This window comes from Zalophus californianus, chromosome 3 (genome assembly GCF_009762305.2).
Source record: "Zalophus californianus isolate mZalCal1 chromosome 3, mZalCal1.pri.v2, whole genome shotgun sequence".
Lineage (NCBI taxonomy): Eukaryota > Metazoa > Chordata > Mammalia > Carnivora > Otariidae > Zalophus > Zalophus californianus.
Genome location: NC_045597.1, coordinates 26,045,729 through 26,622,444, shown reverse-complemented (window position 1 = coordinate 26,622,444; position 576,716 = coordinate 26,045,729). Strand labels below are relative to the sequence as shown.

The 576,716-nt window shown below is 34.0% G+C and overlaps 1 non-coding gene across 1 annotated transcript; it reads left to right on the top strand.

The window, feature by feature from the left end:
- Positions 1 to 388,993: 388,993 nt before the first annotated feature.
- Positions 388,994 to 389,112, top strand: LOC113921083. Its single transcript, XR_003519491.2, has one exon. It is a non-coding gene; the product is annotated as a U5 spliceosomal RNA (small nuclear RNA).
- Positions 389,113 to 576,716: the final 187,604 nt, after the last annotated feature.

Sequence of the window (576,716 nt, the reverse complement as noted above, 5' to 3'; positions counted from 1 at the left end):
CTGAATTGGCAGGCTGAATTTTAAAATGGGAAGAAAGAAGGAAGGAAAAATGTGGAAAGGGATAGAGGTAGAGAAGGAAGTAGAGAAGAAGGGAGGGAGAGAAAACAATATCTTCCCAACTCATCTCTTTTAACCTTAGGTAGTAAATGGCCTACGCTGAATTTCAGAAGCCCATCCCGAAATGACAGATTTCGATTTCTTTGATCTATTTAGGCCAATATCAGGCTTATGTCTGTTATCAGTTAGAGATTCTTCAAAGTAAACATAAAGTTTAGATGAACTTTATAATCCCAAAGAACAGTACATCAAAGGGAAAACATATATTCTATATTGTATAAATAAAATATTTACTTCTTCTATTCTGCTTTTTCATATTATGATGCCTATCATGAGCTCACTATGTAAGTTGCTTGATCTAATATATACCTGTATTTTTAGAAATCAGTTTTTAAAGGAAATGTGAAAAACAGAAGTTTTAATATTTGGGAAAATATTGATTATATTAATGGCATGATTAAATATGTAAAATCATATAGTAACATAACCTGAAATGAAATAAAGGATTAGAAGGCAGACTGAAATAAGAACCTAGTAAGAAATGTAAATAAAACTAAGCCTTTCTACCTGCAGAAAAGATTTGAGCATGCATAAACTACAAGTAGTGAGATAGGTAATCTATAAGAAAATAATTGTAAGGAATGCAGTATAAAGGGGAAAAGAGATCAAATTGATTAAATGAAAGCATATATCACCATGCAGGAGAATTATGGCCTTATATACCAATAATTGATGTAGCTGAGTAATACAAATTAACAATGTGAGCAGAAGCAGTAGGTAAAGATATAGTAAAACAAGAGGTTTGTGATCAAGGAAGCTGGTTCACACATTATTTTCAAGACAATTTAATGAAAATATATCATCAACACTTACTCATGTCCTAGTGAATACTAAACCAGCAATCAGGGAAGAAAGTCACTATAATGGTGGAGTGAGGTGAGCAGGTGGAATGTGAAATCATTACTGGAAAAATATACAAAGTATCTCTCGGGCTTTTGACAAGTTATAGAAAACTGAAACAATCACAACTATGCATTTTTATGTACATATTAACGAATGATTTCTCTTTTATTGGCCTGTCTTATTTTACAATATAGTTCATACTCATCAGTTATACCAGATGTGATCTATGTCAGTAAGCAACCTTGCCCTGAGTGCTGCCGGGGAAGTTTTGAATTTTAAATAGCTCATGATATAACATTATTTAACCAACTGGTCCTTATCTTAACCAAGACTCGGTAGCAATCTTTGAAGAATCATTAGAGATAAGCAGAACACTGTCCCAGTCTACTTGTGAATTAACTCTGCCCTACATAGTCCATCTTGCTGACTCTGTTTCTAAATTATCATTTTTTTTCTGCATATTTTGCACTTCGGGAGGAAGACCTTCCTTTGCCTTATGGTCCTTCTAGCTGGACCTAGAATCAAATTGCCATGAGACAGATTAACAGGAGAAAATCAAATTTAACAAGCTTTTGTATGGGGAATCCACACAGACATGAAATTCCAAAGACAATGAGGCAACAAACAGGAAGCTTGTGTGAGCTAAGGAGAGGGGTAGGGACCTGAGGATGCACAGAAGAGAAAGCTCTTTAGCAAGAAGGTGAAAGGAAATGTTTGGAAAAACAAGGTTGCCCTATTAGGCAGGTTAAGGCAAAGTCTCTGTTAATAGCTCTTTTCCTGTTATAGTCTCTCTTTTCCAATGTAAATTTAGGTGAGCAGGCAGAGAGTTTTTCTGCATCTGCTGAGTTTTGATTACTTTTAACTCAAAATAATCTTTATATCAAAGTGGCCCATCTTGGGGCAGCCTTCCCTGGACCCTTACACACTATTTATAGAACAAAATAAATAATAGGACACATACTGATTATTTGCATTTTCCAATGGGGTGCAGATATTGCTTTAAAGATACATTTAAGTTTACCAAATAAATGTTTAAGTACATTGGTTTCATAATCATGACCCAAATTGACTGTTTTTTTAAAACTTCCTTCCAGGGGCACCTGAGTGGCTCAGTCAATTAAATGTCTGCCTTGGGCTCAGGTCATGATCCCAGGGTCCTGGGATAGAGACCCATATCAGGCTCCCTGTTCAGTGGGGAGTCTGCTTCTCTCTCTCTCTCTCTCTCTGTGTGTGTGTGTGTGCTCTCTCTCTAGCTCTCACTCTCAAATAAATAAAATCTTCTTTTTTTTTTAGATTTTATTTATTTATTTGACAGAGAGCAGGAACACAAGCAGAGGGAGTGGGAGAGGGAAAAGCAGGCTTCCTGCAGAGCAGGGAGCATGATGTGGGACTTGATCCCAGGACCCTGGGATCATGACCTGAGCCGAAGGCAGACATTTAACGACTGAGCCATCCGGGTGCCCTCAAATAAATAAAATCTTAAAAAAAAATAAACTTCCTCCACCACAGAAATTTGAACTTTATAACAAGTTGATTCAATATACAATTAAATGATTGTTTTTTAAGATTTTTTCAAATAAAAAGATTTTTTCTTTTTTTCTTTCTTTCTTTCTTTCTTTCTTTCTTTCTTTCTTTCTTTCTTTCTTTCTTTCTTTCTTTCTTTCTTTCTTTCTTTCTCTTTCTTTCTTTGAGAGAGAAAGAGAGAGAGAGAGCATGGGTGAGGGGCAGAGGGAGAGAATTGCAAGCAGACTCCTCACTGAGCTCAGAGCCCAATATGGGGCTTCATCTCAGGACACAGAGATCAAGACCTGAGCCAAAACCATGAGTCAGATAATTTACTGACTGAGCCACCCAGGCTCCCGAAGATTTATTTATTTATTTATTTGAGCAAGAGAGAGAGAGAGAGTGAGCACTCACAAGGGGTGGGGAGGGGCAGAGGGAGAGGGAGATAGAGAATCCCAAACAGACAATCCACTGAGCATGGACCCTGATGCAGGGCTGGATCCCATAACCCTGAGATCATGACCTGGACTGAAACCAAGAATCCAATGCTCAACAGACTGAGGCACCCAGGAGCCCCTACAAGTAAATGATTGTTAACTAACTTTACTTCCTTGTTTGGTAATCAGCTTCCATTAGAAGAATAGGCTGTGGGGATTTAAATTCAATTACCCAGTTCATTTGATCATCAAACTATATTATACGTCTTGTTAAATCAATCAAATTAATTTCATCAACTACAACAGAAATACACACCTAATAGCAGTTACCAATTATGAGCTGGACTAAAATCATTACAAAACACATTAGTTTGAATCACATTAGTAATTTTGGCTTTCCAAACAAGAGTAGCCCTTGCTTGTAACACATATTGTCCTGGATTAGGTAATAAATTAATAAACTCCGTTAAACCTGGATCTTAAGTCACTTTGGGCATAGCCTTATGTACTGTTTATACTGCTTTGTTATACTGAAATGGATTTCAATATGAGCTTTCTGCCCACTATGGTCTGACCAAGATCCTGATGAGGCAATCTGTAGCTGCTTTTCATCACTAATGATCTTGTTAGTAAACATAACAATTGTTATATTGTTTCTGACAAAAAAATATGTGATACATTGTTCTTTCTACCCATAAATGCCTTTGTTGAATGTTTGTATGGTTACTTATCTTATGTTCCTATGGGACAACTTCCAAATAGTGAATAAGGTGTCCACTTGGTTTCTATCTCCTTCTAAATTTTAATGGCCATCAACATGATTATTTGATTTTCCCTTTCTATTTCTATTTGATTTTCTCTTTACAATGCCATAGAGTTTACCATAACAAAAGACCTGCATTTTCATTAATCCAGTAGCTACTGCCCGAGAATCACTAAAAATCTACATCATTGCATTGTTGTTATCTAATTCTTCTTAATGACTCAAGAAACACTAATCATAATTATGCACATTGTGTGAATCTATGTTTTTTTCCCTTTCCATTAAAAAAACAGCCATCAACTATTTCTGATGCAATTGCTTTTCAGACCAAGTACCAATTAACCACCTTTGATCTACCTTCTGTAAACCAAGCTTACTGCTTGGCATCATCCAGTAACTGTTCATAACTGGTCCCTTTGGTTGACTAACTCCCGAATGAGGATCTAATGTTGACCCAGCCAAAAGGACACTGACCACCAATTCATTTAGTCCCTGATACTCCAGTGATCATCAATGTTGTGCATTCTTCAATACATTGTTTCCACTTAATGAGAGAAATTTGCATTTCCATTCCTGTGGGAATGTAATTTGTAATAACCCAAGACATGAGGGTTATTTCAGCTTACAATATGTATATTCTTCTGTAATAGATGTTTCAATGAAAACTCAATTAACAAGCCAACAAATCCCTTTCAAATGGCATGTGTCTCGAAACTGCATCAAATTCCAGCAGTAGATGATGAGTGCCAGTAACAGGTTTTTCCTAGAGGTTCCAATCACTGTGGTGTAGGTAACAGACATTTCCTGTAATTAGTTCTGGCTAATTAATTAGCTGAAATTTCCTTGATTGCCACTCCCTTCTCAACCCCCCAGGTATCCTATATTGTTTTAAATTAACTACTTGAATGGGTTCAGGCAATTCTGAAGGTTCCCATTTTGCATGCCATATTAAACAGGATGAAGAGCAGATTTACATTACTTCCCTTTTCCCAGCTGTTTGATAAAGAAAGACTTCCCCATTCAGACATAACATGCATTTCAATAATACCCTTTGATGAGTGTCAGGAAACAATTATATGAGGCTTTCCTATAAGAATCCCCCTTTGAGATATATTTTAATCTTTAAATTGTCTACACTTGCACTACCACATTCCCCAAATTAAATTAAATTAAATTATATCATCTTTTAAATATTCATTAGCAGGTTTAGAAGTAGTTTTTCTTTAATGTAAACTTGCTTAAGGGGAGCCTGGTTGGCTCAGTCAGATAAGCATCAGACTTGATTTAGGTGCAGCTCCTGACCTCAGGGTCTGGAGATCTAGCCCCAAGTTGGGCTCTGCACTTAGAGTGTAGCCTGCTTGATTCTCTCTTTCCTTCTCCCTCTGCCCCTCCCCCTGCTCTCTCTCTCTTTCTCTAAAAATGAATGAATGAATGAATGAATGAATAAATACTTGCTCAAAATTATTTGGGCTTCCTGATTTGTGACTTTTAACAATTCTGGAATATATACACCCTACTATTTTTTTGAATACCATCTCCTTCCAATTCTCTATTTACTTTTTCCAGCAATCTGATTAGACATTTAAAATCCTCTGGGCCTTTGCCTCTCTTTAATAATTACAATTTTTTTCCTTTACAATTTGTATCATTATTTTTAACTTCTTCATGTTAATTTTCTTTACATAAGTACCGTTATGCTAATTTTTTTCAGTTTTATTATCAGACTTACTAATTTCATTTAGATTTGTGGTCAATCTCTAGTTTGAACCATATATTTAGTGTCTAATCTTCTTTCTCATATTTTTTAATTTCTAAAAAGTTATTTGAAATTCTCTTTCTCATATTTTTAATTTCTAGAAATGTATTTTATGTCCTTAAAGTTCTGCTTTGTCTTTTTGTTTGAAAGTATGTTGCATCATCATCACATTTTTGATGTTCGCCTTTATTTTTTGAATATATTGCACATGTGTTATTTCATTTTTTATTTTTATTTTTTTTAAGTAGGTTCCATGCCCAGCATGGAGCCCAACATGGGGCTTGAACTCACAACCCTGAGATTAAGACCTGAGTCGATATCAAGAGTTGGATGCTTAACTGACTGAGCCACCAGGCCCCCCACACATGCGTATTTTAAATGCAATATCACAATTTTTACATTATCTTTATACTTTGGGAGCCTGGTTTATATATCTATTACTTATATTATGTTTATATATCTATTACTTATATTACTTCTGATCTTTGGACATAGTGGCTTTTAAATGAATTCTTAAATTTATTTTTATTATGTAATGCTTCAGTCAGTAGTGCTTAAAGATGTCTGGGAATATACTGTATTGCAAAAAATTATTTGTGTTCACTGTTGCAAATTAAATGAAGTATTTACAAATTGAATCCATCTAAACTAGAACTTCCACTTTGAAATTTAAGCCATTCAGATCATTTTAGGTGCACTCAAGTGAATATAAGTTTGTAATTATGAATTTGCAGAGAAATTTTTATTTTCCCTCTTCCCAACTTCCACCTAGAAACAAGGTAATTATGGCCCTTTGGTGGAGTGTTTTGTTTTCCTAATTTACCCATTAAATATGTTCAACTTTAGAATTGTTGGATTATGTGTCATTTACTTGAGTGCTAGGCTTCATCTGTTTTCTTATGCAACGCCTCCTCTACCATCTGTTCTGTGCATTAAATGCAGTTTCATGGGCAGCAGAGATTTACAGATACCCCAGGTTCAGTGTCCACTCACATCTCTGAAGTTGGGATTCATTTCGTCTCTGGTTTCTAAGAAGTTCCCATATTTTTCTGCCAACTGGTCAGGATTTTTTTTCTGGACAGAAATTTTTTAAATATATAATTATCTAGTAATTGTGAATATTTTGTTCTAGAATAATTTCCTTTTTATATTTCTCATGTATCACATTCCAAAAATTAAGCAGCACTTATTGTCATTCCTGAAAGAAGTTTTCTTTAGAATACTGTCTTCAATATGTCATTTAAAATTATGGGCTCTTGCATTATAGGGCATTTAACAATAATGTACTTGTTTGAGTTGCAAACATAGTCAGAGAGTAGAAAACATGGTCAGATAGGACTTGGAAATGCTGAAAATATTATGTCATTTACTTCAGTAATCTCAAACATTCATTTCCTGCTTTACAATGTAGGGACCCAGGGCAGCCTGCCCCAAGATGGCATAAAGACTATTTTGAGTTCAAAGTAAACAAAACTGAGCAGATGCCTCCCCATCAACTGCCTAAATTTACATTGTAAAGGAGGGACTATAACAGGAAGAGAGCTATTAACAGAGACTCCTTTTTATTTAAGGAACTTACCTGCATAAGAGGACAACCTTGTTTTTCCAAACATTTCCTTTCATCTTCTTGCTAAAGAGCTTTCTCTTCTGTGCATCCTCAGGTCCCTACCCCTCTCCTTAGCTCACACAAGCTTCCTGTTTGTTGCCTCATGGTCTTTGGAATTTCATGTCTGTGTGGATTCCCCATACGTAAGCCTATTAAATTTGATTTTCTCCTGTTAATCTGTCTCATGGCAATTTGATTCTAGGTCCAGCTAGAAGGCCCATAAGGCAAGGGAAGGTCTCCCTCCCTGACAATGTCATGTACTTCTCTGCATTGAAATGGAATTCAAAGTAAAACTCAAAACCTACAGTTCTTCTTTTGGGAGGTAGTCCATGACCATCAAAAAACAAAACAAAACAAAAAGGCAAGTATGTCTGAAACCAATACATTTAAGTTAACAAATGCTTGGCGATATTGCCCTAAGAAACTCTGTTCACTTGATTGATTTATAAGCCTGTTATGCAGAAAGTTGGCCCAGAACCAATAAGATGAATTAAGATGAATAAACTGGGAAGAGTTCTTGCAGTTGAGCAGAAGGGACCCAGTAAAGGAAAGTAACCTCTGTGAGGATACACCCAGAGATTTCCCTCATTTGTCATGTTTGCTGGGCCATTTTTTGAACATGCCTTCCATGAAGTGGCATGATTCTTGAATGTGCATGCCCAGAAAGGCTGCTACCTCCCCTTATCTCTATAGCCAATCAGCGTATTTCACATCCTGACCCCTTACCCTTAAATACACCAACCCAACAGAGATGATTTGAGAAATCCTCTCCCTTCTCCTTGCTTGGTGCCCTGAAATAAAACCCCTTTTCTCTGCTGCAAAAACTAGTGTCATTGTTTGGCTTACTGTGCACATTGGGCAATGGATCATTGTCTGATTATTTGTCTTCTTTACACCAATATTGTTTCATATATATATATGTATATATATATATATGTTTCATGTATACATCTATCATAAAAGTCATCATATACTAGATGTATAAATATTCTCTTTACTTTGTTAAATTCTTAAGCAGCAAGCCTGGTGTTGGCACAAGACAGAAATATGTTTTGCAGCTCTAGTTATAAACTTTAGAAACTAGCCATGATATAAAGTAAGACATTGTGTAAGTATAAACCCTTAAAACTATCACGTTTATATATTTAATTTTTTCATTATATTTGCTTAGTGGTATGCTAAAATATTGAAGAATGGTGACTTCATATATCAAATGCACTATAAAGTATTTTAACTATAATAATTTTTATAATATTAATTAAATTTTAAGAATCCATGATATATGAAAAATTGCCCCACTATTTTTATATATTGCTGATAAATTAATACTCAGAATGCTAATAATCCTCTACAGTCAAGCTATATTGAATATGTGCTATTCATAGGCTTTTAAAATTTATTAAGATCTTTATTACAAATGAGGAAATATAAAATTAATTTTGTTCCAGGAGATGATTTATAGCAACATGTTATTTTTATGGTGACTAACATATACACCCTTTACTGAACAAATTGAAGAAAGAAAACTGCAGATAAAATTGTCACTTCGATAAAGTATTTGCAATGAGTTTTTGTGTGTACTAGAAAACTGTTTTATATATGCCTGTCATAATGCTGTGTTTGCAGTTCAGTAAATATATGGCTTAGGCCAAATAACTGTGTCAGCAGCTGATTACAGATCAATATGTTCACAGTACTGCTGAGTGTTGAATTAAGAGGAAAAAGTTCTGTTTCAGAGACAAATAGCATTGATGACTCAAGAAAACTGTTTTCTTCAGGATATACTTCTGATACATAAAACAGTGTAGCATATAGCTTACAATAACTATTTTTAAATTTCTGCTCATTCAAATAACTAGTTATAAAACTTTGATTAAACTATTATATCAAATATATTTAGATGTAGTTTTATGAAATATCCTTAAGTTATAATCATCCACCAAAGATGTAGGTCAAAATGTAATTTCTCAACAATATCAACTTATGGGGGCGCCTGGGTGGCTCAGTCGTTGAGTGTCTGCCTTCGGCTCAGGTCATGATCTCAGGGTACTGGGTTCGAGCCCTGCATCAGGCTCCCTGCTCAGTGGGAAGCCTGCTTTGCCCTCTCCCACTCCCCCTGCTTGTGTTCCCTCTCTAGCTGTATCTCCCTCTGTCAAATAAATAAATAAAATCTTAAAAAAAAACAATATCACTTATGATTTTACGATTTTTTTTTAAATTTTGAGGTTTTCAATGCTAATATACATAACATAGCAATTTAATGAATTTAACAATGGGTATAAAATGTTTCTTGTACCACACTGTATTCTGATGATGCAACTAGCTGTGCTTCTGAAATTTTTCATGAAAGGAGAAAGATTTTTTGAAACTTTATTGAACTTTCATCTTTTACATATTACATGATTATATCAATAAAGAATAAAATTCTAAGTTAATTTTGGAATCATAACATATTTAAATAAATATTGAAAATATTTCAGAAAGCATGTAGTATGTTAGTAATTAAGTATCTCTTCAAAAATCATTTACATCTTTGAATATAGATTTTTTTCCCTAATGACTTTAAAGGAAAATTTTTCTCATAACAATAGGTCTTTCATTATTGAAATTCTCTACAATTATATAGCTTCCTGATTCTTTATGATAACCTAAGGAAGTTTATAAATTATGCACTAAGTCACTTTATTCTCAAACTGAGTGAGAGATTTTGGAATCACTACCATAATTTTTTAAAAGTACAGAAACTTGCGTCTGGCTGGCTCAGTCCATAGAGCACGTGACTCTTGATCTCAGGGTGGTAGTTCAAGCCCCACATTGGGCTTGGAGCCTTCTTAAAAGAAAAAAAGTGAATTACTGGGACACCTGGGTGGTGCAGTTGGTTAAGCATCCACCTCTTGGTTTTTGGCACAGATTGTTATCTCAGGGTTGGGTTCTGCGCTCAGCACAGAGTCTGCCTGAGATTCTCTCTTCCTCTTCCCCTGCCCCTCCCCCTCATGCTCTCTCTCTTCCTCAAATAAATAGATAAATCTTAAAAAAAATAGTAGAGAAACTAGTTCTGAGATGATAAATGGCTTATATAAGGCACTGATGTTAACAGCAACAGAGATAAGATTTTAGATGAGGTCTTCTGACTCTAAATACTATGCCTGCTCTTTTACTAAATTTAAGTGAACAAAAGTACTTGAATTTGCATTTTTGCCACAGGATGTTGCCACTGTTAGCTTAATAATATAAAATAAATTATACATAAAAAATAATGGCATGGACAACTTGAAACATGCAATTCTTATCTCATGCTTTGCAGTTAGTATTCAAAGACATAACTCATGTGAAAATAGTGTATAAGGATCTAAGGCTTATATAGAGTTAAAAAATGAGTGGGGGTTGGTAGGATGGAAAGTGTTTTCTTATTTTCTGTCATCTGTATCTTCAATTATTTCTGTCCTTTTCAAGATTGGCAAATCTCCACTGGTTTAAAAACATTCTTGAAACACTGAAATTTTTTCTCAAGCTTAGAAAGGCTTAAACCTACCTTGTTGAATAATTTTACCATTTTCCTCTTAGTGTCTTGTCATCTCACTTGGGTGTTGCCTTGTAATGCAAGTAGTCCCCACTGCTTGGGTCCCAGAAGACCCTCTTTTTAATTTTTTTAAATTGAAGTATAACTGACACACAATGTTACATTAGTTTCATGTGTACATCATAGTGATTCAAAAACTTTATACATTATGCTATGATCAACAAAAGTATAGCTTCCATCTGTCACCAAACAACACTGTTAGAATACCATTGACTATATTCCCTATGTTGTACCTTTTATTTCTGTGACTTATTCACTCCACAGCTGGAAGCCTGTATCTTCCACTCCCGTTCACCCATTTTGCCCATTCTCCCTGACCCCTCTCCTATGGCAACCATCAGTTCGTTCGTTCTCTGTTTATGAGTCTGTTTCTGCTTTATGTTTGTATGTTTGTTTATTTACTTTTTTTTATTTTTTAGATTCCACATACAAGTAAAATCGTATGGTATTTGTCTTTCTCAGCCTGACTTATTTCACTTAGCATAATACCCCCTACGGTTCATCCACATTGTTGCAAATGGCAAGATCTCATTCTTTTCTATAGTTCTATAGATCTGTACACCTTTGCTATGGTGTACACATTCCATCATATATATATATATATATATACATATATATATATATATGGGGTTTGGTCTCTCTCTCTCTCTCTCTCTCTATATATATATATATATATATATATATACACACACATATATATATATATATGTGGTTTGGTCTATATCTATCTATACCTCATCTTCTTTATCCATTCATCTGTTGGTGGATACTTAGGTTGTTTCCATATCTTAGCTATTGTAAATAATGCTGCAGTAAACATAGGGGTGCATGTATCTTTTTGAATTATTGTTTTTGTATTCTTTGAGTAAATACCCAGTAGTGGAATAACTGGTATTTCTATTTTTAATTTTTTGAGAGACCTCCATACTGTTTTCCACAGTGTCTCACTAATTTACACTTCCACCAACAGTGCATGAAGTCCCCTTTCAGTAGAAACTTCTTTGCGTTAATCCTGTCTTCCCAGATTTTTGAAAGCTAATTTATCATTCTGCATTCTTCTCTCTTCTATCTCAATTGGAACCAGAAAATGTTAATTAGGATGTCATAGAGGCAATTTCTTGTCTTCCTACATACCCTCCTTGTAACAATGAAAAACAGACTAATAGTTCTAGGTGAATGGAGAGTGATGATGGGGATTGGATAGGGAAATGGTCAAATAAAGAAGGAGATAAACACACTATCTCAAAGTGATTTTCAGGTATAATTTAAATGATAGAACCAATATGCTTAAATAAATATAATGAAATTTTGTTAATGCACTTATCAATATTTAATCATTATTATTACAAAATATGTTGGAAATATATTTAGGTTTTTAAACTCCTTTTTATCTTTCTCATCTAAACTATATGTGTTATATGCCATGCTGTTCACATTATTATTGGCTAAATGTTAGGTCATGGAAGATGTGATACTTGCAGTGCAATCATAAATAAGTGCAATTTCTCTAATAATTCTCCTTTTCATCATCAGGTCTATTAAAAATCCATTCACGAATAAAAATATTAAAACTAACGGTTGTACCCTTCAAATAATTTATTAAATAATGATAGTAATTCCATGAAAATACAAAGCCAATACTAATTATAAATTGGGGCTCTAGGTATAATGTAAATAACACAACTGGACACTGTAATTAAAAATAACATACACTTTAAAGTCTTTAACACATTTAATCATTCAGGAGTAATATATCTTTGTCTCAGAAGTCCTAAAGATGAAAAGCCAATGAAAAATATTAAGCAGCAATTTTTTGCTCCAGTACAGTTTTTTGTTTGTTTGTTTTTTGTATTTTTTTTTAAGTTATAGGGAGGGGGAGACCAAGAAAGCACAGAGGGGGAGGGGCAAAGGGAGAAGAAGACAGAGAATCTCCAGCGTGCTCCAACGCCAACAAGGAGCCTGACATGGGGCTCAATATCTTGACCCTGAGATTGTGACCTGAGGCAAAATAAAGAGTCTGATGCTTAACCGACTGAGCCACCCATGCACCCCTTGAATACAGTTTTTAAAGGCTAATTACGTTAATGGGAGCAGTGGATGGTTAAAGATGGGATATTCTTGGGGCTTAACTTTTTTGTTGGTAAGGCTAGTGTTAGATGTGAATATCTGACAGAAAAGTTTTACTCACAGACTTTGGGAATTTATAAAAGCTAACAGAAATGGAATATACATCCTTTGCTATAAGGAATAAAGGACCACTTATACAACGGGTATGGTTGAGTAAGTTAGTCAAATCTACCTGGAAATCTTAAACAAAATAAAAACAATAAAAACCTCCTGCTTTATTGTTTTAATGCGATTTCTTTCTTAGATTGAACAGCTCGAATTCCCAACAGAATGAATTTTTTAAATGCACACATAGAGAAACACTCACAGTACTATATATCTTTGTGAAATTTTGTATCATCAAGTATAAAGAGACACTCAATAGAGAAAAAGAGGTAACCTTAAAAATAACAAATACGATACTAGCCTTGAGCTTCTCATAATTAGTGCAGATTACTAAATAGCAATAAGTAATAGCTTAAAATTCAGATAGACAATTGTTTTGAATTTAGAATCCTGTGTTCTATCACACTATTAGTGACATGTGAAATCTAAGTGAAGATATTTTTAGACAATGCTTGGGTTTCCTTAAGAATGTCACTTGAAAAGATGCTTAACTAAAATGTGGAAGTTAACTATGAAAGGTTAATGCATGGAATGTAGGAATTGAAGGGCCAAACCAGACAGAGTAATAAAGGGTAGTCCTGGTATAATAGCTGTGTTCTGGAATGAAAACAATGGATCTAGAATGCAGGAGCATAGTAATGTCTTTCCAGATTCAAATATTTTTAAAGGCACCGTTTTTGTGATAGCGATAGAGAAAAAATAAATTTAAAATTGTGGTCTGAATATAAAAATACAGAAAGAAGTTATGAATTTACTTTAAAAATAATTTCTGAATCATAAGATAATGCTTAACAAAATAAATCACTGTGCACAGATGGTTCTCACTGTTAAGAAAAAAATCATGTGCTGTTTACTAGTTACAAAAAAAATCATCACTTACGAAGTTTGTAACAACATGTACTCTATACAGATACCCTGCCTATAAAATTAAGCAGTTGTTCTTGTGTGTTGAGCATGACAAATTTCATTAAGATATACAGATGGGAAAGGAAGATCACACCAAGCAATCACACTTCTAGGTATGTACCTGACTGATTTACAACATATGCACATAAAACAAAAAAAATCCAAAAAACAACAACAAAAAGAGGCCCAAAAACAAACAAACAAAAATCCCTGCATACAAATGTTTACAGAAGTTTCATCATACTCATCAAAAACCTGAAGCAACTAAGGTATCTTTGAATAGGTGAATAGATTAACAAACTGAGGTACATTCATACAATTAATTATTATTCAACAATAAAAATAAGTTAGTTCTAAAGCCATTAGAAGACATGCATGAATCTTAAGTTTACATTGCTAAATGAAAGAAGACAGTTTATAAAGGCTACACTATGTATGATACCAGTTTTAGGACATACTGGAAAAGGCAAAACTATAGCAAAGATAAAAATGTCATGGGTTGCCACAGATTTAGGGATTGCTATGGGCTGAACTGTGTCTCCCAAAATCTATGTTGGAGCCCTAAACTCAGAGTACCTCAGAATGAAACTGTATTGTAAGGACTTTTTACAAAGGTAAGTTAAAACGAGGTTTTTAGTGTGGGCCCTAATCCAATTTGATTGGTGTCCTTGAGAGGAGATGAGGACACACAAAGGGACACCAGGAGTGTGCATACTCAGAGAGAAGACCATGTACAGAGGTAGCAAGAGAATGGCCATTGGAAAGCCAAGGAGAGTGGCGTCAAAGGAAACCAACTGTACTGGTACCTTGATCTTGGACTTCAAACCTTCAGAGCCATGAGAAAATAAATTGCTATTTTTTAAACCGCCTAGTCTGTGGTATTGTGTTGTGGCAGTGCTAGCAAAATAAGACAAGGGAAGCAGGGGGGCATTGAATGATTGAGGCACAGGAGATATTTTATAGTGGTATAAGTATTCTATATGATAGTGCAGTATAAATTAACACTCTACAGATTTTTCCCCACAAGGGTATGGGTTAACAATTATGATAACACTATACATAAACACTACAATTGAACAACTGAGTAAATTGAAGGCGGAGAGTGGGAGCCATGTTTCTCACTGTTAGAATGGAAGGTGACAGAAAAGCAAGGACAGAGGCTGTACTGCCCAAGTGCTAGTGGATTAGACTTGGAGACAGCAGTATAAATTCATTTTAGCTAATATAGTTACAAATATTATACATATATGATTATATATGTATACATATTATTTGTTTATTTATATTTTTTATATTTATGTTTAAAGTGCATATTCACACATATAGATATGTATTTATGGATACATACAGAAATATTTATAGATATTTATATATATTCATGTTAGTATGCAATTTAAAATTCTCATTAAACAGTGTGATTAAGAGATAAATTTTGATTCAGTCATATTACTCATAAATGTCAAGATAAATATGAAGTGCTTTGGCAATGTACTTGTTTTCATTTTTAAAGTGAGCAAATATATATGACTATCACATCTTTAGTGTTCCTTTCAGTATGATAAACTTTAGACAGGCTTCTCCTGACTGTAGGCCCCTGACCTAACTTTTATTGGAGCATTTACTTTAGAAAAGTTATAATTGTAAACCCTTCATCACCCCTTTGAGATGTAAATATTTTTAAAAGCCTCTTGCCAGTCTTATAACCCACAACTATCTTTTTTTTCAAAGATTTGGGGGCCAGCTCTTTAAAATACAATCATCAAGGAAGATAGCACCAGTCTCTCTCCGCTTTTGTGGGAGCTTAGAAAGAGTCTAACCTTGGTCAAGTTGTAAAATCACCTCCTGTCCGGTGGAAATGAGAAAGTTTACTTTTGCTTTGGATAAAGACAACTAGCAAACAGAGATGGTCTTTGGTATCTCCCTTACCCTGGTACTTAAAAAATATTAATAAAAATTAAAATCTTTTATCCCCCCCAATGGAGTCAAGTTCAGACTGAGTTCTACTCTTTCCTCCTGGTGCAATAATTTTGAATAAATAAAGTTTTCTTGCCTGTTTGTCCACTGCAATTTATGCAGTGTTGTATGAGGAGAGGCCCAAGGCTGGTCACCTGAATGAGGTGGAATTTCAAAAAATAATGTTCTTATTCTGACATTTCTGATGTACCTATCACGTCTCCTTAACCTCCTCTTTGCCTTGACACTTTCTGAAACATTCCTTGTTTTGAGAAGTCCTGCTCACTCAACTATTTTATAGATTCCCCTTTTAATGAGATTTCTATGATATTTTTCTTATATTCAGACTAGGTTTATGATTTTGGGGAAGAAAGACCACAGAGATGAAATGTCATTTTAATCACATCATATCAAGAATATATGCTATCAACATGACATAACTATTAACATGAAGGATGATCACCTGGCTGAGGTAGTGTTTGTCAGGTTTCTGCACCATAAACTTTCTCTTGTTTTCTCTGTTTCCATACTGTACTCTCTGGAAGGTGCATAATAGGGGTACTCCTTGAGTAACAGAGAATCTACACAAATTATTTGCAATTCTTCAGCACAGTACATCTGTCTCTTCTCCCAAATTATACCATATGAATCATAAGTATTTTTACTTTATACTACCGGTTAAAATCCAATATTTCTTAACTATATTTTGCTCAAAATTTAGACTTTTTTAGTTGCTTCCTTTGTCCCTTTGATATACCGCCATCAGTGTGTGTGTGTGTGTGTGTGTGTGTGTGTGTGTGTGTGTGTGTGTCTGAAAGAGAGAGAAATACAGAGAGAGACAGAGAGACAAAACAAGAGGCAGAAAGAACATATTCCTTCATGTCACTATATGATGATGAAAGCTCATCATGTGCATTTTCTTTTCTTTTTTTCTTTTTATTTCTATCTATCTATTTATCTATTTATTTTTATTAACATATAATGTATTATTTGTTTCAGGGGGAATGGGTCTGTGATTCATCAGTTTTAAGCAATTCACAGCACTCACCATAACACATACCCTCCCCAATATCCATCACCCAGCCACCCCATCCCTCCCACCCCCTTCCACTCCAGCAACCCTTAGTTTGTTTCCTGAGATTAAGAATCTCTTATGATTTGTCTCCCTCTCTGGTTTATTCTTGTTTCATTTTTCCCTTCTTTCCCCTATGATCCTCTGTCTTGTTTCTCAAATTCCACATATCAGTGAGATCATATGATAATTGTCTCTGATTGACTTATTTCGCTTAGCATAATACCCTCTAGTTCCATCCACGTCATTGCAAATGGCAAGATTTCATTTTTTGATAGCTGCATAATATTCCAGTGTGTGTGTGTGTGTGTGTGTGTGTGTGTGTCTGTGTGTGTGTCTGTGTGTGTGTGTATATACACCACATCTTCTTTATCCATTCATCTGTTGATGGACATCTAGGCTCTTTCCATAGTGAGGCTACTGTGGACATTGCTGCTATAAACACTGGGGTGCACATGCTCTTAAGAACACTACATTTGTATCTTTGGGGTAAATACCCAGTAGTGCAATTGCTAGGTCATAGGGTAGCTCTATTTTCAACTTTTTGAGGAACCTCCATACTGTTTCCAGAGTGGCTGCACCAGCTTACATTCCCACCAACAGAGTAAGAGGGTTCCCCTTTCTCCACATACTTGCCAACATCTGTCGTTTCCTGACTTGTTAATTTTAGTCATTCTGACTGTTGTGAGGTGGTATCTTATTGATTTGATTTGTATTTCCCTGATGCTGAGTGATGTTGAGCTCTTTTTCATATGTCTGTTGGCCATTTGGATGTCTTCTTTGCAGAAATGTCTGTTCATATCTTCTGCCCAATAGTTCATTTTTGCCCTTGCTTCCCTTGCCTTTGGCGATGTTTCTAGGAAGAAGTTGTTGCAGCTGAGGTTGAAGAGGTTGCTGCGTGTGTTCTCCTCAAGGATTTTGATGGATTCCTGTCTGACATTTAGGTCTTTCAACCATTCTGAGTCTGTTTTTGTGTGTGGTGTAAGGAAATGGTCCAGTTTCATTGGATTTCTGTGCATTGATTTTATATCCTGCCACTTTACTGAATTCCTATATGAGTTCTAGCAGTTTTGGGGTGGAGTCTTTTGGGTTTTCCACATAAAGTATCATATCATCTGCAAAGAGTGAGAGTTTTCTCTCACTCTGTGCATTGATTTTATATCCTGCCACTTTACTGAATTCCTATATGAGTTCTAGCAGTTTTGGGGTGGAGTCTTTTGGGTTTTCCACATAAAGTATCATATCATCTGCAAAGAGTGAGAGTTTTACATCTTTGCCGATTTTGATGCCTTTGATTTCTTTTTGTTGTCTGATTGCTGAGGCTAGGACTTCTAGTATGATGTTGAAGAGCAGTGGTGATAGTGGACATCCCTGCCGTGTTCCTGATCTTAGGGGAAAGCTCTCAGTTTTTCCCCATTGAGAATGATATTCACTGTGGGTTTCTCATAGATGACTTTTATGAATTGAGGTATGTACCCTCTATCCCTACACTCTGAAGAGTTTTAATCAGGAAAGGATGCTGTTCTTTGTCAAATGCTTTTTCTGCATCAATTGAGAGGATGATATGATTCTTGATCTTTCTCTTATTAATGTATTGTATCACATTGATTGATTTGTGGATGTTGAACCAGCCTTGCAGCACAGGGATAAATCCCACTTCATCGTGGTGAATAATCTTTTTAATGTACTGTTGGATCCTATTGGCTAGTATTTTGGTGAGAATTTTTGCATCCATGTTCATCAGGGATATTGGTCTGTAGCTCTCCTTTTTGATGGGGTCTTTGTCTGGTTTTGGGATCAAGGTAATGCTGGCCTCATAAAATGAGTTTGGAAGTTTTCCTTCCATTTCTATTTTTTGGAACAGTTTCAGAAGAATAGGTATTAATTCTTCTTTAAATGTTTGGTAGAACCCCCCTGGGAAGCCATCTGGCCCTGGGCTCATGTTTGTTGGGAGATTTTTGATTACTGTTTCAATTTCCTTACTGGTTATGGGTCTGTTCAGGTTTTCTCTTTCTTCCTGGTTCAATTTTGGAAGTTCACACATCTCTAATTTGCTTATAGTTGCTTATAACATGTTGTTACAATTGTATTTCTTTGCTTTTGGTTGTGATCTTTCCTCTTTCATTCATGATTTTATTTATTTGGATCGTTTCTCTTTTCTTTTTGATAAGTCTGGCCAAGGGTTTATCATTCTTATTAATTCTTTCAAATAACCAGCTCCTAGTTTCATTGATCTATTCTGTTTCTGTTTTTTTTTTTTTTTTTTTTGGTTTGTATTTCATTGATTTCTGCTCTGATCTTTATTATTTCTCTTCTCCTGCTGGGTTTAGGCTTGGCTGTGTATTTGAGACCTTTCTTGTTTCTTGAGAAAGGCTTGTATTGCTATATACTTTCCTCTTAGGACTGCCTTTGCTGTATCCCAAAGATTTTGAACAGCTGTTTTATCATTTTCATTTTTTCCATGAATTTTTTAAATTATTCTTTAATATGCTGGTTGACCCATTTATTCTTTAGTAGGATGCTCTTTAGCCTCCATGTATTTGAGTTCTTTCCTACTTTCCTCTTGTGATTGAGTTCTAGTTTCAAAGCATTTTGGTCTGAAAATATGCAAGGAATGACCCCAGTCTTTTGGTATTGGTTGAGACCTGATTTGTACCCAGGATGTGATCCAGTCTGGAGAATGTTCCTTGGACACAAGAGAAGAATGTGTATTCTATTGCTTTGGAATGGAATGTTCTGAATATATACTATGTCAAGTCCATCTGGTCCAGTGTGTCATTTACAGCCTTTATTCATCATTTTCCGCACTAATTCTAGTGTAGCCAATTTTCCAAGGAACACACTGATAGGTTTCATTAAAGAATGATATTAGAGGGGTGCCTGGGTGACTCAGTTGTTTGTCCAACACTTGGTTTTGGCTCAGGTCATGATCTCAGGGTCATGAGATAGAGCCCTGTGTGGGGCTCTGCACTCAGCAAGGAGTCTACTTGAGATTTTCTCTCTTCTTCTCCCTCTGCACCTCCCTCTGCTTGTGCTCTTTCTCTTTCTTTCTCTAGAAATAAATGTCTTTTAAAAAAAAGTATTAAAAAAAAGAGTGGTATTAGACACCAAGATCTAGGGACTGGGTTTGCTTATTGCCACTGGAGTTTTATTACTTATAGGTCCGTGCAGCTAACAGAACAAAAAATATATGCACATATTATTATTTTAATGTCCATGGGATCAGTACTAATGCCACCTCATTCATTCCTGATAGTAGGTCACTTCTGTCTTTCTTTTTTCCTTTGATTTATGCCTCATATCATACAACCTTGCTTAGCCCAAGAAATCAGAATGTTTGCTATTTTTTTCAAGAAGTTTTATAGTATTTGGTTTTATATTTAGCTGTATTATCCAGTTCAAGTTAATTTTCATATTTAATGTAAGGTATGTGGTAAAATTCACTTTTTTTGCCCTTGAATGTACAATTTGTGTAGTGTAATTTGTTGAAAGACTATCCTTTCCCAACTGAATTATCTTATAACATTTGTATAAAAATCAAGTGATCACCTGTGTATAACTGATCCTTCTATTCTTTTCTGCTGACCCATGTGTCTATGGGTTAACCAATATGACACTATTTGATTATTGTAACTATACAGTAAGCCTAAAATAAGGCACTTGAATACACATTTGTTATTCTCTTCAAAATTATTTTAATGATTTTACATCTTTGTGTTTGAATATCAATTTTATTTATTAATTTTTTAATTTTAAGAGCTTATTTGAACAAATACTTATTCAAATCGGGCTGTGACAAATCAGAAGTGCACTCCACCAACATAAGCTCAGGGAGAGTCCTGATTGAGACACAATCTGACCCAGACCCAGTCTGGTTTCTAAGTCAGACCCAGTCCAACCTCAGATCTGGTCTGGTTTTTAAGTTGGATCCAGTCCAACTCCAGTTTCCAGACCTATTCCTGGAAAAGAAATGGTCAAATAAAGTTCATAGTCCAAAAGCTGCAGAAATAGGATTCAAGATCTCAGAGGGACTTATCTACGACCATGAGAGGTAGTGAGAAAGCAGTGAGCTCAAGGGGTTCAGAGGTACCTACACCTGGTTGTTCATTGCTTCTGAGGGCCTTGGGGATCTCTTTTGGCTCCTTCTCTGATACCAACTGCTAAATGATAAACAGAATCATATTAAAAATTTTAATAATTTATTTAAGCAATAATTAATTTGAATCAGGCAGCGCCATAACAGAAGCAGTTAGAAATTCTCCCTGAATATAAACTTTAGAATCAGCACTGCAGTTGTGCAAAAAAAAAAAAAAGAAAGAAAGAAAGAAAGAAAGAAAAAAATAGCTTGGATTTATATATATATATATATATAAACATTATTGAGACTCCTAATCAACACAGGGTATCTCTTTATTTAAATAATCTTTATTTTTATTCAGCAATATTTTATAATTTATAGCACACAAACCTTTCAATGATTTTCTTAGGTATTGTTTATTTTATTTTTATATTTTGGAAATTATATTTTAAAATGTCAATTCTTATTGTTTTTATTAAAATAAAATTAATTGACTTTTGTATATTGCTTTGCATGACCTGATACTGCTTAATTTATTGGTTAGTTGTAGTAAATTCTTATAGATTTTTGGGGTTTTTATTTTATCTTTTTTAAGATTTATTTATTTATTTTAGAGAGAGAGCATGTGCAAGCAGGGGGAGGGGCAGAGAGAAAAGGAGACAAGCAGACTCTCTGCTGAGTGGACAGCCCCACGCATAGTCCAATCCCAGGCCCCTGAGATCGTGACCTGAGCTGAAACCAAGAGTCAGTCACTTAACCGACTCAACCACCCAGGTGCTCCAATTTTGGGGATTTTTAATACAGAAATTATGCCATTTCCACATAAAAAAATTTCTCTTCTTCTTCAATCAGTATACATTTTCTTTGTTTTTCCTGCCTCATTGTAGTTATTAGGGCATTTATAAAATTATAGGAAATGGTAGGAATAGCATTTGCTTTGCTCTAAATCTCAGAATAATAGCTTTTAGACTACACCATATTTATATGTATAGGCACTTCATTCATGTCCTTTACTAGTATGAGGAGTATACTTTTATTTCTTGGTTCTTGGAATTTTTATAATAACTGTACATTGAATTCTGTTGGATGCTTTTTAAAAAATGTATTCAAATAAGCAACTGTTTTCTTGTTAATATTGTGAAGTACAATAATTGTTTTCTTAATTTTAAACTAAACTTCTATTCTTAGCATAAATTCCACCTGATCAGTTGTACTGTATTTTATTTTATTGACCAAAGTTATTTGCTAATATTTTAAAGATATTTATTTTTTTATGCTCATGAAAGATACTGGTCTGTAATTTTAACTTCTTTTAATATCTTTGTTAAGTTTTCATGTCAGGGTAATGCTAGCTTCATAATAAGAAGTGGTAGGTTGGCCCTCTTGTTCTATTTTTTGGAAGTGCTTTTGTAGAATTGAAATTGTCTTCTTTAAATATTTTGTAGCATTCACAAGATATTTGTGACTAGCCTTTTTGGGGGGGAGGTTTTTAACTAGGGATTCAATTTATTTCAAAGATGGATACATTTCAATTTATCTCTTTTCATGAGTGAGTTTTAGTACTTTGTGTCTTGCAAATAACCTGACCATTTCAACCACATGATCATTCATATTGACATATCTCTTTTGATCTCTTTAATATGTGTAGGATCTGTAATGATATCCTCTATTTTACTCCTGATATTAATGGTATGTACCTTCCCTCTTATATTCTTAAAATGTCTTTTATTATTTTTTCTTGATCTTTTTGGAGAATAAGCTATTTGTCCTCCTGATTTCTGATCTTTATCACTTACTTCTTTCAGCAGATATTCAGCTAATCTTGCCCTTAATTTGCTAGTATTTTAAATTGGCAACTCAGATTGTTGTTTTCTAGTACCATTCAAACAATTGTCTGATTTCTCCATTGATTTTTCCTTTGTCCAACACGTTATTTGGAAGAATGTTATTTAATTTCCAAATATTTGGGTATTTTCTGAATACTTTTCTGTTATCAATTTTTATTTAATTTTATGTTGTCAGGAAATATACAGTTTATTTTAAATTTGTTGACATTTCTTTTTTGGCTCAGATATGGCATATATGGATAAATGTCCCAAAGACACTTGAAATCTTGTTTAGTAGAGTGTCTTATAAATGGCAATTAGATTAAAGTGTTTAATATTTTTTTCAGGTCTTCTATGTGTAGAGTTTTTTTGTTTATCTGTTTTATCAATTACTGAAAGAGAAATATGGAAATCCCAAATATATTGTTCCTTTCTTTCAGTTTTATTAGTTTTTGCTACATTTTGAACTCCTGATTTAGGTTCATATATTTTAAATTCTTATATCTTCTTGATGATTTCTTTGAACCTATGTCAATCTTTTAAACCAATGAGTTTCTTAGATAACACATAGGTGGTACTTGTTATTTATCTAATTTGACAAGCTCTACTTGGAGTATTTAGACTATTTACATTTACATTTACTGTAATTAGTCATATGACTCAATTTAGATCTCCTATATTGCTATTTTTTCTCTTTTTTCCATTTGTTCCTTGTTTTTCTTCTCTTATTCTGCATTTTTCTGGCTTATTATTTTTTAAAAAGATTCTACTTTATTTCCATTATTACTAATTAGTTGTACCTTTTCAAGAAAATGGCCATCTTTAGGTTTAATATATTTGTTATTATTTGTCACATTCAACTTTCAAATAATTACAAATGATAATCTTTAAATTATACTATTATTTCATGTATACTTTAAATTCCTATCATCCTTTGTAATATAGTCTATCATTTTATTTTGCATACATAGCTAACACCATAGTACATGATTACCATTTTCACTTCAGGCAGTCCCTTATCTTTTAGAGCAATTAAAAATTTTTAAAAGAAATTATTTATTTATTTGACAGAGAGAGAGACAGCGAGAAAGGGAACACAAGCAGGGGGAGTGGGAGAGGGAGAAGCAGGCTTCCCGCCAGCAGGGAGCCCGACGCGAGGCTCCATCCCAGGACCCTGGGATCATGACCTGAGACGAGGGTAGATGCTTAATGACTGAGCCACATACCTAGGCACCCCTTGAGTAATTAAAATTAAATTTTTTTTTTTGTTTACCTCTTTTATTATTATCTTCAGCACTCATCATATCTGGTAAATGTCTCATGTCAAGCTGAATGTCTGAAGAATTTTCTTTAACTTTTCTTGTGTCACTGATTCACATTTTGCTTCTCCAACAATGTATTTCTTTAACTTCTTTTTTGAAATAAATTTTTGCTTGTGATAGGACTCTAGGCAGGTTTTGTTTGTTTTTTTTGTTTTGTTTTTTCCTTTCAGTACTTAGAGGAAGTCATTCATATGACTTCTAGTTTGTATGTTTTTTGCTTATGTTTTCATCTTCGTTTTCTGCCAGCAATTTTCTTGGGTCTCTGGCTATCATCTGTTGGGCTTTCCGGTTTTTTGGCTATGATGTGTTTTGTTGTGTCTGGTATTATAGTTAATAATAACTAAATTTAACAATAAATAACAATAACATGTATTTAATCATCTCACTCGGAGTTTTCTGATATTCTGGTATCCATTTAGGCTGACCAAAAAAATGTATACAGTGATAAACATATCCTGAATAACAGAGAATTAGTGAGCATGAGTCCATTTCAAATTGATTAATTGACACAATTATACATACTTAATTTCATCAACTGCTTATTATGTGCATGCTATTGTGCTTATTGATATGACAATTAGGAATGACTTGAAAAGTGAATGAATAATTTTATCAGTGCATGAATGAAGGAACAAAATAAATATGACTAGAAAAACTGAATATCAAGGGACTTACACTCTGCATTTATTTTGCCTGTGTTTTATATATTTTAACTAAACATTAACTTTTTTGAGTTCTTACCAGTTGCAAAGCACTTTCTTGAAATTTTACATTGATGAACTCTTAAAACTCTCAAAGGTACTATAGATAGGTACATTATTACTGTTCTTCTCTTTTTTGAAATACAGATTTGCAGATTAGATAAGTGAATTGTCACTGATCAAAAAATGAAAAATTGAACAAACCAAGACTTAAATCCAGGACATCTGCATCCAGAATCTGGATGTTCTATCAATTTGTAGTACAATGAAGTGTTTTGATTAGTACTTAGAAAGATGATTCAGCATTTCTTTGTTGTTTAGGAATTACGCCAAAATTCTACGATCAAAGTTTCTTGCTTGTTGTATGAAAGTTTCACAGATTTGGACTAGAGGGTACCAGAGGAAGTTTGTGCATTGTTTCAGAATTTCTGGGCATTTCACAGAGAACATCTGATTAATTTTCCCTTATAAATGGGTATTACAGTATAATTTTATCCATGAGGCTAATTGAAGAGATTAAAATTATTATGTTCTCAAAACTCAGTCACCCCAAAGTCTTCAATAAAATACTTTCTCTAGAATAAGGCATGATTAATTTATTAAAATTATGGATATTTTTCTGTTTTCCCCTAATTGTCAATTTCAGGAATCACCTAAAAATGCTTTATTCCAAGACCCAAATGTTTTCACGCTATATTCTTAAAGATTTTCTAAGAAACCATCTATAGATAATTAGCTGATACCATGGTTTTCCTTACAGTATGGTCTGACACATCTGACAATGATTCCATTTTGATATACACCAGAATAAGTAATGTCTCCTTATTTATGAAAAGTTTCTTATTTTGAATGTGAAGACATAACAAAGTAATGCAAAGTAAGATCATCCTCCCCTTTTGGAAAAGAAAGAAATGAAAAGTGAAAATCCTCAAATACAAGCCCTTTGCTTAAACTGTAGAAGTAAATTCACAGATAAATGTGAAAGATGGAAGAAATAGGGGATCAGTAAGTGATAGAACATTTATTCTATGATCTCATTATGTAAACTATGCCTTATTTGTATTGCAGACACAGCAGTGTCAGACATTTACAGAATAGAACAATTTATATCTGAGTAAAAAATATAGATATATTTCAGAAGGCTTTGTAAAATGATAATTGCATTGCAGAAACAAACACAAAAATCATAATATTTGGCGCTAGAAGGAGACATCTGGGATAATCACAGCAGCTGGCTTCTATGACACTACTTGACAGGGCTATCTGGCAACAATCTGCTTAACAATTTGACCAATGAAAACAAATTGGATACAAACAGCCCTGCTGATCAGTACAGGAAGTGACTGGACCATGAAGTTTGCTGAAAGACGTGATGTTGTAGAATGGTAGTACCTTTGAATTATAAACAGCCTGGGAAAAGGGTTTAGAAAGTCATAGGAAAGTCTGAAGAGTTTTATATTTTAATAATTAATCTACTTGTTCCATTTTTAACTGATCAAAGTCTTTCTTAGTCACAGAATTATATCTCTTCAATCCAGTTTATTTTCAACATATCAAAAATCTTATTTTCAGTCACTATATTAAAATCTGCATACCTTGTATCAGGCCTCCCCAACATTTAGATGGCAAAGATCTACATAACTCTCCCTCCACAGGGGGGCTCCTGTTAAAATGTCAGAATTTATCCACATAGTTTTCTAAATCCTGAGGCTTTCTATTAGCCAACTGCAAATGTGCATTTTGCATCACAGTCACTTAAATTCTAGTGTCCATTATATACTAGGAAAATTCATATTGCTTCTTTAAAACTCAAAGAATTATCTCTTTATTATTCTGCATCTTTATAACCTATCTACTTTCTTTCATTAGATTTCTTATTATAATACATGGACTTTTTTGGGGGGGTTCCTTTGGGCCTTCACTTTATTTTTTATTTTATTTATTTTTTTAATTTAAATTCTATTAATTAACACATAGTGAATTATTAGTTTCATAGGTAGAGTTCAGTGATTCAACAGTCTTGTATAATACTCAGTGCTCATTACATCACATGCCCTCCTTAAATACATGGACTTTTAAATGTACATTTCTCTACATATTTTGAAACAATTGGGGCAGGGCTGTGTCTTATTTACTATTGTGCAAATAGTATATAAAATATTATCAGATACTAAAGACTCAATTAATTTGGAATGATTACTAGTGCAAAGAATCTTATTTATTCATCATTATTTTCTTTCACATGGCACAGATCTTGGGGAAAAAAACATTTAGCATATTCTTATGAATGATCTTATAAACTGACTTTTTAACCAATATATGTATTTTCTGAGGAGTCTATTGATTTTGCATCTGGCTTTGTTGGCTGTTATTAAAGTGTACTTCTTAGCATCCTAAGAATATTTCAATTCTGAAATGTTGCCTCCATATTATGTTCAAAAGTTCTTTTACTTCTTAAACATTATCTAAGCCTATAGGGAGTTAAAAGATCTTGAGGACATTCTCTTAAAACGTTTTTTAAAAGAATTTATAGTAATATCCCTTCAGTTCCATCAAATAACCCGGTAACTCCTTCTTTGAGGCAATGAGCTCAGAGCCATCTCCAATAATTAGATAAGAAAAGTCAATGCTATTACTCATTCAGTCATTACCAGGAAGACATGGCTTCCTTTAATCTTAGATCGATGGATACACAAGAATCTAATGACAAAGTCCTGGCAGTAGAGACTCAGGAAAAATAAAAAGAAATAATTTCTAAGTCATAATTCCTTTCTGGAAAAGGTCCCTTAATCTTGTATTTAAAAGACTCATCTCCACTCCCAAATTCCTCTTCTTATGCTTTCCTTGCTACAAAGCAATACACATTAAAATACAGTCACCTCAAAAATTATTTTTCAATTTCACATCTCCATTAGCTATGTGACTAAGCACATTACTTATTCCCTCTGTGAAACAGTTTTCTCCCATTTAGAACGAATGGTTTTGACATAAAAGATATATATTGTCCTTTTTTAACTTTAAAATTTTATTCCTGAAGTTGAAAAAATATTTTAAAATATCCGAGTGACATTTAGCAGTAACTTGTCCAAAGGAAATCGGATTACTGCAGCCTGCTTAAAACACATTTCCATCAGAAACTCCAAAACATCAATGCACATCCAATTGTATTATTCTGAGCATGTATGAAATTTATCCTGTTTCACTTAATGAGATTTATTGTAGATGAATGCATTTTTTCACTGTGATTTGATGTGAATAGATCAAAATAGTAAATATCTACAATAACAGGTAAAATTAAATATGAACAGAAACACAGTTGTGTGTTTTACATTTAATTACTCCATCATAGTTTTTTTTCCCCAATAGTTTTATAAGAGTTCCTTGTATAGTTAGAGTATGGTACTGAGTTGAAAATTGCTAGCAGTTTCAGAATAATTTAATTTGGTATTTATGTGGTTCAAGAAAACTCAGTAAAACAACTGTTTTCATAGAACATAATATAATTTAGATGTTGATTTCTACTTTGGCATTTATTTTATATATGTTTATTATCAATGATGAAATAGCTTTTGCAAATACAAGATTTTAGTTTGTGGTAGTTGTATCACACAGCTTAATTCTCCAAATGCATGACCTGGAAAGTAGGACAATATGGATATGATATAATTATATATTAAAGAAAAATGTCTATCCATAGTACAAACAACAAAAGAGAAACAAAACACTTTTTGCAAAATTATATGCTAAATAAATTGCACCCCTGTAAATAAAATCTAGCATAAGGTGGCAGTAAGGAGCTGAATCATACAATTTTGTAGCTTAATCCATTCAATTCAATAATATTTATTGACTACTTACTTTGTAAAAAACATTGCATTATTTTAAGAATCTCCTCTGCACAGTATATTGAAAGTTTAATCAATAAGAATCAGTAAGCTAATAGATGTCACATAATACTCAAATATAATAGATACACAACAGTCTAATAGTTATTACTAATATCTATTGTGTATAAGTATCAGCTTCTTAGCACTCTAGATTTTTAAGTATTCATTGAGCACTATAGGAATGAAACAATTGAAAATTACATTTAGGTGGCACAACACAGAAACCAAGAGTAAAAGAATTAAAAATATAGAATTTTCTAACTTGGACAAAAACTGCTAAGAAACTGTAAAATGAGAAAATATATGGAGTGGGGGCGCCTGGGTGGCTGTCGTTAAGTGTCTGCCTTCGGCTCAGGTCATGATCCCGGGATCCTGGGATCGAGCCCCACATCGGGTTCCCTGCTCTGCGGGAGGCCTGCTTCTCCCTCTCCCACTCCCCCTGCTTGTGTTCTCCCTCTCGCTGTGTCTCTCTCTGTCAAATAAATAAAATCTTTAAAGAAAAAAAAGAAAATATATGGAGTGAATTTGGAATTTTCAAAGTGATGGTCATTGGGTTCTTAACAAGAGTTACTGTAGAAGTGTATAGAGGTTGGGGTGCCTGGGTGGCTCAGGAGGTTGAGCGTCTGACTTCAGCTCAGGTCATGATCCCAGGGTCCTGGGATAGAGCCCCGCATGGGGCTCCCTGCTCAGCAGGGAGCCTCCTTCTCCCTCTCTCTCTGCTGCTCCCCCTGCTTGTGCTCTATTCCTCTCTCTCTCAAATAAATAATAAAATCTTTAAAAAAATGTAAAAGAAGCGTATAGAGGTAGATGTTTTATTAGTGTGAATTCAGGAGCAAAGGGGAGCTTAGGAAATGGAGCTCGCAGGTATAAAAACGTGAAACTGGGCGCCTGGGTGGCTCAGATGGTTAAGCGTCTGCCTTCGGCTCAGGTCATGATCCCAGGGTCCTGGGATCGAGTCCCGCATTGGGCTCCCTGCTCCTTGGGAGCCTGCTTCTCCCTCTGCCTCTCTCTCTCTCTCTCTGTCTCTCATGAATAAATAAATAAAATCTTTAAAAAAAAATAAAAAAAAATAAAAACGTGAAACTAATCAGGATAATAATCAAGATCTTATGGTGTATAAATTGAAAATCAGTAGAATCTTAGATTATTACAGTATTTTGCAGCAATTCGGTAAAATATTTTCTAAATAATAATTGGCTATTTTTAGGTAATGTTTCTTCACAATATATTTTCTAAAAATTTTAGTTTTAGGTGCTAGTTAGCATAATTCATACCCTTGTAATTGTGAAAAAGCTAAATAGGTCCCATGAGAGATATCAAAATTATTACTCTAGAAATAAGTATTAGTTTTGATTATTTTCATCTAATTCCCTATTTTATTTATTTCATATTATTATTTATATTATTATTAAATATTATTATTTCATCAGTCCTTCCTATTGATTTTCAGTACAAAAATTAACTTTTGTTTGAGATTCAGGCATTACACTAAGATCCAAAGTTACCCAGGGGTCCTGGATTTTTTTTTCATGACTTTATTTTTTTAGAGCAGTTTTAAATTCACAACAAAACTGAGAGGAAAGTCAGAGATTTACTCCTGCCCCCACACATGCATAGCCTCCCTCATTATCATAATCCTACACCAAAGTGGTACAGTTATTATAATTAATTGATTGATCATTATCATCCAAGGTCCATAGTTTAGAGTTCACTCTTTGTGTTGTCCGTTCTATCAGTTTGGGCAAATATATAATGGTATATATCGATCATATGACATTCTACTGAGTATTTTCACTGCCCTAAAAATTCTCTGTGCTCTTCCTATTCTTCTCTACCCCACTCCAAACCATTGATTTTTCACTGTCTCCACAGTTTTGCCTCTTCCAGAATGTCATGTATTTGGAATCATACTGTATGTAGCTTTTTCAGATTGGCTTTTTTTATTTAGTAACATGATTTTAAGTTTCCTCCATATCTGTACTTTACGTGACTTGATTATCATTTCTTTTTTAATGTGAATTCCATTGCTGGGATGTACAATGGTTTATTTAACCATTCACCTACTGAGGGAAATCCCGGTTGTGGGTTCTGGATTTTCTACTTGTATTCTGCCATAAATAAGTGGCATAACGTGTAACTATAAAAATGAAATTTAAAAATGAAATTTAATGCCAAATGACATTGCATATAAACTTCAAATTTGCTAATTATTTTGGGAAAAACTAAGAAGTTTAATGGCAAGGTGGTAAAAATTCTTCTATATCCCAGGTCTCAGGCCTTTTTCCAATAAAATATTTTTACCAGTTTCCCTTCTTTCCTTATTTTCCTCCTTTCCTTATTTATTTTTTTGGTAAATAGCCAAAATATGGTTATAAGTTCAGACCGTATGACTAATGATGAAAAGATTATTCTATTTCATTTTCTTTATCAAATTTAGAAAAAAGAGCATGATACATATTTGACAACAAAAATAATTAATGCAATCATGTATTATATATTTCAAGTCTGAAATTCCCTATTCATTAATTTAAAAAATTAGTATTTCTTGATAATTATATCTAATTTTTTTCTTTTAAAATAATAATAAATAATAAAAATAACACACGCACACACATACACACTACAGATCCTACCTGTATATTTGAAAGATCTTCTAAATGTTTAGCACTTTGCTCTCATACACTCTCTCACTCTCTTTGATAAAATATAATAATTTTCTTCTCAATAAACGTCCAAATACAAAACTTAATAAAGTGATATTTTACGTATCTTAGAACTAGTCAAATAGAATTTATTTTATTTGTACAAAATTACTCCAATTATTTAATATATATGAAAAAAGTTTTTTTTCCTCAGAGTGTAAAATGCTTAAAGGGAGCAAAGGGTGCTAGAGATGTGTTAGAGAAATCTATTACTATATGTTGTTATGAATCATTTCAGAAATATTCATTTCCCAATATGATTTTAAAAATATTTTAAATATTTTAATTTAGCATATCCATAAAATAACTGAGCAAACATAAATGTAATCATTATTAATATCACTTAAATAGTATTAATATAAATATTATAATTATAGAATTATATTTATTTGTGTTTTAATTATTTTAATTTTTTTAATTTTTGAAACTCTAGTGTAGAGGGTACAATTTTAGGTTAATTAAAGAAAAAAGTAATACATTAAATGTTACGCTGCATTACTTTCTTGAGAAATACAAAAAGGAAGAAATGTAATTTTCAAACAAACTATTTAAAATAGAGGTTTATTAGAATATTAGTGGCTATTTTATAAAGAAATGTATCTACCATTGTTGTTACAGTTTAGGAGCAAATCTGTAACAATTTGTGATTTGACGCCAGGTCAAATACTTTTATTGGAAATATATACACAAATCTGTTAAAAAAGTTTCTCAGGCATACCATGATTCTTAAATTAATTTTTGAGGAAGGCATGAATGACAACTAGAAAGCTTTCTTTTTCTGGTTCTATAGCTCTTCCATAAAAAAGAATGCTCTTTGGAAATAAATGTTAGCAAATCAAATGACATGAGAATAATATTATTTTATGTTTTGAAGACTATATTTATAGTTTACATTTGTTTGAACATACTAGTGCAAAATTGTTATGTGTAAAAATGTAAGATTGCATATAATAATTTCTCTGTCAAAGTATTGTTTAAACTTATTTAAACAAATATTACCCACCCATTATAAGATTAAATATCAATTATTTAGCTTAGTCTGGAGATTTTATAAAAATATTAGTAATTATCATAGCCTTACAGTGTAGTAAAATTAACGAGTTTGATTTCTGCTGTGTCTTAGACATGCTTGAGGAGATTACATGTATTAAATTCATGTATTCATCACATTTTTATAGAGTGAATATTGTTATTTATGTTAACAACATGATGAAAATGAGGTGCATAAAAAGAGTACAACTTGTGGTGCCTGGGTGGCTCAGTCATTAAGCGTCTGCTTTCGGCTCAGGTCATGATCCCAGGGTCCCGGGATCTAGGCCCGCATCGGGCTCCCTGCTCAGCGGGAAGCCTGCTTCTCCCTCTCCCACTCCCCCTGCTTGTGTTCCCTCTCTCGCTGTCTCTCTCTGTCAGATAAATAAATAAAATCTTTAAAAAAAAAGAAAAGAGTACAACTCAATGTCACAGAGTTAATAAGTTGTCTTTTTAACTGTTTCAAAAACTGGTTTCCACACACTCTGTAAAACTGACTCAATCAATTTCTTCCCTACAGTATTTGTTTCTTTTTTTAAATATAAAGAATTATTTATTTATTTTAGAGAGAGAGAGAGTGTCACAGAGCCTGATGTGGGGCTATTTCCAGGACCCTGAGATGATGACCTCTGGTGAAATCAAGAGCCAGACCCTTAATTGAGACACCCAGATGCCCCTACAGTACTTGTTTCTATTTCATTCTCTGAAGGCTCTTCTCCACTACAGGTGAGACAGATTTCAGTATGATAATTCTTGATAATATATTTATATCCTGCTGCTGAGAAGTCATGCTTTCCTAAAGTTATATTCAAAGGGTTTAGTTCTGTTCATTAAATATTTTTTCATCCATTTTATGTTCCAGGCAGTACACTTGGTGGTGGAGATATAAATAGGCATAGTCTCTTCTTCCTAAGATTTGACTGCCTGGTGGGCAAGACAAACGTTCAAAATACAATTTTAATATACTATAGTAAGATCAATAAAAAAAAAAAGAGCTTAACTGAAATTGTATAACTTAAGGGAAAAGAAAAAGGATTAGGATTTTTTTCTATCTAAATTTCACCACATTACTGAGGTTTGGGGTTATTATAGCACTAGAGTTTATCATACCTGATCGAAAAAATGTAGAAGTTTTAAAAATCTAAATCACACATTAAGGAGGGCATGTGATGTAATGAGCACTGGGTATTATATAAGACTGATAATCACAGACCTGTACCTCTGAAACTAATAATATAGTATACGTTAATTAATTGAATTTAAATAAAAAATGTTTAAAAAAATCTAAATCAGATATAAGCAAACATTTTCTGTAAAGGGCCAAATGATAAACATTTTAGATTTTGTGGGTCAAATATGGCTCCTGTCATGTGTTCTACTTTAATAATTATTTTTAATAGAGCTTGTTTTCTTAGAATTGTTCTAGATTCATAGAAAATATTGAGCAAATAGTTCAGAATTTCCACATACCCTCTTCACAAAATTTTCCTTATTATTAATATCTTATATTAATATGGTAGGTTTGTTATAATTAATGAGCCCATGTTGACACATTATTTACTGAAGTCCATGATGATTCACATTCTCTTAGTCTTTCTTAATATCCTTTTTCTGCTCCATGATCCCATCCAGGATAACGCATAATTACTTGTTGAATCTTACTAGGCTCCTCTTTGGCTGTGACAGTTCCTCAGACTTTCCTTGTTTTTCATGACTTTGAAAGGTTTGAGGTATTTTGAAATATGCTCCTATAGTAGAAATTGTCTAATATTTTTCTCATTATTAGACTAGTTATACCGACTTGGGAATGGATGATCACAGAGGTGAAGTGCCATTTTCATCGTGTCATATCAAGGGTACACACCACCTACATGACTTATGATTATTTATGCTGACCTTCATTACTTAGCTAAGGTAGTGTTTGTCAGCTTTCGCCACTGTGAGGTTGCTCTTTTCCCCATTTCCATATTGTACTTTTAGAGGGAAGTCAGTATACACAGCTTACACTTAAGGAGTAGTGAATTATGCTCCCCCTTTTTTAAATAACATTTAAAAATGTGGGACAGCTCGGTGGCTCAGTCATTAAGCATCTGCCTTCAACTCAGGTCATGATCCCAGGGGCTGGAAGGGAGTCCCATATTGGGCTCCTTGCTCAGCAGGGAGCCTGCTGCTCTCCCTGCTTCTGTGTGCTCTCTCTCTCTGACAAATAAATAAAATCCTAAAAAAAAAAATGTAAAAATGTAAAAAATGTTTCTAAGTTTATAGGTAATACATAAACAAACAATGGACTGGAATTGGCCTGTAGACTGTAGTTTTTGATGCTGATCTCATTTTCTGATTATTGTTTTGTATTTATCATAAATGACAAGCACAGAATATAAAAACTGTATGTAATAAAATGTATTTCCATGAGTCTTTTTATTATTACTGCAATTGCATTTAGGTTTAGAATATATTTGAAATAATATTCTAATTTTTTTTAATTTGCAGTTTAATACATGCTTAGTATGTTACAGGTAAATGGTATAAAGTAGAAGTTATAAATTCATATGTTTTTCAGATTGTTAGGCAAATTCCCCAACGATATGCATTGGATGATTATTTCTGTGGTAGAGAGAGGGTTTGAAATCCAGTCTTGGTCCACATAAAGAATTCTTATCCTTTATTTGATTCAGCCCACATTATCTGCACTTTGTAATAATTGGTTTAATAGAAAGATGCACATAATATTTATGAATTAAGTGTAAAATCTGAAAATCAGCATTATTTTTCTAAGAGAAAATGAAAGATAGTAATTTATCTTTCATAAATTGTGTATGTCATAGTAAATAAAAATTTTTGTTAATATTTAGACAAGTGTTCCAAGAAAAATAAATATAAGACTAAAAGCCAAAAATTGTAATCCCCCAAAATTCTTAGTTTTTAAAAATGCAATGCATTTTTAGCCATCAGATTTTTGGAGGGCTCTATGTATCTACGTATGTAGGTATCTACCTTTCCATCAAACTAACTCTATCAGTATTTGTAAATAAAATATTGGACAAAGTATGATTTTGCAAGGCTGCATTTTATAGCCTCAGTAGAAATAGAAAGTTTTTTTTTTTTTAAAGATAAAGGTTTATTTATTCAGGTGCAGCTTGAGGCTGTGAGAGAAAATTCAAAGCAGTTGACAATTTAAAAACTTTCATGATAAAACAGAAAGATGAGAATATTTATTAAGATATAAGATTTGAGACAAAAATACATAAAATTTGATCCATGGTGAGAAAAAAAATGCATTTTTCAATTTGTATATTTGTTATATGTTTAAACCTTCCATTAGTTTCTATAAGTGTAAATAACCCTAATGATGTTTTTTTAAAATTTTCTCCATTAGAAATCTGGACTCCAAATGTTTAATTGTATCATTTGTGAAATATGACCAAAATCTTATGTTTTACTAGTTGGTACTATTAACCCAGAACAATTTGGTGGCAAAGAGATATTAAAATGATAGTCTGACATTATCTTCAAACTTACAAACTCAACTTCTCTGACCACCTATAATTTTATAGTGAATGCAAAGGTATTTATCCATTTACAGACCTAATTAATGATTGTAGGTTTTTAAAAACAACATACTTAATCTCCTTCCATAGAGCTGGAAGAATCAGAACTGTAAATATAGGAAACTGTCAAACTAACCACCCTCAAATACATGGACTACAAAATTCAATGGTGATATGAGGAGCCACAGGCTGCATACTAGCTATTTTTATAGTTGTATATAATAGGTAATATGTTAACCCATGCCAAATAACTCCCATTTTTTAGAGTCCCTCAGCACAGACCATAATCATGAAGAATCCCTTATCAGTTCTGTGAATCTGAAAAGCTATCACCACGATAGCTATAATTCTATGAGGGAAAATAGACTTTAGTCTAAAACTGTCTCTGGAGACAAAGAAGGTAATTATATAATGATAAAAAGATCAATTCAATAGGAAGATATAGCAATTATTAGTACATATGCTCCCAACATCAGAGCACCTAAACATATAAAGCAAATATTACTAGATATGAAGGCAGAATTTGACAGCAATACCATAATGAGGGGATTTCAATACCCCACTTACAATAATGAATAGATCACCAAGGCAGAAAATCAACAAAGAAACAGTTGACTTGAAAAAATGCTCAATTTCACTAACTATCAGGAAATGCAAATCAAAATCACAAGGCTCTATCACTTCACATCACTTCACATCTATTAGAATAGTTATTACCAAAAACACAAAGGAAAAGTGTTGGCAAGGATGTGGATAAAAGGGAATGCTTTAACATGATTGGTGAGAATGTAAATTGGTATAGCCATTATGGAAAACTATGGAAAAACCTACAATCATTAATTAGGTCTGCAAATGGATAAATACCTTTGCATTCACTATAAAGTTATAGGTGATTTGATTCTATGGTCAGAGAACTTGAGTTTGTAAGTTTGAAGATAATGTCAGACTATCATTTTAATATTTCTTTGCCACCAAGTTGTTCTGGGTTAATGGTACCAATTAGCAGAACATAAGACTTTGGTCATATTTCACAAATGATATAATTAAATGATATAATTCACAAATGATATAATTAAATGATATAATTTCACAAATGATATAATTAAACATTTGGAGTCCAGATTTCTAATGGAGAGAATTTTAAAATAGCATCGTTAGGGTTGTTTACACTTATAGATTAATTTCCTCAAAAAATTAAAAATAGAACTACCTTATTATTCGGCAATCTCACTTCTGGGTATATTCAAAAAAATGAAATCAGGACCTAAAAGAGATATCTGCACTCATTAAGCAGTACACATAAAACTAATACAATATTATATATCAATTATATCTCAAAAATTAATTATTTTTTAAAAGGAAATCCTGCAATTTGCAACAACATGGATGAAGCTGGGAGTCATTATGCTAGGTGAAATAAGCCATGCACAGAAGGACAAATACTTCATGATCTCGTTTGGAATACATGGAATGTAAAATAGTCGTATTTGTTTCAGGGGTACAGGTCTGTGATTCATCAGTTCACAATTCACTGAGCTCACCAAAACACATATCCTCCCCAATGTCCATCACCCAGCTGCCCCATCCCTCCCACCTCCCTCCACTCCAGCAACCCTCAGTTTGTTTCTTGAGATTAAGAGTCTCTTACATTTTGTCTCCCTCTCTGGTTTTGTCTTGTTTCATTTTTCCCTCCCTTCCCCTATGATCCTCTGCCTTGTTTCTTAAATTCCTCACATCAGTGAGATCATATGATATTTGTCTTTCTCTGATTGACTTATTTCACTTAGCATAATATCCTCTAGTACCATCCACGTCATTGCAAATGGCAAGATTTCAATTTTTTGATGGCTGCATAATATTCCATTGTATATATACACCACATCTTCTTTATCCATTCATATATGTTGATTAAAAAAATAAATAAATAACATAGTCATAGAAGCAGAAAGTAAAAAGGTGGTTGTCAGTGGCTGAATAAGGGGAGAATGGGAAATATTGGTTAAGAGGTATGAAATTTTAGTTATGCAAATGAAAAACTTCTGGAGATCTAATGTATAACAATGTGGCTATCATTAACAATAGTGTATTGCTGAAATTTGCTGAGAGTCCATCTTAAGGGTTCTCACAACACACACACACACACACACACACACACACAAAACTATATGAGATGGTGGATATATTAATTACCTTGATTGTGGTGATAATGTACATATATATCAAATCATCAGATTATACACCTCAAACATATACAAGTTATATTTGTCCATTATACCTTAATAAAACAAGAGGAAAAAGTAAGAAATTTAAAATAATAGAGCATCAAAACCAAGAAATGATGGTTCCTTGATAAAATTCATAAAATAAACCAAATTCAGGAAATATGAAATACTACAAAAAAAATTAGACCCATATTGTGTATGCTAAGCACCAGGACCAATACATTTTATCTTTATCACCTCAGTTTAATGCTCATCCAACTCTATGTTGTTATTGTTATTGCTTGTAATTTTCAGGCACAAAGTATAAATGCAATGTCCTTACCATGTTTGTTGTTAGGTATGACCATGTGACTTGCTTTTTCTAATTAAACATGGTCAGAAATGGCATTTGTTAATTCTAGGCAGAGGCTTTGAAAGCCATTACATAATTCAATTAAAAAATAAATTTTTTACTATATAGGGTTGTGCAAGTGTGCATCAGAAAAATTATATAAAGCCTGAATATTAGAAAATAAGGCAAAAAAAAAAGTGAGTGGCATGGCCTGTCAATGACATATAAAGATTGAGAGCACTCAAGGTCTGTCTAGGGGCACATACTAAGTTTTTAAGAGGTTTTGGTTCTTCTTATCAAATTCAACACCCAAAGAACAAATAATCCAAACAAGAAACAGGGAGAAGACATGAACAGACATTTTTGCAAAGAAGATATCCAAATGGCCAACAGACACATGAAAAAGTGCTCAGCATCACTCAGCATCAGGGAAATACAAATCAAAACCTTAAAGAGATATCAAACCTCACACAGTCAGAATGGCTAAAATTAACAAATCAGGAAACAACAGATGTTGGCAAGGATGCAGAGAAAGGGGAACACTCCTACACTGTTGGTAGGAATGCAAGCTGGTGCAGCCACTCTGGAAAACAGTACGGAGGTTCCTCAAAAAGTTGAAAATAGAGCTACCCTATGACATGGCAATTGCACTACTGGGTATTTACCCCAAAGATACAAATGTAGTGATCATAAGGGCACGTGTACCCCAGAGTTTATAGCAGCAATGTCCACAGTAACCTAACTATGGAAAGAGCCTAGATGTCCATCAACAGATGAATGGATAAAGAAGATGTGGTATATATATATATATATATGTATATATATATATATGTATATATATATATGTATATATATATATACAATGGAATATTATGCAGCCATCAAAAAATGGAATCTTGCCATTTGCAACAACGTGGATGGAACTAGAGGGTATTATGCTAAGCAAAATAAGTCAATCAGAGAAAGACAAGTATCATATGATCTCACTGCTGTGAGGAATTTAAGAAACAAGGCAGAGGATCATAGGGGAAGGGAGGGAAAAATGAAACAAGACAAAACCAGAGAGGGAGACAGACAGTAAGAGACTCTTAATCTCAGGAAACAAACTGAGGGTTGCTGGAGTGGAAGGGGGTGGGAGATGGGAGGGCTGGGTGATGGACATTGGGGAGGGTATGTGTTATGGTGAGTGCTGTGGATTGTGTAAGACTGATGAATCACAGACTGTACCTCTGAAACAAATAATACATTATATGTTAATAAAAAATTTAAAAAAAGAGGTTTTGGTTCTTAAAGACAGCTTTAAGCCTGTACAAAATAGTGTCACTGCAACTTAAAATGATCTTTGAGGTCCTACTGGAGAAAAACAAATTGAAAAAACTAATTTCCAAAGAAGGTAAATTTTGCAATACTCATTTCAGATAAGGCCAAAAATGTTTTTCTTGCCAAGGTTCCGAATGTGCACAAAAAACACTGGCTTTTTTCTTAAGATCAATGTACTATGAATATTGCAGAGAAAAAATCAACATGTGTAAAAAATGGTAAGAAGTTTCTGGGGAAAAATGTTTTTACATGTGTATGTGTATGTGTATGTGTTAGAGAAGTGGTGATAGTGTTTTTGACCTCGGTCAGTACCTGGATTGTCATGCTGTGTGTGTGTGTGTGTGTGTGTGTGTGTGTGTGTGTGTGTGTGTGTGTGTGTGTGAAACATGGCAAGAAATACTGGCTCTCTGTCCTGACTTTTCATCTGCCATTACCTTTGAGTAATCACTCCCTGCCCATACACCAGTGATAACTCATAGCACTACTGCTGGTATTTAAATGATAACTGGACAGAAGACACAAAATTTTGAGTTGACAAAAACAGGTAGAAATTGACCAGAATGAGTTTAATATCAATTTGGATTTTCAAATAAATGAGAAAACTATGTGACACTTTAAATTTGAAATCTTATTTAAAACTATTTGTTTTCATTTATAGGCTTGGGAAAAATCTGTATATAACGTTATAATATTAAGGAAAAATAATTTATATTAAAAAAATTAAGATATTGAAATTCAAAGCAGTATTCTTTTCTCACTTATTTACTCACATTTTATATAATTGTGATAAATTATATATGATGTATATAATATATAATGTAAATAATAAATATAATATATGTAATGTGGTAAATATATTACAACTCTATAATTGTTTTTGCTATGTGAGATCTTTTTATGTTCCTGAGCCAGTATCACACTATTCTAAGTAGTGAAGGTAGTAATACACTTAATTGATTGGTTGTAACCATTCACTTCTCATTTTCCTTTACAGAAATGTTTTTAACTACTTGCACTGAACTATTCTTTCAGGTAAACTTTAAAAACACTTACATTTAAAAAATTATTTGAGTACTCTCTTTGAAATATTAAACTTATAATTTTTATGAAACCCTTACATAAATCATTATAATATTACCATGGTGATAACATTTTGAAGGAAAGGTGGAAGGTGTGAAAGTAATGTCAGAGTTTACTTGAAATTTTGTCTGGAGAATGATATTTAAACTGATATCTAAAGGATGAATAACTTATATAAATATTGATTTTTGTATTTTTACTTTGTAAATAGGCACTTTAGTGATTCTTATTTCTAGGTGTAGTAGCTTTTCAATTGATTTCTCTAAGGTTGAAAGGTAGACTATTATGTCAACTGCTGATAATGAAAATTTTTATCTCTTCTAATGTGAACTGGTGTAACTTCCAGGAAACAATTAAATCATAGTAGTAATAGTGAATATCAACCTCTTACTCTTGCCCATAACTAGACTAAGAGTGGTTGTCTCTCCATTGATATACTGCACCTTACATTACTACATTTAGTGCAAACCGTATATACTGACTGCACATCATGTTTAAGTTCATTAGTTTAAAGGTAGCATCTTCTCCAAGAATATTTGAATAAGAATTGGAATTTATCTATAAATACAGTTAATAACTATGTGTTCATTATGTGAAGAAAACTATTACTTTTCTTTTATTGCTTTCATATTCCAAATGGTAAGTCAACATGTTATTCAAAATCTACTAAGTACTTCTGAAACAAGGTTCTTTTCCTATTGTACACTCTGCACAAAATTCTAATAACTAAATAGATGTAGGGCAATAAATTTGCACCCTGTCCTCTGTCAAGACTCATACTTAAATATCAAGAGCTATATTTGCTCCTATATTTTTAAATTTACAAACATAGTATTTATCTGATTGGGAATTATTTAAAAATCATAATTGAGATTTTAATATTTCCTGTTTTAGAAAATATATAGGTATATTAAGGAAATTGGTATATACACAGCATTTGTGTTATTATGATCAATGGATGACTGAGTATCATTTGTGATTTACTGTACACATTAATCATTTGTAAATCTAGTCTCATAGTTTAGAATTGGGCTTCATAGTATTACCTGGTTTGCAACAAACAAATTGTATACACATTATTCTTTAACTATATTTAATCACATTCAAGTAGTCAACATTTTTTTTGTTACCAATCTCTCCAGTAATTTTTTATCCATACTGATTTTATTTTAGAAACCTGGGAAATGAACATACATATTGAGTTTGGATAATTCTTTAATTACTCTTCTAATTCAAATAATTTCACATTAAGAATCATAATTAGATGTCTCTGCCTTTGATATTAAAACAAACAGGATTATGTATACTAATGTGAGATAAGAGTGACTTATACTGAATCTCTGATCTAGGCCATTTCGATTTGCTATACCAGGAGTAAAACTGCAAGCCAATAAATATGTCAAGAGAAAATTGTGAGAAAGTTAGTTTAAATTGATTAAAAAAAGACTACCCTCTTTCCAAAACATAAAAAATAAAAAATCTGTGGTAATTAACAGTACTAAATCTCTTATTATTAGTAAGTTAAATATAGTTTTATACCACTATAGCCCTTGAATCATCGATGAAAGGACTGATGCACTAATTTCTCTGACTTCTTCAAGTAGAATATTTCTGAAATATTTTATAAAAATAAAATTTTCATTGGCTACATCTTTTCAACTTAAAACATTATTCATCTTATTTACCAAGTTTATATCATAGTCATACATACTGTTTTCAATTTTCCCAAGAGTTAATTTAAGACATTAATGAAAAAGATATATAGATCTTAAATATATTTTGTATGTACTCACTACTATTATGCACAACATGCTTAGACTCTTTGAGACAATTCTCAGTCAATGGAGGACAAGAGCCCAAATTATCCAGTGGACACTGGATTGCTTTCACCTAGCTCCTGAGAGGTTCATCTGCAGGCTTGCCTCCTGATAACTGAGAGCAGTAGCTTACTCTTGGATTATCTGACTCTACTGACCTTTTTTTTTTCCTGTCCAGCCCCCCCATTTCTGATACATGTGATTGCTCTTCTAACTAAATTATCTGAACCCAAGACTTATTTTATAAGGAGCACTAGCTAAGAGACATAGAGAAAAAACAAAATAAAACAACAACAAAAAATCCTAATAACTTTTGTTATAGTTAAGGATACATAAAGAGGTACTGTTTACAAAATATATGCCTGGCTTTTTCTTCTGAGAAACTACTATAATATTAATCAGGATTAGAGCAGGTTTAGGATTGATAGCACGTAGCAGACATACTTTTTTTAGAAAAATATAAAGAATATAAGGTTTTTTGCATTCACGGATGGAAGGAATTAAAAAAGAAGAGAAAGAAGAAAGGAAGGAAAGAAGGGAAAGTGGATAGAAAGGAAGGAGAAAGATAAGACAATGAGTGTGTGTTTGTGTGTGTGTTTGTGTAAAGAGAGAGACAGAAAGAGACAAAGAAGTGACAAATAGAATTCAGTTTCAGATTATTAGGACCTGATGAAATGTTATCATCAAAAGTATGTCAATATATGGTCAAAAAAAGAATAAATCTATAAAAGATGTATCATCATGAATACCTCCATTCTTTAAAAAGCAGTTTATTGATATGTTACAATAATCATAAAAAGTAGTGATTTTTTAATTAATTTAAGGAGGTAATATGAATCATGTAGAACATTTTCTGTATAGTGATTTTCAGAAAAATTATATATATATATATATATTGCTGAACAATTGTATGCCACCCCTTTAGCTCCAAAAAAGTATATTATTTATGTAAATTATTGTACATTTGGTTTGTGGAATATGACAAATCTATCACACTTTATGTTTAAAGAATTTTCTATGAACATGACAACATGAAAAATATATTTATAAAATAAAAATATGAACAGCAAAATGTAGAGACTCTTTTATTTGAATTAGGGTAACAGTTTTTTTCAGGTGACTTGTCTTTTAATATTTTCCAAATTTTTAGAGTGGTGCTTTATATTAGTTTTTATCATGCTATTTCTAAAAAAATATAAATATTAGGTAGAGTTGATGGTGTTTAAGGCTAACAAATACCAACTATCCTTTGTCAGATCTGTACTTCATTCTGGTATTTAGTTCACATCTTAAATTAGCTCATAATTCCAATTAGTTAACAATTCTGCCTAAATTTAGCATGGTTTTTCTGATTTCAGTACTAGTACCCACACAAATGATCAACCATGTACATGGTTTAGGAAAAGGGATTGATTTCAGAACATAAGAGAACATGGGCATGGATCACTAATTTGTCTTTCAATATGTATATAATTTTTAGTCAATCAAGAGTTTATTATTCCAGATAATCTAGGTTATGCTATGGAGGACCTCATTCCCCAAACTCTCGGTGGATTAAGTGTTCATTTCTCTCCCTAATTGTGTGTCCAGTGTATGAACTATGGACCATGGTTAAGAAGGTCCTTTATACTATGAAGTCTCCCAGAGACTCAGATAAATGGATTCATTATGATACTAGCATCTCAATAGGTGACTTCAGAATATACTGTGTCAGGGGGATAATAAGCTTCAGAGTACCATACAAGCACGTTGCCTCATATTTCATTGGCTCTCAATGCCAAAGGACTTAAATGAAAAAGGACTGGTTAATGTAGAGGGTCAAACAGATTATTTGGTGAATATTACTTGTTTATCCATGTTCTTGTGCATTTTTTTTATTTTAACACATCATACACAATCAATCATCCCCAGAACAAGCAACCTAAAAATGCATTCAGTCACTCTATTCAGTTCAAATTCTAGAATGCTGGTGTGCTGTTTACTAAGTTCAATAGCAGGCTTGGCCATGGCTCTTCAACTGAACAAACTATGAACTAAAGGATAAATTACATTTCCTCCACTAATTCCCAATATAATCAATGGTGAAATATGGTCTGGATATCTGTATCTTTCTCATTATCAGAAAGGGAGGAATAGAAGACCCTCAATAGTCACAGGACTGTAGCATTTCTGAAATTCTGATGAATAGGCATTATGAGCAGGACCTACAATAGTGTTGGTGAATATTTATTGATTAAAACTCTAATTCTGCTCTATAGGATTTGTTTCATGATGCATTGTTTCCTAAGGTCTTGTCTACACTCACGGAGATGCTTCTTGGCTTCCCTTGAGGGAATGTGCCTATCTTGGATTTGTTCAAATTTGTTTTTCAAAGATTTATTTATTTGAGAGAAAGACAGAGACAGAGACAGAGAGAGCGGGGGGGGAGGGGGGGGAAGAAAGAGGGAGAGAGAGTCTCAAGGCAACTCTGTGCTGAGCACGCAGCCCAATGTGGGGCTCAATCTCATGACCCTGCAGACCCCGATCACAACGTGAACTGAAACCAAGAGTCAGATGCTCAACCAACTGCACCACCCAGATGCCCCTGTTCAACTTTTTAAACTCATGTCCAATTAGAGGACTTTGAAGGAAGGGGCAAAAGTGTCAAATAACATTTTAAAAATTTTACTATTGTTATTCCGGGTTTGCACTTGCTTTAGAGTAAAGCATTACAAAAAATATGCTAAGTGAAATAAGTCAAGCAGAGAAAGTCAATTATCATATGGTTTCACTTATTTGTGGAACATAAGAAAGAGCATGGAGGACATTAGGAGAAGGAAGGGAGAAATGGAAGCGGGGGAGATCGGAGGGAGAGATGAACCGTGAGAGACTATGGACTCTGAGAAACAAACTGAGGGTTCTAGAGGGGAGGGGGTGGGGGATGGGTTAGCCCGGTGATGGGTATTAAAGAGGGCACGTACTGCATGGAGCACTGGGTGTTATACGCAAACAATGGATCGTGGAACACTGCATCAAAAACTAATGATGTATTGTATGGTGACTAACATATAATAAAATAAAATTTAAAAAATTATATATGTGATGCTAGCAAATATTCATACCTACAGTTCTTATTAAGATATACTTTTCCATATCTGATATACAGTATATGTAATATATGCTGTATGAAAATATAATTATATATATGTATATACATTACACACACACACACACACACACACACATATATTCCTCCCTTCTACCTCTAAACTGTCTTTAACTTTTAAGCTTATAAACAGAAATCTGGGCTTCTGGAGAAAAGCTATAGCCAGATTTTTCTCTAAACCAGTTAATGAAATTTTGAGGCTTAACTGTCTTCCATATCCTCAATCTGATCTTTGCCCTGAGGCACTTGGATCCTCTGGGAATTTTGGAAATAAATGGGAAGGCTACACTCTTATTTTTATCTTTTCTAAAATGGTGAGTTTTGATAGGATGTGGCCTATTAAAAGTCTTATCAATTATCTCCTACAGTTTGAGCCTCATAACACCAAGGTCCAGAGTTCTAGAATGTTTTTACTTCACTTCATTTTTTGCTTTTCAGCAATCAAATTCTTTACTTATCTCTTTCTGGTAATACCTGATAAAACTGAGTCAATAACAATCAAAACCACTAATGTTCTGTTTTTGAACTCTTCCCCTAGAGCTACAAAATAATTGGACATGTAATCAGCCTCACAAGATTTTCAGAAACATGGTGTTACCAAATATTCTGCTACTGCTTAAAAGTGGCATTTTTCCAGCTTCTGCAAATCATTTCCTCCATTCCCAACTGATAAGCTTGTGTCACACATTTTAGATTTTTTGAGATGGCACTCTACACCTGAAACCAATGTCTGTGATTAATCAGGCAATTTCAGATCATGCTGCAGTATCAAATAAACCCAAAATATTAGTGGTTTAAAATAAATACATATTTTGCTCATTCTCTATGTCCAACTCAGGTCAGTGGTTGAACTCTGATCTACATGGTTACTCAAAGTCCAAAACTATATGAGGCTCCACTAGATCTAATTTAGCATCGAAGTACATTTGATTCAGCAATTCAATGATGCTCTGTATTTTACAGCATCATAATCCTAAGGCTTGTTCTTCTTCACAAGACAACTGAAATCACCCTATATGTCCATGTAACCAGTGCCATGAAGAGGCAAAGGATGACTTATATACAATGACAAAAATACAATATGAAGCAATTATAATACACACACACCCAGAAAGGAATAACTTTTCTTCTTAGAAGCCTTCTGCTAATATCTTCTCTTATCTCCTCATAATTCAATTGTTGCTTATTTTTTTCATAGCCATTACATTAGAGATACTATGCTAAATCAGTTAGGTCTTTACAACTGTTTCAGTTGGAAATCTTCCCTAAAATATTTCAGTATTTCAGTAATTTCATAAGGAAGGGGAATGAATGTTGGACTACCTGATTACTAATGGGTATTTATTCTATTTGTGACAATTAATTCAAATTTCAGCCATTCTAACACACATTTGAGTTTTCTTTCTCATTTCAAATTCCTATTCTTCAACTACCTTTTTCTCTCATGTCTAAGGAATCTGTATCTTTGTTTTTGTGTACTCATTTACTCATTTATTCAATACATGCTAAACTCTGTCTCCTCTGAAATTCCTCTGTTCTAGCTACTTTTTATAAAATTGCACTTATCAGTAATTTAAATTGTATACTTGTTTTAACAAAAATAGAAAATACTTCTTTCAATCCACAGATTGCAGAGTAATTTTTTCAAATAAGTACAAAATACTTTCCCAGTTCTATAAACTCTCCAATTGTTGAAATAACACTAATCTTTTAGTTTTTTTGATGCCATTTAGTGAAAACTTCATAAATTTACTATCATCAACACAATGCAGTCTGTGTAAGTTTTGATCTCTTCTTTGCAAAAAATTCACTACATCTTTTAAGTGAGGGCCTGCTAAGTAAAATCTATCACTTTTGTTTGCATAAAAGATCTTTATTTTACTATATTCTTAAAGATTAGCATAAGTGAATTGATAATACTAGGTTGGTATGTAATCTCTCTCTTGTCTCTGATTGTTGTTGAGAATTCTACTTTGTTTTGGTGTTATCACATATGGTACCTCTATGTGTGGATTTAGTAATATTTGTCTTCTTGGACATGGTAGAAATTCCTTAGTTATTTCTTTGAAATTTCTTTTCTTCGTGTTAGTATATTCCTGGCTTTCATATGTGCCCAATATCACATTTGATCCAACATTTCTCCTAGTTTTTTTCTTTGTAATTATTTTGACAAACCATATTATTAATAATTTTAAAATAAAAATTAATGTTAGACCTCTAATTTGTTCTAGATTTTAACAATGTCTAATTGAGTAGTTTGTGAAATATATAAACAGTGAATATATTTCTCACATAGGTAAGAAGTTAAATTTGAAAGAACATTACCACTAATTAGCCTCTTTTTTATACTTTTTCATAATGTGAAGAAACTAGTGTATATAGGTTGTTCTCTGATTAAAAAAAAAAATTCACTTGGTCAGGGAAGGCATAGAATTCATCCTTTCACCACTTTTGATCTCAGTGATGGGAAAAATGGTCAATGCCATTGTCCCTACTGGCCACTTGGTAACGCAACCAGATTTGACATAGCCATTGCCTAAGCCTTGAGATGTGGGAAGCCAGGTGGGATCAGAAGTTGCATATTTTTGCCATAAGTGCAAGAAAATAGGAGATAAGAATTCCTGTAGTAACATATATAGAGAACTAATAGAATGCCCTATGTAAACACTAGTTTTATTCCTTCAAACCTTGCTACTCAGTGTGGTCCATGGATCAGAACATGGGCATCACCTGGGATTTAATGAAAATGAAAGTTACCAGTGATGCATATGCTCCAGATCTGTAAAACATAAAACTTAGTGTCTGATATAAATCATTCTTTTTATTAAGTAAATGTGTATTATTCCATTTGTAACATTTACCTATTGCAATAAACACTTTCAGCAGCAATGACCTCAAATAAATGAAACATATTTTAATGGAAAGATGGGTACTGCATACTCATTTCATCAAAAAGGCTGATTCTGAATTGTTGACTTGTACAATAATATCTTAACTTTCAACATTTATCAATGTCATTACAGTGATAACTACAGAAGACACAAATGTGATGAGGGATCTTCAACATCTTCGTATTTTGATATTATTTCAGGAAGATAGTGTACCTCACAGATAATTAAACCAGAGACATTTAGAAAATGCATTTAAATATCTCTCTGTCAAGCAAGACTTGATTTAGATCAGAGAAGACAGTCTCCTATAACAAGATTTTGCAATGTACTTCTTATCCATGTTTTAGAAGAGTTTGATTTTCTTTTAAATAATCATTTTTTTGTTTCTATACCATGTATTCTGTTCTTAATGCCTTAATATACATTTGGATTATGTCTTTTGACATTGGGATTGGATTTCAAATATTGTTTATTCAGGTAGGCCCTACGAACATTCCTTTTGTAGTCATTCTCATCATCCTGCTATCTTCTAGTGATGATGCTGTTGATGTTTATGATAAAATATTAACAATTAAATCTTAAATCTTACTTCTCACCACGTCTTATTCTTAGTACTTTTTATGATTAGTGAATTTATTCCTACAGAAAAGTATTATTGAATTATATATTTATTAGAATTCTTGCTTGATTTAAGTTTCATGATATATGTCATATTTGCCTCTTTTCAAATGGGGTCTTTCTCTCCAGCACAAAACTTAGAACATGATAATACTCAGTAAATATTAACTAAATGAATTGACTTATAAATGAATAAATGAATAAATATAATGCTTGGAGGCCAGATGCTTTATTTATTTGGTCTATCAATATTACTGCAATAAATAAAATCCACATACTTTGTCTACCAATATTACTGCAATAAATAAAATCCACATACTTTTGAACTGTTAATTTTCTTATTGGTATGATTTAGTCTAGAGCAATTCAAGCAAGATTCATGTATGAAATATTCATTTTAAAATTTCCAATTTCTGTTCTATTAAGCCAGACCAGAAAAATTAATGAAGATAAAAGACTTAAGAGGAAATACATTTTATTCCCATCCTATAAGTAACTTTTTGACATCTTAATATGTTATATTGTCCATTCTACTATTTTGAAGATAATTTCCCCATGGTTTTATTCAAAAACAATGAAAACAATGTATCTAGCACTGATAACTTCATGCTTGACTAAGTGGACATGAGTATCTTTGGTTGGGTTTATGAAAATCCTTTTAATAACTACACACGTATATATACAACATCACTACCTACAACCCACAAACAAATAGAAAAACAAAGTAACAAGAAACCAGCAATTTGGAAAAATTAATGAGACAACTACTGGAATTGATTTCAGGAGGGAATTATATGAATTTTATTTCTAATACTTTTGTGTACAACCCAATAATAAATCACAATGCCAGATTTAGGTTAATCTATCAGTATCTTTTCCTTTCAAGAGCTCTTTAAATTTTGTCTTGGGTGGGGCACCTAGGGAGTACAGTCAGTTGAGCACCCTACTCTTGGTTTCAGCTCAGGTCGGGATTTCAGGGTCATGGGATTGAACCTGCTTAAAACTCTCCCTCTACCTGTCCCTCCCTCTCTCTCTCTCTCTCTCTCTCTCTCAAATAAATAAATCTTTTAAAAAATTTGGTCTTGGATAATATTTACTATTAAACTTTTTAAAAACCCTCCATGCCATTTTTTTTTAAAATGCAGTTATTCTTCTCTCTCTGAGAACATGCATATTTCCTATAGATTTCCACATTTATTGGGAAAAAATTGGAAATAGTGCTCTTATAATTCTTGAAATTGTTATTCTGTTTTATATTCAGCTTCTATTTCTGATACTGTAAATATCAGTATCATATTTATCAGAGTAAATCTCACTGACTTTTTCCTGGCATTGATTTACTTTATCACATTTTCCAATAGTTCATTCATTCTGTATCTTCAAAAAAGCTCTTACATTTTAGTTTATCAATTATAGTTTCTTAGGTCCATCTCCATACCATGTATTACATTTCTTCAGATCTTGACATACTAGTGAATTATTTATTTATTTATTTATTTATTTAAATTTTTTTTGTAATTTTCAGTTTTTATTTAAATTTCAGTTAGTTAACACACAGTGTAATATTAGTTTCAGGTATAGAATTTTGTGATTCATCACTTACATACAACAACCCAGTGTTCATCACAACAAATGTCCTCCTTAATCCCCATCACCCATTTAACCCTTCCCACTCACTTCCCCTCCAGCAACCCTCATTTTGCTCTCTACATTTAAGAGTCTGTTTTATGGTTTGCCTCTTTTTTCCCCCCGTGTTCACCTCTTTTGTTTCTAAAGTTCCACATATGAGTGAAATCATATGATATTTGTCTTTCTTTGACAGAATTACTTAGCTTAGCATAATATACCCTCTAGTTCCATCCATATCTTGTCAAATGGCAAGATTTCATTCTTTTTATGGCTGAGTAATATTCCATTGTGTACATCTACCACCTCTTCTGTATGCATTCATCAGTGAATGGACATTTGGGCTCTTTCCATAATTTGGCTATAGTTGATAATGCTCTCTAAAGTCGGGGTGCATGTATCCCTTTGAATCAGTATTTTTGTATCCTTTGGGTAAACACCAGTAGTGCAATTGCTGGATGGTGGGATAGTTCTATTTTTAACTTTTAAAGGAACATCCATATAGTTTTCCACAGTGGCTGCACCAGTTTGTATTCCCACCAACAGGGTAAGAGGTTCCCCTTTCTCTGCATCCTTACCAACATCTGTTGTTCCCTGTGTTGTTAAATTTTAGCCATTCTGACAGACGTGAGATGATATCTCATTGTAGTATTTCCTTGATGATAAGAGATTTTGAGCATCTTTTCATCTGTTAGTAATCTATACGCCTTCTTTAGAAAAATGTCTATTCATGTCTTCTGCCCATTTCTTAAATGGATTATTTGCTTTTGGGGTATTGAGTTTGGTAAGTTCTTTATAGATTTTGGATACTACCCTTTATCAGATATGTCATTTGCAAATATCTTCTCCCATTCTGAAGGTTGCCTTTTGGTTTTGTTGTTTTCTTCACTGTGCAGAAACTTTATCTTGATGAAGTCCCAATAGTTCATTTTTGCTTTTGTTTCCCTTGCCTCAGGAGATGTGTCTAATAAGAAGTTGCTACAGCTGAGTTCAAAGAGGTTGCTGCCTGTGCTCTCCTCTAGGATTTTGATGGTTTCTTGTCTCACATTTAGTTCTTTCATCCATTTTGAATTTATTTTTGTGTATGGTGTAAGAAAGTGGTCCAATTTCATCCTTTTGCATGTCACTGTCCAGTTTTTCCAACACCATTTGTTGAAGAGACTGTCTTTTTTCCACTGGATATTCTTTCCTGCTTTGTCAAAGATTAGTTGACCATATGGTTGTGGGTCCATTTCTGGGTTTTCTATTGTTTCACTGATCTATGTGTCTGTTTTTGTGCCAGTACCATACTGTCTTGATGACTACAGCTTTGTTAAATAGCTTTAAGTCTGGAACCATGATGCCTCCAGGTTTGGTTTTCTTTTTCAAGATTGCTTTGGCTATTCAGGTCTTCTGTGGTTCCATACAAATTTTGGGATTGTTTGTTCTAGCTCTGTGAAAAATGCTGGTGGTATTTTGATATGGGTTGCATTACATGTGCAGATTGCTTTGGGTGGTATAGGCTTTTTAACAATATTTGTTCTTTAATCCCTAGGCATGGGATGTTTCTCCCTTTCATTGCATCATCTTCAATTTCTTTCATAAGTGTTCTATAGTTTTCAGAGTACAGATCTTTTACGTCTTTGGTTAGATTTATGCTTAGATATCATAGATTTTGGTGAAATTATAAATGGAATAGAATCCTTGATTTCTCTTTCTCCTGCTTCATTATTGGTGTATGGAAATGCAAATGACTTCTGTACATTCATTTTGTATCCTGCAATTTTACCGAATTCGTGCATCAGTTCTAGCAATTGCTTGGTAGAGCCTTTTGGGTTTTCTACATAGAGTATCATGTCATCTGTGAATAGAAAAAGTTTGACTTTTTCCCTGCTGATTTGGATGCCTTTTCTTTTTGTTGTCTTATTTCTGAGGCTAAGACTTCCAGTATATACTAAATAACAGTGATGAGAGTGGACACCCCCGTCTTGTTCCTGATCATAGAGGAAAAACTCTGTTTTTTCCCATTTGAAGATGACATTAGCTATGTGTTTTTTCATATGGCCTTTATGAATTTCAGATATGTTCCTTCTATTCCTACTTTGTTGAGGGTTTCTTTTAAGAATCAATGCTATACCTTGTCAAATGCTTTTTCTGCATCTATTGAGAGGATTATCCTTTAATTAATGTGGTGTGTCATGTTGATTGATTTGCAAATATTGAAACACCCTTGCAACCCAGGAATAAATCCCACTGGATCGTGGTGAATAATTCTTTTAATGTACTATTGAATTCAACTGGCTAGTATTTTGTTGGGAATTTTTGCATCCATATTCATCAGGGATACTGGCCTGTAGTTCTCTTTCTTAGTGGAGTCTTTGTCTGGTTTTGGAATCAGGGTAATGCTGTCCTTATGGAATGAGTTTGGAAATTTTCTTTTCATTTCTATTTTATGGAATAGTTGGAGAAAAATAGGTATTAACTCTTTTAAATGTTTGGTAGAATTCCCTTGTGAAACCATCTGGCCATGGACTTTTGTTTGTTGGAAGATTTTTGATTACTGATCGAATTTCTTTGCTGGTTATGGATCTGTTCAAGTTTTCTATTTCTTCCCATTTCAGTTTTGGAAGTTTTTATGTTTCTAAGAATTTATCCATTTCTTCCAAAAATGTCCAATTTGTTGCCATATAATTTTTCATAATATTCTCTTATAATTATTTATATTTCTGTGGTGTTGGTTGTTATTTCTCCTGTTCATTTGTGCTTTTATTTATTTGGGTCATTTCTCTTTTCTTTTTGATAAGTCTAGCTAGGGGTTTATAAATCTCTAAAATTTTTTCAAAGAATCAGCTCCTGATTTCATTGATCTGTTCTACTGTTTTGTTTCTGTATCATTCATTGCTGTTTTAATCTTTAATATTCCCTTCTTCTGCTGGCTTTAGGTTTCATTTGTTATTCTTTTTCTAACTTCTTTAGGTGTAGGGTTAGGTTGCTTATTTGAGATGGGTTAGGTTGCTTATTTGAGATTTTTCTTGCTTCTTGAGGTAGGCCTGTATTGCTATATACTTCCCTCTGATGAAAGCTTTTGCTGCATCCCAAAGGATTTGGACTGTCATGTTTTCATTTTCATTTGTTTCCATGTAATTTTATCCTTTTTAATTTCCTGGTTGACTCATCCATTCTTTAGTAGGATGATCTTTAACCTCCATGTATTTGTGGTCTTTCCAAATTTTTTCTTGTGGTTGACTTCAAGTTTCATAGTATTGTGGTTGGGAAATATGCATGGTATGATCTCAATCTTTTTGTTTTTACTGAGGCCTGACTGTGACCCAGTATGTGATATCTTCTGGAAAATGTCCCATGTGTATTTGAAAGGAATGTGTATTCTGTTGCTTTAGGATGAAATGTTCTGAATGTATCTGTTAAGTCCATCTGGTCCAGTGTGTCATTCAAAGCCATTGTTTCTTTGTTGATTTTCTGCTTAGGTGATCTGTCCATTGCTATAAGTGGGTGTAAAAGTCCACTACTATTTGTAGTGTTTGTAATGAATTGTTTTATATATTTGTATGCTCTCAAGTTGGGGGCATAAATATTTACCATTGTTAGATCTTGTCGAGTTGACCCCTTTACTATGATATAGTGCCCTTCTTCATCTTTTGTTATAGTCTTTGGTTTAAATTGTAGTTTTTCTGGTATAAGTATGGCTATTTCAGGTTTCTTTTGATGTCCATTTCCATGATAAATGTTTCTCTATCCCCTCACTTACAATCTGCAGGTTACTTTAGGTCTACAATGAGTCTCTTGTAGGCAGCATATAGATAGGTCTTATTTTTTTTCCATTCTGACATTCTATGTCCTTTGATTGGAGCATTTAGTCCATTTATATTCAGAGTAATTCTTGATAGATATGAATTTAGTACCATTTTATTACTTGTTTTATCATTGTTTCTGGAGATTTTCTCTGAAACTTTCTAGTCTTTGTTGCTTTTGGTCTTTCTTTCCCACTCTGAGAGTCCCCTTTAATATTTGATGTAGGGCTGGTTTAGTGGTCAGATCTTTCTTAGTTTTTGTTTGTGTGGGAAACTCTGTCTCCCCTTCTATTCTGAATGATAGTCTTGCTGGATAGAGTATTCTTCTCTGCATATTTTTCCCATTGAGCACATTGAATATTGAATATAACATGTCACTCTCTTCTGGCCTGCCAAGTTTCTGTGGAGAAATCTACCACTAACCTTGTTGGTCTTTCCTTGTATGTCAGGGAATTCTTTTGTCCTGCTCCTTTTCAGACTTTTTCTTTATATCTATGTTTTGCAAATTTAGTTACAATATGTATTGGTGTTGGCCTGATTTTGTTGATTTTGACAGCATTTTTCTGTGCCTCCTGGCTTTAGATATCTGTGACATTACCCAGATTAGGGAAGATTTCAGCTATAATTTACTCAAATAAACTTGCCCCTTTTTTCTTCTTCTGTGACTCTTCAATTTGAATGTTATTAAGTCTACTTTTGTACCCAAGATTTTTCTTCCCCTCTTTTGTTCAGCTTCATTATTTTCCCTAAATCTACTTTGCATATCACATTCATTACTCTGTTTCTTCCATCTTTGAGGTCATTACATCCAGTCAGTTTTGAATCTTGCATTTTTCATTTTGGCCTGATTTATATGTAGTTCTCTTCCATGCCTGTGGTAAGGGTCACCCTGATGTCTTCTATGCTTTTCTCAAGCCCAGTGAGTATCCCTATGATTGTTGCTTTAAATTCTGGATCAGGCATATCACTTATATCTATTTTGATTAGATCTCTTGCCATGACCTTTTCTGTTCTTTCTTTTGATGAATTCCTCCATCTTGGCATTTTGTCTAGGTCTGTGTCTTCTTCTGTGTGTTAGGAAAGCCTATGTTTCCTGCTTCTGAGAGTAATGACTTTTGAAGAAGAGGTCATGTGATATCCAGGGCCTTGAACTTCAAGAAGTGTCTTTGGTGTGTGGTATGTGCACTCTGCTGCTGTGTTTGGCTGTTGTTTCCCTCAAGTCAGTCGTCCGCAGAGTTCTCCTGGCCTGCAGTAGGGAGTGTTTGGACCATGACCCAGAGTGTGGGGAGTTTTAACTAGATGTGCTCTGGTCTGCTTGTTAAAAGATACCTGAAGATTTGCAGAACTCTGTGGTTAGTAGACATATTGTGTGTGGGGTTTTGTGCTGATCTTCTGGGGGAGAGGCCCACTGTGCTGGTTCTGAGGCACAGCTGCCCATGAAAAGTAGTACCAGCAGAGCCCTGGGGGGTGGGACTTGTATCTACATACAAGTCTCTCTCTCTCTGTCTCTCTCTCTTTCTTGCCTCTTTCTGTGACCAGGGCTCACTCCTCTCTGCCTCACCCATGATCTGTTCCTCCCCTAAGCCATACCTCTGCACTTCCTATCTTCCTTAATGTGCTCTCCTTCTAGTTGTGCAGTTTGTTCTGTCAGTCTTCAAATCGATTTCTTGGGTATTCAGAATGATTTAATATTTATCTTGCCTAAAGGCAAGCCTAGGGTCTTCCTACTACTCTGCCATCTTAGCTCCCACCCTTGAATTAATAATTAATTTATTTTCATTCTTTTTTTATAAGTAAGTTTGTGTGTTCAAACTCATCCCATCTACATCATTTTTACTATGTAAAGTTCAATGTCATTATTTTTGAGTACTCCCTAATGGTACTTCTAATTTCTTTGTAAGACAAAATTTAAAACAGTTCTAATAGACTAAATGTAGCCTATTTTTTTTCTCCTTCAATTGCTAAAATATAATTTCAGTGCTTTCTTTTTATTTTTTTTTAGGATTTTATTTATTTGAGAGAGAGCAAAAGTGACAGAGATCACAGAGGAAGAGAGAGAAGCAGACTCCCCGCTGAGCAGAGAGCTTGATGTGGGGCTCGATCCCAGGACCCTGTGATCATGACCTGAGCTGAAGGCAGGCACTTCACTGACTGAGCCACCCAGGTGCCCTGTCAGTGCTTTCTTTTTAATTTGTTCATTGATCAGTTGGTGGATTCAGATCCAGTATTATTGTTATAATATACTATATTTGCAGAGAATAGTGAACAGTTTGTGATTTTACCTAACATGCAAAATAGAAAGTTATCTTGCCAAGATTTCACAGATTTTATAAAAAACACAATATTCATGGGTCAAAAGCAAAAGGAACCAAATTGCAAAGCAGGCAGCATAAATAGAGTATTTGTTTCAATTCTCCTTGCCTCCAAGTCCCAAAGGGGTCACATAGATGGGTCAAGACAGATGTCTAGCTCTGTACTGGGCTATATCCCACTGTAGAGTGTACACACACACACACACACACACACACACACACACACACACACACACACACACACGCATGCACACATATATAAAATGTATTTTATTTTATTTTCCTTTTTTTGCTTTATCAGGATTGTACTTTCTTTTTAGATAACTTTAATGTTTTTCTATTCTTTATATTTTCTTTTTATATGTACTATGTTTTTCAGTTGTACTTCCAACATTCTAAGTAGACTAGATTGATGGCTATTAGTATAAAGAAGAGTTTCATTAGATGATTTCCTTTTCTGAGGGCTGAGATTGCTTTATTATAATAGTAGTGAAAGATATTCTGCTAGTCATTTTTTCTTTATCTTTGTGCAAGGAATACACAAATAAGCTGGAGACACAAATGAGCTAGAAACTTCTTTTATTTGATGAATTGAGAAAGGAAAGTCATCTTGCTTTAGTTACTGCATAAAATGGTATTTCTCTTTCCCTCCTCTTTCTTCTCCTTCTTGACTTTCTCCCCCTCCTTCTTTTTTCTTCTTCTACTTTTCCTCCATCTTCTTATTCTCCTTTCCTTTTTTCTCCCCCCATCCTAGCCTTCCTTCTCCTACTACTTTTTTTCCCCCTTCTTCTTCTACTCCTTCTGCTCTCCTTGTATTTTTTCTTTTCCCTTTGCTGTCCTTCCCCATTTCCTTTTCCCTCATCTTTCTCCTATCTGCGTTTACAGTAAAAAATTTTAAAAAATTGAAATAATTGTTCCAGCTCTTCTCACACTTAGGTTCATGTTAGAGTTCCAAATAAAAAATAACTTTTTATTGTGTATACACAGCTGTGGACTGTAACAAACATCTTAGAAAGAAAACTTGTTTAAACTGACCTTCCTCATGGAGCCCTTCAATATATTCTCCTGCCTTCTGGGCCATGATAGCTCCAGCCAACAACCTTTTTTATTCTCTGTACTTGATGTATTAATGTTTAGAGTTTTGGGTTTGTTTTATTTTTTTTATTAATGTCTCTTTGTCTGAATTTTATATATTTTCTCTCACTAACAACTACATGGCAAAATTTATTGCCAATTGCATATTCATGGCAAAAATTATTCAGGATCAAGAAACAGATGAAAAACTATTTTTTTATCATACATGGACACTTTTTAAATTTAATTTTGCTAGTCTTGGATTAGGGCTGCTTTCATAATATTTTAAAATGGATTTTCAAATTAATTGTTTGTTTAGGGTCAATTTTGTTTCCAATTATGCTACCGATGAGTACCTTGGCAGGTCATTCAACTTCTTTATCTCAGCTTTTATTTTTTAAGTTTTATTTATTTACTTTAGAGAGAGAGGGAGAGCACATGAGTAGGGGTAGGAGTGGAGGGAGAGAATCTTCAAGCAGACTCCACTGAGCATGGAGCCTGACATGGGATTCCATCTCACAACCATGAGATCATGACCTGAGCCAAAATCAAGAGTTGGACACTTAACTGACAGCCACCCAGGTGCCCCAGCTTTTTTGTTTTTTATTTTTTTAAATGAAATTCATAATAATACTTAACTCAGCTATGAAGGTTGAATTAATAAAGTCTATAAATAATTATTAATATAAGTATTTAATAGAAAATATAATGACAAATTATTACTTTCAGCTTTTTTCCCAAATCATATTTTTGTAATTTTTTTGGATATTTATGAGAAATTGCTGCTTTTTTCTCTTAAAATTCTATTTTCAAAATATAAAATATGTACTGATTTAGATATCCTTTATTCTTCATGTTTCAAAAATTTTCTGTATTTAGAGCCTATCAAGTTTTCTCTTGATATTACCTCTAGGAAAGGAAGTATTTTAGATTAATTAAAAGAACCCCACACCACATTTTCTGCCTAAAAGCCTGCTGATTTTATTTCTATCTAGTATAGAGGATATGTCTCAGGTTTGGGATTATACATTAACCCATGAAAGCCACATATTCCTTGTGAAAGGCAAAGATACAGATAAAAAGTGTTATGAAGAAGACATGATTTTTGAGTCACTTTGTTATCAAAGAATTGACTATAAGCACTGAATCAGAAAATAAAGTATTTACATTTCCTTACTTTTAATTAAATTTTAATGAAATATTTTTTAATTTTTTAAAGTTAAATGTTTTTAATTGTAATTATGCTTTCCATACTTAACAAATTATATTCTCATGGTACAATCTGAAACTTAGTTAATGGGGGTATTTCTAGGTTTTAGATGCAGTACTTTTACTTTAAGCAAAGCAGGTTTTTAAAGAATGATAGGTTTTATTTTTAACATCTTCTTATGACTTCTATATATTCTGAAATAAGCTCCTAAGATTCAACTATTTAAATGGTATAGAATTGAAGTAACATATATTTAAATGTTGTTTGCTCAATAAATGCCTTAGATAAAATATCCAGTCAATTGCAAATTGGTTCATTACTGGGAATATGCAATCTCCTTAGAGTTCTATATCCGTTTGGTCATTTGAAGGTAATTACAAAACTACTTTCTGCCATATGAATTGTAGCCTAATTAAACTAGCCTCTAGGCAGCCACAGTGGCGATGCTGGATAAGCAGCATTTTCTCAAATTCCCTCAATACTACTGTTTCTCTCAACTTTGCTGATTTCATGTGTTCCCTGCCAACTTAAACTTTTTCATATTTTAATATGACTCAGTGCTGGAATAAAATCTTTCATAGAAAAAAATCAGCAAGATCTGCTTTGAAAAGAGTAAAACAATGAAATTTGTGAAATTGGTGAAAACAATCATCAGGAATAAACATGTATACATTTTATGAACATGGAGTAAAATTGTAATTAAATACTTGCTATGTTGTGTTCAAATATAAATTAATGAGAAAGGGAATATGTCAATTTAATGGCACTGTTTCTAAACCCAAAGAAATGCAGATATGCATATCTCAAATGGGTTTAAATGCAGCTTCTAATGAGAGTTATTAGAAATAGCACTTAAGATACTTCTAAGGTTTTGGTTTTCAAATTTACTTGAAGACTGGCGTAACAATAAGTATGTGAAGAACTGTGCACTTAATAATAAGGAATAATGAATATTTTCAGAGATTCATGGTATTAAGGTGCAATAAAAGTTGTAAATTCATGTTAATTCATATATTGGTGCACGCAATGCTCATTTCATATTTTAGGAGTATATGACAGTGCCACAATTTAGATTTTACACCATGGACTTAATTTTATTTCATTTTTAATTATAAAATATTCTAAGCAAATTGAAAAAATGTTAAGATTAATGACATACTAAGAGCCATGTCCTCCCATTCAGATTTCATAGACTATATAGTCCCATAATTCACTTAAGGCATTTTTAATGAAATTAAATACTAAGATAATTTTAAGTACAGTTTGTTATTTTTTCTTTCCAATGAGAACACCATGTTTCTGAATTTGCTCTGTGTCCTTAAGCAAAAAATAACTGCATAATTGATGAAAACACACAGAAACACACATACACACACTCATATCACATGTATTAAGACATTGGGAAAAACAAAACATACAAAATTCAAAAAAGAAAGTAGCCCTTAAAGAAAGTGAAAATGATATTGTTGATGCTGACTTTCTTAAACCAACAAACAACATGTTGACACTGGTTCTAAGTTAATCTTGTCACTTGAAAGGTATGTCTTTTGCTACTCTTACCTCCTACTGTTAATGAGAATTATACCACTTAATTTCCAAGTTGCTTCCAGTACTTACTGTCTTTTATGTTATTTAGTTTCATCAATATACTTTTATTTGGATTTATTTTATTTTTTATGATATTGCTCAAGACTCAGCAAATAATTCAGTTTTTTTATCTAATATTTATTGAGGGCTTCCTATGGATCAAGTGCTAGTCTAGGTATAAAGTACCTAGAATAAGGCAGACATAAATTCTGAACAAGTCAGACATAATCTCTGATGCTCATCATGCATACACTCTAGAAGGAATAACACTGAAATGAACAAAATAGATCAAAATATATATAATGTGAAATCTTGTGTTTTTATTAAATTTAGAAAACTAAAAGATTATTTCTTAAAATGTTCACATCATCCCAGCATTACCTAGGTTTTCTACCATCTACTATATTTCCTATTAAATTCATTTTGAATCGTTTTATTCTCTTATCCACATCTTCACTCTATTTTTCATATTTGTTCTCCTGCTCCATGAAGAATACTCTGTTTTTCCCACTCTTCTTTCCTTTTCCTGCAAATGCTGTGTTTGGGTGAGGGAGAATAGTAGACAGAAATATTTATTATTCAAATATGCATGAAGTTTGAGGTAGATATTATCACAACTTCCCCTTGAAAAAGTAAAAATGTCTATAGTTCTGAGACTGTATCATACTATCTTTGAATTCTCAGTGCATAGCAATGTTGCTGGAAAACACACATTTATTTAATTAAATGTCAATATATAAAGATGCATAGTTAGTATCTATGGCATTGAAAATACATGAATTTTAATTATATCCTAATTCAAGAGTGATGCTATCTAAGTGTTAGGAGCTAGTTACATGTGACTATTTAAATTTAAATATAAATTAATTAAAATAAAATAAAACCAAATATTCAGTTTTTCATATTGGTCATTTCAAATGCTCAATTGCCACATATAACTAATGGTTATCATATTAGAGGGCACCTAAGATAGAGAACTTTTCCATCACTGCAGAAAGTATTATTGGATAGTTATCTGGAGGATATGACATTTTCCATCACTGCAAAAAGTATTATTAGATAGTTATCTGGAGGATATGACATTTCAACATTATTTGTTATATATATCCTCAAGGTTAGATTGACATAGATGAAATCCATAATTATCACAGTGCACTGGTATATCTTAAATTATCCCTAATCTATTTATAATACTGATCAAATTGAAGGAACTTGACATCTGAATCTTAAAAAAAATAACCCAATAATGATCCTATAGACAATACTAGCTAAACCACAGTATGCATTCAACAAGCAGTCATTTAGCTCAATACAACTAGCAACATGGCAACAAATAATCATGTTTCAAGTAAGGAGACAGATTTGTCAAATATCAGTTTGATAATGTCTCACAAATGCCAAAATAAAATCTGCACTGTTGCATGGTGGTAGTCCAAAGGAAGATATAATCAATTCTTTCCTGGGGGGGAGAGGATGACACAATATTGTCTAGAGTTGATGGAGTACTGATTTGCTAGTCCTAATATGGGGAACAAGGAAGAAGGGAGAAGTGCATTCAGGAAAATTAAGAACATGAACAAAATTCAAGGTTATGTAAAGAAAGACAAGTATAGCGAATTGGAATTATTGAGAATGTCAATGCAAAATGTGTGTGGCAGGCATGAGAGTTGAGGCTGGAGAATGAGACAAAGACACACTCACAGAGAGACTTGGATGGTTTTATGGCCCACATTAGTTACTAATAAAAATTCCTAAAAACACGACTACTTTTCCTGTTACTTGTATAGGAACATGTATGTAATTATTACAGTGAATAGTAGTTCATAAAATATAACTCTGTCTTTTGATGTCACTCTGTATGTATATTTTAGTACTCTGTGGAAAAGTACTATATAACATTTTTATCTTCTGTTATATATTAATATGAAAAAGAAGTATTACTGTAAAGTGTATAACAATACAACCCTATGTAAAAGTGAATTTTAGGGATCATTAACCATTTCTCTTTATTTTATTATTATTATTATTATTAAAGATTTTATTTATTTATTCGACAGAGAGAGAGATAGTGAGAGCAGGAACACAAGCAGGGGGAGTGCGGGAGGGAGAAGCAGGCTTCCTGCAGAACAGGCAGCCCCATGCAGAGCTCGATCCCAGCACCGTGGGATCATGACCTAAGCCAAAGGCAGATGCTTAACGACTGAGCCACCCAGGAGCCCCTAAACATTTCTCTTTAAAGTAGCTTCTGGGAGTTAAATATCCTATGTTTGAAAATGATATCACATTACCAAATATGTCCTTCACCTTTTTTAGTCTTATTTTAACCTCATTGTTCACAATTTCATTTTAAACTATGCTATATATTTAACTTTATAATCACCTCAATTGTAAAAAAGATAAGATTCCTTCAAGAGCATTCTCATGCATAAATCTTATCTTCACAGGAAATACGTCATTGCTAGAATTCATTCACTTATACCAGTGGAAGTGTTCCAAGATGTTAAGGACCCATTTAATAAATTGATTTTCACAAAATTCATGGAAGCTATTATTCTCATTTACTTGACATCAAAAAGTGTCTTTCTTTATTAATCATTAGGAGATTAATTACAGCCATAGTCAGCAAACCTGCAACATGAAAATGAGATAATTCAGTACTCAAATAAAAAAAAATACATATCTTACGGTAATGTATGCTGCTCTCTGTAGAATTTATTATATTGAAGAGCGATTTGGATATTTTAATTGAAATAACTGTAATTGACTCCTACAGTTCTAAACTACCATCTACGATAGGGGAATATTGTATTTTCTTTCTAAATATAGATGGTCCAGAGATCTGAACAGACTTTCAGATACAGGCATATGTCAATTAAAATACAATTTCATATTAGACATAAGATTGAAATTTTCTATCATGTTATATATAAATAATATATAAATATATGTAAACATCCTATTTTATAAGAAATCTTGAAAATTTTTATGTGGTATATGACACCACATTTTTGCAATATCCAATGATTATTTTTCTGCATTAAAAGTTACATTTCCTAAATGTTTTTTCTTAAAAGATAAAATTGTTCAATTTTAATTTTTTATGATAGGTGGTTTTGAAGAAATATAAGGGAAAGCAAAGAAATCTCTGATTTAAAGATGCAAGATCTAAACAAAGTCTGGATCGCATAAACCACTTTCGGAGAGAACAGAGAGACAAACAACTTCTGCATTGTACATATTGCAAAGAGATTTCTCAGGTCAATGAGTCTTATGGACTTCTCTGAGAGCTCTCAAGTTTGCTCTTGATTTTCTGCCTATCTCATATGTGCTCACAGCCTTGAACTTGTTAGAGCATCTTCTAACAACTTATTTATAATGGCAATGACTAACTTATCAAACATTTCCTTTGAACTTTTTACTTATTAACTTATTAACTCATTTTATCCTTGCTGTAACCCAACAATGGGAAATACTACTATTATCTCCATTTTTGCAGGAATGCAAATTAAGAACAAGAGAAAAGTTAATTAAATTTTCTATAGTCACATAGCTAGTAAGAAGGGAAACCCAGTTATGAAAGCATAACATCTAGCTCTAGTCAATACTACTTCTTTCCTTCTACAGCCCAGAAGCAATAGAATGAAGTAATTTTTTATCATATTTCATAACCTCTACAATGCATGTAAGCCAAACCAGATTGTGGGACTTCACACTGCCTGGATAGATAAAATCTGACTTGTATAGGCCTCCTTGGATGAGACTAAATTGAAAAGAAAAGGAGTGCCAGGAACGCTGGGCCTCCTTCGAAGTATCTTGACTGAAAGCGGCCAGATTCTTACTGTGGCTCAAGGCTCTGATCTAGGGAGTAAATATCTAAATTTGAAGAAAAACAGACACCTATAGTGGTCATGTACTTCACGAACTCCTTGCCTCCTTGCTTTGCATGCACGTTGTGAGCACTGCTTGCCCTTATCACACACTGCCCCATATATTATCATCCTGACCATGAAGGTGACACTTTCCTCATTTTGTGCTTGTGCCTGATGTATTGGTAAGACCCCAATAAAAGCAGAGACAAAGCTTGCCTCAAGGCCTTTTGCCACTAGTGTCTGGTGCCCAGTCCTCTCCTTTCTTGCATTACGGTGTCTGGAGTAATCTTTTCATTCACCATCTCAGGGTTTGCTGGCCAAACTGGACACCAGAGTGTCACAGCACCTTGCCTCTTTTTTTTTTTTTAAGAGCCTTGCCTCTTAAGGAGAAACATATTTATTTGAGTAATAATGTGGAGAAATATAAAGCAGTGTCTATTTCCTTTTTCCAGGCAAGGATATACTTAAATTTTGGATGTTCACAAAATAAATGTAAAAACAATAGCTGGTACAAGCGATGGCAAATGACATTGGTAGACAGGCCTTAGCCAACCTATAAGCTTCATCACCACTTTTGTAAATTCTTTCAAATAGTAAGCTTGCCAAACAGTTTCAACATAAGCTCCCAGCATCCTTAAGGCAGTCTTCTAAGCAGATAACTGCTCATAAATCCCTTTTGTAGGAAAATTCTGGAGTTACCATTCTATGGATGATAATGAATGTCTATTTTGTTTGATAGGAGTGAAATTGTAAACTTCCATTAAGAGGTATGTGTCTGAATATCTCTCTGCTGTATCAACCATTAATGATCATTGCCTGGATCCGTTAACTAATCAGGAGTGACAAAATATTTATATTCTAATTCTACCCTTCATTTTCTCATATTCTTCAGGATATTTCTATAAAAGAAACTTCCATTCATTAACTATTTGGTTAAAGGATCAATATATTGAATAAAAGGCATGATAAACTATTGATTTTTTTATCTTGTAGCATTTTATGAAATTTTCTTCCATTCTCCAAAGATGAGGAGGATCAATTAAAGTCTTTTGGCATATGTTAAGAACTCACGGATTTTTTTCTTTCTCTTTTTTTTCTTTCTTTCTTTTTCTTTTTCTTTCTTTCTTTCTTTCTTTCTTTCTTTCTTTCTTTCTTTCTTTCTTTCTTTCTTTCTTCTTTTTCTTTCTTTCTTTCTTTCTTTCTTCTTTCTTTCTTTCTTTCTTTCTTTCTTTCTTTCTTTCTTTCTTTCTTTCTTTCTTTCTTTCTCTCTTTCTTTCTTTTTTTCTTTTTCTTTCTTTCTTTCTTTCTTTCTTTCTTTCTTTCTTTCTTTCTTTCTTTCTTTCTTTCTTTCTTTCTTTCTTTCTCTCTTTCTTTCTTTTTTTCTTTTTCTTTCTTTCTTTCTTTCTTTCAAGAACTAATGTATTTAAACATATTTAATATATATTTAATCCAGAGCAGTGATTATTCTTGTTGATACTCAGATTGTACCTGATTGGCCAGTGAGAGGTTTCTTTCTTTCTTTTTTATTTTAAAGATTTTATTTATTTATTTGAAAGAGAGAGACAGAGCGAGAGAAGGAACACAAGCAAGGGGAGTGAGAGAGGGAGAAGCAGGCTTCCCACTGAGCAGGCAGCCCGATGCAGGGCTTGATCCCAGGACCCTAGGATCATGACCTGAGCCTAAGGCAGGCGCTTAACGACCGAGCCACCCAGGAGCCCCTAGTGAGAGGTTTCTTTGGGAAAGGTTTCTTGACATATAATCAATTAGTCAAATATCAAAAGATATTTGACTTTGATAACCACCATCAAGATATATTTTGGAATTACCATGTATAATTCTACCCTATATTCAGAATCAGTGATTTTATTCTAAGGTGGGTTGGCTACTTATAGTGGGACAAAGTAAATACTTACCTCAATTATTTATGCTAGGTATGTTTGGTGCTCCAGGCTTGTGTAAGGTTTTGAGCAGTTTTCAATGGATAAAACTAGAAAATATGTGTTTTAAGGATAAGATATCTGAAACGTTGATACTTCCCTTTTTAATTCAAGACCACACAGTTTGTACATAACTTCAGAAATCTTCCATATGTATGTTCTTCTTCAGAATGAAAAAAACCTGTTTTCAATAATACCTGTATAATTATTAATGTTTTATCTTACAGTACATGGATAATAGCCTAAGATAAAAAAATAAAGGACTAATGCAGACAATATTACAGAAAAGCAGTCTTCTAAGAAACATTTCACTTATTCAGTACTTAGATTTTATAATATGAGAAACACACAATCAAAATATTGTTTTACAGTATTTTAAAAGCACATGTAATATTATCTATCTGTGTTCACTCATTTTGTTTTTGTTTAATTGTAATGATTCCTTTTAAGATTAAACTTTTATTAAAATTATGCAATATAATTCATGTTATAAAGTCAGATCTAACAAAAGTATGGTCCCAGAAATAATATGTCTCTATTTTATTCCCATCCCCTCCAATCTAATTATTCTATTTATTTACTTTTATAGATTTTTTTTCTAATTTTTGGTTTTTCCTTCCATCATTCTTTTCTCTTAAATATGATTATGTAGAAATATAAATATGAATTTGTGTTTGTAAATTTGCATTTATTAGGATATATTTGTGAATATATATATTCACATATATATGTGACATTTCTTTTTCTATGAATACTCTTTTTGTCGTTAGCTCATATGTATATAGTCACACATACATACATACTCATTCTCAGGGTCTCTGGAAAATTCATTCCTAGTAATTTTCCATGCATTCAACTAAAACCTGACCTTCTCTAGCCCCATATCCTGTTCCCACATAGTATCAGAATTGTTCCTCTCCCTGTTGTCTATATTTGGACTAAGAAAATTGCACAAACACACTGCCCCTGACCATGTGAAACTTTATGCACTTATGGTCTGTTCAACCATAACCCAAAGTAGGAAAAGACCATCTATAATCCCTTCTAACCCAAAATGAAGTAAAGAAGTTCCTTTCCCAAACTATATTTTGCCCTGTCATGCCTTGCAAGTCAAATGAAAGATTTTCTTCTTTAGTAATAGCATGGTAAACAAAATTTTACCACTCTTCTTTTCCACTTAATGTTAAATCCCAGTGGTCACTCCATGTTTGTAAACTATGATATTTCTTTCTTTTTTAAAGCTGTATAGTACCCCATTATGAGATTTAATATAATGTATTCAACCCATACTCTAATGATGGACAAGTGTGCTATTTACAGGATCATACTATCACAAATAGCACTGAAAATGATAACCATGTGTATAACTTTTCATAATACTATAAGTGTATCTTTACTTTTTTTGTATTTTTAATTAACATATAATGCATTATTTGTTTCAGGGGTATAGGTCTGTGATTCATCAGTCTTACACAATTCACAGGGCTCACCATAGCACAAACCCTCCCCAGTGTCCATCATTCAGCAACCTCATCCCTCCCACCACTTCCACTCCAGCAATCCTCGGTTTGTTTCCTGAGATTAAGAGTCTCTTATGGTTTATCTCCCTCTCTGGTTTCATCTTGTTTCATTTTTCCCTGCCTTCCCTAAGATCCTCTGTCTTGTTTCTAAAATTCCTCATATCCATCAGATCATATGATACTTGTCTTTCTCTGAATGACTTATTTCACTTAGCATATTACCCTCTAGGTCCATCCACATTGTTCCAAATGGCAAGATTCCATTTTTTGATGGCTGCATAATATTCCATTGTATATATATATATACACCACATCTTCTTTATCCATTCACCTGTTGATGGACATCTAGGCTCTTTCCATAGTTTCCATTTTGTGGACATTGCTGATATAAACAATGGGGTGCATGTGCCCCTTAGGATCACTACATTTGTATCTTTGGGGTAAATACCCAGTAGTGCTATTGCTGGGGCATAGGGTAGCTCTATTTTCTACTTTTGGAGGAACCTCTATACTGTTTTCTTGAATGGCTGCACCAGCTTGCATTCCTACCAACAGTGTAGGAGGGTTCCCCTTTCTCCGCATCCTTGCCAACATCTGTTGTTTCCTGACTTGTTAATTTTAGCCATTCTGACTGGTGTGAGGTGGTATCTCATGGAGGTTTTGATTTGGATTTCCCTGATGCCGAGCAATGTTGAGCACTTTTTCATGTGTCTGTTGGCCATTTGGATGTCTTCTTTGGAAAACTGTCTGTTCATGTTTTCTGCCCACTTCTTGATTGGATTATTTGTTTTTTTGGGTGTTGAGTTTGACAAGTTGTTTATAGATTTGGATACTAGCCCTTTATCTGATATGTCATTTGCAAATATCTTCTCCCATTCTATCAGCTGTCTTTTAGTTTTGTTGACTGTGCCCTTTGCTGTGCAAAAGCTTTTTATCTTGATGACATCCCAATAGTTCATTTTTGCCCTTGCTTCCCTTGCCTTTGGAGATGTTTCTAGGAAGAAGTTGCTGCTGCTGAGGTTGAAGAGGTTGCTGCGTGTGTTCTCCTCAAGGATTTTGATGGATTCCTGTCTGACATTTAGGTCTTTCATCCATTCTGAGTCTGTTTTTGTGTGTGGTGTAAGGAAATGGTCCAGTTTCATTCTGCATGTGGCTGTCCAATTTTCCCAACACCATTTGTTGAAGAGACTGTCTTTTTTCCATTGGACATTCTTTCCTGCTTTGTCAAAGATGAGTTGACCATACAGTTGGTCATAGAGTCCATTTATGGGCTCTCTATCCTGTTCCACTGATCTATGTGTCTGTTTTTGTGCCAGGACCATACTGTCTTGATGATTACAGCTTTGTAATACAGTTTGAAGTCCAGAATTGTGATGCCTCCACCTTTGCTTTTCTTTTTCAACATTCCTCTGCCTATTCGGGGTCTTTTCTGGTTCCATACAAATTTTAGGATTATTTGTTCCATTTCTTTGAAAAAAGTGGCCGGTATTTTGATAGGGATTGCATTAAGTGTGTAGATTGCTCTAGGTAGCATAGACATTTTCACAATATTTTTTCCTCCAATGCATGAGCATGGAACATTTTTCCATTTCTTTGTGTCTTCCTTAATTTTTTTCATGAGTATTCTATAGCTTTTTGAGTACAGATTCTTTGCCTCTTTGGTTAGATTTATTCCTAGGTATCTTATGGTTCTGGGTGCAGTTGTAAATGGGATTGACTTCTTAATTTCTCTTTCTTCTGTCTTGTTGGTGTATAGAAATGCCACTGATTTCTGGGCATTGATTTTATATTCTGCCAATTTACTGAATTCCTGTGTGAGTTCTAGCAGTTTTGGGGGGGAGTCTTTTGGGTTTTCCACATACAGTATCATATCATCTGTAAAGAGTGAGAGTTTCACTTCTTTGCCGATTCAGATGGCTTTTATTTCTTTTTGTTGTCTGATTGCTGAGGCCAAGACTTCTAGTACTATGTTGAATAGCAGTGGTGGTAGTGGACATCCCTACTGTGTTCCTGACCTTAGAGGAAAAGGTCTCAGTTTTTCTCCTTTGAGAATGATATTTGCTATGGGTTTTTCATAGATGGCTTTTATGATATTGAGGTACGAACCCTCTATCCCTACACTGTGATGAGTTTTAATCAAGAAAGGATGCTGTACTTTGTCAAATGCTTTTTATGCATCTACTGAGAGGATCATATGGTTCTTGTTCTTTCTCTTATTAATGTATTGTATCACACTGATTAATTTGCGGATGTTGAACCAACCTTGCACCGAGGAATAAATCCCACTTGGTCGTGGTGAATAATCCTTTTAATGTACTGTTGGATCCTATTGGCTAGTATTTTGGTGAGAATTTTGCATCCATGTTCATCAGGGATATTGGTCTTTAGCTCTCCTTTTTGATGGGGTCTTTGTCTGGTTTTGGGATCAAGGTAATCCTGGCCTCATAAAATGAGTTTGGAAGTTTTCCTTCCATTTCTATTTTTTGGAACAGTTTCAGAAGAATAGGTATTAATTCTTCTTTAAATGTTTGGTAGATTTCCCCTGGGAAGCCATCTGGCCCTGGGCTTGTGTGTTGGGAGATTTTTGATTTCTGTTTCAATTTCCTTACTGGTTATGGGTCTGTTCAGGTTTTCTAGTTCCTCCTGGTTCAGTTTTGGTAGTTTATACGTCTCTAGGAATGCATCCATTTCTTCCAGATTATCTAATTTGCTGGCATAGAGTTGCTCATAATATGTTCTTATAATTGTATTTCTTTGGTGTTTGTTGTGATCTCTACTCTTTCATTCATGATTTGTTGATTTGGGTCCTTTCTCTTTTCTTTTTGATTTGTCTGGGCAGGGATTTATCAAACTTATTCTTTCAAAGAACCAGCTCCTAGTTTCGCTGATCTTGTCTACTTTTCTTTTGGTTTCTATTTCAGATTTCTGCTCTGATCTTTATTATTTCTCTTCTCCGGCTCGGTTTAGGCTTTATTTGTTGTTCTTTCTCCAGGTCCTTTTGGTGTACGGGTAGGTTGTATATTTGAGACCTTTCTTGTTCCTTAAAAAGGCTTGTATTGCTATATACTTTCCTCTTAGGACTGCCTTTGCAGCATCCCAAAGATTTTGAACAGCTGTGTTTTCATTTTCATTTGTTTCCATGAACTTTTTAAATTATTCTTTAATTTCCTGGTTGACCCATTCATTCCTTAGTGGGATGCTCTTTAGCCTCCATGTATTTGAGTTCTTTCTGACTTTCTTCTTGTGATTGAGTTCTAGTTTCAAAGCATTGTGGTCTGAAAATATGCAGGGAATGATCCCAATCTTTTGGTACCAGTTGAGACCTGATTTGTGACACAGGATGTGATCTATTCTGGAGAATGTTCCATGGGCACCAGAGAAGAATGTGTATTCTGTTGCTTTGGGATGGAATGTTCTGAATATGTCTGTGAAGTCCATTTGGTCCAGTGTGTCATTTAAAGCCTTTATTTCCTTGTTGATCTTTTGCTCAGATGATCTGTCCATTTCAGTGAGGGGTTTTTTAAAGTCCCCTACTATTTTGTATTATTTTCGATGTGTTTCTTTGATTTTGTTATTAATTGGCTTATATAATTGGCTGCTCCCACGTTAGGGGCATAGATATTTAAAATTGCTAGATCATCTTGTTGGACAAACCCTTTAATTATGAAGTAGTTTCTTTCCTCATCTCTTTTTATAGTCTTTGGTTTAAAATCTAATTCTTCTGATATAAGGATTGCCACCCCACCTTTCTTTTGATGTCTGTTAGCATGGTAAATGGTTTTCCACCCCCTCACTTTAAATCTAGAGGTGTATTAGAGTCTAAAATGAGTCTCTTGCAGACAGCATATGGATGGGTCTTGTTTTTTTCTTATCCAATCTCATAGCCTGTGTCTTTTGATTGGGGCATTTAGCCCATTTACATTCAGGGTAACTATTGAAAGATATGAATTTAGTGCTGCTGTATTGCCCGTAAGGTGACTATTACTGTATATTGTCCCTGTTCCTTTCTGGTCTATGTTGCTCTCTCTTTGCTTAGAGGACCCCTTTCAATATTTCTTGTAGGGCTGGTCTGGTGTTTGCAAATTCTTTTAGTCTTGGAAGCTTTTTATTTCTCCTTCTATTTTTATGACAGCCTGGCTGGATATAGTATTCTTGGCTGTATATTTTTCTCGTTTAGTGCTCTGAATATATCATGCCAGTCCTTTCTGGCCTACCAGGTCTCTGTGGATCGGTCTGCTGCCAATCTAATGGTTCTACCATTGTAGGTTACAGACCTCTTGTCCCGAGCTGCTTCCAGGATTTTCCCTTTGTCCCTGAGACTTGTCAGTTTTACTATTAGATGTCAGGGTGTTGACCTCTTTTTACTGATTTTGAGGAGGGTTCTCTGTGCCTCCTGGATTTTGATGCCTGTTTTCTTCTCCTAATTAGGGAACTTCTCTGCTATAATTCCCTCCAATATACCTTCGGCCCTTCTCTCTTTCTTCTTCTTCTGGGATCCCAATTATTCTAATGTTGTTTCACTTTATGGTATCACTTATCTCTCGAATTCTGCTTTTGTGATCCAGTAGTTGTTTATCTCCCTTTTTCCCAGCTTCTTTATTCTCCATCATTTGGTCTTATATGTCACTAATTCTCTCTTCTGCCTCATTTATCCTAGCAGTTAGAGCCTCCATTTTTTATTGCACCTCTTTAATAGCCTTTTTGATTTCGACTTGGTTAGATTTTAGTTCTTTTATTTCTCCAGAAAGGGATTCTCTAGTATCTTCCATGCCTTTTTCTCGCCGAGCTAGTATCTTTATAATCTTCATTTTGAACTCTACTTCCAACATCTTACTAATGTCTGTATTGATCAGGTCCCTGATAGTCGGTACTGCCTCTTGTTTTTTTTTTTTTTGAGGTGAGTTTTTCTGTCTTGTCATTTTGTCTAGAGGAGAACAGATGAATGAGAGAACAAAATGCTAAAAGGGTAAAACAACTGCAAGAAAAAATATATATACTAAAGAAATCAGAAGTGGGGAGCCTGGGTGGCTCAGCCGTTAAGTGTCTGCCTTCGCCTCAGGTCATGACCCCAGAGTCCTGGGATCGAGCCCCGCACTGGGCTCCCTGCTCGGTGGGGAGCCTGCTTCTCCCTCTCCCACTCCCCCTGCTTGTGTTCCCTCTCTCATTGTGTCTCTCTCTGTCAAATAAATAAAATCTTTAAAAAAAAAAAAAGAAATCAGAAGAGACCTGAAACTGGGGGTAAAAGGAAGGAAAAAATAAAATATGAATATGGTCAGGCTGGTGAATAGAACACAGCCACACACTAGATTTTGAGTGTATTTTGGTCTGTTAGAAGAAATTGCCTCTGAAAATTTTAAAGAAAGAAAAAGATATATATACAAAAATAAGGGTAAATATGATAAAGGTGTGCTTTAAAAAAGGAATTGATAAGATAAGAAGCTGGTTGAAAAAAGAATGAAAAAATTTAAAAAAAGAAAAGAGAGAATGTGTTCAGACGGGAGACTAGGACAACATCAAAACCTAGATTTAGGGTATATTTTGGTCTGTTAGAAGAAACTGTGTCCCAAAATTTTAAAGAAATAAAAACATATACATATATATATATATATATATATAATAAGGTTAAATACAATGAAGGGATAGAATATGACTGTAAAAATGAAAATTAAAAAAGATTTCAAAAAAAGGAATTGATAAGATTTTGGTTGAAAAAAGGAAAGAAGAAAATTTCAACTAAGAAATAGAAAAAGAAAAAAATAAAGAAAATTTAAAGAATTAACTTTGAAAAACTAAAGCATCATGGGGAACAAAGCCATGAATTCTATGTGCTGTATTCCCCTAGCACTGGGGTTTTGCCGTTCTCATTGACCGGTAAACTTAGTCTTGGCTGGATGTTCTTTCTGATCTTCTGGGGGAGGGGCCTGTTGCAGTGAGTCTCAAATGTCTTTGCCTGAGGCGGAATTGCCCCGCCCTTGCCAGGGTCCAGGCTAAGTAATCTGCTCAGGTTTGTCTGGGAAGCTTTTGTTCCCTGAAAGAATTCTGTACAGCTTTGGAGGATGAGAATGAAAATGCCAGCCTCTCAATCTCTGGTCCCAGAGGAGCCGAGAACTTGGGGCTCCAAGAGTGAGACCCCAGAGTAAAGTAGTCAATCACCCCTGTCTCCCCAGTCTCAGGTCACACTGTCCTCACCAGGCCTGTGTCCAAGTGCTTCTATATCTGGCACACGACCCTGTTTGGAGTCTCCAAACCCAGCAGATTCCTGGGGCGGGCATCCACACTGCTCCTTCCAGGGGAGGAAGGGGAGTCTCCCCAGATCTGCCACTTGTTGGGTCCCTGCTGGAAGAGTAGTGGCTCGACTATGCCCCAGATCATGGTTTACGGCAACCCCAAGCTGACAGCCTACTTCTCGACTCTGTCTTTGCAGCTGGCTTCCCTGCTCTGATACCTGGGACCTCTGCCGCACTCAGGCACCCCTGGTCTTTCTGTGACTGTGAGGGTCCTGAGACCATACTCTCCCAGTGAAGGTTCCACCCCCTGCTTCGCCACTGGAGCGACATCCCTCAGAGGAGCAGACTTCTAAAAGTTCCGATTTTGCGCTCCGCTGCTCTAACACTTGCCAGTAGCCGGCTAAGGGAGGCTCCCTCACCCCGCGGTCTATCTTTCCAAATATCACCTCAGATTCACTTCTCCCCACATCCTACCTTCCAGAAAGTGATCGCTTTTCTGTTCACAGAATTGCTGCTATTCTTCTCTTCGATCTCCTGTTGAGTTTGTAGGTGTTCTGAATGGTTTGATAACTACCTAGCTGAATTTCTGGGACCAGAAGAAATTCAAGTCTCCTACTCCTCCACCATCTTGCTCCTAGAAGGTGTGTATCTTTACTTTTAAAGTGTATCTTTAGTTGTAACTCTTTCATCAGAGGGGTACAATTTTGCAGTTTCCACCACCATGAGTGTCTGTTTTCTTACAGCCTCAACAAGTCAGAAAATTTTTGGACTTTTGATAATCTGCTAGATGAAAATACTGTCTCAGTGTAGTTGTGATCTACATTTCTCTTACTTTGAGCAAATTGAATATTTTCTTTATATATGAAAGATAAATTTAAAGTGACATTTCTTTTTCTATGAATACCCTTTTTGTCTCTAGCTATAGAGCTGTGGACGATTTTATTCTTTATTTTCAGAAGCTCTTTACTATAGATATCAATAATTGTCTTTAATTTTTATTTCCAAGTCCACTCAGATGGCCATTTTTGGAATACTGAACAACTATCTCAACAAAATAAACATTTAAAGTTTATTTTTAACTTAGCATCTCACTACCATATTCAGTAGATACTTATAACTTATGCTACTCCATATATTTTGATTGCCCCTGAAATGGGTAAATGTCTTCATATTTTCATTCCTAAATCTTTGAAACAGAAGATAAATATTTACTTCTGTAATTTCTGTGGCAACAAAGGTATAATCACATAACCTGATCTAGCCTTAAAACAACCTGAGGAAGCAGATGCTATTCAGAATCTATTTTCAGGAAAAGGCCCAGTTTATTACAAGTGACTATGGCAGTAGTTATGTACATAATGGCCAGAGTCAGTTAGGCGGGCTATAGTATATGTGGTCTGGGCAGCATCGATGAGTCGCGGCTGACAGAACCCTATAATATTAGCACCCTGTAACATTGGTGTTGCTACTACCTGACTAAACTCCAAACTCTTTCTCTCAACAATTAGCTAAATTATATCTTGTAATAAATGTTGATCCAAATTAAATAAGCTATAATGGGGTTTGTAACTATAAACTCTGACTCTGACTGACTGGAATCAGAAGTGGATTATTGCAGGTAACAGACCCTAATGAAATGAAATTCTGCCATTTCTTGTTTTTGTCAGTTTTGAAGGATTTAAAGATCCAGGTAGCTTTAAAGGAAGAGAATCTGGTAGGTTTTGGCATGCAGGTGCAGTTTTTAAAAATTAATGCCTGTTTGTATTTGCCTGTCAAACATAAGATCTTAGGCAAACAGAACAGGTTCTGCAAAAGAACAGTGTGAGGGACATGGAGAATATCATCATTTAGTGTGTGTTGGCTACCTGTAATTATACTAGAGATTTTAAATAAAAAAGAACAAATTCAAAGTTCCAAACATTTGATTCAATGTGTGGTTTGATAACTAGTAACCTTTTCTGACTGGACATAGATGCTATATCTTAGTTTCCAAAGGGCCGAGTTACCCAGAATCCAAAGGTTAAACTTCCAAGTTGTCAAATTATATCATTTGAATTCTTAGATTTGTCAGCCTTTAAAAATAAAAAATCAAGGCATTTCCTAGTAAAATAGTTGAAATGAGAATTGAAATGAAAGCACGTGGGAGAGTTAAATGAATCAGATGATTCCCATGACCCAGCTCCCTCTAACTCTCCCTCCCCAGCAGGTGCAGCACCTTCCACCTCACATGAGGAGGTAATGCTGGCCTCTCTTAAGGATTACGGCAAACATTGCAAGGGAAAGCACATCTTCTTAAGTTGGAGTCTCAAACACTTCAGTCTCATGCCTTCCCAAAATTCCCTATGGTTAGACTCATACCCCAGTATAATTAGACTCATTCTCTCATATTCTGTAGTAGTGGAATTTCACATGAAATTTTTTATGGTTTTATAAGTTTTGGATGGTGTTTTAGAGTAGGTTCTGGTAGTGTTAGGCCATGGAACCTAGAATATAATTTCATATGCATTATAGATAAACTTCTTGGAGTTTACAGTTTAATGTGCTTGCTCTTACAGCCAAGAGAGGTTCTTCTTGTTCTTCTTGTTCTCCCCACTGAGCAGGGAGCCTGATGCAGGGGGGCGGGGGGCTCGATCCCCATAAATCTCAAAGCTGTTCAACAATAAATGAAGCTAAGATGCTAGAAATTCTTTAGTATAATGTTGTGAATTAAAACAGAACAACAACAATAAAACTCAGAACAACAACAACAACAACAAAATAATGGAGTACATTTATCATGTTGATCTACTCACCAATCTCTGACTCTTACCTAAGACACTCTCCCATGACATGGAGGAGGGTACCAGAATCTTTTAAAACACAGTATTGTTTTTCCTTTAGACTAAAGTTGAATGAGCAGTATTGCAATTAAAATATTCTTGTGGATATTGTGCTTTGGCACTCAGCCTCTATTTCCATCTCCTTTGTTACTTGCTTGACTTGCAGAGAATTAAAGCCTAAAATCTGTTTTGTTTTGTTTTTCCTTACAAGACTCCACTGGAACTATGTTTCTGGATTTAATTTTAATTTTGTCAATTATATGCCCTCAAGCCAGATTTGTAATGTGAATTGACAAAGAGGCAGTATATTTCCTATCTTGGAAGATAGCTTGGTCTGTTCAAAAAGAAAAAAAGGAAATGGAAAGAAAAGCTAAGTGGCAAAGTTTAATGGAGATCTTGCAACTTATAGTCTGGAAAACTGGAGTACAAATATTGGCAAAACAATCTCTGACTTCAGGTGCCCTCTCTGTTCCAGTTATGGAGTTGCAATGCCTATGGACTTACATGCCTAAGGCCTTCTCAGCTGATGGAAGTTATTTGTGATTTCTGGTCCCAGAATTTGTAATGAAAGACTTTCTTCTGCTGCCTTTTGAGGGGCAAGTATCCTGGTCACTGGACCTTAGAGAAAGCATTTTACCTCACTGAAGGGAAAATTGTATTCCTCTGATAGGACTTCCCCATACTACAATTGGTTGCTTCTGGGCCTAAAGTGCATAAAGTGAGTATGAGAAGAGTTATTGTGAAATGAAAATGTCACATCCAATCAATGACCAAATTTAACTTCCAAAAAAATATAAGCAGCACACAAAAATTGAGCAGCAGCTCACCATTGCTTACAGAACTGGTCCCACTTACTGTTTTTTCTTTTCTTTTCTTTTTTTTTAAACACTATTCCAATGGAGTGTTAGCTACAAGATTGCTTTACCTAATAAGACAGCCTGATTTTCTGTAAGGGAATAGCTAACTTATAAGATGGGCAAATTCAAAAGAGTATAGCAGCAATTCACCATGACTATGCAAATTGTTGGCAGCCGACACATAGCATTATATGTTCCGTGTAATACATTAAGCTCTAGTCAATGCTTTTTGCCATAAAGTATATAATTCTGAAATCTAGTAAAATATACCTAATTTGGCATATAAATGCTATTGTTTTTTTTAAGATTTTATTTATTTATTTGACAGAGAGAAACAGCGAGAGAGAGAACACAAGCAGGGGGAGTGGGAGAGGGAGAAGCAGGCATCCCGTGGAGCAGGGGATGCAGGGCTTGATCCCAGGACCCTGGGATCATGACCTGAGCCAAAGGCAGACGCTTAACGACTGAGCCACCCAGGCACCCCATAAATGCTATTGTTAATGGCCCAGATAAAGAGTTAGATCCTTGGAATTTCCAGGATTGGGTTATTAAAGGGATATCCATATGAAGATCCAATTCAAATGGAAGCAAACATAGTAGTTATGAGCCTGGAGGAAAGCAACTGGAGAAATAATACTGATCAGTATTTCCATTTCCATTTAGCTCTCTGGATCCATATTTGAATTCACTGGGAAAATATAAGCTCCATGAAGGTATTCAGTGCTGAATGAGGAATTCGTGTGGTACATGTTTAGCTACGAATGCTCATAAATAGAAGCTACTTGTAACCCTCTACAAGGTCAGAGGTTTTAGAAAGATATTACCATATAATTTTTGGACATGGAAAAGCTCGCGATTCTCAGACAGCCATTGTAAAACCCCTACCTTTACACAGGGGCCTATGATATGTTTTATTTGCCATATTCATTTTCTCAAGATATGAGGTTTCTGTGCTTCCTGCAGGAACAGACAACAGGCACATACAATTAAAGCCCTAAGCGACCATATCTTTTTTCCCCCTAAGTACTATGATTCCCTGATATTATAATTAGGCAATCAGATTCTTTTTGCAGCTGCAGCTACCAAGGAATGGACTTCTTGACGTAGTATGAAGCTTCATGCTTCCCTTCCCCCAAAGACAACATGGACTGGTGACTTTCTAACAATAACTTTCACTGGCTAGCTGGTCTGCCGATCCACTTCAGAGTATATCCAGATATTTCTATTCTGAACCTTAGTATCACCTGCAAAGGATCCTCTGAGTTGGCCAGGCTTTTAAATTTTCCTAGTATAGTCGGGAGAACCAATGGGAATAGTTTATCTGATATGAAAGGACCTAGAATTTCCATACCTCAGCTTTGAATACTTGTCTCCAATTTCTGCTCCCAAAGTGACTTCAGTTTATGGCCCAGGAGGTTCACATTGGTTGCAATAAAGATGACTGGATGACCACAAATGTTTTTTCTCTTTATCTTTCAAGATGAAACCTACTAGCCCCTATCACTAAAGAGCAACTCTAATGCTAGCTATAACTGGAGTGATTTTACAATTTGTTGGATGTTTACTCTAAAAGTAGAAGATATTGCTCCAGTTCTTACCCATTTTTAGTGGATTCCATGTGCCATGCAGCCACCCTTATCCATTTCCAGGAGCATTCTGTGAACACAGTGACTCCTGTCTTTCATTAGAGTTTACTGCTCCAAGAAAGCTATACAGTTTGGCCAGTCCCTAACAGGAACAGCAAAACTTGGCTGGTCAGAATGAATAGGTCTTATCCAAAAGAAAGAGGGAAGTTCACATAGGGTAGGGCTTGTTTATAGTGAAAAGTTCTATCTTTCTTATTTTATGTTACATATATGGGTAGACATCCTTGAATAAGCCTCCTCTAATATACCAGTCGGTATAGTCAACTTACAATATGATTTCCTTGAAATATTAAGACCAGCATAATGGTCCCAAAATTTACCTTGTGAAACCATTCCCAGATAGTGCCTTAAGAATTTTCATTCTGAAATTATCTGAAGTCTTTGCTTGCCTTTCCTGGTGCTATTCTTGATAGTCATACTGGGTTAAGTCTCTCTTTATCTTCTCTAGCAGAGTAAGACTCTCATTTCTTCCTATTGGCTCCCAGTGGATTGGACCTCTAACACTATCAACAGTTGCTGAAGTTCTCATATAAAGCCCAATTAATCACTCTTTCTGAAGAGGGAGTTTTCATTAAATAATCCCCAATGGGCCAAGAGTTATACTGAGGAAAAATAGAACTTTTGTTTAAGATGGCCATGACATATCCCTACCCTGCACTCCATCTTACCTAACAACTCAAAATCTTCCACTTTATATCAACATCCTCAAGATTAATTTCACTAGCGGAGCTTCAAAGTCTCCTCAAGGTCATTCTCTGGGATTAGTTGTTTCCTGTTTTTTTTCTGCAGGATTTCTTTTCATAGTATAATAAACTCTGCCTCCGCAGCAAATGCATTGTTGGATAACTATGGAGGCTAGAAGAATCCCATGCACTCTAATGTTATTTCACTTAGACATTCTCAATCTGATAATAACCATTCTGTTTAGCTTACAATGTGAATAACTGTACGCTTTGCATAATACACTAAAACCCAGAGAACACAGTACTTTTTATATGGAATGATTGCAAAGAGAAGAACTTCAAAGATAGGATTCTGGAATTGGTTGTCTACTCTAACTGGTAGGCTGATAGTCTATTGAAGTGAAGTTTGTAAACTAAGTGACATAATGGGAATAAGAAAGATAAGGAAAGTAAAGGTGAGTGGCTGATTCTACCTTCACTAAAGCACTGAAAGAGAGAAAATGTCAACACTGGTTTGAATTTATTTACTTGAAATAGGAAGCCAAATAAGTTGTTGATCCACCACTATGGAGTTCCAAATCCCTTATGCATTCATAAAACTTTACAAAACTTTACAAGAGCCAGGGGTCCCTTGTTTCTACAAGATAAAACTTGAAATGCAGTTTTCTTTTTTTTTTTTTTGTATTTTGATCCATGCCCTAAATATATTTTTGCAATTTTCTGTTGAGGATTTACACTCAAGGGTGAGAGCATGTTCAATTTAAGTTCTCCCTTCAGCAAAAAAGGCTGAAAAGATATTTCTTCCCACATGTTGCAATAATCTTTATGGCAGATAAATGGGAACTTCAATGTATTGAGCAAATGCAATATGCCAGGCATTTTGCATGTTAACTCATATAATTCTTCCAAACAACTCTATGAGCTGAACATTATTTTCATCCTAATTTTACACTTCAGGAAACTAACATTTATATAGGTTAAATAACCTGTTTAGGATTGAAGTACCTACGTAGAATTTTAGAGTGGCATTGACTTGTTTGCTAAGCTACACTTAATGCCTCCTTCATCGTTCTAGCATGTTTTAGCCTTTATTCATCCCAACTACTGCATAGTTCTTCATCTTCAGGACTACCACTCTATGTATTCACCCCTGGGTGCATTATTAGTATATATTTTTTTCCTATTACAATGAATTTTAAGCAGAGTGGTATAATGCACTTGTGTAACAATGTTAATAAAATGCAACATGGAACTTCTATTTTGGGCCAAGATAGAGTTACAGGAAATATAGTTACTCTCCCATATGAAGGAGTAGAAAAATAAATGAGCAAAGTAAATGAAATACACATTGTATTTCTATACATTGTACCAGGAAAAATAAAGGATAGTGATCCATGAGAGATGGGAAGCAAACATGTTGAGGTCTATGAATGCCCCAGCTTACTGCTTTGAGAATGTTGCCAGACGGTAGAATGGAGAAGAAATCTCAGTAAATACTTATGGCTTCCTTGAGTTGGGGGAAAAGGCCAAGAGTCCAGAGAAACAAAGGTAGATAGGGTTCATGGGACAGGAGCAAAACACACAGGGAGATAAATCCAGAGATTTTAGATGATTCTCCACAAGTATTCAATAGAATAATAAATGTCACATATATTAGAGAAAACTATCCAAGATTGGGGAAACACTACTCAAAAAATTAAGAATAGTAGTGCAATGACACACAATCAGCATAGTAAATAGTTCATGTTCCAACCAGCCATATTAGAAAACCTTATAACATATGAGTAATTGAATAGAGTCCTCAGAAGCATCTGTCCTCAATAGTGGGGAAAAATTAACAATATACTAAACACAGCTTTGGTCCCCCCCTAAGAAATATTAATACCAACATTCAAAGGCAGATAAGTTACTGTTTATAAGTAACAGATCTGCATAACAGAACTAAACTCAGAAATATTTATGCAATTAAAAAATACTCAGCACCTAAAAATGTGAAATTCACAATGTCTTTCTTCTGATTGAAAGGTATAGGAGATACAGAAAAGTAGGAATACACAACCCAAGCATGAGAGACATCAATCAAACAAAACTGATCTAGAGGTAACAGAGATGTTAAAATTAGCAGGTAAGGCTATCAAAACTGTTTTTATAAGTATATGCCATTTGTTTGTTAGTGGGGACATCCATGACATAAAAGACTCAACTCAAGCTTTGAGACATGTTAAAAAAATTATTAAAGAAGACAATGTAGGTGATACAAACAAACTTTATTTAATATTTCATGAAGTGTTCAGTTTGCATTCAGAAAACTGAAAAATAGAACAGAAAGCAAGAAGCTTTATAGGATAAAGAATAAACAAGAAGGAAGAGACAAACAGAAAATATCTGATTGGCTGAGGCCACACAGTCAACCTTGAGTTGAGAAGGCCCAGAGATGGCTTGACGTTTAGGGATTAGCTTATTGAATATTCTATGTTTCTGGTAAAGTGGGACATATAGAGGGACAGGAAAGTTGGTAAAATTTTAGTTTGCTGACATGGCACCCCAGGCAGAAGTGGCTCTATTTTTTTGTGCTTAGAAAGTTATTTTAACAGAGATGAGAAGCAAAATGAATGAAATGAAAAGTGTACGAGATGGCATTAAGAACAGATCAGATATTTTGGAAGACAAGATAAGTGAACATGAAAATATAGCAGTAAAATTATTAAATTAAAAAAAGGAATATAAAGATTAAAAAGAACATCATTGAGATGTGGGACAAATTAAAGGAAACTAAAGTATGTGTAATTAGAGTCTCCAAAAAAGGAAGTGGAGCAGAAATATATTTGAAAAAATGAAACTAAAAACTCTCTAATTTTGAAATAGCTGTAAATAATGGCTCGAAGAGATCAACAACCCCCAAGCACAAGACACATAAAGAAAACTACAAAAAAGCACAACATAGGGGTGCGTGGGTGGCTCAGTCAGTTAAGTGACTGGCTCTTGGTTTTGGCTCAATCATGAGCTCAGAGTCATGGAATTGAGCCCAGTGTAGGGCTCTGCACTCAGCACAGAGTTGGCTTGAAAATCTCTTCCTCTCCCTCTGCCCCTTTCCCCCACTTGCATGCTCTCTCTCTCTAAAAAGAAAGAAAGAAAGAAAAAAGAATAAAAAGCACAATGCAATCAAATTGCCTGAAACCAGATATGAAGACAATATCTTAATAGAACCCATACAAGATAACATGTTACGTGTGGAAGAACAAAGATACAATTCATAGAAGATTTCTAATGAGAAATAATGCATGGGAGAAGACATTGCAACAGCATCATAAAGTATACACAAAAAAATCTGCCAACCCAGAATACTATATCCACAGATTATATCTTTAAAAACAAAAGAGCAATAGATTTTTTAGAGATATGCAAAAGCTTAAAGAATTCATCAAATCTGAATTAGAAGTATAAAAGTTAGTCCTTCAGGCAGAAGAAATTATGGATCTGTGTGGATGAACAAAGAACACTGGAACTGTCAATTATGTGGATACTTATATAAAACATTTCTTCTTTATAAATCTCTTTACACGATGTTTAACTTTAAGCAAAAATAATTTTTAAAAATTGTGCAAATTAAAATATGTAAATGTAACTATAAAATAATAATATAAGACCCATAAGGGAAAAAATGAAAGTAGGCTATCGTAAAGTTTTTATACTATGTTTAACATGGTATAATGTCATAGGAGACTGTAGTAAGTCAAAGACGTACACTCTACACCTGAATGCAACCACTAGCATAGCAAACAGTATGCAATAAAATGTCTTCAAAATGAAATAAAAATATATTAAGTTAATAAAACAAGCCAGTAAAAGAAGAAAGAGGGACACAAGAAAAGATAGAAAAATAGCACCATGATGGTAGTAAGCATAACTATATCAACCAAATGTAAATAGTTTATACTATTATAAACACCCAATTAGAAAGCAGAGACTTTCAAACTGGATGAAAAAAAAAAAAAGACCCACTGTATGATGCCTAAAAGAATGGACTTTAAGAGAAAGACACAGATAAATTATAAGTAAAATGTTAGACAAAGTTATGCAAGGCTAGCAATAATCCAAAGCAGGATGGAGTGGATATACAAATGTCAGAAAAAAGATTTAAGAGGAAAGAAGTTTTTAGGGATAAATGAGTCTGTTTACCAAGAATGTTTATCAATCCCATAATTTTATTCAATAAATAACAATAAAAAATATACGAAGTAACTTTGCAAAGTAAATAAAGCACTTTTAAATTGTCCATATATCAAAGAAGAGATAAAAATAAATTTGAAAATATTTTGAACTGAATAAAAATAAAAACATAAGATATCTAAATTTTTGAGCTGCTACTGTATCTGTAATTACTGGGAAATATGTAGAGCTAAATGTTTGTATTAAGAAAAATAAAATGTCTCAAATGAATGACCTCAGCCTCCACTTCAATAAAATAGGATAACAACAACAAATTAAGCACAAATTAAGTGTAGGCAAGGACATAATAAAGAGTAAAAAATGAACTAAATAGAATAGAAAAAAGAAATCAATTAAATAGATAACAAAAACAGAATAAATTAAACGAAAATTGGGTTCACTGAGATGGTCATTAAATTAATCAAATTGATATTATGGGATGATAGCTAGGCATATTACCCCTCAAAGAAAAGATATTTGCCTCTTTACATTTTTGCATCTTCAATATCTTCTTTTCACCTTGGGCATCATCAATATCTTATTCCAAAGTTGTACTAATGTGAAACTAGTTCTCAGACATCACCAACCTGATTAATGGAGCCAGTTTAGTGAGAGGTTTCCTGCATCTACACTAGTGTTCACTCAACTTATCCATGATGCCAAAAATTTTCATTATAAATCAAAGGGACATTTAAATGGCTCAATATAAAACAAAAACAAAAGTAAAATAATAAAAAATAAATTTTTATTAACACATTATTGTCATAATAACTATATATCATATATCACTCTAATGGGATAAGGTTGTAAGTTGCCTTTTCTTAAAGGAATTATGTGTTTTTATGTGTGTGTGTGTGTATAACAGATAAAGCAAAAAGGATTTTTTAACAGTGACAAAACTATTATGTATGATATTATAATAGTAGATAAATGACACTATGTATTTGTTAAAACCCACAGAACTATAAAGCACAAAAAAATAAAAAAAAATATATGGAAATTTAAAAAATGTTTAGGAGTTTGGCGATCTCAAGATAGAATTCAGAATGTAGCAATAAAATCTAACTTTTCAAATGTATCAAACAACCTTATATGGGGGGTGGTAGGGAAAGGTGCTGAACCAAGTAACTTTAGAGATGTGTGGGAAAGTAACTGCATGTAAGAGCTATATGTAAGTTGATATGAGTGTACAGGTTAACAATTCAGAATCCACTATACATGTATACTGGAACTGAAAAATTTAGTAAGTGGATGATGGATGGTTGGGGGCAAGATTTCTCACTTTTGGAATGGGATATTATAGACAAGTAAGTGGGGAAGGCAAAAAATTATCCAAGGGGTAATGTTTTAGATTTGGGGACACCAGAATGAACTTATATTACCTTAATATATATGCACGAATATAGAAATATAAATATGCATATGGCCACCTATTTTGTTGCTTTTTCAATTGAGAGAGCCTGGAACCAAAGATATTCCAATAATAACATAGAACCCAGATCTGGGGTTCTAATACCTTTATTGAATAAAAGGAATCAGGATTCCTTAGAGAAATGGCTGGTAATCAAACTGGAATAGGAAATGCACAAGATGAGCCAGGAGCATCTTGTACTGCCAAAAATTAAAGAAGTGCTTAAAAACAAACACACAAACAAACAAACCATCTCCCAGATGAGGATATGGCAAAGGGAGACAGGAGGCAATAGAGATTGGCCAATGGACCAAACCTAAAAACAACAAAAACAAAAAACAACCGCCCCCCCAAAAATAAATAAACTAGTATTGGATTTTAATCCTTAATATAAAGTCAGTATCTGAAAGTTTATATTGATATGGGCAAATAACTTGTGATGAAAAATTTTAAATGATTTAAGTAGAACCTCTTTCTTCAATGAGGTGGGGTATAATTCCTTACTCTTCAGATCTGGCTGATAGTGAGTCTTCCAAAGAGTATAGTATGAAAAGAATGAAAAAGAATTAACTTCACAGGGGGAAACAAAAAATTTTGCAGGAAAATTATACAGTCTTTTGTTTTAGATAATGATTTTGATAAGACTGAAATATTTCCTGGAGAAAAGAAAAGCATGGAGGCCAAACGATGGATCTGAACAGGTAAGATGATAGGGTCTCTTGAATTAACTGGCTACGGGTAAAGATAGGAGCTATGCATTTCTCTTTACGTTTCACTCTCAATCATATTTCTGTAAGCCTAAATTACTCACAGTTTTTCTCTTTTTAACTAGGTGTAAGATGATAAATACAGATTATTTTTCTGTTAGCAAACAGCACACACACACTCATACATACTCCATACATTTGAGCAATACTAGATATAATGAGAAATAAAGGAAAATCTTATTTACTTATGTTGCTTTGAATCTATATCAAACTTGTTGAATAGCTATTGAAAATAAAGTATTCTACTTATATGAAGTGCTCTTTGCTTCTTTCATGGCCGTTTGGTTAAAAGACTTATGCACATTTTATAATATTTCCTTATAATGAAGGAAAATAATTATTAAATAAGGTCACAGATACTTAATTATTTTTGCTTATTGCTAATTGTTTATGGTGTATTGGTATTCACCTGAACTTGATCATAAAGTTGTACTGAACTGGATTGTGTCTTTACTGAGAATTATGTACTTTTAACATTTTTGAAATATCAGCCAATTTGTCATCTAACATATTATTTCTAAATATCAAGTGTTTGTTAAATTTAATTACACATGAAATATTTTGCTTTCTATACATTTTCTAGGTCTATTTTTATGCTCTGTTACCTACAAAACGTGTATTTGTCTGATGTAGATGCATAATTATCTTATTTAAATTGTGTCTACTCTGAATGAATGTGATAATCCAAATCAACTTGTTTCACCATTTCAGCACATATTTAAATTTGTCAAGTGGCTCATACTCCATTAATTCAGAGATACACTTTGTCAATTTGATTGCCTATCTTGTTGGTACAGCTGCTTGTTTTCATAATCCAGTTGTATATTAAGGTATTTGAGTCTATAGTTACATGACCAATCTTGTTTGTTTGCTGATGACTCTCTGCTTTAATAACTGAAGTCATTAGTGTATGAAATGTGTGTTTTGCAAACACTCCGATCCATTACCAAACTCTGTGCTGGTACCCTAATTAATATAATCTATAGTAAAGTGTTTTAGTGAAAAAGATGGAGCTATAATATAAAATATCAGTGTTATGGCATTTATGAACCACAGGAAAATATATACCTTTAATGTATATTGAGGTATATCCTTTACTAAAATAGAAATTTTTAGTGAAGGCAACCAATTCTTATCATTTCTTTGGTATATCTAAGAATTTGGTGCAAAATTGCGCTTGTCACCTCATGTTTACATGTGGTATAATTGCTGCTCTTCCAGGTACTGCATGCTTATTCCAGGCAGAGGGAGGGAAGGAAATGGAAGAGATGTAGGAAGGGGTAACGTTTATATCAGAGAAACAAGGCTTCCCTGCAAACCCTTAGTTTGCATCTTTAGCAAGAACAATGTCACATACTTGCCACTAACTGCAATGAAGGTTGGAGAGCTTGAGAAATTTTTTTAAAAAGATTTATTTGTCTGAGAGAGAGAGAGAGAGACAAAGAGAGTGTGGGGGGGCAAAGGGAGAGGGAGAGAGAGAGAATCTTCAAGCCAACTCCCCTCTGAGCATGGAGCCCCATGTAGGGCTCCATCCCAAAGACCCTGAGATCATGACCTGAGCTGAAATCAAGTCTGCCGCTTAACCAACTGAGCCACCCGGGGGTCCCAAGCTTGTGAAATTTTTTTCAGTCTTTATGTTTTAGAACAATTTTAGATTTACAGAAAAACTTAAAAGTGTTGTATGATAAGTTTTCATATACCCCCTTCCCTGTTTCCCCTATTATTAACATTTTACACTAGTATGGTATATTTATTAAAATTAATGAACCAACATTAGAATTGATATTTATAATTAACTAAATTTAGAATTTCATCAGAATATTTAGCTTTACTTAATATCTTTCTCTAATCCAGGAGAAAATTGGTTATCATGTCTCATGATATGACACTTGGCAATGACAGTTTCTCAGAATACTTGTTTTGCATGACCTTGAAAATCTGGGAGAGTATGGGTCAAATATTCTGAAGGATATTTCTCTAATGGAATTTGTCTACTTTTCTCCACAATTAGAGTAGCTTTGTGTTTCTTGGGGGAGAAGGGTAAAAGAGATAAAGTGTGATTTTCATACCACAAATACATGTCATCAATATCATTTATCATGGTTGATACTGACCTTGATCACGCAGCTGAGATAGGGTTTGTCAGCTTTCTGCACTGAAAATGTACTTTTAAAAAAATTTAATGCTATATTCTTTAGAAGAATATTCCACCCTCAAGATTACCACACATTTTGATATTTTTCTGTAAGAATGATTTAGTTGTTTTTTTTCCTCTTACTTATTATTTGTTCTATCATTTGTTTATATCAGCAATGGACTCCTAGATATTTATTTTGTACTTTGAGTTATAAATAATGGTAATTCATTTTGATCAAATTGTTCCAGCTTTTGGTATTGGGAAGTCCTTGACTCCTGTGTCCTTTAACATGCCACCCTTGTAAGTTTTTCTTTTTTGTTTCTTTTTTTTCTTTTTTTTTTTTTTTTGAGGACTTTCTGACACTACAAGATGCTCAAGACTAATCTTGGATATTTACTGTTCCAATTTTAGAATCAATCATTTACCAAGGAGGCCTGGTTGTTTTTATTGGATAATGATGTTAGAAACCAAGATCTGGATGCTAGGGATGCTCACTGATAAAGGGTTTTTTGGTTTGTTTGTTTAAGCTCTCCCAGTTGACACAACAAAGAAGTGTATCAACGAACTTGTTGATACACACAGATGTATAAATATTTCTATATTTAACTATATATTTATATTAAGTTAAATATGAACTCAAACTGTCTCCAACTAATTCATCACCATTTGCATAACTCTAGTTTCACCAGCAAATTGCCATTCCAACAGTGAGAAAATTAGCTCCCACCATCCACCAACCATTTAACTGTTTAGGCTTAAAATTGGTAATTCCCTTTGAGTAAAATATTTTCCTTAAGATTTTACATGGCTGGCATCTTTTCCTATGGCATTTCAATTAAATTTCTTCCTCCCCTGAAAGAATTTCCCTAACCAACTGAATTACTTGCGTTACCTTCTACTTTTTATTTCATTCTCCATCATAGCATTTGTGTTTTGTACATTTTCTAGTCCATCTAAATTCTCTTATCCTTACATTTCACTTGGTTATTATTACTTAATCTCTTCACTAGAAGATGCTTCTATGAAGTCAGAGAATTCTTTTTTTTTAAATATTTTATTTATTTATTTGAGAGAGAGGGAATGAGAGATAGAGAGCACGAGAGGGAAGAGGGTCAGAGGGAGAAGCAGACTCCCTGCTGAGCAGGGAGCCCGATGCGGGACTCGATCCCAGGACTCCAGGATCATGACCTGAGCCGAAGGCAGTCACTTAACCAACTGAGCCGCCCAGGCGCCCCTGAAGTCAGAATTCTTTTGTTTTATTCTTTATTGTGTCCCCAGCATACATCACTAGTTCTCACTCATTTTACTTTTCAATAGATATGTAGTGAATTAATAAATAGATGGAAAAATATATTTCCAAGTGACATATATAGTCTTTATGCAGAATCATACCCATTCCTCATAATTTTTGTCCCATTCTAAAAATATGATTCATTTTTCATTCCCTAACTCAAAAGTTACTGTCTTCTTGAAGACATTTAGATTATTTTAAAGTACTTATATTTTTCTCCATTGAGTCCATATAGTACTCTCTACCTCGAATATTTTTTTTTCTTCACTACAAGTCTTAACTATAATTTGGGGTGCCTGGGTGGCACATTCAGTCAGGCATCAGACTTTTGGTTTCAGTTCAGGTTGTGATCTCAGGGTCATGATCTCAAGGTCATGAGATCAAGCCCTGCATCAGTCTCTGTGCTCACCATGGAGTCCACTTGAGATTCTCTCTCCCTCTTCCTCTGTCCCTCCTGCTCATGCTCCCTCTCTCTTGAATAAAGAAATAAAATCTTAAAAAAATCTTAATTATATTATTAGTCTTATGATCAATTCTCATTTATTATATGATTTTTACAAAGCTAAATGTATACCTAGTTTTATTATGCAACAACTTTAATTTCTCATCCAAAATAACTGAAAAACAATTTTATATTATCTAGCTCTACTTTAAATCATGGTATTTAACCAATAAAAATTGATATCTTTCTGCATCACATTAATGCAATTGTGTTATAGAGATGTGCTTGTTCCATTGCCTAGTGTTTCCAATTTTGTGTTTCCAGTAAACAGTATAATATAGAATAAAAATTAGAATGAAAGTAAATGTTTCTTTTTTCTCATTATATAAGAAAAATATCGTTCATTTCGACTTCTTACTTAATTTTGTAACGGGTGTTTTTATTTAGTTTTTTAAAGATTTTATTTATTTATCTGACAGAGAGAGATACAGTGTGAGAGGGAACACAAGCAGGGGGCAGGGAGAGGGAGAAGCAGGCCTCCCGCTGAGCAGGGAGACCGCCGCAGGGCTCAATCCCAGGACTCTGGGACCATGACCTGAGCTGAAGGCAGACGCTTTATGACTGAGCCACCCAGGCTCCCTGTAACTGGTGTTTTTATATGCATAATAACACTGGTTGAATAAATAACTAAATAAATATAAAGGGCATAATATTTTAACACTTTACAGCTTCTAGAGTACTTCTTTATACATTTAAACATCAAATTAAATCAGGTCATAAACTGGCATTTAAAAAAATTAATAGATAAGCATCATTTCCTTTGGAATAGTATAGAAGTAAACTAGTCAAAGTAATATAAATTCCAAAGTCAGAACAATAAATTCACATCTTACTGAGGGGTAAAGTGATGAGTTATAGTCTTTTCTTTTCATCTTTATTATAGACACATCTTGATATTCCTTATTTCTAGTTATTTTTCTGATATTTTATACAAGTACCCTAACTATGCATGTGCTGAATTGTAAATTTTATCAAGTATATATTAGTTTATTGTCTTAACACTAAAACATGCCTTTATTCTTATATTTATGTATATTATGTATTAAGCATAATTAATATCCTGTTTTTATAACAAAATTCGAAATAAAAAGAATTATGATTTAATTCCTGACTTTCCATGAGATGCAGCCCCTATAGTAATTATACTTCTAATGCATTTACAATACTTATCACTGTCAACTCACTTTCTATGATTTATGTATTTATAAGATTTTACATTTTTGTATCATCAGTGATTTTTCCATTTAATTATAATTAAAACCCTACTATGGTAGTTACAGACTTTAGGTATTCCTGAAAATTTTACTTCCAAAATTGTTCTATTAATGTTATCATTCCTACTTTAAATTCACATGAAAAGCAAAATGAATGTTAGCCTAAATAGGGCAATATTGCTTTTGTTTGGTTGATAATTTACAAAACAAAAGCTCAGTCATATACGTGAATTTTTAGCTAATGGGATTAAATAAAACAGTAAAGAATCCTATAAAATATGCTGTCTGGCTGATTGAAAAATTAACTTTCTAAAAAAGAATCATAATTCTCATCTAGAAAGATTGAAGGCAATCTTTATACCTCTTATTCTACCATGTCCTGCTTTAGACATTTTTTTTTAACTGTGTTAAATAACATTATCTTTATGGAAATGGCCAGTAATGTATAAGATTAAATAGTATGAGGAGTAAAATATAGTTTGAATCCAATTGTCAATAGATGGACTTCTTCCAAGCTGACTGTATTATTTGAATAGTATGTGTTCAATATATGTCCTCATTCAGAAACAAATTTAATCTGCCAATTATTCTTATGAGCCAGGAGGACAAATAAGTTTAAAATGTAAAGCTAAATCTTTGAAAGTTGACATTTTAGTGTGGCAAAAGAGACATTAAAATAACCACACAACAAAATAGCTTACATAAAAAGTACAATGTGAGCTGTGAACTTGGTAATATCTTCCCAGGAAGAGTCAACCCTGGGCAATTCTCCACCATGGAATCATGCTAAATAAACATGGGCAAAAACCTCTGGTGACCAAAGATGTAAAAATAATAATGATTTCAGATATACCTAGCAAATGAACTTCTATATACTAGCACCACAGTCCCTGAAATTGGACATAGATCTAAGATCTTGGATTACGTCAAAATTGAGGAATTTACAACTTCATAACTCACCACATATTAAAAATATGAGACCCATTAAAGAGATATTTGTTGAACAAGAATCATTAGTTGTATATTGTAAAATATTAATTTCTTGTGGATATATAATGCCAGCTCTGCCCATTTATATGAAAACTGCCAGCTCCTTCACCATTATTGGAAAGATAACAAGATTGTACATCACAGATAATTTTAGACAGAAATGATTTAAAATCTCTATTTGTTTATACATAACAAATATAAATACAATAAACAAGAATAGATAGTGTATATATTCAGTGTAAAAAATTCAAAAAATTGATAAGGAAGAAATAAAACTCTCACTATTTACAGATGATATCATACTGTATATAGAAAACCCTAAAGACTCCACCAGAAAATTACCAGAACTGTTGAATGAATTTAATAAAGTCACAGGATGCAAAATCAATGTACAGAAATCTGTTGCATGTCTATACACTAATTATGAAGCAGCAGGAAGTGAAATTAAGAAAACAATCTCATTTAAAATTGCACCAAAACAATAAATTATCTAGGAATAAACTTAACCAAAAAGGTGAAAGACCTGCACTCTGAAAACTATTAAACACTGATGAAAGAAATTCAAGACAACACAAAGAAATGGAGAGACATTCCATGCTCATGGACTGGAAGAATAAACATTGTTAAAATGTCTATACTACCCAAAACAATCTACAGATTTAATGTTATCCTTATCAAAATACCAACAGCATTTTGTTGGTAGAACAAACAATCCTAAAATTTGCATGGAACCATAAAAGACTTCAAATAGCTAAAGCAATCTTGAAAAAGAAAAACAAAAGTGAAGGTATCACAATTTCAGACTTAAAGTTATATTACAAATTGTTAGTAATTAAAATAATATGTTCCTGGCATAAAATAGACATGTAGATCAATGGACTAGACCAGAAAATCCAGAAATAAACCCACGGTTATATGGTTAATTAATCTTTGACAAAGGAGGAATGAATAAACAAAGGGAGAAAGAGAAGTCTCTTCAACAAATGGTGCTAGGAAAACTGGACAGCCACATGCAAAAGAATGAAACTGGACCACTTTTTTTCACCATACATAAAAATAAACTCTAAATGGATTAAAACCTAAATGTGAGACCTGAAACCATAAAAATTCTTGAAGAGAGCACAGGCAGTAATTTCTTTGCCATTGGCCACAGCAACATTTTTCTAGATATTTCTCCTGAGACAAGAGAAATAATAGCAAAAATAAACTACTGGGATTATATAAAAAGTTTCTGCACAGCAAAGGAAACAACAAAACTAAAAGACAACTTACTGAATGGAAGAAGATATTTGCAAATGACATTATTTGATAAAGGGTTAGTATCCAAAATATTTAAAGAACTGATACAACTCAACACCCCTCCCCCCAAGAATAATAATATAAATAAAAATGAGCAGAAGACATGAACTTACATTTCTTCAAAGAAGAGCTACAAACAGCCAACAGACATATGAAAAAATTCCCAACATCACTTATCATCAGGGAAAAGCAAATGAAAACTATGGTGAGATTATCACCTCACACTTGTCAGAAATGCTAAAATCAAAAACAAAGAAACAACAAGTGTTGGCGAGGATGTGGAGAAAAAGGATCCTCTTGCACTGTTGGTAGGAATGCAAATTGGTGCAGCCATTGTGGAAAACAGTATGAAGGTTCCTCAAAAAATTGAAAATAGAACTATCTTATGACCCAGGAATCATGCTCTGGGTATTTACCCCCAAAAATCAAAAACACTAATTCAGAGGGATAAATGCACCCCTATGTTTATTGCAGTATTAATTATGGTAGCCAAACTATGGAAAAAAAAGTGGTATATATACATATAATGGCATATTATTCAGCCATAAAAAAGAATTAAATCTTGCTATTTGTAACAATATGGATGAGCTAGAGAGTATAATAGTATGTGAAATAATTCAGCCAGAGAAAGGCAAATATCATATGATCTCACTCATATATGGAATTTAAGAAACAAAACAAATGAGCAAAGAAAATAAAAGGAAATAGAGACATAAACCAAGAAACAGACTCTTTACAGAACAAACTGATGCTTACCAGAGGGGAGGTGGGTAGGGGGATGAGAGAAATAGGGGATGGGGATTAAAGAGTACACTTATTATGATGAAAAATAAAATAAAATAATAAAAAAAAGAAAATATATCAAAGTATAATAATGTATGTCCCAGTTAAGGTACTGAACATTAGCAACTTGGAAGAAAGTACCTTATCCCTCCTATATCATAACCCCTACCCACTTCCACATTAATATCACTAAATTTTAAATACTTTGCTTTACTTCTTACATTACCAGACATGTGTATAATACTAAATCATATACAATTTTGCCTACTTTTGATCTTATATTAAGGAAATCATTCTGATTGCTGTTAATGTGTCTTGCCATTCCTTTTGTTCAGAATTAATTTTTTAGACTCCTTTAGGTGAATGCTAGAGTAAGTTAATTTTCAATATTCTGTAAAATTTAAATGTATGAACACAATTTATTTTTCCATTTTATAGTATGTTTCTTTTTATTAGCAGTAAGAAAAAATTCAATTTCACTGAGCATTTCCAAATTTTAAGTAAATCATCGTAATGTTGAGAGTTCTCATTTTTTTCTCTAAACCTCACATTAGAACTTTAAATTAGAATTATATATTTGCAAATCTGGTGAACATAAAATGGTTTCTCACTTTAGCTATAAATTTGTATGTTCTTGATGAAATGAGGTTAGGTATCTTCTTTAATGTGTGTTGGCCACTCATGATTATTCCCTTTGAATAATTTGTCCATTTTTTAAACAAAGTGGTATTTGCTTTTCTTCTTTATGTCTTCTAAATGCTATAAAATTGGGCACCTGGGTGGCTCAGTTGGTTAAGCAACTGCCTTCGGCTCAGGTCATGATCCTGGAGTCCCGGGATCGAGTCCCGCATCGGGCTCCCTGCTCAGCAGGGAGTCTGCTTCTTCCTCTGACCCTCCCCCCTCTCATGTGCTCTCTCTCTCTCTCATTCTCTCTCTCAAATAAATAAAATCTTTAAAAAAAAATAAATAAATGCTATAAAATTATCAGTAATATGTGTTTTCAATATCTTTTATCAGTCCAGTGCTTTCTGGTCACTCCTGAAATCTGAAAGTATCTCTTATACTCCCACATGCTAAGCTATGATTTTAAGTAAAATCTTCCTCTCTCTTTTATTTTTATTTATTTTTTTTAAAGATTTTATTTATTTATTTGAGAGGGAGAGAATGAGAGACAGAGAGCACAAGAGGGAAGAGGGTCAGAGGGAGAAGCAGACTCCCTGCTGAGCAGGGAGCCCGATGTGGGACTCGATCCCAGGACTCCAGGATCATGACCTGAGCCGAAGGCAGTCGCTTAACCAACTGAGCCACCCAGGCGCCCCTTCCTCTCTCTTTTAAAAAAAAATATCTTTCTCATTATTTTGTGTGTCTATGAGTAAAGCTTCTGTAGATTTAAGTTTCTGCATAAGTAAAGTGAAATTTATATCTAGTTTGTCCTAATGCCAGGATTAAAAGACCTGGAAGCATTTATCGTGTCATATAAAATCAAGGAAATCTATATCTAACACCGTGGCTTGATGACATGTTTGTTAATTTCATATTCCTCATCTGGCAAAGCAAACGGTTTGGTTTTGTCAAAACTTTGTGTGATGTCGCCAGCTTTGCTTTTCTTTTTCAACATTCATTTCAACATTCCTCTGGCTATTCAGGGTCTCTTCTGATTCCATACACATTTTAGGATTATTTGTTTCATTTCTTTGAAAAAAGTGGATGGTATTTTGATGGGGATTGCACTGAATGTGTAGATTGCTCTAGGTAGCATTGACAACTTCACAAAGTTTGTTCTTCCAATCCATGAGCATGGAACGTTTTTCCATTTCTTTGTGTCTTCCTCAATTTCTTTCATAAGTATTTTATAGTTTTCTGAGTACAGATCCTTTGCCTCTTTGGTTAGATTTATTCCTAGGTATCTATCATTTCCAGAGGAATGCTGAAAAAGAAAAGCAAAGCTGGCGGCATCACAATTCCGGACTTCCAGCTCTATTACAAAGTTGTCACCATCAAGACAGTATGGTACTGGCACAAAAACAGACACATAGATCAATGGAACAAAATAGAGAGCCCGGAAATGGACCCTCAACTCTATGGTCAACTCATTTTTGACAAAGCAGGAAAGAATGTCCAGTGGAAAAAAGACAGTCTCTTCAACAAATGGTGTTGGGAAAATTGGACAGCCACATGCAGAAGAATGAAACTGGACCATTTCCTTATACCACACACAAAAATAGACTCAAAATGGTTGAAAGACCTGACCTGAGCCAAAGGCAGATGCTTAACTGGCTGAGCCACCCAGGCACCACAGATTTTTTTCTTTAAATTATTTTCTAAACAGATAAGCTTAAGAGTCACATAGATGATGAGGAAATGAATCTTTTTTTAAATTTTTTATTGTTATGTTAATCACTGTATATTACATCATTAGTTCTTGATGTAGTGTTCCATGATTCATTGTTTGTGAATAACACCCAGTGCTCCACGCAGAATGTGCCCTCCTTAATACCCATCACCGGGCTAACCCATCGCCCCACTCCCCTCCCCTCTAGAACCCTCAGTTTGTTTTTCATAGTCCATCGTCTCTCATGGTTCCTCTCCCCCTCCGACTTACACCCCTTCATTCTTCCCCTCCTGCTATCTTCTTCTTTTTCTTTTTTCTTAACATATCTTGCATTATTTGTTTCAGAAGTAGAGATCTGTGATTCAACAGTCTTGCACAATTCACAGCGCTCACCATAGCACATACCCTAGCCAATGTCTATCACCCAGGCACCCCATCCCTCCCACCCCCCACCACTCAGAAACATTCAGTTTGTTTCCGGAGATTAAGAATTCCTCATATCAGTGAAGTCATATGATACATGTCTTTCTCTGATTGACTTATTTCACTCAGTACAACACCCTCCAGTTCCATCCACGTCATTGCAAATGGCAAGATCTCATTCCTTTTGATGGCTGTATAATATTCCATTGTGTATATATCACTTCTTCTTTATCCATTCATCTGTTGATGGACATCTTGTCTCTTTCCACAGTTTGGCTATTGTGGAAATTGCTGCTATAAACATTGGGGTGCACATACCCCTTCGGATCCCTAAATTTGTATCTTTGTGGTAAATACCCAGTAGTGCAACTGCTGGATCATATGATAGCTCTATTTTCAACTGTTTGAGGAACCTCCATACTGTTTTCCAGAGTGGCTGCACCAGCATGCATTCCCACCAACAGTGTAGGAGGGTTCCCCTTTCTCCACATCCCCGCCAACATCTGTCGTTTCCTGACTTGTTAATTTTATCCATTCTGACTGGTGTGAGGTGGTATCTCATGGAGGTTTTGATTTGGATTTCCCTGATGCCGAGTGATGTTGAGCACTTCGTCATGTGTCTGTTGGCCATTTGGATGTCTTCTTTGGAAAAAAGTATGTTCATGTCTTCTGCCCATTTCTTAATTGGATTATTTGTTCTTTGGGTGTTGAGTTTGATAAGTTCTTTATAGATTTTGGATACTAGCCCTTTATCTGATATGTCATTTGCAAATATTTTCTCCCATTCTGTCGGTTATCTTTTGGTTTTGTGGACTGTTTCTTTTGCTGTGTAAAAGCTTTTTATTTTGATGAAATCCCAATAGTTCATTTTTGCCCTTGTTTCCCTTTCCTTTGGCGATGTTTCTAGGAAGAAGTTGCTGCGGCTGAGGTCGAGGAGGTTGCTACCTGTGTTCTCCTTTAGGATTTTGATGGACTCCTGTCTCACGTTTAGGTCTTTCAACCATTTGGAGTCTATTTTTGTGTGTGGTGTAAGGAAATGGTCCAGTTTCATTCTTCTGCATGTGGCTGTCCAATTTTCCCAACACCATTTGTTGAAGAGACTGTCTTTTCTCCATTGGACGTTCTTTCCTGCTTTGTCAAAGATGAGTTGACCATAGAGTTGAGGGTCCATTTCTGGGCTCTCGATTCTGTTCCATTGATCTATGTGTCTGTTTTTGTGCCAGTACCATAGTGTCTTGATGATGACAGCTTTGTAATAGAGCTGGAAGTCTGGAATTGTGATGCCACCAGCTTTGCTTTTCTTTTTCAAGATTCCTCTGGCTATTCGTGGTCTCTTCTGGTTCCATACAATTTTTAGGATTATTTGTTCCATTTCTTTGAAAAAAGTGGATGGTATTTTGATGGGGATTGCATTGAATGTGTAGATTGTTCTAGGTAGCATTGACATCTTCACAATGTTTGTTCTTCCAATCCATGAGCATGGAACGTTTTTCCATTTCTTTGTGTCTTCTTCAATTTCTTTCATGAGTATTTTATAGTTTTCTGAGTACAGATCCTTTGCCTCTTTGGTTAGATTTTTTCCTAGGTATCTTATGGTTTTGGGTGCAATTGTAAATGGGATCGACTCCTTGATTTGTCTCTCTTCTGTCTTGTTGTTGGTGTATAGGAATGCCACTGATTTCTGTGCATTGATTTTATATCCTACTACTTTACTGAATTCCTGTATGAGTTCTAGCAGTTTTGGGGTGGAGTCTTTTGGGTTTCCACATACAGTATCATATCATCTGTAAAGAGTGAGAGTTTGACTTCCTCTTTGCCGATTTGGATGCCTTTGATTTCTTTTTGTTGTCTGATTGCTGTGGCTAGGACTTCTAATACTATGTTGAATAGCAGTGGTGATAGTGGACATCCCTGCCGTGTTCCTGACCTTAGGGGAAAAGCTCTCAGCTTTTCCCCATTGAGAATGATATTGGCTGTAGGTTTTTCATAGATGGCTTTTATGTTATTGAGGTGTGTCCCCTCTATCCCTATACTCTGAAGAGTTTTGATCAAGAAAGGATGCTGTACTTTGTCAAATGCTTTTTCTGCATCTATTGAGAGGATCATATGATTCTTGTTCTTTCTTTTGTTAATGTATTGTATCATGTTGATTGATTTGCGGATGTTGAACCAGCCTTGCAGCCCAGGGATAAATCCCAATTGGTCATGGTGAATAATCCTTTTAATGTACTGTTGGACCCTACTGGCTAGTATTTTGGTGAGAATTTTTGCATCCATGTTCATCAAGGATATTGGTCTGTAGTTCTCCTTTTTGATGGGGTCTTTGTCTGGTTTTGGGATCAAGGTAATGGTGGCCTCATAAAATGAGTTTGGAAGTTTTCCTTCCATTTCTATTTTTTGGAACAGGTTCAGGAGAATAGGTATTAATTCTTCTTTAAATGTCTGATAGAATTCCCCTGGGAAGCCATCTGGCCCTGGGCTTTTGTTTGTTGGGAGATTTTTGTTGACTGCTTCAATTTCCTTAGTGGTTATAGGTCTGTTCAGGTTTTCTATTTCTTCCTGGTTCAATTTTGGTAGTTGATACATCTCTAGGAATGTACCCATTTCTTCCAGGTTATCTAATTTGCTGGCATAGAGTTGCTCATCATATGTTCTTATAATTGTTTGTGTTTCTTTGGTGTTGGTTGTGATCTCTCCTCTTTCATTCATGATTTTGTTGATTTGGGTCATTTCTCTTTTCTTTTTGATAAGTCTGGCCAGGGATTTATCAATCTTGTTAATTCTTTCAAAGAACCAGCTCCTAGTTTCGTTGATTTGTTCTACTGTTCTTTTGGTTTCCAGTTCATTGATTTCTGCTCTGATCTTTATTATTTCTCTTCTCCTGCTGGGTTTAGGCTTTATTTGCTGTTCTTTCTCCAGCTCCTTTAGGTGTAGGGTTAGGTTGTGTATTTGAGACCTTTCTTGTTTCTTGAGAAAGGCTTGTATTGCTATATACTTTCCTGTTAGGGCTGCCTTGGCTGCATCCCAAAGATTTTGAACAGTTGTGTTTTCATTTTCATTGGTTTCCATGAATTGTTTTAATTCTTCTTTAATTTCCTGGTTGACCCATTCATTCCTTAGTAGGATGCTCTTTAGCCTCCATGTATTTGAGTTCTTTCCGACTTTCCTCTTGTGATTGAGTTCTAGTTTCAAAGCACTGTGTTCTGAAAATATGCAGGGGGTAATCCCAATCTTTTGGTACCAGTTGAGACCTGATTTGTGACGTAGGATGTGATCAATTCTGGAGAATGTTCCATGGGCACTAGAGAAGAATGTGTATTCTGTTGCTTTGGGATGGAATGTTCTGAATATGTCTGTGAAGTCCATTTGATCCAGTGTGTCATTTAAAGTTTTTATTTTCTTGTTGATCTTTTGCTTAGATGATCTGTCCATTTCAGTCAGGGGTGTGTTAAAGTCCCCCACTATTATTGTATTGCTGTCAATGTGTTTCTTCCCTTTTGTTATTAATTGCCTTATATAATTGGCTGCTCCCATGTTTGGGGCATAGATATTTATAATTATTAGATCTTCTTGTTGGGTAGACCCTTTAAGTAGGATATAGTGTCCTTCCTCAACTGTTACAGTCTTTGGTTTAAAATCTAATTTGTCTGATATAAGGATTGCCACCCCAGCTTTATTTTGGTGTCCATTAGCATGGTAAATGGTTTTCCACCCCTCACTTTCAATCTGGGGGTGTCTTTGGGTCTCAAATGAGTCTCTTGCAGACAGCATATTGATGGGTCTTGTTTTTTAATCCAATCTGATAGCCTGTGTCTTTTGATTGGGGCATTTAGCCCATTTACATTCAGGGTAACTATTGAAAGGTATGAATTTAGTGCCATTGTATCACCTGTAAGGTGACTTTTACTGTATATTGTCTTTGTTCCTTTCTGATCTCTGCTGCTTCTTGTCTCTCTCTTTGCTTAGAGGACCCCTTTCAATATTTCTTGTAGGGATGGTTTCGTGTTTGCAAATTCCTTTAGTTTTTGTTTGTCCTGGAAGCTTTTTATCTCTCCCTCTATTTTCAATGACAGCCTAGCTGGATATAGTATTCTTGGCTGCATATTTTTCTTGATTCGTGCTCTGAAGATATCATGCCAGTCCTTTCTGTTCTGCCAGGTCTCTGTGGATAGGTCTGTTGCCAATCTAATATTTCTACCATTATACATATCTCTTCTCCCAAGCTGCTTTCAGGATTTTCTCTTTGTCTCTGAGACTCGTAAGTTTTACTATTAGATGTCGGGGTGTTGACCTATTTTTATTGATTTTGAGAGGGGGTTCTCTGTGCCTCCTGGATTTTGATGCCTGTTTCCTTCCTCACATTAGGGAATTTCTCCGCTATTATTTGCTCCAATATACCTTCTGCCCCTCTCTCTCTTTCTTCTCCTTCTGGGATCCCAATTATTCTAATGTTGTTTCATCTTATCGTATCACTTATCTTTCGAATTCTGCCCTCGTGATCCTGTAGTTGTTTATCTTTTTCTCAGCCTCTTTATTTTTCATCATTTGGTCTTCTATATTGCTGATTCTCTCTTCTGCCTCATTTATCCTAGCAGTTAGTTCCCCCATTTTTGATTGCACCTCATTAATAGCTTTTTTGATTTCGACTTCGTTAGATATTAGTTCTTTTATTTTTCCAGAAAGGGTTTCCATAATAACTTCCACGCTTTTTTCAAGCCCAGCTAGTATCTTTAAAGTCATGATTCTGAACTCTAGGTCCGACATCGTACTAATGTCCGTATTGAGTAGGTCCCTGGCTGACGGTACTATCTCTTGTTCTTTTTGCTGAGGTGATTTTTTTCGTCTTGTCATTTTGTCCAGAGGAGAATAGATGAATTAGAGAACAAAATGCTAACAGGTTAACAATGTCCCCAGCAAATATACTCTATACACATCAGAAAAGACCTGAAACCAGTGGAAAAGAAAGGGAAAGAAAGAAAAAAGAAAGAGAAAAGAAAGAAAAAAAGAAAAAAAAAAGAAAAAGATTAAAAACAAAAACAGAACAATACAAAAAAACCGAATATGATCAAATATGATCAGGCTAGTGCATAGGTCAGTTCCGCCCACTAGATTTTGGGTGTATTTTGGTCTGTTAGAAAAAAGTGCCTCCTAAAATTTTAAAGGAAGAAAGACTTATATATGTACAAAATAAGGGTTGACACAATGAAGGGATGGAAGATGACTGTAAAGATGAAAATTATAAAAGATTTTATAAAAGGAATTGATACGATAAGAAGTTGTTTGATAAAAGAAAGAAGATTTAAAAAAAAGGGAGAGAATGTGATCAGGCAGGAGACTAGAACAAAGCAATACACTAGTGATTTAGGCTATATTTTGATCTGTTATAAGAAACTGTATCTCAAAATTTTAAAGAGAGAACTTATATATATATATATATGCCAAAAATAAGGGTAATTACTATGAAGGGATAAAATATGACTCTAAAAATGAAAAATAAAAATGTTTTTTTAAAAAAGGGATTGATAAGATGTTGGTTGAAAAAGGGAAAAAGAGAAATTAAAAAAACAGTTAAAAAAATTAACTTTGAAAAAACTAATGAATCATGGTAAAAAAAAGCCATGAATTCTATGTGCAGTATTCCCCTAGTGCTGGAGTTCTCGCGTTCTCCTTGATCGGTAAACTTGGTCTTGGCTTGCTGGCTGTTCGTGCTGATCTCCTGGGGGAGGGGCCTGTTGCCGTGGTTTCCAAATGTCTTTGCCGGAGGCAGAATTGCCCCGCCCTTGTTGGTCCAGGCTAAGCAAGCTGCTCGGGTTTGCTTTCAGGAGCTTTTGTTCCCTGCAAGCTTTCCGTATGGCTTTGGAGGACGACAGTGAAAATGGTGGCCTCCCAATCTCCGCCTGGAGGAGCTGAGAACTCGGGGCCCCGCTCCTCAGTGCGCCCCCAGAGAAAAGCAGACACTCCTGTCTCCCTGGTCTCTGGCCGCACTCCGTGCTCACCCGGCCTGTGACCAAGCGTTGCTATCTCTGGCACCCGACCCCGTGTGGAGTCTCCAAACCCAGCAGATCCCTGCGGTGCGCTCCCGCGCCGCTCCCCCCGGGGGAGGAAGGGGAGTCTCCCCGGCTCTGCCGCTTGTTGGGTCCCTGCTGGAGGCGCAGTGGCCCGACTGGGCCGCAGATCACAGTTTATGGCAACCCCGAGCTGAGAGCCCGCGCCTTGGCTCCGTCTCTGCAGCCAGCTTCCCTGCTCCGATACCTGGGAGCTCTGCCGCACTCAGGCACCCCCGGTCTTTCTGTGACCCCGAGGGTCCTGAGACCACACTGTCCCGCGAGGGTTCCACCTCCTGCTTAGCCAGTGGAGCGACATCCCTCAGCGGAGCCGACTTCTAAAAGTTCCGATTTTGTGCTTCCCGGCTCTATCACTTGCCAGAAGCGGCCGATGGAGGCCCCCTCCCCCGCCGTCTATCCCAAATATCACCTCGGATTCACTTCTCCGCACGTCCTACCTTCCAGAAAGTGGTTGCTTCTCTGTTCAGAGAGTTGTTGCTACTCTCCTCTTCGATCTCCTGTTGAGTTCATAGGTGTTCAGAATGGTTTGATCCTTATTCAGCTGAATTCCTGAGACCAGACGAAATCCAGGTCTCCTACTCCTCCGCCATCTTGCTCCGCTCAATCCGAGGAAATGAATCTTAAACAAACATTTAATTTAATAAGTGCGTGGTGTGTAGAGTAGGCTACATTAAAAAATGAGTTTTCTCTCTGTGCACCTATATATATGAGCACAAACATATATATAAAAACCTATAAAAATACCTTTAAGTACCTTATTGAAGCAATGGGCAACAACTAAAGAAATTGACAATTTGCATCCATCTGCACATATGATCTTGAAGCTTTTTTTAGGAAATTCATAGACTCTCATGACACCCATTAAACTCTGAGATGGAGTTTAACTATCCCTGCTGCAGGTGATGAACAATTTTGTTTGAAAACAAGAAGTACCCTCAAATGAGAAGGAACATCATCAAATGTTTTAGCTGTAGATACTTTCGAAAATATTACCTTGATGAAAAACACTTTTGCATCTTCCTAGGGAAGAATGGAAAAGAGGCAGAAGAGAGGAAATATTTTCAGATAAGGATTTTAAAAATATATTTTGTATCTATACATAAATATAATAATTTTACTTTATTCCCTGCGTAAAACATGGGAATAAAGACTATAAAATAAAAATGAATAAAGATGGTAGATACCATCATTTATGGATAACTATATTAAAAATTTTTGCAAATGTTTTATATTCCTGTACTTCCATGTGTGTGCTTGAAATAAGCATTTTAATGTAATTTACGTTATACAATTAGGATTTTATGCTATATTTATATGAAATATTTTGAACTCCATATATCTTTATTATTTACTTATTTACTTCTTTTTATGTTTTCTGCTAAGGAAAATCCAAATTTGTCTATCGGCTCCTAGAGGTATGTTACACTCAATGGTGAAAAGCAGATCGTGTTCCCTTTAACATAAGGCACAAGGCAAGGACTTTGTTCTTTTCTTTTATTTAATAGTGTAATGGGGGTCCTGGCCATTATAATAAGACTATAAAAACCTACACATAATTCAGGAGGTTGTGCAACTGTCTGTATTTTCTGATATTATTGCTTATGTGGGAAATCCTAAGGAATCTATAAAAACAATCTCCTCCAGTAAAAACTACATTAACATGGATACAGAAAACAACCAATATACAGAAATCAAGTATGTTTTTGTATACTAAAGTGGAGTGTAATCTCAAAAATTCATTTCATATCAGTGTAAAAAACAAAATATTTAGGAAAAACAATAAAATATGTGCAAGGTATCAAGAGTTTCATATTAAAAATTAGACAGCATTAATAAGAGAAATTAATAAAGACCCAAATAAATGGAAGGATAAGCCATGTTCAGAAATTGGAAGATTCAATATTATTGTGATGTCAATTATTTCAAAATTGGTATATAAATGCAAAACAGGGGCGCCTAGGTGGCTCAGTTGGTTAAGTGTCTGCCTTTGGCTCAGGTCATGATCCCAATGTACTGGGATCTAGTCTCAAACTAGGCTCCCTGCTCAGTGGGGAGCATGCTTCTCCCTCTGCCCCTCCTTCCTGCTCTTGCTCTCTCTCTTAAGTAAATAAAATCTTAAAACAAAATAAAAAAAAAATAAATGCAATACAATCTGCCCTTCACCAAAGAAAATAAAATAGGGGTCTTTTTTTTAAATAGAATCTGACAAATTTATTCTATAAATTGTGTAATAATGGAAGCTACAGAAGAATGGGAAAGTGTTTACAATTAGACAAGAATACTGGGAGACTCATAATAATTGTTTTAAAAAGTACAGAAACATTTATTTGCAAATTATGTAATAGTTTTAAATCCATTTTATTCTTTCCTTGAGGATTCAGCTAAGTGAATGTTGATTTGATGAAAATGATTACAAAATATAAAGCAATCCCACCCTTGGCTTAATTCATATGGAGGTTTATATGAATGACCACTGGATTCACTGTCTATGCTCTAAGTGAAGAAATCCTAATTGACAGTTAATAACTTCTCTGCATTTCCCTCAATATATAATTCCAGTGATTTTTTTCAGCTTGATTTTCCTTGCTTTTTATTTATTTTTTTAAGAAATTTTTTATTATTATATTATGTTAATCACCATACATTACATCATTAGTTTTTGATGTAGTGTTTCATGATTCATTGTTTGTGTATATCCAGTGATTTTTTTTTTTTAAAGATTTTATTTATTTATTTGAGAAGGAGAGAATGAGAGACAGAGAGCACAAGAGGGAAGAGGGTCAGAGGGAGAAGCAGACTCCCTGCCGAGCAGGGAGCCCGATGCGGGACTCGATCCCGGGACTCCAGGATCATGACCTGAGCCGAAGGCAGTCGCTTAACCAACTGAGCCACCCAGGCGCCCTATCCAGTGATTTTTTTAAATTATGGACAAGAGTAAGAATTAAGTGCTGAAATGTGAGCTAATGCATAGCAAAAACTTGAATGGGCTTCTCCTACAAGAAAGGCAGAGTCACAAAGAGACATCCCATGTTCTTTCAAAGAACATATCTAGAAAGTCTTGAAACTCAAGGCTTTTATTTTCCCTATGGAAAATCATTGCTACAAGAGAGAATCTAGAAGGACCTGAGATACAAGAGGAACCATCTATTATAAGCATGCATTAGGCTGGGTGAGGATTAAAGAAATTGAATAGTACTGTAAAACTTGGTATAACTATTTTCCATGCTCAAATTTTGAAAAACAGAATTCAGAGTAATTATTTGAAACATTAATTCAGTGATATTGATATTGATTGTATTTCTTTTGCTATGCCTGCCACTGGCTCCCTTTGGGCTCTTTAAAAAATAAATACTTCTGTTTAAGTGTTTTTTTAATGTAAAATTAAAAAAAAAAAGAAATCTTCAGGCCAAATGAAGTCAATTTCTCATAGTGTTTCAAGGTTATAGTATGCTATATTTATACACATTTTAAATAATTGTCCCCTCTGTGCATTTGGATCAAAGGTAGAATGAGATAGACGGTAACTGCCTTCAGCTATGTGTTCCAGGATCAAGGCTGACTTACACAATGCCATTGGTGGAAAAAACTCAAAGGTCATCCTGTTGAACCACAGAAATAATTTTTACTACAATTTATATCTAATACCTATCAATTACACATAATCACAAAAGACAAAGATGTGATTTCTACAGTGTGACTGAATCATCATGATCATCTTTTGTGACCATGGCCTTGACACCAGAAAATTATGATGTCATATCACTCAGTCTTTCCAAATATATATGAAGTTTGGCTCTCTTTATACTTTTTACAAGTTTCTCTTCCATGTATAAAGTTTAAATGTAGCACTTAGAATATAAATGTGTTTATACCATAGCACAGCTGTAGAAGATAAATGATTTTCTCATTATTTAAATATGCCTCATTATCAGATTTGACATCTTGTTTCAAAAATAAGCTTAGATCTATATGCCAATTTATTTTTCCTATGCTGTCAATTTATTTTTTTCTCCTTATTAACGGACCACTGAATTTTTTTAAAAGAGATAAGGATGGTATGATATAAATAAAAGTGATATTAGTACTCATAGAAGACTATTTGTCTGATAACATATGTATTTTCCCAGTGTTTCTCAGATTATATCCATTACTTTCATCAAAAATATCTATTTGGATATTGATATCTCTCAGATACTCATCTACATACTGGAGAGATGCAGGAGTGGAGAGATAGGTAATAATTCCTGTTTTCTGGTTCTGCTGTGTGAGTAGAGGGAACAGGAATCAACAAGGGAATAAAGATACCAGTTGTTTCACAGAGTAATAAATGTTATGAGGAAAATAAAGCAGAAACATGAGATGGAAGTGAATGAGCATGCTAATAGTATTGAATGATTGTTGAAAGTTTCTAAACATATATATAGCATTGTTCAGGGTGGCATTGGATTTATAAAAAATCATTAGCTAAGTCTGAAGAAGCCCAATTTAAGGAGGGCACAAATGCAAAAATCCTGAAGTTAAAATACTGAAATTGCACTGAGGAATACTAGTGTTTCAAACCCCAAAATGGTAGGACTGAATACAATTTTTGAAAAGTACATTCTGGTTGTTAAATGGGTCAAAAGTGGTGGTAAGTTCATATATGTAAGAAATGCATGGGAAGTGATGCTTTGGTGAAGAAGGTATCATGAGGACAAGTGAAGTGAAAGATTTCAGACTATATTTTGATAATGGAGGTACGTTTTGTTCATAAAGTGAGTAAGTGGAAATAAGAGAAAAGGAGAATATAGATAGAAAATATCTAAACAGATAAAAACATTAACTTGTCTTTCAAGTTTCCCATTTGGTTTATTAAATATTTGGTGAATTCTTAGTGTTTCTTAGAATAAGCAAAACACCAGGTTTTAAGTTTTCAATTGGAAGACCTAACTTCTAACTAATTATTGAAGTCAGACTGAAAGAGGCATTTTTAATCATCTTAAGCCAGTCCTGGGAATCAAAGCATACTTAGCTCTAATCCGATTGCTGACATTGACCCCCTTTTCTGTCTTTAGAAAATTACTTGATCCTTTTGCTTATATTTGCTGTTTGTAGAATGAAGATAATATGGCACTTTTATATTAAGTAGAAATGCTATCATATAAAACAGAATAAGCTGACCTATCAAATATATGGAATTTATTTTAAAACATCTTATTGTATAAAGTGTTTAAGAAGTATTGTTAAAGAGTCAGCAAAATGAGTTGTTTCATAAATTTATGTTCAGTTATATGAGTCATCAATTAAAAACAAAGAAATGTAGAGGTGCCTGGGTGGCTCAGTCATTAAGCATCTGCCTTCGGCTCAGGTCATGATCCCAGAGTCCTGGGATGGAGCCACGCTTCGTAGGTTCCCTGTTCAGCGGGAAGCCTGCTTCTCCCTCTCCCACTCCCCCTGCTTGTGTTCCCTCTCGCTGTGTCTCTCTCTGTCAAAATAAATAAATAAAATCTTAAAAAAACCCAAAGAAATGTAAATATGCATGCTAAAACACAACTTATTTCAAAATAAAAACTATATTCCTTGAAAAGGTTAGCACTTTTGATATGATTATATTATATGTGGTAGCAGTAAGCCTTTAAATCAACTTGAATTAATGTGTTATAATGTATTAATGAGAAACTTGTCTTTTTTCTATGAATATAATATAAAAAACAACAAAAATAAATCAAAATAAGAACAAAAACACTTTTTCTACTCTAAGCAGAAACAAATCTTTTTATTTTTTTTCCAGAGGAGTCACCACTTATGAGTATAGAATCTGTTTGAGCAACCAAGTTACTAATGTTAGGGGTCACAGAGTTTTAATAATCAGGATTTTACCGTACACATACCCAAAGTCATTGATGACTGCTCCTAGTAGTAACACTTTCTCTGGAGAAAGAGGAAAAGTTTGTGACAAGAGTTCATTTAACCATATCACATATTTCCAGGGTGTAACATAGGATTAGTAAAAAGTAAGAAACACTAAGGATGTCTATAATTAATTCCAAATATTAAGAGTGATATAAAGTAAGTAGATCATGAAGCAACTAAAATTGGTCAGTAATTCTTTGTTCAGTTTCATTTTGTAGCTTCAACTTCCTGGCACTTGCATTTTCCATGTATGTTTTATGGTAAATAAAGTCGATATCAATCACAATGTCCATATGGCTTGGGGATGTAAAGGGGAATGTCTTGTCTACATACTAAAAGCAGTCAACATATAGTATCTAATCATAATTACCTAGGCATAAGGTAAATGCTTTAAATGCATAATTTCATTTGATTTTCACAAGATTAATAAAGATAAACCTGCAAGGGTAAGTCCTATAATTATCCATTTTAGTAGTTGAAAATCTGACACTCTAATTTCAATGACTAATTTATACAGTAAGTGAATAGTTTAGTCATTAGTCAAACCCAGAGTTTTCTAATGCCAAAACTACATTGTATATCTCTTTCTTACCACTACAACGATGACATATAACTGTGACACATTTCTATTTAAGAATTAATTTTAATACTTTTCTTAAAGTGTAAATATTGAATGAATCAACCTGTATTAAGAACGTATTTCATTTAACTTTCATAATGATGTAATATATGCTTGTAGAAAAGGACAAAAAAAAGATTAGTGTATGTAATAGAATTTCATTAAAAATTTGCCAAATTGATATTTTCATGAAACAGAATATACCACATTATATAGAAGTAGTTATAAAGAATTAGATAATTTGATGTTAGCACATCATTTGTACTCTATGCCACGAAACAAAAGTTTTGTTTTGAAAAAAATGATAAGAATTTTGTTTCAGTTAACTTTGATTATAAGCAAAGACACTAACTCTTGCTATTTTCAGAAGCCACAGAAAGGATCAAGGGAAGACTAGAGACTTCAAAGTAAAGCTGTATATTCAAGTATCAGACAGAATGGGAACAAAGACATGAAATCTAAGATGTGATCTTATAACAGGAATTCATGGAAATGTCCTGGAACAGTTTTCAGGATAAATAACACAACAATTAATTGTATTATTCCACATGAGTCAAATCTCAAGAAGCAGAATTGGAGGGACCAAGTTTGAATTCCATGTTCATGAACTGGACAGGGAAATTTAATTTACTGCATTTAGCATCAATTGAAGAATAGTTAATTCTCCAAAGGACTTCTCAAGAAGTAGGAATAATGAGGACAAAAGTGATGGAAAGATACATAGGTAGAGAGTGAGAAAGGAATCAGGAGGTGTGAAGGGAGAGAATTGCTCCATGCAATTCTCATTAAACAAGGCTTTGGTTATATATTCCAGTTTTAGTTGTATGGCAGAAGCCCACCCAGTGCTCTATATCATGCAGCAAGGTCAATCTATTTAAGGCTTGACAACTCCTTCACTCAGCAGCTCTAGCCATATTGCTTTCTGGCTGGGACAAATCAGAGTCCTCTGATTATGTGGGGTTGGCTCACATACAGACAATCTTCTTTGAGGAGTATACTTTAATATGGAGTATCCAATATCCCATTATCAAGATTATATAGCCTACCTAAATTTTCACCCTGTTTCAATAAAAGAGATAGTGCTGTTTTTAAGGGGTGGGGTTGACTGTGAGAATTTAGATAGCTTTCTTCATTTTCTCTTTCTCTAATTGTTGACCTTCACTAATAACATAAACCCATTACAGAGCAGTAAGAGCCCCCAAACCAGTCAATTTCTCTTTCAAGATTTCCCATGTGAACTTTACATAAAGGAAATCACTTCAAGAGGACTAAAGTTCCATTATAGCAACCAGAACTCACCCCCCCAAACTTAGAGACCTTTTACTATTATTTTCAAATGCATCAAACTCAGCATGCAAACTGAATGCAGGATCAGTTAAGCCTTAAGACAGCCCTGTTACTGCTATTCTTAAATAGCAAGCACTACTCTACACTCTCATCTCCTAAGTTAATCCGCCAAATTTCTAACAATTGGCCTTGTTTCTATCATGCTCTTTTCTTCCTTTCAGGATCAGTATTTGTAGTTGTCTCAGTACTATTATGTGAAAGGAAATGAAACTTTCTGTCTAAGCAGAATAAATGTTCATATTATTTGTAATAATGGGCAGGTCTAAGATAAGAGTGTAAGATGGGTGACAAGCAGTAACAACTAAACCACTGTTCAGGTAGCTGCGTGTTCTTCACTTATAAATGTCTTTATTTCACCTTCATTTTTGAGGTATACTTTCAGTAATGCAGAATTCTGTGTTGATATTTATTTATTTTTGTTTTAGTGCTTTAAAGCTGTTTTTCAATTGACTTCTTGTCTCTATTGCTTTTGATGAAAGGTCAGTCATAATGTTTTTGTTTCTTTTGTGTAATCTGTTTTATTTCTCTATTTCAAGATTTACTCTTTGTTTTTAGTTTTGAGAAGTTTGCCTATGTGCTTAAGTATGGCTTTTTTGTGTGTATTTTGCTTGAGGTTTACTGAATCTGTAAGTTTGTATTCATCGATTTTGGAAAATTTTTCATTTTTATTACTTCAAATAAGTTTTCCTCTGCCTTTTCTTTCTTATCTCCCTGTAGGGTTCAAATTACATGTATGTTAGACAAGTTGATACTGCCTACTTAATAATGAGGCTTTTTTGAGTTTTTTTGTCAAAATTTTTCTCTTTGGTCTTTAGCTCAGTAATTTTATCTATCTTTAACATTACTGTCCTAATCTTCTATCACATATAATCTGCCGTTAAATCCATCTAGTGAATTTTTCATTTAATCTATTGTAACTTTCATTTATAAAAATGTTAATTTTCTAAGTTTTTACTTTTTTTTAAGACTTTATTTATTTATTTGACAGAGAGAGAGAGAGAGAGAGCACAAGCAGGGGGAGCAGCAGAGGGAGAGGGAGAAGCAGGCTCACCAAGCAGGGAGCCCGATACGGGGCTCGATCCCAGGACCCTGGGATCATGACCTGAGCCAAAGGCAGACGCTTAATGACAATGCCACCCAGGCACCCCAGTTTTTACTTTTCTACTGAGATTCCCAATCTATTCTTATGACCATATTTTCATCATACTTAAAAAATTATTTATTATAACTGGTTTAACACACTTTCTGCTAATTTCAACGCAACTTCATGAGTTACTTCATGTTTTTTGCCATCTTTTCCCTTTGACTAGTTCACATTTCCTGTTCCTTTTCATGTCTAATTTCTATTTTATTTTATTTTATTATCACTTTATACTGGACATTGAATATAATATATCAAAAAGACCTTGAATTCTGTTATTGTCCTCTGAAGAGAGTTGACTATTTGACTATGTCCTGGAATTATATGTGATATACAATGCTAACTGTTGTAAAAGGACTGAAAACAAAATTGCTATTGTTTTATATATAGATTTTTATTAATTTAAACAAATGTATGGTTATATTCTACACTACAGCAGCTTTTCAGCAGTTAATGGGTAGGAGGTATTCAAGCACATTAATCTATTTAGATGAGATAGCAATTTTTATGAAATTTCTAGAGGACCCATACTTCATAACAAAGATATCTTGAGTTGTCTATTGGTAATAATAGACTTGGTTAAAACTCTTAAATATTTTTACTAGATCTCACACTGTTCTAGCACAATGTGATAATCAAGTTTAACAAAACAATTATCTGAAAGGACACATTGGGTTTGTTCCACTGATTATATGCAATTAGTTCTTCATTTGGTACTTAATATAGTTTTAGAAGGAACATACATTTATCCTGTTCAGATACTTGCTTACTAAATTGAAATACTAGTTAAATGTTAGACCCCTCAAGACCAAAAAGTAAACTCAGAATAAAACCAGAGTCGAGGGCTCCAGGAGCTTTAAACTTCTCAGCAAAAATGGGACTTTTTCCTTCCTCTCTCTTCATTACATCTGGAATAACAAAGCACTGAGGAATCCCTAAAACACTTAAGATTTTACTTGTGTTTCTTCTTTAGATATTCTTTTTATCCAAATCACACAAGCTAAGGTTTATTGCCTTGTTATGAAAGGACAAAGACAAACAGATAAATAACCAAAGGAAATTTTACACAGTCTGTCCTCACTTTGCATGGTAGTAACAACAAAAACATGACTGCAGCTGAAATCATGCAAAGCTATCTTAATTAGTGGGAAGAAAATCATTCAATAACCTTTAAACATTTTGTCAAAACACTAAAAACTCTTTAGGGGCACCTGGGTGGCACAGTCGGTTAAGCCTCTGATTCTTGGGTTCATCTCAAGTTGTGCTATCAGGGTCGTGATATTGAGCCCCGCTTCAGCCTCCAAGCTCAGCACAGAGTATGTGTGGGACTCTCTCTCCCTCTGCCCTCCACCCCTCCCTCCCACACATGCTCTCTCTCTCTCTCTAAAATAAATAAATAAATCTTTAAAAAAAATTAAAATCTATCAGCATACATTTATAATGAAATAAAACAATAGTAAAGCTAATAATTATTTAATACTGAGATGTCTTTTTTATTGACACCACTGCTGATACCAAATTGTGTGGATTTTTTATTTTATTTTTTTTAAAGATTTTATTTATTCATTTGACAGTGTGAGCGGGAACACAAGCAGGGTTCCTGCTGAGCAGGGAGCCTGATGCAGGACTTGATCCTGGGACTCCAGGATCATGACCTGAGCCGAAGGCAGACACTTAACGACTGAGCCACCCAGGCGCCCTGTGTGGATTTTTTATATTAACTCTTCATTTCTTTGACACCAATTGGATGTCCAATGATCAAATTCAATTCTGACACCATCTTGAGTTAGCACAAACTCCACAAAGTAAGGACTCAGTCCCATAAAACTGCCCTACTTCAGACTCGTTTTTAGTCCTAGGGGCCACCCATATTTCTGACTGAATGAATATAGATTTCAGGGTTCCCACAACCCCCTCTTCAGTTTCAATAATTTGCCAGAATGACTCACAGAACTCAGGAAAACATTTTACTTATATTTACTTATGATTACCAGTTTTCTCCAGCCCCCTCTCTTCTTCCTGGACTTTGGTGGCTGGGGCTCACAGTTCCAATTCTCTAATCACTCGACCTTTCTGGTTACCAACCTTACGCTGAGGCCATCTAGGGGCCACAAGTTCCTCCTCAACACAATCTCAGTTATGATCATAGGCAGCTCATTATGAATAACAAAAAATGCTTTTAATTACTCAGGAAATCCTAAGGGTTTTAGGAGTTCTGTGCTAGAACAGGGGACAAAGTTTAAATATATATGCTTTTTGTTTTTTAAGATTTTATTTGAGGGAGAGTATGAGAGAGAGAGAGCATGAGCAGAGGGGAGGGGCAGCAGCAGAAGCCGACTCCCCACTAAGCAGGGAGCCCAATGCGGGGCTCTATCCCAGAACCCTGGGATTATGACCTGAGCCAAAGGCAGACGCTTAACTGACTGAGCCACCCAGATGCCCCTAAGTATATTTTAATTTAAAATATGGGAAATACTAATCATTTGATTACTATTTTATTACTTGCATAAAACTTTAAATACAGTTCAAACAATGCTTGCCTTTTTCTTCACATATATTTTACTGTACAGAGTGAACATCTTTTTCTATGCATTAACATGTTGTCAAACTCATTCTAAATTTGGATCACCTCCCAAGATTTTATCCTCTGCACTTTCAATATTGTAAAACATCTATGAAATTTCTTTAAGTTTTTTCAAGCATCACTTATGAAATAACTTCATCCATTTTGTCCCAACCATGTACCTCTTTTATGGCAATAAGTTTACTTAATTAAGTTTCTCTGGCTGCATATCAGGAGTCTCTCAAAGGACTGCATGTCTGTATCCCTATGGCCAGCTATTTCTTCAATGTTTCTATTCATAATAGATTCTAATTTCCCTTCCAGCATTTTCACATTTTGTTTCTCTGCCATACGTTTATCTGTCGATTAATTCCCTCTTTCATTTATCCATTTTTTAAAAAAATGGTGCATGGCTTTATCACTTAAAGACAGGGAGGCAAAAAAACTACATCCTTTGTTTCTGTGCATACACTGAGTAACAGATGAGTGGTAAACAATCACCAACGGACTGAAAAAAGTAGTAAGGCTGAGCATGGATTTGGATGCACATGTGTTATTTATATAGTGATTTGTGAACTGAAGAGTTAGCAGCAAGGACATATTTCATGCAGTTACTTAGTTGATATTCTGTGGTGACTGAAATCAACTCTGTTGTTGGGGGACTGGTATTATATAACTAAATCATGGTAATCACAATTTGGATATATCAGGACCCCCTGCAAAACTAGGACTGCCTGTTGTTTTCTTTGTCTCTTGTTTGACCTCTGATACCTCCTGGCATGTGTATGGTTTTATATCATATTACAGTGTTGAGATCTGAGAAGCATTTTTGGGCTCTTTCATATATGAATAATATTTGATAAGGCCTCCTTTCATTTGATAAAAGTCCTTTGAATTTAATAAACAAGAAGAAAGGGATGTGGAATTTTGGAGATTATAATTTCTCTGAGGAACATAAGAAAGAAGATATTTTTTGGTGAATATTGAATTTATCTATAGAAACAAGTGCCCTTTTCCATGAATGGATTGATCTTTTAAAACCTTTTATTAAATGGTAACATTTAAGATTTGGAATTTAGAAATATAAAGTTGAGGTATGAAGTTTGATGTAGAAGATATATAAAGATATATAATATCTATGTTCAGACTCTAAGCTCTATGAGATGGTCATGTTTTTTTTCACTGTTGTATACCTAGTGATTAGAAGAGTTGTGGGTACAAAATAGGTGTCAAAATTATTTTTTGAATGCATGAATAATCTACAAATAAAATTCTCTTGGGGATCTTTAAAAAAATAACAACTCAAGACGAATTCTAGGTCTTTTGGTCCTATTACGAACTATATTTATAACCCCTACATTGTTCAATCCTATCAGGTAACACCTACTCAGGTAGGTAAATTGACATTTTTACCATTTTAAGGGATTAGTGTAAGTAGTGACTCTTCTTATTTTATTTAATTAATTTCAATCTATTCACAAATAAATCTAAGAGATTAATCAGATAATATGACAAAAATGACCTTTGGTACAATAAGAAAAAGAGACAGCTCTAAGTATATAGGTCTGATATGCCCTTTGGAAGACCTAAAATCAGCACATGTTAAAACCTTACATACCTTTCTATCTTCTAAGGAAACTATTCTTAAGGTGTAATGCAATGAGCTACCAATGGTTAGAAGTATCAAGATTTCTCTGCACTTATTTACTTGATTATCTTATAAACTTGGTTTTGTGTTTAGGCAAGTTAGTTTGCATGATATGTGTGTGATGTTTAAAAACAAAATTCACAACTCTAATGTAAAAAGGAGAAAAATCATAAGCATAGTAATAGGTGAAAAATAGTATTAAAACTAACATCAATTTGTAATTAAAGCTGCTAGAAAGACAAGAATAGAACAGTTCTCAATTTCATAAATGGTCCCTACAACAAAACAAATAAAAAATATCAATATATGGAAAATTTTAGCCCTGACATAGGAATGAGAAGGAGATACTCACTATATTTGTGATGCTCTGAAGATATTAGTCAGAATAATAAGGTGTTAAATAAAGAAAACAATTTAGGTGAATGAAACAAACTTTCATGAAGTGAACAATCCCCTTTTGGAGAACTGTAAAATGACACAGAAGGCAGAAGGCTTTTATAGGACAAAAAATGAACAAGGAAGAGAAAAAATAGAAAATATCAGATTGGCTGGGGTCACATAGTCAACCTTGTTTGAGGTGAGAAGGCCCAGAGTTGGCTTAGAATTTGGGAAATGACTGACTGGATATCCTGCATTTCTGGTCAAGTGGAGTATTTACAGAAACTTTAGAGTTATCCAACTTTTGGTTTGCTGAGTAAGACAGAAATCACAAAGTTCATTATGTTCTAGATTTAGAGCTGTTTATCTTTGAAATATTTTTCTTTCCCTTTGGGTAGATAGTTTCATTTAAAGAAAAGAAAAAAAGAAAATCCTATCAGGATCTGAATACTAGCTTCCAATTTGGACAACATTTGACCATAGGGTTAACTTAAAAAAAATCCTTTCAAATACCTTTAGCCACTACAAAAAAATGAATATTCATGGAAGTACTGAACAACTCCATAGATAAAAGAGGCATTCCCTAAGAGGGTGAGAATGATACTATTCCCCTGAGATCCACTCCCAAAAATACCTCCCTCCCAAAATCGAAAGACTTAAGACCCCCTGAGAGCTGGCAACAGTCAGTAGGATAAATGGAGTACTACCCACATTTCTTTCTACTCCTCTCTAGTCACATGCAACCCACATTTCTGTCTGACCATAATTTTGGGCCCTCAACCTGATGGCTGAACTGCTTGCCTATGCAAGAACCAAAACCTGCATGCCCTAGGCAGGCAGAAAGCCAAGTCAAATTCTCAGAACACAAAATGAGACAAACAAGAAGGCAATTGCTGCCCCTAAGACAGTAAGGATCAATAACAAGTAAGCACCCCAAAACCAAATCCAGACTGGATTTGGAAAGGCATGAGTATCATGAAATTTACCTTCCTTTCTTGACTAGGCATTGCAGAAAGCTGAAAGAACTAACTCTAGTAAGAAATATTACCCATCACTGGCTTCTGCCAGGAACCCATCTGTGGACTCTGGAGTGAGTGGGGTTTAAAGTAGAGCATATAGCTTTGGTATCTGCCAGAATTTGGCAAGATTTTCCATTAATTTTACTTTCCCCTTGGCTGCTTAAGGGAATAACTAGTAGAAGTTGACTGGAGAATCCTTTGAGATCCCATCAATTCTGGAAGAGTCTCTTAATGGGGGCCCTTCTTGGAGTGCAGATATGGGACATTCGAGTTGGTGTGGAAGAATTTTCACAAAACCTTCAAGGACGCTATTTTTTTTCCAGTGTCTCAGTTGACTGCAAGTGAGACACTGATTTCTGGGCCAGTGTTCTGATGATGGACCCCTAGGAGGGTGAAACAGGGGAGGCCTAGGTGTTGCTTTAGCTTTAAGGTCTTGGAGCTGTTGCAGTTGTAAGACCTTTAACTTGGTAGACTTCTGTTTATGGTCTTGTGGTCTCTTCAAAGTGGAAAGGCAATTCAGATAGAGGACTGGTGGACTGTGAGTACTCAGGAAAAGAAGGATTAAGGGGAGGGGCAGGATTCACTTCAGTCTTATAAGACTGTATTTAGGTACCTCTTGTGTATTTAATTGTTTATTAGCTTTATACAATGAACCTTTCGACAAAGCTATTTTGGAATCTTGGAGACTTTTGGGAGTTTCTTTATGCCAATTAAAATAGATATTCCATTCTGTTTGTTTGATTTAGGAACCCTTGCTTTGAACTGAACTTCTCAAATGAACAATTTTATCTAACTGGAACACTTCCCATAGTAGCCATTGTAATTCTAGGTTGTCTTAGTAAGATTTTACCATTTTTGTAGATGTCTACAGATCCTGGGCTACAGTTCTTAAACATAAAATAAGCAGGGGGCATGCTCAATTCTATGAAACTTGAGCACCCCATCTCTTCAGCTAAACTTCTTCAGAGCCAAATTAACACCTAAGGGGGATTTGCTGCTGGATTGGGGATTTTGTTGTGTTTTACAGTGTACCTCATTGCATGGAAATTTTCTCAGGTTGGCAGGTGACCTAGTGCCAATCTAAGTCATCCCATGACCAACTTACCTTACCATGGGAGTCTTTGAATTAGGTAGACAGCACTCTAACAGCTTTTAAGTGCTTGATTTACGCCCACCAATTTTGCAGCTTTAGCTTCCACGATACCATTAGCAATAGATCTATTACAACTTTCACTTGAAGATTTCTTTATAGTGACAGATGCCCAATGGAATTTAACAGTCTAACCTATGCCTATTAAGACTTTGATTTTAATGTTCAGAACAGTCCAAATCTGTGGTCTTAATCTATTTGTCCAACTTCCCCAGCATTTTATGCTGTTTACCTAGCTCAAGGCATTGTGAGTCCCCCAACGGCTGCCACCCTTTACACATACATATGTTTTTTAAATAAAGTTTGGATCAGAGAGGTGCACGCCAACGGGGCGGAGCTCAAATCTGACAGCGACTTACCCATGGCCTTGGTAAAGACTAGAGGAGGAGTGAATTCAAAGGCTTCCATGGGTGCCTGGCCTGTGCAATTTGTCTTGCATGTCATTCGCACTCAGCCTCAGATCCCATTCCTTGTCAGCAAAAACTGTTAAAAGTGATTAAAGAAAACAATCTAGGTCATAACAAATAAACTTTATTTAACACTTCATGAAGTGGACTGTCTTCTCTTGGATAACTGCAAAATGGAGTGGAAGGCAGGAAGATTTTATAGGAAAAAGAATAAAGAAGAGAAAAATATAAAATAATTGATTGGCTGGGGCCATAGTAAATCTTGTTTGAGGTGAGAAGGCCCACAGCTGGCTTGATGTTTGGGGACAGGTGCCCTGGATATACTGTGTTTCTAGTCAAAGAGAACATTTAAAAGGACATGGGATGTTGTTTCACTTTGCTGACATGGCACCCCAGGCAGTAGTGGCTCCATGTGGAACCAAGAAAGTTATTTCAACAAAGGCAAGGAAATGAAATAAAAATTAGCGGTGTTGGAATAAGGAAATAAAAATGGTCAATATTTACAGGCAACAATATCATGTACATAGGAAATTTAAAGAAATTTCTACATAAACTACTTTCCCATGTATATATATGTATGTTAATATATTATCATGAAATAAAAATACACCCAATATATAAACTAATACAATAAAAGATACAGAAGATATATACACCAACATTCTTAAACATTACTGAGAGAAATTTAAAAAGGAAACTAAATTAATAAAAGCTATTTCATATTTGTGCTTTGGAAATCTCATTATCACAAATATATAAATTCTCCCCCATTGATCTATATATTTCAACACAATCCTAATCAAAATCCAGGAGCTACATTGTGTGAAAATTAATATGTTTATACTAAAATTTGTAAAAGATACAAAACAGCAAGAGCCTAATATAGCTATGTCTAACACAATTGGAGAAATTAAACTTTAAAATATCAAGGTAATTGGTAAGTTATGGTAATTAGTTGAGTGTGTTTTTGGTGTGAAGATAAGCCCATAGAATAAATAGTCACCTAGAGAGTTCAGGAAATTACCCTATCATATATAGTCACTTGATTTTTGTCAATTTATCACAAAATTTTTGATTTTGACTCTATTGCAACTATTCAATTCCACCTAAAAACATCAAAAGATGTCAACAAATGGTCATGGTTGTGCTTCAATAAAACTGTATTAATGAACACTGAAATTGAGTCATACAATTTTCATGTCACCATATATTATCCTTTTTATTTTTTCCAACTATTTAAAAATGTAAAAAATCTTCTTAGCTCACGTGTCATACAAAAACAGATTTGCTTGTTAGTCATGTCTTTTTTGACTACTAGTGTTTTCATTAAAGTGTACAGGATCAGTTGAATATTGACATGGGAAAAAATATATCATTACCCATACTTGACACCATACACACAAAAAATCACTTTCAGTAGTATTGCAGGCCCAAATCTAAAACAGAAATGTTTATACATTCTCTAAGTTAACACAGTAGAATATCCTCAGTAGCTTGAGGTAAACAAATGTCTTTTAAAATGCTATTTTAGAAACCAGAATCTTGGCACTCTGGATATCATTCTTATAGATTTCGTGATTATTTGCAGGTCTTTTCAATGAAAAGACTTAAGTTGTTTTTTATTTAAACAAACATAACCATAAAATTATATTATCACTTCCAAATGATATTCATGAGTAGAGTCTTCTACTTAGCCATATCAATCAATAATTATGACCAAGGTAATAGAAATTTAATAATTAAAATTACCCCATGAAATTCTTGGTATGTATTCTGTTTGTGTATTTATTTGTTCATGGTACCAATACACAAGAATTATCAAGGTCAGAGGAGTGGGCAGAAGATGCCAAGTGCCATAGCCTACCTGGTTTATTTTCCAGATTCATATGGTAAAGATGAAAGATCAAATGTTTTAAGCAGGAAATAATTTAAGGCATAAGTGATTGTGGGAATTTATGGCATGGATGCTTATATGACTACCATATAAATTCTCCTCCCTTTTGCGTATTGAATGGAATACCTACGTAGAGGCTGCATATTCTGAGAAGTCATCACGTGGCTTTAGCTGAAGAACTGGTAGTCAAAGCTTAAGTGGGTTACCCTACAGAAGGCAGCTTAAAATCCTGAAATTCACAGGTGTGAACCAAAACAAAATTCTTAGAGGAGAGTCAATGTTCATCTTAGTAAAATGGTAAAATAGTAAGTCTGAAGACCTGGGATAAATGGCTTAACAGGGTAATGAGTATTTTTGACTTAGCTTTATGTTTATGTATTACAGTTATCTTTATATACTATGTTTATGGCTTAGCTTTATGTTTATGTGTCCGCAAAAAAATATCTAGAAATAGGCAAGAGTGAAACAGTATCTTTTTTTTTAAACATCTTTGAAGTGAGAACCAGAACATGGCATAAAATATAGTGCAACCTCATTATTAGCAGATCCATATTTGCAAATCTGCCCACCTGCTACAATCTCTCTGTAACCCACAATGTGTTCTTAATGCATTTTTAGTCATTCACGGACATACCTGTTTGAAAAGCTTGAGTCACCTTGTGCTGTATTCCCAGATGAAGTGGAACAAGGTAATCCTCTCATACTGTACACAAGTGTCTGTTCTGCAGTCTATATCATGCCATATTTTTACTTTTTCTTTTTCTTTCTTTTTTTTTTTTTTTTTGGTGTTTCACTGTTTAAAATGGTTCCTAAATATAGTACTAAGGTACTGTCCAGTGTTCCTAAGAAGGTTGTGGTGCACCTTACCGAGAAAATATATGTCTAAGATAAGCTTGAAGCATGAGTTATAGAACTGTTGGAAATGAGTTCATTGTTAATGAATAAAAGTATGTATTAAATATAAGCTCTTTTGGGGACACCTGGGTGGCTCAGCCAGTTAAGTGTCTGCCTTCAGCTCAGGTCATGATCCTAGGATTCTGGGATCGAATCCCTCATGGGGCTCCTTGCTCAGCGGGAAGGCTGCTTCTCCCTCTGCCTGCCGCTCCCCTTGCTTGTGCTCTCTCTCTCTCCAAATAAATAAATAAAATCTTAAAAAAAATAAGTGTTTTCTTTTTAAACAGAAACACAATAAAACAAGGTTATGCATTGATTAGTTGGTAAAAAATAAAAGTTATGGCCAAAGGCTTACAGTAATCTAACCCTATATGTCCTGCTGGAAAAATGGTTCAGTATTCACTCGGTCAAGGCACTTTTATAAAAGATAATTACTGCAAGAATGAGAGCTGACTGTAGCTTCCTTACCCATAGCAGTTTATATCATTCCTGTTAGCACAATCTAAAAACAATTCATTTTTTTCTATAAGCAAACTGTAATTATTTGATCTATAATTTAGCTACAATTCACTATCATTTTTTGCTATGACCAATATAATTAGTATACTGATTATCACTTTTGCACTGTCTTCTGAGTTTTATAAAATAATGAGGTTTTTATTTCTCCCCTACCTTTTATATTAAATCTCTCAGTCAGATTAGGGTTTAATTAGGAAAGAAACTAAAAATTGAGCATGTAAGAGCATTCTTGATAGTATAGCTCAATATTGATTTTATCCATTTTTTAAAAACTTCCTTTTACCTGTAGAAAAGTAGTAAATTGGTATCAGAGACAAAATTGAATAACAGTCTAATTCTTTCATTTAAAAAAATTATTATTAAATACAACCATCTTAAAGGTCCTCTGAAATTACACTTTTCTCATAGATGCAGAAATTAGGCCTCAGAGAATAATGCCTTAACCAAGGTCATAGAGCAGTACAAATGGATAAAAGACCTGATCCCCGAACTTTTCCATGAGTTTTCTCCTTTTAAATATAATAAGCTTTTTTCCTCCCACTTTATACTGTATTTTGAAAACAGACTAATTACAATAATAACTGCTATATATAGCAGTTATCTTGTCGCAGGCACTAATTTAAGTTGCAAATATTAATTTTATAGTCTTAACAACCCTATCATTAAGTACATTTCCCAGAGAAGTTAAATATCTCACCCAAAGTCACAGATCTTATAAATAACAGAACCTAGAAGTGAACAGGACTCCTGAGTGACCCTTACTCACCAGGCTTACTAGAAATAAGTTTTCGTTATTTTTTTTCCTTTAGGACTCATAAATTTGACATTTACATTTCACTGTCAACTGTATTTTATTGTGTCCGCAAACTTCTGAAGTGAAAGGATTATTTATTTTCCCAATTTTTCTGTTAAAAAAATAACAGGTTGAGTTATTTTTGTTTTGTGCTGAATCTTTTTTTTTTTTTTTGACAAATTTTATCAACAGTCATAGGCCACTCGGGTAAGCTTTGAGGTGGAGGGTCCCAGCAGCAGCTACCCCATTTGTGTGGCCTCATTCCCTACTGGTGAGGGACAGCATGAGGGGATTCTGTAAGTTCACAAACTGGCGTCCATACACAGTGGGCAGAGAGAGACTGAAGAAAGAAACAGCCCATTCTAGACTAGGCGGCAGTAACAAGCACGGAAACTTACCTGGAAGCCTTGTCCTTGGTGAGTAGATCTCCTGACCACCTTCCAGAATCTCAAAGTTTATGTAGAGGGCTTAACGTGGTTCGGCCACTTGTATGTGCCAGGTGGTCCCAACAACACTTTGCTCTCCCAAGGGTAAGCCATTCGAAGCAATTTCACGGTGGAAACTAGGGGGCGGAGCCTATAGTCCAAGACAGAGGAGGGGGCGAAGAGCCTCAAATTGCCCGGATCTAGCTTGAGTCAACCAGCAGTCACGTGCTCCTGAATACCTCTTGGAACAACTCCCTTGGTGACTTGACTGGAAGGCTCGCCTTGCCGGCAGCACGCGGGTGAGCGAGCCTCACGGAGGTCCGGAGCGGAGCTAAGCCAGAGCCAGCTTTCCCACAGCCTGAGTGAGAGCAGGGCCGGGACCCCCACCTGACGGGCTCCACACGGGGCTTTTGTAGTCACTCAGAGCCAGTGGAGAGAGAGACCCAGTGAGGGTCCTCCTCACATTTGAGTCAGCGGGAGAAGGCAGGCAGCTGCCACGAAGAACAAAGCACAGACAGACCTGCTGGAGGCTGAGGCCCGGAAGGGAGCAGTGTAGGCGATCAGCTGACCTTGCCTCCATGGCTCCTCTGGGCTGAGGTGCGGCCTTGGTCACTTTCCCGGCTTTTCTCTTCAGGACGCTCTGCAAAGTTTATCAGCTCTCCTGGATCTTGAGGTAGGTGGCTTTCGTCATTTCCATCTCTTTAAGGTGAATTACACAGAAAAGCAGAAATGTGGACAAATTGGGAATTTATTAATAGCTTACCAAAGAAAACATGTGTTTAAAAGCCTTTATTATTTTTGAGAGAGAGAATGAGCAGGGGGGGAGGGGCAGAGGGAGCCCGACGCGGGGCTCGATCCCAGGACCCTGGGACCATGACCTGAGCCCAAGGCAGACGCTTCACGACTGAGCCACCCAGGCACCCGATAACATGTGTTTTCATCACCACGAAGGACCCAGGGTTAAATATACCGAGGCTGGAATTCCAACTTAAACACTTGGTGTTACTGAACTTAAAATTTATACTTAGCGTCTCGGTGGCCTTTCCATGAAGGGAAGATAATACATATTTATCTCAAACATTTGACTGAGGAAGAAAGAAATAATACAGAAAAATCCAGGCCCATGAAAAATTCTGAAATAAAAACTAGCATTTCTAATGCTTCTGAAAAAAATTTGTTTTCTTGGGTTAACTTAATTGCAGAGACTTAGGCACTGAGAGAATTGTGCTTTATAAAGGCCTCTGTGATTTAGTGTGTGTAATTGAATACTTCAAATTGTTTGCTGTTTTCTTTACCTTCATCTGAGTCCTAACTACAGTAATTGAACTGCATTATGCTATGTTAAAAATGATTTTAAATTTACTTGTGGTGCCTTACAAGCATAAGATAATATTCTCTGTTTACTAAATTATTCTGAATACTACTTGAAGAATATATTTTCCCTTTCATGTTTTGTCGTTTTAAAAGTAAGTGAAAGCAAGCTTCAGTTCAGCACATAGCAGAATAACTGAAACTAACAAGCCCATTTAATCAGTTTTTACCTGGAAGAGTGTAATGCATAGAAATAAAAATCAAACATGACTATTTACCTAGTGATATAAGGTTAGGTATATTATATTTTTGTTAAATGTAAATGTGCAAGTAAATTAGAACTACTATTATGTTATGCTTCTGAGAGTCCAGGCTGAAATCAATAGAAATGTTATGAAAATGTAAGTTAATTAAGGTTATAAATTACCTTCCTGCAAAATTGAGATTTTTTTTTTTTCTGTAATTACTCCCTCAACTGTTTCTTTTCACTTTTGTCTTGAAAGAGAATTTACATTTTACAGTAAGCAAAATGGTAAAAAAATAAAAATCCATTTCTGGAGGGGACTGAATTAGAAATTGGTGTGTGTCTGTGCGTGTGTGTGTATGTGAGACAGAAAGAGAAGTGAGGATACACATGTAAGCATTTTACCTTCTACATTATAATAGAAATGCTTTGCTTTAATGTCTTTATTGTCTTACTGAATGGATAAATGCCAGAATAAATATGCTCAAAATCTGTCCTACTAAAATATTATCAGATGTTAAATAAAATAAAATGAAATTTCTCTTTAAAATGTATGTAAGTATAACATTCATGTAGTAAATTAAATGCATTGTATGTGGATATAAACTTGCTTTCACCATCTAAATTAATAGAATATTTATGTCTCAAAGCTCCTGTAATGTGCCACTTAGTCACTATTTAAAGTATCTTTTCCAAGGCAAGTGCTGTTTTCACTTTCTAACATATATTGCTAGTTTTGCCTGGTTTTGTAATTTATATAAATGGATCATAGAATATATATGATTTTGTGTTGCTTTTTTTCATTCATTGTTGTTTGTGAGATCCATTCATTACTATTCCTGGTAGCTGACTCTCCTTTATTTACATTGTTCCATAGTATTTTTTTGAATTAATAAACTGAAATACTTCTTTTGTTTTATATATGGTGGGATTTTGGATTTGTTTTAGTTTGGGACAAGTGCATAAATGTGGTATATATGCACATGCAACTCTGTTGGGTATACACCTAGGGGTAGAAGTGCTTGTTATTGGTGCATGTGTGTGTTTATCTTGAGTAGATATGAAAAAAAAACATTTTCTGGTGAATTTTTAACATTTTCGACTCTCAAAAGCAGTGTATGCGAGTTCTGGTTGCATCATTTCTTTGTCAACATTTGGTATTTTTGGACTTTTATATTTTAGCCATGCAGAACTGTGGTTGTGGTTGTTTTACATTTGTTTAACTTTTCTATGATGAACAATATGGTTTAGCACCTTTCCATAAATAAGTTTATTTCTTATTTGTATATCTTTTTTCTTTCATTAGTTGTTTAAATATTTTGACCATTTATATAATGGGTTGGGTGATTTTTAAATTTTTTTACTCAGTGAGTTCTTTTTATATACTGTATATGAAAAACATAACCCTTACTGGTTATATGTTTTAAATATCATTTTCCATTCTGTGGCTTATTTTCTAACTCAAAGGCTTTTTTTTTTTTTTTAATAAGCAGAAGTTCCCATTGTGAATAATATCTAATTGGTAAATCTTTTCCTTTAGGATTGTTGGGTTTGATGACCTGTTATAAAAATTTTTGCTTTCCCTGTCTGAGGTGTGTGTGTATAAAATCATCTAGAAAATTTATATATTGTTTTATATCTAATATCACACTTCACTTGGAGTTAATATTTCTGAATGCTTTAAGTATTTGTTTCATTTTGTACATGTGGATATATAATCAAACCAATGTCTTGGAGAAGGCCTCTTCATATCAGAGCCTTTATAATAATGAGCTAAAGTAAAATCAGTATGGTAGACTGAATAGTGGCCCTCCAAACAATATTTATGCCCAAATCTCTGGAACCTATGAATATTAATTTATATGAGAAAAAAAAGACTGAATAGATCATTAAATTAAAGACATGAAGAAATTATCCTGGATTATCTGGGTAATCACTTGCATCCTTATAAGAGGGAGGCAGTAGAAGATTCGACATAATCAAAAGAATAGGAAGAGATAATGGGACCACAGAGATAGATTGGAGTGATGTGACCAAAAGCAAGGGAATGCTTACAGCCACCAGGGCAGTCAAGATTCTACCCTAAAGGCTCAGCAGAGACTGTGGCCCTGCTGGTGATACACACTGATTTCAGCACAATAAAATAGATTTTGGAATTTTATCCTCAGGAGCTATGAGAGAATAAATTGCTGTCATAGTTTAGCCACCAAGATTGTGATTGCCATAGGAACTAATACAGTAATCAATTTCTATCATTTTTTCTTAATATTTAAGATTATCTTGGGAGATTTAATTATGTAACTACTTTGTTTTTTAACCTCTGGGACTTAAACGTCTGTCTACATGGCTGTCTTCAGAAGCCATACCTCATAGATCCTGTGTTCTATTTACTCTAGAAAATCCTTAGCCAGCAGCACTGCTAAGGGTGTTAGAGAGACATGATTTCTCCTTTCTAGCAAATATCATTAATCTGTTTACTGAAAGAAGGTTTAGTTGATAAGGTGATTATACCCAATTGCCTTGCATCATCACCTATTAAAAAATAATAAAAAAATAGACTGTAGGGCAGTTACTTTAAATCTTCTCCCTCTACTTTCAGTGCCAAATTTCTAAAGTAGTTTTTATGAATCACTGTTGACTTTAAATATCTTTCTACATATCTTAAGATGGTGAGTTTTCTTTCAGCTATTGTGCTTAACTACACTTTCAAATATTAAAATAACCTTGCATTCATGAAAAAATATAATATGCCTGTGAATATTTTCCTATACATATATACGTATTTAAGATTTTAGTGAGTGAAATTACCAGTTTTTATTTCAAGTAATATTTATTTTATCCTTTTTATTATAATAAGCAGGTCTTATTTTATAAAGCTTGGCGGTGACCAACATCTGCCTTTGTTACTAATTTCTATTTTATGTTTGCTTTTAATTCTGTACATTTTTGCTTTCATGTTGAATATCATAAACCTTTGTTATGCTTATACTGTGACTAAGCAAAATGACTTACTAAATACACCCTGAAGGGGTTGGAATTCTTGCTTATCTGCACCACAAAACACATAAAATACATTCTCTATATGCTTTAATTGAATTTATTTTATTTTGGTGAGAACTTTTAACACAAGATCTATTTTCTCAGCAAAATTTTAAGTGTACAATACAATATTGTTAACTATATGTATGATGTACAGTAGATATCTGGAACTTACTCATCTTGCATAACTGAAACTGTATACCCATTGGATAGCAACTTCCCATTCCTGCCTCCCCTCAGCTCCTAATAACTACCATTCTACTCTCTGCTTCTATGAATTTGACTCTATTATATGAATGCCTCATATAAATGCAATATTTGGCTTATTTCACTTAGCATAAGGTCATCTGGGTTCATCTTTGTGGTTGCATATGTCTGGATCTTTTTCCTATTTAAGGCTGATTAATATTCCACTGTAAATATTTCTTTATCCTTTCATCCATTGGTGGATATCTAGATTGTTCCCTCATCTTGGCTATTGTGAACAATGCTGCGATAAACATGGGTGTGCAAATGTATCTTCCAAGATCCTGATTTCAGGGTTTTTAGATAAATACGCAGAAGTGGGTTTGCTGATTATAATAGCCATTTAAAAAGAAAATACTAAAGTAACCATTAATAAGAAAATAGATATATAAATTGTAGTGTATTTGTGCAATAGAATAGATCAGTATAAAAAACAATGAAATACGGTAGTTGTGTTAACATGGGTACTTATAAAAAATAATCTTGAGTGAAAAGAACAAGTTGCAAAAAAATACATAAAGTAGGTGTATTACTTATCTTTTGGTGCCATAACAAATTACAACAAACTGGGGCACCTGGGTGGCTCAGTTGGTTAAGCGACTGCCTTCGGCTCAGGTCATGATCCTGGAGTCCCGGGATCGAGTCCCACATCGGGCTCCCTGCTCAGCAGGGAGTCTGCTTCTCCCTCTGATCCTCTTCCCTCTCGTGCTCTCTATCTCTCATTCTCTCTCTCTCATATAAATAAATAAAATCTTAACAAATTACGACAACCTCAGTGAATTAAAACAACACAAATTATTTCACAGTTCTTTTTGTTAGAAATTCTACACAGTTAAATTCTTCACTGTGTTAAAGTCAAAGAATCTGCAGGGCTGTATTTCATTCTGGGTGCTCCAAGGAAAATCTGTTTTGTTGCTTTTTCCAGGTTTTAGAAATTGCCTTATTCCATGGCTCTTGTGTTCTTTCTCCATCTTCATAGGTAGGGGCGTAACATCTTACTTACCTTTCTCTCATCACATCTTCACTATAGCAGGGAAAGGACTGCTTCCAAGGTCTCACATGATTAAATTGGGACCACAAGGATGTTCAAAGTTAACCTGCCCATCTCAGATTAAGGTTGTAACTTTAATTACATCTGCAAGGTCCCTTTTTCCAGGCTCTAACGATTATGGTTGGACACCTGTAGGTGCCAGAGTTATGTGTACTACAATAGGATAATATCCATGCAAAGTCCCAAGACATGCATAACTTAGTAATGTGTGTCTGAAGAAAATATCAATGTGAATCAAAGCTATAATAAAAAAAACAAAGAAATAATAAGTACAACATTCAGAATAGTGTTTACCCTAGGGTAGGAAAGAGAGGACTAGTTGTACAGCTTAGAAGGAAAACAGAAGCAGAATTCTGTTTTTTAAGCTGGGTGAATGGTACATAGTTTGTTTTATAATTCTATATGCCTTATATATACCTTATTAGAATATACAAATGAACACAGTAAATATTTTATAATAATGAAAATTACAAAATTAATAATAGAAACTACTGCTTTGATTATTGTTATGTGCAACAAATCTCCCATCTGAGAACGATTAGAAAAACCAAACCAACCAACCAAACAAAAACTAGAAAATGTTTGCTTAAAGTTATCTTAGAATTACACAAGACTGCACAGTGTTAATGGGACAAAATTCAGATGTTGGGAATATAGACATGCAAGTCCAGCATTTGGAGACAGTTGACACCTGGAAAACATTATTAACATTAAGGTAAGAAATGAAATAAATGATCATGTATACCACAATAAGGCAACAATAACAACAAGATGAAGGCAAAGAGAAAAACTTCTAAAACTGAGAAAGAAGAAAAAATTACTTTAAAAGGGAATTGATGACTCACTTGTCATAAAAAATACTAACCAGAAGACTGGAATACTATCTTCAATAAACTGGTTTAAAATAATTGCCAATTTAGAGTTATGTAACCAGTGAAAATACTCTTTAGTGATAAAGTTATAACAATGACTGAGACAAACAGTAATTGTTTCAGTTTGAGCCATGATGCTTCATTGTTATACATAAGTGTTATACATTTATACATAATGTTATATATTTATGTAATGTGCATAAATGGAGGAGTTGTGTTTTGCACTAAAAAGTATCTCTTAAATGTATGATTTTTATTGTACTTAACATCTCTGCTTATTAATTTCCCTCCACAAAAATCAAAATCAATATAAATATAGAGACCGGTGAACTTTGTTGCTTACCATATACAACAAAATTTAGTGGCTTAAAACAATATGAATCTGTTATTTCTCACAATTACATGGATCAACTGGATGGTTATTCTGATTTTAGCTTTTCTTACTCATATATCTGTGCTGAGCTGCAGATTGGTTGGAGGCTGTTCTGAATTTAGCTGAGCTCTATCTGGGAATAGGCAGGCTGATCAGGCTGATCTAAGATAGTTTGGCAGGAGAATTTGGCTCTCCTCCATGTGTTCTCAGTCCTCCTTCAGCAGAGACCAAACTCGGTTCTACTGAAGTGGTTATGTTCTTCATAAGGAAGAGTTAGAGAAAATGTTCCAGGTGTCTTGAAGTCTGGGCTCAAGTCAGACACAGTGGCATTTACATCACATTCTCTTGGGCAAAGCAGGACATGAAGATAGCTTAAGTTAGAAAAGAAAATTACCTCTACCATGTGATGGTACAAAAGTAGTTTTACTTGCAAAGGGTTGAGCGTGAGGAGGAATGGAGAATTGAAGAACCTTTTGCAATTAGTATACCAGAAATGGTTCTTCGTGGCATATTTGGCAAATAAAATGAAAGGCATTACACAGTATAGGAGATGTATATGCTCATTTTTGAGCAATAAATATGGCTTTATTAAATAATAATAAATGCATAGCTTTGAGGGACTATTTAAGCCAAGGCAGTCACTTTCCTATATACCAACAATGATTAAAATGGAATTTGAAATTAGAAACACAGTACAATTTACATTAACAGCACTCACAATGAAATACCTAAAATCACTACATATTACATGATGGTAGGTTTCCTTACCCTCTGATTTTCCCTTGGGTTCAGCATGTAGAAAACCTCAATAGGAGATTAGAAGACAGATGGAGAAATACATTAGAGATATATTCCCCTTCTTGCTCTCTGCATTGTCATCGTTCTAGCAGTTACTGTGTTTGATTAATGTCACATGGTCACTTGTTTCTTGGACTCGCAAATCTGGTAACACCATTGTCTTCCCCTTTAGGCCTATGGGTCTAATGGCTTTTTACTGAAGCTACTACCACACCGTTGCTTCAAATCCCTGTGGTCCTTTACACCTGTACCCAGCTCTTTAAATTCTACCTTCATTAAACACTCATCAAGTAAATCTTTAATTTAAATTAATCATTTCTATTGACAACTGTAATTTACACACATTTTGAAGCAGTTATTTGAACAATTACATTGACATAAAAGAAACTTAAAATCTGAGTATTTTCCTTAAATGTAGGGATGAACTGTGATTTTAAATGTAAATATTAACTGTGATTCACATGTCTTCTATTTCTGTGTCTATTCTTTTGTTCTTTTAGACTCTCTTAAGTAAAAATAAAACACAAATTTGGGGTGTTTTTACTCCTAGAGAAAAATTGGAAATCTTCTAATTTTTACCTTTGAACACGTAGGTGTAATTCTTTAGGAAACTAAAAAAGAAATCAGAAATACCACAGACAATATGAAGACTTGTTTTTCATATGGGTCAAGTAGTGACAGAAGGCTAAAACCTGCTAAATTGCAGTTAGAGCATAATTTAATTCTAAATAGTTGAAGATTTTTCATAGTATTCTTTATTCTGCCCGCTGAAAAATGACTAAAATTGAATTGCTGCTATTTAAAATTTGTGAGAAATTCAGATAAAGCCTGAACATTTTGACCTTCAATAAAGGGATTGGAAGGAAACTGATTTTACAAAGAATCAAATAAAAATTACTTTAGTAAAAAGATATGACACCAAAAGGAACATAGATAGTACATTTGCAGTTGATAAAAGCAGGCTATTTCTTTTTTGCTCCATGATGTAAGCTTGTAACATTGTTAATGCTTAAGCAGAGAAATTTTCTTTTTTTCAGTATAATAATTGTGAAATAATAGAAATGTATTTGGACATACAATGAAAAAGATGTCTCAAAAGAACATCAAAATAATTTGAATAAAAATTTTAGTGCCAATGAAGGTAATGAGCAATTAATAAGATATTGTTGAGTATAAGCTTGTAAAATTCTTGTTTTTCACTATAGCACCATAAAGTCTACTCCTTATTCCCTTCTTGCTGTACATACACATATACACATAATATTTTCACAGTAATTACAGACCATTAGCAGCTTAGAGAAGAAGTACAAATCGTAGGAATATCTTTTTTGATCAAGTGCAATTAATATGAAACAATGTAGCAAAATAAATATATGTTTTTAGAAAAGGCCTCCAGACCTAAACCCAAGCTTCTATACCCTGTTCTGTGACAGCAAGGCTAGGATACTGTGAGACAGCATTCTGGAGGTTACATCAATAGGGGGATGGGAGGAGAAACTGTATGGGAGTAGATAGAAAAGATTTTATTATTTTTGTTTTGCTAATTTTTCCTGCCAGCTACTCTCCAGAAACATTTCTTCACCTCAGCTACAGCAACTGAATTCAGTTTTCAACCAAAACATATTTAAAGAAATAGAAAATTAATAAATAAAATATTATTAAACAATTTAATTCCACATAAGGAAATCTTTAATCATGATAAAGTGAGATTTACTTTAATAGTTCAATGCTGTTTTAATATGACATACATTACTATTATATAACATATATTATAATTCATATTATGTGATTATATCATAATAGTAGATGTAAAGAAAGCCATCTTCAAAACCACGATAACACTTCACACCCATTAGGATGGCTGTTATTGAAAACAACACAAAAATGAAAAAAAAGAAAAAATAAGTATTGGGAAGAATGTGAAAAGTTGAAACCTTTTCCATTGCTGTTGGAAATGTAGTGTGGTATAGCCACTGTAGAGAAAAGTATGGTGATTCCTGAAAAAAATTAACGTAGATCTACCATATGATCCATAAGTGTACTTCTGTGTATGTGTCCTAAAGAAATAAAAACAGGACGTTGAATAGATAATTGTACACCCATGTTTATAGTGTAGTGGTGGAAGAAACTCAAGTGTCCATAATAGACTTGTTATATAAACAAAATGTGATCTATATATACAATGGAATATTAGCCTTAAAAAGAAGGAAATTCTGATATGCTTCAACATGGGTGAATCTTAGAAACATTATACTAAGTAAAATTAACCTTTCACAAAAGGACAAATACTATATGATCCTACTTATATACTTAAATGAGTATATAAAATAGTCAAATTCTAGAGACTGGAAGTAGAATGATGGTTGCCAGGGGATGAAGGAAGAGGGGAAAGAGAAGTTAATGTTCAATGGGTACAGAGTTTTGGCTTAGAAAGATGAAAAAGTTCAGGAAATGGATGGTGGTAATGGTTGCATATTAATGTGAATGTATTTAGTGCCACCAAGTTGACACTTAAAAAACAGTTACAATGGTAAATTTTATGTGTATTTTACCACAAGATAAAATCATCAAGAAAAAAAAAAAACTTACAATTTTTTTCCATAGTTATAGAAAAAAGACTAAAAAATTGGATATACATTGTTGATAGTAACATTAAGGGAACAGGAATTGAAAGATTATTCCTTAATAGGTAAAACATATTCCTTAAGCCTGAATCTTGATTATAGTTGAAAAACAAGTGATACATCTACTAAGATTAGGAATAAGACAAGGATGACCATTACTTCTATAATGAACACAACTGCTGTTATTAGGCAATGCAATTAGACAAGAAATGTCAGAGTTTTAGAATAAGAAAAGAAGGGGTATCATCTTATTTTCAGATGATATAAATCACAGTTGAAATTGAGGACTACTCATATGTATAACTAAAGAAATAACCAATTTGCCAAGGTAGCAGGTCAAAAATTAAAATTAGGTTCACATAGACATACATAATAACCAGTAAGAAGACAAACATTTTACAAACTCTATTTACAGTATCCAGTGAGAAAATGAAATCTTTAGAAATAAACCTAAAATAGATGGGCAAGATCTTTATGAGGAAGATATAAAAACATAAAAGAAAGACAAAAGAGTAGACTTTCAACATATAGAAAAGCATCTCTAATTCTTGGAGAAGGAATTAAATATTCTAAAGATGCCAGTTCTAAGTTACTTTATATACTCAGTATAATTCTGATAAAATACAAAAAATTGTGTAGATTCAAAAGTTCATATTGAAATTCTTTGAAAATCATAACTATATATATCTAGTACATAATTAAAAAGAAACTATGGGACGGCCACCTAGGTGGCTCAGTCTGTTAAGGGTCTGCTTTCGGCTCAGGTTGTTGTCTCAGGGTCCTGGGATCCAGCTCTGCATTAGGCTCCCTGCTTGGCGGGGAGTCCGCTTCTCCTTTTCCCTCTGCCCCCACCCATACTCTTGCACTTTTCGCTCGCTAGCTTGCTCTGCTCTCTCACAAATAAGTAAATAAAAAATTTTAAAAAAACAAAAAGAATCTATAGGGGAAGGAATTAAAACATAGAGCATCTACATTAAAGTTGCACTGTCACATAGATAATCAGAGCTAACTTAGGTTTAATACTATCAAATATACACGTAACTGTAAAACTGAGGGAAAATCATAAAAAATACAAAATAAAAAGCAAATACATGAAGAGGCAATCCACAAAAGGATAAGTAAAATACAGATGAAAACTGTAATGGAAACTATCCTACTAAACAATGAAAAGCTTGACTAGAAAAATAAAAGCTTAACTTGGAGAAGCTGTGGGAAAACAGGCATTCTCCTAAATTACTTCTGGGATTGTTACTTGATATAACCATTGGCAAATACATGTGTTTACCTTTGAACCTGCAGTCCTACTTCTAGGAAATTATTCTGAAAATACCCAATAGTCCATTAACTTATATGCGGTAGTTATTCATTGGACCATTATTTACAGTTATAAAATATATAAACCTATATTTCATGCATAATTAATTGAATAAGCCATGCTTCTGGCAGACAATAAAGTCCATTTTAATTATAAAAAAATTGACATCTTGTCTCTTTCCAAAGTTTCGCTATTGTGGACTCAGAGAAAGACAATTATCATGGTTTCACTTATGTGTGGAATATAAGAAACAGCACAGAGAACTCTAGGGGAAGGGAGGGAAAACAGAATGGGAAGTCATCAGAGAGGGAGAAAAACCATGAGAGACTCTTAACTATAGGAAACAAACTGAGGGTTGCTGAAGGGGAGGTGGGTGGAGAGATGGGGTAGTTGGGTGATGGGCATTAAGGAGGCCACGTGATCTGATGAGCACTGGGTGTTATATGAAACTGATAAACTATTGAACACTACATCTGAAACTAATGTACTATAAGTTGGCTAACTGAATTTAAATAAAAAAAAAAAACATTGACAGCAGTCTCTATTAACTGACTTTAAGTTATATCCAGAATGTATTGCTAATTGAAAATAGTAAGTGCAAAAATGTATGTATAGTAGGGTGGAATTTGTATAAGAAAAATAAAATAAGAATATATGAATATATCTCATTTTTTCCCTAAAAGTAACACAAAAAATAATGCAGAAAAAAATGAGAAAGTACATACAGAAGGGTAGATGGATATATTAGGTTATTAATGTTAATATTTTGATTTTCTTTCTTTTTTCTTAATGACTTTTACTTCTTTATAGTTTGGTTGAATCTACTGATAAATAGAACAAGGCTATAGAAGAAATTTAGGGTTCAAGTAGCATTACATGACTGAGCCTTATATAATTTTGAAATAGGACACTGACATATCTAGGTTAAAAAAATGAAAGAGAAAGGTTTCATCTAATAGCACAAATAATGACTCTTGATTCAGAATTAATGATTTGGTGCAATGTGATTCTCCCCGACACAACTAAATAATATTTTGCTCTATGTTCAACAAGTTTTCAGAAACACCTCGAACACTTCATGACTGATTAAATATACACTTAGAATTCTATTTTGAGATACTGATAATCATAGGGAAAAGAGAAAAGGTTAAAATTTATCAGTGACAAATATAAAAAAGTACATAATTGTAAAACTGCTGTAATAAAAATATTAAATTATAACTGCTACTTTGCATTTTAACACATCTCAGAAAACATTCACCAGAAGATGAACAGCAGGAATGTGAGTCTAATCTCAAGAAATTGAACTTTTGTTATTTCTCCAAATAGTGCAAAATAACTACTTACTTTATAAGCGTTCTGATGAAATGCTATAAAAAGAAATTAACTTTGTAAAGTCAAGTTTTTAACTAGAGAAATGAATAAATATGAGTTTCAGTAGGTGATATTAATATAGTAATATTATATTAAGCTTTTTCCTTCATAGAGACAGAATGAGAGGCTTCTCTTTTGAGGACTTGAAATAATTACTTCAGATCTCCAGTTTTTTTCCTCAAACAAATGGGATTAAGAAGATTAATGTATAATTAACACTGCCAGAATACCAGTCATACACATATTCTGGATTTTACATATTCATTTTCACCTTTCCTAGTACTTCCCATCATTGTATTTCATTTTGTTTCTATTAAATAGAATTAATTAAGTGGTAATACAAACTTGAAAATTGAATGAAACTTTGTAGTGTAGATAGCTGGTCCAGACGCTTTAGCTTTAGTAGCATCGTATTTTTTTAAAGTAGACTGGGTTATTGATATCTGATTTATCCCTCCTCATCAGGGTATTTAGAGCATCACCCTAAAAATATCTAAGTTGGAAACAAGAACAACAATAGCAAAAAAAAGAAGCAAGTACTTTTAAATCTGGCCATTTATGTCAGTAGCTTCTATTTTATTTACATTTCCACATGATACTCTGATTAAATAATTTAAAATTTTATCTCCTGATCTATTTTAAAAAATATTTATTTATACCTCTCAATGACTCATCTGAATTGTTCTTGTATTTATTTTTATTCTATGTCATGTAGGCTTAATAAAAATTCAAAAAGTATTGGGGCTGTAATATTATTTTAAGAAAGGTATCTTAAAAACAAATTGTGTTAGTAATATAATGACTAAAATTGTGACATTTAGTCATAAGTAAGAAACTAAAGATGATCTCCAACAAAGAAATGAAAATATGCCAAGTAATTCAGTAGACCCAAATAGTAGACACAGAACCAAGTGAAAAGTTAACAGGAAATCATATATCCACCAGGGCAATGCCGCACTTATGAAGTGTCATAAAAAAAATCCCCATCTTTGGCTCACTACTGCTTTCTTCCTCACTGAGAATATTTGTTTTCTAAACTCAGGCCTTCAGGAATTTTGCTATTTGAAATATCAGTAAGGTATAATTCCATTCTTAGCTGGAGGATCTAAGTCACTTTGACATGGAGAAGCACTTCAGTTTGTAACCCAGGTGCAAAGCTTCAGTTAAAAGGTTTCTGGATATGCCTTCCCATATTTTTCCTTAACTTTGTTGTTTCCCAAGAAAAAAGATCTTGGATTCACTTTGCAATCCAGGCCAAATGGTGACTTTACACACAGGCCTGCTTTGCTGTGAGTCTGTTTCATTTAAATTTTATCTAAACTTCATCCTTCCCTAGAAACTAATATTTTCTCCAAGTTTTTTGTGAGGTAGCCCTTGATTCCTCTGGATTGAAATCTCCCTCTTTGAAATGGGTCAATACACTTTAAATTTTTAGGCGAAAATTTGTTCCTGATGGTCTTAGACTAATTGGGCTAGGACAGAAGTAAGCTGTTATTAATAAAAAATAAATGGGGAAAAGACCTTTTGATAGCTTCCAGTGTGATAAACCTTAAGTGAATGACATAAAGAGAAGAGAAAGACAAATAATGCATAACACTAGTAATTTAGAACTTTGAAATATTTTAATATTTTAATAAATTAAATGAGAATGTATTTTTGGCCACAAATAGAATAGCAATTACTGACCAGGAAGTATGAAGTGAAGTATGAATTAGAAATGGGGACATAGGATAACCTCATATAAAATTTTAGAATCTGTCAAACCTCTAAAAAACAAGTTAATATATTCTGATTACTATCTGGTGTGTTTATATAAATTAAGAGTAGTCTATAGTATATGTATATATCCTATCAATTATATCGCTGTGTGTATATCTCTGTGTATCAAGCTTGTTGTCTTTTATATAACATTATATGTATTTTAGAACTGAAAGATAGTAAATGTAGCTTCCCAAAGTATGGTTTAGTTAGTAGTTTCAAAAATACTGCTAATTTTATATGTTTACCTGGCAAAACACAGGCAACGTAAAGATAATGCTGCCCTCAAAATGGGCAACTTGAAAGCATCAGCAATTGCACACTGACTCTCCTTTATATCAGCAATTGATGGTATTTGCTGGTTGCTTTTTAACATGCTGTTTGCCTTGTGTGTATCATAATTCCAGTAAGTGAATGTGCCCAGGACTGAAGATTTACATATCTTGATGTGATATTGTGGAATCAAACTGTATATGATGTTCAAAGAGCTGTGTTGGTAAATATGGGAGCATATACAGATTATATTAAGGACTTGGAGTTTAGATACTGATATTAGTGATCAATGCAGCTTAACAGAGAAGAGGGTGCATGTAGTGAGTTGAGAAAGATAAATAACTGAAGTGAGTTAAAAGATACTCAGAATAAAAATGCAGAGGGAAAGAACACAGAGCCTAGGACACTTAGATGTATTCCCACTTTGAAACCATGGATTCTTATTGGGTGTTGTGGAAACTCAAACAATCTATTTTTCAAGAGCACTCCAGGGGATTGTTATACATTGCCCCAGGTGGGCAGCTGGGCAGGAAAATTTTCAGGAGATATGTATATGTTGTTCTGGATACTGAGAATTGCAACATGTATTGGAAGATTTAAATTATACCTTCAAATGTATTTTCTTTGTATTTATGTACTTTGAGTGGTTTTATTTAAAAATTCAGACATAAATATATACATTAAAGAAGCAAAAGAGCTTCTCTTTCTAAGTGGAGAGGAAAACTTAACGCTTTGGCCACAAAACTTTACAGGAGTCAAAGTGTAATAACTGTAGGCTATATTGGAAAGTGCCTTTGCCCAATAGTATCAGTGTTTTAATGAGGGCCTTTAGTTTTTATATAGAGTTGGGAAAACATCAGAAATCAGACCTTGTCTGTATTTATATATTAGGTGAGCTTTAATTCTGGGTTGAGAATAATCTTCATAGGAGCAAGAATAGTAAATGAGGGAGGAATTGCTTCTGGTTTGAACCAGAGAGGCAACAACACATGAGCTGATAGCATTCTGAGTATGATTTGGAAATAGAGGCAGCAAGACTTCAGGTAGATTTGGATAAATCATGAGAGAGAAAGGTCATGGATGCTAATGACATCCAAATGTGTATTTCCACACAAGACAATTTTCCTGAACTTAGACTCAACATTTCATACTATATGCTCAAGAAAAAACATGATTTGAAGAATGAAAATGATGACAGATAAAAGTGCAAAGGTAAAGAAACATTTTTGAAAATAAATATCAAACATTGGTTCAATTTGTGGAGGAGAGGAGGAAGAAATGAAAATTATATTCTTTACTATTTGAATATTTAAAAGTTTATATTGCATTATCAAAATGAATAGAACACTGCTAGTATCCTCATGCAGAGAACATCACTGTGAACGTTTTATTCTATTACTTAAAGCATCTAGATATTTATATCTATGTCTATATTAAAATCTATATTCAACTGTGTTAAGCATTCTAAGATGCTCACCACATTTATTATTTAAAATCTTCATAAACATTATTTAGTTTTCAATAATATACTTTATGGAAGTATTTTAATTGGATTGATTTTGCTGTAAATGGATAATATTTATCAAAAATGATCTTATTTTAATTCCAGCAAAATTGTATATGCATTTATGATTTTTACTTACTTCCTTATAGCCTTTGAAACAAATTAAATGATAAAAACATTTCAAAGAGTTTCAGCAACTGATATATGCCATTAATTTCACCTTTAAGAGAATATTTGCTTATTTGTTTAGTTGTAATTTTACCCCAGCAAAATAAAAATGAGTTTTCTCTGGTCTGTGATAAGGAATGGGTTGGAATGTAGAGTGATATAGCAAGACACTGATGTAATTCTCTGAAGAGGTCATTGATTTAGCTTGTTTATTTGGATTAAATGTAATTAGAGGTTTCAAGAAACCCTTAATTTGGGGATTCTAGGAAGTGGGAAACTGTCTCTATACTGTTCTTTTATGTTTCAGGTGAGAAAATATTCAATGAATTTTCCACAAGTTCGTATCGTAAGACAGTGGAGTATAAAATAGAAGTATTGAGTGCTTTAGACATATGTGCTTACATAGTCTGATAGTGTCTTCATACTCTGATTGGATACATTAAGCAGCTTGTATTAATTAGGTTTCTCCAAGGAGTCAGAATCAATAGGATGGATATATACAATTGGTTCTTGGTTCATGCAGTTATAGAGGCTGAGAATTCCTGTGATCTGCCATCTGCAAGCTAGAGACCCAGGAAAGATAGTGGCATAATTCCAGTCTGAATCCAAAGGTCTGAGACCCAGGGGAACTGATGGTGTAAATCCCATGATAGGGCAGAAGAAGACCTATGTCCTGCTCAAGCAGGAAGGCAGGAAGACAAAGGGGTGAATTCTTCCTTTATTTGTCTTTTGTTCCACTCAGGTCCTCAAGGATTGGATGATGCCCACTCACACTGGGGAGTGCAATCTACTTTATTTAGTTCACTGATTGAAATGCTAATCTCAATGCAAACAACTTCATAGACCCAGAAATAATGTTTAATTTGGACACCCTGTGGCTCAGGCATATTGACACATAATATTATCCATCACATGGCCATATACACATTTTCTGTGTAGTTGAGAGTAAAGTAGACTTGTTTAGAAGGCAAGTGATCTGAAGTTGTCTTTTGGTGAGGTCAACTGGATCATTGTTATGGACCAAAACAAACTACTGGAGACCAGATAAAAAATGGAGGTGTTTCAGGATAGGCCAGAATAGAAGGGGTGAAGTATGTATAGTTGGCTAGAGGAGAATGAAACAATATAAATCCTATAGAAATGCCAGCTTAAAACATATGAGATTTAGATGTTCCTTCCAGTGCTATGCTATACATGGATCACTGAACTCACTATCAACTAAAAGAAAGTGGGAAGAGAATACTAATCTGACAAGGTTTTCCTTGAACTAGTGGAAAAAGGAAACAAAAAATAGCTGATTTAATTAACTTTAACGGTTCAAAAAAATCCATGGGGAGGAAAAAGTGTCTTAAAGTAGAAATTGGTTGTCATTGAAAATAATAGTATTGTGTGTGTGTGTGTGTGTGTGTGTGTGTGTGTGTGTGTGTCTGCATGCAGATAGATAGATATTTCACATCAGAGTATATGACCAGTAAAGTTTTATTAGTTAAACATGTTTACACATATATTCTCTGAATCCTTTGGTGACTGTTTTTTTATACTAAGCTCTTAAATCTAGCTAGTTTACATTGTTATTAGATATAATCTATGGATCTAAATCATTTTTTGCCATTATCTTATATCGCTACTGCTTATTGAATAATCAGTGTATTTCTCATTTATTCTAGATGTTTATTTGTAGTTCTATTTTAAATTATTTATTCTAGTTCCTTTTTTCCCTGTTATTTTTCTCATGCAAAAAATACAGTGATTTGAAGGTATATAATTACCATTCATTTTAATACTGTTATCACTCATATTTTCTATATTTTCTTGGATTTAATTTTATAGATAAAATTCACAACTAGTTTTCAGATTACTGCCTAAATATTTAAGTAGGATTATAAGTAGAATTATAACAAACGAGTGCACTGAACTCGGGAACATTGAAGTCTTTATGTTAGATCTTATACAAAATGACCTATGTTTCGTTATTTTTACAAGACTACCTTTTCTATTTCTCATTCGTTCCTCCACATTCTTTTATTGAAAAAGTTCTATATAGAAACTTTATGGCAGACATTATGTTGAGTCTGGGCATACAATGTTGAGCAGATACAATTCAGATTCTGAGGTGATTCCAGTCTAGGGAGAAAGGTAAACAATCACACTAACTGACTAATTGAAGTATATTTCCAAACTGAAAAGGGATAAAGCTTTGTAAGCATTTATAACAAAAACTATTACCTATACTGGTGAATAAGGAACAGCCTCCATAAGAAACTGCTGATCCCTAAGACCTAAAGAAGGAGTAAAAATTGATAGATGAAGAAGGAGGGAAAGGTGTTTTTAAACAGTGTGTCCTGTGGCACGAAGAATGATGGGATTAAAAAACAGGAAAAAAAGGTCAATATGAGGCAACTGCTTTCTATTTATGACATAGATGTAGCTAGGGCATGTATCACAAAAGGCTTTGTGCCCATTGTGAGTGGAAATGACAGTCAGCTAAGTCTAAGAGTAATCTGTTCAGATTTGCATTTTGAAAGCATCACTTAATCTACAGTGCCAAGAACAGATTAGAAAAGAAACAAGATGCGAGAGACCAGTTTATGGGTTATTGCAGTTGTCCAAGCAAGATGCATTGGTAACTTGAATTAATAATACTTATATTTTTTGTAATAAATAACTTTCTGATATATCAGGAATTTTGTTGCATAAACTCATAAGCTCATATTCTGTACTATTTTTTTTTTAAGATTTTATTTATTTATTTGACAGAGAGACAGCGAGAGCAGGAACACAAGCAGGGGGAGTGGGAGAGGGAGAAGCAGGCTTCCTGCTGAGCAGGGAGCCCGATGTGGGACTCGATCCCAGGACCCTGGGATCATGACCTGAGCCGAAAGCAGACGCTTAACGACTGAGCCACCCAGGCGCCCATATTCTGTACTATTTAATATATTTTTATATTAGTATTTTCCTATGATTTTAACATTATTTCAGAGTTTGAATTATCAAATATGTCAGTGTCATTATTTAACTATTTCATTATACTTAAGCAGTTTTTTTTTCAATATTAGGTATGTTTTAACTTTTTAAAAAGAAACATTAAAATTAGGAAAATATTTAATTTTAAAAAATTGGAGTATATGGCTGACACACAATGTTTATTAGTTTCAGCTGTATAACATGAGCACCCCTATACCCTTTGCAAAGCTCACCAAGAGTGTAGCTACCTTCTGTCACCGTACACTACAATATTTGATTTACAGAAAAATTGTGGAAATAGTACAGAGATTACTCAGATACCCCACACTCAGCTTCCTCTTTGTATTTATCACAATGAATGTACGCATATCCATACCTTCTTCATTTATATTTCCTTAGTTTTTAGCTAATGTCCTCTTTATATTGCAGAATCTTATTAAGAACACCACATATCTAATTCTAAGTCATGTCTCCTTAGACTCCACACTGTTACAGCTTCACAGATTTTTCTTTTTCTGATGACCTCCTATTTTTTAGAATGTTCCTCTGCTGAGATTTCACTGGTGTTTTTCTCATGATTATATTGGGGTTGTGGGGTTTTTGGAGGAAGACCACAGAAGTAAAGTATCTTTCTTTAACACATATCATGAGTACATACTATCAACATGACTGTATCACTGTTTTTTTTTTAAAGATTTTATTTATTCATGAGACACAGAGAGAGAGGGAGAGAGGCAGGCTCCCCACAGAGCAGGGAGCCCGACGTGGGACTCGATCCCAGGACCCTGGGATCATGACCTAAGCTGAGGGCAGACGCTTAACCTACTGAGCCACCCAGGCACCCATGACTGTATCACTGTTGATGTTAACCCTCATCACTTGTCTGCAGTACCATTTGCCAAGTTTCCCTACTGTAAAGTTCCATACTGTGCCTTTTGTAAAAGTGCCATTTTTCAGGCCACAGTTAAGAAGTGGGGAGTTATGCTCCAACTTTTCAAAGGAGGAATATCTACAGAAATTATTTGGAATTATTTTGTACAAGATAATCATCCATAGTCCCCCATGTATTTATTTTCTATTCATTTATTAATGTCAGTGTGGAAAAATTGCGTTCATTTCCTAGGACTGCTGTAATAATTTCCCACCTGGCATTTTAAAATAACAGAAATGTGTTCTCTCAAGGTTCCAAGGCCACAAGTTTGAAACCAAAGTGTTCTCTGAAGCCTTTAGGGAAGAATCCTTCCTTCCTTCCTTGGTCCACCTTTGGTGGCTCCTGACATTCCTTGGTGCTTCTAGGCCTGTAGTTGTATCATTCCAGTCTCTGCCTCCTTCTTCACATCACCTTCTTCTCTTTGTCTCTATGTGTCTCTCCGTTTCTTTTTCTTATAAGGACACCAGCCATTGAAAATAGGACCCATCCTAAATTCAGGATGATTTCATCTTGAGATTTTAACTACTTACATCTGTGAGACTTTATTTTCAAATAAGGTTACATTTATAGATACCAGTGTTTAGAACTTGAACATACCTTTTATAGGACACGATTCAATTCATGACACTCATAGATATATATTTTGTAATTGGGTTATGGTTTAATGCTAGTTACTTTATTCTTTGGCTCAGATTGTCTCAGCTTTGGAAACTGAGAGCTCTTTCCTTTGATTCCTATGTCACTTTGGCCTACCTTTATCAGTAAGGGGCTTTTTTTCAGCCCCATACTAATGAAGGTAGTCCTGGTAGTATAAGATGGTCCAGGCTCATCCTGTATATTTCTCCTCCCAGTTCTAGAATCAGCCATTTCTCTAAAGAATTCTGGTTTATTTTACTGGAGAATGGTTTTGGGAATCCAGATATGCTAGGTGTGCTCACTGCTATGCAGGGTGTTGTTGCTTCTGGGTCCTTTCTGTTAAGGATGCAAGGAATCTTATGTGTGCATACTAATCTCTGTATAACGTACTTAACTGTAATTATTTCTGTATCTAAACATCTGTGTATATATTATGCTGCACGTGAGTTTATACTAATGTCTCCAAGTCTGTTGTATTACCATATGGATCATTCTAGCCTTCTCACCTTACTTACCTGTAACATCCCACTCCAGCAGTGAAAAAGCTCCCACCATCTGCCATCAATTTACTTAATCTTTCAGTCTATTATATGTGTATTGTGGCTTCAGAATTCTTAACCTATACCCAACTTTAAGTATTTTTAAAATCACGTCATTAAGAAGACAGCCTTCTAGAGAGTCTCTTCATCTGAAAAGCATGAATACAGCAAATAAACAATTACCAGTGCCATGAAAATTTGGTAAAATACTACACCCATGTCATTTTCATCACCACCACCACCACCATCATAACCAGGAGTGACTGAAAGAGAACTTTGATGTTCAAGGCAAAATTATCCCATACCTGGCTTCCATATTAATATTCAGTCAAGTGAAGATTCAGGGCCCCATTAATTCATGGCAAGTAAATTACATAAAACATAACCATCAATGTTCAGAGCCTTGCCAACTTCTGGCATATGGTTAATTCCATTTTATTGTCATTCCTAATTTGCCAGTTACCACCATATACCAGAAATCTTTACCAATAAGCCCTCAGTACCTGCATACGAATACCTATGTATCTCTGTATATCCCTTCTTCTTATCTAAACACCTGCATCTCTTGAACTTGTAACACACTTGTTTTAGGCCCTCTAAAACACACATATTATCAGAGCAATAGCCTTCAATATCCCTAACAGGTTGTGTAAGGGCTTCTTTTTCTGACTTGAATTAGTTGAAGCTAGGCCCTCCTTAGAGGATGCAGCCTCTCCTGAACAACTCCCATAAACTTCATACTCATCCTGGAAGTAGTTTAGGTTCCTCCTAATTCCCGTTTGCCATTTCTAGACTAGTTTTCCTCACCCATCTCTAAAAAATACTAAATTTTGAATTTTATGTAATTAAAATATAACTCAAAAATTTTTCTCTTCACAGTAATATGCAGCCTTTTTGACACTCCTCTAAGACAGTGGCTCAGTGTGACTATCGCAAATTGTGCTTTTGTCAGAGTTCTTGGGGATTCTAATGTCATAACCCCTGTTCCAATACCATACACTCTCAGTTGATTGCCTTCTTCTCCTCCAAGATTTGTATTCTTCTCCCTTCATTGGCAACTTACTTTCCATATCATACCCTTACCATCACCAGTAATTTCAAATTTAATACATATATCAGCCAGCATTTCAAAGATAATATTCTCTGAGCTCCATTGTCTAAATTTGGTATGCATAAATTTAGAATACTATTTTCTTAGTGAACATTATTTTATATTTCTGCTAAGTGCACCATTTTCTCCAGCAGTGTTTCTTAACTAACACGTTTGCTCTGATATTAGTATAACTGCATTCAGTTACTGACTCAGTAGATGTCTAAAAATGTTCCAAACTTAACATGTATAAACTAAAATCTTGCTCTTGCTCTATATACTTATTCATTCTAAGTTTCTGCCATCTAATAGCAACTCTATTCTTCCCATTCCTTACATCAAATTTTTAGAGTATTTTTTTTCCTTTCATTCTCTTTTTTAGCAAATTTCATTAGTTTTGCATTCATCATATATATAGAACATGATAATTCCTTGCCACCTGCACAGTTGCCACCCTATAAGAATTCGCTGCACATAGTCTGTCGTATGGATTGTATCAGTAGTATCCTACCAGTCTTCAGTCTATAGCCTTTGTCACCTACAGACTGTTCTCAAAAAGAGGTAACTAAAGTCATTGTGTTAAAAGTAAGACTAATCATGTAACTTTCCAACCCTCCCTGAGTATATGATAATTTTCTTACTTTTTAATTATTTATTTTTTAATCTTTTTTTTTTAGTTTTTTTCATACTCCTTAGTACCTTAGACACTGTAACATTGTGTATGCATGTGTGCTTGTGTGTGTGTGTACATATACATGTCTGCATGCATTTATTGATTTCCTCACTATCTCTCTAAAGTGCAAAGTCCATGAAACATGAACAGAGAGTTTATTGTTTTATTAATTCCTCTTTTATCAGTACAAAGGACAAGGTCTGGGGACTCCTGGGTGATTCAGTTGGCTAAGTGTCTGCCTTCAGCTCAGGTCATGATCCCAGGATCCTGGGATTGAGTCCCTCATCAGGCTCCTTGCTCAGCGGGGAGTCTGCTTCTCCCTCTCCTGCTCCTCCCCCTGCTTGTGCTCTCTCTTGTGCTCTCTCTCTCTGGCAAATAAATAAAATCTTAAAAAAAAAAAAACAAGGTCTGGTGCTTATTAGGCACTCAGAAATAGCTATTGAATGAATAACTGATGACCTCTACTTCTCTGTTCAAGGACAAAGATATAGATATACTTTCCTTCCTCTGGCAGGACTTGCAATTTCAAAACATAAATTAATCTATAATTATTCTCTAATTACCCACATTTTTTCTTAATAATAGGCAGTTTAATTCTTGAGAAAAAAAAGCATGCATTTAATTATTTGTTTAGGGACCAACATTGGCAATACACTGTTCCCTGTGTAATTCACTTCCTTATCTCTTAAAATATAATGAAAGGTTTAAGCATATTAGTGCATTAAGTATTAAGAGAAAGCTCTATTCTGACAAAACAAATTTATTGGTAAGTGCAGTTATTTAAATATGTATCAGTGATGTACAGATTTAAAATGTGAATGATCAATTCTTAATGTTGTATTTCAAAAAAATCCAGTATCTAAGTGAATTAATTGAAGATTTAAAGTCTGGAACAACAAAATGAACTGGTACTTACTGAATTATAAATAATCAGGAAGCATCTTTAAGGGTGAGCTTAAAATAATATCAGGGAAAAGCAATTATACTTAAAATACAATGTAGGTGGGCATTTTGAGTCTGAACATATGTTCTGATAAAAAATATTGTAAAGAACCACTTAAATTAGGAGACCAACAATCAAAGAAAGGGTATCTGCATTAATTTATCCTTGGTTTGTTTCTTTTATTTTTAATTATGTTATGTTAATCACCATACATTACATCATTAGTTTTTGATGCAGTGTTCCATGATTCATTGTTTGCGTATAACACCCAGTGCTCCATTCAGTACCTGCCCTCTTTAATACCCATCACCAGGCTAACCCATCTCCCCTCCCCCTCCCCTCTAGAACCCTCCATTTGTTTCTCAGAGTCCATAGTCTTTCATGGTTCATCTCCTCCTCTGATTTCCCCCCTTCATCAGAAGGAATGAAATATCCTTGGTTTCTTTTAATGGAAATAGCTATTTCCCCAAAATGTTTCATTTTTTATCTTCTTGAAGATTACTTAGCCAGAAAAATTTGATAAGCCAGACTACTTAATATTATCATTCACAAATTTATCCTTTCTTCAATTAGTTATTGATTTCACAGTATGTCTCTGATGTTGGAGATGTTAATGTTTTTAAGGTGAGCTATATTATGTTTACATGGATTTAGTTATGACTATTTTGAACTACCCAATGCAATTAAGATGAAAACTCTTGATAAACAAAGTGTTTATTACCAAAATCAAAAGTACATGATTCAGTAAGAGATTCATAAATGAGGACTTCTTAGAGATTATAGATGAGAAAGGTAAAAAAAAATTGGTGAAGTTTCAATTAGATCTTTAAAGATGTGTAATATTTTACTGAAAAGTTCAGCAGTATCCTCCTCATTTAGAAAGAAGAATTTCAAAGATAGGGAAAAGCATAATGTATTTGGGGAATGGCAAAAACAATGCATATGTTTCCCTAAATAGGCCTATACATGGAAGATAATGGAAGTCAGAACATAATATAGTTTGGATTTTTATTGCACATGTAAACCATATAGGTTGCTGTATAAATAAAAAAGTGACCATAAGACATGATTATATTTTTTAAAGCAGCCATATAATTTTAAGAGGTAATGTGCCTGTTTTTAGTGAACATAATTTTTCATATCAAATGTGTCTGTTTTTAGTGAATATAATTTTTCATATCATTTAATACCTCATAAGGCATCAGCAATGTTTAGAGAGCAGATGCCTCTCATGCCTTATTTAATGGAAGTGTGGCCTTCCAAAGGTACAGGTTGTCTCAAGGTTTCCTGTAGATCTTAGAAAACATAAGTCACCTGTGTTCTACGTGAGCTAACAATGAGAAGAAAAAGAAGGTAATTTCCTAAGTAATTCTACAGAAGGGAGACTGGCAATGAACATTGTGAAAAAGAATTAAAAATTCTCCAGGGGTGCCTGGGTGGCTCAGTCAGTTAAGCATCTGACTGTTGGTTTCGGCTCAGGTCATGATCTCAGGGTTGTGAGATTGAGCTCTGTGTCAGGCTCTGTGCTCAGCGTGGAGTCTGCTTGAGATTCTCTCTCTTCATCTGTCCCCCCTGGCTCGCTCGCTCTCTCACTCTCTCTCTCCCTCCTTCCCTCTATAAATTAAATAAAATCTTTAAAAACAAATAAGTCTACTCCCAAGACACTGTAGAGACTATGCCATGAACCCAGACAAAGTCCAACATTGAAGTTTGAGAATTGTGAAAATGGAAATTAAAGATGTGTGTAATCAAAGAAAGTCATTTCTAGTTAGCTTGCATTTTAAATCTTGTAAAAATGTGTCTTAGATTATATTTTCTAAAAGTGAAGCATATTATTTAGGATAAACTGTTATAACCCAAAATTCAAAATATCTCATCACTTAATACAAGAGAAGTTGTTTCCATTCCATTCTTAATAGTTTGATAGTTATATGCACTGGGTGGCCTTTTCTGTATAGATTTAAGGATCTAGGTTTCTTCCATCTAGGGGCATCACCCCCTAGAGTCTCAGAGTCCTCTCTTGGATACCCTATAAATGTGGTAGGAAAAGAGAGCATGAAGGACCTTGCAAGAGGATTTTATTGTATGGATTAGTCCTAGAAGTGGCTGTATTGTTTCCATTCACTTTATTTGGGTTATAACTCAAGTCACCTGACCATACCTAGTAGAAAGGAAGATTGGAAAATAGTCTACCTCTGTGCCTGGGAAGAAGAGGGAATTGTTTTTATGTGCCCATAAATCTGTCATGTATCTCCTCATCTGTCTGCTCATGATGACAAAGATTTCACTTCTTTCAACCATGAAATATACTCACCTTTACCCAAGGGAAACAACCCAAAGTCATATGTGTTTACCACATCCAACTCAAAGTCCAGGATCTATGGGTGATTTGCAGACTTTTCCATGATATATAGATGAGGCTTTTTTGTCTTGTGACGTGTGATCTAAAGAAAAGAAAACCTGTTACCTGACATGCAAAGTCCCATTCCCACACATAGCCCATGCACAATAGAGCAATAGGGACAGAAATTCACAAAGAGGAGACTAAAATAAACAAAAAGCAATTTGCAAAATGAGAGTGAGAGACAACATAAAAGCTACTGGTCCATATCAATTTGGAGTGGTAAATAAAAATTCTTCGATTAGTAACTGATTTTTCTCCCTGTGAGGGGTTCCTTTACTAATTGTTCTCAGATCCTAGTTTTGCCTTTTGGGAGATGTCTTCTTGTCTACTAATCTTCATGTCTTTATTTGTGTTGAGTATTGTAGATGCCTGCCTATGTCTGATACATATTTGAAAACCCATACGTTGTTTAAAAACACAAATGTTTTGGTTTTGTCTGTCTGTTTTTTCTTTTATTATGGCTTGTCTTTCCTCTGACAGTGCAGTTAATTAAAAAATTACCAGGTACCTTGTGATTTATTCATTCCTTGTCAGTTCCACATGTCAGTCAACCCACCAAAGTTTTCTATTAGACATAATTTTTAATCTGTTACATTTTGATTATTTACCCCATGCTTCAGTCTCTCAGTTATGACAGTGATAAAACTACTGTCACAGTAGCCTAGGTGGAAAGATAAATACCAGTTACTTTTGTACTCTGGATGATTTGTTTTGTGCTCCAGTACTTTTTTTTTAAGATTTTTAAAAATTACTTATTTGAGAGAGAGAGAGAGAGATTGAGAGAACAAGTGGGAGGAGGGGCAGAGGGAGAAGCAGACTCCCTGCAGAGCAGGGAGCCGCATGTGTGGCTCCATCCGAGGACCCTGGGATCATGACCTGAGCTGAAGGCAGACGCTTAACCAACTGAGCCACCCAGGCGCCCTGTGCTCCAATATTTCTGTGAGGATTCTGACTTTCACCTTTCCCCATTCAATATTTATGATGATTCTGACTCATTGGAAACACTTGCCCTAGAGGAGGGTTACTAAACTAGTACTGGTGGGCCAAATCCATCCATGCATATTCTTTTGCAAATAGTCTATTGACACTTTTTCATTACAACAGTAGATTTGGGTAGTTGTGACAGAGACCATATGACATGCAAAGGTGAAGATATTTACTACCTGATCCTTTACAAATAGTTGACCTCTAACAGATTCACTCAGCTCATTATATTTTTTCCAACTTATCACAGATAATATTTTATGGAATTTTTTGCAGTACATAAAAAGGGCTTTCTGACACCTTTTAGAGTGAGGCAACACCTATGTGTTTTCTTGTTTTTTGTTTCTAGACTGCCAAACCCATGTCACATAGTTCAGATTTTATTATATACCTCTGTCACATAGTTCAGATTTTATATAATACCTCACTTCTCTATTATGCAGTGTAAGCTGGAATTAAGCTATCCAGATATCTTAGGGACAACAAAATGGAAGGTTTTCTGTTATGTTGTTGTTGCTTTCATTGATTATCCAACAGGTCAATATCTTTCTTTGGCATATAGCCTTCCACTCAGTACTTCAGAGATCTATGCTTCTTCCATCCTGTGTTTCCATCATCCCTTAAGAATTCAGAATCCACTTGCATTCCTGGCATTAGAAAATAGAGGGAAGGGCGCCTGGGTGGCTCAGTTGGTTAAGCTACTGCCTTCGGCTCAGGTCTTAATCCTGGAGTCCTGGGATCGAGTCCCGCATGGGGCTCCCTGCTCAGCGGGGAGTCTGCTTCTCCCTCTGACCTTCTTCCCTCTTGTGCTCTCTGTCTCTCATTCTCTCTTTCTCAAATAAATAAATAAATAAAATCTTTAAAAAAAAAAGAAAATAGAGGGAAAAGGAAGAGAGGGAGATCACATAGGAGGCTTTTATGGGTTGATTCTGAAGGTGGCATACATCACTTCTACATGACCACTGCTGACTGCAAGTAAGAATGGGAAATTTAATCTATCTCTGTACCCAGAAAGAAGGTGTAGGTTTTGATGAGTACATGTATTCTCTGCTGCAAAGAAGACATTATACAGAGTCATCCACTTGACTTAAATAAGCTATAGCAGGTTGACAGGTAAGTTCTAGCTAAATTTAAGTTCATAAGTTTTAAACTCTAAACAATGAGCAAAAACAATTAGCATAAACTTTTTGAAACTTAAAATAAGAATTTTTTCTATATATCCATTGTCACACAGATAACTTTGCATTTCTGTATTGATATTTGTAAAATTCTATTGCATTAGATAATCTAAACTGAATGATTTTCAGTACCAAATAATAATTGGAATAATTATTCAAGACCTAGGGATTGGTTTGACTTCAAAACATATTGGGCATGGGTCCGGTAATGTGCCCATCTTGTATATCCGGTTAATTATTTGTTTTCTAAAAATTGGGCACAAGAGAGACTAAAACATTAGTATGTGAAGAACCAAAACCCATTCCTATGGAAGAAGCATCAAGCCACATTAAATGAAAGGATCTAAATTTTATATGAAAATCTCCACAGACAGATGAACAGAATAAGAAAAAATGAGGATAAATTTAAATCTGTAGTCTGTTTTATTCACCAAAACAAGAGAATGTGATTGCAGATTTTACTTCCTTTGGAAATATATTTTTTGGTTTTGAACCTTTAAGGGAATATAAAATTAAGCTTTAATTTCTCCCTGAATAAATACACATAGAAATCTTTTGATAGTTTCAAAGGATTTATACTGAAATTTGGAGCATCTTTGTATTCAACTTTCATTATAGAAATAACTTTATATTGTTTGATTGTAGATCATTGTAGAACCTCTGATACCTAGTAGACTATGCAGTTGATCATGTTTGGGGATGGACAATTGAATAGTGAATGGATTGTCAGCCTTGAGAGCCAAGTAGGTAATAAAATTACCTAATTAATTCATGACTATTTTGTGGTTTCTAATGTAAAAACATACACTGCAAATCAGGATGCCAAGACAACATATAAAAGAGCAATAGGAGGTAAGGGGAGGTCAAGATGTATAAAACTGCAGAAATCCTTCTCTGGTTTTACAGTCATACTCCTGGTATCTTTTCCACTCATAGTATTACTTTGTATGCGAAAAAAGCTTCAGTCATTTAACACACACTCAGGGCATTGATCTACCTTCTTCAATTTTCTTCCCTAGAAATTAAATAGTGCTTTACTTATTGAAAAATTGGGATGCTCATAAACTAGGCAAAATTGGTTATTCTCTCTTTCCTTTTTCTTGGCAACAGACTGTTGCACAGAAACAAAGCAAGAAGTTCAGTTTCTGTCTCCCATGGTATATGTTTCACAAGGGCAGATCCCTACAAAAATTTGTAGGGATTTGCAATTGTGTTTCACTGACTGTATTTGGGTGGATTTGTCTACCAGATGTTAATATTTAGATCTTGGCACTCCAGCTACATTCAAATATAAGCCATGTATCAGTAATAATAGTGTGGTCTCTATCTGATGACTCTTTGGCCTTATTTGTCTATCCGACTTCATGAGAGGAAGGGGGATGCTATATTGATTTTATACATACCAAATAATTAAATCTATTCATTTTATGTTTAGACCATAATAATTTTTCAAATTAGTGAATGTAAAGTTTAAATGCCTATTTACGTCTATTTTTATATTTCTAGTAAAATAAACTATGAATATAGTATAAAATATAAAATAGTACTATTAGACTTAAAATAGCAGTAATAAAAAATTAACAGTCGTTACTGCAATAGTCTTCATCCCTAGTTCACACACCTCAGAGACCATAACTCTCAAGTCCTCTTGCTGTTCCTTTTGATATTGTCAAATAGCATTTGATTATATTAATATTAAATTAATTTATTGATTAATTTTTCATAATCTTTTTGCATTCTAATTCTATTATGGAAGATGAAGATTGAACTATCTCACTCACCCACACAACTAAACATATCCACTTGTATTCTTTCCATACTGTCAATAGAGTTAACAGCAACAGTCTTGGTTAAATGAAGAGTTAATGTTAATTTTGACTCTACGAAAGCTATTTGTAATTGAATATCATAGCTTAATGAGTCATAATTGAATTTTGAATTCTATTCAGTGATGCAACTAAGTTTTTGTGATCATTTATTCTCCATAGGTTTTAACAAAATTAAATTCTCCTCTGAAGACATTATAACCCATAAGGTGGTCTACCCACTTTGAGTTAGTGGCATGGCTCTTGGAGGCTCTCACATCTCTGCTTTTATCTGGATATGTTTTCTCCGATCCTGACCCAGTCTAATAATGGATCTGTCCATTACCTTCATCTTGGAACTTCCTATTACTCCTATTCCCTTCACTGTAGCCAATTTCTTGGGTGCCATATCTTTTTTTATAGATGGTATATTGGAGTACATTCCTTAGGAGTTCACTTTAAAAATTTCATGGTGGGTGGCAGGCAGTGGATAAGTATAACACGACTTTTTAGAAAATTGTGTCATCTCTTTCTTCACTGTTGAATAGGAAGTAATGTGAAGGCCTTCATTGTCTTCTGCTTCCAAAGTGACTACTGAGAAACATGATTTTTTTAGGAATTTTATATTTGTTCTTTCTTTTTTCCTCTCTATTTCTTCTCACTTTTCAAGAAGCTCCTCTTTGTTTTAAGGTTACTAAAGCTTTGTGATGGTATATTATGGAGTATGTTTTATACTCATTGATTTTGGAATTTAACTGGTCTTTTAAATCTAGAATTTTCTCTTTGATAATTTATTTTAGTTTTTCTTTTAACTTTTCCCCTCAATTCTATTTTTCTTATTCTATAATTGGATGTTAGACATAGACCACCCCTCTTTTTATATGTATATTTTTACTTTGCCATTTATTTTTTAGTTCTTCTTTCAGGGGTATGTAGTTAGCATTATTTTCTAACACTTGGATTATAAAAAAGTCTGCCATAACTTTGATAGCATAAATACCAAAATAATGATTTTTATGCTGTCAATGTTGGGGGGGGAATTATGGTAGAAAAAATTTCAACAGTTGTTTAGTGATGTGTTGATTTATTTTGTGGATGCTTGTGTAAGTTACCTTGTTAATGTGACTTTTCTTCTTCTCATAAGTGAGGTTATTTTTAAATCTTTTCTTTGAATTTAACTTTCTTCCATACTTTTGTTCCCTTATACTATTTTTTAATCTGTATTTTTACATTGAGAATTTTTGTCAAATATTTTATGAAGCTTGGCTGGCTGCTTCTATATGAGTGAGGCACCTAAGATGTGATAGGAATTCCTCTGCACAGCCAGGACTTGACAAATGATAGACTGACAAAAGCTAAGTGAGTAGAGAACAAGTCATTCCTTTAAGCAGAGCCATACAAGTACATCAGTATCATTAGATCATTCACTGGCATATCCCCCTTTTTAGTAAAGTATCTCTCTGGTCCTGTACCTTTCTTTGAATTTCTACTTTATGCTCTGTTCTATACTTACATGATAATTGAGAGATTTCATTTTGCTGTGTATTGATTACATTCAGAATCCTCAAATGTTCATCTATAAATGAATTCAAGTTGGTCTAAAAATGTTTAATTGTACTTCTTAGCTAATAGGAAATCATCCTATTGCATTGTCAACAATCTGTCTTAATGCAGTTTCTTTGCAATCCTTTTGATTTGTTTTTGAAACATATTCAAATATTAGAATTTGGAGAGACTAGTAGTACAAAAGGATTAAGATAGATCAACCTTACAAAGTAGACAATAATTAAATAGCAACTTATTTCAAATCAATATCTTTTGCTATTCCCTTGGTTAGATGGCAGGCCTGTATAATTGCTTAAGTAGACCTACCACTTTCTTAAAAGATCAGGAAGAAAAATTACTAGATTTTTAAGTATATACTAATTCTGTGGTACTGAGATTTTATAAGCCAAAACATAATAAATCTCACTCTGTTTTGTTTGAATTTTCATTGGGTGGCACAGGGTACTAAACTTTAATTTCAATTAGGTAGTTGTCAACATAGATACAAATATATATGAGATAAAATCTTCAAAGCTTGCCATCACATCTGTGAAAGGTTTTCAGGAATCTGCTATGCTAAAACACACTAGTTGAAAACACTTCTATTTGACATCAAATAAATCATGGTTAAAATATTATAAACTTCATGTTAAAACTTTATAAATCTTTTGACTTGAAGCTTGGGTGATATTTCTCTTATGCAAAATATTTGAAACTGGTGATCTAAAATGTATTGTTATGTAATTTCATTGTCATGAAACAATTAGATATATTATTCTTTGAAAAACTGTTAAGTCTCGAAGAGTAACCTGGTATAGAAAACAATCTGTGACATTTCACGTTTTCTAGCTATTGTTATGAACAGCATGCTAAAGTAGTTTACCGAGTAGTTTTTAAGTAACAAAAAGAAATAGTGCTTCCAACATCATAAAGACATCCTTCCTTAAGAGAGTGCTTTGTTTGTTTTATGCTTTGTTACGTTCAGTGTCCATGGATTAAAGACTAATAATATCAGCAAAGCAATTCAACCTACATTATTAGGTCTCCAAGGCAGAAAACAGTTTCAAAGTCTACAACTGGTTATATCTCAAATTCTAGTGTGGTTTTTTTTCTTCGTATTTTCTAGTTTATATTAAAAGTCTCTTTCATCTTCAGTGAAATTACTACATCGTCTAAACTCTCTGGATTCAATTATAATTTTTTTGTTGAATTTAGAATTAGAGTAAACCCATAGGTCTAGTTCAAATTTAAAATACTTTCTGATACTATAAAAATTTATAAGTTTGTTTAAGCTAGGTATCTGTGGGGTAGAAGGGGTTTGTATAGATGAGTTATGAAAATGAACAAAAACATTAATTGCTTTGAAGGATTTTAATGTTATTTATTGAACTCAGGCAATCTATTTACTGTTCATAGTGGAAGAAAATTATAGCTAAAAGGGAGAGAAAATGAGAGAGAAAAACTATACTTTCAGAAGTAGTGAAAAATGAAAGATGGCTGCAGAGGACATTGGCATTTAGTTTTATTTAGACTTCGTGAGAATGAGAAGGAATGTTCTTTCTGAAATATCATCTATTTTTTTTCTCCGACACTCCCCCTCTTAGAATTTTTTCTGGCCTTAAAGGTGAATTGGATGATCAGTAATATACCTTATAATCCAAAATAACATAATTCTGTGTTCTTTACATTATTCAGATATTCAGAGTTGCAAAAATGTTTTGAAAAGACACTTGAATTCATAGAAAGTTGATATGGGATTGTGTTAATAACTGAGTCATGAGTAGTAATGAGAGTCAAGTAAGGTTTATAGTTAAAAGGGAGAGAGAATTCCTGGGGGGCGGGGCTGAATAATTTGTGAGGAATCATCCCAGTCATCTGTGTCATTTTTTTCTCAAAAGGATACCCTACAGTACAAGAGGACATGTAGAAAAGGGTATTATTTGTGGCAAAGAGAGTGGAGATCTATCAGGAAATTCTTCAAGATTTACCACTGGCTATTAATTTAGAAAGAGAGAAAGGGGGGGAGAGAGGGAAAAAGAGAGAATTAATTTTTTTTAGAGTTGTGCCATGCATTAATACTATGATTCTCCTGTTAATCATTTTTTTTCAGATTACGATAAAAATTATTCACCTTTGTGACTTTAAATAACTTGGCTAACACAGGTATGTTTAATTTTCAAGATATATATTAAATTTTGGGAGCTATAACTAAACATATTTGAGTCTTTTAGTAATTACCTTTTTGTAACATAATGTTAGAAAAATGATATGGTCATATCCTAATGTCTGTTGTAAAATGTGCCTCTTAAAATCTTAGTGCTGTTTTTTGTGAGCGGAATTATATATGTCAAGCATGATTACTTTAGAGCCTTCTAAACCTAAAGTTGTACAGTCAAGTAGTTAATAATTGTTAGTTTCAAATTGTTAGAAATACTAACCATAAATATTCACTATCTCTGTCACAGACTATTAGAATATATTATTGAAAATAAAACAAATACATTCTATTAAAAGCCTTGTTAAATCTGCCCAATAAAGTACTAAACTTATCCTAACTTTATATAGATGTTGTGAACCTTTAAGAACATTTGCTTCTGCAGGCCTTTTGAAAAACCTAGTTGCTACCATCCCACAAAAATAAGGATCAGAATTCCAATAGAAGTAAGGGTCAGAATTAAGACATATTACCTTTAAGCAGAATGAGTCTGAAATAACAATGATGTATCTATGTGTAGCTGTTATATAAGCAGTTGAAGACAGATTTATATAATTTGAATTAAAAACTAGGCAATTTATGTGGATTTAGGAGTTGAGATTTTAAAACATGATCTTTTTATTATATTATTTTATAGTTGGTGGAAAGAAAATGAGTATCCATAGAGGGTCCTGATGAATTCCTACAGATGGGTTGGTAAGGGTGAATTGAATCAGCAAGAAAAGAAGAAAAAAAAGTGTCAAGAGAGATAAAATCTAGAAAAATCAATAGGGGATTCCTAGAGAACTTAACATTGTTTTAGAAAAAAATATACTTAATTCACTTTTCAGTATTTCAAGATGTGAATAAAATATCTGTTAAGGAAATAAGAGCATGAAATATAGCTATGACTTATAAAATCAATACCTTGTATTATTATGCTAGTGTACATTTTATTGTTATATCATATCAACCTTATGATATAACTTCTCTTTTATTCAGGAATGATATTTTATCAAATGCTATTTTTAAGCAAATACTGGTTTGTTTTTGAAAATTTGTCTCTCAATAAGTATTATATCTATACAAATACATATTTATATAATATCATATATGCATATGAGTGTGTAATTGAGTCAAACAAGTATTATCCTTACTTTGTCAATAAGTTTTTAAAAAGTAGTTTTATCTATAAAGTATGTATAAGTGTATATAATTAATTAAGTAAATTTTACTTAGTTTTGTTTAGGCATCTTTATTATTTGTGTACGGTAAGAAGGAAGGTTGTAAATTTCACCTTTTGCCTATGCTTCAGAATAGTTTCACCGATATCCAAACCATCATTTCTTAAACATGCATGGAGGCAGTCAGTGAAATGAATGGAACCATCTTTAATTCAGTTTCTCAGTTTTTGTCCATTAATTCCTCTGCTTAGGTTTTTCTAGCTGATTTTCACTTAAAAGTGAGATTTTATACTAAAATCACCTAGAATTCAAGTAGACCCCTATTGAGTAACCTCTATCTTGACATCTTTATAAATCTGCTTTCTCTGCTCATGTTGCAGTGGTGAACCCTTCCAGCTCTTAACTGAGGCATATTCTCAATATATACACACCTATATATTACATCAGCTAAAGCTCAAAAGTTAAATATATGCCATATGTTGTCTTTTTTGGAATATCTAGTTACCTAGTATTGGGAGACCGAATAAGCTTAATCTAATTTTTATTGCTATTTGACTAGGTAATTTATATTGAAACAGGGAAAATATAATTGCTATTGAGTGTACACCAATATTCATTGAATTTCTAACAACTCAATATATGAAGTCTTGCAGGAAATTTATATAGATTATCTTTAATCCTTACCATAACTTTACAGGGCACTTATTATTTCTCTTTTTACAGTTATAAGCTTGATGTCTTGTGATATTAAGTAATCAGCCCCAAATACTCCACTAAACAAATATTTATTAGGCATAGATGGATGCCTGGCTTAAGTTATATATACTAAAGTCCTAATCCACTAATTTCCAAATCAGTGATAATCCAGTAAAATTGTTTATCTAAAATATGCCATCTCTCACCCAGTCTCCTTTACATGCCAGGGATTGTAGATAAAAGAACAAATATTTTATCTGTAAAAAACTTGTATTTGATAGGAAATGTAATAAATGTATAAAAGAAATGTACTAAAATGTAATAAAAATTAGAGGATATTTTAAAGATTTTTAAAAAACCATTTAAAAAATGTAATGAGAAACATTACTTCTTTACATTTAAGCTGTTGTAAACATTATATGTATAATTGATAGTATTATAAAGCAGCACAGAACACTGAATTAAGAAAACAATTATTCTAAATCTCCCACATTCTTTTTTCAAGATTCTTAAAGATGAGGTGTATATCTTCCCAAATATCTTATATCAGAAAATGTGTGATACATACACTTATCACTTAGTATATTTTCTTTAAAAATTCCCTTTTTAATATTGTATAACATTTTCATTCATAATAAACATCTGACATTTTTCTTCCACAGGCAGCCAGAATTATTTAATCAATCTTTTAATAAGTATAATTTATTTAATTTTCCTAATATTCTATTATCATAATATATTCTGGACATATTTATATACTATTTTATGCAGAATTGTCTTATTATATCCTTATAAAAATATTCCCAATTTAAAATTACAGGGTCACAGGGAATTGGGATTTAAAATGTTGGTACATATTAAATTGGAAGCATTTGTTAATACTATCATTAGTGTTTATTTTTTCATGTTTTAATCAATCACATCCAACACTGTTGAGAGTGGTTTTTGGCAGTATCTACCCAAATTGCTTAAACAAATACCTTATGCACTACCAAGTCCTATCCTATGTTGATATCCATAGAAATGTATACATATGTGAACAAAAGACATGTCCAACAGTATTAATGCCAATGTTTAGAATAGCACCAGATTAGAAAAAAAAATACCAAATCTCCATCAGTAACAAATGAATGAGTAAATTTATGTAGCAATACATATGTAGAGTAATAATAACATGTAGAATAATAATAAATATGTACAAGATAATGCTAAAACCAAAAGTGTGGGAGAATCTTGGATTAAAAAAAGAACATCTCTGTATTGATCCTCTGATATAAAGTTTACAAATGACCAAAACTACTAAATTATGATAGAAAGTGGTATTATGAACTTTATGTGAAGAGGGGGAGATATTAATGATTGAAAGAAATAGTAGCTTTTGAGCTGCTGCTAATGTTCTGTGTCTTGGCCTGGATGGCAGATACACAAATGTGCTTTTTGATAAATTGTGAAGATGCACACTTGTTATCATGTATTTCTTCATATATTCAAGTGATTCTATTAAAGCTTTTATTAAATGTTTTGACGTTTTCTGCTTATTTAAATGCTACTGACATGACAATTGCAAGACCTTAGGATGACTTGTTCTTTCATTTTGATTTTCTCTTTGTATGGTTGTTTAGTTTTCAATGTATTACTTCTATTCCATTCTTAAACTATTTTCTCATGGTGTAAATCCTATCTCCATTAATGTATTGCAATACAAATGCACGTATATATTCCAACTACCAAATGATAAAAATGTTCAGTAAAGTACAACTTTCATGTGCCTTTACAACTAAGTTATTTTTGTGTGCTTCATATTCAAGTGTCTTAAGGTCAGTCCACATTCTGCTAGGGTTTAATTGACTTTGGCCAAGCTTGGCTGATCTTGATCCTAAGCTATCGGTCATGTTTATCCATTTCTCCTGTAGACTAACTGTTCTCCAGAACATGTTTTTCTCCTCCAGGATCATAAAGGGCAAGAGGTGAAGACAAATTACACAGTCATACTGAAAGACTCTCTTTGGTTCACATATGCTAACATCCCATTTATTGGAGCAAATCACATAGACAATCTCAGTGTCAATGGGGAAGAAAAATGTGTCCCATCCAGGGCCAAGATTAGGGTGAAGCTAGTGAGAAAAAGTTGTGCAACTGAAGGTGTGATCTGTTTTTATTTACAATTTTGATTTTTTTAAAGATTTTTTTAAAAAGATTTTATTTATTTGTTTGAGAGAGGGAGAGAGCAAGAGAGAGCCTGGGTGGTGGTGGGGGGGCGGTGCAGGGAACAGGTAGAGGGAGAGGGAGGAGCAGACTCCCTGCTTAGCAGGGAGCCTAGTGCAGGGCTTGATCCCAGGACCCTGAAATCATGACCTGATCCAAAGGCAGATGCTTAACTCACTGAGCCACCCAGGTATCCCTAGAATTTTGATATTTTTAAATCATTAACTTTCCTTGCATTAAATTCAGTTTTTCAAATATTGTATTAAACTCTTTATCTTATTACTGAGGTTTTGGTTCCCCATTACCTTTTGGGCTTGAGGATAATGCAGAGTGCCTCTCATTACTTTTTCACTGCCCTTACTCTACTGAAGTGATTCCACCTACTCTTAATAAGTGATACTGGAGGCACTTGATATCTAAAGCTATCCATTGCATATAATAATATATCATATGTACAATAATAATATAGAATATTGACAATAGTCAAATATATAGTTAAGGTAATATAAAATAATCAGAAGGATTTATCAAAAAAATAATGGTTTATGAGCTTTATGAGTCTACAAGTGGCTTCTAAATTTCTAGCTCTAAATTTCTTAATCCAAAAATGGTTCCACAAATGTTTTATAAATTTAAAAAATTATTATAAACATTTAAAATTATATGCACATACATGCATCAGAACTTACAAAAAGTAAATAAAGTGAACATGGTTCATTGTGATGCCCATATTTGCATGGCTTGATCAGATAATTGCCAGAATCTCCTTAACATAATAATTCATGTCTCCAAGAGCAATTCCACATCCTTCCTGATAAGAGAATTGTTTTTACTTCATATGCTTTATAACTATGCTCTCCTGGAACAACAACTTAATTATATGTATCTTGAGTAATGTTCTCGTTACATATGTCAAAAAGAAAACAGCAGTCCTATTATTTAACTTAAGTGAAAACCTAAAAAGAAGTGTGAAGGAGAAAATGCTCAGTTCCTTTTCAGTATTTGAACTGAGTTTTTCTTTCACTAGGACTGTTTTAGGTCTTATTGAGGCTATAAGGACTGAATGGTTTAGGGTCACACTACCACATGCATTAAATATATGTAATAAAATATATCTATAATTCTATAGATTTCTGATTTTGCACAAAAGACCATTTCACTCACCTCTGTGATACATGTTATATATGTGTGTGTATATATCTATCTAAATCTATATCATCTATATCTCTCTATATATATGATTAGCGAAGGGTTGGGTTAGAGGAACCTACAAGTTTTAAGTCCCTGTACCATGAAATTAAATATAAATTTAAATTGGCTGAGAAGTCTAAAGTTGGATTCTTTATGTTGTAATTTCCCACCTAAGGAAATTACAAATTACCTACAAATAATAAATAATTCAGGAAAGAAATTTGTATGTACTTAACCTACCTGCTGTGCTAATGCTTTGGAAGCAGAAGGGATAGTGTGGCAGTGTCAAGGAGAGTCTACCCAATACCCTTCCCCAGTAGGTTCTAGATGCAGAGAAAGGACACACAAACCCAGAAGCATATTTCACAGGTTATATGTAGAAGGGAAAGGCACTTCCTGATAACCTGCATACTTCAAGCATTGTTGTTACCTTCACAAAATAAGGAGAATAAGAAGGGTAAAAGAGATCCCAGGAATATCCTGAATTACAGATTGAGTCATGGAATAATTTAAATGATTTTCCTTAAATAATTTCTTCTTATCTAACACCTGAGTGTTATGTGTTTTTTATTCTTCATTATTTTTTTTAATACTTTTATTGTTTATACTTCATTATATTTTTAGTACTTTTATTGGGTAATGTTTATCCTTAAATAAATGGATTTCTTCTGTTTGTCCCCAGTCGATATATGTATTCTTTCAGGAGCACCTGGGTGCCTCAGTCAATTAACTGTCTGACTCTTGATTTTGGTTCAGGTCATGATCTCAAGGTCATGAGATCGAGCCCTGCATGGGGCTCCATGCCCAGCTTAATATTCTCTCTCTCTCTCTCTCTCTCTCTCCCCCCCTCCTTCTGCCCCCTCACCCCCTGCTCATGTGCTCTCTAAATAAATATATAATAAATAAATAAATAAATAAATATGTATTCTTTCATAATTTCAGTTTCTACCTGGGTGCTGTAAATTCTCCCTTCATGTATTAACTGAAAACCTGAATGATTGTGTGGGGATCTGGGGGCTTTGAGGAATGACAAAGGAACTGGTGTTATTAATTTAGTTGTTATTGTTTCTCTTTTTGGCAAAATTCTTATGCTATCTAAAATAGAATGCTGTGTAGAATGATCTTCTAGTTGCTTCTGTCTTATGGATGAATAAAGGATGCTCTTTGGGAAAAATCATATTTATCACTTTCGCTATCCCCTTCTTTCTTTTGTCCCAAAAGAAATGTTCCCTGGGCTTTTTCTTGTTAAGGTTCGTTGTCAGAGGAAGGCATATCAGAGAGGAATTTCACTAACACTTTCACCGACACCCTGGTTGGTATAGTCCCACCTCACAGGACTTCTTGGTGTGATTTCTCTTGAATGTTGCACAGTATTGGTAGCCAAGAGCTCCATTTACAGTGTGATTGCCTATGACACTTTCTTACGTATGGAAAGACTCATAGGAATGAGACTCTTAAAGTTTATAAGGTGAGCTTCATCTCTAATTCCATGGTTTCTGTAAAAGTTATTAGCTTGTCTTAATTTACTAGGACTCAATTTGTGTTTATTTATTTATTTATTTATTTATTTTTACTTTCTTCCACATGTCAAATCACTGTTTGGGGCCCAAGATTTATAAAGGAATTTGTGGCTTAGGAATTAGTTTATCAGTATTTTTAAAGAAAATCCGAGTTTATGTTCCCTACAAATTTGTATCACATTCTTCACATATTGCTCAGATATCTTTCTAATGATATTGATCATGACTTCTCTTTTTAAACTGAATAACCTTATTCCTCTCAATCCCCTTACTTTGTTGTAACTTCCTTTTTTTCTTGTTAGATCTTATTATTTCTTAGCATTTAGATGATATTCTTAATTATTAGATTAATTTTTAATTGTCTATTGACCTCTGCTAGAATGTAAGATGGTAGTAGATGTTAATACTGCTTTTGTTTTCTGATATATGCCAACCTCCTTGGTCAGGGTCTGGCTTATTGTAAGTTATCAAGAATTTTTTTAATGAGTTAATAGAAACATCTAGTCTCTTCCTGGATCTTCATAATTTTTCATTCATATAGTATCTAACTCTATTCCTTTTTAGATCAATGTAACAAACATTGAAACAGCATCAAAAATTGACCCCATTAAACTAGTAGTATGTCATCGCATAGACATTTGCGCCAAACTTGTTATTTTTTACTGTGTGCTTTCCCCTAAATTAAACAGCACTATAAACAGAACTTTCTTAAAAATAAATCCATTGTTATGAAGTTCAGTGTATTAAAACTTGTGTTCTGTAAAAGGAACAAACCATCATCTGTTTGATTATAATTTGCTTTAGGAGTAGCATAGAATTGTTGCCTTGGGATTCTTTTTCTTGTAGCCAGCCTTTTCTTGATCAATAGGCCTCCCTTAGAGGGCTCATTAGAACGCAAGTTGACATTCATTAGTATTTAAAAGATGAACAACCTAATACATTTTCTTTTTGTTCAACAATCTGGTATTATTTACTTCAATATGCAAACTAAATCACAGCAAAAAATAAATATATGACTGTAGTTTCCTAAGTTTTAGATTTAACAGTGCAAAAATGGCTCTACTGGGCTTAACTCTATTTTAAAATGATTTGATAGTTTAGCCAGAGTATTGTATTCTGAGGAAAAAAATATAATTTTTCTAATTCTGATTTTGGTAATGGACTGTAGTTCTTGTGAAAGGAAGTGACATTATTTGACCTCACAGTAGGTGCATTAGGGATGACTTTCGTTGGTGCTTGTGCTGTTGTGATCATTCATATTCAACTTTAATAATTAATTTCTTAATCATTTAAAAAAATTGCCTAGCCCCTTTGCAGGAAAATAATAAAATACACTATGTATCAAACCTGTATTCCTGAGAAACAGGCAACAGGTAATTTCTTTTTTTTTTTTAAAGATTTTATTTATTTATTTGAGAGAGAGAATGAGAGAGAGAACACAAGGCGGGGAGGGACAGAGGGAGAAGCAGACTCCCTGCTAAGCAGGGAGCCCTATCTGGGACTCGATCCCGGGACTCCAGGATCATGACCTGAGCCGAAGGCAGTTGCTTAACCGACTGAGCCACCCAGGTGCCCGGCAACAGGTAATTTCTTTTGGCATGTTAAACACAGTGATGCTGCAAAAACAATTTTTTAAAGAATGTATAGTTATCCACACAAAGTTTGCAAGATTTCCTCATTTTAAGCACATACTAGCCTACAAGCAGCACAAAGAAACATTGAATACAATGTCAAAAATTATTTAATGTTACTTATTTCTTAAGGTTAATTTTGAATATTTCAAATGTTTTTGACTTCCACTATTTTTTTCACTAGTAAAAAATTAAAATTTTCAGTTTTCTTAAAGTAAATACTTTTTTGGTATCTAGGTCTATGAGTTTGTACATATAAATATATTATAATAAACACTACAAAAGCAGGATACAGAATAATTCCAAAACTCCAAAGAATTCTGTCATGCTCTTCCTTTATATTCAAATCTTTTTTCCACTCTTAATCCATGGCAACTAGTCTGTTCATAGTTTCCCTATTTTTGACTTTTCCAGAATGTCACAGATATGGACTCAGGCAGTAATCAATCTTTTGAGACTTGGTTCTTTTACTTAGCATAATTTATTTGTGATCTGTCAGTTGTTGCATAAAATATTAGTTTGTTTCTCTTTATTGCTGAGTAATATTCCATTGTGTGAATGTATCACAGTTTATCCATTTACTCACTGGGTTGTCTTCAGGGAAAGCATGACTATTGACAGATTACACATTTGTATACAAGCTTTTATTTGAATCTGAGTTTTTGTGTAGTATAATCACCTAGAAGCATGATTGTTGGGACATAAAGTGAGTATGTTTCAGTTTTCCAATGTGGTGGTACAGTTTGCACCTTCAGCAGCAATATCTGTGTGATCTCATTGTTTCACGAGCTGGACCACAGTTGGTTTTCTCAGTATTTTTTTATTTTAGCTATTCTAATAGTTGTTTACTGGTCTCTCACCATGGTTTTGATTTTTATTTACCTAATGACAAATTATGTTCAGCATTTTTCACACGCATATTTGTAATACACGTGTCTTCTCTGGTGGAGTTTCTGGTTACATCATTTGCAAATTTTTGTAGGGTTGTTTGTTTACTTACTGTTGGGATTTGATAATTCTTTACACATTCTGAAAACAAGTTCTTTGTCTGCTGTGTGTTTTGCAAGTTAGTTTTTTGTACCCCCAGTCCCTGGGTTGTCTTTATAATCTCTCAACTTTGTTCTTCAGTGAAAATGTTTTCAATTTTGATGAAGTTAAATTTATCATGTTTTTTTTTCCTTTTATGCAAGATGTTTTGGATATTAATTCTAAGAAAACTATGTCCTATCCAATATCACAGAAATTTTCTAAGTGTTTTATATTTATGTCTATGACACATTTTGAGTTATTTTATATAATGCAAAGTGTAAGTCAAGCTTTTTCTCCTTCTCTCCACTTCCTCTTTCTTCTAATTCCTTTTCATTATCATTAATATCTCTGTCCTAATCTTCATCTTCTTTTAAAATATGGAGGTCGTGTTGTTCCAACACCATTTAATGGAAGACTATCATTTGTCCGTTAGGTTACCCTTGCTTTTTGGTCAAAAATCAGTTAACCCTGTTTGTGTGGGTCTATTTCTGTATTTTCTGTTTTGTTTCATTTGTCTTCCTGTTTATTTTTTTAACAATATTATGCTTTCATGAGTCATGTAACTTTATAATAACTCTTTTTTTACCTCTTTATTGTTATGTTAATCACCATACATTACATCATTAGTTTTTGATGTGGTGTTATAATAACTCTTAAAATCAGTTACTGTGGGAGGTAATTTGCTAGGGCTGTTTTAATGAGGTACCACCAACTCTAGAGCTGAAACATCAGAAATTTATTGTCTCAAAGTTTTGGAGGCGAGAAATCTGAAATCAAAGCGGGCGGGTTCCTTATGAAGGCTGTGAGGACAGGATCTGTCACAGGGCTCTCTCCTCGCGCTGTAGCTGGCCATCTCCTGCTGGGCTCTCTCCTCGCGCTGTAGCTGGCCATCTCCTGCTGGGCTCGCTCCTCGTGCTGTAGCTGGCCATCTCCTGCTGTTGGTTCACATCACCTTCCTTCTCTGTATTTCTGTGTCCAGATTTCTTCTTTATCTAAGGACACCAGTCACACTGTCTTGGGACCAACCTAATGGCCTCATTTTAACTTGATTACTTCTGTCAAGACTCTGTTGTAAAGATATGGGCATATTCTGAGGTACTGAGGGGGTTATGGTTTCAATTTTTGCTTTTGGAGGTGAGGGAAACAATATTCAACCCATAACACTTTGAGTGCACCAACTCTGTTCTTTCATACAACTTGTATGGATAATCTACTCACATTTACTTACCCATATACATTTTAGGATCAACTTATCTATTTCTACAAAGAATCATACTGTGATTTTGATTGGGATTACATTGTCTGTAGATCCATTTGGAATATTTGACATCTTAACTATAAAGAGTCTTTCAAATTCATTAACATGATATGTCCTTATATTTATTTCTGTTTGTTGAGATATTACATCAGTAATTTATAAATTTCCGTGTACAGATTTTGCACATATTTTATTTGATTTAAATTTACTTTCTTTTGGAGGGAAACTCAGGTAAATGATGGTACTTTTCGTTTTCAATCTTCATTGCTAATGAACAGAAGTATGATAGATTTTTCTGTATTGATTTTATGTCTTGTGACATTGTTCAACTCATTTACTAATTCTGAGAGAGTTTCTTGTTTTAATAGGTGCCTTGGGATTTTCTAAATTGATAATCATGTTGTCTGTATAGGCATTTATTTTATTCCTTTAAAATATGAATGCTATTGAATTAGTCTTCTTGACTTACTGTAAATGCTAGAACTTTCAATAGGACAATAAATAAAGGTGGTAAGAGTTAACATCCTCGCCTAGTAGAGGAAAGTTATTTTGTTTATTAACATTATATATGGTGTTAGGTACAGATTATTTGTAGCTATTTTTTATTAAATTGAATAGCTTTCTTTCTACTTCCTACTCAGTGTTTTTAACATCAAAGAATATTATATTTATGAAATATATCTTCTCCATTAATATAATCATGTTTCCTTTTTTAACATGTGTCATGAAATACTTTGATTTTTGAGTATTGAGCCAGTTTTGCATTTGTGAGATAGATTATATATGATTGTGATGTATTATTATTATATATTGTAGGGTTCAAATTGTTGATTCCTTCTTGAGGATTTTTGCATCCATATTTTTGTTGGATATTAGTTTTATTTTCTTGTGTTATCTTTGTCTCTTTGTCTTATTTCAGGATAGTTAATGATGTACTCAAACTAAGTTGGAAGTTTTTTTATCTTTTTGTATTTTTTGAAGAGATTATAGTTATTTCATCCTTATAAATGCTTAGTAGAAATCACCAGTGAAACCGTATATTCCTGAAGTTTTTCTTTCTGAAGATTTGAAACTATTAATATATATTTTTTAACATCTGAGGAATATTTAAAATACGTATTTCTTTTGAAAACATTTAGATAATGTGTATCTTTTAGGGAATTTTTTCATTTCATCTAAGTTGTTCAATTCATGAACATAAACTTGTTTTTATTGTTTCCTTATCATACTTTCAGTGTCTGAGGAGTGAATAATGATACCCCAGATTTCATTCCTGAATTTGGTAGAATGAATCTTCTCTTTTTTTCTGTAAGTTTAGCTAAAGTATTAAAATGAGAATTAAAAAATTTAAAAACATGATAGGAATTTATTAATACTTTTGTTATAACAATAAGCTTTCTGAATCAATAAGAAAAATTTAATTATAGAACTGATATAAAATGCCAGTAAATATTTGAAAAACTATTATTAAACATTTATAAAAATGAAATTGAAACATTATTTTCACCTATGCATATATAAGTACTTAAAAATTCCATTTTTGAAAATGGGAGCTCTTATATTGAAAATACTTGTAAAGCAGTTTTTTTAAATCTGCAGATCAATTAATTCTACAATTCCACATTTTGTAAGCAGCTCTAAAGAATTCTTAGAAATATTTATACATCAGTAAGCTTACATTAGTATTACTTATAGAGTAGAAAATTTTAAAAAAACTGAAAATTAAACTCTAGGGAAAGTTTAACGTACGAAAGAATATTATGTATGATGGTTTTGTTAATGTGTCAGTTTAGCAAGGATGACTTATTACATTTCACAGAATTCTTTTTTTCATGTTTCTGGTGAGAATGGGACACAAAGGAGATTCTCAAAGAATTTTGGAAGGTAGAAGAGAGGCATCCATTTTGTAGCACACATACGTTGTTGCTGATCAACTGCTTGGTATGCAACATACCTGGGGTCACAAATACCTTTTTTGGAGTTAAACTTTTTATTTTAATTCTTAAGTTGTTTCAATATCCAGGTCATGATAAACATTAAATTAACAAAAATTATAAAAGAATTATAATAAAATAAATACTTCCATTATAAGAAATTTATTATGCTAATAACAAAATTAAAAGATGATAAAGGGTAACACTAATTTCCTCAGATACAGTTTCTTTTTTTTCAAGATTTTATTTATTTGAGATAGAGAGAGAGAGAGTACAAGTTGGGGGGCAGGGGGAGAAGGAGAAGGAGACTCCCCACTGAGCAGCGAGCCTTACATGGGGCTCCATCCCAGGACCCTGGGATCAGGACCCAAGCTGAAGGCAGATGTTCAACCAACTGAGCCACCCAGGTGCCCAATACAGTTTCTTCTATACAGGGAGTGTCCACAGGTTCAGGATACAGAGCTGCAGCTGTAAACAGACCAGTTTTTTTCTGGATGAGTTCGTGATAAGATAACCCATAGTACCACTCTGACCTCTGATATGTCACACAATGACCAAGATAACTAGAGCTCTGGAAATAGTAAACAGAAGAGTGATTACTAGGAACAGGATTTTAAAATGCATGTAGTCCAGAACATCGAAAGTTTGCCAAATTAAATTTGGTACATTGGTGTTCATGTTCATTTGATATCCAAACAAAGTGTATGTGGTCAGTCAGTTATACCTGACATAGTCTCAGTATGGCTTATAGTTACTCTATCTTCCTCTGGGTCCTCCTTCAGCTTCCTGACTCCTGGGTTGGGTATGTGGGTTTAGATTCATTAGGAAGTCCCCTTGCTTCTGCAAGACACTCTCCTTATCAAGGTCACAAGCAATAAGTCTAGACATAGGTTTCAATCTGTCCTCACGCAGCTCATGCTTAGGGCTGCAGCTTGCTCATGATCTCCTCTTTCTTACTACATGGCTATGGACCTCAGGCTCCATTATCAGACACAAAGACAATAGCCTTGCAGATACTGCTGAACCACATCTCAGGTTTCATTAGGCAATTCCCCGTAAAAGATAGGTAAATAATACACACACACACACACACACACACACACACACACACACACACACACACACACACACACACACACACACACACACACACACACACACACACACACACACACACACACACACACACGTCAGTATCTAGATATACATTTACTGATTAAATCTCCTGGCTCTGTCTCTGTGGATGAACCCTGATTGATACATTATTCAAGCAATAATATTTTTATTTTATTTTATTTTTTAAAAAGATTTTTATTTATTGAGAGAGAGAGAGAATGGTAGAGAGCACGAGAGGGAAGGAGGTCGGAGGGAGAGGCAGACTCCCTGGAGCCCGATGGCGGGACTTGATTCTGGGACTCCAGGATCATGACCTGAGCCGAAGGCAGTCGCTTAACCAACTGAGCCACCCAGGTACCCAAGCAATAATATTTTTAAAGGAATGTTACTGATATAATATTTAGTGAGAATATAGCAGGGGAAGTGCCATATGAATGATTCCTGAAAAATCTAAAGCCAATTTGATGAAATTAAATTTAACACAATGTTAAGTGTATTTGTTATGGATTGAATTATGCCCAGCCCAAATTTATATGTTGAAATACTAACCACTCCCTTTTGTACCTCTGAATTAGACCTTATTTGGAGGCACAGTCTTTCATATGTAATCAAGTTAAAATGAGGTCCTTAGGACCTTATAAAAAATGGAAATTTGAAGGCAACACACACAGTAAGAATGTTATGTGAACCTCAAGGCAGATTGAGGTGATGTATCTAAAAGCCAAGGAAAACAAAAATTCAGATAACCAGCCAGTTATCTGAAAAAGAGTGAGGTAAGCAATAGATTGTTTATCACCATTCTCAGAAGAAATAAACCTTCTTTATCCCTGATTCTACCCTTCAGAACCGTGAAACAATGAATTTCTGTTGTTTAAGCCATGGTGCTTTGTTAAGGCAGCCCTAGCAAACAAAACTGTATTTATGTATGGATTTTTAAATTATTCTTTTATTTATTTTTTAAAGATTTTTATTTATTTATTTATTGGAGAGAGAGAGTACACGTAAAGGGGAATGGCAGAGGGAGAAGGAGAAGCAGGCTCCCCTCCCTCAGCAGGGAGCCCAACGCAGGGCTCAATCACAGGATCCTGGGATCATGACCTGAGCCAAAGGCAGATACTTAACCGACTGAGCCACCCAGGTGCCCCTAAATTTTACTTTTAAAATGATTTTTTGTGTACTTCAAGGAGTACAGTTTTCTTTTACAACTTCAAGAATGAAAGTAATGTTGATTGACTTGATGTTTTATTAAGCACTTCTAGCAAACAACAGAATTCTGGCAAATATTTAATTGATAGTGGAGAATTTGTTATTTTCCTAAAAAAAATTTTTCACAGTGTTGACATACTCATGTAAATAAAGTGTGGGCCTCTATGTTTTTCAGTTTAAGCAGACGACATTAACGATGCCATAAAATATTTACATTTAAGTCAATTATTTGTTATTTGTTTCATCTAATTAAGACCCCTTTGTATTGTATTAATTTTGCTGCCACACTAAAATTACCTACATTATTATGATTTCTTATTAAATTTCTTATTAAATTAACACAGGGAACTGTGGGTCTTACTTGAAGCCATTCTGAACTGGTGTGCAGATTTTTTCCAGATTCCAGTGAAAAGGGAGCCCCTGGGTTGTGCCTCCAAATAGAAACTGAGATAAGGCTATTCTTTGAAAGACAAAGTCCCTCCTAATCACTCAAGGGGGATTTAGAAATCCCTGAAGATGGCTGTAGAATTTCAGAGCAAACCTGTGGCCCAGGAGAATCCATTCACAGCTCCCTGTACTGAGAAGGAAGACACCATGGTGGCCTTCTCATTAAATTATTTCTACATTAAATTATTAGATGTTTTAAAACACTCTGCCTCTGCATGCCTTTAAAGAAGGCATGAAACTTTTACATCAGATTTGTTGTTATTAGTAAGCCTTATTGGGCCTCTAGATTTTCTTATTTTCCATGTGTTCTCATTTTTGTTTTTGAATTTTTTTGAAACTTACTTCGGTTGTGTGTTTGTATTTCTAGAATTCGGATCCTCAAATCCAAGTTCTTTCTGCTTCAAATTTTATCTTAGATGTCTGAAAAGTACACTTTAAGTATGTTGCTCCACATTGTCCACAACAATAACTTGTATCTAATAAGTTCTGATTACTTTCTGCTTTTATTATAAAGATAATCTATAGGAAGCCTAACAACTATCTGATGATGACTAATTTGTAAGGAATAATTATGTTACTTAAAAAATGATCAAGTCTGGTGTAGATACCCAATAACAGCACATGGAGATGTATAAAGTGAAAAAGATGTATTATACTCACATGTCCTGGAAAAGGGAGGTACTGCATTCCCAGAGGACCAAACAGAGAGTACTCAAAATCTCAAAGCATCGTTTCCCAAGCTAAATACACACAAACACAGAGAGAACGCGAGAGCATGGGAGAAAGCTAAAAAACTGGTAGACAACAGCTGTTACTGGGTGTCAAGGGTGGAATGGCATTGTAGCATGTGGTCACTGTGCTTGTTGGTTAATTTAAATGTACCTGGCTCAACAGGAAGGGGCTATCTCAGAGCAAAATGGAGAGGTCATCATGAGGCTTCTCGCTTGGTACAAACGTTTAATCTATTAAGTGTGGCGCATACTCAGAGAAATTAAGTAAAGAGTCAAAGAGAAGTGGGCAGCAGAAGGACATTGACAAACATTTTACCCTTACATGATAGTGACAAAATTCAAAGCCTTTGTAAATACTCTTAACTTAAAATAAGGTAATATGGTGTGGGCTTTAAATCTAGTGACTAGTGTTCTTATGAAGAAGAAGGGATTTGCACATGCAGTGACACACACATACAGTTGTGAAAAAAGTGGTAGAAATTGGAGTCTGCAGCTATAAGCCAAGGAATGTCAAAGATTGTCAGCAACCATAAGAAGCTAAGAAAAGGGAGGACCAACAGAGCAATCCACTCAGGAAGTGTAGGGAACTGTAGGCCTTACTTGAAGCCATTCTGAACTGGTGTGCAGATTTTTTCCAGATCCCAGTGAAAAGGGAGCTCCTGGGTTGTGCCTCCAAGTAGAAACTGAGATAAGGCTTTTCTTTGAAGGAGAAAGTTCCTCCTAATCACTGAAGGGGGATTTAGAAATCCCTGAAGTTGGCTGTAGAATTTGAGAGCAAACCTGCGGCCCAGGAGAATCCATTCACAGCTCCCCGTACCGAGAAGGAAGACACCGTGGTGGCCTTCTCAGAATTTCTTCTCAGTGCCCATGGCTCCTTGTGTATCCTCATGGTGATTGTGGGTTCCCCTGAGCCATGGACAGTATGAAGCTTGGAGAAGAAAAAACTGAGAGCAAGCCAGACTGCTACTATTCAGCTGGACCTTCTGAAGTACTCAGTGGTATTATTCTTGCAGCTGTAATTTCTTTGGTTTTAAAAAATAAAATGTATTTCATTATAAAAAAAAATACAAGGCAGAAGAGTCAAGAAGAACCATTTGAGTCTGACAATTAAGGACAATTTATACTCCAAAATATAAGGAAAAAGTTAAACATGGTTTTGAATTTAGTTAATTCAGTAAGTAGAAAGGGGTGCTAATATAGATAATGTCAAGTTACTCACATTTTCTTGGTTATATAAGAATCATCATCGTTAGGTAAAATTGAGGTGAATTTAAAAAATAAAATGGAAATGGGGACAGTGGTACAGGGCCTGTGAGTAAAATCAAGATGCAAGAATGCTGACCACAAAAAGATGTTATTAATATGGAAGCTGAAATTTGATTGAAACTGTTTTATGTTCATACAGTGTTGAAAATATGGACTGGGGTGTCTTTGGAAATGTGTTTTCTGTTTGCTTGCCATGTTTAGTTATAGGAGAAAAAAAACTGTAAGCATATTACAATTCTGTAAATGAATGGCTCTTATTGAACCATGAAGAATCTTTGAATACTATAGCCAGTCATTTCTTGAATGGGATACTTAAAGACCCATTCATATGCCTATGAACACTTGAAATTTTACTGGACAATTGAGAAGTAATCCTTGACTACTTTAACTTCTGCTTTCTTATTCAAGGGAATGAAGATAGCAATGAAAGTAAAAGAACGAGTCTGTCAATATATATAAGTGTAAATATGTGTACATATACTCACAACCACAAATGCACTTCAAAATATTAAACGTGGAGTTAAGTTCTATTGTATTCACAATGGTAAGATCTCTGCATATAAAGAGGTCACATTTGTTTGACAGGCAGAAATACAAATAAAACCCTTGAGATAAATAAATTAACAAAGTATATTCAGTGTTCTATTATAATGTCAAGAAGGTTCAAATCTGTTTTGGGGGTCAATTAGGGAATTTTCACCATGGCAGGGCAAATGATTTGAACGTATATCTGTTTGCTAGCTTTCAATCTGTCTGTTCTTCTGGATTCTATAAGTGCAGGAGCCATGCCCCCTCTGTCTGTCATTGTATACTCATTGCATAGAACAACCTGTCAGGTAGCTATTAAGTCAGTATTTATAGTGTAGGTGAGTAAATCATCTAAAAGAAATCAATAGTATGTTGGAATGAGGCCTCCCATAATTTATATATTTTTTTAAAAAAGTTAAGTTTTTATATCACTAACTTCTGATGCCAAAATCAGATGAAGTTTTTATTACTATGTACCACGATTATAGCAGGAAGTTCTCTTAGTGTTATTTCTCTCTCTTATCCCCTGGAGAATAGCTGTTTTTATTGCATATAGCATAAAATTAAAAAAAAATGTTTAGGTGATAAGCCATTACAATCTACTACATTACACGTTTCCTAATGTATTTCACACTGCATTTTCCCTAAGTCCTTTAATTCTAATCAAATTGCTTTTCTCATTTTCTCTATTCAAAGCCATATATATTTATTTCTCCCAAACATTTCTCACATTCCATAGTTTATTTGGAAAGTTGTGTTTTGGTTTTTCACTCATCAGAATTCTTCTTCTCTGTCAAGACCTGGTTAAGGACTTGCTTCCAGATAAACCTTCCCCAGCATGTTCTAGTGATCAATTCTCAAACTTCTCAAATTCCCAAAATTTCTCTAGCACTTGTAGTTTATACCATTTACTTTATCATATGCGGCATTGGATAATTGTTCATCTCTTTAAGTGTAAGGACTATATCCTCCACCAAAATATTGTCAACATTAAGTAAGGAATCCATACACACACACACACACAAACACACACACACACACGTATAACATAAAGACTCAATGTATTTATTTAAAGTGATAGAATTGGGGCACCTGGGTGTCTCAGTTGGTTAAGTGGCCAATTCTGGATTTCAGCTCAGATCATGATCTCAGGGTGGTGAGATCGAGCCCTGCATCAGGCAGAGAGTTGGAGCCTACTTGAGACTCTCTCCCTCTCCCTCTCCCTCTGCTCCTTCCCATGCTTGTGTGCTCTCTCTCTCTCTCAAATAAATAAATAAATCTTAAAAAAAATAAAGTGATAGTATTGAACTGCTCAAATGCCATACCATAAATGAAATAAATTTGAGAATCAGAGAAACAAAAGGGTTTTTAAAGCACTATTCCACACATCATTAGAGTCATCAAAGGAATTGTATTCAATGTTAAATATCTTGCATAGCATCCAATTCTAAACATCAGTTCTCAGACAGTGAAGTTGATTCTGACACTATCTGAATGATTCATTCCAGTGACCACATAAAAAAAGATGTGCCCTGCTTGCCTCTTTTTTTCCCCATCCCACTTAGTTCTCTCTCTTCCACTCAAGGGAGAAGAGACCTTTCAAGGTGACAGAATCTATGGTGATGGTTAAAACCAGTATTGGAAAAATCCTAGGAAGGTCCTATTTCTTTTCCAAGCACAAGGACATATTCATATGTCTTGATACTTAAATCATTGAGTTAACAATTTTGAAACTTAGGTGTAATATATATAGAGTAAGGCAGAGAGAGAGAGACTTTGTATTTCTATAATTTAAAATATATGAAAAATATAGTTTGAAAAAATTATTTGAAGAATGTTTTAATTTTTGTTAAGTGCATCATTAGGGAAATAATGTATCTGAAAAAGTTCAAAGGTCTTGCATGAACATTTTACACATAAAATCAGGGGCTTCAGGTTGCATTGATAATTTTTCTGTGAAATTCCTTGAGCGAAAATTTGAATTTTTAAGTTAATGAAACAACTTAAAGTATCATACAACTCTAAAACCTACCCTCTACAAATATCTTTTCGGGGGAAAACAAAAAGAACTTTCATGGACAAGACATAACAGATTTCTTGTCACACATAAAGTTTAAGATGTCTTTAAAGATTTTATTTTTATTTATTTATTTGAGAAAGAGAGAGGGAGAGAAAGTGAGAGAGGGCACAAGAAGGGGGAGCAGCAGAGGAAAAGGAAAAAGCAGGCTCCCTGCTGAGCAGGGAGGTCAATGTGGGCCTTGATCCCCAGAACCCTGGGATCATGACCTGATCCAAAGGCAGAGGCTTAATGAACTGAGTCACCCAGATGCCCTGATTAAGATGTCTTTAATTCTACTAAAAGGATTAAAGATTTTACTTTACTTTGAAGTAAAGATTTTACAGGCTCACTCATAACCTGTTTAAACTCATAAGGGGTATTTTACAAATTTATGTTGAATGAATCAATTATTTTATATTTTCTAGTTTCAAGAGAAAGGACATCTTTAGTTCAAAATATTTATTAAAATTACTGGTCATTTTGGAACTACATTTTAATAGTATATTGATTCAAAATAGTAACTAGACAGATCAGTCATCTAAAACTGCTAAAAGCATTTCTTTTTACCTTAATATTATTTAAATAGAAGAATGACAAAATGTCGGACCTATATGACAATATGTCTAATTTGTCGACACTGACATTTCTTTGGACATAGTATTTGATCAAAATATTTTTAATATTTGTTAAATATGTCATATCGCTTATGAATTTTAAAAATTTAACAAGTAGAATGTATAAATGTGTAGGTAGTAAACATAATTTTTTAAATTGGCTCAGAGAACTCTTCCACAATCACACTATTGTTAGTCAAAATCATGCTATTTTTAGTCAGAAATCAGCTGATTTTTGGTAACTGCAAAATAGTGGTTTTCATATTTTCTAAAGCAAATTACTTCCTTCAGATAAAATTACACTGAAGCCTTTGTTATAAAGTAGCTGATACTCTGATCAAGAGCGTAGGGACAAAACAGTTATTAATAGTTTAAAAATTGTATTATTTAGAAGTTTAACATTCTGTTACAAGATACAGGGAATTAATTTTTAATAAAACTGTTATATTCATGTAAGCCTTGTGTTTATTTTATTGTGTAAGTATTGTATATATTATATATAAGTATTTCCAGAAAAAATTCTGTCTTAAATATATTTTGTTATTTAATACATAGATTTATGATACTAATATATCAAATTATCTTCTGAATTGTCACAGGCATACAATTTTATTCTATTTATCCATTCACTTAATTTTATTAGTATATTTTATTAGTATATGCATGTTTATAAATAGAAGTGGAAAAATATTCAGATTTTTCCGTATATATTTTTATTTATTTATTTATTTATATTTGAGCATAGTTGACATCTAGTGTTATATTAGTTTCTTTTTTTTAAGTCTTTGTCAGCTTTTATTTATTTTAAGTTTTAATTTAAATTCTAGTTAGTTAACATATAGTGTAATATTAGTTCCAGGAGTAGAATTTAGTGATTAATCACTTACATATAACACCCAGTGCTCATCATAAGTGCTTTCCTTAATACCCATCACCCATTTAGCCCATCCCCTGCCTACCTCCCTTCCAGCAACCCTCAGTTTGTTCTCTAAGAGTCTATTTTATGGTTTGCCTCTCTCCTCTCTCTTTTTTCCCCCATGTTCATTTGTTTTGTTTCTTAAATTCTATAGGAGTAAAGTCATACGGTATTTTTCTTTCTCTGACTGACTTTTCTCACTTAGCATAATACACTGTAGTTCCATCCACGTTGTTGCATATAGCAAAATTTCATTCTTTTTGATCGCCCATTGTGTATATATACCACATCTTCTTTATCTGTTCATCAGTCGATGGACATTTGAACTTTTTCCAAAATTTGAGTGTTGTGAATGCTGCTGTAAACATTGGGGTGCACATAGCCTTCCTAATCAGTATTTTTGTATCCTTTAGGTAAATACCTAGTAGTGCAATTGCACTGTTCTATGATATTTTTAACTTTCTGAGGAACCTCTATACTGTTTTCCACAGTGGCTGTACCAGTTTGTATTCCCACCAACAGTGCAAGAGAGTTCCCCTTTCTCCGCATCTTTCCCAACACCTGTTGTTTCTTGTGTTGTCAATTTTAGCTATTCTGACAGGTGTGAGATGGTATCTCATCATGGTTTTGATTTGTATTTCCCTGATGATGAGTGATGTTGAGCACCTTTTCATGTGTCTGTTAGCCATCTGTATGTCTTCTTTGGAAAAATGTCTATTTGTGTCTTCTGCCCATTTTTAACTGGATTGTTTATTCATTGGGTGTTGACTTTGATAAGTCCTTCATAGATCTTGGATACTAACCCTTTATCAGATATGCCATTTGTAAATATCTTCTCCCCTTATGAAAGTTGCCTTTTAGTTTTGTTGATTGTTTCCTTCTCTGTGCAGAAGCTTTTTATCTTGATGAAGTCCCAAGAGTTCATTTTTGCCTTTGTTTCCCTTGTCTCTGGAGATGTGTCTAGTTAAGAAGTTGCTATGGCCCATGTCAAAGAAGTTGCTATCTGTGTTCTCCTCTAGTATTTTAGTGGTTTCCTGTCTCACATTTAGATGGTTATGTCTTACATTTAGATCTTTCATCCATTTGAATTTATTTTTGTGTATGGTGTAAGAAAGTGGTTGTTTCATTCGTCTGCATGTGTCCGTTTTCTCAATACCATTTGTGAAGAGACTGTTTTTCTTTTTTTTTTAAGATTTTATTTATTTGAGACAGAGAGAACATAAGCAGTGAGGAGAGTCAGAGGGAGAGTGAGAAGCAGACTCCCTGCTGAGCAGGGAGCCAGATCTGTGGCTCCATCCCTGGACTCTGAAATCATGACCTGAGCCGAAGGCAGACACTTAAACAGCTGAGCCACCCAGTCGCCCCGAGGCTGTTTTTACATTGGATATCATCTCCTGCTTTGTCAGAGATTAGTTGGCCATATAGTTGTAGGTCCATTTCTGGGTTTTCTATTCTGTTCCACTGATCTATGTATCTGTTTTTGTGCCAGTAGCGTACCATCTTGATGACTACAGTTTTGAAAATTGGCTTGAAGTCCAGAATTGTGATGCCTCCAGCTTTGCTTTGCTTTTTCAAGAATGTTTTGGCTATTTCAGGTCTTTTGTGGTCCCATACAAATTTTAGGATTGTTTGTTCTAGCTCTGTGAAAAATGCTGGTGGTATTTTGATAGGGATTGCCATTAAATGTGTAGATTGCTTTGAGTTGTATAGACATTTTAACAGTATTTGTTCTCCCAATCTATAAGCATAGAATATTTTCCCATTTCATTGTGTCATCTTCAATTTCTTTTATAAGTGTTCCACAATTTTCAGAGTACAGATCTTTTACCTCTTTGGTGAGACTTATTCCTAGGTATCTTATGGTATTTGGTGCAGTTCTAACTGAGATTGATTCCTTGATTTCGTTTCCTGCTTGTTCATTATTGCTGTATAGAAATGCAACAGATTTCTATACATTGATGTTGTATCCTACAATTTTACTGAATTCATGAGTCAGTTCTAGCAATTTTTTGGTGGAGTCTTTCAAATTTTTTGTATAGAATGTCATGTTATCTGTGAATAGTGAAAGTTTGACTATTGCTTGCCAATTTGGATGCCTTTTATTTCCTTTTGTTGTCTGACTGCCGAGGCTAGGATTTCCAGTACTATGTTAAATAACGGTGGTGAAAGTGGATACCCTGTGTTGTTTTTAACCATATAGGAAAAGCTCTCAGTTTTTCCCCTTTAAGGATTATATTAGCTGTGGGTTTTCCTATATGACCTTTATGATGTTGAGATATGTTCCCTCTATCCCTACTTTATTGAGGGTTTTTATCAAGAACGGGTGCTGTACTTTGTCAAATATTTTTTTTACATCTATAGAGAAGATTTTATGGTTCTTATCCTTTCTTTTATTAATGTGGCATGTCACAATGATTGATTGTGAATATTAAATCACCTTTGCAATGCAGGAATAAATCCCACTTGATCATGGTGAATGATTCTTTTAATGTACTGATGGGTTTGATTTGCTAGAATTTTGCTGAAAATTTTTGCATCCATGTTCATCAGGGATATTGGCCTGTAGTTCTCTTTTTTAATGGGATCTTTGGTATTGGAATCAAGCTAATGCTGGCCTCATAGAATGAGTTTTGAAGTATTGCTCCCATTTCTATTTTTTGGAACAGTTTGAGAGGAATAGGTATTCTTTAAATGTTTGGTAGAGTTCCCCTGGAATGCCATCTGGCCCTGGACTTTTGTTTGTTCAGAGATTTTTGATTTCTGATTCAATTTCATTGCTAATCGGTCTGTTCAAGTTTTCTAATTTTTCCTATTTCAGTTTTGGTAGTTTATATGTTTCTAGGAATTTATCCATTTCTTCCAGAATGTCCAATTTGTTGGCATATAATTGTTCATAATATTCTCTGATTGTTTGTATTTCTGTGGTGTTGGTCGTGACCTCTCTCATTTGTGATTTTATTTATTTGGGTCCTTTCTTTTTTCTTTTTGATAAGTCTGGCTAGGGATTTGTCAATTTCTAAAATTTTTTCAAGGAACCAGCTCCTGTTTTCATTGTTTTCTTCTACTGTTTGTTTGTTTCTATATCATTTATTTCTGCTCTAATCTTTATTATTTCCATTCTTATGCTGGTTTTATGTTTCATTTGTTGATCTTTTTCTATTTCCTTTAAGTGTAAGGTTCAGGTTTTATATTTGAGACTTTTCTTGCCTCATGTAGGCTTGTATTGCTATATACTTTTCTCTTATGCCTGCTTTTGCTGCATCTCAGAAGTTTTGGACCATCATGTTTTCATTTTCATTTGTTTCCATGTTTTTAATTTTTTTTTAATTTCCTGAATGACCCATTCATTCTTTATTAGGATTTTCTTTAACCTGTATGTATTTGTGGTCTTTCCAATTTTGTCTTGTGGTTCAAGTTTTATAGTGTTGTGGTCAGAAAATATGCATGGTATGATCTCAGTCTTTTTGTACTTGTTGAGGCCTGATTTATGATCCTGTATGTGATGTCTTCTGGAGAATGTCCCGTGTGTACTGGAAAAGAATGTTTATTCTGCTGTGTTAGGATGAAATGTTCTGAATGTATCTGTGAAGTCCATCTGGTCCAGTGTGTCATTCAAAGCCATTGTTTCCTTGTTTGTTTTTTGTTTAGATGATTTTTTGCTGTAATTGGTCTGTTAAAGTCCCATACTATTATTGTATATTTATCAATGAGTTTCTTTGTGTTTGTTATGAATTGTTTTATATATTTGGGTGCTCCTAAGTTGGGGGCGTATATATACATAATTGTTAGGTCTTATTGTTGGATAGACCCTTTTATTATGTTTTAGTGTCCTCATCTCTTGTTACGGTCTTTGGTTTAAAATCTAGTTTGTCTGATATAAGTACAGCTATGTCAGCTTTCTTTTGACATTCATTAGTATGATAAATAGTTCTCCATTCCCTCACTTTCAGTCTGAAGATATCTTTAGGTCTCAAATGAGGCTTTTATAGGCAATATATAAATGGATCTTGTTTTTTTTTTTTTTTTATCCATTCTGATACCTTGTGCCTTTTTTTTGGAGCATTTAGTCCATTTACATTCAGAGTGATTATTGATAGATATGAATTTAGTGCCATTGTATTTCTTGTTAAGACGTATGTCTGGAAATATTCTCTGTTCCTTTCTAGTCTTTGTCACTTTTGGTCTTTCCCACTCAGAGTCCTGTTTAATATTTCCTTCAGGGCTAGTTTAGTGGTCACGTACTCTTTTAGTTTTTGTCTGAGAAACTCTTTATCTTTCCTTCTATTCTAAATGACAACTTTACTGGATATAGTATACGTGGCTGCCTATTTTTCCCATTCAGCACCTTGAATATAACATGCTATTCTCTTCTGGCCTGCTGAGTTTATTTGGACAGGTCTATTGCTAACCTTATTTGTCTTCCCTTGTAATTTAGGAATATCTTTTCCTTTGCTGCTGATTTTTTTCTTATCGCTATATTCTGCAACTTTTACTATGATGTGTGTCTTGTTGTTGTCCTGCTTTTGTTGATTTTGATGGGATTTTTCTGTGTCTCCTGGATTTGGATGTCTGTTTTTTCCCCAGATTAGTGAAGTTTTCTGCTATAATTTGCTCAAATAAACCTGTCCCTTTTTCCCTCTCTTCTTCTGGGACTCCTGTGATATGAATGTTATTATGTTTTGTGGAGTCTCTGAGTTCCCTAAGTCTACTTTCGTGATTCAAGATTTTTCTTTCCCTCTCCTTTTTAGCTTTATTATTTTCCATAATTTAATTTTCTATATTACTGATTTGTCCCTCTGCTTCTTATATCATTGTGGTCATACATCCAGTTGGCTTTGCATCTCAGTTGTAGCATTTTTTTTTTTTTTTTTTGGCTTAGCTAGGTTTTAGATCTTTTATTTTTGTGTTAAAGGACTCCCTGGTGTCTTTTATGCTCTGCTCAATCCCAGCTATTGTCCTTATGATTGTTGCTTTAAATTCTGGATCAGTCATATTACTTATATCTGTTTTGAGTAGATCCCTGACCATGACATTTCATTCTTTCTTTTGGGATGAATTCCTCCCTCTTGGCATTTTGTCTGGGTCTGTGTCTTCTCTCTGTTAGGAAAGCCTGTTATGTTTCCTGCTCCTGAGAGTAATGGTTTTATTAAGAAGAGGTCATATACTGTCCAGGACCTGTTGCTTCAGGAAGTGTTCTGATGTATGCTGTGTGCACTCTGCTACTGTGTTTTGTCTGCTCCTTCCCTCAGGTCTGTTGTCTGCAGAGTTTTTCATTGTCTGTAGTGGAGAGCGTTTGGACCTTGGCCGGAGTGTAGGGAGTTTTAACTAGGTGTGCTCTGGTCTGCTTGTTAAAAGAGACGATGTTCTTTCACTAGAGCTACGCACTCTATGGTCAGTAACCTTGGTGCATGGGGAGCATTTGTGTTGGTTTTCTAGGGGATGGGCCCACTGCTCTGGTTCTCAGGCACACTTGCTATAATAAAGAAGCACCTGAGGAGTGCGGGGTTGGTGTAAGTGCATAGGCTGCCACTGTTGGTGCTGTGCTGCTTACTGAAGTTAGTTTATGCTGAGTGTGGGGGGTAGAGAAATATCGCCAGCCCTCTCCCTCATTCCCAGAGAGGGGAGTTCACGCTCACCACTGTCTAGGAAACCCTCCCAGAAAGGCGAACAGTCCTCCCCACTGTGTCCCAAGAGTCCCTCAGATCCCTGCCTTCGTCCTGTCTGTGTCAGGCCTATCTGCCCTCCTGGCAGTGCAGTGCACCTATGTTTTATCCCAGGCAGGCAGGCTGAGCTTTTAAGCTACAGACTTTAGGGACCTGGTATGGTGCGGACCCATGGTCCTCTGGGGGAGGGTGTTGCCATGCTGTGGCTGGTACATACAGGTTTGTCCCAGAAGGGCAGTCACACCATTGCTCAGGAGTTTGGAGTTTGGTGTAAAGCTCAACAAAAAGTTGGTGTCTGGGTTAGCTGCCCTCACAGGTGTCTCTGAGACTATGCTGAGGGGTAGGGGACGGAAATGGCACCCACCAGCTCTTTTGTCCTCAGAGAGGCAATGCCACCTCTCCCAGATGCATTCCAAGAAGGGGGAACCCTCTCTCTGGTGTGTCCCAGGGCATCCTCAGATTGTGCTGTCTGCTCCCGGGCTTCGGCCCTTCTTTTCCACAAGAGTACTGCAGTGCCTGCCGGGCTCAACACCAGCCCTAGCCCAGACCTCTAAACTCCGGTCTTTGAGCCCTACTGGTTGTAAAAACTCTCGATGATCAGTCCTTCTCATTTTCCCAGGGGCTTTGGGGAAGCATTTTCTTTGTGTGATCCCCTATGCGCTCTTCTCTCTCTCCTCTCACCTCTCTCTTCTGTGATTAGGGCTCCCTTCCCTCCTCAGCACCCAGGGTACTTTTCCCCCCAAATCATATCTCTATACCTCCTACTGGCCTCCTCTCTCCCTCTAGTTGTGCAGTTTGCCTGTCAGTCCTCAGATCAATTTCTTGTTTACTCAGAATGATTTGATACATATCTAGCTGTGCTTGAGTGACAAGGCAAGCCTAAGATCCTCCTACTATTCCACCATCTTCCCAACCTCCCTTTTCAGTGTTACCTTACATAATTTCACACATACAACATAGTGATTCAACAAGTTTGTATTTTGTTCTGTGCTCATCATAAGTATACTATCAACCATACATATTTACATTATAATTAAGAGTTGCTAACCCCAAAGTCTTCATAATTAAATATTAATAGCTCTCACAGGCCATATCTGTGCAGAACTGAAATTACACTGTTAAAATACAATTTTAAAGAAGTTAATCATGATAATTTTTGTTGAGTGTATGGTCATATATGTTTATGTGTGTATATATATAAATTGTTGGTTAGTGGAATTGTCTTTTGTTTATAATCAAGCTATTAATTCTGAGATTGTATGTTTCCAAATTACTTAGAAAACAGATCCAAAGATGGTATCTCACTAATTTAATTTTCAGGAAATACTATAATTTTGTTCTTTTGTTTTATCCTTTTCTAAATGACCACTTTTCTATCATCCATTTTGAACAGGAAAAATTAAAATTTTCAGCAAAGGAAATAGTTTTCATTTCTTTGGTGAATTATGATCTCTTGGTAATGGCTTCTTTTAGGTTTTGAATGATTTTCAGGTGGTGTCTAGGCTCAAAATGAAATGTTTCATAATTTTATCTCCACTTGATATTAAATGCTGTAAATAAAATATCCATAAAATGTAGAAAAAAGATAATCAGATACAAATTAAACTTACTACAATATATGTTATATGTGCATGTATATGCATATGTATATATATCAGCTTCTTTATTATAAACAATCCTTGAGTTATAGCAATGATAAAGGCCTCTGCGTTTATCAGATTTAAAATGCATGTAGTATATTTCTGAGCTTCCTGCTTAGATTTTATAGAACAGTAGTGCCACAGAACAGTAGTGTCCACAGCCTTTGATAAATGTTTGTACTAATCCTATTTTGAAAATTCATTTTATTTTAAACCTCAGGGATTTTACATATCATTTATAAGCCAAGTAAACAGTTTTCAATCAAGAAAGTACTAAAAAAATGGTCAAGAATCAACAGAAGAAAGGGGAAAATTGTGACAGATCATCAAAGGCTTCTAGATATTGCACATAATAAAACCAATGTATCAGATAGATGTATTTGAAGAATAAGAGGCAAGCTCTAAAATATCTTGAGTGTAAAAAATTTTATAACAATGAATATACAGAATTAACAGACTTGACAAAGCATAAAAAAGACCTTCTAAAATGAACAATAAGGACATGATAAAGACTAAAAAAGACCTTTTAAAAATAAAAAGTGTATTTATGGATCTCAACTTCTCAAGATAGTATAACAGATACCTTAGAATTAATGGAGAGAAAAGCTAGAAACTCTGGGCTAAAAAGAAAAACTAGAAATGCTGGACCAATTGCATCTGCTTCATGGCCTCAGGGAGTTCACAACACAGTAAAGATTTATTTACCTGGCCAGTAAAAATGATAGAACCCAGGCAGTTGAGGGTAATATTAAGAGTGGTATATACCCCTAGACTTTATCCAGTTTTATAATATATGGCTGAAAGGCTGAGCATTCCTTACATCAGCCTCCTTAGGCTAGTTCAGAGTTTATGAACCTCAGCACTATTTACATTTTGGGCCGGATAATTCTTTGTTGTGGGGCATATCCTATGATTTGCAGGGTGTTTAGTACCATAACCTGTTCTCTATCCACTGGATGCCAGTAGCACTTTCCCAATGTGGCGACCAATTTGCCAACACACATTATCAAATGTTCCCTGGGTTTGTCAGGTGGGAGCAAAAAATCACTCCCTCTTCAAAGCCCCCTGCTCATTTGAACCACTAGGCTAGAGGAAAAGGTGTTTGCAACCCACAGTCTGGCAAAAGAAGGGGCACTAGTGTAAAGTTCCTGGTTTGGATTAGGAAGGTAGAGAATTGTACTCCAAGAGGAAGGAAAACTGGAATACACATCAATTGTAGAGTTCCTTCGATTCTAAATCATTTCAATGCCTTACCGGTTTGAAGTATTCTGAGATGTCTAGTGCAAAAAAGGCAAATAGCAGAAAAAAGATTTAAAGTCCTCTATGAAGGAATACCATTATATTAAGCCTTACAATATTTCTAACAACCACAATTTTCAACTTTTATAAGTCTTGAGATTATATTTGTAAATTCACATACAGTTGTTACAAGTAATACAAGAGTATCCTGCATACTCTTTACCCTGTTTCCACCAGTGATACCATTTTGTAAAACTATAGTGTAATGTTACATCCAGGTAATGACATGATACAATCCATTATTAGATCTCCCAGTTTTACTAGTACTCTTGTGTGCATGTGTGTGTGTTCACTTGTACTGAGATCTGTGCTGTTTCAACGCATGCATAGTTCATGTATCCACCATCACAGTTACTATAAAATACTGTCACCACACAGATTACTACTGTTGAATTTTTATATCTACCTCTCATTCCCCTCCCTTATCCCATTGCTCACACCTAACAACACTAATTAGTTCTCCATTTCTATAATTTTGTAATTCTATGAATGTTATATAAATGAAATCATACAGTAACTTTTTGACTTTGGTTTTCTTTACTCATCATAATTTCCTCAGATTCATCCAAGCTCCTGTTTATTATCACTAGTTTGTTCCTTTTCATTGCTTAGTATTTCATGGTATGAATTCCTAGTTTGTTTAACCACTCAGCATTCAAACAATATTTGGTGAATTTCAAGTTTGAGACTATTAATTTTACATATGCTGGGATATATGGAAATTTTATAAGAGCCTCAAAACCATTTTACAGAGTGTGCTTTTTTACTTTCCCAACAATATGATCCAGTGCCTCTGCTTCCTCAACAACATTTGATATTATTACTATTTTTATTTTGGTCATTCTGGTTTTAAATTGTACTTCTGTGATGGGTAATGGTGTTGAACATTGTTTCATGTACTTACTTGCCAGCTCTAAATCCTCTGTTTTGAAATGACCATTTATGTGTCTTAAAATTTTCTAATTTTATTGTTATTCTTGAGTTGAAACTTTTTAGTATATACTAAAAACTAGTCATTTGTCAGATAGTTGGTTTGAAAATATATTATTCCAGTCTTTAACATGTTGTTTCATCCTCTTAACAGGATCTTTGGTGGAGCAAAAGTTTTAAATTTTGATAAGGTCCAATTTATATTTTCTTTGATATATCATGCTTTTGGTATCAAGTTCCAAAACACTTCTCCTTGTCCTAAATCCTGAGGATTTTCTCCTGTGATGGTTTGTTTGGTTTTCTAAAGATACTGTACTTCTGTGTTTTATATTTAAATACATGATCCTTTTTATTTAATTTTTGTAGAAGTTACATGGTTTAGTTAAAAGCAACTTTTCTTTCTTCCCTTTTTCTTTATTTTTATTTTTTTTTTGGCCTATGGATACCCAGTTCTCTAACAGTGTTTGTTGAAAAAGCTATTATTTCTCAATTCAAATACCTTTGCATCTTTGTCAAAAAAGAAAAAAAAAGAATTGGGACCTGTTTATGTGGGTCTGTTTTTTTAAAGTCTCTTGTTCTGTTCATGCTCAGTGTGTCTCTCCTTCTGTCTTTACCAAATTCTTCCTTTAATATTGAGTAATTTCCTCACTTTTTTCTTTGACAAAAATGTTTTAGCCAGGCTAGAGACAGTAACTACATGTAAGTTTTAGAAGAAGTTACTGTATGTCTACAAAAAAAAAAAAAAAGATGTGGTCTGTAGTAGAAATGAATTAAACCTACAGATCAATTTAGGAAGAAATGTCAGTTAGAAACTTTTGGTTGATTGTGTTATTCAGGTCTCTGTATCCATGATGATCTCTTTTCTGGTGGTTTATCAGTTAAAGTTCCCACCTATAATAGTGGATTTATCTATTTCTCCTTACATATCTATCCATTTTTACTGTATGTATATTTGCTTGATTCTTATGTTTTCCTGGTAAATAGATCTCAGTATATTATGCCCTTTTTTCTGGAGTGATTTCTTTGCTCTAAATTCTGTTCTAATATCGCAGCCACTTCTGCTTTGCTTATTTGTTTTTTATTAAAGTTTACATGGCGTATCTTTTATTTCTCTTCTTTTACTTTCAATTTACCTATATTGTTGAATTTGAAATGAGTTTCTTATAAATAGCTTATATTTGGGCCATGTTTTTGGGGTTGATTTGGTTTTTAAATCCATTCTGCCATTTTCTGCCTTTTAGTTGGTATGACTATTTACATTTAAGGTAATATTGTTATGTTAGAGCTTAAATGTGCCATTTTTATAGTTGTGTTTCTCTTTGTTCCACTTTTCTTATCTATTTCTCTCTTCTTGTCTCCCTGTGGGTTACTTGAATAGTTTTTAGGATCTCATCTTTTTTTTTAAAGATTTTATTTATTTATTTGACAGAGAGAGACACAGTGAGAGAGGGAACACAAGCAGGGGGAGCAGGAGAGGGAGAAGCAGGCTTCCCGCAGAGCGGGGAGCCCGACATGGGGCTCAATCCCAGGACCCTAGGAGCACTACCTGAGCTGAAGGCAGACGCTTAACGACTGAGCCACCCAGGCACCCCAGGATCTCATCTTGATATACTTTAATGGTTTTGAATGCATCTCTTTCTAAAATTTTCTTAGTGGTTGAAAGTATTTAAAGTTTGAAACCCTCTGGGGGCACCCAGTACAAGTCTGTCTTCATTGTTTATAGATGAAAACATTGATAATATATGCTTGTTTTATCTGGTTGTACAACTTGGGAGAGGTGCCTGAAAGTTCTTCGACCTGTTTATGATTGCTTGTGCTTTTTTCTATATTTTTGCTCTATCCTTTCTCCTTATTTAAGCCTTATATGTATATATTTATGAACAGGATAATTAAACCAAACCTTGACACTATAATTTAAGTGTTGGTTATTTATTTACTTATTTATTTATAGTGTGAGGATGAGGAAAACGGTGGTGGAATCCTATGTTGACAGAGTTGCTTCTAAGCCATGGCTGGTGAGAGGTCACTCAAGCAAGGTGACCACTTATAAGAGAAAAATCACATTAATGACTTGGAGGTAGTATATCAAAGATCAGTGGAAATTTAATGGGTCAAAAAGGAAAATTTAGGCAGTGAGAAAGTTAGTCAAAACTGAAAGTAACTAAGGACTAACCTGAGGCTGCCAAAGTACCAATTACACCTGGCGATAAAATGGGTAGAAGGGAAGATTGTAAAGCCAAAAGGTAGTTGAGAAGATTTGCTGGGACTGGAATAACTCCTTCCTGCAGATAATTGCCAAAAAGAATTACATAGCTTCAGTGGGAGAGAATCAAGAGCCTCTTTAAACATCATATTGGTGATCCCTTATAGAGCAGGTATGAAAATGAATTTTACACAGGGGATATTAAGGACCTCTTTGTTTTGCATTAGATACTGTGGATAGAAAGGCATGTTCAGTATTACTCAAGACACTAGATACTGCAGCTTTGAAGAAATATGGATAGATACATAAATCCTCCTCTCTGAATAAAGGCAAAAGTGTATAACATATCCTGAAAAGGACAATTGTCATATTCCACCTTTAATTTTCAAATGGAATTCTACTTCTGAATTTGCTGAATGTTAAGAATGCAAGCAACTTTGGATTGGCCATATAATGACACCAAGTTTCTTCCAATTCCTTTAACTCATGATAAATGATGTAATAAAAAGGGTTTCAACTGTTAATACTCCCTATGTGACTAATGTTGGGGAACAGGATAAAGTGAAATAATCTGTCATGGTCCTCCTCTCTTGGCTTTCCCAAAGTGGGGTTGACTAATAAGAGAAAAGTTAGTATTCTTTCAAAATAAGAAGCAATAATGATAAAAATAGTGAAAATCCTTTTGAAAAATTAAACATTGCAGCTTTGAGATATTTCATAAAAATTAGTGTAAATTAGTATAAATATTGAGGAAATAAATGGAGTATTTATTAGATCTGTGAAACCAAGCAGTTAATGTAAGGTTCCCACTTTGAAATCAACCAGAGGTTGATTTACTCCAGTAAACATGTTTTTAAGACTTACCCATCAAAAATTTAGTAACTACTCCATTTGTTTTTCAATTTTTATGATTTTTAATGTCTCATCAACTCCTCCAACATATATATATGTAAATATACTATATGAGCAAATCGTATAGTGTGTGTATACACACACACACACACACACCACACACACGTGTATATATACTATAGTATACTACATATATATAATATATAGTGGATATAGGATACTACCAAAGATAAAGTAACTAGAAGGTCGGGTTTCTAGGCCCAACCCTCAAGAGGAGACCCAGGTTAATTTGTATCATAATGACTAAAATGCCCTGAGGATGGATAAAAAAACTTAACCAGATTGCTGCACATTATGCACAGCTGTTTGCCGTACCCTGAATTATTTGTGAACAAGAAAAGAAACTAAATGCAGACATTCACTGCCTATTGACAGACATAGAACAGGTCATAGGAGATTACACTGGCCTATTACTTGTAGTTTCAGGTAAATACTAATGAGTCTTAACCAGGATAGTTACTCATGCTGGATGTAGATTTATATTCATTAAGTGAAACAAACATGTCTATCATGATAAGAGGTTTAGAGCTGAAAATATTATTTCAGTTTGGACCTCATATTTATCAACTAATCAAGATACTCATTTTAGTGCTGATACAGTGCAATAATGGACCAAGTAGCATCCTATAATGAAATTTTCATGTATTTCATCATTCACAAAAAATAGATGGGTTGAAAATTGGATTGGACAATTGAAATATCTGCTTGAGCTGTTTTGGGGAAAATATGTTTCCTTCTTCCTCCGTTCCCCTCCCCTCCCCTCTCCTCCTTTCTCCACCTGTTCCTGTAGTGCCAGGACCTGGGTTGCATTTATGAGTTCTGGTGGAAGGATCGATTTCTAAATATGATACTATGACAATATCTCTAACTATTACTCACTGAATACATAGGGGAATAATGGGATGGTTTCCTTCTTACCTGCCTAACCTAGTATTAACAATCGCTGCTTCTTTCCTGCCTAAGCCAGTATTAATGATTGCTGCTTCTTTCCTACTTAATGGATGAGAGTCCTATAAGCTAACACTTACCCAACTCTGCTCCACCTACTTTGTTTGCCTGTAAATGGGCAAAGGGAGAAGCATTGGCCAGATTTATGCTGCAGTTAACTTGTTGTGTCAGACCTCTGCCTGACACTGATGGTCTTACCCTTCAAAAGAAGGTTAGTACTGGTCAAAAGCTAATGACAATTGGAAATAAGTGGAGCAATTGCAGATGGAAAGGAAACCATTAAGTTGAAAATGCAAACAGTAAAAGCTAATTTTCTTTTGATGCCTGTGAAAGACCAAAAGTAAGAAATCTGATATTACCATTTAGCTGTATTTACAGATGCCCATAAAAGTGAAGCTAATCGCTATCCTTTTCTCCACGTCCTGGCCAACACTTGTTCCCGCTTGTCTTTTTAATGACAGCTATGCTTAACATAAGGCGTGAGTCATATCTCACTGTGGGTTTGATTTGCATTTCCCTGATGATTAGTGGTGATTAGCACCTTTTCATGTACCTATTTGCCACTTGTATGTCTACTTCAAAAAAAAATCTATTCAGTTCCTCTGCTCAATTTTTAATCAGATTTTTTTACTGTTGATTTACATGTGTTCTCTATGTGTTTTGGATGTTAATTCTGTTATCAGAGACATGATTTGCAGATATTCTTTTCCCATCCCAGTGGTTGTCTTTTCATTTTGTTGACTTTTTTCCTTTGGCTGAGCAGAATATTTTTAATTTGATGTAGTCTGTTTTTGCTTTTGTTGCTTGTGTTTGTAGTATCTTATCTAAAAAAAATCGTTGTCAAGACTAATGTCAAGAAGCTTTTACCATATGTTTTCTTCCAGAAGTTTTAGGGTTTCAAGTCCTATGTCCTCAATCCATTTTGAGTTAGTTTTGTGAGTAGTGTAAGATAGGGGTTCAATTTAAATCTTCTGCATGTAGTTATATGGGTTTCCCAACACTATTTATTAAACACAGTATTCTTTTCCCTTTGAGTATTCTTGGTTCTCTTGTCAAATATTAGTTGACCATATATGTAGGGGTATATTTCTGGGCTCTTGATTATTTTCCATTGGTCTGTGTATCTGTTTTTATGCCAGTACCATACTATTTTGATTACTATAGCTTTGTAATACAGTTTGAAATTAGGAAGTGTGATGCCTCCAACTTTGATCTTTCTCAGATTGCTCTGGCTGTTTGGGATCTTCTGTGGTTCATTACACATTTTAGGATTCAGAATTTGATGTTTATCATTCACATGCAACTCATTGATTTTTACTAAACATACGTGCATTTCTAGTCAGAATATTTAATAAAATTTAACATATTTCTTGCAAATACATCATTCTCTATATATTATTTTCCTACTTTTGTCACTTAGCCTTTTTCCTTAGATTCATTTCATTGATGTAGTCTTATTATATGCAATCCATATGCATGAATATAGCTGAAATTATTTATCCTTCATTTGATGAAATATATGTTTTCTAGGGCTTTTTTGCTCTCATAAGGAATGTTGTTATTAATTTTCTCTCTGTCTCTGTGTCTCTTTTTCCATTATAGAACAAAACTAGAAGTGAGGTATACCAGATTTTTCTTACTTTGCTTTCCAAAATGTTTTTAACAATTTCAAAATAGTATGTAAGCAGTTGTGTGTTTCCGCAACCTACTTTGTGGACTGTTGGTAATTTTTGCCAATTGGATAGATGTGCATACATATTTCACTGTGATTTTAATCCATGTCTTCCCATTTTTTTCCTTCATATGGTTAAACATTTTTCATATTCATTGCCCATTTCAGTTTTATCTCTTAACTGTCTGTTCACGTCCTCAGACCATTTTTCTGTTCAAATTATTGAATCTTTTGTTGATATATTACAGTTTGTTATATATTCTTGCGATTAATCCTTTGCTCATAACATTCATGACAAATATAATTCTAAGTTTGGGCTTCATTTTATCCCAGATTCCTGTTATTTTTAATGCAAAAAGATTTAAGTGAAAATGCTGAATTTAGCAGTCACAAAACATTCCTTATCTCAATGTGATTTGATTTTTTTTATAAATAGGAATAAATACAAACATGAAAATAAGAGAGAAGTAATATTCTTACTACATGAACTTACTGTAAAAAGAGGTTTTACAATTACCTATGTTTTATTTGACTGACCTTAAAAGGAATCTGTACTTTGTGGTTAAACTTGATTTAAAAAAGGGCAAAATTTAATACTATGTTTCTACCATTTTCTCTCAGAATTTGAACATTGAAGAATAACTTGCAAACTACTTTATGAAAATAACACTTTATTTTCCCATGTTTATATCCAGATAATACCTATATATGTATATTTATAGTGCAAGTCATCCATAAATAGGAATGGGGACAGCTTTCATTGAAGTGATCTCCTCCTTCTGATACTCAAAGAAAGTTTGTAAGAGAGATGAAGCTGATGGCATTAAGATGCAAATGAAATAATCAAGAATGAAAAAAAAAGTGAGTGGAGAGAATTTCTGAAACCACTGTAAAATTAGAAGGTGGTTAGACTTAGTATTTATTCATGTACACACATATACAAATATGTAAATATGTATATATACCTGGACAATATATACATCTATTCATTCATATTTTATATCAATAGATAGATAAAATTCCATACATAGTGTGGGATTTAATCAGTTGAAATGTTCAAGATTAAGCTTTATACATTTATTATTCAATTTTTATATTCTGTAAACTATTACAGCAATCAAGTGAAATATTCAAATAGCCAAATAAGTAAAACTGACTTTATCGTTCTCCATAAGTTAGGTATTAGGGAATATGTTCACACTCTCAAGGTATTTACATACAGAAATGTATTATTTTTGTATTCACTGATGAAACTTTTAAAAGTTATTTCTGTTATAAAAACATGAAGGTGACCAATGGACATTAAATATCATGTCTACATAACCTCAAAGTATATTTAGAGTAAAAATGGATATTGCATTTATTAAATTCATGAATAAAATAAGATCTTTGAATGGAACAAAATGAGGAAAATGAATAAAGTTAGTAAAATATGCATTATTATATTACCAATATCTGAAATACATCTAATAATTTTCAGGTTTTAAACTTGGTGCTGCACATCCTGCAGCACTTCTGGATCTAATTTTTTACTGTCTTAAGAATACACAGTTTTTAAATACTGAAATTTTTGTTTCTTAATCTATGGTAATATATATGATTGAGAGGAAAGAAAGCAATTTGGGTTGATGAAGCAGTTCCCTTCACCTCAAAACCTATTCTTCCTGTGCCTGTGTGTATGTGTGCATTTATCTTTATGCTCATAAGTTGACCTAATGTGATATATAGAATCTTTATTTGACATATTGTTTTAAGGACATTGTTACTTCTATAATTCATGTATTCTGATATCTTGAAACTGCTTATTCATAAAAGGTGTGCAATGCCCTTTTTGTAGTATTATCCCAAGCTTCATGCTTTGTAGGTTAGAGGAGTTGCCAGTAAAAATGTTTTAGGTCATAAAAATGTTTTATTTTATCATCACATTTCTGTTGTCTAGCTTGGTAATTCAATTCAGGCATCAGATTTATCTCATTCATGATATTAGGTTAATTCCAGAGGTCTAAATGGCTTTACTTTGAGAAAATATAACTTTATGATTATGATTTAAACTGATATTAAAGGATCTAAAGAAAGGTAAAAGAGGAGTTTCAAACATGTTTGAGTCATAAATGAGAGAAAGTCAAAATACATCTTTCCAAATTAGCAACTTCACATCTACTAACACTCAAGCTGTGACATGACTGATGTTCACAATTTGCTTCTACTGTCAGGAGAGCATTCACTTTAAGATTTGACCATGTCACAGCTGTTTACTGCTTGAACTTCTCTGTATTGCCAAAGAAGTAGGGTGGATTGCCATTGTCCAGGCCTTCATCATTCATCCACTCTACTTCCTAGAGGAGATGGCTAGTAATACTAGTTGAAAAATTGGGGTAAGGATCTAGTTGTACAAACATTGAAAGAAACTGGCTACTACATTTCATTGCCTCATTTGGTGCTTGCTTTTCAGAGCTGCTGTAAATCTCTCAGGTCTGCTTCCCCTAGAATTCCCCAGAATGGGATAGAGCCCATTCTGCTACACTTTAAACATAGATAGCATAGGTCAATTTTGTTTAATACAATGTATAAAAGCTTAGATAATTTATGATATTAAACAAAGTAATATAATTCCTAAACCAGGATGAGGTGCCTCTTTAGATTTCAGTATGATGCCTACATTCACAGATTTTTCCAACTACAGTGCATTTTCTGATATTGGCATGACTAAATAGCTTTTAAAGATGATCCTTTTTACATAGAAATATTTTAGCTTTTGTAAAATATATGGAAATAGTTTGACTTTTTACAATTAATTTATTAAAACCTTTATAAAAAGAAAAGGTCTACAATTAAAATTTTCATTTAGAATTTAGGAAAGTGTCTTTAGCAAAAATGCATTTCCTTCTCATTTTCTCTCTTCCCTTTCTTCAAGACATATCTGTTTTAGCTCACTTGTACTCCTTCAAAAGATATTTTGGATCCCAAACCCCCAGTTCATCAGAATGTGACTATTTTTGAACATGGGGTCATTGCAGATATAATTAGTTAAGATGTCATATTGGAGAAGGGTGAGCCCTTAATCCAATATGACTCGTTCTTATAAGAAAAGATAAATTTGGACATAGACAAAGACAAAAGGAAGACAGCCATGTGGAGACAGAGATAAGGGTGGAATTTATACTGCTCGAGCCAAGGAATGCCTGGGGCTACCAGAGCTAGGAGAATCAAGGGGAAATTTTACCTTTGAGGTTTTAGAGGATACTTGGCCCTGATAACACCTTGATTTTAGAACTCTAGACTCTAGAACTGTGAAGACAACATTTTTGTTGCTTTAAACCATCTACTTTGTCATATTTTGTTATCTCAGCCCTCAGAAACTAATTAAGCAACTCAACTCTGTCTCTCCCTCTTTAAAACTTACTTTATATAGAAAAAAATACACTTTTCTTTATAACTATACTATATTGATGAATACATATTCATCCCTTCAAGTAGAATATGTGTCTCCGGTAGGCTGGCTAAAGGGAGAAATGTTAATTGTAGAATTAAGGAGGGTACCCCCCCCAAAAAAAGTTACTCTACAAACAATGAAAATAATCTCAAATTGTTAAATTCATATTTTCTTGGCTTTCAACATAATAAAAAAAAGTTTGACCGTTGATATGGCTATTAGAGCAATAACATTAATTATTGTTGTTAAAGTCTACCAAAATATATAAGGCAGTGTTCCAAGCCTATATAGTAATTGCAAAATTAGTTTATAGCAAGCATTTTGGATTTCTCACTTGCATGAATTTATCACATTTGAGGATAAGATGATCTCATTCAGTTATTCATTATGTCTCCATCTCAGCTGATGAAAAGGCATAAGAATCTTTTTCATCAAATCCTGGATCTATCACACCAATACATCTCCTGTCTTTCTCCATGTTACCAATCTTTCAGAAGCCTTTAACTATCCTACTATGAATCAAGAAAGTAATACCCAAGAGTAATTCTTCTTCACTTAACTGTCAGGAAAGATACCAGTTGATGGAGCAATAGCTAAAACATTCTCTATATATCTTTGAAAACAGAGGAAACCATCCATGCTTTACTCCATGTTTACTGCTGTGTTTATCTGTCTGAAAAAGCCCGATTGCTGTGGTAAATAAATATTGTCTACCCACGTAAAAAAATCACAAACACATGTAAAAAAAATACAGCTCATGTGATAAGTCAGTGCTTCATTTACTGTTTTGGCATGTGACAATCAATACATAGTTTAAACATTATTTCAGGTTAAATGCCACAATTTTCCTCACATGGATAACACAGGAAAGCAGTTATAAGTCATGACTCCTACTAGATATTTTTTAGTGTACATTTGTTAGTATTTATTTGAATCAAGCAAGGGAGAAATATAAATTCTCTTTCCATCTGTACAATGACACTTCATTTACCCTCCTAAAAGTATATGTACTTTAGCATGAAAGTACTGTATATTACACAGTTGAACCATATTTATTTAAAAATATTTCCCTACATTTTTATCTTTTCTTTGTTCCACATTAGCCATATTAGTAGTGGTATAGTTGGACACTAGTTTAATATAACAAGGGTTTTCTTGTCTTGATTCCTGGACCATAGATGTTTAATTTTCATTCAGTTCTGTCTTCCAGAACAACGTTTATTCTAACATTTTTTTCAGAGGTTGAAATGCATAATGTAGCAATCATGTAGTTTAACATTTTCTAGCAGAAAGAGCAAGTGACACACCTCTTATACTAAATATATAGATTTCCTTCCTATGCTAGCCAGCATGAAAACTCTTAAAAGTGGGATAAATGATAAGAGCACTTCATTGTCAATTGGGAGAGTTTTTCATACCTTTTAAACCACAGTGCTCCTTAATAATGAAACTGAATTTTAAAAGTTTAATGATTAATTCTTATGCTCTATCACCTAAGTGTTTCACTTTTTTTCTAGATAAATATTAATAGGAAAGAAATGAGCTCATTAAGTCTTTGGTCTGTAGGCATAATCTCTACCTTAATGAAACAATAAAACAGGTATAATATTAATGGAATTAAGTGATATCAAATATAAATGTAGGAAAGTGAAATAATGAAGACTCTTAACTCAGTATCACAATATAATTGATCAGATAGGAAATTTAAAAGTTTTTTAAGTTTTCATTTTAACATTGGCAACCTTTATATTTAGCAATAATCTTTAAATGGAAGAAAGTTATTTGTAATGGAACCCACAATCTTGTTAATACCTAAGCCATGGTCAGTGCTAATAAGATGAAAAAATACAGGGTCATAAGACTATGTGTTAAGTGATGAATCTGGAAACTTCTGGAAAATACACTGGAATTCAAGAGGTCAGTCTGTCTACAGTTCTGCTTCTGGCTTTGAATAGGAATAAAATAAGACAAAATGAATACAGGAGTGGTTAAATACTAGAAATGTCCAGTACTCTAATTTAAAATCTAGTCCTGCATAATAACTTGAAAGTTAGCTGTTTTGTGAAACCCCAGTTTGGAGACCTTGTTGTGAGCATAGAATAAGTAGTAGAACCTTCTTTCACTCACCAAAGCCTAACCTTCTGCTAACCTGAACGTCTGTTTATTTTGAATTTGGCCTTCATTGGGACTTATTAACTCCCTTTTGCTGGTAATCTAGCAAAAGTATTCTTCCTACCAGAATTTTCTCAGGGGGTCAGGATCAGATGTAGAGCATCTTTTTGAAAAGATTGATAGGCATCCTGAGTTCCTTAGAAATAGCCACACACACACACACACACACACACACACACACACACACACACATCTACTCTAAAAACTATAGAATACTTAGAGAAATAGAAGGGGACACAGAGAAATGGAAAAAGCATTCCATGCTCATGGATTGGAAGAACAAACTTTAAAATGTCTAGATTACCCAAAGCAATCTATACATTTAATGCAATCCCTATCAAAATACCACCAGCATTTTTCACAGAGCTAGAACAAACAGTCTTAAAATTTGTATGGGATCACAAAAGACCCTGAATTGCCAAAGCAATCCTGAAAAAAAAAAAATCAAAGCTGGAGGCATCACGATTCTGGATTTCAAATTATATTACAAAGCTGTGATCATCAAGATAATATGGTACTGGCACAAAAACTAACACATAGATCAATGGAACAGAATAGAAAACCCAGAAATGGACCCATAACCATATGGTCAACTAATCTTTGACAAAACAGGAAAGAATACCAATGGAAAAAAGACAGTCTCTTCAACAAATGGTGTTAGGAAAATTGGACAGCTACATGCAAAAGATTGAAACAGGACCACTTTCTTACACCATACACAAAAATAAATTCAAATGGATGAAATACCTAAATGTGAGACAGGAAATGATCAAAATCCTAGAGAACACAGGAAGCAACCTCTTTGACCTTGGCCATAACAACTTCTTGCTAAACATGTCTCCAGAGGCAAGGGAAACAAAAGCAAAAATGAACTGTTGGGACTTCAATAAGGTAAAAAGCTTCTGCACAGAGAAGGAAACAATCAACAAAACTAAAAGGCAACCTATGGAATAGGAGAAGATATTTGTGAATGACATATCTGATAAAGGGTTAGTATCCAAAATCTATAAAGAACTTATCAAATTCAACACCCAAATAATAAATAATTCAGTTAAAATTGGGCAGAAGGCATGAATAGACATTTTTCCAAAGAAGACATCCAGATGGTCAACAGACACATGAAAAGGTGCTCAACATCACTCATCATCAGGGAAATACAAATCAAAACCTTGATGAGATATCATCTCACACCTGTCAGAATAGCTAAAATTAACAACACAAGAAACAGCATGTGTTGGTGAGGCTACAGAGAATGGAGAACTCTCTGGCACTGTTGGGAATAAAAACTGGTGCAGCCACTGTGGAAAACAGTATGGATGTTCCTCAGAAAGTTAAAAATATCATAGCAGTGCAGTTGCACTACTAGATATTTACCTAAAGGATACAAAAATACTGATTTGGAGGGATATGTGCACCTCAGTGTTTATAGCAGCATTCCCTACAACAGCCAATTATGGAAAGATCCCAAATGTCCATTGACTGATGAATGGATAAAGAAGCGATGGTATATATACACAATGGAATATTACTCAGCCATCAAAAAGAATGAAATCTTGCCATTTACAACAATGTGGATGGAGCTAGCATATATCATGCTAAGCAAAATAAGTCAGTCAGAGAAAGATGAATACCATATAATTTCACTCATATGTGGAATTGAAGAAACAAAACAGATGAACAAATGGGAGGGGGGTAAAAAGAGAATGAAACAAACCAGAAGAGACTCTTAAGAATAGAGAACAAACTGAGACGTGATGGAGTGAGGTGGGGAATGTGCTAGATGGGTGATAGGTATTAAGGAGGGCACTTGTTATGATGAGCACTTGGTGTTGTATATAAGTGATGAATCACTTAATTCTATTCCTGAAACCAATATCGCACTGTTAGTTAACTAAGTAGAATTTAAATAAATAACAATTTAAAAAAATAGCCATGTATATTTGCTGCCTACTTTCTGTTATCAATGACTGGCAAAAATTAGAATCACAATGGTCCATCATTTACATAAAAATAAACCTTCCCACCTGGTTGTAACAGAAGGTTTATTCTTCCTAATTACGGTTATCTCTTTATTTGCTCCAGAGGCCCTAGCCAAGTCTTATAGCTCTCAATGAAGTTGCTATCACAGTTCCTTCTTATATGCTTCCCAATCCATGTGAGAAATAAATGTGGGTATTAGGTAAGAATCATCTTTTGGTTTTGATGGTATATCTGGTATATGTGATAGTAGGAAGCACAATTCAGATATGTAGCTGAAATCAGGCTTTCAACTATTTTCCTCATGTCTACATTTTGAAATCTTTTGTTTTGTAGAACTGATGACTTATATCCAGCTAACTGCAAGGGAAATTGCTGCCCCCAATACAAGAGACTTTTCTTAATTCATCTTTATTGTGACCTATGGAAAGAATAGTTAAGTATTTAACAGGGAGAAGCAAGTAGGTTTGAAGCATGCACATGCATATTTTAATCTCCATTATCAGATTAATTTACTGTTTGGTGGTGAACATAGTGGGTCAGGAGTGCAGCAAAGTAGAATTGGACAATATTTCCCCAAATTTTTGGAAGTGCTTAAGTACTTGTTTTATACACTTCAAGCTAGAAATCCTGAGAGTCAAAAACAATGGAAACTTACCACTGTGCACTTGGCAATACAGAAAAAAAAAAATTTTAGAGCAATAGAATAAATATACACTTAAAAATGGGGAAAATAGGGGTGCCTGGGTGGCTCAGTCAGTTAAGCATCTGCCTTTAGCTCAGGTCATGATCGCAGGACCCTGGGATCCAGCCCCACATCGGGCTCCCTACTCAGTGGTACGGAGTCGGCTTCTCCCTCTGCCCCACCCCCCCTTGTGCTCTCTCTCTCAAATAAATTTATTTTAAATGGGGAAAATAACTTTGAAATAAAAATAATAAAGTGAAATTGATAGTTGGGAAAAGCATATTTTACTTCAAAAGATCTTATGTAATGATCTATATTAGAAAAATAGTTTTTAAAGTTTTGGGAAAACTGAAATTTAAAGCGAAAAAATGAATAGTTTCTTGATGACAATCATATACTTAGAAAACTTAAGAGATACAAATGACAATATTTGAATCTATTTTTATAAAAAGACATTTTTGTAAGGTAATCATAAAAATTAAGGAACATACCTATATACAAATTATAGTAATTAATATAGAGATCCTGCTTTCAATAGCAATGAAACAGATTAACTTATCAAGAGATACACATAATAAGTGGTTTGTAGAAGAAATGAAAAATAAACACAAAAAATAAGCACATTAGGGATGGCTGGGTGGCTCAGTAGGTTAAGCGTTTGCCTTCAGCTCAGGTCATGATCCCAGGGTCCTGGGATCAAGTCCCACATTGGGCCCCTTGCTCAGTGGGGAGCCTGCTTCTTCCTCTGCCTGCCACTCCCCCTGCTTGGGCTCTCTCTCTCTTTCTCTCTCTCTGACAAATAAATAAATAAAATCTTAAAAAGGCACATTAACCTTAAGAACTATTGCATTATGAAAAGAAACATTGGAGTTAATAGAAAGCCATATGATGTCAATAGATAGGATGGCTTCATAGTGTCAGTTATTTGTAAATCATTTTATGAATTAGATGTGATCTCTGTCAAAATAATTTAGAGTGGGTGATGCTGACCAGTCCTATTTTAATCATTTTAAAATGAAGATTTTCTGAAAATATAAGCATGTAGAAATAACTAAGAACACTCAGGAAAGAGATAAAAGTAATAGAACTGTGTACAAGGTGGGGCGCCTGGGTGGCTCAGTTGGTTAAGCGACTGCCTTCGGCTCAGGTCATGATCCTGGAGTCCCGGGATCGAGTCCCGCATCGGGCTCCCCGCTCAGTGGGGAGTCCGCTTCTCCCTCTGGCCCTCTTCCCTCTCGTGCTCTCTATCTCTCATTCTCTCTCTCTCTCTCTCTCAAATAAATAAATAAAATCTTTAAAAAAAAAAGAACTGTGTACAAGGTGAAAGCATTCAAGGATTTCCTCCAAATTTAAGTCATATAAAGGAGTATCATATGAAAATCCCACCAGCTGGGTGTTTATCACCATATCCTTTCATCTCTACTGAGAAATGTGTTACATCTAAACAAAGCCAGTGTCTTATGGTAATAATTTACGGGCCTAATGTTTTCTGATTTTTTAAGTTAGAACATTAAAGAAATCAAGGGTTAAGAATAATTCCTCATGACTCTGGAATTCATAAAAATTAATATATAGACAAATTCTGATGACTGCAGAATTCTTTGGTGTCACTTAAAAGTTTGCGTGTATTTAACCCTGTCATTTGAATGAGGATTCTCCTAAGGAATTCCCTTAATTTTCATGTGGGCAGTGTGTCAGCAATATTGCCAAACTGAAAAAGGTGCAACCTGTGTTTACACTCACTTGTCCTCAAAGGAAATGTGCTTCTGAAGTTATACAGTGAGGTGGTCCTGGGAGGCAGCCATATTGTCCAATATTCTAGCCAAGCTGAAGAACATTCCTTTTTGTTGTGTTTTTTGTTTTTTAATTTTATTTATTTATTTGACAGAGAGAGAGAGACAGCGAGAGAGGGAACACAGAGAGGGGAGTGGGAGAAGGAGAAGCAGGCTTCCCACTGAGCAGAGAGCCCGATATGGGGCTCCATCCCAGGACCCTGGGATCATGACCTGAGCTGAAGGCAGACACTTAAAGACTGAGCCACCCAGGCACCTCAAAGAACAACATTCTGGATTTAAGTACATGAAGATGAAGCTTCTTGAGTCATATGTTTTTTCTACTGCCATTCAACATTTTGGACATTGAAGTCAAAGTGTGAAGAATTGTTAATTTTACAATGAATTGTTTGATAGGGGAACTTGGTGGTGGTATACAAAAAGTGTCCTGGCACCTATATAATTCTTTTAAATTTTTTATTGTTATGTTAATCACCATACATTACATCATTAGTTTTTGTTATGTAGTGTTCCATGATTCATTGTTTGTGCATAACACCCAGTGCTCCATGCAGAACATGCCCTCTTTAATACCCATCACCAGCCTAACCCATCCCCCCACCCCCCTCCCCTCTAGAACCCCCAGATTGTTTTTCAGAGTCCGTCGTCTCTCATGGTTCGTCTCACCCTCCGATTTACTACCCTTCATTCTTCCCCTCCTGCTATCTTCTTCTTTTTTTTTTCTCTTAACATAAATTGCATTATTAGTTTCAGAGGTACAGATCTGTGATTCAACAGTCTTGCACAATTCACAGTGCTCACCAAAGCACATACCCTCCCCAATCTGTATGACCCAGCCACCCCAACCCTCCCACCACCCCCCACCACGCCAGCAACCTTCATGTTGTTTCCTGAGATTAAGAATTCCTCATATCAGTGAGGTCATCTGATACATGTCTTTCTCTGATTGACTTATTTCACTCAGCATAACACCCTCCAGTTCCATCCACGTCATTGCAAATGGCAAGATCTCATTCCTTTTGATGGCTGCATAATATTCCATTGTGTATATATACCATGTCTTCTTTATCCATTCATTGGTCAATGCACATCTAGCCTTTTCCACAGTTTGGCTATTGTGGACACTGCTGCTATAAACATTGGGGTGCACATACCCCCTCGGATCCCTACATTTGTATCTTTGGGGCAAATACCCAAGAGTGCAGTTGCTGGATCATATGGTAGCTCTATTTCAACTTTTTGAGGAACCTTCATACTGTTTTTCCAGAGTGGTTGCACCAGCTTGCATTCCCACCAACAGTGTAGGAGGGTTTCCCCTTTCTCCGCATCCCCCGCCAACATCTGTCATTTCCTGACTTGTTAATTTTAGCCATTCTGACTGGTGTGAGGTGGTATCTCATGGAGGTTTTGATTTGGATTTCCTGATGGCGAGCAATGTTGAGCACTTTTTCATGTGTCTGTTGGCCATTGGAAGTCTACTTTGGAAAAATGTCTGTTCATGTCTTCTGCCCATTTCTTAATTGGATTATTTGTTCTTTGGTGTTGAGTTTGAGAAGTTCTTTATAGATTTGGATGCTAGCCCTTTATCTGATATGTCATTTGCAAATATTTTCTCCCATTCTGTTGGTTGTCTTTTGGTTTTGTGGACTGTTTCTTTTGCTGTGCAAAAGATTTTATCTTGATGAAATCCCAATAGTTCATTTTTGCCCTTGCTTTCCTTGCCTTTGGCGATGTTTCTAGGAAGAAGTTGCTGCGGCTGAGGTCGAAGAGGTTGCTGCCTGTGTTCTCCTTTAGGATTTTGATGGATGGAAATGTGATGTCTCACGTTTAGATCTTTCAACCATTTGGAGTCTATTTTTGTGTGTGGTGTAAGGAAATGGTCCAGTTTCATTCTTCTGCATGTGGCTGTCCAGTTTTCCCAACACCATTTGTTGAAGAGACTGTCTTTTTTCCATTGGATATTCTTTCCTGCTTTGTCAAAGATGAGTTGACCATAGAGTTGAGGGTCCATTTCTGGGGCTCTCGATTCTGTTCCACTGATCTATGTGTCTGTTTTTGTGCCAGTACCATACTGTCTTGATGATGACAGCTTGTAATAGAGCTGGAAGTCCGGAATTGTGATGCCACCAGCTTTGGCTTTTCTTTTTCAACATTCCTCTGGCTATTCGGGGTCTCTTCTGGTTCCATACAATTTTTAGGATTATTTGTTCTCATTTCTTTGTAAAATGGATGGTATTTTGATGGGGATTGCACTGAATGTGTAGATTGCTCTAGGTAGCATTGACATCTTCACAATATTTGTTCTTCCAATCCATGAGCATGGAACGTTTTTTCCATTTCTTTGTGTCTTCCTCAATTTCTTTCATGAGTATTTTATAGTTTTCTGCGTACAGATCCCTTGCCTCTTTGGTTAAATTTATTCCTAGGTATCTTATGGTTTTGGGTGCAATTGTAAATGGGATCAACTCTTTAATTCGTCTCTCTTCTGTCTTGTTGTTGGTGTATAGGAATGCCACTGATTTCTGTGCATTGATTTTATATCCTGGCCACTTGACTGAATTCCTGTATGAGTTCTAGCAGTTTTGGGGTGGAGTCTTCTGGCTTTTCCACATACAGTATCATATCATCTGCAAAGAGTGAGTTTTGACTTCCTCTTTGCTGATTTGGATGCCTTTGATTTCTTTTTGTTGTCTGATTGCTGTGGCTAGGACTTCTAATACTATGTTGAATAGCAGTGGTGAGAGTGGACATCCCTGCTGCGTTCCTGACCTTAGGGGGAAAGCTCTCAGCTTTTCCCCATTGAGAATGATATTCGTTGTAGGTTTTTCATAGATGGCTTTTATGATATTGAGGTATGTACCCTCTATCCCTATACTCTGAAGAGTTTTGATCAAGAAAGGGATGCTGTACTTTGTCAAATGCTTTCTCTGCATCTATTGAGAGAATCATATGATTCTTGTTCTTTCCTTTGTTAATGTATTGTATCACGTTGATTGATTTGTGGATGTTGAACCAACCTTGCAGCCCAGGGATAAATCCCACTTGTTCATGGTGATTAATCCTTTTAATGTACTGTCGGATCCTATTGGCTAGTATTTTGGTGAAAACTTTTGCATCCATGTTCATCAAGGATATTGGTCTGTAATTCTCCTTTTTGATGGGGTCTTTGTCTGGTTTGGGGATTAAGGTAATGGTGGCCTCATAAAATGAGTTTCGAAGTTTTCCTTCCATTTCTATTTTTTGGAACAGTTTCAGGAGAATAGGTATTAATTTTTCTTGAAATGTTTGGTAGAATTCCCCTGGGAAGCATCTGGCCCTGGGCTTTTGTTGTTGGAGATTTTTGATGACTGCTTCAATTTCCTTAGTGGTTATAGGTCTGTTCAGGTTTTCTGTTCTTCCTGGTTCAATTTTGGTAGTTGATACATCTCTAGGAATGCACCCCATTTCTTCCAGGTTATCTAATTTGCTGGCATAGAGTTGCTCATCATATGTTCTTATAATTGTTTGTGTTTCTTTGGTGTTGGTTGTGATCTGTTTCTCTTTCATTCATGATTTTGTTTATTTGGGTCATTTCTCTTTTCTTTTGATAAGTTCTGGCCAGGGATTTATCAATCTTGTTAATTCTTTCAAAGAACCAGCTCCTAGTTTCGTTGATGTGTTCTACTGTTCTTTTGGTTTCTAGTTCATTGATTTCTGCTCTGATCTTTATTATTTCTCTTCTCCTGCTGGGTTTAGGCTTTATTTGCTTTTCTTTCTCCAGCTCCTTTAGGTGTAGGGTTAGGTTGTGTATTTGAGACCTTTCTGTTTCTGAGAAAGGCTTGTATTGCTATATACTTTCCTCTTAGGATTGCCTTGGCTGTATCCCAAAGATTTTGAACAGTTGTGTTTTCATTTTTATTGGTTTCCTTGAATTTTTTAAAATTCTTCTTTAATTTCCTCGTTGACCCATTCATTCTTTAGTAGGATGCTCTTTAGCCTCCATGTATTTGAGTTCTTTCTGACTTTCCTCTTGTGATTGACTTCTAGTTTCAAAGCACTGTGTTCTGAAAATATGCAGGGAATAATCCCAATCTTTGGTACCAGTTGAGACCTGATTTGTGACCTCGGATGTGATCTATTCTGGAGAATGTTCCATGGACACTAGAGAAGAATGTGTATTCCGTTGCTTTGGGAAGGAATGTTCTGAATATGTCTGTGAAGTCCATTTGGTCCAGTGTGTTATTTAAAGTCTTTATTTCCTGTTGATCTTTTGCTTAGATGATCTGTCCATTTCAGTGAGTGGGGTGTTAAAGTCCTCCACTATTATTGTATTGTTGTCAATGTGTTTCTTCACTTTTGTTATTAATTGCCTTATATAATTGGCTGCTCCCATGTTAAGGGCATAGATATTTACAATTGTTAGATCTTCTTGTTGGATAGACCCTTTAGGTAATATATAGTGTCCTTCGTCATCTCTTATTACAGTCTTTGTTTTAAAATCTAATTTGTCTGATATGAGGATTGCCACCCCAGCTTTCTTTTGTTGTCCATTAGCAGGGTAAATTGTTTTCCACCCCCTCACTTTCAATGTGGGGGTATCTTTGGGTCTAAAATGGGTCTCTTGCAGACAGCATATGAATGGGTCTTGTTTTTTAATCCAATCTGATAGCCTGTGTCTTTTGATTGGGGCATTTACATTCAGCGTAACTATTGAAAGATATGAATTTAGTGTCATTGTATTGTCTGTAAGGTGACTGTTACTGTATATTGTCTGTGTTCCTTTCTGGTCTAAGCTGCTTTTAGGCTCTCTCTTTACTTAGAGGACCCCTTTCAATATTTCTTGGAGGGCTGGTTTTGTGTTTGCAAATTCCTTAATTTTTTTTTGTCCTGGAAGCTTTTTATCTCTCCTTCTATTTTCAATGACAGCCTAGCTGGATATAGTATTCTTGGCTGCATATTTTTCTCGTTTAGTGCTCTGAATATATCATGCCAGTCCTTTCTGGCCTGCAGGTCTCTGTGGATAGGTCTGTTGCCAATCCAATGTTTTTAGCATTATAGGTTACATATCTCTTCTCCCGGTTGCTTTCAAGATTTTCTCTTTGTCTCTGAGACTTGTAAGTTTTACTATTAGATGTCAGGGTGTTGACCTATTTTTATTGATTTTGAGAGGTATTCTCTGTGCCTCCTGGATTTTGATGCCTGTTTGCTTCCCCACATTAGGGAAGTTCTCTGCTATAATTTGCTCCAATATACCTTCTGCCCCTCTCTCTCTTTCTTCTTTTTCTGGGATCCCAATTATTCTAATGTTGTTTGTCTTATCGTATCACTTATCTCTCGAATTCTGCCCTCGTGATCCTGTAGTTGTTTCTCTCTCTTTTTCTCAGCTTCTTTATTTTCCATCATTTGGTCTTCTATATTGCTAATTCTCTCTTCTGCCTCATTTATCCTAGCAGTTAGTGCCCCCAATTTTTATTGCACCTCATTAATAGCCTTTTTGATTTTGACTTGGTTAGATTTTAGTTCTTTTATTTCTCCAGGAAGGGTTTCTCTAATAACTTCCATGCTTTTTTCAAGCCCAGCTAGTATCTTTAAAATCATGATTCTGAACTCTAGGTCCGACATCGTACTAATGTCCATATTGAGTAGGTCCCTGTCAGAGGGTACTACCTCTTGTACTTTTTGCTGAGGTGATTTTTTTCATCTTGTCATTTTGTCCAGAGTAGAATAGATGAATGAGAGAACACAATGCTTACAGGTTAACAATGTCCCCAGAAAATATACTCTAAACAAATCAGAAAAGACCTGCAACCAGGGGAAAAGAAAGGAAAGAAAGAGAAAAAAAAAAAAAAAAAAGAAAAAGAAAAAGAGAAAAACAAAAACAGAAGAAAACAAAGAAAAACAGTATATGATCAAATATGATCAGGCTGGTGCATAGATCAGTGCCACACACTAGATTTTGGGTGTATTTTGGTCTGTTGGAAGAAAGTGCCTCCTAAATTTTAAAGAAAGAAAGACTTATGTATGTACAAAATGAGGGTTGATACAATGAAGGGATGGAAGATGACTGTAAAGATGAAAATTATAAAAGATTTTATTAAAGGAATTGAGAAGATAAATTGTTTGAAAAAAGAGAGAAGATTTAAAAAAAAATGAAAAAAAAAGGGAGAGAATGTGATCAGGCAGGAGACTAGAACAAAGCCATACAGTAGTGATTTAGGGTGTATTTTGATCTGTTATAAGAAACTGTATCTCAAATTTTAAAGAGAGAACAACTTATATATATATATGCCAAAAATAAGGGTATCTACTCTGAAGGGATAGAATATGACTCTAAAAATGAAGAATAAGTTTTTTTTTCAAAAAAGGGATTAATAAGTTGTTGGTTGAAAAAGGGAAAAAGAAAAATTCGAAATAAAAACAGTTAAAAAAATTAACTTTGTAAAACTAAAGAATCATGGTAAAAAAGCCATGAATTCTATGTGCAGTTTCCTCTAGTGCTGGAGTTCCGACGTTCTCATTGATAGGTAAACTTGGTCTTGGCTGGCTCTTCTTGCTGATCTTCTGGGGGAGGAGCCTGTTGCCATAGTTCCCAAATGTCTTTGCGGTAGGCGGAATTGCCCCGCCCTTCTTAGTCCGGGCTAAGGAATCTGCTTGGGTTTGCTCTCAGGAGCTTTTGTTCCCCTGCAAGGTCTTGGTATAGCCTTGGAGGACGAGAGTGAAAATGGTGGCCTCCCAATCTCCGCCGGAGGAGGCGAGAACTCGGGACCCCACTCCTCAGTGCGCCCCCAGAGAAAAGCAGTCACTCCCGTGTCCCCGGTCTCCGGCCGCAGTACGTGCTCACCCGGCCTGTGACCAAGCATTTCTATCTCTAGCACCCGACCCCAGGGAGTCTCCAAACCCAGCAGATCCCTGCGGTGCGCTCCCGCGCCTCTCCTCCCTGGGCAGGAAGGGGAGTCTCCTCGGCTCTGCCGCTTGTGGGTCCCTGCTGGAGAAGCAGTGGCCTGACTGTCACTGATCACAGTTTATGGCAACCCCGAGCTGAGAGCCCCCGCCTCGGCTCCATCTCTGCAACCGGCCTTCCCCGCTCTGATACCCAGGAGCTCTGCTGCACTCAGGCAGCCCTGGTCTTTCTGTGACCCCGAGGGTCCTGAGACCACACTGTCCTGCGAGGGTTCCACCCCCAGCTTAGCCACTGGAGCAACCTCCCTCCACGGAGCCGACTTCTAAAAGTTCCGATTTTGTGCTCTGCGGCTCTATCACTTGCCAGAAGTAGCTGACGGAGGCCCCCTCCCCCGCCATCTATCTTCCCGAATATGGCCTCGGATTCACTTCTCCACACGTCCTACCTTCCAGAAAGTGGTCGCTTTTCTGTTCAGTGTTGTTGCTATTCTTATCTTCAATCTCCTGTTGAGTTCGTAGGTGTTCAGAATGGTTTGATCCCTATTCAGCTGAATTCCTGAGACCAGACGAAATCCAGGTCTCCTACTCTTCCGCCGTCTTGCTCCCTCTGTATAATTTGATGTATTCTTCCTATGTGAATAATGTTTGTGTAAAAAACCTGGCTGAATTAAAATAACAAATCCAGAGTTGCCAGGGTGGCCCCGTTGGTTAAGTGTCCGACTCTTGATTTCAGCTCAGTTCATGATCTCAGGTCCTGATATCGAGCCTGGCGAGCCCTGCATTGGGCTTAGCTGGGTGTGGAGCCTGCTTAAGATTTTCTCTTTCCTTTTCTTCTGCTTCTCCCCCACCTCTCTCTCCCTCTCAAAAAAAGTAATTCCTCCCTCCAGGAGGGAATATTAAAAAAAAAAAAGGTCATTTCTTGAGTATATATGTGTGTGTGTGTGTGTGTGTGTGTGTGTGTGTGTGTGTGTTGTGTGCGCCCCTAGAGAGAAAGGAACTTTTCCTAAAGAGCAGCTCTTCCTAAATTTGTTGTCTTAATGAGATCACTATCTATTTAACTCCAACACATACCATCTAAACAAGTCTCTCTTTCTTTCACACTTATGTCTCTGGCTTTTTTAAAGTAAGACTTTACTGTCAAGTCATGAAAAGAAACAGGAAACTCACTTTCTATTTGACAGCTATATGATTCTTAATTCAGGTGGCAACTAAATAAGGAGGTAACAGGGATGCCAGAATGGAGTGAAAGGAAGGGACTTTATTGCAGCAAGAAAATCCCATTATTTACTTATATCCAAAGATGAACATATATTAAGCTCAAAGTTGCATGTTTTATTATTGTAATCTTATTCTGAAATTACAGCTTGACTGTTATGTTTAATTTATATCTTTTCCATTTCTTACTTTTATTTTCTTAACTCCATAGCAAAGACTAAGATGAAAATTTTAGATGACCTTTCTGAAGGAATCTCAGAGAAATTTCAGCAAGCATTGAATGAACAAAAATGGCATGATGGAACAGAAATAGTTTCTTTGACTGTCAGCAGATATTTAACATGAATGCCATGTAGTTATAATGGATTCCTTTAAAAGTGATGATACTTAGAGAACAAAGGGAATCAGCCCAGAGTCACTTATTGCAAAAAACTGCACAGTATAATAGTTGACATGAAAATGACTCTTCAAGACTTTTAGCATAATAAACCCCTGAGTGAAGACTCTCAGAGTGACTCCCGGAAATACAGAACCAAGGGCTTTTCCATAAAGCTACTACATTTATGATTACCTGGAGAGACTAAAGTACTAATGTAAAATTCCTGGCTGTTACTGGCCTAATATTAAAAGCCAGAGAAATGGAAAAAAGGGCAGAAGGAGTGAATGTCATATTTAAAAACAGTATTTAAAAAAATAATTCTGTAATATATATCTTTTTTCTTAATTTAGTGATTTAGTCACCTATTAAATTGTTCACTTAATAAACAGTAAATGCTTATTGAGCACATCTCATTCATTACTAGCCTCTATGTAAGTTATAGTCATTAGAAAGATAAGTGTGGTATGTTTTCTGCTTCCAGGAGTCCTCAGTCAGTGGGAAACATGATTATTTAAATCACTAAATAAATGTGATATAATAGCAGATACAAAAGACAAGTGATCTGTGAAATCACAGGAGAAACAACTTAGTTTAGCTAGAATGACTAGGTAAGACATCACAGGAGAGAATATTTAATCTGGATTTTGAAGAAAAGAGTAATAAAACTTGCTCTATAGAAGTAGTAATAACATGGTCAGAAGAAAGGAAATGACATATAATTTCAGTATAACTGGCTTAATATCATGAGTAGGAATTAGAAACTATCTTGGAATAAACAGGAAGCTAAAAATGCTCTTTGCAAACAGTGTGCCTGAGAGAATTGTGTCATTCCTAACGTTAATACTTGAAATTATTAATACTGCTAGCAATATCTGGTACAATGCAATGCTCAAAGTATTTGTGGAGTTGGACTGAATAAAGCCCTAATAAATCAAATTGAATTTACTTGGGTTTTTAAAAAGTATTTTCTAGTATACTTTATTTTTTAGAGCAGTTTTAGGTTCACAGTAAAATTGAGTGGAAGATACAGAGATTTCCTGTATACCCTTGCCTACAAACATGCATAGCCTTCCCATCAACTTAACTCATCAGAATTTTTTTATTTTTTAAGTAAGGGTAAACCTACATTGACACATCATAATCACCCAGGGTCCATGGTTTATCCTAGGGTTCATTCTTTTTGTACATTCTTTGTGTTGTAAATTCTGTGGTTTAGGGCAAATGTATAATGACATGTATCTACCATTATAGTAACATACAGTGTTGTTTACTGCCCTAAAAATTCTCTGTTCTACAACTGTCCATTCTTCTGTCCTCTCTAACTCCTGGCAACCTATATATATATATATATATATATATTTAGGCCTGTATCTCGGCCTTGGCTGGCAAGGAGACATTCCTAATGAATCTAGATCATCAAAACCTTGCAACCTTCAAGGATCTGAGTAGGTGGGAACTGCCAAAAACCTTATCTTTTTTCCTTTTATTACTTCTTCAAAGCCCCAGCTCCCATGCCCCTGAAGGAGAGGAGGCACCAACCCAGTCTGCAGCTCTGAGCTCTGGCCTTGGATGCATGCTACAGGCAGACAGAGGGGGTGAAGAGGCACCTTCCTATGGGGATGACATGGAAAGAAGGCTCACGTTGGCCAATGTAGGAGAAAGGAAAGGGTTAGGAAGAAGTCAGGAGACCAGAGGATATATATTTTTATTTATTTATTTATTTATTTATTTATTTATTTATTTATTTATTTATTTATTTACCATAGTTTTGCCTTTTCTTGAATGTCATATATCTGGAATCATATAGAATGTAGCCTTTATAGTTTGGCTCCTCTTACTAATATTCATTTAAAGTTCTTCCATGTCTTTTCTTGGTTTGATAGCTCATTTCTGTTTAGAGCTGAGTATTTTTCCATTGTCTGTTTGTACTACAGTTTATCTATCACCTACTAAAAGACATCTTGGTTGCTTACAAACTTTGGGAATTGTGAATAAAGCTACTGCACACATTTGTATGCAGGTTTTTGTATGTACACATTTTCAGCTAATCTGGATAAAAATCAAGGAACAAGATTGCTGAATGATATGATAAAAGTATGGGTAACTTTATAGAAAGTTACTTTATAGAAAACTGCCAACCTGTCTTCCAGAGTGGCTATGCCATTTTTCATTCCCACAAGCAATAATGGGAGTTCCTGTTGCTTCACATACTCACCAGCATTTGTTGGCAGTGTTCTGGGTTTGGGCCAGTACAATAGGTATGTAGAACTTTCCCACTAAATTTACGTTTTCCTGATTGACATGTGATGTGAAACATCTTTTCACATGCTTATCTGCCATCGGTATATCTTCTTTGGCTAGGTATCTCTTAAAGTTTTTGGTGCATTTTTTAATTGGGTTGTTAGTTTTTTTACTGTTGAATTTTGAGTTCTTTGTATATAATAGGTAATGATCCTTTATCAGATATGTTTTTTGCAAGTACTTTCTCCCAATCTGTGGCTTGTGTTTTCATTCTCTTGATAGTGTCTTTCACGGAGCAGATATTTTTAATTTTAATAAAGTCCAATAAAGTCTTCTTTCTTAGATTGTGACTTTGGTATTATCTTTCTGAATGTGTTTTTCAGCTACATTTGAAAATAAATAATTTGAATATTCTTTTCCTGATATTCTTTTAGAAGACAGATGTAGTGGGCAGAATAATGTCCCTGCTCAAGATGTCCATATCCTGAATTACGGAACCTGCAAATATATTACTTTACCCAGCAAAAGGATAATGCATATTTAATTAAGTTCAGAATCTTGTCCTGGATTACAGAGCTTCATCGTGCGATCACAAAGCAGGAAAACAGGATATCCACTGTCAGAATGGTGCCATGCGAGAGTGACTTAACTGGTCATTACTGCCTTGAAGAAGGGAATGACCACAAACCAAGGAATTTATGTGGTCTCTAGAAGGTGGAATCAGCAAAGGAACCAATCCTCCCTTCAAGCCTTTAGAGCAATATAGTGGTTCTATCATTTTTAGTCCACTAATACTCATTTTGAATTTCTGAAGTCCAGAACAGTAAGATAATGCAACTCTGTTGTTTTAAGCCATTATTTTTTTGTGGTAATTTGTTACTGCAGCAGTAGGAAACTATTGGAAATTATAGGAAAATAATAGGAAATTATACTGAGAACTTGTATAATTTCAGGATCTTAAAAGTTGTCTCTTTTTTCATTTGTCACTTTAAAATTCTTCTTCCTTCCTTCCTCCCTCCTCCCTCCCTCCCTTCTTTCCTTCCTTCCTTCCTTCCTACCTTCCTTATCAAGAAGAGGTGATAGAGACAATTTAAAAAGTTCTGAAGAACTCCAAATTGAAAAAAAACTTCCTTCTACTTAACACAGATTTCTTATTTCCTAAGGAGATATATCTACCCGTCTCCTGTCTGTCTGTCTGTCTGTCTATCTATCTATCTATCTATCTATCTATCTATCTATCTATCATCTGTGGAGAGAGAGAAAGACTCTAAAATTATTCTAAAATGGATTGGAGTGCATAACTCAAGCATGATGTTAGTACTGAGTATGTAATTTTTAAAGCCAGATTATTTTAGTGATTAACAATAAGCCCTTTTGTAAAGTTGTATTCCTTTCCTCTAGAATAGTACTTAGGGCTTGGGTGTCTTGGTAGTGTTAAATTGTAAACCCTAATATATCAGGACAATTCTGAGTCACATCTGCATCACTTACCATTGCATCCTGAGCAACAAACATTAAACCTGACACAAATTTCAAAAAGACTGGATGAACTTGTAATGGATCAGAATAGAGATAGATAGACTCTGAGGAATCAGAATGGCCCCAGAGCCCAAGTCTGATATGATAGTATGAACAAGTTTGATATGATAGTCTAAACATATGAATAGAACATATGTGTCAGTTGGAAAGAAGGTTAGTCTCCAGTAGAAGGGTAGAATGAGTCACAGAAGGAACAGTATTCACTAAGAATATATTATAAGGTGTAGGTCTGTGTTTTCCAGGCTACTAGTTGCTAAAAACTTTAAAATTATTCAACAGATTCATCATGTTCTCTGTTTATGTTTCTTAAGCAGAGTTTAACAGGAAATCTAACGATTGTATGAAATACATGGCAGATTTTCATGTGAGGTAGCACCTCCTGGTTGTATCAGGGATTCTCTAATGATCTACTTTCTGAGCCAGTGAAAGTGAGGGTCATAAATGTGGCAATTATGAATTAATAAGATAGATGGCAATTGGTTAAAAATTTTTTTCAGATAGCAACTTGTCCATTTCATGATTTAGAAAAAAAAAAAGTGCACCTAAAGTGGCTGAATCTTATTATAGTCAATAAATATCTTATATCTCAAAAACAAAGGGAACATATGATGTCTCTCAATATGTTAAATTTTATGACATTTAGCAATTAAGTGTTCTCTCTTCTGCCTTGCCATCATTTTGTAGTACGATTATACTTCTTAATTTCATTGACTTTGGACTTGCTGTGTGACTTGCTAGGGAAAATGAAATATGAGCAAACATAGCATAAGCCATTCTTGAAACAGAGACTTTATGTGTAATTATGAGTTTGTCTCTGTACATCCTGCTTTTGAGATTTTGTTATTTGCCAGGAAAAAATCATTCCCCAAATAGTGAATGTTCCTTCAGGTGGAAACCCAGAAAGAATTAGAAGGCAGGTGTTGCCCAGCAGAGTTTTCCTGAGGTCAGATGAGCCAATCTTGCACAGCAAAGACCAAGGCATCCTGTAAGTTTCATGTAATGTGATGAAGAATTAAATGTTTATTTGGGTTAACTATTAAGATTATAGGGTTTTGTATGCTGAAACATCAGACTTACACATATATTGGCTTTCTTAATATCTCCCCTGGATGTCATCTCAAACTAATATGAAATGTGGATTATTTTTTCCTAACCCAACTGATTCTTCCTTACTGATTTCCATCCCAGCAAACAGCACCAATATACAACATGGTTGCTTAAGCCAAAAATCTTGATTGTCTTAAATTCCCTTTTTATTCTCCACTCCTTTAACAAATTCGGACAAAGCATGAAAAAAATAGTAGTTAACATCCCTTACTTACTTAAAATAGTTTAATGACTTCCAGTTATACCTTCAAGGAAATCTTTTTTTTTTTAACATTGGCCTACATCATTGCCATATATGTTACTACATTTTGACTTACTATACTGTAGTCTTCTCCCTTCTCCTGTTTTCTTGGCTTCATAAAGATCATTCCTGTTTTACATGCATCATGTTGGACATTCTTTGTCCTTAGATCCCTCCTAATCCAGATATTCTCATGGCAACCTCCTTCTGATCATTCAGACACCTATGAATTCGACAGTGGTATCTTCTGTATCCTAAATGATTCTATTTTATTCTCCTCCATCATTTTCTTATCCACTTATTTATTATTAATCTGTCCCTCTCCCCCCTTATTTGAATATTACCTCTAAGGAATGCTGTTTAAGATAAATGTTCAGACCTGAATCTTCAGCACTGAGGACAGCGCTTGGAACATCATAGACATTCACTATACATCATGAGTTAGTGAAATCAGTGCTATTATATTGTACTGCTTATAAGTAAAATCGATACTATCATTGTAATGAAATTAAACAAAAATACTTGCAGGAAGATTGTTGGATACTGTTTCAGTATTGTAAAGAAAAAGTTAAAATTTATCTTTTATTATGTTCACAAAAATAATAAGAATAGAGTTATCTTGGAAATAATTATTTTGTATGCTTGCCCTTTTGTATTATTGTGATGACAGTGAGCATTATCATCATTTTTAACCTTAAATATTTTGTAATAAATAGTTACACTATTGCTAAAGATTCTCCATCTGAGAAAATACTGAATGGGTTTAATCTTTGACAAAAAATATAAGACGAATAGAATAACTATATTATGTAGCTCATTACCTGATTTTCTGTTCTTTCAAACAATATACGCTATAGTAATTCAAGAGAATTAAGCTTAGAAAAAGTATATATTTGATAATAAAAGTATAAACATATAAAGAGTGAGCTTCTGAATTTTATTTCTTGTGTATGGGCTCTGTGGTAACTATATATTTTTATATTATATAATGAATCTTTATTCATAGTTCCCCCAAAATAAGTAGGTTGAACCTATTTAAAACAAAAATTAGTGCTTATCTAACTCAACACTATATTTTCTTTTATGGGAGAATTATAGGAATAAGTTGCTGGGAACATTGTTCCTAGCTGTGAAATATAAGTCAAAGGATATAGCTTAACAAATATGTTTAATGTGAGGTTCAGTTATATTTAAGCAAATAACTTTAGTGAAAACAAAGAAATGAGTACTTTAATTTGTCAAAAGACTAGTTAGTTGTTTTTATATTCCAGCATTAGTTACAATAAGTTTTCAAACATAGCATTATTATGTAATAATTACTATATAATAGCGACATAATACAAAATATAACTATTTTTAAACTAGTAATTGAATTCAGTGTGTCAACACAAACACCTGCAATCATTCGAAATGCAGAATTACTAATTTAAACTGATAAATCATTTTGAATATACAAAATACCAAATATATATATTGCTTCTCAACATAAATGCCAAATATTTACCTATGCATTTTAATATAAAAATGTGAATATAATGTTTTTTGTTTACTTAATTTTGTTTCCAGAGTTTGATTGTCTAGAGATCGTTTTTTACTAAGAGAATTGGCTGAGTGGGCGCCTGGGTGGCTCAGTTGGTTAAGCGACTGCCTTCGGCTCAGGTCATGATCCCGGAGTCCCGGGATCGAGTCCCACATCGGGCTCCCTGCTCAGTAAGGGAGCCTGCTTCTCCCTCTGACCCTCCCCCCTCTCATGTACTCTCTCTCTCTCTCATTCTCTCTCTCTCAAATAAATAAATAAATCTTTAAAAAAAAAAAAAGAGAATTGGCTGAGATTGCCCATCTTTTACCAACGTTAATTAACATTACTGGATTCTTAACTAGATCAGGGTTAAAAGGGCACATGTGCACATAAGGAAACAGTGGCCATTTCAATAAATGAAAGCTGTTTATGACAGCTGTGGGCATTCAGAATGAGTCTCCTCCCTACCTTGGCTGATAGACAAACACTTTTTGAAATGATAACCATTCTATGGGCTTCAAAATTTGAAAAAGGAAGGGTATGCTAAATCACATCACCTAATTCTCTGTGCAATCAGAGAAGACTGCGGTAACCCCTGAGATGGACTAATTGCTTCGATTTTTTTTATTTTCTTGGGTCTAAGAATAACATTTTTCATTTAACTAAGAACTTTGCTTGAATACTAAGTTATATAAACATATTTACTAACTAACCATAAAATTTGAATTCTACGTATATGTTTAGAATCCTATAACTTGCACATCTTTAAGATGAAGTTCACGATGATAACTTGTAAATTAATTTTGATATATCTCGGTGATTTTTCAGACTTGTGATGCTAACTTGTGTGCACATTTTTGATACCATTGAATTCAAATATATAAAAGCTATTTACTCTCAATCTACCCACTAAAGCCATTATACTTGTTTTTTACCATCTGAAATTATCATGGATTTAACCAGAAATTACTGATGTATTATACATAGAGAAAAATTTGATGACAAATATTAGATCACTAGCTTACCCACAAAAAAGTTATTTTAATTGATCCTCCAAATTAATAGAAATCTTCAATGAACATGTAGTAGGCTGAAATACGGCCCCAAAACATGTCCATACTCTAATCCCTGGACCCTGTGAACATGTTACTTTAAAAGGCAAAAGAGGCCTTGCAGATGGGATTAAGTTAAGAATTTTTGAGATGGGGAAATTATCCTGTGTTATTCTTGTGAGCCTAAAGTGATCATAATGGCCCTTTTAAAAGGGAAGCAGCAGGTTCAGAGTGAGAGAATGTTTTGTCAAACTGGATGCAGAAAGAGAAAGCAGTGTGCTAACAGGTACAAAGAGAGAGAGAGATGACAGAAGCAGAAGTCGGAGAAATATGGGGTCACAAGTCAAGGAATTCAGACAGCTTTTAGAAGCTGGAAAGGCAAAGAAACAGATCTTAGAGCTTCCAGAAGGAACAAAGGCCTCAGGATAAATTAAATATAGCCAAATGAAACCCAATTTGGTCTTCTACCTCCAAAACTCTACAAAAAGAAATTTGTATTATTTAAACTACCAAATGTGTGAGAATTTTTTATAGCAACGGTAGTAACTTAATACAGATCATAAAATTATTTTGCTAAAATATACTTTATGATTTTGCTTCAATTATAAATTACATAGTATAATTATGAAGTAAAAACCTGGATCCTCTAGTTATTTTCACAAACAACATAAAAATGCTATTGTTCTAGAAATTTGACTAGTTTTGTTGGTTCTTTTCTAGTTGGAACAGTAATGATGTTAATTGCATGTACTTTTTTGAGGTATTTTTAAAGGACACCTTTGCAAGACTTTTACTTGTGACTTAAGAATGAGAAATCTGAATAGTTTGTCATCCTCATGGTAGTTATATCCACCCAACTGCAGGAATTTAAACATCTTTTATATTATTTTAGAACGAGGATTCATTCCTTTTAAAAAATTTATTTATTTATTTGTCAGAGAGAGAGAGAGTGAGAGCGTGCACAAGCAGGGGAAGCTGCAGGTAGAGGGAGAAGCAGGCTCCCTGCTGAGCAGGGAGCCCTATGTGGGACTGGATCCCAGGACTCTAGGATCATGACCTGAGCCAAAGGCAGCTGCTTAACTGACTGAACCACCCAGGCGTTTCACGAGGATTCATTCCAATGTAAAGGGAATACATATTCACCACAGAAAATATGCTGAAAATAAAAATTAATGGCATTAATGAGGTTTCACACAGAAACAATCATTGTCCCTATTTCCACAATATAGGGATATAAAATTTGAATAATCCTACATATACTATTTTGGGCCTTGCAGTTATCACTAAATGGTAATTCTTAAGCATACTTTATCTTTTATTTTATTTTTTTATTTTTTATTATTTTTTTATGATTTTATTTTACTTATTTATTAGAGAGAGTGAGAGAGCACAAGAGGAGGTAGGGTCAGAGGGAGAAGCAGACTGACTCCCCACCGAGCAGGGAGTCTGATGTGGGACTGGATCCTGGGACTCCAGGATCATGACCTGAGCCTAAGGCAGTCGCTTAACCAACTGAGCCACCCAGGCACCCTTTATTATATATTTTAAATGAAACTTAATAAATGCATAGTAATCCATACATTACGTTTTCATAATTTATCAATTCTCCATAGATGAACCCTTAGTGTTTTTATTAAAAATAATACTATCATAATGTAACTGTAAAACACAACATAATAAAATAATAATAAAACCTGATAAGACCTATGTTTTACTGTTACCTATCTTAAAAATTCCTGAAAGTGGAATTACTGAGTTGAATTGTATACAAAATTGTAAATTATAATTGGAATGTACGTAGGAAATTTTTCTCAAGAAGCTTTAAAATTAAACTTATTCTCAAGAATGCATTGGAATGTTCATTTAATCACAAATTTTGCAGAATTTAGCATAATGAATTTTTTTTTAGCAAACTCATAAGGAAATAGCATCAAGTTGTTTTAATTTGCATTCATTGAATTGATATGGAAAATTTTGAAATTGCTTTTTGTCTTTCCTTCTCATTTCAGAAAACAAATGCTATGTTTACCTCTCCTTATTTATACTCTAATATTTTTATTGAACTAATTAACCATCTGGTATTTTTTTTTAATGTTTTGGATACATGTCCAAATTATTTTTACAGTAAATGTTAAGCAGTTTTTCCAGCATACCACTGGGGTTCTACAATCTCTTTTCTTGATTTTTATCTCCATTCTTATTGATACCACACTGGTTTAATTTTATTATGAATTTTGATATTTCCAATGCAAATACTCTGATTCTAACATTAATTTAATAATTTAATTGCTTGACTATTCTCAACTACTGTGAAAGAATAAATGTGCTGAGAGAGGGCATAAAACCTCAGAAATATTGTTTAATATTTGCTGAATAAAGAAAATGTTGGGGGTGCCTGGGTGGCTCAGTCGTTAAGCGTCTGCCTTTGGCTCAGGTCAGGATCCTGGGATCAAGCCCCGCATTGAGCTCCCTGCTCAGTGGGAAGCCTGCTTCTCCCTCTCCCACTCCCCCTGCTTATGTTCCCTCTCTCACTGTGTCTCTCTGTCAAATAAATAAATAAAATCTTAAAAAAAAAATTGTTGAAACCAAAATTAACTCCTTTCTATATCTGGTAAGCTCCCCTTAGGTAAGAGGCATCATTGCTGTAAGTAGTTTAGGAACTGTGTGTTCCCAGCTTATCAAACCCATTTGGTTAGTAGCTTCTCCTATGACCCTAGCATAAATTTTTTGGGGACTATAAATAGCCAAGTTTGGATTGCGTATTCAATTTCAACCCAACTCTGTGAGTGTCTATGGTTTTTTTGCTTTTTTTTAAAGCTTTGTTTCCTGAGGATAAGAGGAATTATCACTGGTACTGCATCAGGGACACAGAATTTCAGATTATGGTCAATTTTGACTGTTTAATTTAGGGAAAAATAATATTGTTTTTGTATTTTGTATTTCCTTATATTCCAGATGCCACCCATTTAAAGGCTTATGCTGCATATTATATATATTATTCTGTAAGTTTTCTAGTCTACATGCTTGTGTACTTTATAAATGTTTATATCAATAACTATTATCTGTTTCACACGTGTATGAGTATACCTCTGAATATTTATCGATTCAATATCTCAAGGAGATTTTAAATATCTTTAATATTTTCTCATTTTAAACAACACTGTAATGGATTTTCATGTGGAGAATCTGACATCATTTCTCTAGGGTACAGAGCTAGGGGCCGTGTTACCCAAAGTGTATGCACAATTTCAGTTTTACTAGATACAGAAAAAATCTATCACAAATTGCTGTTCTCATTTACATTCCCACTAGCAATGTATATGAGTTCCCATTGTTCCAATGTCATGCAAGGCTGGTCCCATATGCTGTAGGACTGGGGAGGTATTTATCAATGTCATGTAGCAAGGTGGATTTGTTTTGAAAGAAAAAAATATGTAAAACCAGGCTAGCAAGAGAATAGAAGGATTAGACCTTTATCCATTTTTTGCATAAAGAGTCATCCACAGTTAAGGCTAGGACAATCATTGGGACACATAATGTGAGTTTATGTCCAGGTTTTGGCACTCTATGGATTTATTCCATTCCATTTGATAGACTAGATGTATGAGTAGTGAGGATCACAAAGATTATGTGGGTGCCAGAGAGTCTAGATCCAGTAAATGCTGTTATGGAATATCAGTTTCCAATCACCTAGGGGTCTTGGGGTCAGTACACTCTCACTAGAAAGCTGATTATGCAGTGCAGAGATTGATTTTAGTAAAAAGACTAAGGGTTATCACTATATAGTAAGTGAGAAGGTAAGGAGATTGGAACTTTTATAATTTTTATTATTTTCTATTTATAATATAGTTTATACTTCCTTAGTGAAAATTGTGATTATAGATGTTTTTGATGAAAACTTTTTTTTATTAAAAAAATGTTTTTCATAGGGCGCCTGGGTGGCTCAGTCAGTTAAGCGTCTGCCTTAACGCTCAGGTCATGATCCCTGAGTTCTGGTTCTGGGAGGGAGCTCTGTGTTGGGCTTCCTGCTCAGCAGGGAGTCTGCTTATCCCTCTCCCTCTGCTGCTCCCTGTGCTTTGATCTCTCTCTCTCTCTCAAATAAGTAAATAAAATCTTAAAAAAAGTTTTTCATATGCTCTGTTATAAAAGAACTTCATATAGGAATTCTCTGTTATATAATAGATTATCTTCATCTGTTTACCAAATACTAGTTTTATACTTATTATATGCCAGTCACTAGGTTATATACTGAATTTATCATTATAAACATAATTTTATTTTCCCTCAGCAAGCTTACAATCTAGTAAAGAAGACTGTGTGTGTGTGTGTTTGGGAGTGTGTATGTATTTAAGGAGAGAAAGAGACAGAATAACAGAATGCAGATTATGGGACGTGAGGTAAATGTGAAGGCAAAAACAAAGGTGTTTGAGAGTTTTGGTAGGGCAAAAATGCAGTTTGGGTGGATTATTATATTTTTTAAAAGATGATTTAGAAGAAAGTTGGAGAGAGAGATCGAATCAGATTGATAAAATTTGTATGGAACCACAGAAGACCACAAGTAGCCAAAGCAATGCTGAGAAAGAAGAACAAAACTGGAGATATCACAATACCAGATTTCAAGATATACTACAAAGTTGTAGTAATTAAAACAGTATGGTACTGGCACATAAATAAACTCATAGGTCAGTGAAACAGAATAAAGACTCCAGAAATAAACCCACAATTATATGGTCAATGTAAGCTGTGTCATAGGAGGCAAGAATATACAATGGAGAAAAGACAGTCTTTTCAATAAATGGTTCTGGGAAAACTGGACAACTACATGTAAAGTAACAAAATTGGACTACTTTCTTACATATTCACAAAAATAAACACAAAATGGATTAAAGACCTAAACAAGAGACCTGAAACAATAAAAATCCTGGAAGAGAGCACAGGCAGTAATTTCTCTGACGTTGGCCATAGGCACATTTTTCTACATATGTCTCCTGAGGCAAGTGAAACAAAAGCAAAAATAAGCTATTGGGATTACATCAAAATAAAATGCTTTTGCACAGCAAAGGAAACCTCAAGAAAACAAACAAACAAAAAAAACCTGAATGGGAGAAGATATTTGCAAAGTATATATCTGATAAGGGGTTAATATCCAAAATATAAAGAACTTATACACCTCAACACCAAAAAAACGAACAATCCAGTTTAAAAAAAATGGTCAGAAGGCCTGAAATAGACATTTTTCTGAAGAAGATATGCAAGCCAACAGACACATGAAGAAGTTCAACATCCCTCATCATCAGGGAAATGCAAATAAAAAACACTGAGATATTACCTCACACCTGTCAGAATGGCTAAAATCAAAAACTCAAGGAATAATTGTTGGTGAGGATGTGGAGAAAAAGGAACCCGCATGCACTCTTGATGGGAATGTAAATTGGAGCAGCCACTGTGGAAAATGGTATGGAGTTTCCTCAAAAATTGAAAATAGAAATACCATATGATTCAATAATTCCACTATTGGGCATTTACCCGGGGAAAACAAAAACATTAACTCAAAAAGATATATGCACTCCTGTGTTTATTGCATTATTTATAATAGCCAAGACATGGAAGCAACCTAAGTGGCCATCAGTAGACAAATGGATAAGGGAAATGTGATATATATACATACACATACACACACATATAACTATGTAACTATGTATATTTATGTTTACACACACACACACATAGATATACAATGGAATATTACACAGCCATAAAAAAGATGAGATCATGCCATTTGAGACAACATGGATGGACTTAGAGGGTATTAAGCTAAATGAAATAAGTCGGACTGAGAAATACAAATACCATATGATTCCACTTATAAATTGAATCTAAAAATTGAATAAACAAAAAGTAGAATCAGAACTGTAAATTCAGAGACGAAACTGATGTTTGCCAGAGAGGAGGGGAGTTAGGGGTTGGGCAAAATGGGTGAAAGTGATAGAGATATAGGCCTCCAGTTATGCAGTGAGTGATTTATCAAAATAAAAAGCAGAACATAAGGAATATAGTCAATGATATTGTGGTAGCAATGTAATGGAACAGATGGTAGCTACCCTTGTGAAAATAGTATAATGTATAAACTTGTCAAATCACCAAGTTGTACAGCTAAAACTAATACAACATTGTGTGTCAACTATACTCAAAAAGGGTTGGTAGGTCATACTAAGAATTTGATGTTTAATTTTAACTTCAGCGGCAAACTATTAATAGGAAATAATTTAAATATTTTTTGAAAGGAAGTAAGCAAGCTGGTTTGTGTTTTTAGAGAGGTAATAGCAGGCATTGTATCAAATAATTGGTGAAAAATAAGACTGTCACTTTATTCATTTAATTGACTAATTTTTGTTGTGCACCTACCATATGCCAGTTAATGATCTAAGCATTTGAAAATCCTCAATAAACCAAATAAAGAAAAATCCTTGCCTTTATGGACCTTCTAGTAGGGAGAACAATAAATATAATTACTAATTTAATTAAACAGTATGTAAGGAGATATATAACATGGAAAAAGAAAAAGAAGGGTGGGGGGAGAAAGATGTAAGGGGATCCAAGAACGCTGGATAGGATATGATTATGTAGGCATTGGTGGAACAGTAATGATGAAACAGACTGAAAGGATCTTGGATACTCAGTCTTGGATATCTCCATGCAAAGGGATAAATCACCTAGGAAAGATCCAGAAGTAGATAGATAGACCATGAGGCTAGTAAGCTTCAGGATCTGCATTTACACAGGCCTCTTTAAAATCCCTGAAGCTACTTTAAAAAAGAAAAATGTTGTGTACTTTTTCTTAAAAAAGTAACCTATCTTGTTTAAACTTTAGAACTCACCTCTGAATTGACCTGTGGATTTCAAGTTGAATTCTTCTTAAGTTCATGGAACAGAAACAAGGCTAATATGCCAGGATATTGATAAATAAAGATGTTTCACATAGGAAGAAGATAGAGGGGTGGAAATACAAGTTATAGAAATCAGAATAATTTTTGAGTGTTTCAGTAATGGATTTTTCAATAATTTGGAATTTGGGAAATAAAATATTTGACAGTAAGCCAAGAAAATGTCAATTATGATATTATAAATTTGTCTCTAATCACTTTACTAAATAAATATTTCAATCATGTAATAATAATGGTTATGTAGTTTTATAAAATGATTAGAGGAAGAACTATATCCTCTGTATGAATTATGTTTATAAGGTGCAGGCATATTAGTTATGTCACAAATCATTAATTCTACAAAATTCAATAATATTATACATTTTACCTTTTATAAACTTTCCTTTTTCCAGTAATAGACAAATTAGGACAAAGTGCTGATTTGGGAAATCAAATTGTATACTCTGTATTATAAAATAAAACTGATCAGTGTGCTTCATGCAGTTATTTATTGCAGGGATGGGCTTGATATGACTGAAATATTTAAGGAGAGACAATGTAGGTGATTATTTTTTATTCATAAATTCACGTAAATCGGATTTTTAGAACAGCAGATAAATGGCCACTTTATAAACACTTAAGTTCCTCATCTTGAAGTTGTGAATAGTATGGCTAAAAATAATGAATGTTAAAGTGATAAACATCATATATACGTGTGCCAATTTAGCATTATGCATTATCGACTTCATATTTCTCTATAGTCATTCAGAAGTTTTCCAAAATTTTTAGCCAACTTCTTGGAAGTAATCCATCCATCCTCTATGCCAAAATGAAATGAATCCTAACAATACCATATGAATACTTGCTGGAGTAAATATAGAAAGGCAGCATGTGATTTTATACTGAATTGGTAATAAAAAACAAACCAGGTCTCATTAATATCAAACAACCATTTTCTTTGAGGTCTATGACTATAAATTCAGTAGCTAACAAATCAAATTAGATGAGAAAATCAATTTGAAGAATGAGGATCCTCACAGCAACTAAATGATAGCCATCTACATTTGGGACAGCTTTAAAGATTGTTTTGATTTTCTTCATTTCACTGGGAAGACAGAGACTCAAATTCTTCTATCCCAGTTCTTCATTTCAGTCCTGTACTCCAGCATTTTCAAGAACACTTTGGCAAATTATATAAAAGAGCAGTGCCTGTTCAAGCATTATTGCCCAAGTGGTTACTTTATAATTTTTTTCTCCCCTAAAATGGAATATTTACTGGCTTTTGCTTTATCCATCATTAACCCCCTGACTAACGGATACTATTAGTTCATCTGGAAAACTCAGTACTACCTTTGATAATTAACCACTGTGAGCTAAATTGCACATTACAATTGTGTAAGTTCCATGGTAAATCCCACAACTTGTTTCTGTCAGTATTTTTTAAACATTATAACCATGATAGCCTATACATTTATTTTACATATATTCACAAAGCCTGTCAGTATCAAAGCCACTATAAAAGGTTCTGAGGCTGTCAGCAGATGTTTAGAGAGTGAAAAAATATGATAGCCCTTATAATGTGACAGATTTTTTTCTTATAAATTCCTTTTTTTAAAAAAAACAGTGGATAGTCCATTGTCTCTCATGGTTCGTCTCCCCTTCCGATTTTCCCCCCTTCATTCTTCCCCTCCTGCTATCTTCTTCTTCTTCTTTTTTTTTCCCTTAACATATATTGCATTATTTGCTTCAGAGGTACAGATCTGTGATTCAACAGCCTTACACAATTCACAGCGCTCACCATAGCACATACCCTGCACAAACAATGAATCATGGAACACTACATCAAAAACTAATGATGTATGGTGATTAACATAATAAAAAATTTTAAAAAAGTGGATATGCATAACCAGATTCATGAATCATAGATTGTGTCATCATAGATCATAAATTATATATATTGTTTCATATCATAAATCACAAAATATATACTATGTTTGGAATTAATAGTTGAACTAAACATTTTTTATGAAAACATCTAAATTTACTTTGAGGTGCAGCTACTTATCATTTGATGATATTGAGATGTGATAATAACAAGGAAGAAGAATAATTGAATTTGCATGCCAAAGTAGAACAAATGAACTTACTGTATTTGTGGCAATAATTATTAAAATACAAAAAATAATGTAATCAAAATTAAGAAAAATCAGTAATGATTAACTAAAAAAAAAATCCTTATATATTCTTGATCCAGACATTAGTTAGAAAACACAATTCAAATTTAAAAAAAGTAACACAAAACAATAAAATTACTAATGAAATTACATTATGAGGTATATCACAATCTTAAAAAATAGTGTTAGTAGATTAGACTTGGATATATTAATAAAATAATTTATGTCTAACCACTCTAGAACTGAGACATTCAATTCCATGTCCCCAAATTAAATACCCATGTCTATAACATTTGCATGTATTAAAAAATTATTTCTTAACTTTTTAAATATTCTATTATTTTTAAAAAAACATATTTACTAGTAAGGTATTATTTATAGAAAGTGACTAAATTTTACATGAAAGATCAGCTTTCCGTGTCTATAGTAATTAAATATTGTTGGTATCCTTGAAAATACAATAACATCAAATCATTAATTTAGTGCTTTAGAAAGAAAATAGTGAAGAAAATTCAAATTTCATAAAGAGGTATGGAAATGAACCTGCAATATGAAAGATGCTACCACATTAGTACTAGTTATGTCATATTTCCTATAATATTTTATAGTTTTTACTGAAGTAAGAAAAGTACCACAGAAGCATTTTAGTTTTATATGGGTAACTTAATATTCACTTAATATATGTTAATCACCATACATTACATCATTAGTTTTTCATGTAGTGTTCCATGATTCATTGTTTGTGCATAACACCGAGTGCTCCACGCAGAATGTGCCCTCTTTAATACCCACCACCAGGCTAACCCATCCACCCACCCCCTCCCCTCTAGAACCCTCAGTTTGTTTTTCAGAGTCCATCGTCTCTCATGGTTCATCTCCCCCTCCGACTTACTCCCCTTCATTGTTCCCCTCCTGCTATCGTCTTCTTTTTTTTTTTTTCTTATCATGTTAACATTATTTGTTTCAGAAGTACAGATCTGTGATTCAACAGTCTTGCACAATTCACAGCGCTCACCATAGCACATACCCTCCCCAATGTCTATCACCCAGCCACCCCATCCCTCCCACCCCCCACCACTCCAGCAACCCTCAGTTTGTTTCCTGAGATGAAGAATTCCTCATATCAGTGAGGTCATATGATACATGTCTTTCTCTGATTGACTTATTTCACTCAGCATAACACTCTCCAGTTCCATCCACGTCATCATTTAATATATTTTAAAAAGCATTTGTCATATCTAGACATTGTCTGATTTAACATCAGGACCCATGAACATGGGGCGCCTGGGTGGCTGAGTCGTTAAGCATCTGCCTTCTGCTCAGGTCAAGATCCCAGGGTCCTGGGATTGAGCCCTGCATCAGGCTCCCTGCTCAGCGGGAAGCCAACTTCTCCCTCTTCCACTTCCCCTGCTTGTGTTCCCTCTCTTGCTATGTCTCTCTCTCTGTCAAATAAATAAATAAAATCTTTTTTTAAAAAAAGGACCCTTGAACAAAAAAAATATTAAGTGGTTCTTCCCTCACTTTATATATTTTACTTAATATAGATAATGATTACTCTCATCATCTATAAAGTGAACAGATAAGATCATTTTTATGATTGGTATAATTTTCTAATATTTAAGTGGAAATGTAGGGGGACAAGCATGTTCATTGTTCACTTCTTTTTAGTTTTTAGCAATCCCCTAAACTTATTCTAAAAATGCAAATCAGAGTCCCTCAGAATTATGTGAATTTATAAGGACAGACTTAAATTTAGAAGAAATATGAGATTCCTTTCTGGTTTTCCTCAAGGACCTCATCACAAAACCACAAAGGTTAGCAACTGTAATGGTCTTATTGAAGTGCAATAAGTAATAATTATTTAATTGCTGCATGAATAATTTAAAGCAAAAGTATTTTCCCAGGTAAGAAATATTTAGAAGGGGTAGAGAAAGGGTCCTACCCACAGTTTGAAAACTCTATTTTTCTGGTTCAGGACATTGTACATTGCACTCTTCTGGCTGCAAAAACAAACCAACTACAACAACAAAAAAAACCCTTCAAATACTGTGTTAGCTATTTAGGCTCTGATTTAGAATAAGGCACACTAGAAGATAATTGAATCAGATGCTGATTACCAGTTTACCATTTTCACTGCAATTTGAGTTAAATTTAAAAGGCCAGTGAGATGTGGAGCAGGGATGATGAAACAAACCTCTGCTTTCTTCATTTCAGAACATCAAGTTTGAAGAGCAAATACAAAAATCTTCTGTAGCAGTGGTAGTTGTCAGTAGGACAACAATAATAGAATATTCATATACAGTACCACAAAACTTAGCTGCAATGAATTAAGCTAAATGATTTTGAAGCGATAACATTCATTATCTCTTTCCACCTCTTTACATAGTGAAGAGTTTAGCAAATTAATTTATGTTATCTGAAAATTTGTGGCTGTTGTCTTGGAATTGAATTCAATTAGACACACTCATAACTGAACTTTAAAAGGAAACAAAAATCTTTACAGCATCCAGGCTTCAGCTTTGTAGGCAACAATAAAAGCAAGTATGGAGGAAGGGTCTTCAGAATTAGTCTCTATTTACCAATGAGGTAGGGGACCCTAGTTATGATGCCAGCTTCTTAGGCATATTTTACTGATTCAGGGGTGCCAGCACTGTAGTCTGTTACTACCTCAGTGTTCTGAGTGCGGCATAAGTTATAGTTCCGTAGTTCTTACTTTTTGATTATGAGGAAATCACTCTTAGAAGTGGTCCAAGAAATTCCTCCTCCAGTCTTTTCCATTAGTTGTTAAGAATTTAACTCTTTATTAAATTTCTTTCAAATTCAAATAGAAAGTATTGTTTTCCTAAGAGTAATGCTAGAATCAGCAGTTCTCAGCAGTGCTTCCTCAATAGATTTATTTATTTTAAATGTGTGTCATATATATGTAGATACAGAATGCAATTTACAAGTTTTACAGCTTTGAGGAAACCCATAATTTAAAACACATAACTTTTTGTTAATTCTCCAAGTCATATTATGTTTTATTACTGTTCTCTAGGACCAGTGTTTTAGAAACACACTATGAGAAAGGCAACATTTGGCAGTTTATGAAAAAAGCACTTACGGGATTCATGAACATCCAGCAGAATAAATCATTTCCTTTCACTAAAACTTTTGAAATTTAATTTTGTCACATAGATGAAAGTTATTAGAATATTAAAACACCACCACCTGATTTAAATGCATACTTCCCCTCAGGCTCCTCCTATTAAATCTTTATTGGTTTCTAACTATCAAGAAATTGTCATAGAGTTAATATCTGACCTGAGGAAACAATATGCTCACACAAAATGAAATAAAATATTAATAAATTGAAATTAAAAACATAAAAATTTAGCTCTTAGAGCAATATCTCCACAACTCCACTGAGGCCAACAAATTAAGTCATTATAAGGAATCAATCTTGTCCCTTTATGTAAGAATATATACAAACATTTTGCTATAGCCAATAGCATCCTCTTCATGGTCCAACCATTCACCTTCTAAATATTGCTCTGAAAAACTGGATAATATGAGATAGTGTTTAAGAATGTATTATTAGGTACTTAGCATCACATCAGCCACTTAGAACATGTGCCACAAATAAATACATTTTTACTTCTGTAGTCTTATTTCACTAAAAATAATACTAGTTTAGTTTTATTTATATAAAAATTAATACTTCAAGGGAAAATAAAATATAAGTGAAAAAAATAAGCTACATTAAAACTAAGACTTTGTTGTTTTTTAGAACATTATATGTAATTATCCCTATATTAGATTAGGGACAACTACAAATTAGTTGACATTTCTCCCATCAAGATGTGAATCTATGACCTTCCACCTTGAAATCTGGGTGATCATGTTATGACTTTGACCAATAAAACATGGCAAAAGAGATGCTGTAACAGGTTTTTTTTTTTTTTTTTTTGGTCCCAAGTTTTAGAACTGGCAACTTCTGCTTCCTCTCTAATATGTACATACTCTTGGAACTGAACTTCCATAATATGAGAAAATACAAAAAGAACTGTGGAGAACCTTACATAGAGAATAGAAGCACCTCACGAAAATAACTGGTGTAGCCCCTGGCCAAGAGCAGGCACTATCTTGCCACCCATGTGAACAGAACAACTTGGGAATGGATGCATAGTGGAGCTGTTCTGGATGACATCATGTGCAGTAGATTTGAGACTTTCCTCCTAAGCCATGCCTAATCTGGAGATTCGGGAGTAGACAAAATGTTTTTTTAAGCCACAACACTTTAGGAATTGTAAGAATCTCCACACGGTACAAGATAAACAGAACATAATTTGGTATCTGAAGGTAAGATATTGCTGTAACAGAAAAAAAAAATGTGGCATTGATGTAAAGTGAACCTGGAAGTATTTCCAGAAGACTTTTGAAAGTGGAAGGGTCTCCCAGACACTTTTGGTGAAGGCTTGAAGAATGTTGAATAAATAAATGAGATACTGAGTAAAAGATGATCCATGCTATGTAGTAATGGAAAACTTAGCAAACATTGTCTGCTATACCCTACAGATAACAATGTACCTATTACGATGGTAGAAGATGAAAAGAAAATTTAAGTCACAATGTCAAAAGTGCTAATTGGTTTCTTTTAGTTGTCTATAATAAAATATGTGAAGAAAGAAATACAATTTTAACATTAAAGAACCACTTAGTTTTAATTTTTTTGGAAACTCCTTTAGCCAAGAAAATAATGAAGCCAAAGATTCATTGAGGAAGTTTACCAATGTTGGAGTGATGTATATGTTCTAAAATCTATCATAGTGATGGTTGCACAACTCTCTGGATAAAAATCACTTATGTCAAATATATGATGTGTGAATTATATCTCAATAAATTGTTACTTTAAAAAAATGCAGATCCATACCCCTGAGACAAATACATTATATGTTAATAAAAAAAATAAAGAGTGCACTTGTGATGAGCACTGGGTGTTGTGTGGAAGTGCCGAATCACTATATTGTACACCTGAAACTAACATCACACTGTATGTTAACTAACTGGAATTTAAACAAAAACTTGAAGAAAAAAAATGCAGATCGAATTCTCTGGCTAGTGGCAGAAGAATAAATCAGAGACATGTAGTCTGAGAGGGATTTGACAGAACACTGGCTGGAAGATGGCACATGAGAATGACTGTAAGTGGCCTCTAGGACAAAAGAATGAACGCTGACTGTCAGCCAGCAAGGAGATGGGGACGTAGGTCCAGCCACCGTAGCCTGACACAACTGACAATGACTGTGTCAGTCACTTGAATGACCTTTAAAGAAAATTCTTTCCCAGAACCTCCATAAAAGCCTCACCTCGACAATACCTTGATTCACCCTCATCAGAGAATCCATTTGTGCTTGCTTTGACTTAAAATTTATACAACTATGAGATTTAACAACAAAAAAAGGTGCTATAAACTGTAAAAATTTGGTAATTTGTTATGCAGCCAAAGAATAACTGCTTGAACAAATAAATCCTCTGATTTTAGGCCATAGTAATTATTTTGCATAATCATCTAAGTTTAAGAGCCACAATACTAAAGGACCTTTATTTTATTGGCTTGCACAGATGAGGAAGGAAATGAAAGATCCAAAGGAGTACCTAAAAGAGAATTACTACCAATGATTTTTATGTAGCATAAGGGGAATCTGTTATAATAATTTTTTGTTGTTCTTTCCCTCTGAAAAGAAAAAAAAAACTTCCAATTATTTCCTAAAGATTTTATTTATTTAACAGAGAGGAAGAGAGCACAAGCAGGGGGAGTGGCAGGCAGGGGGAGAAGCAGGCTCCCCGCCGAGCAAGGAGCCTGATGCAGGACTTGATCCCAGGAGCCTGGGCTCATGACCTGAGCCGAAGGCAGATGCTTAACCAACTGAGACACCCAGGCACCCCAGAAAACTTCAATTTTTAAAGGCTAAAACTATCATTACTAAGAGAGAATCAAAGACAAAATGTGATGAAAAAATTTAAGATATCAAACTGCTTTATATTAGTTAAAAGAATTTCACTTGAATAAATCATCGAATAAAAATTCTGGGAAAATATAAAACTGAGATTGTTGTACTAGGTCAGCAGCCTGAATCAAGAAAAATCGGGACATTGCATGGAAATTAAAAGACAAACATAGTTTATTTGCTTTAATTACTTCACAAAAGCATCAGTAAATCCTTGAAATCAATCCTGGGGAAATTATAGAACAAACAATAAAAAAGGTGGCATTAGTATTATGAAAGAGACTTGTGACCCCTATATTCTGTTAATTGTTAGGTATTTTATGTAAAAAAATGCTAGGATATTATTTTTCCATAAATGGAGATTATGTTGTTTGTCTCAAAGGCCTATTGTTAGGTCGAAAGTAAATATATAGTCTCATAAAATTTGTCTAAATCTAAATATATATCAGATAAAAGCAATGCATGTGAATATTAGATAATAATTAGAATAACAAAGGAACACAAGACTTCAAAGTCAGTCAGACAGAAGAAAATGAAGTATTTAAAATACCCGATTAACTTATTTACAGGAATATGGTAAATACACTGTGTCTGGAAATTAAGGCCTTTACTGTACTTTAATTAGAGAATACAGAGGAAATGAAATGAAAGCATAGCTAATATTCGGACTTCCATTTTGGGTAAGTGAAAACATAAACACCATTATAATTGTTATTTCTGAAAACTGAAGTTGATAAAGTAGAGGAGGAGGAAGTTGATTCAAAAACCATATTCAGGGGCACCTGGATGGCTCAGTCGGTTAAGCATCCAATTCGTGATTTCAGCTCAGGTCATGATCTCACGCTCCATGCTTAGCATAAAGTCTGCTTGTCCCTCTCCCTCTGTTCCTCCTCCAACACTCTCTCCCTTTCTGTCTCTCTCAAATAAATAAATAAAATCTTAAAAAAAAACCAAACCATATTAAAAAAAATGGTACATCATTGCTAAAAAGATTCTGCATAGCAAAAGAAACAGTTGACAGAGTGGAAAAGTAACCTGTGGAATGCGATTAAATATTTGCAAATCATTTATCTGGTATTTAGTTAATATACAAAATATATAAAGAACTAATGCAACCCAATAGCAATAAAACAAGTGATTAAATGATGGGCAGAAAAGCTGAATAAACATTTTTCCAAAGGAGACATCCAAATGGCCAGCAGATACATGAAAAGATATTTGACATCACTAATCATTAGGGAAATGCAAATTAAAATCAAAATGAGATATCACCTCACTCCTGTTAGAATAGCTATCATGAAAAAGACAAGATATAACAATATTGACAAGGATGTGGAAAAAAGGCAACCCTTTTTTGGGATTGTTGGTGGAGTATAATGTGTATAGCCACTGTGAAAAACAGTATAAAGATTTCTGAAAAAAATTAAAAATAGAACTACCATATAATCCAGCAAACTCACTTCTGGGTATAGATCCAAAGGAAATAAAAATAAGATCTTAAAGATCTATTTGCACTCCCTTGTTCATTGCAATGTTCTTCACAATTTCCATCAGTGGATGAATAGATAAAGATGTTATGTATACAAAGAAATATTATTCCATGTGAAAGATGGAAACCTTGCCATTTATGACAACATGGATGGGCCTTACAGGCATTATGCTAAGTGAAATTAAACAGAGAAATACAATACTGCATGGTATCACTTATATGTGGAATCTAAAAATATCAAATTCATAAAAACAAAGAGTAAAATGGTAGTTACCAGGAGCTAGGTGGGGGAGGACACAGGGAGATGGTCAGAGTGTACACACTTCGAGTGATAAGGTGAATAAGTTCTTGAGATCTAATGTAGAGCACGGTGATTTTAGTTAATAATACTGTATTATATTCTTACTAGTTGCTAAGAGAGTAGATCTTACATGTTCTTAACCACACATACACACACACACACACACACACACACACACACACACACACACACACACAGGCAATTATGTGAGGCGATAGAAGTGCTAGTTAATGTTATGGTAGTAATCATTTTGCATTACAGTAGTGTATCAAACTGGCATATTGTACACCTTAAACTTACATTATATGTCAATTATATCTCAATAAATCTGAAAAAATATAGCAGAGACCTCACACAGTTTTCAGGAACAAATCTGAGATCAGTAATCAAACACACAATTTAATCCAAACATTGAGATTAATGGGCTAAGCAGTTATGCAGGCAACAGATAAAAAGCATACATAAAATGTCAAGGCAGCAGAAAAAGCAAGCAGGTTAGAAAGAGAAGGTAAAAAGCAAGCTCCTTTGAGATGTGGAGCCTGAAGAGATCCTCTGAATTGCGGGAGGGTAGTCACTAGTCAAGTTTGATGGGATACTATTCAGTAGGCCTAATGTAACCTCATTAACATTGATGTGCTCTTTGGGCCTGGGAGAAGACTTTAATAATATTGCAACTTTATTGAATGAGTCAAGTTTTTGTCAGTTCTGAAGCCAATTTTATTTTGGGAACCCTTTCCTAACAAGAATACTGAAATGTTGAATGCAAAATGAGATAAAGATCCTTAGATCTGCTCCTGACAGTGAATCATTTTTGCAAAGATACTTTATCAGTTATTACATCAAAGAGAATGAGTTGAGAGAGCCTGACCATTCGCCTGAGGTTGTGAGAGGCTATGTAATCTTAATTCTGAGTGACTGTTGAATTGTCTAAGAACTTATTTCTTCACTAGCACATGTCTATGTTTTCTCTAATGTCTTCTAAACTTTGTATATATTCAATGTGACTGAATTTTTATGGTTGGTGTATTTTGAGGTTTTACAATACTTTCAATTATAAGACACACCCTGTCAGTTTCCACAAAGCATTTAAGAGAGCAGAACTTATTTCCCCCCAAATTAATGGGACTGACTGTGCTATAAAAGAAATTGGCTATTCTGAGAACTAAAGCAACAAATTAAATCTTTTATGCCCATGTTTTAAGATCCTGTCAAATGAGTCCACAAAAGATAAAATTAAAGGAAAAGAGGTAATTTTCAGATAATTTCAGGCTGTGAAAGCAATCAAAATACTTGTCATCCTGTCAAGACCATGTGTTACATCTTACAGTTGGAACTGTGGAATTAAGTATTCTAAATTACTAATCATGCATATTCACTAAACAGCCCCGAATATTTATTTTATTGAGCACCTATTCTTTAACAGCTACTTTTCCAAGGGTTGCAGAAAAAAATGGAAAAGACATGTTCCTGTATTTATGGAACTAACAAGTGGAGACAGATGATAAATAGCCAAATATCTACTAAGGCTTATGGTTATAGTTGAATTGGAGATAAATGAAGTAAGAGAAGAGAATAGAGAGATCTGGAGGATAGTATATGAGCTATATTTTAATGTAGGCAAAAAAGGCTTCCCTGAGGATATGGAATTTGCACAAGACTTGAAGAAAGAGAGAAAATGGGTCTTGCAGATATTGAGGAGAAAGGGGTTCTGACCACACAGGGCAAAACCCACTGATGGCAAAGACCAAGGCTCAATTTTATGATGTCAGTTATAGCATTGGCAATTCTTTAACTGACCTTTAACTAACTGCTTGCTTAGTAGATGGCAAAAGCCAACCTGTTATCACTCTTCAGGAATTATAATTGTTATTTTACTTGTATTCATTTCCCCCTAGACTGTAAAGTTCTTGAGGCCAGTGGATCTTCTTAATCTTCCTATTTTCAGCATCTTTCCAAGTTCATCTTGGGTCCTGTATATAATTAGTTCATGTTTTGATGTTTCAGCAGTTCCTATAAATGGAGTTCCTTTTCTATCCTTCCATTCCCTCATGTCAGTTTTTACTCAATCACTTTGCTCAGAATTTTTAAGTTGTGTACTATAAATTGATCTCTGTCCACCACCCACCCTGCTCATCCCTATACTACCAAATTGGTCATGAACACTTGCACTTGGGGCTTATTTTATAGTATCTATAAGTGTATTAGGAATTAGAAAAATTAGTGGGTCTTTTCACATTGTTTAAATATCACCATGTTAGAACAATAAATCCTATCCTTATCCTGCTTAAAACTTATTCAAAAATCCTGTCACAAGTAAAAGGGTCTTCTTACATGTTTTTCTGTGTGTATCATGTCTGTTTTATATTGATAAATTTCTAGTTTGAATTATTAAGTTATCCTGAATATAATAATAAGTGGTAGTAAACATTTAATTAATAATACATTTGATGCTTTCGTAGTCTGTAAGATCAGGTCCAGAGGTCTCTATAGACTGAAATACAGCATTTAGGAGAACTTGAAAATAAACAACTAAAACAAAAATGACCATCCTGACCAATAAATATCTTTAGATGAATCTGAAGAATAAACTTAAGTGATAACAGGTATTTCCTGTCTCTGAGATAAAAATCTCAGAGAAATGAAACCTACTTCTGCCATTCCAGACCATTTATTCAGGGATTTTCTGAAGAGATCTTGATAGTACAACCTCTATAGAGGCTTGAATTTTTTACTACTTCAAGTGAAAAAAATGGAGCCTACCTGAATGAGAAAATTTACTCTAATGGGAATCTTTAGTAATATAATAGATACACGTTAGGTGAGAAGTAAGGGAAAATGTACAAATATAGAGATGAAAGAAGAGGGATGCTAATTAATGGGAAATGTGAATGAAAGTATTGTAATGGGAAAATAAAGATTGCTTTCAGAAAGTAGCTGGTAGTCTGTTTTTGCCCACAACTGGTAAGCTAGATAAAGCCCAAGTCTTAATAAGAAATAATTCTGGACATAGTGCTTGTAATTATCTTTTCAGGAATGAGGTAATTATTTAATGCAAGTCATCCTTGTGGTATAAATGGGAAATAAATTGGTAATAGCAATCTTTGAGAACTACTTCAATAAAAAATGGATTTCTAAATCACTTATCTATTTTATATTTCACTTCATTACCCACCATTAGGAAGGCATTATCTTTATTTTAAACATGTAAATGTTTACATGAATAAAGACTACTTATATTTTAAATATATTCTTTGATGTCAATTTACTGTTAATGAAAAAAAGACGTTATTTAAATTCAGTGTTTCTTAAATTAAGAAAAATGGTAAATATGTATTTTGAAATATATTATAATTACAAAAATAAATATATGACAAAATAGCACAAAGAATACTAGGAGTGTATAGAATTAACTGTGACATTACATGTGAAGTGACATAATATTAATTCAATGTATATTGTAATAATTTAAGGATTTGTACTGTAATCCTTAGAGCAACCACTATAAATTAAAAAAAAAAGTAAAAAAAGAAATCATGAACAGAGGTGAAAAATAGGAAGCAAACATTAAAATAATAGACTTCAAATATATCAATACTTACATTAAATTATAATGGGTGTAATTCTCCAATTATAAGGCAGTGATTTTTGGATGAATTTTACATTGAATTAAAAAACCAGGAATTTAGTGTATCAGGATACAGTGCTGTTGAAAGTAAAAGGATGAAAAAAGATATACAAACATTAGGCATAAGACAGCTTGTGACTCTCCATTGATAGCAGAAAAAAAGAGTAAAGAAAGAACATAACCAGAGAATATAAAGCTCATTTTGTAATGATTATAAAGAATCAATTAATTTATCTCTTTCAGAGTACAAAGCAGAGAGAGTGCATGATAACATGCATGCTGAATATGTAACTCTTCAGATAAATACATTTATAAACTTTCCCAAATCAGTTCCTGCTCATGTAATTTATACTTGCTAATTATTTTCAGCTCTCTGTATGGTAGGCCAGCAACTTTTTATTAAAGTTTTTATCTCAGCAAAACACTGCATATGAAAATATATTTTTGAAGTAAAATAAAACAAATATATGCATGATTTCTTTAATGTATATTTTAAGGAGGGAAAGATGAGGGTTATAATCTGTTAAAATAAGATTGCCATAATTTATATTACAACCCTAGTATATATAATTTATATATAATTTAACCCTGGTGTGTGTGTGTGTGTAGAGAGAGAGGTAGATAAATCTTATAGAATTTATAAAGTTTATAAGTAATGTTATGAGTGAATAAATAAGGGAATCAATCAATAAAAACACCTCTTCTTGGATTATTAGTAAATGCTCTGGATTTCCAAATAATAAACATGGTAAGAGTATGTTATTGTACATATAACCCATAATGTACAGTATGGGTTAAATTTCACCATAAAATAGTATTTTGATTAATTAATAAAATAAATGTATCTCTCTATGTCATTGATTTCTTCTTTTCATCTTAATCAAAGAGATAAAACTCTTCAAGTTCTCAAAAGAATTATAGTCATATCATAACAGAAATTATATTCTACAGAAAGAATAATGTGATGGGTGTGTGTAGAGGATTTACATACCATGAAAATAATCACATTTCTCTACAAGAATGTAATGAAAATGCCTCCCTTGAATACATGAATGTTTTTGTGTAATATTTCATCTTTCTGAATCAGGCCACAAAGTATAAATTTCATTGTTCCAAGTGTTTTCATAACATACAATTCCTTAGAGCCTGGTCTTAAATGTTTTAAATTCTAGCTATAAAGCTATCTGTTTCAAACGTATTAAACAAATTTTAAGTCATTGAAGGATTTCAGTCAAAACAATGAAATGACTATACAAATTTTATTTTACTCTCATACCTAATGTAATTGAATAATTATCAATGGTAGGTAACAGGAGAAACATCATTTGATAATTAGAATACTTAATTTCTCAAGTAACAGGAAATGGGATCAAATATACAGTAAAATGATACAAGAAAAATTTAGAAATATGTATCTAATATATGTATATGATGTGAATGAGCTTCTTCCTTTCTTTCTTTAGTGGGAATCAGTAATATTTTGGAGTCCTTCCCTGCCTAACACACCTGTGGTCATATTCACAGATGCTCCTTAAATATATACATTTGGACTGCCTATGGCTCAATTCAAGCTGGAGAAGGAGATTTGACCAAACCATGAGCCCCACTGAATATTTTTCTGCAGTTTTTACACTGATGATATAGTAAGTGCCCACCTGTGTTTTGTCTGTTGGCTCTGAGTTAGAACTCCTCTGCTATTTTACCTACCTGAATAGCGTACTTTTTCTGAGTATATTTTGGAAAGAGATTTTCTCCAGTTATTATATTTTAAATTTTTTCTTATACCAAAACTCCATTTGATCCCAAGGTATTCTTTGAAATTACCAGTGTGCTGAAAGTAGTCTTTTTTCTTCTGTTGGATTTTTATGGTGTTATTACATTTGAAACACATTTTTGTTATGGATTAGTGAATAAAAGCATGGGCAGAGAAATGGCCAAATGTGAACAATGGGTCATCTTGATCCAAAACCAAATATATGTGTTTAAAAAGACAGGGGCGCCTGGGTGGCTCAATCAGTTAAGCGGCTGCCTTTGGCTCAGGTCATGATCTTGGGGTCCTGGGATGGAGCCCCAAATTGGGCTCCCTGCTCAAGGGGAGTCTGCTTCTCCCTCTCCCTTTGTGATTGCTCTTGCTTTCTGTCTCTCAAATGAATAAATAAAATCTTTAAAAAGGACAAAATATAATGTACGTTAAAAGGGATGACATATAGCATGTATTTCTTATGATAGCTTCTTATGCACTTTTGGGGTACCTATTTTATTTTCATACAATATTATGGTGTGATTAAATTATTTGCCTCAGTAATTTATTATGTCCTCTATGCTTTATTCTTCCTGTAATTTAATCCCAAACCTAAGGTTAAGTCAACACAATCTGTTCCCAAATGGAATTGTATTAGTACTCATGAAAAAAATTAGCAGCTCAGCTTAACTGAGTATTACTGCTTCATCAATTATAATACTATACTTTGTATATGGAAAGTGAATACTTGATGTATGATCTATGTACAAATTCCAGCCTCATTATCAGTAACTAAGTCTTGTGTTACCTAGTTCTGCTTTATACCATGCCTGGATTCCCTGCTAGTACTTCCAATCATAAGTATATTTTCTATTGTTTTATCATCAGGATGCCTGTTTGCTAGCATGCTCTCCAGTGTCACCTACTTAAAAATCTCACTCTCTTATAGGATCTATGACAGTGTTTTTTACCAACCATTGCCTTAGTGCTAACTACCCTCCTATGTTTACTTTATCATATTACCTGCTATCATATTCCCCAGTAATTGATATGCCCCTGTGTACTTCAATTCACAAATTATAGAATAACCTATTCTGGTACATATTGCTGCTTATTCAGCCTCATGACAAACGCTCTAAATATCAAATGATATCCAAGAGTGAAAAAGTCTACCTATTAAATATTCTAATACTTTCCAAAAATCAAGTAATGGAAAACATCATGGTAACATGATACATGCTGCATGTATACATATACATTTCATGGTAAATTGTATTCTATACAAATAAAAATTCTGGGATTTTATAATGAGATGTATTTATAAAATTATATTGTGTTTCTTGAAGTAAGAATTGCTAATGAGATTTTCATAAGCTTTCTGTTAATTAAGCACATTAAAAACAATTACATGGGGGCACCAGGGTGGCTCAGTCAGTTGAGCGTCTGCCTTTGGCTCAGGTCGTGATTCCAGGGTCCAGGGATCGAGCCCCATGTTGGGCTCCCTGCTCAGCGGGAAGCCTGCTTCTCCCTCTCCCTCTGCCTGCCGCTCTGCCTGCTTGTGCTCTCTATCTCTCTGTCAAATAAATAAATAAAATAAAATAAAAAAACAATTACATGAATAGATTCCATTCAAAATGCCTTCTGTAAACTGGAGATTTTTCTCTTTTCCAGTCTAATGCTGCTTTTAACTTCCAGCTAAAGATGATGACTTTCTTTAGTTATAATTAACTTGATCTGGTTTATCCAAAGTGTTTTTATCTTTTCTTTTAAAATAACACATGCGAAGTATTTCTCTGAAGGTAAAATGTCTTGCTAATTGGATCTGTGATCTGATTTTCTCTCATTAACACAATGACTGTCCTACTCTGAACATATTTTACTGTAATATTACATAATTATTTAATGTATTTTTATTTAGCTATTAAAAAACATTTTCTTATTGTGGTAAGAACACTAAATATGAGTTCTACCCTCTTAACTACTTTTGAATTGTACGATACAGTTTTTAACTATAGGCACTATGTTACATAGCAATTCTCTAGAACTTATCTTGCATAATTGAAACTTTGTATCCCTACAACTTGCTGCTTATTTTATATATATACCAACAAGATATTGGATTCTTCTTAGTAACACCTCATTGTTCTTCTGCAGTCTTTGAAGATCAGTAAAACTCTATCTCCTGAAGATATTTTTGAAGACCAGTAAAACTCTATCATCCCAGATGATGTCTGTGGTATATCTAAAGCTGGGATGATCATTGACTTTAAATAAAGACCAGGATGATATTGTGTATGTTGCAAATTATACAGGGTCTCAGACTTTATGCTACATGCTAGCCAGCAATCTCATGAATGAGAACAGAAGACACAAGACTTCTGGGTCAGAGATAAACAACTTTATTACTCATTCTGTAGTAATTAGAATAAATTTGTGATGGTATCAGTTCCCTTGGACGCCACATCCCTGGGCTAGGGTAGGGGGTGGGGATGAGGAGTCCAGAATGGCTAAGATCAATACTGTGCATTCAGTTGGTTTGCATCACATTTGAGGAACCCCAAATTAAAGATTCCAAATCTTTTGTGATGGTCTGCAAACAAACATGCCTACATATGCACCAGAGGGAGCCATTGTCTTCATTATACTGGAGAGTAAATCATCCTTCCTTTTGCTCCATTGAGAACACTGTCTGTTCAGTCCATGGGTATTCACTGTACACAAATTCTTGAAAGGATAGTAAATCTGTAAAAACAGGTGGTTGGTTAGTGCCTTGCTTACATGACATGCAGAAACACAGAATACCCAATGGGAACTTTCTTTCAGTAGTATGCATATTTTCTGTGACTCTATCATAGCATATATTATCTCAGATTATAACTGACTGTTCAGTTGTGTTTCTTTTTAATACTAATGGTTGTCTATTCCTTTACTGATTTTAAATCCTGAGCATCAGTAACAGAATTTTTTAAAGTAAGTGATCAATATTACTAAATTAGTAAATGCAATTTTATCTGGTTAAATTTAAATGAGGAGTAGGAATATAGTAATTTTAGAATCCTAATGCTGTAAAGTAGCCTGACTTCCTTTATCTAGAACCAGTTCTGTTCTGGCAATAAAAATAAATACAAATGAATTTAGTTTGTTACACTGAAAGTTGCGGATATGAAAAAACTTGGATTTAGAAACAGCAAAAGGCCATGCAGTTCTGAGAGCACATAAGAGTTGTACATCCTGTGGCTCTTTTAGTGCTGAAGAAAGTGGTTTCTTATGAAAGGGACTGGTAGCTGGTTGACAGCACTGATCTCTAATGACAAGAAGATATCATCAATCATTTCCTGAGTTTCAAGAATGAGAGGGAGACTACAAATACTACAAATACCTAAACCGTATCCTCTCAGCTCAGGGAAAAGAGCTCTTCACAGTCTGACCTTAACTCAACCTTATAGGCTTGTCTTCCATATTTTCCTCTACCTAATCACCAAACTGGACTACATGCATTTACAAATATAATATCCTGCTTCTATGGCCTGACTCAGGATTCTTTACTGAACAAACCAGCCCTTCTGTCTCAAACAGGCTAAGTACCTTAAAGGCTTAGTCGGAGGTAAATTTTCTTCATTCTAAGAGAAACTCATCTCCAAAAGTGGTAGATGAGCTTCTTTTATGGAGTACATTATTCCTTTTTTTGAATTTTAAATATTTGTCTATGTGTTATATCTTTATACTAGGCATTAAGTTGCACATAGTAGTGCTGCAAAAAATGCATGGTGAAAATTCCAGTGAAGCTATGTCCCACTCCAGAGTATGTTCTTCTTTCTTCCACCTAAAATAACACTGGAATAAGTATTCTGCTTGTAAGTTAATATAAAGAGTCTTTAATTTCCATGAATTCTATATTTAAAAAAAGATTTGAATATGTAAAGAAACATAGTAGACTTGTGGGAAGCTAAAATAATAAACATTATAAATATAAACAGTTTATATCATATACTTATATAAATATATATTTATATATAATATATATTATATAAATAATATAAATATATTTATATTTATATATATTATATATTTATATATTTATACAACATATATAATATAAATATATATTTATAATTATTATAAATTTATATTTAAATATGTTTGTTTTAAATATTTAAATATATTTAAATATATTTTATATATTAAATTTATTTTAAATATAAATTAAATTTAAATTTAATTTATATTTCTTATGTTATATATTATATATATATTTATATTTATTTATATGTATTTGTATTTATTAGCTATATTCTGCAACTTTTTATGAATCCAATTAAAAGTAACACTTTTTTCTTTAGCATTGTATGGTATCTAGAAAGAAAAAGTTCAGTGGTTTTTACACAATAATAATCATTTCAAAAATGGCAAATATTTATATAAACAATGACAGGCAATGGAGGCAATGGATTAGTCCTATCAGATATTTGAGTATATTTATAAACTATAATCATATATAAATGTTAAGAGGTGCCTGGGTGGCTCATTCGGTTAAGCTTTGAGTCTTGATTTCAGCTCAGGTCATAATCTCAAGGTCATGAGATTGAGCCCTGCATCAGTCTCAGTGCTGGGCCTGGAGCCTGCTTGAGATTCTCTCCCACTGCCCCTCCCCTTGCTTGTGTGTGTGCATGCACACGTGGGCTCTCTCTCTCTCTCAAATATATAAATCTTAAGAAATGTTAATAGGTGGGCGCCTGGGTGGCTTAGTCGTTATGCATATGCCTTCAGCTCAGGTCATGATCCCAGGGTACTGGGATTGAGTCCCATATCGGGCTCCCTGCTCAGCGGGAGGCCTGCTTCTCCCTCTCCCACTCCCCCTGCTTGTGGTCCCTCTCTCGCTGTCTCTCTCTGTTAAAAAATAAATAAATAAATCTTTAAAAAAATGTTAATTGGTATTTAGAATTTTTAAAACCAGTTCAATAGACCAATTCAGAAACTAGTACATGGACATATATTATACACATTTATATATTAAATATTTATAGATGACAAAGGTGGATTTCTGGTCAATTAATATTAAATGGATTAAGTTAGTATTTGACACTAGTAGAAAACTATTGCTAAAAAGATTAGTCTTATCAAATTCTTTATCACAAAATAAATTCCAGATGGAAAATACATTTAAATATAAGAAGAGGGTGCCTGGGTGGCTCAGATGGTTAAGCGTCTGCCTTCGGCTCAGGTCATGATCCCAGGGTCCTGGGATCGAGTCCCACATCAGGCTCCCTGCTCCTTGGGAGCCTGCTTCTCCCTCTGCCTCTCTCTCTCTCTCTCTGTCTCTCATGAATAAATAAATAAAATCTTAAAAATAAATAAATAAATAAATAAATATAAGAAGAAAGTCTTTTCTAAACAACTCACATAATCTGTCATTGATATGAAGGAATAATATGTGTGTGACATACACACAAACATACACACACTCAAAACAAAAACAAAAAAACACAAAAACACAAAAACAGACCTTGCATTTCATAGGGAAAATACCATGAAATCAGAAATAATTAGAACTAATAATTTAAAATGCATGTTAAAAAAGTAATCTTCCTTTTTTATTATGACATAATACCAAATAAAAATCAGTTAAAATGGACTGGGCATATTCAATTTGAAGATATCCAAAGCACATTAAAATATATTCAGCCCATTACTTGACAAAAATTTAAAAAAAAAATTGAGCTGTATTTAGAACTGTTGACATTATAAGGAAAACTTACACAGTGCTGGGTAAAATTGCTACAATTTTTGGATATGTGTGTTTGTGTGTGTGTGTGTGTGTGTGTGTGTGTATACACATATGTATATGTATTTGAGTGTGCATGAATGGGCAACTGGTTGAATACATAAAAACTAATATTTTTAACAATTTTTATTTAGATGCTTAGAATTTTTTCTAAGCTTATTGTTATTTCACATAATAATAAATATTATTTCATAATGTTTATTTTCACAACAATCAGTCTGATATTAGCAGTATTCCAAAAAATTACAGATTAGAAAACAAAGGCACTAAGAGGTTAAATTGCTCGCTCAGGAACTAAGCTAAGAAGTAGTGAAACTGGTAAGAAATCCCATGCAGTCTGGTTCCTAAATCCTGCTCCTTTTTATTATATTTTATGGCCCCTTAAGGTACATCAAAACAACATGCTAATATACATCTACATCTACAGCTAATATAATAAACAATAAATATGTTTAAAAATGGACTGTGTGTGGGTGGAGTGTGTACTTTCTCTAGAAGAATATGTAATCAGGTACATAGTTTGTAATTCTGAGAAGGAAGCTGGAATGACTGGGTACCAGAGGAAAATGAGTGAGAAAAATAAATACTGTATACATGGTTATAGTGTATTTTTTTAACTAAGGTATTACATGAGATTTTCTTAAAAATGTGCACACTGCAAATATGAAATTAAAAAGGCAACTCAAAGAACACAATTTTAATAAAACAGCCTGTATTTTGGTGGCAACTATTATGATTAATAACTAAATGTGAAAAATATGGGAATATAATTGGCTGTTTGCATTTAGATTTTCTTTAAACGTTTCTTCATTTAAGCTACATTTAATGTGTAAAGCTTTACATTTTGTTAAATCATTACAAATAAAGAAACATGCTGAATAATGAAACATGAACTCATCAGAATGATGCATATAGGGAAGGGTGGGAGAAGGGTTGTCCTTATGTAGGGTAGAATCAATTTATTGACTGCCTAGATCAGAAATGGAGAAAGTATTATAGCTCCCTCATGTGAAAGGTATCATGTAGTATTTGTCCTTCTGTGTCTGTCTTACTTCACAAAGCATACTATCTTCTAGATTCATCTGTCTTGCTACAAATGGCAGGCTTTCCTTCTTTTTCAAGGCTGACTCATATTCCATTATGTGTATATGCCATATTTTCTTCATATAAAATAGTCACTCATAGAAGCAAAAAGTACAATAGTGATTGTCAGGGGCTGAAAAGAGGGGAATTAGTTAAAGGGTACAAGGTTTCAGTTATGTAGCATGAATTAGTCCTCGAGATCTAGTGCCCAGTATAGTACCTATAGTTAATCATAGTTTTTATATACTTAAAATTTTTCCTAAGTGGGTAGATTTAATGTTAAGTGTTTTTATTAATAATAATAATAACAAAGAGTGCGGGAGAAAACTTTTAGAGGTGAAGCATACATTTGTGGCATAGATTGTGATGATGGTTTCCTGATTGCATACTTACCTCCAGAGTCATCAAGTTGTATATATTAACTATGCACAGCTTTTTTGTATGTCAGTCATTCCTCAACAAAATAGCTTTTTTTAATGGAGAAAATATAAAGTGTTTAATAGTTAAATTTGAGTTTCAAGAAGAGTTAGGAATCAAGACTTAAGCTTCAGGGATTAGCACATCCCAGACCTAAGCCCAAAAGAAGAAGAAACATTCAGATCTGTGACTGATCAATTGCTCTAAGACCCACATACTCAGGAGTCAACCATTGCAACAATATCTCAATATCAATAAGAATACGTTTTATCCATTATCTTACACTGCAACTCTAGGTTACGCCTTCTGTATTCTGTATTCTGTATTCTCTACCCTGGCATGCTGGTGAGAAAGCCAAGATATATGACTGTGTGTAATAAACATGAGAGTTCTTTAAGCTTTCATTCGTGTTGATTTCATGTTCTCTAATCCAACATAAACACCTGAGCTTCTAATATTCACAGGATGCTTACTTTGGTTCTTCATGACAGTGGTCAGAAACCCCTAACTCTGACAGATTCCTAACTAGTTAGGAGAATGTGCAAAATATATCTGGCCAGAGCTAGAATCAGAGCTGTATCAGTCAAATTGTGGCTTAAAGAGAATGCTAAAATTTATGGGTAAAGGCGAATCACAGAATTAGGCCTCTTCCTATAAATCAGGGGTCTCAAACTCAAATGCAGGTAACAAAACAAGGCAGGAAACATAATTCAGCAGACAGTTCTCTGTCAAAGGAAGCTGGTGTTGTTCACTTCCAGCTAAATGTAGCCAGGAAGAAGTATAGGCTCAAAGTTGCAATTTTTGAGACACTTGAGCCTCATCAATTGCAAAAATGTTAGCAGTAGTCTTCAATTCTCATTTGTCTACTGGAAGAGTGCTTCTGAAACTTCAGGAACACATAAATCACCTGAGAATTTTGTTAAAATGCAGTAGATCTGGGGCAGTACTTAAGATTCTGCATTTCTTTTTTTTTTTTTTTTTTAGATTTATTTATTTATTTATTTGGGGAGTGGAAGAGGGAGAGAGAGAGAGAGGAAAACAGACTCTCTGCTGAGCTCGGAGCCCCACATGGGGCTCAATCTTACAACCCTGAGATCATGACCTGAGCCGATGGCAAGAGTCAGATACTTGGGGTGCCTGGGTGGCTCAGTCGTTAAGCATCTGCCTTTGGCTCAGGTCATGGTCCCAGGGTCCTGGGATCGAGCTCTGCGTCAGGCTCCCTGCTCAGTGGGAAGCCTGCTTCTCCCTCTTCCTCTCCCCCTGCTTATGTTCCCTGTCTTGCTGTGTCTCTCTCTGTCAAATAAATAAATAAAATCTTAAAAAAAAAAAGAGATGCTTAACCGACTGAGCCACCCAAGCACCCAAGATTCTGAATTTCTTATAAGCTACAACCTGATACCCATGTGATGGGTTCATAGATGATACTTAGAGTAGCAAAATACCAGTTCATCTAGAATTAATAAAACTACATATTAACTTTACAGTTTTACAGTGTAAGCTGCTCTACTCCTGAAACGAATATACTATATGCTAACTGTAATTTATATAAAAACTTAAAATAAAATGAAAGCTGCTAAATGACTAAAGGAATATCTATTTGTCTAATGATAAAAACCAGAAGGGAGTTTATTTCCTAGTAATTTGGCCGAGTGTGCTATAGTCTTAATGAACATTTATTTACAAAGCATATATTTATAAAATAGAAATATATTTTATTTCTGATGTCAATATTATTTTGCAATCAAAATTCAACCTTTGGTTTATATGGACTTTTTTTTTTAAACACGCTTATATTGCTCAAAACCTGACCAAATTAAAAAAAAAGTTTTTTGGGGGGGGAAAGGGCGTCTGATATAACCATATATCCCTAGGTAATGTGTTAAACTGGAGTCTGTTTCAAATCACTAATCACACAAGCAGTCATTGTTGAGGGATGGAATATGTTTCCAGTGCTCAGATATCTTATTTCCCAAGAGAGTTATTTGTAGGATAGTTGAACATCAAAGGCAGCAGTGAGACCAAGGTCATTAAAATTACTTGTTGCAAATAAAAATGGCTTGTGAGCACAGCACTTTCTTTTCATATTTAACTTGCATTCATGCTTCAGAGACTTTGTTACTGTGTAATTTGGGAGTCTCAGCTGTCCCTTTTAGGATGTCCACTGTTCAATTTTGTAAATCAATGAGTTTTCCTAAATGTTGATTGCAATACTCTAGGTTAACATATGACTACAAAATTATCGTTTCTACATTTTTCACTTCCAAAATAAATGAAGCCACTGGTTTCTCTTTTTAGAACTATTAACACCCCCCTTACTGATTGTATGATTGTGCATATGGTTAGCAGAGTTTTGAAAGAAATGATTTTGCCTGAGTGATTACTGTTTAGTACACTTTAACAGCATGCTCCTTTCTTAAGAGTCACATTCATTGCTAAATCCTCTTATTTTCAGCTTTTGAGAAATTAACACTGAAGTATAAGCAGGTAATGATTATATAGAGTCCTAAGTAAACTTGATTGGAAATAGGGATTGTTTGAAGACTGAAAAGCTTTTATGACCCACTGGATTAAACGTTAATGCCTGTCATCATTTTAGGTGCTATGCCTAAAATGAGGTAAGGGTATCAGGAAAAAGAAGTCATGAAAGTGAGATATAATACTAACAACCAGGAAGTATTTGCCTTGTGAAAACTGCCACAAGAATTCTCTATCGGTGCCATGTGTAACAGTGCCAACTATTGCATTTATGTTTTATTATAGCAAACTAGTGCCAGCTCAAATTCATGGCTTCAGTTGCTGCATAATGAAAGCCTTTGGGGTATTTACAAGAAATAAAATTTAAAATATAAATACAGATGAAAATTTTAAAATCGATATTTTTTGCATAATTAACATAGTTTTTCTTGCTTAAAGGTGACCTTATGCAAGTCACACAACATTATCTGTCTCAATATTTTAATTTGAAAGTGATGGCAATAGTAGGCATCATCCCTTAATTGTTTTGAAGATTGAATACATAGCACATAAAGACAAACTTCACTCTGTGTCGCAAAAGAAACAGTCCACAAAACCAAAAGACAACCGACAGAATGGGAGAAAATATTTGCAAATGACATATCAGATAAAGGGCTAATATCCAAAATCTATAAAGAACTTATCAAACTCAACACCCAAAAAACAAATAATCCAATCAAGAAATGGGCAGAAGACATGAACAGACATTTCTCCAAAGAAGACATCCAAATGGCCAACAGGCACATGAAAAAGTGCTCAACATCGCTTGGCATCAGGGAAATCCAAATCAAAACCTCAATGAGATACCACCTCACACCCATCAGAATGGCTAAAATTAACAAGTCAGGGAACGACAGATGTTGGCGGGGATGTGGAGAAAGGGGAACCCTCCTACACTGTTGGTGGGAATGCAAGCTGGTGCAACCCCTCTGGAAAACAGTATGGAGGTTCCTCAAACAGTTGAAATTAGAGCTACCGTTCAATCCAGCAATTGCACTACTGGGTATTTACCCCAAAGATACAAATGTAGGGACCCGAAGGGGTACGTGTACCCCAATGTTTATAGCAGCAATGTCCACCATAGCCAAACTGTGGAAAGAGCCAAGATGCCCATCGACAGATGAATGGATAAAGAAGATGTGGTATATATACACAATGGAATATTATGCAGTCATCAAAAGGAATGAGATCTTGCCATTTGCAACGACGTGGATGGAACTGGAGGGTGTTATGCTGAGTGAAATAAGTCAATCAGAGAAAGACATGTATCATATGACCTCACTGATATGAGGAATTCTTAATCTCAGGAAAGAAACTGAGTGTTACTGGAGTGGTTGGGGGTGGGAGGGATGGGGTGGCTGGGTGATAGACATTGGGGAGGGTATGTGCTACGGTGAGCGCTGTGAATTGTGCAAGACTGTTGAATCACAGATCTGTACTTCTGAAACAAATAACACAACATATTTTAAGAAAAAAGAAAAAGAAGATAACAGGAGAGGAAGAAAAGGGGAGTATGTCAGAGGGGGAGACGAACCATGAGAGACTATGGACTCTGAAAAACAAACTGAGGGTTCTAGAGGGGAGGGGGGTGGGGGGATGGGTTAGCCTGGTGATGGGTATTGAGGAGGGCACGTTCTGCATGGAGCACTGGGTGTTATGAACAAACAATGAATCATGGAACACTGCACCAAAAACTAATGATGTAATATATGGTGATTAACATAACAATAAAAAAATTAAAAAAAAAAAAACTTCACTCTGTGTCATGTATTATCATTGTTACTATGAAACAGGTCTCATGGTAAGTACTTTCTTTACATTATGATCTATATAATGTATTTATGTTTATATATAAATATATATTTGTATATAATATAGGTAATATATTTACTTGTATTTATTTACCTTTTCCTTTGTAGAAGAAGATAGTGCACATTTATTAAATATCTTGCTCAGGGGTGGTAGAGATACTATCAATGTCATCATTGCATCATTATTATTTATTACTATAATTATTGCTATTAGATATATATTAGTGTATTCAGGATTCATTCAGCAACTACTGAGTGCTTATTTTGGGTTTGGGGCTGCTAATCTTAGTTCTTGAAATACATCAGTGATCTGAGTAGTCATGTTTCTTATGTACAAGTAAGGGAAGATAGGTACAGGACAGGCAATGTAATACAATGATGTGATACATTGACTTTTTTTTTTAAAGATTTTATTTGTTTATTTGACACAGAGATACACAGTGAGAGAGGAAACACAAGCTTTTATTTTTTTTATTTTTTTTAAGAAACATTTTGTTTTGTTTTTTAAACAGATCTTTTTTTTAAGATTTTATTTATTTATTTGATAGAGAATGAGAGATAGAGAGCACGAGAGGGAAGAGGGTCAGAGGGAGAAGCAGACTCCCTGCTGAGCAGGGAGCCCGATGTGGGACTCGATCCCACGACTCCGGGATCATGACCTGAGCCGAAGGCAGTCGCTTAACCATCTGAGCCACCCAGGCGCCCTGGGAACGCACCCTTTTAAATGTATTAGTTACATGGTGGGAGACATGTATCAACTGATTCCACTGTTGTCCTCAGCTCTCTGGCTTCTGATTAGATTCAGCCAGTGGGGAGCTCCTGCAGAACGGGAAAGATGGGGAATAGTTAAGGGTATTCATTCCTTCAGATCTTCCCTCTAGATCTAGCTCTTTACTTTGGGCTGTGTCCCTTGACCAATGATCACTACATCTGCCAACACTACTTCTACCATCTTCTGTATGATTATTTCCATTTTCTGTAACTATTCTTTTGTCTGTGCTTCTGGACCTCCTGGTTTTAACAATGTAGTTCTATACCATCCCATATAGTTCTGTCCACCTGAAATACCTTTGTAAATAGTACTTGCATGAAATCTCTCTGCAATAATATAATCCAATAATAAGGTGTGTTTTTCATATTTAGGGTCCTGATGGATACTAAAATATAGGAAGTAAATGTTATAGGGAAAAAAATGAAAAGGTATAGAGAGGTGAAGCTGATGTAGAGTGCTGGAGCCAGGTTGCAAACTTAAATAAGTAGTTGAGATAAGTCTCATTGATAAGATGGTTTATAAGCTAAAATATGAGTAGATGAGGGAGTTAACTTTTCAGTTATCTTATGAAAGACTGTTTCAGGTGCAGGGAATAGCCAGTGAAAGAGCCCTGACATGGGAGATCTAGGCAAACCTAGAGGGCCAGAGGTGACAGGAAGTCAGATTACTTACAACTATGGATATCATTTTTACAAATTTGGTTTTTACTCTGGAGAGAATTAGAAGTATGCAGGTTTTGACCCAGTGAGTTGTGTGAACTGACTTGTTTTCAAAGATCACTCTGGCTTTTTTATGAACCCACTGTAGGAGAACTAAGGTAGAAGCGTAGTGACCTCTTAGGAGGCAATGATAGAAATGAGAATTTATACAAATAAAAAATCATTTCACTACATTCCTGGGAAGTTTCAAGTTTTCACTCATTCTCAATAATATTTTATTGGTGGCAACAAATGGCAATGTTAAGAATAAAGCCACAGCGAAAATTGGCTAATAGCAGATAATCAAGAGTGTATATGTTAATTGATTTCTGCTTCTTGAGGCAGTGTCAGATATTACAGAATAAATGTATATAGATATTTGTGTACAGATATTTCCCTTTAGATATTAACAGGTTAAATATGTGATTCAACATATGTTGAATCATTGTTAACATTTGTGTATTAACACAAATTGACTGTTTTGCAGCTAGATACATGTTCACATTTTAACATGTTGATCCAGTTGAGGATGTACCGAGTAACAAAGGAGATTTAAAAGGACGATGTTCACCTGAAACTAATAAAACACTGAATGTTCATTTTACTTCAGTAAAAATAAAATAAAATAAAATAATAAAATAAATAAAATATGAAGTTAAGCATCTCGAGTAGTAAATATGACCAGTACTGATATCTTATATGTTGTAAGTTTTGGTGTGGAAACAGTGGTGCCTCAGTAAAATTTCATTTGTTTCAGTCACCAGACCAGTACTGTATACATAAACGTTTCTCATCTTTTATGAATTAAACTTAGACACACACACACATACACCCCTCATTATTTATAACACATACCGATAGATATCATTCTTCCTTAACAATTTTAATACTTCTCATTTTTTATTATTTATAATTATTTAAAGTAAACAAATAACATTTTAGATACTACATTTTAATAATATGTTCATTTTACAATGCAAATTATTTTCATTTATTTTTTTAAAAAGATTTTATATTAAGAGAGTGAACAGACACACGCACATGGTGGGGGGGAGGGGACAGAGTGAGAGAGAAACCCAGGCAGACTCTGTGGTAGGCGCAGAGCCCAATGCCAGGCTCAGTCTCACGACCTTGAGATCACACCTGAGCCAAAAACAAGAGTCGGATCCTCAGCTAACTGCACGAACTAAGTGTCCCTACAATCCAATATTTATAACATGTATTGAAGGTATATACATGAATATGGCATGTAATTTATAAAAGTATAAAATGTAATGAAAAATATAATTTACCAAGAAATAAGTGAAAAGTTTGCCCCAAAATAAGTGCAAAATAGGATACATTACTTGTTTTAGGGACGGAATCTAAATATCAAAAGAAGGTAAAATGTAAGTATATGTTAAGTCATCAAGAATATGTACTATTGTGCTCTTAAATGATTTTTTTATTTTACCCTTTAAATTAACTTATTTATGTTTAAAAGTTCTGTTTTTATTTTATTTTTTCCTTTTTTAGGTTTCTGTTTAAATTCTGTTTGTTAACATATAGTGTAATATTCATTTCAGTAGTAGAATTTTATGATTCATCACTTACATACAACACCCAATGGACATCCCAAGTGCACTCCTTAATACCCATCACCCATTTAACCCATCCCCTCACCCATCTCCCCTCCCACAAAGCTCAGTTGTTCTCTATAGTTAAGAGTCTGTTTTTTGGTTTCCCTCTTTTATCCCCCCCATGTTCACCTGTTTCATTTCTTAAATTCCACATATGAGTAAAATCATTTGGTATTTGTCTTTCTCTGACTGACTTATTTCACTTAGCATGATACACTCTAGCTCCAACCGTGTCATTGCAAATGGCAAGATTTCATTCTTTTTTTATGGTTGAATAATATTCCATTGTCCGTATATACACGTCTTCTTTATCCATTCATGAGTTGGTGGACATTTGGGCTCTTTTCATGATTTTACTATCATTGATAATACTGCTATAAACATCAGGATGAATGTGTCCCTTCAAATCAGTATTTTTGTATTCCTTGGGTAAATATCTAGTAATGCAGTTGCTGGATTGTAGGATAGTTCTATTTTTAACTTTTTGAGGAACCTCCATGTTTTCCAGAGTGGCTGCACCAGTTTTCATTCCCTCTAACAGTGTAAGAGGGTTCCCCTTTCTCTGCATCCTTGCCAACACTTGTTGTTTCCTGTGTTGCTAATTTTAGCCATTCTGGCAGGTATGAGGTGATATCTCATTGTAGTTTTGATTTGTATTTTCCTGAAGATAAGTGATGATGAGCATGTTTTCATGTGTCTGTTGGCCATCTGTATGTCTTCTTTGGAGAAATATCTGTTCATGTTTTCTGCCCATTTTTAATTGGATTATTTGTCTTTGGGGTGTTGAATTTGGTAAGTTCTTTATATATTCTGGACACTAATCTTTCATTGGATATGTCATTTACAAATATTTTCCCCATTCCGTAGGTTGCCTTTTAGTTTTGTTGATTGTTTTCTTCGCTGTGAAGCTTTTTATTTTGAAGTCCCAATAGTTCATTTTTGCTTTTGTTTCCCTTGTCTCAGATGTGTCTAGTAAGAAGTTTTTATGGCCAGTGTCAGAGGATGCTTCCTGTTTTCTCCTCTAGGAGTTTGATGGTCTCCTGTCTCACATTTAGGTCTTTCATCCATTTTGAATTTATTTTTGTATATTGTATGAGAAAGTGGTCCAGTTTCATTCTTCTTCATGTTGCTGTCCAGTTTTCCCAGCACCATTTGTTGAAGAGACTGTCTTTTTTCCGTTGGATATTCTTTCCTGCTTTGTCAAAGATTAGTTGACCATGTGGTTGTGGGTCCATTTCTGGGTTTTCTATTCTGTTCCATTGATCCATGTGTCTGTTTTTGTGCCAGTACCATACTGTCTTGATTACTGCAGCTTTGTTAAACAACCTGAAGTCCAGAATTGTGATGCCTCCAGGTTTGCTTTTCTTGTTTTCAAGATTGCTTTGGCTATTCCGGGTCTTTTGTGATTCCATACAAATTTTAAGACTGTTTGTTCTAGCTCTGTGAAAAATACTGGTGGTATTTTGATAAGGATTGCATTAACTGAGTAGATTGCTCTGGGTGGTATAGACATTTTAACAATATTTGTTCTTCCAATTCATGGGCATGAAATATTTTTCCATTTCTTTGTGTCACTTTCAATTTCTTTCATCAGTGTTTTATAGTTTTGGGAGTACAGGTATTTTTTGGTTAGGTTTAGTCCAAGGTAGCTTATGTTTTTGGTGCAATTGTAAATATGATGATCAATTTCCTGATTTCTTTTTCTGCTGTTTCATTATTGGTATGTGCAACAGATTTCTGTATGATGATTTTGTATCCTGTGACTTTACTGAATTCATGTAACCATTCTAGCAATTTTTTGGTGGAGTCTTTTGGGTTTTCTACATAAAATATTATGTCATCTGGGAATAGTGAAAATATGACTTCTTCCTTGCTGGTTTGGATGCCTTTTATTTCTTTTTGTTGTTTATCCATTTCTTCCAGATTGTACAATTTGTTGGCATATAATTGTTCATAATATTCTTTTATAATTGTTTGTATTTCTATGGTGTTGGTTTTGATTTCTCCTCTCTCATTTGTTTGGGACCTTTCTGTTTTTGATAAGTCTAGCTAGGGGTTTATCAATTTTGTTGGTTCTTGAAAAGAACCAGCTCCTGGTTTCATTGATCTGTTCTACTGTTCTTTTGTTTTATTTGGTTTTGTTTATTTTATTTCTGCTCTAATCTTTATTATTTCCCTTCATCTGCTGTTTTTAGGCTTCATGTGTTCTTTTTCTAGCTACTTTAGGTGTAAGGTCAAGTTGTGTAGAGGTTTTTCTTCCTTCTTGAGGTGGGCCTGTATTGCTATATAGTTCCCTCTTATGGCCGCTTTTGCTCTATCTCAAAGGTTTGGACCATCATGTTTTCATTATCATTTGTTTCCATGTATTTATTTTATTCTTTAATTTCCTGGTTAGCCCATTCATTATTTAGTAGGATGTTCTTTAACCTCCATATATTTGTGGTCTTTCAAATTTTTTCTTGTGGTTGACTTCAAGTTTCAACGTATTGTGGTAAAAAAAATATGGATGGAATGATCTCAATCCTTTTCTGGCCCAATTTCTGACCCGGTATGTGATGTGTTCTGGAGACTGTCCCATGTGCACTTGGAAAGAATGCATATTCTGCTGCTTTAAGATGAAATGTTCTAAATATATATAAGTCCATCTGGTCCAGTGTGTCCTTCAAAGCCATTGTTTCCTTATTGATTTTCTGCTTGGATGATCCATCCATTGATCTGAGTTGTTGAAGTCCCCTACTCTTGTATTATTATTATTATCAATGAGTTCCTTTATCTTTGTTTTTATTTTATATATTTGGGTGCTCCCAAGTTGGGGGCATAAATATTTACCATTGTTAGATCTTTTTGTTGGATAGACCCCTTTATTATGATACAGTGCCCTTCTTCATCTTTTGTTATAGTGTTTGGTTTAAAACCTAGTTTGTCTGATATAAGTATGGCTATTCTGGCTTTCTTTTGACTTCCATTAGTATGATAAATTTACTTCTTCCTCTCACTTTCAATCTGCAGGTGTCTTTAGGTCTAAAATAAGTCTCTTATAGGCAGCCTATCTAGATATGTCTTGTGTTTTTGTCCATTCTGTTCCCCTATGTCTTTTGATTGGAATATTCCATCCATTTGCATTCAGAGTGATTATTAATAAATATGAATTTAGTGCCATTGTATTACCTGTAAGTCTTTGTTTCTGGACATTTTCTCTCCCTTTCTAGACTTTGTTGCTTTTGGTCTTTCTCTCTCACTCAAAGAGTCCCCTTTAATTTTCTTGCAGGGCTGGTTTAGTGGTGACAAACTCCTTTAGTTTTTGGGTGTTTGGGAAACTCTTTATCTCTCCTTTCTATTCTGAATGACAGCCTTGCTGGATAGAGTATTCTTGGCTGCAAATTTTTCCCATTCAGCAAATTGAATATATAATGCCATTCCCTTCTGACCTGCCATGGTCAGAAGAGAGGTATGCTGCTAACCTGATTTGTCTTCCTTTGTAAATTCGGGATTTCTTTTCTCTTGCTGCTTTTGGGATTTTTTTTCTTTATCTCTGTTTTTTGCAAATTTAACTACAGTATATCTTGGTGTTGGCCTGCTTTTCTTGATTTTAATGGGAGTTCTGTGTGCTTCCTGGATTTGGATGTCTGTTTCCTTCCTCAGATTAGGGTAATTTTCAGCTATAATTTGTTCAAATAAACCTTCTGTCCCTTTTTCCCTCTCTTCTTCTTCTGGGACTCCTGTGATACTAATGTTATTGCACGTGATAGGATCACTGACTTCCCTAAGTCTACATTCATTATCTAACATTTTTCTTCCCCTCTTCTTTTCAGCTTCATTATTTCCATAATATTATCTTCTATATAACTTATTTGTTCGTCTGCTTCTTTCATTCATGTGGTCATTATATTCAGTAGTTTTCAAATCTTGGTTATTGTATTTTTCATTTCAGGCTGACTAGTTTTTAGGTCTTTTATTTCTGTGCTAAGGGACTCCCTAGGGTCTTTTATGCTTTTCTCAAGCCCAGCTAGTATCCTTATGATTGTTGCTTTAAATTCTGGATCAGTCATATTACTTATATCTGTTTCTAGTAGATCCCTGGCCATGACCTTATCTTGTTTTTTCTTTTGGTCTTGGCATTTTGTTTAGATCTGTGTCTTCTCTGTGTTAGGAAATCCTGTTATGTTTCCTGCTGGTTAGAGTAATTCCTTAATAAAGAAGAGGTCGTGTACCGTCCAGGGCCTGGTGCATCAGGAAATGTCTCCGTGTGCACTTTGCTGCTGTGTTTTGTCTGCTATTTCCCTCAGGTCAGTCATCTGGAAACTTTCTCCTTGCCTGAGTCTGGTGAGTTTTAAGTAGGTGTGCTCTGGTCTGCTTGTTAAAAGAGATCTGGTGCTATTTCCACTATAGCTGAAGCTTTGCAGAACTTTCTGGTCAGGAGGTGTAGTAGGTGCAGGAGGCTTGTGCCGGTCTTCCTGGGGAGGGGCCTGCTGTGCTCGTTCTCAGGCATACTAGTGCAAGAAAAGCAGCACCTGTGGAACACAGGGGGTGGGGCTTGGTGTTAAGTTTATAGAGCCACTCCTGGTGCTGTGCTGCTTACTGAAGGGAGTTTATGCTGAGGGGCAGGAACCTCTGGCTCCTTTGTCCCTGAGAGAGGCAACATCACCTCTTTCAGATACCCTCCAGGTGCATCCCAGGAGATCGTCAGATCCCACTGTCTGCGCCCTGAGCTATCTGCCCTCCTTCTCCCTGGGAGCACTGCGGCATCCACCACACTCCACATCTGCCACCATGCCACCATCTTAGCTCTTCCCCCTCAAAAGTTCCATGTGCTTTTATTCTACTATTCACAGTATTTTTTCTAGATTTTAATTTCAAACTCTTGTACATTTTATAAAGGGTAGTAAAAATATTTAATACCAATAAGATTAAAATTTCCTCTTATGTAATAGTATAGAGATGTTGATGTAGATTATAGAAACATGAATAGATATATGGATATAAATATCCAGATATTTACAGGTATGTTTGAAGTACCAGCGAAATGTTTAGGTGGATAGCACAGTTATTACTTTAATACTTACTGACATTTTAAAATTGGTGTTCCTTATACATTTTATATTTAATAAAATAGCGCATAGATAAAAGGATGTTAAAACCAGCACAGTAGCTACTGGTTTGCTGTTGGATAACTGAAGATATGATAATGAGCCTACTTTAAGATTCTCTACTAATTTCCATATATACTTACTTTGAACATACTGGATGGTTCTTAAGCAGTTTGGAGTTAACATGAAAATTTTGAAGTATATATTTTATTTATTGATAAATGACAACTGAAATAGTTTTTTGATCTTTGTAAACTATCAGTGGGGAAACATTAGCACTGATAATGATAATGCTATATTCTATATGATTACATATTCCTTGTAAGCAGTAACCCTGTTTCTTCCTATTTGGATTTATCAGTGGCTTGTATAGTAATTAGCTAATAAATGCCTTTGAAATTAAATCTAAGTGAATTGAATTAATTCAACAAAGACTTATTGAATGTTTTCTTCATGCCATAAACTTGGCCAGACAATAGACATATGACTATAAAAGAAACAGTATTTTTTATTTACCATAACTGAGTTAGGAAAAGGCATACACACAATGAAACTACAATAAGATAACATTTTTAATATGTTATTTATACTTTTCAGTGTGCATTTGCAGCATGCAGGATAGAAGGAATTCGTGAGCCAAGCAAAAGGTCAAGAGACATTTCAGAGTGACTAGCTTTGATTAAGGGGTACCTGGTTTTACTAGAGCATTGTGTTTATTAAGATTTGTTAGGCAAAGAGACAGAATAATTAGGATGAATCCAGATCTTAGAATCTCGTAGAATCTTGCATAGTACAGTAGTCAAACTTTATATCCTGGGCTTTGGTGTTAGAGAAACCAGGACCTTCATCACGACTTCCCATTTACTATGTTTGAAATTTCAGTTTCTTCATTGCTAAATTAAAGATACACCTTAGTACATTGTGAATTAGAGGATTAAGTTTGATATAATGTGTAAATGTCTTTGCAAAGTGTCTTACTCAGAAAAAGAGCCAAAACCATTTACTTTTAGTAATCTCAATTATTTTTCATATAATTTTTATGTACTAATGCTTACAATGTTGGACTTTTTTAATAGAAAACATGAAAAAAGTTTAGTTATGGGGCAAGTTTAGGTATATGTTTTAAATGCTAAGGATGCTCTATGAGAGAAGAAATAGAAAACAGGAAGGTATAGTTAGAGGCTGTATCGGGAATCTAGGTGAAATAAAATTCTGTCTTCCAAAATTAGATGAACATTTTTAAAAAGTACAAATCGTTGAGTTTAAGATTTAAAAATTGATATATAAATCATTTAGGGAAATTAATGATTATACTATGATTCCAATAGAATTATTACTTGCTTATTTTATTTTCCTTTTATGATAAAACATAGTCTTACTAAGTATCTGAGATTTATTTGTAAAAGTCATACAGGAAAACCATATAATCAGTTTATTATCAATCCTACACTTCACTTTTTGTAATCTCTCACCCCCCTTTCATCTTTTCTTTCATTTTCAGTACCCAAATAATCTTTGTTCTGAAATATCATTTTGCATTTGCCTTACTGCTTGCTACAGCCAGATATACAATGATATTCAAAATACAGCTTAATTTGACTCCAGATGCTTCATTTTGAGTATCAAACTGCTGCATATAGCAGATGTTGCTGCCTGGCTTTGAAGGGCTCTATGGGAGAGATGATAGAGAAAGACTGACACACAGATTGATAGTCATATAGACAAACTGATAAATAGATTTGTACACAGAAACAATATATGCAAAAAGACAAGGGCATGATATATTATTTTATATAAATATATTTGTGCATGGGTCCCTCTTTTTTATAAGATCTCTATTGTGTTTTGTTGGCTAGATAGATACTTAAAAAATCAGTGGATGGGGCACCTAGGTGGCTCAGTCAGTTAAGTACCTACCTTTGGCTCAGATCATGATCCTGGGGTCCTGGGATTGAGCCCCACATTGGGCTCCCTGCTCAATGGGGAGACTCCTTCTCCCTCTCTCTTTGCCTGCCACTCCCCCTCCTTGTGTGCTTGCTCTCTCTCTCTCTCTGTCAAATAATAAATAAAATCTTGAATAAAAGAAAAAAAAACAGTGGATTAGTGGATGGATGGAAAAATGGAAATAGTAGGATATTTGTATTTTCTTCAAGATTCGTACATGACCAATATCCCAACTTTTTACCTATTAGAATCCACAGGAGAGTGCTTCTTCACACAATAATATTTAAGCATTTGTTGATATATTAATATTTTCCAATCATGGTAATGTTTTAATTTATATTTCAACTTATAAGAGTAAAGGAAGACACACCATAGTCACTGAAGTTATTCTGATATTTTCCAGTTTTATTTTTATCTTTTAATATTTGCTAGCCCAGTGGGCACATTCAAATGAACATTATGCTTACACAACATTATATATTTATACGTTATATTTATTTGTGTGTTTATATCTGCTTTATATCAAAAGCTTCACTCAAACTTTTATCATAAGCATACAGTAGTGTCATTAAATATCTGCTATTACAAGGTTATTTATGTATATATGTATAATGAGATAATCATATGGATACGTAAAACATTACGTTTGTTAATAGCTAACAAATATCTACTATTTGTTGTGGTTTTTTTTAAAAGGTTTTATTTATTTATTTAAGAGAGAGAGCGAGAGAGCAAGGGCAGGGGGAAGGGGCAGAGGGAAAGGGAGAAGGAGAAGCAGGCTCCCGCTGAGCAGGGAGCCCAATGCGGCTAGATCCCAGGACACTTGGATCATGACCTGAGCCGAAGGCAGACGCTTAACCAACTGAGCCACACAGGTGCCCTTATTCATTGTGATCTTTATGAATGTACACCTAATTTGTGACAGCATCTACAATATTTTCATAATATTTATTATAGGATGTTAAACAACCATATATTTGGTGCATTCTATATATCTTATGCTAATTGCTTTCAATAATATAAAGTAAATACAGTACTTATTAGGAAGGATAAAACACATGTATACACATACACACAGAGAGAAAGATAACTAAATGAGAGTCTATATAAATGTATAACACAGTGAAATGAGTAGGTCAAAATCTCTTATCTTTTTCACCTCAAAGTGTTGAATTTATTTCAGTATATTTTGAGCACTGTTGATAAATAAGTTCCTACTCAAATATAAAAAATTTCAATGCATATTATTTACTGAATCTGGTATATCCCATTGATCTGAAACCATTTATTTAAATCATTAAATGTGAGTTTCTATTGCTAGTTACTTCTGAAGTTTATTTCATATGCAAGTTTATTTATATTACAACAAATATTAATATTTTTAACTTTGACAAGAAAAAATATAAAAATAATATATACTGAACAGTTATAGGTATAAATATATATACTTAATCATTTGTAATAACCTAAAATGTATTTACAATAATAAAATCATCTTTTACATTACATTCACATATTATTAATATATTTCTCTTGATATAGCTTACATTGAAAAACTAACATTATAGAAACAAATTATACTTTAAAATAATGTCAGAGTTGTCATTAGTTATATCTTTACAGGTTTTCATCTCAGTGTGAAGATAAATTACTCTGTTGTGGTAAGAAAATGTAATATGCTGGTTATTCTACAAAGAAAATTACAAATTTGTGTTTGTTTCCTAACATCAAATAAGAAATATAAAAAGAGAAAAGAGGGGAAAAATAAACAGGAAGTTTATATCCAAGTCATGGCTGTCAGAAATTCCAATTTTACTTCCTAATCTACCCAATGTTGTGTGAAGAGAGCTAATGTTCAATCCTAATCATAATAGTGACAGCCATCTAATCTTGAAAGGTCTGTACACATAAAAGATAAAGGGTAAATCAGTCTTCATACAGTTTCAGTTCTAGGATATTCTTGGATGAGACAACAAATCATGCTCTTGTTTTGTCTTCATTTTGGTTTTTATGTTGTTTTCCTTCTGAAGTTAGAAACTGTCTAGTTATCCAGTACTTTGGAATTTTATTAACATGAATAAAATGTTCATTTTTACATTGATTTGGAACATGTCCTAGGTTTTCATTCACATAATTATGCAGTTAAAACCTCATTTATTTTTTTGATAATATAATTAGTATTTTCAAATGGAACTTACAGTATTTATTACTTTGCAAACCATAATGGTTGCATTTATTATTAAATGTGTTTCTAGGCACTGTTTAGAAACAATTACAGCTAAAATTTATTTCACTTCTTATTTATGCAGTGTCCATTATTTGTGAAATAATTCTTCAAATTAATTGAGACTCATGGCATTTTCAGCAACAGCACCACTTTCAAATCAGCAGTTACAGTTATCTTTGAAATAATAGTGAATCTCATGAATTAAAAAAATTCCAAAAATGAAATGGGAGAATATCCAGAAAAATTAATTTCTAAACAAATATATGTATCCATTTGGCAAAACATTTTAAAACCACTGAGTAGCAAATACATATTCCAACTAAGATGATGATGAAAGCTCATTTTCTCACATCATATTTACAAAATAATGCCCAAAGTCAGCCATAGCTTGGAAAAACACTCTCATACAGTTTTTGATGGAAGTGTATAGATTGGTAGTAATATTTTATTTATAATATGCATGATCTGTGGAAAACATAAGTATAATTTGACTTTCTAGTTTAATATAAGTACATACTTTTTCAAAATATGTGGAAAGATAAATATACAAGGTACTTACTGCAGCAAGGTACTTGCTGCAGCATTGTTTGTAGGAACCAACATCTGGAAAGTATTCATTGCAAACCATGCACAAATAGGTTCTGTGCTTATGGAACATTCTTTGAGAAATACATACCAGCCAAAAGAAAAAAAGTCAAGCTGAATAAAAGTTGTAAAAAGAAAACATATGGTACTTTAGAGGTGATGATATGGATATATAATCTGGTAGAGCTTCTTGAAGAAATAAATAATGGTTGATTTGAGTTCTAATGAATGAGTAAGAGTTTTTTGGATGAAATGACCCGAGACATAAGAACTTCAGATATACTTAGTGACTAAAGAAAACTTTATAAAGAATATACTAAGTGTTTAAAGAAGACTAAGGTGAAGCAAAAGTGTCCAGGAACAAGGAGGGAGTAAGTACTATAAATGTAAAGAAATGTACAGAGCAGATAATTAAAATAGATTATCTGCAGGATGTAATGACTGAATATGAGGAGTAAAGATAGGTAGCAGCAAATTGTTTATTTCAGATTTCTGTCTTGAATAACTTGAAAGGTTATTTATAATATAGGGAACAATGGAATATGAGAGGGTTTTTTTGTTTGGTTTTTCAGATGTAGTGAGGAAAAATTCTGAGCTCAGTTTGATGTTGTGGATTTGATAAGCCCGAGAGCCATAAAAGCTAATGTGTCTTATAGACACCTAGATTTTTCTGAAACTTAGGAGAAATGGTCACATATACATTTGGGAGTCATCAATATAATTGAAAAATAGTAGAATGGATCAAATCAGCCAGGGGATATGATGATAAGAGCACCTGAGATACAAACCTGATAATCTCCCTTAAGGATTTAGTAGAGGAGGAGAAGAGTGGAGAACGAGGAGGGGCAGCCAGTGAATAAGGGAATGGTGTTTTTAGAAAGCCAGGGATAAGATTATTTCAAGGACAAGTGTGCTTAGCAGTGTCAAAATTTTCCTCCAAAAAATCAGGATTAAAAAATAGAATCTAGAACTGTATGACATTTAAATACATTAGTCAAATGGGGTAGTTTCAATATGTGATATACTCAGAAGTCCTAAATGTGTTTAGATAGGTGTGAGTGGTGGATGTAGAAATACAAGTAGCAAGAGAAGCAACTCTTGATGTACTGTGAAAGGAAATAGAAAAAAAAAAAAAGAATATATAAAGGTGTTTGGAAACTATGATGGAAGGTGAGAAGGGTTTCTGTACATGTGTCTACTGAAAGAAGCTGGATAGGAAAAATCAAGTAGAGTGAATGCCTGGAAATACAAAACAAAGGAAACAATATATAAGATGGTGAGTGAATTATGAGAACACATAGAAAGTGAAATACCTCTCCAATATAAAAGAAGTGCAAAAGGACATGATGGACCTAGGTGCCTGGCCATTTGGCAGATAAAACAGGAGAGTCTGTCAATCCAGACTCTCTTGTTTTTATTTATTTATTTATTTATTTATTTATTTATATTTATATTTTTAAAGTTTTTTTTTTTTTAATTTATTTGACAGAGAGAGACCTAGCGAGAGAGGGAACACAAGCAAGGGGAGAGGGAGAACAGGCTTCCTGCTGAGCAGGGAGCCCGATGCAGGGCTCGATCCCAGCACCCTGAGATCATGATCTGAGCCGAACGCAGAGGCTTAACGACTGAGCCACCCAGGCGCCCGACCCTCTTATTTTTATTTGATTGTGTAATAGAAGGCAATTTCTTCTCTTGAGAATAAGAAAGAAAGTAGGGTTGCCAAGTTTTGCAGAAGCTGGAATTAATTTCAAAAACTATCGTAGAAAGATGAGTGTCATAGAAAATTGTTGCAGTGATTCAGGGCATTGTTCAGTGACCATTAATGGTCAGTGGCTCTGAATTTATAATGGAACCAATTCACATAAACAGTGCACTAAATCCTGCATTAGAATAGAGAAGCCAGATCATTTTAGGAAAGTTTTTAGTCTGCATAGATATATGTTCTAAATGTTAGAAGAATATAGGAAATTTTAGAATGTTGGTAATGATAAAATCACAAATATTTGGAATCTAAGTAAGCTAAGAAAAAAAAAGAAAGGAAAAAAGTGGTGTGATAGATAAGAACACATAAAGAGTGATATTTCTCTCTCTTCTGTGTAAAATAACTGAGAAAAGCAAAGCACTCTGTCTAATGGCAAAAATAGTCTAGGAAAACAAGGATTTTCTGTTTAGTGTTGCATATGCAAAATTCTCAGAAACTTCTTGGTAGATGTTGGATACATGTATTTCAAATAATTCAGTAGTGACCTACAAGTTAAGGGTTAATTGTGAAAGCTGACCTATTAAATTTTCTCTTGATATTTATGTGTGTACTTTATTCATATCAGTTGGCAGCTTCTGGTAAACATGGGAATTTTAAAAAATTTTGTGGGCTAATGCTGGATATCTCATTTGTGGGATAATGCTGGGTTGGTTTCTTTTTCAGGCAGGTCAAGTATAAAATTAAAATTATTTTTTCATAACATATTTGAGGAACAACCAAATTGGGAAATATGTGAGTGAAGAGGTGTCTCATTGACTAGAATTGGCATATGTATTTGGAATAGGCAGCCCTGATTATTTTTGTCTCATATTTTGGAGAGCCAAGTTCAATAAATCTGAAACTTCCACAGAAGGGTATTTAAAAATAATGAAGTAGATAAATATGTACTGATATGGAAAACATGAAATGCACTGCTATCAAGTTATATTGTTAACTGGGAAGGAACAGATGAATAACAGTATGCATTACATAATATAATTTTAAGAAAAAAATAATGATAGGTACAGAGGCAAGAAGCAAGAGGCAATAATGTGGAGATATGCAGGGTTCAATAAATAATCACCCTTCTCCTCACCCCAATTCAGAATTAGTTGAGAGGTAGACAAATTATTTAGACATTTGGGAAATTAAAATATCAGCATTATCATTTTGATAAAACAAAATGAAACTTTAACCATAAGTTTAACAGGGAGATCTGGGGAAAGAGACAGACAAAGAGGGTTGACATTGTAGCTGGAAAATTTTTTTGATAAAGGTCAAAATGTGTAATACATAAAAAATTATAATTTGTTTATATTATTAATAACTTCTTACTGACACATTTTGCAATTAGGGAAGAAGTGAAAAAAGTTCTAAAATGAGAGAAAATATTAGAGATTTGATATTTAAAATGTTTAATTCCTACAAATCATTACAATGTTATATAAATCTAATTAAACACTTTCTTTCTAGTCAGTATAAATAGACCATTCTGTGTTTTCCTCTGAATCTTAAAATTTTCTTTAATTCAGGGATTATTGGATTTTTTTACATTCATAGACTTCAAACATTTTAATAACGACATTTTCATACAGTCAAATTTGAAAACAGACCCTCACTAATGCCATCCCTTTATTTTTTCCATTTTTTATTGTTATGTTAATCACCATACATTACATCATTAGTTTTTGATGTAGTGTTCCATGATTCATTGTTTGTGCATAACACCCAGTGCTCCACGCAGAATGTGCCCTCTTTAATACCCATCACCAGGCTAACCCATCCCCCCATCCCCCTCCCCTCTAGAACCCTCAGTTTCTTTCTCAGAGTCCATCGTCTCTCATGGTTCATCTCCCCCTCTGATCCCCCCCTTCATTTTTCCCTTCCTACTATCTTTTTTAGATTTTAAAATGGTACAGGCACTTTGAGAAACAGTTGGCAGTTTCTTACACTGTTGAACATAAATCTATGATATGATCCAGTATTCCCTGCCAGGTATATAACCAAGAGAATTTAATACTCATGTCCAAACAAAAACCTGGACACTAATTACATTGCATAAGCAGCATTTATAATATACAAGGAGCAGAAACAGTCCAAATACCCATCAACAAATGGATGGGTAATCAAATTGTGTATATCAATAAATGGGACTATTATTCAGCAATTAAAAGGAATTAAGTACTGATAAATGCCACAACATGTACAAATTTTGAAAGCATTTTAAGGAAAACAGTCAAAAAATCACACACTGAATGGAATTTATATGAAATGTAATTGAAACTTATAGAAAGTACCAAGAATGAGTAAATCCATAATGGCAGAAATAAATTAGTGGTTGTCAGGAACTAAGGGCAGGGGGAAATGGGGCATGACTAAAAAAGGTACAGAATTTCTTTGTACAGTTACAAAAATACTCTGAAATCAGAGAGCGGTGATGATTGTACAACTCTATCAAAAAAACTGAAAACAAGTGAATCATAAGCTTTAGAGTTGGATTGTATGGCACATAAATATCCCGATACATCTTCTGTTTAAGTAAGGAAACTTTATGAATGTTGTAATGCATTGTCATAAATAGAAGTATGTCAAAGTATCTTTTTGTAGAAAAAAATTATAGTTTCACTTTAAATCACTTGCCAATGCTTAAAACTGCACATGCTCTTACCTAACTATGCATTTGCATATACATTTATACTTTAAAAATTTGTATTCAGTGAATAAGGGTTACTTTCCATTGTATATTTATTTTGAGAAAATTTTGTTTCCTCCCAGAAATTACTGTTTATTGTAAAATGGTATTAGTTATAGACATGACTAGCATAAAAAAATGCACTCCTACATCTTTAAAATTCCTGTTACATGACTTATCTCATTATCCACTTAAAAGAAGTATAAGAAGTTGAATTAAAATGAAGCTGAGTGTTGAGAACTTTGGAAAATGTCAAGTTGTTTTGAAGTAATATGTTTTGCACTGTTATTCTATTCACTACACTGCTATGGAGCTTAGTAGAGTCACTGATGCTTAGCAAGGTAAAATAAATAAAATAATAATAACTTTATCTCTTAGTTATGTAAACTCTGTAAAGTCTAAAAGGAAACAGGATATTGCATGAAACAAAGCTTAATACTCATGAAAATTGCAAACACTTGTCAAACAAAACAATTCAAGACTTATCTAAGAAGAGATTTTATTCAAAATTGCAATAAGCATGCTTGGACCTCAGGGTCTGTTAACATCTCTAGATCAAACAGAAAAGGATTACTAGAAGAAAGCAGAACTAGCAGGAACATTGTTGGGTGTAGGGCAAGCAGTGAGATGAGCAGGTGGAAAAACCATGATTTTTCTACAGAAAATGTATCTCCCTGTGGTTAGCCAGTTCTCAGAGTGAATATTTAAAAAGGGTGCCTGGGTGGCTCAGTTGGTTAAGCGACTGCCTTCGGCTCAGGTCATGATCCCGGAGTCCCAGGATCGAGTCCCACATCCGGCTCCCTGCTCAGCAGGGAGTCTGCTGCTCCCTCTGACCCTCTTCCCTCTCGTGCTCTCTATCTCTCATTCTCTCTCTCTCAAATAAATAAATAAAATCTTAAAAAAAATAAAATAAAAAGGGCTGTTTTGCACCTTAGTGCTTGTTTAAACTTGGGACAATCCAGAATTTAGGGACCTATGAAATGAATAGAAACCTGATTAAGTTTCATGGAGCCAAATCAGTTATAGGTAGTAGACATTGCAGTCACTTGGTCAATGTCAGTTATGTCTAAGAGTTAGTTATGAAAGGAAGAAATAGAAAAATAGCAGTAGATACCAACTATTATTACCTGTGAGGCAGTCTGCAATGATGTTTACATAATTGCACAAAAAGTGATTTATGTCTCCCTATAAATTCTGCAAAAATATGATTTTGCTGTGGTTTATCTCTCTATGGCTAATCTTTACATTATTTCCATTTCATTATTGAAGTATACTTTCACCTAATAATAGCAATTATTATACTTTCTAAGAGTATGAGTGTGCAGTCAGAAAGCTCTGGTATTCCAACTTCATTCTGTTCAGTACAACTACTAAGAACTTTAGGTGAGTTGGTAGAGTTTTAGACCTAATTGTATAATTTTAAAATGATTTAAAAACATCTTTCATGCAGCATTAAAATGCTTATTTCAAAAAACAATATAGTAGGTCTGAAAAGAGAGAGAAAGAGGGCAAGAAAGAAATTGTACCTTACCCTGCCTTATTTCAAATTTTATTAATGGCAAATCAGTATTTATCAAAGTAAATGCTACATTTACTTTGAATGTCTTAGTCAAGTAGGGAATTGTCACAGTGTAACACAAATGCATCTTCAAATTATTTATGATTTTTCTTTTTAAAAAATATTTATGTTCTTTAAGAATCTTGGAAAAAATCTGTCCAAATATTTTGATAGATTTTCTGCAAATGTGAATAAGCTTATACTGCTTTAAAATTAGCAATTAATATTTTGATTTAAAATCTCTATTATAAGATGACAAGAAATTATTCAATTTGCCTTTTTATTAAGTTTTTAATTATTAATTGACACATCTTTTGTTATTTTTCTTTTACTAACTTTAGACATTTCATTGGTTGAAATCTTAATACTATCATGAATTCATTGACTTGTTTATCAAATGAAAATCTTAGTTTTTGCCATTTACACATATCTCTAGCATATTGCCCGACCTATATTCTTTATTTGATACTGGGGTTAGGTACATGTAAAAATTCTTAATAATGATGTGTTCAGATTGGTAGGAACTAGTAATTTTTATTAATGCTTTCATTTCCAAGATAAATTGTCTCAGCTATGGAAGTTTGATAAATATTGAATACTATTTGTTTCTCTCCACTTAATTTTTAAGTATATGTCTCTCATGTAAATTTAAAGGATTTCAATGACATGAGAAGTTAGTGAATTCATAAATTATTTATTTATTAACCATCAGGTATAGAAAAATTACTCTTTTCTCAATTTATACTCCATGACTTTTTCATCCAAGCTATGAGGAAAAGTTCTAATTAGAGAGATGGGTACTAAAAAGTGTTTGCATGTAGGAAAATAACATGATCAAGTAAGAATTTTTAAAATTTGTAATTATTTATAGTAAGAAACTACTTCACTACAAATTAGTGAAAGTGAAAAATAAAAAGACTGACAGTACTGGATGCTGGTGGGGATGTGGAGCAACTGGAACTCTCATATATTGCTAGTGAGGATGTGAATGGTGCAGACACTTTAGAAAACAATGGCTAGTATTTCCATGAGATTTTGTACTTTTTAACAGGCTAACTTTAAAAGTCCAGATATTTTGGTCAGAGGAAAGCAAATGTACACACATATATTTTGTTATATTTAATCTGTTTTTTTAAGAAAAATCACCATTATTGATCTGTGCATATATACTGGTACACAAACACACACACATAGGCACATACAGAGTGGAGTAGGGGGAGAGAAAGGAGGGAGGGGAGAGGGAGAGGCCTTGAAGCAGATAGCCATTTGAAGATGCTGCGGGTAAATTGATACCATTATTTTCTCATTTTTAAGTTATCAAAGTTGAAAATTATAAATATACACACATATATAAACACAAAAACACATATACATGTATACATGTATATATATAATGTATATATGTATATATCATTTTGTATAATATATTTATATATCACAAACTTATATAATAGACATATGTGTGTGCATGTGATAAAGACAGAGATTTCTTACTGCTTGTATTTTCCCATATATCAGTATAAACCTATGAATGTATATTAATTAAATAACCTACCTCAGAACCAGGTATTCTAGGTTAAAATTCCAGCTATGATGCTTACTTTTAAGAAATTTCCCTATAGGCCTATTGCATTTCTTCAGAGGCTGTGATTGGAGACAGACTGCACTTTGAGACTCTTTTTTTCACAGATATAAGTATAACTCTGTGGAAAATAGAGGAAGTGTCTTCCTTCCAAAAGGCACATTTGCTAACTATCTTGAAAGATTAGAGATATTGTCTCTTTCCAGAGCAAAAGACTGTCATACTTACTTTCCCATAATTTAATAGAAACCATGCATATGTAGTCATCTGTCTTGAGCCATATTTGCTGTCCCCACTTTCTGACAAGAGGAAATGAAAAAAAATATGCAGAATCTCAAATGTTTGCTCTGCTATGACTAATTGTTTTGTTTCTGACCTAGGAATCTAATTTCTTTGACAAGCGTTCATAAAATTGGACTAAAAATTAGTTAGACTAATTCATTCTCTTATTAGTAGGGTAAAATTTTAAAAAAACCTTCACAGTTTTTAACATTTACTAGCTCCATAACTTCGGACACTGCATTAATTTCATAGGGCTGTGGTAATAATATATCATAAAGTGGATAACTTAAAACAACAGAAATTTATTCTGTCATTGTTCTTGAAGCTAGAAGTCTAAAACTAAGTTGTCAGTAGGGCCATGCTCCATGCTCTCTCTTAGCTCTAGGTAGAATTCTTCCTTGCCTCTTTCTAACTTTTGATGATGGCTGTCCATCCTTGGTGTTCCTTGGTTTTTGGCTGTATCACTTCAATTTCTGCCTCTGTCATCACATGGCACTCTCCCTGTGTACTGTGCCTGCATCCAAATTCCTCTTATTGTAAGTACAACAGTCATATTGGAAAAAGCCACCCCTACTTCAGTGTGACCTCATTTTAACTTAATTACCTCTGCAGTGACCCTCTTTTCAAATAAGTTCACATTCTCAGCCACTGGGTTTAGGTCTTTACCATACATTTTTGAATTTTGAGCATAATTCAACCCATTATGAATATGTTATATAACATCTCAGCATTTCAGGTGCCTCATCTGTAAAGTGGGAATAATTATTATCAACATGATGAGATTAAGTGAATTATATATAAAATTCTTTGATGAGCAACTGTTAGCTATTTAATTGTTATTATTACTATGACTGTCATCATATACACATATGCATACATAACTGTAATTTATCAGTTATTCTTTCTGGGAAGACAGAGATAGTGAAGGCTATCAGTAATTTAAAATTTTATTAAATATTAAGTATATAACATTGTAATTAACAGTGTGTTCTTAATGTCATAATTTTGAATTGATATACACACATTTTTACTTATAGTAAAACTATGCATCTATAAAGTGAAACCCTGGTATTTAACAATCTAAGGAGAGAATTGGGATTTTGAATATTTAAGTATATTACACATACAGATAGGAATTCTGAGAGCTTTAGAAAATGTCAAGTTCTTATGCGTTGATTAAAAGTTATTGATGTAGCTCTTGACAAAACAAGTTTAGCAGCCTTTGTCAAAACTCATAAAATGTATAATAAAACTAACAAATATGTAAATATGACTTCACTTTAGTATTACTCAAGAACATTGTAAAACAATATCTAGCATATCTGAATTTCAAGTAATATATGTTTTCAAATTAATCATCAGTGTAATTGTTAGGTCTCTTCTACCCATTTTAACAACAAACTTGCCTGCTATTCTGGAAAAAAGAACCCTTACTTTCCATAAAGAGAATTTTCTTAATAAAATATATGTATTGCCCTACCAATCAATAAATGTTAACCCTAAATGCTACTATGTCTCAAGCATTTCACTTTGGTTTTAGATCATACCATTATTTAATACATAAAATCACTATCCCTCACACTAAAGATGGTCACTATTCACACATGCCTTAAAACTGAAATAGCAAGATATCAAAAAATAGAAAGATTCACTCACATTTGCAGAAGAAATAATTATGTATATCAAGGTGGAATTTGTAACCTGTGTATTTTGAAAGGTTGCAATTGTAATTCAAATAATCATTTTATATAATTCAAGTATGTTAAAGGAAAAATACATTTAAATGGTTTCTGACTACAACATGATTTTGCCGGATAAAGTTATGTAGAGAAAATATTTATCTGATGGTGGATGGTATGTTTTATCAATATTCGGAAGATTACTGGCATTCAGGTCTAATGTATTCAGGTGCTTTTCTTTAGTACTGGAAATGCTATTTTAACAAATGAATTTAGATAATGAGAACCAAATCTATATGGGAGAATAAATCAATATTCCATTTACTCAACAGTTACTTAAGTATTTATACATATATCAAAGTATATATAATCAAAGTTATAAGTAAAATATTGCTTTTACGTATAAGAGACATACCTTCTCACAAAATCCCTGGATTCAAATTCAGGTAAAAGTGTCCTGATTTATTAATCTATTTTTTTCTCTTCTTTCAGGACACTTATTCTGATTTGCCTTTGATCATCTAGGCCACATGCCAAGCCACTACAACTCTAACTCATGTTTAAGTTAACGTATAATATACAAATAATATATTTACATAGTATATACTATATTAACTATTAATATCTCCATGAGTTTAATAAATGTTAAAGTCCAAAGTGCAAAGTTTTATTATAATATTTTATTGCCTATTTTTTTTTTAATTTTTTGACTTCAAGCACTGCAATAGCTGCCTATGGATGTGTTACTCTTTCCTTAAGTATTTTGAAATAGTATACCATGCCAAAAAATCAGAACTTAATGAGAAAATAAGAGTAGAAATAGGAGTAAAATGTCAAAGAATCTTTCTACATTATCAAGCAAATGAATAAAACCCTTCTTAAAGGCAACTTCTTGTATCACATTCTGAAATTGACCCTATACCTATCAATTTCAATTATGCTCCAGTTATTCATTTAAAAATTCTTCATTGCTATTCTCAGCTTTGTGTGCCTCAATTTAATATTTATAAACAAGTTCACATTTCATAACTCTTTATTGAGGCATATACTTAAAATTGAATCTGCGTGTGTCATTGGTTAGAAAAAATAATAAGCCTTATGAAATAGATAAAATAATTCTGACATAATTGCCACACCATTTGGATTATCATTATTTCTAGATTTCTATGTGAAATCAAAGACAGTCACTAGTAAAGGGGAAATCTCAACATTTGAAATAAGAATATCTGTAAGGTTTTGAAAGACTTGAAAAAATATGGACCTCTAAACCTCTATAATAATGCTTCTTATTGCAATTTCCATACTTGAGAAAACTGAGACTCTTTTGAAGGAGAAAACTAAAATTTCCATCATGTTCCACGATTGTTTTTTTTTCTCATCTTAGTCACTAAGTTTTTAATAAATACATTACTAGGGATAAAATGATGAAAAGAAGAAGTTCATTAATGTTTTTGAGAAATGTGTAGATACGACTTTTTAGGAGATTTTCAGGCTAGAAGAGTGGAACATACTGTTGAACCATATTCAAAGTACATTCATTGTGTAAATTCGGGCAACCAGCTGTGGTACCAATTGTTTTATGGTGTGGTTAATAAAACTGAATCAAACGTTAACTCCTGTCATGAAACACAAAAATAATAGGAAATACTTTACGTGTAGAGAAGTTAATTCAAAGATATTAAGAAATCAAAATGCTACCTACTTATTCCAGATTTTACCTAACAAGATCCATGGTTATAGGGAATAAATTGATGAGAATGGCACAGTAATCTTAAAAAAAAAATTCCTAGTTGTTTTTAGTACACAGGGAATTATAGCCGAAAGAAATGATATTGAAGTAAGATCCATAATCTCAATGAGGTTCGAAGGGGTCCTAGCATTAGTGCTAGTAGTTATCGTAAGAAACAAAGTGCACAAAGTCATTAAATAGGCAGCAGCAGTGGTTTAGTAATCTGATTTTAAGGAGTGACCTAAAACACAGAGCTATTTGACTACAGATGATTAATGATGCATTTCCAAGAAGTGAAAATTATAGGCAGCCTGTTAGTGTCTTACTTGAATTGTGTAAGCTAATACAAAATAAAAAAGTCACCAGATGTAGACTTAAAAATTCTTTCTGATATAGCACATGCTTTCTCTTCGTTAAATTGATGCTGAGACATATCCAGTGTTCAAGATTTACATAACCTGTGAGAAATCACCAGACCTCTGCCATTATCAAGAATTAGAAGACAGTAATGTTGCCTAGCCACGAGATGGTAATTTTTTTTTTTTCTTTTTAATTCCATAGGATTACACGAAGTCGCCTAGGAGCAAAGCAATAACCCCAGGTAGATATAAAAATAAACGTAGACTTTTTTTAATTTTATATTATTATGTTAATCACCATACATTACATCATTAGTTTCTGATGTAGTGTTCCATGATTCCTTGTTTGCATATGTAGTCTACATTTAATATAATTTCCTTTTAACACTATTCAGTGATTTTTCTGAAGTCTTAATCTGCAAAGTAAAGATGAAAACTGTTTGAAATTATTATTATAGTTATACCAAAAACAATTATAAAAATACCAATATTATATAATATTAAATGTTAAAAGGAAATTATATTAAATGTACCCTACATTGAAATTTTCAACATTTTCTTTATTCAGTATTTGAATTGAATAAGTGATCATTAAAATTAAAACACCCATGGGTGATCCTTTCCATGTACTTCATGGAAAAGCATATATCTCAAAATACATAAATACCCTTTGAATCTTCCCCTAATGTTCCTCAAAAGGCCATGCAGGTATTTGTCCTTGCTACTATGTGTAAACTAAAAAGAAATGAGGAAATTTCCTGGACTACTGGAGAGTTCAGCCAAGCTAATGATTTTTTGAAATTTCAAATGTAGTATCTTTCATGTAGACTAGAGGAGATACAGAATCACATGAGAAATGAATTCTGATCTAATTTCACTGTGGTTTATATCAGATATATCCCAAGATTGTTCCAAGATTATTTCTCAAGAATTTGATTTTATATTTGCTTCATACATATTTAACAATAAACCTAATGCTTGTATTGGTTTGGAGTATTCAAAAGGAATACTGAATTTCTCAAGAAATCTCATTAATGACTGTCACCATAAAAAATAAGTGAGATTTATGTGGGTTGTTCCTACTCTATCTCCTTTCAATTACCAGTTTGGCAAGTGTGAGAAATGGATGGATTTTAGAGAATGACTTAAGATGATAGTAACTTAATCAAGTGGAAACTCCAATGTTAAGTTTTTGTTTCTTAATCTATACTAAATTTGGCACTGAATTGGCATGAGGTAGGGAGTAAAAAGCATGAATTACATTTTTTAAAAAAAGGATAGGCATTTACTGTAACTGTTATTTTCCCAACATAAAATTGCCTTTTTAAAAAATTTAGTTTACATTTATATATAGTATTATGGCATGATATTCTGTGATTTGCATATCTATAGGTTTTACATTTTAGTCTTGTGTGTTTTCTTTTTTAATCATATGTACATATATTTGAATATTTTATCTTTTTTGTTAAGGTAGATTATTCATTTATCTATTCATTCAAAATATATTTACTGATTACTCACTATGTGCTAGTCACTGTTTTTATTGCTGGAGTTACATGGACCTGACTTATTGGAACTTAAATTCTTGTGCTAACAGAATAAAATAAAGAAAGGAAATAAATAATATTTCATGTAATGTTCAGTGCTGTGAAGGAAAACAGATCAGAATTGATAGGGATGTGTGCAGAAGGCCAGATGTTTTTTATAGGAATCACTAATATCTTCTCTGTGGAGGTGACATTTAAACAAAAACTTAATCTGTGAACAGGTATAAGGAAAGCATTTCATTCTAGAAGGCAGCAAGTATAAAAGCTCTGGGGTGGAAATAAGCTTGGAGTTCTCAGGGAAGAAATAGAAGCTGTTGTGGCTGTAGCTATAGCATGTAGGGAGAGAGACTTTTGAAGAAGTAGCTAAAGAAGATTGTAGCAATAACTGCGGATCTTTGTAAAGGTATGTCTGCATGTGTATCTGTGTGTATGGTTTTGTAAGATGTTAATCTAATGTGACATGAAGGCATTAGAGGATTTTGATCAAAAGCGTGATAAATTCTGCACAACATGACATCACACAAGTTGTTTTAGAGAACAGCCTATAAGGAAATTAAAGTGGCACCGGGGAAATGAGTGATAACAGAATTGGAATAAAAGGTAAACAGACTAGTCCAGGTCAGGGGTGCTGATACCTTGGGATTGAGTTTGGTATTGAGGGTGGTGATAAATTGTTAAATTGGGGAAATGATCTTTAGTAGAACTGACAGGATGAGCTGATGGATTGTGAGCTGTGAGGTGAAAAAAAGAATCAAGAATGACTTCAAGGTTTAAGTTTGTGTATCAAGGTGAATAACAATGTTATCACTAAGAAGGGGGAAACTAGAGAAAGAAGTTTGGGAGTGCAAGTATCATGCATTCAATCTTGGATACGTTAATTTTATAATGCTTGTTAAATACCCAAATGGAGATGTTGCTCAGTAGATAATTGGATAGTCTAAAGAGGATTGTAGCAGCTAGTTATGTAGATTTGAAAGTCCTTCATCCCTAGATGGCATGGGATTGGATGAGATCACAAAGAGTTACATCTTGGAACACCCCAACTATAAGCAACTATGTACTCTTTTCTCTGTCCATTGGATATTATTGCCCATCTTCAACAAAATCCCCAATACTGTATATTCTTGTTGTCAAGTTCGATTCTCTGTTGTGCTCTTCCTTGATTCATTTGGCTGTCTGTGGATGATACTGCTCTCTTTCAGGCTTTTCAGGTGGTGGTTGCTTTTCTTCACATGTCACAAGTTTCTGCATGAAAATAAGCTTTCATTTATCTGGGATAAATGTTCAAGATAATAATTACTGGGTGTTATGGTAACTCTCCTTTTATTTTTAAAAGGAACTGCCAAACTATTTTTCAGAGTGGCAAACTATGTTACATTCTGATCAGCAATGAATAACAGATCCAGTTTCTTCACTTTCTCACCAGCATTTAGTATTATCACTATTTTTTTATTTATTTTATTTCTAATTGTTATGTTAATCACCACACATTACATCATTAGTTTTTGATGATTCATTGTTTGTGTATAACACCCAGTGCTCCATTCAATACGTGCCTCTTTAATACCCATCATCAGGCTAACCCATCGCCCCACCCCCCCTCCCCTCTAGAACCCTCAGTATGTTTCTCAGAGTCCATCATCTCTCATGGTTCGTCTCCTCTTCCGATTTCCCCCCATTCATTCTTCCCCTCCTGCTATCTTCTTCTTTTTTTTAACATATATTGTTTCAGAGGTATAGATCTGTGATTCAACAGTCTTGCACAATTCACAGTGCTCACCATAGCACATAACCTCCCCAATGTCTATAACCCAGCCACCCCATCCCTCCCACCCCCCACCACTCCAGCAACCCTCACTTTGTTTCCTGAGATTAAGAATTCCTCATATCAGTGAGGTCATATGATACATGTCTTTCTCTGATTGACTTATTTCGCTCAGCATAACACCCTCCAGTTCCATCCACATCGTTGCAAATGGCAAGATCTCATTCCTTTTGATGGCTGCATAATATTCCTGTGTGTGTGTGTGTGTGTGTGTGTGTGTGTGTGTGTGTGTGTGTGTGTGTGTGTATACCACATCTTCTTTATCCATTTATCTGTCGATGGACATCTTGGCTCTTTCCACAGTTTGGCTATTGTGGACATTGATGCTATAAACATTGGGGTGCACGTACCCCTTTGGATCCCTACATTTGTATCTTTGGGGTAAATATCCAGTACTGCAATTGCTGGATCATATGGTAACTCTATGTTCAACTTTTTGAGGAACCTCCATACTGTTTTCCAGAGTGGCTGCACCAGCTTGCATTCCCACCAACAGTGTAGGAGGGTTCCCCTTTCTCCACATCCCTGCCAAAATCTGTCACTTCCTGACTTGTTAATTTTAGCCGTTCTGACTGGTGTGAGGTCAAGACAGTATGGTACTGGCACAAAAACAGACACATAGATCAATGCAATAGAATAAAGAGCCCGGAAATGGACCCTCAACTCTATGGTCAACTAATCTTTGACAAAGCAGGAAAGAATGTCCAATGGAAAAAAGACAGTCTCTTCAAAAAATGGTGTTGGGAAAATTGGACAGCCACATGCAGAAGAATGAAACTGGACCATTTCCTTACACCACACACAAAAATAGACTCCAAATGGTTGAAAGACCTCAATGTGAGACAGGAGTCCATCAAAATCCTAAAGGAGAATACAGGCAGCAACCTCTTTGACCTCAGCCATAGCAACTTCTTCCTAGAAACATCTCCAAAGGCAAGGGAAGCAAGGGCCAAAATGAACTATTGGGACTTCATCCAGATAAAGAGCTTTTGCACAGCAAAAGAAACAGTCCACAAAACGAAAGGACAACCGACAGAATGGGAGAAGATATTTGCAAATGACATATCAGATAAAGGGCTAGTATCCAAAATCTATAAAGAACTTACCAAACTCAACACCCAAAGATCAGATGATCCAATCAAGAAATGGGCAGAAGACCTGAACAGACATTTCTCCAAAGAAGACATCCAAATGGCCAACAGACACATGAAAAAGTGCTCAACATCGCTAGGCATCAGGGAAATCCAAATCAAAACCTCAATGAGATATCACATCACTATTTTTTATTTTAGCCATTCTGTTAGGTGTGTAGTGAAACCTTATTGTGATTATATTTGCATTTCTCTACTGGCTAATAATATTCAACATTTTTTTGGCATTCTTTTTTTAAACATGTATTATTGAAGTGTAGTTGATATACAATGTATTAGTTTCAGGTGTATAACATAGTGATTCAGCAATTCTATACATTACTCAATGTTAACCACAATAAGTATAATGAAGTTGTTACCATACATTTATATGTGTTTTGTTGGCCAAACATATATACTCTTATTCAAAATGTCTTTGTGTATTGTCTGTTCGTATTCTGACTGAATTTTTAGGTTTTAATTGTTAAGCTGTGAGATTTCTTTATATATTCTAGATAATGGTCTGCTGTTGGTCTGAATGTTTTTGTTCTCCCCAAATTCGTATGTTGAATCCTAATCTTTGAGGTGTTGGTATTAAGAGGTGGGGTCTTTGGGAGGTGATTAGGTCACGAGAGCCTAAATGTTGGCTTACTTTTAACATAATCTAGTCCTGTTGGATAGAGGTTTTAACCCTTCCACTCCTGGGACCTAGTCAGGGCCAACAGCCTTCTGTTCATGTCACTTGGTAAATTAACCAGAGTACTATTACCGAGTGTTAAATATGATGGTTCCAAAATTCAAAGAGGTCTACAGAAAAATCAGCTTCCTTCTTATTGGCAACAGGTTCAAATTATAATAATTTGTTCAGTACTTTGAAGGGGTAAGTTACATGTCCCAAATCACTGTGTCCCTAAAGATTCCTCCTGGTGTTAGAGTGGTTTTTGAATCTTCTTAGGGGTATAGCCTATCCTCTGGGGCCATGCGTCCTGCTAGGCCCTTCTATCATATTTGACTCTTCTTTCTTATCCATACAGAATAACATTATATCATCCATTTGATGGACCAGTGTAATATTCTGGAGGATGTACAGAAACTCTAGATCCCTTTGGACTATGCTATTTTAGAAAGCAAAAGAATCAACATTTCCCTGGGGCAAAAATACAAATCTATATTCTTATTTACCCAAATGAATCCAAATGTTTCTGGAACTCCTTCCCGATAGTGATGGGAAATAACACATTGCCCAGCTAAATGACCACTTACCCATATTTTTAACACCCCATCTTAATTTGCTAAAGAGGCAATGGACTATTAATTGGATGTTAGAGGATATTTCTAATTTTTGTAGGACTGAGAATTGTGAATTAAATAGGGATATAATAGGGAACATCATCCATTTTTAAGGGTGACACAACTCTCTCCATTCCCATTAGGATATATTATAATTATTTAAAGTGCACCCTTGGCTGGCATGAGGGATATTTCTAAAGTCTTCTACTTGTGGCGTCTGTCATTACAATAGCTGTTAACCCACAGACCAAGGATTCAATGTGAGAATTATGCCAAGCATCAAATATGCTCATTCCAATAATATAGCTTTCACATTTCTCTGAACAATGTGTTTCCTTCTCACACCAGTTGACATGACAGTATTATTTGGTGCAGGCCATCTTATTCATAAAGTTTCTAGTTATGAGTTAGCTCTATCTCCTGGTGTATATATGTTTATGTTGATAACTCTTTCATGGAAGAATTCACCCATATTACTAAATTCTTCCTTATCTAACATTGTGGTCCACTCTGACTCACCCTCAGGATCAGGTGCTACATATGATCTCCCAGCTCCTGAGTGTACACTGGCTAAGTCTGCAGCCTCGTTGGGGTATAGTCCTTTCCTTCCTTTACTTGGTCCAGCAGTTCTGCAGTCTTGTTTTAGTGTGATCTAATCGAAGTTACTGGTCAGAAAGAGAGGTAGGAGTAGATCTGGAAGGAGTGTGTATTTCCTTGCAAGGCACAGACATTTGTGAGGAACGGCTAATAGCCTCTCTTTTAAGGAAGAGTGGGTCATTTCTGTGAGAATAAATAGTTTAGAAAGATATTGTTTCAAAGTTTTTCAATCATGAACCTAGATTTCTCAATTCCAAGTCTCATAGATAGACTCCATCCCAACCAGGATCAAAACAAACTAAGCCAAAATCTTGGTATAACTGGCTTGAAGTGGCTAAGAATTTATCCTTTTTTGGAGCTATGCTACTGCTATAAATGTCTTGTGCCTCATACTCTAATATTTCTGTGAATCCAGCAAGAGATGACTATCATTATAAGATGCCACAATAGCTTCCTGACTTTCACACTTGTCTTTAAGTGGTTAATATTCATCATTGATCTTTTTTATTGTCTATCTCCAATGCATTAATGACACCCTACCTGAGACATCTAACACCATTGTTCTCATAATAGTGCACCTACCATACTTTTCTTCCACCTTCCATTAATGCCCCATACCAATTTGCCATCTGTGGTTTTTTTCACAATTGCATTGATCTTCTGGGTTATGAGTTTTGATTTACCTACTACAATTAATGGGATTCATGTTTCCAGCATGTTTGGTAGGTGATCCAGCTCCAAATTTCCAACTGAGGGTCTGTTCTTTTGAGCTACTGTTGGAAACAGTAATAATAGACCAGTTTCCTAGGAAACTGATGTTGGAATAGAGATTTTTGAATAGGAATTTTATTGGCGATTACCCTCAGGATTAACACATGTATGGGATTAAAATGAAGAAGAACAGGGCAAAATGAAGAGTTGAACTGCAATGCAGTTACAACAAAGGCTTCAACAAGTCCTACTGACAGCTCTGGAGCTGGGATGACCCTTCTGGATCATCCTTCCTAAAGGTACGGAGACTGGCATGTATACCAATATGAATATCAGTTATTGGATAGGGCTGACCCCTATTCGGGACTTTGTGGGAAGAGGCACTTTATTGTGCGGAGGGCAATTTCCAGAAAGGGACTTACCTGAGAGTCCTCAATTTCCAAAACTCTCAGCAGCTGGGAGAAAAAGTGTCTCAGAATTGAAGTGTGGATTTTCTAAATGAACCGTTGCATTCACTTCCCCTATTAATGTACAGATTCCTTGCACCTAATTGTTAAAGCTTTAGCATCTTTCTCTCTACTGTTAGTGCAGGCATTGTTCTTGGTTATTTCAGCAACTACATTAACAATCTACTTGTCAGACAAAGATGACTTATGCTGCACCGGCAATATGTCCCAGATCTTAGAGGCTTAAATAATTTGGATATATTTCTTATTTGTTATGCATGTCCAGAATGGATTGTTAAAGTGCTTTTCTCATCTTAATCATTTAAGGGCCTCAACTGAAGGAGAATAGTTTTGCTTAGTATTAGGTTGTTTTAGCAATCAATTGTTCATTGATTCTTAAAGCTTCCACTTTGAAATGCAGTCTGTTATTTTTGCTTGTTCTTCATTGAACAAAGCCTCTTTCATGGACTCACAGAACTTAATGGGAGCCTGAAATGAATTTCTGCTGCGTACCCAGGAACCGTAATAACCATTTGATCCCTTAATAGTCCTAATGACTAAAACAATATTTAACACCTATGAAGCTAAGGTCTAGTCTCCTAGTTTCTTTATCTTTTAATTTCCAGTAATCTTTTATCTTTCCTAGTTTAGCCACTCTCTACAATGGTAATTATGCAAGACCTTTTTATCACTAGTAATTTTAATTCCATAAATTTAATTATATTTCCTTAACTAATTCCATAAATTAATTTTATTTCTAGTAATTACATCACCTCCAAAATTTTGATTTTAAGTTTTCCTTTCTCATACTACAACATCCTGTCTTTCAATTTTACATATTCTAGTACAGGCATGTCAGCATTCATATATCCTCTCAGGATTTTCAGATTATTTGCTCTAACTTCTTACCCAACTTGTATTCCATGACACAAACCAAGATTGCTCTATGGCATACACACTCAATTATTTTGCTACTGAAGTCTTTTCACTGAAATCTAAGAAAACCCCACCTACGTTAGTTCTACAAAAGGGAAGCTGAGGTTATTGTGGAAAATGACAACAACAAAGAACATTCAGAGTTTTTCAAATTTTAAAATATAACTACAAATTTTAAGTGCTTACTAATAAACAAAACTGTAAAACATATACTTCTATACAATAAATATGTAAACAAATTAAATCACAAATGCATTGTGATGAAGTTATTATTATCACAAATATACAGAGAGGATTTCTATACAGGTATAGGAATATTAAGTAACTTATTTCAGATAATAGTGAATGGAAAAACAAGATAAAAACACAAGCAATTTCCTTCCAAAGTGAATTTATCTAATATCTAATTCTTGATTAATAGTTTCCTTAATAAATTCATACTCACTTCTCACATTCCACTTTTTAAAAAATTCTACAATATCTGCTGCCTTCTCTCAGTTTCAACCAATTACTTCCTCCTATTTCACCAAGAAAATAGTTGTGATCATGGGAGAACGAACTCATATTATCAAATCTATACAATGTATGCAATCTATTTACTTCTGTACCTGTAATGTGTCGCCTGTATTCTTATGATTTTTTTTAACCTGTCTATATCTAATCCTTTCATTGGTGAAATCTTCTCACTTTCTATACAGAATTCATGGAGTTTCTTACTGTTTTTCCCTCCCTTCTTTATAGTGAAATCGTTTTTTTTATTTTACTGGATTAGTCCCTTTATCTCTACTGGATCAATCCTTTTAAGCTTAAAGGTGTACCCTAATATATCACATTAAAAGAAAAAGACACAAACATTTATCTTGATGGTCTATCCTTATACAACTACCACATTATTTCTCTGCTCCAATTTTCACCGAACATATTAAAACCATTTTCTAAACATACGACTTCATTGTCTTAATATGCCAGTAAGGAAAAACAAGAGCTGAGATGATTGTTCCTACATATTTTGATGAGGAAAAGAGATTTTGTTTTCAGAACTAATAATAAATATTTTTATGACTAAGTACAAACATTTTTCATTCAATAATTATAAAATTACCTACGCTATTACAGTGCAATAATAGCACCTTACCATAATCAACATTATGTGTTTAAGAACATGATTCAGGATATCATTCATTGTATTCAGATAATATACATTTAAAAAAACCATTATGTTCTCTACTCAAAAGTGCTTTTTACGCCTTTTCCTTAGGGGAGAGATCATATCTTCTATGTACTGGTGTAATGATTTTGTTAAATTAACATTTGTTAAGTGAAGCATAGTGTGCCAGATGGTGAGCTAAAGTTCAACAGAAGACCACAAGATAAACTGAAACAGAGAAATGTATTACTTTTAAGTCTTGGAGGAGTTACATGGTATGACTTGAGGGGCTGCCCAGGAAGGTCAGGGCAGGGTACAGGTAGAGAGAGTGGCAGGACATGAGGCACATGCATTTATTATTTATTTATTTATTTATTTATTTGACAGAGAGAGACACAGCAAGAGAGGGAACACAAGCAGGGGGAGTGGGAGAGGGAGAAGCAGGCTTCCCGCCGAGCGGGGAGCCCGACGTGGGGAGCCCGACCCCAGGACCCTGGGATCATGACCTGAGCCAAAGGCAGTCGCTTAACGACTGAGCCACCCAGGCGCCCCATAGGCACATGCATTTATTAGGGCCTGTTGGTGGAGTGCTTTGGGGTTCCCGGACTAGGGACAGATTATTCAATGCAAATCAAAGGAGTGAGGTTTTGGTAAACTCCATAGGGATCTTATCTAAAAAGTACACAAAGGAAAGACTTTGGGAAGCTGGGAAGACCATTGATCACAAGGGCTTTTGGAGAAATCATATCAGCAATTTACATTTGCTTGTGACTTTTTGGGCTGCTCTCTAGGGCATGTGCTTACATGAGGGGCTAGTGCTGAATTAAGGTCCCTGTATGCAGTTTAGCCAAATAAAATGGATGCTTAGATAGCGAGAGTAGCTTGGATAAGTTTTCAACAATTGGAAAGACAGCTAAAGCTAATTTTTTGAGGAACATTAATTGTAGCAGAGATAACTGACACAGAATAAGCCCACATTTTCAAAAGGGAGTGAATTGTTTTCTAGATTAGTTCCATAAAGCAAGCAATCAGCAGTTACAGAACTCATTGGAAGAAAGAAAATATTGATTAAAATCAACCACATACGAATGTTCACCAAAAGGAATTTCTAGCTTCTGTGTATGCACAGACAATAAGGTTAATAGGGCCATCAATCTTAGAAATAATATATTAGCATCTTAGAATGATTGATACTACTAGTATTCAACCCAAGGGGAAAATAAATCCAAAGTGTCTAAGAGGAAAGACCATTATATTTCATACCAATGTAGTATTGGAGCTATTTATATGTTGAGCAGGAACTACAAGTTGAAAAATCTTATTGTATAGTACTGTTTATAGTAATGCATAGAAATATTGGCCCAGTTTGTATTTCTGAACATGGTGGCATGATAATTCTTAATTTAAGAACACATATGGTTATATTCATATATAGATAACTGGATTAACTCAACCTTACTTTAAAAATGCAGTCCAGATTATAATCATCAGAATAGGATAAACAAACAAAACAGTGCCTTTTATAGTCTGTGCTATTAAAGAAGCACATTCATGTCTGTGTGTGATACAAATGATGGAATTTAAAATCAGACACAACTTAACCCAATATTTAAAATGAACAATTTTTTGAACCTCAAATATTGAACTAAAAAAAGGGTGCTGTATTTTTAGCCAATTGGAGTCAATCCTGCATTAAGAAAGATAAATGTAGCATTGAAAATAGAACAGTGCTTTGCTAAGCTGTGAAAACTGAAGCACATGCTTGCCATTTTTTTAATTGGCTCATTTTCATCTTTCTAGTGAATCATTTTAAACTTTTAATGGATTTAATATCTGATTCTCTTGGAAGGAAGACTGCTAAAACTTCAGTTTTACATAATTACATAGTTTTACATAATTTACAAATTATATCTATAAATGTTATAAAGCCATTCTATCTACCCAACTCCTTATGTTATATGCTACTTATTGAGTACTTTATCTGTACTGCTTTGGATTGCTTCAAACAGTTGAAACTTATCTTTCCTGTGAAATCCTAATTTTTTTGAGAATGAAAATCTAATCATACTTTCATCATAATTCTAAAACAAATAAATGGTTTTTAAGCACATGCTCTAAGCCAGGTTCTGAATTAGTTGCTAGGGATACAAGGCTAAACAGAGGTATAAATTCTGCCTTTACAGATACAAACAAGTGTAATACAATATAGTCAATATTATTGCTGAACTGTAGTCCTATAGGAGGGGAATTGGATAAAGTAAAATGCATATGATATTTTAAAGGAGTCTCTAAGGATACATTAGTATGTATGACAATAAAAGCCTTAAACTTTGTTATCTTTTATAATACTCAAAATGGAATTACTCATTATTCCTCACAAAATACATACTGATGGACAAAATACCTTTGTTATGAAGTTGTGGCTATGGGTCGCTCAGTCAGTTAAGTGTCTGTCTTCGGCTCAGCTCATGATCCCAGGGTTCTGGTATGGAGCCCCCTGTTGGCCTCCCTGCTCAGTGGGGAGTATGCTTCTCCCTCTCCCTCTGCCCCTGCCCTGCTCATGCCCTCTCTCTCTCTCAAATAAATAAAATCTTTAAAAATAAATAAATGAATAAAGGTGTGGCGAGGAGGAGGACTTAGTAATTTTCACAATTTTTGCCTGTTTGCCAACAGCCTTATAACATTACAAAGCTATAAATCATACTCATGTATACAACCATAGCCACTTATATATTTCTATACACACATATTATCCTTTAGCTATTCTTCTGTTAAATAACAATAGAGTATGGTTAAAATATGAAATTAAATAAAATACAAGCAACAAGTACCTTTATAAGTTATTCTAAAAAGTTTTAAAAGATTTTTTATGAGAAATCATTGTTAGTTAAATACCCAAAGAGTTTATGAAAATTTATGTTGGCCAGAGAAGATAAAATAAACTTACTTTCTTTTTTCATAAAATGCAATTCCTCATACATTTGTTGAATGCATAAACTATTCTATTTTTAAAAACAAAGCAACAATTGAACAAACAATGCCTACACAGCAAGTTAAAAATATTAGATTTGGAAATAGCTTTCAAGTGTTCTCCAGCTGTAATTATTTAACTTTTAAAAAGCTGATCTCTTCTTTTTTATTATGTTTTTAATTTAAGACATTCAGTGTAAATTTTATTTCTAAATGATCATGCATACTTACATCTTTATTGCTTCTGAAAAAGTTTTTTTTTTTAAAGATTTTATTTATTTATTTTGACAGAGAGAGAGAGACAGCAAGAGAGGGAACACAAGCAGGGGGAGTGGGAGAGGGAGAAGCAGGCCTCCTGCCGAGCAGGGAGCCCAATGCGGGGCTCGATCCCAGGGATAATGACCCGAGCTGAAGGCAGACACTTAAGGACTGTGCCACCCAGGCGCCCCTGAAAAAGTTTTAATACTATTCGTGCATAACTGAAAATCTGATGTTATTATTTTGATGGTCATTTATGCTAGCAGAATAAATGGTTTCTTGATATACATTGCTCTTCTAGTAAATATACCATTTATATTTTAATTGATTTTAAGAGGAGCATCTTGAAAAAGTTACATTATTGACTCAGAAATATATTTCTAAGGCATAATACTTGATGATTTTATCTATTAATGGGTTCTGCATTTCTTATTTTTATATTAAGAAATAATTATATAGATGAATAATTAAAAAATACCTTATTGGTGTAGTTGATATTTTGTCTATAGAACTTAACTGGTGTTATGGATACTTCCAGGTTATACCGAAAATTCGTATCTTTTTTCAATTGAACATCCTGTGAGGATGGATTGAGATGTTCTGTCACTGCAGGAAAATATGACACACAAAACAAAACACAGGACCAGTTCAAGGAGGGGAATGGAAAGAAGTTGATGCAGTGAAGCAAAGATACTTCTAATGGCTTAGAAGGAAAGTACAAAAAGCAAGGAATATCGTCAGGTCACATAGTGAAGAGGCTTCATGGAGAAATGTTACCTTTGAAATCAGACATATGGAATTTGAAAACGGAGCTATAAGATTCTGTTCAAAAAGATATGCAAGTAACCTTTGATTTCTCATTAAAAATAGTGTATAATAGTTACTATTGAATGAAATAATGTCTGAGCTATACTTTGCACAGTGATAGATGCCTACTAGGTCCTCAGTAATGTTAGTTATATCCATGTCTTCACATTTGATGGTGCTGTGATCTGCAACAGTTAAAAACAGTTCATATGATAAAAAAACAGGATTACTAAGAAGATGAGAGAAGATATGAGTAATCTAGAGCAGGAGCTTTCAAAATTTAGGAGTGTAAAAATAAAAATAATTGTGATACTTACCCAAATGGCCCAAACCCAGAGATTTAGCTTCAAGTGGTCTAGAGCAATGCATAAGTATCTATGTTTTTATTAGGTCTTCAAGTGATTTTGTGATAAGAAAAATTGAAGTTCTGTGGCCATTGCAGCTCAAGCTTCCTTGAAAAATCAAGACTTTATCCTTATGTGAAAGAAGAGCTTATATTGTACAACAAACTAATATTTGACTTTATATTAATATTTCAGTATTTTGCAATTATTTCTCTCAAACTTGAAAAATCGACACTTTTTAAAAAGATTATATTTATTTATTTATTTATTTAGATAGAGTGAGAGAGAGAGTGCACAGGTGCATGTGCCAGTTGGGGGAGGAGCAGAGGGAGAAGGAGAGAGAGAATCTCAGGCTGACTCTGCACTGAGCAGGGAACCATCTCAGGGCTTGATCTCACAACCCTGAGATCATGACCTGAGTTGAAATTAAGAGCTGGATGCTCAAGGGACTGAGCCACCCAGATGCCCTGAAAAATAGACACATTTAAAATAAATACATTCTGAGGGGCTCCCGCCTCTGTCCAAGATGCAATATCAGTGACCTGATTTACCCACCTGTCTGAAATATCCAAAAAACAATGACTATATATATCTCTATTTTTGTCTTTATCTATTTCTATTATTTATAGCATCTATATCATCTATCTTTGTCTATGTCACCTTTATGAACATATGCAATGGTTTTCAAGACAGCAGATGACAATGAGTAATGTTTTCTGACTGATGGGAAACAAGATACTTTCTTCACTAACTGCCTTGGGAGAATTCCCATGCTGGGGCAGAGAAGGGGAAAGCAAGACAAGAGTCCAGAGAACTCCATGAATTGAGTTGAGGAGCCAGAGCTGAAGGTTCATAAAGAAAAATGGGACTGAGAATTACAGCACAGATTACTGAAGAGAGAAGATCTTTACAAAGAGATAACTCTGCACAGCTAGATAGAATATGAAGCTGAGTTAAACATAAAATCCGAAAGATTAGAGAACAGTGCCCAGTGTTCATACAAGGCTGAGAAAGTGCCTATTCCCACCAGCTAGACCAGACAAACTTAATAATTGATATGATACTGGATAGAATACTCAGGATAATCTTGCCTCAGAAATCAGGAATAAAATGCCCTATACAGATCACTATTCTAGACTCACCTAGAAAAATCATAAATGAACCTGAACACTCAAACTCTATAAATTATTTATATCCCAGAACAAACCTCACAAATATTTATAGGAAAAATTATATGCAGATCCTAACATGGTAAAACCAAAAATTATCATATAACTTTTATTTATTCAAATATCTGCCAACACTTTGTTCATACAATAATATGCATGGTATCTTGTAGACCTTGCTTGATGCAATCAAGTAAATTCTATATTGACTGCTCTTTCTTTACGTTTTTTTGTATATAGCATTTGGTCACAAATTTATGTGTACTGTGTAAATTTGATCATAAATATACTACACGCTGATATCTCATAGACATAAACAGTCTAGCTGTGGTTATCTAGATAAGTATTCACAATAAGTGTGAACATTGCCATCTAAATCAAAGCGCATTTGGGCCCCTACATTTAAAAATAAAATAATTATGGAAAATATTTAAGGAAGAAATTAAAAAAATCAGGAAATATTTTCTAGTAGATGGAATTGTATAAGCCAGTTTTGAGGACATAATGAGATTATAGTGGAAGATGATGATACCTCTTCTAAGAAACTGGCAATAGAGAAAATATAAGTGTTTAAGACAATTTATGGCTGTGATATTTAGAGTAAGTGGCATAAAGAGAAATTACTATTTCAGAAGCGAAGGTGATACGCTCTTCCTTATCCAAAACAAAATCATACAATGATCATTGTCTTTCCAGTTTCCTCCCAAGTTATTTTGAATGAAAATTTAAATTGTCAACTCAAAGCTTTGTAATTAATTGTACTTTGTACAAAATGTAGGGAAGTATGAAAAACTATATTTTTACATGAACTTTTACATGTATGCAAATCCTTAAATTGCACAGATATAAGAAATTATCATGACCTGAATAGGGTATGAAAAACACTAAATGGACAGATAACAATGTACTGGTTGATAGAACAAAGGTTGTAATCTAAAACAATGCTGGAATGATTGAGACTGTATGTTGAGATATTTGTGAGAAAAGAATACAATGCACTAATAGATATTGACATTGATGAGAAGTAAGATTATGCTAAGTATTTTAACCAAATGATGAGCTAGTTTTGACTGAAATGCTGAAGAATTTAGAATTGTTCATTCAAGCAGTATAAAATATTCTAGTTTCTACAGTCAGATAACGTAAAGATGATGCTTAAAGAAAGTTAAATGTATTAACATAGATAATATTTAGAAACTTGCGTCATCAATCCAGTGAGTCATATTTCTTTCTTTTCCCATTTAACCCACTAACTCTTTCTATAAAAGAAAAGAATTTACATAGAATACATGTTCTTCCTGCTGGATTTAAAGTTTTTTGAACCATAGGAAAGCAGTGCACTTTTTAGATGACCCTGATAATTGGCTCATGTGGTGACTTATTCAGTGATATGCATGCTGTGAAATCCCTATTTCTTGGAATAACAGCAGAGAAACCAGAGGCTCCAGGTATCTGGTATGTCAAGAAGATTAAATATTTGCAAAGCTCAAAAGAAATTATAGGGGTTTTCAGAAATTTTTATATTGGTGTCTGTGTGTGTATTTACTCTGTTAAGAGTCTTCAAACAAACGCACATAACCAGCAAAGTTCATAGACTTAAAATTGGTTTTAAAAATCTATGTTATTTCTTGGATTTCCTGTATACCTATTCATGACTAACTTGAAGTTGCTGAGATAGCAGTATTTACCAACAAGTCCAATATGCTTTTTTCCAGTTGCACCATAATGTTGATCTCATTTGGACTGATTGCTAATTCATCCAGTGCATTATGCTGACTTTTGTAAAATGATCATTACTTCATATTACTGATGAATTTAGAAATGTGCTAAAAGGCAGTCTTTCGAAATGTGTTAGTTTTGAAAGTTATGTATGGCATTGATTTACAGACAGCTGTGTATTCAAATGTGTTTATGATCACAACACATTTCTCATAAAATAATGTGTAATATTGCTGATTAAGTAACAATTTAAATATGTTGTTTTTAGTGTTCCTAACTACCACTCATTGAAGAATTCTCATAAAAGTCTCTTACAGCACATCAATTTAATTATCACATATTGATCAAGTCAGTCTCCTTTGGAATTAAAATCTATTCTATATGCAAAACAGTTATAATATAAAAATGTGTTATAAGTGATGCCTTAAAAGAGCAACTCCTAAAGGGTCATATTAGGACCCTGTTAAATATTTGCTTGAATTATCTTTCAAAATATGATAGGATATGTAAATGTCCCAAAATGTTTTGAAAAAGTCTTTAATTTTTTTTCCCAAAGACTTCTTTTTTCAAAGACTAGATTCAAGTTTGAATGTTGAGTAGGATTTAGTAATGAAGAAGAAAAAGAGGGTTTTTTTAATAGAAGCAACATTCTAAGTAAAAGTTCAGGAGTGGGAAATAATAGGGACTTTGTAGTAAATATTGGTGAAACCGACATAGCTAAAAGTGGAGTGAACTGAGTATAGAGAAGTAGACATGGAATATAAGATGGATAATAAATAACCAATATATTCAAATGGCAGATTATGTACTTCTAACATTATTTTATGACTGTGAAAGATAATTTGATGATTTGAAATGGGAAAATAAAATAATTAGAACTCTTACCACAGTCTGAAAAATGGACTGATGGACAAGCAAAAGACAGCCAGAAGTACTGCGCACAGTTATTTATTGCACCAAACTTCCTTTCACCCAGGATTTTTTACTTTATCTATCTTAAATTGGCATTATGAGATATATGCAGATATAATACTGTTTAGGGGGTTTTAGGAATTCTGAGGCTATTTGTGTATATTATAGAATTAAACAAATGAAAAATATATATATTTATATTGTTGGTTCCAGAATTCCCCTGTATGTGAAGGAAGTGATGCATGAGGGGAAGCAGGGAAAAATCCTGCTACTGTAGAGTAGAATTAGAACTATCCATATAGATCTATAAACCTGTGAATTGTTTGCTGAAAGAACCTAGAAACGATGATATTCCACTAGTGATGAACAACCATAGTACACAGATCTTAAATTATTTTTTTTAAAGATTTTATTTATTTATTTGACAGAGAGAGTGTGTGAGAGAGAGCATGAGAGAGAGCAGGGTTGGGGGAGAAGGAAAAGCAGGCTCTCTGCTGAGCAGGGAGCCCAGAGTGGGGCTTGATCCCTGGACCCTGAGATCATGACCTGAGCCAAAGGCAGACCCTTAAGCAACTGAGCCACCCAGGTACCTCCACAGATCTTAACTTCTGAGTAACATTTCTCATGAAAAGGAACAAGGGGACTTTGGTAAAATGGCTAATTTCAAAATTGAGGGGGGAAAATATGTGATAAGCCAAGAACTTCTTTTTCAGAAAGTAAGAAAGACTGTGTGCGTGCGCGTGTGTGTGTAATACGTATATTCATTTAATATTTTATATTTTCATGGTCACTTATATTAGCTATTTAATTAAATGTTTATTGAGTTGAGAAAGAGAAAAAATAATGTGTGTATACATATGGTTAGCATACTCCATGTATCATGTTAGGATGGAATCTTGGAACTGAGAGAATATTTTGGTCTTCTCACCATTCGGGCATTAGACTCTGGGTTTATGTCTCTGAATCTTAGGCAGTTTCATCTTCCTCTAAATCTGTACTCAGCAGCATAAGAATTGACCAGCATGTTATTTCCCTGGCTTTTTTTTTTCCATTTTTTTTTATTATTATGTTATGTTAGATCACAGTCATCCGGTTAACACCTCATAGAGGTCCACATATTCCTTCAAATGATATGTAACATTTTGTAATTTTTATTTGCCTTCTCTATTAAAGACACTCGATCTGCTGGAGTATTGCAAAAAAAAATTCCCCTATTTAAATCCATATATTACAAAAAATAAAAATAAATCCATATATTACAATGTGTATAGTTGGTGCCGAATACATAAAAAAGAACAGTTTCAAAAGAGTATATTCTGAAGGGCCTCCTAGGACAAATGATAAAGGGGCCAAAACAAGCTAAATTATTCTGCTACTACTTTCATGGTTCTTAACTATCCTTTCTCTTCCATTACATGCATGTTAGAAATCAACATGTTCTATGGGGGGGAATTATATTTCTTTTAAATCTGTGTGATATTCAATATTGTTCCCTTAGGCTTGAACTAGACATTCTTTTTCTCCTATTCCAAAGGTTATTCTATGTGCCAATAAAATAAAAATTTGGAAAGTCAAATGCTCTTTCTTAATTTTTATTATTTCAGAACCCAAGGACCCAATGCTATTGGGAAATGGATACTGGTACCTGAACATACTATTATATCTTAGCTAAGCTGGTGCACATGTGTGCATACAAAGAAACAGGGTGGGGGGAGAGGAAGAGGAAATGACTAGAGACACAGCTGGAGCATATGAGAAGTAAATCTAATCTTTGTATTGCATGACCAGAATACTGTAGATCTGGGCCAAAATCTGGAACACGGTCAACACCAGTTGCTTACAAAGATATGAAGCAACAAGAACACTCATTCATGGCTCTTAGGAATGCAAAGTGGTACAGCCACTCTGAAAGACCTTAAGGTGGTTTCTCACAAAGCTAAACTTACTTTTATCCATGATCCAGCAATTGTACTACTTGGTATTTACTCAAAGGAGTTGAAACTTATGTCCATTCAAAAACCTGCATTTGTTTATAGCAGCTTTATTCCTAATTGGCCAAGCTTGTAAGCAAGCGAGATATTCTTCACTGGGCCAACAGATAAACTGTGTTGCATCCAGATAATGGAATATGATCCGTGCTAAAAAGAAATGAGCTATCAGGTCATAAAAAGACATAAAGGAAACTTAAATGCATGATACTGAGTGTTTTCACTCAATATGAAAAGGTTACATTCTATATGATTACAACTACTGTGTGACTTTCTGGAAAAGGCAGAACTATGGAGACAGTTAAAAGATCAGTGGTTGTGGCAGAGGGAGAAATGAATAGATGGGCCACAGAAGATTTTTATATCAGTGAAAATACTTTGTCATAATGATGAATACATTTTATACATTTGTCCAAACTCAAGAAATGTGCAACACCAAATTGAACCATTATTTAAACTATGGACTTTTGGTGATAATTAAGGGACAGTGTAGGTTTATCAGTTGTAACAAATGTACTATTTTAGTGGTGGATGCAGAAAATGGGAGAGAGAATGTATGTGTGGGAGTATGGAGTATGTGAGAAATTTTTGTACTTTCCCTTTAATTTTGCTGTGAACCTAAAAGTTCTCTAATAAAATAAAGTGTTATTTTAAAAAGTATACTAATTAAAAAAAAGCGTTTCATTACTCATTTCTGAAATATCTTTACTAAATATTCAGTCATTTTTGTATTTACATAATTATAATAAGGGTCTTCAGGGCAAGATAGTTTAAATTGCTTTCAATTTATTAAGGCCAATTAATGAACATAGAAGGAAAGCAATTAATCATAATTAGGCTATTAACAATTGTGACAAACAGTACAATTTACCTCAAATTATCAAGTAAAGGATAAAAGGAGAAAAGGGGGAAAAGAAAATAATCTAGGACTAATTAATGACAATCAGGATGACTTCTCATGTCAGTACAGTGATATATTAGCTAGAATATAATTTTAGTACATAATAGGGAACAAAATTGTGGCTTAAACAGAATTGAATTTATTTTCTCCAATGTAATATCCTGGATATAATCTGTAATAGCCTTTTTTTGATAAGAGATCTCCAGAGCAAAATGTGATCTAGCACTCTGCCTCCTCCTGTCTTGCTGCTGTTTTGGTTTTAGTATGATGTCCACATCTGCATTTTACAATTTTATAAAATGGAACTATGTTAACCATATCCTTAGAACCCAGATAAGAGAGAAAGAGAGATTTTTATTTCCTTGATGAAACAGCATGGAAATTGTATACATCATTTTTAGTATAAATGTATCTCATGTATTATTTGCACATACTTATATTAAAATATTGGAAGAATATGTTTGTTGCTTATCTGAAATTCCTCCATTTTATTTGGCCACTGTACTCACATCCCATTAACCAGAATTTAGTCAAAAATCACCTAGTTTTAAGGAAAATTAAGAGGCATAATGTTATCCCAGATGATCTTGCAGCAAGTTAAAAATCAGGGGTTCTATGATTATAGATATTGAAAACACAGTTACAGTTTCTAGAAGTGATATCTCCTAGGACTGATAATGGCCATTTGTAAACTCAGTTTTTCTGTAACAGACATGAAGGAATTAGTGATAAATGAATGAATCCAGCTGGGAAAATATACCCACACTTGTTTTCGGTTTCCTATTTATAAACCCCACTTTCCTCAAAATTTATAGGGTTTATCCCTTAACACTATATGGAACCCACATCTATGTCATGAGGTCCTCAAGGCTGACAGCCAGTGATCTGGGGCTGTTTAATTCTAGGGGCTTTAACAGGTTTATCTACTCTGTTATTATATTGGGCAAATGTGAAACACAAATGTTAGATCAGATATTTTAGTTTCTCATCATACTTACTAAAATTTTTGTTTGTAATTCAACTTTGATAGATACTTTGTGAGGAACCACAAACTCTTCTACTTAAAGAGATCATAATATTAGTTTTAGCCATGCCAATTAGAGGCTTAATCATAGAGAAATTAACACTCAAGTTCCTCTCCCCAAAGTCAGCCATGATAGCCTAGCTCCCTCCTAAGACTCAAAACTTTAGTTTTCCAATTCCATTCTTCCTTTTGTGCCAAAATTTGCTTCTTGATTCTTCTTAAATTGTTGTAGTTATAATTATGACTATTATTTTATCATTATTTTTTAAAGGTATGAATTCTGATCTACAGTAAATATCACATTATTAAATTCATATTATTTGTTTCTGGTATCAAATATTTTGTATTCCAGTTCTGTCATTTAACATATTTATTAGTTCTCTTAATTACTTTTATTAATATGCACACATACCTTTTGTATTTTTAAGAGAGAAATTTATTTTAATATTGAACTTTACTAAGTTAAAGTCCTGGATAATACCAAAATCATTTTTTCTTCTTATTAAGCTTATTCTACTGATCAACACTCCAGGTATAGGTCATTTAATTATTTATTAACCGGCCCTGTCTTTTCCATCTATCAAATCACTTAAAATATACAATTTACTTATTCATTGTTAAAATTCCTTGAGAAGTAATACTTATTTAAAATGACAGAACTGAGGGGCGCCTAGGTGGCTCAGTAGGTTAAGCGTCTGCCTTCGGCTCGGGTCATGATCCCGCAGTCCTGGGATCGAGTCCTGCATCCTGCTCCATGCTCAGCAGGGAGCCTGCTTCTCCCTCTCCCTCTTCCCCCACCCACTTGTGCACTCAATCTGTCTCACTCTTGATCTTTCTCAAATAAATAAATAAAATCTTAAAAAATAAAAAAAAATAAATGACAGAATTGGCAACCCTGCATTTTCTAACTTTTTATAACAGGGGAATGTATAACAAGTTCCATGTTGCACATTTTCTTTCTATAAAAATAATTTTTCTGTGATAAATATTGTGAGTTAAAACAAGAAGTGTGATTTCTATGTTTGCTTTATCTGCCAAAACTAAATCAAGATTGAGGTCTACATTTAGATTTGACCCCAAAAATTATTCTTCACCAGTCCTAGATTAACAAATAAAAAAGTATTTTGCCAAGATAACCATAGGAAGGACATTAGAAACATCAATTTGAGGCAGATAGGAATGAATTACTTATGTTTTTGACAATGTCAATCTTCAAGTATATTTGAAATATTTGATTTTGCTATATTTTTCATTTTCATTAAGACAAGTGAGACTGATATGGAAAGAAAATATTATAGCCTTACATAAAGAATTAAATCATGTAACCACAATATCGAGAGCACTAATAAAAATTTTATGTCAAGATTTGTGTCTCATCAAGGAAACTTCCCCTTGTCTTTAATAGAATTGGGAGTTCTATTCTAAAGTCCTAAATCAGGCACTAGCATGCATATAATTTTCTTTTTCTAACAGCCAAATTCCTAAACAATACATAGTTTAATTATTTTACTTCCTTTATTGTAATTTTAAAAAGTTTATAATAAGTAAAAAATATATACCTGTTCTTTATTTAAGATTAACTCAATATATCTATATGTAACTCACATATATGTATCTTTCAATCTAACCTGATACTGTTAAAGCAATACCAATATTGAAATTTAGAATGAGAGGATTTTTCAAGTTTATCATGAGAAATTCTTCATTCTCTGTATTCATTTAATATATTTTATAGAATCATGTATTGAAGATGAGTTTGAGTACTGGCCTCAAGTGTCTTCATGAAATTACAGTCCTTTAATCATACACTAAGAGCATTTATATTATTATATTTTGTATTTCCAAGAAATGTCATTTCTAACATCAGGGAAATGTTATATAGCCAAAGAGCGATTTCAGCCAATGAAGAGATGAAATGTAGTATTATAGAAAAAATTACTACTGGTAAATATAGGATATCTTACATAGATATATATGACCTAACTTGTATTTGGGGAATGCTACTCTTAAAGCAAACCTTTAAAAGTTATATTACCTTTATTATATTTTATTTATTAGAAACAAGTCACTATGCCAAGACCACAGGGAGGAGAGGGAAAGAGATTACAAAGTGACAACACACTTCTCAGAGTGAGGAATAGGTTTGTGATCTGGATGGTGTTGATGATTTCACACATGTCAAGGTCAAAACCTATTAATTTTACTTAACTGTACTTTAAGAATGTGCCAATTACACCTCAATACAGTGGGTTCACCAAAAGGAAAATGGAGAGAAAAAGAGACAGAGAGAGAGATAGAGACAGAAAGAGAAACAGAGAAAGGGACTTTTCAGTAATTCATTTTTTCAACAACCACATCCCCTGTGATCTTGGGTAATGAAGCCTGTCCTGGCTTTTTCATCTTGTAATTCTCTTTTACTTTGCTCTTTCAGAAATATTCTGTTGTTACAAGCTGTTACTTAACCCATGTTTAAACTGCTATATTTAAAGTTTTTATTTTTATTTCATGATCTATAACTGAGGAGAATTTGACACATTGCTAAATGCAAGAAAGCATTAAAGAATAGGCTATCATTGAGGTGGATAGGCTTATAAGGTAAGGAGACAGGTATTAAAAGCAAAATTTATTAAGCATTATGTAATTCATCTATTTAAGACACTTTATATGTGAAGATTTTTCCATTTTTCTTTCTTATATAACTTTTCAGATGTTATAATGCTGTTCTTGCAAATGCTTTACCGATAGTTAAACCAAAACCCCTGCTTGAGGTAGCCAGGTTATTACTGATCTGATTTATTGCTGAAAAGTAGAGGGGTATAAAACTTAACATATTTTCTCTAAAAGTTACATGTATTTATTATAAGTAACTTTAAATTGCCAATTATTTATTCAGTCATTCATATATTTTGTCAATTACCATTTATATATTACAGCTTGTAACAACAAATTATTTCTGAAAGAGCAAAGTAAAAGAGAATTACAAGATGAAAAAGCCAGAACAGCCTTCATTACCCAAGATCACAGGGGATGTGGTTGTTGAAAAAATGGGACAACCCGGGATCATGACCTGAGCTGAAGGCAGATGCTTAACCATCTGAGCCACCCAGGTGCCCCGGTATGCATACATTTTTAAGTGCATGTGTACATCATTGTATTTTTATATATAAAGTGGGCCAAAGGAAAGATATATGTCATGAATATGAAGATGCACCTGGAATAAGGACACTTTTTTATTAGCGTCTTAAATTTGTAAAGAAAAAAAGCAACACTTCGCTAATATGATTAATGGGAATTTTTTGAGTATTGACTTTTCTGAACATGCTGGAGAGGATGTGGGTGAGATAATCTTGTTTTAAATATATATATTTATTTATTTGTGGATAAAAGCTAAGACTCTCAATTGCAACAATATGGATTCCATGATTACCATGGGGATATTCTCCTAGTGTTCTTTTGTATGCCAGTTAGTTTATGCTGAATCCAAACCCCAACCAGGAATTTATGAATTTTCAAATTATTCTCCCAGAAACTTATACCTTCTCACTAACAGAGTTTTGAATTGTATTTTATATTAGATTTATGGTATTTGTGATCTCTTTATTTTCTCTGAAGAATATTTACACTGTCTCTACTGTTATTTCCTATTAGAACTTTGATGATTTTTAAGTTCAGCTTGAGCATGGAATGCCAAAGACAGATTTTCATTCAGAAAATGTCTAAAAAGAAAGAAATATCTAAGAAAAAATCTACATCTCATAGTTGCACCATATGTTAAGGACATTTTTAAATAACCAATTTCAACCAAATAAATTTTGAAGATCTAATTGGTTTTATTGAGTGATTCATAAATCAGACAGCATCCCATCTAGCAATACAAAAAAGCTTCGAAAGGCTACAGAAAGGGAAAATTTTTAAAAGCAGAGAAGACATTAATGAAAAAAGGATTGTTTGGGGTGAGTTTATCTTTCTTTGAGAGAGACAAACGGGCCTATTGGAGTTAACATAATCTCCTTTGGGAATTAAGTTAGCTTTTAAATCTTGGTGGATTTAGCGTAAGTGACTCCATTCTGGATTTATTGTTTCTTTTTAACAAAATTAAAATGAGAAATACAGTTGATATGGAAAAACATTCAATAATACAGACTACTTAATGGAAGAGTAAGGTGAATAAATTGATAAAATGACAGGACTTTAAGATGTTGAAGAAAAAATTGAGAAAGCTTGTTAAACAGTAAAGTTTTGATCCTAAGAATATTTTATATTGAGTGTAAATATTGATCAATACTAAAATAAATAGAGTATGTTTCTCTTTTCTTGTTCAGATATCACCAGTAGCATAAGAAATACCAATTAGATACCTAAGAAATTCTTAAAACCCAAGTAGCTATCTCATTTGCATATAAATAAAAGGAATATCTCTTGCACCTAAGGTTATATCAGTCTGTGGGAAATTAGTTCTTTCTCATAATTTATTTCCACTATTTATTCAAGCCGTTTTATTGGACTCAGATATTTCATGCCTTCTAGCATGAGCCTTTAAAGTGCAAAGACAAGAAGGACTGTAGCAATAAATTTGTTGCTCAGACATTCTCTCATTTACCTTTATTCCAGCAGGTCTGCACTCAAGCCTAGAAATGGTGGCTTTAGTTTGAAAGTTTTGTTGGCTTCCTTTAATTGAAATCTATCAGGAGGATAGATCAAACTAATAGTAATTGTTTTATTAATTTGAACATTTAGTTTAACTTCCAGATTTATTATTAAGCATATTTTTTACAGAAATCTCTGTCATAGTATCATAAAGTGGGCTATTGAATTCAAGGGATGAAATTTAATATTTTAATGTGCCTATGGCTGATTATATAAATTCATACTAAGGAGACCATATTGTTTTCCTGTTGCAGCTGTAAAATATTACCACAAATTAGGTTTTTTAAACAACACAAATTTGTTCTCTTATAGTCCTGGAGGTCAGAACTATTCCTTCTGGAGACTCTAAGAATCACCTTTCATGTCATTTCTAGCTTCTAGATACCAGCTGCATTCCGTGGCTTGTAGTCTTATCCTCCATCTTCAAAGCCAGCAGTGTATTATCTTTCAATTTCTCTCTTTCTTTCTGCTTCTGTTGTTAAATCATCTCTTCTCAGACTTTCATGCTCTTGCCTCCCTCTTACAACTACCGTTATGATTACATTGGGCCCACCCAGATAATTCAGGGTAATTACCCCTTTAAATATCCTTAACTTAGGTCTACAAAGTTTTGTTTTCCATGTAAGACAATATATTCATATAATATAATCCCAGTTCTTGGGGGATAAGGACTTAGACATCTTAAAGGGGCCACTATTCTGTCTACCACAAAAACTACTTCAACGAATGTCCTGATAAAAGTTTACTAAATACTTAAATGTTATGGGTAATAAAACATACCATGTCTCTAAGCTGGGAATATTCAAGCATGGCCTGTAATGATCTAGAGACCGAGTTTTTATCTTCATCCAGAATGAAAAGAAACTCTGTCACCCTAGCTGAATGACCTTGAGTGAGTAAATTAGTCCTTAGCATATTCCAACTTTTTTAGCTAGGAAATACTAGTTTTCCCAGTATAGTTGAAAATGGAGGCATATAGAAATAAATTACCTTTCCCAGGATTATGCAAGCTTACCAGCCTCAAAACCCAATTGAGTGGAAACATGAAGCTTTGGAAAGCTGAGAAAGAATTAGAGTGAAGAAAGTAGATTGTCAATAATTGCATAAAGTATAATACAGATGTGGGGCGCCTGGGTTGCTCAGTCGTTGAGCATCTGCCTTCGGCTCAGGTCATGATCCCAGGGTCCTGGGATCGAGCCCCACATCGAGCTCCCTGCTCGGCGGGGAGCCTGCTTCTCCCTCTCCCACTCCCCTGCTTGTGTTCCTGTTCTCTCTCTCTCTCTCTCTGTCAAATAAATAAATAAAATCTTAAAAAAAAAAGTATAATACAGATGTGTTGGTTTATAAAAGAACAATTTCAGGAAAAAATGTCAAACTCATAGAGACTTAAATAAATGTGTTAACAATCATATTTTATGTTGCTATAGAAAATAGTTTTATAATATGTACTTCAGACAGTAGCTTAATTCAAGTTGATACCAAGCTACATAATGAGGAAAGAATGTAAAAAGCAAAACTAACTAAAAATACTCCATCTGGATAATTTAGCTAGTAAAAGTGTATTTACACACAAAAAGTATCCCATGAAACAGCAAAAAAATTGTCTAGTAATATATTAAAATGTCAACAACCTTATATCTTAAAAAAATCCATGAAAATAAAATTTCATATAATATAATCATCTTCAGCCTTAATCATTTTTAAAAATGTTTAACCCCTGTGGATATGAATTATAAAATGCAATATGAAACTAAAGTTTCCAAAATGTACTGTTTTATGATATCAGTGATTAATGGATGTTTAATATCAGGCTTAAAAGAAAAAAAAATTATATGGGAGTTTAAAGCCTTTTATTATTTTAGGTATGTGACATATCTTAGTGCAAAATTAAAGAAAACTTTTCAAAATATTAATTCACCATGAATTTAAAAATTACTGGCACTACAATAAAAAAATTAAAAAAAAAATTCCTGTCACTACTGAAGTGACTATATTTTTCTGTATCTGATCTCTTGTCCCTAATGAGTACAAGTCCACTGTGTAGTGGGAGGAAGAATTAGTCTAATTAAGAAATGTTTGCTAATTCAGTAATCAAATAGGGATTCCTAGTGACTTAGTCTCTGCTTGGGTGACTGAGCTAAACATGTTTCTTCAGAGACCTATTACCTTTCCCTCTTTCTAGCCAAGGCAGAACCTGGTCTGAAGTTGAAGTTCAGATAATTTTGTGATGGGGAGAATAGGGAAGTGTGAAGAATGTTGGATACTTGAACTGACATGATATTCTCTCACCCTCTCTGAAATATGTTTTGATGTGAATTATTAGTTTGAATCACCAGATGCTAATTGCTTACAGTCAGTGATCCTAACTACTTTCAGGGATTTAATGATTGTGGTCATTTGCTATCAGTTTCAAAGCTCCTAAGGGCTAAAGGCACTTTTTTTCCCAATGCCAACCTTTTTGGGTCCACTGACAACCTAAGATGTGGAAAAAGGAGTGTGTAGCCCTCAAACAATTACCCAGGCTTGCAGGAAATTTTTGGTGACTTGATCAGCATTGGCAGGACAGGAGTTTACAGATCTACTCCTGTTCTTCCCTAGCACTTCTGCCTGTGCCTATCAGGGCCCTGCCCATGCTGGCTGTGGTTGAATGCAGGGCCACTCCCAGAGGCACACCTTTTTTAATTAATCAATCAGGGGTGCCCTGATACTATGTATAGCAACACACTTTTTAAAAAAAACGGACTTAGTGTTTTCGTAATTGCCTCTTTGGATATGATCTTATATTAATGATTCATTCTTTGACATAATTATGAATAAAAATACTTGATATCTTAAATTTTTGATGTTCTTATTTTTCCCATTCAAAGACACAACCAAAAGGTCAGGAGAAGCCCATATTAACTCTGATAATGAAGACAAGGAAGTAGGCTTTGCAAATTAATAAGAACTGCGGGGAGAAAATATGCGTCTCTGCAAGTAAAGAAGGAAATCAAGTAGAATGAGATAGTGAGGCTGTTTGAGCAACACTGGGATCACTGACATCGCATAAAGAGAATGGAAGGGGGAGTAACAAAGTCACTTTTGTCCACCTGGAGTCAAACTACTTACCTGTAAGTTAAAATGTCAGCAAAATATAATCTAACTTTGGTTCAAGACAATGCCCCGATTTCCTGAAAAGAGCTTCTGACACAGACTAGGGGACATAGAAAGAGAGAGAACGAAGCATTATTGAAAGAACTCATTCCCAGGGCACCTGGGTGGCTCAGTTGGTTAAGCCACTGCCTTCGGCTCAGGCCGTGATCCTGGAGTCCCAGGATCGAGTCCCGCATCAGGCTCCCCGCTCGGCGAGGAGCCTGCTTCTCCCTCTGACCCTCCCCCCTCTCATGTAATCTCTCTCTCTCATTCTTGCTCTCTGAAATAAATAAATCTTTAAAAAAAAAAAGAAAGAACTCATTCCCAGAAAATACACAAAGATTGCTTGTTTTTCAGTGATGTTAATAGTCATACAAAAATGAAGGAAACAAAAACTCATAATCAGAAATGGCTGTAATTAGAAGCCTGGGAGAGGTAGAAAGAGCAATTTAGAGAAATGTTGATGGAAAAGGGATTAAGAGAAGGATTAAAATACAACCTACAGGTATAAATGAACAATTTTAAAGTAATAATATCAATAAATAACTATAGACATAAAGCATATATCTGTGAAGAGAAAAGTAAAACTACATGAATACAAATGGTGACATCAACTTGCCAGCATACCTAATTCCTAACATTCATGTCAAGTGAAACATGGAAAGTGGAAGCGTGAGAAAACATTTTCAATACTGAAATAAATTGAAGTTCTCCTAAGAAACCATTTCATAGTTATTTTTAAATTGTTAATATTGCATTTTTTGCACATTAAATATAGACAGGGCATTGATGAATATCTCAAAGATGAGTAAGATAAGGGTCCTTGATTTGAAGGAATTTATAATTTAGTGAGTTATACAAATAAATACTGTGCATTTATCTATCATTTACCTACCATAAAACAAAAAAAGGAAGATTTAAATAAAGGAGCCTGAAAACATCTAAAAGGAAAAGTTTATTGTGACTCACATCTCAGCATCTACCCAAAAAAGATTCCAACATACCTGACATGGAGTCATAAGTCTCTGAGTACTTGTATTAAAATTAAATTAAAACCTCCAAAATGGAACTGTAGTTAAAAATCCTGTTTTGCTAAACTGAAATCAGGTTTTTAATTTATACTCACTGGGTTTTAATCTATTTCTTAGCCAAAAAATATAAATCTAATGTTTTGCAAAGTGCTCTCTCCTCAAAATCAAACATTTCCAGCTATTTGATCATGTACCACATATTTTCCTTGTAACTCCTGGATTATAAGCATCCTTAAGTTGGTTAAGGTATCTACCTATTTCTTCTTTCTTCCTTCCCTCCTTCCCTTCTTCCCCCCTCCATCCCCTCCCTCCCTCCCTTCCTTCCTTCCAACTTTGTCCTTTCTTCCCTCTTTTTTCTTTCCTCCGTTCCATTTTGTAAAATTAATAGACTTTATATTTAAAGCAGTTTTAGGTTTATGGAAAAATGAGCACAAAATACAGAGTTCTTGTATCCCCCTCAATCCCTGAGCCCCCTCTCATTTCTCCTATTTTTAACTTCTTGCCTTAGTGTGGTAAATTGGTTACATTTGATAAGCCAATAATGATACATTTACTCCAGCCCATAGTTTGCATTACTAGTCACTCTTTGTGTTGTACATTCTAGGGATTTTGACAAATGTATGATGTCATGTAGCCATCATTTCTCTCTCCTCCTTTTCAAAAATTCTTCCTCTCCTTTAATCCCTTCAACTAATTACCTATTGACTGAGAACTCTGACTCAAGCAAAATATATGTGTTAAGTGTGAATAAAAGTGGGTAAAACAAAGTCTGCACCAAATTAACTCAAATGTTTATGTAAGAGAGAAACAGAGAACAGAGAAAATTCCATATTGCAAAGTAAAAAAACATTTGCCATGGAAACACAATAAAGGCAGTCAACTTACTATTTTTGGTCAGCTCAAAAGTTAATGTTTCATAAATTTGGAAGATTAGGGCATATGCTAGAAAGTACAAATATTATTTATTGCTCACCAGGGGGGATGTTTGTTCCTCAGAGGAGAGGCAGGACCTGTGCCTGGAGATATACGCTAAAGTCTGGTAATGAAAGGTATTAAATGCCATGTACAAAGTTAGAAAATTGGCCAAAGTTAACACTGCTTAAGGCAATTGGCTGGTGATTTGAGAAAGAAAAATAAATGTTAGGTGGTTACAAAAGTCAAAGAAAAGAAGGAGGGGGGAGTGTTTTGCCCAGTCTTAGGAAAGCAAATTTGAAACTGAAGCATGACAACACACAAACGTTTTTGAAAATTTAATAAATTTAGACAAAATGTGTGTAGAATTCAGTTGAAGTGCCCGATTTTCTATAAAAAACTTGAGAATTCTGACCCATCTAGTGTGAATGTCACATTTCTAATAACATAGCAATATCATGTTCTGCTGTGTTCATAAGAATCTTATAAACAATTAGCATTATATAGACACTCTCTATTAAAATTTATAAGATAATATGTTTAACAGCCTTTTCAAGTAAACCTATATCCTTGTAGTTCATGGCATTTTGGGGGAAATTTCTATTCACTTGCCTCAAATTTCCACATGAAAGTTTTGTTCGAATCAGCCCCTTGTTTTTTGCAGTTTATATTAAATCTTTCCTACTTCCTGACCTGATTGGTGTGTGTCATATATTGTTTCATGTTCCTCTGGGTGGACCCAATCTAATAAATATCTACAAACACTGGAGATATATAATATTTTTGGTATGCTAATATAAATTACTCTTTTGGGAATTTTTAGAAAGAATACCCTATGTTAGAATTTTTAGTGTATTCTTTAATTGCTATAGTTTCATTCAATTAACTGTTGACCTTGAAATTATTTAGATGGGGTAATGGAATATAGGAACATATATTTATGTAGACAGAACTCAACTAATTATATTTACTCTTCTCCTTGAAACTAGTATAGATGAAATTAAAAATAGGGTGACAAGGAGTCCTATCAAAATGAGAAACTAAATATATAGGGTGTGGCTTTATGAAATATTTTATTGTAGTGATACAGATATATAACTTCAGATCCAGACAGATCCTTAGTAAATATTCAGAAGTCACGTAGATGTAATTTTAATACCAGTAGGAGTTGTGACCGATAATAATAGAAAATGACACATAGAGAGAGGCAGGGGTGAAGGGATAAAATGATTAGTCAAATCATAAAGTAGAAACAGGTTGCTGCAGAATTGTGTAAGGATGTAAAATCTGATGGAATTGTACCAAAGTGTTACTAGGACCAAATAGGAAACTTTAGATTTTAACACTAGTAAATATAAAATCTGTCCAGGTGATAAAGGTTGATAAATATTGTTTTAGTATGTGTGCATGTGTGGGGAGAAATTTAGACATGTTTATCTCCCTAACTCAAACATAAGACTAAGATACTGATATGACTTGAACACATAATTATGAACAGTAAGACCATAATCATGGTCCCAGATTAACTGACAGCAATAAAAAGTGGGTCATTCTGTGTATGTGTATGAAATTTATCACCCTTAACAAAAATTATCTGCAAGTAAGTAAACTTAGTAACTTGAGCTGTTAACCTCAGTTCACTTTTGTTAATTCCAATTTACTTGGAATATTGTAATTATATGAAGTTAAGAGTTTTTTTAACCCTGGAAAGGTTTAGAATAAAATATAGAGATGATGATGTAAATCATATACATATTAATGATATCTTTTTGGTTAAGGATAATATCTATATTTGGAATAAAAATGTAATGATTAAAAATAATTACCTATCTTAGAGAATCAGAAAATTTACTTCGGTAGTTCTATTTAAAATGTGTCACTGAGTGATAGATTTTACACTTCATATTTTATTTAAAAGTTCTACGAAGGGGCACCTGGGTGGCTCAGTTGGTTAAGTGGCCTACTCTTTTTTGTTTTGTTTTTGGTATAATGTCTTTTTTTTTTTAATTTAAATTCAATTGGACAAGATATAGTACATCATTAGTATCAGATGTAGAGTTCCATAGTTCATCAGTTGCATATAATACCCAGTGTTTATCACATCATGTGCGCTCCTTAATGCCCATCACCCAGTCATCAGAGAGGAAGCATCCTACTAGTCATTTTGGCTCAGGTCATGATTTTGGGATCCTGAGATCAAGCCTTGCTTCCAGCTCTGAGCTACTAATATGGAGCCTGCTTAAGATTCTTTCTCTCCCACTCCCTCTGCTCCTCCTCACCCCCTCAAGCTCTCCCTCTCTCTCCAAAAAAAAAAAAAAAAAAAAGTTCTATGAAAATTTTACTCTCTGCAGGCAACACTGGAATGTTGAAGACAATTTGAATCTATTTATAAATTTACCATATTAAATTTACTATTATGGATTAAATAATTAGGATTAAAGTACCAGTGCCTGAGATTTTAAGAGAATTTTATGTTGATTAAAATAAATAAATAAATCCCAAGTGCCTGATTCTATCAGAGTAAATTGTAGTACTTTATTTACTCCTTTAGAGAGTATTTTGTGAATTTTTTTCTTCCTTTTCCTTTGAAATTATATTTTATTAGGCTGAGGTCTTTAATTTGTCTCCTTGGAGAAGTCACTGAAACTATCAGAACACCAATTACATCATCTATAAAATGAGACTCTTAAATTAGATAATTTTTAAATGACTCTGCACTAAACATCGGAAACAAACAAAAATGTGAAGACAATAATCCAAAGAATTAAATCTGTTATTTTTTTTTAAAGATTGTATTTATTTATTTGACAGAGACAGCAAGAGCAGGAACACAAGCAGGGGGAGTGGGAGAGGGAGAAGCAGGCTTCCGGCCGAGCAGGGAGCCCGATGCGGGGCTCGATCCCAGGACCCTGGGACCGTGACCTGAGCCAAAGGCAGACCCTCAATGACTGAGCCACCCAGGCGCCCCAAAGAATTAAATCTGGTAAAGGACGATTAAAAAATGGTAAAATCACATTCTCAAACATGGCTGAGGAGAGATTGCTTCCTGCAGAGAGACAAGAACTGAATGAGAAGTTGTGCAATGCTGAGGGTCATCAGAGTCCCCACCCAACCAGAGAGGAGAGACCCCACTGAGCACCTTGGTCATTCAACTGAGACCAAAATAAGGGCACTTTTATAAACTTTTTGGAGTTTGAAGTAATGTCTTGCTAGTGTTTGATATACATTTTAAAGATGAATTCAGACTGTTCCTTTATCAGCTGGACTGTGATTGATTCACTTTTCATTTAGTAAGATAGCTAACATGATAAATTTTCCCAGACTTCAGAACATTTAAATGCCCCCTATCTGCAGTTGAAGATTGTCTAACTTTACAAAAAATTCTGACTCTAAGTTTGAATATTTGTTTTTATATATGTGCATTTTATGTTCTGTTCCTGAAAAATTATCATTTAAATATTTACAGACAGGGCGCCTGGGTGGCTCAGTTGGTTAAGCGACTGCCTTCGGCTCAGGTCATGATCCCAGAGTCCTGGGATCGAGTCCCACATCGGGCTCACAGCTCAGCGGGGAGCCTGCTTCTCCCTCTGACCCTCTCCCCTCTCATGCTGTTTCTCTATCTCTGTCTCTCAAACAAACAAACAAATAAATAAATAAATAAATAAATAAATAAAATCTTTAAATGTTTACAAATAAATTACAGAAGATTTATTGTCATGATTCTAAACATTTAACCTGATTTTTAAAATATAGCTTAAAACTCCTGAAGCTAAAATATTTTTTAGGAAATTTTTAAGAAAATTTGTAGGAAGTTTCTGGTAGACATTGGAATGGCGTTAGGCATTCATCTTTGAGAGGCTTCAGAAAACAATTAGTCTTCAGGTTAAACACACACACACACACACACACACACACACACACACACACGCAGACGGGCACAATCATTAGCATTCAAATTTCAAGTTTCTTAGGATCTTGTAGAAGTCAAAGTATTTCAGCTGCCAGATGACCAGCCAAGGCATTCCTTGGTGAGTTTTCATTAATTGAAAGATTTTTTTTCCTGAAGATTTAAATTATACATACCTACTAAAGAACATAATTGAAGGCTAGGGATTAAGAGTCTATCTTCATGCCTCCAAATTTTTCATCTGAAAATGTATGTTACTTTAATGTTTTTAAATTGCTTTTTTTATTACTATGGATTATGTTTAATGTTCTAATTCTTAATATTGAAAAACAATACTGTTTATATAATCATTTTTAAAAATATATTTTCTTTCAATATTTTAATTTACATTCTATAATGATTTAATTATATGCTTCATGTATTTGAAATATATGTTAAATTCAGTTGTCTGAAATCTGTGAGGAATCAGGAGATGTTTATCTCCATTTACTCTTTTACAAAGGGTAATAAGCTGCTTCTCAGCTGTATCAGGCTAAGGAGTTAGATCTAAGAGGAAACAATCTTCAAAATAAAATGCCCCTGGGCTTCCTGTCCCTCAATGTAAGGGTTACTCTTTTTTTTTTTTTTTATTATGTTACGTTAATCACCATACATTACATCATTAGTTTTTGATGTAGTGTTCCATGATTCATTGTTTGCACATAACACCCAGTGCTCCATGCAGAACGTGCCCTCCTTAATACCCATCACCAGCCTAACCCTTCCCCCCACCCCCTCCCCTCTAAACCCTCAGTTTTTCCTCAGAGTCCATAGCCTCTCATGGTTCGTCTCCCCCTCCGATTTCCCCCGGTTACTCTTGACTTACTCTTCCAATCCACTGCAAATACTGTCTCCATTAGCTTTCACCAGTTTGTACTACTGGAAATCAGGATTTTCTTTTTTCATTGATCCATGTGGATTTTTTAACCTGACTTTAGTCTCTACTCTTTGGCATAGCATACCTGTGATTTTGTAAAATTCTTTGCCTGGATATTTTTGTTATTTTGTTTCCTCACAACAGTATCTATCTATATTACTTTCCTACTGCTGCTGTGGCAAATTGCGACAAATGCGGTAGCTTTAAAAAACACAAATTTATTGTCTTACATTTCTGGAGACCGGAAGCCCTAAATTAATTTCATTCAACTAAAATCAGGGTGTCAACAGGGCTGGTTCCTTCTGGAGGCTATGAGAGAATAATTCATTCTCTTGTAGCTCACTGCATTATACTGTTTGTAGGCCGTTCTTAATTTTCAACGTTTATTGCTCCAATCTCTGCCTCCAACAATACGTTAACTTTTTCTCTCTCTTCTATACTTGAACCTCCTTCTGGCTCCCTTTTATAAGGATACTTGCAATTACACTTAGGGTTACTAGATAATTCAAGATAGTTTCCTATCTCAAGACCTATCCTCATTTAAACTTAGAATGAGACAAGGATTATCCCTGTGATCATTGGTTAACATGATCCTGATCAATGCTTAAAAGTCCTGGTTAATTTGTAATACTTAAAGTTTCTGTCCAATGCTGTAAGAAAATAAAAACAAAAATAATAAGGGTTTTAGGATGAGAACGGAAGAAATAATCAGTTATTATTTGAAGAGTGTCTATAAAACCAGGTACAGAATCATCAGTGTCTTTAAAATTAATAAATAGGATAATATCTATAAGATCAATTTAAAATCAATATTATTTTACTTTATCATTAAAGAGTCAATATAATGTAATTTTAAAAAACTAGGTACTGTGGTAGGTGTGTATTCTACCAACCTACCAAAGTTGGAATAATATTTTGAAAAATTCCTCTTCAGGTCCAGAATATGAGTAAGCCTGGATGGATATTAGCATGAGATTTGACAGGTTGATGTAAAAGAGAAACCACTTTTTATACTCCAAGACTTGGAGTCAGTACTTAAGCACAGTGATAGCTCAAGCACATTGTCAGTGGTGTGCTAAATTACCTTGTTCATATGGAGTAGCTGTCATGCCCGCAGATATTCCAACTAGCCCTGAATATCCTCCTGTAGATTCTACAAGTCCTAGACCAGATGCATGGGCGTCTCTAGCTTTGTAGCAAAGGATGCTAGTGATTCTTGAATTTCTCCTGTGTCACTGAGAGACACATGCAGGTTCATTTTTTCAAGTATGTTCTTCCTCATCCTTGGAAGTTCTGCCTCATCTTTATTCTGTTTTGTCCTCATTGGTTTCATTTTGTCTTCTTCCCTTTTTCACATACATCGTTCCTTCAGGTGCTGTCAGCTGCTGTCTTGGATGACCTATAGAATCTTCAAACTCAATGTTGTAAGCAGAGACAACAGCCACCAAAATACTTTTCAGTCAGCCCCTACTATTTTGTAAGAGTTCATATCTGCAGTAGATCTCTTATTTTATATTACTCATATTGGTTCTGCTTCTCTGATAAAGTTTTGTTAGACAAATATACTGTTTATTATAGCAATAAAAACAATAAGAAACTAGAACCTAAAAATTCATATGGTCTCAGAAAATACTAAAACATTTTAAAATAATGGATAAGGAAAATTTGGATAAATGAAACATCCCAAGACATTGAATGAAATGACATTGTATTTTAATTTCCCAATTAATTTTCAAATTCAATCCTATTAAATAAAAATTCCGTTTGGTTATATATTTAGAAACTTGATAAACTGTTCCTAAAACATATGTGGAAGAATAAAAATTCACAAAGAGCAAGGTCAGTTATAAACATAAAATGTATAAATAGGTAAATTTCTGTACCAAATATTAAGACATTTCACAAAACCATAGCAACGAAAGCATGTCACCATTTAAGGGTCACAGTCAGGGTTTGACTGCATAAATTGTGAGTTGAAGTGGAAGTGATGTAAACACTATATCTCATGTGTATCATATGAGGCTTGCCTAATTTGTGTCTTCACAGAACTTAGTCAGATATGTAGTAGTGATTAAGCCAGTGTAACATTGCTAATCAGACCTAAAATCAGTATTTTCAGTTTAATTCATTGTTTTTTTTAATTATGTTAATCACCATACATTACATCATTAGTTTTTGATGTAGTGTTCCATGATTCACTGTTTGCATATAACACCCAGTGCTCCATTCAATACGTGCTCTCTTTAATACCCATCACCAAGCTAACCCATCCCCCCACCTCCCTCCCCTCTAGAACCCTCAGTTTGTTTCTCAGAGTCCATAGTCTCTCATGGCTCATCTCACCGTCCAATTTCCCCCCCTTCATTTTTCCCTTCCTACTATCGTCTTTATTTTTTAACATACATATAATGTATGGTTTGTTCAGAGGTACAGGTCTGTGATTCAACAGTCTTACACAATTCACAGTGCTCACCATAGCACATACCCTCGCCAATGTCTATCACCCAGCCACCCCATGCCTCCCACCCCCCACTATTCCAGCAACCCTCAGTTTGTTTCCTGAGATTAAGAATTCCTCATATCAGTGAGATCATATGATAAATGTCGTTCTCTGATTGGCTTATTTCGCTTAGCATAGTTTAATTCATTTTTATGTTTAGTAGATTTCCATTGCTGTTGTACAAAAGTACCAAAAATTTAGTAACTTAAAAAACCACAAGTTTATTGGTTTACATTTCTGTAGAAATCTGGCATGGGTCTCAGTGGGCTAAAATCAAAGTTTTGGCAGGCTTGTGTTCCTTTTTGGAGGGTCTAAGTCCAGGCCCTTTCCAGATTCTAGAGGCTACCTGCATTCTTTCCTACATCATCAGAGGCAGTAACATGCCTCTCTGTGACTGTTCTTCAATAGTCATATCTCTTTGTGATTCTGAAGTCTGCCAGAGAATGGCCTCCAATTTTAATGACCCATGTGACTAGATTTAACTCTTTGAATAATCCAAAATAACTTCCCCACCTCTATGGTCATAACTTAATACCATCTACAGAGTCCCTTTTGCTATGTGAGGTAACATATTTTTTTGGTTCCAGAGATTAGTATGTGGACATTTTGCGAGAGACTTTATTCTGCCTCTAACACATGTTGTCAGTTAAAGTAATGAAATGAGTAGCTATATGAATAGGAACACCAATCTCAGAAATTTCCCCACTGTGATGCAAGAATCCTCAGTGTTTTTAGATCTGTGAATTTTCTCCCACTGCAGAGGAGTGTGAAGTCTCTTGAATCTCCCATTGGGTGAAGTCAAGTCTTTGACCAGAACCTCTAATCTTGCTTTGACCAAAACTCTTGTGAGATGCCATCTACAATTTTACTCTAGGATTCCCAGATATATTACCATATCACCAGAGTAATATTTCCAGAAAGTTTAGGGCCTAATTGAGACTGATAATGAACAATTTAAATCATAGTTTTATTCCAATTTATGCATTTTTGTTTTCATTAGAAGCATCTTCTTGTATATGGGTAAGACAGATGGTCGCCTTTAAATAGTGTTGATATAAACTTAAATGATAGGAGTGTAATATCAATAATGCAAGCTCTTAAGAAAATAGCCAAATGAATTGATGATGGAATAAGGTGTGAGTATGTGAAGGGAGGGAAAACATGATGAAGCAAATGAACAATTGGAGAGAATGTACTTGAATAAGCATACTGCAAGTTAAGAGGTTGCATTTGGAAGATAGCTTGTTTTTGAGTTTGTGATTTACGAGATGATAGTTTTAATGATGAAAAATTCAAGCTCAAGACTGGGTGTGGGTTGTTGAAGGGGAATGGAAGAGAAGGACTAATGGATGGGCTATTTTCATGGATGTTTAAATAATATATTTTAATGAGAGGTGTTTTAATACAGTAGAGGAATGTGATACAAGAGCTTAAGCTATCAAAGGTGGATAGAGGGTTAGCAATAGGTAAATCATTAATCCTTATATAAAAGTCATGGGAATACAATAGAAACATAACATGATAGAAGAAACAGAATTTTTATCACATGATAGAAAAACATATTTTGACAATAGTGTTTGGAAGCAAGGGCTATACTTATGCCACTTCCATACTCTGAGTTATATGTAGCATAAAAAAAGAAACACTTTTATGTGTGGTAAGGAAAATAAGAACCATAGTGATAGTAATCGTTTAATAAAAACAAGGAACGTTCAGGGGAACACTTGTTGAACATCAATAGAATTTTCAAACTGCCTTCTGGAAATGTTGGTCAGTTGGAGGAAAAGGGGGTTTTAAATACATCTAAATGTACAGATCATGCTATAGGCAATTTAAATACATAACTACCAATATGGTACAGGCGCCAAACAATCAGAACAGATGCAGACTAAAATGACCAGTAGAACCATATTCATTTTTAGTAGCTGAACATTAGTGTTAGAGTTCTGTTCTAGCAATGATAGATGAAAATCTGCATTTAAGACAGTGTCATAGCGGTGTCTGGGTGACTCAGTCCATTAAGCATCTGACTCTTGATTTTGGCTTAAGTCATGATCTCAGGGTTGTGAGATCAAGCCCCATGTCAGGCTCTGCACTCAGTCGGAGTCTACTTGAGATTCTCTCTCTGCCTCTCCCTCTGCCTCTCCTCATCTCAAAGAAAAGAAAAGAAAAAGAAAAGAAAAGAAAAGGAAAGACAGTGTCATAAATAAAAAAGGAATACCAAGCATGGGTATTGTAGTGGAGAAGGGAACACACAGGTTTGGGTTGATGAAACTTGTATTAACCATCATCATATGGTGTTAATGGCTACTATTATTGTTGCCATTTGTGTCAGCAGAGTGCAAACACAGTAGAGTCAGATAGTTTTTCTCTCTTTAAAAGCACCTAGCAGTAATTTTAATAAAACCACCCAGACAACTTCTGGGAAAGTTATTCCCATGGTGATAGAAAGGAAAATTTCAAAGACCTATTTATTGATTGATACGGACTCATAGCTGCTTCCCTGATCAAAATAGATGAGAGATTATCTTATCTAAATACTGAGTTATTCTCTCTAACTGCACCTCATGTGTGTGTGTGTTTGAAGGAGAGAGAAAATGAGAGAATGAGAGAGAAATTGAGAGTATGATGAGTTGGATGGTTCAGTTTTTTAGCTTTTGTGTTTATCAACATTGATTCCATAATCTCATATCGTCACTTTAAACTTTTGGAATCATATATGAAAACCTTATAGTAATTTGTACTCTTCTGTGCAGAAAATGTCATTCACTGTATAGGCCAAATCCTCAGAAGACAGCACTATTTTTGGAAAAGTGTTTCTGTACAGGTCTGTGTTTCTATCATGTTTCCTTTGAAAACAGCAGGAATTTTCACCTTCAGGATGATTCCTCTACTGTATATAATTCCACTGTTTTTAGAAAGCGTATTTGAAGCAGCCTTTCTCAGAGACAGAGACCCACTGAGAGCATAGCAAATACAGTTTCACCTATTAAGTTGGATTTACTTCTATTTTCTCGTCCTCACTACTAGCATCAGTGCTTGCTCTGAAGGCAAAGTGAGTCTAAGAAAAATGAAACCAAGATTTGATTTACCATTCAGCATTGCCCTCTTTAGAGATAACCTTAACTGGGTTCATTTATTTACAACTGATACATGCCAAAATTAGGCACATATCATATATGTTTGCTTAACAAAAAGGGGAAAATATCTTTGAAAACTTGTAAGACTTAATTTTAGTTTGCCTTTCAGCTCTGTGTCCAAGAAGTTAATAATTCTTAGAGAGTTTCTAAGACTTTAGTACTGCTGGATGACTTCAGATAAATATTTCTAATTGGTATAGGGCAATTGGTACTATTCTTCACTGATTTTGTCCCTTCATGTATTTCAATGATGTTTTCACATTTGTATTCTTCTGCTGATACTAGCATAACCATCTCCTACTTCCTTCAAGAAAGTTAAAGCCATTGGGCAGACACTGCATCATTTAAGTATGTTTGCACTAAAAATAAATTCTACAGACACACACTTACACACACATACATGCACATGTATCCTTCTCAGAGGGCCCTCTCTTCTTCCAGTTCCTCCACAGGTTTTCCTAGTCCAATCCATACCTATCTCATTGAAAACCTTTTTAAATACATTAGATCTATTGCTATTTTGCTGTTTAAGCCAATCTAGAAATATGCTTAGACCTTTCCCCACCACACAAAAAATGAACCCTCCCATATCTCTGTACCCTGTGATAGCTTACCATGAAACGGAAGGCACCACTTTTTAAATCTATGCTCACCTCTTAACATACTTCAATCTGAGCTCTTCCTTTGTCTTTTGCATAATATCTTAATGCCATTATTGATCTCATGATTTGTCATTCCATTAGGTGCCATCTCATTTTTTCTTACAGAAAATTCTAGAATCTGTTTTATATTCATCATGTCCTCTTTATTGAATTCTTTACTCTTTTGCATTCTTTCCAAATATATTTTACTGATTCTACTTCTGCTTCTGGTAAAAGATCTAGAAGGAAGGTATGAAAAGTAGAAATAGAACCAATAAACTTACTTAGCACCATTATTTAGTTGTCTCTCTTTCTATTTTTCTAAAATTCTAGCATCCCACTTTTCTATACAATTTTCCTAAGAAATTTACTTATTGTCATTGCTCTAACTACAACTTTGTATTTCAAATGTTAACTAATCTGTAGATCCAGTTTAGATTGACATACTTGGAACAAAATTTTGGAACATCACTCTCTTTTCAGATTATCTCTATCTGGATGTCTTACATAAAAACAGAATCTCATTAGCTTTCTCCCAAGTATTACTTTTACTTTATTTTTATTCAGTTTTGTATATATATCCACTTCAATTCACTTTTTAAAAATCACTTTTAGTATTTCCTTTCCTTTACTTCATTTCCATTAGTACTTGTCAGATAAGGACCAACAAACTTAACAGTTCTCCACCAACTTTTCACAGATGTGCTTCAGACTCATAGACCCCTTTTTCTGCTGTATAACTCTGCACATTTGCCAGAGGCATTTTAGAGTCTACAAATGTCTGCCCCAGATCTGTTCTTTCTGTTCATCCTCACTTTTCTTCCTCTGCCTTCATCATCTTTTAATCTCTCCAGTCAGAAATTTGTCTTTAACTCTTCCTTCTTTAAAACTTTTGACATATAGTCAATAAGTCTTGCTTGTTTTGCTTCTTTGTTGCAGAGTAGATTAATCCCCTTATCTGTGTCCTGACTGCCTGTGATGGGTAATTTTATGTGTCATTGAACCCTGGCTAATACACTACTCCTCCAAATGATTGCTGTAACTTCCTAACTTGTCTCTTTTCCTCCAGTTTTTCCCCATTAGGTCAATTTGTTTTCCTGCCAGCAAAGTCTGTAACTTAAACACAAATCTGACCAGCTTATGGTTCCTGGTTGGAAGCTTTTCAATGGTTTTCATTCCCTTTATGATAAAATACATTCTTTGTGGTACATTAGAGTTGCCTCTGTTTTCATCTCTAGCACCTCATACATGCATTTCTGCTACTACATAAATAACCATTCTGTAACAGCGTTTATATAATTTGCTTTACAAACACATTGTACTATCCATGCCTTTTCTTATTTTACCCCAAATGTCTGGAATGTCCTGTCCTGCTTTTGCCTCATCCTATCACTTTCTTATTCTAACTAGAGGGATCCTCTTTATACAGGGATTCCTTATTTGAGTTACCACTGTGCATTAAAAAAAAAAGAGTCATGATAAGCCAATATTACTAAATGGCAACTTATTAAATTAAACCTCTCTAAAACATCTTTTTTTTCCAAGTATGGATTCCATTCCTTACCTGTAACATCAGTCTGTTTGTGCATCGGTTACTTGCTGATTGTGGGATTTACAGTAAATATACAGTGTAAATCAGTTGCAAAGTAAAATTACAAATATAGCCCCAAAATAGAATTTCATCAAGTAGATGAAAGTGGTGCTAGAGAAGGGTTAAAAATCATGGTAAAAGAAAAAGAGAAAATAACAGGTAGAAGCATCAAAAAAAAAAAGGAAAATAAGCTTCTTTAGACAATTGAGGCCTCTCTTGATTATTTTTAGGAAAATAAATAGTTCCCTTTATGATTTTCCTGAAAAAGTCAAACATGAAATACAAAACTTGATAACATTATTTTACACTGTAATGTTAAAAAATCAAACATAATCACCACTAGATTCAGATTTTGATGCAAGAATCAAATATACAAATATGTATACAAATACAACTTTTATTTGTTAAATGCAAGATAAATTTAATAAGTTTTTGCAATATTTTTTAATTTTACTGTTCACAATGAATGTTAAAATATACTTTTTCACTTTGTAATGAGCATCTCTTCCTCATTTTAAAGAATTTTTTTTTTTAGGTTATCAATGAGGCTTGATATGTCACCATGTTGAGTTTCATGTACATTTCTCTATAAATGTACTTTTAATATTTCTATATGTATTTGTTTCCCCTCCAAACACATGCATCATATGGGTAAGCTTTTAGAGCATAAGTTAATATTACATTTTTAATTTTAAAAAATATGTCAAATATAGGATCTGGGATCTAATAGGTATCCAAATTAATCCATTAAATAGAATTCAAGAGAGTCTGTAATCACTGAATAATCAAGTTCAATATTTGAAATTATTTTCTGTCAGAGGAGAGTCACAAAAAAGTATTATGCTCACTCACCACTCAGAGGAAATAACCACATAAGAAAAATATGGTAAATGGTAAATACCAGGGAGAGAGAAGAAAGGAATGGAAACAAATAATAGTTTCTAGTAAGAGAAAAAGGCAGGAAGAAGCTTCAGCTGTTGGTGAGTGTCATATTTCGATAATGGAGGGACATAATGAATACTACTTATAGACATCACATGTTTTGCTGATTCACATTCAGAATACACATTCATACAAAGGTATATAATTTCAGACTTGATATCGTCACAAAATAAATATCCTTTTGGGAAAAAAAATGAAGTAAAATGACTGTATGAAATATTTTAAGGGCACCTGGGTGGCTCAGTCGTTAAGCGTCTGCCTTCGGCTCAGGTCATGATCTCAGGGTCCTGGGATCGAGTCCCACATCAGGCTCCCTGCTCTGCGGGAAGCCTGCTTCTCCCTCTCCCACTCCCCCTGCTTGTGTTCCCTCTCACTGTGTCTCTCTCTGTTAAATAAATAAATAAAATCTTTAAACAAAAAATTTTAAGAGGGCTGAAATTATTCCCAAAATGATAATACAGGAAATCAGGCAGAAATCGAATACTTCTTATTAACCTGTGGAAAAATATGTGCACATGTTTCAAACTTCACAACGAGATAGGAGAAAAATTCACAAAATTTTAATAAAGATCTGAAATCTGAAAATGTTATGTATTAAACAATATGTTATCAATGCCTGAGTTTGAAAATTAGGAGACTGGAGTTTGAAAATTAGGAGACTGGATTGTTTTTTAAAGGAGGATAATGACTACTAAATTCCTCAACCATTTTAAAGTAATATTTCTAATTTAGTTATTGTATTTTTTATCATAAACACTGGGAATGCCTTGCTAACACAGGATTTAAGAAATTTACTAGTGGCAGATCAGTGAAACACATGTACAATGAAAATAATTAGGCTGCTAATGCTTCAGATTGTAGATAGTTACCTAGAGAGAGAAATAAAATTTCTACTATATTTCCTTTAAACGTATATTGTTTACATTTACGTTTATGTTTACATTTATGTTACATTTATGTTTACGTTTACGTTCTCTCTGCCCCTCTCTCCACTCCTGCTCTCTCTCTCACTCTCTCAAATAAATAAAATCTTTGATAAAAAACAAAAAAAACCCAAATGTATGAGTTTTCTACTAAATGATGAAAAATGGTGATTGATTCCAGAAAAATCTGAGCACTGGGTGTTGTATGGAAGTTTTGAGTCACTATATTGTACACCTGAAACAAATATTAGACTGTACGTTAACTAACTGGAATTTAAATAAAAACTTAAGAAAAAAGAAGTCATTGGAGAGGGCTCTGAGAGGATAAAAAAACTAAACAAAATATGTAAACATATTAAGTCAATAATAAAAATCTTATACTCATGTGAAGTAGTAAAAGCAAGAACAAAAACAGTAATTTAATGTAATCTCATTTTAATTGCAATTCAAATTGTTTACTTTATGACATTGTAGTTTCATTTTTTTATATGGGGAGTGACACAAAGTTACCATTTTATTAAACTGTGGATGTATATTTATGTCAAATTTTCACATTATTGCTGACCATTTAAAAATCTACATATATAGTTTTTTAAATACCTCATTATTTTAATGGAAACTGGAAAATGTCCTAGACAACTGCTCCTTTACCTTAAATTCTGGCATCTGATTCATTTCTAAGGGGAAAAAAATCAGAATCTTTGAATTGCGATTCTACCTTTCCTTGATATAAAACAGACCATAATAGATATTGTACTTCCTGCAAAGACTGCTTCACCCTTATTACAATGTCCATGATAGTCTTGGCACCAAACTCCTTTCTCTGTGGCTGTTAATTTGCAATATAGTCATTTCTTTGTCAGAGTAATCACACTGAATGTTACAATGGAAGAGTACCATGATGTCCTATGGAGGAGACACTTGGAGAGACAAGTGAAATATAATATATTTTCTAAAAAACTACATGTGATCCTGACTCATCACATTTTATGAGAAAAACATATCATGGAGAATTTCTTAAGCTGTTTTTAATAGCAACATATTATTAGCCCTCTTATTAGCTACACTGTAGAACTTTTTTAAAATAAGTAATATATTTATAAAGTTTCTAACTGTAACAGTAACTAATATTTAATAGATGGGCAATATATATAGCTTTCTTCCTTATCCATTCTCTTATGTTGATTCAGATGCCAAATTATCTCCTAGATGAGTAATTTGAAATTTTTCCTTAAAGTCACCAATTTTTTTTTTTTGCCTTAGTTTGTCCATCATCAATTCTGAACCTCCTTGTCTTTGGGAAATAGAGGCTACATCTGTCTAATTGCTCAATTTAAACCTCAGAGTTGGCACTGATGCCTCTTGTTATTCTTCAAATTTTTCCCATACCAACTAATTTATCAATGATACCTCAATAATCAATCCACTTTACCCTTCACCTTCACTGTAAGTACATGGAACAAATCGTCATGATCCTTAGCCTGGACTATAACGTATGATATAACTGTAGCATTTTGTATGTTAATCATACCTCAATAAAGTGATTTAAAAAATCTTTCAACATCTCATTGAAATGCATACTCAGTTATCATAGACAAGACCCACAGGATGTGGGTCCTATCTGCTTTTATGACTTTGTTGTTACTAGTCTCCCCTTTGTGAATAGATGTGTGTGTGTGTGTGTGTGTGTGTGTGTGTGTGTACGCACGCATATTTTGTTTTGTGATGATAACCAACTCTTTATTGTATTCAAACTTTGTTGATTTTATGGTTTTCAGCCAGGGATTCCTTCCCCTGAATCTTTGAATGTCAGGTAATTTAGACAGTTTGTACCTTAGTTTATATGTGTACATATACTCACCATATACATAGATATTGATTGCAGTATTAATTGCAACTGCCCATCAAACTTGAGTAGATAAAATGAGGTACAATCATCAGGTGAAAAACTGTATGGCAATACAAATAAACAAAAACAACATTACCATTCAATATAACATGGATGAAACCCACTAACATTGATTAAAGAAGGCACTTACAAAATAATATATATTCTCTGAATTCACTTACAAAAAACTGAAAACTGATAAAAATTTATTGTAATTTAGTATTGTGTCTATCAGGAAGGAGAAAGAACATAGTGATGGGCAAGGTGGATAAGGAGACTTTTGTGGTATGCAAGTGATGTTCTATTTATTGAGCTGCAAGGTGTTTACAATGATGTGTTCACTTCGCGATAATTCATTGAGCTTATTTATAATTAGTGTGACTTTTCTGTATGAAGGTTACACTTCAACTTAAAAGGTTTATTAATAAGGGTGTCAAACTTGATTAAGAATACACATTTTTGTAGTTAGTTGGTAACTACAAAATCCATGTAAAGGATAACAGGAGGATGTTTTCAGTGAAAGCTAGGATGGGGCTGTGAAGAAAACTGAATCCTCTATTAGGGGTATAAATTTTAGCTTATACATAAAGAAGAACTATTGAAATTTTTATTCCATTTTGCTAGGTTAAGAAGTTGTCCCAAGACATAAATTATTCCCTCCTAGAGAAGATTGTTATATAAGTCAGATATGAAGTTGATATATTAGTGATTATGTCAAAAGTCAGTTATCAGGCCTAGTTTTCATTTATACAGGTGTCTCTGCTTTCTCTCTTCAGCATAGGCAAACAGCTAATTGTGCCTGCACTGCAGGCAGGATCAAAAGTGTCTTACCTACTGAACTAAACTGGGGAAGCCCACATCCTGCATTCAATCAGCAATCTGGCTTTTCCCCATTGTCAAGGGAAGTTCCATAGACTTTCCATCTCAGGGAATGAAATCTTGGAGACCACTGTTTACATTTTGGTATAGACTTCTGTCCTCATTTTGCTCAACTGTTTATTTAATATGGAGGATGGCTATCTCATGATTTTATCTTGGATTAAATCACACTGGTTTCTTGGGGTTTTCCTCCCACCTCATTTGACATTTGTACTTTACCCAATATCTTGGGAAGATATTGAAGAAGCTCTTCAGGTTCCAGTACTGAGTTTTCTTTCTCTCCCAACCATCCCAACCAACCTACCTACCTTCCTTCCTTCCTTCCTTCCTTCCTTCCTTCCTTCCTTCCTTCCTTCCTTCCCTCCTTCCCTCCTTCCCTCCTTCCCTCCTTCCTTCCTTCCTTCCTTCCTTCCTTCCTTCCTTCCTTCCTTCCTTCGTTTCTCTTTATACTTCTTGAGTTATCTCATCCATTCTTGTGGTTTTACACACAAATCCTCTGCTGATCTCCCTGGCTTCTGGCAGATATTTCACACTTGTAAAATTATAATCACAAGCCATAAATATCTTTAATTTAGCTTTGATGAAATTTGATTAACACCATATGCCACATGCCAATAGCAGAAAACTTGACGGGACACAAATGCTTTTGAGAATTCAAAGCACTTAACAATTAGTGCTTGTTTGGATAGAAAAGTAAGCATATTAATGAATATTTACAGACCAGTTATCATACAATTTTATTTAAGTTCAATGTGTTATCTATCTTGATATCTAAAATACATATTTATAATCTATTTTGAAAACATCAAAAAGCATTTCTATAACATCAGTTTGTTTTTTTTATTGTTTTTAACTGGTTCCAAGAACTGTTCATTTATAATCTTATAATAATAAATGTAAGCTTAGAGTTCACTTAGAGTTGTATCTCTTTTCCCCACACATGATCTATTTTAGTCAATGACCTTATAACAGCTCATTAACTATAGCCTCAAGAATCTATTACTAATAAACTCAATAAATGTTATTAGTAACATTGCTAAAGTACATTTATCTTTTTTTTCCACATTAACATTCTTAGTTTATTGATCCTCTCGTGAAAAATCTGCACAATCACCGCAGATAAAGCCACTGCAGCATCTTTACTCCTTTTTCTTTTTGCCAGCACCAACATTGGCTTATGCAGTCCCCCTGACTTTCTTCATTCTGTTCTTGCGTTCCTTTTGCTGTTTTCTTGATGTCTTTTTCTTCTCATATAGGCCATGTCTTACAAGTCTGTGTTTGGGTTCATTTTTCTTTGCATAATCCAAGGAATCATAAATTATGCCAAAGCCAGTTGTCTTGCCACCACCATAATGGGTTCTGAAGCCAAACACAAATATGACATCTGGTGTGGTCTTGTACTTTTTGGCTAGTTTTTCCCGAATTTCTGTCTTAGGTACTGTTGCCTTTCTGGGATGAAGAACATCAATGACCATCTGTTTCTGCTGAAGTAGTCAGTTAGTCATGAACTTCCTGGTCCGGATAGTTACTGTGTTGTTCATGGTGGCGGCCAAGCCTAAAGTACATTTATCTTTTAAAAATCCCAAATAAGGGCATCTGGGTGGTTCAGATGGTTAAGCGTCTGCCTTTGGCTCAGGTCATGATCCCAGGGTCCTGGGATCGAGCCACACATCAGGCTCCCTGCTCCGCGGGAAGCCTACTTCTCCCTCTCCCACTCCCCCTGCTTGTTTTTCCTCTCTCGCTGTGTCTCTCTGTCAAATAAATAAAATGTTGAAAAACAATAAAAAATAAAAAAATAAAAATCCCAAATAAAATACAGTGCCCTAACTCATTAAATTATATTTGTACATTTACCTATGTAAATATGTATATTTATATATATACATATTATGTCTATTATATATATATATATTTCATGTATGTGTTTGATTTATGTGTGTATGGGTGTCTACAGATACATATTTATGTGTTGAATAACTTACTTAATATTTTAATCTAGATTTTTACTAATCCTCTCAAGGTTAACCTATTAACATGAAACTCCATATTTTGCTCCCAAAACTTCCTTAGCAAATCTCTCCCATTTTAGTAAATTGCATTGACATCTATTCAGTTAATTAGAAACCTAACAATAACTCATCCTTTTTTCATCTTTCTCCTCCCCATCCATTCCATTAGCAATTCTTGCCCTGTCTCATTTCTATTTAACTCTCTGCATTTTACTGCCATTAAGCTAATCAACGCCACCATACTCTTCTCCAAAACTGCTTTTATTCATGTTCCATTTAGCAATTATCCATCTGCAGGAAGTCATCTTAAAAATATTTATATATGATAATGTCACTCCCTTTCTTAAATCATTTGATGATTTTCTTTGTATTTTTTAAAGTCTAAACTACCTACCCTAGCTTTTAAGATTCTACCTTCCACTGTTATTCCAAAATCAACTTACACCCTTTTACTTGGTAAGCTCTTTCTTGTCAAAATGCCGTAATTCTATTCTCTAAGCATCAGCTCCTCTACTCCATAATTCGTGAACTCACTGTTCTGTCTTGGAAATACTATTTTACAATATTCTGAGCTTGACTCCTATTTTATAGTTATCAGTGCCTGTGTTGTTTTCTGAGGGATTCTAGCCCACTGCAAACTGAAGATCTATTTTGAGTAAGACATTCTTTTTCTTTCACCCTCCTTTTCCCTTCATAGTTACTTACTTTTTTTTTAAGAGTTATTTGTTTGAGAGAGAGAGAGAGGAAGAGCAAAAGGAGAGGGAGAGAATCTCAAGCAGACTCCGCACTGAGTGTGGAGCCCAACTAGGGGCTTGGTCCTAGAACCCTCAATTCATGACCTAAGTGGAAATCAAAAGTAAGACGCCTAATGGACTGAGCTACACAGGCGCCCCTCCCTTGATAGTTACTTTCAGTCTAATTTTGTTTGCTAGTTTTTTTTTTTCCTTTAGTAATACTAAAATTTAAGCTCTTACAGGACCAGAAGCCTTTTCTCTCTTGTTTCATCATCTGTAGCTAACACCCAAAGAAGATACTAGTGTGTAGTAGTGAAGGAAACCAGAATGTGTTACTCAAATTATTGACATTAAAGGTTCTTTTAAACTTAAGGAAGTTTAAAGAAGCAGCAAATACAAGGAAAGCTCCCTCTACTCTCTCTCTTTTTGCCTAAGGAAGGGGGTAAATTTTCCCTCTACTGGAGACAGATTCTTATCAGCACAGATATGGCACAAGAGGAATCTGCAAACATACTTTACTCTAATTCTTCCCTACCATATATTTATCTTCTCACAGTTTGCTGCCCTTGGAAACCTAAAACTGCTTTCTTTTGTCCTGGCATTTCTCTATAAATTTATTGTTCTTTTTTGAAGATGTTATATAAGCTGGAGTTATGAGCCCCCACTTTGAGTTACTTTTTGTTCAAGTTTCTCCTGTATGATGTCTACTGCACTTGTTAATGAACTGTTTTTCTCTTATTAATCTTTTTGTTACAGTATCAGCCAAAAACCTAATATGAATAAAGTTTTGTCATAGTTTCCTTTCTCTGCTGTAGGAGAATACCACAAATTTAATGGCTTAAAAGAACACAAATTTATTACTGTATAGTTCTGCAGTTTGAAAGTCCAAAATGAGTATAAATGGGCTAAAGCCAAGGTGTTAGCAGATAGGGCTCCATTTCTTCCAGAGTTTGAAGGGAGAGTCCATTTCCTAGACTTTTCCAGCTTCAAGAAGCTGCCCACATTCCTAAGTTCATGGCTCCAGTCCTCCTCTGCACTATATCTGCATCAACATTGAGCTGAGTATTCATCACAGTACCATCTCTCTGGTTCTTTCTCTTTTACCTTACTCTTCCACTTATAAAGACCCTTGTGATTTTATTAGGCCCAGCTGGATAACCCAGGATAATCTTCCCATCTCAGGGCCTCTAATCATCAACCTTAATTTCATCTGCACCCTTAATTCTCCATTGTCATATAACTTTACACATTCACATGTATTGAGAAGTAGGACATGTATATATTTGGGGACCCATTATTCTGCTTACCACAGTAGGTAATGATTAAGTTTGTTTTGTTTGTCTATGAATGAAGAAGGGATAAATTTTTCCTTTAAGCACCCATCTATTAATTCACTGCTATGAATGTTTGGATAGGTGAATTAAGTGACATTGCATTACTCCTAAGCATATATTCAGAATTAAAAAAATTTGATTTTTACTTACACATTCTTTATTTGACATTCTCCCAAACAAACAAAAACAGAATTATCCTAAGTGTATAAGGCAGCATAGTGCTGTGGACAAGTTTCGGTTTTGGAGAAAAACAGAGCTGAAATTGAAATATTCCTCCAAATTATTCAAGTGATTGTAAAATCATGGCCAACTCATAAGGCATTTCCTTTTTTTAAAGACATTATTTATTTATATGACAGAGAGAGAGAGAGAGTGTGTGTGTGCACAAGCAAGGGGAGCAACAGGCCGAGGGAGAGGGAGAAGCGGGCTCCCTGAGGAGCAGGGAGCCTGATGCTGGGCTCCATACCAGGATCCTGGGATCATGACCTGAGCCGAATGCAGACACTTAACTGACTGAGCCACCCAGGTGCCCATCATAAAGCATTTCTATTTATAAGTCTCAATACACAAAATAGGGATATCATTTTTAATACTTCAACCTTATTTATGGGAAGTATTTTACAGAGGGTAGGTGTCAATAAGTACTGTTAGTTTCAGGAATTCACAACTATATGGTCAATTAATCTTCGACAAAGCAGGAAGGAATATCCAATGGAAAAAAGACAGTCTCTTCAACAAATGGTGTTGAGGAAACTGGACAGCAACATGCAGAAGAATGAAACTGGACCACTTTCTAAAGCAACAGTTTCCACTCAGTTAGTGATTTGGCAGGTGTCTGTCAAAAGTAGACTATAGAAAAAGTCACTGAAAAGATTACTCCAATTCTCTAATACCCATTCTTTCTTCTCAAATGTTGGTTTCATTTCCTTTAAACATCTGCTCTGAAATAATTTACCATTTCAGCTCTGTTTAACTTCTAGCATTTGTGACTCATTCTGTTTTTCTTAATCACTTCCAAAAAAGTAGTCATAATCTCCCTCAATTGCTTGGGGGAGAGGAAGTAGAACACATTTATTCCTTTTCATCACAATTTAAACTGGATGCAAATCATGTTCATAAAAATAATTTTCAAATGATGACAAGTTAAAACATTTTTACATCTCCTGTGGTAAGAATGCATTGTATCTATATGTTTTTAAAAACTTCAAGGAGACAAATATTATGATAATTTCTATTTCTCAATCCAGTCCTCTTTGTTAGCCTTTTCATGTGAATGGTAAAACAACAGAAATGCAATTAAAATTGCTTTCCTATGTGGGTATGTGTATTTTTACTACATATACATAGACATATACATAGGTTTGTATTTTCAGTACCTTTATAAGTGAAGTTTATTTCACTTTATCTGTCCTGTGCTTGTTTTATATTTTAACGTTCTCAATTGTACTTTTAAGTTGCTTTTTGTTCATATTTGAGTAATAAATGTACACAATGTTAAAGTCACATAGTGCAGTGAACTTATAAAAAATCAATAGCAGGGGCACCTAACTGGCTCAGTCGGTTAAATGTCTGCCTTTGGCTTAGGTCATCATCCCGGGGTCCTGGTATCGAATCCTGCATCAGGCTCCCTGCTCAGTGCTTCTCCTTCTCCCTCTGGTGCACCCCCTGCTTTTGCTCTCACTCTCTTTCCCACTCTCTGTCAAATAAATAAATAAAATCTTTTTAAAAAAATCAATAGCAGATGCTCACTGGCCTCTTTTTCTCTGAACATCATCCCACTCTCTAGAGGCAATACTTTTCATTGTTTTAACTCTTGTCATGCACTGTTGCATCTTTATTTACCCATGGTAAACATTATCATTTGGTTTCCAATTATAGAAGATAGGGATTATAGCTTTCTTATATTTTGAGCACTTCCCTTTCATAGTCATGACAAAATTTTTCTTTGAAAAGAAAATCTCTTCTTTTGATATTTGCAAATGACATATCAGATAAAGGGCTAGTATCCAAGATCTATAAACAACTTGTCAAACTCAACACCCAAAGAACAAATAATCCAATCAAGAAATGGGCAGAAGACATGAACAGATATTTTTCCAAAGAAGACATCCAAATGGCCAAGAGACACATGAAAAAGTGCTCAACATCGCTCACCATCAGGGAAATACAATTCAAAACCTCAATGAGATACCACCTCACACCAGTCAGAATGGCTAAAATTAAGAAGTCAGGAAACGACAGATGTTGGCGGGGATGCGGAGAAAGGGGAACCCTTGGGGCGCCTGGGTGGCTCAGTCGTTAAGCGTCTGCCTTTGGCTCAGGTCATGATCCCAGGGTCCTGGGATCGAGCCCCGCATCGGGCTCCCTGCTCAGCAGGAGGCCTGCTTCTCCCTCTCCCACTCCCCCTGCTTGTGTTCTTTCTCCCGCTTTGTCTCTCTCTGTCAAATAAATAAATAAAATCTTAAAAAAAAAAAAAAAAGAAGAAAGGGGAACGCTCCTACACTGTTGGTGGGAATGCAAGCTGGTGCAACCACTCTGGAAAACAGTATGGAGGTTCCTCAAAAGTTGAAAATAGAGCTACCCTACGACCCAGCAATTGCACTACTGGGTAGTTACCCCAAAGATACAAATGTAGTGATCTGAAGGGGTACATGCACCGCAATGTTTATAGCAGCAATGTCCACAATAGCCAAACTATGGAAAGAGCCAAGATGTCCATTGACGGATGAATGGATAAAGAAGATGTGGTGTATATATACAATGGAATATTATGCAGCCATCAAAAGGAATGAAATCTTGCCATTTGCAATGACATGGATGGAACTGGAGGGCATTATGCTGAGCAAAATAAGTCATTCAGAGAAAGACATGTAGCATATGACCTCACTGATATGAGGAATTCTTCATCTCAGGAAACAAACTGAGGGTTGCTGGAGTGGTGGGGGTGGGAGGGATGGGGTGGCTGGGTGATAGACATTGGGGAGGGTATGTTCTATGGTGAGCGCTGTGAATTGTGTAAAGCTGTTGAATTACAAATCTGTACCTCTGAAACAAATAATACCTTATATGATTAAAAAAAAAAAAAGAAGATAATAGGAAGGGAAAAATGAAGGGGAGAAAATCGGAGGGGGGAGAAAGCATGAGAGACTATGGACTCTGAGAAACAAACTGAGGGTTCCAGAGGGGAGGGGGGTGGGGGGATAGGTTAGCCTGGTGATGGGTATTAAAGAGGGCATGTATTGAATGGAGCACTGGGTGTTATAGGCAAACAATGAATCATGGAACACTACATCAAAAACTAATGATGAGGGCGCCTGAGTGGCTCAGATGGTTAAACGCCTGCTTTCGACTCAGGTCATGATCCCAGGGTCCTGGGATCGAGTCCCGCATCGGGCTCCCTACTCCTTGGGAGCCTGCTTCTCCCTCTGCTTCTCTCTCTCTCTCTCTCTCTCTCTCTCCCCCTCTGTCTCTCATGAATAAATAAATAAAATCTTAAAAAAAAAAAACTAATGATGTAATGTATGGTGATTAACATAATAAAATTAAATTAAAGAAAAACTCTTATTTCAATACTATCACTCAGTGAATAGTACTTCATTCATATCATCTTTATTGTACAACAGAGGCTGCTTAAATTGCCTAAATTTTTTCATATTTTATGATTCATTTTAACATTGCTCACTCATCAATTGTTTAAAAATACTCAATATAATTTTATATATAGTCTGTCTTCTCATATAGTATAAATTTTTTTTTGAGGGGTGAGGTGGATTGTATTTGGTTTTCTTTTGTTTTATTATATATTTTCAAAAAAAATTTTCTGGGTATTTCAGGTGTCCCTCTCCAATCAACTTGAGTTTTGAGTTTCTATTAAGACTCCTGTAAACTTCTTGTCTCAACCTTTACCACTGTTGACAGTATTGAAACTCTCTTCATAATTGTATAGATATCCACAACAAAAGTATATAATAACTGAAATGAAGGTATAAGTCTATGATTTCTTACTTTTTTCTTTTTTTTAAGATTTTTATTTATTTATTAGAACACACAAGCAGGGGGAGCAGCAAGCAGAGGGAGAGGGAGAAACAGGCTTCCCCTCTGAGCAGGGAGCCCAATATAAAATTAATATATAGAAATCTGTTGCATATCTATACACCAATAATGAAACAGCAAAAAAAAAAAAAAAAAATCAAGGAATCAATCCCCTTTACAATGCACCAAAAACCATAAGATACCTAAGAATAAACCTAACCGAAGAGGTAAAGGATCTGTACTCTCAAAACTATAGAACACTTATGATAGAAATTGAAGATGACACAAAGAAATGGAAAAACAGCCCATGCTCATGGACTGGAACAATTATTGTTAAAAACTCTATACAACCCAAAGCAATCTACACATTTAATGCAACCCATATCAAAATACCACCAGCATTTTTCACAGAGCTAGAACAGACAATCCTAAACTTTTCATGGAACCACAAAAGAGCCTGAATAGCCAAAGCAATCTTGAAAAAGGAAAGCAAAGCAGGAGGCATCAGAGTTCTGGACTTCAAGCTATATTACAAAGCTGTAGTCTTCAAGACAGTATGTACTGGCATGAAAACAGACACATAGATCAATGGAACAGAATACAAAACCCAGAAATGGACCCACAACTATATGGTCAACTAATGTTCAATAAAGCAGGAAAGAATATCCAATGGAAAAAAGACAGTCTCCTCAACAAATGGTATTGGGAAAACTGGACAGCAACATGCAGAAGAATGAAACTAGACTGCTTTCCTATATCATACACAAATATAAATTCAAAATGGATTAAAGACTTAAATGTGAGGCAGGAAACCATCAAAATCCTAGAGGAGAACACAGGAAGCAACCTCTTTGACATTGGCTATACAACTTATTAGATAGATCTCCTACAAAAGAAAAATGAACTATTGGGATTTCATCAAATAAAACTTTCTGCACAGAGAAACAATCAAAAAAAACTAAAAGGCAATCTTTGGAAAGGGAGAAGATATTTGCAAATGATATATCTGATAAAGGGTTAGTATCTGAAATCTACAAAGACCTTATAAAACTCAGCACCCCAAAATCAAATAATCCAGTTAAGAAACGAATAGACATTTTTCCTAGGAAGACATCCAGATGGCTAACAGACATGTGAATAGATGGTCCACATCACTCATCATCAGGGAAATACAAATCAAATCTATGATGTGATGTCACCTCCCACCTGTCAGAATGGCTAAAATTAACAGCACAGGAAACAACAAAGTTGGCAAGGACAGGGAGAAAGGGAAACCCTCTTGCACTGTTGGTGGGAATGTGAACAGGCACACCACTCTGGAGAACAGTATGAAGGTTCCTCAAAAAGTTAAAAATAGAACTACTCTATGACTCAGCAATTGCACTACTAGGTATTTACCCAAAGGATACGACAATACACATCGAAGGGATACATGCACCCCAGTGTTTATAGCAGCATTATCAACAATAGCCAAACTATGGAGAGAGTCCAAATGTTCATCAACTGATGAATGGATAAAGAAAAAGTGGTATATACATATATACAATGGAATAATTCTCAGCCGTCAAACAATGAAATAGTGCTATTTACAGCAACATGGGTGGAGCTAGAGTGCATTATGCTAATCAAAATAAGTCAGTCAGAGAAAGACAAATACCCTATGATTCCACTCATATGTGGAATTTAAGAAAGAAAACAGATGAGTATACGGGAAGGGGAAAAGAAAAAGAGAGAGAGAAACAAGCGATTAGAGACTCTTAACCATAGAGAACAAACTGAGGGGTGATGGAAGTGTGAGGGGTGGGCTAGATAGATGATGGGTATTAAGGAGGGCACTTGTGATGACAAGCACGGGGTATTTTATGTAAGTGATGAATCAATCACTGAATTCTACTCCAGAAACCAATATGGCACTGTATGCTAACTACTTAAAAATAGATGATAGATAGATAGATAGATAGACAGATAGATAGATAGACAAATGATAGATAGATAGATAGATAGATAAGAAACAAACTTACAGGCCAATTTCTCTTATTACTGAGAGGTCAAAATCCTGAATAAAAAGCTAATCAGTATAATCCAGTAATTTAAGAGGAGAGCCCGCATGCCTCAGAATCCTCTCCCAATCTTTCCCAATTTCTCTTCAGCACCGAGGCAATCGTGGCTGGAGACTTTTTACAGATGATTTCTGTCTATTCGAGAGGATATGACACCATACAATATGCATTTTTTGCTGTCCAACTATTTCATTCACTGTAATGTACTTGAATTCCTCCATTTTGTGTCTATCAGTAGGTCATTACTTTTCGTGGCTGAGTAGTATTTCCTCATATGTATATATCATTCTCTTGTTATGGATATTTGTCTTCTGTCATGATTATTTATAATGAAGAAAGGCACTATGAACATTAAGAAAAAGGAGAATGGTTAGTACACTGCCTGGTCCCTAGTAAGGGAAATATAAATGGTAGTGCTTTATATTATTATTGTTGTTATTATTCACATATGTATGTATACAAAGTGTACCAAAAGAAATATAAAATGCATATATATATTATAAGCATATATTTAGTATGCATATATATTCTCTATAATACTATAGATATTAAACTTACATGTAACATTGGCAGCTTACTATACTAAAGGAGAATGCCTCAGTTACCTGAGAAAGTTCTGAATGTGGTCTCTGCAGTTATCTCTGATAATCTGTGTGGTTAATAAGAAATATTTAGGTACTGAATATTTCTGAGGTATCTAAATTACTACGGTTAAGATATGGCTAGCTTTGAGATATAGTTCAGTCAATTTAATTGATCAATTATTGGTTGAATAATTGTTTAATCTTTCAAAGCATAGATAATTCAAAAGATAAGATTCAGGAGAGTTTGTTTTAATTATAACTCATAAGTCCCTATTTCTTTTTTTAAGATTAGTGTCCATGGTATAAAAAGAGTTATTTTCAATCTATAAATTCAAATCTCTACATTTACAGGAAAAAAAGATCATGTTTTAATTAAAACTTTAGAATACTATATAATAGCTAGGATTTTAATCTCCCCAATGACAGTTTACATACATAATTTCTACTTAAAATCATATTAACTTTCAGAAAATACTAGTATCAAATGTGTGAAAGCAAAATAAGGAGAAGGAGGGAAGAGGAGAAGAAGAAGAAGAAACCTACTTGGATTTTTTCTGTATTTCCTATTTACTTGTGTCTTTTACATAAATTTCATAATAATTAAACTGTTTTATGATAACTTGTTTTATAACTTATAATAATGTGTGTAGTCTCTTAAATGGAAAGGGAGCTCTTCTGCTTTTAAAAATATTATTTTCATATTTTTAGCTCTTAAACTATTGGAAAACCCTGTTATTGCAAATCAAGACCCAAGAATGGAAAAAGATCAGAATTTTCTTATATTACTATAAATGGAGAATATTATGGAATTTTATTGAAATAACTTTATTATGATAATTTAAATAAATTTCATATTTTGAGTCAAATTTAGTTCTAAGCAAGTTGAAAATACTGAAAATTGTTTCCATAATCACTGCCAACACATATTTAAGTTATTTGTTAGTTCATTGAGGAATTTTCCCTTCAGTTAATACATGCAATATTTAATTGGTAAAAGAAATAAGAAATAGTTATTTTAGTCTCAAATTGGTTCAGTGAAACATTCTTGATTCCTACATAATCTACATGGTAAAAATCATCATACATTTGACTGAAAGTAAATTTAGGGAAACTTTTGGGTTGAACATGATGAAATAATTTTCTGCCCCTTTCTTAACCAGAAGTGGAAAGAAAAACAGAAACAAAACTCCTGTTTTCAGATAAAACCTGTCATTGCAAAGAAAAATGTATTAAGTATTTTTAAGTCACTTATTTTTTAAAGCAAAAACAGAAAAATCCAGGTTCCTAAACATGCATAAAACAAAGAAAACTGGGAAAATACATCAGGAGGATCACAGAAACAATTAGTAACTGGTAGGGAAGATTAAACAAAAATGTGAAAATAGAGGTATTGGATAAAAGCATGCTTAAAGGGCCATCTGATGCCATGTTCCCTGTCTTACCAGCCAACCTGCTTCTTCCAGAAGCCCAGAACTTTCAAGATGTCCATCTATAGACATTAAACCAAAGGCTCTAAATTTAGCAACATTATTCACAAAGGAATGAATAATGGAACCTAGCATACTAACTGTAAGGACTTTGAAACTCCCTTCATCTTTCCAGATCCTTAGAATTGGCAAACATAATTTTCCTGATAGATTTTGGCTGAGACTCTACTTAAGGGAAACTTAACCGTATAGGGAAGGGACCTAATGATCAGTTCTTCCCAAAAATCTAGTGGCTTTCCTTTCAATAAATTCAATCATTGGAAGCATCATATATGCAGAATTTCCAACAAAACTTTTGGGTAATATAAAAAGGTAACCAAAAATCACCTACATTTTGAGGAAATCTCCCAATATGAATGAACGATAACCAAAATTAGCAAACAAACAAAAACACAAAAAAGTAACTCATTGGAAATACAGAAGTGAAATATCTGGAAACAATATCTCTTTATTTTCAGAGAGATAATAGAGCAGATTTTATTTATGATATGGACAAGAAAGTATATGCAAAAAAAAAAAAACAAATACAAAGCATAGCTCCTACAGATTAAAACAAAATTGCTATTCCTGTTTTTTAAATAACTGTTTTTGGAAGATATCTTTTAAAAATATTCCAAAAAGTAGAACAAAAAACAGATATGGTGAAGAAGGGAGAAATTATGGAATACTAAATAGTAAATCCACATGATCAACACATAACCTAAAAAATTTAGAATAATAATTTAGGGAAAAGCATGGGAGGGAAATTATTCAAGAAAATAAAATATAGAGGATAATTTTGAACAACTTTGGTCTGTAGTAAATTGCTATATGTATATACTAATCTGGATGTTTAGCACAATTCATTAAAAATAAAATCATAGATATTGCTTTGAGATTCTAATTTCAAATGTTTTGTGTATATACTCAAAAATGGTATTTCTGGACCACATGGTAGTTCTAATTTTAATTTCTAGAGGAATCTCCATACTGTTTTACATAAGACTGTACCAATTTATAATTCCAGCAACCATGTACAAGAGTTCCCTTTTATGCCACATCCTCACCAACACTTGTTATTTTGCTTGTTTTCTGTTTGACCAAAGACATTCAGACAGTTGTGAGGTGATGCCTCATTGTGGCTTTGGTTTGCATTCCCTGATTATTAGTGATATGGAGCAATTTTTCATGTACCTCTTGGCTGTTTGTATGTCATCTTTGGAGAAATGTATAATCAGGTTCTTTTTCCATTTTTTAATCAAGTTGTTTTTTGCTAAAAATATATAGTTTTCATTTTCATGTGCCTTCTGGTGTATGATCTTGGATTTAGTGAAGCTGAAGCAGAAAAAATTAATGTCCCCACTATTTATAACAAAATGGCATTCCTTTTACTATTTCTAAGATAATTATATGAAAGTTTAAGCTTTAATGTAATTCAGGAATTCTTAAATATACTTCAAAAATAAATCTTGTTTAATAAAATAATTACTGATTTATAATTATAACAGATATTTATGGTCCATGCATAGATTTGAGCACTCTTAAGGAAATGACATCATGACAATTTTATTCCGTAAATCTTGGAGCAAATATATATCCAAATATGCAACAAGAAATCAATCAAAAGCAAGTTGGTTCATTTTAACAGAAAAGTAAATAAGTTTCCTTCACATCTAGTTTTGCATGTTTTATGAAGCAAATGAATCCTTAAATTTTTAAGCATGTATGAATGTTACTTTTGATCTTTGTGTAGTAAACATTTTTATATAAATTATAACTGGCAAACTAAAGACTTCTCAATTTTTTTTCACGTTTCCAGCTAGCCCACTAGCTAAACCATTTTTGTTGCTTACCTTCTTTTTTTAAACAGCTTTACTGAAGTACAGTTGATATACAAAAAAGAAAGAAAGACAGAAAAAAATCCTACACATATTTAATATATATAATTTGAGGATTTGGGGCATAAGCATGTATCTGTGAAACCATCACCATGATCAGGGTAATAGATCCATCACCTTTAAGTTTCCTTGTGCCTTTTTGCTTTTTATTGTACTTGTGTGTGTGTGTGTGTCTGTTTTATTTTTTATTTTATTTTTTTATTTAAATTCAATTAGCCAAGGTATAGTACTTCATTAGTTTTTGATATAATGTTCAATGATTCATTAGTTGAGTATAACACCCAGTGCTCATCATATCACGTGCCCTCTTTAATGCCCATCACCCAGTTACCCCATCCCCTCACCCCCCTCCCTTTCTGCAATCCTCAGTTTGTTTCCAGGACTCAAGAGTCTCATATAGTTTGTCTCCCCCTCTGATTTCTTCCCCTTCAGTTTTCCCTCCCTTCCCCTATGTACTTGTTTTTTAAGAACACTTATGTGTTCTACCCTCTGCACTTTGCAGCATCATAACTATATTTACAGCAGATCTCTAGAACTTTCTCATCTTGCATAACTGAAATTATATACCTACTGAACAAGAACTCATCATTTTTACCTTCTCCCATCCCCTAGAAACCACGCTGTTATTCTCTGATTCTGTGAGTTTGACTGTTTTAGTTACCTTATGTAACTGAAATCATGTGGCTGTCTTGTTTGCAACTGGCTTATGTCACTTAGCATATGTCCTCAAGGTTCATGCATGTGGTCACAGATGGCAGGATTTCCTTCTTTTTTTAAGGATTTTTATGAATCCTTAATTTTATGAATATTTAATGAATAATGAATATACCACATATTCTTTATCCATTCATCTGTGAATGGAAACCTAAGTTGTTTACACATTTTGGCTATTGAGAATAATGCTACAATGAACATGGTAGTACAGATAATCTCTTGAAGATCCTGATTTCATTTTCGTTGGATATATATTCAGAAGTGGGATTGCTGGATCATATGGTAGTATAACTTAATTTTTAATTTAATTTTTGAGGAACTTCCATACTGTTTTCCATAGTAACTGTGCCACTTGTGGTTTAGATTTGCATTTCCCTCATTATTAATGATGTTCAATAACTTTTTATATACTTTTTGGCCATTTGTATATTTTCTTTAGACAAATATCTAATAAAGTCCATTTTTCATTTTATAATCATGTATTTTTCTTTCTGCTTAGCGAGAAGTTTGTTTTATTTTTTTTTTTAATTTTATTTATTTATTTAACTGACAGAGAGAGAGAGACAGCTAGAGAAAGAACACAAGCAGGAGGAGTGGGAGAAGGAGAAACAGGCTTCCCACCAAGCAGGGAGCCCGATGCGGGGCTCTATCCCAAGACCCTGGGATCATGACCTGAGCTGAAGGCAGCTGCTTAACCACTGAGCCACCCAGGTGCCCCGAGAAGTTTGTTTTAAATATATTTTGGATATTAGCCCCTTATCAGATATATGTTTTGCAAACATTTATTTCTATTCCACGGGTTTCCTTTTTGCTATTAAAATGTTGTAGTACTTAAGCAGCTTTAAGACCTAGCAGTTAGGTGTAGTAAGCTCACTTAAAAGTCCTCTATCAAAATGAAATTTGCATGAAGGACTAGAAACTTGTTATTGGTTTAAATACATAGTACCCAATTATTTCCAGTTCCAAAACAAGTCTCATTCTAAGGTACAGTTGAAAAGACTCAAATTTAGACAGTTTGGATAACTTCCAACTGTCATTTAAGTAAGTGATGGAAATATGGATTGAACAATAAATCATAAATCTTTCTGGTGAAATTTTCTCAATACTTAAACTAATGTAATGAATAATTATAAATTATGGCTTACAGTCTGTGATTTGTGGCCCCAAGTTGAATAGTCTCACTACCACAAGAACATTCATGATAATGAAAAAGTCATAGGAACTGTTCTTAGAGTATGAGAGTTTCAAGAATTCACTTTACAATCACAGAAACAATTTTTAAAATTTTAATTTCTTTGAAAGCCTCTTGACCTTTTTATGAAACAAGATGTATAACTTCAAGTCTCATGTCATAGGCTCATTTTAAATTGGCAAATTCTGAATTGTTTAAGATATATAATAATAAATAGGCAAGATATTTTTAGCAGAAATCATTTATACAGTAAAATGATTCATAAAGCCAACTGGTGTATAAGTGGCCAGCTTAGATCTGATTCATTTTGAATTTTCTGGACAGATTCAGGTGATGAAAGTTTTGATTCCTCCCATTTTTGACACAGACCATTCATTTCTTTATAAGCAAAATCTGTGAGATGGGCCTTCATATGGATATTAAGTCTCACTTTGACTTCATTTTTCTTTTTTATTTTATTATGTTATGTTAATCACCATACATTACATCATTAATTTTTGATGTAGTGTTCCATTGTTTGAATATAACACCCAGTGCTCCACGCAGTATGTGCTCTATTTAATACCCATCACCAGGCTAACCCATCCCCCCACCCCCCACCCCCAGAACCCTCAGTTTGTTTCTCAGAGTCCATAGTCTCCCATGGTTCATCCCCCCCTTCGGCTCCCCCCATCATTTTTCCCTTCCTACTATCCTTTTTGTTTGTTTGTTTTTAACATATAATGTATTATTTGTTTCAGAGGTACAGGTCTGTGATTCATCAGTCTTACATAATTCATAGTGCTTACCATAGCACATACCCTCCCCAATGTCTATCACCCAGCCACCCCATCCCTCCAACCCCCCACCGCTCCAGCAAATCTCAGCTTGTTTCCTGAGATTAAGAATTGCTCATATCAGTGAGATCATATGGTACATATCTTTTTCTGATTGACTTATTTCGCTCAGCATAATACCTCCAGTTTCATTCATGTCGTTGCAAATGGCAAGATTTCATTCCTTTTGATGGCTGCATAATATTCCATTGTGTGTGTATGTGTATATATATATACCACATCTTCTTTATCCATTCATCTGTCAATGGACATCTTGGCTCTTTCCAGTTTGGCTATTGTGGACATTGCTGCTATAAGCATTGGGATGCACATACCCCTTCGAATCCCTACATTTGTATCTTTGGGGTAAATACCCAGTAGTGCAATTACTGGGTCGTAGGGTAGCTCTATTTTCAACTTTTTGAGGAACCTCCATACTGTTTTCCAGAATGGCTGCACCAGCTTGCATTCCCACCAACAGTGTAGGAGGGTTCCCCTTTCTCCGCATCCTTACCAACATCTGTCGTTTCCTGACTTATTAATTTTAGCCATTCTGACTGGCAAATGACATATCAGATAAAGGGCTAGTATCCAAAATCTATAAAGAACTTATCAAACTCAACACACAAAGAACAAATGATCCATTCAAGAAATGGGCAGAAGACATGAATAGACATTTTTCCAAAAGACATCCAAATGGCTGACAGACACATTAAAAAGTGCTTAACATCACTCGACATCAGGGAAATCCAAATCAAAACCTCAATGAGATACCACCACACACCAGTCAAAATGGCTAACACTTTTATTTTCTACTGAGTTTCAGGCATTGAGTTAAGGAAAGTTTCCATTACTAATAAAATAGCTAGGAACTTAAGAGTTATACTTCATTTTAGTGGGTAAAGATTTAGTATCCTGAATTGTATGTGGCTTGAATTATAACTAAGTAAAATAAATTAAAATTCACTTTTTTAAGAAACCTAGTGAAGGAAGGAAGAAAAAACTTAAGAGTGCCTGATTACAAGAATTTTTATGTTTTCATCTAAAGACAGGAACAGATCAGAATTAATGACCCCAAACCCAGATCAAACAAGTCTGAGACAGGACTGAACCTGATTATAAAACAAATTGTCAAAAGGTAATTAAGTAAGGAGAGAAATTTCTGAGAGTTAGAATAATTTGAGCTTAAAATTTTTATGTTACTTTCAAATGATTCACTAAGCTACAGCAGAGCACTTCTATATGAATATAATTGATCAACCTGAAAGGATGATAGCAATTCCATCTTCAATATGTGTGTATTAGTAGTACAGTAAGTATGTAAATATTTATTGAAATAAATTTATAATTAATGGTATTTTTAATCTTTCCTGAAATTAGTTAGAACTTAGAAGATCCATTAAAATATTGGAATATGATAAATTGCAAAGGATAAAATTAAGCAGTAACACTTTACTTTTCAAATAATATCATTTGAATCTTATTTCTTTTTCTGATTGCAGAGATTAAAGAGGATTTCTTTGTTTTCTTTTTTATTTTCTTTTATTTAATTTTGTTTTGTGTTTGGTGACTAGATAGGGTTTTTAATCTCCTAGGAAAAATTAGAAGAATTAGTCATTTAAGACAATAAAAATAGCTTGGTTTCTACTCAGAGAGTGTCCCCAAGTAATCATTCCTGCACAATACTGTTTTCTTCAAGGCAGTGAGAATTCTATAATTGATGATTTGGGTACAGAATTATTATGTACTAATAACAGTGCATGGCCTATTACCATGTGATATCTCCTGCTGCTTTATAATTAGCTCTGTGCATGGTTTGGACAAGTGGCTGTGTACTTCACAGACTGTTCACCAGGTAGACTATAACAGCTCCTTGGGAGCCAATTAGTTGGGCCTGTCAAGGCCAATTTCAGCAATGTTTAGTTTGTGGATTATTAGCCAAAAGCTGTAATTGTGACAAACATATAGAAGAGTTGATGTGATAGAAAATAATATCCACTTTAACAATATAAATTCTTTTCCATTCATGTTTGTTCATTATTATAACAGAATTATTGCTTAGAAGTCTAAGATTCTGAAATTGTTGGAGTGTTTAGTTGACAATGAGTAATAAACAACAATTCTTATTTTTAGGATAGAATCTTAATTTTGAATGAAAATAAGACAGCAAAGGGAAGTGAGGCTTCATTTGTCCTTTTGCAAAGACAATAATCACAATACTTGTTAGATATATTAACAGTTTCTTTAAGAATTGAATCCACGATAAAGCAAGCGGCATGAATATAAGTCATGTTTCATAATGTATTTTTGTTGTTTTGTTGGTTTTACTTCAAGACTAACATTTTCCACAAATTCGGGGTCATAGAATGAATGTTAGAATGTTAGACCTAAATTTTGCACAAGGCTGCTCTAGTAGAATCTGACAATTATGTACATAAAACAAATATTTTATCAACCCCTTTCTTTTCTAACAGCAAGAAACTGATCCATGAATGTTCTGTCTTTCTCTTTATATTACAAATGGAGAGAGGACATACCCACAAACCAGACACCACTCTATTCATAGGGAGAATATTAACACCTATATGATGTGAATTAAGAGGTGACACAAAGGTCAGCCAGCATCAAAAATCCTATATCAAAAATCACCAAATCTAAAATCTCCGGTATTGGACCAATTTACAGAATAAAATATTGTCTTAGAATGTTGCTGATGAATGCAAAGTAGAGATAGTATGCAGGCAATTTCCTAAAGGCATTGTTGCATATTTTAAAAGAAAATGGTTAAACTGTTGACTATAATATGTAAAGGTCAGCTGTATTACTGAAGTTATAGAGAAGTCTATCCATGTCAAATATAAACCAAATGAGTGATGTGATACATATTTACATATAAAATAGTCAAAATGTGGGTTTTGGGATGCCTGGGTGGCTCAGTTGGTTAAGCGTCTGCCTTTGGCGTAGGTCATGATCCCAGGGTCCTGGGATTGAGTCCTGCATTGGGCTCCTTGCTCAGTGAGGAGCCTGCTTCTCCCTCTGCCACTCTCCCTGCTTGTGCACTCGCTCTCAAGCTCTCTCTCTCTGTCATTCTCTGTGACAAATAAATAAATAAAATCTTTTAAAAAATGTGGGTTTTTTATAGCACTCATTCTGTAAATTACTGAAATTGTGCAAATTACTATACTTTAATAATTAGAATCTTATCTAAGAAGTTTCTTACAGTAATTCATTTATTGTAAACTAAATTTCTGCAAATAAGAAGACACATTTCATTTGTTTAACCATCTTCTACATTGCCAGACAGCATAATTATTTTTGACAAAGTCATATATTACTTTTCATTTTTCTCTAAAAGAAATTTATAAATAGTACCACGAATTTCATAAAATTCAATAGTGACCACATAATTTTTCTTGGAAATATTCCAAAAATTTTCCTTCAACTGTCCCACTCTTTCATTTCTTAAATAATAATTTTTTGAAAGAATTATGATGTAGTAGTGTTATATCTAGAACACAGTTTTTTAAGTATTAATTTTGGCTATACACAAAATAGAGAAGACAATAGAAGTGTGGGTCAATCATATAAATTGTATTATGTTTGTAAAATTCTGTTTGGAATTAAACAAATAAAAATTATCAATGTTTGCTTTTTACCATTTAGACATGGCACAAAACAATATTTCTTAAAAGAATAATACCCCAATTAAAATAATACCAATTTTGTCATTGTGTATTATTCTGGCTATATAAATTTAATTTTATAAAAGGAATTATAATATATGGATTTTGAACTTCAAACTTATTTAAGCCAATTATATTTATTAAAATATTTTGTGGACAAAAGCGAAAATATAAATTAATAGTGATAAATTGCATTTAATTATTATCCTATGTTTGGATTTCAGTAAAGTTATTAAATGGTAATAACTAGAAAACAATGTTGTGTTATTAAGATGTTAACAAAGATTAAGGAGTATACCTGAATTGCAACTTTAATACTATTAAGTTATTAGTTTAAGACATGATGCATCAAGATATGCAATATGCTGGTCCACAAAGCAAAACTGCATAAATTGCAAAGAGCTAAAAGCATAGATAAGGTGTACTTCAGCATTTAACAATAAGAAGATATCTAGAAAACCCCAAATAACTTGGAAATTAAGAATCACATTTCTACACAAATCATGGGATTAAAAAGATATCAAGAAAAATTAAAACAAAAACATTGAAATAATTGAATGATAATAAAATTATATAAATGGGTGTTATAAGCTAAACATCAATAGAAACCTATTGTACTAAAACTATACTACTAGAAAATGATTGAATCAACAATCTTAGCTTCTACCTTAAGAAGTCAGTAAAGAGCAAATTAAACACCAAATAAATAGAAGGAGGGGAGACAAAAATTGAAGCAGAAATCAGTGAACCAAAATCAACAAACCCCTAAATTTGTTCTTTGAAGGGTTAATCATGTTGATTAATCCCTAATAAGGTCAATAAGAAAATATTACATATAACTTTGTGTCAAAAACATTCAACAATTCAAATTCAACACACATACACGCACACACACACATGCAGAGATAAAAAATTTGAATAGCTGGCTATATGTTAATGTTACCAATTTTGAGATTTTAAATACTTACTGCAAGAAAACCCCAGCCCTAATGGCTTTTTCAGTAAAGTCTATCAAATACAGGAGAAGGAAAAAATATTCTTACATACACAGACATTCACATATATGTTTTATGTTATCATCAGAACCCTGAAACTAAAAGTTGGCAGTCATGACCAGGAAAGAAATGACTCTAATGGTTTTCATGAACACACACTTTCTTATGGGAAGTCTTGTTTGTTTGTTTGTTTGTTTGTTTGTTTGCTTGTTTGTTTGTTTTTCAGTGCAGAAAAGGTGGTTTTATTAAAGTATTGGGACAGGACCCATGGTCAGAAAGAGCTCTGGAAAGTTTTTAAAATAACAAATTCGGTATCTTTAACAGATAGCAAGTTATTCAAATTTCATTCAAATTTCAAATCTCGTGTGTGTGTGTGTGTGTGTGTGTGTGTGTGTGTTGAATTTGAACTGTTGAATATTTTGACATAAAATTATATGTAATAGATGGCTATTATTACCAAAATATTATCAAATCAAAATTTAAAATCCAGATATTGTACAATACCACTACCTAGATTTCCTTTGTGCTTCCCCTTTCCCCTCAGTCTCTATGCTAGATAGTTACTTTCTAATTTCTCGTACTACTGATTAATTTTGGCTATCCTTCAAGTTCATATTAATGGAATTTTATGCACTATTTTATGTCTTTTACTCAGCACATTCATCTGTTGCTATATTTTTTAGACCCTAAAGCAGAGAACTCAGTCAAGCCGTGCCTATACTTCTGACCTTTAGAGCTGTAAGATAATAAATGTATGCAACTAAACTACTCAGTTTGTGGTAATATTTTATGTAGCATAGAATACCAATATTATAATATACCTTCATTTTCTAATTAAAAATTTATTTAAAAGATGATCAACTCTAGTAAAAATATTTGTTTTTTTTTTCTCTTCTCATTGAAACATTTATTAGGTAGGATGCTTTGAGCTCCAAAGAATAGAAATGTGATTCATATTGGATTGATCAATAAGGGATTTCATTGGCTCACAGTAATGGAAGTGCAAAGATAGGTTGGAATTCATACACAATTTGATCAGGATAGCTCTACTACTTCAGCTTTACCTCCTTCATGTCAACTATTTTCTAATTTCTTCCACACAGTTCATTTCCATTGTTGTCATATTAATTTACTATGGAGAGCAATTGTGTTTTTCTATGCTAAACAATACAGGTATCCTCTGCCTTCTCTAGATGTCATTTTATGTCTGATACCTAATTAACTCTTTAAAAATATATTTATGCTGGGGTACCTGACTGGCTTAGTTGGTAGAGCATGTGGTCTTGATCTTGGGGTTGTAAGTTTGAGCCCCACACTGAGTGTAGAGATTACTTAAAAATAAAATCTCTAAAAAATATATTTTAATGCTTTTATTGACATGGTAATAGAGGATGATTAGAGGATCATACACAATGCCATTTTAAGAAATGCTTTTCCACATTTGTTAATAAAGTTATTTTTTATACTTCAAATTGAGATTTTTTTTAATATGTAAATAAACTTTTTACTTAAAAAATTCTTAAATTTTTATTAAGGAATATATTTAGATTCAGAGACAATTTGAGGAGACAGTACAAAGAGATTCCATATATACTGAATTTGCCCTATTATTTTTCATTGTGGTAAAAATATATATAAAGTTTATCATCTTAGTATTTTTTCTGTATAGTTTGGTGGTGTTAACAGTATTCACATTGTTGCAACATATATCTCCAGAGCTTTTTTTCACCTTGCAAAATCAAAGATCTATAATCACTGAATGATGACTCCTGATTTCTCCATTCCGCCCCCCCCCCAGGCCCTGGCAACCACTATCATACTTTTCATGTCTGTGAGTTTGACTATTTTAAATCCCTCATATGCGTGGAATTATACAGTATTCATTTTTCTGTGACTGGCTTATTTCACTTAGAAGTTTCATTCATGTTGTTGCATACAGCAGGATTTCCTTCTTTTTTAAGACTGGATAATATTCTGCTCTATCTATATACCACATTTTCTTTATCCTTTCATCCATGGATGGATGTTTATATTGGTTTCATATTCTGGATTTTGTGAATAATGCTGCAATGGACATATTAGTACAAATACCTTTTCAAAATTTTGATTTCATATCCTTTGGGTATGTACTCAGAAGTGAAATTGCTGGATTATATTGTAGTTCTATTTTTTTTAAAGATTTTATTTATTTATTTGAGAGAGAGAATGAGATAGAGAGAGAGAGCATGAGACGGGGGAGGGTCAGAGGGAGAAGCAGACTCCCTGCTGAGCAGGGAGCCCGATGCGGGACTCGATCCCGGGACTCCAGGATCATGACCTGAGCCGAAGGCAGTCGCTTAACCAACTGAGCCACCCAGGAGCCCTGTAGTTCTATTTTTGAGGATACTCCATACTGTTTACCATAGCAGCTTCATTGTTTTACATGCCTACTGGAAGTGTGCTTGGATTCCAATTTCTCCACATCCTTGTTGACACTAGTTTTTTTTTTTTTTTTAATAATAGTTAAAATAGATGTAAAGTGTGCTTTTGATTTGCATTTCCCTCATGATTAGTAAAGTTGAGCATCTTTTCATACACCTATTGGCCATTTCTATGTCTTCTTTGGAGAAATGTCTATTTAAGTCCTCTGCCCATTTTTGAGTTTATAATTTCTGTTGACTTGTAGGGGTTTCTTATATACTTTAGATATTAGCCCCTTATCAGATGTATGATTTGCAAGTAGATTCTTCCTTTCTGTAGGTTGCCTTTTCATTCCGTTGATTGTTTCCTGCTGATGCTCAGAAGTTAGGCTTGAATAATCTATTTGCCTGTTTTTGCTTTTATTGCCTGTGCTTTTAGTGAGTTTATTGTTGGTCTTATAACTAATATAGAATAAAAAGGCAGAAAAATGAAAAGAATGAAAGGTAAAAGAATATTTAGACACTGTAAGATTTTTACATTTTATGCAAAGAGATATAATGTTGCTTGAAGGTACCTTGTGATAAGTTAGATATGTGCTGTAACGTCTAGTGTAACCATAGGGAAAAGAAATTAAACAATGAGGAACAGCTAAGAAGTCGATTTTTTATAAATAAGGGAATACTAAATTACTAAAAAAACATAATGCAAAAGAAGAGAAAGAAGAAAATACACATAGGAGAACTACAGAGGTGATGGGTTCTGAACTAAAACGAGTCAAAAATTAAAGTTAATGTGATAAAATAGTTCAAATAAGAAACAGAATCTGGGGCCGCCTGGCGGCTCAGTTAGGTGTCCAACTTGTGGTTTTCCTCAGATCCTGATTTCATGGGTTGTGATGTTGAGCTCACCTGGAGTCGGCTTGGGTATTGTCTCCCTCTGCCCCTTCCCCACTCCCTCCCTCTCTCTCTCTCTCTGAAACAAATCATAAAAAAAAAAAAAAAAAAACCACACACAAACAAACAAAAAAACCCCAGAGACCGTCCAATTGGATAGAAAAGGCGGCCTAAGCTACCATATAGTGTCTACAGAGCCACACTTTAAATGTACAGATCTAGATAGGTTAATATTTAAGGAAGGGGAAAACATACCCCATGCAAGACTAACACAAAGAAGGCCTTAGTAACTGTATTAATATCAAAATAGAATTCAAACAAAGAATAATACCAGGAATAAGGAGGGACATTGCATAATAATAAAGGGTCAGGATATCAGGAAGACATTTCAATTTTCAGTGTATATGCACCAGACTGCAGTCTCAAAACATACCCAACAAAATACCTTATAGATTAAAGAAGCAATAGATAAATGTTCAATTATAGTAGATCTCTTCATTTCTCAGTTTTTATTAAAAATAGATTTAAAAATCAGAGAACAGAACAGATTACCAACTTACTAATAAAAATTTATTATTTATTAACAAAAAACAAGTATAGCACAAATTATTAATTTAACCTAACTGACATTCATAGGACATTCTATTTTATAGCAGCAGAATACACATCCTAATCAAATGTTCATGAGCCACACCAAGATAGAACATACACTAATCAATGAAAGAAGTTACCATGAATTTAAAATAATTCAGAACATACAGTGTATCTACTCTAACCACAACAAAATTAGAGAAAAAATAATAGCAAACTAGCTGGATTATTTCCAAGTGTGTAGAAATTTAATAACACACTTTATATGTAACGAGACATAGAATTTAAAAAGTGGCAATTGGTGTTATTTGAACAAGCAGATGGGATAATTACTTTCAGGACTCATAATCTTTTAATAGTTTTAATTTAATTTTAGGTTATAATAATGGCTTTGATGATAAAATTCTGAAAAAATGTTAGAGATGAATTTTTAAACTTATATGCAATGATAAAATACCGAGTGATAGAATGAGGAGTCAAAAAAATTTGAGATAGGAACAGAGGTACCTCTTGGCTTAGAAATCTTAAACACAGTATTTTCTAATTCTTTGAGGTACATTGTTCTTGATTTTAAGTGAAAGCTGGAATGTTTTAATATTGTAACTTTAAGTCTTTTCTTTATTTGAAGTTAAATTTTTTATTAGTACTTTTATCTTTTAAGTTGAGATAGCTCTGTATTTTAATTGAGTTTCTTGTTTGAAAATTTGGGTAAAACCATTTATGACATATTTAATACATAACATCAAGGAAAACGTTTCACATTTTTTTATTTCAGAAAATCAGTGAACATTCTCGTATTTTTTCTTTTTATTTTATGAATTTATAAAGTGTCAGTTATCACATTTTAAACAGTATAATTTTGACTTTATGGACACTTTCTTGTTATGATTAAACAAATAGTTTAGTGAAACCACATATCAGTTGTTTATTTTTGTTAAATATGTATGTCCTTTATTAGTTGATATCAGTAAGAATGTAGTTTTTTGTAACTGAGTCATTAAAAATAAATACAACTGGTACCCAAGTGCCCTGGTAACAATCTGAACAATTCAGCTGGCATGTACACCTTGACCCAGTTCACTTCTTGCGGCCTATCATCTTGCTCTTGAGACTCCAAATATCATTTTTAATGTTGAAAGTGTCATGGTAGGGCACCTGGGTGGCTCACTCATTAAGCATCTGCCTTTGGCTCAGGTCATGATCCCGGGGTCCTGGGATCAAGCCCCACATCGGGCTCCCTCCTCCATGGGAAGCCTGCTTCTCCCTCTCCCACTCCCCCTGCTTGTGTTCCCTCTCTTGCTGTGTCTCTCTCTGTCAGTTAAATAAATAAAATCTTTTAAAAAAGAGAGAGAGAAATTGTTATGGTAGTTTTTAATATGTTTAAATGTATTGCTAGACAATATTTATTCTAAAAATGCACATATGAATTAGAATTAATTCTAAACGCTGATTCAAAGTACCAGTAAGTGGCATACTTTTATTGCCTAAAGTCTTTGTAGGTTTGCTCATATCAAGCTCTTGTTATGCAGCCATGTAATCTGATAGTCTTGATATCTATTTAGAATAATTGTAGCATATCAACTGAACTCTCTATGAGTAAATCAATTATATCTTGATGTCATTATATATTTATTCATTAGTCTTTTTATTCAGTTTTATTAAACACATCTTACTGATTTTACTGAATGGGTTATATTGACTTCACTAATATTTTTATTTTTGTTTGTGAATGTCACTGGGTGTGCTTATGAATAAAATTGGTTTTAGGGTCTGTTGATTAACCAGGAAGGCATATCAGGAACACCACTAGTAGATTTATTTTAATGACCCTGGGTCTTTTTTATTGATTTAGTTTTAATTATTAAGAGCTATTTTTCATTACAGGGTCAAGTCTCTATGAACTATCAATGACAAAGGCATCTGAGTAATTAAAATAATAAGAAAGAAAACAGCTAGATACAATTAAACATTATTCAATATACAGCTAATTATTGGAAGAGTTTAGAATTTTCTCTAGGATTTTTCCCAGTTTTAACACTTTTACAATACCAATTTTAAAAGATTAGCCATTTGCTTGTCAGATATTTTGGCTCTATGGCTAGTTAAAACCTCACAACACTGGGAAAGAGTATGAAAATAAAATGTTCCATCCAATGGGAACGAAAGCTCCTGATTATTCTTAATGCGGAGATTTAATTATCTTTAAATTTAAGTCATTCTTATTTGAGTTGTTTATATACTTGCCCCCAATTTGGCTTATTTGAAGGTAAAATTGGGCATATTTTTGATGTTCTGTTTAAAATAAAATGAAGCTATTTTGTTGTCTTCACTGGGTTTGAAAGATTTCTGTCATAGTGACCCAAGAGCTTCCCCTAATGACAATCATAACTGATATCCAAGTATTCTGATAGCAATCCAGTTAACAACCTGGTATGTGCACCTTGAACAAGGTCATTTCTATAGCCTAGTGTCTGACCCTCGTGTTTTCCAGGTATCATTTCTGACACAATGACCCTCTTACAGTGGCAGATTCTGACAGAATGAATCCTAATAAACTATGAGCCTCCTTTCTGGAGCTTATCACCAATTACTCATATGAAACAGCTACAAGAATGCAAGTTCATTATCCATTCATCTGTCTATGGACATCTGGCTCTTTCTATAGTTTGGCTATTGTGGACATTGCTGCTATAAACATTGGGGTGCAGGTGCCCCTTCAGATCACTACATTTGTATCCTTGGGGTAAATACCCAGTAGTGCAATTGCTGGGTCATAGGGTAAAGAAGATTTGGTATATATATATATATATATATATATATATATAATGGAATATTATGCAGCCATCAGATAAAAAATGAAATCTTGCCATTTGCAACAATGTGGATGGAATTAGAGGGTATCATGCTAAATGAAATAAGTCAATCAGAGAAAGACAATTATCATATGATCTCACTGATATGTGGAATTAAAGAAACAAGGCAGAGGATCATAGGGGAAAAGAGGAAAAAATGAAACAAGACAAAACCAGAGAGGGAGATAAACCATAAGAGATTCTTAATTTCAGGAAACAAACTGAGGGTTGCTGGAGGGGAGGGAGGTGGGAGGAATGAGGAGGCCGGGTGATGGACACTGGGAAGGGTATGTGTTGTGGTGAGTGCTATGAATTGTGTAAGACTGATGAATCAGAGGCCTTTACCCCTGAAACAAATAATACATTATATGTTAAAAAAAAAAAATGTAAGTTCACTGTTCCTGTCCTCAGGCTGCTTACCATCCAGGCGGCTTCCTGATCACTCATTAGTCACAAAAACTTTCTGGTGGCCTCAGGTAGACTAAAACTGACATTAAAAAAAGAGAGAGAAACACACACATACCTTGGAGTTGTGACCTCTAAGGAGATGAGCTAAGAATATTCAGAGTTATGGACAAAGTAATACAAAAAGAAAAAAATAAAAATTGTTATTTATAAATTTTTTAGAATAATTGTAGCATATCAACTGAACTCTATATGAGTAAGGTGTTGAAGGGTGTCCTAGGGTTTATAGGGAAGGGATGTACAGCTGTGTGTGCTGCAGTGGATTGTTGTGACTGAACCATGCCAATATTAATTACATTGGAAGAGGAAATAACCAATCTGTATTAGTAATTAGCCAGTTAGAGAAAGTCTTGCCCTTGGCAAAGATGAAGCTGACTCCCATTGTGAAGCTCTTCTGTTTAGTTTTGTCATAGACTATATATGATTTAATTGATTTTTATAAACATCTTTAACTTATAATACTGTCTCCAGCTTAAAAAAAGAAAAGTAAAAATCCTCTACTCCTAAATTCTTGTCTTGAAGCAGCTTTCCAAAATTAGTTTCTTTTTTTCTTTAAAGATTTTATTTATTTGACAGAGAGAGACACAGCGAGAGAGGGAACCCAAGCAGGGAGAATGGGAGAGGGAGAAGCAGGCCTCCTGCGGAGCAGGGAGCCCGATGTGGGGCTCGATCCCAGGACCCTTGGATCATGACCTGAGCTAAAGCCAGACGCTTAATGACTGAGCCACCCAGGCACCCCCAAAATTAGTTTCTTTAAATAAAACAAAATTAAATAAATAAATAAATGAAAGTAATGTTATAAATCTTGGAAAGCAACATACATATAAACACATATATTTTAATTGATTTTAAAAATATATTGTGTTCTAGAATCCCTTTGGATAAAAACAATATTTCTCTCTCTCTCTTTTTTTTTTGCTAAAGCAAAGCTTGAATAAAATAATTTTAGAGTTTTAAAAATAATCTGCAAAATGATTTCTTCTTATTTAAAAAATAAAGCACTGACCCTAATTTTAAATAAATTATTTCAAAGGAGGACAGACCAGAAACAACAAAGGAACACAGAACATATCCAAAGTAACAACATAAGGTTAGTGTAATATTCTACCAGAGCATGACAGGAACATAAGAATAAAGATGGATTCAGAACAGTTTAAGAATAAAGATGCAAACACTCAGCAAAATAGTAAAACAAACTCAATAATATGTAAAAAAAAATAATGCATCATGAAAAAGAGTTTTTCTCAGAATGAAAATTTGTGGTAGCTTTTGTTTATTTATTTAAGATTTATGTATTTTAGAGAAAGAGAGAGTGAGGATGAGCAGGAGGAGCAGAGGGAGAGGGAGAGAGAATCTCAAGCAGACTCTGCACTGAGCGTGGAGCCTGATGCAGCCAGATTTCACAACCCTGAGATCACATCCTGAGCCGAAACCGAGTCCAACACTTAACTGACTGCTCTACCCAGGGGCCCCTATGGTAACTTCTTTTTTTTTTTTTAAGATACTTTTTTTTTAAAGATTTTATTTATTTATTTGAGAGAGAGAGAATGAGAGATAGAGAGCATGAGAGGGAAGAGGGTCAGAGGGAGAAGCAGACTCCCTGCTGAGCAGGGAGCCCGATGTGGGACTTGATCCCGGGACTCCAGGATCATGACCTGAGCCGAAGGCAGTTGCTTAACCAACTGAGCCACCCAGGCGCCCTATGGTAACTTCTTAAAGAGATAATAGAACTCATACTTATAATATGAAGGGAATAATTCACATTTACAAGGTGAAAGAAATAATCATATGATCATCTTAAACAAAAGAGAGAAAGCATTTGACATAATTCAACATCCATTTGTGATCAAAATTCTCTACTAACTACTTTCTTAATCTGACAAAATGTATCAACAAAAATGTTCTAGTAATGTCATATAAAGTGGTTAATGTCCAAATGCTTTCTAAGATCCAGAAAAAGAAAGAAGGTCTGCTCTTACCACTTATATTCAGTATTATACAGTATATTTTGGCCATCAAAACAACATAAAATAAAATAAATGCCATTAAGATTGGAAATAATAAAGTACTAGGAAAACAATAAAATTTAGCAAAGTCAGAGATGCAGAGTTGATGTAAAGAAACTATGTTTTTGTAAATCAGAAACAAACAGTTGGAAATATAGGTTAAAAAAGAAATAGAGGGGTGCCTGGGTGGCTTAGTTGGTTAAGCATCTGCTTTTGGCTTAGGTCATGATCCTGGGTTCCTGGGATGGAGTGCTATGTTGGGGGGGAGTCTGTTTCTCCTTCTCCTTCTGCTCCTCCCTGCTTTCCCCCCACGCCCTGCCCCATGTGGCGTCGCTCTCTCTTTCAAATAAGTCAATAAAATATTAAAAAAAAAGAAATAGAATTCACAATTGCACTAAAATAATCAAGAATAAATTAAGCAAAATCAGTCTAAGGCTCTTACAATAAAAATATTTTAATATAGCTGAAGGAAATTAAAGAATTTATAAATAAATGGAGAAATATATATTTATCAAAAATAAATATTTTAGAAGTCTATTAGGACTTAATGTATTGATTCAACACTAACTCATTCAAAATCTCAGTAGAAGTTTTTGGGGAAGGAGAAATCAACAAGCTTAAATAGCCAAGACTTGTTTTTTTTTTTTTTTAAGATTTTATTTATTTATTTGAGAGAGAGAGAGTGAAAGAGAGCATAAAAGCAGGGGGAGGGACAGAGGGAGAGGGAGAAGCAGACTCCCCATTGAGCAGAAGCCTGATGCAGGGCTCAATCCCAGGACCCTGGGATCATGACCTGAGTTGAATGAAGGCAGATGCTAAACTGACTGAGCCACCCAGGTACCCCAAGACTTTTTTTTAATAAGAAATAACAAAATTGAAGGCTTTAGACTAAAGGATGTTAAAACTAATTCTAAAGCTAAAATAATTGCAATATAATGCTACTGGCACAGAGATACATATAAATAATGGAATAGAATTAAGAAGGCAGAAATGGGCCCAAATATATCCATTCAGTTGATTTTAAATATATGTTGCAACATGACTGAATAAAATATCAATTTTTTTTTAAAAAGCGAAGGACATTTAAGTATATGTATAGAAAGAAAAAAAAAAATTCAACCCCTACCTCACACCATACAGGAAGATTAGTTAAAAATGAATCATCAGCCTAAAGGTAAAAGAAAATTCTAGATCCTTGAAAAGAAAGTTTAGGAGAACATCTTTACAACATTTAAGTAAGCAAGTATTTCTTAAACTGTTCAAAGAATGCATTAAGTTTAAGAGAAAATTGATAAATTAGACTTTCCAAAATTAAAACTTCTATTCTTCAAAATACTCTATTAAGAATTATAAGAAAAGTTACAAAGTATTTATAGTATACATATATAACAAATAAATTGTACCCAAAATATATAAGAAATTTGTGTAACTCAGTAATAAGTAAACAAAGTAACTCCCCCTCTGAAAACATGAGCAAAGGATTTGAACATATCTTTCACAAAAAGATGTCCAACAGCGTTAGTCATTAGGGGAACAAACATTAAAATGACAAGACACCATCACATAGGTTCTAAAATGGCTTCAATTTCAAAGCTTGAAGTAGTAACAATTGACCTAGATGTGGAACAACTGTACTTTTTGTTCACTGTGCATGGGAGAATAAAACAGTGTAACCAGTGTGGGAAACAGGCTGGAATTATTTATAAAATTAAAACTGACCCTTAACCTGTAAAATAGCAATTTCAATTACTAGGAATTTACCAAACAAACTTGTGTATGAATATAGCAAATTTACTCATGATCCCCCAATATTGGAAATGACCCATATATATCCCTCTATGAGTGAATAATAAACAGGTTGTGACATTTATTTCAAAAGGAAATAAGTAACTTGGCAATAAAAAGTAACAAGCTACTGATATATCCAACTTCATGGAGGAATCTCAAAATTATCATAGTAAAGAAGTGAGACACAAAAGCGTATATATCATGTGATTCAATGCATTTGAATTTCCAGAACAAGAAAAAATAATCTCTAATGACAGAAGTCAAATCAGCTGTATACTGGGATAAAAAGTTGGGGGGATTTGCTTCATAGGAGCATGAGGAACCTTACTGTGGTATTGGTAATATTCTCTATCTTTATTGGGTAGTGGTTCCATGAGTACATAAATTTGTGAAAATGCTTCAAAATATATATTTAAAATGTGCCTTTATTGGGACGCCTCGGTGGCTCAGTGGGTTAAGCGTCTGCCTTCAGCCCAGGTCATGATCCCAGCGTCCTGGGACCCAGTCCTGCATGGGAGTCCTTGCTCAGCAGGGAGCCTGCTTCTCCCTCTCCCTCTGCCTGTTGCTCCCCCTGCTTGTGCTCGCTCTCTCTCTCTCTCTCTCTGACAAATAAATAAAATCTTTAAAAAATAAAATTAAATGTGCCTTTGTTAATGTAAATTATATTGCAAAATGTTGATAAAATATAAATAAAAGCATTAAAGCAGATTTTGTGGATTGACTACTCCAAAACTATTCAGTCTTTTCTCTCTTGACTTCATCTACCATAGATGTTAAATATATAGACTTACTTCTTAGAATTTTCTATAGCTAGGGCTTGTCTTTTGATCTAATTCTGACTAATAAGATATAAGCTGAAGTCATTATCAATTTCCAGGAAAATTTATTAAAAGGAGAAACTTACTGGAAGGACTCCTTCAACCCTTCAACATTTATTGTTGCATCCCTTGCACTTCTGCCTTTTGAATGCGAACATAATGACTGAATTGATAGCAGTCATGGCCATGAGAATGAAAAATACATGCAAGAGGAGTGGAGAAGAAAAACAGGAAGATGAGGTGTTTAATCACATCTTTGACCAGTCAACAGCCTTACAAGGCTTATCTCTGAACTTACAACTTAACTAATAAAAGATTCTGCTGGTTAGAGGAATTCAAAACAGGTGTGTTTTTTTATTTTGTTTTGTTTTTTATTTTATTTTTTGCTTGCAACTGAATCCATAACTTCCTGTATAAAGAATGTAGTCTGTAACTCAGCAATCTTACCAGTGACAACTAATATACAGAAAGAAAAAACAATGAGGTTTTGAAAGCTTTTCTACATTCTCCTATTTTGTTTGTGTGTGTGTCTGAGAGCTATATGGTGAATATATAAGGAGAAAAACAATAACAACAACAATAAGAATGGAATCATGTTCAAAATGTCCATTAAAATAGATTTTAAATGGTTTAGAATTAGAGACTGCTTATTAAAACTTTAAAGAAGAATCATTTGCCAAGAAGGGAAGAGTGATCTTTCGGAACTTGTGTGCAGATTAATTTCTCTATAAATCAATTATCCAAATACTATGGATTTGTAACAAAATCTGTTGAAGAAAAATTGCACCAGACAAGTTAAACAGGCAAGGGAGACTTTATTCAAGACTATTGCAAGAGGGGAGAGAGATTGAACTCAACTCCAGAGAAAAAAAGGAAATAGAATTTTTAAATGCTAGAGTGAGCTCATGCAAATGCAATAAACCAGGTTAGAGATGAGGTTGATCAATGTAATTAGGCATATGTGTTTGCTAACTTGCCCAGAGACTGGGAGATTAGGCCACTATTTTCCTCAGGGATTACGTTGCAAATAGATGGCTCCTGGGTCCTTGAGAAAGATGTTTCTGGGTTATAAAACTGGCAAGAGGTTAAGAGAATATTTACTTCTTAAAGGGGCAGAAAAATATTTACAATTGCAAATTTTCTAAGGTAAATGCTTTAAGAAATATGGTCTGGATACTAGAATCATTAAAAACAAACAAACAAACTTTGAAGGGAACCTTGAAGCTGTCTAGGTCAAATCCAACTCAGTTTGAGTTGGAGATAGTTCACAATTTGGTCATCTGTTAACACATTCCAGATGAAATGGGGAAGAGAGAAGACTAAGAGGTTTTCTTCATTAAATCATGGCCAGTGTATGCTTCTTACTAGATATAAAGTGTACAGATTTCAGCCTGACCTGTGACTTCTTATTTTGAGCATACCTAGGGCATAAAATTATATTTTAACATAAAGACAGCTGATCATCTCTCCTCTCCCAATAGTTGATGGCTAAAATTCCACCTTCAAGCCTTTGTTTTATATTGTGTACTTGATATAAATATTCAAACAGTTTAGGAAAAATAGAGCATAGACTATTTAAGGACTTTATCCCTGAAGAAGGAGTTAAAAAAATACAAGTGTGTACAACGTGGAGAACTAGAAAAGGGAACAAAACACATATGATGATGTTTACATTAAGTTAAATTTTTCATGCCTCCCTCTTACATGATAAAGTATTTCACTCTTGCATAGCAAAGCTTGAAATAGGTCCATTCTGAGTCATATAATGTCGGTTTGAAATCATCTGAATTTCTTTCAAAGTTGGCAAAATTCAGTCTTATTACCTGACCTACATTCCCCTAGGTTTTCCAGATGTTCTGTCTTCTTGGTGCCACATTAGTCTTGAAGATGATAAAAATTTTACACTAAATTGATCTCAGAGTACTAAACCTTAGGTTTATTTTTTGGCTCAATTTGTTTGAAGTCAGCAGGTAGTAGAAGTCTTTTATTTGCCAGAAATACGACACTATTAGTAAGAAAATATTTAGGATTTCTTTAATGTGGTGATAGATTATATTATGAGGCTTAAGAGCATGCATTCTTGAATCAGGCTAATTGGATTCAAATACTTGCCCAACTGCTTTGTAATCGAGTGTAAAATAAGTTACTTTAAACTCTCTATGCATCAGTTTCCTTTTTGTAAATAGAGGAAAATAATAACATGCACCTTATGAAGTTGTGGTATTAAATGGGCCTGACACACATTATGCAATACATATTGTTTATTATTAATATTGTCAATGTTATTGTTTCAAATTCTGTGCCTTATGACTAACAAACAATCCTGGTGTACAGGGAAGAGTATAATTCCCAAGGACAATTGGCCTATTTGTTTTCTTTTGCCCAAGCAAAATATGTATAACCTAGTGAAGGCTGCTTTACATGTTTCTTATCATAAAGGGTGGAATAGTGCTGAACCAGCAGCTATTGGAGTCTGGCCTGAATTAGTGGGCTCAGCAAAACTATAGAAGATCTTCTTTTTCTCTCCAGGAATCTCATTATTTTGAACACTGCATAGAGGTATTTTTGTTTGTTTGTTTGTCTGTTTTGGTATGGTATGTGTGACTAATGAGATGGATACAGAATAGAATAAATAAATAGAAAATACAGTCTTTATATTCATCTGTCTTCTGAGTTTTACTGACTGCCAAAGTGTCCAGGGTCAGAAGGTATGGTAAGTTGTTTGAATACCTTATATAATAACTAATACAGTTAATTTTGGATCACTCTTTTCTAAAATTTATTAAACAAAACTATTGATTCATGTTTCCTTTTCTCTGCATTTCCTCAGTGGCCAACTTCTTAACCTCCTCACTCACCAGGAGCACAGTAGTTATCTAGTTCTTAGTTTCACAATTTGTGTAAATAATTTTAGAGCTGGTAGCATTGAGACATTATGAATAATGACAGCCTGTATTTTAAGGATCCACCTGAGAATCTTTCCCCTAAAAGATTTCAGATAAATGGTAAAGTAAAAAAATATAGTAAAGAGGGAAAAGCTTCTCATACTTTGAATGCTATATTGACATCTTCTGCATCCTAGATTTGCTTTCTTTTAATAATTATTCATCATTAAAACATTCCAAGGGAAACAAAGCTACCCCCAAATATTATAGTTGTTGCAGATTAACTATAATTTTAAGATGGATAATATCGAATTACCTTCTTAATTTGGTAACTACGATGTAATTTAAAATGTAATTGATTTGTTACTGATATGTGATCTCTTTTCTACTATTATGATGTTTTCACATGCTGAGTGCAAATTAGTAGACTTTTAAAAGATGCAGAACAAAATACACAAGTCAGTCCTGCTTCTTTTTGTTTTCAGTTTTACTCACTTTAGTATGGGTTGGCAAAAATTGCTATTTTAAAATCCTATTAATTTACCTATTAGTTATAGAATGGAACCTGGAATTCCTGTAAGTTCTATGTTTCCATTAAAATCATTATTTTTGTTTTGCTTTGTATTTTTAAAATGTAATAAACTTTTTTGTAAAAAAGCAGAATCTACTTATTTTAAAGCAGGAGTGATATAATAGCTTTATCAGAAATATGTACATAATATTGAGATGTATATTATTTCAAATATTTTATGTGCAATATCAAGATAGTTGTCCTTAATATGAAAATTTTTTTTTTTTTGCAGGCTGTCATTGTGAAGGCACTTATTTAACCTTCTCTGTTAACTTCTAATTAGGAGTGTAGATGTTTTCTGAAGATGAAAAGGAAGATCCCTTTAAAGCCATTCAGTATATTCAGTAACATTACTCTTTTGAGACACTTTACAGAATACCTCTTCTGAATAGTGTCTTTTATAAACTTGAATTTGTATTTTTGAGCTCCTGTTAAAGTCCACACAGCACGATATAGTTTTAAGTTAAAATTTTAAGGTGAGAGAAAAAATATTCTTGTCAACAAAATCTTTTCGATAAACAACTTCTAGGAATCCGGTACAAAATGTTAGAAATTTCAGACTATCTAGATTTTCTTCTAGAGAACATTTTTAAGGTTTATACACAGTGTATTTGTAATGAGTTAAGCATACACACCTTTCCATAGTCTTCTACACATAAGTTTACAAATAATTCTATTTTAATGAAAGAAGATGTTAGTTGAAAGAAAGTTTATACACAGTATAAACTGTTTCAACCAGTTAAGTATGTGGCACTTACCATATGCTTCCACACATATGCTTGCAAACACTTCTATCTTTTTTTTTTTTTTTTTTTGGAGTAAAATTTGGTGATTCATTACTTACATATAACACCCCGTGCTCATCACAAGTGCTATTCTTAATACTCATCACCCATTTAACCCATCCCCCTGCCCACCTCCCCTCCAGCAACCAGCAGTTTGTTCTCTGTACTTAAGAGTCTGCTTCATGGTTTGCCTCTCTGTCTTTTATTTTTCCCATATGTTCATCTCTTTCATTTCTTAAATTCCACATATGAGTGAAATCATGTGGTATTTGTCTTTATTGGACTGACTTATTTCGCTTTGCATAATACACTCTAGCTCCATCCATGGTGTTGCAAATGACAAGATTTCATTCTTTTTGATGGCTGAGTAATATTCCATTGTGTGTGTGAGTGTGTATACCCTGTCTTCTTTATCCATTCATCAGTTGATGGACATTGGGCTCTTTCCATAATTTGACTTCTTGATAATGCCGCTGTAAACATCAGGGTGCATGTGTCTTCAAATCAGTACTTGTGTATCCTTTGGGTAAATACCTAGTAGTACAATTGCTGGATTGTAGGGTAGTTCTCTTTTTAACTTTTTGAGAAACCTCCATATTGTTTTCCAGAATATCTGCCTCAATTTGCATTCCCAGCAACAGTTTAAGAGGTTCCCCTTTCCCCACATTCTCGCCAATATCTGTTGTTTCCTGTGTACTAATTTTAGCCATTCTTATAGGTGTGAGGTGATATCTTACTATAGTTTACATTTGTATTTACCTGATGATGAGTGATGTTGAGTATCTTTTCATTTGTCTGTTAGCCGTGTGGATGCCTTTTTTGGAAAAATGTTTATTCATTGTCTTCTGCCCATTTCCTAATTGGATAATTTGTTTTTTGGGAGCTGAGATTGATGAGTTCTTTATACATTTTGGATACTAACCCTTTATCAGATGTGTCATTTGCAAATATCTTCTCCCTTTCCAAAGGTTGCCTTTTAGTTTTGTTGATTGTTTCCTTCTTTGTGCAGAAATTTTTATCTTGATGAAGTCCCAATAGTTCATTTTTCTTTTGTTTCCCTTGCCTCAGGAGATTTATCTAATAAGAAGTTGCTACGACCAATGTCAAAGAGGTTGCTTCTTGTGTTCTCCTCTAGGATTTTGATGGTTTCCTGTCTCACATTTAAGTCTCATAATAAGCTCTCATTTTGAATTTATATTTGTGTATGGTGTAGGAAAGTGGTCTAGTTTCATTCTTCTGCATGTTGCTGTCCAGTTTTCCCAACACCGTTTGAAGAGACTGTCTTTTTTCCATTGGATATTCTTTCCTGCTTTATTGAACTGTTGACCATATAGTTGTGGGTCCATTTCTGGGTTTTCTATTCTGTTCCATTAACCTGTGTGTCTGTTTTTCTGCCAATACATACTGTCTTGAGGACTACAGCTTTGTAATAGAGCTTGAAGTCCAGAACAGTGATGCTTCCTGCTTTGCTTTTCTTTTTCAAGATTGCTTTGGCTATTCAGGGTCTTTTGTGGTTCCATGAAATTTTTAAGATTGTCTGTTCTAGCTCTGTGAAAAATGCTGGTGGTATTTTGATATGGGTTGCATTAAATGTGTAGATTGCTTTGGGTTGTATAGAGTTTTTAACAATAATTGTTCTTCCAATCCATGAGCATGGACTGTTTTTCCATTTCTTTGTGTCATCTTCAATTTCTATCATAAGTTTTTTATAGTTTTGAGAGTACAGATCCTTTACCTCTTCGGTTAGGTTTATTCTTAGGGATCTTATGGGTTTTGGTGCATTGTAAATGGGATTGACTCCTTGATTTCCTTTTCTGCTGTTTCATTATTAGTGTATAGAAATGCAACAGATTTCTGTACATTGATTTTATATCCTGCAACTTTGCTAAATTTGTGATTCAGTTCTAGCACGTTTTTGGTGGAGTCTTTTGGGTTCTCTACATAGATTATCATGTCCTCTGTGAATAGTGAAAGTTTGACTTCTTCCTTGCTGATTTGGATGACTTTTATTGTCTGATTGCTAAAGCTAGGAAATCCAGTACTATATTAAATAACAGGGATATCTTATATAAGACAGCCCTGTTTTGTTCCTGACCATAGAGGAATCTCTCTCAGATTTTCGCCTTTGAGGATGATATTAGCTGTAGGTCTTTTGCATTTAGCCTTTATGATATTGAGGTATATTCCCTCTATCCCTACTTTGTTAAGGGTTTTTATTAAGAATGGGTGTTCTACTTTGTCAAATGCTTTCTCTGCATGTATTGAGAAGATAATATAGTTCTTATCCTTTCTTTTATTAATGTAGCATACCACATTGATTGATTTGTAAATATTGAACCACCCTTGCAATCCAGGAATAAATGCCACTTGATCATGGTGAATGATTCTTTTATTGTACTGTTGGATTTGATCTGCTAGTATTTTTTTGAGAATTTTTGTATCCATGTTCATTAGGGATATTGGCATGCAATTCTCTTTCTTAGTGGAGTCTTTGGTTTTGCTATCAGGGTAATGCTTTCCTCATAGAATGAATTGGAAGTTTTCCTTCCATTTCTGTTTTTTGGAACAGTTTGAGAAAAATAAGTAGTAACTCTTCTTTAAATGTTTGGTAGAATTCCCTTGGGAAGCCATTTGACCCTGGACTTTTGTTTATGGGGAGATTTTTGATGACTGATTGAATCTCTTTGCTAGTTATCAGTCTGTTCAAGTTTTTGGTTTCTTCCTTTTTCAGTTTCGGTAGTTTGTATGTTTCTGGAAATTTATTCATTTCTTCCAGATTGCCCAATTTGTTGGCATATAATTTTACATAATATCCTGATAATTGTTTGTATTTCTGTGGTGTTGGTTGTGATCTTGCTTCTCTCATTTGTGATTTTATTCATTTGTGTCCTTTTTTTTTTTTTTTTTTTGATAACTCTGGCTAGGGGTTTACCAATTTCTAGTTTTTTTTTAAAGTACCAGCTCCTGGTTTCATTGATCTCTTCTACTGTTTGTTTGTATATCATTTATTTCTGCTCTAATCTTTGTTTTTTCCCTCTTCTGCTGCCTTTAATTTTCATTTTTTGTTTTTTTTCTAACTCCTTAGGTGTAAGAGTAGGTTGCTTATCTGAGATTTTTTTCTTGCTTCCTGAGGTAGGTCTGTATTGATACATACTTCCCTCTTATGACTGCTTTTGTTTGGACCATCGTGTTTTCATTATTTGTTTCCATGTATTTTTTTTAATTTCTTCTTTAATTTTCTGGTTGACCCATTCATTCTTTAGTACGATGTACTTTAACCTCCATGTATTTGTGGTCCTTCCAATTTTTTTCTTGTGGTTGATTTCAGGTTTATAGCATTGTGGTAGAAAAATATGCATGGTATGATTTCAATCTTTTTGTACTTTCTGAGGCCTGATTTGTGACCCAACATGCAATCTCTTCAGAGAATATCCATTGTGCACTTTAAAAGAATGTATATTCTGCTGCTTTAGGATGAAATGTTCTGAATATATCTGTCAAATTCATTGGTTTCGGTATCATTCAAAGCCATTGTTTCCTTGTTGATTTTCTACTTAGATGATTGGCCCATTGATGTAAGTTGGTGTTAAAGTCCCGTGCTATTATTGTATTATTATCATCAATGAGTTCCTTTATGTTTGTTATTAATTGTTGTATATATTTGGGTGCTCCCAAGTTGGGGGCATAAATATTTATAATTGCTAGATTTTGTTATTGGATAGATCCCTTTGTTTTGATATAGTGCCCTTTTTCATCTCTTGTTACAGTCTTTGGTTTAAAATCTAGTTTGTCTGATGTAAGTATTGCTACTCCAGCTTTCTTTTGATGTCCATTTGCATGACAAATGTTTCTCCATCTCCTCACTTTCAGTCTGTAGGTGTCTTTAAGTCTAAAATGAGTCTCTTGTAGACAACATATAGATGGGTCTTGTTTTTTAATCTAAAACCCTATGTTTTTTGTTTCGAGCATTTAGTCCCTTTACATTGAGAGTGATTATTGATAGATAATGAATTTAGTGCCATTTATTACTTGTTTCTGGAGATTTTCTCTGTTCCTTTCTAGTCTTTGAGCTTTTGGTGTTTCTTTCTCATTCAGAGAGTCTCCTTACATATTTCTGGCAGAGCTGGTTTAGTGGTCACAAACTCCTTTAGATTTTGTTTGTTTGGGAAACTCTTTATCTTTCCTTCTATTCTGAATGACAGCGTTGTTGGATAGAGTATTACTGGCTGCATATTTTTTCCATTCAGCACATTGAATATATTATGCCATTCTCTTCTGGCCTGCCATATATTTTATGGAGACATCTGCTGCTAACCTGATTTGTCTTTCCTTATAAATTAGGGATTTCTTTTCTCTTGCTGCTTTTAGAATGTTTTCTTTATCTCTATGTTTTGCAGAGGTAACTACAATATGTCTTGGGTTTAGCCTGCTTTTCTTGATTTTGATGGGAGTCCTCTGTGCATTCTGGATTTAGATGTCTGTTTCCTTCCCCGTATTAGGGTAATTTTCAGCTATAATTTGCTCAAATAAACTTTTTGCCCCCTTTTTCCTCTTTTCTCTTCTGGGACTCCTATGATATAAATGTTATTATGCTTGATGGGGTCACTGAATTCCCTAAGTCTACATTAGTGATCCAATATTTTTCCTTCCCTCTTCTATTCAGCTCTATTATTTTCCATAATTTTATCTTCTATATCACTTATTCGTTCCTCTGCTTCTTCCTCCTTGTGTTCATTACATCCAGTCATTTTTGAATCTTGGTTATTGCATTTTTAATTTCAGTCTGACCAGTTTTTAGGTCTTTTATCTCTGCAGTAAGGATCTACCTGGTGTCTTGTATGCTTTTCTCAAGCCCAATTAGTATCCTTATGATTGTTGCTTTATATTCTGGATCAGGCATATTACTTATATCTGTTTCAATTTGATCCCTGGCCATGAACTTTCTTGTTCTTTCTTTTGGGGTGATTTCCTCCATCTTAGCATTTTGTCTAGATCTTTGTCTTCTTCTCTGTGTTAGGAAAGCTTGATATGTCCTGCTCCTGACGGTAATGCCTTTATGAGGAAGAGGTCATATACTCTCCAGGGTCTCGCACTACAGGAAGTGACTCTGGTGTATGCTATGTACACTCTGCTGCTGTATTTTGGCTGGTCTTTTCCTCAGGTCAGTTGTCTGCAGAGTTTCTGCTTGCCTGTAGTGGGGAATGTTTGGATCATGTCTAGTGTGAGAGAAGTTTCAACTAAGTGTGCTCTGGTCTGCTTCTTAAAGGAGACTTGCTGCTACTTTCACTACAACTGAAGCTTTGCAGCACTCTATGGTCAGTAGATGTGATATGTGCAGGGTGTTTATGCTGGTCTTCTGGGGGAGAGGCCTACTGCTCTTGTTCTCAGGCATACTGTGTGAGAAAAGCAGCACCACCTCACCTCAGCAGGTTTGGTGTGAGTGGCTTAAGCCACCACTGTTGGTGCTGTGCTGCTTACTGAAATTAGCTTATGCTGAGGGGTGGGGGAAAGAAATTTTGCCAGCCTCCTCCCTCACCCCTGGAGAAGAGAGTTCACACCTGTCTGACTGAGAAGCCCTCCCAGAAGTACAAACAATCTCCCTTTGTGTGTCCCAGGTTTCCCTCAGATCATTGCCTTGACCTTGTATGTGTTCTGCCCACCTTTCCGCCTGACAGTGCAGTGCACCTTGGGGTCTATCCCAGGAATACTGGCTGAGTTTTAAAACTTCAGACTTTAGGGACCTTAGTGTGGCAGGGACCCTTGCTGATCCTCTGGGGGATGGTCTTACCATGCTGGGACTAATGCAGGTTTGTCCCAGAAGGGTAGTCACATCAAAGTGCAAGGGTGTGGAGTTTGGATTAAAGCACAGCAAAGAGCCAGTGTTCAGGTTAGCCATCCTCAGCAGGTGTCTATGTATCTATGCTGAGGGGTGAGGGAGGGAAGTGGCACCTGCTGGCTCTTTTTGTCCCCTATGAGGCAATGCCACCTTTCCCAGATGGGCTCAAGAAGAGAGAACCATCTCTCCTAGTGTGTCCCAGGAGATCCTAAATTCAAGCCATCTGCCCCCAGGCTATCTGCCCTCCTCCACAGGAGCACTGCAACACCCGCAGGGCCCCACACCAGCCTTGCCGCAGACCTCTAAATTTCCAGTCTTTGAGCCCCGATGGTTGTAAAAACTCACAAAAATCAGCCCTCTCATTTTCCCAGTCAGTGGTTTTGGAGAAGTGTTTTCCTTTTGTGATCCCCTCTGTGCTCCTCTCTGTCTTGTGCACACACATGGTGTCTGTCTCTCTCTCTCTCTCCATGACCAGGACTCCCTCCCCTCCACTGCACCTGTGATCCGTTTCTCCCCCAAACCTTATCTCTGTACCTCCTACCCTCCACAATGTGGCCTCTTCTCTCCCTCTAGTTGTGCACTTTGTTCTGTCAGTCCTCAGATTGATTTCTTGGGTATTAAGAATAATCTGATATTTATCTAGCTGTGTTTGACAGATAAGGCAAGCCTAGGGTCCTCCTACTACTTTTCCTTTTTAGCTCCTCCTCTTCACATGTAATAAACTTTTTTTAAAGATTTATTTATTAATTTTAGAGAGGGGGAGGAGGAGCAGAGGGAGTAGGAGAGAGAGACTATCTCAAGCAGACTCCCCACTTGGTGTGAAGCCTCACGCGGCGCTTGATCCCACAACCCATGAGATCATGACTGAGCTGAAATCATGATTCTGCTGCTTAATCCAGCTGAGCCACCCAGGTGCCCCAACTGTAATAATCTCTTAACTTTTAGATTTACAGACAAGTTGCAGTAATATTACAGAGTTCCTATATACCCATGGTCAGATTTCCCTAGTATTACTCTGGTACATTTGTCATAACTAGTGAACCAGTATTGATGTGTTATTGTTATCTGCAGTTCAAATTTTCTTTGGATTTTCTAAGTTTTTACCTAATGTCCAAGAATACCATCCAGGGTACCATATTACATTTAGTTGTTATGTTTCCTTAGGATTCTTTGGAGTGTGGAAATTTCTCAGATTTCCCTTACTTTTGGTGACCTTGATATTTTTCAGGAGTATTGTGTATATATTTTGTAGAATGTCTTTCAGTTTGGGTTGATCTTATAATTTTTCTCATGGTTATGTAGTGGCTTTGGGTTTGGGGGATGAAGACACAGAGGTTAAATGCCATTCTCAACAGTTCATATCAAGGCTATATAGGCTATGCTATTAACATTATTTATCACGGTTGATATTGATCTTTATTACCTTGCTGGGATAGTGTTTGTCAGGTTACTCACGTGTGAAACTATTGTTCTTTTAGAAGAAAGTCACTTTGTTCATCTGACACTTAAGGGATAAGAGTTATCCTTCACGTCCTAGAGGGGTATTATCTTCAAAAATTTTTTGGAATTCTTTGATGCAGGAAATTTCTCATTTGTTCCTTATTTTTGTTTATTCAATTACTCGTTTATGTCAGTATGGACTAAAGAATATTTATCTTATATTTTGGGTTATAATCCAATACTATATAATGTTCTTTGTTGCTGAGATTGTTCTAGCTTTGGAGCTCTCGGTTCCTGTGTCTCTTTGTTACACCTCCATTGTTGTGATACTTTGTTTGTTTTGTTACCATTCCCTTACTTCCTGGCACTATAAGATGCTCCAGGCTTATCTTTTATATCTCTTACCTTAACACTAGACTCAGCCATTTCTCCAAGGAGTCTGTATTTCTTCTATTGAAGAATGTCATTAGAAACCCAAATCTGGGAACTGAGTGTGTCATCGTTAGCAGTGTCCATGTTTTTAGATTCTGTAGTGGAAAGAGCTGGGAGATACATTTGTGTATCCTAACCTATCTCTCTGTATATCTGTACTTATATTGGGCCAAGTATTAGTAAACGCTGAGGCTTCCAAATTTTATGTGGTATGACATGTCTCATTCTAGCTGTTGCCACTTGCTTGTCTATAACCTTCCCTTCAGTGAGAAATTTGGATTGTACCCTATCATGTATATATTTTTATTTGTTCAATCCCTATATATATATTTATAGGGATTATTGAATCCCTATAAATATGTATTCATATATTTATATATATATAGAGAGAAATATATATAGATTTTCAAAGTTCAATCCATATATATATATTTGTTACTGTTGTTACTGTTGTTTTACTCTGCTTTTGCTTTCTTATCCCATGACTCTCTTCACTTAAACACAGGTATATGGAGGTGATCAGGTTTTGGTGAGACAAACATTTCTGTAGTTTCTTTTTCCTGAGCACTTTGCCCAATTGAAAGTATTAACTTTGCAAACACTTACGAACACCTTACTTAATTCAGATGTTGTCATAATGGGAGTTATGGTCATACACATTTTTTTCCTGCAATGAATTATAATCATAGTCAAGTAATTGCTCAAATGGCTTTTCAATTTCATCTTTTCCTTTGGTGGTAAAGATATAGTTGCCTCTTCCAATCTTATAGGTCCCCAAATTACTGGACATTTTTCTTAAATTCCCTTCTCTTCTATTTATAAATCAATGGTTGTTTTCTGTGCTCGTCCCTTGTTTTGTGATGACCTGACACATAATAATAATAATAATAATAATAACAACCCACCACATATTTACAAATATTGTCTTTAAACCTCATTGTAGAGCTACAGTTTCATTAGACAAATGAACTGCCTTCCAAGAAATCACACAAGAGTTTATTTGATGTTTCTCTATCACCTGTTTAAATGTTCTTCTACCTTCCATATCCATTTCTTCAACATCTGTTACTTAGAAGCCATATCTTGCATGATATTTTCAAAGTTCAAACAAAGATTTCTTTGAAATAACGTATCAGTAATTTTGTTTTCCAGTAATTATTTCTGTGTATCCCTCCTCAACATGCTATAATCATAAGAGATTAATTCTCTGCAGAAGTAGAGAATGAGAAAGTCAACTAATGTTCCAGGTAGAGCACATGACTTATAACAAAATTAAAAGGTTCACCTTGAGAAAAACAATATCTTCAGGAGGAACTTAGTTTTTCCTCAAGGCACAAATGGAAACAAAACATTGAGAGAGGTGATTGCGGATAAAGAGTGGGTGTTTCAGGGGTACCTGGGTGGCTCAGTCAGTTAAGGTCTAATTTCCGCTCAGGTTGTGATCTCAAGGTCCTGGGATAGAGCTCCACGTTGGACTCCCTGCTCAGCGGGGAGTCTGCTTGTCCCTTTTCCTCTGCCCCTCCCGCTGCTCATGCTCTCTATCTCTCAAATAAATAAAATCTTTAAAAAAAATTTTTAAGTGGGTGTTCAAATATAAGAACCTCTGTTACAAAGGGAAATATGAGCAAGTCTATGAAAGCAGGAAGGGTTGAGAGATAGATTCTGCTTAGAGTTTGTACAGAAAAGCAAAAAAGTAGGTAACCCCATAGTTCAGTGATGGATTATCTGGCAGGCCTAACTCAGGTAAATGAAGATGTGATACATTTTGAGCTGAATCATACCAGGAACCAAACAACACGAATATGGGCTATTTCTAGGCTTGCTGGTGTCCCTACTAAGAAAAAGACTCCCTAGAACACCCAAAACTAAATAGACTGGGACAATTTTTGCCCTAGATAGAAATGTTGTGTTTTGCAGGTTTTGATGCATGATTTGCTCAAAAATATTTGTTAGATGACTAAATCTAGGGCAAAATTTAGATTAGAACATTGATGATAATAACATTACATGGAAACAAAAAGTACTGACCTTGCTGTCAGGAAATTGGTTTCTGATCTCAGAAGTGTGATTTCCAGGCTTTCTGACCTATAGTGAGAGACTATACTCTACTGGAACTTTTCACAGTCTGAAAGTGAGCAGAGGAGTTAGATTATTTCCAAGCTTCTTTTTGTTACAAAAATTTTTTAATTTCAATACTTTCCCTTTTATCGGTCATTCACAAGTGAATGACTTTTCTTTCAGTTTTATATTTGTTATGTTTAGGAAATAAAGTGAGAAAGAACTGCAAAATTGGCATCTTTTCCAACCTTCAATTTTCTGCTGTGTAATCCCAGGTCTATCATGGTGCTCTATACCACCAGCAGCAATTAACTTTGTACTAACCAACCCCACTGTTAGTTTGGCATGGAGCTACTCACCTACAGTGCTTCTGATTATTGATGCATTTTCCCTTTTTCAAAATGTCAGACAGTGTTTATGTTTAATCATCTGGTTTACCACCTGTGGCTACTCTATCCACTAGTACAAATGTGGACAGTCACAAATTTCCCTCATTTCATTTGAACCTCTGAGTCTGAGAACAAAAACAGTGTGTCTCTACAATATTTAAATTATGTTTCCTAATTATCTCACTGAATTATGCATCTGGTTGTGATTACTAAGCCTAGGAGGATGCTGCCTGATTGGTGATTATATAGCAATTTTATATTTTTCCATTGATTATGTTAATTTCCTTTATATTATATTTGATTATTGTACTGAGTGAAAAATTGCTAGCACCTGCCTCTCATATCATGAAAAATACTTTGCAAATATGATTGACCTAGAGAGCTTATTTTGCTTGTAGATTTTATATACAACAGTTTTTAAAGATACATTTTTTCATAACAAAATTATCCTTTGGCATTTTTCTTCTCTGTAATTGGTGTATGTATAATTTCAAGTAATGATGCTCAGAGAAGAGGAAAATATTCTCTGTAGGGTAAATAAGCCCTTTAGAACTATGTTTTTTGTCTTTTGTATTTTTACTATATACAACTGTTACACTCTTGCTTCCCTCTTTCTTAGTTTTATATTAATATGTTCCATTATTTTCGATATCTTTTCACTGACATTAAAGTAAATAATTATAGCTTTATCCTAAAAATGATATCCTGCATCTACTTATACTCAACAAGTACTTTTCATGTGTTAGTTCATTCATCCATTTTTTCCTCTTTAAATACAAAATGCTCATGAAGCTTAAATTTAATTAAGTCTCTTTTTCTATTGTTTTTGTAGCATAAAAGTCCATGCTCTGGAGACAGACTGCATATCAGCTACAAGGTTTCTCTAAAAAGTAAAATATTAATTATTTATTTTCCAAGGGTGTTTTCAGATAGAAGTGTACCAAGATATAATAATCTCTTTAAAATGTTCAGCCACAGAAATGTAGAAGTTTAACTTTATGAGACCAGCTATTGTCACATGTGCATTTGTGTCTTTGAGCAATACTGGGAAGTGAAGATGATTTGTTGGCAGTGTTGCCTTCTCTTCTAATTCCCCCTGGTTTCTATCACTGTCTCTCTTTTTAAGCTCCATTCTTCTGCCCAACTCCGAGACTAAATAATTTAAGGCTTAGGCATGCCCCAGTTTCTAAATAGTGTTTCTCAAAGGAAGCTTCCGGGACAACCTGCATGAAAAAACCCTTTAATGTTAATTTAGAATAAATTGTGGAGTCTACTCCAAACCTACTGAATTAGAATATCTGTAGAGGATGCCCAGAAATTTGCATCTTTATGAAGTATCACAGATGCTTCTTAGGCACAGTAAATTTTGAGAACCACTGTTCTATGGTAGAAGAATTTATGAAGAAAAACTGGAAAGCACTTGAATCACATGTTTTTGGATTTTGTGTTATCATGCTTGTTATTCGTCTCATCCTGATCTTGTAATCAATTTCCAATATATACTCTTTACTCTGCGTCTCAGACCTAGTTTCCAAATTATATTCCAGGGCTGATAAATAGAATGTTTTGTAAAATTAACGTTTGAATCTGATATTTGATTGTCTATTGCTTTTTATACTTGTCAAGATGGGAAGCCACTTACTCTGTCTGTCTCTATTACTAGTAAGATTATTTTTGTTCCTATGTTCTTTGTTTTATGCAAGATTTCTTTGACTCTATTTGGGTACTATGTGTGGATTCCCTGTCATTAACTGTATTCCTGTGTTGGGGCATATAATGATTTAAGTTTGTGATTTAAAAAAAATCTAAATCAAATTGTTTTTGTTAACAACCTTATATTTATTATTATATACCCCAAAATATAACATGAACTTCTGCAATACAGTATTGTCAACTATAATCGGTAGTTATACAATTTTTCCTCAGAACCTACTCATTTTTTCTTTATTTTTAAGTTTATTCATTTATGTACTCTCTACATACAACATCGGGCTCTAACTCATGATCCTGAGATCAAGAGTCGCATGCTCTTCTGGCTGAGCCAGCCAGGCACCCCAGAATTTATTAATTTTAGAAACTGAAAGTTTGTTTCCTTTGGCCAACATCTCTCCATTTCCCCCAACTCCCAGCCTCTGGTAAACAGCATTATACTCTTTTTAAGAGTTTGGCTTGTTTGGATTCCACAAATATGTGAGATCATACAGTATTTGTCTTTATCTATCTGTCTAATTTCACTTAGCATAATCTTTTTAGGTCCATTGATGTTGCAAAAGCAAGATTTCCTTGTTCCTCATGGCTGAATAGTATATGTAATTTTTTTTCCTGGATCATATGGTGGTTCTATTTACAACTTCTTGAGGAACCTCCATCCTGTTTTCCAAAGTGGCTGTAGCAGTTTACAGTGTATATGTAAACAACAGTGTGAAAGTGTTCCCTTTTCTCAATATTCTTGCCAACATTTCTTACCTCTTGTCTCTTTGACAATAGACACTCTAATATGTGTGAGGTGATCTCACATTGTGGTTTTGATTTGCATTTCTGTGATGATTATTGATGCTAAGCAAGCACCTTTTACTGTACTTGTTAGTTATTTGTACATCTTCTTTGGAAAAATGTCTATTCATGTTCTTTGCCCATATTAATCCCTTATTAGATGATATATATGGTGTGCAAGTATTTTCTTCCATTCCATAAGTTGCCATCTCATTTTGTTCATGATTTCCTTTGCTGTGTAGAAGCTTTTAAGTTTGATGTAACCCCACTTTTTTATTTTTTGCTAATGTTGCTTTGGATTTTTGTTGTCAAGTCCAAAAAGTCATTGTTGAGACTGGCATCAAGGAGCTTACCCCCTGTTTTCTTCTAGGAGTTTCACAGTTTCAGGTCTTACTTTTAAGTCTTTAATGTATTTTGAGTTGATTTTTGTGTATGGTGTAAAAGAGGAGTCTAATTTTTTTTTTGCATGTCAATATCCAGTTTCTCAGCAGCAATTATTAAACAGACTACTTTTTCATCATTGTATATTCTGTGTTTATCTATTTGTTTATTTCTAGACACCCAATTCTGTTGCATTAATTTATGTGTTTGCTTTTATGCCAGTACAATACTTTATAAATTACTAAAGCTTTGTAATATAGTGTGAAGTCAGAAGGTGTGATGCCTTCATCTTTGTTTCCTTTCTCAAGGTTACTTTAGCTATTTATAGTCTTTTGAGGTTCTATATTAGGATTTTTTTAGGATTGTTTTACTTTCTGTGAAAAATGCCATTGGAATTTTTTTTTCTTTTTTTTTTAAATTTTTTATTGTTATGTTAATCACCATATATTACATCATTAGTTTTTGGTGCAGTGTTCCATGATTCATTGTTTGTTCATAACACCCAGTGCTCCATGCAGAACGTGCCCTCCTTAATACCCATCACCAGGCTAACCCATCCCCCTACCCCCCTCCCCTCTAGAACCCTCAGTTTGTTATTCAGAGTCCATCATCTCTCATGGTTCGTCTCCCCCTCTGACATACTCCCCTTTTCTTCCTCTCCTGTTATCTTCTTCTTTTTCTTTTTTCTTAAATATGTTGCGTTATTTGTTTCAGAAGTACAGAACTGTGATTCAACAGTCTTGCACAATTCACAGCGCTCACCATAGCACATACCCTCCCCAATGTCTATCACCCAGCCACCCCATCCCTCCCATCCCCAACCACTCCAGTAACACTCAGTTTCTTTCCTGAGATTAAGAATTCCTCATATCAGTGAGGTCATATGATACATGTCTTTCTCTGATTGACTTATTTCACTCAGCATAACACCCTCCAGTTCCATCCACGTCATTGCAAATGGCAAGATCTCATTCCTTTTGATGGCTGCATAATATTCCATTGTGTATATATACCACATCTTCTTTATCCATTCATCTGTCAATGGGCATCTTGGCTCTTTCCACAGTTTGGCTATTGTGGACACTGCTGCTATAAACATTGGGGTACACGTACCCCTTCGGGTCCCTACATTTGTATCTTTGTGGTAAATACCCAGTAGTGCAATTGCTGGATCGAACGGTAGCTCTAATTTCAACTGTTTGAGGAACCTCCATACTGTTTTCCAGAGGGGTTGCACTAGCTTGCATTCCCACCAACAGTGTAGGAGGGTTCCCCTTTCTCCACATCCCCGCCAACATCTGTCGTTCCCTGCCATTGGAATTTTTAACAAGAATTGCATCAAATTTATAGATTTCTTTGAGTAGTATGGACGTTTTAACAATATTTATTTTTCCAATACATGAGCATAGAATAACTCTTTTTAAAGTTTTTGTCTTTTTCAATTTCTTTCATCAATGTTTTATAGTTTTCAGTGTACAGATCTTTCACCTCTTTGGTGAAATTTGTTCCTAAGTATTTTATTTTCTTTGATGTTATTGTAAATGGAATTATTTTCTTAATTTCTCTTTTTTTAAGGTTTTATTTATTTATTTGTGAGAGAGAGAAAGTGCATGAGCAGGGGGGAGGGGCAGAGGGAGAAGCAGGCTCCTCACTGAGCAAGGAGTCCAGTGCGGGACTCAATCCCAGGACCCTGGGATCATGACCTGAGCCAAAGGCAGACGCTTAACTGACTGAGCCACCTAGGCACCCCTAATTTCTTTTTCTGATAGCTTATTTTTAGTGTATAGAAATGCAACTGATTTTGTATCCTGCAACTTTACGGAATATATTAGTTCTAACAAGTTTTTGAAGGAGTCTTTAGGATTTTCTCTCTATGACATCATGGCATCCACAAACAGATGATTTTACTTTTTCTTTTCCATTGCATGCCTTTTTTTCCCCCTTTTCTTGCATAATTACTCTAAGACTTCCAATACTGTGTTTTATAAAAGTAGCATGACCAAGCTTATTTTGCTTATGATCCTTGAGGAAAACCTTTCAGCTTTTTACCATTCATTCTGATGTTAGTTGTGGACTTGTCATATATAGACATTTATTATGTTGAGGTACATTCCTTCTGTACCCAATTTGTTGACTGTTTTGATCATAAAGGTATGTTGAATTTTGTCAAGTGATTTTTCTGCATCTATCTAGATGATCATATAATTTTCATCCTTTATTTTGTTAATATGGTGTGTCACATATATTGATTTGCATATGGCAAACTATCCTTACATCCCTGGAATATAATCTACCAGATATTTAAGGAAGAAATTATAGCATTTCTCTACAATTTCTTTCAACGTATAAAAGCAAAGGGAATACATTTTAACTCACTCTGTGATGGATGCCAGTATTACCTGCATACCAAAACTAGGCAAAAAATTTACAAGAAAAAGAAAACTATAGAGCAATATATCTCATGTACATAGATGCAAAAGTTTTCAACAGAATATTAGCAAATTGAATCCAACAATGTATGGAAAGAATTATACACCATTACAAAGAGGGATTTAGCCCCAGGTATGAAAGACTGGTTCAACATTTGAAAGTCAGTTAATGTAATCTATTTATTTATTTGAGAGAGAGAGTATGTGTGCGAGAGAGGAGAGGGGCAGAGGGCAAGGGAGAGACAGAATCTCAGCAGACTCTGCACTGAGTGGGGAGCTGATGTGGGGCCAGATCCTATAACCCTGAGTTTATGACATGAGCTGAAACCAAGAGTCAGACATTTAACTGACTGAGCCACCCAGATGCCTCTAAATATTCACATTTTTTATGGATTTTTTTCATATGTTTTATACTACTGCTTTGGAGAATTATTTTTTTCATTTAATGTAAAATAAGAATATCTTATTTAGCTATGATCTTGAATGACCAGAGTGCATATTTTCTTCTTGAACATAAATGACAGCATATTTTATGACTATTTTCTAGGTTACCAGGATGATACTTGTGTAACATTCAAGGCTTACTATGAGAAAATACACTGAAGAAATGGACAATGTGATGCTTTTATTCAACCAAGGTAAGAGGAAAAACTGGAATATTGCTCTTTCAGAAACTATTTACTCTGATCAATATTAGCTGAAAAATATATTTTACCTCAAAATCCAAATATATATTTTAAGCTTATTTTAAATATATTTATTTCATCTTTAAATATAAAAACTTGGAAAAAAACTATGTTTTTCAGGAATATCTCAGTGGCTGGAATTGAGTTGATTTTAGAAGTAGAAGCATGATTCCTGTGTCCATTCTTTAATATATATCCTTCCCAGTTGACTAGGAATTAGACTGAATCATATTCCTACAGGGATAATAGAAATTCTTCTACAAAGTTCTTGGTGGAAGTTTTTAGTATGTTATGGACATGCAAGGTGAGATTTGTCATTTCATAATACTAGGTGTGGCAGGAAAGAAGAAATGTTAGTTGATTATTCATATAGTGTTCCAGGTGGCATCTTATGATTATGATGGTAGCAACACCCACCCTGTAAGTGAAACTAATCATGGTTCCATTACTTCTGGCCATACCAACAAGAGGACTTGGGTGATCTCTGAAGAAAGGTACTGATTAGAATTCTTTTTAAGAGCTCTTACGATAGGGGCGCCTGGGTGGCTCAGTCGTTAAACGTCTGCCTTTGGCTCAGGTCATGATCCTGGGGTCCTGGGATCAAGCCCCACATTGGGCTCCCTGCTTGGTGGGAAGCGTGCTTCTCTCTCTACCACTCCCCCTGCTTATGTTCCGTCTCTTGCTATTTCTCTCTCTGTCAAATAAATAAATAAAATCTTAAAAAAAGAAAAAGAGCTCTTATTATAAGAAAAGATCCTTAGAATCCTTCCTAGTCAAATGTAAGTCCTTTGAGTTTATTTCATCCTCAGATCTACAGAAATGGGGCTATGGAGGAGTAGGGAGGATTATAAATCATAAACACCTTTGTGAAAAGTTGTGTCTTGGGGAAGGGTTCAGACAGTTATCATAAAGGAGTTATAATTAATGGCATGTGCTGTTTTTGAATACTTCCAAGTCCCTATCTGTGAACTTTGTGATTTAAGGTTAGTTGAGGCACCATAAAACAAGTTTTAAAAATATTTCCATGTTGTCCTTTCTCTTTTAATTACCAGTGTCATTATGACAGTACCTATTTTAATATTTTACATTGCAAATGTTCAGCCTTTCAGAAATGTGCATTAATAGATTTTCTGTATGCTAAACTGGGAAAATAGCCAAGATTTATTACACTGTTTCCCAACTCTAACCAACACACTGAGACATACGCAAACTTTCTGTGTATCTGTCTTCTTTGATTACTGGGGATGATTTTTTTTTAAGCATTGTTTTCAACCTGTCAGATATTAAAATAAGATGTAGGTAAATACAGCCCTCAAATGCATGATTTTTTGGTCTAATGATAAGATTTTATTTTTATAGTTCAAATTATAGTCATTTGAATAAATACGTGTAATATACAGTAGGCACTTACAAATGGCCTTCTAGATTATTAACATAGTAAATTAGATTTGAAACCTTAGGTTATTATGTGGGTTGTTACTTCTATGTAATACTAAGAAAGACTCTAGAACATACCTAAATGCTGACCTTTAGTTAAAACTATGTCCTTATCCTGAGAACATCTGCTCTAAGTGTGTGTCTTTTAGACAGACCATTAACATTAGTATGAAATTGTAATGATTTAGCAGGTGGCAAATATTAAGTTGCTTAACAGGATTTAACTCAATTGTGGAAATCAAAAACTATAAATAGGATTCTTTAATGACTTTCCAGTAATTGTGCTAAATGACTAATATAACATTAGCCATTTTTCAGATTAAATTCAAGTGGGAAAACTTGAATGTTTACTACTTTTAAAAATCTCTTTTAGATTTAGTGTTAGATCCATGTATTTCTTTCTGCAAAATAAATAACCATTACACCACCTCATAACATTTCCTTGCTTTCAAAATTATTGAACGAAATGTAATAGATCAAACTACGATCTTATTTTCTGCTAAATTTCACATGAGGTACTCAAAAATTTGTTAGGACATCATATCATTTTTTAGTATTTTGATTTATACTACTATGGTGTATAATTATTTTTTATAATATGAAGTCATAAACTAATATTGTTTTTTTAAAGATTTTATTTATTTGACAGAGAGAGAGAGAGTGAAAGAGCACAAGCAGGAGGACAGCAGAGGGAGAGGGAGAAGCAGGCTCCCCGCTGAGCAGGGAGCCCCACTCAGAGCTTGATCCCAGGATCCTTGATCCCAGGATCCCAGGACCCTGGGATCATGACCTGAGCCGCAGGCAGATGCTTAACCATCTGAGCCACTCAGGAGCCCCCAAAATAATATTCTTTAGCATAAAATATAACAATATTGGGTTGCAAATAGAATGAGAATATATATGTATGCATATTGGTATATATATGCAAAATATACATTTACATATATAGTTTTGTATATTTAAAACTATATAAATTGTATTTTATTACTCTAATATATAACTATCTGCAGTTTATGGTTTTTGACTCAGTTACTTGTGATATTTATTTAAACTCATCTGTGCAACACCAGTTTTATTCATTTTAACTCCATGTGTTATATCATTGTAATTATATATCTCAAAGCATGTTCAGTGTACTCTTGATGGACATGTATACTTTTTTTCAATATTTTGCTATTAAAACCAATACTGCAATCAGCATTCTTTTTTAGTATTTTATTTATTTATTTGAAAGAGAGAATGAAATAGAGCATGAGAGGGGGGACGGTCAGAGGGAGAAGCAGACTCCCTGCTCAGCAGGGAGCCCGATACGGGACTTGATCCTGGGCCTCCAGGATCATGACCTGAGCCGAAGGCAGTTGCTTAACCAACTGAGCCACCCAGGCACCCTGCAATCAACATTCTTATCCATCATTTCCTTGTGCACCTATGTGAATTTTTCTGAGATATATATTCAGAAGTGAAATTCTTGGAATGAAAGATATGTGCATTGTTATTCTTTCTACCTGTTGCCAAATTGCTCTCCTAATTGGATATATCAATTAACAGCTCAGTTGGCAGTACGGAATTCCAAATTTTTACTATCTCACCAGTGCCTGGTAGTATTAGTATTGCTTCCTTCTTTCTTCATTTATGACCTTCCTCTGTCTATTCTGCTCTTCCTACTATTTTTCTATTTCTGTCTTGTTCTTCCTTTACTAAATCATACTATTCTTGTGAATGGATGGGAAAACATATCTCATTGTAGTCTTAATTTTTATTCCTTAGTCCATAGTGAATTAAAGTATCTTTTTAGTATTTTTTTATTAATTTTTCTCCTCTGTAAATTACTTGTTTCCACATCTTTTGCCCTTTCTCATATTGAGATTTGGGTTGAGTTTGTATGGATTTGTAGAAGGCTTTTTTCTATTTTATATATTATGTTCAGTTTTACATAGGAAATGTCTCCTTAAATATTGACTTATATTGCTTGTTTTATAATGTACTTTTGCATGCAGAAGTTTTCATTTTAATACAGTAAGATTCATTGCTCCTTTGTGCATAATTTCTACATTTCATCTTGTTTCAGTATGTTCCCCTATCCTGGAGGTCTACAGGAAGCCCCTATATTAGAAATATTATTTTAATGCATTTTACACATCAGTTTTAGGGTTTTGTAATACATTTCAGAGCTGCTAAGCCCACAATATTTTTGTAACAGAAAGTCTTGGAATCTACAATATGAAAATCTTCCTTATAAATCACTCAGATAAAGGAAAGGAAAATGTTAAGTCTTTTATTTTAGAGAAAATCCACAGAGCTTTATAATTTGATAATATTATATGTATTTTTCATCTATATGTATAATTCATACTAAAAAAAGTAAATGCCAGCTAAAAATATTTTTTCCTGCCAAAGAATAAGGATTTGGTTGAACCACTGCATTTTATTAGCAAACTCTTATCTTTGAAATAGAGGCTTTATCTCACATTCTGGTGAAGTATTACAGATTTCAAATCAGCATAGGCTTAAAACATTTATCAGTTGATTAAATTCTAATTTGAATATTTTTTCTTTCTATATTAAATAGAGAACACATAAAAACATTTTTTACTATTCTTATTGTTTGCAAATTACTGAAATAAGTTGAATATTCACTGAAAATAATTTCATCTGCTTAAACAAGAAAAATGCAGAAATAATTAATCATCAGTGGACTACAAAACCTACACTTTTCAATACATCACTCTTAATGCAGATAATTTCTAAAACAGTATGTATATTCATTTTTACAGAGTTCTAAAACAAAAAATAAAACTAAAAATTTTAGAATTCTCAATAAAATGTTCACTGAAGTAAGTATAGAAATACATAGTTCTATAAATTCAATTCATATATTTTTTAGATATGTGCCTAATTTACATTAATGATTCCAAAGCCTAAACATGGTACTTATATATAGATTTGTGAATTTCCATTAAGTTATTTAGAGTAAAAATCTAAGAACTTTAGAAAAGATTGCAAACTGAGAGGCTACCTTAGTAACTTAATGAAGAAGCAATCCTGTATTAGTGGTTCAATATTTTTTTCCTGCTTAAGGATTTAGTCTTGAGGATAATCAATATGCAAAACCAATGGATGAAATTTCAATGTTTAAAACTTGAATGAAAGGTTAGACAATTGCAAGACTTCATGTTTTACTAAATGCATCTTTTAAAATAGTTATCTACTTAAAGGTATCCATAGTCTGGCACCTGGGTGACTCAGCTGATTGAGGGTCTGACTCCTGGTTTCAGCTCAGGTCGTGATCTTCTGGTCTGGAGATGGAGCCCCACATAGGGGGCTCCCCGCTCAGCAGGCAGCCTGCTCCCCCTCTCCCTCTCCTTCTGCCCCTCTCCCCCACAGGCATACTCTCTCTCTCTCTCTCTCAAATAAGTAAACAAATCTTTAAAAAAGTATTCATAGTCAATTTAATTTTAATGTAGGATTTAAAACACAAAAATATTGATTAATCTTAATCTTTGTCAATAACAGTGCATAAATGTATGTATATATAAGAACTTTTTGTTTTATTTATTACTTGTAAATCATTCATATACTTATTTTCAAAATAATAAACATTTAATAATCCACTATCCAATATATGAATTAGAATATTGCCAGTATTTATAGATACCTATATACTCCTCCCCTAAGCTGCCACATGCACCACCCTTCCCACCATGGTAAGCACTATCTTGTTTAAATGTTTACCATTCCCCTTTCTTGTTTCTCAATAATCATCACATATTTATGCATGGTTATACAATATTTTAGTTATATATACATTTTTAGAGATATGGAATATGGGACAATATATAATCTACTTAGATTTGTTTTATTCACCCAATATCCCAATATTTTTTTCTTAAAGTCCAACCATGGTGTTGCATTTCATTACAGCCTTTTATTTTTACTGCTATACACCGTTTCATTCTTTGACTACACTGTAGTTTATTCATATTCTGAAAGTGGATGTTGTATGGGTTTTAAGGTTTTTCTATTATGAGAAGTGGTTCTTTGAAATTTCTCCCAGTATCTCTTTTTTTCATGAAGTCAATTTGTCTGATACTAGTTTCATTATTTTAAAATTAAAGATTTTATGTTATAATTATGGATTCACATACTATTGTAAGAAATAATTGAGAGATTCTGTGTATTTTTTTACTTTTTTATTATCATTTGTATTGGTCAATATTTATTTAATTTTAGGTTTACATCAATGTCAGTATGGATTAAGATGGTTTCTCTTCACATCGTATAAATCTTTCACCTTTTACTAAAGATTTCCACGGAGAGAAGCGATTCTGAGTCTTAACCCAATTTTTTGAGGCCTTGTTTTCTCAACAAGGCTATGTATAAGGTTCAAATAAAGATCTACTAAATTTCACTGTGTGGTAAACCCGGCTGGTTGATAATAGATAATCTCTTTAATCTGATGTTATTTAAATGAAAAAAAAAGAAATATAATTTCACTAGCTACCTTAAACAAAGACCTGTTATTCTAACTGTAAAACAAAATAAAATACAAGTAAAATATCTACAGGATAGCAGAGGACAATCTTAGGGTAGGCAGACATTTTTGAAATTGGATACAAAAATGCTTTTCCAAAAAAGGAAACCTTTAATGAATTGGATTGCATTAAAATTAAGATCTGTTCAAATATTTAGGACAGTTAAAAAGTTTGAAATACTGAGAAACATTTTGTGATACATTTACCTGACATAGGTCTTCTATATAGAACCCATATATAATTGATATCAATTAATTATAAAAGACATGCATAAATTAAAAATATCAAAATACTTGACATGTCATGAGATGTATTCAAATGGCTAATATACAAAAATATACCCTAATTACAAGGATTCAATTCAAATTTAAATCTAACCTATAATGAGATACCAGTAATGCCTACCAGAATGACTAAATGAATTTTTTCTTCTAATTACCAAGTGTTTTCAGAATATAATTTGACACTCAACCGATTGGGGGGCTCAGTAGGTGGAGCATCTCACTCTTGATTTGAGCTCAGGTCATGATCTCAGGGTCGTGGGATGAAGCCCCACGTTGGGCTTCATTCTCAGCGTGGAGTCTGCGTGTCCCTCTCCCTTTTCTTCTTGGGGTCTCTCAAATAAATAAATAAATAAATAAATAAATAAATAAATAAATAAATACCTTAAGAAATTAAAAAGAATGTAATTTGTAATTACATATGCTATTAATAGAGTGTGAATGGAGATGTTCACTTTGGAAGTACCAACTAAGGATCAGCATACATATATATCAGCAGAAATTCCTCTCCTGGTTACATATATAAGAGAAATATGTACATATGTGCAATATTAGACATGCGCAAAAAGTACATGGAGGCATTATTTGTAATAGCTACTACAAGCCAAATGTATATCACATGTTTAAACATGTATGAAATGGATATACTCATACAGTTATCTACTTTATGGCAATAAAAATGAACATGTTAGAGTTATGTAAAACAGTGGAGTGACTCTCACAAACATAATAATGAAAGAAATTAGGAAAACACAAAAGTACTTGTGCAGTGATGATATTTATCCAAAGTTCGAAAGGAAGCAAAATGAAATGACTATTACTAATCAAGATAATGGTTGCCTTTATGGAGGGAGAGAGGGATAATGATTGGAAGAGGGCAGGAGGGGTCTTCTGAGTTGCTATTGCTTTTTCTATTTCTTGACCTTTGACAGTTGTTACAAAGATGCGATGGTGTTGTGGTAATCCACTGACCTGTATAGTTAATGAATTGTGCACATTTCTCTTTGTATTCCATGCTTCCAAAGCATTAAGTAATGTTCTAAACATTTTAGAAATTGGCCTCATTCATTCATGCAAGAATTTAAACTTATAATTTTCATCCTTAAAAAAATGACAATTTTCTTTTATGAAGAAGCTAAAACAATTTATAATCACACAATAAATAAGTCATAATGATGATTACTATCTTGTCTATATTGTCATCTGATTTATTTTTAAAAATTAGTTGCCTATCTTGTCATCTTCATTTGCATTTGTCTGATTATTGATAATACTAAGAATGTCTTCATTCATTTACTTCACAATTTCATCACCTAATATTCTAGCTATTTAGAGCTTTATGTAAATAGCATGTATTTGGATTGATGTATGCCTGTCTATCTTCATAGGACAGTTAAAAAGTCTGAAATACTGAGAAACATTTTGTGATACATATACCTGACAGAGGTATATGTATATGCACATCAATGTGAAGTTCACAAAGGATGCCTCATTTTTTATTTTACTGTATGAATATTCATGTTTTTGCTATATTTAAAACTAGCTTTACTACCAAAAGTGTTCCTTTATTTATAAAAAAATGTTTTCTCTTAAAAGAGTTCACCTCAGAGTTGTAGACAAGTCATAATAAAATAAAAAAGTTTTGAAAGAAATAGAATCAGAAAAAAGGGCAAAGTAAGCAGTACGACCACTACAAGAACTGTAAGCAATTATAATATAGTATTACTTATGATATTAACAGTTAAGCAGCATTGAGCCAATCACCATCTACCTAATGCAGCAGATGATTGGTTTCCAGTAGCTATGCCTTTTATGTTTTTAGAGAAAAAAACATAAATAGAAGAAATGGAGAAAACAAGGTTACAGTTCCAGAATATGTGTCAGGCCGATTTATAAGATCTGGGAAAATTGTGCCAAGACCTAGGAAAGAATCTCCAAGATTATTGACTTTATTAAAAAAGGGAGCTGATACAGTCTTTTGTTTCTATCAGTACCAGAAGTGATAGCTATAAGAAATATAATCAGAAATATAAGGATTCTTTCAGATCCTGGATGCAATACCTGCCCATGAGAAAGACAAACTCTCTTTTAAATTAGGTATATGAAGCACTGATGGCCAGCACCTAATATGAACTGCATAGCAACTAGACCTTGGGGAAAAATATAAGAGGCTATCAAATACTAACTAAATTCAATTTGATTGAATGGAAATATAAGACTTAAACTAAGCCAGCATTCCAAAGATCATGACAAATAGGAAAATTTCTAATAGATTATTATCAGATTGAATCTACAAGAAAGAAAATTATTACCAAGTAATGTTTATTTCAGGAATGTAATGTTGGTTTCCTATTTGAAAATTAATAACTTTGGTCTAGCTGGACCTTTGATCTAGATAATGAGAATACTCACATGATAGATAAACATCAAGATAAATAGAGAAATGGCCATGGGTAAATGAATTTGATTATATAAAGTTTATTTATGATGAATTATATTTGGCAAATATATCGTACTGATTATGTAGACTGGTAAATGCTGCCTAGACCTGCACTTGTTTAGTTCTGAAAATTAATAATTTAATAACTTCTGTGCGACATCAATTTAAAAACTCTATAGTGAGAAAAAGAGAGTATCAATCATTCTTGATAGTGTTGTGATGGGGTTAAAATAACCTTACCACCTGATATACACATATTCATTAACTGTGTGAAGTCAGAATTATTAGTTTGCTTTATTATTATTGGAATAATAGTATGAGCATTTGTTCATATACTCATATTGATACCAGCCATCAATTATTTGACTTGCAAAATATTCTGTTGCATTTGTTTTTGGAAACAGACATGCATAGACAGCATTCAGACATTACCAACTTTCAAGATCTTTATTTTGCAGTTACATGATGAAGTATAGAAATGAGTTATCAATAATGCAGATCAGGTTCCAAAAGTAATTACTTTTTACTTTCTCCACTTGTTACACCTCATAAAACACATTCATATAAATATAAAATAAACAGAAACTACTATTCAGATATCATATTCTTCTTTATAGAAGCAGATCATCCTGCTGACACTGCATTCTCAAAAACTAATGAAGGGCTCTCATGGCATTCCTATTTAAGTTTGTGAATGTGTATATGTATAGCTAGAATGGAAGTGAAGCCAATAATTAAAAAAAAAGAGAATTCTAGAAACTTGAAAGATTAATCAAAAAGAACAAGGAGAAGCTTTTAAAATGATAATAAGACAACTCAGTGTTTTAGCTTCACTTCCATGTTTCCCAAAATTTGATCAGCAGGACATTAGAAATTCATATTCTAGACACCTTCCTGGTCCAAATTCATTTGAAAACCATGGAGTCATTTGGGAGTAATAATTTCTGCGTCTTTAATTAGCCTCCAAGTGACAGTTTTTCACAACATACTTTGAGAACTACTGTTCTTTCTTGATATTAGAAAACTTCTGTTTCTGTTTTCGAGAGGAATTTTTTTAATGCTCAACAGCTGACATCAAAGAGTGAAATGGACAACAAAACCTCTATCCCATTAGAAAGAGTCATTTTTGGCTCATCATTATTAAAGTTTGAGTAGAGATCACTATATGTGATGACTTAATCACAAATAAACTCATAAATAGAAGAAGGAAGACTCACTGGCATTTGAGTTTTATGAAAAAATATGTGGAATGCATAGGTGTCTATATAATTCTACTGTTTTATTGGAGATGGCAATGAGCCAGAAAATAAGATGTAATGATTGAGGTGACACAAAAATATCTCTGTTATCATCAAACTTTCTAGGGTATGGTTTCATGTGAATTTGTCAAAAATTCTCATGTTTAAGCATGCAACTTAGAACTCCAGATGCAGAAAGAAAACAGTGAAAATGTTTTTAAAAAGTGTGGGAGGGGTATTCCAGTTAATAACACTGTGTAATAATGAATCACAATCCTCATTTTATTATTTTCATGGTTTTGCATATCAGGATTTGAGCAAGGTTTCATCTAGATTTCTGGCCCAAGAACTGTCATGCAGTTAATGAGGTAGTATCTGGAGCTGAAATGGCAGAGGTTTAGGTGGAATAGATGTATGCAGGCTGGGCATTTCTGTCTTTGTGTTGTCTTAGTTCTTCTCCATTGATTCTCTCCTCTTTTCTGTTTTGGATTTTCTTACAGCATAACCACTTCTCGTGAGTGAGATTACTTACACCAAAGGTCAGGAAAGAACAGCCCAAGGAGCATTGCCAGATAAAAATAAGACACAGTTAAATTGAATTTCAGATAAACATGAATAACTTTGTATATATATGGTCTGGACAATATTTGGGATCAAATTACACTTTAAAGAAAAAGGTATTTGTTTATCTGAAATTCAAATATAACTAGGCACCCTGTATTTTTATTTACTGCATCTCATAACCATGGACCAAATCTGGATGGTCTTCTGTTTTCGTAAGTAAAATTTAAGTGGGACACAGCCAAACCAAATCATTTAGGTTTTGTCTATGGAAGGTTTAGTACTGCAAGAGCAGAGTTGAATAGTTGCAGCAGAGACCACATGCCTGGCAGAGTCTAAAATATTTACCATCTGACCTTTTACAGAACAAGGTTTGCCAGTCTCTGCCTTGTAAGGCACCTTTCCGGTAAGAAAGGTCAAAGCTATATCTGCTTTCGTAACTAAACCTGGGAGGTCTTATAGCTCACTTCTGCCAAGACTAAGGTGAGAGAAATTAAACTTCAGTTTGCAGAAAGGAAAGGGAAGTTTCCAGAAAAACGACAGGAAGTATTTTGCAGCCCCATGTTAGAAAATACAAACTTCTACTACTGGATTGTGACTCCTTGTCTTAAGACAGCATTCTGAAAAAAAATGGAGCAATTTACAAACAAGAAAAGTGATTTTTTTTTTTTAAGGTTTTATTTTCTCAGTAATCTCTACACCCAATGTGGGGCTCAGACTCACAGCCCTGGGATCAAGAGTTGCATGCTCTACCAACTGAGCCAGCCAGGCACCCCAAGAAAAGTGATTTCTATTTGAAAGTTTTCCTCCATAAGAATTTGAAGATGTGTGGATTAGAGATGTTTCTGATATAATTCATTGAAAATAAAATAAAATATAGGATTGCTTTTTAAATAAGGCCTCAACTTAAATTTACTTCCCAATTTTACTTTAAGAGTAGAGGAGAGACATATCCACAGTCTTAAGGAAAATGTCAAGTTTTCACTAATACAGGTTTCCTGACACTTCTAATTTGCCTACCTAACGAACACTAGTCATATCTTAAGTTACTAAAAAATTTAGCTTGGACTTAATTCAGAATGTTTAAAATAAATTTCAAAAATATATTTTTTCTATTTTTATATTTTTCTATAGTAATTTGTATAAATTTAATATGTATAAATTTAACCACACTTAAATCAAGTTTATATCTTCAAAAACTAACAATATGTTGAATTGCAGAAAGTATTAAAGTAACGATAAGATAATTTAGTTGATTTATAAAACCAATGAAGATGTTAAGTCATAAAATTTTAAATTATATAACACTGTTATTTCCATATGGATGTTTAATGCTTTGACTTAATCCAGATGTCTCTTCATTGTTTTTAATCTTCCTATAAACTCTGAATACTGTGTATCTAAAATAAATATTCACATTAATTATATAAAATGATCTCATTTTAATGTTTAATAAATACTTGCATATAAAACAGATTAAGAACTGTCAAACCATTGAGACAATACAGAACTTAATGCACTTCTATGTCATGTGATTAATAGTAAAAATTCTAAATAATTCATGCCCAATTTTAAACATGCAGTGTATCCACTGAACACAATGCAAGCTACTTACCTATCCAATTATTTTTAAGTTAGTAATGAATATAGTAAGAAAAATAATTGGAGGTATTATAATTTGTAACCAGTAGCTCATGTTGATTGACAATAGAAAAAAGAAAATGCTAAGATGCAGATGTATGTGATTATCATTTTGATTCCCCAAAGCAATTTATCTAACTAATTATATGGAAAATTATTATCTTCAAATAAACATAATCATCTACATTGTGTGCTGCTATTATGTCAGTTGATTCACATATCTATATACTTAGGATGGAAAACTGAAGATTCCAGTGTCATATCAATTACTCAACAAGTGCATATAAGTAATACATCCCTCAGAAATGTCATCAAAACTCCCACACAGATTAATTTTCTAGATACCTATATTTTAAATTGTAATTTTTTTACTTAATTCTAAGAAATACAGAGTTTAAATTCAAGATTTTCATTTTTTTAACTCTTTTTGACCATTTAGAGATTAATGCCACAGACATTCAAAAGATGGTATTACTGCTCTTATACTTTGTGATAATAATAGATTACTACTTGGGGCGCTGGGTGGCACAGTTGGTTAAGTGGCTGACTGTTGGTTTTGGCTCAGGTCATGACCTCAGAGTTGTGATCTCAGGGTCATGAGATCAGCCCCATGTGGAGCCCTGCATGGGGCTCTGAGCTCAGAGTGGAGTCTGCTTAAGTTTCTCTCTCTCTCTCTCCCTCTGCCCCTCCCCTGCTCGCTTGCTCTCTCTCTCAAATAAATAAATCAATCTTAAAAAAAATAAAAAACAATAGACAAGTACCATTATTCTGTATAGGTAATATGCCAAACAATTTATATGTCATTAGAATATCTATAGAGTATGGGTTATATTACAAAGTCTTTACTGCAGAAGGAGAAACTAAGTCTCATTCAGCTTACATAGTTACCAAGTGATCAGGCTAGTATTTGAATTTGTGCCATTTGGTTCCAAATCCTCAGCTCCTCATTACTTCTAAGCATTTATCAAATACTGAATTAGTATTAAGAACACAAACAAGAAAAATTAAGTCCTTGAACTCATAAAGTTCTTTCACAGTATAGTATTAGAAATAACATTAGTTAATAAATGATACAATAAATAGAATAATGAACAAAACCTTATGACATTGCAAAGAGAAAAGGAATCAAATATATGGCAACTGAACTAAGTTTTATAATTAGTATCTTTCCAGCAGGTAATAAGAAATATTATCCATAGACAGAAGAAATGAACATGTACAAAGTCATAGCAGTATGACATTTTTTATTGACCCTACACCTTTCCCTCTTTGCATAATTATCAGAGTATACCTTCTAACATTCTGAGGTAATTTTTATGATAGCATGTGTTAAGCAATATTTTAATTGTGCATTTCTCTGTCATTTTCAACTACTAAATTATTAGGTACTAGATACCGAGTTCTACATCTTAGTTATCAATCTCTAACTTATAATTTAGTGCTTAGCTATAGCAGAAGTGCTCAAGAAAAGTTTGTTGACTAAGTGAAAGAATTAACAATGGAGACTGACACATTTAAGATGCCTAGTTGGTATAATTACTATATTAAAATGTTACATTTAATGGTCAATTATTAAGGTAAAAAATCTGAGGAGAGAGAAACATTTATGGAGGCAGGATTCAATTATTTTAGTTAGATAAAAGGTATCTTGATAACACATTGTATTTTTTTTTAAGATTTTTAATTTATTTATTTGACAGAGAAAGAGACAAGAGAGACACAGAGGAGGGAACACAAGCAGGGGGAGTGGGAGAGGAAGAAATAGGCTTCCCATTGAGCAGGGAGCTGGATGCAGGGTTCAGTCCTGGGATCATGACCTGAGCCAAAGGCGGACACTTAATGACTGAGCCATTCAGGCGCCCCAACACACTGTATTAAATACTTTTCTAAATTTTACAGGAAGGGAGTGAAAATAGAATCAGCAACTACTTGCACTCAAACTCTGTATTGTATATAATTAACTTTTTTTGGTTCATAAATCCACTTTCCAAGCTGATTAAAGGTTGTAGATCCATTCTTAGAGTAATGTTTGAATTGTATAAAATACATAAGATTACAAAGGAAAAACAATTTTGTAATATAGTTACACATAGCTATTTTGTAATATAGTTCTACATCTGTCAGATAAGCTTGTTCTGTTTTATTATAAATTTGTCCTTATTAATTTATTAAATAACAAGATCATGTAGCTGGCCTAATTATACCTTCAAAATATAATTAGTATAAATGATATTTTGACATATCTACAAATTGTGCCTTCATGAGAGAAAGACAAAAAACAAAATAAATGAAAAGCCACACCAATAACAAACAAAAGAGAAAACAAAAAGAAAAAAAAATTCTTGTGGGTGCTTGGGTGGCTCAGTTGGTTAAGCATCTGCCTTCGACTCAGGTCATGATCCCAGGGTCCTGGGATCAAGTCCCGCATCTGGTTCCCTGCTCAGCCGGCAGTCCACATCCCCCACCTCTTGTGCTCGCGATCTCTCTCTCTCTCTCTCACACACACACACAAATAAAATCTTAAAAAAAAAAAGTTCTTGCTTATCTCATCTCAGAAATTCAATTTTATCAGAAATCCATGACTTTATTGGTACTATCTATCAACTAGCAGTCACAATTAAGTTATGTGAGACAAATGTGTTACATAAGGTTCCACAAATGACACCAGTTCTTATCACTTCCCTTACCATATGGTTTTGAAGTCCACTCTTATTCTAATTATTGCCTTGAGCATGTGACTTGCTTTGGCCATGGGGTTTTTAGCAGATGTGATAAAAATAAAGGCTTATGGAAGCACATGTATAATTGAATTTGCTCTTTTTTTGCCCTTCTGCCATTGTCATAAGAATATGCCCAGGTTAGCCTGCTAGCAGAGGAGCTATGTGGGCTAGCCATAATTTACTTCAGTAGTCCCAACTGAGGCCATCCTAAATGAACAGACAGCTGGCCAAATCCCAGTGTGTAAACTAACCCAGCCAAGGTCACAAAGCTGCCTCACTGACTTCTAGATGACACCAGAAATATGCGTTATAAGCTCTATTGCCATATGCAATCATCATTTTGGCGAGAAGAAATTAATCTCCCTCTGCACACTTCATTTAATGTTGTGTCAAAATGAGAGCTAGAGTAAAATAGAACACTTTGTTTGATTTGAAATATTTATGTATGTGTGATATATGTATACATGTATGAAAACTTTTATCTCTTATTTTTCATGAAATCTTATTCTGCACATAGTGATTAACAACCAATGAAGTCGATCCAGCACATAGTAAGGATTCAAAATTACATATTTCCTAAGAAATTATAGAATCACTTACACTTAGAAACATATTTTAGAGTATATATGAAATTAATGATGAACAAGGGCCATCTATAGTAAACTTGATTAATCCCTCCTTTGAGGAAAGAACTGGTATAACACTATACAGTGTAAAAAGGCATATGAAAAAACATAGCAAAAAGGCACTCATTTTCAAGGAGCTAAATATTTACAAAAGGTGTAAGTAACATGTAAAAACCATGTGACTCTAACTTATATTTACTCACATACTATCCTACTAAGAAATAATTTCCCTTAATGCCCATAATTTATCATTATACCTAATGATAAATTACTTAAATGCACTGCACATGTCCTGCTTGATTTTTAATTAACATCAAAAGCAGATTTCTACATCTTTTAGTCCAACATTTTAATTTTATTTTAGAAAGAAAACCATCTAGCTGTAGCAAATAAAATACAGTGCATGCTAAGTCAAGTATATCTGCTCTGCATTTTCCAAAGAAATTATTTTTCATCATCAGATATGGGTATTATGCAAAAAGGAAACATGATTAAAATACAGTTGCACCTGGTGGCCCAAAGAGAAGAAGCCAGTCTGTCAGAAACAAAAATAAAAATTCCAAAGAACAAAATGAAGTTAAGAAAGGATTAAAAAAAAAAGTTGGTATTATTTAAAACAAACCCATGAGAATATCAAATAGTTTGAATGCTAAGCTATCCATCTACAAAAAAGAACTTTGGGATAAAAAACAAGACAAAACAAAACAAAAACAGTAACTAAACTTTTCTCACAGTCAGAGAGATCTACTGAAATAGTTTTAATATTATTCAACAGAGTAGTTAAATTACTAAAATCATGCCTTTTTTCATTCTTTTAAACTATTATCACTGACGCCTGGAGTCTTATAGCTTTATTATAAAGATGAGATTGAAACTACAGTTGACCTTTGAACTATGCAAGTCCACTTATTCACAAATTTTTTACAGTACAATACTGTAAATGTATTTACACTTCCTTAGGATTTTCTTAATAACATTGTTACCCTAGCTTACTTTGTTGTAAGACTATGGTATATAATACAGATAACATATAAAATACGTGTTAAACAACTTTATATTTTGGTAAGCCTTCCAGGTAACTGTAGGCTATTAATAATAAAGTTTTTGGAGAGTCAAAAGTTACACAGGGATTTTCGACTATGTGGGGAATCATTGCCCCTAGCCCCTGCATTTTTCAAGGGTCAACTGTACAATGAGCCATTTGAATGGGTCGGTAACCAAGTTCCATTTAATCTCTTTTCAGTCAATCAAAAATTTCCATAAATATTTCTTGTACAGCTACTGTTTTCCAGGCCTTGCTCAAGTTGCTGGTGACAAAACAGTCAATAAAGTCGATGACATATCTACTCTCATGAGACTCACTATTTAATGGAGACAGACAAAACAGTTTAATAAGCAGAATAGAGATAAATGTTTTGTCCATTAGGGATAAATACTCTGAAAAAAAAATAGACAAAGCTGAAGACATAGAATGTAGGGGATTATTATTTTATATGGAATTACTATTTTATTAGTAATAATCACTCTGATGAAGTAAAATTTGAGTAGAGAATGAAGGATACATAAAAGGAAATCATGTCCATATTTGGGTCTTATGGGTTGAAGTTTGTCCCCAAAAACTTATGTTGAAATTCTAACCCTCTGATACCTGTGAATTTGATCTTATTTGGAAATAAAATCTTTGGAGACATGATCAAATGAAGATGAGGTCATTCGGATGAGCCCTGGTCCAATATGGCCAGTGCTCTTAAAAGAACAGAAGACAATGGCACAACAGCAAGAATGCCATGTGACAATAGAGGCAGAGGTTTAAGTGCTGCAGCTGCACACCAAGGAACCCCAACAGTTGCTGAAAACCACTAGAATCTTAGAAAAGGGAAGGAAGTAGGCTCCCCTAGAGTTTCAGAGAGAGCCTGGACCTGCCAATACCATGATTTTGGACCTCTAGACTCCAGACTGTGAGACAATAAATTGCTATTGTGTTAAACCACCCAGTTTGTGGTACTTTGTTATGGCAACCCTAGGAAGGAAACTAATATGATGAGAGAAGATAATTACAGATTAAAGAAACAGCAAGTGCAAGGGGCAAGTTATAAATATTTCAGCGGAAAGAAGAGTACAGCTAAGATAGTGAAGGATACAGAGAGGGCTCATGAATGAAGACCACTTCTTCAGTCAATTTCACTAATAGCCAAAATGTTACTTTGTAATTAAAAAATAATCAATATTAGGAAAATACGACACTGTACTAAAAAAAAAGCCTAAACTCATCTGTAAATTTGAGTGTTTTCATTATTAAGTGTGATAATGAAAGAACACTAGAAAATTTAAGAAAAAAACTATAAAAAAGGAAAATATTAAATCTCCAAAAAATTAAAAGACATAATATTTTGCAGTAAAATTAACAAACAAAATATTAGATATGACAAAATAAATACATTTTATTAAAGAAAATTATAAAATTTTTAAAAAAAATCACATACTATTCACTTGAGGTAAAGATATTGCTTACTGATAGCCAGTTTTCCTTGGTGTCCTAGGCACATGACAAGTCTAAATTGGTCCAAAGTTTAAGCAAATGACCTAAACAAGGCAAAACAAAAATAATCATTAAGATTTTTTATCTAAACCATGGGATGAAACTCATCCCCTCTTTGTTAGTAAAACTCTACGGGAAAAAAAAAATCAAACACCTATTGACCTTAATGCATTCCTTAAATTCATTTCCTGCTTTATTTTTCTCATTAGCTCTTACCACTTTTTGTTTTATGTATTCTCCATTTGCTAAGTAGAGGGGAGAGGGGTTTTATCCATTTTGTTCATTGTATTCTCCAGTGCTGGAAGAAATTCTCTACTAGTGCTAGTAAGAGATTCTCAACAAATATGTCTTAAAAGAATTCATGTTATAACTTGCATTGTATGTGTGCATGTATTAGCAAGTATTTAAAGGAATGCATCTATTTTCATGTTAGAAATGTATAGGAAAAAATAATAATATTTTCCTTAGATATTATTTGTCCTTAGATATTGTTACCCAGGGAAATTATTATACTCATTTCTTCTTTTAGGGAAAAAATGAATCTACAAAATATTGCATTAAAAGTTGCATTTATTATGAGCACTTACTTTACTACCTTATCACAAAAATTTTCAGTATATTTTGGAAGTTTCTCTGGAATTACATTAAGTGAAACTTTCCAAACTTTTTATGTGCACAAGTTAGGGAATATTATTGCATATGCCATTAGGAATGGTGACACTGATGGGTTAATAGGAATCATAAGGGTATATTAATACTGAAAATTTATAGCCTATGAAGCACTTTATGTCTACCTTTCTATGTGCTCCCTAGAGTAGAACTCCATTAACAGCTTAAAATTGTTTTTCAACTTTTTTGCAATTTTTCCCCATCAAGTAGTTATTTTGCCAGTTTCCTATTACTGTTTTTGAAATGGACACATAAAGTATGAAAAACATAAAAATTTAGGGAAATAATCGATGGGAATGATTTTTATTCAAAATAATTGCAGCAGCAGCCATTAAAGGAATTAATTTTGTCTATCTCTATCCAGATTTTGGGAAGACTGTTTATCCTGTGAACACATTCCGTTAGATTTCACAAAATAATCATTAATTTGATGCTTTTATTTTCTTGTAAGGGTTTTTTTTTCCTTTTCTTTTCTTTTCTTCTTTTGTTTTTCTTTTCATTTTTCTACATGTTTATGCGGAAACCAGATGCCTTTTTCTCTTTGATTGTATCTAACTGCCTTTCTGCAATGATAATAAATAGAACCCTCAAAGAATAGCCTTTTCTCAAGAAAAGGGGTGATGAATTAAGTGGTGTGATAAAAATCAGAATATAGGTACTCATATAGCATGGCTTGGCCTGGAAAAGACATGAATGATCTTTAGGGGTGATAAAAATTTTCAGTGTCTTGATTTGGGTGGCATTTACACAGAATGTGCCTATGTTCCTGTACACTCACGTTTTATGTACTTTTTATAAATTACACCTCAATAAAAATAATTTTAAAATAAATACAGAACTAATTTTATTTCTTAATCATTAATCATTCTGTGTGTCTGTTTTCATAATACTGGATCACCACTATGCTGAATTAAGCAGAAGCAGCCTCATAAAAGTAAGTCATGATGAACAGAATAGCAACGTGCTTTATGTTCATCCCACAACATTTAATATAGTGATTTTCATATTCATTTCATTGGAAACATTTCCTCATTCATATTTGATTTCTTCTTTGACCCATAGGTTATACAGATTTGTGTAGCTCAATTTCTAAACATTTCGAGATTTTCCAGTTAGCCTTCTAATGCTGCATTCTAGTTTGCACATATTAAGAGAACATACACACAAGTAATTTCAAAATTTTGATATTGGTTGCTACAGGTTTTATATTTGAAAATGTTAATTTCAACATGCATCTGAAAAGATGATATTTTGCAGATTTTGGATATGGTGTTTCATATACCTCAAATACATATTGTCAACATTTAACCATGTTATTTAAATTTCTTTGTTTTTAATGATTTATTTGTTTGCTTGTATTATCAGTTTTTAAGAGAGGTCTGTTAAAGTACTTATTGTGGAATTTTCCTCTTTAGCATTATTCTGTCAAATCTTCATTTTTTTTTGAAAAATACTCTTATTAAGTCTATAAAATTTAGGATTATTACATCTTATAGAAGCAATATTTGAATCATAATAATACATCTCTTTACCACCTGTATTTTTTTAGCTTTAAATTTTATCTAATATTTAGATGGCCATCTTTGCTTCCTTTTAGTTAATGTTTGCATAATACTTTTTCTGTATATTTATTTTCAGTTTTTCTGTACCCTAATATATGTGGGTATGTTTTATAAATAGCATGTATGTTTATAAATCGTAGTAAATGTGGTTTACTTTCTCATTAATCTAGCCTGAAAATTTATGCACTTTATGAAGAATTTAGAAAATCTGCATTTAGTATATTTACTCATAGTTTCATATTTAAATTTATTATCCTGCTGTTTGTTTTCTATTTATCCAATATAGTCTTTGTTATTTTATTCCTCCTTATTTTCTTCATAGTAATAATATTTATTTTTCTTATTACATTTTAATTCTGTTTTTTTTCTGTGCATATTGAATACAACTGTTTTAATGTGTACCCTGGAATATTTTATTTATTTGATTACGAATGAGCTTAACAATATTTTCCTAAGTTTAAGATATTCACCCCTTTTTGTGTATGTGAGCTGTCTGTTCATATCCAGATGTCAGCCATTTTGTGTTAACTTATAGATTCTATTTTTAAATATTTTAAAACATCTTTATCAGGGGCTAAAACCTTTTGCCATTATATAAATCTTCAGAGAAAGATTTCTTTCCTTGCAGTTTTTGTAATTGAATTTTTAAATTTAATTTTGTAAAGAGAAGTATGAATTTCCCTGAAGTTGTAAGAAATAATACAGAAAACTTTCATATCATATACCCTTTATCCTGTTTCCCTAATGGTAACATCTTGCAAAACTAAATACAATATCACAGCCAGAATATTTGAAACAGTCCACATAGTTTATTTAAATTTCCTTAATTTAACATATACTCCTGTGTGTGTGTGTGTGTGTGTTGTGTGTGTCTTTAGTTTTATGTAACTTTATTACATTTCTAGATTCAGGTATCTACCACCACAGTCAAGATATTGAAAAATTGTATCATTGCAAATTTTTTCCTGTAATGATTTTATTTAAAAAAAAAATTTAGAGATTTTATTTATTCATTTGACAGAGAGAGACACAGCGAGAGAGGGAACAAGCAGGGGGAGTGGTGGAGGGAGAAGCAAGCCTCCCCCTGAGCTGGGAGCCTGATGCAGGACCTGATCCCAGGACCCTGGGTTCATGACCTGAGCCAAAGGCAGACGCTTAACAACTGAGCCACCCAGGCGCCCCTGCAATGGTTTTACAACTACACAAAGTAACCTCACCTCCATCATCTGTCCCTAATCTCTTGGCTTTTTTTTACTCATTATCTTTTTTTTACAATTATCTTGTGATTCATCAAGTTTTTGAAAGTGTCAAGTGTATTTTCTCTTTTTCTTTCTTTTTCTTTCTTTCTTTCTTTCTTTCTTTCTTTCTTTCTTTCTTTCTTTCTTTCTTTCTTTCTTTCTTTCTTTCTTTCTTTCTTCCTTCCTTCCTTCCTTCCTTTCTTTCTTTCTTTCTTTCTTTCTTTCTTTCTCTCTCTCTCTCTCTCTCTCTCTCTCTTTCTTTCTTTCTTTCTTTCTTTCTTTCTTTCTTTCTTCTTTCTTCTTTCTCTTTCTTTCTCTCTCTCTCTCCCTTCTCTTTCTTTAGGGAGTATTAAATAGTATTTCATAGTATATATGGATTTACCATCGTTTGTTTAACCATTAAACCACTAAAAGACAACTGGATTTTTTCCAGTTTTTGCCTATTACAAATAAAACTGCTGTGGATATTCATGGACAGGTTTTGTGTAAAAACAATTTTTTTATATCTCTGGGATAAATGCTCAAGTATGCAATCATTGAGTCGTGTGGTAACTGCATCTTTATTTTTATAGAAAACTTCCAAATTGTTTTCTGTAGCAGCAGTACATTTTACGTTCTCACCGGCAATATATGAGTGATCTGTTTTCTCCTCCTTCTTAACTGCATTTAGTGCTGTCATTATTTAGTACTGTCACTGAAGTTCTGGAATCAGGACAAAAGGTACTTACCTGGTAATTTGGAAATGAATGGAGTCTATAAGACAAAAAGCAAACAATCGTATAACATTTAGAGTCTAGTTGATAAAGTTGTCTTCTATAGGGATATGTTAACAACTCTGGAACAACTATATGTGATTTTTTTTAAATTAAACAACTAAATAAATGAATAGTGCATAGCTCAGCTAGGATTCTCACTGTTGGAGTTGGATGGGTTAGAGATAAGCAAGGGAAGGAGGCTAAGATGATCTGTTTGGTAATGGATTAGGGTAGATGACATCAGCATAAACTCATGTTTAGCTTAATATGGATACAGATGACTACATATAAAAATATTTATAGATTGTATACATATGCAGGATAGTATACACATATATTTTCTTGTCTGTCAGTTGAAAAAGTAAAGAAGCAATGCTATCCCAAGAGCAACAAGCACAACTAACACTCAGAAGCTGGTTTCTAATACCATTCCCCAGTAAAGAATATCAAGGCCCCTTAGAGAAATGGCTTGTTCTAGAACTGGAGTGGGATATGTACAGGATGAGCCTGGCACATCTTGTGCCAGAAGAAAGTCAGTACTCAAAGAAAATTTAAAGGATGAGTGTATGTCAAAGAAACATAGAAGGCAAATGAATGAGATTCCAATGGCCAAAGCTAGAAATAATTTAAGCCTTGAAATAAGTATAGTAGAACCTCACCAGATGATCAAAAATTAATAACAGTGACACTGAAGCTCCATTTTTGTGTGTGTAGAGAAAGGCACCCTTGAAAGAGTATTGGAATAGAACAATAGTAACACATTTCAGCATAGGAGAAAATGGCATTTTTGGGTGGGGAGAATAATATCCTTCCAAATTCTACCTGATAAAATTGACTTAATGGCTTTTTACAGTGCACCAGTAATGTAATTACTACACTGCTCATAAATTAACAATGCCAGCAAAATCATACCAGAGAAGAAGACCTATTACAACTTTCTACTTTCATCTACCCCAACCTATAGGAGCAGGGATTTTATTAGTGTCATGGCAATAAGGCTTTTGAAGTCTTGAAAACTGGAAAAATATATGTTAAGTAGATAAATCCAGCAAAAAGTCTTGAAATAATATATTTTCTATACTAGGTAACTTTATACATTTTAGAGGAAGCTTATTCTAATTTTTTTTTAACTAGATAGGCTCCACACCCAACATGGAACTAGAACTCAGAATCCTGAGATCAAGAGTTGCATGCTCTACCACCTAAGCCAGTCAGGTACCCCTAGATGAAGCTTATTCTTGAACAAAAGGAATTATCAAGCATAGACAGAAGAAACTTAGGTTGTTAAAAGTCCATGAGAATCCCAATAGCAGTTTTAAGGATAAGTAAGTTGGAGAAAGCACCTCAATTTACTTTAAAGACCATATAGAAATTGCCTTAATTCCAATACAGACATGAGGTCCTTTCAGAGAAATTGAAAGCCTTATAGAAAATATCTACTCCAAGTCAATTAGCTCTTTATTATCTGCTAGTAACTTAAAAAAGGCAATGTGTTTTAATCAATCAAATACGTTGTACCTGTAAATCCATACAAGTATATTAAACCAATACAATCAAAATTCAGACTGCTGTAGAAAAGTTATATCAATAAGCTCTACAGACTGTGTTCTCAGTCTTTGACTCACAGGCCAACCAAGGAGTCCTAGGATTAAAAAAAAATCCTCCTTAAATATTACTAGACAACTAATAATATATACCCTAACTTTTTTACTTCTATTTCCATTTTGTTCTTTTATAATAACGCATAGCATTCATGGATATACAAACAAGCAGAAGAATCCCTCTTCAAACATGTAGTTTTGAACTAGTCTGAATGAATTGAGCAGGGTAATTTTCATGTAATGCACATACAACAATAAATGGACAACTTCCTTTTAGTTGATAATCACTCTTTGTGGAAAAAACATGCAAACCAAGGTGATTGTCAGAGGTAGAACTCTAACAAACAGCAAAAATTCCAAGAAAGTAGTTCATCCATAAAATAGTTCAATTTAGCCAGACAAATTATATCTTGCAGAATACTTGTACCACTTCACTCTTTGTGTGATATATAATGCTAAGACACCTGCATTAGCTCCTTTGACTCAGGTGTCCCCCAAGCCAAAAACCTGATTCCATTATTAGCCTGATAACTGTCTCTCCTATAATAATACAGCAATAATGCTTTGCTTATAGGCCACCTATCCATGAGAACTGGTGTCTTTGTCCTATTACATGTTGAGATTAAAAAAAAGGAAAAAGAAAACAGCATGTTAAGAGGCAAGAAAAGATAAGTTAGACCTGTTTTAATTAACACATTTAGTGAAGACTCCTCAGGAAATTTGGTAGAGGATCATGTAGATAACTATGACAGCATTTCTATCAGAAATCAACAAGTGCAAAGGCTGTGACCATGGGTATTGTTTTGAGAAGTATCAAGTAGGTCAGTGAATATGAAGTGAATAAACAAGGGGGAGAGTGGTAGAAGATGACCCCATGTCATATAACTAGTAAACTGGATTTCACTTTGACTTCAAAAGGCAGCCATTGGAGCTTTTGAACAGAAGAATGAATAATATCATGTGTTTAAAAAAAAAAGCTATTTTGGATGCACTGTGAGAAAAGTTTCTACTTTCTGTCTCTGCCCCATCTGTTTGTGTGTGTGTGTGTGTGTGTGTGTGTGTGTGTGTGTATAGATAAACCCATATATATGTATTATATATAAACTCATATATAATATTTTATGTACATAAAACACACATGTATAGGGGCACCTGGGTGGCTCAGTCGTTAAGCGTTTGCCTTCGGCTCAGGTCATGATCCCAGGGTCCTGGGATCGAGCCCTGTGTCGGGCTCCCTGCTCCACCAGAAGCCTGCTTCTCCCTCTCTCACTCCCCGGGCTTGTGTTCCTGCTCTTGCTCTCTCTCTGTGAAATAAATAAAATCTTAAAAGAAAAACACACACACACGTATAAAACATATATATATATAATTTTTAAAATATATAATAATTGGTGGCCTGTGTTTTTAAGATAAATATTCTGAATGTATGGCAATGCAAGTGTTTAGAATGAACACTAGTTACATCAACTAAATGAATTAATAAGCAAATGAATGAATGAATGAATGAATGAATGAATGAATGAGTGAATGAATGAACAAATAGATTAATGAATGCTTTGGAGAGTATGTTCATATAATATAAATATTTTGTGGTAGAGATGAGCACAAGATACATTATGTTTTGGTTAGTCAAGTATTGCTAGGCAATTAGTTTGAAAGAATAATTTGCCTAATTTACATATATTTGCACTTGGAGTTTAGGAGAGTATAAGTACTGGCACAGAAAACAATTAGCATGCTGAATTTGTTTTCAGAGTCAATATTTACTGCAGAACACAAATTAAGTCACATTTTAAACCAAGAATTTCTATCATGTGCTTAATAAGAAATTCTCCAACAAATTGTTTATGAGTTCTTGCTTTAATGTATCTGGATGAACTGATATACTATATTTGAAAAACTTTCCTATGTCCTGTGTCTGAACTGTCCTTGGTCTTCAACCACTACTATATTTGAGCAAGTAAATTGTACTACTTATTTTTTTGTGAACTTTCCATTTGATAATATCTGATACAATTACTCAAACTTCCCCTTCTAATTTTCTTCCTTATATAAGGAAAAAAATAAGATTAAATTACATACCTAAAATTACAAATACAGACATTTTCAATACACAATTCTCATAAATCTGTCACGAAATACATAAACAACCATACTTTTTAAATCAACTACTTGATTATAAATATACTTATTATGTCACCTTACATTAAAATACATTGCTTTGCTTATATGTCTGTCACTATATACTATACTGTAAACCCATAGAATAAGTGCTAATATTTTTCTTGCCTTTTTATCTTGTACATCTGCAAATTGCCTGATCTAAGGTAGTAGCTTAGTAAATTTTTAATACTTAATTGTTATGTCATTCAAATTCCATAATATTCACTTCTTTCAAGTTTATAACACAATGAATTTCAGTGTATTTATAATTCTGAAACTATCATCACAACCTAATTTTAGAACATTTCCATAATCCTAAAAAGAAAACTTGTGACAATTTATAGTCACTACCCATTCCCACCCCTCAGTAATAGAAAGACGTTTTCTGTTACTATAGAACTGGCTCTTTTGGTTATTTCATATGAATGAAATTTTTCAATATATGCTTTTTGTTCATTGTGCTTCTTTTACTGAACAGTGTAATTTTGAGGTTCATGCATGTTGTCACATGTATCAGTTCTTCATTCCTTCCTATTGCCAAATAATATCCCACTGTATGGATGTACCACATTTTGTTTATCACCCATTGATGAGCCTTTAGGTTTCCACTTTGGGCAATTATGAATAAAGCTGCTGTGAACATTATTGCACAAATCTTTGTGTAGACATATGTTTAATTTTTCTCGGATAGATACATAATAGTAGAATCTCTTGGTCATATGGCAATCTATTTTTAACTAAATAAGAAATTGTCTTAGTATTTTTTAACAATAACTGCACTAACAATGTGTGAGGGTTCCCATTTTATGCATCCTTACCAACACTTGTTATTGTTGGTCTGTTCATTATAAAAACCCTCAGCAAAGTGGGAATAGAAGGAATCTTTTTCAAACTTATAATGAACATGTATGAAGAATCTGCCAGTGCCATCATACCTAAAGATGAAAGACTGAATTATTTTCCCCTAATCTCAAAACATGACAAGGATATACTCTCATTATTTCTATTAATCATTTTACTAGAGATTCTATATAGTAGTGCAATAAGTGAAAAAAAGGGATTAAGGCGTTCAAATTGTAAAGGAAGAAGTGAAAGTCTTTATAGTCAGATGACATTATCGTTTTTGTAGAACGTCCTCTGGAACATTCAAAAAGTTAAAGCAACCAAATAGTTCAGCAAGTTTATAGGAAATGTATATATTCAACATACAAAAATAAATTTAATTTTTATAAACTGTCATTAAAGAGTCAGATTTTAGAATTCAGAAAATCACCAGATAGCATAAAAATTATGAAGGACAAATCTGTCAAGATATATGCAAAAATTCTATTCTGAAAATTACAAAAATTTGATGAGATGCATTAAAGGACACAAATAAATTAGATATACTGTGGTCATGGTCAAATGATTCTATATTGTTAATATATCAATTCTCCTCAAATTAATCTATAGCTTTAAGGCCATTCCAATAAAATTCCACTGCTTTTTTCCTCAGGTTTTTTTTTGGTCGAAGTTAACAAATTTTAAAATGTATATAAAGTTCATAAAATAGAGGACAGCCACAACAAATTTGAAAAAAAAAGATCCATGTTAGGGAACTATGATATCAAGACCAATTTTAAAGCTGGCAATAATCAAGATGATGAGATATTGGCATATAGACAGAATAATAGGTCAATAGAATAGCAAAAAGAGAGCCTACAAATAGACCCATACATATATGTTAAACTGATTTTTGAGAAAGTACAAAAACAATTCAGTGGAGAAAGAGTAGTCTTTTATACAAAATACCAGCAGAAAGATTGGATATGTACATGCAAAAAAATACATACATATCTACATATATACCTCTATCCATTCATTACAACATATACAAATATTTTTCCTCAAATGTAGCAAAGATCTCACTGTAAAATTTTAAGCTGTAAAACTTCAGGAAGGAAGCATAGGACAATTTTTGTGACATTGAGTTAAACAGATATTTCTTAGGTCTGAAACAAAAAAGTACAATTCATATAAAGATAATTGATAAATTAGACTTCATCAAATTAAAACTGCTGCCTTTTTAAAAAAAGATTTTATTTATTTATTTCCCAAAGAGAGAGAGAGAGCGAGTGAGAGAACACAAGCAGGGGGAGTGGCAGGCAGAGGGAGAGGAAGAAGCAGGCCCCTCATGGAGCAGGGAACTCAATGCTGGGCTAGATCCCAGGACCCCAGGATCATGTTTTTTTAACAATCTGAAAGACAAGAAAGAAATTATTTTAAAATTGAATTTACATGACTGTTTTAGAAGTAATTTCAGTAAACTTTTATATTAACATTATTCTTCAGGATTTTGTACTATTTCTGTGTATTACTTCCTTTGTCTAAATTTTGGTAATTTATATTTTCAAAAATTCCATGGCTTACACTGTTTTGCAAGTTTATGAGCCCATTAAATGAATTCTCTTTAGTTTAAAAAAATCACACTTAACAGTCCTTATTCAAGTATTTTTATTTTCTAAACTTTCTGTACAATCAATATATCTGAATACTTTGTATTTTAATAATTTTTATTTATTTTTGTTTTTTAAAGTTTATCTAATAATCTCTATACCCATCGTGCGGCTCAAACTCATGACCCTGAGATCAAGAGTTGTGTGCTCTTCTGGCTGAGCCAGAGAGGCACCTCTTAATAATTTTTAAAAATAATATCTTAATATATACTTAAGAGGTGACTAGGTGGCTCAGTAAGTTAAGCATCTGACTCTAGGTTCAGCTAAGGTCATGATCCTTGGGGCTCTAAAATTGAGCCCCAAGTTGGGCTCTGCACTTAGCACAGAGTCTGCTTGGGTGTCTTTTTCTCTCTTTCTTTCTGCCCTTCCCCCGTGACACTCCCCCCCCAAAATAAATAAATACATCTTTTAAAAAAATATATACTTCAAAGTTATTTATTTTATGGTAAACTTAATTATATTTTTACATTCTACTATATTATAATATTTTCTTATCTATAAGTTAACAAATATAGAACTTTCATTTTCTTTCAATAAAACATTACCAGCATAGTACCTTCCTATAACCAAAGGTAACACCAATGGTAATTATTTAGGGATGTCTAAATATCTTAAACTTTCTATTTTTATTTTAAGTCAGGGACTTTATATCCTTTTTTAGTAAACAGGTTTTTAGGTGTTCAGCCAATGAAAAACTTAGGTTGAAATTGTCACATTCATTCAGATATTGCCATACTCATCAAGGATCTTATATTGACATATTCCAGTTTTTTTAACTTAATATTCAGTATGAACAAAAACAATCTCTTTCAAATGAGTCATAACAGTTTTGGAAAAGGATCATCAGCAATCAGAGCCTTAGGAACTACTTTTGGATAGTGAGCTACTTCAGAGTTAATGAAACACACTTTATGAAGCAGACCAAAGTATACCAATTACAATACTCGGAAAATGCATTTTGTGAATTGCAATCACAATATCATTATTTTCTACTTTACTTTTTTCATTGGCATGAAAACTAAAAGAATATCCTCATTAACACGTATTGCCATATATTACACTCGTTAAAAGGTTATAACATTTATGATTTCTGAAATTTATCTTAAATAATATTTGTTTCATCTTTTCTCATGAGGAGAAAATAGTTTCTTGGAATGCTTATAATTATTTTTTCTTAACATGAGCATGTGCTATAATTTTAATTTTTACTTAAAAATATACTAATAGAGAAAAGTGTGTCTCAAGCAAAAAAAGAATGGTAATCACAACAGTGTCTAATGTTTTGTAGATGTTAGACTAACTCCTTCTGTCTGTATTTCATTAAGAAACCATTTTTTTGTGAAAATCCAATTTCCATAAAATTATCCCATCCCAAATCGGGTAATAAAAGTTAAATCAATCTACTATATAGTTTTTAAAGTAATATTTATTGGATAGTTTGTAAAAAAATTGTATCAAAGAGAGTTTGGTGTATTATTATACTTCTTTTGCTTAATTGCTCTGCCCAATAGAGCATTAAGCAAAAGGATTATAATAATACACCAAACTCTCTTTGATACAAAGAGCAGTTAAGCAAAAGGAGTATAATAATAGTGCAGAGGGCCACAAACCAGTCAGGTCATAGTAGTCATTATTGTCAATATGTAATAACATGAATAAAGCTCAAACTTCCAACTGTTTTATGAAAATGTGAAATTGCATTTCTTTAAATAAGTTATCATATGTCAGCTATTGTCAGCTATGTCTCATGATTGTCAGCTATGCATCAAAATTATCCCATATTTTAGTATCAGGTTTAACACCTACATTAAATACAGCATGCCTAGATATGAATATGCTCTTGTGTTTTTGAGGTAGAAATTGACTATGCTAACCTTATCCTATTTTAAAATCAACACATGTATTGCAACCTTAACACCATCATCAACTAACACTTAAAGGCTTTAAATAACATGTTTTTAAGGGGCGCCTGGGTGGCTCAGATGGTTAAGCGTCTGCCTTCGGCTCAGGTCATGATCCCAGGGTCCTGGGATCGAGTCCTGCATCGGGCTCCCTGCTCCTTGGGAGCCTGCTTCTCCCTCTGCCTCTCTCTCTCTCTCTCTGTCTTTCATGAATAAATAAATAAAATCTTTAAAAAATAATAAATAACATGTTTTTGAAGAGTGAATGAATTCCGGTGCAAGAGCTTGAGTAATTGAATCTGAATCGACTGGTTTTATTGGTTGGGAAAAAAATAGAGTTTATTATGACAACTCAATTTAAAATTGTCTAGTTAAGTGTAATGTGAGAATCGCTATTACAGACTTTGTCTTCAGGGCTTATTGCAGCTTTGTAAAAAATTCTTTAGGCTAAAACTTAATGGATGTTTTCGATGAATTTGTTAATTTACTATTCTTCAATTTAACAAAGCAGTATATTAATGACTATGAGCAATTTTAGTTTAAGAACCAAACTTTAAATAAGTGGCTTAAAGGAATAATTTCCACTCATCTTTTCTGTCCCTTTTTCTAATTTCTCTATCAAAGCTGAGCAGTATCTCGAGACTGAATTGCCAAGCAATGTTGTGATAAAAGAATGAAAGCCTTGGGATTGAGAGTAAAATAATTCAGTTCCTTTTAAAACAGGCAATACTTCAGAGCCATCAAATCTAAGAAAAAATGCAATGATCTATCATGTAAAATTAGCCTAATTCCATGTGAACATGAACATTATTTTCTCACTTCTCTGAATAGGTCATTATTTTGAATTTAATAATTTTAAAATTCCCAAGAACACCATAGAAATTGATTTTCCCCCCTTAAGATCCCTTTTTTGAAAGAAAACGATTCATGTATAATGATACTTGTACTCGTGTCTGATCCAATTTAACTTTAAGAGGAATTCATTATTCAGTGTAGTAGGTTCTATTTAATATGGCAATTCTTCAATTATAAAAGGAAACTTAAACAGGTCTTGTCTTCTCAACTCTAAAGTCTCTGGAAATTTTTACTTGTTAAGTGTGTGATTTTTTTCCTTATAGAACAGTCCCTATTATTTCTGTTCACCAGTAACTGGATTTTAGTGGCTGCTTTGATTCTAAAATGTCATGGAAATAAAACTTAGTTATGTTAACTGAAAAATGGAGGAACCACATTTTGTACAAAATGAACTTCATGTAATCATAATTGGTCTTGCATTTATTGCTACATTCAGGCTATAGCAGAATAGCATGCTGGTTATTCTATAAACCACATCTTTTAATATAATCTCCATAATTTTTATTTCAAACTCCATTTAGTAATACATAGAATACTTGAGGCTTCTTAAAAGATGTAATTTATTTTACTATATGTGATTTTATTAGTACTCTCATTTTAGAAAAAAAAGTAATGCTAGCCTATTTTCCATAATATTGTTACCCACATTATCCATAATATTAATTTAATGACATTTTTACTTATGCCACTAGATTTTGTCAGAATTCTGCAGGAAACAAAAGTATGACTTTAATTTCTATGTATATTTTTCAGTGCAACATTCAAATATATTTAAAACAATATGATGGCAAGTAGAATCCTTTTTTTCTTCACTTAATACTTTTAGAGTTCTTTAAATTTAACTTGATATATTTATTCAGATGTATACAGAGCTGACTCAACAGCACCATTTCTCGTTACTATCCTAGAGGGCATTCTGCTTAAAACCTAGTGCTTCATTGTTAAATGAATGGATATTTGGGCACATTTTTAACCACATTCTCTTTGTATTTGGTATCAGTCTTGTATCTATCTATCCATCATCATCTACCTATCATTTCCCTTTCCAGCCATCTATTTATTTATTTATTAATTTTTGGAGCGGAAATGAGATTAGATCGCAATAAATTGCTAGTGATGTATATGGGTTATTTTCAATAAAACATTCCATTTAATAAACCATTTTATCCATTCAATTACTAATTCTAAAAAATCACACACTGAAAGAGAAAACTGCTGAAACTGGAAATTATTGAAGAACCTTCATTATTGCTATAAGATATTCCCTAGAGAATGGGTAGAAATATACTGATAGTGAAATCCATTTGACAGACTTAATTTCTCAGGTATTATAATTGGTAACATGGACACTTTATGGAAGATCAGTGTACAATATAACGAACTGTTCCTACGGAATATGAAACTAGATTTTCTTCAATGCAACAAGCAAAACTCTAATAAGTAAATAATGTTGGTGACTTAATATCTCTGTTATGGACAGAAATTTTTTGCCTTTCCCCAGTTTGTGTGAAGTTTTCATTTTTTTTTGTTAAAAGATAAACGGAGACATTTAAAAATTTTTTAAAGTTTGAGAGAAATTCATCTGAATTGGGCAGCATCCAATCTAGCAGATAGAAAGGAGCTGTACAAAACAAAAAACTTTTATAGGCAGCAGGGAGCAGGAATAAGGAAATTACACTAAGAAAAAAAAGTGAGGTATTGACTACTGCAAGGTCACTTTAGGGGATGGCAGGGGTCTATCAGGCCGTGCTTATCAGGCAATTCCTGATTGATTTAAGATTCTATTTCTGGGCATGCAAAACCTATAATATAGTCTTGGTTTGGTGACTTAGTTTGGGGCTTAGCATTACTGACTCCATTTGGGGACTACTGTCTTATTTTTAGCACCCTAATGTGATGGTTCTTGAGGTAGAGCCTTTGGGAGGTTTTTAAGTTTAGATGAAATCATGAGAGTAGAATCCCCACAATGGGATTAATGCTCTTATCAGAGAAGGAGGAGAAACCAGAGCTCTTTCTCTTTCTGTTTGCCATCTGAGTTCACAGAGAGAACCAGCCTTTTGCAAGAAAGGAAGAAAGCTCTCACCAGAACATGAACATGCTGGCACCCTGATCTAACTTCCAGTCTCTAGAAGTGGGAAAAATAAATTTCTGTTGTTTAAGCCACTTAGTCTGCAGTTTGTTTTAATAGATGAAGCAGACAATCTCAAAGAGTAACTTTATTTTACTTTAAAATCGATATAATATCTGTACCCATGACCGACTTCCAGGGATTATATTACAAATATCAAATTAGTAAATAATTGAATTAAAAAAATTGAAATTATGAAGTTATATGCATTTTGAGTTAGGTCCTGAATTGATAATGCTTAATGTCATTCAGAACATTGGTGAATGATCTAGGAGATGGAAAAGGAGTCTAAATAAAAGTTAAATGTAAAAAAGTTGACATATCTATTTATAAGCTTTCTTTTGGTTATGAAACTACCATTTAATTTTCCCTATATTGTTCTCTATTCTAAACTTCACCAGCAACTTTTAGCCTACCCTTCACCAAAGTATTTCAGCTATTTATTTATTTAATCTCTGGTGACCCTTGTTTTCATCACCTCAGTTTCAGTCAGACCAAACCACTTATTTAAAAAACAAAGTTCTCTCAAAGGAATTCTATTACCAGATGTTTTACATAAACAAGGTAGTTTGAGACCGTTGCAGGTGGACTAGATGAATATTAATTTATCTGCTCTTCATCATTACTTATTTTATTGGAAGGGAAGTATAAGTAATCACTCATTAAAAAATAAAATGTAAATATGTTTTTAGGATATTTCTTTAAATGTTAAACTACTATTTAAATAAGAATGCAAATTGGAATAAATTACTATGGAGAAAAAGTAGAAAAAACAACTAAAGTTGATGAATGCAGAAAGATCCAGGAAAGAGATAAAATGACAGTAAAACATAGCAAACAAAAATTTTTTAAAAAAAAGTTCACAGAAGTATTTTGGATATCCTCAGTTTACTCCTCTATATTCACTTTCTTTCTCCATACTTCACCTTGTCTCTGAGCACAAGTTACCTGACCTTTGCTTCAGGTCTCTTGCACTCTAGTTCCAAGTGTGTTAAAAAGGAAGGGAATGGGAAAAATGGGGTTAGTATAATTATTGCTCTGGATAAGTACCTGCAGTATTGCAATTGTCAGGCAGTTTTTCTCCTGTCAGAAGGCCCTCTCGCCACAACTATTTCCTTCAGGTGAGCCTAGTGTAGTGGAGCACTTCACTTATTACTAGTTCCAGGATAATACACTATCACTTGTCATTTCCTCACATCCTACCATATCTTTGAAATCAGTGCTATTACAATTACTAAACTTTCCTTAAGTATTCAATTTGAGGGTCCATGTCGTTCATGTGGACATTCTGTCTAATACTATAGATGGATAATGAGTCATGTCAAGGAGGTGAAGTCACAAAGCAAACTCAATCTTGTTTGATAAGTAAAGATATTCAATGTTTTATTTTGTAACTATCACTGAAAATAAAATAATACTGAAAGATTGCCTATAAGTCAGTGAATAAAATATATCAGACAAAATCAACAAAAGAAAATATAAAAATATTAAAAATGAAATATGGGGTCAAAATTTTTCTACATATCTGGGAAAATGGAACAGGCAACATGAGATAAATGGTTGACATAATTAGATAACATGTGGTTGGGCTATGGTAGGGATGTTAGATTTAACAAATACAAATGTATACACACAATTAAATTTGAAGTACAGATAAATAACAAATAGTTTTTTAGTAAAATATGGTCCATCAAATGTTAGTGCTTAACTGAAATTCAAATTTACTTGGTGTCTTAGTTCAGGCTGCTATAACAAAATACCATAGACTGAGTGGCTTGAACAACAAACATTTATTTCTCACAGTTCTGGAAGCTAGGAAGTCCAAGATCAAGGCACTTGGCAGACTCACTATCAATTGAGGTCCTGCTTCCTGGTTCACAGGTGGTATTCTTCTTGCCGTTTCTTCACATGCAGAAGGAGCAAGAGAGTTCTTTGGGGGTCCCATAAGTGCACAATCTCATTCATGAAGGCTCCACCCTCATGACTTAATCACCTCCTTAAGATCGCAGCTCTAATTACTATCACATTGGGGTTTCAACATATATATTTACAGGGAACACAAACCTGGACATTTAACTGGCAACTCCAGCAGGAGATACGATATATGTGTACTGCCGACCCCATATTCTATGAATGCTTATTAAAATGCCCACACCAGAAAACAGGTACTTCATAGTCACAAGGGATGGCCATCAACCCAGTAGAGATCAGTCTCTTTAGTAATTCTCTTTAATGTGCTGTTGTAAAAATATGGCCCTGATTTTGGGATGGAGGCTTTACATTGGGTCAGTGATAATTTGACCTCACCAAAGTACAGCAGACCATATAAACTACTGATGGCAAATTAATTAAAACAAACTTGCTCAGATTCCCCAGTAAGACATAATTCTCAAAAGAACACATGAGTTAACTAGAGACAGATTGATTTTATTGATTCTGGGATGATTGGAAGCAATTATTGTCCTCACTGAAATAGGAGGATTTTCATTTTCTTCCACTGTTTGTGATAGTTCTTCCAATGCCAGCTCCCCACATAGACTTACTAAGTATTTTATAGAACATTATGGTGTCCATCACTGCTTTTTAATACCTTACTTTACAAAAAACAAACAAAAACACCTTACTTTACAGAGTAGATAGTAAAGCAGTGGGGTACTTTTATTTTTTTTAAAGATTTTATTTATTTGAGAGAGAGAATGCACATGAGAGGGGGGAGGGTCAGAGGGAGAAGCGCAGGGAGCCCGATACGGGACTCGATCCTGGAACTCCAGGATCATGACCTGAGCCGAAGGCAGTCGCTTAACCAACTGAGCCACCCAGGCGCCCAGCAGTGGGATACTTTCTAAGAATCTCACATTTTTCTATAAACAGGAACATGAAAGGCAATTAGTCTTAAAGTTGGCGGGATGCACTATTGAAGGTTAATTTATGATGAAAGTATTACACAATATCTTACAAATGTGGGGTGTTTTCCTGTCTAATTTCATGTTTTCTATACCATGACTGAGAATGTAAAATTTGTCCAATAGCATAATGTACAGCTAGTATATATATTTTTGTTCAAATTCAGTTAGGCTCCCTTTACTTTGTGAAGACCTAAAACAATGGATTCTTTCTATAAGCTACTAAGGGAGTAAGTTAGAATATTGGAGACAAAATTTGGTAAAAGGCTCTTTTATCTGGCATCTCTTTAATTTAATATTATTAAGATAATATCACTCATGTTTTGAACAGGTGTTACTGTTATGATTTTATTTCCTTTCCTGGTGAAGCCTTACTCTCCACAAACTGTAAAATCCCTCTTATAATTTCAGTCCTTTTATCTTAAAATAAAAAGATATAAATGGTCGTTATCTCATCTTCACTTCTCATACAGTTGAACCTCCTCCATCTTAAATAATCAAAATAATTAAAGTGACAGCATCGAGCACTTTTCCTTTCTTATTTGAGGCATAAGGGAAAGACTTCCTCTGTTGTCTTACAGAAATATAAAACACTGTCTCCATCTTCTATACTCAAAGCCATTGCAGAGAAAAGACCCATTTATATATATATATATATATATATATATATATATATATATATATACACACACACACACACACACATTTTTTGGTCTTATTTGAGGTATGAGAGATAGGCTGCTTCTATTTCCTCATACAAATATGTACACGTTAAAGAAGCAACCACTTATTAAAGTAAGCGGAGTAAATAATAACACTTGCCCTGACAGTAATTTGCTTGTTATGACTTATCTACTTTATCTTGAGGTGATGTAATAGCATAAATCTCACGTACTGTGTTCTCATGTTGAAAGACATCATAAGCTAATAGTGTTGATAAGCCATAGGATTTTTCAGCGGGATTCTCCATGAATCTCCTAGAGCAGCTAATTAGAAAATAAAGGGGTAGAATTTAAGATACTACTTAAAATAAACTGAATGACAACTTGAGGGAGAGGATGTTTCTTTCCTGTGATTCTGGGTTCTGCTAAATTGAAGGGTTTAGCTTCCGCTACTGGCTTACATGCTAGAATGATTAGTGTTTATCTGGAGGTCCCTGTACAACTGAGTAAAGGCAAAGATAAGTTACTGTGTTACTAGGGCTATTAATCTTGACTATTGAGGGAAAATAAGGTCACTGTGGGACAAAGGTGTATGGAAGCCAAATGTAAATATGGAAACTGAGGGTTTCTGTAGCACTTCTTGTATTTGTTCACAAGGTTTAAAATAATAAAGCTTTACTAGAGTTCTGCACAGGCATCACAACAAACAAAATTTCTCTGTCCCTTTAGGGACTAAGCTTTGAGTCACACTTTTGAGGTAACTCACTTATAGCAAGGAGTACACAGAATAGATAGTATAGAAAGATCAATCATCAATGTCAATAACGCCCTTGTGATTAGTTTCAGAAATAAAACTATTGAGATATTAGGCCATATTCATTCTTTGTTTTGCCATATAAATTAACATATCTCAGATAACTTATTTTTTCCATGATTCTTCCATCCCCTGCAATTATGCATAAAATGTTATAATGGGCTGCAAAGTTAAGCTTATTTCAAAGGTTATAAAGTATATTTATGGAAAATACAAAGCAGAGAAGGAATGGACATCAGAGCCAGTTATCTGAAACATGACACTACATGATGGCTTACTTGATGCTGGAGCTGGTGTTGCAGTGTCTTCTTTTTGGGGTTGGTTAATATTTTGGGACTTTTTATGGGACAGCCTACTTAGGTTGGGGAGGGATCATTTAAAGATGTAACACAATTGGATAGAAAGATATGCATGTGTGTTTGTGTGTGTTGAAAGGAAAAAAATATCTGGACTACAGAGGACATTTGCAGTTATATATTTTTTAAGCTTTCTAAGGCCATACAAATATCCATTTGAGAAACTACCTTCTTACCAGAGTGTAGTCTTGATTTGTTAAAAGTATAATCAAGATGCTGTGCTTTTCTCTCTCCAAATGAGATGCCCGTGAGTGAAGTTAAGATAATCACTCTATCTCTTATAAGGTGCTGAACTTTAGCTGGAGTGATAAAAAAGGAAATGGAGTGTAAATTGTTATTACAGCCTAATTGTCCTGTTGCCTTCACTCCTCCAGTGGTTCTTGTTTTGCTTCCAAGTCTTGATCTCCACTCTCTACTTTTACCAGCAATGGTTACTTCAGCATATTTATTTTTTATTTAACTTAGTCAGATGCAGATTCTGGTTTCTGCAACCAAGTAATGCAAACTGATGCAACCATAGTAAGGAAGCAATAATCCATTCATATTTTACTATAAGGTTGTTATTTTAACAAGTATCAGTATTGAAAATCATTCATTTCCTTTAAAGATCTATGAATGAAGATAGTATAGTGTTTGTTACTTTTACATATTAATATAGTGAATTTTATTAATATTCTGAAAGCTATTCTTGAAATGATTTCCATTGTGAGGAAGTGTTAATATGGTAACGATTAAGTAGTTATGCATTCAAAATTGAACTGTGTGTAAGTTTTTTAAAATTATTTTTGGTGCTATTGTTAATTTTATGAGATTTTGAAATGAATGTTTCCTAATTTTTTATAAGTATATATTTCTATATTATTATCTCTTATTACCTTGCATTGATTATCATTGAAATTGTCTCTTCTATAGTTTGTTTTATATTGTCCCACAACTTTTGAATACTCCATTCTGTTTTGTTTTTCCCATTCTTTTTCTATTTCTGCATTTGAGGTAATGCAGAAATAGAAATTTCTATTAATCTATCTTCAGATTCTCTCATTTTTTTTCCTTCAGCTATGTCAAGTGTACTGATGAACCTTTTATTAAAGCTACTCTTCATCTCCATAACATTTTTTTTTATTTTTTGGAGATTAGTATTCCATTTGAATTTTTCTTATTGTTTTCATCATTCTGTTGAACTACTTATCAGATCTTGCATATTGTTTGTTCCATTGGAGTCTGTAACGTATTAATCATAGTTATTTCAAATTTCATTAGGTCCAAATCTTATTGAAATCTGGTTCTGATTTTCCCCCTTTTTTAGATTGAGTCTTATATTATCTTTTTGCGCATCTCATAGTATTTTGTTGAAAGCTAGATGCGTTAATAAGGAATAGATAATGATGCAAATATTTTGAATGCTTGAAGATCATTCCTCTCCTACTGCTGGGCATTGGGTGGATTTGTGTTAATCTAATCAGAATTTGGGCTAGGTTTGAAGTTTGTTGTCAGGTTTACCCTCAGTGTGCCACAAAATTTAAATTCTCCTAGGGATACCTACTGTTCAGTTTGTAAGCTGGTTTGTCAGAGTTGTTTGTTTTTTTCCACTGTCTGCTCACTGAGAGAATTTGTCTCTTTCTACTTTCCCAGCAATATTGTACTGTTATTTAAACTCCGTTTGACATGGTGATGGGAACTGAGGAAAGGAAGTATTCTCTGTTGTGCTGATTAAGCCTCTGTCTATACTAGGCACAGGGAAACTAGGTGTTATATTATGTGACTTTTCAAGTGTTCTTGCCTCCCAACTTGCAATAATGCTAATGCTAGCATATATTTCCTGCTCCTCTCCAAGAGTAGAACTTCTTTTATCTTTTTCTTCCCCTTGTTGAAATGGATTTCTACCAGTACCATAAGTGGTCTTTTTTGTTTTGTGTTGCTTTGTCTCCCCCCCCCCACCCTCTTCTGTTTGTAGATTAAGGTGTTTATTCCATCACAGAGTTAGATGTGAGTCTAACAATGGCTGCTGCTCCCTTGGCACAGTCAGCACCAGGAAGGAAGCTTACTTGGGATTCTCCCTTGTTCTTTCTGTGAGCACCTAGTTGATGTCATGAAGGAAACATCTCCAAAGGGAGTGCCAACTTATTTATATCTGTAGGCTTGAAGGACAGTTTCTTGATCCTATCTTCTCAGTTCTCAGATGGGTTAAAGAAAAGTCATTTAAGTTTTTCTAGCATTTTGCTGTTTCCTTTACCTCCAAATTAAAGCAGGAAATCTCATTGTAGTCAAAATTTTTATTTCTCTTGAATAAGTAGTTTGAGTAGTTGAGTAGTTGAGTAGTTTTTTTGATTGCTTACTTTCTGTATGGTTATCTTTTTTGTGCATTGCCTATTCATTGTGGGGTTCCTTTTTAAATCTAGGTTATCTATCTTCACTTTTTGATTGTAATAATAACAATACCTTATATATTTTGAATACAGACATTTCGTTTGATATAGTTATTGTATATCTCCTATCACTCCAGGTTTGCATTTTCACTCTTTTAGTCATGTATGTTTTCTTTTGTTTTTTGTTTATTTAGTTTTTTTGTGAACAAAGTGGTTAATTTTAAAGAAATCTGATTAAGCATTCTTCTTTGTTAAACTTATTTCTCCTATTTAAAATAATTATGTCAAATTCAAACACCCTGAAGATTGTCTCCTATTGTATATTTTATTTTATTTTTTTGAGATTTTATTTATTTATTTGACAGAGAGAGACACAGTGAGAGAGGGAACACAAGCAGGGGGAGTGGGAGAGGCAGAAGCAGACTCCCCACAGAGCAGGGAGCCCGATGCGGGGCTCTATCCCAGGACCCTGGGATCATGACCTGAGCTGAAGGCAGACACTTAATGACTGAACCACCCCGGTGCCCCCTATTGTATATTTTAGAAACTTCATTGCTTTACTCTTTGTTTTTGCTCATGATAAATATGAAATAGGCTTTCAAAATATGGTGTGAGATAAGGTTTTAGGTTCATCTCCCCCATATGAGTATCTACTTTAATATGCTCTATTATATTTCAGTGTCTCCTTTGTCAAAGATAAACAAACATAATTTGCATGTGTTTGTTTCTGATCTCTCTCTTCTATTCCATTTATTTTTATGTACAATATTCTTACATCAATAAACACTTTTTACTATAATACTTCAAAAATACTTTCATAGCTATAGTCAGTATCATTCTTTTTTTCATAACTTTAAAGATTTTAGCTTTTTTAGCTCATCTATAGAATACATCGTTTCTGTTAATGTATTTTTTATTTTTGGAATTTCTAGCTAATTTTAAACTTTTTTTTCAAATTTAGAATACTATATATAAAGAAAGAATACAATTCTCAAATTCATTTTGAGTTAGAAAATTTTGGTAGATAATTTCTCTTTATATTGACTATATTATTAAAAGTTATTAAAGTCTTTTTTCTCCCTCATATTAGTAACAGGACCACCTGTGATTCTGTTTTCATAGTCTGTGTATTTTTTCTGTTACTTTTTTGTCATTCCATCCTATTTCTGAACATTACTAGTAATTTTGAATGATATTGACTACTCCATTTGGAAAATTCTGGCTAATATGAATTATGTTATCCTATTAAGAAATAATTTAATTTTTTTGGACTAAATATAGACAGAGCACTTGAGCAGACAAGGCTTATTTTCAAGTTTATCCACAGTTAATCGGGAATAGGCTTAAGGTTTTATCTATTTCTTGTTTACTTTTTGGAATATAATCGTTTATACATCTCAACTGTAGGTCTGAATTATTTTCTAGAATCCAAGTTTTTTATAGAAACTGAAACTTCCATATTAAGTATTTGCTTACATTTCCTACCAAAATTTCTATATTTCTTTAAACTTCCTAGAAGCTTCTTTCTGCTTGGTTAATGCACATATCCATGGTTCAGCAAGGGGAAAATGCCTTAAAGATGACTTGGGGATATAATGTTGGACTCACTTCTTGGTGGATCCCTTTTTCTCTAGTATTTTTGTTAACTTTGAAATCCAAATTCTATCTGCCATAGCCAGTGAGATGCCACAAGCTCTAGCATCTTATTTTCTACTTGACATCTGAGCTTTATGTCTCCCAATTACTAAGTGCTCAAAAGGAAAAGAATAATAATCAATGTTGAGTCACCTTATTGTGTTTACCTTTTCCCCAAGATCTCTGTATTTTTTCTATGGTTATTTGCATCTGATATTTCCTCCACTTGGGACCCTCTTCTCCTAATTGTGAATACATCTTCATTCAGTCTCAGCCCCGGTGCTCCCTCTTTAGAAATAACTTATCAGATCACTGAGTCAATAGTAATAACTTCTTACTGCTACCTCATCACTCTTTTATTTTCCTCATAAAATTTATCACTAATTTTTTTCATGTCTTATTTATTTTTTTTACATGTCTCTATCTCTGACCATGTTAAAATAAACTCAAAGGCAGTTCTTCTCTCTCCTGTTCTCCATAATATTCTCATTGCTTGAAACACAACTGATACTAAATAAGCATTTTTTGTATATTGAAAGAACTCAAGAGAGAAGTAATCATGTTTTCTGCATCTGTTGCCTCTCTCCTCAGCTTCTCATGGTTTGGTACATTCTGTTTTAGCTGAAATGCACAGATCAGAAGTCAGATAATTCCTTTGCAGTGCCTGAAGAAATACTAACATGCCCCAGTTATTTGGACATTTGACAATATTTCTCATAAATCATCTGTAAATCAGCATGCAATATTTTCTATAATATATGTTTTAAAATGAAAAAAAAAAACTCACAAAAGGAAGATCAAGTTTAACATTAAAGTAGGAATTCAGTATTAATAATGTCCATAATTTCTAATATGTTGATATTCATTATAAATTCTTAATATAGGATCAGGGTTATTTCTTATGTAAATATGATCTATACTTATGTCACAAGTTATTAGAAAATTTAACACTAATTTCTTAGAATAGAATATGTGTTTGAAGAGAGAAATTATTTTGTATACTCAAAATTTAGGTAAATAAATATCCATATGATCCATTCATTTATGTTAAATTTGCTTCAAATTCAAAGTGTATATCAGTAGGGAAAGTTTCCCCAACTAAGTTTAATTTTATTCTCATGAAAAAAACAAATACTCAAACACTCTGTTTTAGTTGAAACAGCCCCAAAAACCATTATAGCATTAAATATTTTATCTTTCAATTTATTTTGGTTATACTCTTTAAAAACACATGTTTTTAAACACTTGAAATTTATTTTGCATTACTTAGATGTTTTCCTAGATTCTTTATACTTGCCATGAAAAATGAACATCATAAAACATCTGTGTACATAAAAAAGTAGATTTTAAAATAGTCATCTTAGATAAACTTCACTATCACAGTCATTCTCTCTAAATATTTTTTTAAATATGTGTTAATCAACTCTACAACTACTAAGAAACAAAGGCTATGTATGCTCAAATACCAAAATATCCAAGTGTCTAGATTTAAAGCAAAAACCAAACCTCTGACAGAAAACAATGAAATAATTAAAAATGTGCCTCTGGCTTTTGGAATATTTTTCATGCATCAGTAAAAATCTTTTCAGCAAAGAAATAGAATAAAACATAATTAGAAAATAGCAGTCAATACTCTTGGAAGTATTTCTGTTTATCACCATTAAAATGTTACTAAGCCTAGAGACAAATGGTATGTGAGTGTGCATTTGTCAGATAAGAATTCTGAATAATTAGTGCTCTTAAGTTTAGCATAAATAGCCCAAGGGAGTATTTGAACACAAAATAAGTCAAGAAAGAAAGTGTAGGAAAAAGAAAGGAAGTAAAATAATACCATTAGGCTAATACATAATAATTTAGAATACTTTTTCTACTTTTCGATTTATTTAAAAAGGAAAACAAATAATTTTGTGTGGGGCGGGTGGGGGGATACATCCTGTCCTTACTCCACATAACAAAGCTAATACATTTTAATGAGTTTATATTTGTGTATGTATACATATGTAATTTTGAACCAATTGGTTATTTTTAAAAGAAAAATTATCATATCCATTCTAGACATTTTTATTTATTCACATAAGACCATTAATACCATCAGCAAAACAGATTTGAATGATATTAGAAAGCAGCACCTTAATGGTTAATCTGACAAAGCACCAAAATGAACCTTTCAGTTCACTCCCATTCTTCCTTTATGCACCTCATTTTTTATCTTTAAATTTTCTATTGTTATGTTAATCACCATACATTACATCATTAGTTTTTGATATAGTGTTCCATGATTCATAGTTTGTGCATAACACCCAGTGCCCTATTTAGTACCCAACACCAGGCTAACCCATCCCCCCACCCGCTCCCCTCTAGAACCCTCAGTTAGTTTTTCAGAGTCCATCGTCTCTCATGGTTCGTCTCCCCCTCCGGTTTAATCCCCTTCATTCTTCCCCTCCTGCTATCTTCTTCTTCTTTTTTTTTTTCTTAACATATATTGCATTATTTTTTTCAGAGGTACAGATTTGTGATTCAACAGTCCTGCACAATTCACAGTGCTCACCATACCACAAACCCTGGCCACTCTCTATCACCAAGCCACCCAATCCCTCCCACCCCCCCAACATTCCAGAAACCCTCAGTTTGTTTCCTGAGATTAAGGATTCCTCATATCAGGGAGGTCATATGATACATGTTTTTCTCTGATTGACTTACTCCACTCAACATAACACCCTCCAGTTCCATCCATGTCGTTGCAAATGGCAAGATCTCATTCGTTTGGATGGCTGCATAATATTCCATTGTGTATATATACCACTTCTTCTTTATCCATTCATCTGTCGATGGGCATCTTGGCTCTTTCCACAGTTTGGCTATTGTGGACATTGCTGCTATAAACATTGGGGTGCACGTACCCCTTCGGATCCCTACATTTGTATCTTTGGGGTACATACCCAGTAGTGAATTGCTGGATCGTATGGTAGCTCTATTTTCAACTGTTTGAGGAACCTCCATACTGTTTTCCAGAGTGGTTGCACCAGCTTGCATTCCCACCAACAGTGTAGGAGGGCTCCCCTTTGTCCACATCCCCGCCAACATCTGTCATTTCCTGACATGTTAATTTTAGCCATTCTGACTGGTGTGAGGTGGTATCTCATTGAGGTTTTGATTTGGATTTCCCTCATGCCGAGCGATGTTGAGCACTTTTCATGTGTCTCTTGGCCATTTGGATGTCTTCTTTGGAAAAAATCTCTGTTCATGTCTTCTGCCCATTTCTTGATTGGATTATTAGTTCTTTGGGTGTTGAGTTTCATAAGTTCTATGTAGATTTTGGATACTAGCCCTTTATCTGATATGTCATTTGCAAATATTTTCTCCCATTCTGTCGGTTGTCTTTTGGTTTTGTGGACTGTTTCTTTTGCTGTGCAAAAGCTTTTTATCTGGATAAAATCCCAATAGTTCATTTTTGCCCTTGCTTTCCTTGCCTTTGGCGATGTTTCTAGGAAGAAATTGCTGTGGCTGAGGTCGAAGAGGTTGCTGCCTGTGTTCTCCTTTAGGATTTTGATGGACTCCTGTCTCACATTGAGGTCTTTCAACCATTTGGAGTCTATTTTTGTGTGTGGTGTAAGGAAATGGTCCAGTTTCATTCTTCTGCATGTGGCTGTCCAATTTTCCCAACACCATTTGTTGAAGAGACTGTCTTTTTTCCATTGGACATTCTTTCCTGCTTTGTCAAAGATTAGTTGACCATAGAGTTGAGGGTCCATTTCTAGGCTTTCTATTCTGTTCCATTGATCTATGGGTCTGTTTTGGTGCCAGTACCATACTGTCTTGATGATGACAGCTTTGTAAAAGAGCTGGAAGTCTGGAATTGTGATGCCGCCAGCTTTGCTTTTCTATTTCAGCATTCCCCTGGCTTTTCGGGGTCTCTTCTGGTTCCATACAAATTTTAGGATTATTTGTTCCATTTCTTCAAAAAAGTGGATGGTATTTTGATAAGGATTGCATTGAATTTGTAGATTGCTGTAGGTAGCATTGACATGTTCAGAATGTTTGTTCTTCCAATCCATGAGCATGGAACGTTTTTCCGTTTCTTTGTGTCTTCCTCAATTTCTTTCATGAGTATTTCATAGTTTTCTGAGTACAGATCCTTTGCCTCTTTGGTTAGATTTATTCCTAGGTATCTTATGGTTTTGTTTTCAATTGTAAATGGGATTGACTCCTTAATTTCCCTCTCTTCTGTCTTGCTGTTGGTATATAGGAATGCCACGGATTTCTACACATTGATTGTATATCCGGCCACTTTACTGAATTCTTGTATGAGTTCTAGCAGTTTTGGGGTGGAGTCTTTTGGGTTTTTCACATATAGTATCATATAATCTGCAAAGAGTGAGAGTTTGACTTCCTCTTTGCCGATTTGGATGCCTTTGATTTCTTTTTGTTGTCTGATTGCTGTGGCTAGGACTTCTAATACTATATTGAATAGCAGTGGTGATAGTGGACATCCCTGCCGCATACCTGACCTTAGGGGGAAAGCTTTCAGCTTTTCCCCATTGAGAATGAATTTCGCTGTAGGTTTTTCATAGATGGCTTTTATGATATTGAGGTATGTACCTTTATCCCTATGCTCTGAAGAGTTTTGATCTAGAAAGAATGCTGTACTTTGTCAAATGCTTTTTCTGCATCTATTGAGAGGATCATACAATTCTTGCTCTTTCTTTTGTTAATATATTGTATAACGTTGATTGATTTGCAGATGTTGAATCAACCTTGCAGCCCAGGGATAAATCCCACTTGGTCATGGTGAATAATCCTTTTAATGTACTGTTGGATCCTATTGGCTAGTATTTTGGTGAGAATTTTTGCATCCATGTTCATCAAAGATATTGGTCTGTAATTCTCCTTTTTGATGGGGTCTTTGTCTGGTTTGGGGATCAGGGTAATGGTGGCCTCATAAAATGAGTTTTGAAGTTTTCCTTCCATTTCTATTTTTTGGAACCCTTTCAGGAGAATAGGTATTAATTCTTCTTGAAATGTTTGGTATAATTCCCCCGGGAAGCCATCAGGCGCTGGTCTTTTGTTTGTTGGGAGATTTTTGATGACTGCTTCAATTTCCTTAGTGGTTATAGGTCTGTTCAGGTTTTCTATTTCTTCCCGGTTAGTTTTGGTAGTTTATACATCTCTAGGAATGCATCCATTTCTTCCAGGTTATCTAATTTGCTGGCATAGAGTTGCTCATATGTTCTTATAATTGCTTGTATTTCTTTGGTGTTGGTTATGATCTCTCCTCTTTCATTCATGTTTTTGTTTATTTGGGTTCTTTCACTTTTCTTTTTGATAAGTCTGGCCAGGGGTTTGTCAATCTTGTTAATTCTTTCAAAGAACCAGCTTCTAGTTTTGTTGATCTGTTCTACTGTTCTTTTGGTTTCTATTTCATTGATTTCTGCTCTGATCTTTATTATTTTTCTTCTCCTGCTGGGTTTAGGCTTTATTTGCTGTTTTTTCTCTAGCTGCTTTAGGTGTAGGGTTACGTTGTGTATTTGAGACCTTTCTTGTTTCTTGAAAAAGGCTTGTATTTCTATATACTTTCCTCCTAGGATTCCTTTTGCGGCATCCCAAAGATTTTGAACAGTTGTGTTTTCATTCTCATTGGTTTCCATGAATTTTTAAAATTCTTCTTTAATTTCCTGGTTGACCCATTCATTCTTTAGTAGGATGCTCTTTAGCCTCCATGTATTAGTTCTTTGTGACTTCCCTCTTGTGATTGAGTTCTGGTTTCAAAGCATTGTGGTCTGAAAATATGCAGGGAATACTCCCAATCTTTTGTTACCAGTTGAGACCAGATTTGTCACCTAGGATGTGATCTATTCTGGAGAATGTTCCATGGATACTAGAGAAGAATGTGTATTCCATTGCTTTGGGGTGAAATGTTCTGAATATGTCTGTGAAGTCCATTTGGTCCAGTGTGTCATTTAAAGTCTTTATTTCCTTGTTGATCTTTTGCTTAGATGATCTGTCCATTTCAGTGAGGGGGGTGTTAAAGTCCCCCACTATTACTGTATTTTGTCAATATGTTTCTTTGCTTTTGTTATTTATTGCTTCATATAATTGGCTGCTCCCATGTTAGGGGCATAGATGTTTACAATTGTTAGATCTTCTTGTTGGATAGACCCTTTAAGTAGGATATAGTGTCCTTCCTCATTTCTTATTACAGTATTTGTTTTAAAATCTAATTTGTCTGATATAAGGATTGCCACCCCAGCTTTCTTTTGTTGTCCATTAGCATGGTAAATTGTTTTCCACCCCCTCACTTTTAATATGGGGGTACCTTTGGGTCTAAAATGAGTCTCTTGCAGATAGCATATCGATGGGTCTTGTTTTTTAATCCAATCTGATAGCCTGTGTCTTTTGATTGGGATATTTAGCCCATTTACATTCAGGATAACTATTGAAAGGTATGAATTTAGTGCCATTGTATTGCCTGTAAGGTGACTGTTACTGTATATTGTCTGTGTTCCTTTCTGGTCTAAGCTGCTTTTAGGCTCTCTCTTTGCTTAGAGGACCCCATTCAATATTTCTTGGAGAGCTGATTTCGTTTTTGCCAATTCCTTTACTTTTTGTTTGTCCTGGAAGCTTTTTATCTCTCCTTCTATTTTCAATGACAGCCTAGCTGGATATAGTATTCTTGGCTGCATATTTTTCTCATTTACTGCTCTGAAGATATGCCAGTCTTTTCTGGTCTGCCAGGTCTCTGTGGATAGGTTGTTGCCAAACTAATATTTCTACCATTATAGGTTACATATCTCTTCTCCCGAGCTTCTTTCAGGATTTTCTCTTTGTCTCTGAGACTTGTAAGTTTTACTATTAGATGTTGGGGTTTTGACCTATTTTTATTGATTTTGAGAGGGGTTCTCTGTGCCTCCTGGATTTTGATGCCTGTTTCCTTCCCCACATTAGGGAAGTTCTCTGCTATAATTTGCTCAAATATACCTTCTGCCCCGCTCTCTCTTTCTTCTTCTTCTGGGATCCCAATTGTTCTAATGTTGTTTTGTCTTTTTGGGTTTTTTTACATTTTTTTAAAAATAGATTTATTTAAGAGAGGGAGTGAGAGAGAGAGAGCAACAAGTAGGGGGAGCAGGAGAGGGAGAAGCAAGCTTCCCGCTGAGCAGGGAGCCCGATGCGGGGCTCGATCCCAGGACCTTGGGATCATGACCTGAGCTGAAGGCAGACGCTTAACCGACTGAGCCACCCAGGCGCCCCTAATGTTGTTTCGTCTTATCGTATCACTTATCTCTCGAATTCTGCCCTCATGATCCAGTAGTTTATCTCTCTTTTTCTCAGCTTCTTTATTTTCCATCATTTGGTCATCTATATCACTAATTCTCTTTTCTGCCTCATTTATCCTAGCAGTTAATGCCCCCATTTTTTATTGCATCTCATTAATAGCCTTTTTGATTTCAACTTGGTTAGATTTTAGTTCTTTTATTTCTCCAGGAAGAGTGTCTCTAATAACTTCCATGCTTTTTTCAAGCCCAGCTAGTGTCTTTAAATCATGATTCTGAACTCTAGGTCCGACATCCTACTAATGTCTGTATTGAGTAGGTCCCTGGCAGACAGTACTACTTCTTGTTCTTTTTGTTGAGGTGCTTTTTTTCATCTTTTCATTTTGTCCAGAGGAGAATAGATGAATGAGAGAACAAAATGCTAACAGGGTAACAATGTCCCCAGAAAATCTATTGTAAACAAATCAGAAAAGACCTGAAACCAGGGGAAAAGAAAGGGAAAGAAGAAAAAAGAAAGAGAAAAAAAAGAAAAATGCAAAAAAAAAGAAAAACAGAACAAAACAAAACAAAACAGAAAACAGAATATGATCAAATATGATCAGGCTAGTGCATAGATCAGTGCCACACACTAGATTTTGGGTGTATTTTGGTCTGTTAGAAGAAACTGCCTCCTAAAATTTTAAAGAAAGAAAGACTTATATGTGTACAAAATAAGGGTTGATACGATGAAGGGATGGAATATGAGTGTAAAGATGAAAATTATAAAAAATTTTAAAAGTGGAATTGATAAGGTGGTTGAAAAAGAAAGAAGAGGATAAAAAAAGAAAGAACAAAAGAAAAAAAAAGAGGAGAGAATGTGATCAGGCAGGAAACTAGAACAAAGCCATACACTAGAGATTTAGGGTATAGTTTGATATGTTAGAAGAAACTGTATCTCAAAATTTTTAAGAGAGAACAACTTATATATATATGCCAAAAATAAAGGTAACTACTCTGAAGGGATAGAATATGACTCTAAAAATGAAAAATAAATTTTTTTTTTTAAAAAGGGATTGATAAAATGTTGGTTGAAAAAGGGAAAAAATATTCAAAAAAAAAGTTTAAAAAAATGTACTTTGAAAGACTAATGAATCATGGTAAAAAAGCCATGAATTATATATGCAATATTCCCCTAGCGCTGGAGTTTTGCCATTCTCATTGATTGGTAAACTTGGTCTTGGCTGGCTGTTCTTGCTGATCTTCTGGGGGAGGGGCCTGTTGCCATGGTTCCCAAATGTCTTTGCTGAAGGAGGAATTGCCCCACCCTTGCCGGGATGGGCTAAGCAATCTGCTCGTGTTTGCTCTTGGGAGCTTTTGTTCCCTGCAAGCTTTCCGTACAGCTTTGGAGGGCGAGAGTGAAAATGGCAGCCTCCCAATCTCCGCCCCAGAGGAGCCGAGAACTCAGGACCCCGCTCCTCAGTGCGCCCCCAGAGAAAAGCTGTCAGTCATTCCCGTCTCCCCAGTCTCCAGCCGCACTCTGTGCTCACCCGCCCCTTGACCGAGTATTTCTATCTCTGGCACCCGACTCGGTGTGGAGTCGCCAAACCCAGCAGATTCCTGCAGTGCGCTCCCGCGCTGCTCCTCCCCGGGGGAGGAAGGGGAGTCTCCCCAGCTCTGGTGCTTGTTGGGTCCCTACTTCCAGTAAATGGTCACTTTTCTGTTTACAGACTTGTTGCTATTCTTTTCTTTGATCTCCTGTTGAGTTCATAGATGTTCAGAATGGTTTGATCCCTATTCAGCTGAATTCCTGAGACCAGACGAAATCCAGGTCTCCTAGTCCTCCGCCATCTTGCTCCACCCTCCTTTCTGCACCTCATTTTAACAAGGAATATTTTCCCTCCCTCCTGTAGGGAATATTTTTCATTCCTTTATTTTTCAACTCAAAGCACTTAGTCTCATTTTGCTGAGCAATGTCTACCTCCTTTACCCACTGGTATAGAAATATATCATTGGTCTTTCTTCTCCTAGAGTTTTCCATTTTCTCTATTTAAGAATAGAGAAACTTGTATTCTCTATTAGAGAATAGAGAAACTATTAACAATAAAGAAACTATTTAAACGTATTGTGTCGGGGCGCCTGGGTGGCTCAGTTGGTTAAGCGACTGCCTTCGGCTCAGGTCATGATCCTGGAGTCCCGGGATCGAGTCCCACATCGGACTCCCTCTCAGCAGGGAGTCTGCTTCTCCCTCTGACCCTCTTCCCTCTCATGCTCTCTGTCTCTCATTCTCTCTTTCTCAAAATAAATAAATAAAATCTTTAAAAAAAATAAAAAAAATAAACGTATTTTGTCAAAGCCATTAAATTCTACTACTTCCTTATGAAGTTTGTTTGGCTACATTTTTGAAAATTGTCTCCCTTATTTTTCCTATCCATGTGATACAGAACTATAACCCTGCATAATTAGAGTTCTAGTTGGAATTAGCTGAAGATCCTTTGCCTAGTTAGAACAGAAAATTAAATTTATTAAAAGGTGTTAGTTCACAAAATTTCCAGTAAAAATAACTCCAGGCGTAAAAGCTCAGAATACTCTCTGATCAAACTAAGGATGGAGTCTTCCGGACAAGTGCCTCTGTCACCCCTACCCAGAGCCAACACTAAATGTGAAGAGTCTGCTAACTCAGGTGACTCTTAGGACCCTACACCACTGATACCTACAAAGAGAAAAGATATTTATTAAGAAAGAATGCCCTAAGCAACTACCTCTTAGTCTCATATCCTCATGATTTAATTATCTTTTGAGTGGTATTACTTGTGGAAGCTTAGTCACATCTCTGTACCTTAGCACTAAGGTAAAATGAGATCTAGATCTTAATGGAGGTAGTAGGACACATAAAGAGGGAAGTTTACATTGCGCAGTATTTTAAATTGTTGAACAAAGACAGTTGTTTCTGATGGCCACAGAAAGTCCTTCCATATAAGTTTTGTTTGTTTTTTAAACAGCTTGTCAATTCTGTTTTTATAAAGGTTGTTTCAGTGAAATAAATATGAGAAGAGGGTATATTTTTTCAAATCCTTCTTATAGTGGTTATGTCCTTTATTAATTACCCATTATTGAAAAACAAAAGCAGTCTATAACTTTTGTCAAATAAAAACATACTGGCAACCACTACTGTATTTTTTGCTTCTATGAGTTTCACTATTTTAGATACAGCATATCAGTGGACTCATGTAGTATTTGTGCTTTTGTGACAGGATTTCATTTATTATACTGTTCTTCATGTTCATCCACATATAGGATTTCCTACTTTTTTTTTAAGACTGAATATTTCATTGTATGTATATATCACATTTTCTTTATTCATTTATCTATAGATGGAAGGTTGGGTTGTTTCCATATTTTGGTAATTGTGAATAATGCCACAATTAATGTAGGGGTGCAGATATCTCTTCAAGATTTCTTTTAAAAATTTCAATTATTTTGGATTCCCAGAAGTGAGATTGCTGGGTCATATGGTAGTTCTGTTTTTAATCTTGAGAAATCTCCAAAATGTTTTTCAAAGCAGCTGCACCATTTTGTAGTCCTACTTACAGTGTACAAGTCTTCCAATTTCTCCACATCCTCATCGACACTTCTCAGTAACTGGGGTGGAAGGTAGAGGGAGAAAATGAGTTGTTGTTCAATGGGTGTAAAGTTTCAGTTATCCTAGATGAATAAGCTCTAGAGACCTGCTGTAGGACATAGTGTCTACAGTTAACATTACTGTATTATACACCTAATATTTTGTTAAAAGGGTAGATTTCATGTTGTGTTCTTACCAACAAAAACAAAAACAAAAATAAAGTAAAAAGAAAACAAAGGGGTACAAGGAAACTTTCAGAAGTGATGAATACATCTCTAACCCTGATTGTAATGATGCCACCATGAGTGTCTGCATATGTCCAAACTCATCAAGTTGTATACATTAAATATGTGCAGTTTTTATGTATCAATGAAACCTCAATAAAGTTGTTAAAAATCTTTTAACTAGCAAATCAGAACCTAGATAAAAAGGAGATTATAATCACAAAAACTATTTCAATCAGGAGAATGCTCCCATCTTAGAAATCTGCAGGAATCTCAGAAAAGGGATATAGCTTTCCTTTTATAATGTAGGGAGAGGTAAGCAAAAGTTTTAGCAGAAACTCTTAAGGGAAATTGGGTAAGCAAGAGGAAATGATCAGTGGAGTCTGACAGTAAAAATGTCTCACTATGGTCAGCCTGTTCTCAGGATAAGCTGATAATGGTACCGCTTTTTAGTGCTTGTTCAGGCTTGGGGGCAAGTTGATACTTAGAAAGCATAGAAGCCTGGTTAAAGTTTGGTCAGGACAAACCAAAGGATAAGAAATGAGTGGCTGAACATTGGGTCAGTTCCCCTGTTGTTTAAAGACAGACAAAAATCTGTCCTTAAACATTATGGAGATGACATAAGTCATTTCAGAATTAAGATTGGTACAATCTTTTTCAGTGATGGGCTGCCCTTCACATTCTTGTTGCTTCTGAAAGATTAGTTATATAATCTATTGAGGATGCTGTTCAACTGACAGCTGTTGGAAGGCCTTAGAGATCAGGTATTTAAAGAGAGGTGTATAAAAAGAGAATAATTACTAAAGTTTGACTAAGGGAATAAAACCAAGATTTGTGGTTTGTGGAGGGACCCAGTTGAGATGATTCTGAGATAAAGTGCTCAAATATCTCTAAATGGTAGTGTGAGCATGACAGTGGTAATCTGATGAATTTCTCAGGCCATAGTCTAAATATTTTTGGTGATGGCATAGACACTAGGGAGATTTTGTGGAACATATGTATAGCAGTTGCTTCCATACACTGCACAAGTAACGCTTTGAGAAGCAATAATCATGATTAATGCCAGATGATTGTAGAGAACCTCTTGCTTCATTTCCTATAGTTCTCTGCCAGTGATGTTGGTGGTATTAGTTAAGACTGTCCACAATCCTGATTATTTGGAAACAGAGTATGGAACATGCAAAAGTTTTGGCAAACTGCTTGAGTGGCCCATATAGCAGCAGCTCCAGGCATTAAACTTACCCTCTGTGATCTGCTAAAGCAATCAAATCTTTTAGGTTTCTTCCCAACTGCTTAGCCTCTTGTTCTAAGAGTTCATGAGAACCTGCCCTTTCTCAAGGAGATGGGAGCCATTCCTTTCAAATTAAATCATCAAGGAAGACACAGCCTCAATCTCCTCATCTCTGTGGGTGGGTGAGAATCTAATTTAGGTAGGAACCTTACTGCATATTGTAAAATTACCTCCTATTGTGAAGATGCAAGAAAATTTACTTTTCAATAAAATATCTAGAAAGAAATTTAACCAAAGAGGTAAAAGACTTATACTCTGAAAACTATAAAACATTCGTAAAAGAAATTGAAGATGATGCAAAGAAATGCAAAGACATTCCATGGGTTGGAAAAACAAATATTGTTAAAATGTCTATACTGGCCAAAGCAATCTACACATTTAATGCAACTCCTATCAAAATACCAACAGCATTTTTCACAGAACTAGAGTGAGCAATCCTAAAATTAGTATGGAACCACAAAAGACCATGAATAACCAAAGCAACCTTTAAAAAGAAAAACAAAACTGGACATATCCCAATTCCAAACTTCAAGTTATATTACAGAATTGTAGTAATCTAAACAGTATGGTACTGGCATAAAAATAGACATGTAGATCAATAGAGCAGAATAGAAAACCCAGAAATAAACTGATGATTAAATGGTCAATTAATTTTTGACAAAGCAGGAAAATATCCAATGGCAAAAAGACAATCTCTTCAACAGTGGTGTGGGGAAAACTGGATAGCAATATAGAAAAAAATGATTCTGCACTACTTTTCTTCACCATACACAAAAATAAACTCAAGATGAATTAAAGACCTAAATGTGAGAACTGAAACCATAAAAATCCTAAAAGAGAGCACAGGCAGTAATAAACGTTGCCGTAGCAACGTTTTTCTAGATATGTCATCTGAGGCAATGTAAATAAAAGCAAAAATAAATCATTGGAACTATATAAGAAAAAAACAACTTCTACACAGCAAAGGAAACAATCAACAAAACTGAAAGGCTAACACTAAATTGGAAAAGATATTTGCAAAGGACATATCTGATAAAGGATTAGTATCCAAGGGGCCCCTGGGTGGCTCAATCGGTTAAATGTCTGCCTTTGGCTTTGGTCATGATCTTGAGGACCTGGGATCGAGCCCCGCATCGGGCTCTCTGCTCAGGTGGGAGTCTGCTTCTCCCTCTTCCTCTGCCCCTCCCCCTGCTTGTGCTCTCGCTTTCTCTCTGTCAAATAAATGAATAAAATCTTTTTTTAAAAAAAAGATTGTATCCAAAATATATAAACAACGTATAAAACTCAACACCCAAAGAACAAATAATCCAAATAAAAAATGAGCGGAAGACATGAACAAACATTTCTACAAAGGAGACATAAAGATGGACAACAGACACATGGAAAGATGATCGATATCACTCATAATCAGGGAAATGCAGATCAAAACTACAGTGAGTTATAACCTCACACCAGTCAGAATGGTTAAAATAAAAAACACAAGAAACAGTAAGTCCTGGTGAGGATGTTGAGTAAAAGGAACCCTCTTACACTGTTGGTGGAAATTCAAACTGGTGTGGCCACTCTGGAAAACAGTATGGAGATTCCCCAAAAAAGTTAAAAAATAGAACTACCCTATGATGCAGTAATCATACTACTGGGCATTTTCTTTTTAAGATTTTATTTGTTTATTTGAGAGAGAGAGAGAGAATGAGAGAGAAAGCACATGAGATGGGGGGAGGGTCAGAGGGAGAAGCAGACTCCCTGCCGAGCAGGGAGCCCGATGCGGGACTCGATCTAGGGACTCCAGGATCATGACCTGAGCCGAAGGCAGTCGCTTAACCAACTGAGCCACGCAGGCGCCCACTACTGGGCATTTTCCAAAACACATACAAAACACTAATTCAAAGGGATAGGGATACATGCCCTCTTATGTTTATAGCAGCATTTTTTACCCAAATTATGGAAGCAACCCAAGTGCCCATCATTAGATGAATGGATAAAGAAGTGGTATACATATGCAATGGAGTATTATTCAGCCATAAAAACATGACATAAGTCATTTGCACAGGTATTGATGGAGCTAGAGAGTATCATGCTAAGCAAAATAAGTCAGTCAGAGAAAGACAAATACCATATTATTTCACTTGTATGTGGAATTTAAGAAAGAAAACAAACAAAGGAGACGAACCAAGAAACAGACCCTTAACTATAGAGAACAAACAGATGGTTACCAGAGGGGAGGTGGCAGGGGTTGGGGATGAAATAGGTTATGGGGATTAAAAAATACACTTATGATGAGCACTGAGTAATATGTAGAATTGTTGAATCACTGTATTATACACCTGAAACTAATATAACACTATATGTTTTAAAAAAACAAGTTTACTTTTTCTTTGGGTAAGGCCAGTTTTCTTTGGGGAAGGTAAGATGTCAAAAGTTGTCAGCAGATTTGCACACTTGGCTAAATTGGATTATGGGTGGTTGAGAAACGATACTAGACTATTTAAAATGACAGCATTTTAAAACTAGATATAGAAGGAAATATTATAAAAACCTTCGCTCTTTTAAAAGTGAGACTTAGTTCTCTTAAATAATCAAGTGTCATAAAGCCAACATAAAACAGAAAATTTTTCTGATCTGACATACAATCTTTGACTTTAAGGAAGTTGACTCAGGAGGTAAAGAAAAGCCATTTACAACCAAGTATTATGAGAAGACCAATAATCCAAGAAAAATCTGCCATTTTAACATAGACAAAATCATATTATAGTTTTATATCAGTATGCTATTATTTCTAAAGCTTCTTCTAAAAAATCCTTTTTAAATCATACAAATAAATGAATATGAATTTTACCCCCAAACTACTCATTTTGACCAAAAGAAAAAAATTCCTATTTCACAAACCTTCTATAGCTTTTCATATCTATTTAGATTTTCTCCTCCATATTACATTTTGTCATTCTAGATCAGCCAGTTATTTTACTTTAAGACCACATTATTCTCCTTTTCCTTAGCAAAAACATATTTGGCATACCTTGTATATATAGTTGCTCCCCTTTGCTATTATACAATTCCTATGAAATGCATCTACTTGGGTTATGTATTGCTGCCATCAATTGCAGTAACATGAAATGGCAGATGTATCGAATGCCCTGAAAAATAATTATATTTGAACTGTTAGGCAGCTGGTGAAGTTGTGGGAGAAATTTTGCACCAGATGCCTTTGGGAACTTAGTTTTGTTATGAAATTTCATGTGAAGCTTTGTTATTTTTTGTACCAGACTGGTAAATAAAGCTGTTTTTTGTTTTGTTTTGTTTTGTTTTTTCTTTCTTAATTTTAATTCAAGAGCAAACAACTTTTAATTAAATTTATTTTGTATCAGGGCGCCTGGGTGGCTCAGTTGGTTAAGCGACTGCCTTCGGCTCAGGTCATGATCCTGGAGTCCCAGGATCGAGTCCCGCATCGGGCTCCCTGCTCGGCAGGGAGTCTGCTTCTCCCTCTGACCCTCTTCCCTCTCGTGCTCTCTATCTCTCATTCTCGCTCTCTCAAATAAATAAATAAAATCTTTAAAAAAAATTATTTTGTATCAGTGTATAATGATCTTTTTTTTTAAAGATTTATTTATTTATTTGAGAGAGCGAGAATGAGAGACAGAGAGAGTGTGTACATGAGAGGGGGGAGGGTCAGAGGGAGAAGCAGACTCCCTACTGAGCAGGGAGCCTGTTGTGGGACTCAATCCCGGGACTCCAGGATCATGACCTGAGCCGAAGGCAGTCGCTTAACCAACTGAGCCACCCAGGCTCCCCAGTGATCTTAATTAGATAAAGGTGCTTAAGATTAGATATCTTTCTATCATATTTCCATGTAAAAATAACTCTATTTTATTTATCTACATCTTTTACTCTGATTGTACTTCTTTTCTTGGCAGCACAGTACCTTGCAGGCATTGCTTAATTATTGACATAGAATCCTTTATAAAAGTTCATAGGAAATTTCATCAACTTTTTTGTTGTCTAAATATTTAGTGAGATTTGTGAAACCAGTAGTAATTTCTAAAAAGATAATAGCATTGATGTAAACTGTATTTAATACAAATGAAAGGACATTTTATTGTGATTTGCAAATATAATAAAGTAATAGTAATGTAAAAGTTGACATAAAGCCTATTAAATGTAATAAGATATTTACTATATGATCATGTTGGCTATATTTTCTAACAAGGAAAATATCCCCCAGCCTATTTAGTATTTAAACCAATATGCTTAGCCATAGTGTCTCATCTAGTAAAAGGCATACAACCCCACTTATCTTTAATGGCACCCATTCTACTCTTATAACTTCTGATAACTCTTTTACTTTTTATATCTTTCCTAAACTACCAAGAATCTTTTCCAAAGTATGATGAAATGTGAATTTGGCTTCCCTTGATATTTATGTTTTAGTTTAAATGTTTCAGATCTAAACTAAATGAGGATTAAATGAACTATTGGATTAACACTGTCATTTATTTTAGCATGAGCTATGCTTTTTAGTCAGCATAACTTCAGTTAAATAGGAATGAGTATTAGTTAATATATATAATTTCTATTTTAATATAGCAAGCTGGAAAATATTTGCACCATGTTCAGCTTTTTTTTTTAAAGATTTTATTTATTTATTTGACAAAGACAGACACAGCGAGAGAGGGAACGTAAGCAGGGGGAGTGGGAGAGGGAGAGAAGCAGGCTTCCCACTGAGCAGGGAGCCCGATGCGGGGCTCAATCCCAGGACCCTGGGATCATGACCTGAGCCAAAAACAGACACTTAACGACTGAGCCACCCAGGCGCCCCCATGTTCAGCTTTGTTATTATAATGTATATAACCATATTAAATTTTAAACTTTCATTCTCTGTGAGTTTATTAAAACACATGCTTATTCTGATAACAGCAAATTCATTTGTTTATCTCTGTGAGTCAAGTGGTGCTTTGCTTGTTTTGGCTTACATCCTTATCCCAGATTAAATCCATTTGAGAGCCAAAGATGAATGATTAAAAAACAAACACTGAACATATTTAGCAAATCATAGCTGTACTACAAATTTGAGGTAGATGAAAAGAAATTGGAAATGTATTTGGGGTTTTTACAAATAATATATCAAAGTAGTTTTTTATTTGCATGTTGGTTTTAAGTCTGCTTTCCCTTTCACGAAGTGATTATGGTGAAACTATGCTTAAATCTTATACTTTTTTTCTACATCTGTAGCTGTCATTCCTCTGTGAAAAATACTTTTCATTCGTTATTTGGGTCTATTTGATTGCCACCTAGCAAAACTCTTTGTAAAAGGCAAGATGAAGACTTACTATATTCTTATTATTTCCCAACTTTCAGAGTAAGAAGTTGATGTAAACACTACTTCAATATTGGAAAATTAGATTTTCAACTTTTTTTCTCCTTTTGTAGTATTATTATAGACTCATGGACTTTTTCGAATATTCAGTATATTTCATACACTTACATCATTTTTTAATATAAAATTTCCACTAGTTAAACTGTATGAGACATTTAAACTTGCTCCTTTTTTCCTGGTGACAAGTCCTCATTAGTTTTGCTTCCTGGCACAAGTTGTCCCAAACTCACTTGATTCATTTTCTTCCCCAAATCTAGATTGAGTCATTTCTCCAAGGAGGTTGGAGTGTTTCAAATGTTTCCTACTTTTTCTTTTCAATTCAGAAAAAAAAAAAAAAATATATATATATATATATAATATATTGAGAATTATTCAGCTGGTTGGTGAGAGAGTCACTCAAGTCTTAGTTCACCTACACAGAAATGACTACATGACTCCAGAAAGCTGTGATAAGAACTCTAGCACACCAGGGGTCCATGGAACTGACAGCTTCTGGAAGGGTATGACCAACAAGATCAAGCTGCAGTGTCAGAGGTCTGTACCTCTCCACATTTTCATGTTTTCCACTTTTGACATGTAATCAAAATTTAGTGTATTAAGCCATTTGAAATTATTCTTTCCTCATTATAATTATGGAACCAAGGTAAGGCACAGTTAATGTCATTTGTTTCAGTTAACTTGAAATTTACATGATCACTTCTTTTGTAGTTGACATTTTTAAGTGAAAATAGGAAAGCAATTTACATAATCTACATTAAAATTCATATAAGAAGCTATATGTTAGATTTTTCTAGTAGTCAGTTCTCCTCTACCCCACTTCCTAAGCCTTCCTCAAAGGGATAAATTTTTATTGGCTTCATATTTACTCTTCAAGTGATTCTTTATTTTGTCATCTACAAATACAGATAGTTTTGCTTCCTTCTTTAATACTTATACCTCCAACAGCTGATTTTATCTCATTGCATTGGCTAATGCTTCCAATATATATTATGTTTGATAATAGGAACCATAATTTATGGGATTTTTTTTGTTTGTGCTTTTTTTAACACAGTAGAGAAAATATCATCCCCATTTAGTGAGATTTTGCTTTGAGGAATATTAAATAATCATTCAATTTTAATTCACTGAAAAGTGTCCTCTGAAATGGATTTGAATGTGACCAAAGGCTCTTTCAGGATTTATTAATAGGAATATGCCTTTTCTTCTTTGGCTCCATTATTACAGTTGACCCTTAAACAACACAGGGGTTAGGGGCACTCAACCCTGTGTATTCAAATAACCACATATAACTTTTGACTCCCTCAAAACTTAACTACTAATAGCCTCCTGTTAATGGGAAGCTTTGCTGATAACATAGTCAATTAATACATATTTTGTATGTAATATGTATTATATACTATAGTCTTACAATAAAGTAAGCTAGAGAAAACAAAACAGTATTAATAAAGCCATAAGGAAGAGAAAATACCTTTATAATACTGTACTACATTTATTGAAAAGGAAAAAAAAAATGGAACATGCAGTTCAACCCCGTGTTGTTCAAATGTCAGCTGTATAATAAATATAATTTCCAATATTAACCAATGCTTGCATTTTGGGAATAAATCCCACTGATACAGAAAACATATTCCACCATTTATGAAGACCTGTATTTAGTTATAATAATTAAGAATCGAACTATGAGTATATTGGTAAAATATTTTTAAAAAATGTTTTCTTTGTTATTTCATTACCATTTCATCTTAAATGCTCACTTCTGCTTGTCATTGTTTCCTAAAATGTTCATGTATGTTCACTTCTGCTCACTTAGAGTTAGTCACAGGTCTCCACCTTCACAGGGAGTGAGCAATGTAAGGCACGTATAGATATTTGATGAGCAACAAGTAGCTCAGTAATAGGCCCTTATGTTTAGCTGCCTGCTTCCCATTTTTTACCACTCATGTTCCTTCAACTCACAATGGTGAGTAACAGGCTAACAAAACTTATTTTCAGTAGAGTCTCCCATTTTATTTGTCATCATCGGCGTGCCAGCGCAGCTTGTCACAACCTCTCTCACACCATTTGACTTGTCCAGGAATCGATCCATTCCAGACTTCATGTGTGAAATCAGTTCTAAAGCATAATGGCTTCCTTATCCAAATCTCTTTTCTTCTCTTCCTAACAAGACAGGCAGATATGGGGACAAATAAAAACATAAATAGATGTCAGAGAAAACAAAAATCACAATTTTAATTTTTTATAATTTAAGTATAGTTGACACACTAAAAATCACAATTTACATGTACTCCATTCTAAACTCAGAGTCCATCAAAAGTTAAAGGATGGGGGGCACCTGGATGGCTCAGATGGTTAAGCGTCTGCCTTCAGCTCAGGTCATGATCCCAGGGTCCTGGGATCGAGTCCCACATCGGGCTCCCTGCTCCTTGGGAGCCTGCTTCTCCCTCTGCTTCTCTCTCTCTCTTTCTCTCTCTCTCCCTGTCTCTCATGAATAAATAAATAAATAAAATCTTTAAAAAAAAAAAGTTAAAGGATGGGGCGCCTGGGTGGCTCGGTCATTAAGCATCTGCCTTTGGCTAAGGTCATGGTCCCAGGGTCCTGGGATCGAGCCCCCATCGGGCTCCTCCTCAGCGGGAAGCCTGCTTCTCCCTCTCCCACTCCCCCTGCTTATGTTCCCTCTCTCACTCTCTCTGTCAAAAAAAAAAAAAAAAGTTAAAGGATGAAGAGAGATTGCAGGGGTTTCACAGCATTGGGAATAAGGTATAAAATTTCAATAAGCATTCCTCCTCACAAAGATAGTACGCTGTCCTGAGTGGGAAGAGCTCAAACATAAAAAGGGTCTAGAAGATCAGATCAACAAGAAAGTCATTGGCAAGGGTGTGGGAAAAAAAAATACAAGGAAACAATTTGGGTCTAGGTACTATAGAAATGCACATATTTAATATTGTTTGGTATACATACAGGTATATAATAATTTTTGTAAGGAGTCCCAAACCACAGAAGAATCATAAAATAACAGTAGCATAGTATACTATAAATACTTAGAAAATATAAATATACTAAGCAAAAAGATGATTCTCTCTATCTTGAAAATACAGTTTATTTTTATTTAGAAGAGCTAAAGCAATTTTTGGAGATAGCCTAAAAGGAAAAGGTAGACCACTATTAATATGATCATTTTTTTATGAATGGGAATATAGTTTTGCTCAAAATCTAAGTACAAATTTGAATTTGGCTTATGGATTTGGGTAAAGATTACTTATCTAGAATGGTTTATATAGAAATTCCTTCAGAATGCCATAGTTTTAGAAATTCACATTAGTATAAAGGAACAAATTTCACAGTCAAGAGATTTGAAAACTACCTGGTATTATTACCAAGACTGCCGACACTAGATCAAATCAATTACTTTAGACAAGTGTAAAAATAAATAAATAGATAACAAAATAAATAAATGCCAAAAAACCCTGTAGTTATTTTTACATAGCTATTTTTTTCACTGTCACAAACCATAAATAGATATATTAGTTAATCCCTGAATATTTTGAGCTTGTTTTCTTCTTCAGGGAAACTTGAATTAATTTACTACTCTGAAACAATGTTAAGATGCAGTTTATGATCTCATTTTCTTAAAAGCAAAGACATTTTAAATTTGAACAGATCCAATTTATCAATCTTTTATAGGAGAGATGTGGTACCCTATTTATAAAAACTTTTTTCAAGTTTACAGCCATAGAGATACTTTATAATTTTCTATGCCTTTTTAATATTTAGATTTAAGAGGTGGGGTGGGTTTATAGTTTCATTCCAAATGAGGAAGCATCATTTTTTTCAGCTTTATTCAAGTAAAATTGACCAAAAATTGGTATGTGTTTAAAGTGTAAAACTCGATGTTTTCTTATATGTATACATTATGAAAGACCACCAAAATCAGGTTAACATATCCGTCACCTCACATAGTTACCTTTTCTTTCTTTTTTTCTCTCCTTTGTTCTCTCCTTTTTCTTGCCTCCTTCCCTCCCTACCACTTTTCTTTTCTTTTCTTTTCCTTTCCTTTCTTTTCTTTTCTTTTCCTTTCCTTTCCTTTCCTTTCCTTTCCTTTCCTTTCCTTTCCTTTCCTTTCCTTTCCTTTCCTTTCCTTTCCTTTTCTTTTCTTTTCTCTTTTCTTTCCTTTCCTTTTGTTTTCTTTTCTTTTCCTTTCCTTTCCTTTTTTTTCTTTTCTTTTCTCTTTTCTTTCCTTTCCTTTTGTTTTCTTTTCTTTTCCTTTCCTTTCCTTTTTTTCTTTTCTTTTCTTTTCTCTTTTCTTTCCTTTCCTTTTGTTTTCTTTTCTTTTCCTTTTTTTTCTTTTCTTTTCTTTTCTCTTTTCTTTCCTTTCCTTTCCTTTTCTTTTCTTTCCTTTCCTTTTCTTTTTTCTTTTCTTTTCTTTTTTCTTTTCTTTTCTCTTCTTTTCCTTTTCTTTCCTTTCCTTTTCTTTCCTTTTCTTTCCTTTCCTTTCCTTTCCTTTCCTTTCCTTTCCTTTTCTTTCCTTTCCTTTCCTTTCCTTTCCTTTCCTTTCCTTTCCTTTCCTTTTCTTTTCCTTTTCTTTCCTTTCTTTCCTTTCCTTTTCTTTTCTTTTCTTTTTTTTCTTTTCTTTACTTTTCCTTCCTTTCCTTTTCTTTTCTTTTCTCTTTTCTTTCCTTTTCTTTTTTCTTTTCCTTTCCTTTTTTTCTTTTCTTTCTCTTTTCTTTTCTTTTCTTTCCTTTACTTTCCTCTTCTTTTCTTTCTTTCTTTCCCATTCTGTCCTGTCCTTCCCCTCCCTTTGCCTTCCCTCCCCTCTTCCTACTGTTCCCCTCCTCCCCTCCCCTTCCCTTCTTTCTTGGTGAGAATGCTCAAAATCTCCCCTCTTAGCAAATTTCAATGCAGTACATTAGATCTCCAGAATTTATTCATCATGTATAACCCAAACTTTGTGTAAATATCTTACCATTTTTACATCCTGCAGCCCCTGGCAAATAGCATTTCACTCTCAATTCTCTGAGTTAGACTATTTTATATTACACATGAAGTGAGTGTGATTACACATGATTACACATGAAATAAGTCTGGCTTATTTCACTCAGCATAATGTCCTCTAGATTCACTTACATTGTAGCAAATTACAGGATTTTCTCCATTTTTATGGCTGAATACTATTCCACACAGACACCCCATTTTCTTTATACATTTTTCTGGTGATGAAAATTTAAATTTTTACCATATCATGGCTAATGTGAATAAGCAGAAATAAAAATGGAAGTCCAGATATGCCTTGCAGATCTGATTTCAGAGACTTGTTGGGCTCCCTGCTCAATGGGGAGTCTGCTTCTCCCTATCCCTCTGCCCCTCCCCAAAAGTGGGATTGCTGGATCATATAGTGGTTCTATTTCTAATTTTTTTGAAGAGCTCCCATACTGTTTTCCAAGTGGTTACACCAATTTGCGTTCCCATCAACAGCTCCCAGGGTTCCCTTTTCTTCATATCTTTGCAGACACTTGATATTTCTTTTTCTTCTGATAATAGCCATCCTAACAGGTATGAAGTAATATCTTATTATTCTTATGGTTTGCAGTTTCCTGTTGATTATTGATGTTAAAACCTTTTCAAATACACATTGTACAATGTGTTCATTCTTTGGAGAAATGTCTATTCAGGTCCTCTGCCCCTTTTTCAATCAAGTTATTTGTTTTTTGACAATTGAGTTGTATGGGTTCCTTATCTGTTTTGGATATTAACCCCTTATCAAACAGGTGGTTTGCAAATATTTTCTCCTGTTCTCTAGGTTGTCTTATCACTTTCTTGATTATTTCCTTTGCTCTGCAGAAGCTTTTTAGATTACTGCAGTCCCAATTATATATTTACATTTTTGTTTCCTGTGTTTTTGGTGTCATATCCAAGAAATCATTGCCAAAGCAATGTCAAGATTTTTCTTATCTTCTCTTTCAGTAGTTTTATGGTTTTAGGTCTTATGTTTACATCTGCACTCCATTTTTAGTTGTTTTTTTCTATACAGTGTAAGATGAGCATTCAGTTTCATTCTTCTCCTTGCATATATCCAGCTTTCCCTATGCCATTTTTGAAGAGATTGTCTTTTCTTTATTGTGCATTTTTGATACCCTGTCAAAGATTAATTGACTTTATATGCATGGGTTTACTTCTAGGCTCTCTATTCTGTTTTACTGGTCTATGTGTCTATCTTTATGCTATTACTACACTGTTTTAATTACTATAGCTTCATAATATATTTTGAAATTATGAAGTGTCAGGTTTGGCCAGCAAACCCCTGAGATGGCGAATGAAATTTACTCCAGACACCTTAGTAGGAGAAAGGAGAGGGCCTGGTGATCAGATGCTCTAGTGGCGAAAGGCCCTGAGCCAAGTTTGTCTCCACTTTTATTGTGAGTTTTATTGGTACACCAAGTGCAAGAGCAGAATAAGAAGGAGTGTGTAGCTTTAATGATCAGGACAATAATATATGGGGCAGAGTGTGATGGAGGCAAGCAGTGCTTGTGACGTGCATGCAAGGCAAGGACTTCGAGAAGCATGTGACCACCACAGGTGCCTGTTTTTCTTCAAAATTTACACACTTACTCCCTAGATAAGAACCTTGAGCCACAGTAAGAATCTGGCCAATTTCATCCAAGAAACTTCAAAGGAGGCCCAGCGTTCTGGGCACTTCTCCCTTGCTTTTCAATTAGTCTTCTCCAGAGAGGCATATGCAAGTCAGATTTTATCTATCCAGGCACTGTGAATCCCCACAATGAAGAGTGATGCCTCCAGATTTATTCTTGTCAAGATTGTTTTGACTCTTTGTGGTATTTTGCTCCATATGATTTTTAGGATTTTTTTTTTTCTCTAAAGAATGCCATTGAGATTTTGATGGGGATTTCACTGAACCTGTAGATTACTTTAAGTAGAATGGACATTTTAACAATATTAAATCTTCCACGCCATGAACATGGGATATCTTTCCATTAACCTGTGTCTTTTTTAATTTCTTCTCTCAATGTTTTCTTTTGTTTTGTTTTGTTTTATTTTATTATTTTATTTTTATCAACATATAATGTATTATTTGTTTCAGGGATACAGGTCTGTGATTCATCAGTCTTACAAAATTCACAGCGCTCACCTTAGTACATACCCTCCCCAATGTCCATCACCCAGCCACCCCATCCCTCCCACCTCCCCTCCACTCCAGCAACCCTCAGTTTGTTTCCTCAGATTAAGAGTCTCTTATAGTTTGTCTCCCTCTTTCATTTCATCTTGTTTCATTTCTTCCTCTCTTCTCCTATGATACCCTGCCTTGTTTCTCAAATTCCACATATCAGTATTTTATGATTTGTAGTGTACAGGTTTTTCACTTTGGTTAAGTTTATCCCTATTTTTACTATAGTAAAATATCCTGAAACTGTACTGAATTATTTTATTAGTTCTAGTAGTTTTTTGTTGTTAAATCTTTATTTTTAATTTTGGCAATTTTCAAATGTTATTAATAAGATTCCCTTTCTTAAATACTTAGATATACAAAAAGGCATTACCACCATTGACAGGGAAAAAATGCTTTCAGAAATTCTAAAGAATATTTTTCAAAATAAATTATCTAATTTATTTATCTGTGTCTTTCAACCACCTACCTATTTGAATGTAAAGATGCCAATTTTTAAATTGAAAATTTAAAATTGACATTCTAGAATTTACATTACATACATTATAGAATTTACATTCTATAATTTATAGAAAATTTTACTTAAAGCTTTCATTTGCACACTGTGACTATTTTAAATAATATTTCAAAATATTTAAAAATGCAATGACAAGTGAAAATATTTTCCTAAAGTTGCCAATTTTATTGATTAACAATTCATTTTATCATCAATATTAAATTGATAGTAAACTACCAGGTTTAAGACACTCTAGCTTAAAATTTGTTAAAATTTAATGAGTATTAAAACTGAAAATCTAAATCAGCAGTTAGCATAATTGTGTATAATATAACAATAAAAATGCAGAGAACAACTTCACCCAACTTCAGTATAGTTAAAAAGAATCGCTGCTTAACCTCTCTTTCTTTTGTTGAAACAACTGTGCAGGACAAGTAATATTTTGTATTTTTTTCATAAGAGTAGCAACGAATATCCATATAATTTTATTTCATGTTAAAGACTTGGTTTAAATCTGTTAATTAAAAGGTTAATTAAATCACTAAATACTGCATTCATTAAATGCAAGGGAGCTCATAATGCATGAAGTTGTTATTCTGTGTCATTTATAAAGAAAATTAGGGGTGCCTGGGTGGTTCAGTTGGTTAAGCCTCCGACTCTTGCTTTCAGTGCAGGTGGTGATCTCAGGGTCCTGGGATCTGATCCCCGCATTGGTCTCAGTTCTCTACAGGGAGTCATTTGAGAATTTCCTCTCTTGAGGCTTTCCCTCAGGCCCTCCCCGTATGCCCTACTCCTTCTCTCTCAAATAAATAAATAAATCTTTAAAAAAGACTAGTTTTGCTTTCTCATTGATTTACATATTTTTAGCATTTAATGTGCCAATATCAGAAGGAATTATAAGTTGCTTTAAAATATCTGATAATGATGTTTCTAGAAGGTTTCTAGAATTTTAACTTATAAATAAAATCAATTAAAGGTGAAAATCACAATTCAGATTTGTTGTATAGTTTCCATATAAGTGTGAATGCATTACTTGAAGTTGTAAATACTTTTGGAAAAAAAAATTGCCTAGAAGTGGAATGGTGATGAATACTATTCAGATGGAATGAAACAATGCCTATCACTTGCTAAATAAGGCAATACATACATACATACATATATAATCTCATGCAGGATTATATATGATTCATGAATTTTTTTACTTACTGTCTTATGATGGCCTTGGGAATATGAAATTTTTAATAAATACTAAATAAAATACCCATTATTCCTGTTCACTGCCATTTTACCCTCTCTGTCATTGGTCATGAAATTATTGGATACATTCACTAGCTTTTTCTATTGCTAGGAAAGATTTTGGTCACTTTAGCAGTATTAATTATTTCTCCTATATGGAGTTTTAGATGATGCAAACAAATATGTTAGGAATCTGATAAGAGATTGAGATAATTGAATGTGCATTATCCTACATACTTGGTGTTTAGAGTCTATCAGGAATCAGCTTTTACAATTTTCCAAGTTACCTAATTTCCAAACTCTTCTTTTTCATATTTGCTTGAAAACCTGTTGATTTTTTTTTACTTTATTCCTTTTAGCACTTTGCTAAACACAACCAATACAAACCAATAGCCACTATAAGCCTTTTCTCCTAGAATTGCTCAGTATGTGTGATCTGTTTCCAAAATCATTACATTTGATGGTTTACCAAGAGTTTTGCCAGTGCATAAAATTAAATACTTATTTTCCAGCTTAAAGTATTCATTTTAAAAAGAAGTATTCATTTTTTCCCTATCTACCACCTGACTGGGAGGCCAGTATTTTAAGTATTTCTTATAAAAGCACTCACTAGTGATATCTATCTGCATTATTTAGGATATAGTAGAGAATTTGGGAACTAAACTCTCAGTGATTCACCACAACAAAGATTTATTTTTTAACTCACTTCTTATGTGCTGCATAGTTCAGTAGTTTTTTGTCTACAGAGTTGCTGAAGTACCCTGGCTGACAGGGCCTCTAAAATTATGTAGCTATATCATGTAGAAAATAATTTATCTGTAGTCACTATGACAGTTTAGCAAACTAGCTGTTGTTTCTGGAACAAGTTCTGAAATGCATCTGCAGGAAATCATACACTCCACTTACCAGTTCTACAGTCACAGTTAGTTGTATGGGCAACTAATTTCAAGATAAGGAGAAATACAGAGGAATGAATGCACATTGTATGAATAGTACATGTCTCTGCCACTCGAACCTTAGCTTAAAATCCACATGAAGGGAATAATACTGTTGAGTCTGAAGAAGTCACTAGAGAATTTCTCTGGAGATAATTGTCAGAGTGTTATAAAAAGCACTGATTTGACTAATGCATTACAACTATGTGTGAAGAATTATGATTTATAAGGAAAAAAATCACAGACGTATGTCTTTTGGATTTCTGGAACAGGAAGGACTGGCATTTGACTGATGGCAGAAAAATAAAGCTGAGAAGCTTTGGTTATTGACTAAAGTTTTCTTTTTTTTTAAGACTTTTTATTTATTTATTTGACAGAGAGATAGAAGCACTAGTAGGCAGAGAAGCAGGCAGAGGGAGAAGCAGGCTCCCCACTGAGCAGGGATCCTGATGCGGGACTCGATCCCAGGACCCTGGGATCATGACCTGAGCCGAAGGTAGATGCTTAACTGACTGAGCCACCCAGGTGCCCCTTGACTAAAGTTTTCAAAATAGAAAGAAAGTCATTATGAAAAGTGAAATGTACTTTCATTAAATGAGAAGATCAAGGATTAGGAGAGTTTCAAATTAGTACATGTATAGTTGTTTGTTTTTTTGCTTACATTATCATGTTATATTTTTCTAAGAAAATGTCCATTTTCTAAATTTTCAAATTTATTTGCTTAGGCTTATATGTATTATCTCTCATAGGTCACTTTGACCAGTGCAGTTTCCATTTTTCATTCCAATATTTGATATTTATTCATAAGAAAAAATGTCTAAATGGGAATAAATCATATGCATTATGTGATATGTCAGTAATTTGACTTGGGAAGTATTTGTGTAGATAGTGTTTTTGAAAGATCAATTTATGTTCCCCTAAAAATTGATGGGAATTAATTTAAGGTACCTGTTTTCCAAAATTCTATACTTAAAATATTTTGTTACTAAATACTGAATTAATAAATGCATTTTTTGTTTCTCAAAAATGATACATTTGATTTCAAATTTTATTAAAACAGTTTTTACTTAATTTTAATGCATGTATTTATGTATACCACCTGATAAATAACTGAGCGTGTGTTATTTCATTACTGATTTTAATTGCTTTAGAATCTATTATATGATTTTTTCAAGACTGTTCAAAACTGTGTATATAGCATCACTTTTGTTTGTTAAATGTATTGTTTTTAGCTTGAAAATAAATTAAGTTTATACAGTTAGATTTCAATCTTAACCATTTTTTAAAATTTTGTTAAGTTTTTAGTCTTAAAATTCCTTGTACATGTTGTGTCTTCTGATTGGGCCAATTTAAGGACATAGAAGTGTTTTCACTCATCATGTGTCATTTTATTTATAACCAGGCTCTTAAGACTGTAGCAGCACACTAGGCGACATTAATAAAGCATGTGGTGGAGCAATGTATTTGTTTTCACAGGCTGAAATCAATTCACCTTGAAAGCACTGCTCATATAGGATGAATAACTCTGGAGATAAGAAGATCTATCCTATTAGCAATGAAAAAATAGCCTCAGAGAGTTATAAATTTAAAAGCAAGTGTGTTTGTTGGAATTCAGTACATCTATACATCTTAACCTGGACCAGCCATTAGTATTATTAGATGGGGAGTAAGATTCTTTTAGTGCCAGAGAAGCAACCTGGCATTGCCTGACACTAGTGCAAGAGAAGAGAAGGTTAAATCACCCAGGTCCATCAGAACACTGAAGGAATGACATGAAATTGGAATCATAGGGACAAAATACAAAAAAAAAAAAAAAATAAAGTTTGCCATTCAGAAATAAGCAACTCATAAATCTGATGCAATGAAAAGAATTTTCTCTCTAAGGAAATAACTATACAGAGTGTTATTTGGAGCATTCGAGGTTTTTTTTTTACTCCTTTCACAGTCTGAATAGAGTCGTGAAGAAAATATCAAGATAGTCAGCACTATCTTGAATATTTCAGCTGGAATGTTACTGTGTTGACATGTATAGATGGTCTCTTCTCTAAACAAATACCATCATTTTTAGATTCCTTTCCCACTTTTGATTATTTCCCCAAAGGCATAGCATACCTTGGAGATTTTGTGTGTTTAGTTCCAGACCACCTCAATAAAGTGAATATTGCAAGAAAGTAAGTAATATATATTTTTTGGTTTCCCAATGCATATAAAAGTTTATGCTTACACAATAATGTAGTCTATTAAGTGTAAAACAGCACTCTGTAAAAAACAATATACATACCTTAAAATACTTTATTGCTAAAAAATGCTAACCATCACCTAAGCTTTCAGTGACTCATAATCTCTGATCACAGATTACCATAAAAAAATATAACAATGAAAAATTGTGAGGATGCCTGGGTGGCTCAGTCATTAGTTAAGCATCTGCCTTCAGCTCAGGTCATTATCTCAGGGTCCTGGGATAGAGTCCCATGTTGGGTTCCCTGCTCAATGGAGAGTCTGCTTCTGCCTCTCCCTCTGCCTCTCCCCCTGCTTTTGCGCTCACTCTCTCTCTGACAAATAAATAAAATCCTAAAAAAAAAAAAAATGAAAAAGTTTGAAATATTGCAAGAACTACTAAAATGTGACATAGAGATGCAAAGTGAGCAAATGCCATTGGAAAAATGGTGCTGATAGGCTTGCTTGGTGCAAGGCTGCCACAAACTTTCAATTTGTAAAAAATGCAGTATCTGTGAAGTTTAATAAAGCGAAGTGCAATAAAATGAGGTGATATAATATTAGAAATAATGCCTGTAATGTGATCTTCGAAATAAATCAAATTTGGTGCAGCTGGGTGACTCAGTCAGTTAAGTGTCTGACTTGATTTTGACTCAGCTCATGATCTCAGGGTCTTGACACAGCCTGGTATGGGGCTCTGTGCTCAGCAGGGAGTCTGCTTCTCTCCCTTACAGGGCCCTTGTGATGAGCCCAGGGTGTATAATGTAAGTGTTGAATCACTAAATTCTACACCTGAAACCAATATTACCCTATTTGTTAACTAACTAGAATTAAATAAAAACTTGAAATCAAAAATTTAAAAATAAACATATATATGAACATATATATTATTTTCCTATTTTCAGCTTAATCTTTGTCTACTCTATTATTATATTTTGTTTTATTCTTCCTGCTTGAAATCTGTTCGTTCCAGTTATTTGAAGAATTTGATGCTTAGGCTGTTGATGGTAAAGTTTTCTGCTAAAATATGTGTTTAATGCTCTAAATTTTCTTCTCAGTGACGCTTTAGTAACAATGCACTGATTTTGATGTTTTATGTTTCTTTTTTTAAGTAAATCACATTTTTTGAATTTTCTTGCAATTTACTATTTGACACATGAATTGTTTAATCTCTAAATATTTGGGTATTTTTGAGATATTCTGTAACTGATGTCTAGTTTCATTCCATTATGTCTGAGATATACTTTGTATGATTTATATTCTTTTAAATTTGTTTAGATACTAAGGTGTTTGCCCAGGAATGTTGTGTATCTTGTTGACTGTCCCATGTACACCTGGAAGGAATGCTTTTTTTGATGTCATTAGATAGTGTTCCATAGAGGTCAGTCAGGTCAGGTTGGCTGGTAGTGCTTTTAAGCCTCACTGATTGCCTTGTAACATTATTGAAAAGTAATTGAGAGGGAGTATTAGAATTTCCAACTATAATTGTGTTTAAGTTTCCTTTCAGATATCAGTTTCTACCTCATGTGTTTTGAAGCTATACTGCAAAATTTGTATTCCTTTGGGATTACTTGGTCTTCTTATAGAATTGACTGCTTTCTCATAATGAAATATCCCTGTTTAGTCCTGATAATCTTCCTTGTTCTGAGGTCTATTTTGTCTCAAATTAATATAGCCATTCTAGCTTTTAGAGTTTGCATGCTACATCCTTTTTCATATCTTTATTGTAAACTCATTTTATGTCCTGCTACTTAAATGGATTTCTTTAAAGAAAGTCCTACATTTTTATCTAATGGGACAGTTATTGTCTTTTAAATGGTGTTTTTAATTGCTTACATTTAAAGTGATTATAGGTATGGTTAGATTATAATCTGACATCTTGTTATCAGTTTTCTTTTCCTTTTATATTTTATTACATTTTTCTTTTATTCTGCCTTTCCTTATTTTATTTGAATCTTTCTTAGGATTCTGCATTTTCTTGTCTGTATCTTTATCATTACTACCTTTTCAAAGCTTGTTTAAACTATATTTTACAATACTGAATATAAAATAATAAGTATAAATTCATTTATTTCTGCTTAATGTGTAAGGTCCTTATAACAGGATATTCTTATTTTTCCCTACAATCTCATGTCATTTTTGCTTTTACATACATTATAAACACCCAATACATTTTTACTATTATTGCTTTTAATATCCAGTTATCTTTTAGATAATAGAGCAAGAAAAGGAGAATATCGCCTTCTTTTATGCCATTTCTGATGTTGTTCATTCCATTCTTTTTTTATGTTTTTATTTAAATTCCAGTTAGTTAACATACAGTGCAGTGTTAGCTTCAGGTGTACAATATAGTTATTCAACACTTCCATACAACACCTGGGGCTTATCACAACAAGTGCATTCCTTAATTCCCATCACCTATTTAACCCATTCCCCTACCCACCTCCCCTGCAGTAACCATCAGTTTGTTCTCTACAGTTAAGAGTCTGTTTCTTGGTTTGCCTCTCTCTCTCTTTTTTTCCCTTTGCTTGTCTGTTTTGTTTCTTAAATTCCACATATGAATGAAATCATGTTATTGGTCATTCTCTGACTTATTTCATTTAACATAATACTGTCTAGCTCCATCCATGTCAGTATCACTTCTTTATCCATTCATCAGTCAGTGGACTCTTGGGATGTTTTCACAGTCTGGCTATTATAGAAAATGCTGCTATAAACATTGGGGTGCATCTGTCCCTTTGGATTACTATTTTTGTATTTTTAAGTGAATACCAAACAGTGCAATTGCTGGATTATAGATTAGTTCTATTTCTAACTTTCTGAGGAACATCCATACTGTTTTCTGCAGTGGCTACACCAGTTTGCATTCCCACCAACAATGCAAAAGGGTTCCCCTTTCTCCATGTCTTCGTCAACATCTGTTGTTTCTTTAGCCAATAACCTGCTGTTGATTTTAGCTATTGTGACTGGTGTAAGGTGATATCTCATTGTAGTTTTGATTTGTATTTCCCTGATGATGAGTGATGTTAAGCATCTTTTCATGTGTCTGTTGGCCATCTGGATATCTTTGGAGAAATGTCTGTTCATGTCTTCTTCCCATTTTTTAATTGGATTATTCATTTTTTGGGTGTTGAGTTTTATAACTTTATAGATTTTTCCTTTATCAAATATCTTCTCCCATTCTGTAGGTAGCGTTCCAGTTTTGTTGATTCTTTCCTTTGCTGCATAGAAGCTTTTTATTTTGATGGAGTCAAAATAAAGGATATCATTATCTGGGTTGAAGTCTACTATTGGGGGGGAATTCTTGAGAAATGATCCAGTGTCATTCTTCTGCGTGTTGTTGTCCAGTTTTCCCAACACCATCTGTTGAAGAAAGTTTATTTTTCCTATTGAATATTCTTTCCTGCTTTGTCAAAGATTAATTGACCATATAGTTGTGGGTTAATTTCTGGGTTTTCTGTTCTCTCTGTTTTTGTCCAGTACCATGCTGTTTTGATTGACTACAGCTTTGTAATATAACTTGAAGTCTGGAATTGTGATGCCTCCAGCTTTGCTTTTCTTTTTCAAGATCGCTTTGGGTATTAGGGTCTTTTGTGTTTCCATACAAATTTTAGGATTGTTTGTTCTAGCTCCATGCATTTCTTTCTTAAGATTTCAGTTTCTGACCTTTAAAATAATCCTGTTGCCTGGAGAACTTTTTAGCAGTTTGTGGAGCAAGTATTCAGGCATTTAATTCCTTCGATCTTGTTCATCTAAGAAAGTCTTTATTTTTCCTTTACTTGTGAAGAATATTTTTACTGGCAATGGAATTCCAAGTTGGCATAGTTTCTCCTTTTAACACTTTAAAGATGCCACTTTCCTCCGTTCTTGTTCATGTGATTTCTAACGAGAAGTTGAATATAATTCTAACCTTTGTTTCTCCATAGGTAGACTTTTTTCCCTTTTGTTGTCTTTGAGATTTTCTCTTTAACTGTGATTTCAGCAGTTTGGATATGATATGCCTACATGTGCATGCACACCTGTGCGTGTGTGTGTGTGTGTGTGTCTGTGTGTGTGTGTTGGACTATATCCTTTGTGTTTTTGAGCTTTCTTGGATTTGTGTCTTGGTCTTTGACATGAATATAGGATGTAATCAACTGTTATCACTTCACAAGTCTTCTGCACCATTCTTTCTATCTTCTCTGTCTTGAATTTCAATTGCATGTATTCTGTAGTGTTTGATATTTTCCCATAACTTTTGGCTGTTCTGTTCTGTTTTTATGGTGTGTGTGTATGTGTGTGTGTGTATGTGTGTCTGTGTGTGTTTTACTTTGTTTTCTGTTTTAAAAGAGTAATTTCTCTTGATGTATATCATCAGGTTCACTGATTTTTTTCTTGATTTGTGTCTAGTCTACTAATAGACCCATGAAAAACATTTTTCATTTATGTTACTCTGTTTTTGATTTGTAACATCCCATTTGATTCCTTCTTAAAGTTTCTATTTTCACCTGATATCCATCTGATCTTGTATATCATATTTCTTTTCCATTAAAGCCTTTAACATATTATCCATCATTATTTTCAATTTCTTTTCTGATAATTCCAACATATGAGTCATTTTTTTCTGGTTCTAATTATTATTTCTTGCCTTTAGAATCCATTTTTTTTCTTTGCCTTATGATAAGCCTAATTTTTACTTTATTATAATTATTTTAGGAAAGCTGTGAATGTTTATGACACAGGAGATACTGAGGTCAACATATGGACTGCTAGGAGAAAAACATGAGTTTTCTTCATGGGTGTCCTTCTTGGCTTTTAGTGTTGGGATTTTGTTAATCTATTTAGGAGATTGGATGTGTTTAAATATCATTGCTGTGGTTACCAGAAGTGAAGTTTATTGTTAAAATAGACACCAAAGGATTTAAATTCCTCTGGTAAAACCTTGTTTTCATCTCCCATTTGACTCTGTGTCTTCCCTTTGTGCTTCTTCTCAGTGAGAATCAGTCTTTTGAGCACTTCCTACTCTATCCCCTGCTATTTTTACACAAGGCATGTTAGTATCATTAAAATGGAGTAGCAGAGGGGAAATTTCTCTGATTTTCTCCTTTAACTTTTCACAGAGACATGTACTGCAACCTGTTTCAACATTGTAACTTTCATAAGAATTCTCCCCCAATAGTAGACTTCCTTTGTTCCATTCCTGATTTTTCTCCCTGCTGCTGTGTGTGTTCACCAGTGTCCTTAGGCTAAGGTTTTGCCTGCCTTCCCCTTATACCCAGATAGTTAAGACTTTGTTACCTAGGAGATAGAGGTACATGGTGTAGGCAGAAATTCAGTCTCTCTTCCCTTCCATCAGCTGTGGTGAGATTCAACTAGTTTCCTCCAAATACAGGCTTTGATGAATATCCCCTGTATATTAAATCTTTTCTTTAATGAGAAAGAGAGAAATTGGTGTGAACACATTTTGTATGTGATTTCTTTTCCCCTCTCCCAGCCATCACCACAGAGGTGGCTTTCTATGGATTTTTTTGATCCTCCCCTTGACAGCCTGTAAGAGTTTCTAGGGAAAGAGTTTGCAAGATGACAAGAACTGCCCTAATACTCTGGTCTCCCAGAGCTTCACGTGTCCACAATAGCTAACACTCATAATCATCTATAAGTAATTCATTTAAAAAAGAATCTAGTTTAATCTCCCTGTTGCCTTCCATGGCTTCTGGTTGGGTATGCCTCTGAGTAAATGCTTGGGCCCTATTTTTGTCTGTATGTACCTGTGTCTAAATTCTGGGGTAGTGGAAATTTCTGTGACATCGTCTTTTTCTAATGCATTGAAGCAAATCATTGATTTTTTTAACTAACCTATTTTTTTTTTCTTTTTGTTGTTAGGTTCAGAGAAACTTCTTTCCAGTTTACCAGTCGCCAGGTAAAAATCAGAGGTCAGATTTTTCACTAATTGAAGAATTAATGATTTTATCATAAAAAAATAATGAGAGGTTCCCAAAAATCTTTTATCAACTTAGTGTCATGATGATGTTTGTATTTTTCAAACATGTCTCTAGGTGCAGTTTGTGAAGGTATTTGAGTCAATTATAGACATCAAAAGTTTACATATGAGAGAATTGCAATGGTCAGGTTGAGAGATGTTGGTGGTTTGGAAGAAATAATAGTGGAAAGAATATATTTGGAATAATAAATATATATTGAAAAGATTTATGATATATTTTGGAAATATAATTTAAAAAATCTTTCTGGTAGATTGTCTATGGAGAATGAAGGAGAACGGGATGATAAAGAGTTCTCACGATTATGTGTGTCTAAATTGGTAGTATTTGCAAAGATAGTAAGACTAGAGAATTAGTCTTGGGATACAGGATATGATTAGTTCTTTTACTAAATATTTTTGGGTTGATTGCTTCCATACAGAAGATAAAATTGTATTTTTCTAATCCTTGGTTGAAGTCAGCAGAGGTGATATTTCCAAACCAGGTATTTAATTGCCAATGGGAAGCACTCTAGAGCTCTTTTTTCACTGGAACTGCTATTAGTCAAGTTTAAGTTTGTGACTGCTCTGTGAATCTGGATTCCATAGTAACTATGATTTACAGTACCGTCTCCTGACCCTGAGTGTACAAGTATTGTGAGAAAGAAATCAGATTTTGTCATTTTAAGCTACTGAGATTAATGATGTTTCCCCCTGTAATAGCATAACCTAATCTATGCTGACTTGTCAAGGGGAAAAGTCAATAGTTTAGATTTGAACATTTTAATTTTGAGTTATGGAAATATCTATCTTGCAATTAGACAACTGAGTGCAAAGATTAGAACAGAGGCATGAGTTGGAAACAAATTAGAAAATCATCTGCATGTAGAAGATATTTAATACCATGAGAAGAGTGGATGTTGCCTAATTAAAGTTTAGAAAGACAAGAGGCAGGATCTTCAAATATTTAAGAATCCATATGTAAAGACAAAAGGTATCCAATAAGATGATAAAGATCAGATTATATTTTGATGATCTAGAGGTTGAGAACAGGGAGTATTTTAGAAAGGTGGGAACAGCCAATGAATGCATGTTTTGCTGAAAATGTCAAAAAAGTAAGAATTAAATATATCACTTGAATTTAATAGCATTAGTTATCTTATAGAAAGTAGTTTTAGGGACAAAGGAATAAGCAAAATGAAATAAGAAAAAGGTGAGAAATTCCATTTTTTTATCATTCGCTGACATCAATCATGTTAGACACTAATGAATATATATATATATTTATATTATATTTCTATGTGCAAGTACATTTATATTTATATCACATATATGTGTGTAAATTTACATATGTATATATAGGTACACCCAAATGTGTACATTCCTGTGTACACATAAACTTACATACATAAAAAACTATTGACTTATTTTTTTTCATAATTGCATATTTTCCTATATTCTTTGTACAAATACGTGGAGATTTGAATTTCTTTGCCCAAGTTACCAAAGTGGGAATATATAATATAAATATACATACAAATTTTTAGGAATTAGATCTCATCATTTAAAAAGCCATTTCTTTTACAATATGTTTTATTTTACATTAATTTTCATTGATTTTTGAATTGATTACTTTTAGATTTTCTTTTATCATTGAATTCTGTCTCAATTCCACTTACTTCCTATTCTACCTTAATACAATATATAATTCATATTTGGATGTGAGTATTATCTCCTCTCTTTCTGTCATATCTTATGTCTCTCTAGGTTGATCACTTAGTTCATGGTGCAGATTTTCTAATTTCCACATATTTGCAGGTAGGAACATTGCTAAAGTTTATGCCACTACATAACAAGGATTTCCCATATTCCCATTTACTATATATTTTCTTCACTTTCATGTAAGCTCTCAACTGCAGTGTTCTAATGTCTACAGTTCTACTGACAGTCTGTTTAAAGCAATGTGTGGCTTTACTACTGCTTCCCCTCTTAAAGTTCTTCCAGCCTCCACTCACTGCCTTGTCCCAAAGCCACTCATTTTAAGCAGCAGCCTGTTTCATGGTCATAAAATCTGCATCTATTATCTGCATTGTTGTCTATTGATGCACAGTGGCTTTTAACAACAAGTATTTATTATCTCACATTTTCTTTGGGTCAAGGATACAGAAGTGACTTAGTTGGGTGTCTCTGACTCAAGAGCTACCAGGAAGTAGAAGTCAAGCTGTCAACTGCAGGTTTATCTGAAAGTTTGATTGCTGAGGGATGAACAAGCTCATTCACATAGTCATTGACAGGCCTTGTTCCTTTGCCACACAGTTCTCTCCAAAGTGCTAGTTCAACAAGGCAGTATCCCTCAGGGTGAGTAATTGAAGAGAGACTGAGAGAGTGAGCACAATCAAGATAAAACTGCAGCCTTTTATAACCTAATCTTGGTAGTAACACCCCATTACTTCTGTCATATTATATTCATTAGAAGCAAGTCACTAAATCCAGTCAGTACTCAAGGGGACGGTATTAAATGAAGTTGTGAATACCAGTATATAGAAAGCACTGGGGGCTATTTTAGAAGCTGCTTTTGACAAAAAGATATTTCAAATCATACAGATACTCTTTATATCAGGAGTATTTAATTGAACAGTATTTAAACTGAACAGTTTCTATCATGGTGAGTTCAATTGTATGACTATACTATGTACTATGTAGTAAAGCATATTTCCATGAAGTTTTAAGTAGAATTGATCCAAGTCATTACAATCATCAGAAAAATCTATTGATTTCCAAGGTAGTAGCCACTTCACTTGGCTTAATATAATTTGCTAATTTAATTCATGAACAAGCTAATATTATTATTTTTCCATCAAACTTCTGGTAAAATATATAAAAAACTTTTTTCAGTCTATTTTGATACCTTTAAATATATTGCCTGAGGTTGACAGGGTCATTGATTATTACTATTTGGGTGTGACCCTCCTCTACACATTCTACAATTTATCAAGCATGTTGATGAGACTACCATGTGAGATGGTGCCAAAAGGTCTTAGTAAAATACAGATTTGTTAGATTTTTTTCTTTCCTCTTATCTAAGAAACCTGTCATCCTGTCATCATGCATGAGCAATGCTTTCAATATGAACAAATTTGAGATAGGAAGAACAAATATGCTGCCAGTAGCCATACTTTATAAAAGCTTGACTAATGTTTAATGCTGAATGTAGTGGAAGGATTGCTGACATGAACTATTTTCACCTTGTGGAATTTAATTCTTTTTCTTCTTTTTTTTTTTTGTCTTTAGTGGAGATTGAGAATGAAATTTTCACCCATAGCATTCAAAATTTACAGTTCCCTAAGCAAAAGGTGTTGACCATAAATTTTTTCCTCATTACGTTTTCTGTTCCAATATCTTGGTCACTTATATCTATGAATTCATTATGTCTTCAGTATGACATGTATTGGTGTTCTTGTTTGACAGCTATCGCTGACAGATGAGGACATTGTGGAGACCATTCAAAGGCCTATACCCTTGGGTGAGGCTGAGGTAGATGGCTTGCAGCATGTGCAAACTAGTTTATATTTCTATTGAAGACCATGGAAGTAATCACTAACCTATTTTCATAAATATCCCATTTTCCACCATTGTAATGGACAAGCCAATAACTAATATAACACAAACTAATTCTTCAGCAGAACATCTAACAGGAAAAGAAAAAACAAAATAAACAAAATGACATTCCAAGTTTTTAATTCTTCCATCTTCACTCAAGTTAGATAACTTAGCAAATAAGACAGAGAAGAGTCTCTGCATTGCTAAAAGTCTCATCAGAAAGTTTATCTGAAAATAGAATTGGCAATACACAGTAATACATAGTCTGGAGACACTACTAGAACAAAATTAGATAAGTTCCTTTATTAAAATATGTTACTTAAGATAATGTTTATTTTTTTAAAGTTATGAAAAAAATTATCTCAGGAAAGCATGAGCCTTTTTATGGATGGCTTATTTTTTTAGATTTTATATAGATTTATCATATCTCAATAATCCTTTTCTTTAAAACATACTTAGTTAATACTTTTGCAGTATTAGTGCAGTTATTTATAGACCTTCCTTGAGTTATGGTACTATCAGATACACTTTAAACCTACTTTTGTTTTTATGCTACCATTTTCCTAACAAAAATTTTCATTATAGTTAGAATTATTCCAATAATTAATTGCTATGCTTCAATAAATATCTATGCTTGCTGTACATGTATGAATAGCACATGATCTTTTATTAGTTTGCAGTATCACTGGGAAAAGAACCATCCATAGTCTCTAAACTACCAGAGGATTAGTTACAAATCATGAATGATGAATTCTATTTTTATGAAGTTTTATTAAAACAATGACTGTGGTTTCATAATTTCTTTGCCCAATTTCTTGTCTAAAAGTAAACATGTAACTAGAAGAGGTAATATGTTGAAAAATGTTAATAGTGGCTTTAAAAAAATTTTAAAGAGTGGCTTGTAAATAAACAAAGAACATATAACATAACTAAAAGTAAAAATCCTTGCCAAAAAGGTTGTTTATTGTTACAGGTAACAGTAATTTTATGTATGTTAATAGAAGAGATATTATTTTATTATAAATATATATTTTTTTGCTTAGCATTAGCTATGAGTTACACAAAATACTACTAAGTTAAAATTTACATTTAATATAATTAAAATGAGAATTAACTTACCCCAAATTCTCTAAAGAACTGGGATTTGGAGGGGCACCTGGGTGGCTCAATTGATTAAGTGTCTGACTCTTGATTTCAGCTCAAGTCATGATTTCAGGGTCATGGGATCAAGCTCCTTGTCAGGCTCTGCACTCATTGTGGAGTCTGCTTGGGATTCCCTCTCTCCCTCTTCCTCTGCCCCTCCCCCAGCTCTCTCTAAAATAAATAAATAAAATCTTAAAAAAAAGAATTGGAATTTGGAGATAGAAGATATATCTATTACATATTTTAGAAAATATATTCGATGAAAATGCTGTTTATATAAGGAGGGCTAGTAATAAAATTACATCAACTGAGGCTCTATTTACATAGGAAAAATAAAGTTCGAATAAAACAAAGCAAATCATTTTTAATCAAGTAGAAGAAACAAGCCAGAATGAGGAAGTTAATTACAATTCAGTGGCTTTTAACTCTTTCACTAGGATCTAGGATTTGAACCTCAAATTTTACTTCCTTGACCCTGTAATTTAGAAGTTCACATTGTGGATTGGTTAAGGTTTTCATGGTGAATATTATCAAATCTGGAGCTTGAAATGATGGGAACAGTCAATAAGTGGTTACTCTTTGTTTTCATTTGATTCAATATCCTTTCTATCACTATTAATAATATTATAAAAACTAACTGTGGTCAAAGTTTTAAAAAGACAATCCATTACTTCTGCTATCTTTACTGATAAAAATTTTGAGGAAATTTTTATGAAAGAAATGTTTCCTTTTCTCAGTAGAATCCACTATCTGATATCTATAATGAGCAGAATAAAATTGAGCTTTTGAAAACATTGGTCTTGAAAAGTTTTATAAAATATACAGTTACACACCAAAAACTACTAGATTTAAGAAAAACTGATTCTAAATATGTGTTTAATGAAATTCAGTGAAAAACTAAAATTGACCCATACAGATGATTAATATCTTTTAAATGATTTGTATTATAGTCCAATTTTAACTAAATAACATGGTATTTGCTTTGTGTTTATAATATGACATAGGAAAGCATGACTTTCATAACTTAGAGAAATAGTAACAGAGAGATACCCTGTTCCCAAACCACACACATTTTAACTTATTTTCTTGATTTAATGAAGAGGGTCATTTTAAAGAAAATAAGAAGCTGAACAATTCTCTGCTATGCTTGATATAGTTAGTAGAGCTGCTTGGTAATTTTAAAGAATAGCTAAGTCACATACATCCCCCAAGAAAGTATTTCTAAGAAAAGCCAAACAGGATAAAGTTAATTGATGTATTTTAATACAAAATACAAAACAAAGTGAGAAAGACATTAAATATGCTCAAAATATATCCTTAAAAAATATAGAGTAGATTCTGCATGATTGCTTAACAGCCCTCAATAGTATTAAAAATCCTCAGTTTTTAATAGACATTTTCCAGTATTATACATTTTATGATTGATAACATAAAACAGGCTAAAAACTAGACATTAATAAAACACATATTTATAAGAAAACACTAACGTATATAGATACTATTATTAAGATTACTTATATAAATATTTAAAATGTATTGGAAGGTCATACTATAAACAAATAAGCTTACAGAATACATTTGTGCATGTGTTAACTAAATTCTCTGTAATATACTGCCTATAACATTTAAAAAGTCTATAATAATCATTAAGAAAAAGACACACTAATAGAAAAATGAATGATATGCAAAAATAAATGATCAATATATATATGAAAAGTTGTTCTCATTAGTAGTGAAGATACATTTTACATAAGTTAAGATATTGGCAATTTTTTTATATCCCCAGGACTTATTTTATAACTGGAAATTCATAACTTTTCGCCTGCTTCACCCATTTTTTAAAAATTTTAATTCAATTAATTAATATACAGTGTATTATTGGTTTCAGAGGTACAGATCTGTGATTCATCAGTTTTCTATAATACCCAGTGCTGATTATATCACATGCCCTCCTTAATGTCCACCCAGTTACCCCATCTCCTCTCCCTCCCCTCCAGCAACCCTAAGTTTGTTTCCTGTGATTAAGAGTCTTTTATGGTTTGTCCCCCTTTCTGGTTTCATCTTGTTTTATTTTTTCCTCCCTTCCCCTATGTTCCTCTGTTTTGTTTCTTAAATTCCGTATATCAGTGAGATCATAGGATAATTGGCAATTTATAAAAAAAAAACCTCTCCCTCTCTATTTTTCTCTTATCTGTCTGTCTCTCCATCCACCCAATTTTCAGGCAGTTTCTAATGCTAATGAATATGGAGATGAAGTGGGAAATGTATTCTCATAGACTCCTACTAGAAATAAGAATAGTAACAAGTTTTTTAGAAAGCCATCTGGAAATGACTATTAAAACATATAATTTGGCATCTTTGTCTTGTATTTTATTTCTTAGTTATAAAAACATTTGTATATAAGTATATTTAGTATAAACTATCAAATCAATTTAGCTTAATCTCATTAGGTATTAGTTATTTGACTACAGATAGCACACGCATGTTTAAAGAAGACAGGATGTTTTGGAATTCTTCACATTCTCTGAGGATGATTTAAAATGAAAATTTCAAATTTGTTATGTTAAAATTTCATAAGGAGAAAAACTAAAATCATGTGTTACAGCATCCATTATGACATCTTTAACCTAAATTATTATTTTATAGTGTGAAGAAACAAGAAAATGTTGGGAAAATTAAGCTTCCCAAAAGACATTTTGTCCTTAAAAATCAAAATCTAAACTTCAAGCCAAAAAATTCCAAAGCCAAAATAGAATGATTTTAAAATATAGCCCATAATACGTTTTATATGAAGTAAACCTAAAAACTTTTACAAAAAGCTTGCCAAAAGGAATAGTATAAACTGCCAATTTTTAAATAGTTATAGAATATTTTTATAATTTGTTCAAGTCAATATTGGAAATAAAAAATCCTGTGGAAAAATTATTTTTCAGGAAAAATTTCTTTATCATAATGATTAGTGATATTAATAAATTGCTACCTCTAAAAAAAGTAATTCTGGTATTCAGACATCCAAGCATTTAAATGTTTACATCACAGTAAACAAAATAGTCTATTAAAACTTGACTGTTTATTTATTACTATGTGGTTTTAATCTCTGACACAGTATAGTGAATCTATCTAAAGACATATTTATAGAATGCAAAGTTAGTAAACAACAATTCCATGTGTTGTCTTTGACAATTCTAGGAACACAGTTGAAGATAAGTGTGATTTAGGAATGTGAATGTATGATCATTTACTAAATTACTTTATTTACTTATTTATTTTTAGAAAATAATTTTACTATAAAGGATTGTAGTAGGTTTATTGGTATTAAGAATAAAGAAATTGATTTTTGTAATTAATTTTCTTCAGCCATAATTAAGACATAAGATATAAACACATTTTCAAACTACATGATTTTACAAGATGTTCCAATGAGATAACAGTATACATTTCAAAAGTCTTCTTCAGCACTGAGTGTTATATGCAACTAATGAATCGTTGAACAATAAAAGAACATAAACAAAAAAAACAAAAAAACTTCTTCAGCAACAAAAGAAACTTTAATACTGAGCTATTTGATTAACAATACCAATATAATAGGACTTATTAACAACCAATGGTCACTTTCAACAAGAGTTTGTTGTTTGGTAACTGCAAATATTAACCAAGCACATTGCCTTGAAAATACAATAATTTTGAGTTCTGTTTGCTATAGGGTCCTTATATCATTCTACTCTGGACGGAATGCTGTAACTGGTGTGTAGCTATTCAGTGGTGATATTAAAAGTATTTAATATTACATGCAGAAATGGCCCCAATAATAAGAAAAAGGCCATAGTGCTAAATCAAATCAGTTATGAAGTCTTGAGGAATCATGGGTAAGAACTCAAAAGTTAGGGAAAATCGAGGGTTTTTCAACTCAAGGTAAGAAGTATTTTCACTATTTTAAAAATGGAACAGTCTTAAGAATTCCAACTTGAACATTAATTTTGCAAACCTGAGACTACAAAAGAAATTATTTTATTCTGAAATCCAATTGTATTGATATTGCTACAGTTCTAAGTCTGAGATTTAAAGGGAAATTTTCACTCAGGTGAAAGGTGAAGAATTTCTCATCTTTATAATATTTGAAACATAAGTATACAGGAGGGTAAATATTTTAAATCTTTTTAATAATGTACACCTTAAAATAAGCTTCATTTTTTAAATTTCATGATCAAAATTATATGAAACTTGTCAACATAATTTTTTTTCTGTTAGATTTATACCTAAGTATTCCATTTTTGGAGAGTTTTTGTCAAAGATATTTTAAAATAGTTTTTCCTATTGTACATTTCTTTTTTGGGGGGGGAAAACTTTTTTCTTTTTTATTGTTATGTTAATCACCATACATTACATCATTAGTTTTTGATGTAGTGTTCCATGATTCATTGTTTTTGTCAACATAATTTTTAATTCAGAAGTTTTATGAAATGTGTCTTTAACTTACAGTCCTATCAACAGCAGCTGCAGTATCCCCTCATAACAAAATTAGCCAAAAATATCTTTCCAATCTACCATAAGCTGGTATTTGTCTACCAAGCACTGATTACTTCTCCATCAGTGTAGGAGCTAGCAGTGCTAAGAAATTAATATTCCTGTGACATAATGCCCCAAATTTTAAAATTAAAAAAACAATAATTAATATTTTTAATAAAATTCAGATTTAGTCATCTGCCTCAGCCGTTTATTCTCTGATTTATGCCTCAGCCTCTGCTGAAATTAAAAATCAGTCATTTGCTTATATGCAATACACTACATATATTTTGGGCACCCGTATTTTCCCATGATGTATTTTTAAGAAACTGAATCAAAATATAGAGAAATATATAAAATACAACCTACTTTTAAATTAAAAAATGACAGTAATCCCAAATGTGCATGTGTGTGTGTTTATAGGCATACAACACACACACATGCACATGCATACATGAGAGCCATGGAGATGTACTGACCTTATGTCTCTTAAGGAGAGAATATGCTGAGAGGACTGTATTTAGCTGACAATATCCAGTATCTGCACTCTCAGCATCTTACTGCATTGTTTGTGCTTTGGCCACAGTCTCCCTAGGCTGCCCAAGTCAATGTCTCAGTATATACCATGATTGGGGTTCTTCTAATAGGCTATTTTCTCTTGGCCTCTCATAGGATTTTCTCAGAGCTGCCTTTCCACCTGAGACTCTCCAGTCCTCCATCCTCCTACCTCTCTTTTCACAGATATCAGTGCAATATTGTGGTTTGGAGGCTCTGCCTGCCTACTCTTTCACTCTTGCACCCTCTCTCTCTTTTATGAATTATGGCATTCCCAAACCCTGCACTTCCTCCACAATTTATCATTTTCTTCCTTCTGCTTACTTTGTTTTTCTGTTGCTCTTCCTTTTCTAGGTTCTTGATTTGGAAGCTTAAAGTATTTATTTGAGGGTTTTTTTTGTTAATTTGCTTTAATGTATGTATTGAATGCTATAAATGTCCATATCATCATTGCTTTAATTATGTAGTATGTTCCCCAAATTTTAGTATCTTGTGTTTTTATTTTCATTTGCTCTAATATGTTTTTAATTTCCCTTGAGACTTCCTTTCTGATCCATGGATTATTTATAACTGTGCTAGTTTTCAATTATTTGGAGATTATCATATCATCTGTTACTGATTTTTAGTTTGATTCAATTGTGCTTGGAAAACACATTTTATGTTCTTGGTTCCTTTACATTTATTCATTTGTTTGTTTTATGGTTTAGGGCATTGTCTATCCTGGTACATGTTATGGGGTGACTTGAGAAAGTATATTGTTGTTGTTGGATGGGGTATTCTATACATGTCAATTAGATCCTATTGGTTGATATTTTTGTTGAGTTCTTATATGTTCTTGCTAATTGTATTATGTAATGAACTGATTATAATTAATTGTTCTAGCAGTTATTGAGAGATGCATGTTAATCAATTTTTTATTGTAGATTTGTTTATTTCTCCTCCTTTTAGCCCTATCAGCTTTTGCTTCCCTTATATCTCCTCCTTCTTCTCACAAAGCTTTCTGATCCATTTATTAAAATTTACTAAGCATATTGATTCATATTGAGTTCATTGATAATGGGTGCTACTTGCATTCTAAGACTGAAACACTCTAGGAAAATAATTTTAGCAAAGTTAAAATCTGTTTATTAATATTTATGGTGATTTTTGGTGTGTATATGCATAAAATAATATGCTGTTTTATTAAATGTTTGTGTAAATTTAAAAAATAGTTTGAATATATTAAAGACTTGAAAATTATTTCAGGAAATAGAATCCGGAATCACTTAGAGAAATAACTTAAATCTTTAAAGAACGATTAAATTAAAACATACAAATGGGAGTGTAGGGAAAGATGCCTACTAGGCACACTAGGAGTGTGATTGTCAGATCACATGGTAAGACTATGTTTAACTTAATAGAAAATGTCAAACTGTCTTCCAAAGTTTTAGAACCTTTTGTCTTCCCACTAGCAATTAATGAGAGTGCCTGTTGCTCAACATAGTCTCTAGCATTTTTATTCTCAGAGGTTTTGTTATGTTTTTTTTTTTAATTTCAGCCATTCTAATATGCGTGTAGTTGCATCTCATAGCTGTTTTAGTTGACAATGTCCTCTTCATAAATAATGATGAGTACCTTTTCTTATGCTTACTTGTCACCTGTTTATCTTATTTGGTGAAGTGTGTGTTCAGACCTTTTGCACACTTTTAAATTTAGCTGTTTGTTATTTTAGCATTATATTATAGTTTTAAGAGTCCTTTACCACATATGAGCCAAAATTCTTCCAAAAAGTATAAATGTCAACATCTTATATAGTCATATAAGCAGGGAAATACAATGTTTTCAAAGAGACATAGACAACATGACAGAGTAAGTAAATCTTGAGCTGATAAAGGAAGAGTGAAAGTCATGTGTGAAAAGGAGCCTGAGATCTGGTGCTGACAATGTGGGCAGAGTTGCTCAGGTATCAAGGAGCATGGACTATTAGAGGTGTGAAAAAAAAATCCTATGTGTCTAAAACATATGGAATGATGACAACAAGGATGCAGTGTTTTGCAAGGGTCAGGTTTTGCTGTGTTTTTGTTTATTTAGGAATAATGAATAGAGGATCAACATGATCAAATTTGTTTTGTAAAATGAATTTACCATCTCCAGTTTTAACACTTACTGGATTAAATAAAGTATGGATGCAGGAAGATTAGTTGCAGAATTATTGCAGTTGCCCAAGTATGAAATGATGGTAGGGTGGCCCAGGTTATTGTAAAAGGTAAAGTCAGCAAGGTAGACCTGTATATTGTCTGTATGGGAGAATGACAATTTTCTCTTTAGGGCTGGTGGCATGTGATGGCCAATCTTGAAATTCATTGTTAACTGGAAACATTGGAGAAACACCAAAAGCAGTGGCAGTTGATGAATTATGCTGTGTACCAGCAAGTTGGGGACAGGCTATACTAGAATAATATGGTATGAAGGACTCCCAAGAAAAGAGTTGTTCAGAGAAGAAACCATAGCCAGTTGTGCCATATGCTGCATAGTGGGCATATGGAATAATTTTTATCAGCTAGATTCAGAAATGCTTTATATGCTTTTCATCATGTCAAGAGGATTCTGAGTGTTGAGAGTATTAAACAGCAGGTACTCAACAATTATGTTTAAAATTGACTATGACTATGATTGTGTGTGAGTATATGTGTGTGTGGTTTTCGCAATTTTATTTTGCATTACAGAGATATTTTCTAGATTTTGAATCCTGAATTTGTTGAGAAGCTGCAACCTAAACTGGGATATTTCTAAGAAAGTTATACCAAGCAGAGACACTCGCAGACTGAAGCACATTGATTGAGGTTGTAAAATGTTAGCCCAAAACTCTTCTACAAGGTACTTAGTCCTAACAGATATGTGCTGCTACAGGTGAGATTCAGGATTTCTCTAACACCTCTGGTCTATTTCTTATAAGACAAGATAGCTGTATGACTTTTTTGGACTCTTTTTCCAATTCCACAATGTAAACCTTCCTCTAAAATTAGCATTAGAATGAGAAAAGAACCAAAAAAAAAAATTAATGAGACCTCAAAGAAAAGATAATAATTGCCCTGATACACCTGAAATCACCAGCCAGAAATTTAGATGAATTGTCCTTATCTTGGTCTCTGCTCTTTTTCAATAGTGAAAGATCTAGGAAGCAATAGGAAGGAAACCTTGAATTCCCCCACAGAAGGCGAGAATCATCTCTTAGTTACCCTGTGTTAATTCTGAACAGGACTTGTTTTTGTATCAAGTAATATTTTTCTGTGACCTTATAGTTGTTCAAGAGTTGCTAATAAAGAACTCAGGAAAAATGCTATCATTGTGCACAAGGAAAAGGAACTTTCTGCCTGGATCAGAAACACACCATATGCACTAAAATAATTTAATTTTCCCGATTCTTTGCTTGCTATATATCCAACATTTTCTTTTCATTTAAACAGTAAATCTGGGCGCCTGGGTGGCTCAGTTGGTTAAGCGACTGCCTTCGGCTCAGGTCATGATCCTGGAGTCCCGGGATCGAGTCCCACATCGGGCTCCCTGCTCAGCGGGGAGTCTGCTTCTCCCTCTGACCCTCCCTCCTCTCATGCTCTCTCTCTCTCTCATTCTCTCTCTCAAATAAATAAATAAAATCTTTAAAAAAAAAATAAAAAATAAACAGTAAATCTTCTGAAGTTTTTCACTGATCTTTTCAGTGCTATTGTTTCTGAAAAAGTATTTTTTTAAATAAATGCTCAATAAAGTTCTACAAGGCATTTAGTAGTAATGGAATACTGTTAATACGGGCATTATTGAATGTGGCCATAAAATTTCATCACTGTGTGTTGCCATGCCTCATCTAAATTTAGGAGCCATTTATATGGGATCCAGAAGCAATTGGTGTTCCATTCTTGACATATTGATATGACTCTGGACAAATCAGGCTTGAAATATGTTAATACAAATTATATTCCCCACAGTGTTGTCTTGATGTTTTTGTTACTATTATTTCTCAGGCCTCCCCAGCGCATAAAGCACTACTGTGATATATTGGACAATGAATATCAAGAGTAGTCAATAGTCATGCAACACTCAAAAGAAAATGCTGAAAAGCACAAGCAATATGTGAATCTTGCAAATACTGTAGTATATATAGTATATCATATAGACTTAAAAATGTGTTATACTAACAAAACATTGGGTATATATTACATATATATATTATATTAGTTTATAGAATTACCCTGGGTGAGTTAGCAAAAGTAACAACTTCTGGATATATGAAATAGGAAAAAACAAAAACAAAACCACATCTTCTTTGAACAGATTAATCAGAAAAGGGCATCCTGCTTAGCAGGTGAACTTGGGTTGGTGAGCCTTTGCAGTGGTATCGTAGTTAAATTTCTCAAAACTGCCCCTAATATTATAAAATTGGTAAAACTGTGGAATACTAAAAGTGGCAAATTGTTCCTTTAAAAATTTATCTCTGTAGGGTTTGCTTGTTTGCTGTTGTTGTTTTTTTTTTTTTTTTGGTTAATCATGCAATGTTGACTCACCAAGAGCAAAATTTGTAAGTGGACAGTCAAGAGTTTTCATATTTATTGTAATTTATAAGAGAGATTATGAAATGCCAACTACTTAGCAAAATCCAACGGAATTAATAACCATGCTTGCCTTGTATTATGAAAAACTCAATTTATTGTCAAAATATAGAATGTATTTTAATGAACTGAGAGAAGTTATTTGAATTTGAAATTTCTACTGATAAAGTAGTTTCTCATAGTAGAATATAAGCTGTCTGCTTTATTAAATAAACTTTTTAAAACTAATTTTCAGTCTGTGAAGTTTCAAATTATGCATTAAATCAATGATATTGTAAATTCAGAATATTTTTACATTTTATGGAAAATAGATTTAACTGAATATTTTAACTTTAAAGAGCAAAGTAAATGAATGTCACCAGAAATTATCCCAATATAATTCATAAATGTTTGGATTTGTGGGAGTAATTGGTTTTTAATAAAACTTTAATATAAAATCTCTCTTCTTGGGCCACCTGGGTGGCTCAGTTGGTTAAGCAGCTGCCTTCAGCCCAGGTCATGATCCCAGGGTCCTGGGATCAAGTCCCACATCGGGCTCCTTGCTCAGCGGGGAGCCTGCTTCTCCCTCCCTCTCCTTCTTCTTGTGATCTCTCTGTCAAATAAATAAAATCTTTAAAAAAAAAAAAGAAAATCTCTCTTCTTCTATGTAATGAAACACCAGGTAGCAATGGCTATTTGACACATAATAAAATAACTGTTTATTTTTTTCTATTAATTTGAATTTGAAAGATAAAGTCCTTTTTTGGAGTTGGAAAAATAAGAGTCTTTTTAATTAAAAGCCAGCTGTATTTATTTTCCCAAATTTTGATTCATAGCCATTTTAAACTCAGTTGAGGGACATGTCTATATTAAGTGCTAAAAGTTATAATTTCTTCAATAATATCTTCAGTGGAGATGACATGGTCATTGGGCATGTTGTGTGTGTGTTTCCTACACTGATGGCACAACCCAGAGTGCTTTAGCTGCCCCATGGAAAAAATATGCTTCTCTATAGATCAAGGGAACATTAGATACCTGCATGTAGGCCCATCATCGCATGTGTTCCAGCTTGCTTCCTGTTATCGCTGCTGGTTTTAGTCAAGAATTTGCATGATACTGTTGTAATATGTAAGACCCAAAGTGGTCACTCTTTTATGCCTTTCAACATAAAAGTTAAAAACTTCATGTGGAGGTTGTAAAAATTTCATGTGATAAATCATAGAAATCTTAAGAATAATAATATTTAATAATAATAATAGTATTAGGGCAGATTGATGTGGGTTTGATTGGCCTCCAGTTTTCCCTTAAAGCTTTCTCCTTGGTTTGGTTTAATGGAGCGATTTACATGGGCAGTGAACAGAGTTCTCACTCTTGTTAAAATGAAAGATAATCAGAGAAAACACGTATTTCTTTTTGGTAGACAAAACATATCTTACACCTTCCTTGCAAGGATTCTATTCAGTATGTTCTCTAGTAACATAAAATTACACTCGGGAATTGCTAGTGTATTTTTTTGAATGTTTCTCTTGTTGCTGGCCACTTGGTAAATGGACTATTTGTGCCATGGACTGAGCTGTTATTTGCAGGGTATAGGAAATGCTGGGCTTCTGGTTGTTGGTGGTGAGTCCTGTGCCCCAGCCTCAGTTCTTGAGTCCAGCCAACAAGGAATTCAGAACCAAACTCTTAAGCAAACAAGCATTTAATAGTGGTCAAACCGAAAGTACACTCTCAAAGGTGGACAGTGGAAGGCCCAGAGTTGGCAACTGCACCAGGGTTCAGGGTTGTCTTATTTTTTATATTTGCAGGGGTTATGGATCATAGGTAGGGTGCTCTCTGACTGAGTTTGGCTCCAATCATCTAAAGGACTCCTGGGGAGGGGGAGTTTTTTGGCCCTATATGATCCTTGTGGTAACTACCATGGCAGTTCAAAGTAAATGTATTATAATACAACTATAGGTTACTTTAGGGCAGTGGTTATAGGGAAGAGCACAAGCATGTTCCCCAGGGTTTTCCCTAGCTATCTGAGTTGCAGAGGTGGTTGGTGGTTTCTTTTTCAGTGGTTGGCCTTTTCCATTCCCTGCTCATTTCTAGCTAACTGACTGCTCTAACATAGTCAGTTGGAAACGGTGAGAAACTGTAGGTTAGATGTCTATCAGATACATTTGGGAACTGAGGCTAAAGAGTCATGTTACAGAGTTGAGAGGGAGAGATGTCTAAATATATTTGCTGTAATAATTTTATCATTTGTTTTATGATTTTAAATGATATATTATATGACAAAGCGGTTAATTTTCTTACATCTACTCTTAATTTACTAAAAACTTAGATGATTCCCCACAACTTAAAAGATAAAATCTGGTTACATTTTAGGCTACTATATTAGTTGAATTATAATTTCAAGAACAGAGAAGTTAGTCTTATGGTTCTCTGTTTAGTTCAATCTATACATGTATTCTCTTCAGTTCCCAGTGCGGTTATATAGCAGTGTATGTTTAAAAGATTTCAACAAGAATTTTCATATATTCATAAGCTACCAAATTATGAACTATGAAGAATAATTATATATTTCTCATTGAATAGAGAGATTTAGAGTGTAAGCAAGGACAGAAAAGAAATTTCACTCATATACAAAAGCAGTCATGTCGATATAGAGGGCAGACAAGAACAAATGAGTAAAATAACTAGAATATACATAAAGTAAAGTATATTTGTACTTTCTTAGATTTTTTCTAGCAGGATTCCTGTCTTGATGAAATCATTTGGTCTTAGGCTGACTCTTTATTTCAGTTTTGACTTAATTGACTCGGAAACAAGGCTGTGAAGAAAACTTGTCTTCTCAAACTCCAACAAGCACATCCTAGAGTCTGCCAAGTACAGAATTATGTGATTTCACTCTAATATCCAATATCATGTCCCATTGTTGTTGCAAACCTTTTTAGAAAAGAAATCATAAAGGCTACAGTTATACTTGAACAACACTTGATTTAAATAAGGGCTGCCTCACTGCTTTCTTACTTTTTCTTGACTATGTCAGTATCATTTGTGTCAGGACTTTGCATTGCTCTTTTCTCTGCTTGAATGCTTGTCCTCTTTTAATTCAAATGTTTGGTTCTTTCTCAGTAGCCTCCCTGACCTCCATCCCATCCATAAAATTGTATCATATTACTTTGCTATATTTTATTCACATGTAGCCATCTGAAATATTTTGTTAATTTGTCTATTTGTTTATAATACATTTCCAAGATTGGATGCAAACTCTGAGGACCTCATATTGTTCATTCACTGCTCTAAAGCCCAGAACAGTGCCCTGGAAATGGGAAGTGCTCAAAATTATTGGTTGAATGAAGAAAACTCAACCCATATAATAATCAAAATAAAACCAATTATTTAAAAAATGTTTAAAGAAGACAACTTCAGTGATACAAACTTTATGTAATACTCCATGAAGTGGACAATCTCCTTTCAGAGAACTGCAAGATGGGGCAGAAGGCAGGATAAAGAACAAAGAACAAGGAAGATATAAATAGAAAATATCTGATTGTGTGGGGCCACATAATCAACGTTGTTTGGGATGAGAAGGCCCAAAGTTGGTGTTTTGGGATTGGCTGGCTGGATACACTGTGTTTCTGGTCAAGGGACATGAAAGTTATCTTTTGGTTTTCTGACTTGGCACCCCAGGCAGTAACAAGTCCATTTTAGGCCTAGAAAGTTATTTCACCACCAATATAATTAGTTATAGTAAAATTGCTCTGAAGAGTAATTTTTATCACAATATTCTCAGGTACTACAATGTTATATCACAATAAATTGTTCACTTCTTGGAGCATCTGCTAGAATTTGACATAGAAATCTTAATAGTTAGTAAACAAACACATACATATATACATAACTAAATATCCTAGGTCTACAGACTTTACTTATAAAAGTTTATTTTGTGAGAGAAATGTTGTAACTTTTCTAATGTTTCAACTAGGACTTGTTACACCAAATACCTATGAAGGGAAATATCTCAATAAATGAGAGGCATTGTTATCACACAATCTTTCAAGAGTGAGAATAAAGCAAGCTATTCATGTTAAATCAATATCAAATTATCTTCACCGAATCTCTTTGGCTAATATTTCTGTGTATGTCTGAAAGAAACTATTCAAGGTCTTTTCGTAAAGTTTCCTTTTTCTGAAAGTAGATAAACATTTTTAAAGAGAAAGTTATTTCAAATTCAAACAGAAAATTAACTAATTCACTTCTTCTTTGTGTATTGAGAGCTTACTGAGATCAAGGCACATGCAAATTATATAATATCAATCCTTTTCTTAAAATATATTGGTATTTTTTTCATTTTCTTAGGGCTAAAGTTTAAACATATTAGCAAAATGTAAAAGACTATTAATATCACACTTGCCTACCTTTTCTCTTCATCACTTGGCATACTCACCCTCACCAAACTCATGCCCACTCTGTTCCATTCATACTAAAGTATGGCAAGTTGTAGGAACATGGCATAATCATTTTCACCCATATCTGAATTTCACTTTGGTTGAATCCCTTTTCTTCCTCAACTATTCATCCTTCAAGACTTAGATCAAATGAGCTGTCATCTCTGAAGGACTCCTTGATCTCATGCTTCTGTTTGTGGGTTAGAACTTCAAGAAATTTTATGTGAAGTTAATTGTTTATAGGTCAACTTTATAAGGTTTTAAAGGATGAAGAATTTGTTATGATCGTAATTGAATGCTGAGGAGTTAAGAGGATGCCCTCATTTAATGCCCTTTAGTTTTATGAAATGAGAGGATATAAAAGATAAAATCCAATAGATAGATTGGCACTAGATCTACAAGGATACAGGTGGGCTTTCTGTCCCTTAAGGATTTATAATCCTTATACAAGGTAAGAGAGGAAGGGAGGGAGAGAGGTATATGAAAATGTATAACACAAACACAAAGATATATTATGCATTACATACCAGTGATAAATGCAGTAACAGAAATCCAAAGGGGAATGTCTATCAAAGAGGACATTGAAAGTTATTTGTGAAAGAATTATGATTTAATTGCTGGGTAAGAAAAATAGTTTCCCTTCTGTTCTTGGCTGAGACTCAACCTGTAATAAATGACAGATAAACAGGAGAAAAAATGTAATTATGTACATACATTTATATGCACAGGAGTCCTAAAAAGATATTAGACTTGAAAGGTGGTCAGATAGTTGTAACTTACTTAGAAAAGGAATAAGGGTCTGGGGCCTCAAAGTGGCCAGACAACTGAGGCTTATATACCATTCTGGGCTAAGGAAAGGGATAAGGGTCTGGGGATTCAAGCTAGGGGAAGACAATTCACAGGAAGATGAGAAAACTTTTTGAGAAGAGTTGCCCTGCAGTCTCTCAGGTGAAAAAGTGATTATCTGATACTAGCTCTCTTCCTGATACAGGTCCCCTTTCTAATGTAAATTTCTCTTGCACAAGGGTAACTTCTACTCTGTTTTTAGCATTTCTCCTCTGTGTCTGCAGCATTTCAAAATGATCAGCTCAAAATAAGCCTTATGCCAAAGAGGCATATTTTGGAGTGGCATATTCTGCCACCTTCATGAAGCATATTCTTTGCTTCATAAGCAAAGAGTAAGGGGGAATATCAGGCACCAAGTTAGGGGGGATGCATGAAGAAACAAAATTTTATATGTAGAATTTGGGAATAGAGTACTGTTTGACTAGGGAATAACAAAGGATCAACTAACTAATAATGAGGAATTGACCAGAATGAAGGGTTTCGCATGCTACAGTAAGAAATATTTAATAAAAAAAAGATTGACTGCTTATTAATATGAGGGTGATATGGGCTCTGCAGAGCTTTGAGAATCATGCTTTCAAGATTAGGTATCAATTATAATTATATGTAACTCCTTCTCTTTCTCTGTCTCTGTCTCTCTATATATACATATATATTCAGTGTGTCATCCTGAAATCCTGAAATCCCTTTACTGTCATAAAGATCAGGAATATTCCACTCATATATGACAACCCTGAGAATTGAAGCCAAGCCTATCTTGCATCCAAAGTCATTGTAAATAAAAATTCTCTCAAAGCAAAGCCCATTAATGAGAACTTCCATTATTTGTATCTATAAATTAAATGTGGACAATGTATTTTTTCTTTGAAATATATTAAAAAATGCACACAGATATATAAGCTTACTTTTAAAATCCTGCATTTATGTTTCTTAATTAAGCAAATATAATCTTATGTAAACATGAAGAAACATTTTACTGAATAATCCCTCAAGTAATCATTATCAGTAAATAAAATGGGATACATTTTTCACATAAGGAAAATCTTCAACAATATCTTTATTTGATAAGCACATTGTAGACTGTTTCATACATTTGGTTAATTTACATATTATTTACAATTCATATGTTAAATTTTTGTTTGTATGACATGCAGTTGAACATAGAAGAAAGCAAATTTGCATTTTGTCTCAAACTTAGAGGAAAGTGTTAATTTATTAATTTGCTGAGAACATCTATCTTGAATTAGACAAAAACATGAAATAGATTTATACATACTTAGTGGCTTTACCTATGTTCCACTACTTAGTTTCAGTTTAGTTATTATATTAATTTGTTAGAGCTGCCATACAAAAATACCACAGACAGGGTGACTTAAACAATAGAAATTTATTTTCTCACACTTCTGGAGGCTAGAAGTCCAAGATCAAGATGTCAGCAGGTTTGGTTTCTCCTGAGACCTCTCTCTTTGGCTTGTGGATGGCCATCTACTTGCTGTATCCTCAGATGGTCTTTCCTTTTGTGTGCCCCTGTCTGGTGTCACTCTCATCCTCTGAAAAGTACCAGTCATATTCCATTAGAGCCCATCCAAATGACCTCATTTTATCTTAATTACCTCTTTAAAGGTTCTTTCTTCAAAGATAGCTACACTCTGAGATAATGGGGGTTAGGATTTTGATGTATGAATTTTGGAGGGACTCAGTTAAGCCCAATACAATTCACCCTTTAAAATTCATATCCTTCTTAAATGCAATATACATTCACCCATCTGAACAGCTCCAAAGTCTTAACCCATTCTATCATCAACATTAAGTGCAAGATCTCATCCAAATATTATCTAAATCAGGTGTAACTGAGACTTGGGGTATGTTTCATCCTGGAACAATTCTTTTCCAAGTGTCAGTCTGTGGAACTGGAAAAGTTATATGCTTCCAAAATAAAATGGTAAGACAGGCATAGGATAAATACTCCCATCCCAGAAGGGAAAAATCAGTAAGAAGAAGAGGTCACATGTCCAACTTAAGTTTGAATCCTAATAGGGCAAGTTCCCTTTAGATATGAAAGCTTGAAAATAATCCTCTTAGGGTCAGTGCTCTGTGCTCCAGGTCCACCATGTTGGCAGCACTGCCTTCCACACCAACGGATGGTGGCCCTGCTTTCTTGGCTCCTGATGCAACATCACCCCACTGGCATGGACAGAAATGTTTTTCCTATAGCCCTGCCCCCAGGGCCTTGAGTGGAAGTTCTGTTCTATGGAACAAAGAAAGAGACTGCTGTGTCCCCTAGGCCTATTCCCTCTGGGCCCATGATAGCAGTGGAGGCCCTGCAGACCTCTGAACTGCCTTAGGGGTCATCTTATCCCCTGGGGTAAGATGTTTACAAACAGCTTGATTTGCCTGTCCTATTGAAAAATCACAGATTCAGCAGTCTTTCTTCATTTTGTTCTGTCCCTGTCCCCTTCAGTTTAAGTAGGCACCATTGCTACTGAAATGATTAACTGGATACAGGCATTAAACCTATCTCTTTTATAGCAAATATTTGTCTAGCCATGCCCTTGATGTTCTTTGCAGAAGATACTTTCTATTTTTTTGCAGTATGGATAGGCTGAGAATTTTCCAAATCTTCAACTTTGGTTCCTTTTTGCTTAACAATTCCTATTTTTATTTACTTAGGTTTCCAGTCTTTTATTTTTTATTTTTATATTGTATTATTTTATTTTTTTAGATTTTTGAAAATTCAAGTATAATTAACATACAGTGCTATATTAGTTTCAGGTACACAACATAATGTTTCAACAATGCCTTATTCAATTCACCTTTCTCCTCTCATATTTTACTATAAGCATCAAGGAAAAAGTAGGTAGTGCCTTCAACACTTTGCATAGAAGTTTTCTCAGCTAAATATCCAAGTTAGTAGATGTGGAACTTCCATCCACAAAACACAAGAGTACAAGTTCTTTGCCACTTTAAAATAAGATCACCTTTCCTCAAGAAGCACCTTGAACATCCATATTTCTACTAACAATCTCTTCAAGGAAATCTAAGTTCTTTCTAACATGCACCTCAGAACTCTTCTAGCCTCCATCAACCATCCAGTTCCAAAACCATTTTTATTTTATATATATATATATAAAATATATATATATTTTATTATTTGGGTGCCATTTCATTATATGGGCGGAGTCAGGCAGAGATCCATTCATTTTAGGGAATTGGTTTACATAAATGTGGAAGCTTAATGGGTCCAAAATATGAAGGGTAGGCCAGCAGGCTGGAGACCCATGGAAGAGCTGCAGTATGAGTCCAAAGATGGTCTGCTGGAAGAATTCTCTCTTCTTCCAGGGAGGCCAATGTTTTTCTATCAAGGCTTTCAACTGATTTGATGAGGCCCACCTACAATATGGAGGGTAATTGCTTTCCTCAGAGTTTACTGATTTAAATGTTGTCCTAATCTAAAAAATATATTCACAGAAACATCTAGAATAAGATTGATCAAATATCTGGATACCATAGTCTAGCCAGGTTGACATATAATTTTTTTTTTGGCATATAAATTAACCATCACAATCATTATGTTTGTTCTTTATTAAGCCTGTTAATCATTCTAGTTATTTAGGTAATATAACTAGCATTAAAATCACAGTCATAATTAGGAAGTAAATTATCATATGTAAATTAATATGTTTTCAAATTTTTAAAAAATATTCAAAATTCCTGATTTTATGGAGAAAAAATTTTGAGATAAATTTAGAAGTTTAATATCATAAAAGCCCCATCCCTAATAACTTGATTTATTAATTGATATATTATGTTAAATAGTATTTTTAATGAAACCTATTGATTTAAGTATTGCAAAACATTAATAACGAATATTTTTTTCCAAATTGGCTGAATAAACCAAAGATGTCTGCTACATTGTTACTTTTATTTTCATTTGTGTTTATGTACTACTTGATTACTGTCATTTCTTTTCATTATGCTATCATTTTAAAACTCATTATTTTAGCTTTTAAAACAATTTTCTTTGACTTTTATTACTTACATGGTTAGCAATAGTTTTTTTGTTATTTAGCATTGATAAGATGATGGCAGTAGTCAGCAGTGTTTAATGCACTTTCCTAACTTGTTCCTCATTATTCTTGCCATGTGTTCTGACACCTGATAAATGCAAAACAACTTCAAAAGCACTTAACCATATAAATAACAGTGATAAAAGCATTATTAAAAATTTTGAAGTCCAGGGCTGCATTTAGTCACAGCTACAGAATGCAAAAATTATCAACCTTATCATCAGTACTTAGCTGCTTGTAAATTATGACCTACCAAAAATTAATATGATTCTGGAAAACAATTTGCATGCAAAAGCAAATTCTGTGTGTGTGTGTTAAAAGTAGAGAAGCAAGTGCCCGGGAGGAAATAAAATTCATGTTTTGCATAGTAAAGGACCTATATTTTTTTTAAGATGTAATAAATCATACTACTCTTACCTAAAGTTTTTATTAATTTTCCCTATGAATCACACTTAATTTGTCAAGCTATTATTTGAGTGCCATATGCACCATTTTTTATAATTCTGTCTTCTGCAAAAACTATGTCCACCCATTATTAGATTCTCTATGCTTGTTGAAAGGTTAGGTTGCAGGAGATACTAGAATAAGCCAAAAAGCAATACAGGAATTCATGACACCATGGGTGGCTCAAAGGATGAAACTTTGAGATTTATCTTTTATATATACTTAAAAGGCAGCGTTGAGAGATGTTCTCTGAAGTAGAGATGTGCGCACATTTTCCATTATTTTTGAGTGCTGTTTTGTGTAAATCGTCATGCCAGGCACTCCCTCTAAAGTTTTGTTGTTGTTGTTGTTTTACTGCTTTATTTTTTTAAGTTTTTATTTACTTATATGCCAGAGAGAGAGAGCGCGAGAGAGAACGCCAGTAGGGGGAGGGGAAGAAGGAGAAGCAGGCTGCCTGCTGAGCAGCGAGCCTGATGTGGGGCTCAATCTCAGGACCGGGGGATCGTGACCTGAGCTGAAGGCAGACACTTAACCGAATGAGCCACCGAGGCGCCGCCTTTCCTTATTTTTTATGTCATCTACATCACACTGCATTCCACATTTTATCATAGTCTGCATTTTTCTTAGAATTTAAGCAATTTAGTTTAGCCATAGATTTAGATTTTGCTTTCTCTTATCAGATGATGGCATGGGGTTTTTTGTAGGGAAATAATTTTTTTGGCTTTGAATATTTTTGGCAAATAGATAAATATGTAGTTATATAAATGTGCATCAATATTGTTCAAGATGAATTGTGGATATGTCTGAAGTAATGAAATGATAAGAGAAATATAGACTCAGTAAAATTGGTTCAATATTCCATAATAAATATTAATAATATATTTATGGGGTGAAATGTTAATATAGTGTCTGATTGCAAGTGGAATTGTATTGTTAGCATTCTTTTCTATCTAAATTCTTTCAATGTGTGTCAATGACAAGAAAAACATTTTGTGATAAACACCTAAAATAATTCTGATGTTGCTTTGTATTTGATTTCCATGTTACCAATTATATGTATTACAAAAAGAGACAATATATTAGTACTGTCTCCTAGATGTACACAAAGAATTTTGTTGAATGACAGTGCCCCGCAGTTCCCTGTGTAGCTGTTATCCTTGTGATGATTTTTTGTTAAAGATAGCCAGATGTGACAGAGAATATCTGCTGGATGCCTGACTTTTCATAGTATTGTGTTCTTTATTACCTATAGGCTGTGTGTGTGTGTTTGTGTGTGTGTGTTTGTGTGTGTGTGTGTGTGTGTAAGGGAATAATTAGCATAAAGAATAACTGACAAAAACTAGTGTCAGTGTGAGGGTCAATTTTAATTAAACATAGCTCCTGTGTCCACCAACAGTGCCTATGCTAAGCTTTTAGGCATGCCTAAACTAAATTTTGAGATTGACTACTACCTATACAGCATGATCCTAAAAAAACTGAAAAAAGGCATACAGTTATGTCCACATAGAATTGGAATCTGGAATTAACTGAGACTTTCCCCCCCTAGATTTACAACTGAATCTATGCCATTATTTGGTATATGAGCAAAAGTTGTTTTTGTTAGGAAGGCTGTTATAATATGATAGTTAATTGTACCTGACTTATTTTTTACTAATACACATATATTCAGAATGTAACTGCAGTTTGTCTAACACTACTATAAGTGGTAAGACTAATTTGACTCACCTCAACAAAACCTTTGATAATCAGATGATGTTTATGATTAAATGGATTGGGAGACCTTTTTTGAAGCCTCTATAAGATATAAATCCAAGAAAAACTAATTGCCCAGAGTAGAAAATTATTATTTAACAATAAACTAATTTTTATATTGAATCAATTTGATAACTTTAATTAAATTCAAATTTCAATGGTAGAAGGAAGTACAAGAGTTCACAAACTAAACATGATTATGAATACATTTGTACCAGAATGTTTGGTAAAATTAAATTCTTTAAAGCAACAATTTGACAATACAGATTATTAGTATTTTGACAGTCAGCCTTTTGCTTTTTCTGCTCTATAAATGGTGCAAAAGAATGATTACAAATTATTTATAAATAAAAATCCTGAGTCAAAGTCAGACAGACTATAGAGATAGAATAGATTTATATCTTAGAATCTGTGCTTGGAGAAATTGTTAATGTTGTCAAATAAGAACATCTTTAAACAAAAAGGAGCAACTAAATTTATGAGTTGTTCCAAATTTGAAAAAAAAAAATGAAACTTTACAGGTGGAATCTTCAAAATTAAATAATAAAATATATTATTTTTAGATAAGAAGAACACTTACATGACAGAATATGATATACAAACAAAACAACTTAAACTGGGACCATTAGGAATTGATATTTGCTCATTCTTCTTTATATCTGAGTTTTAATGACAGTAAAACATTTTGGGTTCTATAGGCTTACTCATTCTATTTGTATCTGGATTGATTTATATTCACATGGCCATTATATTGTAAATAATTAGATCTGTGTTGTCCAGTATTGTAGCCATCAGCCACATGTGGCTATTTAATGTTCTATTAATTAAAACTAAATATAAGATAAATGATATTTAGTTACACATTCCCATAAGCCACAAGTCAAGTGTTCAACAGCCACATATGGCTAGTAACGGTTACCTGTAGTAGATAGAGTTGATTTGTAGGTAGACTGAAAAACTCTCTGTTTGTTTCTGGGGATGCTTAGATATCTGTTTGTTGATTCTTGGCCAAGATAAGATCAGTAGGATTTTTTTTTTTATGTGCTGTTGAAAGACTGAAACTCCCCTGGCAACCTCCAGAGGGTGTATTGTTTGGTTTTGTTTTGTTTTGTTTTGTTTGTTTTTACTAAAAGTTTCAACTGGCCTAAGCTGTTTATCACCCTGGCCTGATTAAGTGTCAAGGAAGAAGTATAAAAACCCTCCTTGAAACATCCAAACTCAAAAAAAGCCAAAATTCCTCATGGACCGTGGTGATTCAATCCACTGATCTTTCTCTCTCCCCTTCCTTCTTTTCTTCCTTCCTTCCTTCCTCCTCCTCCTTCCCTCCCACCCTCCTAATTCCTTCCTCTCTTTCTTCTCTTTCTTTCTTTTTCTTTTTCTTTCTCTTTCTTTCTTTTTTCTTTCTTTCTTTTTTCTTTCTTTTTTTTCTTTCTTCTCTTTCTTTCTTTCTTTCTTCTTCTTTTTTTCTTTTTCTTTCTTTTTTCTTCTTCTTTCTTCTTTCTCTTTTTCTTTCTTTCTTTCTTTCTTTCTTTCTTCTTTTTCCTTTCTTCTTTCTTTCTTTCTTCTCTCCTTCTTTCTCTCCCTCTCTCTTTCTCTCCTCTCTCTTTCTTCTCTTCTCTCTTCTTCTTCTCTCTCTCTCTTCTTTCTTTCTTCTTTTTCTCTCTCTTTCTTCTCTTTCTTTTTTTCTTTCTTCTTTCTTCTTTCTTTTCTGTCTCTCTCTATCTCCCTCCCTCCCTCCCTTCCTTCCTCCCTTTCTTCCTTTCTTCCTTCCTTCCTCTCTCTCTCTCTCTTTCACTCACTCTCTCGCTCCTCACTCTCTCTCTCTTTTTCCTTGAGAGAAAGAGAGCAGATATGCCATGTACGAATAGAAACCCTATACAGCACATGCACAAATAAATGCCTAGGGAACTGGCACATGAGATAGCTTTCAGAACTCTGATGCTTCCTGCATTCTGTTTCTCTTGCTGAATGCACCATATGCTTTGTCTTTAAATAAAATCTTATGTTCTGTGGAATTCTTTCAAATGATTTAACTTGAAAAATCCTCACATTACCATATTACCCAATGGTTACAGAATATTTCAGTCATCACAGACAGAACATAGAATTTAGACCTATATTAATTTTTCAAATTTAGAAATAACTCTAAAATGATAAAAACAAAAACAGTGCTTTTAAAATCTTGTCAACATAAAATAACAATAAAGCCAATAATGCTAGTGTTGAGAAAAATTAAATTTACATTTTTCTCTTCTATCATCTAAACAATCTAAAATACATAATTAAATGAATAAGGTTTAAGCATAAAATAAAGTTTCATAAAGATAATAGTAGGAAGATAAGTACCATTTTATTTTATGTTTAGAGAGAAAATATGTTGTCTAAATTGTTATCTCAAGAAAGAAGTTGGCAGATATTATATTCAAAGTTTTAATAACAACTTACAGAAACTTTAAAACAGGAACCAAGTATATATACATATATATATATATTTTACTTTTTGGGAAGTAAAAAAAGGAGTGAGAAATAAAAGGATTTCTAATTGTTAAATCAGAAACTATGAATGATCTGAGATATTGCCTAGTAAAAATGTTTCTTATATATACTACCAGACTCATTAAACCTCTTTATCAAAGAACAGACATTTTATTTACTCACAGAGCAACTTGGTAGTGCTGGTTCCCCCATGCCCCAATTTCCCATATGATAGCAAGATGAATGCTTGATGTACTTGCATGAGCAACTGGGTTTGTGCCATAGGAACAACAAAATTATGAGAATTGGTGCTTATACGGGACAGCAGGTATAATCTGCTCCTCCTCTCAAGGAAAGGGCAGGACAGAGGGGCAGGGGGAGAAGGGAGAGAGAGGGAATTTTAAATTAGAATGTAAAAAAATAAATTCTTTCTGCGAAGGAAAGGAAAAGATCTTTACTTCACTGTCCCTGAATATAAACACATGGTTCTGGGGAACAAGTCTTTAAATCTCTTCAGAGCAATTACACTGTCTCTAACTTTCAAGGCATCTTTACCATTCAATCATCCATTAATCTAGGTTGCAAGTACTCGGCTCAGAAAGCTCAGATTTGCAGAAATGTGAAAATATTTATGGAGTGTTGTTTTCCCAAGAAATAAATAGTACTAGAGAGGTTCAAAATATGGACTATACACAAAATGAATTTACAAAATTCCAAATCTTATGAAATTACTCTCAAAAGGAACATGTGTAGCTGAGTTCACTTTTGTCCTTCACGTAGTGTATAATTTTAATCTCTGAATCAGCTTCTAAGAAAAAGTCAGTATTTACTAAGGCAAATAATTAAAATGTTCTCATTTGAAATATGATATATATAAACTAAACAGTAGCACAACTGTTGTTTAGAATTTAAGATCATAAAATATTTGGGGGGACATGTATTTTTATCATTATTTTTGTTTGGTGTTATAGGCTCCTGGTGATAATAAAAAGCAGAGCAACTTCTTGTCAGTTTTATTACTGATTTTAATTTCTCTACAGACACTACACCTTCTTATTGCCTGAATCCAGGTTGGACTGCTCCCACTGTACAATCCTAGCATGCCATGGAAATCAAGTAACTTCAGCCAAGCCAATCTAGATTAACCCCATATGATCTTCAGGTGCATGAAGAAAGTCAGCATATGAACAGAAACACCTAGCTGAGACAGATCCGTGAGGATAACTGACTGAAGCTTTAATTCACTAGGATTTATGTGGTGTGGTATGCAGCAAAAGCTAAAGGATGCAAATGTTTAGTAAGGAAATAAGTTGATTTTTAGACATTTTGTATTTGCTCTCCTACAGTGAATATACCACAGGTAAATGTGACTCTAAAATTCTGAAGGAAACTCTGTATTATTGGGCAATGGGAAACATGATTTTATATGGGAGGATTGGACAGGATTAAAGGCAGAACTTTAACAGATACCAACACTGTTTAGAAGAATATAGGGAGGAAAAGGAATCTACGTGGAGAAAGAGAAGGAATAGTCAAAAACATGAAATAAAAAATTTCCACAAGGCATCACATGAGAAAAAAAAGGCCTCATTTAGAATTTATGACATCATGTAGAATTTCTCAGTTCCTAATTTGGAAACTTTAATTTCTGAAATAGCATTTTAACAGATAATTGCTTTTTTTCACATACATACTACTTTTTCTGATAATATTTAATACTCATGAAAGAGAGAAGTTTATGACATATAGTAAGAAATCAGTATTAGAGTGATTTAATGAATGACCACATAAATGAATAATTACACAGTATACAAATAAGTCCCTATAAGCTTACCTGTATAAGAAATTCATTGGATTTAAGAAACAGTATCCCTTGGGCGCCTGGGTGGCTCAGTTGGTTGGGCGACTGCCTCCGGCTCAGGTCATGATCCTGGAGTCCCGGGATCGAGTCCCACATCAGGCTCCCTGCTCGGCAGGGAGTCTGCTTCTCCCTCTGACCCTCTTCCCTCTCTTGCTCTCTATCTCTCATTCTCTCTCTCTCAAATAAATAAATAAAATCTTTAAAAAAAAAAAAAGAAAGAAACAGTATCCCTTACAAAGCTATTTATTAGAAAATAAATAAAGAATGATTTATTATGATTATATTGCTAATGTTCTCAGATTTTAGTTTAATATTGTTTAACTGTGCTAACTACACCCAAAAACAATTTAAATGAGATGAAAATAAATGAGGAGATAAAATTTGGAGGAAAACAAAGACCTTTTACTACAAATAAATATCTATAGTAGCCAACTTTTTTATAAAACACATGAAAATATTCATATTATAGTTTATCTCTTAGATGATTTCAACATGATTTCATTTTAATTTACCATTTAAATTTTCTAGTATAACATTCAAAATATTAATCAGAGTACCTACACCAGATTCCAAACTGCTGATGACTTATATTCCCTTTTCTTTAAGGGATTAAAAACAAAATTGCTTAAATACACATTGATTGCATCAGTATTAAAATAACACTCAAATTTCATTTACAGCTTATAGAAATAGATTATAAAACAGGCAATGCTGTTTATTAGCTCAGAGGAATACTTGATGGAATTCTTGTATATAATTTTTTCAAGTTTATTAATGGATATTAATTGGATGGGGATGGACATGGTTTTATTTTTGATTGCAAGGCTATATTCTCAAGATATTACTACTTACACTGAGTCTTTCAACAAATAGTGGATTTCACAAAGAAAATTAGCATAGTAGATTATTCAGTTGGAGAGTTAAATTCTATTAATAATAAAATTAAAAGCGAAAAAAATTCCTACATAAAACAAAGATAATTTATTTTCTCATATATGCAAAATACTGATACTAAGTACTTTATATGAATTATATCAATTTTTTCTTAACAAAACTCCATGAAATGAGAACTTATATTCCAATTTTACAGATTTGAAAGACTTTCTGATTACAATCATTTAATCATTGCACTACTATATCATGATGAGAGGTCAGAGTTTATGAGTATATACCCTAATAGCAGTAACGGTAATTCCATGTTTTGAAATGTATTTTACTACCTTCTCCAGTGAGAGATTAAATAAATCAATAGAACAATTTAAATGTTAATGTGAAAAGTATTGGAGACAAAAAATGAGTTAAGTGAATTTCGCAATGCACTGAGAATCTCTTTTTTCATATAAAGGACTATATCACCTTTTATTCTCTGATTCTATTGTTTACATCCATAATATTTTAAATAAAATTTAAAAATATGTAGTTGAGGGGCTTCTGGGTGGCTCAGTATATTAAGCGTCCAACTTTTGATACTGGCTCAGGTCATGATCTCAGGGTTGTGAGATTGAGCTCTGTGTGGGCTCCACTCGGGTCATAGAGCCTGCTTAAGGTTCTCTCTCTCCCTCTCCCTCTGCCCCTCCCCCACACATTCTCTCTCTCTCTCTCTCCTCTAAAAAAAAAATAGTTAAAAAAAAAGGATATATGTCAATGTTTCTAATTACAGAGAATTACATTTAATGCATTAATTTTAAATCAGAGCGGAATTTTTAAAGGTATAAATGACAGAATCAAGAGAAGACCTAAAGAAACACGTTATAGAGTGAATATTCAAGAGAATTCCAAGGACACACTATTAGAACTAGTCCACAGAGATAATTTCTATTTTTATCTTTATAAAGACATAGAATTTATATAGTATATAATTAACTCATTTAAGTATAAATTCATGTTTTTAAATGTATGCATATAGTTGACAATCATCCACATTACCCATTAGTTATCATTGCTTGTCCCCATCCCCTCAAACCTTAGCCATAGGCAACCACTGATCTACTTTATGTCTCTATAGATTCACATATTCTGGACATTTTATATGAATGAAATAATAGGGCATGTGGTCTTTTGTGACTAGCTTCTTTCATTTAGCATGATGATTTCTAGGTCCATCCATGTTATAGCATATGTAGTTATGTTACCAGACCCCCAAAACCAAGTTTTTGAGTCTCAATGTCATAAAAAATGAACACTGAACTCAAGAAAATGAAAACAGGCAGAGTTTATTAGAGATAGCTTGTATACAAGGGAGCTGACAAGAAGGAATGTCACTCCCCAAAGGGGGTAGCGTGCAATGCTTATAAAGGCACCTTTCCAAAGGGTGAGGAATAGGGAGAGGGAAAGCGTCCTTCAGTACACATTAATTATCTTACGGTCCTTACTTTTAGTAGACACAAGACAGTCATAGGATGCCTTTTATCACGGTCGACATTCTTTTAGGGCCCTTGGAAAAGAGAAATACTTGTATAAGCAGCCTTTCAATTATTAATTTTAATTTTGCCCAGACAACCATTACTTCCTGATGGCTGTTATCACCTCTGCTATCTTTCCCAGAAAGAAGTATTTGTCTCTAAGTGTATGGAAATTTTTAACCCTTGCCTCAGGATTTTCAGATGTTAAGTCCCTCTTGCCTTCCTTTATACTGTCTCAGTTACATTATCTCCTTTCATTTCTGAATAATATCCTATTGTATAGAACATTTTGTTTATTCATTCATCAGTGGAGAGGCTTTTGGGTGGTTTCTGCCTTTTGGTATTATAAATAATACCATTATAAATATTGGTGTATACGTTTTTGCATACATATATGTTACTTATACTCTTAATATGTATCTCAGAGTTGGGTTGCCAGATTACATGATGATTCTATGTTTTACCTTTTGGAGGAATGGCCAAACATTTTGCAAAATAGCTGCATACTTTTCCATTCCCACCAGCAGTTTATGAAGGTTCCAGTTTCTCCACATCCTCCCCAATACTTGTTACTATCTGTCTTTTGATATATAGCCATCCCATCTCATTTTGGGGGATTAGTTTACATTCCCCAGATTGCTGTTGTAGTTCAGCATCTTAACATACTTACTAGCCATCTGTATATTGTCTTTGAAAAAATGGCTGTTCATTTTTTTGCTCTTTTTTGAACTGGCTTACTTCTTTTTAGTTTTGAATTGTAAGAGTCTTTTATATATTCTGGATATTCGTCCCTTATTAGATACATGATTTGCAGATATTTTCTTCTATTCAGTGAGTTGTATTCACATTCTTCGTGGTGTCCTTTAAGGTAAACTTCTAAATATTTTTGAAGAAGTCCACTTTATGTAGTTTTTCTTTTGTTGCTTATGCTTTGGTGTTATATCAAGAATCAATTGCCTAATTCCAGGCCACAAAGATTTGCATCTATTTTTTTCTAAGAGTTTTATAGTTTTAGTTATTACTTTTAGGCATTGGTTTGTTTTGAGTTAATTTTTATATTTGGTGTGAGACTGTCGGGTTTGGCCAGCAAACCCTAAAGTGGGGAATGAAGAGATTACTCCAGACACCTAAGTAGGAGAAAGGAGAGGGTCTGGGGACCAGACTCCCTAGTGGCAAAAGGCCCCGAGCCAAGCTCTACATCCATTTTTATTATGCATGTTATTGTTATATCAAAGAATCAAGATTAGAAAGGAATGTAAAGCTTTAATAACTAGGGCAGTGACATTTACCAGAGTATTGTATGATTAGAACTATCTGTGTTCATGACTTGCAGGCAGGGGGTAGGTGACGAGTAAGGATTTTTGTGTAACCTAAGTTAAACACCTGCCCCTGGGAGATAGCGTTGAGCCACAACTAGGATCTGGCTGTTTTTAGCCCAGAAACTTCAAAGGAGGCCCAGTTTTCTGGTCATTCCCTCGTTGTTTTTCAACTAGTCTCTCCCAAGGAAGATTGTATTGATTATATCTTAGCTAGCCATGCATTGTGAATTCCCACAACACGGGTCCAAGTTTATCCATTTGCATGTGGTTGTACATAGCACCATTTGTTGAAAAGACTATTATTTACCCTTTAAATTGTCCAGCACTCTTGTTGCAAACAATTTATCATAAATGTAAGGTGTATTTCCTGACATGAGTTCTCTTCCACGGATCCATAATTTTACCTTCATAGCTATATCATACTCTCTTGAATACTGTAGCTTTGTAGTAAGTTTTAAATAAATAAGTTTGAGCACTTCAACTTTTCTTCTTTTTAAAATTGTTATGGCTTTTGTCAATTTCTTACAGAAAAGCTATCAGATGCAATTTTATAGGGACTGTGTTAAATGTGTAGATCAAATTGGGAGTATTGCCATTTGCAAATACTATGTCTTCTGGGGCAGCTGGGTGGCTCAGTCAGTTAGGTGTTCAACTCTTGATTTCAGCTTAGGTCATGATCTCAGGGTCCTGAGATACAGCCCCATGTCAGGTCCAAGCTCAGAGTGGAGTCTGCTTGAGATTCTCTCTCCCTTTACCCCCAACCCCTGCTTATTCTCGAAGAAAGGAAGGAAGGAAGGAAGGAAGGAAGGAAGGAAAGAAAGAAAGAAAGAAAGAAAGAAAGAAAGAAAGAAAGAAAGAAAGAAAGAAAGAAAGAAGGAAGGAAGGAAGGAAGGAAGGAAGGAAGGAAGGAAGGAAGGAAGGAAGGAAAGAAAGAAAGAAAGAAAGAAAGAAAGAAAGAAAGAAAGAAAGAAAGAAAGAGGAGAGGAGAGAAAAAAGAAAGAAAGAGAAAGAAAGTCTTCTGATCCATGAATATGAGATAATGTTTCCATTATTTTTAACTTTTAAAAATGAACAATTTTAGTTTACTAATTATAAGTTTTTTATTCTTTCTTACGAATTTATTCTAAGAATTGTATTATTTTTGATGCTGTTAGCCATTACCTTTTACACTATTAGGAAGCCTCTGGCTTCACAACTTCAGTACCTCTATATTATTAAGAAGCTGGATGAAAATAAAATGCCACCAAAAAAACCTCTAAAAAAACAAACAAAAAAATCTATTGTTACTCATGGCTTTAGAAATACACCATGTCTGTTTTGTCCTACATGATTAAAATGCATGCCCAATGCCTTTTGTAGTAGGCTCTGATTGCAAGCATAAAAAGAAGCAGCATATTGTATTAATGTATGCTTCCTTCTATCTTTCAAATATGGTTGTCCAAGGTATATCATATCTGCAACCGTAACTGCAAAGGAATCAATGGAATGTATGTGTGTGCAAGAGTATATATACATACATATATATTTTTTCTCTTTTTACTCTTTAGTCTCAGAAATAGAATGAAAGCACAATACAGGTGAGTTCTTCAGCCATACCATCTAAAAAATTAATGATCACAGTACATACCGAAAATTATATACCCTATAGAGAACTGAATAGCAATGTATAGGATAGAAAACATTAAAGCTTATTACATGAAGTAAGAGTAAGTTTCCTAACAGTTTGGTTTTGTATGTATCTGTGTGGGTCTTGAATTGCTGTGTAAAATGTATTATCTTTATAGGTTGTAGTAGAAAATTTTGAAAATAAAACTACATAAGTAGACTATGGAATAAATGTTATATATTAATCTACCACGTTTAACACAGGAAAATACAGTGTTGAATCAGCTTCATGTTTAATGATTACCTAAATAATTAAATAATTTTTTTATTCAAGTAAAAGTTGCCAATTAGTTTTCAAAATTAAAACCAAATAAATGAATTAAAATACTGGGTAGAGCAAAATAGATGATAGATAGATAGATAGATAGATAGATAGATAGATAGATAGATAGATAGATAGATATGTTGATATAGATAGAGGTGTTGGTATAGTTATTGATAGATGATTGACAGTTTATGAGAGAGTGTTTGCAAATAATAAAGAGCTTATATACATATTGTAATGAAAATGCTGATTTAGAAGAACTCAGCTGGTAGCATTGGAAGCTTTTTAAAAGACAACAATTTACATGTATAAACTATACTTACGGTATGTATAAGCTACCTTAGGTTTAGGGTTATTGTAATTTAACACAGATTTCCAAAAGGAATATTGTACAAGAAAGCAAAGGTGCTCCTCTATATCTGTTTCTTAACTGAAGTTATTTATCACAGTTTGAAGTGCACTTAGTATTATCTCAATTGCAGTGCAATTACTTTTTTAAATGGCTTAAAATACAATGTTTTATCATACAATTCAATAATTTGAATTATTTTCTGGAATTGTTTGTTATAGTCAAAACTCTCAATAAAAACTCATGGTGAACTTTAGAGAAGGTAATCTCAGCACAATAAATATTAATATAGTTGTGGCAAGTCAACCAATGTTCAAAAAGATTATGCAGCAAATTCACTAAGTAAGATAAAGGACTAAAAGCAAGTGGGCTTTTGAATATGAGTACTATAATTTCTTTACTTTATGCCAGTTAACCTTGGCTAACTTAAGGCAAGCATTATATATATATATATATATTTTTTTTTTTTCTTCTCAGCACAGCTCTTTATTTTATATCATGCTTCTACTTATAAGAATCTGTAGAGCATGGTGGTTCCTGGCATAGCTACTGAAGCCACAGCTTCTGCTTTCAAACCCATCTCAAACTCTTGGTATTGTTTAATCTCATTTAGGTTATGTAAATTTCCTCCACCGTGTTTTCTTTATTTAAATCTGGAAAATAATTTAATTTGTCTGATAAAGGAACAAAAAAATAGTCTTGTTGGAATCTGGGACTGAGAATTTAATGGAAACCATAACTTGCAAAATGAACTGCACCATTTTTCTCAAAATGGAAAAATTGTGCCAAGCCAAACTGTGATCACAGACTAAGCCAAAATTCCTTTAATGTCAGTTCGTATGGACCCATACTCTCTAACATAAGATAATATACATATTGAAGTGACTAACTGCATAGAGTCATATGTTCTAAAATAAGGCTACTGAGTATTCCAGCAACTCACCTAGTTTACAATTTTTTTAGACTTATTTATTAGAGAGAGAGAGAGAGAGAGAGAGAGAGAGAGCACGCATGCACACATGAGCCAGGGCAGCAGGGCAGAGGGAGAAGCCGACTCCCTGCATATCCCTGGGATCATGACCTGAGCCTGAGGCAGATACTTAACTAACTTCACCACCTAGGCGCCCCAACAGTTCTGACCAATACTTGCCAACATCATCCTCTGACAAATTCTGGTTTTCAAAATGCTCTTAAGTTCGTTCTCTAATTCCCTCTTTTGAGATGTCCCATGGTTCTTATGTTGTTTTTTCTCTTTGGCTACAACAAATTAATAAACCCAACCTTGTGTGACTACAGATGTGTTCATACCAACCTTTAGCTGGTAAATTTAACTGTCTCTTCCACAGTTTCTTTATCTGTAAATGAGGGATTCGGTATTTCCATAAGTGGTTGTAAGAATTGGTTGAGATGATACATATATATTATTCTTAAGTGACCACTTTATGTTTCCTTTTAGTCTCTAATTTTTATTATTTATATTCTCTCAATTTATCTTTTCTCAAAATATGTTCTGAATAATTCCATGACAAAAATACATTAACACCTCAGAAATAAGTAGGAATGAGTTAAATAAGATGACATGCAAAAGTAATTCCTTCATCTTAAATATGCTTTAGGAGACTTTCATTTTCTTAACACTCAAATAAACGTGAAGCCAAAAACATAAATGAAAAAAATCTGACAAGGTTAAGCTCTATTCATGTGTTACTCCTACTCTTTGTTACACTTCTACTCTGTGCTGTGGAGTGACTATTTCCTGGATAATGATGGAAAATTAAACATTTTGTTAATTCTTTTGCTTCTACTTGTCACTTGATCAAGAGGTAGAACTTCCTACCTGTTTCAACAAGTCAATTTCTGTAATTTCTGTGGACTTGATCAAAACTTGTTCTCTTTTTTTTTATTCTTGCTGTTGTTTTTGAGGGCTTACAAAATAAATGTTTTCGATGCATTACCCCTTAGAATACTTACAAAGATTTTATGAATTAGAATTATGTGGCTCAGAAAAATTAGTTATTTGCCCAATATCCATATCAAATCATGGAAATGTGATGATTCAATCATGATTCTCTTATGCGTCTCTGCTGTGTTGTGTGGGATGAAGCAAATCAAATCCCAGCTGAACCATACTCACCCACACAATTCCATACTTGATGTTTCAATTTGAAGATCCTCTGCATAATTAAGGTTTGGAATAATTTGTCTTCTTTCATGTAAATGTGTGCTTTCTCTTTATTTTCCTTACTAGTATCCCATACACACCTATTTGCTATTCAACTTGTAAAGGTAGAAATTATGGAGAGCTATGGTAAACTATATTAAAATCCTTTAAATGACTTCCTTGATTGTGAAAAATTTTTAATTTTAATATTGAGCCTTGAGTGTGGCAAATGTTATAATGTCCTTATTGTTTAAAAATAAGTTTAGGGGCACCTGGGTGCCTCAATTGGTTAAGTGCCTGCTTTTGTCTCAGGTCATGGTGTCGGGGTCCTGGGTTTGAGCCCCATGTCTAGCTCCCTGCTCACCAAGGAGTCCATTTCTCCCTCTCCCTCTGCCCCTCTCATCCTCCTCATGCTCTCTCTCTCTCAAATAAATAAATAAAATCTATAAAAAATTAAAAAATAAAAATAAGTTTAAAAATAAGTTTCAGCTATTATTTTCCCCTTCTACATAAACAAAAATAAAAGAAATAATATGGAATTAGACCTACAAAAGTTGCTAATTGTTAGAATAGACCACACACACACTCGTACCACACACACACACACACAACCATTCAAACATGAACGTAAAACTTATTTATAAGACAGAGTAAGTGCATATAATATTATTAAGGTAATTTACATATAAAACATTAGAAACAAATGCACAATTAAATGGTCATACAGTTTATTGAAGGAAAATAAGCACAAATATACCACCACAACACCAAGGTTTTAAATCATCAGAGAATGAGTTTATAAGAGGACATTACCTATTGTTCAGAGTTTCAGAATTATTCCTATATATGTCATTTTTTTGGACCCTCAGAGGTTTGTTCCTATACATATTACCTGTTTAATTTTTAGCTACCAAAGGGGGAAAGAAGGATTGAAAAAATGCTCTCTGAAGAGTTGGAAACTTTTGAGTAATTTGCAAATAGAAAATAAACTATGATAACTAAAAATGTCCTCTCAGCCAACACACCTTACATTGATCAAAGAATCATGGAAAGCAGTAAAACATTGACACAGTCCCTTTCTATCAGCTGAACTCTAGGGGCTTTGAAAAACCACTCCTATAGCCCCCCAAAAAGAGAGAAATCTGTAGACTTAAGAAAACATTAGACTTATTCTGATCTTAAAAACCATGGAGGACTCATAGAAGATAAGATAAGAGAAAACCTAGATGACCTTGGGTATGACCATAAATATTTAGATATAACACCAAAGGTATGATTCATGGAAGGAAAAAAAGTTGATAAGCTGGACATCCTTAAAATTAGAAACTCCTTTAAAAAAGAGAAGAAGATAATGGGAAGGGAAAAATGAAGGGGGGGTATTCAGAAGGGGAGACAAACCATGAGAGACTATGGACTCTGAGAAACAAACTGAGGGTTCTAGAGGGGAGGGGGTGGGGGGATAGGTTAGCCTGGTGATGGGTATTAAAGGGGGCACATTCTGCATGGAGCACTGGGTGTAATACACAAACAATGAATCCTGGAACACTACATCAAAAACTAATGATGTAATGTATGGTGATTAACATAACATAATAAAATAAAATAAAATAAAAAATTAGAAATTCCTGCTCTGTAAAAGACAATGACAAGAGAATGAGAAGATAAGCCACATGCTGGGAGAAAATATATGCAGAAGGCACATTTAATAAAGGACCATTATCCAAAATAGACAAAGAACTTCTAAAACTCAAGTAAGATAGTGAATAATGTGATTAAAAAATGGGCCAGAGACCTTAACAGACACCTCACCAAAGAAGATATAAAGATGACAAATAAGCATATGAAAAGATAATTGGCATCACATGTCATCAGGGAAATGCAAATTAAAACAACAATGAAATACCACTACATACCTATGGTCAAAATTCAGACACTGACAACAATAAATGTTGGCGAATATATGGAACAACAGGAACTCTCATTCTGGTGGGAATACATATGGTGGAGACACTTTGGAAGGCAGTTTGCAGACTCTTACCAACTAAACATACTTTTACCATAGAACCTAGCGATCACACTCCTTGATATTTACCCAAAAGACCAAAGACTCATGGCCACACAAAAACTTGTTCACAGATGTTTATAACAGCCTTATTCACAATCACTGTGATGTGAATCTTTGAAGCAACCAAGATGTTCTTTTTCATTTGAATGTATAAACAAATTTTGGTACAGGGATGCCTGGGTGGCTCAGTTGGTTAAGTGTCTGACTCTTGATTTCAGCTCAGGTCATGATCTTAGGGTGGTGAGATCCAGCCCCCTGTCGAGCCCAGCATCAGGCACTGCTCAGCAGGGAGTCTGCTGGGGATTCTCTCTTCCTGCCCCCCTTCCTGCCTCGCTGTCTCTCACTTTCTCAAATAATAAATAACTAAATCTTTAAAAAAAAAATAAACTTTGGTACATCCAGGCAATGGAATATTAGTCAATGCTTAAAAGAAATGAGTTTTCAAGCCCTGAAAAGACATGAAGGGATCTTAAATGCATATTACTAAGTGAAAGAAGCCAATATGAAAAGGCTACACACAACACAATTCCAGCTATAGGGAATTCTTATTCTGGAAAAGGCAAAACTATGGAGACTGTAAAAACATCAGTGAAGGGAGGGATGGAAAGGCAGAGCACAGAGAAATTTTAGGGCAGTGAAAATATTCTGTTTGATATCCTAATGATAGATATATGTCATTACATCTTTGTATACATCCATAGGACATACAGTACCAAGAGTAAACCCTAATGTAAACAATGGACTCTGGGTGATAATGTTGCATAGGTTTATCAGTTGTAATAAATGTACCACTCTGATGAGGGCTATACATAAATGATGGGAGAGGTAGGTTCTGTATGCGTGGGGACAGTGGGTATATGGGAAATCTGTACCTTCCTCTTAATTTTTCTGTGAATCTAAAACTGCTTTCTTTTTTTTTAAAAAAAAAAGCCTTTATTTTTCTTTTAAAAATCAGAGAAATATCTTCACTTTTATACTGAAATGAAACTTTACTAACAGGAAAACTATTGTTTTGATTAGTCTGACAGTTTAGGTAACTGACATCAGGTTTAACTCTAGATTTGTTCATACTACTATTTAAAAGAAGTATAGTTAGCTGCAAGAAAAGCCATAGCTAACACAGTGTGGAAAATCCCTGGACAATACAATCTCTTGGAAGTCTGCTATTACAAAGCCTCAAAGGACTTCCTAAATTGAAGTGAAAGTAGGAAGGGACAAGAATGTGGAGCTTGTCAAATTCCCACTTGGGGGAAAGGATCAATGTTTGTACAAATTGCTAAGCTGATCATGAGGGAGAAACTAGTACTTCAACAAGTGCTCCCTTGCTAGGACATGGAAACAGTTTCATTTAATTCTCTGGGGATTCTCCCCTCATGGTAAAGAAATGGAATATAGAATGAATCTTTATTGATCTCCACATGCAATGTTAAAATTGGTCTCTATATTTCTGAAGCCAGACAGCTTTTGTAAGAAGGTTGTTAAGAAGGTAGATCCATTTTCCCAGACTACAAACCACTGCCTTAGATCTAACTAAAGAAAATATTAACCTGAACAATTATAAAAATTACTATTAGCAACAACAGTAACAAGAGTAATAATCCCTGGTATATAATTTTAAAGGAAAATTTCTAGAAATAAGAATTCAATTCATACTGCATAAAAAAAACATAAAAATTGTTCAATTTTTCTTAATGAGCTGCTTATACTGAGGACACAGCCTGCCTCAATTTACAAAGGGGCACTTTGACCTTGCCTTTCAAAACTTTGGTCTCATAATACCTTTAAATTTTTATTGGGAATCCCAAAGTGTGATTTTTATATGATAATATCATCAAATTTACCATTGCATAAATTAAAACTGAGAAATTTTAAATACATTTAGGCATTTAAAACAACCGTAATCAGAATACTGACAGGATAACATAAAATATAATATTTTGTGAAAGTAATTAAGAGCATCAGTGAGAAAGTGGCATTGTTTATAATTCCATAAATTTCTAATGTCTGTGATAAAGTTGGATTCCCATATCTGCTTCTGCCGCCAATTTATTGCAATATGCTATTTTGTTTCAAATATATGAAGAAAATTGCCTTTGCACACCTATGAAATTGAAAAATAAAAGAGCAGTTATACAATCTTTCAGATAACCATAGATATTGATACTCTACCAACACTCAAAAAGTAGTAGTCTCCTAAAGGACATTTGCCAAGTGACATCTTAAAAATATACCAGCAAACTTCAGATTTCATTAGATTAAATTCATCAGTTCATCTTGTACTATTTTTTTTAAGATTTTATTTATTATTTGAGAGAGAGAATGAGAGAGAGAGAGAGAGAGCATGAGAGGGGATAGGGTCCGAGGAGAGAAGCAGACTCACTGCTGAGCAGGGAGCCCAATGCGGGACTTGATCCCGGGACTCCAGGATATTGACCTGAGCCGAAGGCAGTTGCTTAACCAACTGAGCCACCCAGGCGCCCAGTTCATCTTGTACTTTAATGGATCTTTTATCCAGTCATGATTTTGTAAAATTATGTTTGGTTATTTTGGAAATATTGGTTCATTTAATATTGCAGTTCTTCTAAATTTTGATACATTTTTATAACACAGTATTAAAAATTCACATTTGTTACTGAGAAACTCTCAAGCTAACAGTGGCAAACTCAAGTTTTCAAAATTCTAATTTTCAATTGAAAATTAAAATTTAATTATCAGCACAAAATGTTTTTTTCATTGACATTACAGGTTAACTTCATTTTTAATAAAATGTATGCATATACTCACATGTGGATAATCATTGTTTGACTGTCAGTGGTTCTTGCAAGGAAAAAGTGGTATTCTATGATAAAAGTTATCTCATGCTTTACCTTAATATAACTATTATACTGCAGTAAGCAGCAGAAGTGCTTTTTGCATACTATACATTTCAACATACTAGGTATTAAAAAATGTTTACTCAAGGGTCTAGATTTAATAAAATTAAGAATTTTTTACTGATTCATCAAGGATATTATTAAGTGAAACTGCTGCACTATACACAAAACCTTTCAATTAGCAAATCTGAATTTTCTAATAACTAAGGGCAGAGCAAGGGTGAATACAAAGAGCTAAGTGTATTATAGTAGTAAACAGAAAACATAGTAGAAGCTGTTTGCACGGACATTGTAAGGCCCATAAATCAAAATGAATAATGTAAGTGTAACCTTCATTTGTGTTGTAATTTGGTTTGAGCTGCTTATCTCACATTTGGCCACTCCAGTTTACTTGAAATTAGTCTATGTTGGTTGAGTCTGGGACACGGCATTCAGAGGTTGCATAAGGTGGGTGAGAAAAAAATTATGAATTTGCTGTCCTCTACAAACTTCCGCTTCAAGGAAAATGATTATGGTCATGAAGCATACTTAAGCTTTTATTCCTTTAATATGAAGAGGGATTTCTACCAGCAGGCAGCTCCACAGTGGAGTTTCTACCAGAGTACTGCAGATTTCAGGGAATGCTTTGCTTCACAGCCCATGTATAGATCTATACTTCTAGGCAAAAAAATGGAGGCTAGTTCAGTGCCTAAGCACAATACAGAGCAAAACAGGGAACTCCATATGAATCTAGGTAAAACTGAAAAAAAAAAAAATCCACATCCATGAGTCTCAGTAGATATCAGACAATTCCCCATGTGTTACTTCTCAGTTTATTGGCAGTTGTTTTTCCAGACTTGCATTCTCTGAAGCCAGCAGGTTGGTGATGCCCATTCTCCCTCTGCCATCATCACTAAGGTTTTAGCCCTAGGGAGCTTAATTTTATTCTGACCACAGTAAAGCAACAGCAGTCCAAGCAATACTAATCATTCTCCTAAAAACAACAATAACAATTTAATTAAAAATTGAGAGGCTCCTGGGTGGCTCAGTGGGTTAAGCGTCTGACTCTTGGTTTTGGGTCAGGTCATGATCTCAGGGTCGTGACCTGAGCCCCCCTCTTTGGGCTCCATGCTCAGTGCAGAGTCTGCTTGCTTGAGATTCTCTCCCTCTCCATCTCCCTCTGCCCCTGCCCCCAATCACTCTCTCCCAAATAAATAAATAAATAGGAAGGCAAATGATAGAAAACCAACCTATATCAGATTATTTCCATAGACCCCATTACACCTGTACAAAGAGCAAGAGACATTTGATATAATAATTCACTTTTCAAACTATTTTCTTCTTCAATGTAAATATGCTGTCTGGATGCATATGTCAGTGTAAGCTGAATTAAATGTGTTATAACCATTCCCTTTCAGAATCCAATGAAATTTTAACATAAAAAGCAAAAATCAATTTCTCTTTGTTTCACAAATAATTTGAGATATTTATATTTGTCAATTATTTTATGATAGAAAATAGTAAAATTTGCAACAGTGCTGGATCTAAATGTGATATTTAAAGACATTGTCCCGTATTTGCAGTCAATTTAATCATTATAGTATAAAACTAAGAAAATGTTAAACAATAGAGACAGATATGATTGATGTGATAAAAATTACATTCTGACCCACTACACTTTCATGTGTTTCAGAAATAATTAATATTTAAACTAGATTCAACTTATGACTAGAATAGTGGCCCCAAATTTCTTTAAACAAATCTACCATGATGGATGACAAGCAGTCAAATTAATTTTGAAAGCTGAACTTTTGGCTTGAAAAAGAAAAGCGGGGTCATCTAAAATAACTTTTAGAAAAGTACTTTCGGGAAAGTGTATGAAATATTGATTCTATTTATACATTAAAGTAATGTTTATTACCATAATACTTTCAGATAAAAAACTGATAACAAAATAGCTAACCAAACATTTTAAGAGAATTCATTGCATATATTTTTTATTTTTATATATATTATATATTATTTGTATACAATATACAATATACAATATACACTACAATATATTATATATAATATATATCATATATATATTATATATATATAATATTTTTAAAATGTCCCTACAGTTACTCACTTTAGCAACAAAATGATTAAGTGTTAAAAAATATCAAATAGCTCTAAAACAAAATGAACTCTACTATAAAAATGAAAGGATTACCAGTCTACCTCAAAATATTGGCATCTTAAAGCTGATTTTTTTTCAGTAATAAACCATGGAATTTTTGTGAAAACAAACTTGGCCCTTATTATTGGAACAGCTTCCAGCTGACACTGAGTTCAAAAACATCTGGACAGTAGCCTACCTACATCAGATTTTTCAGCTTGTATTGGTTGTTCCATAAGTAGAAACTGGAGTGGTACCAGGTAGTGTATTATACTCTCAAAGACTGCAATCAGAGAATTCAGCAAGTTCAAGAAACAGAATTGTGTCCTGTGGTACTGTGATTATTTGGTCTTCCCATTTCTTTCATAGAGCTTTAAAACCCTTGTAATTTTCTAAGTGAGGAGAACAACATAGGTGTCTTATGTTAATGAGGTAACTTTGGGTCCCCCCTAGGGCAGGGGGCTGGTTGCCAGGGGAGCCAACCTTGCAGTTAAAGGTTTGGAATATTAAGTTCCACCCCTCTGTCTTCCATGGTGGGGAAAGGGGCTGGATGATTAATCAATCATGCCTATGTAATAAAGCCTCCATAAAAACCCAAGAGGACAGAATTTGGAGAGCTTCCAGTTTAGGGAATATACAGAGATTTAGGGAGAGTGGCCCACTCAAAGATAGCAAGAAAACTTTGCTTATTTTCCTCATACCTTGCCATATACATCATTCTTCTGTTCCTGAGTTACATTCTTTTATAATAAACCAATCATTTAGTAAATAAAATGTTTCTTTGAGTTCTATGAGCCACTCTAGCAAATTAATCAAATCAGAGGAGGGGGTTCATGGGGACCACTGCTTAATAGCCGGTCAAAAAGAAGTACAGGCAACAACCTAGACTTAATGACTGGCATCTGAAACAAGAAGCAGGGGTCCTTGGAATTTCCAATTGATTAGATCAGAAGTGCAAGTGATAATCTGGGCTTTGGACTGGCGTCTGAAGTGGGTGTGGGGGCGGTCTTGTGGGACTGAACCTTTTACCTGTGGAATTTCATGCTATCTCCGGGGCGGATAAGTGTCAGAATTGAATTGAATCGTAGGACATCTAGCTGATGTCCAAGAATTGCTATTTGGTGCTGTGGGAAACCCCCTTCCCCATGTTGCAATTGGGTCCAGGAACCCAAAAAATGTACCAGCTTCTGTAACATGCTTTGAATGGCTAGGGTAGAGCACACTATCCTGAAAAAGTTAACTTTGGGAGTCGCACCAATTACGCAGGATCAGATAATTGAAAATGTTCAGAAGTCTCTAATGTGTACTGATATAATGCTTTCTGTGTGGCAGTGGAGATTAAGATCAGGCTACAATGGGGGTCTAAGAATTCCATATGCAGGCCTCCAGGCTCCTTTCTCAGTCACAAAGGATCTGTCTCATGTTGATGACAATAATATACTTGTAGGAATTGTGGTTTCAAGGGGGCCCAGGCAAAAAATATACAGTGCCTTTTACCTCTTTGATCCTATAACCGGTCCAGTTTGTGTAACCTATTTTGTTTTGTTGCTTTACTGCTATGGAAGTTATCACTGATTACTTCTATCCCTGACTCCTACTCTTACTGTTACCCACTTGCAAAAACTTTTGAAATTTATCTTGGTAGCAAACATACTTACATTAACCAACTCTGTAATGAAATTTCTTCTGTATTTTCTTTGTTAGCTATCTCTGCCCAAGGGAGTTTTATTTTATTTTTTTTAAGATTTGTTTATTTATTTATTTGACAGAGAGAGACACAGCGAGAGCAGGAACACAAGCAGGGGAGAGGGAGAAGGAGAAGCAGGCCTCCCATTGAGCAGGGAGCCCGATGCAGGGTTCGATCCCAGGACCCCGGGACCATGACCTGAGCCGAAGGCAGACACTTAACAACTGAGCCACCCAGGCACCCCAGCCCAAAGGAATTCTAAACATGGTTCTCTCTCCTTGAATTTCTGACCAATAGCCATAAAAAAGAATGAGGTCTTGCCATTTGCAATGACATGGATGGAGCTAGAGAGTATTATGCTAAGTGAAGTAAGTCAGAGAAATGTGGGATATAAGAAACAAAACAAATGAGCAAAGGGGAAAAAGAAGAGAGAGGCAAACAGAATTTTTAAACTATAAACAAACTGATGGTTACCAGAGGGGAGGTGGGTAGGAGGATGGGTTAAATGGGTGATGGGAATTAAGGAGTGCGCTTGTAATGAGCACCAGGTGTAGTATGGAAGGGCTGAATCACTATATTGTACACCTGAAATTAATATTATACTGTATGTTAATGAATTTAAGTTAAAAATTTTTTAAATGAATATAAAAATCTTCAGAAAGAAAATGGAAGGATAATTGCATATTTTGCTACTCAGCCTAAAACTTTTCCTCTTCTCCATTTCTTTACTCAGTTCCCATCTATTTGCTTCTACTGTTTGATATTACAGGAAGATCCAATTCAAAAAAAGAATAATCTAAATTTGTTTTGTTAACACAAATCCTCAGTTTTTTATAAATTTAAGTTTTTGTGTAGTTGAGTTAACCAATATGAAGTTGAATATAATGTTCTTATTGTTAGAATGGAATATATGATCATATAATATCCTGCTATTCATATTAATATATGATTTTTTCTTTCCTTTTAATTAAGTTTCATTTACTTTGATTCTAAATACAAAACTTTGAAGCAATTATGCCATAACATAAAGGTGAATTATAGAAATTCATATAGTCAGGTATTCCTACCCTTTTCTAGACAATATGCTGTAAAATAGGTCTATAAATATATTGATTTTGTGCATGCTGATATATTTTCAGTGATATAGACACACTCTTGTTTGTGGGGGGGAGAATAATTTAATATTTCTAGAAAATATAAAAGTTATAAAACCAAGCTTGCAAAACTGGCAGTACAGAGGCTAATTTTGTTATACATATTTATCAATTTTATGCATAAAAATAAATATTTCATCACACAAATAGAAAGTGACATTGTATGCATGAATTCATGTGCTATGGTTCAGCTATAAATTGTGATTCAGTGTGAATGTTTCAGAAAAACTAATTTCTAATTACATATATTTACATTTTATTACTGCAAACTTCTGCATTAGTGATACTATTACATTGAACTCTTGAGATGATTATAAAAATATCTTTATAATAAAATTAGGAAATAAAAACAAAGCAGAAAAATGTACAAAATCTTGTAAATTATCCACATATCTACCACAATTTGAAGTTTGTGTGTAGTTCTGTAGCATGGGTAGGTGGGCACATATAAACTTGAGAATACTAAGTTTCTTAATGTAAATTATACTATGAAGTTATATTATGACTTTTTCTCATACAATTAAGATTTTTTTCAATGACAAGATTTCTATAGCTTCCCTATATAATAACCTGTGAAGTTCTAGGATGTGTTTAGTTCATCAGTATATCCGCATGATCTGAAAGGGCTTATCATACAGGAGTTGCTTAATAAGTGTTACTTTAATAACAAAATAATACTAAAGAAATTTCAGATGTTTGACTTCTAGTGGTTTTTAATTTTTAAATAATACAAACTTTTTGTGTACAGAGTGTATGCAATTCCAATAAGTAAACTAAAAGTACTTTTAAAGAAAAGAATGGGGTTATATCCCTTGTCTTTCATTCATTCTTCATTTCATGGCTGCTGAAACTACCTTTACAATGTCAGTGGATATTTTATCATCAAATATAAAACTCTTCTTATATTTTTTTCTACCAAAACATTTTGCATCACATAGCATATTATGTATTTTTTTGTGCTTTTCTTTTTCTAGTTTATTGTTAGAAACTTAAGTTATTTCATAGAAGCCCTTTTTTCCTGATACTAATTTTTAGACCTATATATTTTACTCTCAGTACTGTTATAGCTCTATCCCATACATTTTGATGTGCTGTGCAATTTTGTTTTCATTCTGTTCTAAATATTTTCAAGTTTCCATTTTGACTTCTTCTTTGACCAACAAGTTATTTAAAAGTTTGCCTTTTTTTTAATTTTTATTATGTTATGTTAATCAGCATACATTACATCATTAGTTTTCCATGTAGTGTTCCATGATTCATGGTTTGCGTATAACACCCAGTTCTCCATTCAATACCTGCCCTCTTTAATACCCATCACCAGGCTAACCCATCCCCCCCCCCCCTCCCCTCTAGAACCCTCAGTTAGTTTCTCAGAGTCCATAGTCTCTCATGGTTCGTCTCCCCCTGATTCCCCCGCTTCATTTTTCCCATCCTACCATCTTTTTTTTTAACATATAACGTATTATTTGTTTCAGAGGTACAAGTCTGTGGTTCAACAGTCTTACAAAATTCACAGTGCTCACCATAGCACATACCCTCCCCTCAATGTCTATCACCCAGCCACCCCATCCTCCCAACCCCCACCACTTCAGCAACCCTCAGTTTGTTTCCTGAGATTAAGAATTCCTCATATCAGTGAGATCATATGATACATATCTTTCTCTGATTGACTTATTTCACTTAGCATAATACCCTCTAGTTCCATCCACGTCGTTGCAAATGGCAATATTTCATTTTTTGATAGCTGCATAATATTCCATTTTATATATATATACATTTATATATATATACACATACCACATCTTCTTTATCCATTCATTTGTTGATGGACATCTTGGCTCTTTCCATAGTTTGGCTATTGTGGACATTGCTGCTATAAACATAGGGGAACTTGTACCCCTTTGGATCCCTACATTTGTATCTTTGGGATAGATACCCAGTAGCGCAATTTCTGGGTCATGGGGTAAGTTCAATATGAAAAGCAAAATACTCCGATAATACAGAGATTTAGCAAGGATATAGAAGACTTGAAAAACACTATCAAGTAACTCAACCTGACACATAAAATACATTCTACCAAATGACTTCAGAATACACATTTTTTATAGGAAATTAATTTCCTGTAAATATTTGAAGATTTCCTAAATTTCCTTCTGTTGTTGATACCACATTTAATTTTATTGTATTTAGAAAACACTTTCATTATAACAATCCTTTTAAATCCATCAGAACTTGTTTTAATTCCTAGCATACCTAACATTCTATTGTAGAAGTATTACATTTGAGCTTGGAAAAAATGTGTGAACTTCTTTTGGCATTTTTTTATTGACATAAAATAAGTTATCAGTGTAATTGTTTTGAGTAAAGTTGAAAATTTTTTGTATTTTTAAGAAATATAAATTTCACAAGATTTTTTATCTATTCTGGCAATTTTGTATTTAATGTTCTCTGCCCATTTTCTTACAGGATTTTTGCTCTTTTTCTTCAATTTTTAATGTTCCTTATTATATTACAGATATTAGCTGTTTATCTGTATGTTGCAAACACTTTCTTAATCTCTCATTTACTATTTAGTGATGATGCCCTCTGCCTCAAGGCTATGATTGTTCTGTCATTTTATGTAGTCACATTTTATGATTATTATGATTAGGATTATTATTATAATTTTATACCTGGAATTTGATCTCATATAATGCATATTTCTGTATATCCATGATACTGATAAATTACTTAATCTTTTTTCTAGGACTTGTATATTTTAATTTTTTTCAAGTAAATTTCTGATCTTTGAAGTTTCATTCCTGATGGTGGTGAGGAATTGATCAAATTTTACCTTTCTTCTGAATGGCTATCCAACTGTCAAACATCTTTTGTTTAAAATGAAATCTTGGGGCACTTGAGTGGCTCAGTCATTAAGCATCTGCCTTCAGCTCAGGTCATGATCCCAGGGTCCTGGGATCGAGCCCCACATCAGGCTCCCTGCTCAGTGGGAAGCCTGCTTCTCCCTCTCCCACTCCCCCTGCTTGTGTTCCTGCTCTCACCATCTCTCTCAAATAAATAAACAAAATCTTTAAAAAAAAAAAAAAGAAATCTTAAAAATAAATAAATAAATAAATAAATAAATAAATAAAAGTTCATTTTTGTCACAAGGATTTGAGATAACATCTTAACATTTACTAGTTTCTTTGTATTAAGATAGATCTAATTCTATAGTTTTTTTTTAAAGAATTTATTTATTCATGGGAGACAGAGAAAGAGAGAGGCAGAGGGAGAAGCAGTCTCCCAAGGGGCAGGGAGCCCGATGTGGGACTCGATCCCAGGACTCTGGGATCATAACCTGAGCCGAAGGCAGACGCTTAACCATCTGAGCCACCCAGGCGCCCATAATTCTGTAGTTTTTATCATATTTCCTTAGTTTTTTGTCCTCTTCATGTGCTGGCAGCCCAATGTGTATTCTAGAAGCTTTATAGATTTAAAATCTGTTAAGGCTAACTGTGCCCACTACCAACTCATAGCTCTTTATTTTAGTATTTTCCTAACGTGTGTGTGTGTGTGTGTGTGTGTGTGTGTGTGTGTGTGTGTGTGTGATTTATTATTTATTTCAGAGGGGAGGGGAGGGGGGGCAGAGTGAGAGAGATAAAGAGAGTTTCCCACAGACTCCCTGCTGAGCGCAGAGCCTGTTCAGAGCTCAGTCTCACAACCCTGAGATCATGACCTTAGCCAAAGTCAATAATCAGTTGCTCAACTGACTAAGCAACCCAGGCGCCTCTGTGTTTATTTTTAATATGAAATTTATCAATCCTTCACTTCCTCACCTCCCAAGAGAATAAACTCTTTCTATGTAACTGATTTTCCTTCAGATGGAATGCTTCTCTGTGTCTTCTAGATCTGGTCCAACTCACTTTCAAGTCCTTTCCTTGAAACCAGTGTTGTGGATAACCAGGATGCCATTTTGGCATTCACAGTGGACTTTTTCTTTCTAGGTTGTTTCAGGTACAGTTTAAGCTCTCCTTTACTCTTTTGGAGAGTCTCCTGAGCCTCCTTTTTTTCTACTCTGAGTAAATGGAGTCACAGTAGTAAACTGAAAGTTGGAGATCTTTTGGAATATATTTCTCTTTATTCATGGGTAATTTGAATGTTGCAGTATTTTCTGTCTTCTAGGAATGCTAAATTCATGGGCCATGTGTGATTTTTTTTCTTATCTTCATGTATATATAATTTTTTTAAAATTTTCGCAATCAAGCCGCTACCATTATTTTCCCAAACTACAAGTCTGAAAAAGTAGCTAGACTTTTAAAATGGAGAACTATTTTAGGTAGAATATTTAGTTGGTTATTGCAGGTTTAATTTTAAATAAAATATGATGGTAAATTGGGAACAGCAATAAAGATAGATAGTAGTGACTGTTAGAGCTATTGTGGAGGTAAAATTGATGGATTTCATGACAGATTAGCAAAGAAGAATTAGGTAGAAAGTGGTAACATGGGTTATTCATTGATAACTTACACAATATAATAGACAATAAATCATTTACTAAGATGATTAAAAAAGACTGGATTATAGGAAGATATTTGTTAGTTTTGATATATTGAATTATGTGTTAACAATAATTCTAAAAATTATTTGAAGGTATTAATTTAGAATTAACCTCTATCAGTAAAAATGCATAATTTTTCTGCTCTGAGATGGTTTTTATAACTGTGAGTACATATGAACTTTCCAAGGGTAATTAAGTAAAATAACAATGAAAATGTCCATTGATTTTAGTGATGTGGAAATATTCTGTAGTCCAAGTCAGAGATATTTCAGAATTTTAATGGAACCAGAAATAAGACCAAAGTAGTCCAAGAAGTGATGTATTGGAAAGATAACTTTGAATTTTAAAGAGATATAGAAAGAGTGAAATATGCCAGAAACTACAGCCAATATGCTGGTGTGGAGATGTTAATAAATGTTTTATTGTTTTTACTTTATGGCCATTTTACTACTTTATCATTAGGGTTTTCATTATTAAAGTTTTAGCATTGAGATGCCTGGGTGGCTCAGTTGATTAAGCAGTTGCCTTCGGCTCAGGTCATGATCCCAGGGTCTTGGGATTGAACCCCACGTTGGGCAGCTTGCTCAGCAGACAGCCTGCTTCTCCCTCTGCCTTCCACTCCCCCTACTTGTGTTCACTCTCTCCCTCTTTGACAAATAAATAAAATCTTTTTTTTGAATTTTAGTATTATTTTTATAACTCCAATAATTATTTTGAAAACAAATTTTACACCAGTTTTCTTTATTTGAACTTTTACATGCCCTTAAATTCACTTCTGGATCTGAATGTCCTAGGTGTCACCAATTCTCAAGCCTTTGGGGAATTTTTGCTTTATAATTTAAATTTTTACTTTAATCAATGGCCAGATTAAGATTAAATTTTCCAGGTCTGCTAAATCATTTAGCATCCATCTAATTGCTTTTTAGGATCCAAAATTTTCTTGCTACTCTTTTCTCTTTTGTCCTTGAATTTGTGTATTTATACCCTTAGTATGTCATTTTATTAGTATTTGAGTAAAATTTCAAGAATGCCAAAAGTTAATGTTTTTCATTTAATCATCTTTTCTACAAACTTTTGTTTCTAAAATTATTCCTCAAATATAGTAGCACAGTTAATAACAGATTTTTTGTAAATGTGCACTTCTATAAAATATCATAAAGTTAGTGATTTAACATATAAATTCGATTTTTGAAATTGACTTTTTAAAAACTATCTACAACACAGTATTTTACGAAAGAACATAACTAATGATTAGAATGGGAGAATATACTGCAACACGCTTTCTGATGATTCTTTTAGTTAATTCTCAACACACACACAAAAGAATAAGACCAACAAAAGAAATCAAAAAGAAAATAGATAGTTGGAAATACAACTAAGAGAAAAAGAAACATCAATGAGATGGAAAGCCATAAAAGAATAGAAGTAACATGTAAATCAATCTTGTTTCTTTGAACAAAATAAACAAAAATAAACCAAACACTAGCTAACCTAATCAGAGATAATGTGGAGGAGTAATGAGTAAATATAAGACAGGAGATGAAAAGCAGATAATTATTGAAACTAAAAACATATTGATACCAAAAAGATATTAATATCAAAAAATCAAAGATTAAATTTAAAATTGATTAATTAGGCAAGAAGATGATTAAATTATATTTCTATTCTCTCTATAGATAATGATAATATTTAACCATTAGTGTGTGAACAATCAAAAAATATAAAGAAATTTAGGAAAAAATACATTATATGATACATGAGGTAGTTTATATTAGAAGTATTATGCTATTTCCCTGATTTTGTGAAGTTGACAGTATTGTGTACTTTTAAAATATATAATTTCTTATCATTCATTCCCCTTCTAAATAAATATTTTTACCAAATTTCATATTAATTTTCCTGTAAATGATGCACAAAATGTATAAAGTCTTGGCCTTTATATACTTAATGGAATTTCTGAATAAGGGCTAATAGTTATTAAGTAAATTGATATAACAACTATTCCGGGTCCTTTTATATTCATTATCTCATTTATTATTTCCATATTTATTTTCAATCAAGAGACCTATATGCTATATAGACTTATTCTTCTTCCAACTTAGATTTGACATTAATGATGAATGCCTTTCCTATTTTTTTTCAATCTTGTGTTCAACGGACATACTTAATGATGAAGGAAAGGCCTACCACCATCCATACATCATGTGGTAACCATATTATATCTTTTTGTTATGAAATAAAGCTCCATTGTTATATATAAAATCTTTTTGTTTCTTCATAGAGGAATTTAAATGACTTCTATTCTAAAGGTAAAACATCATAGAGTTATTACCACATCTGTATTATTATGACAGGGTGACTTGTTAATTTCCTTTTTACATTCTAACTTTATTCTACTTTTTAATTATAAATGTATCTTGTACCTTCTTTTAAGGATCATACTTATATGAAATAAACATATTACTCTTTAAGACGTTGATCTATAAAACTGTGTGTAGAAAGATGACAATTCAAAGTGTTCCAGGTGTGCCTGAGTGGCTCAATCAGTAAGATATCTGACTCTTGGTTTTGGCTCAGGTCATGATCTCATGGGTCCTGGGACCTGACCACACTCAGTGGGGAGTCCTAAGCTTGAGGATTCTTTCCTTCTGCCGGTCCCTCAACTCACATGCATAATCACATGCTCTCTTTCTCAAATAAATAAATATATCTTTAATAGAAAACAAAAAAAATTTAAAAACAAAGTGTTCCTGTCAAAATATTTTAATTATTCACACATTTATTTTGGAGAATTGTTTTTCTAAAAACTTCTCTAAATTTTAGTAAGTCACAAATATAGATATTTAACATTTCAAAACAATTCAGCTTATTTTTCTTTGTAATCTTTATGATGGCTTCATATGATGGATCTGATCTTATTTTTTACATGTTTAAATTAACACTTTTTTCTACTGTCATAACTGAAATCATACATTTTAGGCCTATGCCATGATTAACAGAATTAGAAATTTTTCTTATATCCTGCAAACTATTTTTGCTCTCTTCAGAGAGTCCTGTTTCTATTTACCTTATTTTTATTCCATCTAAAATTTCTCCACTCATACATATAGAGATTAGTTGTTTTCTTGTAAAAGAGTCCCCATTTTTAGATATCTTCTGTATGTAGTTTTTTTTATTTTGCTTCTTCTGGAAGGAGCACATTGTTGTGTCATCTGTTTTGTGGGTTTTTTTTTCCTTTCTCTAAAAATAGGAAAATTATGTTATTTTAGTTTTAGGTACTTTCTTATTTGATCCCATAATTACAGTAATCTCAGATCAAAAGGCCTTGCCTTTTAGCACTTATATAAACTGTTCTTTTTTTCTCTTTTCATGTTTATGTACCTAAAGATGTCATATCTTTAGATACATCATGCAGTGTATTTTCAAATTAATTGATTTTGTGGTTTATTAAAAGACTATAAAATTTATCATTTCCTTTTGTACGCGATTGTGTATGTGCATGTGTGTGTGCATGCTTTATAAATATTAATGTGAATAAAATGCACAAAAGAAACTACCGTGGAGAACAGTAGCTAAGGAACCATCTAATTTTCTTTTGTCCTATTTAACAGAACCTAGCTTTGTACAGCAAATGGAGGTGATATATGCCTTGTACTTACATTTATTTAACACAGACTTTAAGTAGACATTATATGCCAGCTTATGAGTTACAGCAGTGAACAAGACAAAATGGAAATAATGTTTTATAAAGTATTACATAATATTGAACATTTAGTAATTTTTATCTAATCTTAAATAAAACTGAACATTTGTGCTAATGAAATAAACAGGCAACCTGATAAGTGTTTTGGTAAATGGAGTATCATACAAGATGTGCCCTATAGAAAAGTATTTACCTGGGTTGTGGTTCTGTAAATAATGACACTACTCCATAAATAATTAAAACTAAAAAAAGTCTTCAATATGAAACAATTTGAGTGAATCTCTATAAAGCAAATACAAATAAAAATTCATCAGTAAGTTCATCAGTAAGATCAAAGTAAGTCAAGTGAAAGTCAAAGTATAAGTAAGTAAGTCAAAATATATTTTAATATATTATTTTACAATTACTAAATTCTTTTTTCTTTATATTTTTTTATTTTAATTTTTCTATTGTTATGTTAATCACCATATATTACATCATTAGTTTTTGATGCAGTGTTCCATGATTCATTGTTTGTTCATAACACCCAGTGCTCCATGCAGAACATGCCCTCCTCAATACCCATCACCAGGCTACCCCATCCCCTACCCTCCTCCCCTCTAGAACCCTCAGTTTGTTTTTCAGAGTCCATCATCTCTCATGGTTCGTCTCCCCCTCTGACTTACTCCCCTTCATTCTTCCTCTCCTGTTATCTTCTTCTTTTTCTTTTTTCTTAAAATATGATGCGTTATTTGTTTCAGAAGTACAGATCTGTGATTCAACAGTCTTGCACAATTCACAGCACTCACCGTAGCACATACCGTCCCCAATGTCTATCACCCAGCCACCCCATCCCTCCCACCCCCCACCACTCCAGTAACACTCAGTTTGTTTCCTGAGATTAAGAATTCCTCATATCAGTGAGGTCATATGATACATGTCTTTCTCTGATTGACTTATTTCACTAAGCATAACACCCTCCAGTTCCATCCACGTCGTTGCAAATGGCAAGATCTCATTCCTTTTGATGGCTGCATAATATTCCATTGTGTATATATACCACTTCTTCTTTATCCATTCATCTGTTGATGGACATCTTGGCTCTTTCCACAGTTTGGCTCTTGTGGACATTGCTGCTATAAACATTGGGGTGCACGTACCCCCTCGGGTCCCTACATTTGTATCTTTGTGTTAAATACCCAGTAGTGCAATTGCTGGATCGAATGGTAGGTCTAATTTCAACTGTTTGAGGAACCTCCATACTGTTTTCCAGAGTGGTTGCACCAGCTTGCATTCCCACCAACAGTGTAGGAGGGTTCCCCCCTCTCCACATCCCCGCCAACATCTGTCGTTCCCTGACTTGTTAATTTTAGCCATTCTGACGGGTGTGAGGTGGTATCTCATTGAGGTTTTGATTTGGATTTCCCTGATTCCGAGCGATGTTGAGCACTTTTTCATGTGCCTGTTGGCCATTTGGATGTCTTCTTTGGAAAAATGTCTGTTCATGTCTTCTGCCCATTTCTTGATTGGATTATTTGTTCTTTGGGTGTTGAGCTTGATAAGTTCTTTATAGATTTTGGATACTAGCCCTTTATCTGATATGTCATTTGCAAATATTTTCTCCCATTCTGTCAGTTGTCTTTTGGTTTTGTGGACTGTTTCTTTTGCTGTGCAAAAGCTTTTTATCTTGATGAAATCCCAATAGTTCATTTTTGCCCTGGCTTCCCGTGCCTTTGGCGATGTTTCTAGGAAGAAGTTGCTATGGCTGAGTTCGAAGAGGTTGCTGCCTGTGTTCTCCTTTAGGATTTTGATGGACTCCTGTCTCACGTTTAGGTCTTTCAACCATTTGGAGTCTATTTTTGTGTGTGGTGTAAGGAAATGGTCCAGTTTCATTCTTCTGCATGTGGCTGTCCAATTTTCCCAACACCATTTGTTGAAGAGACTGTTTTTTTTCCATTGGACATTCTTTCCTGCTTTGTCAAAGATGAGTTGACCATAGAGTTGAGGGTCCATTTCTGGGCTCTCTATTCTGTTCCACTGATCTATGTGTCTGTTTTTGTGCCAGTACCATACTGTCTCGATGATGACAGCTTTGTAATAGAGCTGGAAGTCCGGAATTGTGATGCCGCCAGCTTTGCTTTTCTTTTTCAAGATTCCTCTGTCTATTCGGGGTCTCTTCTGGTTCCATACAAATTTTAGGATTATTTGTTCCATTTCTTTGAAAAAAGTGGATGGTATTTTGATGGGGATTGCATTGAATGTGTAGATTGCTCTAGGTAGCATTGACATCTTCACAATGTTGGTTCTCCCAATCCATGAGCATGGAACGTTTTTCCATTTCTTTGTGTCTTCTTCAATTTCTTTCATGAGTATTTTATAGTTTTCTGAGTACAGATCCTTTGCCTCTTTGGTTAAATTTATTCCTAGATATCTAATGGTTTTGGGTGCAATTGTAAATGGGATCGACTCCTTGATTTGTCTCTCTTCAGTCTTGTTGTTGGTGTATAGGAATGCCACTGATTTCGTGCATTGATTTTATAGCCTGCTACTTGACTGAATTCCTGTATGAGTTCTAGCAGCTTTGGGGTGGAGTCTTTTGGGTTTTCCACATACAGTATCATATCATCTGCAAAGAGTGAGAGTTTGACTTCCTCTTTGCCGATTTGGATGCCTTTGATTTCTCTTTGTTGTCTATTTGCTGTGGCTAGGACTTCTAATACTATGTTGAATAGCAGTGGTGAGAGTGGACATCCCTGCCGCGTTCCTGACCTTAGGGGAAAAGCTCTCAGCCTTTCCCCATTGAGAATGATATTCGCTGTAGGTTTTTCATAGATGGCTTTTATGATATTGAGTTATGTACCCTCTAACCCTATACTCTGAAGAGTTTTGATCAAGAAAGGATGCTGTCCTTTGTCAAATGCTTTTTCTGCATCTATTGAGAGGATCATATGATTCTTGTTCTTTCTTTTGTTAATGTATTGTATCACGTTGATTGATTTGTGGATGTTGAACCAGCCTTGCAGCCCAGGGATAAATCCCACTTAGTCGTGGTGAATAATCCTTTTAATGTACTGTTGGATCCTATTGGCTAGTATTTTGGTGAGAATTTTTGCATCCATGTTCATCAAGGATATTGGTCTGTAATTCTCCTTTTTGATGGGGTCTTTGTCTGGTTTTGGGATCAAGGTAATGCTGGCCTCATAAAATGAGTTCGGAAGTTTTCCTTCCATTTCTATTTTTTGGACAGTTTCAGGAGAATAGGTATTAATTCTTCTTTAAATGTCTGATAGAATTCCCCCAGGAAGCCATCTGGCCCTGGGCTTTTGTTTCTTGGGAGATTTTTGATGACTGCTTCAATTTCCTTAGTGGTTATAGGTCTGTTCAGGTTTTCTCTTTCTTCCTGGTTCAATTTTGTTAGTTGATACATCTCTAGGAATGCACCCATTTCTTCCAGGTTATCTAATTTGCTGGCATAGAGTTGCTCATAATATGTTCTTATAATTGTTTGTGTTTCTTTGGTGTTGGTTGTGATCTCTCCTCTTTCATTCATGATTTTGTTGATTTCGGTCATTTCTCTTTTCTTTTTGATAAGTCTGGCCAGGGGTTTATCAATCTTGTTAATTCTTTCAAAGAACCAGCTCCTAGTTTCGTTGATCTGTTCTACTGTTCTTTTGGTTTCTAGTTCATTGATTTCTGGTCTGATCTTTATTATTTCTCTTCTCCTGCTGGGTTTAGGCTTTATTTGCTGTTCTTTCTCCAGCTTCTTTAGGTGTATGGTTAGGTTGTGTATGTGAGACCTTTCTTGTTTCTTGGAAAGGCTTGTATTGCTATATACTTTCCTCTCAGGACTGCCTTTGCTGTATCCCAAAGATTTTGAACAGTTGTGTTTTCATTTCCATTGGTTTCCATGAATTCTTTTAATTCTTCTTTAATTTCCTGGTTGACCCATTCATTCTTTAGTAGGATGTTCTTTAGCCTCCATGTCTTTGAGTTCTTTCCGACTTTCCTCTTGTGATTGAGTTCTAGTTTCAAAGCATTGTGGTCTGAAAATATGCATGGAATGATCCCATCTTTTGGTACCAGTTGAGACCTGATTTGTGACCTAGGATGTGATCAATTCTGGAGAATGTTCCATGGGCACTAGAGAAGAATGTGTATTCCGTTGCTTTGGGATGGAATGTTCTGAATATGTCTGTGAAGTCCATTTGTTCCAGTGTGCCATTTAAAATCTTTATTTCCTTGTTGATCTTTTGCTTAGATGATCTGTCCATTTCAGTCAGGGGGGTGTTAAAGTCCCCCACTATTATTGTATTGTTGTCAATGTGTTTCTTTGCTTTTGTTATTAATTGCCCTATATAATTGGCTGCTCCCATGTTCGGGGCATAGATATTTACAATTGTTAGATCTTCCTGTTGGATAGACCCTTTAAGTAGGATATAGTGTCCTTCCTCATCTCTTATTACAGTCTTTGTTTTAAAATCTAGTTTGTCTGGTATAAGGATTGCCACCCCAGCTTTCTTTTGGTGTCCATTAGCATGGTAAATGGTTTTCCACCCCCTCACTTTCAATCTGGGGGTGTCTTTGGGTCTAAAATGAGTCTCTTGCAGACAGCATATTGATGGGTCTTGTTTTTTAATCCAATCTGATAGCCTGTGTCTTTTGATTGGGGCATTTAGCCCATTTACATTCAGGGTAACTATTGAAAGTTATGAATTTAGTGCCATTGTATTGCCTGTAAGGTGACTGTTAATTGTATGTTGTTTGTGTTCCCTTCTGATCTTTGCTGCTTTTAGGCTCTCTCTTTGCTTAGAGGACCCCTTTCAATATTTCTTGGAGGGCTGGTTTTGTGTTTGCAAATTCCTTTAGTTTTTGTTTGTCCTGGAAGCTTTTTATCTCTCCCTCTATTTTCAATGACAGCCTAGCTGGATATAGTATTCTTGGCTGCATATTTTTCTTGTTTAGTGCTCTGAAGATATCTTGCCAGTCCTTTCTGGCCTGCCAGGTCTCTGTGGATAGGTCTGTTGCCAATCTAATGTTTCTACCATTGTAGGTTACATATCTCTTCTCCCGAGCTGCTTTCAGGATTTTCTCTTTGTCTCTGAGATTTGTAAGTTTTACTATTAGATGTCGGGGTGTTGACCTATTATTACTGATTTTGAGAGGGGTTCTCTGTGCCTCCTGGATTTTGATGCCTGTGTCCTTCCTCACCTTAGGGAAGTTCTCTGCTATTATTTGCTCCAGTATACCTTCTGCCCCTCTCTCTCTCTCTTCTTCTTCTGGGATCCCAATTATTCTAATGTTGTTTCGTCTTATCGTATCACTTATCTCTCGAATTCTGCCCTCGTGATCCTGTAGTTGTTTCTCTCTCTTTTTCTCAGCCTCTTTATTTTCCATCATTTGGTCTTCTATATCACTGATTCTCTCTTCTGCTTCATTTATCTTAGCATTTAGTGCCCCCATTTTTTATTGCACCTCATCTATAGCCTTTGTGATTTCGACTTGGTTAGATTTTAGTTCTTTTATTTCTCCAGAAAGGGTTTCTCTAATAACTTCCACGCTTTTTTCAAGCCCAGCTAGTATCTTTAAAGTCATGATTCTGAACTCTAGGTCCGACATCATACTAATGTCTGCATTGAGTAGGTCCCTGGCTGACGGTACTACCTCTTGTTCTTTTTGCTGAGGTGATATTTTTCATCTTGTCATTTTGTCCAGAGAGAATAGATGAATGAGAGAACAAAATGCTAACAGGTTTACAACGTCCCCAGCAAATATACTGTATACAAATCAGAAAAGACCTGAAACCAGGGGAAAAGAAAGGGAAAGAAAGAAAGAAAAAAAAAAGAAAAAAAAAGATAAAAACAAAAACAGAACAATACAAAAAAGGCAGAATATGATCAAATATGATCAGGCTAGTGCATAGATCAGTGCTACACACTAGATTTTGGGCGTATTTTGGTCTGTTAGAAAAAAGTGCCTCCTAAAATTTTAAAGGAAGAAAGACATATATGTACAAAATAAGGGTTGATACAACGAAGGGATGGAAGATGACTGTAAAGATGAAAATTATAAAAGATTTTATAAAAGGACTTGATAAGATAAGAAGTTTTTTGAAAAAAGAAAGAAGATTTAAGAAAAAAAAAGGAAAAAGGGAGAGAATGTGATCAGGCAGGAGACTAGAACAAAGCCATACACTAGTGATTTAGGGTATATTTTGATCTGTTAGAAGAAACTGTATCTCAAAATTTTAAAGAGAGAACAACTTATATATATATGCCAAAAATAAGGGTAACTACTATGAAGGGATAAAATATGACTCTAAAAATGAAAAAAAAAATTTTTTTTAAAAAGGGATTGATAAGATGTTGGTTGAAAAAGGGAAAAAGAAAAATAAAATAAAAAAAAACAGTCAACAAAAATTAACCTTGATGAACTAATGAATCATGGTAAAAAAAAAGCCATGAATTCTATGTGCAGTATTCCCCTAGCGCTGGAGTTCTCCGGTTCTCCTTGATCGGTAAACTTGGTCTTGGCTTGCTGACTGTTCGTGCTGATCTTCTGGGGGGAGGGGCCTCTTGCTGTGGTTTCCAAATGTCTTTGCCAGAGGCGGAATTGCCCCGCCTTTGTCGCTCTGGGCTAAGGAAGCTGCTCCGGTTTGCTCTCAGGAGCTTTTGTTCCCTGCAAGCTCTCGGTACAGCTTTGGAGGACCAGGGCAAAAATGGTGGCCTCCCAATCTCCACCCGGAGGAGCTGAGAACTCGGGGCCCCTCTCCTCAGTGCGCCCCCAGAGAAAAGCAGACACTCCTGTCTCCCTGGTCTCCGGCCGCACTCCGTGCTCACCCGGCCTGTGACCGAGCATTTCTATCTCTGGCACCCGCCCCCGTGTGGAGTTTCCAAACCCAGCAGATCCCTGCGGTGCGTTCCCGTGCCTCTCCTCCCCAGGAAGGAAGGGGAGTCTCCCCAGCTCTGCCGCTGGTTGGGTCCCTGCTGGAGGAGCAGTGGCCCGACTGGGCCGCGGATCACAGTTTATGGCCACCCCGAGCTGAGAGCCCGCGCCTCGGCTCTGTCTCTGCAGCCGGCTTCCCCGCTCCGATACCTGGGAGTTCTGGCGCACTCAGGCACCCCCGGTCTTTCTGTGACCCCAAGGGTCCTGAGACCACACTGTCCCAGGAGGATTCCACCCCCCGCTTAGCCACGGCAGCGACGTCCCTCAGCTGAGCCAACTTCTAAAAGGTCCGATTTTGTGCTCCGCAGCTCTATCACTTGCCAGAAGCGGCCGACGGAGGCCCCTCCCCCGCCGTCTATTCTCCCGAATATTGCCTCGGATTCACTTCTCCGCACGTCCTACCTTCTAGTAAGTGGTCGCTTCTCTGTTCAGAGAGTTGTTGCTACTCTCCTCTTCGATCTCCTGTTGAGTTCGTAGGTGTTCAGAATGGTTTGATCCCTATTCAGCTGAATTCCTGAGACCAGATGAAATCTAGGTCTCCTACTCCTCCGCCATCTTGCTCCGCCCCCACAATGACTAAATTCTTATATAATATCCTAATTTGGCTCTTTCTTTTTTTTCCCCCCATTGATGTTTAGTATAGGTGGAACAAGAATCATTTAACAAAAGTCAAATTATTGTCTGGCTTCTATCTTCTTTTATCTATGCTTCTCCCTCTGAAATGAAATTTAGCATTGGTTCAGCCAAAAGAAATTGTGGATTCTTCAATTTCGCTCTTAAACGTAATTTTTCAGAGTAATACATAAACATTTTTGCAGCTGCAATTTTCATTTGGGTTTTCATGGTCTAAAGACATTAGTTTCTCAAATTTCATAGTTCTTTCAACATCTTGTTTGCCTTGTTTGGAAGCAAGTTATTTATAAAGAATATAATTTATTTAGTTGGTAGGAATAGGGAGTGATGCATCTTCCTGAACATTAATTATATCAGTTTACCTTACAGCTTTGGACCAGAAATTGGGAGAAATTTCAAAGAGAAAAATTTTGAAGTTGATTTAAATAGCCTGACATACCAAACTGTCTACTGCTCATTTTTCTTCCCAAATATCTCAGTTTATGACTCAGCTGCTCAAAATAATTCGCTTAATTAAATCAATGTTCACATACTCTATATATCCAATGTGCATATGGAAAGAAGAAATAGAAACAATATGCTTCAAATGAATTATTTTAAATAAAGTCCCATGCTAAATTTGATGTTAAGTATTTAAATATGTCTTTGTACTTAGCTTTAATTTTGTAAAGACCTCAGTTTAACACTTAGAGTAACATGTGATATTGTTAAAGGGATAGTTCTGCATTATTTTTGTAATTATTTTGCAGTTTATCCTACTTGAGATATTTACTATTATAGGAAGTACATATTCTTTTCTCGATTATATGAACTGAAGTCAAATATTGATAATGACTGATAAATATATGGTTAGAGAAGCTGCATATGAAACTATGATCTGTCCCTCAGGTAAATTCAATTAGCTATTTAGCTTTCAGGCATGTCATGACCTTCATCTAACTTAGATGGTCATGATTCTTTGCTGGATTATTAAAATAATAAAATACATAGCTAACTTGAACATAAGTCCACACCAATAAGATGGAATACAATATTCAACAAAATGGAAGAAAAAGGAATAAATGCATAAGAAATGAAACGATCCATGGCCTTCAGAATTATTTAAGTGGCATATTTTTTAAAATATGAAATCTTATTCTGATTTGGATTGCTGTTCTGGGAATACCTGACCTATTTTCTACACTTTGAAAGTTCCAAATGTCAGAGATATTTGAAAATGCTAATATTTGAAAATGCTAATTTTTTTAGCTCCTAAGAATGTTTTAATATTTGGTGAGTTCTTGTTATATACTAAGCTAAATCCAATTTATTCTGCTGAGACTGTGTTTTTCATATTATTTGACAATGTTATTCATGTGACAAAGTGCTCTTTTTAACAAAATGAAATTTAGTGGGGAAATTTTTAAAAAAGATAAATGGGATAAAAATTATGAAAACATGATGTCAAAAAATAAGTAAAAAGAGTTTATTTTAGAATAAATTTGCAGGTGCCAGGCAATGGAATGCTATAGCTTCATAAAATAAATGCATTTTATGATACTTTATGCCTCAAAAGTTTTTATATTCCACAGGTGTTTTTTTTGCATTATAAAAAAGGGACATAAGATTATTTATTTACCTTTTACCTGAGTAAAATCAAAAGTGCATTTTGGGTATAATGCAGCCAAAATGAGTATTGAGAACTTCTGTTTGGTTTTATCAATAGGGATTTATTTACAAATTAACTGAAAACATATTTTAATGTAACTTAGAATATGTAAAATGGAAATAATGATAATAACAATAATTATTATGAAATCCAGTAATTGATGCAGCACTTGCTTATTGTGTGATAAACATTTAACAATTGTTCTTATTGGCATTATTATTAATAATGTATCATTTGGAAGCAAAACCAGCTGATGGCAATTCTATAATCATGTCTACTGCACTGTTCATATTGTCTCTTTTGTGTGTCATTTATCGCTGTTTCTTCACCTACCTAGAGACACTTCATTTTCCATTTTTGGAAATAATTACTCTTTATATAAAACTTAATATGAGCATAACAAGATTTTTAAAAATAGAGAATGGTTGGTTGTACAGATTTTGAAATTAGACAAGTTAGAGATTTAAATATTGTCTCGGACACTTACTACCTGTTAACTTGGACAATTGCCTTAACTCTCTAGTTCTTTGCACTTCCATCCATAAAATGGCCTAGTTGAGTAAAATTCAAAGATTTATTTTATGGGCTCCAGACCCCATTACCCAACTGTATACTAGATATCTCCATTTGGTTGCCCAATCGATACCGAAACTTAACAGCAAATCTGCCAATGCATATTACCATTTTTCTTTGTATCTTCTATTAACTCTTTTAGAGAAGATAATACCTATATACAAGTAGATGAGAATATGAATATAATAGCACAGTTTATACAAGTAAGTACATAAAAATAATTAAAATTTTCTGTAATAGTAGAGTGTCTTAATAAATTGTAGTATAGATATTCAATAGCATACTATTAGGAAATTTAAATGGTCTTGCACATCTTTGTTTACTGATATATAAATGCATATTTTGAAAGACAAAATTTTTTTAAAAGTAATATTTGAAAATAATGTGTGCATTTATTTATTTGTTTTGCCAATTCAGATGTATCTGTATACATGACACATTTAAGGCAAGGTTATCCTTTTTGGTTTTTCTAAAGAGAAAATCCAAAGCAAAACAAACAAGCAAGAAAACAAGCAAACAGAAGTCAGGAAGTAAAAAAGCCAAGGGTATTGCATGCACACCAAATAATCAAAGTTGATACTATTAATAGCATGTGTGCCAAAATGGTGCCTATGGCTGATTACTTACAGTACTACAGATGCAGTTGTCAAATGTTTACTTAAAATAATTAGCCTATTAATCTAGTTTACACATTTATCATTTAGTCAATGCAATGCTAAACTACAAGCTTCAAAGAAATGTACTAAATTAATTATATATTTTCTACTTTCTATTTTTTACTGAAAAAAAAATGTATCCAGACTTTTTATCTTTCTCTTTGATCTTTATAATAAACCCTGAAGTTTTTGAGTTATATAGCCTACTTATCCTGAAAATTTCACGTTCATTTTTGCTCAAGTTATTTGAAATACAGAAGTTTTTAAAAACGTGTGTGTTATCTTAATGAAGATTTTTACCTGAAGCTTTGGATATTTATTCACTTAAAATTAAAATAGTTGTGGCTTTCTTCCTATAGTTATCTATCCTCAATATTCCCAAAGTAACTGCTTAGTGAATTGTTTTCTAAGTTGATTATAATAGATTTGTTTATGAAATAGTGATCATTTTGTAGTTATATGCAAAATAACATTTTAACTTTTAAGTAAAACCATTAAGAGAAGGGTTAAAAAATACTAAAAAGGAACACATATGTAAAATGCCTTTCTCTCTTTTCTGAATGACAATTTTAGGGAAATGTTTCCTTATAGCCAGTCATGCATAAAATATATAGGTATAATACTTAAAGAGGGACACATATAAAGCCGGGCTAGATTTTGATAGGCATAGTATAGCATAGTAATGAGTAGGATTTGGGAATCAAATTACCTGGATTCAAATTCTGCCTCAGTTGTGTGGCCCAAGGACAGTTAACCTCTGTGTGCTTCTTTTCTTTTGTATGTAAATGGATATAATAATTGTACACATGCCATAGAATGACGTTGAGGATTGAATGATTTAAATTAATACTGTTAAAACATATGGAAGAGAACCAGTAAGCATGCAATCCATATTTCCTTTGATTGCACTATTCTGCTCCTGATTTCCAGTGGATAGTTCTTAATAAAAGTCCAAAAGGAACACATTGATTTTTGGAATAAAGTGCATTATTCTACAAGAGAATAAAAAACATAGAGGCCTCAAAGACAGTAGATGGAAAGAGATGCTATATGTTTGGAAAATGGTCTAAAACAGAATTTTTGTTAACTAGCTGCTTTAATGTGTAGATGCTATTTGAATGATGACTTTCTACATTTGCATATTTTTTCACAAATTTTCACTATATGTATGCAGGTATGTGTTAGTGTATACGTATCCCTATACATCTATATGTATATATGCATATATGCTATGTGTATGTATGCATACTGTCTCAGCTGGTCCTCTGTGACATCGGTGGTCAGATGTGAATAAGGAAGTTGACCCTTGTTGCTCTTGGATAGACTCTTCTGCATGTTGCACACTTAGCTGGGCCAGTTGGGATGTCTCAGCTCTAATGCATGTGGTCTCTCATTCTTCACAGAATAGCCCAATCGGATTCACATGGTGAAAGGAGAGATTTGGAAAGTGAAAGTATGCAGTGCTTGAGGTCTAGGATTAGAACTGATACACTTCAGTACCACTGTATTTTACTACTTAAAGCAAGTCTCAAGGCAAGGTCAGATTCAAAGTGTAGGGAAAAAGATATCCTTTTATGAGGGCAGAACTTCCAGATAATATTGTAGAGGATACAGATAAGAAAGAGAAAGATGCAATCATTTTGCCCCATTATCACTGCACACTCAAATGGAAATTTTCCATATTCTACTACCTCTTGACATATCATTTATTTATCTATTACATTTATTGTTTATCATCTCTCTTCTTATAAGGAAAGCCACCTCAGGTCAGAGTCTTTATTTCATTCACTGATGTATTCCAAGTGCTTTTGACAATGACTGGCATAGAATAGGCACTCAAAGTCTTGTTAATTTAATGAATTAATTCAAGATAAATTATTGGGATTTCTGTAGAATCCAAATTATCTTTTATTAATTACTGGTGTTAACAATTCTCGATTAATGACAAAAATTCATCTCAAGTAAACATATCATTTCTGGTAGGAAAACATATATCAGTGTTATGGAATGAATGTTTGTATCTCCCCCAAATCCGTATTTTGAAGCCCTAACTCCTATTGTGATGGTATTTGGAGGTGGGACTTTTGGGAAGTAATTATGGTTAAATGAGGTCATTAGGTTGGGGACTTCATGAAGAGATTAGTGCCCACATAAGAAGAGAAATCAGGGCTCTCCCTTTCTTTCTCTACACACACACACACACACACACACACACACACACACCAAGGAAAGATCATGTGAGAGCAAGAAGGCAGCTATCTTCAAGCCAGAAAGAGAACTCTCATAAGGAATCAAATTGGCTGGCACCTTAGTCTTAAATTTCCCAACCTCCAGAACTGTGAGAAAATAAATTTGTATTTATTTTCACCGAATGATATTTGTTATGGTAACCCAAGTTGACTAAGATAGTGTGCCACAGGCATCTCCAAATCCAAATGAGCCAAACTGAACATGTGATTTTTGCCCAACATTTTCTTTTGCATTTTTCAACTTGGTGGATGGTACCATCATCCACCCAGTTAACCAGGCCAGAAAATGGAAATTATTACCAGTTGCTCTTTCACCATGTTAATACTCTTTTAGGCTCTATGTTCTAATTAATAATTACTCAATTCTCAGTGCACTAGTAGTCATTTTTTAGAGGTTGACCTATGGTTTTGGAATGTAGATTACCACTCTGATGGCAATTCATTTCCCCATGTGGTTTATAATTTTTTACTGTGAACACATTTTTAACTGAAGCTCATGTCAAGGAAAACCTTTAGACACTTGGTTGTTAAAAATTTGTAAGGATTGTTTCCCTTTGGCCTCAGCTCGAAACACAAAAGTTTAACTAGAGATATGGTATTCTGTCAAGACGGTGGCGGGGGCTAGGGTGGGGTGAGGGGCAGCATGATATTTTCCCTTTTTTTATCTTGTACTCATTCACAGGATGAATACTTACACTTTAATGCTTAGTTCCAGCTCCCAGTCATTAAAGAGAGTAAAGAGTTATCACCCAGTTTTTGGAATTTTGACTCCAGACCCTAAATCCTACGTTCAGTTTCTATCCACTGATGAGCTATCTCTATGTAGCTTGTCTTGCTACTCTAGCTTTAATTTCTGAAATGTTTCTTACTTGTGTTTATCTTAGATAAGTATATGTGTTGCATTTTATTCAGTATATTTTGTGTGTGAAATGAGAAAATACATGTTCCTTGTTAACTCGTTACCACACTGAATAGTTGTCTAGTTTCCCCACCCCCTGCCTTAGTCCAATTATAGCAACTATTTGGTATATATTCTGTATTTGATCTTGTTTGATCAATAGTTATTTATGAATAAAATCAACCCATTCTCATTTGTAAGCAAAGATCCCCCTACTGTAAGTGTTCTTCAAAAGCAGAGGGATTAAATACAAATACACTAGTCAGGTGTCCATGCTTAACAAAGGGACTTTGACCAATTTTTTAAAGTTTCTTTTTTTTTTTTTCACAAGGAAGTTTAACATGGGATCTACCCTCTGAAAATTTTCAGTATACAAAAATTATTGTTGGCTATAGGTACATCATTGTACAACGTATCTCTGGAGCTTATTCAAACTGCTTAACTGAAGTACCATGCCCGTTCATAGTTTCTTTCCTCCCCCATCACCCCCACCCCCCACAGCCCTTATAACCACTATCCCATTCTTTGATGCTATGGATGTGACCATTTTAGATACCTCATATGAATGGCATCATGCAGTGTTTGTTTTTTTGTGACTGCCTTAATTTACTTAGCATCATATCCTCCATGTTGTCATGTATGGTGGGATTTGTTTCTCTTGCCTAATTCCTTTCATCACTGTTCTGTAATTCTCCATATACAAGTCTTTTACCTCCATAGTTGTTTATTCCTAAGCATTTTATTCTTTTTGGTTATATTGTACATGAGATTGTTTTCCTAATTTCTTTTTCAGAGAGTTGTTAGTATATAGAAACACAACTGACTTTTGTATGTTGATTTTGTATCCTGCAACTTTACTAAATCTGCTTATTAGTTCTAAGGGTTTTTAATGGAATCTTTAGGGTTCTCTGTATATCAACTTGCTTAACATTTTAGTTACTTGATCATTAGTGGTAGTAATTAAGGTTATCAATAATCTCAGACTTTTTGTGGGTGTTGAATGAGATAATTAATGCCTGTCATATTCTTAGTTCAGTGGCTACCTCAGCAAATACTCAAAAATGCCAGCAAATATCATTATTGTTTTTATCAGCTGTCAAATATTCTTAACAGACATATCAGACCCATGCCCATACCACCAAATTCATACTCTAACAATTCTCTCCCAGTCAAAACAGATTGCAGGGCTTTAAGCAGAGGGTTGGTATGATTGCATTTGCATTTTATTAAGGTCACTTCAGTTTTAATACAAAAAATGGTTGAAGTAGAATCCAGAGATTGAATACATGTGAAGATACTAGTTGGAAGGTGATAGCAGCAGTTCTAATGGGAGAGGATGAGAAGTTGAAATATGAAAGTGCATCAGAGATTAAGAAAAATGAGTCTATTTTAATAAGCATTTATGTGTTTAAATCTAGTTTGATGAATGCTTGGGTGTAGAAAGATGAAGAGTAGGAAGGGTCAATAATGACAGCTCTATAAATGCTCTGTGTAGTAGGATGAATGGTAAAGACCTTGACTGAGGAATGCTAGTATAAATCAAGTTTTTAGAGAAATACTCTCATTAATTTTTATTTTACAGACCAACACTGAGTTGTTTTGAAATATCCTTATAATTATATTACATAATCATTTGGAAATATTGATTCAGTTTGGATGAATAATATGTAGTGATGTTTATATTCAGATCCATCATACACAAAGAAGCATTAAATGTACACATATGTGGATAAGATTGTCAAGGGAAAAAATCCACAGTGAGGACAAAAACAACAAAAAAAGCCAAATTTTGAGAAAACCCATTATTTAGTGACTTATGGGCAGACGGTGTGGATGCAAGGGGACTGACAAATAATGATAAAAAAGGAAAAAGTATAATACTATAATTAGGGTTAACTTTTATGGCATAATTAATTTGTCAATGATATGCATTCTGTGGGTTTTATCTCATTAATGTGTTTTAATCTCATTAATCTGGGACACAATTTTAAGCAGTAACTCCTATTATATGATGAATCCTCCCTTTAATAGTTTTGACATTGTGGTATAAAGAGATTAGGAAAATACCCCAGGGCATTGTGTTCATAAATGCCAGAAAGAGAATTAAAATGTTAACTAAAAACAAAGACCAAGTTCACTGTAATAATTTTGACTCATCAAAAGATATTATATAAATAGAATTAATTATATTTAAATTATATTTTACATTTTATTTTTTACTCATATTGTTAAGTTAAATTACAGTGTACCCAATCAAAATAACAGCATCCATATCATTTTGTTTCATTATAACATTGATTTTATTCAAATACTTAAAGGAATCAGTTGAAATATAAGTAGGCCGGTAAAATGAATCAAACTCAACAAGACAAGTTATAGCTTTGTGTTTAACAGTCTCTTAATTGTTGACATAATTAAGTGAGCAGAACCATTAAAGTCACTATTTTGTAAGTTGTGATATAAGAGATAAAAATAAAATACTCTTTTCCTAATTAAATGACTATAAAGTGCCAATTCATTCTTTATTGGAGCAATTTAATACAAAGAAGCAGTCAGCATTCTTTTTTAAACATGTGTGCCCCATTCTTTTTTTCCATTTTGATTTTATAACTCAGATTTGAGTAATTATAAGAACTAAAGAACTAAGAATGCTATGGTAAAATTGATTTGTAAAATATAAACTTTTTTAAAAAATATTTTATTTATTCATTTGACAGGGAGAACAGCAGGGAGAGGGAGAAGCAGGCTCCCTGCTGAGCAGGGAGCTCCACACAGGGCTCAATCCCAGGACCCTGGGATTATGACCTGAGCCCAAGGCAGATGCTTAACCAACTGAGCCACCCAGGCACCCCTAAAATATAAACTTTCAAAAAGAGAAATTTCTAAGGGGATCTTGATCTAGTTAATATGCATTCTTGTTAATAATATATATTTAATCATTTGTGGGGAAAAAATTATGGAACATTGTTGCAGAAGAAAAGTAGAGCAGATTCCAAACAGCCTGACATAGGACTTAACCTAAAGACTGTCATATTCTTATTTATATTACCCAAATCACTTTGTTTCCCGAAGTCTTTACTATCATTGTGGCTTTTGAGCAGACACTGAGAATAAATCAGCACTTTTCTTTCCTCCACAAGGATTAATATACCTGGTGGTAAACAGAGATAATTTAATAAAACATTTCATAAATTAAAAAATAATAATAATAAATGTGGTACCTTGGAGAACAGACAGTCCAGAGATAGTTGCCTAGGTTTAGTAAAATCACATCTACTGTAACTCTTCTTATTCAAAGGTATTATCTCCTCATGGTAACCTTATTGTTATTTATATGGTTGTACAGGTCTGTTTCCACCTCTTATTCTTATTATACAACCCCTTCATACCAGTGGAAATTGTTGTGATTCTTGAATTAGGATCTCAGTGCTAAGCAAAGAATACTTTTTTTAATAAGATCCCCCCCTAATTGAAACTATTAAGGGAAACCACTTATCTCCTGTGGGTTTACATAAGGACTTAGAAATCAAAACCCTTTGCCTTGTCATGTCTTCCCTGAATATGAAGAATGAATCATATAAAATACATAAAAATTAATATGAAAAATTCAGACGATCTGTAAGAAAAGTGGAAATATTATTCAGTAAAGTTTATTAGAGACAAAATGCTCGGGGTTTTTATTGGAGACTGATCATACCATCATTCTCTGCCTAGCATATACCACAATTCTAGTCTTTCATGAGGAAAGCAGGTGTGTTCAGCATACACCATATTTTCACACAGTTTAGGCACAATGAGCCATGCTTTAGGCAATATTCATAGAACAAAATATTGTACAGAACAATTAATGAATGTTATAACTCGCCAATAAAAACCAAATACCTCGGGAGTGACATCAGACAGAATAGGAAGCCCCAGACCTCATTCCCTCACAGATGCAGCCAACAGTGGCATAAAGATATAATTGAGAATTATGTTGACCATACATGCTTCCAGAGACGATTTGCTTTCTCCCTTGTTCAACCCCTTAGCCACTAACAGATTATGAAAATTTTAAATTAATTCTTCACTGAGGCTTTTTCAAATTTACCTAGTTACTTGGAATTTGGACCACAAATCTGACTGAGGCCAAGCTAGTCATTATTTCTCAGGTTTTATTTCTGTTTTTGCTTCTCCTGTGCTTAGTGTTAAATAATGTAATTCCTCTTGTCCTTTAATGAGGTTGTGGGAGTGGGGAGTGTTTACTTCTGGTTTACCCTCAAGCTGAGGATTTAACCCGTTGGTCCCAGGTTTACTGATTGGGGATTCCTGCTTAATCCTCCACTGTCAGTGGCCAAAGGCTGGGCCCTTTGTTTCCAATGCAAAACTCAAGTCAGTTTGGCAAATTCTCCCTTTTCATAATCAGCTTTAGGATTCCATTTATATTTTGTAAATACTGATTTATCTACATTAGCTTGCCAGCTCTTTAATACAAAAGTGTTACTGTTTTTGCTGCTGTTTGTTTCGTGTACTTTAAAAAATTTTTAATCCAGCACTTTTAGTCGTTTTCAGTGGGAATATAAATTTATCTGCCTGACTATTCATATTACAGAAATGGCTCAATCCCTCTGACATTTATTCTTGTTCATTACCTGTGCATGCATTTATACTTGACATTAAAGATAAATCTATCACTACTGAGGATTGTGGACCCTCTTCGATAAAATTCATCTCCTAGACTCTTGAATGTTGAAGCTTTTGATCCCTTCCTCATTTTATCCTTCTCACTTCTTTTTAATTCTATTTAAACATATTCAAAGTTTTTTTTTCTCCTAAAATACTAAATGCATACCTAAGTTTGTGGTCTCTAGATTTCAAACACTATTGCTAACAGCAGTAACAAAAATAAAATGAGTATGCTGTTTACATGTAAATCTCCAATGACAAACAAAATACCTAGAATAAGATGAAAGAAAACTAAGAATTCAGTCCATTGACTAGCTGAGTAATCTTGGGCAAAATACTTTCATTTCTGAGTGTTTAGTTTTTTTCCACTAAAACAAAAATGCTCCTTACTTGCCCAGTGTTCTGACTACTTCTGCATAATTCTTACTGCTCTCTAAAATGCTATTCTCCTTCTTAGTCAGCAAACACGCCAGGTAAAATGGAGGGCCCAATTCCTTGAAAAGCTCAGTTCAATACCTATCAGTGCCCAAGAGATTTCTGTGAGATAAGAATGCCTTTTATCAGAAGTGGATAAAAAAGATAGTAGGAAGGGAAAAATGAAGCGGGGGGAATCGGAGGGGGAGACGAACCATGAGAGACTATGGACTCTGAGAAACAAACTGAGGGTTCTAGAGGGGAGGGGGGTGGGGGGATGGGTGAGCCTGGTGATGGGTATTAAAGAGAGCACGTACTGCATGGAGCACTGGGTGTTATATGCAAACAATGAATCATGGAACACTACATCAAAAACTAATGATGTATGGTGATTAATGTACCATCATAAAATGAAAAAAAAGAACTTTCTCTGTGTCTTGGCCTTCCGACCCTTTCTATAAGTCTTTGATAGTTCTGCTCAAATTAGGACCTTTGTACTGCAGTTCTCTCCCACCCATCTTCTGGATATCAGCAGAACTAATTCTGTCAACTTCCTTCATTTCTTAAGTAAGTGCTACCTGTAGAAGCCGCTTTTAGACAATAAACCTGAGCAATGGAAACCTGCATAAGGTAAAGGGACCCACAGTGACCACAAGACTGAATGCAGATAGGCCGATTAGGCGACCCACCTCAAAATATCCATAAGCCTGAGGCACCTTGGTGGCTCAATGAGTTAAGCATCAGCCTTCCCTTCAGCTCAGGTCATGATCCTGGAGTCCTAGGATCAAACCCTGCATGGGCTCCATGCTCAGTGGGGAGCCTGCTTCTCCCTTTCCCTCTGCTGCTCCCCCTGCTTGTGCTCTCTGGCTCTCTCTCTGTCAAATAAATAAATAAAATCTTTAAAAAAAAAAAAATTCGTAAGCCATAGGACCAATGGACTACTTACAACCAGGGACAGGCACCAAAGAGGAAATTTTCATGTGTTCCCATAACTCCTCACCTTCCCCTCCCTTAACTACAGCCCCCCACTACTGCCTCATGGCACACAGTCTCTTCTTTGCTGCCCTGCCTGCTGCTGTCGCGCAGTGTAGTCAGTAAACTTCTGTCTCCCTTCTTCTTCTGCCTCAGGTGAATTCTTTCACTCTCCGCACCCCCCACCCCTGCTGCCAGCTTTCACCTGATCAGGTTGCCCCACACTACCATAACCAATCTATTTAGAATTTCAACCATCTCCTACAGAATTTCTAATCTCTTTACTAAGTTTATATTATTTTAAAAACTACATAATATTCATGTTTATTGTTTATTATGTTTCCCTCCCCATAGAATGATAAATCCAAGAGAACAAATCTTTTCTGTTTTGTCTTCTGTTGTTTTCCAATATCTAGAAATATATCTTGCATAGGGTCAGTGGTCAGTCAATTCAAGCTATTTCTGATTGACCAGATATTCAAGATGTTGTTACGTTAATTCAATAATTTTAAATAGTATGCTCATATTCTGTCAAAAGTAATTAAAATCATAAAGCAATAAAATACATTATATGGAGACTTTTGAAATATGTATACTTTTGAGCACTTTTCTGGATGCAGTGTATGCTGATTTCATTTGATTATCAAAAAGGTTCATAATCTAAACTCTCACCTTCAACTGCTACTCCTATGACTATCTTAATGTCAACTTAAAATGACTAAATATTCACCTTCCAGTCCTGGTTATTTGAATTTTTATCAGAATATACCATTTAATCATATTTTCAGCATCAAAATCACTAATATAGTAATCCTTTTATTTTAACTATAAGAAAAGATTGTAAGATAGGCTTTATTCTTCTTTTGCTGTCCTGGAGAGAAATTCAGAGAGTTTAAATAATTTTCTATTAGGAATACAACTATTAAGTGGAAAAGGCATGAATAGAATGCATTTCTTCTAAATACAAATATTTTACATTGTAGCTTAATGATTATTTTGACATTTTCAAGTACATTAAATATTGTAATATAAAATATTTAAGGGAGCAGATGTAATTTTAAAATAATTTGTTCTCCTGCATGCTCAAAAATACTCATGTCTAATCTCACCTATTATGATTACTCCTTTACCCAAGCACTATTTACAAAACTAAATTTAGTTTATGTATATTAAATTTTATATACATTTTTAAAATCATACTTATCTATAATATTTTAATTATTCTCCATTTATGCTGTGCTTAGATTGCATATTACAATAGCAATATATAATGTTTAGTAGATATACTGTAGAAGTCTGTACAGAAATATGAATGTGCCTATATGATAGCAGGCAGTGTATGGGGGGTGTGGTCATAATAAGTGTCTCTTTATCTTGTTTGTGAGAGAAAATACCCCTTGTATGGTTACAGTTCCTCAAATTTCCCTTAGGGAAATAACTCACTTCCATTTAATTTCTTTCTGAAAGGGATCTTAATCAGTGATATGTAAGGGATTTTAGTTTAAGATAGACCAGTAGTTTTCCTGGGAATTGAATCTTTAATAAAATATTTTGTGGGCAGAAAGAAGTTTGTACTGAAATTCTTTCTTTGTTTTTGTGTATGTGTGTGTTTTTTGCTATCAGTTCAAAAACAGCAAACCATGAGTTTCCACCTTGTATCGCAGGAGTTATCCTATTTCATGTCCTTGTCAATTTTTCCTTCAATCCTATGAACTACCCTGTATCCACCCAATAATTTCATTTTGTTTAAGCATCCTAAAATAGTGTATGTCACAACCGATGGATTCTGATAAATGAATGTATATATTCGTTTATCAGATATTTCTCTGTGTTTTTGTCTTACAAAATTATATTTGTAATCGTCTTTATATACTTGAACGTTATAGAATCATTTTACTCTTAAAGTAGCTCCAAATATAATATACTTAACTGGCACTTTTTAATTCTAGGTGCAACAGGAAACATTCTTGCAACTGTGACCTGGCTTTAAAGTGTTTAAATTGCTAAATATTATCTTTTGTTGTTGTTGCTGCTATTATTATGTGCTAGATGAATAGGATCATGATTAGTCTATGTTCATGATTTCACAGCCCCTACTGTAGGCTGAGGTCTGCTCTAGGCTATACTTGTAGATGAATGTACAGGAGTATCACTGGCTTACAGAAAGGGCAGGAATGCCAAGAACAAGGAAGGTTCTCCTTCCACTTCTGATGAGAGGAATCCTTAGCTCTTAGAGATCTTTTGGACACCTCTTTGTCTTGAACTATCTTTTCAAAGAATGGGGCCCTTCAGTCTTAAGACCGTGTTGTGGGGGACAAAAAGGGAGGGGGGAATGAAAGAGATAAAGAACAATTGAAAGGAGGGAAGGAAGGAAGGACAAAGGGAGGGAGGGAAGGAAGAAAGAAGGAATGGAAGGAAGAAAGAAAAGAGAAGAAAAAAAAAAAAAAGAACATGTTCTTGCTTGATAAAAACTCCCTGTCAGTCTTTCACAAGCTCTACAAAAAGGAACACACGAACACAAAGATTTCACTTGACTTTCCTGGTTATAAGTGAGGGAAATCTCCTAAGGCAACAAACTGAGTTTACTTTGATAGGATTTTGAGCAGTCATTAGTTAACAGCGAATCACAATGCAAGTGCCGGAAAGTGTGTGGTGTTAACCGCTCACATCTCACATCATCAGCTGCTGGCACACAAATAAGAGTTTCCTCTGCCTGAAGCCATGTCTCACAAAGAAATCTTTAGAAAGGTTCATTTTGGCAGAGTTCCTTAAAAAATTGCAGTCTTTGGGTTCTTTAAACAAAATTGGCTATGTACTACATTCTTTTGGGCTTTTTCATAATCTTCTTTTGTATTTTATATCCAAATTGTAAGATTGCCAAAGAAAGAAAAGAAGGAAGAAGGAAGGAAGGAAGGAAGGAAGGAAGGAAGGAAGAAAGAGAAAGAAGAAAGAAATAAAGAGAAAGAAAGAAAGAAAGAGAGAAGAGAAGAGAGAAAGAAAGAAAGAAGAAAGAAAGAAAGAAAAAAAGAAAGAAAGAAAGAAAAAAAAGAAAAAGAAAGAAAGAAAGAAAGAAAGAAAGAAAAAGAAAGAAAGAAAGAAAGAAAGAAAGAAAAAGAAAGAAAAGAAAGAGAGAAGAAAGAAAGAAAGAAAGAAAGAGAAAGAAAGAAAGAAAAAGAAAAAAGAAAGAAAGAAAGAAAGAAAAAAAAAGAAAGAAAGAAAGAAAGAAAGAAGGAAAGAAAGAGAGAAAGAAAGAAAAAAGAAAGAAAGAAGAAAGAAAAAGAAAGAAAGAAGAAAAAAGAAAGAAAGAAAGAAAGAAAGAAAGAAAGAAAGAAAGAAAGAAAAAGAAAGAAAGAAAGAAAGAAAGAAAGAAAGAAAGAGAAGGAAAGAAAGAGAGGGAGGGAGGGAAGGAGGGATGGAGGGAGGACAAAGGAACTGAAGAGATTCAAACATTGAAAAGAATGTAATTGGTATAGCAAAGCCATAGAATTAAACGGAAGTTAATCATTAGAAATATTGATATGTTTCAGTAATTATATAGATTAGTAATACATAATACTTATTAATAATTAGTAATACAAAATAATTTTTATACATTAATTTTTAGTATGGATGATATGTTTTCTTACATAAATGTGAATTGTTAAAACCCATATTCAGACCTGAGTAATTTCTTTTTTATTTCTTTCTTTTTTTTATTTTTTATTATGTTAATCACCATACATTACATCATTAGTTTTTAATGTAGTGTTCCATGATTCATTGTTTGTGCATAACACCCGGTGCTCCACCCAGAATGTGCCCTCTTCAATACCCATCACCAGGCTAACCCATCCCCCTACCCTCCTCCCCTCTAGAACCCTCAGTTTGTTTTTCAGAGTCCATTGTCTCTCATGGTTCGTCTCCCCCTCCGACTTACTCCCCTTCATTCTACCCCTCTTGCTATCTTCTTCTTTTTCTTTTTTCTTAACATATGTTGCATTATTTGTTTCAGAAGTACAGATTTGTGATTCAACAGTCTTGCACAATTCATAGTGCTCACCATAGCACATAACCTCCTCAATGTCTATCACCCAGCCACCCCATCCCTCCCACCCCCCACCACTCCAGCAACCCTCAGTTTGTTTCCTGAGATTAAGAATTCCTCATATCAGTGAGGTCATATGATACATGTCTTTCTCTGATTGACTTATTTCACTCAGCATAACACCCTCCAGTTCAATCCATGTTGTTGCAAATGGCAAGATCTCATTCCTTTTGATGGCTGCATAATACTCCATTGTGTATATATATCACATCTTCTTTATCCATTCGTCTGTCGATGGACATCTTGGCTCTTTCCACAGTTTCACTATTGTGGACATTGCTGCTATAAACATTGGGGTGCACGTACCCCTTCGGATCCCTACATTTGTATCTTTGTGGTAAATACCCAGTAGTGCAATTGCTGGATCATATGGTAGCTCTATTTTCAACTGTTTGAGGAACCTCCATACTGTTTTCCAGAGTGGTTGCCCCAGCTTGCATTCCCACCAACAGTGCAGGAGGGTCCCCCTTTCTCCAGATCCCCGCCATCATCTGTCGTTTCCTGACTTCTTAATTTTAGCCATTCTGACGGGTGTGAGGTGGTATCTCATTGAGGTTTTGATTTGGATTTCCCTGATGCCGAGTGATGTTGAGCACTTTCTCAGGCGTCTGTTGGCCATTTGGATGTCTTCTTTGGAAAAATGTCTGTTCATGTCTTCTGCCCATTTCTTGATTGGATTATTTGTTCTTTGGGTGTTGAGTTTGATAAGTTCTTTATAGATTTTGGATACTAGCCCTTTATCTGATATGTCATTTGCAAATATTTTCTCCCATTCTGTCGGTTGTCTTTTGGTTTTGTGGACTGTTTCTTTTGCTGTGCAAAAGCTTTTTATCTTGATGAAGTCCCAATAGTTCATTTTTGCCCTGGCTTCCCTTGTCTTTGGTGATGTTTCTAGGAAGAAGTTGCTGTGGCTGAGGTCGAAGAGGTTGCTGCCTGTGTTCTCCTTTAGGATTTTGATGGAATCCTGTCTCACGTTTAGGTCTTTCAACCATTTGGAGTCTATTTTTGTGTGTGGTGTAAGGAAATGGTCCAGTTTCATTCTTCTGCATGTGGCTGTCCAATTTTCCCAACACCATTTGTTGAAGAGACTGTTTTTTTTTCCATTGGACATTCTTTCCTGCTTTGTCAAAGATGAGTTGACCATAGAGTTGAGGGTCCATTTCTGGGCTCTCTATTCTGTTCCACTGATCTATGTGTCTGTTTTTGTGCCAGTACCATACTGTCTTGATGATGACAACTTTGTAATAGAGCTGGAAGTCTGGAATTGTGATGCCGCCAGCTTTGCTTTTCTTTTTCAAGATTCCTCTGGCTATTCGGGGTCTCTTCTGGTTCCATACAAATTTTAGGATTATTTGTTCCATTTCTTCGAAAAAAGTGGATGGTATTTTGATGGCGATTGCATTGAATGTGTAGATTGCTCTAGGTAGCAATGACGTCTTCACAATGTTTTTTCTTCCAATCCATGAGCATAGAACGTTTTTCCATTTCTTTGTGTTTTCTTCAATTTCTTCAGGAGTATTTTATAGTTTTCTGAGTACAGATCCTTTGCCTCTTTGGTTAGATTTATTCCTAGGTATCTTAAGGTTTTGGGTGCAACTCTAAATGGGATCGACTCCTTGATTTGTCTCTCTTCAGTCTTGTTGTTGGTGTATAGGAATGCCACTGATTTCTGTGCATTGATTTTATAGCCTGCTACTTTACTGAATTCCTGTATGAGTTCTAGCAGTTTTGGGGTAGAGTCTTTTGGGTTTTCCACATACAGTATCATATCATCTGCAAAGAGTGAGAGTTTGACCTCCTCTTTGCTGATTTGGATGCCTTTGATTTCTTTTTGTTGTCTGATTGCTGTGGCTAGGACTTCTAATACTATGTTGAATAGCAGTGGTGTGAGTGGACATCCCTGCCGCGTTCCTGACCTTAGGGGAAAAGCTCTCAGCTTTTCCCCATTGAGAATGATATTCACTGTAGGATTTTCATAGATGGCTTTTATGATATTGAGGTATGTACCCTCTAACCCTATACTCTGAAGAGTTTTGATCAAGAAAGGATGCTATACTTTGTCAAATGCTTTTTCTGCATCTATTGAGAGAGTCATATGATTCTTGTTCTTTCTTTTGTTAATGTATTGTATCACGTTGATTGATTTGCGGATGTTGAACCAACCATGCAGCCCAGGGATAAATCCCACTTGTTCATGGTGAATAATCCTTTTAATGTACTGTTGGATCCTATTGGCTAGTATTTTGGTGAAAACTTTTGCATCCATGTTCATCAAGGATATTGGTCTGTAATTCTCCTTTTTGATGGGGTCTTTGTCTGGTTTGGGTATCAAGGTAATGGTGGCCTCATAAATCGAGTTTGGAAGTTTTCCTTCCATTTCTATTTTTTGGAACAGTTTCAGAAGAATAGGTATTAATTCTTCTTTAAATGTCTGATAGAATTCCCTTGGGAAGCCATCTGGCCCTGGGCTTTTGTTTGTTGGGAGATTTTTGATGACTGTTTCAATTTCCTTAGTGGTTATAGGTCTGTTCAGGTTTTCTATTTCTTCCTGGTTCAATTTTGGTAGTTGATACATCTCTAGGAATGCATTCATTTCTTCCAGGTTATCTAATTTGCTGGCATAAAGTTGCTCATAATATGTTCTTATAATTGTTGTATTTTTTTGGTGTTGGTTGTGATCTCTCCTCTTTCATTCATGATTTTGTTGATTTGGGTCATTTCTCTTTCCTTTTTGATAAGTCTGACGAGGGGTTTATCAATCTTGTTAATTCTTTCAAAGAACCAGCTCCTAGTTTTGTTGATCTGTTCTACTGTTCTTTTGGTTTCTATTTCATTGATTTCTGCTCTGATCTTTATTATTTCTCTTCTCCCGCTGGGTTTAGGCTTTATTTGCTGTTCTTTCTCCGCTCTTTTAGGTGTAGGGTTAGGTTGTGTATTTGAGACCTTTCTTGTTTCTTGAGAAAGGCTTGTATTGCTATATACTTTCCTCTCAGGACTGCCTTTGCTGTATCCCAAAGATTTTGAACAGTTGTGTTTTCATTTTCATTGGTTTCCATGAATTTTTTTAATTCTTTTTTAATTTCCCGGTTGACCCACCATTCATTCTTTAGTAGGATGCTCTTTAGCCTCCATGTATTTGAGTTCTTTCTGACTTTCCTCCTGTAATTGAGTTCTAGTTTCAAAGCATTGTGGTCTGAAAATATGCAGGGAATAATCCCAATCTTTTGGTACTGGTTGAGACCTGATTTGTGACCTAGGATGTGATCAATTCTGGAGAATGTTCCATGGGCACTAGAGAAGAATGTGTATTCCGTTGCTTTGGGATGGAATGTTCTGAATATGTCTGTGAAGTCCATTTGTTCCAGTGTGTCATTTAAAGTCTTTAATTCCTTGTTGTTCTTTTGCTTAGATGATCTGTCCATTTCAGTCAGAGGGGTGTTAAAGTCCCCCATTATTATTGTATTGTTGTCAGTGTGTTTCTTCACTTTTGTAATTAATTGCCTTATAAAATTGGTTGCTCCCATGTTAGGGGCATAGATATTTACAGTTGTTAGCTCTTCTTGTTGGATAGGCCCTTTAAGTAGGATATAGTGTCCTTCTTCATCTCTTATTACAGTCTTTGTTTTAAAATCTAATTTGTTTGATATAAGGATTGCTACCCCAGCTTTCTTTTGGTGTCCATTAACATGCTAAATTGTTTTCCACCCCCTCACTTTCAATCTGGGGGTGTCTTTGGGTCTAAAATGAGTCTCTTGCAGACAGCATTTTGATGGATCTTGTTTTTTAATCCAGTCTGATAGCCTGTGTCTTTTGATTGGGGCATTTAGCCCATTTACATTCAAGGTAACTATTGAAAGTTATGAATTTAGTGCCATTGTATTGCCTGTAGGTGACTGTTACTGTATATTGTCTGTGTTCCTTTCTGATCTATGCTGCATTTACGCTCTCTCTTTGCTTAGAGGGCCCCTTTCAATATTTCTTGGAGGGCTGATTTCGTGTTTGCAAATTCCTTTAGTTTTTGTTTGTCCTGGAAGCTTTTTATCTCTCCTTCTATTTTCAATGACAGCCTAGCTGGATATAGTATTCTTGGCTGCATATTTTTCTCGTTTCGTGCTCTGAAGATCTCATGCCAGTCCTTTCTGGCCTGCCAGGTCTCTGTGGATAGCAGACCTGAATAATTTCTAAAACTCTCCCTGATGACAAAGGGAGTAACTATGCTTTTCCATTTCAATTTATTATATTGGAGTTGCAGCATGCAGAAACATATGCTAATTATGACACTGTATTTTCCATGGTGGGTATCAAAAAATTTACCTTCTTTCAAAAATGAAGACTCCGTTACCATTCTGGAAAGACAAGCATAGAGGGTAAAAGAGTTCTTAATGTGAGTGTTGTCTGCTTTATAGCCTTCCACTGGTGAAGGAAGAATATAACACTTCTATTTCTTTGCAAACCATAATCAGTTAAGCACCAGATCACCTAAATTCTACTCTTGTAAATCCAATATTCAATATTTTTCTATTTTCATTTGTAGCCCTGTAAGTCAAGGAATTACATCCCAATTGCTTGGTAACATGCCTCCTAATTAATTATCTATATAAAGTCCCAACCATCATCTCTCAATTTTGTACATGAATATCAGGGTAGTTTTCCTAAGCCTTGCTTTACTGTACCTCTGTTCAGCTCCAGAAGCATCATGGTTGAATTTACTCCAATTTGCTCTTTAAAATGGCCATGCCAATACAATTCCCACCAAGGGCTTATGAGAATAATATATAACATCACACTCCCAAAAAGTTAATCCCAGCCTGTTACACCCCAGGGTGACTCTTTATAACTGAGTAATGAAAGTAGTAAGCTGTTAATTTTTACTTTACTTATTTGAATACTGATTATCTTAAATATCTTTAAAAATGTATTTAATGGACTTCATATTATTTCTTCTGTAAAATGTTTTTGCATAAGCAATGCCTATATTTCTGTTAGATTATCTTTCTCATATAGATGTCTAAGAATTCTTCATACTCTCTAGACATTAAAACTTAATTTCTGTGTCTTAGAAAACACATCCTTCACTATATGTTTGGGTATTATTTTATGCAGAGAGTTTTGTTATTCAGAAAGTCTTAAATTCACTATATTGATATCAGTTTTCTCCCTACACACAGTTTTCTGGTTGGGCCACAAATACTTAGGTTTTTTTGTTTGTTCGTTTTTCTGTCTTAAGGTAAAATAATTTTCCTATATTTTGACACTGTAATGCTTTGCTTCTCAAATTTGGTTATTGATTTTGAAGTTGATCTATTTCTAATTCACTTTTTCGTATGGTTTGAAATAGAAAATAATTTTATATTTTCACCATATTTGCTTCTGTGATCCAACATTTCTTGTATAGTTCTGCATTTCTCCATTAATATGAAATGCCAACTGTCTTATATACCAACTTTCCATATATGAATAGCTATATTCATGATCTATTCAATCTATTTCTATATTTTTTTGGATTATTTCTACAATAATATTTCTGTGTCTTATTACTTATATTTTGGCCTTTTGTAGAACCAGGTAGAATTTCTGCTTCTAGTTCTTTTTTATAGCTGCTTTGCTCTATTCTTATATTATGAATTTTCATGTGAATTTTTGACTACTTTCATAAGTAATCCTCTTGGGGGTTTGGTGAGAATTGGATTCAATATATAAATTAATTTGGAAAGTATTCAGTGGTGCCCTGGTGGCACAGTTGGTTAAGTGTCTACCTTCAGCTCAAGTCATGATCCTGGGGGCCTGGGATCGAGCCCCACATTGGGCTCCCTGCTTTGCAGGGAGCCTGCTTCTCTTTCTTCCTCTGCTTCCCACCCCTCCCCCCCGCCACCCTCATGCTTGTGCTCTCTGGCTCTATCTCTCTGTCAAATAAATAAAAATCTTAAAAAAAAGAAACAAAAAATGAAAAGTATTCAAATTTTCTCACTTATAGGTAAGAATCATCACAATTTATTTAGGTCTTTTTTTTTTTGAATAATGTCTTAACATTATAACACAGGTCTTCCACATATTCTTATTTTCTAATATCAATATGCATTATGTACTTTTATTTTACTTCTATGTATTTTTTCAATTAAAATTTCTAACTTGGTTTCCTCCAAAAAAACAAGTTAACAACAAGCAAACAGACAACAACAAACAAATCTTGATGAATTTTATTAGATGTTTTCTCTGTTTTAGCACTGATGTTGATTTAATAATTTTTTTAAAGATTTATTTATTTGAGAGAGAGAAAGCTCACAAGTGGGGAGAGGGGCAGGAGAGGGAGACGCAGACTCCCTGCTGAGCAGGGAGCTTGATGTGACAGTGGGGCTAGATCCCAGGACCCTGAGATCATGATCTGATCCAAAGGTAGATGCTTAACTGACTGAACCACCCAGGTGCCCCATGTTGATTTAATAATTTATCTAGCAAAACACTGATGTGATTGTTTTTCAAAAATTTCCCAAAAAATTACAATATTTTCTATGTAGACAAATATATTACCTGAAAAAAAACACAATTTTGATTCTTTTCATATTTATTTATTTATTTGCATCTAAGAATTGTATTTCTTTGGAAGTTTGTATAGGTAACACCTATTAGGTTAACATAAAATAAATGTGATAATTCATTTTAATTAAAGTTGTGCTCTCTTGATTTAAAATGACATTTGGTATTTTCTTTTATTTTTTTTTTGTTAAAAATTTTATTTATTTATTTGACAGAGAGAGAGACAGCGAGAGAGGGAACACAAGCAGGAGGAGTGGGAGGGGGAGAAGCAGGCTTCCTGCAGACCAGGGAGCCTGATACGGGGCTCGATCCCAGGACCCTGGGAACATGACCTGAGCCGAAGGCAGCCCCTTAACCAACTGAGCCACCCAGGCGCCCCAACATTTGGTATTTTCTTAATCTGAAAATTAAAGTTAAAATCTAAGAAAAATAAGTTGGACTTCCACAACTGACTGATGCTGAACCTAATTCATTCCCCTGAATTTGGAATATTAATGCTAATTGGAAATCTGACAAGAAGGAAGATGAGAATAGTACATTTCAACTAGCTCTCCCTCATTGTCTGCTGCATATCACTCAAAATTGCTTTGCTCAATGATACCTGAATTTGTAAGCCTTTGTATGCTTTAACTAAACATGAATACATCTTTCTGGATGGAAAGTGTATTTCTGGTCTTCTCATTGATTAAGGTGCAGGACTAATTTCCACTATCTCTCTAGATATTCTGGAGCTTTCCTTAGACAGGCAAGCAGTTTCTTTTCTGCAAAAGCACCAGTGAATGAAAAGAAATTTCTATCACAAATTCATGTGTGGGGGCATGTATTGCTTACCAATGCTATGCAATAGAATTGCAATAATGGAAATATTCTCTAATTCTACACTACCAGTGGGGTACCCACCAGCCACCTGTAGTTATGGAGTACTTGAAACGTGGCTGTTGCTGTGAAAGTTAGTTTTAGTTTAAGACCATCAGCTTCAAGTGAAGTATTTGATTCTAGGTCCCCAAAAAGTGGGACTTTGGTTATGATCTCTTCCCAATCATGGAGTCTCAAATTTAATATCCAGAGCCAAATTTTGATTGGCTTATTTTCCTGAAAAGTTTTAGCAGTTTTCAAAAAAATTTATTTTACATTGATCTCCAAGAATAAAGGAGCTCTGTGACCTAGTCACCTAGAATCCTAATTAAGTGGAGTGAATGCATAAAGAAATTTTCCATTCCAGCATGGAAAAATGAGTGACAAATTAGATGTGACAAAATTGTGTTCATGAATGTTAGCATGAGTAAGTTGTATAACGGGAGAAAGGATTATAGCATCATAATGGTTATTGAATAAAATAATTTTCTCCAATATTAATGTTTCTAATACGATATTTGATATTCCCATTTCTACATTAACTACTAGTATAATCTGTTGTGATAACATTAAGCGGTGATTCTAAATTCAGTTTATAACCCTATGTCATTTCTTGACTGAAGGAAGCACTCTGTTAGAAAAAAGTCGTAGTTATATCCAAGTGATTATATTTATTATAATTGTGTTATTTATACAGTGAAGTTAAGAAAACTGAAATCTTTCATGCAGAGACAGGAAAGAAATGTACAAATAATAGTTTTTTTAAAAAGTTGTAATGTATGGATAAGCCCATTTTTAAATTAGAACTAAAAATGAATTAAATTAATTTAATGACAATATTGTCTTTTCTCATAATACAAATGAAGCTCATATGTCTTAATGGTTCTTTTTTATTTTATTCTTTCAATTATTTTAGCATTGTCATTTCATAATGGCATATACGGTGAACAACAAAAGAATATTAAGGTTAGTGGTCAGTGATTTATTTCAGTGCAAATATTGTTGTAGCCCAGATTAAGACATAGAACAGTATAAACACTTCAAACATCTATCATTTCTCCTTCACTTACAAATTAACCAAAATTTTAACTCCTTTATAGTAATAAATGTGTAACTTGTCTTTAAGATTTTGCCACCTAAAATGCATCACCTGTTACTATAATTTTTACAATTTGTTAAATTTTGAATTTAATTGGTCATTTATAATTTTAAGAAATGTATGTCCATCAGATTATTTCCCCCTTTTTAGTAGCTGTATTTGAATAATTATTATTGCTCAATAATACCAGTTTACCATGCTTTATATACTCTTTATAAGTTAATGATAATTTGGGTGACTTCCACTTTCAGGAAATAATAAATGCTCTTATGTGAACATAGCCATATATGTCTCTTGGTGCTCATGTCCACATACCCATTTCTGTAGGATATTCATGTGTAAGTAGAATTGCTTCAATAAACTATATGGATATCTTTACTATTAATAGATAGTACCAGACCATTTCTTAAAATAATTGTTCTGACTGACAATCCCCCTAAAATGTACTGCGGTTCCTGTTCTTCATACCCTTGTCAACACATGCATCAATCTTTTTAATTTTAGTCATTCTGATGAATGTATAGCAGTGTTATATTGTGCTTTTAATTTGCATTTAGTAGATTAATAATGAAATTTAGTACCCTGTTTTCAGTAATTTTGATATATGTGTTGTGAAGAGCCTGTTCACATTTCTTGCTCACATTTCTACTTCTGTGTTTTTCATCATTTCCTTATTGATTCGTGGGAGTTATTTATATTTTGGTAATAAGCTTTTTGTCAGTTTTGTGTTTGGCAAATATAATCTCCAACATTATGACTTGGTTTTTAGTGTCTTAATGGTATCTTAATTTTAATGTAATGCAATTTATTATTTTTTTCTTTCACAGTTTATGTTTTTATGCGCTGGGGAATAAGTCTTTTCATACCCAAGGTTATGAAGGAATATATGTATATATATAATATACATATATATTATATATATATATTTCTAGGAATTTTATTATTCACCTTTCACATTGAGATCTAATTCTGAGATGATTTTTGTGTATCCTGTGATATATGGGCCACATTTCTTTCCTGGTATGAATATCAAATTGACTTCACAAGCATTTTGAAAAGAACATCCTTTTCTTCATTGCTCTGTGCAAGGATGCCTTTTTTTTTTTAATGCTAACTAGATTTATATTTTCTATATGGAAAGCAGTTTTGCAGTACATATCATAAGCCTTAAAATTTCATTTCCTTCTCAAAGTCTAGTCTAAGAAAATTTGTCATAAGTTGTAGAAACTTTTACTTCACAGTATTATTTATGTAGCAAAATAGGATATATCATTACTGTGCAATAAAGTAATAATTACATAAATTATGATACAAATATAGAATATAATATAGTAAATAAACTTTCCATTTAATAGTATTTTAATAACATGAAAAATGCTTATACTTCAATGAAAATTTTAAAAAGAAAATGATAGTTGCTTTTGCAGTATGATCCAAATTATGGGTTTTTTTTAATGTTATGTTAATCACCATACATCACATCATTAGTTTTTGATGTAGTGTTCCATGATTCATTGTTTGCATATAACACCCAATGCTCCATGCAGTACGTGCCCTCTTTAATACCCATCACCAGGCTAACCCATCCCCCCACCCCCCTCCCCTCTAGAACCCTCAGTTTGTTTCTCAGAGTCCCTAGTCTCTCATGGTTCATCTCCCCTTCCGATTTCCTCCCCTTCATTTTTCCCTTCCTACTATCCTCATTTTTTTTTAACATATAATGTAATTGTTTGTTTCAGAGGTACAGGTCTGTGCTTCAACAGTCTTACACAATTCACAGCGCTCACAGTAGCACATACCCTCCCCAATGTCTATCACCCAGCCACCCCATCCCTCCCACGTGGATGGAACTAGAGGGTATTATGCTAAATGAAATAAGTCAATCAGAGAAAGACATGTATCCTATGATCTCACTGATATGAGGAATTCTTAATCTCAGGAAACAAACTGAGGGTTGCTGGAGTGGTGGGGGGTGGGAGGGAAGGGTGTCTTTATACTATGCCTTATGCCAGTATTGCTGGGTTTTGGTGTTTGGATTCTCAAATTCCTTTTGGTGTTTGGCCTATTTATCCAGTCTTTCACAAATACTATGATTTCTTAATTAAATGAGGTGTTATAACAAGACTTCATATTTGATCAGCAGTGTTCCTCATTTTGTTCTTTTTCTCCAAGATTGATTTTAGATAAACTTAGAACTTTGCACGTCTGTCTATATAACTTTAAAGATCAGCATGTCATGTTATGGGGAGAGGACTGCTGATACTGACAAAATGATATGGTTAACATTTTCAAGGTGAATAGATATCTAGAGAAAATGTAGATAGTTTGTGGAGAATTAACATCATTAAAATATTGATTTCTTTAATCTATGAATGTTTTGTATCACTTCATTGATTGAGGGCTCTTGAAATTATAAATAGTAACATTTCATATTTTTACTTATAAAACTATTGGCCTCCATTTGTTGAATTTATTCTTAAGAGATTGAGAATACCTTTTTGTTTCATGTTACTTGTTAGTACCAGAGAATAGCATGTGCGCTATACTCTTGTATTTTCTGTGAACACAAACTTATCATCTATGAATAAAGTTATGTTTTTCCTTTATAATCCTTACAGATTTTATTTTATTGATTTACCTTATTTCATGGATTAGGACTTCTAGTAGATTTATACTCGAACAGATGGCAGTAGAAATACTTGTATCTATTCTAAACTTAAATGTATATTATTTGTAACATTATTCATTATGTCACCATACTTTAGAAATCATGCTTAGTTTACTGGGCTAACTCTGTTCCTAGATAAGAGCTCTTTATCAAGAATGTATATAGAAAGATATCATCAACTTTATTTATTGAAATGATTACATGATTTTCTCTTTCATTATGACAATGTTCAAATTATTCTCATTAATTTTCTTATAATAAATCAATCTTTTATTATTAAAATAAGTTCATAATGGTAAATAAATATTATTTTATATATGCTCTGCTATTCTGTATATGAATTATCTTCCAATTCTTTTTTTTTTCTTTTTAGGATTCTTGTGTCTATGTTCAGGAGAAAAATTGCCTCTACATTTCTCTTACCAAATTATATTTTATTTCATAAATTTTTCTACCTTTTGTAATTCATCCCTGAGCTTAAATCCTGGATCATATTCTTTTTGTTTGAAAATACCAGTTTGCATTCTTTTAGTGCAGAATTGGTTGTGGTTTATTAATTGTTTTTTGTCTCAAAATATCTTCATTTCATCTTCATTCCAAAATGATGTTTTCATTTGGTGAATAATTCTAGGTTGGAAGTTTTTCTCTTTCATTGGTTTGCAGGCATTATTTTCTTATCTTCTAGAATCCAGAGTTTCTTCATGAAGTCTTCTCTCAGGTTCTTTTCTCTCTCTCACTATTGAAATTTTTTCTTTGTTTTCTGCTTTAAGGACTCGTGTGTGTGTGTGTGTGTGTGTGTGTGTGTGTGTATGTGTGTGTGTTTATTTTTAATGAGAATTCTTTACTATGTCACCTGAATACTTTAATCAGTTTGGGGAATTTCTTAGCACTATTTCATCAGTACCTCACATATTAGATCTTCATGTTGTGTCCTTCCATCTCTTTTGTATATTTCTTACTTTTGCCTTCTCTTACTTAAGTCAGAATGTTTTATTCTGACACTCACCTCCATAATTCTCTCTTCAGTTCTTTTTCACAACTGCCAAATTGCCCATCCCACTATCATCCTAAGCAGAATTCCTGTTGTATTTATTGCTTTGGCATTTTTAAGTCATTTTACCAATATGAATGGTGTAATTTTTAAAAGTAAGATTATATTTTTTTTTCTTTTTTCAGATGTCTCCTCCAGTAACTTTCTGAAGGATATATGTTCTAGCAATACCAAAAAAATATCTTTTTGATTAATGAAACCCATTACATAAAATATTAATCTTATATAAAATGTACATAATTTCATTTTTGTTAACTTTCTTTATAATAATGTAGGTGATATAATCAAATGAACTTTGGATTCAAAGGTTTACACTAATATTATCCCTACCCTTACTTTGTATATTAGCTAAGACAACTGAAAGTCTCCCTCAGCATTATATTTCTCACCTAGTATTAGAAAATACCTTTTGAAACCCTTACTGTTATTGTGCAGGTTATTTGAAATAATGAATACCTTAAAGTATTAATGAATACTTTATAAGAGGCCCAATAATAGAAAGTTTGTTATTTTAAATTATTTTACAATAAATATATAGTATCAAAATATATGTAAAATCAAATTTATAAATAGTTTAATCATTGCATTCTTTGTAGAAAAAATAATTTAAGTGCCAATAAAGTGTATACACAAACATATACTGTCACACACATAACCAAGAATCCTAAATGTGAACTGCAGATTGATCTTCAATTCAAGGATTTATTAAATTACAGTAATTCTCACCAAATCAACATCCTGTAGAAAACTAAAGTTATCCCAGCTAGCTGTCTAAATTTAAATAAGATTATATATTTAACTTCACCTCTGTTTCTGGGGTCTTATGTCGTTTATACTATATTGTTGGCTCACTTTTATACATATATAAAAATGTTAACACATGCACACAACACACGGACACTTGGTATGCTTTCACTCTGTCACTAACTGCCCTACTGGCTGTTAGTTATTAATGTCCCTCCACATGTTTGTGTAGGGATAGAAAAATGTCAGGGAAATAGAAGATTAGGAAGACATTCTGATGATGTTTTACTTGAGTGGTTAGATTACAATATTTTTAAGAAGGCTTCTCTTGCTTGTTTTGATTGTTTTTAATTGTTCTGAGTTATTTTTTCTTCATATAACTAACACAACAGCAACAATACAGTCCTTACCAAATAAACCCCATAAAGCTCTTCCAGCAATAGGGTATTTTTGTTTTGTTTTGTTTTTGTGTTTTTTTATTTTATTATGTTATGTTAATCACCATACATTTCATCATTAGTTTTTGATGTAGTGTTCCATGATTCATTTTTTGCATATAACACCCAGTGCTCCATGCAGAACATGCCCTCCTTAATACCCATCACCAGGCTAACCCATCCCCCCCACCCCCTCCCCTCTAGAACCCTCAGTTTGTTTCTCAGGGTCCATAGTCTCTCATGGTTCGTCTCCCCCTTCCGATTCCCCCCCCTTCATTTTTCCCTTCCTACTATCTTCTTTTTTTTCTTTAACATACGATGTATTATCTGTTTCAGAGGTACAGGTCTGTGCTTCAACAGTCTTACACAATTCACAGAGCTCACCATAGCACATACCCTCCCCAATGTCTATCACCCCATCCCTCCTACACCCTCCAGTCCAGCAACCCTCAGTTTGTTTCCTGAGATTAAGAATTCCTCATATCAGTGAGATCATATGCAATAGTTATTGCCAAACATCTTCTTGTGATGAACCTTGTCAGAGGCAGAGGAAGATAGAAGAAGAGAAGGGGAGAGAGAGTTCTACAAAAAATAAAAGATCTGGAGAATTTTTTTAGATGTCTTTTTTTTTTAATTTTTTTTTAAAGATTTTATTTATTTGACAGAGACATAGTGAGAGAGGGAACACAAGCAGGGGGAGTGGGAGAGGGAGAAGCAGTCTTCCCGCGGAGCAGGGAGCCCAACACGGGGCTCCATCCCAGGACCCTGGGATCATGACCTGAGCCAAAGACAAACGCTTAATGACTGAGCCACCCAGGTGCCCCTTAAATGTCTTTTTAAAAACAAAAGTTCCATGGATCTTTGAATGAAACATATATCAATACTAACTGCTGTTTGTTCATGAAACACTTTACTTATATGATCTTAGCTAATGTTCTCAAAACATCCATGGATTTAGTATTTTTTATGTGTGAAGTATGCTGTGATTAGGTACACTGGCCCAAATTATTCAGCTACTGTGTGTCAGGCCTGTGGTTTGAACCCATTTATACAAATATGAAGTTATGAAAAGACTATATGACTTGCATTGGCAGTAGGTTTTTATTGTTTGCTATATTAACTCTTTTATCAGAATTTCAAAGGTCTGATCCTGCCAGAATTTGGTTTTACTACTTCCAAAAGGATTCCTCCAACTGAGTCTGACTTGTCTTTCTACTGCTACACTTCAGTCTAGGGTCACCTCTTTCTTATATTCCTGTTTTTCTATGTTCTGAATGTGACTTTCAGTCCTTTAATGCAAATATTCTATCTTTCAACATTCTGTTCACACGCAACATTCTCTGTAGTTTTTAATAACTGTTCTGGCTCACATATATATTCTTCTTACTTAAATGTCTCCCATTAGTTGATTAATATTGAGTGTATCTACTAGGAATATTGGGCATTTATACTTGTTGGTACATTGCAATAAATTACATTCTAATTTATCATTTGGTGTTTGTTATATTTTTTGCTCCACAACCACATATAATTAATTGTTCCTTAGAATTCTACATTAATCTAGAAAGTACTGAGAATATTTTTGTTTTATAATAAACTCTCCCTGCTTTCCCTTTTTACCTAAAATATAAATGGTAAAAAAAATTTCATTTTTAGGATTATAAAAATTAATTTAAAGTTTGTTGTGTGAAGAAAGGGAATTATCCTCATGTGCATACATACAAATCTAATAGTCATTTTATGAATTTCAAAATACTAGGAAATGCATTAAGATTCTATCATGACAAAATAAAAGAGGAACTAAGCACTTATTTTACTGATTTGTATTAATCTTAACATTTAATAAAATCAAGCTTTTAATATATTTAAAACATTACAATTTTTATTATTTTATTCTTTCTGGCTTTTAGTTGTCTATACTATATTTTGGAAATTGTTTCAGTCTTGTTCAGAGAAAATCAGATAATGCAATTCAGTGAAGAAAGTATGATGTGAAGCAAGGCAGTCGGGAGTCAAACTATGTAGGTTCAAATACTGCTTCTGCCATGTGTTTAGCTGAGTGTCCGTGGGGGAATTAATCCCTTGAAAAGGAGTTTTCTCTTCAGTAAAATGGAATGATAACAGTCTCTGCCTCTCACTTTTTCTGAGAAGATATTAAAAATTAATAAGTATAAACTAAAGTATCATTTAGCATTAATAAATATCTTGTTTTCTGTTATTTTTATTATGTTCTTAGAAATCATTAGATTCTGAGAGATGATGGATACCTTTTTGAGTTGCCTCATTCAGCAAAATAATGTAGAATGTTTTTTCAACACAACCCATTATCTCTAGTTTCAGTGGAATATAATAAATATTCAGGTATAAAGATTTCCAATGATAAAGAAAAGAGACATTTTTTAAAATGGCATTTGCAAGAGACTCAAAACAACTATTTTCTATGCATATTTTCTTGTTCAAATTTGCTTATTAATATTTGTGAATTTTGCGTGTAATATTTCATTAGTAAAATTTAGTTTTAGTGTTCTAAGTCTGATATCCAAGAGAATTACAAGGAAAGAATCAGAGGAATATGAGTCTCTTTGATAAATGGAAGAGAAGGAAAATCTTTCTATTGAAGTCAAGTTTTGTTTGTCTAGATGATAATACCATTATTTCAGAGTGTTCTGCCATTTCTTGTTGTCTTTGTGTCTGTATCATTGACCTTTGGGACCCAAATAGAGAACAGGGCAGGCATTCCACGGTAGAACGTGTGAGTTTTAGAAGACAAATGGTAAGATAAAAACTCAAGTGTTGCACAAGAAAGGTTAAAGGTAGAGAGAGGGCAGGGTCTTTTCCAAAACTCAGGTTTTTGTGTTTTTGATTTTAGCTACTAGGACAGATGTGAGGTGATATCTTATTCGAGTTTTGACTTGCATCTCCCTGATGATGAGTGATGTTGAGCATCTTTTCATGTGTCTTTGGCCATCTGTATGTCTTCTTTGTAGAAATGCCTGTTGGTGACTTCTGCCCATATTCATTGTCTTGTGTGTAGCTGTCTAGTTTTCCCAGCACCATTTATTGAAGAGGCTGCCTTTTTCCTATTGCGTATTCTTGCTTCCTTTGTCAAAGAATAATTGACATAATTGTGGGTTTATTTCTGGGCTTTCTGTTCTGTCCCATTGATCTTTTCATGGTGTTTTGATTACTATACCTTTGTAGTATAATGTGAAATCAGGAATTTGATATTTCCAGCTGTGTTTTTCTTTTCAAGATTGCTCTGGCTATTTGGGGTCTTTTGTGGTTCCATACAAATTTTAGGATTGTTTGTTCTAGTTCTGTGAAAAATGCTGTTGGTATTTTGATAGGGATTGCATTGAATCTGTAAATTACTTTGATAGTAGACTTCTCCCTAAAGTCTTTCTTTCTTTTCTCAAGCCCAGAGAGTATCTTTATGATTGTTGCTTTAAATTCTCCATCAAGCATATTATTTATATATGTTTCACTTAGATCACTGGCTGTGACCTTATCTTGTTTTATTTGGGATGAATTCCTCTGTTCTGGCATTTTGTCTAAGTCTCTGTCTTCTGTGTGTTAGAAAAGCCTGTTATGTTTCCTGCTCCTGAGAGTAAGGGTTTTATGAAGATGTCATATAGTGTCCAGGGCCTGACACTTCAGGGAATGTCTCTGTTGTGTGCTGTGTGCACTCTGCTACTATGGTTTGGCTGCTCTATCCTTCAGGCCAGTTGTCTGCAGAGGTTCTCCTTGCCTGCAGAAGGCAGTGTTTAGTCCTTGGTCAGAGTGTGGTGGGTTTTATCTAGGTGTGCTCTGGTCCACTTGTTAAATGAGAGCTGATGCAACTTCCACTAGGAATGAAGTCCTGCAGAACTCTCTAGTTGGGAGGCATGGTGTAGCAGGGTTTTCTAATGGTCTTCTGGGGAAGGGGGACCCACTGCACTGGAACTGAGGCAAACTTAACCAAGAGGGGCATTACCAGCAGAGTGCAGGGGTGTGAGACCTGGTATAAACAGGTTAGGCAGCCAGTGTCAGCTCTGTGGAACCTAAGGTGGTTCTGTGTTTATGCTCAGGGGAGGGGGAGGGAAATGGCGCCAGCCAGCTCCTTTGTCTCTGGAGAGGGGTCTCCATGCTTGCTACTCTCAGGGAAGCACCCCAAGAAGAACTAACAATAACCCCCCATGTGTCCCAGGTGGCCCCCAGATCACTATCTTCACGCAGTCTGCCTCAGTGCTGTTTGCCTACCTTCTCTCCAGGAGCAGTGCAGTGTGCTCTGGGCTCTATCTCAGCCATGCCCGCTGACCTTAAAAACTGCTGTCTTCAAGCCCCTGTGGTTGTGAAAACTCATAAAAATCAACTCCTTTCATTTTCCCGGCCAATGGCTTTGGGGAAGTGTTCTCTTTATGTATTCTCCTGTGTGCTCCTCTCTGTCTCACTTTTCTGTGCAACCAGGGCTCTCTGTCCTCCACAGCACCTGTGATTCATTTCTTCCCCAAATCATGTCTCTGTACTTCCTACCTTCCTTGATGGGGCTTCTTCTCTCCCTCTAGCTGTGGAGTTTGTTCTGTCAGTCCTCAGGTTGATTTCTTGAGTATTCAGAACAATTTGATGGTTATCTAGTTGTGTTGACGGGATGAGGCATGCCTAAGGTCCTCCTACTACACTGCCATCTTAGCTTCCCTCACCAAAAGTGTGTAGTATTTTTATTGTAACGATACAGATTTACTACTCATTGTTAAATATGCCTCATGTAATCTCTTTAAAAATAAAGTGCTTTTTTGGTTAAATCAGTCGGAATGATGGAGTAAGGACCTTGGGAAAAATTCTCCTCCATAAAAGCAATAAGAACATTGGCAAACATTGTTAGAATCAGTATTTTCAGAACTGTAGAAAGTAAAAAGTACTTATTATTTTTCTTTCATTCTTTTTGAGATTTATTTATTTATTTTAGAGAGAGAGAGAGCACAAGGAGGAGGAGCATAGGGAGAGGGAGAGAGAATCTCAAGCAGACACCCTGCTGAGCATGGAGCCCAATGCCAGGCCTGATCTCACTACCCTGAAATCGTGACCTCAGCCAAAACCAATAGTCAGATGCTTAACCAACTACACCACCAGGCGCTCCACTTTATTACTTTTCTAATCTTCACTAAGAAGTGAATTATCCTTTTTTTTTAAAGATTTATTTATTTATTTATTTAGAGAGAGTGAGAATGAGAGAGAGAGAGAGAGAGCACATGAGAGGGGGGAGGGCCAGAGGGAGAAGCAGGTTCCTCGCTGAGCAGGGAGCCCGATGCAGGACTCGATCCCAGGACTACAGGATCATGACCTGAGCCGAAGGCAGTCGCTTAACCAACTGAGCCACCCAGGCGCCCAAGAAGTGAATTATCCTAATACTCTTATTTTTACTTATGACACATGATCCATTTTATTATTACTCTTATTACTTATTATTTTTGTAGATTATGAATAATGACTTATTGTACATCAATGGTTTAGTCAGAAAGTTTGAAACAATATTAAAAGAGGAACTTGTATACTGTTCACCTAGATCCATCAGATTTTGTTGTTGTTGCTTAATGAATAATCCAGTTTATTTTATATATTCTCATAAGCATTTTCTATTCTTCTAAAGAGGTGCTGAGCATGTTTTCCTGTGTCTGTTGCTGTCTATATGTCTTCTTTGTAGAAATGTCTGTTCATGTCTTCTGACCATTTTTTAATTGGATTATTTTGGTTTTGGGTGCTAAGTTGTATCCGTTCTTTATACACTTTGGATACTAGCCCTATATCAAATATGTCCTTGGCAAATATCCTCTTCCATTCTGTAGGTTGCCTTTTAGTTTTGTTGATTCTTTTCTTTGCTGTGCAAAAACTTTTTATTTTGTTGTAGTCCTAATAGTTTATTTTTATTTTGTCTCTGTTGCCTCAGGAGACATATCTAGAAAAAATGTTGCTATGTCCAATGTCAGAGAAATTACTGTCTGTGCTCTCTTCTAGGACTTTTATGGTTTCCTGTCTCATATTTAGGTCTTTAATCCATTTTGCGCTTATTTAGTTATGGTGAAAGAAAGTAGTCCAGTTTCATTCTTCCTCATGTAGTTATCCAGTTTTCCTATTTGTTGAAGAGACTGTCTTTTCCCCATTGTATAGTCATTCCTCCTTTGTCAAAGATTTATTTTATACCCATATAATCATGGGTTTATTTCTGGGTTTTCTCTTTCATTGATCTATGTGTCTATTTTTATGCCAGTGACATACTATTTTAATTACTGTTGCTTTGTAATGTAACTTGAGATCTGGAATTGTGATACCTCCAGTTACATTTTTCTTTTTCAAGATTGCTTTGACTATTTGAGGTCCTTTATGGTTCCGCACAAATTTTAGGATTGTTCTGTGAAAAATGCTGTTGGTATTTTGATAGTGATTACATTAAATCTGTAGGTTGCCTTGGGTAGTATAGACATTTTAACAATATTGGTTCTGCCAAATATGAGCATGGAATGTCTTTCCATTTCTTTGTGTCATCTTGAATTTCTTTTGTCAGTGTCATAGTTTTCAGAGTACACTTTGGTTAAGTTTATTCCTATATATTTTATTGTTTGGTGCAATTGTAAATTGGATTGTTTTCCTAATTTCTCTTTCTGCCGTTTCATTATTAGTGTATAGGAATGCAAGAGATTTCTGTGCGTTGATTTTGAACTCTCCTACAACTTTACTGAATTCATTTATCATTTCTAGTAGTTTTTTGGTGGAATCTTTTCTATTTACAGTATAATGTCATCTGAAAATAATGTTTTACTTCTTCCTTAACAATTTGGATGCCTTTTAATTCTTCATGTTTTCTAATTGCTCTGGCTATGACTTTCACTACTATGTTGAACAGAAGTGGTGAAAGGTGACATCCTTGGTTTGTTCCTAACCTTAGGGGAAGCTTTGCAGCATTTTATAATACCAATTTTATTATGATAATATAAAGAAAGTTCACTATATCAAGAAGATATAAAAATTAGAAAATAGTGCATCTAATAATAGATCCTAAAATATGTGAAACAGTGTGCCAGGATTAGCAGCCTGAAAAACAAATATTTATATACATGAAGCAAAAACACAGAATTGGAGACAGTGGCAACATTAATAGTTGGATATTTTGAGACCCTTTTTTCAGTAATGATATAACTAGACAAGAGATCAACAATATATATCAGAATAACACTATATAATTAACAGATATATATACACAAGACATCTATAAACTTCACCCAACAATAACAGAATACTCATACTTCTCAAGTGCCCATGAAAGGTTCTGTAGGAAAAACTCTATGTATAAAACATATAGAACAAGCCTTACTATATGCAAAGGACTGTAAGCAAAGAAGAGTATGTTTTCTGAGACATGGAATTAACAGAAGGAAATTTGGGAAACCCACAAATATGTAGACATTAAACATTAAAAGTCTAAATATTCAAGATCAAAAAAGAAATAAAAATGAAATTTGAAAATACTTCAAGATGAAATGAAAACAAACAGAAAATTTTAGGGATATGGTAAAAATAGTGCTTAAAGGGAAATTTATAGCTTTAAGTTCCTATATTAAAAAATAAGAGAGATCTCAAATCAACAACTTATCTTCCCATCTTAGACTAGAAGAGGACGCCTGGGTGGCTCAGATAAGCATCTACCTTCCGCTCAGGTCATGATCCCAGGGTCCTGTTCTCTGTTCAGCAGGGTGTCTGCTTCTCCCTCTCCCTCTGCCTGCCACTCTGTCTACTTGTGCTCTCTCTCTCTCTGTCAAATAAATAAATAATATCTTTAAAAAAAAAAGATGCTAGAAGAAAAACTCTAAGCTAAAGCAGAAGGAAATGAAAATGAAGCTTAGAATGGAAGTGAATGAAGTAGGGAATATAAAAACAATAGAGAAATCAATGAAATAAAAAGTTGGCTTTTTGAAAACATCAACAATATTGACAAATTTTCAACTAGACTAACCAAGAAAAAAGCAGAAGATACTCAAATACTAAAACTAAGCATGAAAGAGTGAACATTAACCAAATCCAGGAAAAAAAGGTATAATTAGTAATACTTTAAACATATGACTACCAATACACTAGATCACATAATTAAATGGACAAATTACTAGAAACAAACTACTGAAACTGACTTAAGATTAAATTTGAATAGACTTATAACAATGAGAGATAATCAACTATTAGTCACGAAACTTTTGATGAAGAATAAATAATAAGGCCCAGATAGCTTCACTGAGTAATTCTTACCAAATGTTTAAAGTAGAATTAACAGCAAACCTTTTACAATTGCATCTAAAAAATAGAAAAGAATACATCTATAAGGTCAGTATTACAAAAATCAGACAAGGACATTACAAGAGAAACAATTACAGACCAATATCCTTTATTAATATACATGCAAAAATCCTCAACAGAATACTAGTTGAAATAAATAAATTAACATAAAAGATTCTATGTCATGACCAAGTGTCATGGCATATACATATCCCGGGAATGTAAAATTGGTTCAACATATGCAAAACAATCGATCTAGTATACCATATGAATAAAATAAAATACACAACCCCCATGTCATCTGTATAGATATAATAAAAGCATTGGACAAGATCCAACACACTTTCCTGATGAAAACCATTCAACAAACTAGAAATAGAAGAAAACTTCCTGAATCTGATAAAGGGTTGTCTCCCAAAACTTCACAGATAAAATTATCCTAAATGGTGAAAGAATGAAAGCTTTCCCCTAAAATCAAGAACAAGACAAGGATGCCCACTCTCATCACAATTGAACATTTTACAGGAAGTACTTGCTGGCACAGTTAACATGCAAAAAAGAAATGAAAGGAATCCAGATTGGATAGGAAGAAGTAAAACAATCTCTATTTACATATGACGTGATTTTGTATATAGAAAAATCCAAAAAATTAACAAATGTAATTGAGCTAATAAACAAGTTCAGCCAAATATCAGGGTACAGATCAATATGAAAATTGATTATATTATATACACTACCAGATTAATTATATTCCATATACTCTAATGTCATTATGAACAAAATATTGAGGAAAAGTTTACCGAAAGAAATTCAAGTTGTGTAGGTGGAAAATTAGAAAACATTGTTGAAAGAAAGGAGGAAGATCTGAATAAGTTAAAATGCATCCCAAGTTCATGATTTGAAGACTTAAAACTAGCAAATAGCCAATATTTTTCAACAGGGGTATCAAAATAAAATGGGAAAGCAGTAGTTTTTTTCAATAAATGGTCCTGTGGCCAAGTGTATGTCTTCTCTGGAGAAAATCTACTTTAGTCCTTCCTCCTTTTTTAAAATCATATTTTATTTATTTATTTACATTTAATGTAATTTTGCTACTGCTATATGAGTTTCTTATATTAACTCCTTATCAAATATAGAGTTTGCTAATATTTCCTCACATTTTGTAATTTGCCTTTTCATTCTGTTGATCATTTTCTTTGTCCAGAGGTTTTTTAGTTTGATATAGTTCCACTCGCCTATTTTAGTGTTCTTATCATAATAAAAGTAAATGAATAAATAAAAAATAATGGTTCTGGGACAACTAAATATCCATATGCAAAATAAATAAACTAGATTCCTTTCTTAGGAAATGACACAAATTAATTCAAATGGATCATCAGCCTAAATATAAGAACTAAGTGTATAAAACTCTTAAAAGATAGATAGAATTATATCTTTGTTACTTTGGGTTAGGCAAAATCTTCTTTAATACAACAACAAAATCATAATCATCAAAAAAATGATAGATTGAACATCAAAGTTAATATAACCCTTGTGCTTCAAAGACACCATCAAAAAGTGAAAACACAATCCAAAAAATGGGAACAAATATTAGTTTTATGTTAACAAAACGTATTTATCCATATGAGAACAACTCCTTTCTAGATTTTTTAGAAATACATCAAGATAAGTATATTAAAATTGACTTCAGATGCCAGATACCACAAAAATCATTTCTGCTGTTGTTTTACTTGAAAAAAATTGACCTACTCCAGATAACGCTACCGATTCAGGTGGCTAAATATAGTTTTTCTATTAAAACTCCTGAGTCCACATCCTGCCCTGCTCTTTGCTCTCTCTCCTTGATGTGAATTGTAACTGTAACACAAGGACTATTGGCATGCTTCCCATGTTTGACCCTTGACTCACCCATTGCTGTACAGGAATTAGGTTTCCAAACTATATCAGGAAGGGTCAGACCTGGGCAGGAAAGAACAAATTGGGAACAACTCCTTTCTAATGAAACTATAATACCAAACAGGTCTGAAAACAGAGGTTACCTTGTGAAAGATAAATGACTCAAACAGCAAGAAAAATAAAACAATTAATCAAACACCTGTAATCTTACCTGGGATTGCAGTGCTCAGAGACATGACTATGTCTTATCTTCACATATTAAGTAAAACCTTTATATTTATATATTTATTAGTTTCTTTATTGATCAGCTTTCTTTTAATATATAATCTGAAATATATATATTTTAAGATAACCTAATTTTCCCATATATCCAACTATTGAATGTTAAATATTTCTTAAGTGATATTTTTGTCCACTCATCCATTATTGGTAGTTGTTTTCTTTTTTTAAAACACTGTGAATATGGCTCTATAAATATTCTTTCACATATTTTCTGTTTTAAATGTGTGAATTTCTTTTAAACATATTCTTAAGAGTAGAATTCTTAAACCATAGGACATGTGAATATTCAAATTTAAATAATAATCTAAAACAAATTCTCAGAGTAATTTCATCACTTTACATTCTAACCAGAAATGTAGATGATACTCCAAACCACTACACTTGAAATAGTCAAATTTTTATTTTTGAAGTCTCAATGTAAGTAAATTGGTTTCTCATTCCCATCTTGATTTGGCACTAACCTAAACATAATTTATTACAGTTTTTAGACATATATTCAATAAATTAGAAGCAATAATTAGATATCATAGTATAAGTGAAAAAATTTATGATGAGAATATTTGTTTAATATCATTCCACTGCTTCCTGAATTCTGCCTTCTTATATACTCAATTATCATTGCCTGTCACTATAATATAGTGACAAATTAATGTTAAATTTAAGCATTTCTCTTTAATGTCAAATGTTCTTGTTTATATACAAAGATATTATATATATGTTTATATATAAATATGTATATAAATAATATATATATATAATTCTTTAAAACTTCTTTAATAATACAGTTTACATTTTTGCTGCAGGTATCAGTTTTTCAGACTTTCTTGGCTTTAGTCAGATACCAAATATATTAGAGAACATTATTTTATCTTCCTTCAGAAATTCTTTTCTCTTTAGTTCTGCAAATGTCTGGGAGGACATTAAGTTACTTCCTGAGAAAATAAAAAAAAATTACCCGAATTATAAAAGACACCAGCAAAACCAGCTACAAAGTTGGCAGAGAACAGTATTTCTCTGAAGGATACACTTTAACTATAAAGTAACATAACAATCTCTTTCTCTGAGAAAAACGACTGACTGCCTTCTTACTCACTTGAGGAGCCCAGTTCTCTAAAATCCTAGACTGTCAGAAACTTTGCCATTTGAAATAATGTCAGTAAGAATGAACTAACCCCTGCCTGAAGAAACTAAGTCAACTTGGCACAGTTAAGCAGTTCTGATTTACAACCCAAGAAATTCCCTGCTTTCTGGCCACAAAACTCCTTATCAACCAAACTTTTAAGTCTCTAATGAAACAGGACACAGGGCCAATTTACAGTCCGGATCTAATGGTAACCCCTTTACTCACTGCCCTGCTTTGCTTGAGTCTATCAAATCACTGTTTCCTTCCAGTGTCAACTAAACAACTCTCCCTCCAAATCCTGTAAGATCTCTATTTTTCCTTTTTTTGGGGAGAAACGCCATGGTCCCCCTGATGTGTGGCCTCCCTCATTGCACTGATTCAATAAATAACAGATTAATTCATGGTTTTAGGAAAATTTGAAGGCTCCAAAGAGAATTGACTGTGATTGCTAGACTGGGATCCTCAGTCTAGTGATAATGTACACAACCTGAGAACCCCATTTGAAAAATAAAAAACCAGAATGAAAATATATCCATTCATACACGAAGAACTTGAATTAAATAGTATTAAGTAAGCATTTACATTTATGAAAAATTACTCAACATTTGTTTAAAAACTCAGAAAGAAAAAACTAAACAACGTTGTGAAGTAAGACAAACCAAACTATAAAGAAATTGAGAGAAAAGACAGTTTTCCTAGAAATATAGACAATTGCAAGGTGTCCAGTAGAGAGTGAATATAATTGAAAATGTAATAAGGAGGGGCACCTGGGTGGCTCAGTCCTTAAGCGTCTGCCTTCGGCTCAGGTCATGATCCCAGGGTCCTGGAATGGAGCCCCGCATCGGTCTCCCTGCTCAGTGGGAGGCCTGCTTCTCCCTCTCCCACTCCCCCTGCTTGTGTTCCCTCTCTCACTGTGCCTCTCTCTGTCAAATAAATAAATAAAATCTTTTAAAAAATGTCATAAGGAAAATGCACAAATGATTGTCTGTGATTCTAGGAAAAGATAATTCATGTAATTATTTTGGCAATACTGAAAATCATCACCACTGAAATACTTGTGAATCAGGTTTATACAATTGTATTAGTGAGGGTTCTTTGAAAAAACAATAGGATAATGAGATATCTATCCAGTAATTATATCCATATCTATATCTATACATACTGATATTATTTATCCATCTACTTAGATTTTTTCCCTTCCTTCCTTCCTTCCTTCCTTCCTTCCTTCCTTCCTTCCTTCCTTCCTTCCTTCCTTCCTTCCTTCCTTCCTTCCTTCCTTTTTTATCTGTCTGGACTTATTTATTTATTAGTTTGTTTATTTAAGAATTTGGCTCATGTGATATATTGTGAGGCTAACAAGTCCAAAATTTATTGGTCGGGCCAACAGGCTGATTTTTGAATAATAATTAATGTTGCAAATGGGAGTCAAAATTCTATAAGATATGGGCACCTGGGTGGCTCAATCTGTTGAGCATCTGCCTCTGGCTCAGTTTCCTGGGATGGAGCCACATTTTCAGGCTCCTTACTCAGTGGGGAGTCTGTTTCTCCTTCTCCCTCTGCCTTGCCACTCCCCCTGCTTGTACTCTCTCTCTCTGTCAAATAAATAAATAAAGTCTTTAAAAAAAATTCTGTAAGATAGCAGGCTCAGGCAGGGTTTCTATGTTGCCGTCTTGATTAGAATCTCTTTTTCTTTGGGAAACCTCAATCTTTGTAAGTTAGTTGCTTCTGATATATATTTTTAAATGCAAAATTTATATATACAGTTAGAATAGTCAATACAGTTTTTGAATGTGTAGAGGTCTGTTTATCTGTCTCCATACTTGGTTAAAATCATTAATTATAAAATATATACTCCTAATTTTTTGAATAATATTTTTATTTAATGAATTATTTTTAATGGATTGTATGTTTTTGGCTTTTTCATATTTACTTTCATTTTCTTTTTCTCATTTATATTTAATATTAGTTAAGTTTTGAATAGAAGGAAAATCCAAGTAGCCCAAAAGATAGATTTGATAACATCAGCAAGTCTAAGTATTTTCCATTTATTCAAAATCAATATACTGATTTTTAGAGATGTCTGCTTTCATCATTCCACTTCATGTTTGCTTCTATAATTGAATTCCTTCCTGCTCTCCAGTCTGCAAATTAAAAATCAGGAGTCCCGATCAGTCTCTGACAAAGGTGTTCAATTCAGGAAAGATAACTGTGTCAACTAAAATTCTCCTAGATTCATTGAAATAAATATTACAGTCCACTAAATCATCCGTCTCTACATAATTTATTTACTGGAAAAAAAACATTAAAATTCAAGAGACTGAAATTTCCTCAGAAGGTTACATTCTCTTTAATGTCAGAGATTGTTATAGTCATTTTCTCTATCTCAAAAAACAAACTTAGTGGCAAAAACTGAGTATAAAAGTTAATTAAATAAAATCATTCTTTTAAGGGAAATCCTTAGTAAAATAAGAGTCTGAATATCTTTGTCCAGGAGATTTTTGTCTTTTAATGCCTATGTGTATGTGTGGCATGATGGTGTGGAATGATAACTAATTATGGCATTGATATTAAGCATTTAATAAATAAACACAGCATATGACAAAAGAAAGTGCCTTACTCTAGCTTTTCTAAAGCAAAGGAAAAAAACAAAAAACAAAAATCTATTTCCTTTCTCTTACCTTGCCATACTTTTCTGACATTTAAATATTTTTCTTCTCTAATTTGCTGTGATATGTATCATCTTAAATATTTTTAGTATAATATATATCATCTTGTTTCATATTATGTTTGAGTTCAGTCTTCTCCAAGTAACAAAAATATTTCTAATTTTCAAACTTGACATTTTAAAAAATCTACTTTTATGAAGGAAGCACTTATATATAATCATATATGTGTATAGTTATAATATTCAACATCATATAACATGCCTCTAGGCATACAAATTTCACATGAAGAGCTGGTGAATAAGTTTTTTTATATAAAACTTATAAATGGAAGTATAAAGAAGAGACATTTCTTTAATTGCTGCATTTAAAATATCTTTTAGTTGTAGGTGTTATCAGCTTTTATTCTTTGTAATAAATTAATCCAACGGATTTTGTGTTTATGTTTGTGCTTTTTGTCCAACAACAAATCAAGTGAACATAGACAACATTAATGTCATTTCAGTAGTTCACTTATCCAGGAAGTGGGCTCTGCAATTCTCCCAGACTTTCTCTCATAGAACTAAGATGATTGCTGCTGCTTCAACCAGTTTATTGTCATGTTCCAGAAAAGAAAAACACAGGTGGAAACCACACATATAAAAGCTTTAAAATCTATTTCAGAAAAATAAACTTTCCTATAAATCACTAGAGAGTTCCATTTGTGTTTCTGGTTATTGATGCACTTTTTGTTGAAACTGTTGGACAACATTATTTGTACAATGCACAATTTATTTGTTAAGAGAGAACAGGAGAAGCAAATTTTTATAACTAGTTATATCGCTTGCACAACCAAGTGAAACTGGGATTACTTATTATAGGATAAGGACTGAGTGGGTGTTATAAACAATAGATTATTCCATACCTATTCCATGTACATAGTAAAAATTATTCACTAAACATACTATCAATATACATTTTAAAGTAAGCATTACCTATTTCACTACTTAATTTATGTATAATATTCTAAATTTCTATTATTAAGAGAAGAAGCACTAATTTACAAGAAGCATAAACAAAAAGAATTAGACTTTGTAATGCAAGAATCAAACGTGTATTGAAACAAAGTTAAGACAATTTATTGCCTGTCATAAAGATAAAAACAATAAATGAATAAATTGTCATATTGAAAAGTCTATGAAATTAAATGCCCCAACTATGTGCAGTGAATATGTTCATCTAACCACTGCATGCATCTTAAACTTACACAATTATATATGCCAATCATATCTCAATAAAGCTGAAAAAAATTAATTTTAAAAAAGTATACAGAATTTTCCTTGTCAGCATCAGAGTTAATAGAGAGGTAAATTTTCATCACCTCACTCATAAAAATAAGAGACATTCCAAGACATAAGTACATCAAATATTCTTCCCTTATCTTACTTCTAACCAGTTTTGTTAACTGGAAAAGTATAAGGATTTCTACCATTTTTTGATCTTTAAATTCAAAAAAATGTTTTGTGCTAAGAAGAATTTGTTGCATATATATTTCCTTAGTAAAACGGTCAAATATACTCAAATAAAAAAGATCAATCCCAACTTTATTTTTTGACTGTTATTTATTACCATTTACTCCACACTGGTCTTGTGATGCACACTTATTAAACAGTATAATCAAAATGGCAACATCACAATCCAATAAAAAGTAATGTTATCTTATTAAGTGGTAATCAAGAGTACTATGGCAAGTCATGACAAGATAAGTTAAAAAGTACAAAGTAATTTCTATACTGAGAAACATTAATTATTATTCTTTTAATTATTACCCTTCTTGCAGATTCAGAAATCCAGTATTTTGCTTACTGGAAGTTTATTTTTTTGTAAAAAAAATCTTCCTGAAATATTTATAAAACAAATGCCTTACACAAAAATTAAGATGCAGTTTTTGGTGCTCGATTTTTAGTGACAACTGAGAACAAGATAAAATGAATTATTCTCTGTGTAGGCAAAGCCGTATTATTACAAACATCCATCCTCAACAATTTTTGTTTATAATTTAATTATATGAAGCTATCACTATTGAGCATGAAGATTTGGACTTTCACACATTTAGCATCTATTGAATTGAAACCTTCTTTATTAAATTTTAATATTTAAAAGTACCAATAAATCTTAAACTTAATTTCATGGCCCTCTTAAATTTGCATATGAGTTTTCATTAAATTGATATGTATGACTTAAAAATAACTAAAGAAAAAAATAAATACATATCAAAAAAGCAGGGTCATCACTATTATTAAAACAATTCATCTAAGGAACAGAATTAGAAAGTAAATATTTCCAGTAGTTCCATTTGCTATGAAAATAAAATCCATTTTTAGTTATATGCTTTGGATACTTCACAATGTTTATCATGTTTTAATTAATTAGGGAGAGAAAATGACTATATTTCAAGATGGGGACATGGTTATGTAACAAAATAGCGGTGAAATACTATTACATTTTTAGTATGTTGGCCCTAGCATTAAGAACTTTTTAAAGAATTTAGTCTATGAAAAATCTCTCAAGCTAACAATCAATGATTTATGTTTTATAAAGAGGTGCCTTGGAAATTATCCACTCTAATTGCAAACTGATAAAGTTTGGTTTCTGGTATATTTGCTTACTTTTTTTTTCCATTGTAACTTTCTTTTCTGTAATGTGTTCTTTAAGGGACTCTTCTATCAATAAGGCTAAATTTTAAAACATAACTGTAGTAACTAGAATGACTTTGTCTTTCCATCAGGATATACCAATTAGTGCAAAGTAACTCTTTCTACTGAAAAGAATAATTACTATCCAAATATAAGAGACTTAGACTTTTTAGGCTAATTGCCACACAATGATAATCTGGAAGAGAATAGTAGTTTCTCTTCAGTTTAATTGGATGTTGATGACTTTGTTCTAAATTATTTTGTGTAGGTTTACCTTTTCATCCTTGATGATTAATGAAACATTAACAAATTGTCAATAAAATGATTTGACTTAACATTTCCACTTTTTAAGATAATTTGTAATCATTAAAACTAAATAAATCATCTTATATTTTATAATTTATTTTTCATGGATTTATTTTATTTTTTGTATTTTATTGATTTTTAATTATAATAGACATATAGTGATATCTCATTGTGATTTTTTGAGGTATAAAGCACATAACATATAATTCACCATTTGAAATGTACAAGTCATTTCAGTATATTTACAAGGTATTGCAGTTATCACCGCTTTGTGATGATAGGAAATGATCATCACCAGAAAAGAAAACTCAGACCTCTTAGAAGTCAACCCCAAGACTTCTTAACACTTATCCCCTGGAAACCACTAATTCACTTCCTGTATCTGTAAATTTGCCTATTCTAAACATTGCATATATTGGAATTGTACAATATGTGGCCTTTGGTTCTGGCTTCTTTCACTTTGTTTAATGTTTTCAAGGTTCATCAATATTGTAGCATATATCATTCCTTTATTGGCTGAATAACATCCCATTATATTGTCAGTGACACCACAGTTAGCTTATATAATCATCACTTTATGACATTTGCTTTTATTTTCCACTTTTTATCTGTTACCATAATGCTTCTATAAACATGTGTTTACAGGTTTTTGCATAAAATGTTTGCAATGCTCTTGGTCATATATCTAGGAATGAAATTGCCTGGTCACATTGTAACCCTGTTAACTTACTGAGGAACTTCCAAAAGTTTTTCAAGTACATATACCATATTCAATACCCACTAGCCATGGATGAGGGATCTAAATAATCCATGTCTTTCTCCAACTTTGCTACTATCTTTTTTATTATAACATTCCTACTGTGTATAGTAAGGCATCTCACTGTGCTTTTGTTTTGTACTATTATTTTCAGGTCCTTGAATTTGTATTCATGTTTCTTACAGTGCACGTCTGCCATCAATGAATGCTCTCAATTTTTGCTTGTCTGAGAAAGTATTCCCTCATCACTTTTGAAGGATGATTTCACTGGTTATAGAATTTCAGCTTAGTGGATTTTTTTTAATTGAGCATCACAATTTTTATAAAATTCTTTGCCATTATTTTTCCAGTACATCTTCTGCATTGTTACTCCCCCCCGCCTGGTAGTCCTAATACAAATATTGTCTTTCAAATTGCACATTAGTTCTGGGATATACCATTGTTCTGTTTTTTAATTATTTTTTTCCTTTGTTTTCCAGTTTAGGTAGTTCCTAATGACAGGTTTCCAAACTTATGTTTCCTTCGTTGGCTGTATCCAGTCTACTGATAAACCTATCACTGACATCCTCCTATTACCATGATTTTATTTGCTAGCATTTCCTTTTGACTCTTAGAGTTTCCATGTCTCTACTTGCATTACCTATGTATTTTCACATGTCTATTTTTTCTATAAACCCTTGACATATGTTATTTTAAATTCCTTATGTGATAATTACAAAAGTTGGGTCATATCTGGTTCCAGTATTTGCTTTGTCCCTTCAGACTGTGTTTTTACTTGCTTTTAGCATACCTTGTAATTATTTTTAAGAATTGGACATGGTGTACCAGTTAAGGGACTAAAACAGATAGTTTTAGTAGATTTATGTGATTCTGGGTAGAAGTTGAACTGTGATTCTTATGTACTCTATCTATTGACAGGCTTCTATTTTTTCTGGTGTCCTTATTTGTATCTCGCCAGTTGTCTTATTGTTTCCCTAAAAACTCCTTAAATAATATCTGCACCTCACCGTTCTTTCAGCTATGACAGCTGTGTTGATGTGGTAGTAAGGTGCAGAGAGAAGTGAACCCTGATTTCTTACCTTATGATGAAATATCAGTCTTTTAACGTGCCTATGTTCCTTCACAAGAATTCCTCAGCTCCCTCTTCTCCCTTTGGTGAAACAGATGTCTAAAGAATGCTGAAATGGGGTGACTGCCCTTCCCTCAAATTGGATAAAACTGCAGTAAATTATTTTCTTTTGCCAAGATTGCCTTTCTATGGAAAGAGTTCTTGGTGCATTTCCACTTGGTCACATATCCCCTTCTCCTGTCAACAGGGTTATTTATCTCCTCCTCCTGAGGGTTTTTCTTGACTCTTCAGTGTGAGAACTGAGTGCAATTCCTGGAAGTAAAAGCAGCAAAATTATGGGTATGTCACAAGTTTGCAGCCCCCCAGCTGTCACTAACTCTAATGCTAGTCAACACCGTGCCTCCACAATGCCAAAAGTTACTATTTAGGTGTTTCTGCTATTTATGATTCCAGCTGTTCGTTCCAGGTAAACTGACATTACTTGTGAGTCTTTGTTTGCACCTGTCTCCTAGTTTTGGTGATGGCAGTTTGCCCTGCAAACTCAATTTTTGATGAATAATAAAAAATGCATTGATTTCCAGATTTTATCTGCTTTTGTTATTGTTGTTGTAAGGATAGGAATGTTGACTTCCAGGCTCTTTAAATATCAGGAAATCAGGAATCTCATTCAATTTTTCATAAGTTTCTTGTAATCATGTGACATTTTATCACATAGATTTATATAAACAGACCACAGTTCAGTTAAGAAACTATCAATGCTTAATAAAAAAGCTTAGTTAAAAAAACTAAAGGAAAGATGTGTCAATTAGTAGACATGTCTTATGAAACATATTTAGTGTAAAGGATGAAAACAAAATGTTTTCATTTTGGAATGAAAACCTTGGAAATCTCTTAATTATCTTTCTCTAGTATTATCACTAGGCAAGGTAGGATGAGTGTAATTTGTCACAATACATTATATTCATTAATTGAAAAGATGCATTTTGAATATTAAATTTAAATATTTAAATACAGAAGCATAATGGTAGCAAAGATTGTAAAACTAATGATAAAATATATAAAAGTGTTTTAATTTGTTTGGCTTTCTTGCTTTGCTTTATTTTGACCATGCCTATGATTTCATAAGAGTAAGTGACAACACCTATGACATTTTCTTCTGTTTGTGATGAATCAGTATCAATCTAGAGATTTTATTTGTGATCATTTAAACCATATAAATAGAAAAACATTAAGGGTCCAGATTTGTTTCAAATAGAATTTTATATGTAATGACCATTTTAAAGTCCCTAAAATTGCAATTGAATTATCATTTCTTTACTTATTTAGATTGTCTACCAGTATCTCTGTCTCTCTTTTTTTTTTTTACCTCTATCTACCACTTTACTGTCAACTAAAAATAGGCATATTCAGGAATAAGATTGATAACTGGACCAGGAATTATCTCATTACATCTGACATGATAGATCCTGCAGATGGTTGAAAATTATAGTTTCTTATATTCTGAGTTTTCTGTTTCCTTAATATTAGATACATTCAGAAATATAGAGGAAAAACATCATTTTTCTTTTAAAGGGCATGCTTTATTTTAATCTCTCACTCTCCCTGTGGAAGAGGCAAGCTGGGAAATAATTTTGTTATACAGAGGGAAGAAAGGCTATAAACAAGTCATGATTATACAACCATCAATCAGATAACTTCTGTAGTATGCATATGATGGGATGATTTAATATAAAATTAATAATTTTACAAATAATTTTGTAAAATAATCTTACTATGAAATTGATGCAAAGTTGATTTACCCTTATTTTCTGGGGACTCTTAGAAATAAAAGAAAACACATTTTCTGTGGAGTGCTTTGGTATTTTTCTTGCAGGTTTTCTAGTGCTATAACATGCTAAGTAGATCACAGGGCTCCTTTAACTCACATTTCATTTCTTAATGCCATGATAATCTGCTAGAAGTCTAATTTTTTTGGAGCTGAAAAGGATTAGCTTTATTATAGAAAAAAAATCTAAAACAGAAAAGAAAGGGTGGCATTAAGTAACCTTTTCTTTCTATGTTGAACATGTTTTGCTCAAGGCATTTTGAACTACTATTTTTGGTGGTTGCTGATTGAAAATATTGTTTAAAGTACAGAATCAAAAGTTTAATTTAAAAAATGTGAAATATTTTTACTTAAAATGCAAATTTAAGATATTTTACTTAAAATTCACACATACACACAAAATACTTTTTTATGCATTTTTATAAATGGCTTTTTTCATGTCTTTTTTTTAAGTTTTAATTTTAATTACAGTTACTTAACATACAATTTTATATTAGTTTCAAGTATACAATATAGTGATTCAACAATTCCATACATCACCCAGTGCTCATTATGTTGAGTGCATTCCCTAATCCCCACTACCTATTTAACACATCTCCACCTCCCTTATGGTAACCATCAGTTATTTTTTCTCTATAATTAAGAATCTGTTTCCTGGTTTCCTTCTCTCTCTGTCTTTTTTTTCTTTTTTTTTTTTCCCATTGCTCATTTACTTTGTTTCTTAAATGCCACATATGAGTGAAATCATATGGTATTTGTCTCTGATTAACTTATTTCACTTAGCACTATACTCTCTAGCTCCATGCATATCATTGCAGATAGCAAGATGTTATTCTTTTTTGTCACTGAACAATATCCATTGTGTGTGTGTGTGTGTATATATATATATATATATATATATATATATATATATATATACACCATGTATATACCATATATATACCATAAATATATATATATACAC